The sequence below is a fragment of the Anas platyrhynchos genome, chromosome 1, assembly GCF_047663525.1.
Source record: "Anas platyrhynchos isolate ZD024472 breed Pekin duck chromosome 1, IASCAAS_PekinDuck_T2T, whole genome shotgun sequence".
NCBI lineage: Eukaryota > Metazoa > Chordata > Aves > Anseriformes > Anatidae > Anas > Anas platyrhynchos.
In genome coordinates, this window is record NC_092587.1 from 63,030,054 (window position 1) to 63,466,911 (window position 436,858).

A 436,858-nucleotide genomic window follows, 5' to 3' on the forward strand; every position below is an offset into this window, starting at 1 on the left:
TCATGTAGAAACAAACAAATTGAGTGAAAGTTCTGCGTAGACTGCACAACAACAATAATGTGATTTTAGCGTGACAGGATCTACTTTGCTCATATATTATCTTCTGCAGACACATGTGAAAGGAGAGTGTATCCCACTACTTGCAATGCTCATCATTTTTCAAGTGATTTTTTTCTGTCTTTTCCATTGCCACTCCACTCTTGGGGCTGATAAGGTGTCTTGGCTAACCCTAGTGTGTTGAAAACACCAATTTCAATGGAGGGGGTACTCTGTGTGAAGCAGATAACCTCATGGAAGACTACACCTGTGGGTGGGAAAGCTGTTCCTGTGGGAACAATGGGGAGAAAAGATTCCTTGAGAGCAATGTGGAGTGAGAACAGAAGGCAAAATCCTGGCTCAAGCTCTCCTGTGCTTCACCTGGATCAGCTGTCTCAGTGACAACTGTGGCATCTGCCAAGCATCTGCTGAAATACTGGCCTACTGCAAAGATGTTTTACAGAGGATTGTATCATGCCTACTTGAAAGACGAGGAAAAGGAGGCATGTGTGACCAGAAAGTATCTTGCTGGAAGTCACCAATGAACCAGCAGCAGACCCCAGATTTCCAAAGCCTCAGTTCAGTGCTCTGTACTGCTGGTAAAGCACCGTGGCAGATTGGTTTTACATGGTACTGCATGGAGACTAATTTTATTTTGATGTGTACAATGTGACCATTTCTTTTCCTGTTTACTTCTGCAACACTGAGTCTATAACCTCCATTCTGAGTAGATTGGGCGGCATCCACCCCAGTCAATAAACAGTTGCAACTCTTCTAACCTGAAGTTGTACAAAAAATTAGTTTCAATGTAATATAAGAAAAAGGTAAGGCCCTACTAAATAGCACTAAACAGTGCATAATGGCATTATTTAGGCTGCGTAGGTGAGGTCTAAGAGCAGAACCACTGTGTATTCTGCAGACTTGGCCCATGATTGCCACTACCATGGAGACGGGTCACTTTTGGCTCCTGTTTTCCAATTCTTTCCCATGGAAATCTGGCCACAGGGGGTGAGGGAGCATGTGTCCAGATCTCCTCTTTCAGGCTCAGCTGGGCCACTGGAAGTGACACCTTGAAAAACCTCCTGGCTTCCTTCCAAACCATATATTCCCTTGCAGGATAACTATATATAGGATTAGCAAAGTTGTTGGGGAATCTGTTTCCTCATGGTGGCTTTGTGTTCTGTGGGGACAGGAAAGGCAAGTTGTACTGATAGGGGCCTGGGGAGAAGTGACATTGTGGGGAAAAAGTGGCACGTAGAACTTAAGAACTTCTAAATTCTGAATGTATCCGAAGGGACTGTGACACTAAGACTTCACACTGTTTGTGACAAGGAATTTTGGGTTTGTTTTTCTCTTATTAGAATTGTTTGGATGATATTTTCTGGGGTGATGTTATTGCTACAGGTGTGGGTGTGCTGAGCCTTCAGGCAGGCCCCCGTGCTTTGATCATGCTCACACCTTGCACCCACAATTGTTTGTAAGCTTTTATGGTCTGCTGATGCTATTTCAAGGGGTCTTGGCCACGATATGCCTCGAAATCATGTCCTTTCATGCCACGAACAATTTCCTCCTGGCCAAGACGCCAGCGGGCACCACCCTGGACATCACCCATCCCTCCCACACCGGGTAAGTGCCCGAAGGCCGCTTGGATCGCACCGGGAGCACCACCGCGATGGATATCGCCCCCGGGCCGAGGGGCGGTGAGAGAAGGGGCGGTGAAGGAGTGTAGGGGCGGTGTAGGGGCCATGAGGGGGCGGTGAAGGGGGCGCCTCCCGCCGCCAGGGGCCGCAGCGCGGCGGGGCGAGGCCGCGCCCTCACCGCCCGGCCCGGCCCCACCCGGAGCCGGCGCCGTGAGATGGCGGCACGGCCCTGGCACGGCCCGGCCCTGGCTGCTTGCTCTCAGGACGTCGGGTTTTCTGTGGAAAGCAGAAATGTGTGGCTTCCCGCTTCGACAGGCAGACACCACACGGTGCTTAATGCATAACGCTCCTTCCCCCGGCATCATTTGGAAGTGTCCTGCCAGGGGCAAGCTTTTAGTTGTGCCTTCTAGGTCTCGCCTCATTTGCCCTTGGGGCTCTGGCAACAGCCAAGTCACCTGCTGGTGGCTCTTCGTGCCCCGTGTCCATCCAGCTCTGCTCCTGAGCTGCACAATGCGTGGGGCACCTCAGCCCCGGCACCCTGAGCATGAACTGGGTGGAGGGTGCAGGCGGGCAGCCCTGCAGGGAGCCCCTCCACCAAGCATCTGGGTCGTGGGCAAGCAGGTGCTGGTGCTTTCCAACCCAATGATGTGTCACTGAAGAACAAAATAAGAAAATTATGTGTATTTTACTGGAAAACCCTGATTTCCTGGATAGGCTTGTAATCACGTAACAAATCACACCTGTTGTGGGGCATTAAGCACCTGATGGTAGTTTGAAGCCAGCCAAAATCACCTGCCTGGTGGGGCTGGAAGTTACAGAAAGAAGAGCTTTATTGCTGGTAGCTCTTTCTTACTGACCAGGTTAAGGAAAGTGCAAAAATAAAAAGAAAGACCACATGCCAAACTCTGAAGAAGAGAGGTGGGGAAACAGAGGCAGAACATCTTGTAGGTACCAGCAGCTCCTATTTTGCTTGGATCAGTGTGCCTCAGCAAAGCATTTTATCTGTTGCAGTAACCTCTTGCCTGTCGAGAATAGCCACTTGGTGTGCTTAAACCCAGGGGAGTTTGGGGGGAATATGGGATTTGGGGCATATGGAAGGTGAGGCTGTTTCTGAGGTGGGGAGGCCAGACATAGGCAAAGCAAGAGGTGGCATTTGAGTCTGGCCAGGTGGACTCTCGGAGCACCTGTGCATCCACGAGTACCAGCCTGGCTCTCAAAGGCTCAACTGTGGCATTAGGTGCTGTCACATGTACACCTGTGACTGCTATTAAGCAGCTCTGACAACATCTTCAAAGCTATGGGGAAATGCTTCTTTGTCGCCTTAGAAATTTTATGTGATATTGGCAGAATAGAGTGGCTGTTCACGTTCAATGTTTGTGTTCTTCTAAATGGTGTGTTGCTCTTTATGTGGCTTTTATTGTGAGTATCATCGTGGCTCCAAGCACCTTGACAAGAGGTGAGGAGGGAGCAGAAAGCATGATGAGTTTAGCTAGTGCTCAGCACAGGTGAAGGACTGTTCCCAGTTAACCAGCAGGACTTTGGACACCACAAGGTGCTGACCAGTGAGTCAGTATCCTCTGACTAATCTGCATGCGGATGTATGGAGTAGAAGGGCACTGTGCCTCCTCAAGCATGTTCTATATTACTGTTTTATAGGGAAATGGAGATGTCTGTCATTAGATGCCTGCCTTCAGGAATTTGTGTTCAGTGGCAGGTTGTTTCTCCCATATGGAGAGTAAAATTCCAAACTTCACACCTTCCCTGACCCTTTGCTCAGGTGTTGTTTGTTGTCCTTTAAATAATGATTTAGGAAGCAAGATAGGCAAAACAGCTGAAAATCTCCAAGTAACGTTCCCTATGCCCTCCCCTCCCTGCTAGGCACAAGCACTCTTTCTCCTTTGGATCCAGTCTGCTTCCATTTTTGATCCCCCTGTCATTTGGAGGGTATCTCTGCCAGGCTGTTACCCTTTTCTGGTAGCCTCCTCCTTCCCCTAAGCACAATTCCCTGTAAACTGAACAAGAGGCTGGTGCTCAGTGTAGCACTCTGTCCTATAGCTACGATCTAGTTTCTAATGTTTATGTGACAACAGATAAAAGAAGAAATGCTAAGATTTTTTTTCCCCTGAAATTTGAGGGACCAGAGGAACTATTAAAAATAATTAAAACTCCCATATTTTTAAGGATCATTATCTAAAATGCCTGAACTGTAGCAAGTCTTCTCCCTTGGTGCCTTTACGTCTAATTAGAAGGGAGGTAAAAAGTAAGAAGCTCTAGCATTATTATAGCAGTGCCTGGTAACAACGCTTTCATTAAGGACTTTGCAAATGTTTTTCTGTATACTCTCATTTTCAGACTATAAAACTCAGCCATGTAGTTCGCCTCCTTGCTGATCCCATGCACTTAAGATCTCAGATCCAGCACTCCAGTCAATCAAATCTCTGGTTAAATCAGAATCCTAAAAAAAATCTCCTAAATTTGAATTTATTTTTATTTATTTATTTTTTTTAAGTCCCTGTTCTTTAAAGTACGCAGAGTGGTTGAGTGAAATTATTTGTAATGTGCACACTCTACAGGTTTGCAAATTAAATGCAAATGAAATAGCCTGTATATTTGATTTGGTACCTTAAATTTGTCTTTTTGCCTTAAGGCAAATCTGATCCTGGAGGTTGATGAGGACACACAGCTTCTTTCTTTGAAGATGGTCAGAAAGCCTCTTTAGTAGGGGAAGAAGCTGAATATGGGACAGAACAGTAAGGGCAAGCACCAAAAAGCCATTGAGCTGCCATGAAACAAAAATTTCTCTAACAAGAAGAATGGGATAATGTTTGCAGCCAGGTGAAAATCCATTCCAAAGGCCGGGCTCGCATGCATGTTCATTGCTGGAGATAAACCTTTACTGGGAGCAAGTATTTCTACTTGCATCCCTCAGAAGCTCACATAGTGAGGTACCTGCAGTATCCCAGATCAACAGGGGTCATGTTCAACATGTTTCGTTGCACTGCAAATGAACTAAGAATTAAATCAGTTTGTCTAAAGGCGGAGCTCTTTTGCTTCTGGGAGGCAAAAGATTCATCCGTCAGCAGACAGGAGCCAGGAGTTTCGCCTCATCTGTGTTACGAGCTCTCCATGCGAGACAGGCCATTTGCTGGGCAGGCACTTTTTCCCCTTTGCAAACCAGCTAGTAAAGAGCCCGTCCCCTCTGCGTCGCCTCCGATGGTTTATACAAGCTAACCCACGGCTATTGTCCGTGCCTACATGAGCGGTGCAGCAGGGACATGACAGTCAACTCTGTCCCTTTCACCTTAGGTCTTTGTTGCTTCCTACAACACTTGAATTAGGTTAAAAGCAGCAAAGTCTGCAAGCTGTGAGCCACAGGGTAGATTTCTCTTAATTTTACAGCTTGCAGATTATGTACCTTTGTGTTGGCCAAAATAAGCGGGCTGTGTTTGTACGAGGGATTATGCTTTCTGGTTGCCTGTGGCTGCGGGGGCCCGGCTGGGTGACCCAGGAATCCCCTCCCAGCTCTGTGTTCTGTCATGGGAATGGAGATGGGACTTCAAGCTGTACAAACTGCAGCCTGCCTCCCTGTTTAGGGTGGTTCGACCATCTCCTGCCAAGTTACTAACTAATTTTGTGAGAAGAGAGCTCAAAATTTCAGTGGTCGCCTCTGCTTTTGTCTAAGCTGGAACAAAATGCAGATTGCTTCTTTCTGTTTCATATTTTTCTCTTCATGTTACAGTCTTTGAAGATGAGTAGCTGTTTGAAAAGTTAAGAAAGACCCAAAATCTGATTTCTGTTTACACTCAGGTTACAATACCCTGTACTGACAGCTCAAATGAGCTTTATAGTGGCTGTAAATGTGCATATAAATTTTAGAGATAGTAAATCAGTATTTACTTACGTGATTATACACTGTTGTAATGCAGCAATAGCGTAATTTATGCACATACATATATGCATGAAGGGGAGTTCACCCAGAGCCCCTGATAACTCAAAAGCTCTGTCCCCCACTCAGACTCAAGATTTTTTCTTCTCTTTTCTCCTTTGCCTTTGATTGCATCTATGCCTGAAAGCATGAGTTATTCCAGGGTTAGGATAATACATCTAAAAATATGATAGAGTTATAAGAACACCACATTTCCCACTGAAAGGACATTCTTACTGGGTTACAAGAATTATTTCAGTTTGTCTTTACTTCTATAAGCAGCATCCACACAAAGTCCACAAAAACATAGAAAGCAGGTACTTAGTGGGATGGATCAGGCTACACACCTACACAGAACTTTAAAATATGTATGGAAATGTCTTAAAATCAACATAAGTAAAATCAACTAAATAAAATGCCTTAGTAAGGGCTAGCGGCAGTAGTGTGAAGTAGTAAATATAATAAAATAATGAAGCACTATCCAATAATTGAGAGATCCTATGGAAACCCTAGCTTCATTTATATTATTATTATTATTATTATTATTATTATTATTATTATTATTATTATTTCAGTTTTTCTAAAAGTTTGTTTTGGTTTTAATTTTTAAAAATATATAAATTAAGTGAGGGTTAAATTATATTAGCTGATCACTACAGTATACCTTCAACTATAGTCCTTACAAATACTTGTAACTTCAACTATACCCCTTCCAAACCACCGAAAGGAAAAAATAGATTTCTGGTTTTGTGGACTGTCTTCCTGCTATCTGTTATAAGCTGTAAATTAATTTAAGTTTTCAAATTACTTGAAAACTCCTGCCCAACAGAACAAATAAATTGTTTGGCTTTTTCAAAAACACATTTATCATCACTTCTACCTTCCTTAGAACCCAGATAGCAGAAAAAGTAGAAAAATGACTCAGTCTTCAGCACATTCATTTAACAATTATAATCATTCACTGGGCTAAAAGCATTTAAAGGAAATTAAATGTGCAAGTAATAAGCCTCATGACTATGCAACAAAGTAAGACATTTTCACATCACAGTTCTAAAGCATGTGTGTTAGCTCACTGCTCTCTATTATCTATTTAGAAATCACTGTCACAACTCTCCTATTAACATGCGGTAGAAAATAAGAGTGTAATAATTTCAATCAACTTAATAATTTTTAAGACATTGCTTTTATGCTCTTTATTATCATATGCAAAATGTCAAAGTCAGTTCCACTTAATTTATTTCATATGCTATTCCATCAGCATCACAAATAGTTCATTGCTACAGATCTTGCCAAATAACGAGTTCAAGACATCCTTTCCTCAGCAGTGCTTCATCTGCATGTTACGCACTTCATATTGTGTAATTGTCTGATGAAGAAGGGAAGCAGGTAGCCCGGGGCTATTAAAAACAAGAAGCGTCAATGAAAAAATGTTTGACACAGGTGTTACCCCCTAAGGAAAATGGAATATTTGGAGGACAAACAGAAGAGGAAGCGAGATGAAACTAATCAAGTGATGATTTAAAAAAACAAACAACAAAACTAGTTTAACTTCCTTCCCTTGTCAGGATGCTAAGCATCACCACAAGCACTCTCTCCTAGTGTGGGAAACTTGCTGACAACCACAAGGTTCCCATGAAAGGTGCCGGATAAAGCTAGTGAAACTCGTGCCCGTGGAATCCTGCACTTACAGGATTTGCTGGAAAAGAGATTAACCCGGGTCCAACAAACTGCTTCTTAGCTAACCAAAATACTTTTTGAAAGGCTAAAGAAATCTAAAAATTCACTACAAAGGTACTAAGCATGTGTTTAAAATTAAATTGGAGTCGATTGGATTTCTTGTGCACTTAAGCATGTACTTCGGTGACTGGCAACAGAGCGATCCCATAAAATGCATCTGCTCAGGAATGCCCCCCTGTTTCTTCTCAACCTACCAGTCAAGCAAACCTGACTGCCCCCCTGCAGCCCACACACCCCACACGCAGTGAGGCGTGTGTTCATTTTCTGGGGCAGGCTGCCTGGGAGGCTGAGAAGGCATCTGGCCAATGTGCTACACTTCAACATGCTGCTTTACACAATTTTTTCATCCTTGACACCAATTTTCAAGGGAAGTTCCCATTTAAAATGTTGTTTAGCTGTGGCTGTTGGGCTGAGTGGTGTTCCTAATTACAACAGTAACTTAAGCTAAATATATATATGTATATATATATATATAAAAGCTTTGAAACATTTTGTAGCCCATTAAACTGCTATAATTTTTCTAAGTGAAGATCAAGCCAGTACACAGAAGCTCAGAGTACATCGTTATATCTTGGTTAGATGTGAGAAGGATCATTTGCTAGTGGGGGGAAAGCTTCATGAGAATATATTTTCTTTAAGTTATGATGAAAAATGAATCCGCTAATTTAGGCTCCGCTTTGAGAGTCATTTGTATTCGTTGGGGTTTGCGTGTTGTTCTCTGCTCACCCTGTGAGGCAAAGAGCAGAAGAGGAGCTGAGCAGCATTGTATTGCCCTGTGTGGAGCCCTTTTATACTTGGGGATGTGCCAGGTCTGTGGAGCCTCTATGTCACTGGAAAAAAAAAACAAAAAAACAACACAGCTATTAAGTAAGGGAGTCTGAGAGTCAGCCTGTGTGCCACTGAAATAAGACTTAAAAAAAAAAATCAGTTATAAATCATATTGGCATTTCATATCTGAGTAATTTCTTTATAAAATCAAGGTGCTGCAGTTTGTAATGGATTTTTTAAGAACCTGTGAGATTTCACTGTATGTTTTTCCCACCGTGTTTCTCTGCAGAGAGCAGAAATACCTACCTAACTTCAGCTAGCCAGCTTCAGGGAGCTTTCTGCAGTGCTACAACACACCAGAACTATGCAGGAAACTCAGCTTTTGGCTGGAACAAGCTAAGGTGTACAGCTGAAACTAGTAAACCTTTGGCAGTGTGAACCTAACAGCAGTACCATGAGTGGGTGTTACCGCAGTGTAATAGGCAATGTGGATGTTTTCAATTTAAAAACTCTCTCATAAATTTTGTCTCATTATTCAAGTGGGAGTGAGGGGCACAACACTGACCCTTGGGAAGCCCGTGGCAGTATTGGCAATGCTTTCAGTGAAGGCAGGGTTCTGCCTTGCAGGATAACTCATGTACCTAGAGATAAACCTGCGAATAAATATTTGCAGCCCCAGAGGCTTGTGGCTTTATTTTCAGAGCAGCTGAGCATTTCCCTGACATCAGGGGGAGGCTAGTGCCCACCAGCTCATGCCTCCACCTGAAATACGGAGTAACTCACATGCTTCCAAGGAATTCTGAGGCATGTGAAGAGGGGCTGCCATCCAGGCATCAGCTTGGATCAGGATTTTGTTCTCTTGATGATGTGCTGGTAGCGAGGGCTATGGAGCCATAACCTAGACCTGCAAGACAGAGCAGTGTTCAAAAGGTGTTTTTTTTGTTTGTTTGTTTTGTTTGTTTGTTTTGTTTTGTTTTAATATTTATTTATTAATTTCAGTCTGTAGTACTGATCCTTGTATAGCATGCTGTTGACTGCTGAGTCAGTCTAGGTCACTTAGTGAAATGAGTGCATATTTATCATTGAAATGTGAAGATAACCACGTCTGTCCATGCTGAATTTCAGCCTTACTGCAAGAGAAGATTTCAAGGCTGTGTTTTGGTTTGTCTTGTATAGGTTTCCTTCAAAGCTGTAGGAAAGTCACTAAATCTCTCTCCCAGACTCATATGCCCATCATGTCTGAGTAATTTCTTTATAAAATCAAGGTGCTGCAGTTTGTAATGGACTTTTTAAGAACCTGTGAGATTTCACTGTATGTTTTTCCCACCATGTTTCTCTGCAGAGAGCAGAAATACCTACGTACCAGCAGCAGTGGCAGTGGTGCAGGAGCGTGGTACTGGTCTGCTCTTGGGAGGAGCTGCAAACACCGCGGCCGGTAGCTTGACCAGGGACTGAAGATTCTCATTATTTCACATCTTTGAGTCTTTGATTGTGCTGGTGTACAGCTGGTTGGAAAACGTGTAAATTGTGAACAATTTAGAGAAACTGTTGTCCTATATTGTGGCAGGCTTCAGAGCTGTTTTTTTTTGTTTGTTTGTTTTGTTTTGTTTTGTTTTTTGTTTGTTTTGTTTTGTTTTGTTGCTTCTTTTTGTTGTTGTTTGTAACTAGAAATTGTTCTTCATATTCCATCAGCTTTAGGAGGTATAACAACAGTGTGTACTTTTGACATTAACCTTTTTTTTTTTTTTTTTATAACTGTACATTTCTGCCTATTCAAAGTGCTGCAGAAACACTAATTCTTTTGTTTTCCTCTTTTTTTTTTTTTTTTTTTTTTATCAGCTTCTTTGGAGTGAACACTGCTCATTATATTTTTAAAACATAATAATACACATGTACCTTAACTCTATGAATAAACCAGAGAGTGAACACTTATGCATAAACACCTTAAGTAAATTTCTTTCATGTCACTTTCCCATTAGCATACAAATACTGTGCTGGAAAGCTGTCAGGATTTTATCTCGACAAAATACTGACTGCTCCTTTCTGAGAAAGAACTGTCCCATTAAGATCACAGCTCTTGTGAGCAGGAAAAACATCAAATGCAAAACAAACGAAAATTACTTTTCAATATGAATTTATAATAAAAATGAAATTAGTGGAGTACGTTATCTTAATGAAGTCTGTGTGATTACTCAAATGCTTAAAGTTAAACATGGGTAATTGTCAAATTTCTCTTATTTCTGATATAGTGAATTTCTATGTTTGTACAGTTATTGATAAATTTATGAGCAACTTATTTGCTAGCTTAAGAAACTCATGATTGCAATAAAAATGTACAATCTTCTTAGAATACAAGTTAGTAATCAGCCTGAATTTTATTAAAAGGTGGTAAAATCAAGGATTATGATCAAAATTGTTTTTCATGCTTTTAATACTACAAGGAGTCCTTGGAGGTCTTCAAGAAACAGAGGTCCTATCCAATAAATATTTATACTTGTGTTTATTTGCATTCATGTCATCAGTATTTTTCTTTATTTATTTCCTGGGACAATAAGCAGCATAAAATTAAGTACATAGATGGACATTTTTAGAAATAACCTATCCACTTTATTAAAGCTACTAGAGGGCGGCTTGGTTCTATTTCCAACCCCCCCAGTCATTTCTTACTTATCACACATAAAATCTTGCGTATGAAATTACTCAGAACTTGGAGAAGAAAAAGCAATTAAGGTAGAGGAACAGAGCCCTGAGCTCAGGTCACAGACAGATTTCAGGAATGTCGAGTTGTCTACTGCTCATCCTTTCTTTTTAATGAGATAGGTCAGCGAGCAGGGCCAAGTTTTTCTATCTTCTCTCACAATCCATAGCAATGATACAGAGAAAGGTACCATATGATAGAAATGGTCCACAGTGGTCTGAAATCAGACTTTAAAGTGGAGCTTAACTGAGTCCCAGAAGGGAGCTGTGATATCAGTTAGATTCAAAGGGAAACATAAGTGAAGATATTCTCTACAGGTCCACCTGAAAAGCCTGAGATCAAAGGCATTTAGGTGGCAATAAGAAATGAATAAATGTGTCATTAGTATTTCCCTAGGAGTAATAAAAATCCATTAGTTTCTCTGGAAGAGTTATGGTTATTGTTATAGGATGAAAGGCATGAAAGCTTCTAATCTGTCCATATCATTAATCATGCCCATATCATAGCTGGAATAATTTCCATACTCATGGGAAAAAGAAAACTAGGAAGCCCAGCTGTTTTAAGACCTATTTGTCTTGAACATTTTTGAGCTATGCACCACGGTCCCTTGGGTACAGACAGCCCAAGATGTGAGATGCCACGAGCTCTTCTACAACGCAGTGACTGGAGACATTAAGGGTCCTGCAGCTGAGGTGGTGGAACAAGCCAGCAAATCAAATTCTGTAAGAAGAAAAGATGCTCAAATAAGAACTCAGAAATCTGAAGAAAGACCACAGATGTTTGAGGGAAAAAAAAAAAAAAAAAAAGTATTAAGAAATTATTGGGAGGTCACTTTAATGGAGATAAAGTCCATAAGAAACAAGTGCTCTAACAAAGAAATACAATGTGGGAGACCAATTCCACCTGCAGGAAAGAAGAGCTCTTTGGTGAGGAGCCCTTTTTATGGAAGACAAACACAGAGGAATATGGAGAGGAGGAAGTTTTACTGAAATACGGAATTAACTTACAAGGGATTTGTACTGTAGATTTCCACGAGTGGAAGAAAACCAGAAAGGACATCGTAGCAGGAAAACAGCATACAAGAGAGGGACCTGGGCAGGGAAGTTGGAGGAGCATGGAGAACACGGAGACTGTAGAGGTTAACAAAATCAAGAAAATCAGTGGAAAATTAAAGAAACAATAATAACTTTGGTGTGCCACAGGGAAGAACAGAGAAGCATAAGGAGAATTCAGAAGTAATGGTTGCATTACCTTGTCATCAAAGAGGAGGATGGCAAGGGAGAAATTCCAGAGAAAAAGGTGACTGCCCCAAGGGGCTTCCCTCAGTCAGCAGAGGAGCAATGGAAGGAGCAGAGCACTGGCAGCATAGGTCTGATGCTGTTACAAAGGACTAAAAGATAGGAAAGCAGCACAAACAGGGCATGCTTTTCATCTCTTATTCTCAGGTTCCTCAGTTTTGTCTGAGCATGTGCGGTGTTAGAGTTCCTGTTCAAAACAATCTCTTCCAGTCACAGAGCTCTCCTTTACCATTAGGAATAAGAAAACATTTTCCACAGGCTACCAAAACTAGATAATAAAGGTCTGTTTTGGAAACAAATTGAGTTTGTTTGTTTGTTTGGTTGGTTGGTTGGTTTGGTTTGTTTTCCATGAGAAAATAAACTTAGCAGTTCACCCCTCCTTTCAATATCTCGTGCCTATTTTACTGGAATGGTGTGACTGCCAAAGGAGGCACTCTGAAATTAGGCAATGCCAGGAATATGTCTGCTTTTTAAATCCAATTCCTAAATGTGTCAGTGTGTAGAAATGATAAAGTCCAATGCTGATGTTACTACCATGCTGCATTTCCACAGGACTTCTGCAAGACATGGGCTGGGCAGCGCTCACTGAGGGGCTATTAAATATTTTAATATTTACTCTCCACCACATGACCCTCTTCGTTATTTAGAGCATACAGTTCCAGCTCTGCTCTAAATCCCAAAGGCAGTCATTCTTCCACATGCTGTTTGCTCCACAACATCCCACATTTACTTCACCGAAGTTATCTTTGTTTTTATCAGCATACCTGTGAAAGGTGGAGGTGGGGTAATTCCCCTTTTCTACAGGCAAAAATCGTCAAAGCTTGGAGTGTGTAGTTGGAAACACTTAACGTCTCATTCTCCAGAACACCAAGGACCATATTCTGCCCAAAGCATCTCCCCTGCTTATCTTAGTTGCAGCCACGGGTGCTCATCTTGCAGCCAGACCCTAAGCCATCTACAAAATGGGGATCATGTCCATGTAAAGTTCTCCAAAGGTCTGTAGTAGAAATGGGAATAAATGCAGCCCAAATTCAGTTGCATTATCCATAAAGCCATCTTTTCTTGCAATTATCATGTTTATTCACTGTAAGTCTTCTAAATTCGGCAAAAAATTAGCACAAAAATATGCAGCACCGAGTCCTGCACTCGGCAACCATTTTAATGAACAATCGGTTTTGTTGTAAGGCCACATCCATGCCAGGTGCAAAACAAAACAGAAGGAAGGAATGGGTTTCATGCACAAAATAACACGATAAATGTTTGTGTTTATTATTATTATTATTATTTATTTATTTTATTTTTTGCTAAATCTTAAGGAGTCTACAATTTTCTAGCCTTTAAGCCCCTAATTTTACATCCTTGCTGATATTTTAATTTCAAATTTACAAGGTTCCCCCAACAGTCTAGAGTTCAAACTACTTTTCTGTCCCATATATTATCTTCCTCCCTTTTATCTCCTGTGCACCTGGGTTAAGCATCTTCTTGCCCATGTGCCCATTGGCAGAAACACAGAAAACACAGGCGTAAGGTTCCTGTCCTGAAAATGAAGGTGGTCCTCAGCACAGAGTGCAGCAGCCTTTCAAAGCTTTACAGTCTGCATGGTTCCTGCACATGACCTCTGGAGAGGGTTTAGGTGGAAAACTAACAAGCACAGGTGTGAGCTGCAGCCTGCAAGGCTTATGAGTAGGCAAAAGTTTTTCATCAGGTCAACGAAAGCAATGCTGCTGACACAAGTGGCGAGTCCACTTCCATTTGCCAGTCCCTATTGCTAAGCATTTATGGGCAGATGTTTCCTTTAATCTCATCCTTGGAAATAACAATTTTTCTTTGAAATTTTTATGTATACAACCACCAAGAAATGCAGTACGAATGCCTGCTCTTTTGCAGCTGAGACTTGATGAAGCCTTGAGTTAAGACGTCAAATTTGAGTTGAGACTGCCAAACTATCAGGAACAGGCGTTGCTGTTCACCACGTGAACCACAACCTCCTTCTCCTCAGCTAGCCCCTCCTGTTACCAAGGTTGTCCAGAACTTCCCATTTTATTATTATTATTATTTGAAATTTTTTTAACTTTAGCAGCTTTTTTTTTTCAGTTCAAAACGAAATGTTCCAGTCTAGGTGTTTGCCTCAAACTGAGCTGAGACCCCTGGGGTTGGCTGTTCTCAGGAAGGAGACAGAAACAGCAGAGTTCACAGGGGCCTTTCTGCACTTTCACTGAAATTCCAGAAACCTGCGGCCTGGGAACAGGAATTTCAGCTTGGTTTTCAAGGAGTGGCTTTTGTGCAATATGCTTACACGCAGGCACATATTCCACAGAGAGTTTATTCAGCTGAGCTTGTAAATTCTCCAAAGATGCTTCTGCCAGTGAGCATACCTCCGCCACCTCACAGATCTTATACATGTTAACATGGGTTTTAATTAACCGTACCCTGTTTGTCCTGGAGCTATGGAGGGAGAATTTGACTAAGCTTGTAATGGCTGCTCCCAGGCAGGAGAATGATTTCTGCTTACTTTCAGAGCTCCTTTTCCTCTTTCCTTTAAACATTATGGAAGAATGAAATGTCTGATGAAAATGCAGAAAGTGGAAGAAAAAAAAAATGAAGGGAATGCAAAAGAGTCAACAAAATCAAAAATTCTGGTGAGGTTAGGACTGAGTGAGGTTACAACTGGCTGGGAATTGGAAAGGGTGCCCTGGCACTGGCTGCACAAGAACAGCAGGGATGTGAATTGGTTTGCTAGGCAGGGCTGAACACAGAGGTAAAAAAGGAAGGAGAAAAAGGTTTTACCCAAGGAACCTGAAACTAGGATCCTGTGAAGAAAAGACAAGGAGACGAGGAGCTGGAGTGTAAAGGGAGGATCAGGCTGAGAAAAGACAGAACTGTGTCTTTAGGAAACATTTGCAAAAGTTAGTTTGAAATCACTGGGGAGTGCAGCAGCTCATGTGATGCAACACTGGACACCAAGTGAAGCATCCTTTCACCATGCTCCTTGGCTTTGACTTCTGAAAAGCAGACAGGTAGCCACAAGGTGTGCATGGAAAAACCGCTTGCAGCATGGCATAGACTTGCAGCAACACATTTCCTAAGATCCTCCAGGTTCTTCCAATAAATGGGGTGTAATTCTGACTCATATTCCTCTTTGTCAGATCCTACTGATTTATCCCTTGTTGGTTCGAAAATCCTTTGGTCTACCTTTCTGAGGGATATTTTGAGACTGAAACAGGTTTCTCTAGTCCATCACTGTGTAATCTTCGCAACATATTTACTGCATGGCTTTCCTAAAGTTAGCCAGCAGCTGATCCTATTCTACATACCCGTTTACTTTCTGGGGCCTCACAATACACTAATAAAAAGGATGGTAGTGAATGAAATTGGGAGCCTGGTCTCAGTCTCCACCATGGCCACAGGGGTGCTGGCTCACTGGCTCTGGAGAGAGGCAGGTTGGGTCTGGAAGCCAGGACACATGGGGAGCAGGAAGGGTTGTGGCAGCTAAGGAAAACTGGAGGTGGTTGGGCAAATGGTTGGAATCATATTGTTTAATTTTTAGGTAGTGCTGTGTGGAGCCAGAAGTTGGATTCAATGATCCTTGTGGGTCCCTTTCAACTCTGTATTTTCTGATTCTGTGTGCGAAGGACATACTGCTTCACACAGGAGCCTTTTATGCAGGCAACGTGCAGACCTGGGCAGAAAGACTGAGCCTGGGGTACACGAGTGGAAATAGGAAGGCAAGAAAAATGTGAGTGGGATAAACCACTGCGACTGGGAAAACAATAGGGCAGCCCTGGTTGGAAGGGATGAGCAGAATCAGTTGAACATAAAAAAGATCAAAATGTGTGTGGTTTTTTTCAGCCACTAAATAGCAATCCCCTTCAGATGCTGGAGCAAAACACACAAATCCCAGAGTTGGGAATACTGGAAGCCTAGGACAGTGCGATCTATTTGATCTGTATGTGGCTAGACTGTGATACTGTATGATCGTCTACTTAGACATGATCTCAGAATGGCTCTGCAAAACGGAGTATCATTAATGTAGGCTGCTCTTAATCCTGGCATTTCCTAGCTTTGATGTTCTTGACCTTGGACCATTAATAACTCTCTTTAGGGCATTCTGGAGACTACATATATATACTGTACATGTACAAATAGCATCAGCCTCAAGTAGTTGTTTTGTATTTGTTTTAAAATGAAGTTCAAATATCCTTTGCTTTTAAATATAGATTTGACTATATGAATCCTCCTTTCATTTTTTCCCCTATTTTATAGAATTTCCAAATTGTAAAAATGCACTATACAGCAGTTTGCCAGCTGTAATTATGATTTATAGAATAGTCCCAGGTGCCTGCACATTAATTATGACTTGTTATTAATACATGCATTAATTGGTCATTCATTTTATAATTACTTTGCAAGGATCTAGCCCATCAGTGCTAGCTTTCAACAGAACCACACAAAGAACAGAAATATATCTGAAGGACTTTCACTGGACGTTGTTGATCCTGGGAAAGCAAGCGAGCCTCGCCTTGTCAGGTACTATGACTGCTCCCGTTCAAGTCAATGGCACGAAGTCAAGCAGGCGTGCAAACTTCTGTAAGAACAAAAATATTTGGTAACATCTGCTGCTGGCATTGCACCAGAAGAAGGTTGACTTTCAAAATGCTTGAGTTAGCATCCTCCTGACTAGTGAAGTTATGTACATGTTGAGATCTTTTTACAAGCTGTCTTAGTCACTGGCATTCTTCACAGTCACGCAAACTAGACTTACAATGACTTTTTTCTAGGAGTTAGGACTTGAAGAAAAATAAAGTTGTTTTTGTTTTTTTTTTCCCCCACTGGCGATCAAAGCAGAAGTGGCAAGACTGTGGATGCTACAACCCATTCTGGGTGTTACTGAATCAGATTCTGGGTTATTCTGTGAAGTCTCCTTCAACATCTGAACCGTTTATCATTTGCATTTTTTTTTTTTTTAAATGCAATCTTTCTTTTATATGATCCCTTCTTCTCCATTTCTGTCATCTATCTGGTGTACTATGTGAGCACCTTTCTGTAAAGCCTCTCTTTACAATCCTTCCTTACTGATGTATATCTCTATTTTCATCACTTTCACTCCGAATTTGCTTTATTATTTATTGCTTTTGTGCTAAGGGACACAAAAAGAGAAACACAGAAAACAATTCCATCTTAATCCTCTGGGTTTTTCTGAAAGGTGTGTTTGCTCCTTTTATACCTTGTGTGGCACTGATGTCATCGTTAGAGATTAACAAAAGTTTGCTTTGCTTCAGTGTCTATATTCATTGGATTTAAGGGCTTTGCTAGCTATTAAGTGTTTCAGTGATTGGTTTTCATTTACAGAGGACACACATCTTTATTTACATAAAACGACCAGACCTGTAAGTCTCCTCAAAGAGCCCTGCAGTGGCCTGAAAGACACCTCCCAGTTTAAACAGGCACAGATCAATATTTTGTATTTTCCTATGGCCACCCAAAATTTGCCATCAAAAGGGTGCAGCTGGGCTTCATGTGGTGAGCAGGTGGAGCCTGGGCTCTGCACTAAGGTGACAATCCTCTGCTGGAGAGAAAAGTCAGCCTGTCCTGGGGCTGCTGTTCAGGGAAACTGCTGTGACACATGCTCAGGGACAGGGCGTCTGTGGGCACCTCTCCCTCATGAACAACGGTAGGCATGACAGCGTCACACCTCTTGCCCCTTTTCCATGAAATCGGTGGCAGGCTGCACTCGCCCAGAAACTGCTCCTCAGGGCACCAAGGAACTGAACACGAGCTGGCAGTGTGCCCAGGTGGCCAAGAAGGGCAATGGCATCCTGGCTTGGATCGGGAATAGTGTGGCCAGCAGGACCAGGAGGTGATCGTCCCCCTGTGTTCTGCTCTGGTGAGGCTGCACCTCGAGTGCTGTGTTCAGCTTTGGGACCCTCAATACAAGGACATCGAGGCCCTGGAGCATGTCCAGAGAAGGGCTACGGAGCTGGTGAAGGGCCTGGAGCACAAGTCCTGTGAGGAGCGGCTGAGGGAGCTGGGGGTGTTTGGTCTGGGGGAAGAGGAGGCTCAGGGGAGACCTCATTGCTTGCTACAGGTACCTGAAAGGAAGGTGTGGGGAGCTGGGGGTCAGCCTCTTATTGCAGATAACTAGTGATGGGACTGGAGGGAATGGCCTCAAGCTGCACCAGGGGAGGTTCAGGCTGGCAATGAGGAGATTTCTCCTCAGGAAGAGCAGCCAGGCACTGGGACGGGTTGCCCAGAGAGGTGGTGGAGTCACCGTCCCTGGGGGCTGGACGTGGTGCTTGGGGACATGGTCAGTGGGTGACACTGGTGGTTGAGGCACGGTTGGACCAGATAGATGATGCTGGAGGTGTTTTCCATCTTTATGATCCTACAAAGCCGTCCATCCTGGCACACCCCCTTCCCCTCCCGGCCCCTCCCCGCCCCGCGCCCCCTGCCGGCCCCGGCCCCACCACACGACCCGGGGGGGGGGGGGGTGAGCGCAGCGCAGGGCCCGGCCCCGCCCGCCCCGGCGGCTCGGTCCCGCCTTGCCCCGTGGCCGGCGGCTCGCGGCCGCAATATAAAGCGGGGGGCGGGCGGCGGGGCGGGCCTGAGCGTGTGCGGCACCGAGGTGAGCGGCGGTGGGGTGGTGGTGGGGTTGGGGGGGGGTACCCGGGGACCGGTACCGGCGCCTCAGCGGCACCCAGGCGTGAGGAGGGAGCCGGTGCCTCCCCCCCATCCTCAGGGCCAGGCCTTGCAGCGGCTCCTCCCGCGGGCTGCGGGTTGTATTTTATTCTATTTTGTTTAATTTAATTTTATTATTTTATTTCATATTTTTTTCTCCGCTCCCCAGTGCGGCGGGCGAGGGAAGTGTGGTGTCATCGCCCCGCGGCTCAAGGTGAAAGCCGGCCCCTCCCTGAGGGGGCAGCGGGGCGATGCGGGGGGGGGGGGGGGCGCAGCCTCCCTCTCTCCCTCAGCACCGCTTTTTCCCCATTTTTTTAACCATTTTCCCTTTTTTTAATCTGAATTCTCGCCGCTCTGCGTGGTGGCTGCGAAGGTCACGAAGCTGGTTTAAGGGGGGGGGGGAGGTAGGGGATGGGGGTAGCCGTGCGGGGAGCGGCCGGGCTTCTGGAAGCATCCCCTCGGGGGGAGGGCTGGGTGGGGAGGCTCGGGCAAGGCACCCGCTTTGCCCTGCTTTAAAATCCCTGCTGGGGGTCTGCGGCTGCCAAAATCCCCGCTATATAGGGTAGGGGAGCCTAAAGGTGGGTATAGGGGAAGGGGGGAGGGAAGGGTGGGGGTCCTGCTGCGAAAGGATGGGACTGGGGAAGGGAGCGCCCTGCCAACGGAGTTTCTTTGCAGCTCCATCCATTTCAATGGTGCAGCTTTCCCAAGCCCCTTTCCGCCGCCCATCGTCACCTTCAGGCCGGTCAGAGGACGGGGAGGAGAAGGGCATGAAGGCGGCCAAGCAGCAGGTGAACGCGTCGGGGGAGAGCCAGCCTTCCCCCAGCCCCCTGCAGACTGCGCTCAACTCGGCGGCCTCTCCTTCCCAGGCGTACGAGACTTACATTGATAATGGGCTTATCTGCCTCAAACACAAGATCAGGAACATTGAGAAAAAGAAGGTAACTCTTTCCTTTGCTATGGCACGCTTTTAAACAGTTAAAATTTCACGTGTACAGAAGCCGGACCAAGGCATGCATAGGAATAAAGGATTTTTTAAATAACCCATGAAATGACCTGAACGTAGATTTATTTTTTTACCACTTTGAGCCTCTGTGTAGTAGAAAATGGTGTTCTTTATTCTCCTTGTTCTGAAATGGGCTATTTGACATTGTGTGAGCACAGCATTGTTTCAGTGAAGCAGCAAAGTAGCTGTTAACTATAAACCTGCTCTCTGGTAATTCGAAGGTAATTGAATATTGGTTGACATTGGGGATGTCAAGCCTTCTCTGGCAGGCTTGAGTTCAGAAATAACTTAGAACCAATCTGAGTTAGCTTACAGTCTTAAAGTCTTAATATTTCTATTGATTACATGCATCTAATATTAGGATGTAGAGATATATGTAAAATTGCAAATGAGCAGCAGTGTTTCCTCTGGCTAATGGCAATGTCATATTTTATTAAATATGTATTGCCATATACTTTGCATAGATCGACTTCTTTGACTTCTCTATCTTATACCTATAGACAAATGTTATTAACTATAGGACTTATATACAGAAAGCCCCCAAACCTGCTCTCCTGACTTTGAACTGGTCCTTTAAGGGAATGGTATTAGTAAGTACTGAGGTAATTATACATCTAAAATATTGTTGCTGTAGCTGCTCAGGCTTTTGTATTCTAGGACTTTTCAGTTGACTGGTAGGTGACTGAAAGCTATGCATGTGCCAGATTTTTAATTGTGAAGATGAACTTTTCTATAAGATTGGAAGAATGATGGTGCTGTTGCTTTCAGTATTGGGTCAGGATTATAAGTAATGCAATTGTATGGATGTTGAGATTCTATAAATGTTTGAAAAGGATTATATGTTACGTTTTTGGGGAGATGAAGAGGGATTTACATCAGACTTCAGGCTATACGGTTATGGGACTTGATCCTCCTGCAGGGCATGCAGTATTACTGCTGTCTTTTGTCATGCATCATGCTGCAATTCTGAATAATCTCAGATAAGCATGTTTCCTTTGTGATTAAGCAACTTTGCTGTATTCTAACTCATCCAAGGAAGCGTACTGCTGTGAATTTCTCCAGTATTTTTGATTGGCTCATGTGAGTGTAGACAATATGGCCTCACCAGCAAATAAGTGTGACTTGCTAGAATGATAGAAAGTATTCCTAACCCTAGATACTGTGTCAGTAAAGCCTGTCTAGGCAGATACACAAATTAAATAATGTTCAACTTTGTGGTAATCAACTCCCTGTTTTTCCTGTGTTTAATGAAGATTAGTATTGCATTCTTTATTTTGGCTGTTATAGACTGCTACAGTATATTAGAAATAAAACTTGTTTTCTAGTTGAGTTGTCCATTTTCTTAGGAAACAGTGCAATAATTTTTTTGACACAAATGACCTCAGATTTTGGAAGACACAGAGCAGGAAATGAAGTAAAACTGTTCTATCCAGTGTAAGATAACTAAATTGCAGCAAAAAAATAAATGCCCAATACTTTCAAATAAGGGCACAGGATGTACTTGGACCCTCTTAAAGGTCTAGAGTCAATGTGTTATTTCTTAAATGAAACAAAAGTAAAAATGCAAGACTGAAGGGGGGAAAGTAGGTAGCTCTGGAGACTGAGACTGCAAAATCTGTGTTACTTCCTCCTGAAAATGAGCAGTAGGAAAGTTCCTACTTTGCTACAGTATGCAGATTTCTTGAAATAAAATATTTAACTTCACTCATAACCAATTCTTGACATTAGAAATCAATATAAAAATGGACTTTGATTTTCTTTTTTTACAGCTTAAGCTAGAAGACTACAAAGATCGGCTGAAGAAGGGAGAAGCTCTCAATCAAGACCAGTTGGTAAGCTTGCTTTATGTGGGAGTGGATGGACTTAAAACCTTCAAACAAACATCCTAGAACAATTAGCTTGCCAAAAAAGGTGGTAGTACAGTTTTACAGAAGCAGTGCATGCAGACTTTTTAAATGGTATTTGTCACTAAACTAAATGGGGTCAGCTATTGATAACTTAGTTGAGCGGTGAGTTATCTTTGCTGTGTAGGCTTTCAGCTTCATTTTTCAGCTTCATGCTCCTATACCTCTTTGAGATGTTCATATGCAGCTTACCTACATGGCATTGCTGTGTTAGAACAGACCTCAAGGCCTCATTAATAGGTGCTTCTTGAAATTGCATGATGGTTACACAGCTGTTGGCTATCAGTAGTTGAAGTATAATTGATAAAGGCCTTGTTGGTAAAAGGAAGACTTTAGTGTAATCTGCATGGAACTGAAAGGCTTAAAAATGCCATAATCTAGCTATGAACTACTGGTTTAGTGGAGGACTTGTTAGTGTTAGGTCAGAGGTTGGACTAGGTGATCTTGGAGGTCTCTTCCAACCTAGATGATTCTGTGACCTAACTGGGAAAACTACCTTGTCCTGGTGCTGCCATTAGAGGGCTGGGAGTCACTGCTGCACTCAAATGCTGTTAGAATGTCTGTTTTGTACCCAAGACTGCTAGAGTTTGGAATGCCAAGATGTAAGATCACTAATCAATAAATGTGGTGCATTCACGAAGTGAGTTTAAACTTGCCTGGTGTTAAAATAGTGGTTCTGGCTATTTCTCTTGGACTTGAATGGATGCTAGAGCAGAAAGCAACTTTCTGCAACATGGAAGTTATTGCTGTTTAAGTGTGTGTGGTACCAGGGTGCTACACAATCTACAAGATTTATTGCCCTGGTCATTTCAGAAGTACTTCACAGACATGTTTAAGAAGAGTCCTGTGAAAAAGGGCATTGTCACTGGAGTTCCAGTACTGGATTCTGCAAACTGACTAGCTGGACAAATAATTCAGTGGCTTAACTTCATTGTAATACAGCAGTCTCAGAGCATAAATATCCTTACTTGGAGTCATTTGTAAGTAATAACTTGCAATAGTGGGGATAAGAGCAGAAATAACTTGCTGCTTAAAGGTAGGCCTGTTAGAGTACATGATAGTTAAGTGTTAAATTATGGGATCTGATGTGTTCTCTTGCCCTTTAAGTGCAAGAGTGCTAAATTAAATCTGATCATTTGGAGTGAGACAATTATCTCTTAGTTCTAAGCTCAACCTGACTCCAGGTTTAGTTTTAGAAGAGCCTGCTGTTGTGTTCAGATCCAAATGTTAGTCAGTTTTCTTCTGTTGATAAGACTACTGAATAGTATTCTCTTGTTCAAGGCTAATCCAAGTTGTGTTTTAAAGCTACTCTGAAATGTGACTTTGTTTAGTCTATACTCTGGGCTATCATAAGTCAACAGATGAAAGTGAAATTAAGATGTAGGGGACTAATGAGGCAAAGGATTCTGTAAATGTTTTTGTCTGCAGATGCATTCAGCAGCATTGACTTTAGAATGTGAACGTGGTTACTGGCTTTCACTATTCCCAACTGAGCTTAACTTTTAAGTATCAAGTATTTTCATTGAAGTTTCTAGGACATCTCAGGCTTCTGAAATGGAAAATGAGGGTCAACCTTGCTAGTGAAGTGACTTGTTATCCAAACTGTTCAGATAACTGTTGTGAAAGGATGTATCAACTCAGTATTTAACTAATCTAGTCAAGGCCCTCATTTCAGTGGTTCAGATACAGGAGTGCTACTTTTATGCATACCTTTCATATGCAAATCTCCAATGCATATACAAATACTGAGACCTGGTAGTTTGAAACTAGAGCACAGGTTAATAGTTCAGGCATTTGCCTAAATAAAGCTTTTCTGCCCATAGTATAGTGGAGCTCTAATGCAGCTTGATGTTGTTTATATTTTTCATTGTTTTTTCTACACAGGGAGCAGGGTACATGTAGTGATGAGCTAGTTTTTGCAGACAACTTGAATTAAACTAATTGCTCATGGTGCATGCCTGCCAGAGTTTGTGTGCTAGCTGTACTTTGGGAAAGTACAGCTAGCACACAAGAAGAACTTCTAGGTTTCAAAAATGAGGAGCTTCCAGCAAGTTTAATACTCTCACTGGCAATGTTATACTATTTTGCATGCTCAGCAGATTTTCTTCCTTACTGTCACTCCAACATTGTTTCTCGTAATGAATGTTAATAACAGGGATGTGACAAAAGAAAGCATTTTCTTTTCCACAGTGTTATGGTTTGTCTTAGCAGTGACAACCAGTTCTTGATATTTCAGGGTAAGGAGTATTACTTCAGAGTTTACAAGGTTAAAAGCAGTCACTGCAGTCTGCCTCGTAAGTTGGTAGTCTGTGAGTCTTCCTTATGCATCAAATCTGTGGGCACTGGGATCTTAAAGGTCAAATTCTTCTGAGCACTTGTGAACCTGCTAATTAGTTCTCAGAAGGTGCTTGATAAATTGATGACAGACTTAAAATACTAGTTGAGTACATAACAGTAACTCATGAGCTTCTTTGTGTTAAGAATCACTTATAGTAATCCTGCATATTACAAGTGAATACAAGTGACTAAACAACCAGCCTGATGGAACAAATTGACCTGTAATTTGCTTTCTAGTTGCTTAGACACACTGATTTGCATATCCCAAATATTACTTTGACAGACAAAACATTTTTCACTGCAATGATGAAACATTTGTGTCAATGTTAATACCAACTGAAAGAACTTTGATAGACTGACAAACCAGTGCTAGTACAACTTCTGATGTCTTGTTATAAGCATAAACCAATCTGAGTGTAAAGCACATGTGAACCAACATTTAAATTTACTGGGTTAGTTCCCAGGCATGCCTTATGCTAAGTGGAGCGATGTACAGCATGTCTGAGCTACAGCATTTTGTTATCTCCAAAGCTGTTAAGTGGGCCTGTAAAATTAACTGACAGTGGGGAAGGGGAAACTCATAAACCTAGGGTATATCAAAATGCAATTAAGAATCTTCTTTTTGAAGACTAGAGAGTAAAAAGTGCATTAAAGCCATTAATGAAGACGAGAACACTGCTTGATTTGTAGAAATCAAATTTGCAGGACTTTCTGAAAGTATGACTTGCCTTCTGTATCATTAGCTTTCTAAAGCTTTTGAGTTATCTGCAGAGGCATTCAGCTAAGCATCAGAGTAGAGGTTCTACACTGAACTTGTCTGTCCTCTGTGTTCCTTTCAAGCTTTCATGCTAGTATCTGATGTTAAGCAGATGTTTTTGATTGAGACCTAAAGGAGCAAAAAAGAAAATGAAAAATGAAGTAACAGTGGTGTTAAGGCTTTTCTGTTTTGGTATTGGTATACCAAGCATTGAACAGGATTTTGCCTGAAAAGTCATACAGATGAAATGGTGTGGTGGGAGCTGGCTTTGTACTGAATCTCAGGTTGTTATGGATGAATGATACAACTAAATTTAAGCACCAATTACAGACAGTATCTTTAAAGCTACAATTCAGAGAAGTACCACTAAGTGAGTAGTTCTCAATGAGATTTTAAATAGAATGTATTTGATGTGCAATGAGTGGTCTTAAGCATTAAAAATGTATTGTCTCTTCCTTTTTAGGAGGCAGTAGAGAAATATGATGAAGTAGTACACAACTTAGAGTTTGCCAAGGAGCTTCAGAAGACTTTTTCAGGTCTTAGCCAAGACGTAAGTATGAAATGTTGGTCATGATATCAGGAGGTGACTGCACACTTTGTGCTGCTCTTCTAATGGCTACATTTATATGCCCCTACACTGACTATAGGAAGCATCTGTTTCAGAACTCAGGGGAGCAATCTGCTCATACTGTCTGGAGTAGCTGAGCAGATCAGTAAATGTTGACAACTTTGGACACCATTGACCTCAACAACGTAGTTATTCACTGGGTACCACTATAAAGACTTAGGCAAATTGAAGTGTTGTTGCTTGGCTGTGTTTGAGGTGACTGCAGTTCATTTGGATTTGAAACCATGAGCCATTTTGCTGATAGCTTGTGCCTGGGCTGTGTTCATCCCCTGCATAGGGGTGAACTACTGGGGGCTGAAGCATGAGCCCTGTGATGAGAACCTGGAAGAGCTGGACTTACTAAGCATGGTGAAGTGAACACTTAGTAGGAGATGTAACATTAGCCATCAAAACACAAAAGATAATTGAAAGGATGGAGCTAGGATTTGTACTGAGGTATGTGGTAAGAGGAAACCGGGATAAAATAGATTCTAACTAGATGGAAGGGAACTGTCACTTAGAGCACTAGAATTGGTCTAGAGAAGCTGATATGTTGTGGTGGCTTTACCGTGCTGGGCAGCTAAACCCCACAACCGCTCTCTCACAGTTAACATTCCAGCCAGACCCAGTACATATGTATCAGATATTTTCAAGACCTGACTGCACCAAGCATCTAAGTGACCTGATTCAGATTGTCATCCTTCAGTGTTCTGGAGGCTGGGCTAGATGGAGATTTCCCAGTGTGGGGGGGAAGTGCTGGGGTTAAATTGCTTTGGCTTCAGTAAGTACAGCTATTTGTGAAACTTTACTGAAGACTGAGGACTCTGCTGCTTATTCTGCTGTAGTCATCTCTAACTATGGCAAGTCAGATCTAGTGTTTTATTTAGGACTTTATTCAGGGGATAACGCAGTATTTTTTTTATGTAACCAAGTGCTTTCTTTGACTACTAGAGAAAGTGGTCTCTTGGCTCTCAGGCAAATGCTATCCTTATGAAAAAGATGGTCTAAGGGTTGCTAAATGTATTTAGTCACTGTTCTGGGTTTACTTCTTTGCCTCTTCTATAATGCTGAAAGACTAGTAAAATGGCTTCTGTGACTGAGACCCATGCAGTTCCTCCTAGAGGCTTCTCTTTTCTTGTATATGTAGTAATTCCAAATTCCAGGTAGTGTTTTAAGAGATTGACTGCATTGTGTAAGGAGAGGTTTAAGCCTTTTCAGTGACAGTGTTGCTTTGGGATTCACTCAATTACTGTACGTTGAACACAAACCACTGTGCTGAATATCAAAATATGGACTGTCTCATATTGCTTGTAGGTGTCCATAAAATATCAGTAAAGAAGGTTTGTGACATGGTGTGACCTGCAGGTGTTTTTAGTAATCAAAAATCTACCATTAGCTTCTGCTAGCTTAAACTTATTGAGCTTATCCTATATTCAAAGGCTAACATTTTTTTTTTTCCTGTGGCCAATGTGGATTCTGCAGCAAATACCCATTACTGGAATGCTAGGGGGTATTCTGGCAACAGTGTCCTTATGTCTCTTAGTGTGTTCTAAAAAACTGCATGCTTTCACATCTTGCAAAGAAACTTCAGATACTCTACTAAATTTGATTTTTAGTAACAAAATCTATAGCAATGGATTTTAAATCTATAGCAATAGCTATAGATTTTAGTAATGAAAATCTATAGAGAATTAATGGAGAAATAGGGAGCTTTGCCAGAGGAGGGACTTGGAAGGTCTTGGTTGAGTATTTGAAGAAAGAATTAGGAGCTTGCCATCTATCCAAGGTTAGTTTTTGTCAGTGTAGGATAACCAATACTAGAACTTGGTGCGTTATATTATAGAACTCTGTTATTCAACCATTGTGTTTAACTGTTGAATTCCTGTGTTGAAATAGCTGCTGAAAGCACAGAGAAAGGCTCAAAGAAGAGAGAGTCTATTGAAGCTTGAAGCAGAGAAGAAAAAACTGCGTACAATACTTCAAGTCCAGTATGTGCTGCAGAACTTCACTCAAGAGCATGTTCAGAAAGATTTCAAAGGTGGTGTGAATGGTGCAATATACTTGCCTTCTAAAGAACTAGACTACCTCATAAGATTTGCAAAACTGACATGTCCAGAAAGAAATGAGAACTTGAGGTAAGCTGAAGATTTGTCTAATTAGCATGCTTCATTTACTGCAGTAAATGTCCTGTTTGACACTGTCATGTCTTGAAATATGTTTTTGGACGCTAATTAGAGTTCTATTCAGTATATTTGCTCTAGTCTGAGACTAGGAATATGGCAAAAATATTTTACTCAGCCTTAAAAGAAAGCTGCTGCATACTTTCCCAGTTGTACAAACTACATACAAACCCTGCTGTTTTGTCTTGCTGTGGGGCCCTGGGGAGGCATTCCAGTAATACCATAAGCAGGAAGGCTGGTGGTGTGGTGCTTCCCTCAGGTCTTGCTGTTTGTGTAATGAAGAAGTGTAGTAAATGCGAGACATCTGTGTTCCCTGTTGCATTCATGTGGTGACTGAGATGCTGCTTTTGAATAAAGGAATCTAAGGTAGTCCTGAGGCTCTCTTCCTATTATCTTAGGCTTTGGTCAAGCTTTTAAAACTTGTCACATCCTAGCACTGTATGTCATTCACTGCAAGGTAACTGGCTGTGGTGTGGAGTACTAATTTGGCATCATGCTTGTGCCATGAGTACTTAAAATATTTAGCTTGACTGTGTCAGGATAGTACAGTGAATTCTATGTAAACATAGAAAAAGCTCTTATTAGGTGGGAAATTGAAATATTTTATGGAAAAGAGTAATTATTTCCCTATTCAAACATAAGTTTGAAATTCTTAACTACTCGTAATGTGCTAAACTAGCCTTATCCTTGCTCTAAGAAGTGAACTTTTAAAGGACAGTTACTTAGAATGCATAATAGGAATGTCTCATGTTGGTGGAGAGCTAACTTCTAGCTTAATTCTCGTTGTATGCTACATTTCCACAAAAGGCATAACACTTTGATGTTAAGTTTTGTATTGACGTACTTTAAAATCAATAGTGTGTGTGTGTGGGGGGGGGTGGCTTGTGGGCCTATGCAGAAGGGCTAGAGCTGTTGATGGCTGCCCCTGCATGTGTGTCCAATAAACAAACAAGGTGATCAGCTGATTAAACAGCAATTGTTTCCCTGTCTGGGAGTTTGGGATTGCCTTGGAAGGAAGTCCAGCCATACATTCCTGTGTTGATGATGTCCAGCCACTCATCCCTGAGTGCTAGGCTAGTAGCCTAGCACTGTTCCACAGTGCTAATTTGTTGCAATTGCAAACAGCAGAACTTAAATTTGCTAGGCTAAATCATGCACAGATTAAAAAAAAAAAAAATAGATCAAATGTTTTCCATAGTGGATAATGGGCTTTTAGGATTCACTGTTTAATGCCGTATTTCAGAAGGCTAAGCATCCTTCACTATTCTTAAAACTAAGGATAATGGGGATACTCGAAGACTTGATTTTGGGGTACAACTCCACCTGGTAAAATTGTTGATTCTTCTAGTGTTGAAGATCAGATGGAACAATCATCTCTTTACTTCTGGGACCTTCTAGAAGGCAGTGAGAAGCCTGTTGTTGGAACAACATGTGAGTATGTGATCTAGAGAAATAACTTGCATCTGAAGTGTGTGTTCTATTTTAATATCTTAAAACAAAATAAAGTACTTAATTTAGTAGCCTTCCATATATGTTCAAGTGTTGTGTGTAATTCTTCTTTCCAAGGAAGAATTACTGTTTAGATTTTGCTTGTGAGTACAGGTCAGTAACAATGAAGTAGTAATCTTTCCCTGAAGAAATAAAACTCATGTCTACTATAGGTGTCCTAGAATATACAGCACATGTCTAGATTCTTCTGGGGAATTACTATGGTAGTAATTCAAAAGCTCATGCATGAATACCTTATAGAACCAGTGATTTGGAGCTCTTTGAGTAGTTATGTGTAAGTGGGTTAAGACTGGAATGTTTCTCAGCCATGCAATGCTTAGTTGAATATACTGCTATGTTGTCTGAATATAGTATGACATACCACACTGAGGAAGGGTAGTCATTGTGAAACTTGCTGGGATCTCTGATAATCCACAGTGCAGTTTCCATTATGACCTATTGAAAATGTCCTCTTACCAAGCACACCAGAGTCTGGGGGACTCTAAATGGACAGATGGAAGAACATACAGTTTCAAAAGCTCTGAAGTAATTGCTTGCTTTTCCCCTGCTCCTGCTTGCAGTTCAGTTTTTCCTCCCAAAACATTAACACTGGGAGGAGGGCCTGCAGGGCAGTTTCATAGTGACTTTGTATAGGTCTAATCTATGCTGAAGTCTGCACAATGTGCTGTTAGTATCATCACTTCAGTTTATAGAGACTAAATCCTTTCCTAAGCAGGAGATAATGTGGGAGATAATGCAACCAACTGCTGCTAATATTTTATATGCATTTAAATATAAGCTTCATTCTTACCTCTAGAATGCAAAGATGATTTCAGCTACAATATGCAGATCAATAAATAACAAATACCTTTGCTTTAAAATATTTGTCTAACTTGGTGAGATGTGCAAGAACTTGGAGAAGCTGCAATTTTATATAAAGAGGAAGTAGACTCATCTATCATCTGAATACTCAGTTTTGAATTTCAATATTTTTCATGGATTTTCATTTTTTAATCTTCAGATAAACATATGAAGGACCTGTTATCCAAGCTTCTAGACTCTGGTTACTTTGAAAGTATTCCTGCTCCTCGCACCACTGTGCCAGTAAAAGAATTGGAAGAAGTAAATAGAAAACCTGAGAGGACAAGACAAATCTCAAAAGGAGAGTCTGTCAAGGAAACAGGTGGAATATTTCAGGGTTCAATTTCTGTGTCATAATGTTGGGATAAGCTTGAACTGAGCACTGACTTTGCATAGCTTGATGCTAAACCTAATCCTCTGCTATAGGTTGCTTTCAATACAGTAACTAAAACTGAACTGGAAGGGCTTGCAGCCCTATTCTAACCAATGTTGTAGAAGAAAATCTAATTGATAATAGGATGTTTTTACCTTTTGAGTGAACCTCCATGTGGAAAATGTAATGTAACATTCCTTACACCAGACAAAAAACAAATTGTGGATTTGGTAAACCTATGCAAATATATAATATAATTGAAAAGTGACAGATTGTCTGTATGACTCATGCTGGATGACAAGCTGAGCTTTCAGAGTAGCAAGCTGAGTGATTGGTATTACTATTTAAATAGTTAAAGACTTGCTATTGTTTAGCTTGCCTCTCTGCATTTGATCAGTTGAAACAAATTAACATCCTTTCTCTAGAATCCCTTATGGAGCTTATGAAGTCTGAAATACAGCCACAGGAGGTAAGATACTCCACTGCTAATTGCTTTCCTTTAGCATCGTGACTTATCAGAAATATAACTGCACTTCTGCAGCCCTTTAAACTTCAAAAGGGAGTCTGAACAATAGCTTAGATGTTGCCTTACATAAGAAGCATTATAGACCTTGTTGCATTTCCCTTTCTAACCTTACATCTGTGGCTTTTCTGAGGTATTTGGGGTAAATGGGGAGAGATTGTGAAGCAATATAGCACTTTAATGCTCTGGCACTTTTCTGAATAAACGAAAGCATCAGCCTTTAGAGTGAAACTTTATTTTTTTGTACTACAATATATAGAAAATACTTATCTACTAAAGCTGTCTTTAAAAGCTGAGCTTATTGCAGAGGACTTACATTGTTGGATTGAGAATGATATAGATCTTGCTCCGTGTTAGGAAAGTAAGGATCCCAAGACAGGCTTGTTGCATACAAGAGCATGTGTGGGCTTACATCAACATCCTTTCAGACTCTGAAGTTCTAGGTGCTCAAGCTTCAGCTGGCAGTAGCATAAAAGCTATTAGACTTAGTTCAAAAGGAGGGGAGGATTGTCCTTGTGGAAATACTGGTTCTTAAAATACTGAAACCCTGTTTCCCTGATACCTCACTAGAGGGAGTAGTCTAGAACAATTTTTTGTAACGTACTGGTAATGTTATTACCGGTCTCTAAACCTTTTTTTCTGGTGATTTGCCAGAATTGTCAGAAAAACTATAGCCAATACAACTTATAGTCCTTCAGATATTGGCTTCCTGTTCCTAACTCTGGAAAACTTTAGGTATATCTTAGTTGAACTCCCAGACTGTTTAATAAAACACAACATGAAGTTGAAGTCCAATTGTACTGAATTTAAATACTAAAATCACCAGTTTTTTGAACTCAGTTAAGAATTAGTTACACATATTACTGGACTACCAGAGTTGCCCATTTTGTGGGTGATGGTGCTCCTGCTCTTATCAAAAGAATGATAGATATCAAAGATTAGAGAAGGTTGAGAGCTACCTTTACAAAAGTCACACTGAACTTGATATTATCACTGCCTAGGAACATCAGTCAGCATTGAGGATGAGGTTCATAGATTCACTCAACTTTGTGGCACTTAAACTCTTCAGGACTGTTTTCGTGCTTCTGTGGCATGCCAACAAAAACTAGTCTGCAGTGTTGTAGGATAAATCCATGGCTGGCCACGTGACTTCTATAGCTAGTGTTTAAACTGTCTAGGCTATGCTTTTAGTCAAACTTCCAGTAGCTGGGTGACCTAACTTAACTGACCTGAACTGTAGTAGCAAAATGTTTTCTTGGAGCCATTAAGTTTCTTTGGTCTATATAGTTTCTCAACAGGCGTTATTTGCCTGAAGCAGAATACTCTGTCAAGAAGAAGCCAGAAGAGCCCAAGTCTTGGGAAGCTGAGAGTGCTAGAAAACAAGAACCACCAAAGTCCTGGGAAATGCTTGTTGATATTGAAGAGCAGAAACAGAAACAAGAGACCTTAAAGCCTTGGGAGTCTCGTGTTAGGCAGCAGGAAACAAAAAGACCAGATTCACCAAAGCCTTGGGAAGCTCGTGTTAAAGAAGAAGAACAGAAGCGTGAGCCTACAAAGCCCTGGGAGACCCGTGTTGAAGAAGAACAAAAGAAGCAAGAAGCTCCAAAGGCCTGGGTAGCACGTGTTCGAGAGGAACAGGAGTCCCCAAAACCTTGGGTAGCAAAGGTTAGGGAAGAGCAGGAACAGAAGAAACAGGAGTCACCTAAGCCATGGGTAGCAAAAGTTAGGGAAGACCAGGAACAGAAAAAAGAGTCACCAAAAGCTTGGGTGACCAAAGCTAAGGAAGAACCAGAACAAAAGCAGGAACCTCCAAAACCTTGGGTGACCCAAACTAGGGAGGAACCAGAACAAAAGAAGACAGAGCCTGTGAAGTCATGGGAGATGCATGTTAGGGAAGAGCCCGAGCAAAAGAAGCAGGAGCCTGTGAAGGCTTGGGCTGCTGCACATGTTAGGGAGGAACCAGAGCAAAAGAAGCAGGAAACTCGAGAGGCTTGGGAAACAGCTGAGAGACAGCAACAAGTGTCATCACAGCAGTTACAGAATCCTCCGAAGTCCTGGGGAGCTGCAAGTGTTGGGCCAAAGGAGCAGATGGGGCCAAAGAAGTTTGATATGGAACCCAAAGAAGTGAGTTGGCATATGTAGTATTACCTGTCTAAGCTTTTGACACTCATGTGTTGGACTAAAGCCACATAGAGAGGCTTTACAAGGTGTGTTTTATAGGCCTATGTGTAGACTCCCATTTCATTCTTTCTTGGGGGAAGTAAACTCAATTCTGCTAAGGCTTGCATTTGAATAGCAAATGGTCTGCTGGGCTTTTTATATCAACACAGTGTTGCTGTGTTTGAGCCTTGAATAACTGCCTTATGTATAAGAAGACTTAACTTAGCTCATCCCCAGCTATTGGCTCTGTCTACTCTTATCAGTACAAAGCAGGTATGACTCATGCAGGGATCAAATACTTTGTCTGACTGCATGCAAATAGCACTTCAGTAACTTTTGATTAAAATAGCTGCTGATTCAGGAGATACGTAACCTCTAGATCGAGCAATACTAACTGTACAGGGGCTTAAATACATATTTCCAGATGAATGCATAAGCTATACTGCCATCCTGGAAATTCTAACTGCAGTCTGTTTTAGAAATGTGAAATGAAAACTACTGCAGGGCTTGCAGCTGAGCAGGCTACCAGCTGCATGTTAAACTATCTTGTCTCACCTGTGCTCAGGTAGCAACAATCCTCTTACCTTGAAGATAGGTAAGATGGTAGCCAAATCAAGGAGTGCAGTTATGTCATTGAGTTAGACTTCAGGAAGAAAATATGAAGAATTTAGTAATTCTCATACAAAATGCTATTAGCACTTTTACCTTCTTTCTGCAAGAAAAGAAAGTATTAATTATACTTATTACTCATAGCAAATGATTAAATTTAAGACCTGTCAGTAAACCTGACAAAACTGAAAAATGGGTATTCTTGTTCCTAGAGGCGGGAGCGCAAGCAGAAGGTTGAACATGAAATTAAAAGAGTAGGTAACATGAAGCACTGGGGAACCAAATGGGTGTGAGGTGTTTCAGCTGGATCTTTACCCTCAAGCTGAGTAGCGTAATGTCTGGTGGTGGTGGAATATGTGCAAAACTTGATGCTTTCTCACTAACTCTGAGCACAAACAGGTGTGCACACAACTATGTGTAGACTTAATGTAATTGAGATTATCTGAACTATTGGAGTAGTTTTAAGCACTTTAAAATGCTTTGGAATTTCTGGTGTTTGCAAAAAGCACGGTGATTTGTAATGAGATCTGGGCATCTGACTTAGGGTAGGATGGGAAAATAGATGGCTTAAAAGGTAGCCAGAACTCTGGTGCAGTGAAGAAAAAGGAGCTCTGGTCAGTTAGGGAAATGCAAACTGCCTAGGAGTCTTAATAGTAATGTGCAGATGTGCAACTTGGCCAAATTAAATCAGTTGTTTGACTGGTAAGATTGCTTACATTGGCTTGCTGAATTAGTTAATGAAGCCCATTTAAGTACTCCAAAACCTTTGGTTTATATAGCAGATCACACCAGTTGGCTTTTTTTGCTTAGTTGCTATTAATAAGTTGTTTTTTATTTTAAGTATATTGAATGATCAAGCAATAGCTTACCATCATCCTAGCTAGCTTTTATGATCTTTGCAAAAAAATCTTAGTTTGACTTAAGCTGCATATAGAAAAATATAATTACTATCTGAAAAGCTTAAAACATTAAACTCTTATGAGCAAGAGGTGGCAATACAGTGCTGGATCCACTTCTTTCCCTGAGAGAACCTATAAAATAGTCATGTGCAGGGACCAACACATGGTAGATAAAAGGTTTGTGTTACTTATGCTGTTCTCTGGAGCTGACATCTATTTTTTTTTCTTACTCCCTGAAATGTATGAGACAATTTCAATAAATTGCTAGGTTTGAGGATTTTAAAATGTGCGGATTTAACTTAATGTACTGCAAGTTGTAACACTTACGAAGCTGAGCCTAAAACAGTGAGTTGATGTGGAGGTCTGTCAATTGTGATTTCTACATAAATGCTTGTGCAATGTGTGGACAAAGAAGCTTTGTAAGCTGAATTTGTTGCCTCCTTTTTGAAAGCAGAATGGTTTGGTTTGTGCATCATCCAGTACAACTTGATTGGTACTGAGACTGCTGTTTGGAGTAGAAAGTGAATACTGACTCTATTTACATGGCATAGTTGGTGATTACTAGTGATTATGGCTTAGCTATTACCATTCTAGCTGTTTCTGTATTCCATAGATAACAAATGTAATGAGGCACTGAGGTCACACATCTATCATGTAATTGAGTTTTACTAGTGTGAGATAGTATGTTATAGTACTGATAAGTACAAAAAGATCTTCAGTGTCTAAAAATCAAACTTAAGCAGAAATACCCAATATATTGGCATTCCTGTTAGTAAAATTCCAAAGCAGTTAGTGTTTTACATTCAGTTTGCAATAATTGCATGGGTCCTAAACCAAATTCTAGGCATTTCACCTTTATTTCCAATCAGCCCTCTGGAGACGTAGGTGTTGAGTTTGAATGTGAGCAGTGTCAAAGCTTGGGTCTAATTTATAACAATGCTTCTGAAACCTAAAGTTACCAGTGCTGTCTAAAATTCCAGCTGAATGTTTCTTGCTGCGCTGGTGTTAAATTGGTTTTGGTAAGCATAAATTTATGAGCTGGACTAACAGGCTACTGAACTGAGAAGCTGCTATCAGCTTGTAAAGACACCACCAAATTGTAGGATAATAAAATCAGTATAAAATGTCAAGAATGTCAAGTATCTGCTTTTCAAAGCATCTTTCATAAAGGCACAGAACTGGAAATCAACTTCTGATGCGTTTTCATGCATGCACATGCAAAGAAAACATTCTAGTTTGGAGCATCTACATTAAAGTACCAGCAGAACAGCGAATTCACATAAGGTAACTTGACCTACAGTTACTTCTGGCTGGTGGATTTGAATATTTGCAGGCACTAGCAAAATGTCTGTTTTCATTTCAGGGTTAAAGCCCTGGTATCATAGTCTAGCCCTGTATAGATGCTCTTCTAGTTGAAGCACGTGATGCTGCCAGCATACTGCCCAGAATGTGGCCTCACACGATCAGGTGAAGGAGATAAGACTAGCAAATTGCAAAAGCATGCAGAAGATTGTATCGTCTTTGACAACCACAACTGAAGCACTGCAGTCTCTCTGCTTCTATGCTCTTGAGTTGCTTTCTACTTGCTTATTGTGCAAGTCTAACAATTGATCGTTACCTACAAATGCTGTCAGACTTCACCTGTTTAGGTGGCTGAAAGTGAAAAACCTGGTGCCTGTTTGCAGATGTATAGGAAAAGTTTGGTAGTGCAGTTATCTTAGTAAATTTTAAAGAGGAGAGAGTGTAGGGAAGCATTAATCAGGAAGTTTGACATGACAGCAGATGTTTTAAGATGAACTCCCTTATAAAGGAATGACTGATGGTGATGGACAAGGAGATTCAGACTTCTTAGTAACTTAACTGGTAACTTGCCAACATTTAATTTTATTCATCTGTAGCTTTTGTCCAGTGCTCAGATCCTTAATACTTTTTAGTTCTTTACTATTGGAAACTACAGCAATAACTTGAATACAGGTAATAATGAAAGCTCTTGCTTATGCTTCAGAACTTACTTTGGGGTAGTGTGAAAGTAGTTCTCTTAGCTAAAAGTAGAACTTCCCACAGCTGAACAAGTAGCATTATGTGGTCCGCATAGATACTGGAAATGCATTCTTCTGGCTTTAGTGCACTGCTGCATGTCCATGGACTGTGTTTCGTGAAGCTTGTTAAACCCTGCAGGCTTCTGTGCATGTTACTGGAACTTCTGCACATGCAGTGACTAGTTGCAGGTAATGGTTGAAAGAAGTACAGAAATGTTTCTGGGATTGTTCTAAAACTGGACAAGGACACTTAATGAATATGTTTTGAACCCAGTGTAACAAGTAAATGTTCTGACATGTATTTTCTGCTATATATTTTTCTAGTGACTTAATGCAAATACTCAGTTATGCCACTATACAGTACACTGAAATAATAACCTACCAGAAAGATCAATGTTGGCACAACAGGAAAGTAAAGGCTTTCACACATCTTCCCATGTTTAAACATTTTGTTTAGTTGAAATAATGCATTTATTCTATTTAGATTTGCACAGGCAAACATAAGCTGCAAAGCATCACTTACAGTTGTGGTTTTAAAAATACTTACAGCAAGCTTACTACTTTCCCCAAGCTGCTTCCAAAATGTTCAGACTATCTAGACAGTCATGTGTCACTGTCAATAACAGGATTTATGCAGCTTAAGGAGTTTACTAACATTCCAGGTTTTTCTGGTAAGTTAGACTCCCTAGTTTTCTGATTAAACATTCCCATCTTTTTTTAAAGCAAGTGAGAAACAATTGGGATGAACTGTTGAGGGAACTATCTGAAACAATTAAGGAATAGAAGGCCCTACAGAAGTCACTGTTTAGCTACAAAAAGTAAGGCTACTGCATGGGATCACTAGTGTATCTAGTGTATCTTTCATGCCAAGCTGTGAAGCATAATGTAATACTTCCTGCAGGAGTTGGTGCATTGAGAGTATCTGACTCTAAAGTGCAAACACTAATTCTGAGTAACCTGCTTGCGGTGCATGTTTTAGGTGCAATTTCTTCAGAATGTCTGAAAATGCCATCCCAGTAAAAGATCTGTACTTACTGGGAGGAGGAAGTATGTGTTAAAGCTTGAGTAGTAAGTGCAGTTTTGGTTTTTAAGTTTGTTCTGGACTTGAACTTAAATATGTGGTTTTCCATAGATGGAGGTGTATCTAACATTGCACTATGCGCTGGTAAACTGCTATCTTATGTATTTGGCTGTAAGAAACCAAATCAATTCCATGGTTTAACTAGTTATGGCAACTATAAGCTGATTTTTACTGAAGTGAGAACTTGATTCAGGAAAACTGAATAACAGTTTATTGACCTATGGAGTTCAATACCTGTAGTTTGCTCTGGAATTATATTGGATAAGGTAGCTTGTCTTGTTTCCAGTGTTAGATTTAACCTTTTCCTTTGTAGGTGCCTAAACCTGTACATCAGCCAGCTGCAGAATTTTGCTCTACTTCAACTCTTCCAAAAGACCCAGTACTGAGAAGGGAAAAACTTCAAGATCTGATGACTCAGATACAAGGGACTTATAACTTCATGCAAGTATGTTTTTCCTCTGCTGTTGTAGCAGATCTAATTCCTACTAGGTTAGGAAAAATGCAGTGCTGATGGTGCACGTTTGCACTGAATGGATCTAGCTCTATTTAGTTATCAGCAGCTTGTCCAAATAAATATTTTGCTGGTATGTAGAATTCAAGTTTTTTTCTTTTTTTAAAAAGGAGTCCATTCTGGATTTTGATAAAGCTTCACCAAGTGCCATTGGTTCATCTCAACCACCTTCAGTTACTCCAGCAAGTAGTCCTGTAGGTAGGTGATAACAGTAAACACTACCTGTATGTGAGATTTTGCAAACACCAGCAGGGCTTGCTTGGCTGTGGATCAAGAGGTGTAGTGGGGAAGACAGCTTGTCTAATTAAAAAGTATCTGTCAGAGCAGCTTGAGCCAGTTACTTTTAAGTGTTGTTGGAGGTGCCTTAAGCTGATGTGCTTGCCTAGAAATGGAGTGCTTGTATAATCAGACTGGCAGGTGCACCTGAACCCAGCTGCAGAACAGGCATGCTGTGTCTGTTCTGAATTTGTGGCCTATAGATACAAGCCATGAATGAGCTCAGGATGAAGAGCAGTTAGCTATATTTTATGTAATGGGCCATGGTAAATCATTTGGGAGGCTCTTAAGCTATAAAATAATTACCCAGTTTAAGTATTTAATTGTTCTGTTTTTATCTGGAAAGTGGTCATCCCTACCTTAGTAGAAATATTCTCACTGGATAACTGCCTTTTTTATTCCAAAAAAAAAAAGGGCAAACTTTTCATGTGGGTGTAATTTAGCGATGCAAGTCTAAACATTTGTGGTGCATGCTCTAAAAATGCCATGTATCTTCATGTAGAAAATATTCTGAATTTAAAAACTGTTACATAACTCATGTTCTTTTACAGTTTCAAAAGAGCAGAAACTGCCAAGTCAAAGTGATTTTCTTCAACAACCCCTTCAGGTAAGTTGGTGATGCTAGGACCCCCTTGAAGAGGCAAAGGAGTACCCGAGAAAGTAGTTATTCACTAGAACAGGCTTTATTTCAATATTAACAGTGGCTTTGTTAACAATGTTAACAGTAACCAACATCATATAACTTCAGTTTAGTAACTTGAAAGTATAATCTGGCAATGTTGATTGCTGTTGTGCTTATTACAAAGCAAATCCAGAAACAAATGTTAGAAGCTAGAAACTTTTGGAAGTAAAATAGTATCTTGAAGATGTATTCAAGTAATTTGTGTCTAACTCATAGGTAATGGTACACAGGAGGACATGCCTCTTTCCTAGACAGAGCATGTATTCATCTCTTAAGATCCTTACTTATCTTGAAGGTGCAAGGTCTCTGATTTCATAGCCATGGTTTGAACCTTAAGTTCACTTACTATGCTTTCATGCCTTTAATTTGACTTTTAAATAGGTTTCCTTGCAACTAAGAAGAACTCATAATTTTAAATTAATGTAAACTTAAGCTTGCAGGTCGAAGTACTTCAGGTCCTGCCTAATTCTAAGATTTACTTGTTAAGTGTGAGTTTTGGTGACAACCAAATATTCAAGACAACTTTCCAAAAATCTTATCGTTGTTTTCTCTTCTTGCAAGGCTACTGCTTCATCCATGACCCTGCATGGTTCTAATACTTCCCTAGCATCTGCTGATCAGACCCTTTCTGGCTCTGAAACCGAAGACTTGGTGACACCACAGGTAATATTCGTGGGGCTCACTTGCATTCAGAGGTCTGAGAACCAGCCTTAGCAGAAAGCTGTGGTAGGACCTCTCCTGAATAACCATACTTGAACAATGTATGGGAATGGAGTGCAGGTGGCAGCAATTGTGAATACTACATCCTGGAATACTTTGTTGGAAGTCTTCCTAATATTACATAAATGCAAAGTGAGCAGTCTGTCCCTTGAAATGGGAAGGTTATGGGGATAAAAAATGCAGGGTAGAAAACAAAGCTAAAAAGTGTGGTGCATATTCTTGTGGAAACATGAGCAACATAAGCTTGCTTTGGTTAGTGCAAAATAAGTTCTTTTATTGGCAACATAGACAATGCATAAATTGGAGTGGATGTTGTGGTGGAATAGCAGACTAAGCTGAAAACTGAAATGTGTTCTCATGCAGTAAATGAAAAATGCTAGGCATCTGACTTCCTGATGCTGAGCCAGGAGCTTAAGCTTTGCTTTCTTACATGTATGTTATATGCAGTTAAATCTTAAACTAGCATTTACTAAATATTAGGAGCTAAAAAACAGTTGCAATTTATGGTGGCTTATGTCTTAGATCTGTAAGTGTTGCTGTACTTGGAAATGCAGTTGGTCTTTCCACTGGATACTTAATACTGTGTATGTAAATCATAATGGAGGAATGTTCATCTTTATGCTAATGTACATGCTGTCAGGATACTGAATACGTAGCCTTTACTCTATTCCTTGATATACTGCATAGCTTAACATCCCAATGAAGACTTTTATTATTGTCTTCTACCTCTTGAATCAGTGGTTTTAGCCTAGTTTTTAATGTTATCTTTTACAATGCAATTAAACTTCTTGTGCTGACAGACATTAATTTTGCTGTTTAATTTGAATGCTGAAGATTTGTGCTGTGCTGAGCATAGAATTAAGTGAAGGTTCTGAGTTTTTGCGGACATGGTGTTTGCCATTAGGTTTGCTTGCACCCAGCATGTCTTTTGTCCCTGAGCTCTGAAGTGTGATGGCCTTCATCTAAATGAGAAGCAGGAGTACTAGAAAGCAGTAGGCAAGATGCACTTGGCTTCAGCACAACCAGGGAACACGCTCCACAGTGGCAGTGAATTCTTCTGAAATGGAAATGCAGTTCTGTTGTCACCTGTGACATACATGAGACTTAGTAGTGTTTATACTTAAATATACAGCAAAAGGATAAGCAACTCTTCAACCTGGCATTAGAGGTCTGAGTTAACCATAGACTCATAGGTTTTGCAAAGGCTGCCTATGAAAGTTTGAAGCCTTGTTAGGCAAAAATTACTGGAAGCTTACTGTGAGATGTTTGCACCTAATTCAATGAGACAGATGTGTGTCACTTTGTAAATAACTGCTTGAAGTAATCTAAAGGTTCTTGGGATTACCTGACTTTGCAGGGCTAGATGTACAACTTTTTAAAAAATATTGTTTGAATCCCTAAACCTAATTACCTTAGGCAAGAGCTTCAAGTAGGTATTTATAGTATGCTTGCCTTGGACTTAAAATATTTTTTCTTGGTCTCTCAAAATTTAACTGTTTCAACCAGTGCATAGCTTTTGCAGAAAACACAAGGTTTTGCTATGCTTCTTGTAATACTGGGTACATGTATGGCTTCTTCCAGGCATCAGCATCACTTCCTCAAGAGACTGAGAAATATGCTTCCCAGCCATTGTATCAGACAAGTTCACGTGTTTCTGAGCCACTGATACCTAAAAAGATTGAAATTGCCCAGGTAAGCTATCACAAATAGTTCAGGTATTAATAATTACATGGGATAGACATCAGGAAACTGTGGGATCAGGAAAATATAGTGTTACATGATCCTCACTGTTCCTTTTGACTTCCAATTCATGTACTGTATTGGTATCCTAAATAAAACACTTCATTTTGCCACTCTGCACAGATGAGTCAATGCTGGTTAATGCTTTGTCTGGACAACTCAGCATTGTTTCTAATCTACCCCCAACTTAATCAATTATGATTCAAAGTAAGTTATGTACTTCCTCCAAAAAAAAAAAACTACCAAGTTTGTTTGGAAAGAAGATATTAATTCAAATCTTTGAATAATCTGAACAGGAAGCATCCCATGCTTCCTTAGTGGTGGACCAAAACACTTAATGCCAGTTTGTTGTGAAATTCATACAATGAGTGGTATGTATAGTAGCTCATAGGCACATTTCACTTAATCAGCAGAGACTGCAATAGAAGTACTGATTGCTGAGGATGCACAGCAAGATTTGAAATTGTAAGCAAAAGCTATTTTGTAGCACTACTATGTCCAAATGTCATCCTGTAGAAACTGCTGACTTCTGTCAGTCTGGGCTTTAGAACAATTTAACTGCTTCTGTTACTGCCTGATAACTATCGAGTGACCTCTCATTATGTTTTCATTCTTCCCTCAGGCAACTGTTCCCCTCCCAAGTGAGCCACAGTCACCGTTGCCAACTTCGAGCACCTCTGTGACACCAGTGCCACAAGCGCAAAGCTTTCAGTCTCCTCCAGCAAGTAGCAGTTCTGTCACAATAACAGCAGCTCCCTTTCAGGCTATGCAGACTGTAAGTGCCACTTGAGACCACGTAATTACTGAGCAGCATGCTTGTAGCTTAGTCCTAGTGCTGGGGAAGCTGGCTCCCTGATATGATACAGAACTTGATAGGTCATTTTGAGGCTTTGGTGTTGATAAAGTAGGTTAGAGCTCTGCTTCTCCAATGTCTGGGATATTTTGGTAGCCTCAAGGAGCTAACAGGGAGAAGTTAGGCATTAAGTCAATTGACTTCTACCTATTCCCCAAGGTAGAGTTGACAGACTGTGCTTAAATTGTTCTTGTGCACTGATAAAGAGTATAGTGTCTGTTTTTCAGGTTGTACATCATTACTAATGTTCACAAATATTACTAACGCTACTACTATTTGTCAATTTGGGGTGCAAGCCCTTCCTAGAAGAGTCTAGAGGCAGGGTCTCCATGTAGCTGGTAATGTCCCCTTCTCTGTATTTGGGCTTAAACATTCTTACTTAAAAGTAAGCTGTGGAAGAAGTCACCTGAGATTCTCCAAAGGCATGTTCTCCATTTCAAAAAAAGTACTGGTGTGGTTCTATAACTTGGACTGATATAGTAGGGCTGGTGGGGAGAATAAAATAGCTAATAGTATTTCAAAACACAGGAACTCTAGGTGTAGTTAAACATCTGACACTTTGGTATGCTCTTCAGTAAATCACTACTGTGATATTTCTTTCTTAGCTGTATGAATTTGTGGAAGTGATTGCAGTAGAACTTTCCTGAGGTACAGAATTTTGATGTAATCATAAGTAAGGCAAGTGCAAGTGGGGGATTCTTATAACCTGGTTCTATTGAAATTATGCCAAGTTGCTAGGTGGTGACTTTCATGAAAGTGAAAATAGTAGCATGCTGTGATCAAGGAACCAGAGACTGTTAGGGACCTGGTATGTAAGGTAAACATCTATCATGACATTAATGAAGAATCATGGTCTGTTACTTTAATTCTATCTGAGCCTAGTATCTATCTGACTTCAGAGTACTTATTATCAAAATGGTACCACTGAAAGATCACTTGAATGAATTCTGTGGTGCTTCTAGATACATTAAAGATATATTAAATATGCAAAACTTCTGTTTGAGTCAAACTGGTAGAAACCTGTCACTCAGTTGCTGTGACCTCTGTTTGTCTTACAGTGGTGGTAATCTTGAACTTGGCAATGCAGGGTTTCCTTCTTGCTGTTGCTTAGATTCATAGCCCAGAAGACAACAGGATTTGCATTTCATTGGGTAGCCAAGAGTCAGATGCTTCCCTGCCAAACAGTGATACTGCAGTAGTGAGAGATGTCCTCAGGTGTCCTCACCCTATTGCTGCTGTTGCTTGTGCAAGCCTAAAGGCAGACAGTACCTATAGCCCAGCTTTATTAGTATTCCACCTGTGACTCCTAGGAAAAAGACTAGGATGTGGGTGTTGACAGCATCCTCAATTTTCTTTTAAAAAGACTGCTGCAGCAGCAGAAGTGCTGGTAATAAGTGGATATGTTCTAAGGCAATTGAAATTATTGATTGGATTTAATAGTACTTCATTGTTTAGCCTTTTAGCATGGCTAGAAAAATGACTTGGAGTTCAACTGGAAAGGAAAATAGATCACAAATGTTGTCTACACTGCTTTTCTGCTTGTGTAACAGAGTGCAATGCACATCTGAAGATTCTATTATGGTAACATTTAATTGTAAGGCCATATTACAGGCTTCCTTGTCATCAATCCATTTCTTTCAGTAAGATATAATACCTTCTTGCGTTTTTACATAGATATCTTGATCACCACTAAAACTTCATCCTGCTAAGCTATACTTTTTTCAGTAGGATTGCCAACATGCAGGATTTCCCTTCTTAAATATCAAGTGTCTGCTCAAGGCCCAGGGAAGTATCGGGAAGAACCTAGAACAATTTCTGATTATGTATTGCATTTTAAATGGTTTTGCAAAGCTTGAAATCTCTGCCCTAATTACCCAAAGCATCTAAGGAGACTTTAAGATAAAGGGCATCTACGTGCTTGTCTCATGGATATTCCTTTTTTTCTTCTAAATATATTTAACAATGCATAGCTGAAACTTACATAGCTGAAATTCAGTTTCTTGACAGAATATTGGATACTCTACTTGGATAGGTTCAAAAATAATTGTAATATCCATTAGGCTTTGAATCACTTCATCCGATGTAAAAACCCAGAATTTGTAATGGCTAAAGCTATACTCAGCATTTTAGTATTATGTGTTTTCTCTTCTGGTTCACTACCAGGGCTAGTACTTGGTTCCTTGACCAGGGAAAAAGTGTTTATTCCCAGTTCTAATTATGGAGGCTTCTTAGAATGATTAGTTGTCAAGCTGTGAAGTTTAACATAACCTAACAGAGGAAATAAGAGTAGGAAAAGTGGAGGTTCAGTTTACAAAAGGGCTGAAAGCTAGTACAGTATTTATCTGAGTAGACTGTAGAATTGCATGAGTTTCCAAGATGTGTGTTCAAACATGAATATCTTATCTCAATCTAGGCTGTTAGAGCTTCAGCTCAAAAGCTTAAATCAAGGAGTTTAACTGCAGGTTTCACCTGGAAGCAAACTAGCTTACTAGAAGTCAGGACAGCTGGTCTGTTTATTGAATATAGTAGCTATGTTCTGTCAAGCTACATCTCTTGGCCAGTAGCCAAGGACAGAAGAAGTTTATTAAGCTTACTGTGAGGGAAAAGGATAGGTTCAAACACCATGTACTCAATTCCAAGTGATAATTTCTGTTCTAGGAACTGACAGAGGTATTTGGATTTAAACCATGGTTTTGTAGCAGGGTGATGGCATTAGGCAGAGACTTTAACTGATAGTGCAAAACATTTGTCTTCAACTATATTGTAGGTGTTTAAGGTGAATGCACCGCTGCCTCCACGTAAAGACCAGGAAATAAAAGAGGAGTCTTCATATTCAACAGGATATAACCAGAGTTTCTCTACAGCAAGTACACAGACTCCTCCTCAATGCCAGCTGCAGTCTTCTCATGTTGCAGAACAAACCTCTCTTTCACAAGAATCTCTGTCTTCAGGTAAGAATTGTACATGTCTGCATTTCAAGAAGTCTTGGAAAAGTTATATGAAAGTTCTTCAGATAGTATTAATTTATTAATGTGCTGTGAGTATACTCAGGTTCTACTACCTCACAAATTCTTAACCACTGAAGCTGTTATGTAGCACTTGTTAAAATTAGGGTTACATCAGCTCTAATCCAGTTGGTGATATGGTATGTATACTTAGTCTTAAAACTGCTAGCAGGATGAAAGGCAGCTTCAAATTAAACTAGCTACTGTACTATTACATGGACAGAATCACCTATGTGCCTGATGCATGAAACTTCCCAATAGGTGAGAGATTCAAGTATGCAGTGATACTTGTCAGTGAAACAAGTGTATGCTTGGAATTGAAGGAGTGATGAAATGCTTGGAACCCTTATTTTGGTCTCTTGTAATAGATGATGTCTAGTATAATGTCTAGCGCTGGAAGATGGTAAATATTAGAAGGCATGGATAAGCTTTCAGTGCTTAGATGAATTACTCAGTGATAACCATTTTGTGCTATGGGTACAAGACTAAAATGTGTCATTGGAGAACAACTTAGGATTTAGTTTTGTCTTAAGAATGGGCTTCGTATTATCTCTTATTTGAACTTAAAGTATAATTATCTCCAGACACAATGATTTTTATGTATACTAGTGCTTTTTAAAATTTTCTTGAGGATATCATGCACCTTACTATAGTAGTGATAAAGTGTTCTAGATTTCATGATGTGTCATGCCACTACACTGCATAAGGGCATAGTTATAATTCAAGCTTCATCCCTCCATGTTGAAGTTCTAGCTTTCTGTAGCAGACATCAATGTTTCTAGTTTTGCCCAAAGTTCATGTCAGTTATCTAGGAGAGTTTCCTAACTAGGAGGCCTCAGTCACAAGTTACTGTAATTCAGTGAGGAACTGAGAATTGGCTGAGCTTTTTGTGCATGTGTTCTTAACTTCAAGCAGGATGCAAGATGACAGCCTACAATGCAGCAAAAGATCTTCCTTTTACTGATGTTTATGTAGATGTAACTCCTTACCAAGGCTGTCTTTATTGGTGTGAGTCAGTGTCTGACCTGAAGAATACTCAACTTCTGATGAGTAGGGTTCTGATCTGCCTTGTTCAACATAACTGACCTATTTTACATTCAGATACTGATACCAGGATAATATATGGAGTTGACACTAAACTCTAAATGAATTGAGCCCACAAAACTTGCCTGAAACAGGTTCCAGGCTGAGAAGGATGACAATTCAGGAATCTGGGTTTATAAAGACACAATCGCTGACTCAAGGTCACCTAGTGGTACTGTTTTTCTGGCAGAGAAATCTTGGTAGGAATTACACTATCAGCCTTGCTACTATATGTAGTCAGTGAGATGTTCCAAGGTTAAGAGCTCCAAGGAACAGTAAGTGCTGTAGTTAAAGCTTGTTTAGCTTGAGTGCTCCTCATCAGACTGTAGGAGGTGATCAACAGCCTTCTGTACAGCTTTTTAATGAAACACCATGATGTTCAATTAAGTCTGTACTGTGACAGCTCTACACAGACTTCAGAAAGGCAGCTTAGACTGACACTCTACTTGGAACCAATTGAAGATGTTTTGGGTTGATATAACATATGGATTTGGAAACATGGTTGCAAGGTCTATATTTAAGGCTGACCACTTAACTGTAGTGTGAGTGAAAAGCATTCTTGAGTATTATCTGTACCTGTTGCTTAGGATTGAGTGTCAACTCAAGAGACCGAACCCAACTGTTGAACTAGCTTTCTACAGTGGTCTTATTGCCATCTAGATAAGATGGAGGTTGCTTCATTGCACAGAAGGATGTCGATACTGAGGTGTGATCTAGCTTATCATAGACCACTGAAGCCTTGCTGCTAGTAGAACTGTACAGAATCTAAGTGAAAATTCTTAGTCAAACATTGACAGTTTTTTCTTCTAGCTTGGTTATCTTCTTGGTGCTGGCAAGCTTTTTATGCCATACTCAACTGCATCTTCTTGAATATGTAAGAGGCTTACACTGACAGCCTGCGCTGTGTCTATGATGTACTTTAACTTAAAGTGTTACACTCCATAGAACAAAAAAGAAGGATCCCTCTTATTTGAAGCAATGAAAGGACAAGAGCAGCATATACTGAGCAGCTTAATCTGACTCAACTTAATGCTGCCCTTGTTTCTAGGTGTTGTAATTTATTGCAGTTATAAAAGCTCTGAATTCAACTGTGCCTTTTGTTTTAAGCAGTGAATTATCAACCTGATGGAGCTGTTCCTGTTAGCAATGGTAGTCTCGCCTTTTATCCAGCACAGACTAATGTTATACCAAGACCCCCTCAGCCTTACCTTAATAGTCGTGGGTCTGTCAGAGGATCTGCTAGAGGTGGAAGGTCACTGGCCAATTCATATCGTTCACCTGGTGGGTATAAAGGTATGTCTTTACTGCTACCTTAAGAACCTAGTTAGTATAACTGTTTTAAGCCATTTTTAGTATAAATTTAGGTTCTACATGTGAAAATTTGTAAGATAGCTTTTTTAAGAATAAGGTGTGGAGAATACTGTCTGGATGGAACTTGAGCAAGTTCTACTTACTTCTACTTATAGTCCCTGTGCTTTAGGTGTCAGGTGAACTGGCAGAGTGATTTCATAGCCTCAATTATGTAAATGGATATGTTCAATGACAGCTTAGTAATTTTCATTAGTTCATTTACCCTTCTGAACTTCTTACCTCCTTTGTTCTTTCCTTTGGCCTCTGCCACTTGCTAATGTTCTGGGCAACTGTTCTCTTCAGATGTCCCTTAGTCAATTACTGTCTTGTTTCCCGCAAATGCTGCATTTGTTCAACACTACAGGCTTTCAGTATTACCAGAAGAAACCAGGATAAGGGAAGGAAGTTCGCAGGGAAGTCTGCAGTAATGGAGAACCCTTGTGGCTTAATAAGCTGAAGGATTTGAAGAGGATTGTTTGGTCTCAGCAAATCAGTTGTTCTGCTGCTAGCTGGAGTGTCCTGGAAAGTTTGAGCTGACTTTTTAGCAGATAGTAGCTTCTTATCAAAGTTCCTGGTAGCTACAGCTTGTTTGCTTTGAAGTCAAAGCATGCTTAGTCTGAAACAAGTTGTTTCAGTTACTGGGCTCAGACTGATTCCTAGATTTTAGGAGCATGTACCAAAAATGAGTTATGTAGTTCTAACTTATAAGCAGTTAAGGATTTGGTAGTGCCTGGTACTGAATTGCTTGCAGGTCTTCTCTGGTATTTAGTCTAATAGCTGAAGAGGTTAAATATTATAGTAGTAAAACAGAATAGTGAAATGTTGGTAATAGCAAAACAAAGTCTTATGTTAAACTCTGGATGGAGCAAGCTTTTCAGCTGTTCTGTGAAATCCCATTAGTAACAAACAGGCAATTGCTAGGGTCTGTTAATACTCATAAGCATGAATCTATACAGAGTAGATAATTCTAGGTAGATGATGTAAGAGTTGATACATGCTTCGAATTCTGAATCAAAGCATGGAAGTATAACCATGCAACTTAATACATGTGCCAATTGCTAAAAGGCTTGCTAAGATTCTAGTTGTATTTTGTACTTGTGTAAATGGGTGAATATTCAGTACTAACTTCTATTTGAACAGGTTTTGATGCTTACAGAGGCTCACCCTCAATAACTAATGGCAACTATGGCCAGCTGCAGTTCCCTGGTAGAGATTATGCTGGAATGCAATATTCTCAGAGGGTAAGTATAGACTTTGTTTCCAGTAGCCTTCCTGAGAACTGTAGAGAAGCCTTCTAATATTGTACCTTTTCACTGTCCTAACAGGTAAACTACTCGCAGGTCAGATTTGTTTCTTAGACAAACTTGTTTGGAATGGTAGAAAGCAGTTAAAATAGGAAGACAGCTCAGGTAACACGTGGGACAAGTTGATTTTACTCTGAATTGTGTCTCTGCAATGCAGCCAGATGTCAAATGAAATGACAATTGAGTCCATTTTATAATGGGTTTTGAAGTTGGTACTAAGTGCCTTTAGTGTAAAGTATATAAACTCCTGTATAGACTGATAGAAGGTGGGTTAGGCAAATTTCATGCCAGTTTCACACTTGTTTTTAGTGAATTGCTCTAGCCATCCACACCTTAGGATTGCAACTAGAAGTGCAGATATCCTTATTCTTGAAGTTGTGGCATATCAGAAAACCTGATAGGAACCTGCTTTAGAGAACTTCATTTGAATGAGTGCAGGTTTCTTAGAGGTTGCCTTATCTTGAAGACTTGCAGCAGATCACAACAAAGAATAACTAGACCTATGTTCTGCAGCCTCTGTCTGTAATGGTAGTAAAGTATAGCTGGAAAGGGTGAAATTAGTTACTTTAAATACGCTCTGTAAAACACCAGCTGATGCAAAATGGAAGCTTTTCAAAATTCACCCTTTACACCATTTCATGAAGGGTCCAGTTAAGCATTTCCAGTTAATGGTTAACAGGTTAACTTCCAGTGTCTGACTCTTGAAAATGAGTGGATGGTCCAAATACAAACTAAACTCTTGCTAAGATAGCTTTGGGAGGTCTTGGAACATGCCATGTGAAGCACATTTCAGGTATCAAACTAGCACGTTTGGGGGACAAGTGTTCCTTAAACTTTATAGGATCATGGAATGGCTTTGGTTGGAAGGGACCTTAAAGACCATCCAGTTCCAACCCCTCTGTGGTGGGCAGGGACACCTCCCACCAGCCCAGGCTGCCCAAAGCCCCATCCAGCCTGGCCTTGAGCACCTCCAGGGATGGGGCAGCCACAGCTTCTCTGGGCAGCCCGTGCTAGGGCCTCACCACCCTGATAAGGAAGAACTTCTGCTGAATATCTAAATCTCCCCTCTTTTTAAAGCCATTATTTTTTGTCCTTTCTCTGGGGTTGTGAGAGGTGAGGAGGAATTTCCCTCGTGAAGAAAAGGTACATTGTCAGTGCTTGGAGTTCTGCAGAATCTTCAGTTTCTCACTGTGCTGTTTCCTGCTTACTACCTTAGAATTTGCAGCTACCAAATCAAAGAGTAAGGGGGAGATAATCAGGAGGCAAATATATCTAACCTGTCAGCTTGCTGTACTACTGCCTTTCAAAACTGGGAAGAGATAAGATAAGCAAGGTCTTAATTTGACTCATCTTAGTTTCTGCATCTTACTGCAGAAGAAAGCCTTCTCTTGCTGTTTTAACTGAGGGAAGGGCTGGTTGGAATAGGTAATTGAGTTGCTTTTTTAATAGGGAAATAATAGGACAAACTTGATTTAAATAATGAAACAACTGTATTACTGATGCTGGTGGTGTGTGAACAACTATTCTCTAGGAGTCACTAGGTTGTCATTTGATGATACGTGATTAGTTTTGAAGGTGAAATTCATTGACTTATATCTCTGCATAAGGTCTTCAGTAAGTCTCAGGTGTCTCATTCAAATGAGTTTTGCTATGCCTGCCTAATTTTTACCTTTCTGTGAAAGTAGCCAAAACTATGGAGTTTAGGTTACAGCTGTCTTGTATGGGTTAAATTGTAACATGTCAGTACTAAGAATTAAAAGCAATCATATCAAAACTTAGCATGAGCTATCTGTAGGTTTAGGCTAAACCACCAAATCCTTAATGTTTCTGTTTTGGAAGTAATGTGGAGGTATGTCTTCTGTATGTCTCCCTTTGGGGGTGGTATAGAGCACTTGGATGTAAGGGGAAATAGAAGGAGCAGATGTGACTGAAATTTCTTCAGTAGTTTGTACTGAGAAAGTATAGCAGCTATATTAAAGCTGAAATCTGTGCCTTCTATACTATCTAAAATATTAAAATAAATATATTTCAAACTTCCTGCTACTTACTGACTTGAGTTGATGCACTTAATCAGGATAGTAATGTTGATTCTTGAGAAATAAATATGGCTTACTAGCCTTGTGGGGATGCTCTGATTGACTTAGCTGGCTCCGTAGTACCCCAAGGGAGCTAAGTGGAAAAAATAGCCAGTTACCTTGATGAAAGCTCTACTTTCTCTATCATCTTAAAGCACTTACAAGTTCATGCAAGTCTTAGTGCTCAAAGGGATAGGATTTTGCTGTTCTGAGGTGGTAGAATTCAGCACTCCAACCACTGCTTACTAATTTGAGTGATTAGCCCCTTCCCTGTTAGATCTAATTTTGGAAAATACTCAGTGTATTCCTGCAAAGACATCTGTTCTACAGATACAGCCTTGTCTTTTTGGTTATACCAACATGTCTTAGATTAGCATTCTTTAAAATGTTTCAAGTTGCTTGATCTTTTTTCTGCATCTTAGTGGTTTTAGATGCTAGTTGGGTTTCCAGATTCCCACAGAGTCCTACTGTTGCTATCACACCACACGAGTGGCAAGTTATTGATTCCTGTTGCAAGTGATATCTATTAGTGCTTCAGACAAACATAATCAGCACTTTGTGTCAAATAGTAATGTTTTTTTTTTTTTACGTAAAACTGATAACATGCATGTACTGGCCTGGGTTTCTGAGACTTCCCATTAAAAGAAAAATTAAGAGCTTGTAGTCCTGGTCTACCAGGACTATCAAACCAGTACTTTCATAACTAATAATGAACAAGCTACTTGACAAAAGGATTGGTATCAGCAATGAAAATCCTCTAAAATGCAAGCACACTTTCATGTGACTTAATTTATTCTAAGATGAGATTTGTAGCATAATGGAACTATTTCTAATGATAATTTTGTGAAGTTGTTGGATAAGTTCTACTTGTAATGCTCTTGTAGATGAGGATATCTGTGAACTACATCTTAACCTTTGAAGTGCCTATTAGCTTAGACTGCTCCAGTTGACTGTAATTTTTAGTGTACTAGACTTGATCACAAATGTGTGCAACTCTCCTGGCTACTGCTTTCAAGCTTTAACTTGGTTATCTAAACTGCTTTTTTTTTAAGGATATCCTTTTGGTGTAATATATACATTACACAAGCTTTCAGTGGAGATAATTCTTTGGGCAACCTGGAACATCTGGTACAGCAACTGCTACTATAATGATGCTTCCTTAACTTTAGGCCCCAAAGTCTTTGGGTTGTAACACCAGTGGATTTCTAGTGGACTTCTAGAAGCCCTGATTGGCTGTAGGGTATTTTGAAGCTTAACCATAGACTTCCCAAACCTTTGGTCTTGTAAACAGTGTGATCGTTTCCACTTTTCATCAGAGCTGACTAGATTTTTTTGTACTGTACTGTTTTGAACAGGAACTGATCCTTTTGTATGGGTAGAAACTGTGTATAAGTGTAATGACTCTTCCAATGCTTACTAGTATTCCCCTGCTTCTTATAAGGGACTAGTAACAAGCAGTGAATACTGCTGTTACAGTCCTACTAATCTTTGGCGTGATAACTGGATCATTCTTTGCTTAAAGACAGCTTGTAAGCAATGGAATATTTACTAGACCTTAATGCCCGAAGGGACTGTATTTTTATTATTTCCCTTTACATAGTAAAATCACAGTTCTTACCTGAAAAATACAATGTTCTGCTATTACATTGAAGAGCTTACATCCATATGTGTCAAATGTGAACTAGTATTTCAGAGAAGTCCATTGGTGCAAACAAGATCACCTTAGCGAAATAAAAGCTCTGCTACCTCAAGTACTAGAATGTTGCTGCCTTTGTGCCATCCTGGTATCTAAGATATCCAAGCTTTCATTGACTTCAGGCATCTTGGTCTTTTACCTCATGCAGCCAGATGAGTAGATTTCTTAAACAGTTGCAAGATGTGTCTTGCTTCCCACATGTATGTTAAGAACAAGACTTCAGTTTTAAGAGGCATATATTGGTTAGAATAACCCAACTTGTACTGGGCAGTAGAACAGCTTGGAACTAGCTATACTATCTCAAGAAAAACCTGAAACATAGTATGACCCATCTGCACTAATGTCTGGCTGGGGTTAAGTTGCTTATTTGGGGTGGTGGTATCTGAAGCACAGTCTAAAGACAGTCCTAGAGAAATAGTATTGGATAAATTATATACAACAATGTACTATCTGTATGAGAGCTCATTTTTCTAATAGACATCTTCAAGCCTGTGCAATTTTAATGTGCTCTTCCAGTAAATTACCTGTGTAGTATTGCAATATACATTTAGTCTCTTGTAGTTCAAAATATGATTAGGACAAGTGACTTAATCTGAACCTGAAGTTTGTCTTTAAGCTGTTAAACTGTCAGTTTTTGAGTCAGGACTGCATTGTTTTTAAAACTTCCCTGGTCAATCATGGGGCAGGGTGTGCCTGTTCAGCTTTGAAATATGTTCTTCTGTATAGACTTGTACTTATAACAGCCCTGAGATTTAAGGTTATGCACAATGAAGTGAACTGTGTACAGTACAGAAGCTAATTTGCTACAACTAGCATCTAAGTAGCTTTTTAACTTTATATAAGCTACTATAAAAGTAAATTTTCTGTAGATAAGGCTGTTAATGTACACCTCAATTCTGAACCCTGTCATTGTCTAGTCTAGAGCTTACATAAAATGCAAGTAAAATACTTGCAAGTTTATTGGTAGCCCTCTCTGTTTTCAGACTTACTCATAGCCATTTTACTAATACTTCTGTATTTTTTAGGATGTTAACTACCAGCAGTGCTATAAACGAGGTGGGATAACTAGTGGTCCTCGAGCAAATTCAAGAGGTAAGGCTAACATCAGGTTCCCAGTGGGGTGTGAGTGTATGTGTTGCTAAAGTGGAGTGTTACCGTGAAGAGTGAGGAAAGTGTACTATCACTGTCATGGAAGAGCAAGCTTGGTATAAATTCACCAAGCTAGATGGAAGCTTAAGTACTGCTCTTGAATGGTCAGCATTGCATAGCAGCAGAGTTGACTTCACCATTTTCAATTTGGTGCTTTCTATGCCAAATGTCAAAATTCTCTGATATAATGATACCTTACTGAACTTTCTTCATAAGTTGACTTGGAAATACAGGCAAAGTGGTACCACTGTTCTATTTGGCATCTTCCTTTGGTTGTAGGAGTCTTTCTCAAATCAAGGAACTTTCTTGATTCTGAGTAAGTTACCAGGTCCCAGGTACAATGGAAAAAAAAAAAAACAAGCTGTATTCCCCCCAAAAAAACTTCTCCATATTAAGTTGAATTTATATTCTACCACTGAAGTATGGTGTAAAGAAATCCATGCTTGCATTTAAACAGGTAGTGCATAGTAAGCATTTTGAGAAAACTATAAACTAGATTTAATCTTACTGTTTATGCTGGGAGAAGTTGGACGTGGTACTGTAAGTGAAAAGTGAGAACAGTGACTGTAGATTCCCTACTCTGAAGAACTAAGGGAAATTTTGCATATCGTAACAACTGTTTAGGATAAAGTGGCTCTTCTCTGAGGGGAGAACTCAGAATATTTCAGAAGAGAACTAAGTGTGTGTTAACAGTTGACATATGTACCTGTTATTGTTAAGGTATCACTAACAACTTTTACTTGGTCTTATCAGATATCTTAAGGTGTTAATTTCCTGTAGAAGCAGCAAAGGCTTAGCTTGATGGTAACTGCTTTAAATTTCTCAGATCAATATTTTTCATTCTAGACTGAAACTAGGTCCTAACTTGGGTATCTGAACAAATGTCTCTACTCTGGGGAGCAGGATGCAGAAATCTTAAAAGCAAATGTAGGCTTTCAGACTTGCAATATCTTAGCACCACAAGTTGCTATGACCTATTAAGAATACGACTCAAAAAGTACTGAGGTAACTTGAGGTGTAAGTTAAGGTCTTGAAGGTGACTGACTATTGGGCTCTTGCTAATCCTGCTGGGTTCTTCCAGAACTTGCTTTTTATCAGCTCAGAAGCTAGTATATACATATACTAGCTAGTATATAGGTAATGTGTGGCAAATACTACAGGTAATTATTGCAAACTACTGCTCTCTCCTACGTAATGTATGAACAGTCATTGTTCATGTTGACTTATGGTCCATCCTGCTGAGCACAAGTGTGTTCAATGTGAAACAACTTCCAAGTTATGTTCTTGTTGGGGTTATTTGTCAATCTGCTAAAAGGCAAGTGTTGCAAAACCCTTACAGTTGCTGCTGAGAAATAGGCCTGCAGGTTTTAGGGTACTCTGTTATAATACTTATTTATTTTTGCTAATGATCTTTAACAGCAGGGTGGAGTGATTCTTCTCAGGTGAGCAGTCCAGAACGAGACAACGAAACCTTTAACAGTGGAGACTCCGGGCAGGGAGACTCCCGCAGCATCACCCCTGTCGATATGCCAGTGACAAGCCAAGCTGCCACCATACTACCAGTGCACGTCTACCCCCTCCCGCAGCAGATGAGAGTTGCCTTCTCTGCAGCCAGAACATCCAACTTGGCCCCTGGAACTCTAGACCAGCCAATTGTTTTTGACCTGCTGCTGAATAACCTTGGAGAAACTTTTGACATCCAGCTTGGTAGATTTAATTGTCCAGTGAATGGTACTTACGTCTTCATCTTCCACATGCTGAAGCTGGCTGTAAATGTTCCCCTATACGTGAATCTCATGAAGAATGAAGAGGTCCTGGTGTCAGCATATGCAAATGATGGGGCTCCTGATCATGAGACTGCTAGTAATCATGCAGTCCTGCAGCTGTTCCAGGGGGATCAGATCTGGTTACGTCTGCATCGGGGAGCCATCTATGGAAGTAGCTGGAAATACTCTACCTTTTCGGGATACCTCCTTTATCAGGACTAAAATCCAGTGCAATGTTTACAAAAGCTGCTCCAAACACCTTGGTGGAGGGGGGGGTGGGACTAGCTTTGCACTTACTATTGACTTTATAGAAGATATGTGGTTCCATTATTGGGGGAATGATGGTCATGTTGTGCAAGGTGAAATCGTGGATTTGGGGTACTGAATCAGCACTAATTTGGCACTTTATCAGTTGTGATGTAGCCTTGCTAGTAAAGCTGTGAATGTATATTGTTTGCACTTACCCTAAACTGTATTAATGTCCAGCTTACTACACTATTGATTGCCTCAAGTATGGGCTATTCACAATGCCTTGTTGTGCCTCAATAAAACAAGTTAATATGCATTTTAGTATTAATCTTGCTAGTGGTCTTTATTTTAAAAATGTCCAACTATCAAACTAATTCCTAATTACTTGCATGTTCTTACACTGTATAGTCTTCAAGTATACTATACGGGTCTTCAGGCTTCAGTTATACTACACAGGTATTTCAGTTTTCATAATTCAAGGTAAACTGGAATTTAAATGGGATTACCTGTTTGGTTCTTATATGCAGTTTAAGTGTTTCCCTGTTGAAAATTAATTCCAGATTTGGTTACATATTTAGTTACATACCTGCTTTCTTAACTGAAAGATCAAGAAATCAGAAATGAAACACTGCATGCTCTACTGGATTGCTTTAAAGGCATATTCTGTAAACAGCTTGATTTGGCACTACAATTCTCAGTACTGAAATAGGTGGCTGAAGTTCTTAAACCTCAAAACACTCACTGATGAGCTTGCTCATTCAGATGTAATATCTTAGAGCTAAAACTGATTCTTCTGAAGCCCAACTGTGGAGCTTCTCTCTCACAAGAGAATTTAACTTAGGTTTCAAGCTGATTCTTTGCTTTCAGACAACTGCTGAGAAAGTTGTTATTTGTACTTGAAGCCTGCTCTCTGCATCTTAAATTTAATATGAATATAAATGCTAGGAATCATTTATGAAACCCTTCTTGGAGCTGAAGGGGGTCATATGACCAGTCTTATAGTCTAAAAACTCAAGTACTATGACAAGCTCTCATCTAACTCTCATCTAAACTGCATATCAAATATAAAGCATTTCTCCTGCTTCAAGTGGAAGTTGGAACCTGTAAGAAAACTGTAGATCACTGCCTCTTTATACTTCTGAAAGCTTCAATAGCTTCAGTTAAAGCAGTAGGAAGTATTTTATCAAGGTTTACTAGTAAGGGAGCTAGTGGAAAGGACTCCTACATGTAAGGGTGAACTAGAAGTACTCAGCAGTTCAGCTAACTGCTTTATATTCTGTCAGTTACTTTTACATACTCCAACTTTTAAATACTCCAGACCCTGGTATAACACTGATTCTCAGTGACTGATTTCAAAACTTCCAACTTTAAACCATTCTTCCCTACTACCACAATGCCAAAACAAGTTGCTTGGCGTGACTTCATGAAGTTACTGGCAGGAGGATCTTGATTTTATTCCAAGTTTAGCTTTTTTTTCACCATAGACTTATTTAGGGGATGATTTTACTGGTTCTACTCAGTCTTGTTTTCTTTTTCCATGGCAGGTTCTGGGAGGTTTGAGATAAAGCTGTAAGGAACCCAGCTTTTTTAAAAACTGGTGACAGAAATGTAAAGCCTTAACTGTTGAATAATAAGTTTGTATTTTGATTTTACAGAACTTTATTAATGGACTTTCTCAGTGGAGGATCAGTGGCAAGAGTACAGAAGATATTTAGTGCTTATTCCCTTCCAAGTTTGGCAATTCTCCTTCTCTCTTACTGAGAGGGCATGATAGATAAAACTGAAGTGCTAGGATAAATTTCAGCTTGCAATAGCTATGCATCTGCAGCCAGACTTCATTGCTTGTTTAACAGAGTTGCAGCTCTGAATTTTTAGATAGCTTATGCACTGTCCCAGTCCTCTTCCCATGTTGTTTTAGGGACTAATGAAAAAAAGAGCCCTGTTGTGCTTATAGCAGGATATCCCTTGCACTACAACTGCACTAGTGCCTTAGCACTAGCTCTTCATTCGGCATGTAGTTTATCACAGTTGGCTTTACGCGCTTATACTATGGATTTCTTACCTTTAAGAATAAGCTATCAGTGCTTATAAGCTTTGCTAATAACCTTTACCAACCTCAGACATGGTTACTGTGACTACATGGAGCACGTACTGCTTTCTAATGCTCTGGTTTAATCAGTCTTGACAACTGCTTTTTTGGCCCATGTTGTGATCATTTGTTCAACTCTAACCTTATTTCTTACCAATAGATCTAGCAAAGCTTTTGTTTATCTCTAGCTTGCATGTTTAAGATCTTAAGTAAACATCTCAACTTCAAAGCAGGTTATCCACTTGTGTATATGTGACATTTTACAATTCCTAACTAAAGGAGTACACAGTCACAGCAAAAAGTATAAAGATATGAAACACAGAGTATAATCATTATACCATTCTTGGTAGTAAATGGGACCATAAGTCACAATGGGTGGCTTTACAAGACTTCATAACTTTGTAAGCTGTATCAGCTTGAATCACAATCTCCACAATGCCAGTTACTTTATAATGTCCTTATCAGTCCTAAAAAAAAAAAAAAAAAATCACAAAAAACACTACTTGGACAAAATTATCTTGCCATACATTAACTTGAAGTTCATCTTACTTTCATCTTATAGGACTCCCGTGCAGTACCTGCCTCCCTAAGTGAGTACTGCTTTTCAGCAGTGAATGCAACTCCAGCTAATTCCTGTTCCAAAGAGCTACAATTGAATGGCACTATCACAAAGTGGTGTTTAGACAAGCTGTGTATACATGTATAAAAAGCTGCAAAAGATCAAGCAAAGCAATCTTGTTTTTCAGGCCAATAGCTGTCTCAGCCGAAAGTCACTGACAGAAAATTGTTATTCCAATCTTCAAAATTCCTAGTAACGTGACTTCATCTGATTTCACCTAATGTTATATTAACATTGGTAGACTGATACCTCAGTCATCATTCTTTGTTTCTAGGTTACGTACCTGTTTTGAAACTTCTCAAAATACTTCAGAGTGTTTCGTGCATTATTTACCAACTGACACAGTTTTAGTCTGAGTATGTCCAGAATAAATACCTAGATCCAAAACTGTACTTCTGGATGAAGAGTTTAAGAGGTGAGCTTCGTAACTTGAAAATATTTGAGATAACACAATATGGGTGTGATACAGACTTCATGTAAAAACTATGTATACCAATACATTTTTCCTTTAGTTGTTAAGTTGCTTGAAGTGTTACAGAAAGTAACATGCCTTAACTATATGAAGATGATAATGAGGTCTAATTAAAAGGGAGATCATGGTTCTTCAATTTTCCATTCTTGTTTTTCCTATGCAAATCTCATACCACCTAAATTCTATCCAGTTTAGTTATTTTCTGTAGTCTCCTGCAGATAAGCTGTACTATTCAAGATGAGGAATTAACATTAGGCTTTAATTTGGACTGAGTGGATTTCCCTGTTTCCTTTTGGGTATTTCAGTAAAATACTGAAACTACTGTGAAATAGGAGAATTGTTTAATGTTTTCAAAGTACTAACAGACTCGTGACTGTGTGTTTTTTCCAGGTTATGGAAGTGAGAGAAATATGAATGATCTCCCAGAATTTTCATGACTAACTCCCTGCAGCTAAGGAACCCTCTATACTGTATGCTACAGTGGTGGTACAGATAATTTCACTGTTTTTGCTGTACTGGTTCGGTTTACTTACCTTTCCTCCCTGGCTGCTGTAAATTACCTATAGGTGCTCTGACAGAACAGTGGGGGAGACTGATTTGGGACGTGACTTCTGATCGAAACTTTATATCTGGAGGCCTGGCATACATTTATCTGCTGCAGATCATCCTTTATCTAATCTATACATGTCTTTTGAGAGAATAAATATTATATGTGTGAGGTATGAAGTCTATTATAACCGAAGAAATGGTCTTGTACTCTGGTACTGTATATAACCAGACCATTAACTCTACTACGTGCTTGTTCACAGGTCTCCGGTCAACTTGGATGTATTGCCTCCCAACTATAAACAATTCTATTAATGAAAAAGTTCATAAATTTGTTTCTGCTGACTGAACATCTCCCTGTGTTGTTGTATTTGGAAAAAAAAATAAGTTGTGAAGTACTAATTTGGCTGGAGAGTACTAGTTCAGACAGTTTTTTGTACTGTTTTAGTCTTATGTGCATAAGGACTGTAGCTGATTTGGAATGAAAGCTTTATGCCAGGTACGGGTCTAATTGCTTTGTCGTTAGTTCACTACAATGAAGTAAATGAACAATGAACAATGGATTGAGCATTGAACAATGGATTGCTTTTCACTTGCAGCACATCAGATGAAAGACTGTTGTCTCCTTTCTCATACTTTTCCGTGAGTATCTCTTATTAACTACAATTTACAACCAGATGTTTTCCTAAAGAATGTGCTCAGCCTGATAAGGTGTCAGTTCTTGTATGCAAGTGGAAAGTCCATTACACATACCAGTCACCTACAATGCTACCTGCATTTCATAAGAACCAGAAGTCAAAGGGTTAATTCTAGGTAACTGATAATATGTAAGGCTTTTCTACCTTTCCATCTCCCATCTTGAACGTAAGTTATCTTTTTAGCTACTCTGTCTGGAACTTACTCTGATTTCCCCTGTGATCAAACTCGTGTTATTTTAAAAATATTTGGTTTCATCAACTGAGTTTCAAAATATGATTGCTTGATATAAAATTCTTCATGGAACTGCTGTTGCAGTGCACCTAAAGAGTTTTGGAGCTTTAAAGATATTTGCTTTCTCTTATCTCTTCACCAGCCTTTTATTCACATCCTTTTTTTTTTTTTTTTTTTTTTTTTTTTTTTTTCCTGTATTTGCACACTGGTGCAACATGAATTTCATTTATTTGGTTTTAATTTCTTTGCATATTCCTTGCCTCTTTTGCATTGGGTCTTCTCTCAGTAAGTGTTAAGTAGTTGCCAAGAAAGTCTCAGAATCTGAACTCATGTTCCTAAATTTTTCAGAGTAGCAAAACTAGAATGTTTTTTAATCATTGTAACCCAGTTCCGGATCCATTATTTTGAAGTAGATGAAACACAAAATATTAATAGATTCTTTGTGATAGTAAAAAGGCACATGAGTTTATAGAATCACAAACTATCTGGTGTTGGATGGGAACCACAAGAATAATTGTGTCCAATTCCTGGCTACAGGACCACCCAAAAACCAGACCGTGTCTGAGAGCGTTGTCCAAATGCTTCTTGAACTCTGGCAGCTCGGTGTCGTGACCATTGCACTGGGCAGCCTGTCCCAGTGTCCGACCACCCTCTGTGTGCAGAACCTTTCCCTAACCCCCAGCCTGACCCTCCCCTGTCCCAGCTCCATGCCGTTCCCTCAGGTCCTGTCGCTGTCCCCAGTGAGCAGAGCTCAGCGCCTGCCCCTCCGCTCCCCTCGTGAGGGAGCTGCAGGCCGCCATGAGGCCTCCCCTCAGCCTGCTCTGCTCTGGGCTGAGCAAACCATGGGACCTCAGCCGCTTCTCAAACGTCTTGCCCTCTAGACCCTTCACCATCTTTGTTGCCCTCCTTTGGACACTCTCTAGTAGTTCAATGCCCTTGTATTGTGGTGCCCCAGACTATGAGCTGTACTCGAGGTGAGGCCGCACCAGCGCAGAGCAGAGCGGGACAGTCCCTTCCCTCAACCAGTGCTGTGCCCGATGCACCCAGGGAACGTTTGGCCCTCCTGGCTGCCAGGGCACACTGCTGGCAGGTTCCTTATTGCAGGGCTGCTCTCCAGCCTCTCAGCCCCCAGTGCAGACATACAGCCAGCGTTGCCCCTTCCCAAGTGCAGAACCTGGCACTTGCTCATGTTTAAATTTCATGCGCTTGGTGACTGCCTGGCCCTCCAGTCTGCCAAGATCTCTCTGCAAGGCCTCTCCATGCTCAAGGAAGGGAGTCAACAGTTCCTCTCGATTTAGTGTCATCTGTAAACTTACTTAGTATGCATATGAGTCCTGCATCCAGATCATTTATAAATCATTAAAAAGAACTGGTCCTAAAATGGAGCCTGGGGGAATCCCACTAGCAACTGGACACCAGCCTGATGTAACCCAATTTACTAGAACCCTTTGATCCTGATCCATCAGTCAATTGTTCACTCATTGTATTATCTACGTGTTAGCTGTATGCTGGACATTTTGTCCAGAAGGATGCTGTGAGAGACAGTAGTGAAAGCTCTACTAAAATAATAATAAAAAAGACATCTACTGGCTTCCATTGATCAACTTGATGGGCTACATTATTGTAAAAGGAAATTAAGTTCTTGATTTATATAAGATGGTACTTGCTCTCTGAAGTTCTTAATGTTATCTAAGAACATTTCAACTAATAACATCATTTTTAGAACAACTGCCACTTGCTTTATGGTTCATGTTTTGCAGAAAGAAGTATCAGGCATACATCAAATTCAGTGCACAGGTAGATGACAGTGTTTGCAACAATAGTATCTGCAACTAAATCACTGCTGACATATTACAAAGGAACCAAGCAGTATTGAACTGGATGTCACTTGATTTAGAGGCTTGGGGCATTGCCTCATTGATAGCTGTGGGCACAAAAACTGTGTCTAAAAGGTGAAATCTTAGGTGTAAAGTCTTTCCTTTTTTTTTTTTTTTTTTTTTTTTTTTTTTTTTTTTTTTTTTTATCCTAGTGAATGTTGTGTGGTAAAGTGTTCAGTTTTAAATAGCTTATGAGCAGTAAGCGTAAAAAAATCTGAAAAATATTTTCAGAGAATGTTGTAATAACGTTTGAGCATATTTTGTTCATTGGTACGTTTTACATTACCACCTCCACAAGACTGAAGTCCTTTACACATATAAGTTCTTGTACCATGGATGAATACACAGAAACAGAATAAATCAGAACTACTTTTAAACTATTAATAACATGCCTATTTTGGAAAAGGAAGTAGAGCTGTAACATTCTAGTTTGTTTGTTTGTTTGTTTGTTTGTTTAGTGTGATAAATAATTCAAAATCTTTAAAAGGGGCAGTTTTCATTGTAGTAGTCTTATTTACTATCTTAAACAAAATGCCAAAATGATGAATAATTCCCATAGTTAATAATACATGCTTTTTACAATCACATTGGTTTTGTTTGATATATTCTATAATTACTGATCACACTCTCCCCTGCTTCGAAGAAGAAATGAGAAGGTTGAAAGTACCTACAATTTCTTGTTAGATGCTGTAGTTAGATGCATTACTGGAGAACAGAAAGTTCTTGAGCAACACCGATCAGGTGTTCTACACCACTTCGCGTGAAGAGTATCACAAGAGCAGCATCTGATTGTATGAATGCTTCCTTGGTGTAACTCATTCTTACAGGTAGCTTCTTCTTTGATTCTAGGCAGATATATCAATAAACTTTTATTTATTTATTTATTTATTTATTTTCCTTTGAAATCCTTACAGTATCAGATGTTTCAGCATTTTCCTTGTAACTAGTTCAGAACTTAAGTTATTTAGGGGCAATAAAAGCGCTTTGGCAACCATAAAATAAACATTGTTAGATATTGGTATCCCTACTTTAACCAGTTCTCCTGTGTGTTCACCAGTGTTTAGAATATTTTTTAGTGTGGGTCAGGCAGTGCTTCCCCAGTCGAGGGATGTACTTCTTCTTTATCGAGGAGCAGTCATGAGAAACGGCATTTCATGCTGTAATTGCAGCGAACAAATGCCATGCTGTTAAATTGTGCTCTTAAGGCTGTCTACTACGTGCTGCTATGGCAGGATCCTGTAGTCACCCTAGCATCTGGCTCTTTTCAACCACTGCTTTGTTGTGCGGCCCCTGTGGGGACCGTACCGCAACATGGCGGCCCCCTGCGTGCCCGGCTGCGGGCTGCCCCATCTGGCTTCCGTCCGTACAACAACATGGCGGCGCCCTCCCCGCGCGAAGCCAGAAGGCGGCGCGGCGGCCGTAAAGCAGCGCCCGCTTCCCGATGCCCAGCTGTCGCAAACCGGTGAATGGCTGTGAGCGGCGGCGGGGGGCGGGGGACGCCAGCTCGGTCGCGGTCGCGGTCGCGGTCGCGGTGCGGGGGGGGCGGCGGCGGCGGCGGCGGCGGCCCCGCTCCCTCCTCCCGCCCGCGGAGAAAGGGGCCGCGGGGGGGGTGGGAGACGCGAGCGAGCGAGCGAGCAGCGGGCCGACATGGACCCCAACAGGATCATCCAGGCGCTCAAGGGCACCATAGACCCCAAGCTGCGCATCGCGGCCGAGAACGAGCTCAACCAGGTGAGGGAGGGGCGGGCGGCTCGGCCCGGTACCGAGCAGCACGGCCCCGGCCCCGGCCCCGGCCCGCCCCCGCCGCCGCCCCCCGGCCGCCGCTCCGCACGGGGCCGCCCGGCCCCGCCGCCAGGGGCAGGGGCTGAGGGGGCTGAGGGGATGTGGGGGGGGGAGGGGGTCGGGGGCGCCCCCTCCTCGGCGGCCGGGGCCAGCCCCGGGGGCTCTTCGCGGCTCCCCACCTCCCAGCCGCTGCCCCCCGGGGGCTGGCCCGGTTTAGGGGGGAAAGGGGGAGCCCCCCGGAGGCGGTGGGGGTGGATTTGGGTGAGGGGTGCCCCCCGCGAGGTGCCTCAGAAGGACAACGGGGGGCGGCTGGGTCCGGGGTTTGGGCAGCTGAGGTGAGGGTTTGGGTAACTGAGGTGAGGGTTTGGGTAACTGAGGTGAGGGTTTGGGCAGCTCCAAGCCCTCCCCGCAGCCCTCGGGCAGCTCGGTTAGCTGGTCAGTGGGTGCTGGGAGCGCTCGTGCCCGCAGCTAGGTAAAATTGTGAAAACTTCTTTTTTGCTCGCCTGACGGAGTTGCTGTAAAAATCCCTCGGCGCTTACTTTTATCCCTGCGGTGAAGGATTGACAGGGGAGTTAATGTCTGGCAGCAGCCTGTTGCGTGGGGATCAAAAGCAGGGGAATAAAGCTCTGCGTGGCTGGCAGAGGGAGGACAAAGGAGCAGCTCTCTGCGTGCTAGGGTCTTGCTCCCACTGCTGCCCTTTTGCCATCAATATTGCACATCATGAAGCTCATCAAAAGTTAGAAAGTGTTTGGAGGTTTTAATCCATAAAACCTTTCAATTACAAGTGACAAATAACGCAGTTCTCATGCAACACCCAGGTTTTACTTTCAGGATTTATCAAGAATGGGTCAAAGTACAGATTTTTATTTAAAATAGCTGACACGTTTCCTCTCTTCTGTTACTATAAGTCCTGAAATTGAGATGTGCCTGTTGCTGCACAGGCTTCCTGTCACCAAACGAAGCGTGATGTATGCGACCAATAAAGTGCACCGATGCGGTGCTGGGGTTGATACCGCTCTTGGAGGAGTGGAACAAAAGTGCACCTGAGGAATGCTGCTAACTTTGGCATCTTGAAACCTTTCAGTGCTTTTGAAGCGAGAGTTCAAAGTGACGTGTCAGACTTCCATGTACATAATGACAGTGCCGACACGTAGCTGTGTTCCTGCGTGTACGGGAATCCAGATGCTGGCCGAGCTTTTCTCTTGTTCTAGCAAAGAAACTACCCAACCAGCCAACCAAAAAGCCCTCCCTCCAACAAAAAGTACTTGAAATAGTAACACAATGCTTGTCCAAACAGAACAGAGGTCACCTTCATTCTGTGCAGTAAGGTGATGCTGCTCCTGATAAACGCTAAAGGGGATTGAAGTAAAACATCTTCTGTGCCGCCCTGTCCACAGTGTGCATTTGCTTTTGAGCTTGAATCATGGTAGTGACTGGAGTTTCCCCTGAGTTGAAACCCTTTTGTTACTGTTCCACCAAAATAGTGTCTCAGTGGAGATGTTTCATTGCTTGTACTGATACAGAGTCCTTTAGCAGCGATCTCCTAATGGTCCTGTCTCTGTAATTCACTTACGTGCAGAATGGGGTTAAAATGAATGAAAACTTGAGTACCTGTCAAAAGTCCTGGGATGCCTGAAAATGCTTTCTCTTCTGTATGTTCATGCACCTGTATAAAGACAGAGCTAAATCAATGAGATTGCTCTCTGCCTTCTGGATTATCATCTAATTGCATTTAGAAATGAAATCAAGGCTACATTTAAAAGTTCCTTTTTTTTTTTGTTTTGCCTTTATTATTTTTACTGGAAGGCTGTTTGTGAGCTTTCTTCCTCCAGCAGCTGGAAACAAATGTTGGTTTCCAGCCTAAACTAATTCATGGCCCATTTAAGATCAATTTGTGCCAATGTTGGTTCTTAACTAGAGCAGGTTTCTTGGTACCTACTCTGACATATCTGTCAGAGGCTGATCCCTACCAGCTTGTTTTCCTTTGCCTCAACAAGCTATATTCCCATTGTCTTATCATAAAACTGGATTTTTGAAATCTAATAACAGGAGAGCACAGTTCCTCTCTGTACTTCTCTTTGAAGTAATCTTTCTTGTGTAATCTGGTCATCTGTGTTTGCAGCGTGCCAGAAAGTCTCACACTCGATGCCATTAATACCTCATTTTATACATCCTAAAGCTACAATTATCTTCATGTTCAACACTTAACATCTCTCTTATCATGTCATATACTAAGGCCCTTTTATCCCATGGTTATTCCTCACTAACAAGCCTCAAGCTTTTAGGAGAAATTCCTATTATGCCTTAGTGCATGTCTGTGTACTTTGTCCTATTGCTCCATTGCGTTTTTGTTGCAGCAGTTGTAAAGATAATTCAGTTCTTTGTAGGATTTTTCTGATCTTTCTCCTCTATTGATGTATGCTACTTCTGAGTCATCAACAAACTTCATTTGTCTTGGTGCCCTGAGCGCAAATCTAAGTGTGAGATTGGTCTCAAATGTGATTCTGGATAAACTGGAGCAGTAATTTCCTGCCAGGTCAGTCATGTCTATCACGTACCTACTGTCGCTTCCCTGTTAACCTGTTATTTCTCTTAGTGTACACATCTCTCCAGCTCCCTCTTTTTTTTTTTTTTTCCCCATTTTTTTTCCTTGAGCTCTGTCATGACATAATTGGCCTGCACTTTAGGATCATGCTGTTCAATCTCACTGTATTTATTAGAACAGTCGATTTTCACACCAAAGGAAGATACTCAATTTCTACACACCCTCTTGTTTGTAATGAGATTTTTTTTATATCTGTTTTTGCTCTTGTTCTTTTTAGGCCTGTCTAACGGACTTCAGTGACATTTTTTAAATGACTAAAGACTGCTTTCATGTGCCAGTTCTTGGTACAGCGGCCTTCTAGTACCTAAAGGGGGCCTGCAGGAAAGCTGGGGAGGGACTCTTGGTCAGGGAGTGTAGTGACAGGACAAGGGGGATTGGCTTTAAACTCAAAGAGGGTACATTTAGATTAGATATTAGGAAGAAATTCTTCCCTATTGAGGGTGGTGAGGCACTGGCACAGGCTGCCCAGAGAAGCTGTGGCTGCCCCATCCCTGGAGGTGCTCGAGGCCAGGCTGGATGGGGCTTTGGGCAGCCTGGGCTGGTGGGAGGTGTCCCTGCCCATGGCAGGGGGGTTGCAGCTAAATGGTCTTTAAGGTCCCTTCCAACCCAAACCCTTCTGTGACTCTGATTCTATGTTGTGGGATGTTATTGTCTGATTATATGAGCATGCAGTATCATCTCCTACTGATTCCTGTTCATATAGGATCACCAGGAAAATTCTTATATGTTAATCTTAATTGGCTCAACTTGCTATAATGCATTTCTTTAGCCTGTGACAAAGTGGACAACATGAATAAAACTGCAGGCATACAAGTGCATGTTTAAATACTGAGAAGGAGTTGCAGTATTTGGCTTTGACAGGAACTGAGAAGCAGTGCAGGGAGAAGAGAGAGAAGTGTGAGAAGATTGCCCAAAAGCAGAAGAGTAATGTCAGGCTTCCTTTCATTTCTTCCCTATCTTTGGTGAGCTGGCTGTCAAAGTATGCAGGGATCTTAAGGCAGTTGGCATTGAGCACCGTGTTATCGAGGGAGGAATCTCAGGTATTTTTATTGAGGAGCAATTTGATGAGGAAGCTGACTTGCATGAAGGCATGAGCCTTTCTGTGGAAGGTGGCGTGAGGTTGACCCTGGATGAATTTGGCAGCAGGACCAGCAGAGGAAAGCAGCTCGGGTAGGTGTTCTTGTACACGTTTATTTTCACTTCATGTGGAGAACACTGTGTTTTCCCCTGCCTAAACGAGGGCTTTGCATGTAGGCAAGGAAAGAAGAAAGTGGCTTTTGAAGTTCTAGTTTGTTTTAACAACCTGTGACTGCCAGCATAAAAAAAAAAGAGAGAGAGGGAGAAAGTACTATTAGCAACAGCAAAAATATGCCCAAGTGTGACAAATACTGATGGAGTTTCTAAGTAACGCGTTTTAAGTACAGAGCAGACAAAAAATAAAGCTTAGATAACTGAGCATTCAAATCAAATGTGTGGAGGCCTTAAAATAATCTTTGCAAACAGTTAATTGCATATGTATTCAAGATACATTTTTTTTCTGTGTGTTCATCTTTGCAAACAAAGATGTAGTGCCTTGATTTCTCAGCTGAAGGGATGAAAAGCAATTATTTAGTGCTGTACTTGCATTCAGAGGTGCTGAGAAGGATGTGCTGTTTGACGCTGGTGGAGAAGGATGGCTTGCTGTGCAGAACCCGAGGGAAGGCTTGTTTTTTCCATGTCTGTTGTTTCAGAGCATCCCCGTGTTGTTCTGCAGAGGAAGAAATACCTTCCCCTGCCACTCTGCACTCAGCCACTCCGGCTGCTCTCACTGCAGCAGGAAGATTGCTGAAAAATGTGGCTAAGGAGTAATTGCTTGCTGTGGGCTTTAAATGTGACAGCAAGCGAGATACGGGTGATGCTTATTGTAGTAAGTTCAGTAACATGTAATGCATGGTAGCCTGGGATCCCACGTGAAAGCTAGGTGTGAAGAGTACTTGCTTCAGTAGGGTCCATTTGGGGAAATTTTAATGCATTTTTCCTGCTAGTCTCTCCTTGTATTCTGGTTCTGTGAATGTAACGGTGTTCATCTTGCTGTTTTTCAGTGGCTTCTCTGAGGCTCTCTTGGGTGTCTTCTACAGCTAATCAAAGGGACAAGGAAATAGGCAAGAAAGGATGCTTTCTGTGATGGTTTGAGGCTGGGCTGGGGAAGAAATGCATGTTAGGCTAAAGGAGAAGGGACAAACGGGGCAGGCAGATGTGCAGCTGTAGGTGCAGGTCCCCAGACAGTGGGCACAGGTGGAGCGAGGAGTTGGTCACTGTTGGAAATTTACCCAGCTCTGTCTTAACCAGTGCTTAGCTGTATGCCTCTTCAGGTTAAGCTGCTAGCTTTGCACGGTTGTGTCCCAGTGGAAATTAATCCCAATGGAAATTGAATGGGGGTGGGTTTGTTTTTTCTTTGTATAGATGCCCTGACCTGTGATTAATGCAAGGGCTGTCGGTATGTTTTACACAGCTTTAAAATAATCATTGTTCTTTGTATTTGGTGAAAGTTTACTTTTGAAAACCTTCCTTTTACTTTACTCAGTTTGTAAAAGTTCATGTGCTGCTTTCACAAGTGTCTTGCTGAACCCGTCCAGCCCTGTGGACTCCTCATCGCCTCCTTCCACCTGCACAGCACCCGCTGGCAGCGGCTCTGCACAGAGCTCCTGCAGCTTCACCTGCTGCTTCCAGGGGCCCGCTGGATGGTTTTCCAGAGCGAGGGAGTGAAAGGATCAATCCCAAGATCACAATTAGCACAACAACGAATCCAATGGGAATGTGCTGGTATAGGAAAAATGTTGCTGCGTGCGGCTTTTTCAAAAGGCCTCTGTTCCCCAAACTGCAAGCAGAGCGTTGTTTCCCTGACCGCTTTGCTGCTGCCCAAGTGAGCAGCGTGGTATTTGAGCCTCACAGACGTAACACAAGCAGGTGCCTTGTTCCTAAAAGGGCCACACATAGTCTCTGTTCGTCTCTAACATGTCCGTGTCTCTGATGGTGAAAATGAAGCTGTGTAAAAATGTGAATTGTGGGGTGCTGTGAGGAAACCAGAGTGCTTTTAATAGTGGTGATATAAAGGTAACGGTACGGAGCAGAAGGATTTGGTGGGGACTGGATGCTGTGCTCTCTGGGGGGTGTCAGGATTTTGGGTGGCTGGAAACCCCCAGCAGTGTGTGGGCGGGAGATGATCCCTCCTCAGAGACCCAACGCGCCTCGTGGCACGCCCGGCACTGCAGGCCGCTCGCCGCGCGGGCCAAATGCCCCTATTTGTGGATATCCTGGCAGCGTTTCAAGGCTAGTGCTGGTGTGCCAGCACAAGTGGTACCAATAAAGCTTCCCGGACTCGCTGCGACTTCAGTGTAAATTCAGCACAAGCTGTTTGCGCAGGGAAAGAGAAATAATTCGTGCTGCTATCGCCGCGTCCATCCCAAACGTGATACCGGCGGGACGACTGCCAGAAAATGCAGCAACGACGACAAAACAACCCCCCAGAAGACTGCATTCCTAGCCAGTGTATTTTTAGTGGTACAAGCTGCACGTAGACTCCCTCTGAGGACCACATATCGGCACTATTTAGAGGAAAAAAGCCTCTCAGGGCTCGCACACGTTCTTGGTTTTCGGTGCCTCAGTGAGGCCTCATGCCCTCCTCACATCCCTGCAGCCTCCCTCGGCCCCACGCCCCGGAGCTGTGAGGGGCTGTCTGCAGGCAGCTGGAGGCCAGCCTTTGGCCTCCGGTGCACTTGATACGAAAGGTGATTTTGGGAATCTGGTGTGCTTCAACCAGTTGGCTTCGAAAGCTGGCGTTTCAGTGTGCCTGTAGGTAAATGCAGCTCCGGTGCTGCCTGCTAACAGCTTTTGCTTTACTTTGGGCATTGCTTGTGGGTAATTGAAGTCTACAGAGAAGGCAACTGCGGGAGAGTATGCTTCTGATTTGCCATTACTGCTTTTATCTGAGAGCTCAGATTGCTCTGTAAACATCCAGTGAGGCTGTGAACACAGAGTGGGTTAGAATTACGCTACAATTACAATGAGTTAAACGAGGGCCACAAAGTTAAGTGATTTGGCAAAACCGTTGAGTTGTGCTGCCACTGTCACACTTAAGCATTGTGAAAGCACTGGAGTTTTACCTCATTATGGAAATGTTAGATCAAGGAGTTGGGTCCATGCACTGCAGAACATACCACTTACTTAACAGCTTTCAAATGAGGCAAAGTTTCTGGGAGGACGTAGTATACTTGCACTGAAAGCACTGCTCTGGAAATAACCACAGGACTGCCAGACATAATCTGGTGGGAAAGAAATACTATAAAAGGTAAAATAAGAAATTGTCTGTCATCTAGCCCCCAAGAAACATCTCTCTTTGAACATCAAACGTGGATCTGAGTGACGAAAGATCTGACCCACGAGTAACTAGTGATGTTGCCAAGGCTTAGCGGTAACTGCGGCACGCTGAGTCAACGATTCTTCACGTTGGAGGACCCCTGTTGAATGACAGCAGTATAATGCTATCAGATTTTCCCATCTTTTAAATCTGACGTGCTTTGCTCAGAAGTTCAGTGGGCATTGTTTTCTCTTTGAATTTTTTTTCAGCTGCGTGGCTGATGGAGTGTTTGAAAAGTTCCCAGGAAAGCTGTGGGTTTTGGAATGTTATCTGTCTACACTTGATTTTCATTAAAAATGGTTGTTCCACCGTTTATCCCCAGTTGGTATTTTTCTGTTATGATGCACTATGCCTCTAGTCTGTTAAAATGTAGCTGTATAATACATGGCTTGTTTGACTTATGAGGCTAAGTTAAATAATTCACTAGATGTATAGTGATTCTCAGAATGATTTAAATATTCATTATCACTAATCTCAGTTAGAAAGCCTTGTCACATTACTTATTCCTCCCATGTACCATTATTTGCTCAGCTTTTTCAAGTAATTCTGTAGAACACCACTGATTTGGGTAAATCCATGTGCTAAAACCTTTCCTACTTCGTGAGGAGAGTCAAAGATTTCTACAAAAACCTTGGTTTCAATTCTTATTCAGCTTTTTGGTAATACATTCTTCTTTAAACATAGCAACTTGCTAACTGTGTTTTATTTGTATTTCAGTCCTATAAGATCATCAATTTTGCTCCAAGTCTACTGCAAATCATAGTATCAGATCAAGTTGAATTTCCAGTGCGTCAAGCAGGTGAGATAAAATCCTCGTTTCGTTTTCTTCCAATAGAAAGTCAGTCTGTTATTTCAACAGAGTATTGAGTTGCTGGAAAGTAAGAAAGTTCACATTTGTTCTGAACATGGAAAGGTTCAGTAGGGAAACCTTTCAGTCTTTGCCACCTTTTTCCTGTATGAAGATCAGATAAAAGCATGGGTATAGAATTGAGTCCTACTTTGGCTTCCCTGTGTTTATAGTGATCCCTACTGGAATGCTGGAATATTGATACTGAAAGAGAATGACTTTTGCTCAAAACTGAGTACCCAGGGAGCCTTAGATATTCTTTCTTCTGGTGGTGAAGAGAGATTGAAGCTAAGACATGAAGGTATTCAAACAGAAAAGAGTAGTGTTTCTCTATTTGAATCCCTTTTCCTTGAAAAGTCAAAGTTTCTGAAAATGAAAACAGTTTGTAGGTCAAAGGTAGCCACATATGCTTATTTGGTATCTATGGTGTCCACTCACAAAAATAAATGTGAAGGGAGCTCATGTTACTGGTAAATTACAAATTTGTAGTCTGAGCATGTCTACAGGGATTGCTTAACTATATATGTAATTTTGTGTGCGGTGATGCAGTTAACTTCAGGGTATACATTTGTATAAGATCCGTTTCTAAATTCTCATAATCTATTTTAACTACACCTATACAATGTTGGTTGTTTTTTTTTTTTTTGAGTCGTAAATTATTAAGCTTTTTCAATAAATTGATGAATACTGTTTCATTCACTGCTCTCTTTCTATCCTATGGAACAGCATTTCCCATTGAAGCACGGTGGTGTTTTGTTTTTTTGTACAGATCCTATTAATCCCCTGAGTGTGTTGAGGCATGCTGACATATGCTGTTTGTCATGCTGGCGTGTATATTTTCAAAGATAATCCAACTTTGAATGGCATTGTTAAACCATTCTATGGTGAAGTTTGATGCTTAATTTAGGCACCATAAGGTCATTTTCATAAATTAATCTCTCATTTTATTATCATTCAGGTAAAAAAACAAAAACCAAAACAACAAAAAACACAAGTATGTAGAGTTGTGTTTTTTTTTTTTTTTTTTTTTTTTTTTGTTCCAGAATGGAGAAATAGAGTAGAAAACATTTGAATTTAGTTTTTAAATCAACAGATTTCCCTGAAATCTTGTAAAAAGACAAGAATTTGTACACTCTTAAGATCTATGGATAAAGTAAATTAAAGTCTTTAGTCTTTCTGGACCTGTTTTATATTTGAACATCCTGGGGTTTCACAGTCAAATAATTGTTTTTCCTCTTGTTCCTATAAAATATTTTACAAACTGCATGCTTTCCTACTTCGTAACTTGTTATGACAAAAAAATTGTACCCAAGAATATCTTATTTATACTTTAAAACCCTAGTCAGTAATCAACCTAAATAATAAAGGGATAAGAGTCTATTAAGAACATTACTTTAATGTCTTACACCATATTTCCTATGTTTTCTAAAGAATGCCTACAGGCATTTCAATACCGAGGCATAAATGCTGCTTATTTTCAGTGGAAGATTAGCTTTTATTTTTCATGTTTTTCCATGTGAGACAGAAGGGAACAATTCTAAGGGATTATTGGAAATCCTAGTAGTGAGATAAAGCTTAGGGAATTCACAACACACATTTCTGTCTGAATAGAAGGTAGGCCATATGCCAGTTTCATACTGGGCATTTCCCCAAGCAGAGGATCCTCTCTGCATGCACAATGATTTGTTTACACGAGCCTTCCAAAACTTCCCTTACTGAGCCTGAATTGTTATTTTGGAGATGAGTAAAAATGAAGATAAGATGATGTTTGCTTGTTTAGAGTGATAGCGTGTTATGCCCATACGCAAGACTGTTGTAGTAAAGAACGTACTCCAACAGGAGTTGCCTGAAATGCTATCCTGCTCAACTTAGGACCAGACTCTTGAGCCCAGTCTTGTCTGTTATGATAAAATATATGTATATATAAAAATGGTTTTCTGTTTCACCTGTGCTTAGTGCTTAAAATTGTTACAAACCCATGCAGGGGGTTTTCGGTTGTCCTTTCTGCTCTTTGTTGTACTTTCAACTGTACTACATATTGAGCACAGAGTAACGTGGGGATACTTCAGAATTAAATTTAAATTATTCTTTTCACATGGCTTATTCGTAGCTGCCATTTACCTGAAGAACATGGTGACACAGTACTGGCCAGACCGTGAACCACCTCCTGGAGAAGCAGTATTTCCTTTCAACATTCATGAAAATGATCGTCAGCAGATTCGTGATAACATTGTAGAAGGAATAATTCGCTCTCCTGACTTAGTGAGGTATTTTTCTGCTATGTAGAGATATATCTATAGCTCAGGTTTTCAGATCTACCAGTCCAGATGTGTGAGAATCTCAATTTCTTGGGAAATGAAGTGAGTACTTCTTTTGAAAATGTGATAATAATAGCTTTACCATATGTGTGTGCACTTGTTTCTCAGAAATGTATTTACCTGGCTAAGAGCACTGTGATGTGATTTATTCTCTTACAGTGTAGTTTAAAGCATCTTCTAAAACTTCCTGTAGTGACAGCCTGTCTATGTGGCCGATTCAGGGCAGATATTACAGAGGGCTGTCTATAATACTGAATTACCTCTTGAGGGAAATACTGCTCAAAATCCATTTTTTCTAATACCTCTTTTCACAGTTACTTTTTCAATTTTTATGCATCGTTACAGCATTTAAATGCATGTTGTTATTCTTGGTTGTAAGATGTTAAAAGAATGAAAAAAAAAAGTTCTATTTTTTCTGGAAGAGCAAGTAAGTTTCATGGATTTGTTACAACCTGTGATTATTCCTGGCTTTAATTAAAATGAATCTGGTAAGAGTAGGTTAGGCTACAGCATATAGAGATGTGCATCTTTGAAAAACAGATGAAATTCTTCCTCTCCTCCTTCTTTCAACTGGCTAGGTGCCCGAGGATGTCTTTTTGGCCAGTCATCCTACCAAGAAGAGGAGTGATTGACTATAGATTGAAATTATGGTTAGGGAAAACGTTTGATTAAAACAAACAAACAAACACTGGAATACATTAGGTTGCTCTAGCATTGCTCTCAGTGGGTATCTTGATGAACGGATTAGACAAACACTTGACAGGTATCCTAGTATCTTGTATCCTGCACCAATACAAGAGAATGAACTAAAGCACTGTTTCCAGTTCAGATTTTCGAAGTCTCTGAGTTAGGTGATTAGAATCCCCCCTCAGAGAGCTCCTCTCTGGAGTTGTGCCACAGCGTAAGGAAGCTTATGTTGTTTCTGTGATAGTGTAAAAAGGGCATGTAGTTTCCCACCTCATCATGTTGTAATTTCCAAGGCTAGGTTTATACAAAAGAGCACAAAATAATGGAGCTTTGAGGAGTTTTGTTTTTTTTTGCAAACTAGTTCAGGCATCTTTTCATAACATGATATTCAAAATACCTTGTCATTACAATAGCCATGTACATTTAAAAGGACTGTTGAAACTCCTCAGAAAAACACCTCGAATAACGTAGAGGGTTTCTAAATACTGACTAAGAACTTGTAAATTTGTCAAAGGTTAAAAATGTCAAAGAAAACTGGAACTAGTCTGATGCTGTGATACTGGTGTTTTTCACTGTTTGCTTGTGAGAGTAAGGGAGGAGAAGGAACCAAATCAGCAGCAAGGACAAGCTCCAAGGGCTTGAGGGGGAAGGTAAGTTTGTACAAAGGTCAACACATCAAAGAGTTGAGAGCCCCTTATTGAACTACTTGGTGATAGTGGCTCCTTATGTATTGGACTGCAAGGAGCACCAAATATAAAAGAAACAATATTTACTGCAGGCTTTTTCTTTCATTCTTTAGCAGAGCTAAGAGCAATTACAGTTTCTAGTTTAGTGCTGCTCAACTTTTTTAGTCACACCTGGCATCAGTCAGCTAACAATCCTGTCTTGCCACACCATTGTGAGTGGCTTCAAAGGCTGTGTGGAGGGAGAGGAATGATACAACGTTTTACCTCATTTGCTCTGCAGTATGCTTCAGAGGTTGTGAAGTGCTGTTTGGGAAGATACCAGGAAAATTATTATTTGATGAGGACCCTCTGGCTTGGATCAGAACACAAACTAGTTTTGTTTAATAAAAATGTACAAATTTGTTCTTTTGTGGTTGCTTTCAACCTTGTAAGTATTTAGAAGTATAACCACTTGTTTTCAAAACACAAAGCTAACTGGTTTCATGAACAGTTAATTGCTTTCAAATATTGTCTGATGGCTGTGGAGAGTGAGGAGGAGCAGAGAAAAGTAGTTAAAATATTCTGAAATTAGCTTTTTCCTTAAATACCATGAGTTTTTTTTTTCTTGCTTTTCTTCTATCATCTTCCAGAACTATTTCAGTGTTACCAAAATATATATGAAAGTTATGATGCAATATGCATATTGTAGCCATTAAACCAAGATTTGGGATCTGTCCTGTAATATTAAAGACTGTGCCATGACCTTATTTACTTTAAGGTGTTTATTTTTCTCTCCTGCTACAGAGCCCAGCTGACAATGTGCCTCCGCACTATCATTAAACATGACTTTCCTAGCCATTGGACAGCTGTAGTGGACAAGATAGGCTACTACTTGCAGTCTCAGAACAGTGGGAGTTGGCTCGGGAGCCTCCTGTGCCTCTATCAGCTGGTGAAGACTTATGAGTAAGTTGAAATCCAGAAGTAAACAAGGTCTCAGTACTTTTGTTCTCAGTTGACTACTGAGAATGACCTTCTTAAGAGCACTGGCAGTTCTACAAGGAATTCAGCTAGAGGATGAGAATTAATAATTGTCGTATTCTTCCTTTGCTGTAAATAATTGAAAACTATTCATCATCTTTATATCATCAGTGAATCGAAAGCAGAGATTTCAGCAATAATTTGTATTTGTGAGGCTTTGTACTTTTGATCTGATTTAACCCATCTGTGGAAAAACTTGGATGCTTATAGCTTCTTTTGTTTGAAGATTCCCCAAATGCTGGAAATATGAATATAAATTATTTTATACTTTGATGTCATAGTACAGTACCCTCTGTCACAGTACTTAAATCGCTGGTGAGGAGAAGGCATTAGATCGTGTGTAGATCCTTGACCCACATTTTTGTTTCCTTTGCAGATACAAAAAAGCAGAGGAGCGAGATCCCCTCATAGCAGCAATGCAAATATTTTTGCCCCGGATTCAGCAGCAAATGATCCAGCTTCTGCCTGATAACTCCCATTACTCTGTACTTCTTCAGAAACAAATCTTAAAAATCTTCTATGCTCTTGTTCAGGTTGGCATCTGTGTACAGGACACTACAATTTTTACATTGATGGGCAAAGCAATCCCCTTCGGTGCACTCATGGGTGTCACTGAGTAAAAATATCAATTAGTATGTGAAAAGTCATGTTCAATAAATAGCTCTTATAAAAATGTGATTTTTATAATCACATTAGGTAGATTTGTCTACTTAAAAACTAGTCACGTGATCCCCAGGATTACATTTTTTTATGAACCTAGGTACTTTTGTGCATCCTGTATATAAGCTTGTTGGAGAAATATTTCTATGTAAATTTGTGCATAATCTGATATAAACTATTTGAGTATCTCAACTGTGCTGTTTAGCTTCTGTTGTGGTCTGTAAAACTCAGTTGGACTATTTTGAAGAACAGGAGGAAACAAAAAGAATTAGCAAGTTCTCAAGCCAAGGAACTTTCCTCAAATAGTGTCCAATCAGAAGTTTCTCTGTCAATGATACCAAGAAGGTTTTAGTAGTAATGATATCTAACCTAATTTAAATTTTACTTAGAACCTCATCTTCCTGGGAGTATAACAACTGTAGAAATATCTTCTGCCTTCTTCAAGAAAAAAAAAACAAACAGTATTTAATGACCATGATGTTGTTTTGTTTTTTTTTTTCCTTATTTCAGTACGCATTGCCACTCCAGTTGGTGAATAACCAGACTATGACCCAGTGGATGGAGGTCTTCCGTACCATCATTGATAGAAACGTGCCTCCTGTAAGGTTTAGTAGTGTAAAGACCTCTGGTATTTGTGTGGTGGCATTTGAGGAACAGTCAGCATAAAGATTTTCTCAGTGGTCTTTTTTTTTTTTTTTTTTTTTTAATATGTCATCTCATCTATTTGAGATTCTTATCCTTAAAATAGGTGTTATTCTGACAGAAATGCAGGAGAGTCGTGTAAGCTATCAGAGTTTTGCTGTCTAAGGTAGAATTAATATGTGAACTCCAGTCTGTGATATTTTGGAAGCTTCCAAATATTTTAGCCATTTTCTCTCAAGAAGAAAAACCTCATCATGAATCTATCATTTGTTTCTGTTTCTCTTTTTCTTTCTTCCGTCTTCCACATCTTATGAAGAAAAGATGAAAAAAGTAACTAAATATGTGTGTGTGTGTGTGTGTCTGTACAACAACTGGCATTTCTAAAATTTTTTTATATTTATTTCACAAGTGTAACATTGCAATGCAAAAGCTATTAAAAAATATGGTTAGGTTATATAAATTTGGAGGAGCAGTGTTAATTTTGCTTAATTTTTAAGCAAAAGTGCATGCTACTGTGTTATCCAAGCATATATGAGAGTTTCATTTTTTAAGCATGCGTAATTTTGAAAATTAAAGTACAAGCACAATACAGCTATTGCACATACACAGTTTATATTGACCGATTAAGGTATTTTTAAGTTTCTGAATGTTATATAACTTTTAACAGAACCAAAGCTTTAGTCAATGCTGTGAATTTGTATTAGCTTACTGGGTGAGGAATGTGTAAAACATGATTTTTCTCTCAACACAACACAGAGCTAATTCATTTATTTATATGCATTTATTTATAGGAGACTTTGCAAATTGATGAAGATGACAGACCAGAGTTGGTGTGGTGGAAATGCAAGAAGTGGGCATTACATATTGTAGCTCGTCTTTTTGAACGGTAACAAACTAATTAAAAACTGAGTTGGGTTTACAAATCTTGTTAACATTGCTTATGGTACTGTTAGACAAGACAGTGGAGTTGATTTAGCAATTGATTTAATGTGTTCACCAAAGAGATGTTTCTGCTACTGTTCTTCACCTTGCACTGACACATCCAGTGGTTAGAGGTTTTAGTGAGATAATTTGGCTTTCTAAGCCAGCAGGAACCTAGCCAGAAAAAGTATATATATACATATATATATGTGTGTGTATAATATATAAATATAGATAGATAGATATTGGTTTTTTACTGTGTTCAGCTACAACTGCATGTATTCTTGAATAAGAAGACAGAGAAAGATTTCAAAAGAAGTCCAAAAACATGGAAGTTGTAGAGCTTATGACAAAAATGCTTTTATATTTACTTGACTATAATATTGTACCATCTGAGAATCTAAGAAAAGAAAAGGGAAGTGAGGCATTATATGAGGAAACATTAAGTGAGGAAATAATGACTTAGTAGGGTATCTGTGGAAAAGGATTTGTTGGGGATGGGAGGCTACTCAGAGTCCTTGGTGTTGTAGAAAGTACTGTGTTTCCTTGACACAGAATACTCTTCACGATGTAAATATCTGTCTTCTCTTTGTTTTAAAGGTATGGAAGTCCAGGAAATGTAACGAAAGAATACTTTGAATTCTCAGAGTTTTTTTTAAAAACATATGCTGTGGGCATACAACAGGTAAGCACAATTCATTTGTTTCTGAATTAGATCATTTTGGCTGAATGCGAAGGTATTACTTTTCAATAAACAGTGTGCTCACAGCGAAGTTTGGGAAACAAAACTGAACAGAACCAGGCCAATTTTTCATTGTAGTGATTGTGAAATTCTTTAGAACTCATCTTAGTCCCATACTTAACTGAGGTATAATAACACAAATTTTCAGCAATTCAAAAAAAACCCTGCAGGAAAACTTTCATAAAAGGTGAGTGCTTATAAAACAGTGTTATCATCATGTATAAGTATTCTCTGTGTAACTGAGAGAAAAGAAATGATGCATGGGTTTCGCATCACAAAGGGATGTATTTTCAGATCACTCTTTAGAAAGTGATTTTGCAGCAGACATCTTAGGAACACTAGAGCCTGTCCTATTTTATGTTAGGAAGATGTAATCAGATTAGAAGGTGTCTGGAGAATAGCTATAGAAGTTACTTTATACACGGTAAGCATATTTTATGAAAACAGGGCATAAATTCACAGTTCACAGGAAAACTGTTTTGTTGGGGAATGCTTAGTATTTATATTTAATGCAGCTTTCTGGAGACAGTTCAGTAAAGTTGGTAAAGTTGCACAGCAGAGAGGCAGTTCCTGTCAGAGGTTTTGCAATTTTTTGCCAGCTTAATTGTGGGCATCTGGGAACGTGGGCTTCCAGACTTCTCCCTGGTTTGGTGGAATGGCTATAGCAATTGGGTGCTTGGAAGCCCGAGCATAGCGGTTCACAAGATCAGATGTTTCTGGTACAGCTCTTGCTGTTTCTCATCCAGCCTGCTATGTACTGGATGACTGGGGGTGCTATTTCCCAGGCTTTCAACTTTTCAACTAAATCTCTTGAGTGTCCAGGCTTTTGGACACTCAATACACTCTCCTGCTCATAGAACAATAGAATCTTTAAGGTTGGAAGAAACCTCCAAAAGAGGAGGTATCGAAAACCTTACAAAAATCCAGAAAGACTACGTCCACCACCACCTTTTTATCCACCAAAAGGTTGACTTCATCATAGAAGGAGATCAGATTACCAAGGCAAGGTTTTCCCCTTATGAACCCATGTTGACTATGCTTGATAATCAAGTCAGATTTAAACTAGCTTTCAAAATAAAAGGATTGTCTGTAAAACAAAATTACTTTTCTCAATCCAGTTTGACAAAAGAACAAACAAAACCAGCGAAATAAACAAACAGTTTATCCATCAGTGTATCAATGCTGTGTAAATATGTGAGTGATAAGAACTAAAGGATGGCTTTGGTGAGACTGTAAATATTAAATAAAAAGGAGGGGGAAGCAATCTAACATAAATTCTAAGCTCTTTGCGATGATTAATTTCTCAGTGGAGAAATAGCCTTCCATGGGCAGCTGTCATTTGCGATAGTTAAAGCTTATGTCTGATGAAAGACTAGGAAATGTAGCAGAGAGCCGTTTAGCTTGAAAGATAAATGGTCTAGAAGATCTGCACATTTCTTTCATTTCTCTCCCATAAATGCTGATTTGCCACATTTCACTGCATAGTTAGTATGAATGCTATGGCGAATATTACATGACTAAGCTTTTGTTACTTATTTATCAGTTGTTCTAGTTGTTCTTGTTGCTAGAGTTCATATGAAATATGGACAATCTTTGCCCAAGGAGATTATTGTAAAAAAGACTAGGTCAGACTTAGTACCCTTAAGGGAAGGAATTGCGTTCAAAATAAGATTTATTGTAATGTTGTTGTTGTAAAGAATTCTGAAGTAGAGTTGTCCTTCTGAAAACATGATTCAAATATTTTGTAGTGCATTTTGCTTGATTTTTATTGTTATTCATGTATGTGCCAAGTCTTTACGCTTACTAACATTTAGTTGTTCGTTTGCTATTAGTGCAGATTAGTGGCTTTGTACTGTTTTTCTTAGTAGATCAAGTCTTTATAACAAAGAAGCATTGTGTAATAGAGTTTGTATCATGTAGCATACTATTACTATCTGAGAGTTACAACGGGCAATTGAAGTTAAGGTTTTTGCATCTCTTCCGATTAACTGATTTAGGTGTTAACCTAATTTTCTTTTCTTTGGTTTAGTATTTCTGTTCTTACCACTCTTCTAAAGTCATATGTTTTCCTCAGGGGCCTGTCTGTTACAAATGAACACAGACACCATTCAAAGCCAAACAGTTAGAAAATCTCACTGTTCCTTTACTGTATCTATTCCGAATTTTGCTGAGGTCTGTGTAAACTGTGAGTCTGTGAATACTGAAGTATGTCTTTGGTTTACAATCACAGGTGATGACATACATGTATAGTGATCTAGTGTAGTGGCAAAATGTACATAAATGCTTGCATGATCAGGTCCTTAATGTTTAAATGATTTCTGACTCTTGAGTAAAAGGCCTTACAGCAATTACTAACACTAGAACTTCTGCTGTAAAACTATTCTGTCCATGCTGGAATTCACTGAAAAGGTGCTCTGCATATCCGTGCGTGAGGGCTAATTTTCTGTCTTCGTTTAAAAATATCAATTTGTTATTTCTTTAGGTTCTCTTAAGAATCTTAGACCAATATAGACAAAAAGACTATGTTGCACCACGTGTTCTTCAGCAGACATTAAACTACCTGAACCAAGGGGTGATACACTCTGTAACATGGAAGCAAATGAAGCCACACATACAGGTCAGTGCATAAAATCCAGTCATAAACACTGCATGTTGTCAGGCTGATAAGTGTATATTTTTTTCAGTTTTAAATGTTTCATAAATCTTTCATGCAGTGATCAACCTCGATGAAAAACAGCATTCCTACACTAATGTGGTTGTTTCTTACAGTATTATGACTAACTTTTATTGCAGATATTGTGAACTCAATTAAAGATGCTGTTCCATAAGTTCTTTATTTTGCTGAATTCTGACAGGTAGTCTTAATGTTCTGGCTTTTATTTGTTATTAATTTTCAGAAATTACTATAAGTTTGGAAATTAATAATTGATCGCAGTGCAAAGACAGTCACCAAAGAGAACATCAACTATGAGGAACTGAACTCTGTTTTAAGAGCGTGTTTTATAAATATATGTAAAAACAAGTGAAAAGTGATTTTCATACTTTTTTTTTCATGTTGTAAGCTCCACTGTTGTGGTCAGTTAATCACATGAACATTATGGGAAGGATGCTGAAACCCAGTCTCATATTAGATGTTGCACTGGTGAGAGCCTTCTGTAGAATGCAGTGCTCTGCTATTCACAGACTATGTCCTGAAGTACATTTTGTGTGGTGCTGGATTATCATAAAGCTGGATTATATAATTACTTCTGTCTTATGTCTGTTGCAAAAGAGAAGTACATGTATTGTAAGTTAGTTCTGTTAACCAAAATAAAAGAGTAAAAGAATTTTACTCTTCAGAAAAATAGTTCTATTAAGCTAGTGCACAATGGAGGGAAGCTATACTACAATTTGATTTTCTATGTACTTATGTGTATTTTACTCCTCTAATATTAGAGTATAACAGAAGAGGTGATATTCTCCCTAATGTGCTACAAAGACGAGGATGAAGAGCTCTGGCAAGAGGATCCATATGAATATATCCGCATGAAATTTGGTAACTGTTTTTAGTTAGAATTTATTTTCTGCTTTCATCACAATTGTACACCATAGTCCCAAATATACCACGGCCACTGTAATGTCTCTGTCTTCACCAGTGTCCTGAACAGTAGGAAGAAGAGATTTTTTTTTTCTTAAATCTCATGAATCTGTAACTAAGAGGAAGGCAGATCAAATGAGTTCTGGCCATTTGGTTGGTGCTCTTAAACTAGTTCACTTGACGTTCTTGACACTCATTTGACACATTCACTTGACATTCATAACACATCTTTTTCTACTTCAGTTTTGCTCAGTGCAGCCCAACAGATTGGCTTGCTCACCTTTTAATGCCAGTTTCAGAATCCTGAATTGGAGATGTTAACAGCTGTCTGCAAGTTCTTGCAGCTCACACTTTGACCAGAAGAGGCCTGACTTGCTCTTTCTTTACTGAAAATTGTTCATGTTTTCCCTATCTCTTGCCAATTGTTATCACTAAATTGTAAAACAAAGATACAAGTGTTCTTTCAAAATGCTTAGTGAAAAATCTTGGACCAAATAATTCGTATTAAAAGAGTTACCTCATTGAAAAAGGGAAGGGTAATTTAAAAATATAGCAATTTTAGCTGGAAAATTCCAGTAAGCCAGGCACCACAGAGACATTTAGCATTTGGAGATTTTTAATTAGTTGCCTTCTGGTTAGCATATGTAAGAACAGAATATAAAAGATCCTAGAATACTTTAAAAAATAAAATACACAAAAAAAACACTTGGAGAGTTATTATATAGGAAATGGATCATGATATAGCGCTGATCACTGGGGTACGGATATGTAGCTGATTTTTGGTATCTAAGTTCTTTCTTTGTAAGCAGTGAAGCCTTTTTAAATCTGTGACTGAGAGTTAAATACAGATTTGAATTGTATTGTGGAAGGTAGGAAAATAAAAGCATAAAAGTACATTTACTTTAAATTTTGTGAGAAGCATTTGGATTTGGAACAAGAATTCCAGTAGTCTGGTAGTATTTCTTAATCATGATTTATCTTTAAAATCTCAGGAAAGTTAATGTGTAATTTTAACCACGTTTTAAGATTACTTTTCTAGACCTTTTATTTAATTAAATCTGTGTAGGGATGTTTGGATTAGAACATGCTTGGCAGCACAGATTATTTTTTTTCAATACATAAATTATATTTTCAATATGATTAAAAGAGGTTTACTTGTAATGGAAGAAGGTAAAAAGCTTCAACTTTCAGCAGATTTAAAACTACTCCCAGATCCAAGTATTTTTTACATTCAGAGTTCCCATGAGGTTTTAATAAAATCAAGTCAAAATTGTGTACATATGGTATGCAGATGGCACTGGAATGCATTGTTGTTCTTCCTATAGTGGTTTTAATTAAAAAAAAAAAAAGCACAGAATTTTTCATCTCTTAAATACATGGTCTCAAAAGAATTAATGAATAAATAATGCATTCTTAATAAAGAGAGTGATGAGTGCTTAGTAGACTAGGAAGGCAAGAAGTAAATGCTTTTATAGGTGACATGAGCTTGGGTCTGGCTCTTTAACCATGAAGTGAAGACAGCCATGAGTAGTTTTGTGTCCCGCAAACTCAAGCCACTTTATCAAAATTTAATTATGTTGTATTCAGAAAGTGAGTTTATTTCTTTTTAATGTTAGATGTATTTGAAGATTATGCATCCACTACAACAGCAGCACAGAATCTGCTTTATACAGCAGCAAAGAAGAGAAAAGAGGTATGGCACTAGTGTTTTTTAATTTTTATTTGAAGTTTTCTTTAAAATGTTATTTTCACTTAAAATTGAAGATAGTACAAGAAGCTAATCTTGAAAAATGTACTTGCTGATACATAATCAAACTCTTTCCTGGCTGAGTGCTATGAATTTGGGGAGAATTAAAATATGTATTAATAAAAAAATTATTTCCTCTTGTAGATGTAAAATTAGCCTGCTAGATAAAAACTGAGTCAGAGAATAGATGTAATGATATTTTTCTCAAGCCTCTGTCATGGCTGTTCAGAGCTTCTCAAATTGTAGCAGGAGGAAAAGTGAACCTGATCCTCGTTAATTTTCACTGATGCAACTTAAAATCCTGTTGACAACGATGAAATCAGGAAGAATGAAATTAATTTCATACAGCTGCTCTTTAAATAAGTGCATAACTTTTCTGTGGACGCTTTTCTTTCTATACTTAACACTGATACATGCAAAAAAAAAAAAAAAAAAAAAGGATTCAACCTAGCCCTGGAAAGCATGCATGTTTGCTAAAACAACTATGAAATACTGTTTGAGTCTCTTTTCTCTTTGCCTTTTTTGATTTGCGTCAAAACAACAAAAATACCTTATTTGCAATTACTAATATGACATTTCAAATAAACTATTTTGCCAAGTTTGGGTGAAAAGCTGGAACATGAAGCTTCTAAATTTTAAATATGGAAAGATGCTACATATAGTACTACAGTACCTTCCAGTTACTTTGGTCTGGATAAGATTTCTTCTTGTAAAAGTCATAACTTCTTTAAACTTCAACAATGCTATTGAAATAATTTGATTTAGATACCTCACTGACAAAAGGAGATTGTCTTTTGTCTTGTGTAGGTATTACCGAAAATGATGGCATATTGCTACCAGATTCTGACAGAGCCAAACATTGATCCAAGGAAAAAAGATGGAGCTTTGCATGTTATAGGATCCCTAGCAGATATTTTACTGAAGGTAAGTGGGTAAGGAAGTCAAATAGGTTTATATTTATAATTCTTATTATGAACTCCCTTTTCCAATGGAATATGGTAGCTTATTGAAGTATGGTTAGTTCATAACCATATTAATGAAGTCAGTGGAGAGATTGCACTGTGCAATAAGAATCTTAGGGTTTGTTTCTTTAAAAATATTAACATTCTTTCCTTTTTTTTATATTCCCATTTTGTATACTGATTTTTGTTCTCAAGTTTCTCCAAAGCTCTGCTTGTTTGCTACTGCACCATCCCTTGTTTCTCTCATGCTTTACTAGTAAAATGGAAGGGCTTTAAAAAAAAAAAAAAAATGTATACGTACCACCAGTAACGTTGCTTATGATTCTTCATCGAAATCCCCAACAGCTTGCACTATTGTGGGCTTCTGCTGGTTCCAGAAAAATGTTTACTTAACATGTAAGACTGTTTTGTCTAGCTTTATAGCCTTTAGACCCTAAAATACATTACTCTAAGTCTCATTTCATCAGCCCCTTGGGAGTTTTGCAAATAAGTGCAAAGAGTACAGGGTTTCAATCCTTCCTCCATGTTTTACACACAGTATCTTTACAATTTGAGGTTTTTCTCCTGAATTTGAATGCACATTTAACCCACAATGTTGCTAATTTAGTAGTTACAGTTTCCCTTACATTTTGGTAGACCTTGGAGTCCAAGTACTCCTTGCCCTCTCTCCATGTCAAGAGTAACTGCCAAAAAGTTACAATTTTTACAATGAAAATGGGGGTTTTGTGCTGGAGGCTTCCTTTTCAAGTATGCAAAAATTTATTTTATGTGAGTTGTCTCTCTGTGCAGGATGTTTCTTCATTCATAGCCTTGCATTCAATGAGGCTGAATGCTGGGTGCTGCACTTGGGTTGTAACAACCACATGCAACAGTAGATGCTTGCAGATGAGTGGCTCGAAAGTTACCCAGCAAAAAAAAGGATCTGGAGGTGCTGGTCAGCAGCTGACTAAATAAGTGCTTGAGAAGGCCAAGGGCATCCTGGCCTGCATCTGATATAATGTGGCCAGCAGGGGTAGGGAAGTTACTGTCCCTCTGTACTCACCACTAGTGAGACCGCACCTCAAATACTGTCTTCAGTTTTGTGCCCCTCATTGCAAGGTTATTGAGTTGTTGGAACATCTTCAGAGAAGAGAGCAACAAAGCTGGTGAAGGGCCTAGAAAATAAGAGCTTCAAGGAGCAGCTGAGGGAATTGGGGCTGTTCAGTCTGGAGAACAGGAGGCTGAAGGGAGACCTTGTTGCTCTCTACAAGTACCTGAAAGGAGGCTGTGGGGATGTGGGAGTTGATCTCTTTTCTCAGGTGTCAAGCGATGGGATATGAGGAAATGGCCTGAAGTTGCGCTTTGGGAGGTTTAGGTTGGATATCAGAAATAATTTTTTCAGAGAAAGGGTTGTTAGGCATTGGAACAGGTTGCCCAGGGAAGTGGTAGAATCCCCATCCCTGCAGATATTAAAGAAATGTGTGACTGTGGTGCTTGGGTACCTGGTTAGGTGGTGGACTTGATAGCGTTAGGTGACGGTTGGACCTGACAATCTTTAAGAGTATTTTCTAACCTAAATGAATCTGTGGTTCTATGACTCATGTTGCAAGGAATATTTATCGGTATATTTTACCAACATATCGGTATATTTTACCAACATATACTGATCTGATCCAAAATCCTGAAACATCAATAACTTTTGCAACAGTTTTGTAGATACAGTGGGTTATAAACACTCGTCCTCATGTTGGAATATCACAGTGAAAGAGGAGGATATTCTCTGTGCTGTGGAAAACCTTTCATATTGAAGGGGGTTTCATTTATCTCTGTTCTGAGGAAAATAAAGGATTTATTCCACTATGCTGCTGGTATTTGAAATTTTCAGTCATGAAACTTAAAGTTACAACATATTTTATAAAAGAGTAGTAATCCCCAAACACTGCAGTCTCCTCTCTACTCTGAATTTCTTGTGTTTGGCATTTAGCAGATGGAAAAATTCCACAAACTGTTTCTGCATAAAGCACTTGATTTGTAAGTGTCTTCTGGCTGATGAGTTGACTGAGATATAGATTGTAAGTAGCTCATAGACACGATGACCCTGACTTACCCACATGGATCTCTCCACAGGCACTCCAGTTCAGTGCATGCAAACCTCTGACTTTTGTACACCTGTGTTTTCCCTTCTCTGTGTTTTTTTCCTCTCCTTAGTTCTTCATCTACCTCTCTGAAGGTTTGGGAAACTATGTGGGGAAAAATGATGAATGGATTAGTGAAGTAGGAGTCTGATCAGTTAAGATATATTTTGTATTGTATGTTCCCTTTCCTCACTTCTCACCTTAGCCACTCAACCATTCCTTTAGGTTGTAACACAGTCCCCAGCATAGATCTTTTCTCATCTGCTGAGATTATAGGTCATAGGAAAGACCCCAGTGTCTGTGCTGGTGGTTCTGGCTTTCTGTAAATGTCTTTTGATTCACCAAATTTGGAATATTGAAGAATAATTGAATATCCCTCTCCTGCCAAAGAGATTTCTTTCACAAAATACTTATTTTTTTCCATTGATAACAACATTATTAGCAACATTAGTAGACATATAAAATGATGTGAGTTGTAGCATGTAAAAGAATCAGCTTTAATGTTTATAGTAATAACAGGTCATTTGATACTCAAATCTATTTCATGCTAAGCTTTCATTTATCTTAGGCTATGTGTGTACTTCTTTGCAGGAAGTCTCAGGAGGGGGTGGTGGGGGTACATGGTTCTTCATCCTAACTAATTTTTAGGAATACAAGTCAGCTGGAACTAGTGTTTTAGAAACAAAGAAAATTCCAGGTATAAGTAAATATACCTATACAAGTATGTACAAGGTATAGGTAAAAAAAAAAAAAATAAAAATAAAAATCAGGTATATTGTAAACAATAGTGTAAAGTTGAATATTATATGTATGTTTTGTTTTGTTTTTTTATTACTAAAATGGCTTTGAGCTTGCAACGCTCATTGGGTTTGCTCAGTTCCAGACACAAGATTCAGATCTCTTCATGAGACAAAGTATATCTGTATTAGTTGGACAAATAATTGCATTTCTCCATGGACTTCAAGATAGTTAAAATGGATTGCTAGCTAAAATGGAATAAATAAAATGAATGGTCTCAAAAATTAATTTTTATTTTCACCAACAGAAGAGTGTATTCAAGGATCAAATGGAGCTGATGTTACAGAACCATGTATTTCCTTTGTTCATGTCAAACCTGGGGTACCTCAGAGCTAGAGTAAGTTCACCAATTATATCAATTTCAGTATTTGGCATGATTCTTTCCTTCGCAGTTTAACTTCTTTCTGAATGTCAATGAAAGAAATAAAGCAAATACATAGTAGAATTTGTAATAACTATCTTGTACAGTAATTTTTCAGCATTTTTATTTTAAAAATGGTTTGTCACTTAAATGAATTGATGAAAGATCTGTTACATTATTGTTTACTACCTCAGTCAGACAAGAGAATCTGAACAGTGGTTGTGACCATTTTTCATTAGCAGATCTCAATAACTAGAGGTGTTGGACAGCTGTGAAGAATAGGTAGGATTTCCACAGAATAGGTAATGAGACTTTGAATGTAGTGTGAACAAAATTCAATTGTCCTTACGAGTCATAAACAAACAGTTCATTTTCTTCAAATTCTTTTCTGATTTTTTTTTTGTCCTCAGGAGGACCAAAACTGTGAATACCGATTATGTGCATACTGGATTTATTGGAATTTGAGGAAGGAAAATACAAAACTCTTGAGTGCAAAAACTGTGTCACATGTTATTGTATGAACACACTGTAATCAAGAAAAAAAATAGCCCTAAGTTGCTTTTTTTTCCTTTTTTCACGCAGTCCTGTTGGGTACTTCATTCATTCAGTGCTTTGAAGTTTCACAATGAGCTGAACTTGAGGAATGCAGTAGAGTTGGCAAAGAAGAGCCTGATTGATGATAAGGAAATGCCTGTTAAAGTAGAAGCTGCTATAGCTCTTCAGATGTTAATAAGCAATCAGGAGCAAGGTATGCTACAGTGATTCATCAGTTGTATATACTGATTTATTTATTTATTGGTAGAGATGAGGAGGTTTGCATAGAGTTATCTGAACATTTCTGCCATTTAATGACAGATTTCAGAATACTTTATCACCTTTTGACAGCTTCACTCACTCATTAGATACTGTATACATTGCAGATTCTGACTTCAAGTTTTATGGGAGGTTTCTTGCACAAGAGTCAGTATCAACATATTTCATTTAATAAAGTAAATAATATCTGTCTTTGTTTTTGTTTAATGAAGTGAAATAGTGTGTTTGCTTAAGGATTAATTCCACCCATGTATGAAGGCATGTATTCCCCTAAAACAGTGGATACATGTATTTTTTGTAAATGGCTTTTCTTTACTGAGATGAATGACATGGTGGTGAACGTACATTTTATTTACTTAGTCTACTACTTACAGGCTGTAAAAGTGCCGTGGGTAGGTTTTTTTGTGCATGTATATGTGAATTAAACTTTTAAAAAATATTTCATGTAAGAGTAGCCAGTTAACTAGTAGTTTTCAGCTACTATGTCTTTATGTTCAAGGATAGTTAATTCCACCTAATTTCAATATTATTTTTTTTTTCAGCCAAGGAATATGTGAAGCCATATGTAAGGCCAGTTATGCAAGAGCTCTTGCATATTGTTAGAGAGACAGAAAATGATGATCTTACTAATGTAATCCAGAAGATGATCTGTGAATACAGCCAGGAAGTAGCTACCATTGCTGTTGACATGACACAACACCTGGTAAGAGACAGTATTAAAATCACAGTCCAGTCACAAGCACATATGTGGTTTGTTAAATATTTTAGGAACTTTATTTGAAGTGCACACTGTTTAAAATAGTCCCTACAGAATTCATCTATACTATTCATAATACTGTATTTTTTTCCGTCTGAAGCATCTTTAAAACCTTTAAGCTTTTCTGAGATACTGAATTTTGTCCGTGATGTTAATGAGTCAAGCTCTGACTATTTAACATTTCAAATGTCTTAACATAACCACACTTCACAAAAAAAAAAAAAAGCCTAGAAAGACCTCCAAACTTTCAAAACTAAGTAGCATATTTTTCATCAAAGATGGCTCTCACAGATAGGGCATTGCTGGTTTTGCACTAGCTATCTTGGTTTTGCATGGAATTTTTTTTTTTTTTTTAATAGGCTGAAATATTTGGTAAAGTACTTCAGAGTGAGGAATATGAGGAAGTGGAGGACAAAACAGTTATGGCCATGGGCATCTTGCACACAATTGACACTATCCTGACAGTTGTGGAAGATCACAAGGAGGTGAGATCTTCTTACATACATCTGCTTTCCCTCACGCCTTCCCTTCATGATGACAAGCAGTTCTATGCATGTGTTGCATCACTTGATGGACGTGAATGTGTATTTACTATAGCAGGATGATGAATTAGTACCAAGTGACCTCTGACAAATCTGAATTTAAAGCCCAGTTTACTTTTGTGTTTTCTTAATTTAGCTCTTAAATTTGTAGGGTATTTATATCATGAGGGTAAAATCTTTAGCCCTTACTCTGGTGATCACTTCATTGGACAATTACTACAGGCTATTAAAGTAGATTTTGAGGAGTAATATGTTACGTAAGTGTGACTTTTTGTAATGGTGACTCATTTTGTTGTTTACCTAGCAGTTTCTTGGATAAAATTCCTAGGAACTGGTCTTTCTGTTGTAATACATCATGTTTTCCCTGCAACATAATTCTTTTCATAGCACCTGAGCTGGCTGAGGTAGGAAGGAATTCAGTGACTGACAAAAGGGACAAAGTCTGTCAGTAACTTTGAGCTCAGCTGACATAAAGCACAAAAATGCTTTGTCCTAGATATCTTCCTTCTGATTTACAATAATAAGGTTTCATTGCAGAAGTGAAATCTTAATATTCTAATTAATGTATTCTAAAATTATAAGCTTCATAATATTTTCCTATATGACCATTGTGTTCGTTTGAATTTGAAAACATCTTTCATTCCTTTACAAGAACCCCTTACATCTTTTGAAAACTAACATGAAATCTGTTATCACTCTTCATGCTCAGTTTAACTAATCTGAAGTAGATCTTCAGGTTTTACCCTTGGGGCTTGGGGTATTTTGGATATAAATTTAGCAGCTTGTTTTTCAGTTATGTGAAGCACAAACTAAAATACTGTGCAGAATGCTCTTCATCTCTGAATCTTACATGATTTTAGAAGTGATATAAACGATATACAAATGATATGCAAGGCTGAAATTCCTTAGAAATTCCTTTCCTTTTCACCATTAACTATGTAGAGCTTAGGAGATGATCATTGTTAAGCCATGTGTCTGAATGTTCTGCCTGAAGGTACATGGATGAATCTGTGATCACATACTTAAGCCCTTTGCTGGAAGAAACCCAGGAAACCTGACATCCTGCAGGATTTTGTGTTTAATGAATGACCAGTGGCAATAACATGAAATGCCTTTATTTGTTGGTTTCACTTAGACTTGCAATGTGGCCATATAAGTCTCCTTGTAGCTTGGTTTCCTTAATAAATGTAATCTCTCTGTCCAACATCACAAGGCTGAATAAATTATCCTCTCACTTGCCCACCCCAATAAATAGCCAGCCACACAGTAGGTTTTGTCTGACTTTAGCACAGTTGTATCCTTCTAAATTCTACACGTGGTCCTCTTGCTGGGCCAGTTTTGGGAAGCTCTTCATCGATCTTAAGCAAAATCATCCCTCCCTCCCTCCCTTCTTCCCATTTTACTTCAGAGATTTTGGACTGAGGCCATACCTCAAAGCCTTGGAGTACGGTGTTAGCATCACCTTTTATTTTATATCCAGAAAGGACGGCAGAAACAGGTTTTTATAGGATCTGCAGATTAAGTCTCGAATACGAATTTTTAAAATAAACAAAAATGCTGCAAGTGGCATGTTTTAAAAAGCAATACTGTTTATTGAAAATTTGGGTACTTAAATCAATGAGACTTTATTTCACAATCTTGTGATCATTAAATCAGAATTTAAAAAGTGATAAAAAGCCTTTTTGTTTTAAAGAACTTAAACTGAATTAATCAAGTACATTGATCAAATTACTGTCTTAACTAAATTTTAAAATAAACTTTTTTTTTTTTATTTCAGATAACTCAACAGCTGGAGAGCATCTGTTTACAGATCATTGGCCTTGTTTTGCAGAAACATGTTATAGGTATCTCTTGGAGCTAATTTTCAGAAAAACATTACAGGTTTTTGCATGAAAAATTCTTTAATTATTACAAACAATACTGTCTTCCTGGACAGAAATTCATCTTTTGTTGTTTTTTTTTTGCTTGTTTAAAAATTAAAATCAGAGGATTCAGTTCTCCTTATAGTTATAGCTCTGTGTTAAAGGACAAAATCTGCAATTACTATTTTATGGACTTGGTGTGCAATTAAATTATTTCTTTATCCGTTTCCTGCATTAAACAGCTACACAGCTTTGTGCTAAGGTCTTTTAAGAAAAAAAAAGTCTGAGAAAGTAAAAATATTTTGTAGTAAGTCATTAGAAGCAATGCCTTCGATGCACAGATAATGCATTTTTCTAGTGTGTGTTTATAATAAAAAGCATATAATAAAAAGCAATGTATATTGTTGCAACTGTAGGCTTAAACTAAGGCTTAAAAGAGTCTTGTATTATTTTTATTCATCTTTATATAATTAGTAATTACTGTCTTCTAGGTGTTATATGACTCAGGGCTTGAGATGCAGGTTTCAATATATTTGCAAGCAATCTTTTTTAAAGATTTTTTTTGACAAATTTGTTTCTCCTTTCCAGAGTTTTATGAAGAAATTCTTTCCTTGGCATACAGCTTGACATGCCAGATGATTTCACCTCAAATGTGGCAGCTTTTAGGTGTTCTGTATGAGGTTTTCCAGCAGGATTGCTTTGAATACTTTGCAGGTATTGCAACTTGTATTCTCTTGATGTTTCAACTGTTTGGGAATTCATCTCCAGAGCCCACCTTACAAAGGTCACTTCCATTTAGTGTTTTGGTATAAAATGATTGTGTACTTTAGTCATGCCCTGACCATCTGTTTAGTGTGGGAGTATAACAGGAGCGTATTTAGCTAGAGAGGCATGTTCAAATCTGTCAGTATGATCAGTTACCGTTGGAGGTCCTGAACTGCAAGAAAGCTGAAATATACAAAGTTAATGGGAAACTACAAATTCCTAAATTAAACCGTTGTTCTGTTCTGTTTCTTCTCCTGAGAATGCATTGTGCATGGTGCACTTTATGAAGAATTCTGCTAAAGTAGACCTTGCAAAGTTTCAATTTCTAACCATGTCCAAGAATCTGTGCTAATGAATCCCATTACAGGGCTACAGCCTGACTGGCTAGCACTTCTAAGGATTAGTTCGCATTTTTTTCTCTTTTTCTTTCTCTTCTGCAGACATGATGCCTCTCTTGCATAATTATGTGACCATTGACACTGATACTTTACTGTCTAATCCAAAGCATTTAGAAATCATTTATGCTATGTGTAAAAAGGTAAGTATTCTGATTCTTACTGTTACGCTTACCACGGGTACCTAATAATCAGATTAAAAGTGACCTGAACATGCCAGGTGGTAGCCAATCATTTCATAATGAAATGAAGTTTGGTATCATCTCAGTTCCAAGTAGTCATAGCACCTTCACACTTTCAAGTGACATACTTTTTTAAAAAAAACTGTGCACAAATGTGTGGGAAAAAGTTGCTGTGCTGTTGTTTGCCTTGACTCTCTTCTATGAACAGCTATTTTGGTAAGCAGAGGAATTAATGAAGCCTTATTTCCTTGGGTTATATATCTTGTGATTGGGTTCTTTAGTTCTCAGCTAAGGTGCAAACTCATTTGAAGTTCTTCCCATATTTTCCTGTTTCCCTTTTATACAGGTTCTCCCACATATAATAAAGCATTTGTCTGATTTGGGGCATCATTAAGTATTAGGAATCTATCTACTTGCTTATTTTTAAAAGACTTACGGGGATTTAATGTGCTTGTGAATTCTACTTCTTTGTCAGGTTTGATTGACACTAGCTGTAGGGTTGAAACATACTGAGAAGAAACAGTCAGTTTCGTGCATATGTGCATGTACATAGAGTGATTACATACATCTCGTTTTTAATCTGAAACTAGCCTAGAGATAGGACCTCACTTTGCCAGGCTGTTAATCTGCCAGTGTTTATTAGAATTGAAGTCAGAAAATGGAAACAGGATGTGGAAAACATCAATGATTCTTGCAAGTAACATTACCTTTGAAAAAGGGAACGTGATAAAGGACGTATAGAGGATACTAACATTAATAAAGAACAATAGCAATTTCTCCTGAAATTTTAGATTCATTGTTAGTCACCTATCCTGATTTATATCCTGTAGAGATAAGTTTTTTATCTTTCTTAATTCATCAGAAAATACAGCATGAATGTATTTACATATATATATGAAAATGTGTATATGTTTTATTTATATATATATATACATATATATATGCCATGTAGAGTTTTGATGTATGCAGGTACAAGAGCACTTGCTTTCATTGTTGACAACGATTAATACTGATAAATTAAATTGCCTTTTTGATTGTTAGGTATTAACAGGAGATGCAGGAGAAGATGCAGAGTGCCACGCAGCCAAACTCCTAGAAGTAATTGTTCTTCAGTGCAAAGGACGGGGTATTGACCAGGTGATACACACGTAACAGGTTTTCTCTTGTACAGGTTTCCAATGCTATGTGTGTGATTCATGAGAAAAGCAATCAGAATTGGAGAAACTGGGGGGAGATGCAAAATGTAGGAATGGGGAGAAATACAGAATTGTGGTTGAGAGATTAATTACATGAATGCAGCTATTGACATATTTTTTTCTTGAAGCCATGTCCTTTTTATGAACTTGGTCCTTTTTGAACTACACGGTATGCTTGTGAATGAAAAACTTACATGTAGCTAAGTGATTGGCAGGAAAACCATAATTGCAGTTTTCTGTAATTGTATACAATACATTTGCAGATTGTGATTTTTTTTTCTCTTTTTTCTTTTTCCCCCCATATTAAAAGCTAAATTCTGGTCTCACATTTTACATAATACTCCGGCCTCTACATTACTTTGCCATAGCATGTTTGAAGTGTTGTGCAGTGCAATTCATGGACTTCAATGATTAATTTTCAGTTAATTTCACAAAAAACAATATAACTTTACCATTGTAAATCTGAAGTAATTGAAGATAAAAGTATTCCCTTCCAGATTTTATTTTGAAAAGTAATCTGGAAGGGATTAAAGTGAATTATATGCATTTACATTGAAATAAGGGTGTGGTGGAAGGCTGAAATGAGCACCACAACTCTGGGAATTAAAATAGTTGAACTGAAACTCATAAACTGAAACATTCGTAATGCTTTCCAAATTAATATAAAGCATAAACCCGAGTATTGAAATATATGTAGATGTTTATTTCATTGTGTAGAAATACGTGCATACTTTTAGCTGAATAAACTCACTCATTGCAAACTTCTTAAAGAAATTTATCACTTTACATTTATTAGCAAAACCTTTTTTTCTTGCAGATTTAGGTCCTCTCAGTTTTTAATCCCTGTTAGTTAAGTTGTTGGGTATCTATTCAAAGATGAGAAAGTCCCTGAGTTCTTTTCAAAACCTTTTATTCACGCCAAAACAAATTCTGCTCAGATAGCTCCAAATATTCTCCTCTGTGCTGAGAATAACATTGGCAATTTTTAGCTCATAGAATAGTTGTTTTGGGGAAGATTTATAAGCATGTAGGCAGAGGCTTAAAATGCTTTTATATTAATCTAATGTATTCTTAGGATATACCCAGACTTCAGTTAGCTCCGGAGATCAGTTCTGATAAACATGTTTTAAACCTGTGTATAATGTGGCAATATGTGTAATACTTGCTTTTTTTCTTCATTCTATGCCCAGTGTATTCCACTCTTTGTGGAGGCTGTTCTGGAGAGGTTAACAAGAGGAGTTAAAACAAGTGAACTTCGCACCATGTGTCTGCAGGTTGCCATAGCTGCACTCTACTACAATCCTGACCTACTTCTGCACACCTTAGAGAACATCAGGTTTCCACACAATCCTGAGCCCATCACTGCACAGTTCATAAACCAGTGGATGAATGACACAGACTGTTTTCTTGGGCAAGTATTGTCTTTTTGTCTTTCAAAAGTCCCTGCTTTTGGCTTTTTCACTTCAATTGTATCCCTAGTCATGTTGAAGCGTTTTATTCCTTAATTATTCCGTACGACCGTAATCCACACCACGTCTAATTGCAGTGATACTAATAAGGGAGTCCTATGTATATTTAATTTTTCTCGGTCTGTTGAGCTATATGCTGAGTCTTCTGTGTTGCAACAGTACAAAAGTAGAATACATATCATCTTTTAGAATGCTTTAGTTTTTTTTTAATCAGAGACTATCAGAGTAGATATTAGCAGAAATTCAGACTAGATATTAGGAAAAATATCTTTACCCAGTTGGAGGTCAAACACCAGAACAGGCTTCCTAACGAGGTGGTTGATGCTCTGTGCATGTCTGTTCAGGATGTTTGGATAATTCTCTTGCTAATATGCACTAACTTTTGGTTAGCCCTGAAGTGACTGGCTAGTTGGACAAGATGATCTTTGAAAGTCCCTTCCAATTGAATTATTCCTTTCCATTTCAAACTCTTTTCTTATCCAAGAGATGGAACAGTTTGCACTGAGGGTAATATTTGGAGCTGACCAGCGGGATTTCAGGGAGGTGTTAACTTTTTTCCTCAGATACGTGTACATATTTTCTGTTCTGTATTTTATAAAGTGTTTAACTGCTCTGTTTAATGTTAAAAAAAACATTGTTCAGTCCAATGAATCACATACTTTGATTTTAATCTCCGCCAGTGGTTCATGATCAGTGTTGCTTATTTACCATTATGCTACTGATGTACTCCTTAACTTAAACTTCATTCAGACCTGCCTGTAACATGCATGTACTCTACACTAGTGTGCTCTAAGGCAGAAGCTGAGCATTTATAAATGAAGGTAAATGAAAGTGGACAAAGCCTGTCATCTCATAACAAAGTATGCACTTGATGCTGTGGGGATGTGGAATTCAGTGCAAAACAGCCAGTGCTTGCCTCTCAACTGAGATGTGGTGTTTGGCTGTGAGATTCAAATCCACTTAAGGGCAAAGCAGACTGTCAGATGTAGTTAACAACTGCTGCTCACCTTCTTGCTGTGAATTACATTTTGTCACTGAAGGCATGACTTCTGACTCCAGATGTACAGATAGGATTAGAACATGTCTTCTCTGTGCATGGTATGTGCCAACAGATGAAGTGAAGTATCAATGTGCTAGGAGTCATGCAAAAAATGAGCACAGGACCAAGGCAGGCAGCTCCTGACCCATAGATGCATACCTTATCTTCAGGTTGTCATTCTTTTTCTACCTGCTTTTTGGTACAGTCTTGTTTTTCTAATTCTAAAGAAGTTAGTCGTTAAAGTTAGTCTTATAAGATGCTTTCTGCACTCCCCAGTCATCCATGTAGCTTTTCTTCATGGCAGTTCTTGTTTGAGTTTACCTTTTTTGAGCAGAATTATATGCCATCTTGGTATAGCTGCATTATTGCTTTATTGTTCATCCTGTATTTATATTGTTTGGTGCATTGTAGCACTGCATACATTTTTTAATAACTAGTCAATCAGTGACCACCTAGTATACGTAGGGTTTGCTCTCAGCATGTCCTTTGTAGTATTTTTAAAACCCATACCAAATGTACATGATAAAAACTGTTCTTCTTCTTCTGTCCTAATTACACAGTTTAGCAGGATTAGGATGAAAGGGCAACAGTTTAAAATCATAGAATCATTCAAGTTGGAAAAGACCCTCAAGTTTGCAGACTTGCAGCACAAACTACCTTATTTCTGGTCTGCATGTTAATTCTGTCTGTTTTACTAAAATAAAAACCACGTGGAGGTGCAAGAGAAATTTCCTTCTTTCATATGTGTAGGCTCTGTACAGATTCCCATTCCTGCCTGTATTTGATGATATTACCACAGCAGTCTCTCTTTAAAGATTTAAAAATAAAAATAAAAATACCTGGCAGCCTTCAAGAGGCATTTGGACAATGCCCTCATTAATATGCTGTAACTTTTGGTTGTCCCTGAAGTGGTCAGGGAGTTGAACTGGGTGACCTTTGTAGGGATGTTCCAACTGAATGGACTTCCAACTGTTCTGTTCTAATACATTAAACAGATAATTGTGTGTGGGGGGGAAAAATCTCTTCTTTATTATAACAAAATCCAGTTTATAATCACAAGCATTCTGACCTTTTCTACCTGATATGTATAAGAAATGTCTACAGCACATCCTATATTACATATTAACATAAATATACACACGTTACCATTTAGAGGGGTTACTTGAGTTAGTGACAAAGTAGGCATAAAGTACGCGGTGTCCCTCATTTCTTTTGGAGTCCCAGTGGCTGAAAAATGGCACCTTGAAGTTTGCTTCTCCCACATCTCGTGGTAATACTACTGTTAATTTTTAAATTATTTCAGTTTCTACAGACTTTAGAAAAGAATGAGAGTTTTAGTATCAGGATATCCATGTACTAATTTTTTATGGCTGAAGAAAAGTTCTTGATATTCAGCTCTTTGTGCTGTCATTTTTTTCTATTGCATATCAAATGCTGAAAGCATGCAGAGGCAGTATAAAAGAACATATTCCCTATAGGTGGTAAACTTGTCATTCTTTTTAGAAGAAATAAAAAATGAAAGAGATTTATAGCCTTAAACAGTTCATCCTGGAGCATTCAGTGAGAAACTAGTCAGATCCAAAGGAGAAAAATGCTGCCGACCTGAATAGGATCCAACCTCGAGTACTTCTGTAAGCTACAGCTTAACTTTCAGTTCTTTTGTGTTGCTTTTCAAAAAGCATCAGCTTCTGCAACTACTGCTCGACTAAGTTCTTTTTCAGAGCTGAGACAAAAGTTGACAAAGCCTATGAAAATGAAACAGAGATCATCAGGCTAGATTCTGCTCAGGCTATGCACTTGAACAGCAGCTGAAGATTAAAATGTTTCTCTTTGATGTGCTGCTGTGAGCAGTGAAATAAATAACTGTAATGTTGCTTAAATCTAAAAATTGCTTCTTTTTCCACTGTTGTCTCCTCAGTATGTGGCTTCCAGGCACAGGGCTTTTGCTGTAGTACCGCTTGTCAGGCACTGTGATACGTTTTAAATGACTTCCTCCCTTTCCTTCCTTCCTCAGAAGGACAGGACTGCTTCAAGAAGACCATTTCATTTTAGTAAGGGTCGTCATCTGAAGAGGCCTTAAATGAACAGGAAAAGACAGTTGGAAACAAAATCTGGCTTCTTTGCTACCCTTCCTTGGGCCCACTTCTGCAGACTTCTTTCCGTCAGTGTGAAGACACCAGTGGGTGCCCCGATTTGTGCCGTTCTTCTCACCTGCTGTCGCTCAGTGCTGCTTCAGTTCAGAGTTAGATGGCTTTCCAGCAAGAGGCAGTTTTAGGTCTAAATTGGAGTCAGTCGGTGTGCTCACAGATCCTGGAGAAACTGGAGAAGAACGGAGGAGATCCACCTCCAGGTGTGAATCTCCTGCCGTTTCTTCGTTAGCCCTGCAGACGGTCTGTGCTGTGCTAGTGACAGTGGCTGTTCAAGCTACTTCCACCACATAAATCTCATGTCCCTCTGCCCTTCTGCTCCTCTGAAGTCGTAGTGCCCAGAGATCCTGCTCTGCCAGAAGGGCTGAGAGGCAGGGGGTGGTGTTCTGGTATGTTCTTATGCTGGAGCCAACAGTGTTTGCCAAAAGAATGCAGTATTTCTTCAGCAGTACTTGTGAACTCCTGGAATGAAATCCAGGGGAATAATACATCTTGTGAGGGGAGACGAGGAGGGGGGAAGTGGCTGGGGTACAGTAAGTAGCTGTTCTTCCCTGTTATTAAAAATATGGAAACTATTTAAAACTGTTTAGAAATTTGGAATGTTAAAAATAATCAAGGCAAGGAGAGCTCAGAACTCACTGCAAGGCTGCGTAAATCCAGTATGTCGTGGTGGATTACACATCTGTGGGTATGTGCCCATACAGCACGGAATGCTGTATTTATTTATTTCTAAACATGTTTTCTTCAATTACTTCAAACTGAACAACGGTAAGGGACTGAAAAAAAAAGTATTTGTAGAGACATTTGTTCCTTGCTGAGTTATACCTTCTCTCTGACAGCCTGAAATTTGGGTGAGACTTTGTGTGACTTATTCTTACTCTGCCGCTAAAAATTCTTCTGTGGCAATTGGGGTGGAAGGAAAACCTATCTTGCTTAAAAAAAAAAAAAAAAAAGATGGGGGGGAGAGTTTTTTAGACTAGGAGGAGATTTATTTGATAGGAGAGTAAATAGTTAGAAATCCTAGTATATAAAATCCTAATCTTAAACGGGAAAACTAGGTTGGTTTCAACTTTGCAACTAGAAGGAAATGGCTAATTATTTGCAGTTTGTCCAGGAAGTGGATTAGTATAATAGAAAGCAACTTGATCCTAACCTAAAAGGAACACAGCACGCCAATAAAGGAAAGGCTTAGCCATTTTCCTTTGAAATGCTTTCAACCTGGTTTAAGATACAAAAGATTCTTAAGTCTTTTTATCTTGTGTTGGAAGGAGTGTATTAGCTACGAAAAGTCCTGCGGATTGTGAAGAACACAGAGCGTGTTAGAAACAGCCTTGCCTAGAAGTTGTGCATTGCACTGCCGTGTGAGCCTGACTTTGTATGCCTTTGAGGAAGCAAGCAGAGTGCGTGATTGCTGGGGAGGACTATTGTGTGCTGCTGAGCAGATAAGTAAAGATCTCGAAGGACAAAGCAGGAAGGAGAATTGTGTCCAGGCAGCTTTGTGCAGACAGGAGAGTGCTGGAATAACGAGCCTTTTGATAGCAAGGGAATAGTCCTGAAACCAGTTGTTGCCATTGCAAAAATATGTAAATGAGGTAAAATTCTTGTTTTCTTTGTTCAGTCCTGTTGGTGTTTGGTACAGCTGTGGCATGGAGTGCTGAACTTCAGGCTTGTCCTGCTGTTTGTGCTGACAGGTGGAAGAAACAAGCTTCCTTCTGGCCCAGCTTCGCTAAAGATAGCTTGATGCTGGATTTCTGCTGTCTTGCTGGGCCTTCTGATCACATGTGTATTCCAAGGGCTTGTGCTCATTCTTACGGCTTCTCTCACAGATGCTTGAAAATGAAGCATGACAAATAAACTGTACTTTTTGGCTATTTGGGCTACTTCCTAATGATGATTCCCTCCTGTATAACAATGTCTGAGTTTTCTATTTTCGTTTGCTGTCCATAAAAGATAATTCAATATGAAGCAAAGCCACTAATTGCTGTACTTTTTCATTATTTTTGTGTTACATTTTGCAGTTGGCGTTATATAACAGCAGCTTTTTCTAACTCTATAATAAAAGGTAGTACCAAGTGTCATTAATGACCCCATTGCACCTACACTGAAATTGTTGCGTTATACATCATGGGCCTATAGAAATTTAATGGCTTCTCCATGTCAAGATGCAGGTTGGAAGTATTGGGCATGGATTATAGAGCTTTGGTCAAGCTTACATGAAGGTGCTGGCAGATAGGCAGGGTAAAGGTTTTTCCTTTTGTTCATGCAGGAACAACTCTTCCTCCAAAAGCAGTGCTCAATTCATAGGTGGCATCATCTGTAGGTAGACTTTATGCTTCACAGTGTTGGCATGTGAGCAAATGGTGATGGGTTTGTTTTCATGACAGACAAACTGGTAGGATTAAGGGGGTTTAATTTTTCTTTCATGTAATGAAGGCAAAAGCAGACTCTGTTCTACTGACTCTTGGTTAATTTGTATGCCCTCTTTTGTGTCCAGTTCCTTCTGAAAAGGAAGCGTGGCAGTTTGCAGTGATGGAAGGACACTCTGCCCACTTGCATTTTGGTACATTTTTCAACACGTGTAATGGAGCAGCCAAACCCAGCGTGCCAGCGCGTCATTTGCTGTGCTAGCTGACTTCATTTTTCTTGGACAGTCTTCTGTGATCATAATGTTAGGCATGGCTGTCTTGAATTTATTGTTCTTGTCAACTACTCTGAGAATGGAATCACTTGGCTAAGTCGTAACACAGCTAATGAAGTAGGAGCTATAACGAAATCCCTCCAGATCCACGGCCTTGTTTAAACATACAGAGTTCAGGAAGCTGTAAGACATGATCGCTTGTATTACTTGAAGAATATTATGGTTTAGTAGCATAGTATATAGGATTTTTGGTAACAAAATTGTAATTATTTTTAGAATTATATTACTATATTAATTTTTGAAGTGATGGATTAAACTGGCTGTTCTCCTGTACTTTTTATTGTAATCACTGGTGCACATCTTGTTAGTTTCTTCTCTCTCAACTTGCATCCTCTTCATTCTAAAGCAAAACCAGTTCTGTAAGAGAATTATCTACTGAGAATCTGGGGGATGGACGTTTTCTCCCAGTTGGAAATATTAAAAAATGCTGAAAGAGAATAGCTTTGGTGTTTATCCCTGCTGCAGCTGTGCTAGTAATGCCACGCTACCGCATAGATAAAAGACTGTGTGGGATCACCTGATGCACAGCCGCAGGGAGAGAAGAGCCTGCACAGTAGCCAGCTCTAGAGATTTGCTTTGTTTCTGTAGGTCTTGCTGAAACTTCTTGCTGGAGCTACTTGCCCTGAAGAAAGTTTGGACAGAAAATGCCAGCATCAAATTCATACAAAATGAGCTCTTCTCCAGCCCTAGATTGAAAAATAACGTTAGAGAAAAGCTGAATACTACTAGTGTTTCCAATATAGAAGGACAAAAGACTTTCTGTAGAAGCAGTTCAAGATTTTTCCCTGTATTATTTGCCGATGATTTCAATTTCTGGAAGTGTAAATTATTTCTTTTAAGAGCATAGGTTCTTACCTAGTTTCCTAGGCTGGGAGCACACAAAAATCTTTCTGATGTTAATTCCATGTTTTTATTTCCCTTAATTACGTATAATTTGTTGGTTTTCCTGGAAGTCTACTCATTTCCTGTTTAAGTGTACTGCTTGCTGTTCTTGATGTACAGTTATTTCCCTGCTTTCACTGGAGTTAGCAATGTGCCTCAAGTTAGTGTTGGAAATGGAATGTGTATTACAGCCATTCTGATGGACTCTTAAAAAACATGAACTCTTAAAAAACATGCTTAAATACAGCTAGCCCTGTGGCACTCCATAAAAGCACCCTGCAATTCAGTGTGTTTCTGATTGTCATTATTCTTTACTAATAGTATTTTCTCTAATTTCAGTGCCTGCTACAGTACTCCTATCTAGAGCCAAGGGAAATTAATTTTCCACTCTACTTAATGACGATAATGTTTATCAAATGGTTTATTAAAGACAAGACATTCTACATAATTATTAAACTATTTTTTTAGCATTACAAACTTTGCATTTGGTAATCAGAAACAGTTGTTCCAGGAATCTGGTCATTGCTTGAAATATACTTAGTTGGTTTTGGACAAGTACTTTCCAATAGGAAACTCACATTCAGAACAAAAGAAATGCGTGTTTAGGATCGTAGAACATAGACTTTAAATATCGTGTTCTGCCATGTCAAGCACCAGGACTTTGATGCTCTCTACATATTACTGCAGTGAAAATATGTTTTTCTGTCTAATAATTGTGTGTTGTTTTAGACTCCATGACAGAAAGATGTGTATAATAGGACTGAGCATCTTAATGGAATTGCAGAACCGTCCGCCTGCAGTGGATGCTGTGGCTGCTCAGATCGTCCCTTCGATCCTCCTCCTCTTCCTGGGCTTAAAACAAGTTTGCGCCTCGCGAGAACTCACAGAACACGAGGACCATGCTAAAGATGACAAACACGTTGCAGAAGATAATGGTAAAATCTCCCCTTTTCACATTGTGGATTTTGTCTGGATTTAATTTAAAGGGGGTAAGAAATTGCAGTTCATTTCTAAGACTCATTAGTCCGCTGAAAATAGCTAGGCTTATTGGGTGCTTGAAAGATCACCTTAGGAATTGATTTTTACTCCCAAAATGTAATCAAAGTGTTTCAATGTATAACAGGTAATACTTTGTGAAAGGGTAATTTTTGTTAGGAGGTAACAATAAAACTTGCAAGTCCACCCTTGTGAATGTACTCCGTCTTCTCCATAAGCAGCAGGTGTTTTCCATGACTCCACTGCCTTTATTCTTGATTCTTGGAAAGAAGCTGTTCCTAGTACCCAGCTATTTTAAAGACCTATTCTAGTGAAATTTAAAGGAAATCCTTGCAGGTCATCTTTGTCCAAATAGAAAATGGCATGCAGTGATTTTCAAAGTGGAATTCGAGGCAGATAAGGATCCTGGAGTAGAAAGACTTCTTATTGCTGTGGCTGGCAGAAGAGAGAAAAATCTGAAGAATATGTTGCAGTGGGAACTGTAGGGAGTGAATTTTGTACAGTGTTGTAGGCAGATACGTGTGGTTGTTACTTGACTGGGAAGACGAAATAGATGGTTTGAGGCCTGAAAATTAGAATGGGTCTAAGCAGAGTATGTAATCCATTAAAATTTCACACAGTTGTTCTGTAATGTATTTAGAGAATTTTCTTCAATGCATAGGAGTATGCTATGGAATCAGCACAGTAACTTTAAAATATCTGTCCTGTGAGGCAGTCCTGCTTGTTACAGATACAGTCACTCCATTCTTTTTATCCTGCTAACACAGAAAGAGCTGAAGGTTTGGAACTGGAGGGGATTTAAAAAAAAAAAAATCTCAGTTAAGAGTCAAAAATATTTTTCCTTAAGTGAGAAATAGCAACGTTCAGAATTGCCTGTTGGAATTGCATTTAATTCAGGTTATAATCATTGTTTCATAAACAGAGTGGAAGGTAAAACTAAGCAAAGATGATATTTTAACTTCCTTCAAATAAAGGAACACTCTGAAGAACAGCAGGCAGATGTTAGGCATACACCTGTTTTTCTCTTTGTGTCAATTTGAGAAGCCTGTGCCAGTCTTTGTTCATAATTTAAAAAGCATAGTGATGGGACACTTTGTGCAAGACAAATTTGCTCAAAATTTTTGGATCCTATAATTATGCAATGATAGCGTATATGAAAGAAGAAAAAAGCTTCACATTCTCCAGGTGTTCTTAGAAACAAAAACTTAACTGATCTTGAGGGTAGAAAACATTTTATTAGCTTCATTTTCCCATTTCTTCAGAGTTCTTGAGGGAAGGATGTTAACAGAGGATCATATTTTCAACCAGAAATTAGATTGATTCATTATTCTTAATTTGAAAGCCACTTTTTCCAAATACTTTTAAATGTTTGTTTTACAAAACACAATAATGCTTTTGCAGAAGAGATACCAAGTGATGAGGAGGAGACAAATGAAGTGAGCCAGGCAATGCAAGAGAACCATGGTGGAGGTGGTGGCGGCGGCAATGGAGGTGGAGAAGAAGAGGAGGATGATGATGACGATGATGACTGGGATGAAGATGCATTGGAAGAGACTGCTCTTGAAGGATTCAGCACACCTCTTGACCTTGAAAACGGTGTTGATGAATACCAGTTCTTTACACAAGCACTTTTAGGTATGCGTGGACAGAACGCTATGAAGTAGTTTGGAGATGGTTATGGTCATCATTAGGAAAAGCCTTTTTCTTTGTTATGAGTAATAATTTATTTAAACTGGAAATGTTTTCTAATGTTAGTCCTAAGATTTTTGGCTTACAAGTACCACAAAAAACAGATGGCACCAAATACAGCCAGAGACTAGTAGTCTTCATGTTTTCTTTCAGAGCTTTTCAACCACAGCCCAATTAAGTGAGAGTTGGTCACTAGAGGGACTCCTATATATAAAAATGTTTGTCACTTTCTAGATGTTAAAATCATAGTGGAAAAAATGTTTTCTCCCTTTCCTGTTTGACTAATCCTGTTGCTTTTAGTTTTGATCTGAATATTCTGTTAAAAGATTCACTTCATTGTTGTCCATGAATAATTGGCCACGCTGTTAACTTCCTGTTTCAGAAAGCGGAGGATGTAAGGAAGTTCTCCCAAAGGATTGCTTACAGGGGGGATTCTGCACCAAGAAACTGACAGGAATTCTGAATCTGTTTTGCAGTGTTTGTTTGTTTGTTTTATCCAAATCAGGGATTTAATTTTGTTTATCTAAAATTAACTTGGAATGTAAGCTGATAATCACTTTCCATGCATTCCTGTTCTGATAGCGGTGCAGAGCCGAGATGCTGCCTGGTACCATTCACTGACAGCTCCGCTGAGTGAGGATCAGAAGAAACAGCTGCAGGAAATTTATACATTAGCAGAACACCGGCGAAATGCTGCAGGTAAGTCACTTCTCCAGGGCCACTTTATTTATTCAGGGATGTTGGAACCACATCTAATCTGTAACAACAGGGAATAAATCTCTGTGCTAATTAACATAAGCCTTACAAGAGGCCTGAGAAGCATGAGCAGTGTATTGTGCTGTATTATTGCTTGCCTAGAAGTGTGTTATTCAGATTACTGTTATTATAATTAATTGCCCTCTCATTGACATATGCTGCTGTTTGAGCAAGCTATGAACTGGTTTTGCACAACCTGACATTTGAAATGAAGAGCAAATTAAGGCAATATCTAGCTGTCAGCCAGTCATCTGATGGAAATTACTATAGATCATTATGTGTCTAACAGCATTATGTGTTGGACTGCTAACATTGCCTTCACAGATGGTGTGAGGTTTTGGGCATTTAGGACACTGGCATCATGGAAAATAAATTCAGATTTAATCAAGAGGCGAGCGGAATAGTGTAGCATACAATTGTTCTGTAGAGGATTAATTTCTCCATTCTGTTGTAGAGGTGTGTTGTGCTTATTCGTTTAAAGAAAATACTGGTGTGATTTATTATTGTTGCTGCACACAGGGAACGAGAGTTTTTTCTACAACTTTGCTTTCTTAGCTGAATGGTGTTATGGTATTATCTCTGGCAAAAGTGTTTTCTGCAAGCTATTTTTCATATCTTTTCCCTTCTTTGAATTCTAGAGACTAAGACAATAGAACAACAAAGTGGCTACACATTTGACAACAAAGGACTGATCACAGCATTTAACTTTGCTGGAAGTACTCCTGGTGGAAACTGAAGGATCAGCTACAAAGGTCAATGGGAAGGGTTTCATCATTACTTTTTCTTAAAACCATCATGACTTCTGAGTGATAGGGGAGGGTAATTCAATGCTGCTGAAGGTTTTCTGAAATGTAGCAGTGTGCTTCCCCCACCAGAATGCTTTTTCTAACCAGCTACTGTAATGTACAAATTCTTGTGGTGTTTTTATAATTTGATGGACTGAAAAGGAAACGTTTGTCCTCAAGGAACCTGAATGACTGGGAGGGGCCAGGCTGCATCTAATTGAGTTGCACTTCTCAGGTTTTTGCTGTGCAGAATTGATAGATTCATATGGATAACAGTGCCTTCTGTTGTACATGGATTGCCTGAACAAATGGATTTTGGAGTGCATTATAATTTTTTTAAGTGTAAGGACATTTCTTGATACACTGTAAGCCTTGGTTCCATGTTTTCCTGTCATCTGCTTTTTACTACATGGTTTAATTGTTTGTTGGCTGCATACATATTGCTGGATCCAGAATATTATCTCATCTTCCCTATTTGGTGCAGACCAAATGTGTACAGGGAAGTGTCTGCTGGAGTTGCAAAGCATACACTGGTTGTGTCAGAGTGTCTTAACAAAATTGCAGATTTTCCCTTGATGTAGTAGTCTTAAATTATTTCTCTTAGCCATGAAATCAACTCACTTGAGTTACGATGGCACATGTGGCAGGTGAATATATCCTAGATCTGTATTGACGTTACCTCCTGCCTGCACAAGTGGCATGGCCTTCAGATGTAGATGTTCTACATGACAGCTTTTTATTTCCACTATTTTTGATGAATATTGGATTTTACTTGGGTTCCTATAACCCACTTTTCTGTTTTTATTCATTCATTACCATTCCAGTGGTAGTACTGAATAAAGTGGTACAAAATATTCACAATATTTTATTTATCTTGATAGAAGAAAAACAGCTCTGAACTTGTTTCTTCTTACTGTTACACTTTGGTGACTGAATTTCTGGTCTGCATTCCATTTGGCTGTTCTTGTTCCATACTGAAATTTTGTTATCCGACAGATTTTTTTTTCCTGAATTTCAAAGACTTGTTTCTCATAAATTGGAACATATATATAACAGTTTTTTGTGCATATGCTCGTTTAGTGAGAGACTTACCATTATGAGAAACTGATAGCAATACTAATTTGAATAGGTGCCCCTTCTCTAGATCTCTTGGGATCTCAGTGATGTAGCCAAAATAAGTTGGGGTGCTTTAGAATGTGAAGTTTGAATTGGACATAAAACATTTAGTCCAGATTTTGTCTCTGTGTTAATTTCTTTAAGACGTAAAAATATTTACCAAGCAGTTTTAAGCACATACGGATTATATATTTCTTCAGAGCAGTGCCGCAGCTGGAAAATCAAAGCCCTTCCTATGCCCTATCAGATTTTCAAGGATTGTAGATAACTACAAATTACTGGCCCCTTCAGTGTCCTAAAACACTTCTTTTTTTTAAAGTGTTAGAGTAATTATAATTCAGTCTGATAAATCCGAAGCTCTCTGTGCCTTGGCATCTGGAAGAGGCCATAGTGTTGCTGCCTATTCCTTGCCCCATACCCTGGACCTTTCTCAGTCTTGCAGTCATGGGGCAGAAGGTTCCCCACCATTTTTCTTGTTCCTTCACCTTTGTGTGGGACTCACTCCAGCACTGCTGCTGCTTTGTTTTTTCTTTTTTTCCCCACAGCAGATGCAGAGTCAAATTGGTTCATGCAGATTTTTCACTGCTCTGATTCACATAGTAGCAATGGTGAAAATTTCCCACTTTTAGCTCTGGTTGTCCATACGGGAAACTGGGAGAATTCCACAGATTGTATTTTCAAGAATGAAAAATACTGCATTGGACATTTTCTCACAGATCGAGTAGCAGAGGGCAGAGAGGCCATGAAAATCATAGGTCACTTTTGCTCATTTAGGCCTGGGGATGTGTTCACTGAAATGGCAGGAAGGTATTACATCCAGTTAGTTGGTGAGTTTCTGGGAAGCTGTAGAAGTTTTGAAGTAATTACAAATTTAATAATTTTTTTTTGAAGTTTAAGGATGTGAATGACTTCTCTGATAATTGAGGTTAAGTATTAGTCAGGTAAACTGTTTAAGATTTCTATTATTTTATTAAGAAAAAAAAAAAGATTGAGTGGGATTTCTCTCAAAACTCATTTTCCTCCTGTACACTGGCATGCAGAGTAGAAGGGGGATTTATTTTTCTTCTGCTAATAGGGTTGCTTGCACAATCACAAGTTAATATTTAAGAGGTAATGTGTTCAAGGAAAAATCTGCTTTTGCATAGCATCATTTCTGTGTCGCTCAGCTGAACTGTGGCTGCTCCCTGGTTCTGCTGCTTCTATACTTTTCAAGTCAACTGCCAAGAAAATTTCATCCAGATGTTTCTTACAAGGGGTTTAATCAGCAGCATGGAGTCGGGAATCTTTGTTGTCTGCTTTGCAGTGGGAGTCAGCGATATCTGAGGGGATGGCATGTAAAAAGGTTAAATGCCCTTCCCTTCCCAGGAGATTCATGAGCAAATGTTTCTACTGGCAAAAGCAAATGTTAATTATTTCATTTCTTTTTTTTTTGAAAAGGGATTCCATCCAAAAAGATTTATTGGGCTCTAGCCTCTACTTTAACATATGGTTCTCTTTTAACATGATAAATATCCGTTTGTACATGATCATAAATAGGTAATGGATTTTAGGGATTTCTTTCTGAGTTGTGTCCAGCTTTGTACTGCATTAAAAGGAGAGTAACACAAACATGGATTACTGTCTGACTTTGAGGCTGAGGTAATCATGGGATATCACATACCAGCACTGGCTGTCCAAGCACGATGTATTTGCCACTGGAAGTACAGAGAATCGTGAATGTATTGTAAAATAAAACAAAGTCTGATAACCGGTGACCTGTGGTACCCCATGCCCATGTTCCTAAAGTGTGAAGGTGACTCATGGGCACCATGAGGGCTTTACGTATGAAATTAACATGGTGTTGGTTAAAATCGTATCAAATGTTAGCTTAAATGATAAGTTTATTTTCTAGATTAAATTAACCCATGCTGGGTATTGAATCGCATATACTGTTTGGTCACTCATAAGAGGAAAATAAGGATGAGCACATGTTTTGGCTGCTTCTTTTTACTCTCTTTCTTTCAAAATTGAAGTATTTGTTTTGCTTTTGTAACAAAGCAAAATATTTCAACAAAATGGCCAGCTTTTAGAATAGAACAGAATATTAAGCTGAGAAAAAAAATCTTAAAAAACAAGCAGAAAAATAAAACCCTTTACGCACACAGTTTGAAGTAGATGTGCTTTGGGATTGAATTCAAAATATGTAAAGAATGTTACACAAAATGATATTGTGAGATTCTTCCTTTTAAGGGGAAAGGGTGCCTGCAGGGTGTCAAGGAGATGTGAAATGAAATGCTTTAGGATATGCCATTTGGCTATGAAGTCCAGGCAGTATGTGACTTTGGATTCATACACTGAGGAAAGAAGGTAGGACAGTAGGTGACCTTTTTTTTTTCTGTAAAGCAAGAGTCTATCTTGAGACTTGTAAGCCAAAGGAATCGTAGACAACATGAATGATTAACTGCCCTTTGCTTCTAGAATATTTCTTAGTCTTTTTTCTTCCCTCCTTTCCTTACCTTTGCCAGTGACTGTTACTAGGTATTTCAGGGGTATTCAGAATATCTGAAAAAATAAAGCTTAAACAGAATTTGTTAAATCCCATTGTTCATGAAGCAGTGGAGCCTATCCATAGCATTTTCTTCTATAGAAGAAAGTCTCATTTAACATGTACAGGTGATGCAGAACTACAAAACCCCTTCGCTTGTGTCTGCAGTTTGAGAAGAACCTTTCTGTGATTTATTACTTCAAATGGGTAGATCCAAAAATGGTACCTGAAATCCCTGCACCTTGTACTTAAATTTGCTCAAAGGGTAAGCAAAAATACACTATATAACAGGGGTGCTCAGTCCTAGTTCTTAAACGTGCCATAGTCAATCTTTTGATATGTGAGCTCCTCAAGGATCTCCATCTCTGAATGAGGGTGTTACTCAAGTCTGCATCTTTGCAGCTGGACAGAGAATCACATTTCCCTCACTGCAGCAAAGCATACAGCAGGTATGGCTACCAGTGTCTTGACAGTGTGAGTGAAAATAGCACTCTTCTTCTCTCAGTTGTTGTATCTTAACCCAAACGGATGGGATACAGTAAAGATGGATATTCTGAGTTTGCTAGAGGAAGCCAGACACTGTGCCAGGTAGCAGAAAGTCTTAGCATAAAACCATATCATAAAGGGGATGTATGAACAGGCCAAGCTGCTTTATTTTGACATCTCTTCCACTGCTGGTACTTCTGTAAACAAATAAACAAAAAAAGCCCCATCCCATAAAACAAAAAGTAAAACAACAGTGTAAAATGAATGAGAACTAAAGCAGTGTTTGTGCACTAGACAGATAGAAACTTCTCAGCTCTGCAGATCTAATCACATTACTCAATTCGAATGCGCTGAGATACTTTAAAATACGCAACATCTGTCCAGACGTCAGTAACCTGAATCTGACAACTGTTAATATGACATAAAGATTTTGTGGGATTTTCTTTAGCAGAGAAAAGATGCATCCCTTTGAAAAGTCTGGGAACATCTTGTCTTGGCTGATGTGCAATCACCAGTGGGAGACACTCAGTGGGATTACAACTTTTCTTAAAAATTGTCAACATACCTCCTACCAAATCGCTATGTCAAGGGAGCTAACCGACCAACTATTCCCTGACTAATGAATTTTGGGGAACAGCAGTTCAAAGAGAATCTGCAGGCATATGCAATTGTGATGATGTAGGAATCAGGAAAGCATCCATTTAAATGGAGTTGATGCGTTTGATATGATCCTGCATTGTTCCTGATTTTATCTGGATCTTCTAGAGGAGCGTTCAACAACTTTGTTCTATGCCTTTCTCTAGAGATAAGAATGTGCTTGACTTCTTGGGCAGCCCCAGGTTTGGTGCAGTGCTGTGAACTCAGGATCTGAAAGCAATCTTGATTACAAATGGGTAGTTGTTCATATCAGGAAAAAAATGAGGTGAAAGTGGTAAGTTAATGCTAGGATTCCCTTCACAGGCTGTACAGAGGCTCACAGCTTTAACTGCTTGGCTGTGTGCATGGTGGGGTGGGAGGTGTACTTTCAGATGGATTGATTTCTCCAATGTGAACAGAACTTTATCAGCTCTGGGGTTCACCTGAGGTGAATGGAGAGGGTTGGTCAGAAGTTGCCTACTGGCCCATCCTGGATTATGGTATATAAAATGAAGTGCAAAATCTGGCAAATGATTTACCACTTGAAGCTGCTGAGCAACAAAAACGAGTGTTTTCTTGAAATGAGATTTCAATATGTTCTGTTATGTTTCAATTTTTTTGCCCTCACTCAAAATGCAGAATTACTGCTTGATGTGGAGGCCTATCGGTATTTCACGGGACTGTTTACTATTCAAGGTGATTCTCAAAGAAGTTTTCCTCATTTTTTTCAACGTTTGTGTAAGTAAAGCTGCACGTATCCCTCTCTCACTATTTTCTGCGAACAGAGATCTTGGCAATGGACCTCAGAGGAAGAAGAACAGTGCTTTGAAAGGACAAGACTGTACATAAGCAGGTTATTTTTAGAAAATGGAAGAACTATGGCCTCTGGAGAAAATGTGAAACAATAAATATTTATACAAAAGTGCATGAGGTAAAGAAATTAATATTAAACAATATAAGTGAGATTCTGTTCTTTGATCATGGCTGTAATGTTTTTTGTCATAGACAAACCGTGTGAAAACAGCTTTGAATTGCATGTGCTGCTGGTAATATGCTTAACATAAATCACCTGAAATATTTTTTTGGATCAAAAGGAGACCAAAGAGGCCATGCAGATTTCTTTTGATAATTAAATGCAAAGATATGAGCCCATGACTGCAATGACTAGAGGGAGACCACTCTGTGTAACGTTTTCAGGTTGGATTGCAGGATCATCACCTTTGTAAGAAACCTAAAATACTACGCTGTGGGTTGGCTTTGAGGGCAAGAATTGACAAATGCAAAACACGTATTGATGACGAGAAGAATCTCTTTCTAACTTGAAGAATTCTGTACAGTGTTCTCGTAAGCTGTGCTGAATTTGCTTTAAAAATAGTAATAAATCTTATTGCTTAGGTCAAATGTTACATCTGTTGTGCATTTATATGGGAGGAATAATATTTCTTAAAAAAATGTAACATGCCACCTACCAAGGAGCCCAATCTCAGTTTATAGCCTCTCTTCATACAGCCATAAAACTTATTTACAAGAACACCCCAGAATTAATTTTAAACAAATGTGCTTGTTATCCAGAGTTAATGTGCATTTGTGTAGCAGTTTGTGTTTGTTAATCTCAGACTTGCAAAGTCCACTCTTCATGTGAATGGTTTGCGTGCAAACGAACGTAACTGATGTTTGGTGTAGATGAGATCATTATGGATCGTCCCAGTACAATTTCCAAAACTGTCAGAACAGTGAAGATAGTGATCTTGTGTTCCTGCACCAGAGCTTGGACCAGTCTTCTGTGTGTGGAATTCACAAAGCAGACAGTTTGTACCAAAACTTCACAGAGCAAGAGATTAATCCTGCATGAAACTGTGAGCCTGATATTTTTATCAGCGGAATACTTCCATCACGGTGAGTTCCTACAGTAGCCTGTTCGTTAGATTGCGCTGTTTGGTAATGCTTGCCCTTCTCTAGACAGGGCACTTTTGCAATTCCTCCACAGTATCTCTGAGAGCAGTGGTTGGTGGCGCATAATCGTCAAGGAGAGGCTGAGTTAGTGTAGTTTGCCCAAAGTCATAGCAGTGTGTTGCAGCTGGCAAGAGAGAGAAATATTCTGGTTCTGTAAAAGTGCCTGGGAGTTTTACCATTGGCTCTTATGGAGGCAGGATTTCACCCAAGGCATTTGCTAGGTCCTAGTGTTTGTAGCACGGTTAATACCTTCCGGAGAAGCTCTGCCAGAACATACTTCATTTATGAAATTGCTTAGTACCAGTGAGCTCGAGTGAGCTGCAGTTTTAACCTGTCTAGCAGTGGCATTGTTTCATCGTATCTTGTGTGGGTTGCTTGGTGTCATGAGCTCTCCTGCAGAAAAAACGGTTCTCAGCTGGGTGATGAGTGACATGCTGATTGCCAGTTCCTCTTGAGGCTTTGAGGGGAACCTAATCACGTGGGAGTAGAACTTCAGGTGACCTGTGGTATCATCTATACCACCTCTCAGGCTGTTGGGAAGCTTGTGGCCTCTCTGCAGGTATTAACAAACACACGGCATTAGCTGTGAAGGTGTAGGCTGTGATTGCCACTTCTAGCAGACTCTGAAAGAGTGTATTTTTCACTGAAGTAAATACATGGCTCTCCTGCCTCCTCCTGCCCTCTGACCGTGTCGATCTTTTAGACGAAGATGAATTCTTAAGCTGAATACTAATTCCAAATCCTTTAAAATGGTAATTTCTTTTAGTTAGTCCCCAGTAAGGATGAAAGTTGATCAATGTTTGCTTTCTCTTGGTATCGGGTATGTTAAATGCATAATTTAAACAATTTAATTACCTTTTTGATTCAATTGATGGGACTTTAACCATTCCCATGCAGTTTCTTACTGAATTTGTGCTTTTTCTGGAAGAGTTAAAGGTACATGGATTTGTGTGCACATTAGAAAAGGCCTCTATAATAGTCATACAAATGAAATTCAGAATAAAAAATGCAGTCTGGGAAGGTCATATCAGTATATGAATAATGGTTGTTTTCTTTATTATTGAAGTTCCTGGCCTTTTATCTCTCGGCACCTTGTAGAACAGAGCATGCAGCAGCAACAACTATAAGGGTTCCTGCAGCTTCCAAGTCTCCCTGCTCAGTTAATTATAAATAATCCATACAGCCCTTTTTAGTACAACATGCCTCGCACCTGACTCTGCCTCGAGAGGTTGTGCAGAGTGCAGGAGTGGGGCTAAATGGCTGTGTAAACGTAGGCATCTGACCACAGCTGTGGAGCTGACATCTGCACCTCAGTAGCAGCTGTGGCTGCGTTCTGGAAGGGCTTTGTGGGTGTGGAGAAGGCAAACCCTGTCTTACGTTTTCCTCCTGCCATAAGTGTGTTTCTGGAGGGCGCAGGGCGTTGAACGAAACCACGCCATAATGTGTCTGACTGTGCACTGATCGGAAGCAGCTATCGTTTCTATGTGCAGACCACTCAAATCTGAGATTAAACAGCTACGTGGAGTCTGGTTCCTCAGTACAGCACAGACTGTGATTGCTGAATTTTGCCCAACAAGAATCAATTCAGTTAGGGTAAGCAGCATGATTAGGTTAATCTGTATGATTGTTTTGAAGAAAGACTGATGGGATCTGCCTTCATCATTGTGAGGGGAAAAAACAAACAGGCTAGCCAAGAGAGAGTCCATGCCCAAGAAGCCCCCCAGACACTGATTTCACTGGAAAAACGAGCATGGAAATTGCCCCAAGGAAGAGTTGCTACTTGTGACATTCAATTACAGAATATTTATCCATTGCTTCATTGATCAAAAGGATTGCTGATTTCATACAGGTAAGTGTCCAGGAAGACAAAGGTAAGGAGATTGTCACTGCTCCTCTGTAAATACGGCTGGTTTCCGAACCCAGGGGTGTTTGAGCCACCTGGCTGGAGGAACCAAAGGATGTTTCTGGTTGCCAAAGGCTGTTCTCTCCAAAAGAAGGAGTTCTGCAGTCTCAGGCTGCCTCAGTTTTTGTGGTTTCTTCCTCCTGACTGATGCAAGGGCATATCTGATTGTTTAATGGGATTTTCTATTACTGAATGATTGATATTCTTCAAATAAAACACGCATACTGAAAAACCACTGCCACTGCACAACTGAAGCAGCGTCTGCTTGTGGTTGCAAATCATGCCTTGCTCCCCCTTACAGAGGGATGGGGGAGAGTGCTTGTATTTATCTCCTGTCTGCTCTGGCTAGACTTTGTTACCCCCTCACTTTTCTATCCATCGTGTAGCTTTAGGATACAGTGGTTTTCCGGGACATGAGGATCTTGCCTTGGATCTTCAGCTTCTGCTTCTTGTAAACAAAGAAATATTCCCACTCAGCTGTGATTCTGGATCCCTCCTCTCACATGCATTCACATGCACAACCTCTTCTCACGTGCATGCCTCTTCCCCCTCTCACATGTGCTGCTCTTAGGGGTGCCTGTGTTGTGTGAATGGGAGGTACTGAATTAGGAAGAACTGCGGAAATGAAGGCAGATTTGTTGCCAATAGTTATTGCCACAGAGCATAGATTATTAATCACTCGATTCTCTTACTAATGTGCTTCTATACACTATTGTGTCAAGTGTTTTTATGCAGATCTTGAGCAAGTGTTTCAGTGCCTGATTACTGAATTGGGGCCTGATTGAATGAAATTCTGTAACTATCGCAGGTTGGGAAGATAGAAAAACCATGAGGCAAACAGATCCTAGCTTAACAATGGCAGGAAAAATAGAATTGTTTTGTTTATAAACTCCAAGTAGTTTATAGCTCAATATTCTTGCTCTGCTCCTGATTTTGGAGAAAGAAAAAAATAATTATTTCATTTTGCATACGGGAAGGGAGTTGCAATTGACTTTTACCTCCATATTTTACTTTTTGCCAGTACTGCTGCAGAAAAAAAAAAAAAGAAAAAAAAGCACCAGCTACTTAAACATAATGTCAAAGGACATAGGCTAGTTTATTTTGCTGCCATTTTTGTGGCTTTCATCCAAGGTCACTTGTATTATGGAGGCCTGAGTCCAAGATTTATTCTGCTGCAGGAGATTGCCTAACAGGACACTAACAGTTTGTAATTTAATGAATTTCCAAAGCCTGTGAAAGCACTGGAAAGCATTTCATCCTTTCCTGAATGGTTCCTTTTTCACAATGTAAGAAAATAGTATTGTGCAAAATTACTCTTTTTTTTTTTATACTGTTCCATTTTTGGTTAAAGACAAATAGGGGAAGAAACAAAACAAACCCCTGTGGATATGATCTTTAAAGATACAAAGAGGTGTCCACTAGTATGTGTAGCCCTAAAGAAGAGATAAGGGGGAAAAAAAAGCACACCACCTTTTTCAGGCACTGAATTTAGGTTAGAAAGCTTATCTTGTTAAGCTTTTGTAAGACAGGAGGGAACAGAGGTGTGCTTCTAAGGCATCAGCTGCTCTGAATCACCCTTGGGGAAAACCTACTTTCTTCTCTTTTTGTAAGGAAAATGAATGGGAAATGAACCATTCAGGTCAGGTGGGTGAGTGTGCTAATATGAATATACCTCTGGTAACCACCAGAGGCATATTTGGAGGGGAAAAAGAAACAGAAGGGTTATAACGAACTATGTAAAAAATAAAAGCTTCTACTTTCTGTTTGCTGATTGTGTGCAAGTGTACAGTCAATTTTGCTGATGCTTGTATATGAGAGAGATTCTGAAACATGGGAGTAATTTGATGCATATGCTTTGTCTTGCTACAGTAAATTACAGCCTTTGCTTGCCCAGGAGCTGAGCTGTAGTTTTTCTTATGTTTTACAGTGTGATACATTGCCTTAATTGCACCGTCTTTTGTAGCATTTTTGTTGCATTTTATTTTTGTCTTTTCATTGTGGATGCTCCAACACAACTAAAAGATACTACAGCATTCAGGAAACTTGTCAAGCTGCATTCAGGTCAGCAGTGCATCAGTGAGTGCAGTGAAAAATAATCTATGAACATCGAAGTTTTAGGACCTTGAAAAAAAGGCAGCCAGGAGGAACAGCTTGGAAATCTGCTGAGCAGAAGCACCCAAAGGTAGGTAAGGTTCTGATTAGGGATGACGGAACGTGACAAGCCCCTGGACATGTGTTGCCCAGATCCTGATCTTTCCATTGACCGTTTGCCAATCATTTAGTATTAGGGGAAAATCTGAAAGAAGGGAAATGTAACCCATGAGGGGAGTATGTTACAGAGCTGGAGTTTCTGTAAATTTCTCATAATATTCCTGCTTGAAAACTTAGAACCACAGAACATACAGGGTTGGAAGGGAGCTCAGGAGGTCTCTAGTCAACCTTCAGCCCAAAGCAGGGTCAGCTCTGATTGCTCAGGATTTTATTCAGTCAGTCTTGCTGCTCCTTCTGTAGGCTGAGCAGGGCTAGCAGCAGCAGAGTAGCTTGGGTGGGCTGTATGTGCAGAGATATTAAGAGGGGAGCTCTCTGTCTTGTTCAAAATGTCTTAATAGCAATAATCCTGATTGAGGTGGCTCTGCTTCAGGCAGTCAGAGGATAATTAGGCATTACATTTGAAAGGAAATGAGCAGAAAAAGCAATAAGCATTAGGCATGAGTCCCACTACTGTGCAATTTCGAACTCTGGAAACTACAGCTTGTTTGAAGTACCATTCACTTCAATTGTGAGTGTATGTCACTTCCTCAGAGCAGTCCAAAAGCTGAAGCACGAACTGAAGAGGCCTGTGTTATGTCCAGAAGTGGCCTGTTAGGAATGCTGGTGTCTGGGAGGTAACAGCCAGAGAGATTGTGAATGGGAGAATCAGATAGCAGAATGTCACACCAGTGATTGTTCTTAGGTCTCCATGACTGTGTTTTCGTTCATCTGAGCAGATTGCTAAGGGTTGCTTCTCTGCAGACTTCGGGTCCATACTAGTATATACATGTATTACTGACTTCTGATGAGTTACTCCTGGTGGGGAGGAGGTATAAAAGGAGAAACTATGTGAGAAATCAGCAGTGTCCCTTTGGATTGCAAAGTTTCAGCAGGTGCCAGGTGGGTTCTGCTTGCTGAAAGAAGTAAGTTGCTCAGTATTCACAAAAGAATAAAGCGAGGAGGAGCAGCTCAATGACAAGGAATGGGATCTAAGCGCAAGGGGCTTAGAGGAATGGAGGTTTCAAGGAGGTGGGTTGTGACTCCCATCTTCTTAACCTTTTCCAGGGTGGCAAAGTGTACTGGTGAAGGAGAAAGGGCTAGATAGGGACATAGTGGCTTTCAAAGGTTCAGAAAAGCGCTTGCAGTCATTTACTTCGTGTTACTGCAGGGGAAAATAGAGGCACGCTTGTGACCTGGAAAGTGCTTGCTCAAGCCTAGGATAGAGAGATGTAGCCAAGACAACGGTGTCTTCAAGTCTGAAGCTCTGCCACCAAGCTTTGAGTTCTTTGCAATGATACAACAATGGTAGGTGCAAATGTCTTATGGGTGTATTGTAAAAACAGGCAGGAGAGATGAGTCTGTGGGAAGGGCTGAGATTAAAACAGAAGTGAGGTGGGGGGGGGGGGCACACAGGCACGCACAGGTGTAGGGAGAAGATACAGAGCTGTTAATACAGACTCCGTGGTTTTTTTTTGTTTTTGTTTTTTTTTTGTTTTTTTTTTTTTTTCCTTCTGTAACTCTTTCCTAGATTCCTACTCTAATTTGTGAGGGAAACATTTTTCCTCTGGTACTAAACCCAGGTGGCTACCAGAGAGCCAAAGCCCTCCATGTTGAGGTACAGCTCTGCCAAAACCCACACCAGTTCAGTGGCTCCTCTTCACACGAGGCTTCTGCCTGCAGATCTTTCTCAGAGGGACACATGTCGGGGCACTTCTGTGACACCCTTGGTCTTAGCACCATGCTACCCCCCTGCCGGCTGGGATGAGGGCAGGGAGCAGGGTGGGACCGGGCCCGGCCTGGCACTCATCAACCCCAGGGTGAAAACATGGCGGGGTTCTGCCCTCCCCTCAGCTCCTGCAGCTGGGCGGGAATCGCGGCTTCTCTGCAGGCTTCCTGCTTGGTCTTGAAAGGGTTGGCTTTTCTGTGATCTTTCTTTGTCTGCAATCGCTGTCATTTCCCAAATAGCATGGCTTCGTGGCCTGCTGGAACCCAGAGATTTCCACAATCACATAACTTTGGGTATCTCCAGCCAGGCCCGAGGCTGCCTTTCCTATTTCCCTGCAGAAAGCTGCTATTACTGAAATGACTACACACTAAGCTGAGCACGGTAGGGAGTTCTCAGGAAGGTCATACTTCTGAAAATAACTGTGTTACGCTGAAAGAGGGAGCAACTGTGTCTGTACCATCCCAGCACATTAACAAACGGAGTTGTAAAACCTGAATCCTTAAAATCCTGACTGAACTGATACAGCTCAGCTTCTGCATGCTCTTGATTACAATACTTGATTGCTTAGAACTGCTTACAGTAGCTAAAAATATCTGATATATTCAAGCTATCAACGACACATCCAGAATATAATACTGGATGCCACCCACTGGCTTGAAATATTTTTTCACCACGTGCCTGACTTGTTAGAGGAGCCAGAAGGCAGGGAGAGAGACAGTCAGGGGTGACATTGAAAGAAAGGCTCCCTTACTGCTTATCTAACTTGCGGGAGCAGTTTGTGGTTCAGAGGTTTGTAATACTAAAAGCTGTTTGCAGAGTGTCATTATTTAAATTGTTGCAATCTCTCTCAGGGTGTTAGAGAGCTGCTTCAAGTCCAGCACTTCTTAGGGAAACTGATAGCAAAAGGCATTTCTGTAGGTTTTATTGCATACTTGTGACATTGTGTTTTGGTCAACAGCAATGTTTGGATTCATGAGACAATTTTACTGAGCTGAGCCGTACCATTATATGAATGACTGACGTTCAAATATCTAACAATTTTAGAATGAAAATAGATTTTCCAGTTTAAGTATTCATGGGTTACTTTCGACAGAGTATGTATGCCAGTCAGATTTAAAGCAGAAATCTCAATACTCACCATCAACTTGGTTCTGTAGGCCAAACAAGCATCTAAGGAAGCAGTATTTCAGAGGAGAAAATCCTAGGTCTCTACACACGATTTCTGATGCTGTAACCTCCATCAAGCACTCTTCTTGGCAGTTCGGCAGTTTTCTGAAAGCCCTTATTAGCAGTCTAGCACCCTCTGCCTTGCTCCTACCTTTATTTTGCACTTGGTCTTGTTCCTATTTAACTCAGGGAATGATGGAATATCTTTATTTAATGCCTTGGTGCTATCGATGCTCAAGAGTTTTACTTCTGTCTATGTCATTGCCTTCACTTGTGGGAAAGGTACTAAATTCATCCACAACAAGCTTGCTTTTAGTAAAAGGGCTTGTCCTTAGAATTACCAGCATGGGACATTTCCACGTTATATATTAGAATTCATATGATTCAAGTAATGGCTGTAGAAGGGGCCAACTCATCTTGCCCGTGCCAGACAGAACTAATTTCTGCAACTGATGTATCATCATCCGGTTGTTGCCGCAGGACTACATTCAGTGCATAAGTGTCACCCATGGAGAAAATGCTCCAAAAGTGGAGTGCAACCATTTATAAACCTGCAGCAAAACACCAAAAATGCTCCCAGTTACATGCCAGAGGTCATGCTTTGGGATTTCTATCATGTATGATTTCTCATTCCATGGTCTTCAGGAATGACGTACGTGTAACTTTTAATTTGCTTTTATAGTGAGCGTTTTTAGGAAGATCAGGTCAGGCAGAGCTCAGCTAGCTATCAAGTCCCCATCTGTGGAGGTACTTAAGAGATGTGGCACTGGGGGACATGGTTTGTTGATGAGACTCAGTAGGTCAGGTTGATGGTTGGACTTAATGATCTTGAAGGTCTTTTCCAAGCTAGATGATTCCATGATTTTAATTCTGTATGTCACCAGTTTTTTGATTTGTCATTCCCAGAAGGATAGATTCTTGGTTAGGTCACTTTGCATGAACCAATGGATGACACATAGGCTTACCTTTCCTCATCTTTGCAGTATTCAAAGCTTAATTGATGATAGTTGGAGAAAGATGCCAGATACCTTCAGACACCATAGCATTTAAATCCAGGTGAGAAATTATCTTGTCACACCAGAATATTTCTTCCAAGCAGAAGAGAGCTTCATTATAGCAGAGCAATGTCTGTTATGTCCCTGCTATAAATGGCTTGTTTTCTGACCTGATTATCTATTTGGAGAATCTGGACTTGGAGCACACCCAATTGCTCTGCAGAGTACCTCAACGTAATGCTCCTTTTCCAGAAACGTTCAGCTCCTAGTCTCCCTGGTCTGTGGTGTGACTAGACCCCAGGGAATCATTGAATGGGCTCTTCTTCTTCGTAAAACAGCAAATTGCCAGATCTTGTACTAGCAATGGGAGCTTGATGGAGCCCTCCCTGTGCCCCACTGTCATACAGAGTTGTGAAGAGCACCGGTAAATTTATCAATGGCTTCTGCTGCCCAACAGAATCCCTCCCTAAGACCGTGGGGCAACTATTCTGGTTTTGGAGCATGCATCTAGGTGATGCATCTCTGTGATCAGAGAGGCAACAGAGCAGCTGTGGCACTGCTTGCATTTCAGCCTACTGAACGAGGACAAGGCCCCAGGCAGTCTACTCTCGCTGGCCCTGCTTTGAGCAGGAAGTTGGATGAGGTGACCTGCAGAGGTCTCTTTCCATCTACAGTCCCGATGTGCTTCTGCCTTTGTGCATCCCACACTTGATTCTCCTCCTGTCACCACGGATGTAGCAGGGTGTCTACCTTTTAGCAACACTTGCACCAAAGAATCCAGAGCCAGACAGAGTGTCCCTTTGGGCAGCTCCGGTGCTTTGTAAAAGGCTCAGGAACCTCCAGATGTGAAAACTTGAGGCTTTCAGCCACCCCACCTGGCAATCCTCTGCTCTTCCCTGTGAGCTATTCGCCGTGTTTCTCGCAGGGTAGCTGCTTGCACCAGCCAGCGCCAATTTATTCTGTGGGCAGTGCTGATCTTTTCTGGAATGCAGATTTCACATGCCCCTCTCTACTGCTTCCAAACAAGATAAATCACGCAAGACTTTCACCTTTATCTTTATTTTCTACAAATTGATTTTTTTTTCAGTGCTGTGTGCCGTGAAAGCTCCTTGTAAACAGGCGCTCACTGAAAGAACGGGTTCCTTTGAGCTGTGTGTAAACCAAGTTTGAGCCCAAATCGTGACATTTATAGAGGCAGGTGGCTTGTTGAATATTATGCTTAACTGCAAACCATGATACTAAATGTCAGTCTAGGAATGCTATAAATCCAATCTAAAAAGTGCTCAGATTGTTTTATATGTCAGCATGCTAGCCCAAAGCGCCACACATAAGAAAAGAATAAACAGTGTGGGTGGCATAATTGTTACTTTTTGTTTTTTATATCCCAAACATAGGTTTTTAGCAATCAGGACCTCATAAATTTTACCTCAATGCTTGTCAGAGTTGCTTTGGTTTTCAGCAGAGGGCTTTGAACTCTGCTGGCCCTCCTCCAGAGCTATGATCTTGCCTGCACTGATGTCTGCGGTTCTGGGAGTCTAGTAAAATGCTCCTTACAGAAAGCGTAGCTTCTGTCAGTGAAAGGCAGAACCTGACAGGTAGGAATAGGCCTTGTTGCCCTTTTAGCTGGGACTTTTTTTGCTAATCACCCTCTCCTTTGTGCTCGATCCTTGCCATAAGCTGTGGCTGTCCTACAGTTCAGCCCAGCAGGCTCAGCTTTTTGCAGCCTGTGCTGCTCCCCTGCTCGTTTCCTCTGCAAGTTCCCTGCCTGACTGGCATTTGAAGATCCTGCTTGCTCTAGGAAGAGCCCTTTTGCAGCAGGATCTGCGTGAACAGTGGCGCCAGATTTCAAGCCTGTTTGCTTCAGGTGCCCTTCCCGACATGCAGATAAGGCTCTGCAAAGCTTGCCACTGTAACTGCTGGAGACAGAGTGCTGCAGGGCATGCAGCAGGCAGGATCTCTTTCAAGGGAGGTGGGTTTTGAATGTGTTTTGATTTCAAATGACTTGCTTGTTTGTTTTGCCACCCTTCTAGCTTTGATTTCTTTTCTTTTAGCCTCCCTGGTATTGTTCAGCAGCCAAGCCTTTCGCTCAGTGTCTCCTGTAGGCTGGAACCCAGTAGATCCTCAGCATTGGCTCAAAAGATGACTGCTGCAGCGTGACTTCTGCCTTCCTCCAGCACCTTATCGCTGTTCTCACCGCAGGATTCGGTCCAGGATTCACTTCCTGCACCCAAGGAGCAGGAACAGAGCACCCAGCCGTTCCTCAGGCACCTTGGGCTGGGCTGTGAGTGCCAGCCAGCGAACATTTGCTGCCCTTGTGGGCTCTGCTGCCAGCAGTGTGTGTGCCAGGCTGGCATTTGGGCAACATGTGGTGTGGGTGGCTGTTAAGCCTCCCTGAGCCATCACCCACTGTTGGCTGCTGCTCTGAGCCAGGGGCAGCCTGGCCAGGGAAGCTTCTGCTTCCCTCACAGCAAGCCAGCACCTTTCCTTGGGTTTTTGGGAGACGCTTTTCTTCTTGATGAAGCACAACGCATGCAATGCTTGTTTGGGATGTGGGGAAATGCGGGGTTGTTCGCATAACCCTGAGTGGACTCGTTCTGAAATCTTCTTTTCTCCTTTTGCGGAGAGCAAATTTCATCTTGATAAGTCTTTCCCTTAACTATAGCAGACCCACTGCGGGGATGAATGTTCTCTTTAAAAAGGAAGAAAAATTATGGGAGGAATTATGTAGTACTGCAGGTTTCCAGTGTGGTGAATTTTTAAGGTACTCAATTTACACCAGTATAACTCTTCAAAAATGATCTAAAAGAATCACCTCTGAAGCCCAGACTTTGCCTATCTCTCAAGTACAAAGATCAACTCTTTGTGAAATGTTCGTGTTAAACCTAGCTGCAATTTGGCAGGAGTTTAGGGAGGAGAGAAGGAAATGGTCTGGAAAGATGATCATGATTTAAGAAGCTGTTCTCAAACAAAGCAGCCTCATTCTTTTATTTCTATTTATCTAGCCTGTCATGCAGAGAGCATTTTTTTTTTTTTTTTTGCTATCAAAACATATTTATTTCGATCTTTCTTTTATGTGACAGAAACCTTGTCAGCCAGTTCCTGACTTATAAGCGCTTGATTCTGCAACCTTAATATTCTCCTACCATAGTTTTGTTTATATTTTCCTACACTTGATCTTAGGAGCAAATTTAAAAAACAAAAAAAAGGGCAGATTTCCCACCATATGGAACCATATGTACCCTCACAGGGGTCAGCAAAATGGCTGAGCTATTTAGATTGAGCTATTTAGATTGAGATTTAGCAGAGACCTCCACTTGAGCTCAGAGCGTGCGGTGAAAGCGCAGAGGAGCTCTTCGCAACGGCAGGGTGGTCTGCAGCCCGCAGCTGGCAGTGGCCGCTGTGCCTGGTCAGCAGAGAGTCTGCAGAGTTGCACGAAATGGCAAAGTAAGTGCAAGTTAAAGGTGGAATGCTCTGTTCTAAGAGCATAAGGTGTGCCATAGGAGAGCAGCCATCTGCACGTGGTGGCATGGTGCTCTTCTGGCTTGTGCCACAGCGATCCTCAGCACCGAAGATGAGCAATTACAGAAAACCTTGCTTCATCCTTGATGCTGTTCTAGAGTAATGTTGGTTGTTGGAGCTTTTAGCTCCAAGGATCTAGCCCACCCTACATTTCTCTTTTTCTGTGTTACCTAAAGACCATTGACGCATGAAGAAAAGCACATCATTCTGCAATATCTACTGTATTTCCTTAGGGGTAAGCATCTGAAATGAATATAGCAAAGCAAAGACAACGGTAAGGATTTTTTATTTTTTTTTTTTTGGCAGTGTTAACCAGTGCATTGTCAGCAGCTGTTTATAAAAAGCAAAATTAAAAATTTTAACAAAAACTCACTCTAAGCTAAGGCAGCTGCCTCGTTCCCTCTTTCTGTCCTCTCCTAAAGCTTGCTGCTGACCCATGGTGCTATCTCTGTGACCCTCCAAAGTCAGCCAGCCTCAGTAAGCTGAAGCCAGTGAAGCGGCAGGTGTTGCAAGCACAATGTGGTTGTGTGGCAGAAGACTTACAGCATCGATCAGCTCCTTGCAAATGGCTTTATAAGAACCCGCTGTGGGTTTGCTACGTGCCTTGTTTAAGCCCAGAGGTCTCTCACTGCAAAAGAACATGCCGGCGTTAGCACGTGTGGGTAACTCAGAGCTCAGCGCAAAGCAAAGTGGAGTATGAACGGCTGGGTTAGGCTTGTTGTAACCATTTCTGGGTTACAACATCCGATTTCCTTTCAGCGTTTCAAATCCTTGCTTCAAAGCTTCGGGACCTTCTAAATAAGGCAGTCGGAGCCTTTCTTAATATTGGTGAAACACTGTGGTTTCCCCCAAATTTATCCTAAAAGCGCCTGTTGTCCGCTGGGACAGACGTTGCCTGTTGCTTTGGGGCTACACGCCGGCACCGCTTCTGCTGGAACTGTCTGAAAACACTTAGCCTGAGGCAAGCACATTAGAAGGAAAATTTCTGCCCAAACATCAAATGTTTGGCAGTTAGGAGCAACTGAAATCAGGGCCTTATAAAAGGAAATGCGAAGCAAATTTAACTGCTGTCATCTGTGCCAGGTGTCTGCCTGTACTAACATTTCTGGGTGGGTATACAAGTAATGTGTGCATGTTCATGATATATCCTTTCTCTTTAGGAACCAGCTTTAGTCTGGTAAAACTCATTAAAGTCTATGGAATTACAAGGCCGTAAATCTAATATAACACTGGCAAATCAGGCCCTATAGATGTGCTCTGTGTGTGGTATCAATCTATTTGCAGTGTATATATAAATAAGATTTGTGGTGAAATGAGAAAAACAAGCTGCTTGTACATCATCGAGGAATGAGCTCTATGTTGTGCTTAATATTTTCCAGAGACAAATGTGGTGACAGACTTATCAGAAACACTGGCTGAAATGAAGCTGCTGATCCAAACATCCTCATCGCCCTTTATCCTAAAGCCAAAGCAAAAATGAGACATCCCAGTGGGTGTGGGCCATGGTAACATTACTTTTTATCATTATTATTATTATATTCAGATGTTGGTTGTGTTTACAATTACAGTACTGGCAGACAGACTCTATTAGGACTGCCAAAGCTGATCATCTAGCCCCAAATCTGATCATATTACTGAGAACACAGTCTGGGATTTTACAGGGGCTCGAGACAAATTGACTCTTTCTTCCTCGCCAGCTCATCTTGCCGTATCTATTTCAGAGCGAGGCACAACATCTATTTTATTGGGCCTCCGACTCTTGCTTGGATCCTTCTGGGTGGCTGTCAGGCAGAGACCGAGCAAGGTTGGTGGCTTTCTGTTTGGGGAGGGAACAGGTATCCTTGCAGATTTGGCGGGGGAGTGAGTTCAGGTTCTCCATGTCTGAAAGACAAACAAAGGCTTTCTTCTGCATTTTGGCACCCTTTTTGTAACAAAAGATATTGTGGAGGAGGGGAAATGGCTGATGAGCCAATATACGTCATTTCTCTGTGGTTAGGCTAATTTTTATTTATTTTTTCTTTGTCCTGGGGATAACAAGCCAACAGGACTTGCATGGTGTATGTTGCATCCAAGGGATAAAGCGAGCATAGGAGCTGAACAAGGACAAAAGATACCCTTCAGGCAGGTCTCGCAGTGGGTACTTCAGTGAATTTCTACGACACAGACTCTGTTCCCTGGGTTTAATGGCTCACCAAATGGAAATGAAGAAATGAGCAGATTAGCTTCCCCTCTGGAGAGAAGGAGAGAGGCTCTTTGAAAAGCAAAGGAGGCATTCAGATTATTTGCGAGCGGAGCCATAGAAGCAGGAACCCCAAGGAAGTGGCCATGTGCAAAAGGATTATTATCAGGCAATGTCCTGGGGTAAGCAGCAGAGCAAAGCTATTTGAGCTTAGATCTGACTCCAGTAGAAGGACTGTTTTCTACCGTAGGAACGAGTCCCTGCAGCTGAATTTAAAGCAGCAGACTTTTAAAGAACAGCACGGAGCTTCCAGCTCCTGCTTATTAGATCTCAGAGCTGGGAGCTCACTGGGTGTTGTAATGGCAGCTTCCTCCTGTGCCACAAAACAGGGAGGTTGCAAAAGGACCCATGTTACCTAGCAAGGACATAGCAAGGATGCTGGAATCCATGGGTCCAGCCCTAGTTCAGGGAAAGGGTTTTCCCATACCACAGCTGACCCTGCCAAGCACTCGGTCACTGAAGTGGTTTGTGGCAGCATCTCCTTTCCCCACTGCTGGCAAGAGCCGTTCCAAGCGGAGTTCCTCTAAGAGAGTTTGTTTTGATGAGGCTGAAATGTATGTTTATGTTTTTTCTTGGCGAAAACTGCTTGCAGACGTCCCGGGGTTGCAAGGATAATGAAATTCCTTTTCAGTGTCAAAGCTATTCCCTCACTCTGCATTGTGCAGAGCTGTTGGCATAAGGAACCTTGGAGAAGGGATGTGGCCTGAGGCTCAGCAGGAAACGGTTTCAGGAGCAGGCAGCCAAGAGCAGCAGCTTCTCCCAGTGGTGAGGTGCCATAGGAGGCAGGAATCTGCTGAATCCTGAAGTCAGTGGGAAACAGAGGTCGGGAATCTGCTTCTTGCAGAGCCACAATCTGCCTTGGTTGAATGAAAAGGTCTTCTGACCTCGAGCTCGTGGGTTTTCCTGGATGCCTGAGCACCCTAGCGGGTCCTCCCTGCCAAGTCTGGAGGCAAGGTTACCCAGTGGAGCTGACACAGTTCTGCCACTCCTCATAGCTGCAAGGTGGTGGATCCCAAATGCCTGCTCTGCTTTGAACTTGGGAAATCTGGATTTTGAATCTGGCAGCTCAGCATTCATGGAGAGAGAAGGGGAAGAAAGGCAGGTGGCCCAGAGCTGTTGCCCATCTTGGCGCTGAGCTAGGTGCCTCAGCAACACACCACAGCGAGAGGTGGTGGTTCCTGAACCAGCCTCTGCTACTCCTCAGCCTGCAGGCTCTGGGCAGGAGCCATGGCTGAGTTCCTGCAGTTCTTCCCAGGTGGGGAGTCTCTCCCCCAGCTCTGCAACCTCAGAGAGAGAGGAAAAACACAGAAAGGCTAGTGTGGAGTTGTGGTGCACATGTCCAAGTTTAAGGACTGGCTGGGCGTGCATTTACCAGGCTAAGAGTAGAGCTGTTCCTCTAACTAGTTTGTATAATTTCTCCGTGTCCTTTGCTCTTTGAAATAGCTGCTTTTCATACTACCAAGCACTCCTTTCCATGCCTTGCCTCCTTTCTCTCTCTTCCTCCCTCTCCTAATTGCATAGTTACTGTCCTTGGCTTACTCCATTTCCTATCTGTTGCTTACTCCACGCTGTCAGTGAACTGAACAACCTCTTCCTGCAGAGCAGTGGACTTCATGAGGAAGTCAAAATCCCACCATCCCCACCACTCAGCACTGAGGTGCTCAGAGCTGCCCAGGAAGGGGTTGATTTTCTGTGCTGGGCTTTAAGCACATGATAGATTTCTGAGCCCTTTAGGTTTGGGAGGTACCTCTGAGGTCCCTTTGTCTGATTTATTGTTTCCTTGTTTATACTCACCAAATTCACTTCTTAGCACCTCTCTGGGGAGGCTGTAGGTAAGTAGGAAACATGTTCAGCATGTTTCATGAAACATGAAACAGTGATAGCAGGAGTCTCCATCCTTTGTACAGGCTGCCAACCCTCTCTTTCAGGTAGACAAGTCCTCACAGTTGCTGTTCTGCCATCTGGGTCTGAACATTGGAAACTGCCCCATGTCTCCCTTTGAGCTGGTAAGTTTCTCCAAATTTTCTTTGGATTTTTCTAAGCATGCACTTGACTCTAATGGATTCAAGAATTGATTCCATTGATTTACTGCGTGGTGTTTCAACGTGCCGTGATAGATGATCCAAACGGGCCAGATGAAACCACTGCTGTGTGGGAAGAGCGAAAACAGGAAGAGGAAGGTGCAGATATTGCTGTCAGCACAGTTCTTGGAGAGGAACCATTTCCCCCTTCACTCTGAGTAATAAACATTTAGGCTTTGCATGGCTGAGACCACAGCATTATCTTCCATTTAATTCTTGCTTGTTGTTACTTAGCTGTTGTCTTTATTTGAATGACTAAGCAGCTCTGGAGACAAAATGTGGCATTTATTAGCAGCTCTCAAAAAGGAAATAGAGCTTTTTTTTTTTTTCTCCCTCCTGTGGACAAATGCCTATGTAGAGGAGCAGTGAAGCTCAGCTTAGATGTTATTTTAAGCAGCTCATTTTTGCTGCCTGACCTATATGACTGAGCTAAGGTCACAGGAAAGTGCATCTTTTTTTCCCAGATTAGATGATGTGCTTCATGCTTTGGGTTGATGCTAACAATTTTGATTTCTGGGAGTGGAGATAGAGATAAAAAGGCACCTTAATTCTACTACCCCTTGCTAAATCTTCTCAGAGGAATTCTGTAAGCTCCTTCTGTAAACTGCATCATCCTTTGGTTTCATCTTCAAAAGTAAGGGCATCAACCACCCTGTGAAGGACAGCAACACGGGGTGTTTTTACATCTCGTAAAAGGATGAACGCAGCATAGCTGTCAGTCCTGCTGCATTCTCAGTTTATACAGTGCCATTAAGCTGACTATCATATCGTTCATGATGCTGCTTGCAGTTATTTTATACATTGGGTGTAGTTGATATGCTAGTGGGCCAGGCTGCCATCATTCAGGGGGATGTGAACAAGCTGGAGAAATTAGATGACAGAAGCATCATGAAGTTCAAGAAGGCAAAAGCAAAGTCCTGCACCTGTGAAATAGTGACCCCACACAACAGTACAAACTGGAGACTGGCTAGCTAGAAATCAGCTTTATATAAAAGGACCTGGAGGTCCTGGTGGATATAAAGCTGAACACGAGTCAAGAATGTGCCATCACAACGAGAGCTGACACCCGGCTGTATTAGTAACAGTACAACCAGCAGGTTGCTTTCATGTTGCCTTCTAACCATAAATTACCACTTGATTCCCCAAACTCCATCACTGCGTTGTCTTTGCTTCCCGTCCCTGGAAAAGCAGGCCTGGTTGGGGTATGGCTGAGAGGATCAGAAACAGGAGAAAAGGCAGGGGGCTGTAGAGCTGCTTATCTCAGCCACGGCTCATCCTTTGTGTAACACGGAAAGGTCACGCTCACGCCTACTGCACGGGGGCCTCCTTCAGACCCTGCCCGGCAGCTGCAAATGGATGAGAAAGAAAAAAGAAATGAAACCCGAAGCTAATAACACAAAGAAGAGGAACGCAGCCATGACGTCTTTTTCCACTGAGAACATGTAAGTTTGCCAGATCCATGCTGCCCTTTTCCCCTAGCAGATAATCCACAGGGAAACCGAGGCTTTGCTGTGGCTCTCACTGACGGGGCTGGGGCTGGTGCTCCTGGCATCTGTCTTTGTGGTGCTGCAGTGGCTGTAAGCTTCCCTTGTTCCTGCACTTTGCCTTAAGAATAAGGCAGCTTGTCACTAGGAGACAAAGGACATAGTGGAAAAGATGACAACTTTTGTCACTTCAGCTTCCCTTGTAATGGTCTGTGAGTTTTCTTGGAGGAAGGCAGGCAACTCGGGGGTCCTGAGGGCAAAGCTTCACGAGGCCCCCCACGCTGATGGTGTGCTCTGCTACCCTTCTGCAGGGCAAGGACACTGGTTTTGTACCAACACAGCACTACAATGCTGTATATTAGCTCACTTGATTGCTTGCTGTAGTCAGAATATGCTTTTTCTAATAAAAAGAAAAGAAAAAAAAAGGAGTTCATTTTCTCTGTTCCCCGAACTCAGATATTGCCTCTTTCAACAAAGCCATTTTTACATAATAGGAAATGCCGAGATGTTATTTCTCCTTCATCTGATAGAACACATTTTGACTTTGTATTAATGTGGAGCAGCAGCTGCATTTTCAATACAAGTGGTACCTACGTGATGTTACCCGCGATCGTATGCTACCTCGCCACCTCTCCGTGGAGCCCATCCTCAATCTCAAGTGTTTTCCTGTTACCTGGTAAGGCCTGAGGGTAATCCCACCTCATGGGAACACCTTCTAGGGAAACCTGCTCTGGCCACCTGCTTATTTCTGGGGCCTGCCTTGGAAGAGCAGCTTGCAGCGAAGCTGGGAGAAGGGCAGAGGCAGCCTCCTCCTGATGTCCCCGAAATGCCTGCCACCAACTTGCAGTCCTGAGCTGTATATTTTAACTGGGTCACTGAGTGAGAGCCATTTGAATTCCTCATGCTCTGCATCTTTCAAGGAACCGCAGTTTAAGGCTTCATTTTAATGTTAATTTTCCCCACTTACATGTTCAAAGCTGAGCTTGGAGTTATGCAAAAAGAGGCATATCTCAGTCTATTCTGAATCTGAAATGAACGAATATATATGAATGAATGTTTTATACCCACACTATATTATAACCTCATACATTAGCGCTTTTTACAGCATGCTTTTGAGGAGGTGAAAGACAAGGGGCTCTCCCTTTTAAACATGACCCTGTTAAAAAAAAAGTTATTAAGAAATTTCCTGAAGGAGCACAAAACAAGATTCTGCTTGACGCACCCCTGTCTCAGAAATGCTTTTTTAAACCGAGGAAAAGACTCAATGTTAACACTGTTTTAGCAGATCCGGATCCTGTCCAACTTCTCAGTCCGTTTACGTCTCCTTTGTCTTTTAGGTTTTTGCCATTTTGCCAAAACGTGGCTCCTGAGGTCAGCCTTGTTATCTCTAAGCACTAGGATTGACAGGACCCTTATTAAAATTAAGCGAAGGCTGGTGATGGAGTGAGATTTAAAGCTGAGGATGGGGGCTCTTGGGTTCCCCTCCCAGCTGTACCCACAGCCTTCACTCTGGCCAGTGGGCCCCATGTGTAAGTGTCTGTGCTTCCGTTTGCCTCAAGGTCTTTGCTGACAGAACCAGTTAGAAAATATTTTCCTCTCTGTGCAAAATTCTTACTTCGATAGCTAAAAATTACTACTACTACTAATTACTTTCTGTCCAGGCCCTCAAGTCTGTAGCTAAAAGGTGCAGCCTGCAGGAGGCCGAGAGTCCTGGCAAGGCACCACCACAGGCACAGCTCTGAGAGCTGTGGTTTCCATACCTCATGGCACAGTCTCCAGTGAAGGATGGTGCCTTGGGCCCAGGTGAGCCTCCCTTGTCCACCTGAATCCTGCCCTGCTGAGCTGCCATGGGCTACAGCCAACGTGGTGTGAGCCTTGGCCATCAGAGGCTTCAGAACTGCTGCTCCCATGAAGAGATGGAGAATTATTTCTAATCGCAGGTTCTTTTTTTTGTTGCTTCTGGACAATTTCTTTCAGGTAAGTTTGCAAAGTGAATAATGAAACGTGCTGCTTAGCCAGCACAGTGCCTGTCCATCATGATTGACATTACCAACCCTTGCTTCGGGCAGTTGTGTTTGCTTTGAGGTGGCTGCAGCCAGCTGGCTGGCATGCTGGCTGTGATCATTTCAAGCCAATTGTTGCTTCCCCAAACCCAAAGGAGTGTGAGCACCCAGCTCAGGGCTTCCTCCCCATCTCCTGCCAGCACAGAAGGGGTTGGGAAGGGGTTGTGTCAGGTTCACTTGTTAGCACGCTGGTAAAAGTGGCCCTTGAGGCAATGGGATGGCCTTGTTGAGCTGAAAATTGGGTGAGTTGAAGTAGTCACTGATGGTATGGGCAGTGGCTGGAAGCATGAGTGGGGCTTTGGGGATGGACAGAATGAGGAAAGGCTCTGAAAGTGTGGACAAGGAGGAAGAAGCAGAATTAGACTGGTGGTTCCAAGCAGATGGTACTCTTCAAATGACCAGGCAGGAAAAGCAGCTTCAGAAGCAAGACAAAATGATAGGTGGCCGGCCAGCAAAAAAAAAAAAAAAAAAAAAAAAAAAGGGCTAAAAAGTGAATGATACAGGTTTTACTGCAGAAATATACAGCAAAAGAATTTAATTACAGTCATGATTTATTAAAATGAGCTGGGAAGCATCCCAGTTCAGAGCAGCTTTTTATAGAGGAGGCAGCCCACATATTGCCTATCTAATTAGCACGAGAGATTTGTGGACATAGGATGTGGAAAATGGCAGCCACAGGGTGAGTGGAAGTGTGTCTGTAAATCACAGTTTGACAAATGAGGGAGAAGGCTGCCTTGGCTCATCGCAGCCACTCCCCTGTCTGCGTCTGTTCCTTTCTTTCCAATCCAGAGCTGAAGTGTTTGTCCCTTCAAACAGCTGTCCTGCCTTTGCTTCGTTTGATGCTGTGAAGTTCATCAATATTCATCAGGACGGGAGAGACAGAGAGACTAATTTTCAGCTGAGGCAGCTGGGTGGCTCGCTGTCAGCACTGACACCAGCAGCAAGGCCGGATTCTTTGCCTTTTGGCATCTCCACCGTCCTCCAGCAGGAATCCTGCACTGCCACTGCACTACGGGGATTCAGGCATGACTCCCGTGCTCATCCTAGCAACTCCAGATGAGAGCACAGGAAAATCAAACAAGCTTGCAGGGTGATGACCAGAAGCTTTAAAGGGTGTGCTGGTATATGTAGCTTGCTGGTAAGGGAAAGCATTTACAGTTCTTCCAAGAGCTTTTTGTTTTCCCCAAATGCTGGTCTTAGCAGACCAATTCATATTTTTCCTGCTCTATGAAGTGCCCTCCTGATAAGTATAAATTACGTTACATATGCACTTGTTTTAGAATTTGCTAATGTTATTTGCCTGGTATGTGCTTGGTGGTCTTAGCATAACTGCCTGTTGGGATTATATCCTCAAAGGAGTTTAAATCCTATTTCCAAAGTACTGCCACCACATAGGGCAAAGGCAGATATTACAGATCGGCAAACATTTACTGCTCTGGAAGCTGAACCTTTGGGAAGTTCTGGGCAGAGAAACCTTGTGAGGCCCTGCAAGACAGCTGTGCCTCAGCAGCAGGGCTGAGATCAGACACCAAACCAGCTCTGAAGCTGTGGATCCCCCCTGTACTATGTACCTCCACCGAGTTGCCCTGGTGAGATGGGATGGTGAGGTCAGGGGCAGCATCACAGGGATGTGACTGCTGATTTTTTAGAGCTGGTCCCTGGGCTGTGCCAGCCTCCTTGGAGGTGTCTCCCCACCTCTGTGGCAGCACAGATCTGCAGGGCATTTCTGAAAAGGGGATGTGGATACTTTCAGCGTTGGCAGTGTCACCCCACGTCCACAGGCCTTCTGCTTCTCATAGTGGTAGCGATGGCAGAAAGCAGCAGCAGCACTGGCTGCTGTTTCGTTAGCGTGCCTCGTGCTGGTACGTGCAGCAGTTCCCTTCAGACTCAAGGGCTGTGACCCTGCGTGGCCTCTGTGGGTGTCTGTGCGGGTGGTGGCAGGGGCTACAAGTTCATGTGCCCTTCGTAGTCCCAGGGGGATGACAAATTCCATCACCTTTGCCAGGTTTGTGCTGGCTGTGGCAGATCAGATGTGACTGCAGCCTCACTGCACTTTTTCCTTCATCGGATAGCCAAGACAGAGGTAAATGTTGCACCCCACTGGGGAGAATAAAATCCCGCAGCTGAGAGCAAGAGTGACACTTTTCATTATTTCTGTGCTCCAAGTAATTTTCCTTTTCGAGAGCCCTTCAAACCAAGCAAATGAAGACCTTTCTTCTGTACAGCCAGTGGCACTCCAGAAGATCTGCTCTGCTCTCCGGAGTTTCCACTGATGTTGTTGTAGCCCTCAGGCTGTAATCCAGATCCAGTGATCTGAGGCACTCGCTGGAGATACCCTGGAGTCTTAGGTTTTGCTTTAACTCTTTACCTTACTAAATTGAACCTCTTCATGGAACAGCAACATCTTTTTCCACTTGCAAAGCTCAATCTAATCTGACCATCCTTGTTGATAAGGGGAGAGAAAGAATAGCAGAAATGAAAAACCAAAAGGTATGTGCTTCTGCTCTCAGTTTGGGATGTAGGCTGACCTCGTGTCCCTGAGATTGGCCTGATTTCATGTGTGACTTTGGCTTGCTTTTGGCATGCAGGAACTCGCAGCTGATCCAAACTCATTCAGAAGCTCAGCAGATGCTTCTGTGAGCCTCTTCTATGTTTAGAAATGGAAATGAAGCATGAAACCAGGTGCTTTCTGTGCTGTCCTGAATTATGGATTTTCTTCTTGTTAGAACACAGTTTACACATCCTCTGGTTTATCATTTTTGAAGTATACAGTGCAAAATACCAGGTTGTCCCTGACAACTGGTTGTGGTACCCCAGGACCTGCTGTCTTCCATAAGGCTCTGCTCCAGTCCATTTGAATTCAACAATAACCTTTCATTCAGGGGTGAGTGAGGGCTCTGTGGAGTACTAGGAGCCAATACTGCAAATAAAACTGAGCCTAGCTGTGGACTTTGTGAAGTTCTCTGTGCTAGATTATGCAGGAGATCTGAAAAGAAGATCTAATCCTAATCTCAATGAAAAAGGAACGAGTGTTTTTGAGATTAAGCATCAGAGGACTTTTATATATATATATTTTAAGAGAACTTTATTACAAAGCAAGAAACACTTTAGCTTTCTGTTCAGAATATGTCGGCACTTTGTTGTATTTTGAAAAAAAAGACACAAGAATGGTCAAACTATTGCCACCATGACTGCAGGTTTGAAATAAATAATAAAAAAAAAAAAATGGAAAAAGGGCTGCAGATTTTTCATATGATGGGCTTTGCATTTAGCAAGAGTAATCACTTTAAATCTCAGCTGAAATGCTGGGTGGAGGAAAAGAAAAATGAATATCGTCATGATTGAACGGAGTCTGGCAGGATGCTTTGTTGTTTGTGGCTTTTATTCTTTAAAGTATTTTTCAGCTACTAAAACTATGGCTTCTCTGTACGCTGAACACCAATAATGGAGGCCAATAAAGGGAGAAGAAGAAACTGCTGAGAACACATCTAAAGGTGAAAGGTTTCAACTCCTGGCTCGCAGTAGCTTGCAGGGAATCCACCATCATTTTGTTCGTAGTGATTAAAGGTGAGCAACTTAGCCCTGTGCGGGTCTTTTTGCCTTAGAAACACATTTAGTTAATTATTATATCTTAATTTAATTTATTTTCTACTCTAAAATAAGCCCTGCTGTGGAAGCAGGGTTTAGGAAGCACAAGATGGTGCTTTTTGGTGGCAAAGCTTCAACTGTGTCATCGTTTTTCATATTTGCAATATTAAACCAGAGTATCCACAAGGGAGGTGCCATAATAGCAAAATGCTATTAAAATGATGGTGTATTTTATAAGAGTTTCCAGTGTCTCATAATATTTGCAGATAATCTCAGTTTGCCAATTTGTCGTGCCATTATTCCCCATCTGTGATATCCAGTGATGACCAGATATACCTTTAAATTCATTTTTATCAACGTTAGTGAGTTTATCACTAACCTGTTGAAAAAGCAGAACGCAAGCATTAAAAGCAGTGTAAAGGCAATGTGTTTATTATCGTAGCATGCAGCCAAACCTGCTGCATAACTGCTAGTTAAAGCATTAAGGTCTTCATTTTAGAAAAACAGAGTGACTAGCCACCTTTGTAAACTACTATCCACTCATCTTTTTTATACTTTCTGTGCTTTTTATGATTAGTGATCAAGGGCTTGTTTTGTCTGGCATGAGACAATTTTGCCTTATCAGGTGCATGCGTTAAATGTCAGCAGCTGCAATTAGGCATTCATTTGTACCAAATATTCTACCTCAAGCTGTTATTTGCACCTGACCTTGGCTCCCCAGATGGCAGGCACTTCTGCTGTCTTTGGAAAGGAAGAGAGTAAAATTGTAAATCTTTTTGCCATGGCCTGGATGCTGGCAGATGTGCACACCCCACAAACCGAGCAGGAGCAACTTCAGAAGTGCAGCAGAAGTAAAAAGGTAAAAAAACAGATTGAGAAGGATAGGTGGGAACGAATGAGATTTCTGCCTCGTGCCTTAAAGCCTTTGAGTACAGTGTTGGTTTGGGTTATAGTGATGTTTAAGTAGCACTTTACACGTTATGCATTAGCACTAAGTACCTCGAGCAAGAGGCATAGGCCTTCCATTTGCTTTGCACATTTATTTTATTAGGTTGTGTGCTCACAGCATCCTCTTTCCGAACTGCAGTATTGCAACTGGACACTAGAGAGCTCCTTTTACCAAGGACATCCCTCCAACACGAGGGCAGACTCCATGAGATGCTCATACAGAGCATTCCCTTTTTTATACAACACAATTTTACTCATTTTTCATTTTTATGTTAAAAATTAATATTCTCCAGGGAAAGCGCTCTTTGCCAGAAAGAGCAATGGTTGCAGCTGTAACTCCAGATCTCCTACCCCCTACAAGGCAGAGATTTCACAGGAGTTGTAACTTGGGAACTAATTATACAATTTCAGAGATAACAAAAAGTAAATCAATTGCTGCCAGCTTGGATATTATAATTAAGTTTTCCACTGAATAACAAATACACTCAATACGTAATTTATTATGACTATTACTGTATTAATAATTGTAATAGCCTATGCCACGCACCTATGGAGAGTACATGTTTTTGTCTAAATTGCTGGGTTATGGTTGCAGATGTGGGATGAATTCTAAGCAGCTCTCTGCAGTCACTCTGCTGATAACCTTAAGCCTTACAACACACAAGCTATTGCTAAACACCACTCTATTAGCAAGTGATATAACAGGATGACGACTGGATTTACTTTTTTCATTAGCTTTGTTTGACCTGTTCCCCCAGTTGCCTTTACCCTATCAATCATTTATTCAAAAGCAAAACAAAATCTCCTATGCTGTCATGGTAAGGGCATATGCGTTCCTGCTTCTCTGGCTCTGACACCAGCACAGCCTGCTGCAAGATGCTGTAATGATGTGGCATCCTACCTTATTGCCCGTTTGGGATTTTGCTCTAGGGTTGATTTACAGATAGCTGTGGCCTGAGGACACAGGATTGTGTCTCCCAAGCAAAGCCCTGTCCCACATTTATCTCCAAATCTCAGGAGTACAAAGACTGAAAAAGTCCCCAGGAAAGCTTCAGGAAGGTTGGGGAAAGCCTTGTTCCAGCCTCCCCGTGCTCTCTAGAGGTGCTTGGATAGGGCAGAGGAACAGCTGCCTCTGTGAAGAGCTACAACAACAGCTTTTACTGAAGCTTGTTCCAGCAGCACCAGTATGACGATGCCTGATGCCCACATCTCTCACTCCTGCCTGCTTGTCCCAGCATGAACCAGAACAGAGCCAGTGAAATCTGTGTCCCTTCCCAGTCCAGAGGTAGGAGATGGCCCCACAGTGGGGGGGGGGGGCTGTTTGCAGCTCCTGATTCTGTCCCTGCCCAAGCCCCTCTGTAGCCTTGGGCAGAGCTCCCAGCTCTCCTGCACCTTTGCTGCTTCAGATGTGTTGAATGATGGAGCAAAAAGGCTTCCTTTCTTCCCCCGTTTCTTTGCTTTGTCCCCCTGCCTGGATTGGGATCTGATCAGTTCTGCCTAGAAAGCCAGAGAAAGAGTGTTCAGAGTTTTGAGGAAGCCTTTCTTCCAGGACAGCCTGACTGTATTAACACAGCCAGCTGAAACCTTACATTAACATTTCTTTACTTTGTTTCCAAACCAGCATGCGACAATAATAGCTGAATGCCGGACTCTAATGGCAGCCCTTTCTTTGTTCTTTTCAAGCCACAGTCCTTTGAAAGTGTAATGGGAAAAGATAGAGAGGAATTTCAGCTCAGGGCAGCTCCAAGCAGGTTGGCCAAGGAGGTCATTGTGGGAGGGGAGGGACTGCCTTCCGATTCATCTGAAATTCTTGTCTCTTGCAGGCTGCTCAGTGTGAGCCGTGGCCGTGTCATTATGCAACTCTTCCACCAGCTCCTGGACGTGCAGAGCGAGGCTCCGGCACGGCACTCATCAGCTCTCTTCCTAAATGACCTTGAGCTGCCCAGAATATCCTCCCTACCTTTGAGAACCGAGGACTCGTAATAATAGAAACTGCAACGAAACCCAGCCGTAACTTGCTGACAAAATCAAAGGGTGTGGTGAAGTCAGGGCTAGCATGTCTCTCACAAAAACCCCCTTTCTCAGAAAATTGTGTTTTATTGTTTCCAGCCCCGGGAGCTCGTATTACACACTAGGCAGACCTAGCAGGGCCCTGTCATTCATCAGTCAGTTTTATGGCATGACAGGAGCCTGAGAAGTTAGAAGCCAGTTAAACAAATTAAAAAATGTAATGGGATTCTGACTGCATCTTGCAAAAGAAGAAAGGAAGGGCCTTGGGATGTCTGTTCTTCATAGGGTGGGTACGGGGGCCCCCAAAAGGCAGCAACAGCAAGGTGGCCACTGCAGAGAGAGAGAGAGAGAGAGAGAGAGAGAGAGAGCAGCTTCCAAAATTTTGCAAAGGAAATTAAAATGTGATTCCTGTCAAGTCGCCTCTTATGAGCCCTCATTTTCCCATTAACATTTTGGACAATGTGACATTCAGAAAATCAAAAACGTTAACTGGCTCTGAACTACTTTTCCTCTCTAATATGATTTTGCTTCAACTGACCGGAGAGCAAATCTTTTGTGAGGTATCCAAGACCTCAGCATATGAGGAACTCTTTCTAGAAACTACATGTAATGGCTCTGCCAATTTATCTGACAGATGTGGTTATTTCAGTGACAAAGTGCCCTGGGACCCTCTAATCCCCCTTCTCCAAAAAAAAATAAAATAAGAAATAAATAAAATCCCCACTATCGCTTTATTCATCTCCCTAAAATATTTTGGAAGGTGAACTTCTGATTTATAAAAATGATATTAGGTGGGTCGTTTTTCCTTATTTAATGGGTCATGATCTGTAGGCTATTGTTTTAATCAAGATGTAAGCCACTGTCGGGGCTGACTAAGAAGAGTTCACAGAGCAGCAGTGAGTGTAAGCGGTCTCAGTGACACGAATACAAACTCAGCAGCTCAGCTCGCTGCAGCTCAGAGTGGATTAATTTCCCATGGCAGACGCCAGCCTCGTGCCAAAGACTAACCCCATCTTTAGGATTTTCACGTTCCTCACCCTTGTTGCTCTACGGAGTACAGAAATAGCTAGAAACAGGCCCAAATCACAAGGTGTGCGGTGATCTCTGCAGCATTTCTTCAGAGTTGGGCTGTGCTGGGGTTTTTCTTGAGGCTCCTTGGATGCCATGGCCCAGGGATGGAAGAAAAGAGCAGGGGTTATGTTTCCCTCACTCGGAGGGCTTCATTAATTGACATTTTACATTGCTATGGACAAACCAAATTAGCAAAGCACAATTGAGTCGTCATTAAGCAGGCTGGAATGAAATTTTTGGTCTACCAGAGGTGACAGAAAACACCACTGAGAGGTGTTGCTGAGCAAGTTTAGTGGCAGTGAGCACAGTGGGCATGCTCTCAGACTGTGTCTGGTTTTGATTTCTGCATCTTCCAGGCTGCAAATACTGCCCAGAAAGCTTCCCAACCCCATTGCAGGGACCCTGGAGTGTTTCAGCTGACCTGCAGATGACTTTTGGCTGTGGGCTGGAGCCACGGGAAACTTTGTAAGTTCCAAAATGAGGCAAAACTCAGAATTTTTTAAAATTTGTTGAACAATATCCATTCAAAGGTTACAAGTTCCTACCAACTGAGAAGAAAGCTGGAGTGGAATGATGCAGGAGAACAGAGCATAGGATGGGCAAAAGAAAGCACAAGAGACTCATCTCCTCGGAGAGAGCCTTGTTCCCAGCTTCTGAGAGGAAGGAGCCCGGTGGTACCTACTAGCAGGAGGAGCTGGAAATCCTGAGCTTGTACTTTTCTACTCATCATGGGGAACACTGAGAACAGACACACGTTTGTCTCTCCAGAGCATTTCAGGCAAGCTAAAAGTTTGCACTCAGGTGGGTAAAAAGAGTGTAAGTAGTGCTAGTAGATATGGTTGGCATGGCTAACCTTGCCAGGTTTGTGTTCTCCAAACCCATTTTGCCATAACACAGCCATAACCATGGAACAAAGCTCTATGTGAGACAATACAGGGGAGAATGGTGATTTTACTTGATGCAAAACAGAATTTCATGCTCCCAATCGCCAAGAGGTATGAATTCAGGTGGTCTGCCCTGATTACTTGCAGTGGTGCACAGGGAAAAGGGGCAGCAGCTGTGGACATCTCATTGTGTCTCCTGGGTTCTTCTTGGACTGGAAGCCAAGTGCTGCTGTTGTGCTCTTAGGAGCTGGCAGTGATCTTTTGTTTCTTCATCCTCTTCCACCCCTGGATTAGGATTTACTTTTCCCTCCTTATCTGGGTGGTTTATGGCTCTAAGCCTGTTCTTTTCTTCCTTTCATCACTTCTCGAGGGCTCTGGTTTATAGCCTGTCCTCTGTCTTGCTCTGTGCTTAGTCTGCCTTTAGTTTAAGGAGGTTCTGGTAAAACGCACAGATGTGCTGGCATCTTGATGACCTGCTGACCTAGATGCCATCTGCACCTACCATTCTACCGTTCCCTCTGGTGCTCTCACAAGTAGATAATCGCTTTCATTCAGAATGGCCTTAATATTTTTATTAAAAATTCCTCAAGCACTGCAACATATTTTATCTGTCCACAGCAGGCTCCCAGGAGTGCAGATGAGTGCTGAAGAAGCAAGGATCTCTAGGGAGGGTCCAATTTATCCTGCCTCCAGTTTGAGGGTCATTTAGATGTATGGTCTGTGGAAACAATGCGGAGAGAAAAGGGAGCACTGAAAAGCTACTCCCGTAATTCCCATCTGCCTCTTTCCTCATTCCACTTTCCCCTGGTGCTGCCCTTTACAACTGGCCGCTGAACTGGGGATCCAAATTGTTTCCCTTGAGAAGCTGTGTGGAGTTTTACTGCTTCGATTTTAGCTGATCTATTGGCTGCCTGTGAACTTCTCAGAGACTTTGTAAGAACAGCAGCTGGTGCGTGGTGATGTCTGCAGGTGAGAGGCAGGGCTGCGAAACAGCTTTCCAGCCAGCCTAGCACCAGCACTGGGTTAGGTCATTATAACTGCAGCCGAAAACTTTGCTTTAACACAGCTTGAGCAGCTCGGTACACCTCAGTGTAGAGGTCTAGTGAGAAGAAGCAGCGTCCAGAGTGGCTGATTGATGAATCATTTTTACCCCAAGTGTTTGTTCAATGTAAACACTAGAAAGTTGAGCACTGTAAAGCAAAAGCGTGTCCGCTTGTAAAACTAAAATCCAAAAAAGTCACCTGAAAAAAAAAAAAATCATATTCCTTTCTCAATAGCTTTTATGAAAACTTTTACCTTGCTCAAATTACAGGGACTCCATGTGGCTTATTCTACAATATAGTTTTTAATATTTTTACTAAAAATTTATTCCAGCTGTTCATTATTGTAGAGATATGAATATTATTATTATACAGAGGAAAATCTTGACAGGACGTGGTGCAGATTTATTCATTTGTAATTTTTCCATCTTAAACCCAAATATTAAAAACTAGATGAAAGAAAAGGGAGATAATTATAACCACTGGCTTCTACTTCATCATGATGAAATTGAGCTTGCTTGGTAATCAGAGAATAAATGTCGAGATTTCCTGATTTTATCTGACTATCTGATTTTATCAGGCCATATGCAGTGACTGCAATTCAATAGAAACTAGAGATGCCAGATCTTTTGTATAAATCAGTTAGTTTTAGGAGAGGACTGCTACTGAGTTCCAGCTCAGAGATGCCCAGAAAACACACACCAGCTGAATCTGAACAGGGGACAGACTTGGGGGCTTCAAACTCCGTAATTATTTCAACATACAAACTTCTAGGAGGCAATTACATTGTGAAATGTACAGCCAGCTCTGAAGGCTGAGCACGGAGTCAAGTTAAACTGAGTCAGTTCAGTCCACAGCCAAAAAAGCCTCCTTCATCTCACCAAAATCAGATCCTTCTTTGGAATGCAGTGCCTCAGTGCAGTAGCAGTATGGCTCTGGGTGCTGTGCCCAAAGCTTTTTCTTATGCTGCTTTTGACTGCGATGCTCTCAGCAGTTCAGCACCCAACCTTACAGCCACATGACCATTTACACAGTAAATCATCTCTTTGCACAGTGGGAAGCGCGTGGTACCTGAGTTACTCATGCCCATTTCTCAGGAAAGCCGGCCTTTTAAAACAACTTCTCTCCATCAAGATTGCCACTAAACAGCCTCACACTCATCCTGACCTGCTTGCAATGAGAAACAGCCTTCTCGCTGATTCTCAAGATTGCAGTCCGGGGCTGTGCACTGTAAGTGAAGGAAATGTTGGGTCATCTGACTCCCTCATCCCCTCAGCCAAAAATGAGACCGTCCTGAGCTTTCTGTTTTTCATTCTTGTGGTTCTGAGTCATTAGCTGATTTCCGTGAAGCACATAAAAATTCAACTTATGCCGTCTTGTACTTAATCAGCATTAAATAGATGAACGTTACAGGCGATAACTCTCATGACTCAGGCCCTATAGGCTGCACTTTTCCCTTGCTCTTATGCTATAAAATTGCTCTTTCAGGCAAGGGCAAGACTGAGAGCTGTCTTTGGCTCTGGGAGATGTCTGCAGTGCTTCGAGAGGAAGCAGAAAAGAAAAATACTTTCTCTCCTCCACTCCCCATTCCACCACAAGGCTCCACACCCCCAAATCCAGCACACAGAAATGCTTAGGGGAGGCAGTAATATCCTTAGACAATGAGTGAACCCACTGGAGTAGACTACTGCAGCAGCCTGTGACATATTCTGCTCGTGCTCTGCTCATGAAGAGCCCCACTATTCTCATTAGTGGGACTTGTGCTGCCTTTGTATTGTCCCCAAACCCTAAATAGCAAATGACAAGCCCAGGTCACTTTGTACAGATTGTCCCACGCCTCTTCCCTCTGTCAAATGATGGATGTTGCTTCTGCTGGGGGGTTTAAAGACCCCATACAGCCTTGCCAATAGACTAAAGCTTAAACTGGGTCTCTTCAAAGGCAGAAAATGCATTTGTTGTATGAGCTGAAAAAGATATTCCTGCTAATCCGGTAACAACTATGGCAAGCTTTTCTCCGGCTTGAAATCTCCCGTTTTACACGAGCATATGAAGCAGGTGACAAAAGCATCCAAAAGTGGGTCAGGGAGGATTCTGTTACTCGCCATCTGTGTCAGCGAGGGGAAATGTGCATCCACGGGGCTCCACCAAGTGGTTTGTGTCATGTGTTATCTTCTCGTTGATACCGCTTTGTGAACACTCGGGGCTTTGTATTTTTGGTACTAATATTTAGCACGCTCCATGACTGCCACGGAGAGCAGGTTTATTAGGGGCTTGTGGGCTGAGCTGCAATGCTGCATGCCTGTGAAAATGAAAAGGTCATCCTGAGGATATTAGATCTCTTTGTCTCCTAAGGATCACAGGACCAGAACAAAAGTTGCAGGGTACAAAGGGCAAGAAGTTTTCCTCTACTTCTTGCAATACCTCTGGCTCTTGCCCGCAGTTGAAAGGGAAAACAAAGCCATAAGAGCTTTCACTGGGTTTTAGGAAGACTCTGCCAAAGACGAACTTTCTGTAGCCTGCATAGACGCAGAAGTAAATCAATATGGCAACATGCAAAGAGGATCATAATTAGGATTGCTCTAGCTCAGTCCAGCGCAGTGTTTGATTTCAGCCTCTGTTGCAGTGCTCCTGGGAACTCCAAAGTCCAAATCCTATTTGGCCAAAGAGGGCGATGCCTGCGCTGAACTGCTCGGAGGGGCTCTGGCCCACGTGGGCTGCTGTCTCGCCATGGCTCTTCCAGCACAGATGGCACGCGGGGACTAAATGCCAAACTCAGAGCCAGGTTTTGCAGCACTCCTTCATTTCATTTAAGATGGCAATGTCCTTTAATAGCTGGCAGAGCATGGTGGCTGCTTCATTTTTTTGTTTAGTTTTTGTGGTTTGGTTGGTTGGTTGTTTTTTTTTTTTTTTTTTTTTTTGCTTTTAACAGAATGAACACAATCTGTACCAACCAAAGACTATATGCATAGTAGATACCAAAGATTATATGCATAGCAGATACAGCGTTGCAGCCTGGGGCTATTGAAACGAAATGCAAAACCATTCAGTAACTGACTACAAGCAAAAATCAATTGTACCAGTTACCAAGTGGCTTAGTTTAAAAGTAAAATTATTTGTTCAGACAGCGAGAAACTATTTACATGTTCTACTTTTGAAATTTACCTCTAGCTATGGCCATATGGTAATTTAACTTTTAAATTGTATTTACCGCATTCTTCTACTCTAATCAGTCAGCGCAAAGCCAAACGCGTCAGAAGTCCACGTTTAAGCTTTACACTTAAAACTTCCCCTGCTTCTCTCTGCCTTTGAGCTGTTGCCATCTTCAGATAATAACAGATCAATTGGTGCTCAGCCCTTTGAAGTGCAGCGGTTCAGATGTGTCTGCTGCTGTGTACACCCTGCCTTATGTTTTACTCTGAGCGGAGACTAAACCTTCCTACTTCAGAAGTAGTGAGCTCTGCTCAATTAGCGGAGCAAGGTTTTTGAGCACTGCGTGTAATTAGTTGCGAGGTCTCTAGCTTTACCAGCCTTTTTTTAACAATCTTTTTCCATAGCTGGCACAAAACTTGTGATTCGAATACAGGGAAACAGCCAAATAGCTGGAGTGCTTCAGCTATGATCCCATCATTCAGATTTGCTTTTCTGAGAAGCAATTTGGCTTTACGTTTCCGAAGTTGTGACATGGCTACTTTAGGTAAAGAATCAGGGCTTGCAGGAGGGAGAAATGCTCCTCATTAGACCAGATATTTTTGGAAGAGTCAAAGCAGCTTTGGAACAAACCTTCCCACCCCTGGATTCCCTTTTCTCCCTCATTCTCTTCCCCTCCATGCACATGCATGTGTGTATTGACTTAAGACCAAAATACAAGTGGTGAATGTGTGTTTTCCTACCTTCTGAATTATTACTATTTGCTGTTAGTTTCTTTATAGGTGGTCAGAGATTCTAGAAATAGATAATATTCTTATTTCAGTCTGTGACGATGACTGCTGAGTTACAAGGTAAGGTTTCACACCGTGGATTGAAAGGAAAAGACTGTATTTCAGCAGGTCTTCGTGTTAAGAACAGGCGGTCTTCCTCCGTGTCTGACGTGAGCATTATTTGTCTCTTTCAGACTTTTGAATGAGAGAAGAAAGTAAATATCTGATACATCTTTTCAGCCAGCATGGAGAAGTGGGAGCAGCATCACCTCCTCGTAAAGGAAACTTGACAAATCTGTGTTAACTACACTTCCTGGAAAATGGTTTGATAAGTGTGAAAGAAAATAGGTAAGAAAGGATGTAGGGGTTTTATCCCACTCACGCTCTAGGTTTCCATGCTAGATGAGAGCTGATTGTCAGTGTTAGCGCTCTCCTAAAGACAGCGAGGGCAGAATGAGGCTCTCTCTGTGCTTTCTGGTGTCATCAAGCATGGCAGGTTATGAAAGCAAATGGGAAATCACAGCTCTGTGTACGAAGCTATGTTATGTATTCCATGGAGCAAGTCTCTTGTACTGTGTGGTGTGCATGTTACTGTTACGAGATACTGGCATTAAATCCCTTGATTAGAAGTGAGATTTTATAAGCTCTTCATAAGTTACCAACTTAGAGCAGTTAGACCCTCAGGTGCTCGATTCAGAACCGCAGAGGACTGTAGCCTTGGTTAGGTAGAGTAATTACCTGCACTCTACAGCAATCTCAGCCTTTAAATCTTTTAAAAGTTCTTTTCCTTTTGTCTGTGTTGCTGTCTGTCCTTCTCCCTGTCCCTCCTCCCAGTAACTGCCAGCATTTTAATTTATGCCACAGAAAGTCCCAGTTCTGCCTTTTAGCATGTCTGCAGCAGTGACTTTATTCCCTGAGAGCTGCTGGGCTCCGGTGGGCTTCAGTACCCCAGCACCTCTGGAGCTGCTGCTTGTGTCTGTGCCCGGGCAGAGACGCTGCAGTCTGGCTCTGCGACCCAGGCTTCAAAACCCTGGTGGAAATGAACGCCGCCCCACCACAATGAACGGCGTCCCACGCTGGGGAAAGCTCTGGGGAGCCGTCTGCTAAAATTTCATCAGCCACTTAAAGAGAAAGTTTGACTGATGGCCCTGCTTCTGGTAGGGTTTCCTCCCCTCCCGGATATAAACACGCTGTCCTGCTCGGAGTTCACTGCTATTCTTAGCCATGACAAAAGTCCAGCTAAAAGCCTGCTTGCTCTCTGTTGCGCTTGGAAAATACCAGATCCCTCCCAGTGCCAAACAGGCAGGGGGGAAAAGCATTCCTGGGGCGGGCTTGCTTGTCAAAACTTCGCCTGGCTCCTGCTCGGCGTGATCCCACGCTGGGGCACACACACACACACACACACACGGCAGCCTGCTGCCACTCGAGCTGGTGGCGAGCTGCACCACCTGAGCACATCTTTATTTTCAGGAGGCAATTCCGAGTATGCCCATTCACAGAAGTTAATGGGAGCGGCTTGGCCGAGGAGCGCTGGTGCTCTTTTGGTTATGTAAAGGTGGCTTTATTTAAAGGGTAAGGTAATTACCAGAGCCCTTGTTTTTTGGGTCCGTGGCCACGCACCCTTCATTTAGGGGCTGAGCAGGTGCTGTGCCCGCGTCCTTTCCTTGAGGCACAGCGGCTGGGAGCTGCCACCGGCGGGGCTGTGCGGGCGGCAGGGGTCCCACCCGGCTCCCCTCATCCGGGACCGAGCGGAGCGGCCAACTTCCCTACCACCAAAACCAGCACCCACAGCCGGGCTGCGGGGGATTTCTGTGTGCCCAGAGGGGCTGGGACGAAGGCAGCCGGGGGGGTGCCGGCCAAGCGGGGCGCACAGAGCCCCCCGCCGGCGGCGGGCGGGGGTGACAGCACGACAAGGAGCATGCGTGCGGGGGGGGCAGCAGCGGCGGCAGCAGCAGCAGGAGGAGGAGGAGGAGGAGGAGGAGGAGGAGGAGGAGGAGGAGGAGGGATGGCGCGGGGAGGCGGCCGCTGTTTATCTGCGGGCGGGCCGGCTGCGCCCCGGCAGAGCGCGAGTGGCCGCCGGCGGTGCCGGTGGCGGTGGCGGTGGCGGTGGCGGTGCCGCCCCGCAGCATGCGGCCGCCGCTGCCCGCCCGCACCGCGGCTGCGGAGGGCCCGGGGGTGGCGGCTCGGCGCCCCGCACCCGCACCATGGTGACGGGAGCGGCGCCGGGGCTCCGCTACCGGGAGCGGGACCGGGAGCGAGCCCCAGCCCCAACCCCGGCCCCGGTGCCCGCAGCGGGCAGGAAGGCGGCGGCGGCGGCGGCGGCGGTGGCGGGGCTGTGCGCCCTGTGCTACGGCAACGCGCTGCCGGGGGAGTTCGTGCACGACGACGTCTGGGCCATCGTCAACAACCCCGACGTGAGGGCGGCCGCCCCCGTGGCCGCCGCCTTCGCCAACGACTTCTGGGGCAAGCGGATGGCGGAGAACACCAGCCACAAGTCCTACCGGCCCCTCTGCGTCCTCAGCTTCAAGTAAGGGCGCGGGGAGTTGGCGAGGAGTTTGGGCGTGAGGGGGATGAAGAAGTTTGGGCGGCAGCGCGGTGGCTGAGGGCGGCTGCGCTGGTCCCAGGAGGGAAACCAAGAGCTGCCCTCATCCCTGTAAAAGAGGGGAGTCTGTAGCAGCCCCTCGCGGTTACTGGTCGGCTGGGCTGTGGTGCGCTGGCTTGTGCTCTTCTTGCTTTATTCTGGGGTGACACAAGTGCTGGGGACTGCTTGCCACGCTGTAATGTTTAAAAATGATTGTGCTGAAGAAGTGGTGCAGGTTGGGGATGCTCAGCGCTGGGGTCCCGCTCCTCAGCCGTCGGCCGCTGCTCCTTGCAGAGCCGTGGCAGGAGTAAGGGACAAACTGTGCAGGCGGCGAGAAGTACGCCAGGAGGAGCTGTTAGTGGCAGGCTCAGCCGATGAACTATCCCTGCAAATACCTGACGCTTATAAACAGCGTTTCCATGCACGCTCTGAAAGTAGCGTGCGTCTGGAGGGCAGGAGCAGCCGAGGGGACTCGGGCATCCCTTGGGTGCTCCGTGTGTCCGAAGGGCATGTTGCATGTAATCCGGCTGGAATAGCCCTGGTAAAGCAAAACCGAGCAGCGCAGACACTCGTGAGCTGGGTAGCCCAGGACAGACTTTGCAAGTTCTCCTTGGGCAGCGCTAAGCAGGTTTCTGCAGAGAGCAATGGGACGCAGGCAGCCCCGGGCAGAGCTGGCTCTGTGCCTGCCGAATGCCTTCTCCATCAGGTGCTCAGCCGGAGCGTTGCAGTGTGGGCAGCAGTGTGATTAATGCATCCCTCCCTCCCGCAGCACATCCCTGAGCAATCTGAGAGGTGAGCAAACCTGGACGGGTCGCCGCTGGCTGCACTGCGCGCTGTAGTGCTGCTGGGCTCGGCCACGGAGATCGGGTTGCAGGATGGAGTTAAGTTATGCTAACTAGCAAAGAGTCTTAAACTTTAATAACGGAATGGAAACTCAGTGCTTCAGCTCCTGTTTATGTGTCTTGACTCTGAACTGGTTTACCCTTTATTAACTAAAGGAAGGAGGGGGAGGAAGAAAAAGATGAAGTGCTGTCCCTGTCTAGTCCTTTCAGGAAATCAGTGAGACTCAATTTTCTGAGCAAGACTTCATCCTCAAGTGCTTATTATTATTATGATAAGCATACAGCACCATACAACTAAAACCTAGGGTGAAAGGCAAAGTCATTTGTTCACTGGTTGGCATTGCGTTTGGAATAATGAAGGAATAACGTTTATCTTCCCTGGCTGCAGAGGAAGGTTATTTCCACTGTGTCCCAAATATCCTCCCAGCCCTCTGGTTTCCACATTCTTCCCACTTCGTATCTACCAGTGGGGTGTCAGAGGAAGATGTTAAGATCTGAGTGGAGTGGATCCTTGAAACCCAGCGCTTAGAGCAGGGTGCAGCGAGTTCTTGCCTAGCGATGCTGAGCCTGTGGCTGAGCCGCGCGCTGCCTGCCTGAGCACGATGTTACCGGCTGTGCTCTGTCCTCCTGCAGGAGGAAAAAGGATTTACCCTGCTGGCTGTAAAAGGCTCAGCAGAAAAAGGTCTTTTAACAAAGTTGAAATGAATGTAGTTTATTAATATCTGGTTAGAATTTAGTGCATCTGTGTAGGGTACTTGAGCAAGTTTTGTGACATGTGCATTACAGGATCTTGCTGAAGATGGGAATTGGGGACTAATATATATTTCTTTTTGCTGTGCCAGTTTGGTCAAATCCAAGACATTTTAATAGTAGTGTGATTCTTTACACCTTCTTGGTTGTTTTCTTTTTGTGGCCTGACATTTTTGCCTGAAAGACTTGTTTTGAATCTTGCTGTAATAAAGATTTTAAAAAATAAAAAATCTGGGAGATCTCCAAACTGCATGCACAGAACAGATGTGAAGGGTGGGCTGAAATGTATGTCTACAGATCCATGAGTCTACAGAAACTTTGTCTCAATCTCTTTTTTTGTCCTTCCTGGCTGTAAAAGAGGAAGGACTCGGGATTCCCTGTGGACTTTTCAGTGGGCTAGGCATATCTTTCATATATACTACATATTCTTGAAATGATCTCAATTAAAAGAATTTATCACTTCTCTGTCAAAAAAAAATCTTGACTAGACATTGATGAAATTTTGCAACTGTAGTTTGGGATCCTGTCCTTATTGGAAATCTTAAATGACAGTCCTAATTCCAGTAGACTAATGCTCTGGAGCCAAATAGTGAAAAGAGCTGAAGTATTTGACATTATTCACAACGGATCTGTCAGAATGAATGATTAGAGGAAAATATGAGTGGCCTGTGTTACTGGAACTGTTAAGCAAAACTTAAAATATTCACAGAACCGCTACATTTTGTGTGTGTGTGGGCTAACATCAGAAGGGGGAAAAGCCTGCACATGACCCGTTGAATTAAATATTGTTTGCTTTGTGCCTTTGAACTTCTTTCACCTTTTCTCCTGACTTTAATATGTAAAGAAGTGTTGAAGCTAGTTGGTTCAGAGACATTCCTGTTGTACTTGGGTAACTGCTAGGTGACAGGTCCAGCAGACCAAAGGAACCGATCCGATAGGCAATGGCTTTGCTTAGTCCTTAGGAAAAACTTACTTTGTGCTCTCCTTTCCAGTGCTGTCACTCAGAGATGTTTATCTCCAGCTATGTTCTCCTCCAAGAAGTGATTCAATACACTTCTTTTTAAAGAAGGCGGCTTTTTGGACTCAAGATATAGTATTTTTTGGTACCTTCCAGAGAAAATGTTAAGATGGCGGGGGGGAAGAACTGCCAGCTATATAATTCTGTCTTGCACCTTGTCTCCACTAACAAGTTTGGTGAATCATTTATTGCCTTAATAGCACTTAAGTTACTCCTGGGTTCCAGTCGTTTTGCAAAAATACTTATACTGTTGAAGCAGAAGGTGAATTCCTCAGTACTACTTCCTTCTCCTTCTCTCTCTTGTCTTTCAAATCCCCATTGGAATAGGTTTTCATCACAGAAACAAGCAGGTGATCAACATTTGATGTAGTCATCAAGACAGCAGACTTAGCCTGAAGGTGTCCAATGGTAGGAGATTGTGAGAACAAATCTTTTCTTAAAAAGGCAAATGCCAGGGTTTAAAGACTCTTAATCAGACCAGCCTGCTGGTTTTCCATGTGGTTGGGCAGAGGTCTGGGAGAAGTGAAAGCTCTGTCCACCTGGCCTCTTTGGCAGTGGGGTGGAGGGCACTGCCTGGACACAGTAGAAGGCAGATGCTAGTGAAGGAAGTGCCACAAGACCCCTAATAACAGCTCACCAGAGGCAAAAGACTGGTGGAAATAATAAAAAAAAAAATCAAATTAAAAAAAAATAATCCTCTGCGTACTGCTGACTGCAGAATGGATGACCCACCAGCTCTGCCTGCAGAGGCTGCTAGTTGGTGATGGCTTGAGTAGCACGCACGTCTAGGGAATAAATGGGATCCTTCAGCAACAGTTCAGTACACTGTGTGGGCACTGCAAGCCTAATGTAAGACTACCAATGGCTTCAGATCAAAGCCTGAAGTAACTGTGAGCTTGGGTTAGATGTAAATATACAGCCAAAGAGAGAATTATTTCAATAACTCACTGCCAGCCTTCTGATCTATCTAGTTGCCTACAGCTGATCCTTCTGTTTTTTCAGCTGTATCAATGGCATGACTTTCAAGGACAGGCAGCTTAAGAAAAACAACCAGGGGAAGAAAAAAGATCTTAGATTTTATTTGTTCTTGATTTAATGGTATATTACATTTTGACATAATAGGGTAATATAGAGAGCTATAATGTGTCAAGTTAAATATACATTGCGCAAGTGTTTTCTTCACTCTGTACATCTATATTAGGGCAATATCACGATGCTTAAGATTATATCAGTATTTCTTCCGTACAGCTTAGTCTAATATTGCTGCCCTAGCTACAGCAATCACTCTCCATACTGAGGCTGTGATACGTGCCATGAAATCGATGCAGTGTTGGTGTAGCCACAATGGGCTGAAGTTACAAGTGAGCTGAAGTTTGTGAAGAGGCAGCTGCTTGTATGAGGCCAGTTTGGTGTTGTAATTGGAATATATGGACACATTTCTAAACACATAAGCCTTTATTCTGACTGAGAGCGGGCGGTGTTGCTGCCGTTTTAGATCTGGGAAAGGGTGTGTGTGCCTCAAAGCTTGGCTTTTTCCAGCTGTGGAATTGCTCATATGATGTACAGAAGATCTTTCTTTCTCTCCACCACATTGAATATAATTATTGTTTTGAAATAGAAGGGGTAAGCTAGAACTGAATGGCAAATGCAGTACTGTGTGTCCAGTTTTCTTTCTTTTGGCTGTAGGTAATGGGCTGTGCCCCTCCAGGGGGGCCAGCAGGGTCTTGGGCTCCACAGAAGGAGACTGCTCATGAAGCCCAGCGTTCTTGGGAGGGCTTTGGAGACCTCAGGACAGGGGGAAGGCCAGGATCTGTGGGATGGCACTGCAAGCTGCTGCCTGGGGAGGGAGCAGGGAGCAGCCCAGCAGGCCTCCTGGCTGCATGGAGGCTGCAGGCCCTGCTGCCAATCCCACAAGTGGGGATGTGCCCTCAGCACACTGTGGGATGGGGGGGAGATGCATACAAAATGTGTGTGGCCTTTGTCTAGTCACAAAATCTTCTCTGTGGCTAAAACTCACAACAAAATTTGTCTCTCTTGAATTGAAAAGCCTTTTATTTTGAGGGGAAGCGTTCACAAAAGGCCCAGGCAGGTTCTCCTCAAAGATCTGTCTGAGGTGAATCCAGACACATCTGTGTTTGCTGCTTTTGTCATTGGTGCTTTGCCTGTTAAACACCTACTGATTCCTGGGGATTTTCTCTCATCCGGCATCCAATTCCTCTTGCACCAATGTCACCCTTAATTTTCTTTTGTTTTCTCTTACCTGAAAGGCTCAGCTTTGGAGCAGCCTCCTTCCCCACAGGAGTATCCCTGTCAATGCTCTTTAGAGTCCACGAAAATAAAGTGCTCTGGCTGCTGCTGGTTAGCTAAAGGCATTTCTCTGCATTTACTCACTGTGTTTCTGACTGCTTTCCTGGGCTTTCTCATTTATTGTCTCTCAGAGTTAAAAGAAAGAAGCGTTGCTCTGTTTTCATGCGCTACACTTGGTTTTCTCCTTGCTTCAGTATCAATTAAAATGGCATTTCTTGGGTAGCTTGAGCTGAAAGATTACCAAAGTTATTTCAAAATTGGTGAAAAACTCTTGTATCCAGTTTGAAATGTGCTCTTAATTAGACCTAAAAACTTCATACTAGATCTGTTAGTACCATTTTCTCTTCTTGATGAATGACTGTCCCAGCTCGGTTCTGGAATACATCTCATCCCTTACCCCTGCTGCACTTGGAAGAGGACTGCTGAGGTTAAAACATCTGAGTCATTTACCCGTAGTGCTATCAAACCCTGGGACATATTTTATTCTCTTGCTGTACTTATGGAAAACAGCATGGACTACACAGCATCACAGCCTCTTTTATGTATTGTAGTGGTCTGGTTGATAGTGGGGTGATGAAGAGTTTTGGGAGATGTTCATTTCTTTCTCTATGTTGCTGTTGCAGAGATGATAGTTAAGCACAGTGTTGAAGGCAAACTCTATTTCGTTCTTAATCTGGGTAAAATGACACTTTGTTGGTTTGTAAATTGCTGGTCTTTTTTTGGTCTTTTTTTTTTTTTTTTTTTTTTTTTAGTTATCCCAGACTGTTTGTGGAGATGGCTTGAAAGCCAGGTGAATGGTACATTCAGTATTCTTAATGCAGGAGTGAGTGTCAACCCCCACGTCCTAGTGTTTCACTAGAAATTTCTGCTCTAACATATTTGCCACTTCCAAGGTGCTGTTGCTTCTCAGTCTAATTGATTTCTGTTTTCTTTCTCTAGCCCTGCTGGAAAGCAATAACCTGCTTTGAATGCCAACACTTAACTCTTGTGAGCTCTTGTAAGTGATGGCTGTGCTCTAAGGGAATTGCAATAGCATGGGAACTGATACGGCCTCTGTCTTCTCACCCATCCCCATTATAGAAAATTGGGTAACAAACCATTTAAGCCTTATTGTCCATTTAATTCTGAGGCACTGTACAGTACGATGAAAAGATCACCAGTGCAAAGTACTGCTGCACCAGGGGACTCTGCTGTGCTTGCACTGGCCATCGTGTGAACACTGCTGCAAACGGGGCTGATTTTCTTTTTACTGTTGCAGGTTTTTCTTTAATCTTTGAGCTGTTTCCACGTAGAACTTCAGCCGCTGTTGCCACTGATGCAGCTGTACCGTTTTTGGAGTACAGATGCTCATTTTCCTGGCACACAATAGACGCATCTGTGGCAATTATGAGATCTCACTATGCACTGAAATCATGCATTAGTTTACATAAAGTTTGTCATATGTGTCACACGAATCTAAAAGGAAAGGAAGATCATAGGAAACTTAATCTATTCTTGTATGTTAGATAAAATCATATAAATCTGCATGTGAGCCTTCCTCTGTAAAAACTGTGGGGGTTTTATGAGGTGTGGGATGCTCTGAGAGTTTCCATTGTGTTACTTGCTATAACAAATTACCATTATTATTCTGTGCATTTCTATTTCGTAACATGTTGTGTTTTTTGTTAGTCTGTTCAAAATAATAAAACAGATTAAACTAAACTAGAGCTGCCCAGGGATAATGATCAAGTCTATAAAAAAATAAACTCTCCAATTATGGTTTACAGTATTATTAAATCATGAGAGGCCTTAATAAAAAGGTTGAATGAGTCTTTGTGTGTACAAGTGGATAACAAGCACTAGATTAGAGCCCAAGGGTGCTGGTGGTTATGTTTAACTGGCTTTGAATTGGGATGTATGGTGAACCCTTGCTCTTGTGGCTTAGGCCCCTCTGGTTCCAGGTCTGTGAGGTTGGAGTTGCTGAACCCCAGTCGATTTCCAGGCCCTTTGTGCGGTGAATTGCCTACCCAGGGGGAGGTATCACTGCCTGACATCTCCCGGGTGGGTGTCCTTGTCTGGAAAGTAGCACGGTGTGCAGACTGCTCCCTGGGCCTGCACCAACCTGTGGCTGGGGAAGTCCATGCGGCACCTTGTCCTAGAGTGGAGGAAAGGAAAAGCTGCCATAGGTAGTGAAGCAAACTACACCAAAACCAAGGAGTGTGTGCGCTACACTCTTCCTGCAAAACAAAAATTAAGGGATTTCCTTGTTAGGGCACATACCTCTTCTTCTGGTATACCTCCTGCTCCAGCATGCAGTTTGGCAGTACTCTGCCTTGGGTGTGACACTAAACCACATGTGCTGCAACACTCGGCCACAAGGGCTGGTGTTGGGACCAGGGTCTGTGCTTGAAGACACGTTAGTACAGTCTGCTCCCTTTCAGGGGGGTGTGAGCAGTGCTGGGGCTTCTGTACTGATTTTTTTGCTTGGTGGTAGCTTAAATACTTGATGATGTCATCTGGTATCTTTGGTGTACATGTTTTTCTCCTTTCCTCTGTGCCTTTTGAAGATCTTTGCATTTGAACTGCCATTCACCACTTCTCAGGACGTTTAGTGCACTCTTCGCCTTCAGGGACTCTTCCAGCAGAGATGTTGAAACAGTGCCAAACTCTTCTTCCATGAGTGCTTCATGAGGAGCTCCCCTGAGGAAAGATCTTGTCTGACATGGTGTCTCCCCTTCCTAGCATCTCCATTCCTTGGAGCGAGTTCACTTGCTTTATTAGGCCCTATATCCTTGCAATATGATTTTCAAATATCTTTCTGGTCAGACAGAAGCAGTCAGTTCAAAAAGTTTGGCTAGCCCATCTGGACTTCTAGCTATGTGCTCTACCAGGTCTGCCAAATTCCAGCCCATAGAATCATTAAGGTTGGAAAAGACCTTCAGGATCACCTGGCCCAACCATCCCCTACCACCAATGTCACCCACTAACCCATGTCCCAAGCACCACGTCCAACCTTTCATTGAACACTCCCAGGGACGGTGACTCCACCACCTCCCTGGGCGACCCGTCCCAGTGCCTGGCTGCTCTTCCTAAGAGAAATGTCTCCTCATTGCCAACCTGAACCTCCCCTGGCCAACTTGAGGCCATTCCCTCTAGTCCTGTCACTAGTTATCTGCAAGAAGAGGCTGGAAGTTAGGAATGATTGTAATACTGGTGAGTTTGGGGCTGGCAGCTTAAAAACATGAAATTCCCCATTTGTGGGGCAGTTTAGGTATGGAAACATGAGGACTTCCCTCATCCTATACTAGAGTATAGTTATTGCCTGCCAGAGCTTCTGTTCATAAATGTTGTGTTGGAGAAACACTATTTATTACTTAATTTTGAGATTCTTACTTGTGTTTTAGTTTCTTTGTTTGCTGGGCTACATACTGTGTATGGTTACTGCAAGACTCTGTGATAATGCTGATGCCAGTAAACAAAGAGAAGAATGAATCTCTGCAAAGGTATTAAAGTTTAAAAAGTGCTAAGGCTTTTTTTTTCTTCTTCCTGTTAACCCATTCCTTCCTAACCCACTCACCTGCCCAGGAATTGCTCTGCAGTAGAGCAGATTTGCCTTTCTGTAGTCAGCTGCCTTTTTTCCCCATGGGTGGAAGGAATCCTGTGCTGGGGAGCTTTGCAGAGTTCTTTTGACTTGTGATTAGAGCTATGTGGAGCCCCAGATTTACTCATTCATTTGACGTGCAATAAATTTAGCCACTGCTAACGCTTCAAAATCGTTCTACTGGGATTGTTTCAGGACAAAAGACTGTTTCCTTTATTGTCATGTGGCCTAATTTTTTATGACAAAGAGCTTTGCAGCAAAAACACGGGTGTGAATATAGCACCTGCATGCAACTGCATTTAATGTTTATGGACCACCAAAGATGGTATTCAAAACATACACAGAGGCATGCTTGCACTCAGATTCTGCTGTTTAATGGAAGGCTTATCTTAATAGCATGGTGCTGTTATGCTTGTGTTTTGTTCTACCTTTTTTTTTTTTTTTCTTAACATTATTTAAAGAATACACAGGGGAATACCCAAGCTGTGAGGCTGATGCTCATACATAGCTGTTTTCAGTAACTTAGACCAAGTAATACTCACTTATAAGCCTTTTTGACTTGATGTTCACCCCAAGAAGGGGTGTGAAGAGCACGCCCTGCCTTTAGGAGAGGTGACCTGATGGGGAGGCAGGATCTGTCCCTGTGAGGTTCGCCTCTCTTGCCTTGCTTTGCAGGATGAGAAGTCATCAGACATGATTCATGTAGACCGTGAAAGATTTTTCAAGAGTGCTGTCAGATGTTGTGTTTTTAGTGATTGGTCCTCACATCTCAGACAAATAAATAAACGGGAATCTCACATTTGGTATATGGCTCGTCTGTGTTGCCTGATAACCTGAACCTGAGTGCTTGTCTCCACTCTCCTCACCTGCCCTCATCTGCTCTGGCAACCTGATTTCTGGAGAAAGTACAATTTGACATTTTTTCGGGTGGCGCCGTGCTCCATCAGGCTGATTTACAGCCAGAAGTGATTCATTTGTCTGAAGAACTGGTCCTGCAGGTGGTCCCTGCCATCGTGCACATCTGCAGGTGCCTCTGAGAGGGAATGCTGTTTGGGCTGCTGCTTCGACTTCTTCTGGGCAGGGCGGCCTCTGCTGCCCCTTGTTCCATGCTGAGTGCTGGAAACAAGATTCAGGCTCGGGGGTTCCTGCGGCTGCAGCATATTTATAGCTGAATCTCTGTCTGGGTGTGTGTTACTGCCGTTTGTGGTGCTTTTTTGTTTTGTGCGAGTGGAAATGAGGGAAAGTGATGTGTGCTGCAGCTCTGCAGTGGCTTGCAGGAGAGATGGGGAAAAAATGCCCCAGCAGCTCAGCTCTTCACGTACACTTGAATTATGCAGACTGATGTCGTGTCACGAAGTAGTTGTATCAACCTGTACTCAAAGGGACAGGTCAAGTCATGACAAAATCCCACTTTTCCCAGACTCTGGGGGTTTCAGCTATTGCCTCGATAAATGTTGCACTGGAAACAGAGGAGTAATGCACAAAGAAGACTCCAGGTCTGTTAAAGTAGGCTTGACCTGGAAGACGTGGCCCAGGACAGATAGCACGCTGTTACTTATGAGTAAGGAATGTAGAGAGTATTTATAAAAAGCATATGTTGCCTGGCCCTCACAGACGTACCCCACCTCCTCTGTCTTACAAAAAAACGAAGGTGTTTGCACGGTAGCAACAACTCGGTGGCATTGCTGTTGAATCATGTATGTCACGGGAAGCCTGGTGGCTGTTAGCAACAGGAAGGATTGTTTTCCCCTTCGCCTGTTTACAGCTACATGCTAAATATTTAGGTTGATTCATGGTTTCACTGGGTGCCTTCTCTGCCTTTTTTTTTTTAATATCCTTAACATTAATACTTCCAAATTCCATGTTCATTTATACAACCCTCACCACATACAGACGCCAGATGTGTATGTGCGTGTATACGTGTGTGTATATAAATAAGTCCAAATGTACAGATACAGTTAGTTCTAAAGAGAATCAAGTTATCTTCAACTGCACGTAAAGCGAAGCCTGTCAGCAGCTGTTAAGCAAGATGGCTGTAAAAAAAAAAAGTGACAAGAAAAATACATTAATACATGATGTCAAACAAATGTCATAACAGCTTGTTATATACTTTGTTTATGAGACAAAAATAACGAACCCTCGTTGTCATTAGATGAGTTAACTTATCTTTAACTTCAGCGTCTTTGTAGAAGTGATGCTGACTAGTAGAGCAGCTTCATAGCCCAGTCCCAATGTCAGTAAAGCATTTAAATAAATGCTATGCCTCCAGTATGCGAAAGCATTTTGAAAGTGAGGTGGCAATGAATGTTCCTCTAGCACCAGGCTGATGCTCCAGCTCCTGCTGAGTCCTTGCCCTGGGTGTTCCCAAGCAAAAGCTTCTGTCCCATAGCAGAAAATCACCACCCTTATTGTAAAGCTGCCACGTGGCTGAGAAGCACGTGAAGAGCCGACAGGGGAATAGGACAAGTGCTGCACTTCTGATGTTGGACTGTGTTAGTTGCTGCTAGGGAAGCACATCTATTGTTTCACTGAGGCAGACCTGACCTAATGCTAGGGAACAAGCCTCTCCCATCTCCGTGTCATGAGGCTTGCCAAATTCAACCACATATTTTAGAAGGAAAACTAAGGAAGTGGTTTCTCTTTAATCAGATAAACTAGAGGTTCAGAGCAATTTTCACTAATTAGCTTAATAGCACTTTGCATTAGAAGACTGCAAATCAGGCAAAAGCATGATTTTTTTTAGAGCATTTGAAGGATGTCCTGCTACTACAAGGCTACTCCAGTCAAGTTATAGCTCTTTTTTTTCCTTTCTTTTCTTTACAGGTTAAACATATTACTGGCTGGTATGAACCCCTTCTATTTCCACGCGGTGAATGTAATTTTACACTGTCTAGTGACTCTTGTGCTGATGTATACTTGCGACAAAGCTGTGTTCAAGGACTGTCGACTTGCTTTTGTCACAGCGCTGTTCTTTGCTGTGCATCCCATTCACACCGAGGCTGTAAGTATGCGACACAAAATGACACAGAAGCTAAAAATAAATGTACGCTTTCTTTCTTTCTTTTCCTTTAAAGAAACCTTTGAGTCACACAGAGTGTGGTGGTTGTGATATTTGCTTTGGAAGATCAAAGGTGAGAATATGCTATAGTTAAAAAATAATAATAAAAAAAAAGGTGCAGGAGTCCTTAAGAAATCCATGTATTCAGACTTGCCATCTTCCTGCTCCTGTGCTAAATTCTAAGTGACGGTCGTAGTCAGCAGTGCCAGCAGCAAATGGACAGTCATTCACTCGATGAAAATGTCGGGTCTTCTGAAACCCAAGAAATCAGTGAGGCCGCCATCTCCTGCTGGGACATTGTTCCATGCCTTCACTCGTCTCCTGTAGCCATCAATTTAAGGGAGAAGAAGTGAAGGGAGCATTAGTGTGTATTCTGGACAAGATCACTCATTCGGATAGAGGCAATGTGACCTACAGATTAATTTTTACTGCTTGCAATTAAACCTAAGAATATCATCCTCAGAAAAACGTGTTAGCTTAATAAATGCCATGGTAAGTTTACAGAGCAACAGCTCATCCTGCACTTTTTCCTGTTTGTTCTACGAAAGCGTTCAAAGACTTAGTCATTCTACAACTGCAGTCTGTTAGCGTGGGGAGTTACTTCTCCTGTGGATAAAACAAGTCTTGCTGTCTTTGAAAAGGAGATGCAATGTGTAGCTGCCCGTGCTTAAAAAGAGAAGTGCACTTGTTAGCTGAGATACCATTGACATCACGGACTTGTAACGAGCCTTTGTAAATTAGTGAGTGAAACAGCTGCCATGGCCGAGAACTTTTGAGGAGAGATTACCTTAATAACAAAAAGCCACGAGCTTTACAGTTACTCCCTGTGCTGTGTCTGTGTCGTGTGAACTAATCAGCTAGGCACCTTTTGATAATACAGCTTTGTAGTGCAGGGGAGGTTTTAGAAGAGGCCCTCTTTGAATTTATTTTCGTGGGGGTCAGAACTTAAAAAGGTTAAAATAAATGCCAGAGCACTGAATATAGCTTAATTGTGTAATTGCAAAAGAGGCAAAATTTCAAAGGGCCTTTAATTTGCTTTATGTTCAATTTTAGATCTTTATGAAATGGAATGTTGAAATATTTTATAAAAAGAATGTTTATAAGTTCTTCAGTAAGTTCTTACAGAAAGATTTTGTTAATAGATATGTGGAAAAACTTGTATAAATTCAGATTATTCAAAGAGGATAAATTACATACCACTGTATTACTTTTTCTTGATAAAGTTTATTCAAATGTTAATTTTTAACTCACTCTTATATAAAAAGTCTCCTCCACAGAGTTGTTCTTTGATTAGTCCTTTTCTTTACGAACCTCAATTCTGGGACTTTGATGTGTTTCTCATTCAAGTCTTATTACCCAAAATCAAAACAGATTACTAAAACCGGTATTTTTCTATGCAACTTTAACAATATTTTAAAAAGAACTCAAAGGATGATTTGTCTGTTGGATTACTCACTTGTTTTGGCAAGTGGGAAATGCAGCAGACAAAACTGAGTATATCCTACACTAACCAAGGAGCATTTTGGTGTGATGAGGAAGGATAACAACGATATAAAAGCTTAAAATAGTAGCAGTTAGCCTGGATCGTTGAAGCAGTCAGTGAATGTGCGTGCCTTTTTATGTATCTGCTTTTACATCTGTACATCTCTTTTCTTTTTAGGTAACAGGTATAGTAGGCAGAGCGGATGTCCTAGCCTGTCTACTCTTTCTGTTGGCTTTTCTCTCCTATAATAGGTATGGATCCTTGGTGTCTGTTGTTATGATATGAGGGGATGCTCTGGTTTGGGGAGAAAATCCATGGGGTTCTGGCTATTACTGGTAAAGGTGCTTCCTCCAGCACAGTGTTCTGGTCCCTGCTGCAGCTGCAGTGCCAAATAAGTGAGGCTTATTAAAATCTGTAAGCTTAAACAGAGAACTTGGCATTTAAGATGCCCTCTTCCATTGGCATTACCAACTGACCATACACCAGAGGGGTGTTTGTAGAGCTAGACCTGAAATGACAAAGAATTGCTTTCAGCTGAAGGCAAATTGTCTCTTTGGGGAGAAAAATCCAGTCTGTGAGAGTTCCGGGTCATGTCCTGACCATTAGTTGTGCTTTTCAGATGAAAACTTAGCACTCTTTGAGGGTCTGTATCCTAAAACTGTAACCGAACAAACACAGATAAGAAACAGCTTTACTTGGATAGTGTTTCTGCCCTTTCACATTGCTGTTTCATTTATGAACAGCACTGTGCCATCGTGATCCTGTGGAAAAGCTGCTTGTGTCCCTCTTGGGATGTTTGCTACAAATCTATAGCACAGTTTTCATCTGGAGGTTTCAAAGGTGTAAAACTGGAAGTGATCCTATAGGAAGTTTGCTTGATTTTTGTTTCTTACCTTTTGCCCTCTTTTACTTCTTTGCCCTGCCTTTTACTTCCTCTGACTGTTTTAAGTCTACTTTGTCTTTCTGCTTGTCTCTTTTTCTTCTGCGGCTCAAGTTCCTGGTGTACCTCTCAATAGTTGTGTTTTCCTTTCTGTCCTAGTGTCTAAACCTTTCTTCATTTATCAGCAAACAGTGTAGACAGTTCACTCGACTTATTACCAAGATCTTAAATCAAGAAGTACCTCAATATTTGTGTGAATGTACTACATTTGAAAATAAAAGTTAAAAATATGTTTGTCAAATCTCTTTTTCAGGAGTGTGGATCAGCTTTATGTTGGGGAACATTTCCCTCCCACTGCCTCCCCATTCTTTTTGCTGCTTAGTTTATTCCTTGGGACGTGTGCAATGCTGGTGAAAGAAACTGGAGTCACCGTGTTTGGTGTGTGCTTGGTTTATGACTTCTTTTCCCTCTCCTGCAATGCCCTCAAACTGTAAGTAATTGCTATGCTTGCTGTGCTTTCCCAGTGTTGCTGCCTGTATGTACTACAGAATATATAACACTGTACACAGCACAGTGGGAGATGGTCTTCCCTGCTGAATTAGGAGGCACACATCTGACTGATTAGGAAGGCAGCAAGATTACATTCTGGTTTTGTTCTTTGTTACTCTCTAGCTGCCTGTTAAACTTTTGCTGGGTATATGGACTGGATGTGAAGATCTGATCTCTAAAATGTTCAGTTCAGTCTGTCAAGACTAATTTATTTTTTTTGCATGGGAGCTCAGATTGAAGCATCAACATCTTAAAATTTCTCTACCTTAACTCCTTCCACTAGCAGCATCTGCATGATTATTCAGTCATAATGTCATGCTTGTAGAAATATGTTATGACACTTAATAGTAAAATCAGGTTTGATCCTTCCTGTCCTTACAAAATGGAAAAAGAGGGAAAATATCCAGCCAGTTCTGAAATGTTTGGAATAATTAGCAGCTCTGAGCAGTTACTGGAGAAGAGTCAAATCCTTTGAAGACGGTATCCCTCACCCTCTTAGCTTCACAATAACTATGCAGCTCTGCACTTTCATTAAAAGGCAGAAGTCTTTCAGTTGATAGAAGCTGTTTTATATGCATTTCTGTCCCATACCACCCCTGGGACAGATTTGTCAATAAGTGAGCGAATGTAATGGCTTGCTGCCACTGATGATGGCAGATCTTGCTCCTGCCATCATTTCCCATGTTCCTACCTGCGTTGTCCCCTGGGCTCTGGAGCCTGTCCCACCCCTACAGGAGCTAGTCTGCCAAGGCTGTAGGAAAGGACACTGAGTTCGTGTTCCTGCAGCAGTGAATTAAATCAGCTCCCAGCAGGGTTTGGGGAGTTGGCTGGGAATTTCTCCTGTTTTCAGCCGATGAGTAAGTCATAGTGGTGCCACTGGTGGGCAGGTAGCCAGCAAGGAGCTTTCTGGGGGCTGACAGCCTGCACACTGCTCGTAACGCATGCATTTGCAGGCTGCTGGTCGGTGTTCCAGGAGCTGCCTGGCTGTAGATGACACAAATGTTCATTAACCTTGGGAAAATTTGGGTCCCCTCTTCCCCCACTCCCCGCAATCTGCCCCTTCCCTTAGTTTTACTTCCCAGTGGCCTCTCTATGTTTTTCCTGTGCTTCAGTGGCACCCAGTTGCCCAGATCTGGCAGCTTGCAGCTCTGTAGCCCAGGCGTGCTGCATTTTAATATTTGTTCTAGTTGTATGCATTGTGCACTTTTCTATCTGTTTGTGGCACTCGGGGTTTTATGACTGCATATGAATTTTTTAAGGGGCAGCAGAAAACCAGCAGCCTCCTATGTGCTACTGAAACTGATCTCCTCCTGTTCTTTCCTCCAACCTGTACAGATCTGATTTCTGTTTAAAAAGATGCAGAGCACCAGTCATTTTCTGCAACAAAACAATGAGGGTTGTAGCATATTTTTCTCACAGTGCTTCCCACCACACCAGAGAAGAGTTTCACATGGGTGTGCTTGGCTGCTGTTGCTCTTGGTGTCGTCCCCTAGTTCGAGTTAGGAACCAATAAATCCTGTCCTCCCAGATTATATAGACTTTGTATTTTAGATTAAATAAAATGTTGTTTGTTGCATGTTGTGCTGTTAACATAACGTTCAACCTTTTGGTAAGTAAACATGGGAGGAAAAAATCCCTTAAAAGCTTTCTCTTATCTTTCCCATTCCCGCTTCTTCTCCATGCCCCCCTGCTTTCCCGTTTGTCGCCTGATCAGGAGAAATGGGGGGATCCACCAGAGACCTGGCCGGCCGTGCGTGGCTTCGACCCCTGCCTCGCCGCCGGTCCCTGCGGCCGGCCGGGAGAACGGGAAGCATCGCTTCGCTCACAGGGGCGCCTGGAGCTCGTGCCACCCCACCTCGCCCGAGGAGCAGCGCAGCGGTGGCCTTCCTGTGCCCAGCAAAGCCATCTGGGCCATTCGGAGGTACTGACGGCCGCCCGGCCCTCTGCTGCACAGCTCGTCCTGTCTTACCCTGTCAGCCCTGTTTTAGTGCTGAGTATCTCTAAGCACACATCTGCGGGTATAATTTCTACATGCATGTATGCAGGCATATCGATACGGTGGGTGTGCATATTTATGTGTACATATGAAAGGAGAGGTGATGCCTGCTCCTGCTTTATGCCTGAGAGCTTGCACGTGATGGTGAGAGCTGGGCTCAGGCAGCAGCAGAGTGATTTTTCCTGCTGGCGTTCCAGCAGTTCTCAACTTGTGTCTCATTTGGGAAGGAAGGACTCTCCCGTAACTGAAGGCCTGATGTGGTGCCAGGGCTCTGTGGCCTTGTTCATTTCGAACAGCACTGAGCTGGGAGGAGTGTTTAAGAGGGAAAGAGTCGGCTCTGGGTCATGGATCTGCGCCAGGATGTTGGGTTTTCTTGCTTTTAACCTTGACCTTTGCATAGTCTCCCAGCCCTTGCCTGCCAGCTTGTGCTTGGCCTGGCGATGGGCTTCCTTGTCTCCTTGGGCTCTGCAGGGAGAAACAGAGAAGCACTTTGGAAGTGTTTCTGAAATCCAGTGAGGATTTTTCCCACGTCTCTCCCTCTCTCTGGAGGAAGCTGCCTTTTCTCTGTTTGTTTTACTGGACTGTTCCTCTTCAGTTAAGTTCACGACTTTGAGGCTCGTGGTGGGGGTGGGAGAGGGAAAGAAGGGAAGGGCAGTCAGCTCTTCTGTCACCGAGATGCTCCCACTGTCTTGTCCAAGTTGCCTTCAAGTATTCTGCATTATTGAAATTCAGAAGAAACCCTGAGCTGTAGAGAGGTGTGGGACTTGTGTTTTCTGGAAGGAGGAATAACCTCTTGCTGTCATGCTGAGGGGTGCTGGTTTCTGCTGGTTATCTCAGCTGCAGCCATCCCGGTGAGCAAACAGCAGGTTTTAGCATCAGCGTGCTGCATTACTGCTGATTTTTGTTTTTAGCTACCAAATAGCCACAGCATCATTTTCTTTGGAGACCTATAATAATGAATCGCCCCACACCACCTATTTCTTGCGGAAAGTGCTGTGTTCCTTGATTAGATCAGAAATATCTGCTGCAGTTCCTTGTTCGTTTCATCTTCCTGCTGCATCAGTATGTATGATATACAGGCTGGTACATGAAATCCATACCTTCTCACATCACAGAATCTGTTTGCTCTATATTTAGTCGCAATGGCTCAGCCCACTCGAGAGCTTCTACGGTGCAGACTGATGGGCCTGGTGTTTAGTCTGATGGGTCTGACTTGTGCGCGGCTGTTTTTTTTGGCCTTGTTTTTAACAAAGAGAAGAGTGGGTTTGGCTGCGGTGCCTCCGTGTGTGGGAACCCGTGACAGAAGAATGACGAGGAAGTTGAGACTTTTCCGAGTGGCTTAGTGCCAGCTGCTCCCCTACCCGGACTCTGCTGCCAGTCGGGAACTGCTTCTAAAGTGTTATTTTTTTTTAATTTTCTTTCTTTTTTCTTTTTTGAATTTGTTTCTTCTATATCCCCAAATGAGTAGAAGAGTTAGATAAGCACAGATGACCCCCGTTCATTCTGTTATGCCAGGCCAGAATGGGCTGTCCAAGTGTCTCTTGTACCATCTTGCCCCTAAGGTTTAGTACCTGGTGGGGAAGAGTAATCTGAGCACAGGCAGTGGTGCAGCTGCTATTCCTGACCTTTCTTCTTTCCCTATTTCTTTAAATGCTTTCGTTCTCTTTGTATTTGGTCCTCATTTTCACAGACAGATACTACATTGGAGGGTGCCCATGTAAGAAATACCTCCTGTCTTCCTCCATCATCTTGTGCTTTGTTTCTTGTGCCCCTCTTTCTTTCTTCCCTCCTGTTGCTCCTTCCCCTGAGCTTTGCTTTATGCTTTTTCCAGACACTTTCCTCCTGCCCTCCTTTTTGGGATCGTCCCTTTCTTACACCAGGGGAAGGCCTCAGGTCTTCTGGCCTTTTCAGGGGGGTGTCAGAGGCTGTGTTGCAGAGACGGTGCACGTGGGGTGGCTTCAGAGGGAACTTTTTGATGCTGCCAGCTGGCATTTGCTTTTCGGCAGCTGCCTCTTCAAATGTTGTAAAGGATTTCATGGCAAATAGAGCTCTGCATGTACATAGCTGCTTTCTTTTTCAAAAGGGGCTCACGTGGCATAAGCCTCTCAGCTCCTCTTTTCAAGTGACAGCGTGCAACGTGCTTGTGACGACCCGTTGTGTGACAGCTCGCTGGGGGTGCCCAGAGTGGAGCTGGCTTGGACCCTGTAGCTGAAAGGAAAGCTTGCTGTGACACACTCATGTGGTGACTGGGCCTGTCAGCTCTGGGGGAAAGCCTGGGATGGGTTAAGGGATCCCACTTCTCTGTCAGATTTTTCCCCTAATGTTTGTATACACACAGCATCCAGGCAAGATCTTCCTGGCTCTCATACCTTACAGCAATGAGGGTTGCTTTGCTCTTGGCATTCCTCTTCCCCAAAGTAATCATGGTTTTGATACGTCTGAAGGCACTATTAGGTCAGATAATATCCTCCTGGTGGAGAGCGGTTGTATTCACGGAACGACAGCCTCACAGAGCCTGGGCGATCTGACCAGTGCCAGCTTGTCTAACGTCAAAGTTTACTAGACGCTGCAGCGTTTGTCCCTTAAATAGCTCAAACAGATACAGCATTTTCAAGAGATCTTCTCAAATATTAACCACAGGGAGTGTGCTTGCAGATGTGTGGAACTGCAAGTTTAAATGTGTTGCAGCACAGTGACTCAAAATGACATCCACGTCACCTGGGAGGCTGGGGACCACCACCAAATCATGGCTGTGTTCCTCCCCTTCATTCCATTTACTGCTTCTGTCACAGGACAGATTAAAATAGCTTAAATGCTTTCTGTGTGCAGCCTTTCCCTATTGCTATTGGCATATGATATGATGTGAAGTAGGAAGCAGGCAAAGCAATTGCTCTATCAAAATACAATCCATCTTCTTAGAAAAATAAATCCTTAATATTGACAAAAAAAAGGTAAGAGGAAAAAAATAGAAATTGCTGTCAAATATACAAAATTAATTACACAGTTTCTCCTCTGTAATTGATGTTTCTCTGACTTGTGTAGGTCAGCAAAAGGGAAGGGAAAAGATTTAAAAACGCTGAAGTTGGAGGCTGATTGGGCACATTCAAGTAGCTTCAGGTACCTTCCCAAGTGCACCAGGCTGCTAGTTGGAAACTCTTCATTCAAATAAAATAGTTGTGCGCTGCTTGGTCTGTACCTCTAGATACTTGTAGTGTGATCAATTAGGTTTCTAGTTAATAATAATTTACTATGTACCATTCTACTAAAGCGAACTGAAAAATACAGGAAAACATAATGGAGGAGTTAAGGGAATCATTCTGATTAGTAGGAACTGGAGCTAGTTATGGAAATTCCTGGTGCAGAGGGGTTTCTGTTCTTCGTTACCATGTGCTCTTATCTTTGGCTACCCAGTGAGCGTGCGGGTTGCAGTCCTGAGTGCATTCACAAGTAAGGAATGAGTTAGCCTGGATGAAGCTGCAGGATTTATCACCACGATTTATTACAGTTCTTGGGGATGCTGGCATGTACTGCTGAAGCGAGGTAGCTAGGATCTCTTACAAGTTTGATCAGCATCCCTGAGTTTTAAGACCCGAAAGAGGTTAGTGACCGTATACGCCCTCCAGTATGATGCAAATGGAGAATGGAAGAGAGGAACTTTCACATCAACCTTCACTTCTGTTTGGGATGAAGCCAGAGCTTCAGTGCTTTTACTATGGTAGTGCAGTATAGGATCACAGGGTAGTTTGGATTGGAAGAGACCATAAAGCCCACCCAGTTCCACCCCCTGCCATGGGCAGGGACACCTCCCACCAGCCCAGGCTGCCCAAAGCCCCATCCTGCCTGGCCTTGAGCACCTCCAGGGATAGGGCAGACACAGCGTCTCTGGGCAGCCTGTGCCAGTGCCTCGCTGCCCTCATTGAGAAGAGTTTCTTCCTCATGTCTGATATAAATCTACCATCTTTTAGTTTAAAACCGAGAGCGGAGTCTTATTATTGAGAGATATAGAATCATAGAATCATAGAATATCCTGAGTTGGAAGGGACCCTTAAGGATCATCAAGTCCAACTCTTGACACAGCACAGGTCTACCCAAAAGTTCAGACCATGTGACTAAGCGCACAGTCCAATCTCTTCTTAAATTCAGACAGGCTCGGTGCAGTGACCACTTCCCTGGGGAGCCTGTTCCAGTGTGCAACCACCCTCTCTATCAGTGCCAATACCTCATTGCACACCATAGTGATACGCTGTTTGATCCCTGAAGATATTTAACAAGAACAGTAAGTGTAAAGCAACAAGTTGTCGTAATTCCTTGTGCAGGTTGTGTGCATAGTTGATCATTCACTTCTTCTTGATTTGCTGAACCCACTGTTAAATGAAAATTGTGATTTTTCATAATTTTTGATTATTTTTCCTTACAAAGCCGTATATCGTTACAATCATGTCACGTCATACATGCCTCACACTCATCATTGCTAAGTGCTGTGTAACCCATGACCTCCCCCTCATAACACTTAGTAACCCTGATGGTTTTGAGCTTTCTAAATGAGTCTGTAGTGGGACCACAGTCGAAGCTTCAGGCGTTCTTGGAAAACAAAACTGCTCAGTAAGTTGCATGCTTTTGAAACAGGAACCTCTGTTTATCTTTGCTCATCTAGAAACTGATCTTTAGTGATTTAGCTGGGGAGGCTCTTCCCTTGGAATTGACAATAGACCAGTTTGAATGTGTCTGTTTTCTGTGTACCCTAGCCATTGCAGTAGTTTATTCTTTGTGCGTGTTTCTTCTTACTTGCTTGCCAAGTGACAGACTGAGAGAAGAAGCAGGTGTACTTGGAGCTGTGCCCAGCATTGTCAATTTAAATCTCTGCAGACGTGCAAAAGAGATCGAGGGAGCTCACTACATGTTAGCACTGTGGGATCCACGCAGAAAACCCATTGATCCAAAATTCGGTTAAATTCATGAGGTTGTAGCAGGGATAAATGTGATCTGATGACTAAACCGGCAGCAGTGTTGTTTCCTTTTGCAGTAGCAGGGGAAGGGAAATGGAAACGCTCTGCAGAACATGGTGCATTCCAGAGATGTCTGCGCTGGCCCAACGATTGATATACTACGAGGAAAAGTATGTTGAGGTCATAACGTATCTTCCCCGTGTCCCAGCGCAGCGTGCACGGCCCGTGTTTGAGCTGAACCAGATGCTGTTCACCAACACGAAGGAATGGAGGGAGAGGTGGGGGAAGAAGTGCTGATACATGTGACCTGCAACTGGGTAGAAATTGAATGATTTTGATTCAGCTTTTCCTCACTAAGTGCTAAAGGGACTTCTTTTTCTAATTCTTGTGTAACAGTGTTTTTATATATATATATATATATATTTTTAAACAAACTAATTTGGCAGTGTAGCACATTTTCTGCTTTAACATGAAATTTCTGTTCAAAAACCAGAAGTGTCGGCTGTGTTTCTAATGCTTTCCCTTGCAACACAGTGTAATGCTTCCTGGATCCGTAACTGTTATAGGCAGAATAGTGTCGTGGGTTTCTCAGATACAGGATTTCATTCATGTAAACTAAGATTTTCTTGAATTTGTCAGAGGGAGTTTTATAGCAAGGCATTGCTCAGAATATGAAATTGTCTGGGTAATAGAAGTGCTACGAAGATTTCTTAGAACTTTCTTAAACTTCAGGAAGCCATTCTTTGTTGCATTCATGTATCCTGAAGGTGGTTGCATTCATATCTAAAGCCCGACAGAAAAAAACACCTCTGACAAAAAAATAATACCTCTGACAAAAAAAAATAAAATACCTCTGACAAAACACTAAGGTCTGACAATTATTTATTTTCATAAGGTGAACATACAGCAAAAGAAAAGCCTGGATACTTGACACAGCCTGACTTTGCATATATCAAAGCAGTAGTTGGTAGAGGAATTCAAGGACGGTGGCCTGGTTTAGGATTCAGTCTGTGGTGAAAAAGGTCTGGGAGTCTAGCAGTCAAAATGATTTTATTCTTTAAGAAAGCTCATTCTGCTTTCCTAGACCTAGACCTCTAGTAACCTGGAGCATTACACCTAGATCTTTCTCTTCCTTCCTCTCTCATTGATGATCTCCTGAGGGCTGTGAGCCTTTGATAAGAAAGGAGCAATCTCATAGTCTGTGACGTTCTGGGCAAAGTTTGGTGTTAGACTGTCTCTGCGTGAAAGGAGAGAAAACTAAGTACTGAATGGTTGCTGGCTGTACATTGATTTTTTTGGGGGGGAACTGCAGTTTAAAATTGAACAGAATATGATGATCCAGTTTTGCCCTAAAAGACAAGTAGGACCCTGAGTCCCAAGACCTGAGAAGGCACAGCATGTACTGAAAGAGAACAGATTAGATAAGCGTCATCGTTATCTTGGTAGCTGTGGGATGCTTCTTGTATGTGTTGCAGGCTTTTTTTAGTTGTAGCAGGTTTGCTAAGGCTCTGCCATTCTCTCTTTTTAGTAAGCTTAAGTTATGAATGAAGTTCAGCCCCCTTTGGGGAGCTGTATTGCAGAGGTGGATTTGGCCAGCGGTTTACTTTTCTCTGAACTAATTTCTTCAGATCATTTTTCCATTGTGAGTCTGAGCTCTAGCACTAGCTACTGCTGTGTCCGTGTCCTGTCCTTTCAGGAAATGTTCCCTAGCAATAACGTGTGAATCTTCTTCCACCCCTTTGCCTACAGTCAGTGATGATATTTATTGTCATGCTCAGATGGTACCTGAGGCCGCCAGAAGGCTTTGTTAGAGTCTAGAAACACAGAAAAAGTGGGTGTCCCGTGCTTCAAGGATTCAGCCTGGGATTTCAGTGCTCTGCTCTGTGACTATCTTCCATGGAAGCCTTATGAAATCTTGGGAAAACGCTTACATCTCTGCTGGAAGCTGACGCACAGTAATGCACGCTTCCTTTCTACCTCCACTTGTGTGGTATGGTTGTTGTTTGAAGACTGTAAATTTCTAAGCTCAAGGACTGTCTCTCTTGTGCATGCTTGTGGCCTTACGTGTCTGAATATTTGCAATGTGCTAGTGCTCCTTCAACACAAGTAATTGAAGTCATTGCTTGCTAGCTAAAGTTTACTTAAAAACAGCACCGCTGTGGTATGATGGTGACTCATGGTGCATGCACACACGAAAAGGCATATTAAGACATCATGAGGGCTGCAAAACTCTGCGGCCACCAGGTAGGAGCGACCTGGCTCTCTTGGCCCCGTTATGTGTTTATTTTATGGCAGTCTTTAATTACACGATCATATACCACTTTTTTCTGCATGATCCATGCTCTGTTCAATGCCCAGAATGAATGGTGCTCACTTAATGAGTATCTACTCAATGTTTTGTTTCTTCCTTGTCCAGGGCACAACCTTATGCCCTGCTTACTTCACATTGTTGGAGTCCTGTTCCAAGACAGATTAACCTCTCAATAATTTCTCAGAGTAGAATCTACCAAGTGCTGGTATTTTCTTGCAGTTTGTTGCTTCAATCTATAAGCTTTCGAATTACTTTTGGCATAGTTTCTGGATGTGTAATTTTGAAGAAACAAGGAAAGTGAATAAACAGAAACTTCACAGGGTTGCCGTGCGGGTGCGAGCAGTTGGACTGAAACCTCTGGATCCACCCCATCGACATCTGCCACTCGAGTGAGCAGACGAGCTGCTGGCAGCAGCAGGTTGTGCTCTGGAGGAGCGAGTGTTAGAGGAGATGGGAGACTTTTGCCCAGGTGATTTAAGTGCCCCACCTGTGTCCTTGTCCTAGGACATCCTACACATGCTCCCCACTCCGCCAGCTTGCAAACTCCTGCTGTGGGAGCTTTGCCCCGCTAGGGGACATGATCCCTCTGGGACCACCAGCAAGGTCCCACCAGCTGTCTCCTTACTTATCTCCTTCTCCCCTCTACATGGGCTTCTGATCCATGGCCCACAAGCTCTGCTTGCCTTGCAGTCTCTTTCTTCCATCTGTGTGGGTTCAGTTCTCCTCTGCTCTGCACCAAAATGAAGAGATTTCCCTGGGTTTGAGGAGGAGGGAGCATGGAGAGCCAGGCAAAGCTGGGGAGCTGCTTTGCTGTGGCATGGAGCCACGGCTGGCTGTGTGGCTGGCCTACTTGGACGTGGAAAAGCCCACGCTGGTGCACGCAGTCACTGACATAGAAGAGGCTGGGTTTTAAGGTTGACTTCCTTTGTTGGATCACGTTAGCTGCTCTTCTGGGTGGTGTTTTTTGGTGCCACGGTACAGAATGAAACCTCTCTTCCTCTTTTAAACCCTTCCAAGGAGGAAGTGGAAAGTAAATAATATCCTGGGGATTATTAGTGTGTGACAGTCTGCAAGAGGCTCTGTTTATTTTAGTGAGCAGCAAATAAATGCAAGTAGTTCGGCTTCATGTGCATTAAGTGCCAGAATAAAGGCACAAGACTGAGACCGGTGGTAGTTTTCTTAGACAACGATGACTTAACATCTGCTAGCTATTTCTTAAGGATGACTTTTTAGTCCTTTAAAGATCTGTTAGACTTCCATTTAGCCCATGGCAATCCATTTTTGTGAATTGATAAGTGGGAAAGATGCCTGGGACAGAGAACCATACGTAGGAAGATGGAATAAGGAGGAAAAGCTGACCACCAGTTTTGTTTTTCTCTCCATCTTCTGAAAGGTGCTGATCATTGGTTCATCCATGTGCAGAGGGAGCAGGGCTTTTTATCTTGTTAGCGAGACTTGCGTTTAAACTCTGCAGCTGCAGTCACTTTATTGGACGTCGGCCTGCTCCATTCCCCGTGTTGCTAATTGGAAATCCCTAATTTGTAGGTGCAGTCTGTGTGTCCCGGAGTTGACTCACAGGAGAGTGTTCAATCCCCTTACTTCACAGGCCTGCCTTTCTATTCACAGTTCATGGCGGTCTCATTAAATTGCCGTTTGAAACAGCAGTGTGTCTGTGTTCATTGGCTTCCTCTGAAAGCCCGGTAAACCAGTGTCAAGGAATTAACAGTGGCTGAGAAGCAGAAAAACCTTAATGGCTTGCCAGGTTATTTTCTGGGGTAGATTGACACAGAACGATATTCCAGTCACCCAGAAAACAACAATAACAAATAAACAAAAAAGAAACAACACACCTGAAGATGGATGAAATCCAGGTTATTTACAGACATTTCCCCAGACCTAATCTAATTGTACAGTTTCTCTCTTCTACCTTTGACTTCCAGGTACTTTTGGATATTGGGGGAAACTTTTAGGCCATTTTCTAGATTGAAGGATTCAGATGTAACTTTTTACGTCATTTATGACCAGTGCTTTCTGAGCTGGTCCAGGTCTCCTTCAAGAACCTGATAATGACAGCATGCATTACCTGAAGGACAGCAGGGCAGTGTTACATGGCTTTAGGTTTCACAGGCTGATACAAACTCTCATCTCAAACCATGAGGACTTTGAGACCATCAAATTTGACTTCAGGTGGATGGCTACAGTTGTGTGGCAAGGGTTACTTTGACATTCAAAGTGAAGTAGCTGTTGAGATTTAGTGTTTCATTTAAAAGAACAAGATCCGTTAGTATATGTAATGCTTTCCTCCTCCTTCCTGTATGCTTTCCAAGATGGATAGATCCTTCCCTGACTAAAAACTAAATCTTCAACTCAATCTAAACTTTCTGGTGGTAGTAAACCACTTCCACATTTTCATTAAGTTATCCCAATATGCTTGTCCAACTAGTTCATTAGAAACCTTAATCCTGTACTCGTCTTTGAAACGCTGCAATGCACATTTCTCTCCTGACTGCAGGTCTTTGATGCAGATTTTTTTTAGCTGTCTGCTAAGCAGTTTGAAGAATGGGAATGTCCAGGAAGCTGTAGCACAGAAGGGATTCTTGTAAATGCATTCCACATTCTCAAACATCTGTGCTGAAATTCAGATAATGGCCGAAGCAAGCCTTGAAAGACACCACTTGCACCAGTGCTGCTGGAGCAGTGCTATTGATTGCTTGCCCCCAAGCCCGACAGGTCCCACGGTACCTGACTGTGCTCTGCTTTGCCTTGTGGATTCTCATTACCTGCTGCAACTGATCATTAGACAGCTTAAAAGAAAATCTTCCACTGAAGTGTGTTGTGGGGGTTGTTACTTAATCTCCATTCTTGAGGTTAGATTTGGTTGTCTTGGAATATCATTCAACCATCTGGATGATGCAGTTGTTACCTCTGTTTAAAGCTGTCATGCCAGTGCGTTTGCTGTAGGTCCTCTGTTTCATGGCTGGGGTCTAAAGGTCTGCTAAAATCTCTTCTTTTATGACCTATGAATCCCTTGTTCTTTGCAAATCAGGGCAGAGTCAGAGAAAATAAGGCATAAAATGTGTACGTTGAAGCTAACTATGGTTGCACTTCGGTTTTACTAATACAGGAACTATGGAATAAAATACAATTCCTTCTAATCTGTGAAAGACGACAACAAACCTGTTGGGCTTTCAGCTAAGAAGAAGAAAATTAGAAGGAATAAATGTCTTATCTCTGTTTTCCACGGAGGCAAAGGCTGTATTTACTGTTCAAAGTAAAGTTCAGGGAAAGAGTAATTGTCAGTCAAGGATGGAAGGAAGAGAAAACAATACTTTTATTTCCCTCCCATAAAATGCAGTTTTGTCTGATCATACAACATTATTACATGTATTGTTCTTGCAAACTATGCAAGGAATTTCTGCAGAGAAAAAGCCGCTGTAAAATTATGCACTTTGGTTCTCTTGCAGTATTTTGACTTTGTTTGATTTTAATTGCATTTAACAATAATCTCTGCCTAATCTCATGACAGCAGTTTATATCACTGTTGTGCCTGGGAGTTATCTGTAAATGTCTGAAGCAGAGATGTTTCTTTTGTATTTTGATAATAAGCTCACTTGATTGATTATTGTTGTTCTGCCGTTTCTCCCCCCTTCTCTCCAGTGTTAATTATGTCACGTATTTATTTCAGAAGATGAATCGCTTAAAGTACAAGCATCAGGATACAAGCAGCAGCAATTTTCATCTTTAGAAAACTGTTACCTGGTTTGTGATCTGAATGGCTGCTGATGCCAGTCCTTCTAGTCTCTCCACTACAGATCAGTGTTCCTTTGCTAAGCTTGGCTGACGTGCTGTGGATTTGCACATTACCCTGATCCTGAGTGGTAACTCCATCATGGAATTACTCAATGAGTGAATTCTTTCACTCATTGCCCAAATATGCTTTGGAGATGATGGATAACTTTCTGTCCAGAGGGCATTTGTTCATGCGTCTGGTCCAGTGCTATGCATGATTGTGGTGAATACAGGAATTTTTGGATGGTATTTCTTCAGTAAAAAATAGACATCTTCACATTCAGATTTGTCTATGAAACTCACATCAGTATATTCAACATAGTGGAAGAACGTTATAGGAACACTGTATCAAAACAGTGGTCCATCAGCCTCTAGTACCTGTTTTCTGACTGTGGTCATTACTAGATGCTCACAGAAAAAATAAAAATAAAAAAAAATGGGAAAGAGGCCAGAACAGGGTCAGATTTACTCACCATAAGCTCTGAAAATGTGCCAGTCAGCAGTGATTTAGAGACTGTGGACCTGGAGGCTTTGTCTGGAGCACTGTGTTTCAGATTCTCCATGGGCCTGTCCTCTGTGGAGCTGCTTAATTCATTTTTTAGACCCGTTTTCTCCCCTGACTTTGACATCTCATCACAATGAGTTCTGTGATTTGATGGCACACAGTCCGAGAAAGTCTTTCCCTTTGCTTGAAAACTGATAATTTAATTGTGATAAGAAGTAGGATGTATTTTTTCTGGTTCACTATGCCAAACTCTCAGCATCTTTACATGTACTCCTTTTCCAGGCTGGACAGTCCTTTTCCTGTTGTATTATCTCCTCATGCAAAAGCCATTCCACATATCTGATGAGCCTTATTACCTTTCTCTGTACCTTTTCTAACTCTATTAGATCCTTTGAAAATTGTACAGAAGAAGGGGAAATCTTGGAATAACATGCAGTACTCCAGATGCAGGGGCACGCTGGGGTTTTATTGAGTCTATTATTGCTTGTTGTTTCTGTTCTGTTTCTTTATAAATGTGCTGGATCCTTATGCTGTTCACAAGCTGCATTTTCAGTGCTGATTTATGCCACCACCTTTTTTTTATTATTATTTATTCTTTTGTTCTGACTGCAAGCATTGCAGTCTGTGCAGATAAATGAGATGTACAGTAAAAAACCTGAATGGAAAATGTGAGTATCTTTTATTAGTGTGTTTTGAATTCTGTGGCTGAAAAGCATCCTGCTGATCACCCAGCCTGTTCCCCATTAGAGGGGAGAGGGTGGAGCAAGGCGCTGAACTCAGCTGAGATGTGCCTGTCTGATTTCAGGGCCAGAGGGAAGACCATCAAACTCTGTAGCTGCAGCATCTGGGCCTCAGCTACATCAGTATGAGTTTAAGATGTTTCCTTTTTTTCTCAACTGCTACTTGGGGGTAAGTAATAACTCAGAGTAACCTGGCTTGGGTAAAGCTCATGGACTTCCACAGACGTGGACTCACGAGACTGTTTCTCGCTGCTTTTTTCAACGTCGGCAGTTTTCTCTTCTCCTCTGTGATGTAGTGCAAAGGGGCCACTACCAGTATGTCAGCTGCCAAGGACCCCAGCACGTGTCCCCTCCACTCTCAATGTGTTTGTGCTCCCTCAGCTAGGGAGCAGTGGCACCTCCAAAAACTCCAGGGCAGCAGTTCCCAGTATTTGCTCAAATTCATGAAGAAAATCTGACGTAAAGCAGAGGCTGAATCCAGGACTGCCTAAGCCTCAAGCAAATCTACCTCAGCAAGCCTTCTTACTTTGCCAGTAAACTGACAATTTCTCTCTTGATTTCTTGAAAGATAGAGCCAGAGCCCACTGCACCTCCCTCTCCAGCAAGCTGAAAGCTTCAGCATTTGCTGTCTTCAAGTAAGAAGATTTGGACAGCCCAAGCCATGATAGCTGCTGTCCTAGGGCTTGCACGTCACAATTTGTTGTGGTTATTTACTTTGATCTGATTTGGCCTCTGGACTCCACCAAAAGCACCTTTCAGTGTGAATTAATTAAGAGAATTGTGTTTTCGTCTTTCAATTGCTTTTAAAAGAGACACATTCTCAGATGGCGGTAGAAGAGGAGGGAGATGTTTTTCCTCTGTGCAAAAGCCATGCTTTTGGTTGTAGGCTTTCTCTGTTGTTCATCATGCTCTAGGAGTCTGCTGTGCTGGCACATTTAAGGTGCAGTTTCCTGGGTGCCTGCAAATGCCAGCACCAAGTGAGAACCCTCGGAGGTATCCCAGTCCAAATGAGCAGCTTTCTAATAACGATGATGACTTTAATATTGCAGCATCCTGTCTCCACAGAGCAGTGAGTTAATTATGAGGTGTGAACAAGGAATATGTTTCACAGTGCCTTGGCAATTTTCTAAGTTCACTGATCCATAAACAAGATTATTCCCTAATAGTCCTTCATCTCTGCCATTATTACACAAGGATGTTCAACTTTAAATTAAATTAAAAATGATCATCTTTAAAGTTTGTTGAGCCACGGCTAATCTTTTGAGAGTGTTTCCAGGATTAACTATTTTCAAATTGCGTAGTTATCTGGGGAGAAATAGTTTGCTGTTCTTGCTCTGCCATTTGTATAAAGTCCATACAGTAGCAACTCCCCACAAAGAGATGAGGATTAAACTTTTTTTCTTTTGTCCTTCTTTTCAAAGTCCTTGACACTATGAGACAGCTGATGTTTTGAGGGAAAGCTGCCTCATCGAGGTTCATGAGGGTTTTTACAGTTCTTTCAGCTGCTGCCAGCCCAAGGGAGAGAGAATAAATTCAGTTCTGAAATGCCAGCAGTCCAGCATGGCTCCGCCAATGGCCCTCAGACAGTTTGCAGGGGACGAGAGTGACACTGGCTGTTGGCATGAAAGCGTCACAGTTTGCAGTCTCTCGGGGTTGTGCAGAGCTACAACTCCTTGAAGACATTTTTACTGTTGCTGGAAGTGTCACCGTCGCTCTTTGAAGTCAGGAGGGACCCATTTGTGATCATCTAATCTGAGTTGGAGCATGGTGCAGGAGACAGAGCCTCATCTAGGAATTACCGTGTCAAGCCTGAATTTCTCCTGGAGCTGTGTTGCACGTCAGTGTTAAAGCCTTGATGTGATGGAGTATTTGAGGTGTCCTTAGGTGGATGGTTGCAGTGGTATGTTCTCCTCGCTGTTAAAAATGTGCTCCTATTTCTAGTCTGATTTATCTAATTTCAGCTTCCAAGCACTGCATCTCATTATGTCTTTTCACACAAGATTGAGCAGGGCTCTCCTAGCTGAAAGTTTTGCAGTCTGTGGTAGCTGCTTTATTGTTCTTCAAGGTGGACTGAAAGGCTGAGCTTGCTAAGGATGTGCCTACCCAGCAGCCGCTGCTTTGGCGCAGCTTATATGCTCAGATACAAGTAAGTCTCAGATTAAATAGCTTGGGTTTTGCTGGTAATGTATCTGCAATGGCATGGAGATCAGAGTAGGTGAAGCAAGCTTTTTAATCATGTTTTTTTTTTTTTTTTTTTTTTTAAATCATGTGATAGTCGTGATAAACTGTTTCAAAACAGTAAAATAGAGTTAATTTTTGCAGCGCAAAATTTACATGTTTCAAAAGGAAGTACTTTGCTAAGGAAAAACAACTAGATTAGAGAAAAATCAGTGTATCTTTGATGAATCCCTATGGGGTAAGAATGAAATCTTCCCATGTGTTTGTTGTGTTTCCAGCACAACAGTATTTCAATCTTAATTGGAAAATTAGTCATATGAGGAGGTGCACTTGATACTGCATCTGCACACACAGATGACATTTGGATGGTGCACTGCTCCTGATCTTGTGAGCATTGCCATGGAATCCTTAACGAATGCAAGTGTTCAGAGTCTGGATTTGACATTTTGTCTGGAAGGACTGTGAGTGAAAATGCTATCTTTGAAATACTGTCTTGAACCCTTGTTCCCATTAGTAAAGTTGGAGAAAAGGGGTTGGAGAAAATTGAGATAGATCACCCTTTTTAAAACAACATTGTCCTCTGTGATGTATTTTCTGGTGGGTTTTTATTCAGTGTAGTTTTAGAAGCAAGAAAAGATGTAGATTGGTATCTTTATTTCACACTCAGTATGTTTTATACTCAGGAAGTATAATTTCAGAGGGGAAAAATGTCTTCTGCTGAATTGCTGGCAGCCGAACCTGGAGCATGCGGGAAGCTTTCAGGAAGGTGGGGACATCAGGTGTTGACCTATGTTGACGATGCTTCATTTATAAGATTTAGTCAGATTAAAGCAGAGAGTAATATGATGAATTTGGCTGCAGGCTCAGTGTTTAAGAATACACAAGGCAGAACATCAGCATACTTCCTTTATACCAGCTGAGGCTGTGGCCCAGCTGGCAGACTACTCTGTGGGTGCCATTATCTTTTCCATAACAAGTTTCATACTCTCACATTTCATTTATTTAAGCATCTGTCATTACCTCTTCAGAAATCCCTTACAAATTAGAGGTGCAGCTTGCATAACTGAAGAGCAATTATTGTTCCATTACCAAGTAATGAAGTGCACACTTGTAGAGAAAGAATGATGTCTCCAAATATGATAAAGTTCAGCAAGAATCCCAAGATAAAAGTATTTTTTGTCTGTAGTCTGTGAGTTTAAATTTGAATAGGTGGTAGATCTTACATGTTTTTTTTTTTAAAAAAAAAAAAGAAAGAAAACACTTGTGAGAGTGAGTTTGAAAAATTTCCCCATCAAAGTCAGGGAAGATGTTTTACATCATTGTGAAAGATGCCTCTGCCATGGCCCCGAGTTTGAGGTTGGCGTTGGTTTGGTGTGGTGTTTTGGAGCACGCTGTGGTGTGGTGTTGGTCCCCTGGTAATTCTGCCAGGATATGGAGGAGGCTCCAGGAGAGGCAGGAGCCCTGGGACCTCAGTACAGTGTGGTCATTGCCCAAGTTACATTTGAAGAAGACTTTAGTTTTCAGCTGGATGAAGTTGCAGGGCTCTTGAGCGAGTCCAGATGGTGCTCCTGGGGCCTGCTTCCGAGATGTTTGATTCCTGGCACAGTCACTTGAAGCGGTAATGCTCGCTGCCAGTTAGGCCTTGACTTTTCTCCGGCTCCCAAACACTGAGGTACTTCAGCAGGAAATTGTTTTGAATGTTTAGTCCTTGTGTTTAATGCTTTGTTGAGTGGAGCTTAGCGTGATGATCACGGCCAGCTAATCCCTCTAGCAGAGTCCCCTTGTAACGGGGACACATAATCATGAAGATTACTGGGTCATTGCAGCTGAACAGCTGGTGCTGATTGCTGTAGCTCTGTTTGTATTTGGTACAGCTGAGATTTCCGCATCTCTGGGATCGCTGTGACAAGAGTCAGGCCACTACAAATCTAGTGAATGGGCTGGCTGGCGGCACAGCTCTGACTGGCTCCACACACCTGCCTGCGGTCAAGCAATATATACAAGCTGATGTCTGCGGGATGCTTCTTTCCTCCTTAAATAAGAAGCCTTGGAGTATTTCTGACCACTTAATGTTGAAAGTCTTTTCCAATCTGTTAAATGCTTATTTCCTTCAGTAACTTGTCTGATGGGAGTTGCTATGCCTTTGGCGAGAAGAGATGTCTGCTTCCTCTGCCTTAGTAAAAGAGAAGGAAAAAACCTAAACAAACCAACACGATGCAGAAGATGGTCTGCAGATGGTATCTTCACAAAGTAGAGTCCTTCCTTCTGTCAAAGGCACCTCAGATGGCGAGGGACCGCTTGGCTGGTTAGACGTAGTCCTGTGTTAGCACGTGCAGGCAGCGATCTAATCCTGTTCGTGAACTGGCTCAGCGCTGCCTTTTGCCGTCCTCTTGGACCATCTCCATGGCTCCTCTTGGAAGGCTGCTCCACAGTCTGACAAGTTTGCCTGGAAGGCTTCCTTTTCCCAGCCTAAATGCTTCGATGGCCGATTTGTGCCAATTTACCCTTATGCTGGTGTTATCTTTTAACATATGCACGTCTCCTTTTGTCTTTTCTTTTTCCCTTTGTGTGCCTGTACGTTTTAATATACGTGAACACAGACACAAAACAAAGGGGAATGTCAAGCAAGGTACAAAAAGATGTTAAAGTGTGAGAATCTAGCAGCAACTCTTTCATTTCCTAAGTGTTCCTCTGGAGGGGGGAAACAGTGGATTGCCATGGGCTGTTACCAAATAATTAAATTATTAATTATAAATTAAAATCCTCTTTAATGGTGTTGTCTAGGCAGGCTTTGCATAGCGACGACGGCTGAGACTCTCCAGAGAAGCTGCCTTCACTTTTGCCGGTGAGGAGGGTATATTTGGAGTGCTTGTTTTTATTTTTATTTATTTCTTTTGGTCAACTGCCATGAGAATCTCAGCAACTTATGCTTTTCATTCTGACTCACAGCCATTTTGAAACAACACAGGACAAAAACTATCAGCAACTGAAAATGCATGGGATAAAAAACATACCACCAGTATCCCCATCAAATTTAAGTTCCTTTCATGGGAGAGTGAAGCAGTAAAGAACATCCTGTGTTATCTTGGCAACTGGAGAACAAGGAAAATGAAGTGTTATTATTTTGGGTAGGGGCTCCTGCTTATGCCTGGTTGGACACTAGTGCAACAGTCCAACTAGTATTGGACACAAGTGAGGTGAGGGCTGAAAATCACACTTGTTTTAAACTTAGCTTGTGTTAAACTTGTTTAAAACTTAAATATCAACACTTTCTCTTCATGGCAGTCATGAAACTTGCTGCTTCTTGTGGTCTTCTGGATTCCTAGAGGCATTAGTTGCCATTTTGTCAGGCCCTTTGGAGACTTTTGCTTCCTTTGCCATGCTTATGGGGTGCATCTTGCCCATTGTGTGAAAGTCTGAATGACTGTGAAAATGATACAGCTGGTAAGCAAAGATTTTTTATTTATTTTTTTGTATTTCATGTTATTTCATGTGAGTTTAAGAAAATGATGAGCATGTTTCCTTTCCTGGCAGTGTACTTGCTGGAGGGAGTTCTGCTCCCTTTGCCATGGATTTCCATCCATGAAGTTCCACAGAAAGAGCGTCTTTACTGAGGAGGAGTGACTTGCTCTGTTTTGGCTAGACAGTTTAAAAAGTCTGCTGGGATCCCTAGGGGAAGTGCAGACACTTCTATAACCTCTGTTTCCCTTGGAAGGTGAGTAGGCATCTCCACTCCTGGCGCAGCCCCAGGGCTGACTGACCTTTCTTCAGCTGCTAGGTGAAGTTGTGGGTTTTTCTTGGCTACAGCTATCCTCTGTGGACACGTGAGACAATATTGTAGCTGCTGGTCAGTGGGTTATCGTTTAGGTCACTGCCAGGTGAAGGAAGTCCTCTGTGGACTGGGTTGTTCTGCCTGTCAGCTGTGGAGCAATGACTTTGGAGGAGTGGAAACAGAGCACGGCTCTTCAGCTCTGCAGCTATCACTTAGTAATAGTACCAACTCCTGGCTAGCTAAAGGGGGAAAAAAAAATAAAGAGGAAATAACTTGGAGCTACAGAAATTAATGGTCTGAAGTGTTTCTGGTTCAGAGGAGACAAAATAAACTTTCTGCATGAGCTTGGATGTGCAGTGCTGTGCTCCCTCACCATCCTCTGGCAGCCGTGTGAGGTAAAGGCATCTGACACCTTTCAATATTGGCATCAAGAAGAAGCTGAGGCTTCTTAACACCTCCCTGTACTCAGGTAACTTTAATTTCCTGAAAGCAGAGGAGGAGATGTTGAATTTTCCCCCTCCCCTCTCCTTGGCAGACTCTGGGAGGTGAATTCCTTTGTTTGGGAAGCAAATTTGATTTTAAAGATGTTTATTTCTGTGACAAAAATAGACTGTGGCATACAGCCTCTAGACCTGATGTGAAGGTTGAACATTTCTGTGGTGAGGAGCTGCCCTTGGCATCAGGCATGGATGCCGCTGAATTCTGCTCTGAGAAGCAGCCGTGGTATCAACTTGGTACTGGGGTCCAAAGAGCTGAAAATGTACGTTTAGGGGGGGGTCAAATTTCCTTTTTAGCTTTCTGTTTGCCTGGTTCAGTAAAATATTTTTAGTGGAGCTGTCTGTGTTAAGAAGTAGAGCCCAAATGGCTGGGAAGCTGGGTAGCTTTGCTCCTCCATTTCCTCAGCTTTTCACCTCCCTCCTTTCCCCGTGCTGTTGTAGCTCCGGGTTGTTCAAACCAAAATGATCTCTGCTCTGAACGTGTGCTGGCCTTTCAGATAAAACCCTCACGCATTGTGTGGTGAATTGTGACATCCCATCGAGGGCATCCTGCACCCTGACCTGCTGCCTTCTTGAAATTGTTGTAATTTTGCTGCTGAACTTGCAGCTTTTCAGGTTCTTCCTGTCTGCACTTGTGGAGGTGCTGGTTTCAGTTGTTGTTACTTGTAAGGGAAATAACCGTTCCAAAACCAGCAAATAATGTCTGATGTGACTTCTGGTCCCCTTTATTATTTTTCAAGCCCTGCCATGCTGTATTAATGGCTTTGCTAACCTTACTCCATTTTGATGAAGTGGTGTTTGTATATTATAAAGTAATGAATATATGCTGCTCGGTAGGAATTATATTGTCACTTCAGTTCTACTATGATATTGTTAATAAATTTGTTAAACAAATGGATATATATTCGTGGATTAGGTACCCAGTGTAAGAAAATATTCATGGAAGATCATAAGAAATTAATACATATAGACTATGTTGCAAATAGCTTTTAAATAGCTATTGCCTTCATTTTCCCCACACTTGAGTGGGAAATCATGCTGCAGAGAGAAATAATGGTTCCATGATAAATCTTCAGAGAAGTACAGATGAGGCATCTTTATAACAAGATAGGATAATTATCAACTGCTTTGTTTCCTGTGGCACGGATGGTGTATTTTGATGCAGCATTTGTGTAGGTGTGGTGAGAAAGCAGGGGAGGGCCCGAATGAAGAGAATTGGCTCTTAAATCTCAGTTTTCCATCTCAGCCAACCTAGTATTGCACAGTAGAAACACAGCCTAGTAAAAGCACGGGAGATAAAATAGTGGGCTTTACTCTTCCTAGCCCACCTCTCTGCCCTCCCAGTTGGTTTTCTTTGTGGTTGGTATGTTGTAAAATCTTTTTCTACCTTTTTTTTTCCCGTTTTCCTTGCTGAGAAACAAAAGATCTGTCCTTACTCCTGTCATCTTGCTGTGTGAGTTTTAATTAATGTTGTTGCAAAGTATGTTAAGATCCTTGGCTAGCAGCATAATTTTGGCAGTAGTTCAGTCTCCTGGAGAAAACCGTATGCCTTAGAGTCTAGAAACAAACAAAAAAAATCTTAACAGGTTTTTAGGGTTAAAAATAGACAGTGAGGTGTTAAAAAAAAATAAAAAAAAAAATTAGTGGTGTTGAAAAAAAATTGCTTTTCTTCAACTCCTATAATCTGAAGTTCTTGTCTCATTACAGCTTGTTATTAAATGAGGTGTCTTTCCTCCTGGAGTTGGGAGTCAGCCCTCTTGAAGTCTTTGGAAGAATGTTCATTTTGCATTGTCCCTGAAGCAGTATTTCCTTATGTAGCCTTATCCTTTCCTCCTCTGTTCTCATGTTAGAAATGAAAGGGAAACTTCGAAATTTGTCAGCTGTCATCTTGAAAAAGAGGGAGTGCACCCTTTTTAAACCAGTCAAAGGAATGGAAACCAGAAAACCTCTGGATTGCTGTCAGTCTGCAGAGGGGTAAAGATCCAGGAGGTGGCCTGCATCCTCTCTGCCAGGGCTGTCTGTCGGTACCAGCCCTTTCTCAATCACCTCTATTAATGCTTTGAAGCAGACTGTACTGCAGCACCAAGTCGTAAAATCAGCAGTGGGACAAAATGGATGCAGTAACCACTTATTCCTTAATGGAAATGATGGAAAAGAGCATTGCCAGGGGGCTTCGGATGGGCTGGGATCCTGCCTTGCCCCAGCAGCACGGAGCTGCCGTGGGGGCAGGTGCATGCAGATATCGCAGAGCTGTGAATCAGTCTTGCAAATTCTGTGGAACAGCTTGTATACAGAGGTCCTGAAGAAACAGCTGTTGGGCAGGGGATATTTTTAAAGCTAATATTGTCATTAGGGTGGTTTTGTTGTTTTCTTCTTTCTCCATAATTGACTTGAAAGAAGAGACTGCTTACAAAATATGCAAAGGGAAGCCCATATTTTGTGTTTGGAGTCACATCTGCAGGTCCTCTAAAAAAAAAACCAACAGCTTCATTTTGGGGACAGTTCTTCATTTTTCACATGCTTGCTCCAAAACCTGGCTGTGGAGCAGCCTGGGGCATCTGGAAGGTTAAATAACTGGTACTTCTGAAAAAGCAGAGAAGTCATTTTGGGTGGAAAGCTGCATGCTGCAGTTTGACAAAAATGTTTACTTGCTCGCGAAGATGCATTGCACCAAGTACAACCGCTCCTTTTTTGAGAGCATGAAGAAATTTGCATTCTGTCTTCTCTCATTTCATTTCCAGTGGCAGTGATGTTCTAAATTTCTCCATGCTAGGCGTTACAATGAATTGTTTGGTCTAATTCACTCTGTGGAGCTGAAATCCTTGAAACTTCTGATGCAAAGTGCAGCTATGGGCTACTTGTTTGTGGAGAGCCAACAGGCGGTGCCATAGTAGATGATGGACTGGATGGCTTGCTTACACACAAAGAGACACAGATCGTGGCTCTTTGCATCTCTGGGTGCTGATGCTCAGTTCAGCCGTGATCATCTCGAGATGGATTTTCTGGTGGGATCCCACAGCTGTGGGGCAGCCGGGTGCTCCCCTCTCGTAAGCAGAGCATGCGGCCCCAGAGAGCCTGTCTGACCTCAGTGTCTCAGGAGCTGTTTGGTCTCAGGGTTTAGGCTAAAGCAGATGACTGAGGTATGGTTGCCTTAACACAGACAATCTGCAAGCCATAAAGCAGCTATCCCCACCTTGTTTTTCCAGAGTTGCCTCTGCCAAAGTAGTCTAAGACCGGCTGGCACTTGGGGCTCTGGATAAGCTCTTCTCTGGCCTTCTCGTTACTGATTTTAAACATGTGTTACCATATCAACATTTTTTCTAGACTTATTTTTTCCCTATCAAGAGACAGCCTGTCTGTGTGCTGCTATTGCGAAATGACAGCAGCTTTTCCATTTGTGAGTCTGGCTCTTTGACTGACCTGCGGAGCAGCAAATGGAAAGCCAGCCCCGTGCCTTCTGAGGCTCTGCAACCTATTTTTCCATCAAAGCTGGTGTCAGTTGTTTGGAGCTTAAAGGCAGGGCTGCCAAGAAGGTGAAGGTATCCTGCACTCTTTTGTCAGATAAATACCAGACCCAAAAGGTGTTTTTTCTCCATCAGTAACTAATTATTTTTGTTAGGGCCTTGCATTAGAGCCTGCTCTGTATCTGGACAGCGTGGGCTTAGAGGGAGCTGTGTCCACAGGAGGTTAGCTCTGTCTGCAGCCCATAAAGAGAGAGGGTCCCTAGAGGAGGACTCAGGGGGAAGGGTCCTTCTGCATCTCCCTTTCCCTTTCATCCCTGACCAGAGGGGGTGGCTGGGGAAGCTCATTTCCCTCTGCAAAAGCTAGCCCCCCTGCCTCCCTCAATATCCCCACTGCTGCTCCTTTTCTTGCAGAGGCTTCCAGCTGCTTTCACCGGGATTTTGGCACATGGCTCGGTGCGTGTTGTTGCAGGAGAGCAGATTGATCCGTCAGCCCCACCGTGCACGTGGTAGTTGCAGGGGAAGAGCAGGGGGCAGGGGAGGGAGGGAAGGCGGTGCTGTGCTTGCACAGGCGTTGTAAATCCTGCACGGTGGGGTGGTCAGCGCCAGGAATGCTGGCAGGACACGGATGAACAGCACCCGGTGGGATTGTCTCATTCTCCACCAAGTGCTGGCCCGGTACCAGAAGTTGTTTTAAAAAATAATAATAAAGAAGTGGAAAGAAATCATGATTCCTGTTGTGAAATCAGCAAGAGGTGGCCGGTGACAGAAATGAAAGTGGGATGGAGTCCGCAGGGTTTCGGCTTCCCTTTCCGTAGCCTTGGTGGCTGCTGATATTATTTATATCAGATGTGGCCTTGCGGAGCCAGGAAGAGAGGTCAGTGAGAGAGAAAAAGAAATTGCAACAAATGAGGCATCTGGCACGTTTGAGTTTTTAAGTTAGCTTGTGTGCAGTTGGGGGGTGGATGGATGGGTTGGGATCCTGTCTAATACAGCCTTTATTCTGGAGATGTCACCGCAGAGACATCCACAGGATCCTGGGTATGGATCTGAAAGACTTCCACAAACACCTGTGTCTGCAGCTGGTCAAAGGCACTGAGTTCCTGTGCCCAGGAAGCGAGTGGTGGGCAGGGAGAGCCTTGATGCAGCCAGTGGTGCCACTGCATGTGCTGGGTATGGCCGCTGCTTCTTCCCAAGGAGATGAGCAGGCAGCGGGGCAGCCCTGGGTTTGCAGCCCTCCTGCCAGCACAGGAGCTGCCAGCGTGCAGCCTGTGCCAGCAAGGAACCAAAGCTGGGACCAGCCTGCTGACCTTGCAGGAAGGAGGGACCAGGCAGGAGCCCCTGCTGATTTTCCAGCAGGGTGGAAATTAAATGATTAGATTTTGTCCTAATGGAAAAAAAAAGAATAAGAATCCTGAAAAGCTTAGTTTAACCCAAACTGTTTTTTTTCTTAATCCTAACCATCTGCAAAAACACAACTCAAAACAAAAGAAAGAAAAAGCATTTCTCAGTGAACAGTATGCTTTGTTTCTATTTCAGACATTTTCTAAATAAGAAATGTCGAAGAAGAGTTAGATTCAGCAACAGACACACTTTTCACAGGAGTGGGAGAGAAAGAGGAGGCTATTAAGATGCTGCTCCTTATCCCCACTGGCCTGGATTGCTGAAGGCTGCCCATTGCAGCTCCACTTCTTTTTCTTGTGGAGCTCTCAGACGTGTAGTGCGGGGCCAGCAAAGTTATTTGCGAATCTGGAGTGAAATAGCCAAGACATTTTAGCTGAAACAAACACTCCTTTTTTTTTCTCCAAGCATTTTAGAAATTTTATTGCTTCCTTGAGAAACTATCAGTATAGCACACACAATAGCAAAGCCTGGGCGATAAAAAGAGAAAACCAAACGAATTGGATCCTGCTCCCTCCAAGAAGTGGTGTTTCACCCGATGGTAAAAGCCCCTTCTGAGCCATGGCAGAGCGGCTTCCGAGGGGATCTGAATTCCCCTCTCACCTGAGCACCTGCCGCAGTCAGAGGAGCTGCGAGGCAGTGGTGTTGCTCTCCGGTTCCTCTCTAGGTATTGCTCATTTGTGTAAAATATTGCAGGAGACGGTCTGCTTCCTTAATCTGTATTTACATATGGATGCGATAACCTCCGTTTCCCCTCTCTATGCCTCCTTCCTCCTCCAGCCCCTGTCTTTTAATTAAATGCTTGAGAATAAATTGGGAAGTTTGCTTCATGCGATACCGTTAGCACTCATGGCTGACCTTCAGGAGGCTTTTTTTCTTCAGCAAATTCATAAGGAAGCTAAATCATTTAAACCAGCTGGAAGATCCCCTAAATGCTACAGTTCTATAATCATTTCCCTCCCAGCTTATAAAACTGGCTTTCTCCAGTTTACTGCCAGGCCCTTTCATTGCAGATTGGAAAAATAAAGGTCTCCAAGGACTTGGGCTTCTCAGCTCTCCTAGAGATCGATTGGATCAATTTTCCTTCTGTGCGTTTCGACGTCTCTGTCCTAGTTCTGGGGACGGTCGCTGTGGCACGCTGTCAGGTGGCTCTTTGCAAAGGGACAGGTTCCTGGATCTGATCGAGGCATTAAAACAAGCTCATCAGAGGTTAAAAGCGACAAAAAATAACGGAGCAGTGGGTAATTGCTCTGGAACGGGTACCAGTGAATCTGTCAGAGTTTTCCTTTTTACCTGAGGCAAGCAACCTATGGAGTAATGCAGCATGTATTGTTTGGTCATGACTTTAAACTCATGCAGATGATTTGTAGCAACTTCATAACACGAGTTTTATTAGGTTGCCTGAAGCACACTGTGTTCATCAACACTTTGCCTTGGTTCACTCCATCCATCTTGTAAAAGTCTTTCCTTTCTGGCCCTTGTGAAAAGTGCTCTTTCTTCTCCTCTGCCTCCTAGCCCTGAGCTATCAGTTCAAGGAAACAAAACTGAAGCAGACAAAATAGCTTTGCTCAAGTGCTCGCACTTGGATGAGTTTGGGCTCTTCTGAGGAGGCTTTTGACAGGCAGCAGCCACGTGAGTGAACTCCACTCTGCTGCCTCTCTGCTCCTCAGAAAATCCGGCTACAAGCCCCCCTGCCCTGAGCATACTGGCTAAGAGACTCATCGCCAAACGGGAGATGCTCTGAAGCACAGCCAGTGCTTGTAGGGTGTTTGCCTCGTACACCAGCTGCTGCAGGAGGAAACCGCTGTTTTGAGAATTGTTTCTTGCTTAACACAAGTTAAGATCGACGAATTAAGTTTGAGGTGAAAGCTCATGCTCTCAGTGAAGGTGCTTGGCCTCTTTCCTCCATGGGAGATGTCAGTGCGCTGGACTCATCATTTGTGTCTCTCAGGAGCAGTGGGGATGGATGTCCCCGCGGGCCTGGCTTTGCCTCTGCCTGTTCCCTCTCTGAGAGCCCAACAGCCTTCAGTGAGGGTGTTGCTCTCTGGATGTGTTTCTGGTGATCAAGCTGAGTCTGCCAAGTAACTAGATTTGTTTGTATTATTCTTACTCTTTATTTTTCTCAGAATAGCCTTCTTTATTCAGGGTCTGAGGGCAAGAGTTACGCGTAGTTAATTCAAGAATGTTTTTCTTCCCATATGTTTTATCAGTTAAAAAGCCTTCAAAAGTAAACCAGAAAGCATAAAAAAGATCGTGGGGGAAAGACAATATTCTGGAGCAAGTCAAAGCATTACTGCTTCACAAGATTTTTCCTACTGATGCATATTTTGGAAAAAAGAAACTTTTTCCTCTGTATTAATACTACAAGTAATGTGAAAGTTTTTACAGTGGCTTATGAACAACAGCCTGTATTGATACTTTTCGTTCTCGAATTTGGTTTTAAAATATTGCCTTTGTTTCTTGCTCTACAGTTCAGGTTTCTGTGCTGTGTTTTTGTTTGGCTTGTGGGTATATCGGATGCTTTACTTGTTTAATTGCATTTAACCACGAGAGTGTATGTGATTGGCATTTGGAGCAAGTCTTTGTTTCTCTGGGAATGGTTGTGGAATAGCAATTCTGGTTGCTGCTTATGGATGGTACATTTAATCAATAACTCAAACACAGAAATAATGGCAGCGCTCTGTCTTCAGTCTTGGCTGGCGATATTACCCACGCTGGCTGATACTTCTTTCTTAATTATTCAGCAAGGGCCTATTTATTGTGTTTAATAATAGGATCAAACATATGCAGTGCAAATATTAAAGGGGAACCAGAAGAGAAAAGAGTCGGTTAATTTAATGAAAATGCCTGTTTCCTGCAAGCAAATCTATGCGAGAGTCTTGGTATCAGCCTAGTTATGGCGTTGCTTGTCCCGGAGGTTCTTCACAAGTGAAATTTGGGAGAACCAGCTTGCCTGTCTTAGCTGGAGTGGGTCTGTCTCCAAGCTGAGGATCAGAGGCTGTGGCTTTGCTTTTCTGTGGTGGCTCTTCTCACAGCCTTTGAGGACGAGCTCCTGGCTGTGTCCGTGTGTGTGAGGAGCAGCAGGCCTTAACGTGAGCGATGTGTTTGTGGTACATCACGTAGCACTTCTTTCCCCTCCTCTATCACCTGTGTCATCTTGCCTGGACACCTGCACCGTTTTTGACCGGATCCCATCACTGTCTGGAGACTGACTGAGCAAGCACAGACACGGGGGTATCCTCTGAGGGACCTAAAACTTCTCCTGCGATGTGTGGCTCCTTCTCCTTGCCCGTGCCAGCCTGCTTTCTCCTACAAGAGGCCTGTCTGCCCACACCCTCTCCACATCAGCGGGCACAGCTCAGTCTCCTTTGCCTGGTTGAGGTGCTCCTTGGCCAGGTCCTGGCCCTTGAGAAGGTCGCTAAGCTCAGGGCTCATCAAGGCCAGCATCGCTGTCTCCTTTTTCTGGCTTTTGGGATGTGTGTGTTGCTGGAAGATGCCCCAAATAGCAGCCAAAGCAGGCAGTCCTTGTGTAAGGGACATTAGTTACGAGATGTCCCTGATGAAGTGATCTCAGCTATGGCCTGCCAGGGTGATGACTGCCAACTTTGGAGGGTAAGGAAGCCTTGAGCAAACTTCACGATGCATTTTCATCTGCTTGCCTTGAGCTGAAAGGGGGACACGCCTTCTAGTGTTGGGTTTCAGGGAGGAGAAGCTATCAATTACTTGGGGATGTTTGGTCGTCTGTATAAACACACATCTGAGCTGAGCGTTACTGAGTGTCAGCTCCGGTCCCGTCCCATCAAAGTTTGATGTGGCTGGGGGATGCGTTACAGGCTGCTGCAAACTCCCCAAGGCAGAAGTTGCTCATATTTCTGGCTAGTGAGCACAACATCCCGTAAACTTTCTTGTGAGCGAACCGTGCAGGATCTCTCACGTTTGCCAAGTTTTTAAATATCAGAATTTAAACCCACTTCTGTGGTGGTAGGAGACTAGAAAATGATGTCGTTTTCTTGCTGTTACTTACTTTTTGGAAGTTGCCAATGCAGTTCAAAGAGAATATTTTAGTGACTTAAAGAAGGCTGGGTTATTTGTGGTCTTATTTTTCTGGCAATAGATGAGACTGAATTGTGGTCAAAATAGGATAAAATATAATTATTTTTTCTAATTCTGCCAAGTTTCAGAATTATTCTTTTATTGATGTGCTTTTGGCTTTTACCATTTATTATCTGTTTAGATCAGATAGAAATAATAGCTTTGCAAAGGAAATCCATTTAAAGCAAGCCACTAATCTTTACAGCCTATTGCAGATTTTAATTTTTATTTTTTACAAATGAACCCTAGCATGACAGAGCCCTGAGTGTCTGTGATGAAAGAGCCTGTCCATTTTTAATTTGAAGAACTTAAGGATTTGTGTGCAGATGATTGAGTGGAAAAGTGACAGAGATGAAAGTTGCTGGAAGTATATTGTTTGGTATTTCATGCCAGCAGTAATAGCACAGGCACAATTTACTTACAGAGCTTCTGACAAAAGCAGTCATTTGCTGCCAATTTCGGAATTGTTTTCTTTCGGATTCTTTCTGTGTTGCTGTATAACTTTGGCATTGAGTTGCATTTGATTGCAAACATCAAAAAGTTTCACTGAAAGGATAGCATCTCTGAAGAATGTTATTTTTCTTCTTCGCTATATTGCTAACAGACTCGTGTCATTCATATTTAAAAAGAACAAGCTATTTTTGAGGCTGTTAAAAATAACAGACGGTTTCCTAACAAGAGAAGAGTGAGGAAGGGCTTTTTTGCCATTTATTTTGTATTTAGAGATGGCTGTGGCATATTTACAGATTGCGTTATTTAATCTGACAGAGGCAAAGGGACATGCTAGATCAAAATGTGAGATTGAGTTTTCCGGAAAGGAAATACCTTCTTCCTGAAGTATGCATCACGGACAGCCAGTGAACTGGTTTTTAAGTAGCTGGTGCATGGGTTTCACTGGGAAGGAGAAGTTTGTGGAAAGTGGTCCAAGCTTCAGTTTGCAGGCAACACAGCTGAATTGAGAGCCTTTGCTGCTGGTGTTTTTTTGTCCATTTTTTTTTTTTTTTTGTAATTATTCTCTCACTGTCACTTGTTGTTTGTTTCTAAATTTTCATTAATTAGTTTTTGGACATTAAGGCTGACAAACTCCCCCAAACGCTCTCAGCGTTCCTGTCGTGAAGATGCATGGTCCCTCTACACCACCACAGCGTGTGATAACCGCTCTTCTTTCCATCTTCCGATCTCTGTTAAGGGCTCAAACTGTAGACGTGTGTGTTTTTCACCCTTCTCTAAATGAAAAATGTGCATTTAAATTGAATTTGACAAGTAGTTTTGGATTACAAGTAAGTTATGGAAGTATTAAAGAAATCTCTAAACAAATTGATTCTGAAATTAAACAGCACTTTTCAGGCTAAATTTACAGGGAGATTCAGATTATTTTCTCCCTTTATTTCTTTGCAAATTGTGCCTAAATCTCGTTCCAGAACAAGAGCTTTCACTTACCAGACTTGCTTGATTTACCAGAAATGCTCACAATGACATTATTTGTCTCTCAAATCATCACAAAACGCTTTTTTGTGTCGACTCCAAGTGACGATTTAAAAAATATAATTCAGAAAACATTTAATAAAGCATTCACCATGATTGAGAGAAGAATCAGCTGTAAAAGTTTGTTTTCTTTCCCTCCTTTCTCAAATCAAACTCTTCAGCTGTACCACCAAGTTATTTAAGTTCCTCAAAGAGCTGTTTCAGGACTTCTGAGGCTTGGGACCAGCTGAACCTCGCCTACCACTGTGCTTATTATCAGTGCCTGTCCCTTTGTTTGGGGCTGCTTTTCCTGAGGAGGTGCTGGGCATTTGCTCAGGGGGAGCTTTTGCAGCTCCAGGTGAATGCATCCATCCCTGCCATGGGCTGGGTGCCTGCCTTCATGGGGCAGGCTTACAGCTGTGATATGCTCCTGCTCACTGAGTCCTCACCACATATTTTGGGGGTGCTTGCTTGTGTGGTGCTGTGTCTGTCCATGGGGAGTAAGTAGTCTGCATAAATGTGTTGGCTTCTTTTTTATCTTATTCTTTTTTTTTTTTTTTTCTGCTCTTTTTTCCTTCCTCACTTGATCTTGTCAGGCGTTTTATTTGAAGCTACGATGGTTTGCTGTAGTTGGCAGTGGGATATACAATTTCCTGCTCTGAGGTGTGCATCTTTCCTTTCCGGTGCCGAGTCCAGAGGCTCACCAGGAACAGACTGACAGTCTCATAGACATTGATTTCTGTGCCCTTTCTCTGCTGTAAATTTTACTGACAGAAGGGATTTATTCCTCCTCTTCTGTCCTACTGCGGTCTTTTGCTCTAATTTCTATTTTATTTTATATTTTTTTTCAGTTTGCTTACTGGGTTTCCAGGCAAACACAGCAGCAAGAAGCTGGAGCCTTAGTTCCCTAACTGCGCGTACATAATTTTAAGCCACCACGGTTCCTTCTGCAACTCAGCAGAACCCTCCGACCAAAGTTTGTGTTTACTGACATGACATGTTTTATGGAGACCATCAAAGCAGTGCAGCAGGCCTCCTCATCTTTTATGGTTTGTTTGTAAATGTTTACTAAGACACTTGCTTCCCAGGGACACCTCAATAATTTCCACTCGCAGTAATGGAGCCTCATGCATGACTGGAAGATAACCACCTCTTTTCTCATTAAAGTAGGGTTTTTTTTGTGACTAGGGAGCCTGTTTTACACACCTCACAGCCCCCACACTCCTATCAGCATGCAGTGGGTCTGCAGGCAGCCCCTTTACCAAGTCTGGCTCTGGTGGAGTGAGCTGGGTGCTGTGCTGCGTTTTGGGGGAGCCTGTGTTCGAGAGCTGCCAGCTCTTCTCTGTGCAGAGACACAGAGGCAGTAGTCAGTCTGGAGGAGTCCTGGCTGTCCTCTGTGTTTTCAGGTCCATCTGCTCATGCTGGAGTGGTTAGGCGAAAGCACAGCTGCTTTCTGAAGCAGCCTCCTGTGCTACAGCTCATCTCCTAAGTGCTCACTGGGGATGTGACAAAGTGAGCTCCAGTGGCAGCAGGTTTCTTGGATACTGCTGCTGGATCTTTGGTAGCAGCAGAGCTCTGTGTGTCCTGCTGTATCTCTGTCCTTTTCTTCTTTTTCTCTCCGGTTCTGTCTCCTCTTTCCTCCTGTACCTTTCCTCATCATGCCTACCGTCCCTTCTTTCTTCTTTATCCCCCCTCTTCCTTGTAATACTCAGGTAGCCTCTTAGCCACAAACATTCAGTCCTCTGCTGTCCGAGCAGATGCTCTCCTCCAGGCTGGGTACAAGCACAGCTGGAGAGAGGCTCAGATCTCAGTTGCTTTGCAGGAGCAATTGGAAAGAGAGTCTGCTGCTGCTCCCGATGGTGTCAGAGACCCTGGGGAATTGATACAACTCTCAAGTCAGGAGTGCAGATAGAGATTTTTACCCCTCAGTGGCTTGTCATGTGCCCAGAAGTGGAGTGAGATGTCAGTGGAAGCAACAGCAGGCACATCTCTGTAGTTCCTCTGCCAAATTTCAAGCCCTTGCTCCAAAGTACGCAACCATGGAAGCTTTCTAAACGAAATGGTTGCGTGACTCACTGACAGAGACAAAGCAATGATTTTCTCTGATCACTTTTCCAGAAATGCTCTAACTGTTGTACCTGAGAGCTTCGAGGAAGTAAGTAAATTCAGCTTGACACAAACTCCTGGAATGGAAGACCTTCAGCCTGAATGAATAAAGCTTAGAAAAAAGAACAAGCAACAGAAAACAGGGGGTTGTAGGTGAATGCGTGGAGCAGCTGAAGCTTAGGCACTGCTGTCAGTGCCCCTTGTAATGTGGTTACATGAAATACACTGTACCAGTCCTTAGCAGACCTGGGATGGGAAATAACCAGCCTAATGGTGGGTTTCAAGGCCTCAGGTGTGTGTGATGCAGAGGAAATAAAATGTCTGAAATCAATGAGAGTTTTCAAATTGCAGGCACGGTGCTTTGGTTTCCTGAGATGTGGTGGAAGGTGGCTGTGCTTTGATGAGGTCTTATTTTTCCTGTTAGCCCTGCTCCACCTTGTCTCCTCGTCGCGTCGGTGGAATGTCTGGTATGAAGGGAAGCCCTCTTTCATCTTCTTGGTCACATCTTTGATCGGTTAAGGGTGTTTTGCTATTTTCTTTCTTTCCTTTTTTTTTCTTTTTCTTCCTGTACCCTTACTGTGCCTTTCTCTCTTCCTCCCAGTTTTCTCCCTCTACTTTTACCCAATGCAGAACAAGGTAGGTGATGCCTAACAGTGTAGAGGAAGGCCACAAGGTGGGTCACCCTGGCTATATGTGCCAGCACAGTTATACCCTGCACTGTTTTGCCTAGAAATCCAATAAAGGGCAAGAATGCTAAATTTTCAGTCACGACTGAAAAAGCCCATGAAGCATGTGTGCCAGTATCAGTGCAAATGAGTTAAAACACTTGTGACTTCCATAAAATCTCTCAGTGGCTTTTAAGGAGTCAGTAAAACTGCTTCTGTTTGTGTGTGTTTATGCATCTGGGTCTGCGTGGGTAGCGGTGGCTGGGGGTTTAAGGCTCTCCAGGGAGAGAAGGAGCAAGGATACTGCATGTATGCTGCAGGGGATGTCAGGACTGCTCATAAATTGGGAAGCAGGAGGGCTTTTCTTTCTTCTCACTTGAAAAAGTTGTAGCTAGGACTGATAATTCATTTCCTGTGTTGACAGGTATTTTTAAACAATTGAAAAATACAGACATGTTTAGAATATATGTATATTTATTTTTCGTTTGTATTTTTAATTCCACAACAGATTTTCACTCCTGTTTTCTCCCTCGGCTATCACATACTCTTTATGGTCCTCCTCAAGGAGGAATATAGGCCAAATTAAGCTGAGAAGTGCCTTTCCCAATTTAAGATGTAGTTGGCTAGACAGATTGTAAGGAAGTCATCTGTATGTAGAAAAGGTAAGGATGGTCTCTATAGACAAAATGTGGCTCCTGTAAAAATCCTGCCTTCTCAGAAGGGGAGTCTGACCAACTGCTGAGGTGTCCATCCACCAATTATCTAAAACTTCGACATTCGCTTAAAAAAGCTCCCTTCGAAGTTGAAAAATGCCTCGATTAGAGGTGTCTAACTCTTATCAGGAATTAGGAATAGATAAACATTGTATAAAACCTTGCCTTTATTTTCCTCCTCTAATGTCTTCCCTAATATTAGGGGTTTCCAAAGGGTTCGTTCAAAACACTGGCGGTTGCTGGGAGTGGGATCTGCCTCCCAAGGAGAAGAATATAAATGGGAGTGACGATCCTCTCACAGCAGAGGGACCTGGCCAAAACAAGATCTCCAAATGCCAAAGCTTGTTCAGCCCTGTGTAGGTTGGTCTTTTAGATGTCCCCGATGGGTAGCATCCACCATACGTCTTAATTGCTTGTTTCTCTCCCTCGAGAAAGCTTTCAAAGGGAACACAGGAGTGAGCTCACATTTTACACCGAAACTGAGTCAGCTCCAGCGTGGGATAAATGTGTTGCTGATAGCGGTTTGTGATCGCTCGCAGTGTCATGGCAATTAGCTGCAGCTGAGAAGCTGTCCCACTCTTGTCTGTAAACTCTAGGTGCCTTCAACGGCGAAGACAAATTAAAAAGCTGTCTGCTTCTCCGCAAAGTTTGTTTTGATTAACACCGAGTCCATCTGGTACCAGCGAAGTTTACACTGCTGTAAACTGTGCGGTGTTGAGTTTTACTAGGCCACCTACCCTGCTGGCTTCAATTACCAGATCCACGAGCGCTCCGATGATGGAATTGATGTCAGGATGAGCCGTGCTTCGCAGGAAGCCGGAGCTGCCAAAGATCTGTCTTGGCCCGCGTTTGAGCTGTGTGAGAGAGGTCCCCGCTTTATTAAGCGCTCCCTGGATTTATTGTTTGTTGTGATCCTGGTTGCTTCAGGGAGTATTCCTGAAAGGCTTTTAAATGATAGCTAGTAGCCAGCTACATGCTGGTTTGCTCTGTGGGGAAGCTGGCGTGAAGCAGAGGTGGAACCTCTGTGTCCAAACGTGCTCTTTTCACACCCAGGCAGCGAACCCAGTGATCTGGATTTCTTGCCCTAACTTTATCTTTTCATCGTGAAAATCTGTGAGAGCCACGTCTTGAAATGTTCACCTCCTTTTATGCTCTGGAGGTTGTGTTTTGCTGCGTGGAGCTACCGTCAGTGCAGTTTTCCTCCGTATGTCCCATGCCCACTCCCACGTGGGAATACCTGTGTGTGTGTTTTGGCACCGCGAGCCACGTTACAAGGGTCGGGGTGGAGCAGGTGATAGGGAGCGGTTCCCATTAGCAGTGGGGTATTTGGCAGCAAATGCACAGAAATCTGACCTGTAAAGGGCTTTCTGCAATGCAGCCGTTTTAAACAGGTATGAAACAGTTGGCCTTTTGTAACAGCAGTTTCTTTGCTTGTCCTAGTGGAAGGCAAAATCAAGAGCTTGAGCTGATCCTAAGGCTGTCTGGGGGAAGTTCTGCATAATTTGCAGCTTGCAATGCATCTAAATTTACCATGGGTCTGTTGCACATGCTCTGTGTCCCTGACATTTAGCAAATGTCCACATCCAGGTGCCTTTTGCAGTTCATTTGACTTCAATACACAAACTGAGTATTGTTCCTTGCCCACGCCAGACATCAGCTGTTTTCCTGCTTACCTTTCCTCAACCAAGTAGCAGGCCCTGTAAGGTGCTCTGAAAACCACACAGTTCTTGTAAAGCTCGGATGCATTGAGGGAACCTGTACGTTTGTGCCACTCGTGCAGGCTGAGTTAATGGGCAGACAGTCAAACATCAAGCACTGAGCAATGCCACCTGCTCCCAGGCAGACCTCAGAGCTTCCTGAAAATGGAATAATCGGCTTCTCAGTTGAACTGTCACAGGAAGAAGCATTTCTTAACCAAAGCTGCAAAGTAGCAAAAGCATTTGGAGGATGGATTGGAAAGTTAAGGGCTCTCTGAGCTCTCTTGCTTCACCTGTTCCCACCTACGCGTTGGTTGCATTCTGGTGCCTGCTTGCTTGCAGCTCATCTGCTCTTCAGCACAGAGTGGTGATTTGCAGTTAGTGTCTACCTAAAGGTTTGTTTTTTTTTGTTTGTTTTGTTTTTTTTCCTCATGGAGATATTACTGTTCCACAAACACAAACTGAGAGAGCCCAGTGAGGGTTCTCTGAAATGCTTTCAAAAGTCCTGCTCTGCAGTGGCCAGAGCTACCCAAGGATCTACCTATAATTCTGCAGAGCACTTCAGATTAACTTTGACTTGCAGATAAACTCGTGCCTTGAAACTGTGTTTGGTAGCTTCTGTGTAGTGTTACGCTTGCTGCGAGGAAGGTGCGAGATAGAGGCAGACAAAAAAAAAATCAAAACCACGATGTTGTTAGGAGTTCCTATGCTGTGCCATCAAGGATGAAAGAGCCAACTGAGAATGATTTCTTGCATGTGAGATCCTTGCCCAGCATGTGCAAAGTCTGTGTCCTCCACCTCCCCGTGGGTGCTTCCCGTGGGCCTGTGGCTGGTCTGGAGGTGGTGGCCACATGGCGTGGAGGTGATGGCAGCCTCACCAGTTTCAGGTCACTGGTGCGAGGTGATACGGTTTCTTGGGGACGAAGTTGGCAAACTTCATAACACTGGCAAAAGTACTCCTCTGTCTCTAGTTGAAGTCTTAGGAGGGGGGGAGCTGAACTGTTCGGGCTGCTCTTTTTTTTTTTTTTTTCCAGAATAATTCCACCTAAACCAAATATTTGTAATGGAAAATTTCTCCCCAAAGTGTTACAGCTAGTTAAAACTTCAAGCAAGTGAAAACAGGTTCTTTGTCATGAAAAGGGCCAGGCAGTGTGATTAATAGAGGGCTCTCCTCCCTCCACCCAACAAAAATATAAACAAAATGCAACCTAACACTTCTGTTCTTGCCGGAAACCATAAGGGAATTGAGTTTCATGAAGGGTTCCAATGGGAACAAAAGAGCAGGGTTTGATCCAAAGGCTATTAAAGTCACCGAGAGCCTTTCCCTTTGGCTGCGGTGGGTTTTGGAGCAGGGCCATGGTGAACACTTGAAGGCCAACCTGACCTTTCATGGAGAGGGAAAGCTGAAGACTTGGTTTCATCTCACTTGTACTTGCTTCAGCCTGACTGAAGTCAGTGGGAGCTCAAAAAACTTTGCACTTTGCAGAGTTCAGCCCTTGAAGACTCAGCTGACATTTAAGTCAGAGCCTGAACTTAAATGTCAACATTTGGAAATAAGTAGACACCAAAGATGCAAAGTCATTTGGCTTTGCTTACGATGTATGGCCTGGTTACTGAGTGTTAGGCATGACGTGGAAAGTTTTCTAAAGAAGGGCTATTTTGTAGAGGGCACCCAAATGTCCTGCTTTCTTGATGTGAAATGCTGACTGCTCCTTGCTGGCTTTGCCCCTGTTGCCTTTGTTCGCAGTGCAATTTTTTATCGATCTTTCCATGGTGACCAGGGCTGCAAACTTCCTAGTATAGAAAATGTGAACAAAAAGCCAGATATTAAATACCCTGGGCGGCATTAGGAAGTGTTACAGTTCTGTTTTCTTCTGAGACTCGAAGGGTGGAAGCAATCAGATGATAAACTGTGCTGAGGAATGTGGGAAGGAAATACGTTTATATGCTAGATGTTCATAGGGGAAATGTATGATGCTGTCATACTTGGAAACCTAACGTGTGTGCAGGTGGTGTGATTCATTCTGTAGTTTTTGTAAATCATTTAAATAGAGTATCCCGGTACTGAGTATTTGTTACACAGAAGCCCCTGCAAATGTTTGGGCTCTGAATTTATTTTGTTTACTTCTTATTTGTAACTTCTTAAAATTATCTGTCAAGTTTCCAATGGTTTTCTAGTTCCTCTCTGCTTAAAATATTCTTATCATCTCTTCTGTATTTCTTTTTGTTTCTCAGCACTTTATTACAGTGACAAAAACTCTATCAAGTTCCATAGAAATGGAATAAACATTGAATTAATGGCATAGGGATGCCACCGTTCGTTATATTAAGAACGCTCCTTGGAATTGGGCGAGTGCTTCTACCCTGTGTTAAAAGAAATGTGTAGCTTTGGCTCCAGATACAGTTTAATTTTATTCATTGAGAAGAAGGAAGGTTTTCATGAGCACTCCCATAACAATAAGCCACCTGTGTGTTTGTCTCTGTGCAGTTAATTATTATAACACCTTGTCAGTAGGCTTGTAATGGAAAAAGTATGCAGAATACACTTTTAAAAAAAATTCTTGAAGTAAGTTGAGTTGTACTAGACAGTTCTTCCCATCTCTAGAGACTGAGTAGTGAGCTGGGAACAAGGAGTTTTTGCATTTTAATCATGGCCTGAAATTGAATGTGTTTGGTTGACCTTTTAAAAATGTGCCTCCGTGTATTCTTCTGGGAGACTGAGCACAGCAAGCTCAGTGAGACGAATGGGTTTTCCTGAGGATTAAGGAGTTAACTGGTAATTAAAAAATAAAAATCAGATTTTGTGGGGGAGACTGCAGTGTCTTATATATTATTATTATGTCAAGTGGTCTCTATTTTCCAGGTGAAGTTTTCACCTGGAAAAGGCTTTGAAGACTAGAAGGGGTGTGATTATTATAGCAAGGTAGTTGCGGGTGGTTAAATGAATGCACAGCTTTTTTCTAGTTTGAAAAATGAGCTATTGTTTGAAAGTATTTCAAAACTACATTTCCTTATGTTTCAGCTACCTTACTGCAAATAACAACCAGAATTTCTTGTATACTGCAAGGCCGTTTTTGAAGAGAGCTGCCCTGGTAATAAGCTATGTAAGTATGAATGGGCTTGGCTATGTATTTCCATGTGATGAGAATGAGTATTAATGGGAGTACCCCAAAAGAGCCGTAAAGCTGAGATGATGGATGCTAATGCAAAGTTAGTCTTGGGAAACAATCTAGAAAACTTCATCTGGGCAGAAACAAGGCTCTATGGTTTTGGTTCAAACTTTCTTTTAATTTGTAGTGGTTGCCATTACAACAGTGTAATCATCTGCAGGCATTTCCTGCCCTGAGTACAGGGGGAACCTGTGGCACTGGGCTGACTGGCAAATCCTGACTTCTCAGTGGCGTGCTGTTAGTTTCATAGCAGGGCTTGTGCAGAGTTGCAAGAACAGCTCTGCCTGCAAATTCCTGGTGTGCAAGCAGCACTTGACATGTTGTCGGGGAGAAAAGCACCACCACAACGCTGGGTCTGCTGGGTGTGCAACTCCCCATCCCCGTGCTCCTCAAGGTGCCAAATCCCCTCGTTTGTCCTGCAGTGACAAGTGGTTCCCAGAAAGGTGGTGAGCTGCCAGCCCACAGAAGTCCTTCCAGAAATTAGGATTACACAGCATGAGAAACATCGATGGAGCTTGTCCTTAGACCTGTGCCAGCATGAGTGAATAGTAATAGCTTTAAGACACGAGCCCTGTATTTCCCTCTGCATTTAGTTAGAGGTCAGTGGCTAAACTCCACAGTCTGAGCCAAAGCAGGGTGATGGATTTGTCCTTCGAAATCCTGCTTTTGTTGTGGGTAGCTGCGATATGCTGGTTCCTCTGAGTAATGCTACATGTGAAGCGGGGAGGACAACGCAGCGTGCTGTCTGTGCTGAGAGCTGACACGTTTGTCACTTGTATATTCATAGTCCTCACGCTGGTGTCCACAAGATCAGTGCTCTTGCCTTACGACACAAGTTCTTGCTCCCAGGGCTTTGCACTGCAGCAATCCTGAGGTCTGCATGGAGGTGGTGGCTGGTGGGATGGAAAGGGGGGCAGTGGGGCTCGGGGTTGCTTGAGCCTGGGAAGCCAGGGTAGGCTTGGCTACCCTGAGCAGAAAAGACTTGCACCCTGCCTGTGTAAGCCCTTGAAATGGACTCTTCCCCTGCCTGTGGGCTTCAGATGCTTGGGAAGGTAAACACAAGGGCCTCGGAGTTGAATTTTGCCACCTGCACGGGCTGTCAGAATTGATTTTTGCCTAAACAGCTGAGCTGACTCTCTTCTGAGCACAGCACAGCGCCAAGAGAGCTATCAAAAAAAATATTTGGCAGAGGCCTTAGTTCCTCTTAGCAGCACATTACTAACCTGGATGTTCTTCTTTGAAGGTGATTCTCGTTTTGTATTTCCGCCTCTGGATAATGGGAGGATCCATGCCAATGTTTTCAGAACAGGACAATCCAGCTTCATTCTCACCCTATCTGCTGACGAGGTACACCACTAATCAAACAAAAGTTTTCAAAACTGTTGTCATGGCATTATTTTTTCCTTGCAGTAAAATGTTTTACAGATGGTAAATGAGAAGGCTTGTTTTGTTGTCTTAACTTAATTACTTCTCCTTATTGCTCTGTTTAGAATAGAAAACAATCAGCGTTATTTGAACCCCAAAGCGTGCTCCAGTTCCTGGAGAGTTCTGTTACATCCTTTCTTACTGAAAATTATGGATTTATTTTTATGCAAAGCCCCAAGTGTATAGTTCCGTTGTCTGAGCATGGGACTGGAAAGCCCAGTGACTGAGGCCTAAATGTTAAAACTGGCTGTTCCTGGATGCAAGTATTTAGAGTTTTAGCTTCAGCTGAAGTTTGTGTAAGAGGGGTGACTGATCAGGACTGTGAAGGTAGAAGGTGGGATCCTGGTGGCATGTGGTACTGCCCTGCTGGTGCACAGTTCTGGCTGAGCATAGGATGGGCTGCCATATGTAATAAAAACAAGGAACTTGAAATTTGTGTTAACAGATTTTTATTCTGTTATTTTATCACCACTTTTCTTTTTTTTCTAAAGATACATAAATACTTAAACTTGACACAAAATGATTTTTTTTTCCTTGCCAGCGACCTGCTGTATGGTTAGGTGGGCTGATGCCACATCCCTCTGTCTCTGCTGGACCTGACCTGCAGGGTATTAGTTTCTGCTATTTAGCTCTTCCCTCCAGACCTAGCCAGACCAGTGCTCCAAGAAAGTGTTGGGAAGTTGGCTTCCTCTTAAGACAGGGCCACGTGCATAACTGATTGTTGTGGTTTGCTACTAAACTGGGGAAAGACTCTTTGGAGGCTTCTGGAGGAAATTCCTGGTGTCGTAAGTGAAACAAGAATGGTCCTTTTCTGTCATTTTCTGGCTTCATTGGCTCCTAATTCTAGCAGTAGAATTGCAGCTGAGACACAGGTTAAGATCAAGAAATTCTTATTCAACATCTGCTGCAGAGTCGGGCTGGATCTCATTTGGGAGACCTTTATGATAATGTGACAACAGCTCCTATTACCATCAAGGCTAAAAGTGCTTCCAGGAAGCAAGTTGTCTGATTTAGAAAGCTCTGATCTGTTCACAGCATTTCTGGCAGAGTCGTTAATACCAGACTCTGTGCTGCACAGCGTGAAGGTTTTGCTGCTGTCCCTTTTTGATATGTTTATGCTAAGACGGGGGTCATCAAGTCCTAAGTGATCCTGGGCTGATTCCAATTCCTTATTTTGTGCTGCAAATGTCTTTTGGGTGTTTGTCTCTTTATATCATCCAGTGACTGGGGAAGGTTTTTAAACCCCAAAGCTAAGCTTCTTGGGGTATGAAACAGTGACTGTTTTTATTAACAGCCCTGTGAAGGACAAGTGAGAGTGCTGCTGGCTGACCTCTGCACTGGCCCCAGCAGCAGCCCTGGCCTCACCTGCAGTCCAGCAACTTGTCTGCACCAAACATCATGAAAAGTCACTGCAGAAACCCTTCCAAGTGAAAACCATTATTGTTTCTCTGGAGGGATTCTAAAGCCTTGCAGTTAGCCTGGCTCTTCCATGTCTTCTGAGCTTGATCCTAACCCTCACTTCAGCCAACTTCCGTAGAAACCTGTATCTTCCATCCAGAAAACCCATCCCTGGCATTCAGCTTAGGTGCAGGAAAGGAGGAGGCAGAAGAGAAGAGATTGCTTTTAATGCCTTGTATTTCAACAGGGTAGAAATAGGAGGTGTTAAAACAGTAAAATGCTTGAGGGTGGATTTGGAGGTGATAAAACATGGTGGCCCTGGTGTTAGGGGTGACATTAACTTAGGGTCTAGGATATTCAAGATCCTTGAAGATGCTTGAGGATATTCAAGATCCAGGTAGGTGTTGGTATGCGTGGTCACTTGCCTGGCTGGTGGGTGTCCCGTCACATAGGAGAGTTTTTTGTTATGGTCCAGCCTTGGGGAAGCTGCTGAACAGCGTGCGATCCTTAGTTGTGGACACCTGCATTAGCAGGATATGGGAAGTTGGTGTGAGAAGGCGATCGGGGCGCAATAACCCCAAGAAGAGCTACAGGCTGGGAGAGGAATGGCTGGAGAGCTGCCAGGCAGAGAAGGACCTGGGAGTGATGGTGGACAGTCGGCTGAATATGAGCCAGCAGTGTGCTCAGGTGGCCAAGAAGGCCAACGGCATCCTGGCTTGTATCAGAAACACTGTGACCAGCAGGGCTAGGGAGGTGATCGTCCCCCTGTACTCGGCTCTGGTGAGGCCGCACCTCGAGTACTGTGTTCAGTTTTGGGCCCCTCGCTACAAGAAGGACATCGAGGTGCTTGAGCGGGTCCAGAGAAGGGCGACGAAGCTGGTGAGGGGCCTGGAGAGCAAGTCCTATGAGGAGCGGCTGAAGGAGCTGGGCTTGTTCAGCCTAGAGAAAAGGAGGCTCAGGGGTGACCTTATCACTCTGTATAAGTATATTAAAGGAGGCTCTAGCGAGATGGGGGTTGGCCTGTTCTCCCATGTGCCTGGTGACAGGACGAGGGGGAATGGGCTAAAGTTGCGCCAGGGGAGTTTTAGGTTAGATGTTAGGAAGAATTTCTTTACTGAAAGGGTTGTTAGACATTGGAACAGGCTGCCCAGGGAGGTGGTTGAGTCACCATCCCTGGAAGTCTTCAAAAGACGTTTAGATGTAGAACTTAGGGATATGGTTTAGTGGGGACTGTTAGTGTTAGGTCAGAGGTTGGACTCGATGATCTTGAGGTCTCTTCCAACCTAGAGATTCTGTGATTCTGTGATTCTGTGATTCTGTGAAGCTTTAGTGAGGTTTTGAAGGCAGCTCATAGTACTGAGGGTAAAGCCAGGATGTTATTTGCAGTTTGGGTGAGTTGTAAAAGTAGGTAAGTTAGGTTTGGTATCAAGATTTGCAGCAGCTCTGAGGCTGGATGGAGTATGGTAATGGGGTTACAGTATGAGGCCAAGTGGCTTCAAGTTCACCTGGGACTGGAGACTGAGAATGTTACGTGACAAAAAAGACAAAGCCCATGAAGCCAAAAGCAAGGCCAGTGTTGAGGTGGCTGCTAATGCCTGAAGTACAGCTGAAATAAGGGTTAGTGGCTCAGGCAGCAGAGGAGTTGTAAGTCTGAAAATCAGACAGCACAAATGGAGGTTTCTGCTTGCAAGCACAAGTCTTCGTTTGCACTGAGCTGGAAATGTGGTTACTGTGCATGCCTTGCCAGGGTAAATGTTATGGTTTTCAGCAGGACTGAAAGTTATGTTAAGACTTTGCCAAGTCTATAGGGCTAGGAAGAAGGCTGATGACAACAAATGGAATAAAAAAATAGTTTGGAAGTGTGTGGCAGTCGTTGTGAAATATATGAGGTTAGATCTGGAGTTGGGGTCTTGCCTGGCATAGGATGAACCCCAAGGAGTGTTGTTAACTCTTGCAAGGTTTCTGCATCAGGTGTTGGGCTGTACGGGTATGGTGTGTCCCAAAGCTGTCAAGGATTATTAGAGAATGGCAAAGAGTAGGGGTAGAAGTGAGTTATGGTTGGGTTTGAAAAAGTATTGGCTAAAGAGGTCAGATTTTTTCAGGCCATACAATGCTTGTAATGTAAATTAGGTGACCGAGGCTAGGAAGGAGGTCTCTGTATCTATAATTGTGTAGAGGAGGGGAGCATATAGAAATTAAAGAATATGAGAAAAATCTAAGAGGATAACAGGTTCAAAACAAGCCAAGGATGTGGCTTGCAACAGATAACTGATCTGGGGAGCTTGTTCTGTAGAATGTTGTGTCTGTGCTTAAAGTTTATGCAGGCTCGAAGAGGGTTTTCTGGTCTATTTAAAAAAATAAAAAACAAAACAAGAAAACAAACAAAAAAGATATACAGGCTACTAAATATGCAGAAACCACATCCAACCTGGTAGCTAGAAACTAGGAAAAAAAGTACCATCTTATCCTTTTCTTCTATGCTCTGATTGTCATTAATTTTTGGTCACTGCTGGATAGAGGGTCTTAGTCTGGGCATTCTGTTTGTGTGGTGCAGTTTGGCCCTAGAACATGACCATATGTAGTGTTTAACCTGTATGCAATCTTGGATGGTGTTGAGAGAGACTATATTAATGTAGACAGAGAATTGATTAACTATTTGGAAGAAGAAACATTGTGAAATAGTGAGTTTTTCAATCTTAAAAAAAAAAAAAAAAACAACAACAAAAAAAACACTGTTCAGTATGTTCACTGAGTTACAATCTTACATGTGAGTGGGGATTCAAATAAACTCTTTACGAGTCAGAAAATGACTTTCCATCCCTGAAAGGTGATGGATTTTCTAATATTCCCAAATACCTTAAAACTCCCAGTGAGATAAATGAAAACCACATTCGCTCCAGTGTGTTGCTTTGGCAAGGGTGATATGAGAAGAAATCTGTCCATCGTTCCCTCTCCCAGCTGAGGCAGAAATGAAAGTGTTGGGAATCCCACTGTTCCTAAGCACTGCCATTACAATCTTGTATGCTACAGAAAATAAGTAGCTTCTCCAGTGACCTACCCTAGAGAACACAGATTTCCAGTCACTGTGACTTGTGGCGTCCCAACATCTGCAATGGGAAAGCAGTTGTGATACAAAAACCAATCCCAAACCTCTGTTAGAAAATTCTTGCTTGAATTAAATGAAAGTTGGGGAAGAAAGCAATTAGAAAGGTTTGGAGAGCTTTGTGCAATCTGTGTGCTGAAGTGCAGCTAGAGTATTAGCAGGGTGTTGACTGGTGAGCTGTCACGCTTCAGACGTTTTGCACAACGTTTCTTTATTCCCCCATTCTTGAGGGGAAAGAAGTAGGAGGCCTCCGAACAAACAGATTGTGTTACTAGCACTGTGGTAAGACAAGGAAAAAAGCCCACTGTACAGCATGTCTTAAGGTGTGTGAAACATTAAATCCTGCCAGTAATTGCAAACTAAGAAAATGTATTTCTTCCTAACTGTATCTTTGGAAGTCAAGTTTTATTAACTTCTTCCGGCATTAGCCTCGTGTTGTCCCTTGGCTGATCACTCTGGTCATGAAGCAGTCTGGTTTGTGTTGTTGCATTAAATAGTTAACACATTTCTGCCTTGATGACATTGTCCTCTGGTTGAACTGTTCTCTCTGTAAGCTGGCTTTCTGCTTTTCTTTGGTGTTTCAAGCAGGTAAATGAGAATTCAGTCCTGCAGAAAGCTGAAGAAATGCTTATAAGAATTTTTATCTATAGTTAAGAAAGGGCACATAGGTGTTTTCATATGGATTTGTGACTGATTTTGGAGCATTTAATCGTTGTGGTTGCAGCATCCAAGGGGATGAACTGCAGAGAGGCACATGGCAGTCCCGTGCTGGAGATGTGGGTCTCTGTGCCAGCCACTTCTACCAAGGCAGTAAAGAGTAGTGACTCCTCTGGTATGCGATTTGCACTGACCTTAACCTGGGAGTTGGCATTAAAATGGACCCCTGCAATACATCAGCCTTTTAATTAGCCGGGTTTGGATGTGCTTCCTGAGTAGAAAAGGTCTGCCTGCTTAGTCAGGGCTTTCTTCTGTGTGCCCAAAGGTGCACCTTCTTCAGCCCTATGCACAATCTCTCTGGGCACTCAGAATTTGGGCCCACATCTGTACGAAAAGTAAAACAGCAATGTCTGTCAGAATTGCTATCAGGTCTACCCAGGGCTAGACAGGTCATACGTTAAATGTAAAATGTTGTTATTGTAATGATGGGGGGAAAGGGAGAGGAAGCATGTGTGGAAGATGACACTACAGAGCAAAGGCCAGCCTACAGTAGCATTATGTTCCCCGAGGAACCTGCCCTCCCAGAGCCACATGAAAGATTTGAGTATATCCTCAAATCTGAGTATATCCAAGTTTTCTTGGTTTAATGAGCAAATGCAGGTGTAGGTAGTGCTTTTCTGGAAGTCAGCTGGAGAGGCATTTTTGGTGGGCCATGGCGCTTGCTGAGGTGCTGTTTCCGCCACGAGCCTTCCCTGCTGAAAGCTGGTGTTTGGGATGGATGGGTGCAGCTGAAGCAGAGGCTGTCAACCCCTGTAGACAATGCATTTTGTTCTTCATAGCACATGCATGAAGGCTACACCACACCAGCCTCTGAGGCAAAGCACTGTGCTCTGGGCGGCCCTTTCACTCCTGCCTGCACAGGGTAGGGGTAGGTGATGCTCTGAGGTACAACGACCATTTCCAGAAGTGTTATCACAGTGACTTTATAACCTCTGGGTTTTTAGTTTCCTGAGGATCAGCAACTGGCATCTCAGCTGCTGTCTGAGGACTTTCCATCCCTGCTGCCTCAGTGGGCCTTTTCGGGAGCAGGCTGGGAAGCTCCAGGTGAGGGATGGCTGGGGCTGAGGTGAGCTGAGCACAGTGTTTGATCACCGGGCACGCTTCTCTCACAGCACACAGGCCTGTGGAGAGGAAGAATAAAGATATGAGATCAGTCCCAGGCTTTCCAGTATTGCAAGTCTTGACAGCAGGCTTGGGTTTCACAGGATTTGCACAGGCTCTTTGAAAGTCTTTCCTCTTGAAGAATTTGACATTTTTCAGATTCTTAGCAGAGCTGACACAACTGCTAGAGCCCTTCACCAGATCAGAGCCCTTCCGCCAGTGCTCCCCTGTGCCCCTGCTGCATGCCAACCCACCTTCCAGGGAGTTGCCTTGCTCTTCATCAGGTTGCAGCAGTCTTTTGGTACTCCTCTGCTCCTATCCTCTACTACTGACAGCTCTTTTCCCCTAGATGTGAAAGTTTTGATGAAAGGGACTGCACAAGCACTTTCCCATATCGAGTATTTTCTGCCTAGCTGATGCTTGGATTTGGATGTTAAATTGGAATTAGTCTCTCTCTTGTTTGTGTATTCTTACTTCACTGTCACAGGATGTGCTGGATAGACACAGCACGATATTTTTCTTCTAAGGCTATGAAAAGAAAATGTTTAGGCTGACAATGTAAAATAGATCTGTAAAATAAACTCGTGTGGGAAGGTATGATTGGACTGGCAGCTCCCCAGGGGAAGCGCAAATACATACAATTTTAAGACAATACCTTTAAATAACACCACCTGGTTATAATTGCAGCCACATGTGTCCTGGGAGGACAGTGTTGTGAAGTGGCTCATCAAGCACATTTGGCTTTAGGGCTTTGTAGTGGATGAATAGAGCCTGGAGCTAAAGTTACTTCAGCTGTTAATGCAAGTGAGAAGCTCTTTTCCCTAATGAAGGCATGCTTCTCACCGTTACCTGAAGTGAAAGCTCCTTGAGTACCTGGCAACAGGCAGGCTGCCTTCAGAGAAGACCATTAACATCATCAGGGTTTTCTGAAAGGACAACAATCTTCTTCCTGCTTCTGAGACCCCCCACCCTTTTACACGCAACTCCTCCTTTTCCAAAGCACCAGTTTAGTGCACTTCTAGTACCCATCTCCTAGATAGGTCCATCTTCTTCCCAAGAAGGAGAATGTTTTTTGCTCTTGCCTTGCTAAAATCCTTAGTGCAGTAAAGCCTTACATTTGTGGATGTATACCCCACTGGTTTTGTGGGGGAAAGGTGGACCCCTGTTATTTGTTGGGGATGTGATGCATTGTCCCAGAAGTGGACAGGCTGTAGGTTGCACCACTGTGTGCAGCTAGAACAAATAGTTTCACTGGCCCTCACTTTTCCACGCAGCCTTGGTAGGGCATGGTCTGAATCTTGTGATCACTCAGTTTTGAAAAGAAATCTATAATTGTTCCCTGGGAACTGGGGAAAAAAACTTAAAATGTTCCCAAATCAGATAGCAAATGAAACTCCTCATAAATTTCTGTAACTATATGTATATTTTAAGCTAGTCTCACGATCTTCATGTGCTCAGATCGTCCGGGTTTGGCAGAGCTGAGACTAGAGCTTTTCCAAGCTCGTTAGTCTCTATTACAGCAAAGAGTAACAGACAATCCCTCAAGTATTTTTATGTTGTATTGTTTATGGCTTTAAGTAGCACCCTTTATTTTCATTTTTTTGCAGTAGAAGCAATCAGTTGAAATAGTTGTTTTCTGCTATGGGTTCTAGATGTGAGTCATCCTGTATTTATCTTAAATAAGGCATGCAACAGTACACTTATACTTAAAAATTTAAAACTAAACAAACTGGATTGCCATGACAACACCTGCTACCTACAGAAGTTTTGTTTTTCTGAGTGTGCCAGAGATTCTGAGAAGGGAAAAGCAACACTTGACACCTGCTGAAACTTGGATTTCCGTGTTCAATTTGCAAATAAAAAATGACTCTGCTGTAATGCAAATGTTGTTAACCAGCCTGGGGGAAAACTGGTTGCCAATTAAGAGGCAGATTCTTCCAATCACATCACCAGTAATACTCTGCCTTGTCTGAGATTAGCTGATGAGAGGGAGATGTTATAGGCAGGGATTTTTCTCCCTTGGAATTCCAAGAGACACGAACAGCAATATAGAGAAGATCATTAATTTAAAATGTAATTCACTTAGTCAACTAATTAAAAGAAAATACTTTTGTTGCCATTTGCAGGTAGGCCTCTGAAACATAATTAGCTCCTGGAATCGTTCCACGGATCTTCAAGTATTCAGAATTTGCAAATTATCTCCTTGCCATGTCAACTTTGGAGAGAATGTTCTTCAAATGTTTCTCGGGCATCTAGCTTTCTCCCTAGTTAGTGTTGTGATATGAGAGCCACACGGATATGGAAAACTATCATGTGCTGTTGAGATCCACAAGTAAAAGCAGCACGGTTGTCACTATCTATTATTAGCATCTTGTTATTTTTCTGTTTCTAGGACCTAGAATAGCGATAGTTTCTACTGCCTTATTTTGTACAGCCATCAATCTCATTGTAGGACAGTTTGCCAAAGCTGAAAGCATATCCAAACTTTTCCTTGGATCAGAGCTCACTTGAGGCTTTCTTGCGGCTTAAAAAGTCCTGCTAAAGTCAGGCAGCAGCCTTCTGGGACTTGCTTTCTGTGTCTGCTTTTGGCACGTGCAAGTTCAGGGAGAGTGTTCAGGCTTGACAATGAGACCCGGCCAAGGAATCTCTAATACAACGTCTGGAGATGTGAACCAGTTGACTGTGCAAAGGCAGTAGTGACTGTCACAGGCTTTGAAATAGTTCACCGCTCTTGGCAGAGTGTATTTAGGATGCTAATTATTGCCGTAATGGAACAGAGCAGTTGTCCATCTCCTTTGGGAGCTGCCTCTGGCAGTGAGCTGTGCACATGGCTTTTGAAGAAGATGAAAACCCTGTAAGCACAGAGAAAAGGAGACTTGTTTATAAACCTCTCCTGGGCAGCGCATGTCCCAGAGTCTGTCTTCTCATCTCCCACAGCAGTGTGACCTAACCTTCCATCAGAAATGCTTTAACATGCTCTAATCTGGCTACCCTGAATTCCTTTTAAAATTTGTTAAACTGACTCAATTTGTTATGGCAGCAAACTGCTTATTTCTTCTGTGCTGCACAATGATTTATCAGCTCCTGTCTTATCGGGGAAGATGCAGCAAAGTGTCTAGTCTGTCTTTAGCTGAAATGCTGCAGCTTGCACAGATCCAAAATATCTTCTGCTTTCTTCCTGCCTAGAATCACAGAATGGTTGAAGTTGGAAGGGACCTCAGGGTCCATCTGGTCCAAGCCCCTGCTCAACCCAGAGCAGGTCCAGGTGGCTTATGAAGGTCTCCACCGAGAGAGACTCTACAGCCTCTCAGGGCAACCCACACAGCACAGAAGGGCTGCCTGGTGTTCAGAGTGAGCCTCCTGTGTTCCAGTTTGTGCCCATTGCCTCTTGTCCTGGCACTGGGGAACACTGAAAAGAGCCTGCCTCCATCTTCTGTACGCTTTCTCTTCAGGTATTTGTAGACATCGGTGAGATTACCCCAAGCCTGCTCTTCTCCATGCCAAACAAGCAGAGCATCTCACAGGAGGGGTGCTCCTGTCCCTTGATCATCTTGGTGGCCCTTCACTGTACTCTTCCCAGTATGTCCATGTCTCTCTTGTACTGGGGGGCCCAGAACTGGACATGGCACTCCAGGTGCAGCTTCGCCAGCGTTGAGCAGAGAGGAAGGGTTGCCTCTTCACCTACTGCCAGTACTTCACCTAGTGCAGCCAAGAATGCCATTAGCTTTCTTAGCAGCAACAGCACGCTGCCAGCCCATGTTCAGCTGGTGTCCACCAGGACCCCCGGGCCCTTTTCTGCCAAGCTGCTCTCCAGCACATCCCAGTGCCTGGGGCTGTTTGTCCTCAGGAGGTTCTGGCCCGCCCACCTCTCCAGCCTGTCAGGGTCCCTCTGGATGTCCACACAGCTCTCTGGTGAGTCAGCTGCTCCCCTCAGTTTTGTATCAGCAGCAAATTTAATGAGGGCATACTCTACTGCATTGTCCAGATCGTTAATGAAGATGTGAAGACTGGAGCCAGTACCGACCCCTGGGGTACTTGGCTCATTACTGGCCTCCAAGGAGACTTCCCACCGCTGCCCGCTACCCTGCGGGCCTGGCTGTTCAGCCAGTTGTCAATCCATCTCACTGTCTGAAAGCCTGCTCTGGGTAAGCAGGAGAAGGTTTGCAGTGTGTCGTGGTTCATTAAACAACTTCCATGGATGTTTTGGTGCTTATTGAGAATGGTAACATGCAGGGCTTAGAAGGACAATTATTCTGAAAACTTGGTTCAAGTACAAACCTAACTCAAGGCTTCTGAAAATGCTAAAATACACACTGGTAACAATGTTATATGCCTTGACATTATACAGATTGGTATAAATGGATACGCATTTTAGTGTAAAGCTAGGAATGGATCTCGCTTTGGCTTTTAAGTAGCTGTAAATAGATCCTGGCAACCTTTTCCGAGCTGTGGCTGTATTAAGAGCGATGCACAGCTCTGCTGTTCTCCAGCTGAGCAGAGGTGTGGGAGCGCCGCGTGTAACTTCGCTGCGAGCACCCCGGCGTGAGCAAGCTGCACCAGGTTTTGTTTTGCTGGGTTTCTCGGTAATGCTGGCCAGAAGAGATTGGCTTGTTAATTAAAAAAAGACATAGTTGTTTCTTCAATTATCGTGAACAATCGAAATTTGAAGATTTTGGGGAGAATTACATTGCTTTTTTTTGAGGGATGCTTTCTTAAATAGAAACTGTCCTTTTAATCGCTGTTGCTGTTAAGTGAGAAAATGCATTTTCTCTCACTTTTTTCCCTGTTTACTACATCAGGGAGAAAAAAGGCAGAATGGAAGAGAAACGTGCCAAGTGGTTTTAAACTCTTAAAGATATGAGAATACATCATTTTCCATCAGAATTGTGAAATAAGATTGATTTGGGGGGAAATGGGAATGTGCCTTTTCCACTGTTTACAATGAAACATTATTCCAGCTATTTAACCTTCCCAGCTTTTGAGTTGCTGTGCCGCTGGAGATGTTTGGGTTTTTGGATGAGAAGAAAACTGATATCCTAACTGTTTGTGGTTATTTCAAAATGTTTTCACAAAAATGTAGGCCTGGTTCATCCCCAGGTCTTGGCCCAGCACCCAGCTGGGAAATTCCATCCTGCCAGCCTGGAGTCACATTTAGCCTCAATATCTTCCCTCTTCTGCCACAAATATATTATAATGCTGTAACTGTTGTTGTAAAGGCTGCGTTTTGACCCCAAAGGGGCAGGTTTCGAAGTGGCAAGTGAAGCAGTTCTCTGGCTCTACATCTCTTGGGGATCCTTTGTTATCATTTTAATAAACTTGCTAAGGTACCATGGCAACTGGGTGTGATAACAACAGCTAAGCAGGCGGCTCCGATGGAAGAAATCCTATGCAGGATAAAATATTCTATCTTCCTTTTGTTTTTTCTTTTATTTCGTATGTGCCCTTTTTTTGTGCTGCGTACAATGTGGACTTTTCCCTTTTCAGACGAAGGAAGGGTTTGTCTATTCAAAGGTTCTTGCAGTTCTGCTTGGTAGACTTCATGATTGCTGGAATAATCTCCAGCCTCAAATGTATTTGAACCTCTGTAAATGTGGTTTCAAGGAGAAGCTTTTTTTTGGCAAGTAGGTGCCAAGCAGAAAAAGGCTGGGGGCAGAGGGGATGTTTTATTTCTTGTTGTTTTCTATTTCTCTTTAACCAGGTCGCACCCATGCTGTTCTTGTTCAGACCTCTGCAATCCCTGCATACTTCCCATAGGGCAGTGTGGTTTCCCATTTCCATTCTCTGTTATTTTCCTCCCTACAGAGAATGCCAATTAATGAAGATTACAACAATTTAAAAGGCTCCCTACTTCCCCCTCACTTTTATGGCTGTCCCCAGTCCTAATAAGCTGTAATGGGATCGGTGGAGAATCACCCTCTGCTTCCTTTGCTCTCTCTTTTCTCTCTATGCTAGGATGCAAAGAGAGAAGGAGAGGTCTGACTTTAAATGCTCAATATTGCGCACATGGGTAGAATCCTAAACTGGAAGTTAAACTCAGGTAAAAGGATATTTGGAATTGCAAGACTGATGCAATGTGCTGTGCAACAGGTGGATACGCTTCTGTACCTGCTTAGTTATTAAGTAACATTTTGTAGTTGAAGCTGATAGCAAGTCAATTCAAAGTAAAACATCCGAGTGCAACATTAAGATATGTAAAGTTTTCTGAAGGCTGGTGCATGGAAAACACACAAATATTACTGATTTTATGCTATCTCTTTAAATGGCCTGGTGAAGTTGTGCCTACCCTCCAACCCCCCCAGCCCCTCTCCACATTAGCATGTCTTTATTGACAGAGAGGGATAGGGTTACCTGTGAATGCATGGCTGTTTTGTGCCTCCTTCTCTCTAGTAAGTGGTAAATGCCAAAATCTCAATCTGTGTGAACCCAGCTCTGTTTTGGTATAAGGAAAATGTTTCGTGGTGTTGGCAGCCGTGCCCTGTATTACATTACCTGTTTTCTTTTGCAGGTTTCTAACTTACTCCTACCTTCTGGCCTTCAATGCGTGGCTTCTGCTGGCACCGATTACCCTGTGCTATGACTGGCAGGTCGGCAGTATCCCTCTGGTCGAGTCTGTCTGGGACGTGAGGAACTTGGCCACAGTCTTGCTGGTCGTGGTGCTGGTGTTACTCAGCCTACACTGCATAGCTGCATTCAAGGTAAGACGGAAAAAGATGCAGTACAGCATTTTGTTTAAAATCTGTCGTTTCCTAATCTTTAGATGAGGTAGTCACTAAGCACAAATTTTCCTCCCAAATAAATTGGACTGAGATGAAAAAACACACCACTACATAACTAAGGCAGGCAAGTTTAACAGATGAAAACGCCTCTTTAGCTGAATATCTCAGTCTCTAATTGGTTTGATTTGAGGGCAAAAGTTGGCCCAGAACCCTGCCTTTGATTAGTGTTAATGATCCAAACCTGCTGAAGTGGGTGAGAGTAGTCTCAGCCTTCCCCATAGACACTTGACTCAAACAGGACTGGGGACTGTCATCTGCAGAGCCCTTTGAAAATGAAATCAATTATTGTTGCTGTACCTTTACTACGCTTTTAAAACCTAAATGTTGGATACATCATGATGAGAAGTAAGAGGATGCAGGAAGTTTGAAATGATCTGGAAAATGTTATTTAGGTTAAATGATCTAGTTGATGGTAATCCAAGCTTCACATTTCAGCATTTCAGATCCACTGTTATTGCAGAAATGAAAGTGAGGGTATACCAGGCTTGTGAGGGGCAAGAGAACAGATATGGACTGACATGGAAGGGTGTCTTTGTAGGTTACAGGGGGTAACAAACTATTCCTTGTGCAGTTGTGTTGTGGAAGTTTATTTAGGAAGGGTGTATGTCATAATTTTTGGAATAGTACAAAATTTCTCCTCCATGAATGTAAATGTACAACTCACCCAAAGATGTAGTAGAGGAGTGACAGGTTTTTAATACCTATGTTACGCTAAGCCATGCAGGTCATATATATGTTTCGGTCTACCCTGCTAGTCGTCTCTGTGCTCCCAAAAGAAAATGAACCAAACAGTTTGAGACTGCAGCGTCATTAATTTAGATTATACATTGACAGGTGCTGTATGGGAAATATGGGAAAATACCACGTTAGGTATTCACTAGTTCTACCTGCAGGTTTTATATCACCTTATATTCCTCCTGCTTTCATTACTCACTGTTAGAGATACCCAGAAATGTTTGTATTAGACCTAATCCTGTTCCCAGGGAAGTTAATGATAAAATTCTCATTACCAGTACTGAACACTTCTGAAAAACCTTATTCCACATTCTTTGAAGTTTCAGTTGCTTTTTATTTCATCTCCTGTTGTCAGAATTGGTACTGTGTACAAAATTAGTGTCATTGGTTTGCTGAGAAAAAATCTTTCAGGATTATCCTTAGAGATTTTGTGTTACATTAATGTGGGTAAAATGGTAATCCAGAAGAATTCCTTTGGCTAACTAAATTGTGTGTCTTCTGTGAAAATGGAAAACAAAGTATTTCAAAAACACTTTGTGCATTAAGTATCTAGATTTCATCACTTTTTTTTTTTTTTTTTACTCCTGTGCCTTTTTTTTTTTTTTTTTTTTTAAGGCAAAACAATTCAGTCTGGATTTAAGAATGCCACTGTTTGATTTGAAGCTTCTATTTATTTTTTTTTTTGTGAAGATAAGTTCACTGTTTTACTCTTAACCACCACTAACGTTGCTTCAAGCAAAGTGAATTTTGCTTTCCAGACATTTGCTTGTTGAATGCCTTGAAATTCATTGTGTAGAATCCCTTATGTTTTCTTCTGAAAACCCCAAACACCGAATGAATTAAATCCAAAGTGATCCTCTTTCATGTCTAACACAAGTAAAACCAGAACAATCACATACTCTCAAAAAATGCTCTAATCAGTCTCAGCTCCCCAGCAAACCCACTGAACATGGACCCTGGGAATGGATCTTGAAGGTCAATTTGGACATGCTTCTCCCAGCCTTAGGTGTAATTAGAAGTAGCTGAAATATTCAGATTTTCAGAAAATCTAATTCTCTGAAGCTATTTTATTTTTAGCAACATGCAAAACAATCCAATTAGGATATTGCCATTAGGTGGTATGAAGTTGATTATGATGTACTGAGCAGGAAGAGACACTTCTCCTGGAAAAAAAAAACAACAACTGTTGGCTTTGGATACTCGCAGGGATGTCTTCCACAGAGACAAGAGGGAAGTTCAGGACACTTGAACTGCAGGCACAGTTCATTATATTAGGCTCTTAAGAAAGCTGCTTTCAAAATGCAACAGCAGTGGCTTTTAATACGACATTGATACCCCCAAGAAAGAATTCTGTCAAGCCTCTGATGCTACTTCTCACTGTGCTGTAGTCGGTATGTAGCATCACTGATTTTTCACATTTCATAAACTGTAAGAAGTTCTGGTTTCTGTTTGAAGCAAACACATTGAGCTGTCTTAGCAGCCATTTTCTCTCCTTTTTCATTGAAAAGCCTAACCTGGAAGTAATAGCTTGCAATTCTCTAAGGAATGGCTTTACACTGAACAGGCAAATAGTTTGTGTGCCTTTTCTGTGAGTGTGTAGGTGTGCATGGGTAAGAAAGGACAAAACCTCATTCTTTCTCATTGGCACTAATACTTTCTTTTTGTGGCATGGAGGATGGAAACGCTAGAAGTTGTTTTGGCAGAACTGAAGACACTTGTGCTACGAACACTGAATTGATTTCCAGTGGCAAGAGGTGGTGCGTGTATGCACAAAACAAGCTCACAGGAGACTCGCAGAATATATTACATGGAATGTAATTAGAGAATGCATGTATTGGATTTCTGCCTCCATTGCCATTGAATTTTAAACAGGGCTAATTTGTTGTCGACTTTCGTGATTAGGGTAATAACCCTTTTGGCATGTATGTGTGATGCTGATAAAGGACATCTAAGGCATGAAGCTTTCTTGTTCCGTTTCATTTTGTCAATGTTGTTCTACCTCAGAAGGGGAAGAAACAGCGCAAGATTTCTACCCATAAGTGCTTTCACAGAATCACAGAATCACAGAATCTCTAGGTTGGAAGAGACCTCTTGTCTGTGACTAGATTGGACAGAGTTTTTGTGTTGAAAAATATGCAGAAACGGAAGGGAGCTATCCAGTTCGTTACTGTTCGGAGTGAGAAACCTCGCTCCTCCTCCTTCTGTGTTTTCACTGTTGCTCTCCTTACGTAATGAGGAAGTTGCTGTAAAAATTGCTTTATCAATTCCTTGCATGTAATTTTTATTCACTGGGTTGTTTCATGTGCATAGTGCTAATCCCTCTTGCTTGTTGGCCAAAGAGGGTGGAAAGAGCTTCCCTGTGAGCAGCTCCCAGGGAAGGCTTGTTGCTCTGCAGTTTAAATGCACAACCATCCTCTCATTCCTATCACAGGCAACAATTAATGACTGTCTTCAGGAGACCTGACAGGAGTAAAGAAAAGGCCTGCTCCTTGTCACACTTCCCACAATGTCCGCTGTAGGAGTGAAAGACCTCGCTGTCATCTCTGGCCAAGATTTTTTCATGGTGACTAATGTGGAAAAGTTGCAGTCCATTGTTAAGCATCTCTGAAACCTTTTGAGACTTGATTTTTTGCCATGCAGATGCCCAGCATTCTCTGCAAATTGGTCTCCTTATTTTAGCCAAGGCGCCAAGAGTTATCAGTGGATTTTGACGTCCTCAGGTGCATCCTCAGTTCTTTGCTGTGAACTTCCTCACCGGTCTGGCTGGGCTTCGAGTAGCATAGTGAGGATATGATGAGGGCATGGGACAGTGTAGCAAGGGCTTGCATCCCAGAGGAATAATAATAGTTGGAAAACAAAGATGAGTTTTGGTTATTGTTCATTTTCAAAGCCAGCCTCAGACACAAGGAATGGCCTCAGTGTGTTTTTCACCTTTGTGACTAGGTTGATTACAAAGGTGTCAGTGAAATGGCTGAGCCACCAACTTGTTCTAGTTTCCCAGCAAGCCAGTTACGAGGCCAAAGAAATAATCTGCCACAGAATCACAGAATATTCTGAGAATCACAGGATATATCCAGGGGACTCACAAGGATCATCACCTCCTGGCCCCAAACATGACTGCCCCAAAATCAGTTCATGTTTCTGAAAGTGCTGTGCAGACACACACCTGATCTTACGGGGCAACTAAGTTCTGTGAACTAGTATTTCAGCTGTCAGGTACAGGACAGAGCAATACCCAAAAAGTACCCTGAAGTTGATAGGGCTAAGCAAGTAACTACCAGTCTTTTTTCTTGGAGTGGGGTGGAAGCCAGGGTCACGGTCTTTTTTTGGAATCTTAACTAAATTTTCCAGGTTCCTTTCCATTTCCTGAACACATGCTTTTCTAACCTTCCTTTGTATGGTTTAAGCCAAGCAATTTTGTTTACATATGAGATATTTATAAAAATTACGCATCATACATTGCCATGTACTTCAAATATCTAGTAGCAAAGAGAAAAGGTGAAACCTCAAATGTTAAAAAGTACTTTTTTAGTGGTGTTTTCTAGACCTGGATCTGAATGAGGAAACAACTGCAGCTCCTTAAATTAAAAAACATTTATCACCAAGTCCCAGCAGTAACACAAAATAGTCATGGCTGTGCCTATGGCCACTCACGTCCCCAAGGGCCTTTGTGTGCTGGAAGAAGCAGTGAGCACTTGGTGAACTGGAGAGGAACTTCCTGGCATATTGTCAGGATAACAATTATTTCTTTGCCATGTCGTAATAACTCAGTGAGTGTGAAAGGGAAACCCTTCAGATGTTTGAAATGCCACTCCGCGTGGCATTTTTAGGTCACTGCTTAATTAGTAGCGTGATTAAAATGCAGCTTGTCCTGTCGCTGTGGCCGTGCGTGTATCTGCAGAGCACCTGATGGATCTGATTGCATTTAGGTACGGTGCCAGCCTCCTGGGGGAACAGCCTCAGGTAGGGGCAGCCACGGGAGGGCTGACAGTGGGAACGCTCAGGTGTTTATGACGGGTTAATTCACAGCAAGGCCATCTGGAAATGCAACTCAAAATTGTGGCTAATGTACATGACCAGTCTGGGGGAATTTATCATGCCTCATACAGTTTGGGGCTTGTCTTGCACTTGACTGGTGCTCCTGAGGTAGCTTGTGGTGGCTCACATCACCTTCCCCTAGCTCAGCAGGAGCACACAGTGCTGTGCAACAGTTTGCTCACGTCTGAGGAGGGAGTGCTGCTTATGTTCCAAATCAATAATAAAAAATAATCTCTAGCATCCCCTAGGACATATCTTTCTAAAGAATGCGCTTTGCTGCTGTATATGACAGTGCTACATATGGCACAGGAAGTTAGGAGTTTCAGTTTATAGTCATTGCATGCAACTGATAGAAATATATATTATTTTTCTGTTCTTTTATATGCTACAGTTGGTTATTTTTTACTTCAGAGCTAATTTTAATTTTAAGGTAATGCTGCCTCTTTACGTTTCTCTGCATAGTGCTTCTTAGCCAAGACAAGGCATTTTATACCAAATTATTATGACTTTAATTCTTGCCGTAATTGGCATCATATTGTCATTTATCCGGTGCTTTATATGTATGAATATCATCTCAGCGTATTCCTGAGTCTCTTACAGAGTGTATTTCTTGGCTGTCAATGTTTAATAACGTCAAAGAGAGGAACACATTTGTGTCTTCTCTTTGTGTGCATGTTTCTGTTGTTTTTGCTGGCACTCATTATGTGTATTCTCTCATGCTATTTACTTTACCCTGCCCTCCTGAGACCTTTGCCTGGTTTCCCAGGTTTGGCATTTCATTAATAAATCCCAGCTTACGGACCTTTCTGGGGAACAGTAGCCTTTCATAATGCTCTGCAGTAGTAACGGCGCAGTTAGAAACTGTGCCTTGCAAAATTCATATGCCACAACGCTCGCAGAACAATACCTGCTTCAAAGACACGGCAAGGTGAATAAGGCTATTTATCGACTGAGTGTATCTGACGAGCTGGAAACCACAGTCATTTCCATAAAAGGTCCATTTAAAATAAATCCTGCTTTCATTTTCCTGAGGGCCCACTTGAATTCCTTCCACATACAGAAGGTCAGGACTGATGTTCTTAATCCGTAGCAGTGAGGTTTTTCGGTGCTGCTTCTGTTGTTAATGTTTGCTTCGGGGAGAGAGTAATAAGCCAGAAAGACTCTGTTTGGTGAGAGCTGCAGGAAGGGGGGAGCCCCTTGAAGGAGCTCTGCTCGCTTCGCTGGCTGCCCTCCTGCTCCGTCGGATGCTGCGAGCGGATCAGCTGGGGATCTCCGCTGGGGCTGCAGGCACACGAAAGCCTTCCCGGCGTGCTCGCGGTGCCAGCCATCGAGCTCAAGCCAAAGAAGCAGCCTTCCTTAGCCTGTTTGTATGCTATTGCTGCCCTGCATGAAAAAAGCAAACACGGAACTGCCAAAATACCTTTTGTCAGATTTTTCTTCTTGGTCGATGGTTGGAATAAAGGGTTTGGAGTGGGGTACTCTGAGTAAATACAGCCATGGCTGAAGCAGCTCTGATTTTTCTCCCCATGAAGACATTCAGCATCTCACCAAATGGGCTCTTAACTCCTGCAGGAGTCTGCCGCACTAGGCAGGTGCCTTTCATAGGGGTAGTTACTTCTGCCGTGCTCAGCTTATCAGCACTGAATTGCTGTATTTTCAGAGACAGTCTTTTTGTTTGCCACCGTGTTCTCCTTCTGGTTTGAGTTAGTATTTCAAGGCCCACTTAGAGCTGGATGGTTTTGGAGAGGCACAATAGCAGGGGTGAGAAGGAAAAGGTAGGTAGAATGAGGACCAAGAAATTCATAGCTGGGGGTGACAATGATGCTTGCTGCTCTTAGCTGTCTGAGCGAAGCATTAAGGAGCCAAACTCTTGTGTGATTTTAATAGGATCCTCTTGTTCGGTGTTACCTCTTTAAGGACAAACCCACCACGAACAGTTTCTTTTCCAAAGATTGTGCTTGTACACACTGCAAGCAGTGTGCATGTGTTTAAATTGTATTTTTTTTCCATATAGTAAAGCAATCTGCAGTCACAGAATAAAAAGGAAGAGGAAAAAAACAACCACAAGGTCAAAAGCAGTTTTTCTAATTCCTGGAGCAATTGATTGAGTTCCATATTTCCTTTTGGAATGTTCCACTTCTGTTTTAAGGATGCGCGTGCTCCTGTATCCTGTTCAGATCGGCTCCTGATGTGGTATTAGGAGCCGCAGAGATTAGGGGCTGGAAAGAAGAGCGTATTTCTTCAGGGGATTTCAGAAGGCTGGGTAAGAAATACCGTAAACACACAGCTGAATGCATGGGTAGCTGAGGTGTACAGGGGAAAATAGTTAATATCAAAATTTTATGTTAGGATAGAGAAATGAAAGATGAAATATTAATGGAATATAATTCTGTGCCCTGCTGTGGGTAATGGAATTGGAAAAGGACTACTTTCTGCTTTTAATCCATAATTGAGAGCCTGATTTTCAGAGCTGCTGAACATCTACTGTTTCCACGGATGGATTTTTTTGGTACTTTCAACATTGAAAAAACAAGCTTGGTTTTACCTAGTGGTAGGGACCTTGCTTCTTGCAAGTAGAACTTGCTTCTTTCTGAAAACAGGAAGTGACTGATCTCACCAGGATGGTCAGAGATATATGTGCCAAGGATTTCTTTTCAGATAATCCCTGATCAGGGAGCCAGTGATGCTTCCAGAGGTTTTGAATCTGTTTCTGACTGGTTTCTGTTTGCCTGTGTACCAGCTCCTGAACAGATCCTCCTGCTGCTGAACTGGAAAGTAGTTTTTGCTGCTGCCACCAAATATTAGAAAAGGGATCCGTATGTCAGATGGTTAATAGTCAGCACTGGTGATCAAAACAGCACTGGAAATCTCCATGGCTTCGGACTATCAGTGCAGTATAAAATTTGTTCAATTCTAGTCAGCAGTAGCCAAGGGTGATTTTATCAGAACTAGATGGTCACCAAGGAAAACTGAGTTATTTTCAGAATAGACAGTGACTTGCTAAGCCTGGCATTCATGCAGCTGGCACTACTGAAGATACCAATTTACTTTTTTTTTTAATTTTAATTTTTTGGATGAGGCGAAAAGATAAAACTCCTGATAAATTATGGTGATTACAGAATTTGTGTCTCCTTTTTGTGGGAGCAAGCTGATTAAGCCCGGAGTCAGAGCCAATTCTGAAGCTGGGCAGTTACCTTTGCCTTACCAAACGTTTGCATTTTTCAGACCATCTGTTGACACCTGACTTTTGGCACCGGTTGCTCAGGCAGCAGAGCGAAACAGTCACAGCTCCCCAGTGCCCTCCTGTTTGGCCACAGAAGATAGATGTACGTGTCCCGTCCTGATTTCTGCCGGTGACCTTAAGAAAACCATGCTGATGGCACCTGGGGCACTGTACAGCTCTGTCATCACCTCTCAGTCTGTGCCTGCATCAGAGAGGTGGGACTGGGAGCACCCAGTGCTTGCTCCTGCTGGCTTTCCATCAACATCCACTTCTTCCGGTGGCAGAGCGAGTCCCTAGGGCTGCTTCCTGACGAGCTAAAGTTTGCTTTTTATCACTTATGCATGAATGCACGGTGAATTTGACATGCTTCTACAGAATCCCTTTAATAATAATCCCTTTATCTTTAACACTGTGCAAGAGTAGATGCTGTAGATGCTAGCCTCATGCCGTGTGAGATGCTACCAGTGGCCTGCACAAGCTGCTGAGGCCTCACATTGCCAAGCTGCTCGTGGCTTCGTGAGCGACCGACACAACAGGAGTAGGTGAATTAAGTTGGCGTGCGGTCTGCACTAAGCACTTGCACAAATGGCTCTTAGGAACAAGAAGAATTCTTCTGAAGAATTATAATCCTGTCTGTGATCTGCAGATAGGCTTGGAGCTCCTTTGAATCTTTGTCTTGTTTCATGGGTAATGTGCTTACCTCCCAGGCCTGCAAGCGCCTGAAAATGTGCAGTAGCGTTTCTTGCTGTCACGCAGCCGTGCACTGCCAGCTTTCCTGGATGCCAGCTTCTCTGCACTTGCAGCCAGATGTTCCAAGCATAACATCTTGCTGGCTGTGATGGACCATCCGGAGCTCCCTGGCAGAGGGTGATTTATGCCTCTGGTAGGAAGGAAGTCTTTATTCCGTGGAGCTGTTGGGTCTAAATGGTGGAGAGGTGACGCTTGCCTCATTCTCAAAATAAGCTGTGAGAGGAAGAAATTAAACCCATTCGATTTCCACCTTTTCATTGAACAGGCAAGCATGTATAAGCACTTTCAGAACCTCTTCAGGTTGTAACAGACCTGAATTTGCTTGCACTTGTTTGCCCAGCTGCTGTCTTCCCTGAGCCAGGAGGAAGGCTGTCCTTGCAGCTCTGCTCCTGGATGCCTCAGCTCTCGGAGGTGCCAGGGAGCGTGAACCTGAGTCCCACCATCATGCTGTAAGGCTTGATGGGTCTGGCACCTCAGACCGTGCCTTCTTAATGGGAAAGGTAGAGAATTGCTTATGCAAGTCCATAGTTTATGACAGATATTTCAAAGCAGTCTGTGTACGTCCTGTACTTGTACTTAGTGGGCTATGGCTTGCAGAAGACTTGCAGTGTAACAGTAGGAAAAAGATATTTATTTGTAGCTCAGGAATATGTCTTATGAGTAATACCGTGGAAGCTCTTTCAGTTGTAAACTCTAGACTTTCTTCCTTTTCTTCCAAATTGCCAAGGAAGCAATTTTTGAGATTTATTGCTGTGTTGATGGTTTTTGACCTGGAAATGATTCTTTTCTGTTTTGTCTGAGACAGTGTGACGGCATTTCGTCTTCCATCCGGGGGAAGGCACAAATTCTTTAGTTCTTTGATAAATGCATGAAAAGTAGCAGGGTTAAAAATTCTTCTTTATTGATTTTGGTTACAGTATAATGAATGCCTAATTGTAACTCCAGGTAGATGTGAATTTGAAAACTCCCACCAAACTATCTGATGTAAGGAATGCTAATCTGTTTTAAAGTTGGTTGGATTTTAATATTTTTAAAATCATTCTAAGATTAATTTGAATACACCTTTTTTTTTTTTTTTTTGGTCCAGAGATCTGTGTGACAGGTAGCAAGGAAAGCAGTATTTCCCAGAGAAAGCACTGTTTTTGAGATGGAAGGAGTTGCCTTTCTGTAAAATGAGTGGAGTGATCTGTAATTTCTGTCCCCGATTTTTTATTTTAAGGGAAAAAAAAGACAAACAGCACTGCTTACCCCTTTAAAAGCTTTTACTATTGCTCTGGGCACTCGCAATATGTTGGCTCTGCCACCTTTAGCTCAGCTGTCTCATAAGTGGCTCAGATGACCAGAGTAATTAAACAGTAAGTCACCAACCAAATCATTTTGAAAAATGTAACAAGCTACATGTTGTCTTTGTTGTTTCACCAAAACATGGAGGGCAATCTCCTACAGCTTGTGTTCGATGGCAGACCCTACTGCCAGGCCTCGAGGCAGGGCACAGCAGCGGGGCGTGAAGGTGTCAGGTACACGAAGTGTGCTTACAAGTTTTGGAGAAGGTAATGGCTGGGTGGAGGAGAGAAACCCAAACCCAGCTCTGGAGTGACTGTGGGACGAGCTCAACAGTTTGACCCAGTGGCTCACCAGCAAGACCATGCACAGCACAAAACCAGCTGAAGCCTGGCTGGGCCCATTGAGGGAACAGAAGTCACAGATCCATTGGGTTTCGTTTCTTTTGTTTTGTGCATTTGTTTTAGAATAACAAAGACAACTCTTATCATTTCCTCCTAAAACAAGTAATAACCTCTTTGTTATTTTGGCTAGGGTACCACGTTGACACACAGGGCTAGAGCAGCTCCAAATAAAGGGTTTATAAACCCTGACCTCGCATTCCTAAAAATGGGAAAGTTTAAACGCAACCAAACAACGCTCAGTCCAGTGCCCTTAAACTTAAAGGCCTTCAAGGACCTGGTCTTAACAAAAGCCTCTGCCTGAACTGAATGCTTTAAAAAGGGCGCTGCCAGCTGCCAGATACGTCTCATTTCAGAAGGCAGTGGCGCCACAGAGGATTCTGCTTCTCCGTGAGTGCTGCTTCCAGTCCGGGAGCCCTGCCGGAGGGACCGAGCTGGCAGCCTTCAATGACATTAGTCCAGAGCTGTGACTTGTTGTGCGGGGAGAAAAGGCCCACAGTACTGTTTTCTCCTTCAGCTTGGCCAATTCCCACATTTTCCCTTTTCGCGTTGGATGTGCAGGTTTTATTTGTCTTTCCCCAGCTTTCAGTTTCTTTCGCTTATCTGCAGCGCTGCAGCCTTGAGTAACACCATGTCCTTCCCAGAGAGGTTAACTAGAGGTTGCCTCCCCAGCTATTGATTTAACAAACAACAACTGGGGAACTATTTGATAGCTGGCTCATTTTAAAGCAAGAGTGTGTTGTGGGGAACATTTTCTGCATTAGCCATGCACACCCTCTGGCCCAACATACATTCTTGTGCCTCTGGGTCTTTGTTGGCAGACTCGTGGGGCAGAGTGATGGCAGCACGTGGGCACCAAAATCAGGCCAGACAAGGTGGGAAGGGAAAGTAGTGTCAAGAGGCAGAAGAGGAATGGAATACATGTCCAGAGTTTTTTTGAGCTAGGACTGATAATTCGCTGCATTCAGAGTTGAGAAATAATTTTTAATCCATTCTTTTTTCTGTCCAATTCCATTGTAATTACAAGCCCAAATGAGCATCGCTGGGTACCTCTGCTCATCAGCTTTCTGGATTGGTATCAGTTTGAGCTGTGGGAGTAATGTATTTTAGCTTTTGCTGTGACTGCAGGAAGGCAGTAGTAACTGTGTTTTAAATGCACTGAAAAAGTAGACGACAGGCAGGTAATTGTGGTGCTGCTTAAAGTGGGTATTAATAAAGGTGCTTGGAGGAATGAATTCTTTACCTCCCTGCCTCTTGTTTCTTCTTCAGTCCAGGGGAAGTCAGTGCACTTTTTTTGGTGAACCTGCAGCTCACTAGGTATAGAAAAACTCTCTTTTAAAGCAATATCAGGTCCTTTTTTACTCAGGGGTTTCCAAACACTCTACTTGGTGGGACCCCAATGCTGAGGGGGAGAGTCTGTTGGTCCCCTTCATTCCTGGGGACAAATGCTCAATGTATATCCTCTTTGCAGTGCAGGACTGCTGATACCTTTTTAAGAAGTTGGTACTGGTTGGAAAGTTGTCCTCAGAAAGTGATTATTTTCCTAAAACATTCTTCCAACTTAGTTTTCTTTCTGTAACAAGTATATTTACAGCATTCAGACTCAGTCTTGACTTCTATCTAGGTGAAAGTCAATCTACCTTTTATTCCTCTTCTTTTAAACGGTTTCTGGTACCATCCACGCTTGTACAGTGGTATCTCTTTCTCAAAGAGCATTCACCAAACAGGCTAAACCTGGTAATGCAAACTGGTAAGTAAAGTCTGTGAGAAGGGTACTGCTGAGTGGTTGTGAGAAGTAACGTGCCGCTGGTGTGTTTGAGAAGATACAAGGGTACTGCCTGTCATTCTTGCTTGTGTGACAGCTGAGGCAGCACCATGGTCCACCTCTGGGCAACCTTGATAGCATCACACTCTCTGAGCAGACGTAATTTGAACCACCTAAACACATTCCTCTAGGCCTGAGGGAACAAAGACCCTGCAGCGGGTGCGTGATGTAGCAGCACTGTAGTCCCTTAGGATGCTCAGTCACCTGCCACGTGTGCTTTTCATTGACTAAAGCAGTAGATTAGATACTAAGTCCAGCCTAAATGGCTAGCTTTCAGATGGCTAAAGGTAGAAAAGAAAGATCCTGTCCTCAGTAAATGTGCTTAGTATGTATAAATGATTCAGTCCTGTAGTTGTAGTGGGTTGATACGTGGCTGTGTGCCAGATTAGCCTTCTAAAATGTACCCTTGTGTTTGGTGCCCACAGAAAATGTTCATTGTCTTTTCCACAGAACAGGATTATAACGCTGGGACTTCTGAATTTCAGCCATGGATTAGGCCAGTGGTAGCTGGTGTTGCAGTCTCTAGGTGTGCAAAAGCAAGGCAGGCTGTACCGCCTGGCCCCACATCACTGACTGGACTCTGCTCCTCTACTCAAAAATCTCATTTAATGTTTCTAAATTTAGCCCCCCCCCAGCTAAAGCTTTGTAAGTCAATTTGCTCTTTGAAATTGAGAAATTGCCCGAAACAATTAGACAGTCCTACAACCATTAAGCAACTCTGCTTGCATCTGTTTCTAAATGTGACAAAGCGAGACTTCTGTAAATGGGTGCAGAACTGCGCTGTGGTGACTGATGAGAAAGCAGCATCGCAGGCAGGGCAGGAAAGCACAAACGCCTGGCTGGATGATTTTACAGACCTAGTACTACCCTTCGGATAGCCTGATTTTATCCTTTGAGATCAACAGAAAGCACAAAGTGATTCAACATCTTGGGGTGGAGTTAATAGTGAAGCTCAACTTGCCTATGGAGGCTTTGCTCTTTCTGTGGTGGGAACAGAGGCTGCTGGCGGCTAACTGCATCCTGAGGTCTTCGTGGCAGCCATGCAGATCAGTTGTTTTAAACTGCATGTGGCAATGAGATTTCTCCTCAAAGAGCAATGCTGAAGTGAGCTCAAGTGAAGGGCATTAACTGAGCTTAAGTGAAAGACATTAGCTGTAATATATAGTAAGCCTCAAATTTCCATCTCTGTATGAGTACAGAGACCTCGTGTGAGGAAGTACCATTTCAAGTTTACGTATTGTCTCGAAAGGGATGAAATGACTGCATTAATGTGCCATTTGGGGCTAGTTTTCTGTACATAAAATGTGACTGATTGAACAGCTTTTCCTCATTTATAAACACTTAGGATTGCACACCACAGTCTGTGTGCAATATGCACTTGCATATTTTCATATGGCCATATTGTGATGGACATGTTAATATATACATCCACACTATCACCAATATGGAGTGCCTCTGAGGTGCTATCTGTGGCGTCCCAGGAGAGCTGCATACAATAGCACTGACATTGGAAGAGATACTGACAATAATACATCCTGTCATCAGTGTTTTTGCACTTTCTGGACATAGCAGATGCACAGACGGTATGCAAATATGGAAAAACAGTATCCTGAAATAATTTCTTTAAATGCAAAACATACCAAACATTAACCTGAGTTGCTTCTTTTTGTGAATAAGAATCTCAGAAGGAAAGGGGAAATTTAGTGGTGAATTAAATTGGATTTTTTTTTTTTAGTTGATATTTGTTTAATTTTGTGTTATTGCAGAAACTGGAACATAAAGAAGTTTTGGTTGGCTTGTTGTTCCTGGTTTTCCCATTCATCCCAGCCAGCAACCTCTTCTTCAGGGTGGGATTTGTGGTGGCAGAGCGAGTCCTTTACATGCCGAGGTAACTATTGCAATTGAATTCCTTTCTAATGAGACCACCATCCCATTTTCTAAAAGCAGACAAGATTATTTCTTCCCTTTTGCAATACTTCAAACATTATTTTGGTAGTCAGTATGCTCTCTGCCTTTGAGGTTTGGCATGACAGTATGAGGGATTTTATAGTCATTTGACAGCAGCTTGCTTGTCCAGAGTAAAGCTAGCCAAATTCATTTATTTTTTTTCAACACAGATTTTGATGGGTTTGAAACAGCTGAATACAGTGATGAGGTGTTGTTTCTTGAGAATTGTTCCCCACCAGTCTTTCTGAAAGCATTATCAACTCGCATTATCAATTGTCAATGTCTCTACCTTAAGGACAGCGTCTGAAGAGTTAACCTGTCGTTTTTATTGTGGTATTGCTCAGCTTTTCCTCTACGTTAGGTGGTCGGTGAAAACAGAGACGACAGTATTGCCGTCTTAAAAGGCTGCTGACTTGAGTTGTGGAATATGTACCTGACCTTCTGCCTGTATGCAGACACATCTATGAGTGGAGGATTTGCGGTTGTGGAAGAGGGTGAGGAAAATCCAGCCCTTCCTCCATCCCTCAGCATTTGCCCCAGGGTTTCCTCCAGTTTCCAGCCTCTTAACAAGTGTTGATTTAGTCTTCCCATTTGTTTTACTCAAGGACAGCTTTGAGGCATTACTTTGACACCTCCACAGTATCCAGACCAGTGGCTACAGCGGCAGTTAGAGGACATTTATCCAAAATGCACCAGGCAGGTGCCCATTTTGCAGAATCAAAGAACAGCTGAGGTTGGAAGGGACCTCTGGAGGTCGTCTGGTCCAACCCCTTGCTCAAGCAGGGCCTCCTAGAGTGGGTTGCTCATGACTTTGTCCAGACAGTTTTTGAGTATTTTCAAGGATAGGGACTCCACAGCCTCTCTGGGCTGCCTGTGCCCTTGAAGCTTTTTCCAGCCATGAGCATAAGCAGTCGTTCTTGAATGTCACCAGTCAGTAGGCCCAATTCTACCTGCAGGTGCAGAGGGTCAGCTCCTGTTACCTCTAATGGGAGCTGTCCTTGTGGAGCTGTCAACAAAGTATAGCCCTAAGTTTCACTTCAGATTGCTTTGTGATAACTAAAACAATAATTTTATTCTACTCTTTACACTGTAGTTCGTGTAATTCCAAAAATCCTAGAAAAATGCACTTATAGGTTTTCTTTTGCAAAGCCTTTGCCTATTCTGACAATCATTTGTGTAAGTATTATCACAAAAGGACTGCTTGTTGGTGTAAAACTGGGGTTGTTGCATTTACTACAAGCCTTTTCCATAGGCTATGTCTCTGTGCTCTGCTGTATACTGACTTGCTTTTTGGGTCAAATCCTACTGCTTTTATTCACATCACTAGCCCTGCTTTTGTCTGGTGGGAGTATACCTGGAAATATAGAGTGAAAGTTGTCCCTCTGAGTTATTTTGCAAATGATACCCTCAGCTAATGGATCTTGCATCATTTCAAATTAACTTGAAAATCAGATTGCTTTAAATTCATGTAACAGAAAATGAGGAGACACATGAAAGCGCAAAGCTATTAAGGAACAGTCAGCTGAACACAAGGCTGTGTTGAGTGGTTGCATTTCTGAATCTCAAAAGAACAACTGCGGAAAATACTTCAGCTGTCAGCAGTTCCTTGTCCTCCTCCAGATGAGACTGCTGATATAATGAGAGGAGGGGCAATGGAGAAGAAAAAGGGAGATGTTTGCACAGAGAAAATTAATCAGCGTTAACATGTGCGCATATAGTTTGTATAATGCTTTTCATCTCCCTATTGGCATTGCAAATATATGACCTACAAAATAGGTAATTGATAGTTGCCCCCCCTTTTTTTTCAGGCAGGAAAGCAGAGGTGGGGGGGGGGGGTAAAATGATTTCTTTAGACTTAACCTGTGTTGGAGTCCTTGGGTCTCCTGCTTTGCTCAGATCACTCATGCCCTGCTTTGCAATGTGTGTTTTTTGCTCCTTGCCCAGGCTGGCAGGCAAAAATCCCACAGCTAAGAGGAGAGGGCAGGTACCACAAACGCTGCTGAAGGGGCACTTTCCAGCCAAAGGACCTTGAGAGCTGCTTTCTTGGCTCAGTTACTAAGAAATGAGCTCTCTTTGAATCCTTTGGGTTCAAAACAACACGAGCAGTGAGGAGGGCTTCTGTGAGCATTCCTGACTATGGCAGAAATAAAATGATGATGTTTTATTCCATTCCTCGGGAACGTGGCAGTTTAATAGTGATGGCTCTCGTAAGGAGTTGTGTTCTTTATTTAGAACAGCCTTTGGCAGTTTTCTTATGCTATGTCTTGAAAAGTGCTTTTCCTATGCCTTGCCATTTCTTCTGTATAATTCAGTTTACAGCTCGGAGGTGGTCATTCAGCTTCATTTAGACAGAAGTACGGAGTCAGATGGCAAGAACCTGGTGACCTGTGTTTCTGGGCTTATGGTAGAAGGTGCTTTTCTACCTCTGTTTCAAGTAGCAGCCTTTTATTAGTAGTTGTGGCTATTAGGGTTGTACACGCTTGCGTATATATGTCACAGCCTGAAGTCCTAATTCAGTGTTGCTCGGTAGTTACCTGAGCAAAATGTCAAGCGTTTTGTTTTCAATAAAAATCGAGTAAGGACCCAAAGATTTATGTAAAAGATGTTGTAAATGGAAGGGAACAAGGAACAAGCCTTTTGCTCAATGGCTAATTACACAGCTGGGCCTTGCCTTCTGGAGGCTGATGGGTTATTTTGAACAATTCCCCTTCTGTCTGCAGCCATGCCTCAGGGGAGAGGGATATGAGATAAGTCAACCTGGCTGAATGTTTTCTTTAATTGGCTTCAGCAAAACAGCAGTATTTGGAGGAAATATTGCTTGTATTTAGTTTTCATTTGAGGGTTACAAGTGCTTAGTTGTTTAAATCAGAACTTAAAAAAGTAATATTGCTTAAGCCTGAAAAATTTCATAGGAGATCAATTTATTGTCTTTAAACTTCAAACTGTGTTTTTGGTTGTTGTTTTCTTATCCTAAAGGGTAAGAAAGCTCGTTTTCAAGAGGGCTAAAGATGTGAAGTGTGTACCTTGGGAGAGGTGGGCAGGATCCAGCTCCAAAGGCCACAGTTTTCAAGAAAACATCAAAATAAATAGCTGGATCAGTGAAAGACTCAAAGCACAGCAGGTTTTCCTCTCTTTAAAGTATAGATGCAATTATGCATGCGGCATATCTGCAGTGGCCACATACAACCTAATGGTTTTAAAATCAGGAACAACTTTGTGCATCCAGTTATTCTGAGCCGTGAGCCATTTGTCTCACTGAACTTGAACCCCGGAGCACTAGCTCCTGCCGTTTCACATGGAGAAACAGGAGGGGCACTGCAGCCTCTGGGGCCATCCATCCAGGAGCTGCCAGCCCTACTGACTTAGTAGGGGAGCTGGGGTTGCTCTCTGCCTCATAGGATCAGACCTGTCCTAGGGGAGCAATTTCTATTCTCCTCATCTTTTACGCTGCTCTGCTAGCAGTGGCCCTAGCTGGGCTGCTGTGTTGTAGCTAGATGTCTGAAGCTGTTTTTGACAAGCTCATATCAACCAACAAATCAACCAAATTCCTGACTTGGAGAGCCACCCAGATGAAAGCAATAGGCAACCCAGCAGTACCCGCATGACTTTTTTGGCAGCTCGCTTGCCTCGCTTATTGCAAGGAGTGGGTTGCAGAGTGCACTGTTACTCTTTCCCAACTGAGAGAGTTACAGCTTGCTGTCATTTTTTTTTTTTTTTTTTTTTTTTTTACCAGCTCCTCAGTTTGTTAAAAGTTGATGTTGCAAACCCTGATAATAGTAGAAGATGAGACCACTGCTCTATTAATACAGTGTGGCATTTGGTTCAGTGTCTGTCTAATAATCTGCAAGAAAGCCAGCAACCAGAAAAAAAGTGCGCCTATATTTTTCAGGAACTTAGCGTATCACCTGAAAGCTTTCCCTTTTTATATTCCCATCCCCTTTCCCTTTCTTATCTTGATAGCAATGCAGGGACTATATGGAATTTTGCCTTTGCGTAGAGCATGTTTTTGGTTCTGTGTGCGCTAATGCATTCGTTCCAATTAGTGTAATTCTGTATATTATTATCTTCTGTAATTAGGAAAAAGAAAAAAAAAAAAAGAACCTGATGGGAAATGGGATGCTTTTCAGTTTTCATGGACCTGAATATCCCTGAGCAGAAGGGAATATCCCTCATTGCTTACAAGGCAGCTACTTGAGGATGATGCTTCTCTTTTTTGGAGCATGTCACGCTCTCTACATCATCTTCATTTTCTTCAGGACCAGCTATGTAACATGGTGGTGGTGATGCCTTTTCAGTTGCCATTGCCACCGCTTTCTATAAAGTTATTGGAAGCTGCAAGTTCCCCAAGCCTGGAGAGCCAAATTCCTGTTTACCTGTTCAGCATTCCTCTGCTGTTCAGATCAGATCCAGTAAGCGATAACCTAATTTACAGAAGAAGCTCCTGTTTTCAATTGGAGCCAAGTCCTGACCCAAAACAAAGTCAGCAGCAGAAACCCCACTGACTCCACACAGCCAGTTTATTTGCTCCCTGATCTCAATTCACCAACATAATTAAGCTGTTTGATGCTTTAGAGCAGAATCCACAATTCCTTTGGGATCTGAAATCCACGTCACACCTGCTCCATGTACTTAAAACCCCATGATTTTAATGTCTCACTGTTGCTGCTGTTCCTGTGAGGGCCTTGGAGCTGCCGCAGTGCAGGAGGCGGGAGCTGGGTTATATTCCCTGTAATGCACTGTGGACATGGGGGTGCTGGCGGGGCACGAAGAGCACTTTATGTGACTTCAGCAGACCAGACCCCAGCCCCAGCCCTCTTTACCATGGTTGTAGAGTGTGCCTGCTGGGGGTTTTGGAAGATAGCAGCAGCCCATGAAATAGATGGCAGCTGGAGTTGGTGCTGTGTTGAGCCCTCTGCCAGCACAGCGGGACCTCAGCTGAGGCAGGCGACCCCACTTCTGCTTCCCCCTCTGTTAACCAGGGATAACAACTCCGCTCTGTCCTTCGGAAGGGGGCTACGGGGATTAACTGCTTGTAGGAAGGCTAAACCCTGTAAGCGTCTACCTTTCAGATGCGTATCCAAAGCTAAGCCCCTCGCTTTTGAAGGCTTGCCCACCCCTATTAAACACTTCAAGGGGAAATCAAAGCAGCCATCCTCTGTTAATGCAGGCAAGAAGTGCTGAGATGCTAGTGCCAGATATTTTGGCGAAAGGCAATAAAGATGTAGGAATGAAAGCCCAAGTGATTCTGCAAAGCTGAAAAAGATTAGCTCATGGCGCGTTTGGTCTAGACTGCAGTCTTGCCTTATTTTAACTAAATTTAAAACATGCTTTTGAGAAGCACGCTTTGTTTTGGCCATGTACAATTGATTCAGGAAAATGCAAGATTTGTGTTGAGCATAAGCATTAATGGCTCTTCTGGAAAGATTTTTGGTTTTATCGTAATGTATTAGGTTAAAGAAAAACCTTCAAACACATTTATTCTCCTTTTGAAGATAATACAGGTATGTAAGGGTATTGCTTCTGAGAAATAGCAATAAATTAAGTTAATGCCATCTTGTGGAAATAATCTATTTAGTCATGTTGATTAAAAGAGGAATTCTTACAATGGAATACAGTCCCCTTCAGAAGATGTGTTATGACATTTAATAGAAAATAGTTTCTTACGTGAGGTTTTTGGAGCCTAGAGATGGAACTAAATGGAAAATTATATCCCTGCTACAGAATTCTTGAAGCTGTTACAGTATTTTAATTAAAACTGCAGCACATACACCCCAACTAAAGAATATAAGATTTTAGGGAAGCGTCTGTGGAAAACCTATGGAATTATATAGGAATTTTCATTTATAAACTGTTTTCTTTCTGTAATGCAGACAGTAATCAAAAGCATGAAAAGGTTCTTTATTACCTGGAAATATTTCAGACAGGAATCTGTTGGAAGTGAAATCTTGGACTCGAGCACTCTAATGAAGTGAATTTGTTTATCACATGACTTACATTGGAAAGGAGGAAAGGGAAATGTGTCCAAACGTTAAATAGCCATTCAAAGGTTACCTAAATCATTCATTTCTAGTTCATATTTTCTCTCTAATAAGGAAAACAAGAGTTCCTGGATTTTCTCTAATTACATCATGTTCTGCATAGAGGACCACGTTGCTCATGGAGGTCAATCATTTTGATGACTTAACTGGTTGTGTCTAAATATCTTTAATATAGGCCTACAGATTTTAATTTAGAGCCAAAACCAAATCTAATACTAACTCATAAGATTACATGTTTCCAAATTAGATATATTCTGCATGTTTATGGTTCCGTGTCTTTCTATTCTGATTTGTAGACCTTAATCCAGGAAAAGGCCTCTTAATTCTGCTGAAATTTTGACATTTTATTCAGCAGACTCAGTAGTAAGATAAACACGCTCCCTGTTACTTTATCACAGTGATAGTTCTGAGCTGTGAGGCTTGTGTGTTTTTTCAGCAGAAGTGGTGGCACTGGTGTCTTTTAAAACCTTTAGCATCCAAGAACTGGGAAAAAAAAAAAAAAAAGGGACAAAAGACAATCTGTAGGTTCTTGATTCCTAGTCATATGCATCTGATCAGGTTTTCCAGTTAAATTTACAGTATAAGGTTTCCCATGCAGTATTTCAAATGGGCTTACATTTTATTTTCTTGAGCTCTGGGAGTTATTCTGGACCCCAAATAATACGATTGGTAAAACCTCCATCCACTTCAACTGGGTTACCTGGCACAATTTTCGTATTTGTCCTTCCAATGTTTAATTCATCCTTTCTGCCTTGCCACTACGTTGTGGCCTCCATGGGTTATGTAAATCCCATTTTATGTTCAATATCCTAGCTATTTCTTTAATGAGTATTGCCACAGGGGGAGGCCCCCTACCTGATGACATCCCTTCAGTTACTGCAAGTCTTGGGATTATTTCTATCAGTAGGCACTTTACTAACACAGGAAAGCCTCAGGCCAACAACAAAAAAAAAAGTGTCCCCACACACAAATAAGTATCTATATTGATTGCACCCAGTAACTCATAAAAATCAATTTGCCAGTACTCACCAGGAGTAATTCCCTTCTTCACGTCTCCAGGAGGAGGTTTTATTTGTATTTTAGGATTATTTTTAAGTCAGAGTTCATATTTTTGAGTTATGCTCTCAAGAATTAGGAACATTTTTGCTCCAATGGCACACTTTGTGACATTTTCTGCTACAGCGTCAGCTCCCATGTGTTTTCCAATGAACTTGTGTCATCAATTGTCTCGTAACAATACTTGTCCATGAGCAGTAACCCACCATCCATTTGAATCTTTAACACTTTAATAATTCGGCCAGTTTAATTCCTTTTTTTTTTGTATTTTCTGATGTCATTATCGACGTCTTTCTGGTAGGTAATAAAAGATTTATAGTGCTAACTGAAGCTGCTTGCTTAGCTGCCTCGTCTGCTTTTCGATTTCCTCTTACGGTGTCTGAACTGCCACTTCAATGCACTTTGCAGCGTATCGCTGCTACTTCTTTGGGCTTCTGTACACCCTCAAGTAGTTTCAAAATCTCATTCCCATATTTAACCAGGATGCCTTGTGAGACAACAGTGCAGTCTCCTTCCACATAGCAAGTGCATGTGTCACTCCAAAAGCATACTTTGAACCTGTTTGGGTATTCACTCATTCCTCTTTGGCCAACTCCAGAGCTCTTGTGAGTGCTATTAATTCACCTTTTTGTGCAGAGGTATTATATGGAAATATTCCTACTTTCTTCGGTTAATGTCACCACTGCATATCCTTTTTTTCTCTCTCTGTGCACCATGTAACCGCCTCCATCAGTGCTCCATTTTTTTTAATTGTTATTATTTTTAATCTAGTTTTATTTGTATTGTTTTTCCTTACCAGTTTTGCTCTTGGCTTGAATACTGCTTTTACTGGTACCCACTGACTTTGCTCTCCCAGGCTTCCTGGTTGCCCACACAAATGGTACTACTGCATCCTTGATTGGAGTTGGTAGGTGATTCTTCAGTTTCTATGTAACAAATATACTTGTGCCTGCCAGGCATTATTTTCAGCAATATGTACTTGGATTTTTTCCTTTCTCAAAATTTATCTCAGCACGCAGTTTATTTAATATGTCTTGTCCTAACAGAAGCAAGGGACATTCCGACAAGTATAAAGATTCGTGAGTCAAAACTCATTTCTCAATTTCACATGTAATTGGTTGCAAAAAGGATTTAACCTCTTACTTTCCCATGGCCCCAATCACTGGCACGGAGAATTTACTCAGTGGTCCTTTGCAGCTTTACTGCTGAATAAGTGCCTCCTTACAGTTCAAAATTTACAATTTAATTCCCCAACTTTACTGGAAATGGGGGCTCTGCTGGGGTACCAGATAGTTCTGCCCCCAGTCCCCTTCAATCTGATTCTTCCATGCCAATCATTAATAAGCCCTCTTTGGGAACACTTGTTAATTTTGGCTCTCTGGGTTAGTTCAGTTCTCCCAATGCCCCTCCTCCTGACAATATACACGCTGATTTAATCCCAGCGAGTCAGATGGATGAGGGAGAAATGTTATATATCTCCCTCGCCCTCATCCTCTGCCTCGATTTCCCACCATCCTGCCTCTTCCTTCTTTTTGAAATCCCTTACCACATGACAACATTTGGGCTTGAACCACAGCTGTTGCAAGCACACTTGTTTGCATTTTTTCTTTCTTGTTTCTCTTTTTGTCTTCTCTCCCTTTCTACTTAATCTCGATTATTCCATACCTTATAAGCTTTCTCAGTTAATTGAGAAATAGGCATTCATGAAACTCCATCTACTCTCTGCAACTACTTCAAGATATCAGGGGTTGATTGCACTATAAACAGCATATTAAATGTTACTTTGCCTTAGCATCAGGATTTAAATCTGCCTGTTTCCTAGCTACTTCACATCGTCTTTCATAAAATACTGATGTTTCCTCATTAGGAGGACCCTGAGTTACTTGGTATAATTTAGAAATGTTCCTAGGCTTTCTTATTCTGTGTTTAATTCCATACAAAATTACCTGCTGATACTGTTTTACAAGCATTTTACCTCCATCTGTATTCAGATCCCAGGGAGGTTCTTGTTCTGGCATTACAGCTCCGGCCTTTCCCTTGCATTAATCCTCCTATTTTCCTTGTTAGCTTTCTCCACCACCAGCAGTCACTCTTCTGGAGAAGGAGGGCATTTAACAAAACCTGCATATCTTTCCAGTCAGGATTGTGTTTAAGCACGATCGTTTGAAATATTCTGTATACCTTCTCAGGATTTTCTCAGTAGGAACTGGCTGACTCTTTCCAATTTATTAAGTCAGAAGACAAAAAACGGTACCTTTACAAAAAATGGCAATACTGCAGGTCCTTCTGCTTCCCAAAGCAGAACAGTTTTGTGGGTACCAAGTGGTTTCCCACCAAACTGGCACCCATTATGGCTTTTCAAGACACTCTTTATATAATCCCTTATCAATACATTTCCATGTTTTACGCTCCCCTAGGCTCCCACTGGTTACCTAATCACCACCCTGCTGACATACCAGGATCATTCTGCGCATCCTCAGGGAGGAAGGATCCCCTGTTGGGCCAGGGTCTCCCGGGTTAGGGGTGTGATTTTTACTGTTATGATGAGGACAGTTCACAGACAGTTCACATTAGAATACTCCTCATCTTTGTGTTTCAGCCAACTATTCATATTATGTTGATTGGTGATGTATTCAAGGGCATAGCCAGGATGTTTCCCTCAAGAATGTCAACATAATGTTCTTCCTAATTAGCAGTTCCTCAGTTAATCATCCATTAGACATCTCCAAGGCCTGGGTCATCTTGCCCTTTCCTCAAAGTACTTATTTTATCTCTGTCACTTAAAACGGGGTTAACTAGCTACTGTTATCAGTTGCAAGAGGTTTTTCCTCCTCAGTCCTGACTGGTTGAGAAAGTTTTGACACAATATTCTCCCACAGAAAGTAGGACATTTTGGTTAATGTAAAACTTTTTGCCAATGCACACTGACTACCCAAGGTGGACTTGACAGGTAAAAGGATGAGTGACAGGAATGGACACTTGGATGGATGTGGCCCAGAATTGCTTCTTTCAGGGCAGCAGAGGTACTTGTCTGAGAGCTGGGAGATCATAGCCCATCTGCTACATGCCAGCATTTTTCCAGGATTGTTAGCACTGGACCTACACTCTGCCAGGTCAGTGAGTGAAGAACTGTTTGATCCAGACCTGATCCAGGCTCATGTTTGTATTCTATCAAATTAGCCAGCCTATAGATAGGTCACTGAATTCAAGCTAGCCTTGTACCAGCTGCAAGAGAAAATTTTGACTGAGCAGTAAGCTTGGTACGAGTACCAAGTTAACTTCTCCAAAATGCTAGAATATGCTTGCCCCAGTAGTGTGGCCATTCCTGGTCAGCATATGGGCTGTGGTAGCTGGAGAATTTTGGGGACTCCAGACTTGAAGCCCTACAAGTGGACTCATTTGCTGCATCCCCAGCTTTCAGCCTGACCTGGCACAGAGATATGAGTTCGGGTGATGCAGGTCGCAAGGAGTGCCCCCACCCCTTTTGATTTTGCAGCTATTTTGGGTGAACCAGGTGCAAGCTAACGTGCACTGTTCTTGCAGACAAAAACATTTTTTTTAAGTCTAAATTTTATTCTGGCCCTAAACAGCTCCAGCCTTGGAAAACTTGACATTTTTCATTAAGCAACATCTTTGCTGCCCAACCAGTGCTGCTCACGCTGGAGCTCTGTGGCTGCAAGCACTGTTTTAGGGCAGAAAGAGCAACTCTCTGCTTGTTTTTGCCAGCGCTCCCTGCCGCATCTGACTGCATGAGGCAGGAACAGCCCAAACGTCATGCCAAGGGTGCTTTTTGCCATCAATTATTCCCCATTAGAGAAGTGTGAGCACAGTCATTTAGTTTAACAGGGATGAACTGCCTTTCAAGCTTTTTCCCCTGCAGCAACAGCCCGGCCTGCGAGCTGCATTTCAAATGACTTTGGCTCTTCCTCTTAGCATGTTTCCTCAGCTCAGGCTACAGGGCTGGAGCAGCTTTGGCTGGGAGCAAGGAAAGCATGTTGGGCCTGGGAACTTGTGTTTGGGGCTGGGGCTAGAAAGCTTGTGGGGGACTTTAAAACCAAGATATTCAAATGTTTGCTTTCAGCGTTTGGATCTGACAGCAGCCAGCATCTTTCTCTGGGCTGTGCTTCGCAATCCTGAAGGGGCAGGAACAGCAAAGTACATGTATGTGCTTAAATTAAGCGATGCATGCAAGGGTTAAACTTGCTTCTGAGCAGCTTGAACGTGAGGGTTAGTTTTTATGGAGGAAAAGGGAGTAATCTGAAATAAGTGCTGGAAATCAAGAAGGAGGTTTGCAGCCCAGAAAGAGCCTCCGGGGTGAAATGTCAAAGCCAAGTGCATTTTCTGGTCTCAGTATAGTTTTGAGATAATCCCTTTCGTTGCATTAACAGCCCCTGAATGGAGCAGTATTTCTTCCATGCTTTGACAGGCAGCTTTCAGGCAGCCCTTTTCCTAGCTGCTCTGCTATATATGCATGCATCTGGATTCTTATCTGAGCTGAGCTCCGGAGTAACTGCTCTCAGATCAGTGGGTTTACTCCAAGCTTGTGTGCACGTGACTGAGATTAAATCAGTTTTAAAAAAAAGCAAACAACGACCCCACGAGATCTGACATCCTCAAAATAGGCCTTAAAAAATGAGAGGAAGGTATCTTTTCCATGTCTTTCTCCCACCTGGGTATGCCTTGGTTGGCCAGAGGAGGTTAGTGCCGCTGCCCTGGCTCCCAGGAGGCAGCCGAGCGCTGGCATCGCATCGCTCACCGTGCCTCCTTCCTGCAGCTCAGCCTGCGCTGCCCACGCGCTCCTCGCTGGAGTGCAAAACTGTGCTGTGCGAGCTCACAGTTCGGAAAATACAGTCAAATGTGTGACTAAAACACGCCTCGGCTTTCGGGAGCGTTTTGCAGCAGGAGGGCTCCCCGCGCTTCCCAGAGGAGGAGGTAAGATGGTTTCCAGCGCGGGCAGATTGCTGCAGCAGAGCACGCCAGCAAGCCTGGGCTGCAGCGCTAACCACAGCGTGTCTCCGGTGAGACACCGTCGCCAACAGCCAAGTGCAGCGAAGCCGCTCTTGACTTCTTAATGAAAAATGAGGTGCCACGTCCAAATCGGGAGAGAGGAATAACGGCGTAAGCGTCAGCAGTAACAGCTTCGGCTGGGGAAAGGAGCCATAATGGCCCAAGAAAAGGTTGATTTTGTGATCTAATTGCTGAAGAAGTGTTTGCAAATATTAATTATCTGCTGTTTTGGCTTGTTTTAATTGGGCATTATGTGTAGCGCACCGTGGGAGATGGGGTCTGCGTGCCACCTCATTCCCATCTGTTTGTGCCTCCTCTCACTTCCTTGCAGGTGGAACAATATTAACAAGCTGCAGAAATTATGGACAAAAACCTGCCATTGCACAGCTCCCTGTGTGCCATCTGCCAGAAACACTTGTAAGTGGTGCACAGAGTTTGCCTACCAAGTGCAGCCCTGCCCTCATTGTAATTCAGGGCCTTACCAAGGTACCGCTTCTGTACAGTAAGAGTCCAAAACCTGAGGAATTATGAAACCTGGGGGTTTGTGTGCCAAGCAGAACCTCTTGTGGGAGCTCTCCTGCAGCATCATTGAATTTCTGAAGCCACAGGTTCTTCTGTAATAAGTATTCTCATTGTGAGCCTGTGCTAAAGCTTCCTGTGTTACCTGTTCCTCGGGTCCTGCCTTGAATCTGACCCCAGGGCTGATCTGTCACAGACTTTGCACAGTGGGGGACAGCTGCTGTAGCAAGTTGTTCCCTATTCTACGGAAGAAGAACAAAAAAGCATAAGCAGTTTAACAATAATCCAGTGGAAAATATACTTAAAAATAATAACGGGTTGGGGATTTTGCTTGTTTTCCACTGCTTTGTTTTGACTACATATTAGATTAGAAAGGTGCTGGTATGACAGGGGATGACAATGCCAGAACAAAAACTTTTCAAAGAGAAATGGCTCCCTTAGCTCCCTAGGAAATGCTACAGTTAACAAAAAATCCTCACCTCAAACAAATTCTACTGCTGCATATGCAGATAGCCGTGAAGATGTCTAGAATGTAGTATTGCAATACTTTTTTTAGGTGGTAAATGGGTCTCTGATGAAAGGTGCTTTTGAGACTTTTTATTTTTTATTTTTATTCTTAAATGCATGTGAGTAAAATCTGATTTCCTGGAGAGCTAGCATAATTTTTGGTATGGAGTTGAGTCCCCTAGCACTCTGAGGAGAAAAGCTAATGTATTTGAAGCAATGGATATGTTTGTAGGTGTTGGCAGGGTCATGGCAGAGTTAACCACATAGGAATTGTCTTAGAGTCACTTGGCAAGTTACTTCAATCAGGTAAGAGCAGTCTCACCTGTATGTGCTCTTCCTACCACCACACCTCTGCCTGGACCGCTACCAACTTGCTTAAAACTTGGAGGATGAGTGATCCTGGGCTGTGTGCAGGAGCTAATTCCTGTACCGGGATTGCTTAGTCTGGTGTGAAACAAGTGGGTTGTAGAGTAAAAGTAGTAAGTGGGGAAATGAAACAGTAGTAATATAATTATGGTTCCTTTGAGGGATGCGTAGCACATTGATGTGGACACCTTTGTGTTTTGTTCAGCCCAGAACAGTGGATTTGGGGGAGAGGTGCAAAAAGTACTAAGGTTAATCGATATGGGCAAGTTGCATACAGGTGTTGTTTTGCAAACAATTTGTGGCACAGAAATTGGAAATGCACATGCTTCCCTGGCAGCAAAGGATGTGTGAGTGCTTTCTGTAACTTCAGAGTCTGCAAGAGACCTGAAGTCAGGAAGGTGGCATCCACCCTCAGCCAGAGGATGGGGCTGAAATGGCCACGTCAAAGAAAAAGCTATGTGGAGATGTAGCTCTACCTGACATCTGCTCTGAAGGGCCCCTGCCTGACAAGGCAATGCAGCCACATCCTCCCCAGCCTTTCCTTGATGATCTGAGACAGGGAATGGTCTGAAGTTTTAATAAAACTTAGCAGATTCCGAAAATAAAGGTATTTACCTACTTCATACTCTCTCATCCTTTTCCAGCTTCCTTCCTGCCTGTCAGCAGAGCAAACTGCTTCATTGCCACATGTTTCGGGCCCTTGCTTTGTAAAATGAGGAACATTGCAGAGGGTCTCCCTTGCAAAGTGCCATTTAGGAGCTGGGCACCGCTGTGTACCTGCACTACAGCACTGTCTGTGCAGCTCAGAGGGTAAATGCAGTCTGGGATGGAGCCTTATTTCTCTGTAGGATCCAGCATCAACGTGCAACTACTGTGGAAATGTCACAGATGTTAGAAAATAGCCCCTGGAAGCAGCACCTTTCCTCTGGCTGTGCTGCTGAGGCTGAAATTCCCAGCAGCTGGGGCAGGGTTTGATATAAATACCAAGACACTGACGTTTGCATATTTTGTTTTCTGGACGCGTTCACCATTCTGTTTGAAAGGGCCTGTTCTTCAATATGTGAAGGTGTAGGGAATGTCCTTTGAAAACAGCTTTGTGCTAAAGCAATTAAATAATGTTTATGTCAGATAATTAATTCCAAGGGAAGGATTAAATTGCTGAAAGGCTAAATAACAGAGTGAAAACAGTCTGCAGGTTTTTGAGGCATTTCTTATTGGAAAGGGAGGGCTTATTACCGAGATTAGCTTTTCAGAGGTTTTAAAGTAGGGTTCAACAGCTATAAAGGCTGGGTTGTTTGGCACCAGCATCTCAGTTTGTAGCTCTAAATGTCTGCTTGCAATTAATGTAGGTGCAATAAACATATGTGTGCAGAAGAATTCATGGAAAAAAAACACTGCAAGTGCCATAAGAAATGGGTTGCAGCAAAATGCAAGCATAGCTACGTGAAAATAAGGATCGATAACCGCTTCTGAAAAATGGGGAAACTGTAAACTGATGAAAGAGTTTGGTTGAGCACTAGAATGGATGGTTTGTAGATTTGTCCCTGATGTCTGTACTTCACCCAGGGTCCTAAAGGACACTTGTACCTTGCCAGGGATGGCACTACTGCCTGATGCTGGTCAGCTCATACAACAGAGGCCGTACAAACTGATCAGCGTGTGAAAGTGTGCTCAGTAAGAGCAAGGATTATCGTCCCTCTGCATTTAGCATTTTAGCTGTGGGGAGCATCGTGCCTGGCTCTTCGTGGGGGCAGAGAAACTGTGCAGGGAAGCACGTTCACAGCTCCTTGAAGACGAGACATTTTTCCTTTTCTGATTTCCAGATAGACTTTTGCCACGTCACCTGCTTGCTTGCGATGTTACCTCTGACTGGGGAACTGTGCTCTTAGTTTTTCTACCCTTGTAGCAGTCCCACCTGGAAGCTGCTCAGGCCTCTATGTACAGTCCACAAAAAGCATGCAGAGCTCCAGCTAGAGCGGGTGCGAGCTCTGCTGCCAGCCTGCCTGGGCCCAGGTGTAGGATTCAGCTGGGATTCAAGGAGTGGCAGTGCCTGGGAAGGCTGCTCTTCTGACCCAGTGAACCCATCATCCCTAAGTATTTTTCCAAATCCTTCTGCTCCCTCTTTTCTTCAGAGGGGGCTGCTGGGACAAAGATAGCTTTTCAGCCTGAAGCTAAATCTTTATCTGGCGAGGGTATATCAAGCTGTAGTCCAATATGTGGTACTTTGCATTAAATAGTTGCAGATAAGCTAATGAAATCTGTCAGGCAATAGAAATGGAAGTTCGTAAAAAATGCTAAGCAGTATATGAAGTAAAGCAACCGAAAGCACTCCACTTCCAATTCATTGAGGGGTCACTGGAAGAATAAACTATTTCAGTTGAGTAATAAATAATTATGGGTCTAAAGTTATACTACAGTATAACTGGATATAACCAGTTTCTGCTCAGGTTATCTTGTAGTAATCACACGTATCAAATGAAAAACTTTATCCTTGGCTACTGCTCCCCTCATTGCTGTTAATACCGTTTTTTTCCAGGATTTTAATAAATTAAAAAATTGCACAGCTGCAGTACGAGGTTGAGGTGCAGTAATTCACTGCCCGAGTGCAGTGCGTGAATTTATGGGCACTGGCGGTATCAGCCGAGAGCTGAACTGCAGTTATGCTGCTGTCAGGTGAATCCCTCCCTCATTGTTTGCCATCAGCAAGCCTTTTGAAGCACACAGACACGATGGGCACGGCTGGTGTCATTACCTCTCACAGAGGCAGCGGGGTCACCCAGCAGTGTCCTCCCTTGTCCTTTACCAGACTGGGACCACATGCAGCTTGTGGGGGACCACAAAGTATGAACGACCCCAGATCAGTTCCCATAAAGTCCTGGCATGGGGAGGGGGAGCAGTGAGCCACATGCAAGACCCCAGCGTGGGCTCCTACCTCTTGGGGTGGCCCCTGACAGCCCCTCCTGCCGCAGCTTTGGGCTAAACCCTCGCTCCCCTTCCTGGGTTTCACCATTTGCAGACCAGCATTAATAGCAACCACCAGTGGGGTTGTTCAGAGAATTCATTGTGCTGTAATGCTTTTCACTGGCAAACCGCGTTGGTAGCACTCAGTGTGACTGTTATTACATTAGGCTTCCCTAGCTCTCTGTTCGGAAAAGCAGCTGCCTTCCGCAGAGTGGGGTAAGCTACCATTATGCCGCGTGGTATTATGTACACTGCTACACTTCTGGCATCTGGGGCTGTCATTTAGATTAATTGGGAAATTGTGTAGTGACTTGAGGAAAAACGCTGCTGAATTTGACTTTGTTATCCTGGAAAACATAATTAGTCAAAAAAAAAAAAACACAACACAACCCGAACTTTAATCATGTAATAAATGCAATACTGAATGGTCTTGTGTCCACACCAGAGTACCGGAATACAACTGTACCTTTTCCATTTCTTCTTTTTTTTCTTTTTTCCAGTATGGGGTACTGCATCCTTTTTGTCCATGGTCTAAAGAAGCTGTCTACATGGTTAAATAAGTGGAGAATTACTGTTTTGACCCTCTTCGCTTTACTGCTGCTGCTATTCTCTTGGAAGACCGTGAAACAGAATGAAATCTGGCTCTCAAGAGAGTCCCTTTTCAGGTATGAGCAGCCATGTGAAAATACTTGCATTTTTGTTTCAAATAAGTCGTACGTGTTTGTTGCATGGAGTAAATAGTTTGCTTTAGCTCAGGGACTGGTCCTGCTATTAATGCAATGGTGTGATTAATATTTTGATTTTTATATATTGGAAAAAAAAAAAAGCAAAAGAACACCATCATCTACTTTCTGTTTTCTGGCAACTGTGCAGAAACTGGTGTCAGCACTTTAGATGTGTACCCACAAACTTTGGTTCTAGCAACAGCACTTTTAAGACACTCTGTTTTTAAATAACTTCAGTTCTGTAGATTTACCAATAATGTAACGCTTTCTTTTTAAAGACGTAGCAGAATTTTGCTGCAACCCTACAAAACACCGTAGTAACACTATTGAATATATCGAATTTTCCTTAGCAATGTTCTTAACGACAAAAATGAAATGCAACAAAGTGCCAAGCTTAATGTACCATATTTCATTTTATTTGATTACTCTTTGCCAAACAGCTCTCTTTACAACCTCATTTATATATATTTTTTGCATCGAAACAGACTGTTTCATTTTGTGTTTTGCTAGGAAATGTATTGCATTTGCCTCCAGCTGCTTTCAGCAGTTGTCTAATTGTGAGGTAATTGTAGAAACACAGGTGATTTGCACCCTGGTTGCTTAGCTTTATTTTCTAACTTATTGGCCAGAGCAAAGTTTAATTTACTCGGCGCTGAGGAGTATGAAATTACTTTTTATGTGTGCTCTTCAGTCTTCAGGACACACTGTTGAAGCGGTTGGAGCTCTGTTAGTGGGAATTAAACAAAAAATAAAAGCTGGAGCAGGGTTTTCTTCACTCCAGCGTGATTCATTGCCCCTCTCCCCGAAGCGCTGTTTGCTGTTCAAACACTCGAAGCCATGGTGACTGCTCTGGGCTCTCGCAGCTCCGTGCTGAACGTGGTCCCAGTCCAAGCCATTAGGCCTTGGTTCCAGTCCGCCACGTGAGCGGTGGCCGCTCGCAGGAAAGGCAGACGGCTTTCCAAATTGGATCGCTCTCTTGTAGAAAGGGGGGTGGGCAGATGACAATTCCATGCGTCGTGTTTCAGGCACTGTCTGGTGTCACGTAGCACGCAGTTGTGGTCACCTGGGTTTAAGAGAGATGAAGTCAAGCTGGAGGAGGAGAGGAGGCATCTCACACTGGGGATGGTACGGTGTGTCCAGGGGGTCTGTCACAGAAAAGAAAGCAAAGGTTTTGTCTGTCTGACTGGATGCAAATAGGCTTGTGTCCATCCTGCCTCCATTCAAAGCAGGGTGGACTTCTGCAAGGCACATCAAATTCAGAGACTGTGCCGCTGCCTCAGTGCAGTACTGAGCCAGAGCTTGCACCTTGCCCTGAGCTGGGGATTTGGTGGCTGGGGTTGAGCCAGCTTGCTCTTCAGCTCAGCTCTTTTGAGGATGGACTTTTCTGCCCTGGACTTTTGAGGAGAAGGCAAGAACGTAGGTGTGCTCCTGCTGGGTCACCCAGTGCCATGTCCTGCCTCTGAGAGCAGCCAGCTGCAGATGCCTGGAAAAGCAGTGTGAGAACAGGAGCAGCAGCAGCGATGCTTCCTTCAGTCCTTTCCCAGCTTGCAGTAATCTCCAGTTATAGACTTCCTGAGTCAGGAGTCAGATGCTTTTTTTGCATGTAACTGCCACCGATAGACTTTTCTTCCATTAATGTCTTTGACTGCTTTTTCAAATCTATTTATAGTTTTGGCTTCCATAGCATCCTGTGCACCGGGCTCCATCCTTAAATTACACAGTGAGTGCAAGGAGACTTCTCTGTGCTGCGAACATTCTGATCACCTTGTTTGGCATCACCTAGTCCTGGTGTTTCGAGCGAGCAGGGAGTAACCCACCAGCTTGGCACTTTTCCTGTGCCTTTCATGCCTTTACAGCCCAACCTCTCCCCTGTTCCCTCACCAGGGCTGCCTCTCTTTTGTGCTGGAGTCTGCTGGTTTTGAATTCTCCGTATGTGGAAGCTGCTCTGCTTCCAAATCAGTGACTTCTGATCCATCTTGTCACTTTTTGCTGGATGCTTTTAAACTAACCTGTCCTTTTGAGAAGGAGACCAGAACCACGTACACCTTGCAGGAGACATCTGCAGCACAGTAGCATAGGGCTGTTTTCTGGTTGTTGCTCTCTAGTCCTTTCCTATTAATTCCTAATCTTCCACTTTCCTTTTCTGACCACTCCTAAGCACTGGCTGATATTTTCACAGCACTGCCCACGTGAACTCCAAGATACCTATTGTGAGTGGAAACGTCTCATCTACAGACATCAGTCTGAACTTGTGCCTGTACCAGAAGTGCATTGCATCTGCCACTTTTTTTTTTCCAGCCTTCAGTGCTGTGAGATCCTTCTGCAAGATTTTGTAGTTCCCTTTAGTTCCTGCAGTGTGATTCATGTCGTTGTCATCAGCAAATGTGTTGCCTCCCTGTTTGCTCCCTTTTCCAGATCCTTTGTGAACATGTGAAGCAGCTCAAGTGGCAGTGCACGTCTCCTGGAAACCCTGGTTGTAGTCTTCTCCAATTATGAAAACTGTTCACTCTTTACTTGCTGTCTTTCAAGTAGGCATTGATTCATTCACAAGAGGACCTTTCCTCTTATTCCATGACGCCTTTAAGAAATTGCAAGTCTTTGGTGAGGGACTTTATCAAAAGCCTTTTTGAACATTTAGGTGTGCAGCTCTGGGATATGTGTTTGCAACCGACTAGGCTATATTTAGATTTTCACAAAAGCTTTCAATGGCTTTAGTACCACATCCCTTTTGAGCCCATCAAAGAACAACAGATCCATCCCTCTAACTTCTTTCTGCAAAATGCAAGGTTAATTCTTCCCTGATGGATTAGTGCTCTCCAGAAGTGTGCTAGGTCTGGCGTATTACAATTTATCCCAAATTAACTGGAGTGGAAATCAGACTTGGTGGTCTGTCGCTCCCCATATCCTTTGGCTGGAGGCAGATAACATCACGTTCATCACCCCCCACTTCTCCAGTGCTGAGGCTCATTTAAATGATAGGTTGCATACTGCCGCTAATTGCAGCTTCACATTTGATTTCCTTTGGATGAATACTGGCAGGCCCTATGGATTTGTAAGTGTTCTTGGGGTTGATTTGTTTGAAAGCTTCTTTTAGTGCCTCTTTAGTTTGAGACAGTGCTTTGGACTTGCCCCTGTGAGGAAGTTCACTTCTCCTGTGGTGAGCTTTTCTGCTGTGGCCTTTTTGTCTTCAACCATTACTTTTAGACCTCCATTGTATATTGGCCTCAGGGGATCTTTGGCAGGTTTCCTTTATCTGATGTATCTCATTATTAGCTTTGATGTTTTTAGCATTTTTTTTTCTTAAATTTATTCTAGTCTTACTTCCAGTTCTTTTTTTTTTCCTCATTTCTTGTAGCCTTCTTTATTATGTTATTTGACCATGCTGGCCTGATATGTGTTATACATCTATTGAGAGGCTATAATATGGTAGGATGGGAAGGAAATACAAAAGAAGAACAGTATAGCAAGAAGATAATTTCATCCCAAGAGTGGGAGATCTTGTCTTTGGGGCAGGAGGAGGCTGTGTGTAGGATGAGGTGGAGAGCAGGAAAGGAGGGAGAAGTGGATGGAGGTATGTGCAACAGCAATAAATTAGAAATAACAGAGAAGGAAGAGGAGATAAGGAACAATGAAGCAGTATGAGAGAAAATAACAAGGAAACAGCAAATCTATAGATGGGGGAAAGGAGACATAAATCAACCTGCTTGGTCGTTTCTGTATGTGTGTGTTTAAGAAGTATGTGCTGAGAGGATCCTTATTCACATTTTTAGTTTTCCATTTTTCTTCTTTCACTTACTGCTTTCATTAATTACTGATTTTTCCCTCCTAGTTTTTCCTCTTCACTTCTACTTTCAATTCCTCCATTTACTTAAATGTGTTTGTTCAGTGTCTATCTGTCTTAGTTTCCTCGGTTCTGTTACACCTGCTTTTTCTACACTTTTTTTTTGTCCCTGAGAGATGTAGATATATTCAACATGTTACCAGTTTTGTGCTTTGAACCCCTTCTTGTCTCATTCTCAAGGCTTACCGTGCTTTGACATGATGCTGCCAGTGTCAGCACCATCACCTCAGCCAGTGGGCTGCCACAACTCTCTGTCTCCAGTGTGGGGTCCAAGTTTGCTAAATGCAGAAATCCCTCGGGGTCTTGGCTCCCTCAGGTATGGGAGAGGGTGAGAAAATGATGCATCTACACATCTATGCACAAGCACGTGTGTAAGGACTAAATGAGAAGCAACTGAGCCACAAGTATAAAAAGTGGCCAAATGTATAGATACAGCCATTTGAGGCAAATTATTCGAGAAGATATCGAGAAGCCCCAAGCAGTTTGTCTGACTGAATTAGCAGGTGGGCAAGGAGAACTTGTTTGTTAAATATTTAGGGAATTGCCCTGTGGAGTGAATGCACCAGCCAGGAGGTCAGGCTCCAACTGCAGTTAGCATGAATGCCTCAAGTCAGGGCAAGGGAGGTGAGGGCTGCAGGCTAACCTCTGCATCCGCTGTACCGACCTTTTCAGGGCTCGTGAAGCTGCCACGTTTCCTATTGCTCCTGGAAAGCGTTTGCGTGCACAGCCCGCATTTGTGACAGCGTCTGGAAGTGCAGTGGTAGCCAGCAAAGGAGCTGTAGAAAAGTGGCTCTTAGTCAGCAGTTCTCCCTCCCCAAGACAGGTCTGCTGCCTTCAGTAATGTGAAAAAAACAAAAACAAAAACCAACAAACAAATAATAAAAAACAAACAGCCAAAACCAAAAAGAAACAGGAAACAAACAACAACAAACAGACAAACAACTCCAAAGGCGACATTTACTGCTGTGTGCTTTCCTTAATTCTGAAAGCCAGCTCAGCTGAACAGGGCAACTCCCATCACATTTTGTGCATCTTCTGTGGAGCTGTTTGAAGAGTCCAACGCTGGCATCCGTGAAAATCAATGAAAGGGTAGGAGGCCAGGGAAGGCAGTTGTCTGTGTCATCCAGAGAACAGCTTGCTGGAGAGACTTTTTATTGGTGATAATGACTCCTGAAGCAGAGGAGATCCCATCGGTCTCCCAGGGCTCCTCCTGATGCAGGAGAGGCCAAATTTCCTTGCGGAGGGAGCACTTTTCATATGGAAATCAGCAAATCAATGAACTCTCTGCCCTGCACAGAGCCACTTTGCAGAGCAGGACAGGCACTGAGGAAAACCATAGAGAGGATCACAGGAGACTTTCTCCAGCTCAAGTGGGATTTGGGTGAGGACAGCGTTTGGGGTTAGAAATGCCAATGGTATGCGGTTTCTCTGCATTAGGACTAACAGGCTTTCTCCTTTCCATGGGGAGGAAGTGTTACGTAAAGCAGTTTGCCCGCTGTTTATTTTCCATTTATATCACTTACTGCTGTCGTAGAAGTCAGGAGGGAAGGAAGTCCTCCTGAGAAGTGACGTTGGATCTCAGTGGACTTCTTTCTGGCTGGCTGGAGAGTGGTGCCATGGGTTTTCAGAAGGGCACGTTTGTGCTGGGCCGGGGAGGAGGGAAATAGGAGCATTTGGAAAACCGAGCTGGAAAAATAGATTGAAATTGTGAGAGGCTGGAGGCTTGCGGAAAGCAGAAATGGAAAGCCATTGTATTCTGCTTTGTTATTTATACTCCACCCTTTCCCTCTTGGCTTTCTTTATGGACATTATTGTTTCCTCCGTCAATGAGCAAACAGTGTTCTCAGCTGGTTGACAATCAATTAGCAGAAGTGTTTGCCTAAACTCTCCAAAAAAATCCACTCCACGTCCAGCGCCGTGTTTGCTGCTGCCGCTGACAGTTCAGGGATGCCAAGCGGTTAGCCTCAGTCAGTGCTGTGTGTATTTGCAAACCCAAACACCCCCCTTCTCGCCCATGCAAGGAGAATAAATAGGTCAGGGAGCGTGAGTGGTGTGGTGCAGAAGAGAGCATCGTAAAACCTCGAGCCCAAACTCGTTTCTGTCTTTCCTATGTCACCCCCACCCCCAGCAGAAGCAGGCAGATGAAAGAGCTTTATTAGTGACGTTTTAATAGATGGGACCGGCAGGATTAATAATAAATTCTATTTAAAGGGAAACAGCCCAGAATTAAAATATTTAAACATATGCATCTTCCCGTTAGAAGAGTATCTCGTTAGGACTGCAGTGCTTGTGCATATGTAATATACTTCTCACCATTAACTCGCTGTGCTCTGGTGCAGCAGGGGCTCTGTCAGAGCTAACAACTCATGGCACACAGCTCTGAGATGGTAACAGTTCTGAGTCCCTGTCTGCGCCTCTGCCTCGAACGCTGTCACTGATGTAATGTGAACCTTTCTGTATAAGAATTAATATTCCAGTAATGCCCAGAGGTTGTAAGTGTGTAGTTAATAGCTCCCAAGGCCAATGGAAATTAACACAGCCATAGCAGTCACACATTACTTGCTGCTAGTGCAGTATATCTTTGTGAAAACTAATATAGAAAATCATTCTCTTAAGAATAGCATCAATTAACTGATTTAATTCAGCGATTAGTCACAAAATGTCTTATTCCTGTAGTGCTCCCAGTAAGTAATTTGGAAGTACCTGATGATTAGGAAGCCAACTGCAAGGTGTATTTTTGATTTCTGCAGGCAGACCGTGGCTGTGTTGTACTGAACTCTGCAAGGCAGCCGTGGGCGAAGCTTTGGAAGCTCTCACAAGTAGGCATTAGCGACGCTTGATACCACTGGCTGCAGATAACCAAAAAGACGGCGTATTTGCCACTAAGACTGACTCTCCAGCACCATTTTAAAGTGAAATCCCTCACAAAGGGGTTTTGGGCATCTGTGGGTACATTCTCATCATTGTAGAGGCTGTGTGCGACCTCATCTTTTTGTGGTTAACTTCATTGCCCATCACAGTTAAATGGCAGAGACACACAAGGCAGAGCAAAAAGGTTTGGGGATGTCCTAATCCCTGCGCTTCCTACTTGCGGCAGGAGGCTCCGACCTGATGGGAAGGAAAAAGACAGCAGCTGGCAGGAATCTGCTTGTGAGCGAGGAGCAGTGCTATTTCTGCTTTTACGCGAACAGATTAATCCATCTTTATTTCCCATTACCTCAGAGAGTTCCTATTTATGTGCTGGAAAGGATTCCCCTGTTAAACAGAGTTCTGACTTCTCTGGGTTCTTGCAGGGGGAGTATTTCCATGGTGTACGTGCTCCTGTGATTTCTTTCTATCTATAACCTTGAAAGAGCATTTCCTCCGGCTGTGCAAGGTGTACCTTGTTTACTGTGCTCTCAATTAAGTAAATAAGCATATGCTTGCTCTCCTCCTTTTGTCTTTGTGCCCTCATTATTAATTCCAAACGTTCAGTCCAAGCTGCCTGGCAAGGAAGACGAAGGGGAGGGATGGGTCGGCTGTGCGCCCACATGTCCACAGTCACATAACACGAGAGCGTGCGACTTGCCAGCTAAGGGCAAGAGCCCCCTTAGCCCTCAGCTCCTGGTGCTACTCTGCTCAGTGCTGTGCTGCGTGTCTGTGCGAGCTGGGTGCTCAGAGCATGCTGTGCATCCCCTCTAGTGGCTGCTGCGTGTGGAAAAGGTACCTTCTGTCTGGTACCTCCAGCTGACAGGCTGAGATCAAGGATTTCATACGGCACTTCGTGACAGCCAAGTTTAAGCAGGGCTGGAGATGAGAGAGCCTGTTACAGCTATATTATCAAAAGTATTGCATACTTTCCCTCCAACTGTTGGGCTTTTTAGAGTCTTTCAGTGTAACAAATTATATTTTGAAACACTACAGTACCTGGCCACAGGGTGCGTTGTCATGTTGGTGCTAGAGGTGCCTGTGGTGGCCAAGGCCAGGCTGGGTGAATTGCTGCCACGTGTTTATGTCCAGCGGGGGCGTGTGGTGTGCCAGTGCACTGCACAGTTTGCATGTGTGGGCCAAGCTTGTGGTTGTAACGTGAGTTGTGCTCATGGAAGTAACAAGGCATTTGAAATATGACCAAACTTGCCTTAAAGAAGGAGCAATGAGAAAAAGCTTGACCTCGGGGGAGGTGGTGTAACCTGGCCAGCTAACACCATCCTGTTCTGTTCCTCCCCACAGCTCAGGAGTGAAGACTCTGCCCCACAACGCCAAGGTGCACTACAACTATGCCAACTTTCTGAAAGACCAGGGCCGTAACGTTGAAGCGATCTACCACTACAAAACGGCTCTCAAGTAAGTTTCCTGAAGCCCCGGCTGTGCTCAGGCTGTGCTGTGCAGCCTGCTGGCAGCTCATCCCTTCCCAGCGAGGGCTGCCTGCTCCTTACCCCCCATTTCCCTCCCTGGAGGCAGCTCAGCTTTCGGAGGTTGGGAAGGTTCCTTGGCTCGGTGTTTGTGTCTCGTTAAAGGAAGGAGCCTGGCTTCCCTCCAGCTCCGCGTGCGCCCGTGTGTGTTTGTGTGTACACTTCAATATATGAGATATAAATGTTACCATAGCTACACATTGAGCAATGAGGTGTCATTTACTTGGCTGAATGTATGCTGGTAAGCGGGAGGTAGTTGTCATAAATGCATTTTCGGATTCCTGGGCCATTTATCTTGGTAAATTGTTAATGGTGCATGCCTGGAAAATGCCTGCTCTGTAGCCATCTGAAGTAGAGCAATAATAATAGTACTTACTACTTGTATTGAGGCTCCTGTCCGCAAAGCTTTGCAACAACACTAAACTAATTGATGCTGACAATGCTCCTGTGCAGTAACAGGGTAAATACCATTACCATAGTTCTGCAAAGGGGGAAGCTGAAGCAGGAAGGTGAGCTGCCTGGCCCATAGACACAGGGTAAATCTGGACCAAGGGCTGGACTGTAATACGTAACTTCTCCTGGCCCAGGCCATGCACATGGTAGGTCCTGGGATGGAGGGGGGTGGTAAGGGAAAGCAAGTATGGAGGGTGCAGATAACACCATCGGGGAAAAAAAGGCACATGTGGAAAGGGCAGACAAAGTCAGGAGTGGCTCTGGCAGCAAGAACAGAGCACAGCACAAAAGGGCATGTCAAGAGGTGCAAGAAATATTCTTTCCTGATGTGTGGGAGGAAACTCTAGAAATTACATCTATGTTTTGTCGTCTTGCCAGTTGACGGCAGAGTTATACCAAAGGCTCCCCAAGGGCTCCTAACCCACCCAGGTGAGCTGGGAGGACAGGATATCATTGCCACTGAGTTCTGTGTGAAACTGGGTGAAGGTGATTTTTAGCTTTTTGAGTAGCATCCTGTTCTCTTTTACCATGCTGGGGATTTAGGAAGTCGTTTAGAAAAACCTCCATCCTATTTTTTAATGTTTCCAGGAATGGAAAATTCAGCACAACCATCAATAAATTGTACTGAAGGTTAATTACCCTGTCTGTTGAAAATGTCCTCCTTTATTTTTAGTCTGATTTGTTTAATGTTGTTTCCAGTCATTAGATTTGTTTACACCTTCAAATGCCACACTGATCAGCTCCTCCCTTAATCTGCTGTTTGATACAATAAATGGATGTAGCTGCTGGCACTTTGTGTTATGCAAGTTTTTGCAGTCATCAAGTAGCTCTTCTCCAAGCTTTCTCCAAATTGCCAGAAAGGGCCATTGGAAGTTAAAAAGAAGAGAGACTAACAAATATTTTCCAGACCCTGCAGCGTACTTGCTAGTATGGAGAGTAACTTCACATCTTTTTGTTCCTCCCAGCATCGCCTCTGCTTGTGGAAATGGGAGTTGCTGACAAAATACTTTGTTCTTCTCTAACTCAGCAGCACCCATTTATTATAATTACAATGCTGTCCTCTGCTCTGCAGTATTTCAATTATGAAAGAGTCTGTTTTGAGAACTGCCTGCAAACATGTCCTCAACTTCATTAGATAGCACAGTTTGTGCTGATGGTGTTGTTTACACAGCACCCAAAGCCCTGTCAGGGCTTGAAGCCACACAGAAGCACTGGCCCAGGTACTCCATATCTTAGTGGGCCTTGCTGATGTTCTGGTTGCTTTGGTAACTTCAGGGTTTGCTGGCACTTCCAAAAAGACATCTCCTGTCCCCCCTACCTTGCATGTTTGCTATCAGACCTAGCAAGGCCTGCAGTGCAAGCCAGAAGCCTTTCCTGCCAGCTCCTTGGTCCCACCACCTCATCCTTCCGTGCTTATGCTTTCCTTACTCCCTCTCCCCAGCCACATCACTGGGTGTTGGAGGCTGTGTAATATGCAATAAAATAGTGTCATTAAAGAGGGTAGTACGTCTTCCTCTGGAGCATTACATTCCATGTTTTCCCTTCAGACATACCCCTTCTGAAATGTTTGGCAGTTGTGTGTAGGCCTTACTGAGTCGTGCGTGATGGCTGTGCTGAAGCAGTGGAGAAGGGGATGGATGTGGGACAGGCAACGTGATGGTGGGTACCTGAAAGGGCTTTCACAGATAAGAACAGATTTAGCGTCCCAGCTATTTTATGCAACCTCACAGGCTCCAGCTTTGCACTCTCTGCCCTGACTATAGACCAATTACTCTACAATTAAAAAGAAGGGACTTCGTAGCTGTACTATCCTTAACAGATTTTGATGATTCTGAATATTTTTGGCCACTGGTCTGACCTGAAAATGGAAGTGCTGAAGCTGAAGCAGCACTCAGGCCTTGAATTTCTTCATCATTGAGCGGGCAGACCAGCAGCTCAGCGCTAACACCACCAGCTTCTCGGACATCCCCCCAGGTACCCCTCACCAGGTGTCTGGTCTCCGGGTGAATCCGAACGGATCCACGCTCCCAGGTGATGGAAAACACAGCCCAGTCAAGAGGCTTAGCAGTGTGGCAGCAGCACCCTCAGAAGGACAGGAGATCAAAACATCATGTCTGCCTAGCGTGGTGAGAAGCAGTGGGCAGATCGATCGGGAAATTAATAAGGAGATGGAATCAATAGGGAAGCAGGCTGCTGCCACCGCCACCCGGCAGCTTCTGGGAGGTAGGGGAGGGAGAGCAGCATCGCCCATAGCAGCTCTGTCTGAGGCACGTGGCTCATTAATCATTCCAGCTCACTCCTAAAGCCCGTGCCAAATTGCAGTGTAGGTTTGCTTGATCTCTGGTGAGTGAGTTTAACTGTTTGCTAAACAAAAGTGATCCTGTCAGTATGCGCTTGGCTGTTTTAACCGCTTGCAATTACCATTCCACCAACGTAATAATGCGTTTCCACTTGCTGCTTCTCTGCCAGAAGTGTCAATTGCCATGTCGCTGTGCAGTGAAGTGGCCTAATGCTCCCGTCATGTGGGCAGGTGATGTTGTAGCTGTAGCTGTGTGAAAAGACATTGAAGCACACATAAGTTATGTAGGGAAATAACAGCATTTGGGACTAAATCCCGGGAAACTTGATCCCCAGTGCTTTAGTCATTTGCTCCCATTTCTGCCTTCAAAGGCATTTTGCAAGCAGGATCCTCTGCTGTCATGTGTTGGTGTCTCTCTGTTAACTTCAGATAAATGGTGGAGCAGAAGAACGTGCTTCCTCTGACAGTCAAACTGCAGGGCGTATTTCCAAGGCAAACTCTGCAATTGATCCCTTCAGCCCCCTCTTGATACACTGTTGGTGTTTGAGACTCATTGCAGATGGACACTCAAAAGGCAGCGGAGCAGCCAGTGATGCAGCTTCTTGACATAGCCTGGTCTAGGTAATTAGTGCAATGCAATTATGCTGCCCAAGAGTGGGGGCAATGAAAACTGAAATGATACACCAAAACAGAGAACAGCATTATCATTTGAGAATGCAAAGAAGAACGAACAAACAAAACAGTTTTGCGTATGCAGGAAAAGTTCCTCATGTGCGTCAGGTTCATGAAAGGCAAATGGAAGCACAGCCTTCGGAACTGCAAAATGAGTTATCCATAAAGCAGATTTTACCAACAGCTGGCATTCTGCAATTGGAGCAATGTTTTATAAGGCTTTTAGCTTACCTTCAGCAAACCAATAAAAACACACTGCTGGGTTAGACTGCTTTGGTGGTTTGCCTGACATATGGTGGTGACCCCAGGAGATGCTTGATATTTTTCTGCAAAAAGCAAAGGCCAGAAATATACTCTGTCTGAGATGGAGTTGACCATGGCTACTCTGAAAGCTAGCCTGAAAATTCTTGCTGCTGCTTCTGCTGCACATTTGCTGCTGTTGCTAGGAATTTCAGAGACCTCCTGTTGCTGGTGATCAAATAGAGCTAGTTTTATCTGAAATAAAACTTGTCTTGCCACTCTCATGTTTGCGAGTGAGAATGCAAGGTCGTGCAGCCTCACACAAGTATGAAGAATATCTGTGATGTGCTAATGAAGATATTTTTGCTGTTGTTGATGGTTACCAAGCTCTTGTCCTGCTTCTTCCCCGGCCTCATTTACTTGATGTTGCTGTTGAGACTATTTTATCACTCCTTAGGAACACATGTAAGCTGACATGAAAGAAAAACAGAAGAGCCTTAAAACTGATTTGACCACCATTCCTTACGTCTTTTAACAACGAAGGGGGGGAAGAATATTCCCTTCTCTGCTACAAAAGAACTTATTTAAAATTGTATTCCCAAAGCAGCTCCATCTTATCCTCTGTATTTCTGTGACCAGCACTGCAGAGTACTGCTCATTGGCATGCCATGTTTGCTGCCAGGGTTCTGCTTCCCACAGATCTCTCTTTAATATGAGCAACAGCAGGTGGGGCTGAAGGAGGTTGCTGGGTTTCTTGGGTGCATAAACATGCTAATAATAATCCAGTGCTGTCCAAGCTAAATTGTTGTGACAAGTGAAAAGCTGACATCTAAAATTCCGTGTTGGCACTTTTGGACATAAAAAACATATAGATTCGCCCTTAATTAAAAAATGTCACTGGAGTAATTATGTTTAATAGTGGGTGAGAATGAGTTATCTCTGATTGAAGCCAGATACTGTGACCATCAAATGACACAAAATTGATGAGTCATAAATGAGTTATTTCTGTATAACTTACTTTTGCTGGATGAAATGAATTGGAGAAAATAATTGAGACTGGGGCAGCTAAGAAAGGAAAAGTGCTGGAAAGAAGGTTAAACAGTGAGCAAGCCCAAGAGATGGAGGAAGAGAGAGAGAGACAGAGAGCATCGTCTGGCCCTCCAAGCCTCCGTTCTCCCTTGTGTTAGCCTCCAGAGAAGGGAGCCTCGGGGCAGCAAGCAGCAACCCTGAGGCTGGCTTGCTGTGTGGCTCAGGGAGCTGCTCAGATGCTCGGCCTTGAGAGAGAGGAGAGGCTGGGCCAAGAGGCATACCAGGCAATATGAAAACGGTTGGTGCCGCACCATGGGCAGGCTGGCTTTTGAAGAGCTTGCAAATAACATGGCTAAGGGCATTGCTTGCAGCGTGGAAACTGGGAACGCTGGCTTGTGGCATGAGGAAGCGTCACGAGATCATCCACATGTATACTTGGTACTTGAACGTAGGCTAGCAAGAGGAGGAGGCTGTGTGAGTACTGTACCCACATCCCTTACCGAGGAAAGAAGTTGGTGCATAACGTTGCAGGAATGGGAGCAAGCTCGGCGGCTCTTTCTCCCCCCTTCACTTTAGAAATAAAGCCCTAATGCTGCAAGGGAGACTCAGGTTTCTTGCTAAGCTTTCCCACACACCTACCCACTGGGTTTTTATATATCTTAAATCAACAGTATCTGGGGTTGGTTAAATTCAGTTAAATTACACTCTCCATGAAGTAAAAAAATAGTGTTCGTACGGCCCTTTATGTGTGCGTGTGTGCCTTGAAAATGCCTCTCAGCGTGGACTGCAGGTGGCCTTGGATACCATCTGCGATTTATTTCTGGAAAGAATTAAAATACCAGCACCATTTGTTAGCCTGTTTTTACAGGGAGTCAAAAATGTGCAGCGCTGCTTCGCTGCCGCTGCCAGAGCCGCGTTTGCTCCCGAAGCCCTGCGAGCCCTTCTGGGGTCAGGCTCTTGGAGCAAACCCTCTGGTCAGGCATTTGGTGAAACATCTTCCCAGAGACCTAACAGAACTCCCTGTATGAGTGTGTGTTACAGGCCTGGGACAGGTCCAGGCCGTCGGGAACATCTTTGTGAGGTGCTCTTCTAAACCGCGCCTTGCCAACAAGCTGCTGGGGTATTGATGCTCTCACATACGTACCTGGTGGCTGTCCTGAGGCGAGACAAACCTGGCGAGTGATTTTAATAGTACCTGATGGTTGAAAAGCCTGCCTGGTAATTTGAAACAGAGACTCAATAGACTTTACAACACGGTGCATGGGATGATGGCCAAATTACTTCAGCCAGTGTAATTTATTTTTGAACCTGTTCTCTACAAACACTGATCTCTGCCTGTTTTAGGATATCCACCCCCTTTGCTCAATTATTCTTTTTTTTTTTTTTTTTTTTAATCAAATACGAATCAAGGTGCAGGCTTTTATTTACTCCAAAGCACACTGGTGTGAGTGCACCCCTGAGCCCTGAAGCACAGGCAGGTTGTGTGCGTGACTGCGTTGGCAGCAATGGAAGCTGGCTGTGCCTGCTGGGCTGGGCAGATGTGTAACTCCCTCTGGGGTGTAAGTATCTGTAGGCTGGGTCCCTTCCTAGGCTGTAGCTATTTTCATGGGTGTAGGTCCTTCTATGCTATAATTCAGGGGTTTGCTAACTTGTCAAAAGCATCTTCTTGGAGAAGAGCCCCCATCAGCACTAAGGACTGCTCTGTAACCTTCCTCAGACACTGCCTCATTGCTCTGACTGTTTGTAGGGAAGCAAAAGTGCATATGTATTGAAGTCTTATGCTAAAAGTCTGGGGAATAGAAAACTGCTTCCCCAGTGAAGGTGCAATGCTTTTGTCTTACTGAGACAAGAGATCTATTTCAATTTTCACGTGGGCTATACAGAGTTCCTACTTTTGGCTGTGCTTTGCAGATGTTTGTGTCTACTTTTTCACTTCTGGAAAACAAGAACCTCAGATCCAAAGGCTGTTTATTCTTCCCACAGCCGTTTCTTTTCCCCTAGCCAGCTGCCCTTGCCATCATGGAAACTTTTGAGTGACCATTTTTTCTTGAAGAACAATCAGGTAGCACTGGTTATAGCTGTACTAAATCAAAGATTTGCCTTCTCCAATCCTTAATAAAGGGCAGCAGAAAAATTGGCTCCTAGTCAGTGTCTGTCGAGGATAGCCTTGAGCCTTTCTGTGAAGCTTTGGCAAGAGCAGGTGAGGTGCTATCCTTTATCCCCAGGCATCTGAATGGCCCTTCTGAGCAATTTGGGCAGTGATGGAGTGGGGCTGCTCTGATTTACACCGCTGAGTGAGGCAACCCCCGGCCATCCCATGATCACGGATGGCACTATGGGGCTGTACTTACAGCTTCCTTCGGCACCTGGGAGCCCTAGGAGGTGACAGGCATCCTATCTGCCTAGAAGAGAGATGTGTTGTTTTTCTGCTCCCTCATGTAACTGTTTCATTGCAGAACTCACCCAAACTCGCAGCCTCCTGTTCGCTGCGATGTTCCTCTGGTTTCTGTCAGCGCTCTGAAGAAGCCTGCACTGTTTGCTCTCTGTGTAAGGCAGGCATGTTGTGAATTATTAGTCCTTTGTTGGGCTTGAGTAGTTTCTGGGATTTTAAGGACTTACACAGATCCTGCATAAATTCTTTATGTGAGAGCAGAAGCAGGCAGCCCCGTTTGATAACCTCGTGTTGCCTCAGCATCACAGGGAACATGTGAGTTTAGCAGGAGAGGTTTTATCTATTTACTTGCTTATGTTTAGCTGTGACATTGTTTGACATAAAATCCTTTTTGTCCTTCTGAGCTCCAAATCTTTAGCTTCTGCCCCCACCCAAGCTTGAAGATGTAATGAAATACCATTTAATGTGCCACAGGCTTGTTTTTTTAATGTCATGCTTCTGGATGTGATTTTCTTAAAACGCATGCTGGGGTCAAAAAGTTCACATGGCTTTTGCCAATTTACAGGTTAAATCTATTCAGCTGCCCTTTTTTTTTCACGTCTCCGTCCTGCCGAGTTTTCCCTCGATGCTGGGGCACAGCAGGGCTGCCGTGCCCCGTGCTCTGCACGCAGCAGCAGGCTCGCCCCGATGCTCCTGCTGCCTGCGAGCTGCCAGTAGGGCAGCCAGGACACCTCTTCCTTCCCGTGAGCCCTGGCTGCCATTCAGCACTTGCTATTTATACTGACTTGGCCTCTGGAAGTCCCAGATGAGATCAAGGTCCCCTTTTACCAGCTTCTGAACAGAACTGCAGAGTGTCTTCACCGCAGAGGGCTTGTGCTGTGAGCAGGGAGGCAGTGGTACAGGAAAAGGACATTTCAGTGCTGGCACTTTAGTTGCAGGTCACAGGGACTCTGCAAGGCAGACTTGTGCCAGGCCACGTGGGAAACCATGGGAGAGGTGAGCACCGTCTCTCAGTGTCTGTGTTGTGGGTGCTCAGTGCTCAAACTCAGGTGACTTCTGCCTCTTAGGCAGCAAAAGACATCGGAGGTGAGCTGGGGTACCCAAGGCACCTGTGGGGGACCCCAGCCCTTCAGTCAGTGGCAGGAGGGTCTGAAATAGATCAGGCACCCCGCTCTCTGACCGCATGCAGCGTCACTTTGTGAACCGGTTGTGATCTTGGTGTCTCCATCAGAACCTGATCTGGTCCATGTAGTGCCAGCGAAGACCCTGGTGGGATGCACAGGGCCACCCGCAGGGCAGATGCTGCAGGGAGGGGGCCAAAAAATGCTCTGAGAGCTGCGGGAACCGTGCCAGGGCAGGATTGCTCGCTCCCTGCCTCATTTCTAGCATTGTGTCAAGCACTAATTCAGCTCGTTGCTGGTGAGATGCCACAGCAGCACTCCGGGCTGTGCTGCATACAGCCAGGAACCTCACTGCTTTGTCATGCTTTCGCTGAAGGAGATTATGCCTGAGGCTTTCAAAGGAACCGAAAAGCCTTAGATCTCTCACTTGCCTGGCTTTCAACAGGATTTCCAGGTTAAAAAAATAAAATAAAATCCCAGCCTGCCACAAATCTTCTGCCAAGCTGAAGGGTGTTAACTTTGAGGAAATATTGATGCAACTACTAGAACTCTTCAAGAGAAACAAGCTGCTGCTCAATATTGCAGGATTGTCTTTCCCTTTATAAAAGGAATTCAAATGCTGCAAATTGAAGGTCTTTTGGAGAAAAACATAGGATCTGGCTCGGTGACCTACGTCGCATAGAGGAGCTTTCAGAACAAGGTGCCACGCTGTCATGAGGCCACAGCCCACATTGTTGCCACTGCAGGATTGTTCCCTGTAGGATGACTGCTCTCACAGCTGCATCAAGTCAGGTTTTAAATCAACCTGATGTAGAGCTTTATTGAGAACTTATGTAAATACATGAAAATGAGAGTGATGTAATATTCAGATTGGAAAATTGGCTTGAAACCCTATACCGGAGTAAATATAAAGTGGGTAGTATAAAGATTTGGCACAGGTGGAACATTATTGACGTAACATTCTGACTTTTGTTGGCAAAACGGTGCCAATAAAATATCTCAGCACGTGTTGGAATGGGGCAAAATGTGTCTGAAAAACAAGTTGCCACACTGCCGGCAAGCAACAGGGCTTGGCTAATGAAGGTTTGACTCTGCACGCTTAATTTGGCCGGAGTCGGTCTCTGGCTGCTGAGCGCTGCGGTAGGGTCGCACCAGCACTGGACGGATGGAGAGCAGCAGCTGGAAGGTGTCCAGCAGCATGAAGGGCTGGTGAGAAAACGAGGTCTGTCGCAGGGCCCTCAGCCCCTCTTCTCCTTTGGCCAAGGCAGAGGTAACTCCAGCGGGTCGCTCACAGCAGAGGTAATGACTCGCAGCTGCTGCAGAGGTGGAGTGCTCGCCGTGAACGCCAGGTTTGGACGGACACATGCTTTCATCCAAAGGTGCTGTAACAAAAGCCAGGCACGCTGCTGGGTCTTCCCACTTGCTGATTTTTCTCTCGGGCAGACAAGAACATGCTTGGAGGCTCTTCGAATGCTTTGCGAGGTGATGCAGGCAGGTTTTTCCTTCCCTCTGCTGCCGTGGCATGGCCATTAGGTTAATTATGTCCCATGCTGTTTGTGGCTTTTCTGATGGCCTTAAGGACTTGTGTTTCAAGTCACTGGGAGGGAGCACACTTTGGACAGGCTTGTCACAGGTGCTCGGAGGGTAGCACGAGGTTGGGCAGAGCTGCATGAATCCCAAAAGCTGTCGGTGCAGCCCTTTCCGTGCTGTTCATGGGCATTTCCATGGATAACTGCTCTTGCCTGGCCACATCCCTTTCGCTTTCTGCCCCTGCACAGCGATGGTTGTGCAAAACCCATGTAACACTCAAAGAGCAAGCGGGGAGTTGTCATTCTGATGCCTTTTGCCCCCTTAATACCTCTGGCACCAAACCAAGGGCCGTTTAAAGGCAGGACTGTGAGCAGAGCTTGCCAAGTGTTTAAGTGGTCTCTCTACATCTGAATTAAAAGAATTAAAATTCTTGGCGGATTATAGGTTGTATCCATGACAACAAATTCCCTCCCTTTCTCTTTTTTTTTTTTTCTGGAATCAGCTTGTAGTATAAATATGTTGCCAAACAAAACCATGCATTTTTTTTTATAAACTAATGTTTCAGGTAGTAACAGCATTAAATTAAAAAGCAAAATAAGTGGTCTTCAGCATTATGATGACTGTAGATGTTTTATGCCTGGTATCGTCTTATAAAACTAAAAATCTCTTGACTGTGCAAGTCAATAAGGCTTTTGTTCAATGGTATTAGAGGGAATTTTACTAGCCTGAAAGAAGTGGGGATAATTATTAACAGGAGTTCTTGTGCAGTGTATACCTGTAATAGTTAAAGGGAAAGCTGTTTAAATTTATTCTGACAATTGCAGATACAGCACTGGAGGAACCATTTGAATTATTCATTCTGCAACAAGGAAACATCCCACTTGTCTTCTCTTTAGAAATGAAATCCCAGTCTGATTTAAAATACACTTTAAAATATATAGCCTTGGTTTATTTTTTTTCTATTTTTTTTCATTTTTATGTAATTCTGCTGTTTCGAGACTTCTATAATAATTACCTGTGAATGTAGGTTTTGGAGGAAAATTATTCTGATTTCTGAAAGAAATGAGAAATTGATTTTTTTTTTTACATGAACTGCTTCTTGTGGAATAAGTTTAATGAAATTCAGCTTTCTTTCATAAATAATGCAGCACTTGCATTTGATTAGGTGAAGCCTAAAGGAATTTCTTCTTAATCAGATGCATAGCAAGAAGGATATTGCCTGCAGACTGTTACCATTATCAATGGTGGTGGCAAGGAAAACACAGCTCTGTGTGTGTCCAGACAAAAAGCTTTGTTTCTTAAGAGAAGTCATAAAACAACATATACATTATAATAACTGATTCTTTGCAACTCCGAGTGTCCCAGTTATTTGTAAAACAAAGTCTGGGCTCTGAGTATTGTTGTTGTTGTGGCATGAAAGAGACTCCAGGTTAACTTGAGACCTCCTTGTCATGGTAAGGTGTTTCTGAGTCTTCCGAGAAATAAATATGCATGGGGAACAGACAGTCTGTGCATCGGAGAACTTGCAGTCAGGGTAGACATCAGGAAGCATTGGGGCCAATTTTGGAAGTCTCAGAAAACAGCACAACCCTCCCAAAAGCATAAAAGTGAACAGCAAAAAAAAAAAAAGTACACGTGCTTCCATTCATTAAAAAAATAGCTCAGATAGAGCAAAAAGCAAAACGCTTTGCAAACGATATATCTGCAAATTCTGCAGAAACATTTTCTTTAGTACGCGTTGCTTTAATTAGTCACCTGTGGTCAAGTTTTATGATGTTCTGTAAATCCAGCCACAAGACTTTGTTCTACTCTCTTTTTATCCCCAGGAAGCTACTGATAGCAGTGGTGGGTGTGCGTGAACAGAGGGCAGCCTGAGTAAGGCCATTAGTCCTGTAGTCGATGTCCATATTAATAAATAAAAAGGGTCTGGGCCCCAGTCTCCAGCCTTGGGGCCAACTGGCATAAATCGGCCTGCAAGCATCTGAGAGATGGGGGCTGAGGCCACGCTGGCTTTTGGGACCAGACCCTGGCCTGGGCTCAGCCCTGGCCACTCCTGGGAACAGTTTGAGGGTGTTGTAAACCTGGTAGGGATCGTGGCAGCAATAAACAGCGTGCATGGTGATGGGCCCAGGCGCTGGCTCTGCTTAATTTACTGGGGGTGATGCTGTCCTAGGGCATGGTTACGCTCTCTGCTGAGCTCACTTGAGTGGCATCTTGCTCTACTGCCATAATGAAGTAATTTTCCAATAAAAACTTTAAAAACTGAACCCCAGTGGAAAAGCCCAGCACCACTGCCTTATCTCGCTGCGCGATGCTATTTTTCTCTTCACATTTGTTCGGATATGTAAAATTGTCAATGTTGTAACTTCTGCAGGCCAGATGCTAAGCTGGTTTAAGCTGACAATTTATGCCAGTTGAGGTTCTGTTTTTTTTCACTTATATTCCTTGGAAAGGGCAATGAGATGTAAGGAATAAATGTAAAACACAAGAAATAGAGCCCGGGATCCAGGGGAGATGGGTTTGCATGCTGTGATGTGCTGTCGAGAGGTTTTAGCGCTGAGCTCAGAAGTGTATTTATGGAGCTGCTGGTCAGAACTGTGCAGCTTAAAGGTGAAATCAGTGCTTTTTTTTTTTTTTTAATTTTGAATTTTCATTCCTCTCCAAATCGGTGCAAGCAAATCTCCTGGGCCTAAAATGTCATGGGAGCACTAGAGGCCAAGAGCAGAATAAATTTCTGAAAGTTTGCGAGCAAACGCATCAGGTTTAGGGCTGTAAAATATTAATCTGTTTCTGACTTTCCCAAGAATTGTCTGAAATACTTCTGCCCACTCATACATCAAGCGACTTCATGTCAGATATTAGAGCTTTTTTTATACGCGAGTACTGACAGAAGTGATGCTCAGCTTTTATCATAGCCAAATGGAGAAAAAGGCTCAAAAATTATGACTCCCAAATCTTTCTATTTGAAAATAATGTCAAAAGCCTGTGGAAGAAATGGGAAACAAGTCTGAGCCCTTGGTTACTTGCCTGAAGGTAGATAGGACATGCTTCACTTAAGATCCTGGTCAAGGTGTCACACAGAGCTGTGTCCCACATAGCGAGGAGCAAGCAAGCTTGGGCCTTTCCATTGCTTCCCTGCTGGTCCTGAGGAAGGTTTCCCCAGCCTGCTTCATCTGGGGAGGCTTAGCCTAGCTGGCCAGTGGATTTTAGGGCCAGGGTAGGACTCAAACCCTACCCTCATCGCCTTGTCTTTCACTGACCCTTCTCCAAGTGCAGGAAGCTTTTCACATCCAGAAGTGCTTCAGACGCTCTGTGTAGCTTCACTGGTAGAAAGCGATGCTATTTCTGTGGCAACTGCAGTCTAGCCTTGGATTTCTTACTCCTCTGTAACAAGATCAATGAAGGATCTCTTCAGAAATCACTTGAGCAGTGAATGCAGGTAGTGTAGTGAACGGTGGTGTCGCTGGACAATGCAGACACTCAAGGCAGTGGCTAGTACGTGTAAGATGCATCTAGGGGTTAGCAGCAGCAGAAGTGGTTACCTCTGAGAGACAGGGTGCTTATCTGGACGTGAGGGATGTTAGCAGAGCCTGTAGCAGTTAGTGAGTGGTGCTCATTACATTTATCCATTGTCAGTATAATAGGCTACGTTCTAAAAATATATGTATATGATGGCATCTTTGAATGCTTTCTCTCCTCCGGTATGTGGTTTTGCAATCCTTGCCTGCTAGATTTAGTGTTGGGTGGAAAACTTTCTTCTTGCTTAGTTGTAGGAAATAGCCCGCGTTTGTTACTGGCGCACGTCCTCTTCTCCTGGAGTTCCCTCGTGTGTTCCTGGCTGCGCCCCCAAATAAGACCCTGCCAGGATCACTTATGTGCCGTGGAATGAAAATGTGACTGATACAAGTGTTGCAGCAGTGTATAAAATGCTAAATTATTCACGGTGCTTAAGTACAGAAAATCCTACGGCTGAACTGACATAATGAAAAACTCCAGGAAAAAAAATAACACATAAAAAACAAAAAACATGGAAATTCTTAGATTAGAAACAGCCTCGAAGTTCAGAGTTAGACTGCATTATAGTCTTAGTCTCTTATTCCTTTAAATGCCCCTCCTCATGCCATACCCTGGGCTATCATAGCCAACCACTTTTAATGTCATTATCCACATCTCTCTCCCATGAATTACAAAGCTATTATCCACACTTTACAAACAGGGACCCAAGACAAAGAATTGCCAAATAACTTGTCCTGGTCTGAAATAGAAATCATGCAGTGGCAGAAGGATTTGGGACCGGGTCTTCTCAAGCAGAAGCCTTGACCCTCTTACCTCACTTCTTCCCTATCACGAATAAAATGTCCATTGGAGGAATTGAGTGGGCAGGCACCTGTACAGCATTTCATACCAGAGCATCGGAGGGGACTCTGGACACTTCTCGCACAGCTGGTCTCCCCCCTCTGTGGGCTACCTTTTTGTATTTGTTTCATTATCAGAATGAACCTCAATTTTCACCCATCTGTTATGCAGAGGGTCCCGGGTGCTAAATCTCTCCCTGGATCGTTTTCACCACTGGAGTTTTCTGGTGAAAAAACTACAGACCAAACCATTAATGCAGGAGCATGACTTTGCCTGAGCATAGAAGCAGCTGAGTGGACCATAAAGTGCTTCTTAATTCATGGAGGATTTTAGCAGAGATACGCTGGGCCCAATGTGTAATGTTAAATTGAAATGGGTAGATTTAAATTTCTGTTTTGATCAGTTGAAAGGAGAACTGGGTGTTAAAAAAATACAGAAACTCAGGAAATTCATATTGTTAAGCAGTCTGTTTCCAGATTTTTTGATCATTTTTCTTGGTCCTGAAAACATTATTCAACAGCTGAATACAAGTTTCACTTTGCCCTTTTTTATTATCACTTCTGTTGTGGGAAACAGATTAAAAACACACAATTAAGCAGTGTGGTGTTGGTTTCTGTATATGTCAAAACAAATTTATATTGGAAACATATTTTTGACTAAGTATTTCTTACTTATTCAATAAGCATTTTGAATAAAAATGTTCAGGCTGCTCTACTCATTCTGCCTCTTAATTGGAGGTTAAAATAAGTTTTCAAAGCTGTTGAGTGTTCTCTTCTGCCCTGGAAGCATAAAGAAACTGTAGGAGAAGATCTGATTTACAGTCTCTTTGGGAGTTGAGAAGGTTCCTCATGATCCCATCAGGACCTGCAGCAAATTAAGGGAAGATGGCATTTTCCAGCTGACATCCTTCCCAGTACGGAGTGCCACAGAGCAGTGATGGTGGAGCTAGTGACCTGAGCTTTATGTGTGTCAGTTAATGAGTGTGCATAATTCATTATTTCCTTTTTCCCAGGCTGTACCCTCGTCATGCAAGTGCTCTCAACAACTTGGGGACGTTGACCAAAGATGTTTTGGAGGCAAAGGACTACTACAGACGGGCCCTTCAGTTAAACCCGCAGCACAATCGAGCTCTCTTCAATCTCGGCAACCTGCTCAAGTAAGTTGAATGCAGAACTGGGGCCAAGGAAATCCAGGTATCTCCATATGCACGTCACCATAGTAGGTTTTCTGCCAACTGGTGAAGGAATGGTGCTATTTCTTACTGGCAGCCAAGGCTGCTGGCACAGAGACAAAGCTTAGTCTGGATATCCTTATGCTGTCTGCCAGGTCAGTTCAGGTGCTGTTTACAACGATGCTTCAGCTGGAGGGCATCCACTTGTTCCAAATTAGGCATCAAAAAATGAGGTGTCCAAATCCAAACCAGTCACCTGGGATTTCCATCTCAATGGAGAGATGTGAACCTTGCCAGTGGAGCAAGCCATGGTGCTCAAAGACAGGCATTTGATACAGATCTAATGAATAACACATATCCAGCAAATCCCTCCCTGCAAGTTCCCACTTCTCCTCATTAGCTGTATCTGGAAGGTCAGATGTGTAGTTTAGGCATAAATACATAACTCTCGAGATGCTCAAAAGGGCAGAAGGTTCATCCCATTCCAGGGGGTGGAGTGGGCCTGGATTTGAGGGGAAAGCTGGTTTACATCCCTACGTGGTTACTTTACTGAGCTAGAAGACAAGTTGATCAGTTCCTAATTTGATTCATTGTTATTTAGAGCATTAGCTTTTAGCAAGGAGAATAGCAATCATAATCATGCAAATTAATTTGACTAACCATATCTAAAGGCTGAACTTCAATCTACAAGAGAAGCTTTGCCGCTATGTTAAGATCTGTCAGAGGTGCAATTAAAGCAAACAAACAAAAGTCTCTATTCATACCCTTGCTTTTTCTCACCAGCAAAAAATACCCATGTTTTTGTCAAGATAACATTAGTTGGGTTCCTTCCTTCCCTTCCTCTTTCCTTTTTTTCTTTCTTTCCTCCCTTCTTTTCTCTTTTTCCTCTCTTCTTTTCCTTTCCCTTTCCATTTTTTTTTTCTTCCTTTTTTTTTAGCAGAACTGAATAAACAACAGCAGTAAAAAGCCACTTCTGCTGATATAAACTGCACCTATTTTGTAGTGGGATATTGCTGGTAACAGGTCTCTGGTAAATCCTTCAGAGCAGATTGGGCTTTAGTGTTGGGCTGGTTATAAAGTGGCACTGTCTCATCAAAACACACTTGATCTGTCTGGTTCTTAAATGTCACTTCAAGTGTGAGTTTATGTGAAGGAAATTAAGCGGATTGCTGAAGTTCTGCCTGGTTCATTCAGTAACAGAGAAGTTGCCAGAGTAATATTACAAGTAAACCTGATGGTTTGGGGTTAGAATATGGCAGATGTGTAGAAAGGTAAGTTAGTGCTTTACTGGAAATACAAGAAAGGTAAAGACAGCCTTATTACAAAAGAAATCAAAAGTCTTTGTATTATTCATGAGATTTGGTTGATTGAAATTAATCTTTGGTGGCAATGCTGTTTAAATATATATATTTATAATCCTTTTAATCCATCACATTTGTCTTAATTACTATTCTTTGATTTTTTTTTTTTAATATGAAATGTTAATACAAAAGGACATAAGCCTGAAACAGCATCAGGACACTCTGTGTCAATAATGCTTTAATCTGGCAAGTTGATGGGCTCGTGTGACCCAGCATATGGGTAGAAACTGGACTTGTTGCATTGGCAAAGCACAAAGGAGGCATGTGGGAAATTCTATTAGAACTGCTGTTTGTTTTGTTTTGTGTGCAATATGTCATGTTTTTCCTAAAGCGATATTTAAGTTGTTGTGTGTCTCATCAAATTCTGTGTGTTCTTCATCCTCCTGTGGTGCCACATATTGTGATAAGTTAAAGGTGTATGATACTTCTGCTAAACTCTTTAAAAGAAAGTGCTCAGGTTCCATTCTCCCCTTTCCCCACACCCATTTCCTCCTATTTTGTGAACTTATTTTAGGTTTCCTAAGCAATCTATTGCACCTGGGCACACACAGAGTATTAATTATAATAGAAATGGTATTCTTATCTCCCTGTTCAGCTTTAAAAAAAGCTGCTCAAAACCAGGTAGAGTTCGTGGTGGAGGGAATAGCACGTGTGTAAAGCAGATGCTGTGTGAGCAGGTCTTGCATAAATGTCTCCCCTAAAGCGGTAGCTCAAACCCCCTTGCTAGCACCTTCCTGGATCATGCATCAAATTTGCAGAGAGCATGAGGTGACATGTAAGATGACCACATGAGAAAGAGGCAGAGATTTCAACGTCCTTATTCCTATAATTTTGATTTTGTGTGCATTTTCTACCAAATTATCCTTTTATTCAGCCATATAGGAGACTGTGATTTATTGGAAAGAGAGACCAGTTCTGTGCTGTGTATATAGGGCAAGCAGTATTCTGCAGATGCTAAATGCTAGTATAATCTAGGTAATGAATGAAAATCTGCAGAATATTGCAGGCAGATACTAATTTCCGGCTGTGCTTTGAGACATTATGAAGGGTGTTTTGATTTTTAAGCTTAGGGCAGAGAAAGGATAAAAGGTCAAGAGATGAAAGTATTTTCTGTCCTCTTTACAGAGGCTTCGAGAGTATACAGATCAGGAAGAGCCGCATCTGCAGCACCCAAGGCATGTCCAGTAACAGCATTACTTGTACTGGGACACAGAACAAAATGGCCTGGCACAGAATTTTGTCTCAGATTCTGCCAAGTTCTGTACACTCACCCCTGCTCGTAGTGTGGAAATCCGATTGCAGATACTAGATTTTACCTCTGGAGTGCTGAAAGGGAAACTCTGGGGTTTTGGAAGGATGGGATTGCTGTTCCCATGTGGGTATCTGCTGCTCATTACTCCCTGGCTATAAGATGGCTATTCAAACATGTTGTGATTTAAGCTTGACTAGAAAATTGTTTTGGACAACAGAGTGGAAATTTGGGGTTGTTATTATGTGTTGTTTTTTTTCTGTGGATCCCCTAGATGAAAAAGAGAGATTCCATTTTCTGTTTGCACATGATGAAGACAGCTATGTGCCAGAAGATGAATGTTCTCAGGAACCATTGCAGGATAAAGTCTGAATAAGCCTCTGGTTTTGTTTACTTATTCTAAAATAAAGTTGTATGTCATCATTTTCTTGCCTACTATAAATATTGGGCAGTAGATAATTAAACAGTGCAGATGAATTTATTAGTTAAAATAGCCCCAGAAGATGACCTGCCTAGAAATCTCATTCTCTGCTTTCACGGTCCCAAGCAGCCTACCTTGATACTTCTCTCTTTCATTTTGTTTTGGTATTTCCTGTTATATAAATATTTAACTCCTCTATATAGATTCAGTTTTGTTGAGTTACAGCTTGAAAAACTGAGATAAATATGTATCATTGAGAATACCTCACATAAATTTATAGCCCCTGGGCTATTCTGTAAAGAGACAAGAAATAAAATATTATGAACATTTGAAGTAAATATTTAGGATCTCAGGTTTCTTTTGCAGAATGGGAGAGAGCTTACTCTTTACTGTATTCTCTCTCTCTATGCTCTAATATTCAGTGCAGCATTTCTTATGAGGAAAAGCCTCATAACTCTTACGTGTTTTGAGAGGGTTATGGCTGCATTTTCAAGGAGAAAGTGAAGTGCCTAGAAACAATGTCCCCTGAGATCTTGAATTTATTCAAAGGACTGCTTCTCTTTGGAATGTAGAGTAACCCAAGGTGTCCTGTGCATTTGTTGCCCTGATTTAGTCCAAGTTTTACAAACCCATCTAGTCAGAGAAAGGAGGATTGTCTACCCTCTCTCATACAGGTTTTTGGATATATAACGTGCTAACATGGGCTTATATAATTGTCTGAAGACACTGGAAAACATCAGATAGATACTATGTGTACTGAGATTTAAGATCTTTCAGAAAGTGAAACATTCCTCCCTTCCATTCCAAGCAGCAGACTGAGCAATAACATTCAGTGAAGCTGTGTCTGGCTTTCTGGATTGTCTCTGAGTCAAAATGCTTGGTGTTGTATGAAGTGCTGAAGCTGTACATCAGCATCACATGCACATTCTAGCCCATTTAAAAATAAGCAAACAGAACCAAAAAGCTCTGGCAGTGTCAAGTTTACAATAGATTCAAAGAGTAGCTTAGGTTGGAATGAACCTCTGGAGATCACTTAGTCAAGCTCGCAGCTCAAAGCAGGTCAAATTGAATCCCCTTGCTCAGGGCTGTGTCCAGCTGCATCTTGAACACCTCCAAGGTCAGGGATGCCACAATCTCTCTGGGTGACCTGCTCCAATGTTTTATCACTCTCACGGTGAAACCATTTCTCCTTGTATGTAGTCAGAGTTTCCACGTTCCTGCTTGTGTCCATTGTTTCTCATCCTGTTGCTGTGCACCTATGAGAAGAGTCTGGCTCTGGTTTCTCTGTATCCTCTGGCCCCAGGTAGTTTCAGGCAGCAGTGAAGTCACCCCGAGCCTTCTCTTCTCTAGGCCGCACACTGTGGCTCATTCAGCCCCTCCTCATGCAACATGTGCTCCAGCCCAGACCTCCTTAGCAGCTCCCCGTTGGCTTTGTCCAGTATGTCCATGCCTTTCTTGCACTGAGGATCCCAACGCTGGACATTGCTCCAGGTGTAGTCTCACAAATATCGTATAAAAGGGAAGGATCACTGCCCTGGACCCAGTGACTCAGGACGCTGTTGGCCTTCTGCACTGCGCTCAATGTGTTGTCTACCAGGACCCCCAGGGCCTTTTCCTCAGAGCTGCTGTCCAGCCCGTTGTCCCCCAACCTGTGCTGGTCCACGCGGTTATCCCACTCTGGGTGCAGGACATGAATTTGTTTTCGCCGAACTTCATGATCTTCCTGTCAAACCTTCCCATCTGAAAAGCAACCTTACCTTATAGTGCATTGCTGGGGTGTGGAGGACACTCCACTTTGATGTCATCCACATAGTACAGATAAAAACCAAAGGAGAGCATCTAAATTGCCTGAATTTGTTTAAACCCAGGGAGTGGAATGTGCTTAGAGATTTCCTTTCATTCAGGTGGTTACATGCTGCAAGCTCCCCATGGATTATCGTGTAAAACCAAGACAAGTTGTTCAGAACAGTTGTGGAGCCCTTACTGAGTTCTGTGTTTCTGACTCTAATGCAGTCAAACTAACTTCGCATTACAAAACAAATCTTGAAAACGAAAAAGTCCTCTAGAGCAGTAATTCCTGGGTTACTGCTTCTCTTGTGAATGAAATTTGCTCCAGTGCCAAATAGCCCACTCGCAGCCCCATGGATGAGCAGGCTTCTGCAGGATAGTTTAGGATAGTTTAGGCTGATGCTTCTCAAACTGCAGGGCACTTGCAGCAATATGCAAGGGATGCTCCAGGTGGAAAGCATTTGGCTCAACCATGCTGATTGTGGAGGGCAGGCTGGAGGCTCGAGTGGAAGAGGGAATCAGAAGAGGGCATTGTAAGGCAAGGTAATTTGGGGAAAAATTGGATTAAGTGATCATAGACTCCTTGTGTCAGTTGAATTTGTTCCTCTCTCTGTCATGTTGAAGGTATATATTACCTAGTTTTTCCTGCTGCAGATCCCCGGTTTGTGGTAAATTAGTGTATCAGACTGCTCTCCCAACTCTCGGTGTTCTCCCAAATTGCATGAGATTTATATAAGCTACGGCCTCGATCCTGCAAAGTGCTGAATATGTTGGCCTTGGTCCAGAAAAGCACTTCAGCCAGTAATTAATTTTCAACTTGCATACATAAAAGTTAAGTACGTGTTTAAGTGCTTGGCCAGAGCAGTCAGTATCTTGCAGGACTGAGCCCTCTGAGAAACCATTGGATCTGCTTTTTATAATATAATTCAGTCTGTCACATAAAAAGATGCCATAATCTTTCTCTCTCTACCCCCACTTTCAGGAGACAAACATTGTTCTTGGATCAAACGAAAAAAAGGCCATTTAGAAAAAAAAAAAAAAAGAGCAATTAAGAGGACTGCCCCATGTTCCTAGCGCATGTTTGTGGTTAATGGGAACTTTTACTACTGCTGAGCGGATCACTTAATCCTTTTATTTCTGTAGCTGGCATTTCCTACATTTTTTTGCCCAACATCAATACCTTTATAAAGCAGTCATCTGTTTTTGATTTATAAAAATGTGTCATGAAACTCCAGCCAAGGAATCCAAAAGTTTTATAAATTGACAAGCCAGCTAGTCATTAATTAGTGTAGGGGAAAAGTGGTTCTTTATTTGTTTTTGCTTCATTCGTGTAATTTATATGGAGCACCACTGGAAGAAGAAAAAGACTAGCACAACTGTTTTTACTTAGCGTAATGGACAGGCAAAATATTCTTTGAGTTATATAACTAGAAAGGGAAAAAATCTGCAAAGCCACATATATTATCAGCTGAAATTTGCACCTTATAAACAAGATCTGGTTACTTGACCCTGTCACTCAGATGAAATCTAAGGCCAAAGCAGCAAGGTGTTCACATACTTTCTGTGTTCCACAGCCCTTTGTTTCTTTTTGTAAGCCCCGCTATTCATACTCGTTGTACACCCAGCACAAAGAAAATGTTGTTCCAGTCCAACTAAGCATCGTTAGATGTTTGCTCAGGAAACCTTCTAATTTTTCCAAGGAAAGGAATACAGAGCAATGCTGGTGAAATTGTAGCTCAAATAAATAAACACAGAATTTTGTTCAGGAAAACTTTTTCCTTTTTCCAAGGCAGTAAGTGCAGAGCAATGCTGGAAAAAAAGTCTATCTCATTAGCCTAGCCATCTCTCAACTTGATTTATTGATTTATTTTCAATGAAGAGACGTACTGAGAGTAGATTTGCAGTAGGACTGGAAAAGTTTACAAAATCTAACAGTTATCACTTAACAGACAGAGCTTGTGGCCCGCGCTGATTGCCTGATAGAGCAAAATATGTTTTGCTCTTCAGCGTGTACGACTGAGGAATTCAGTATTTTGGGGGTGTTTTGTCTTTGCTGGGTTCATTGCGTAATGCTCAGTGTGAGCACTCATCAGAACAGCAGACCAAACAGCAGGTTCATTAAAACCTATCTGCTCCCAGCTCCTGAGAGGAGCATAATGAAATTGTGATGCGAAGAGCAAAAAGTCTCGGAATATGCAAAGAAATGAGTTGCCCTGGTGAGCACATTTCTCGCCCTGGCATGAGGTAGGATGAGTTCCTTCATTTCTACCGACGTGATTTCAACACTTGTGTGTCTTCTTTCCCCAGTGAGTGACCCACTTGCTTCTCCCTGGCTCCTTACAGACGTAGCCAATTTCAGTCTCTCCTCCTTTGGGAAGGGAGAGGTGTTTTTACAGCAGGGATGGGACAAAGAGCCCAGATTAGTTTAAAACAGCGTGCTCTGCTTGTGAGCACCAGAGCTGGAGAGAGGCAGTGCCTTTGCACGTCCTTTGCACGCCTGCCATTCAAATAAAAAAACAGGTAATCAGTGCAGTGACCCTGTGCACCAGAGGCATCAACATCCTCTATGGGGAAAGAGCAAGCAAGCAAAATTTAGCATGTACTTGGTGATCAGAGTGCTGACCCCCTTTCACAGGGAGAGGCAAAGAGGTTCAGTATGGATCTGGGTACGTGCACTGGAGAGGTGCTGGGTACGTGCACTGGGGAGAGGAGGCACGAGTGAATTTAGTTTAGTTGAAAAGAACAAGATGGAGTTTTTTACATCTCTTTAAAGTACCTGATTAGTGTGTGACCTAAACATGCTGCTAAACAACTTTAATTTCTTTTTTCCCTTTCCTCTCCGGTTTGCAGGTCCCAAGGGAAGAAGGAGGAGGCTGTAATGTTACTGAAGGACTCCATCAAATACGGCCCAGAATTCGCAGATGCTTACTCAAGCCTGGCCTCGCTGTTGGCTGAACAGGTAACGGGTACCATTCAAGGCTCTTGTTTCTCCTGCAGGGTGATACACTGATGTTGTAATTGCAATGCCTCCTTCACAGCCTTGGAATTGCTCACACCTCATGCACATGGCAGTGAAGTGCACAGTCCTGTCTGTGGTTATCTGGAGAGTTGTGCTGGGCTGCTTTAGAGATGACTTGTTCAGTATAGGAAGGAGGCAACTCATTCTCAGTGAGTCATTACACCCGTGTGGTGTGGCTCTGAGTTACTTCACTGTTAAAGTTGAGTACATATCCATTCTGGAGCTCCCCACATCTATATCAAAGTCTTTATCCATTGCCCCTTGAATGCTGTGACAGCAGAATAGGTGAGTACTTCCCCCCCAGCCACACAAACCTACATAGATAACCTTGAGATTTATAAGAAATCCCCCCAAAGCTAGAAAATGGCAGAAACAAGGTTTCTACTTTGAATTTCTGCCTCTGAATTCTGCCCCGTGCATGTATCCATAAGGATAAAGCCCCTAATCACCACGGTAGATGATCATGTACTGGGGGTGGAGAGGCTCCCTTGCTTTATGTTGCTCTTAATGAGCAGCTGTTGGATATTTTACTTAACCTCATTGTTGGATATGTGCCCCCAGGCCTTATTTACTGCACTGGGCCCAGAATGTGCTCTGGAGGTGGGATTACTCATTTCCTCTTGGGCTTTTTTTTAACATGCTCATTACTTGGGGCGCTTGCCACTCACTGCAGTGAGGTAATTTATTTCTAGAAGGTCCCTGTGAGGTGAAATAGTGTCTCTGCAGAAGAAAAGGGAAATTGAGGCACAAAATTATTGAGTTCAGGAGAAGACATGAAGCGTGAGTGGCCACGTCAAGACCACCATGCCCTGCTTTTCTCCAAGCATGCCAGAGATGAGGGATGCTGTGCTTCAGGCATTGTTCCTGTGGACTGCAGCCACAACCACTGGCCCCATTCTGGCCCTATATGGGTGCATGATGAGGCCCCCTGCACGACCCCAGCAAGCTTCTACTAAGCTTTTGAAAACTGTTTTTTTCTGTCCCCAGAATTTCAGATCTTAACTGTTCCATAGCATGGGGTGCTAAAACTTTCTTAAATAAAAGCCTGCCAAAATGCAAATACAGACATAGCAAAGGAATATCGTCTTTCACTATTTTCCACTAGTCTGGTTAATTAAATCTTGTCTCTGCAAGTAGATATATTTCAGCAAAACTATAAGCAAAGGTCTTGTTCTGGTTTAGGCTTCTTCAATGATGTAGACACTGCAAAATTCACCCATGGTATATATGGGTTACTGAAAGATGTGACATTTATTTTTCCCTTTAAATGACTTTTATACGTTTGAATATTACCAATATTGGCTGCAGAGACCTAGAAATATAGTATATGAATTGAGAGAAGAACTTTGTTGAATGGAAAGTGTATTTTGAGTAAGCCCATCAATGAAGAGTCGTCTGCAGTTATAAGAAATCAGTTGTCTGCAGTAATACCTGGTTTTAATATTAATTGAAATTATTATTTAGAACCATCAGTTGTAAGATCAACAGAGCAATAAACCCACTACAGAGTCTCAAGGCCTTCTGCCCAAAGCCAATGCCATTAGTAAGTCCAGCAGTAATTCATCTGCTTTTATGTATAGATCGTTCATCCTCCTGTGACTTGAGTAAGTGGTAGGGAAGAAAAGATAGTTTGTACAGTTTCCTCAGAAAATAACCATTTCCTGCAGGCTTTTAACACCTTCTCATGTTCAGCCACAGCAGATGCCTACCTGATTGTGCACCTCCTCCTCACACACCCATCCTTGTGACCTCCGTAGGCGTCCTACAAATGCTGCTGCCTGAGGCTGCGGGCTGCAGAATTCCACCCTAATGCTGTGTGCTTTCTGGAGGGGTATAGGCAGAAATTCTTGGCATCTCGAGCTCAGAGGATGATAGATGTGCCAGAAGGGAGAAACGGGATTCTGTTTTTCAGTTTGGGGTTTTCCTGTTTGTCCAAGCAATAGTTTCCAAGTAGGGTAAAAGTTATAGACCTGGTTTTCCTTCTGATTGCGGCTTCATCTTACAACCGTTTGGGTATCTGTGATGCCGGGCAATATGCAAGAAGTTACCACAGCGGGCTGCATGGACCATCCAGTCCCAGCCCCCTGCCATGGGCAGGGACACCTCCCACCAGCCCAGGCTGCCCAAAGCCCCATCCAGCCTGGCCTTGAGCACCTCCAGGGATGGGGCATCAGGATTGCCTTGGTCAGTCCTGCACAATATGATCCCAGATAACTTTACAGGCTATGAGTCTAAAATACAGCTCATGGTGCCCTTCTGGCCATAGCTATAAAGCACACTGTAAGAGGCAACTCTCGTGCACCAGGGGATTAGGTTGCTACTCGGTGTGATTGCCCTTTTATCTCCTTGCGAGACGATTCTAAAGTCAGCGTCCCATCTGGAAAAAAAGAAAACACCTCCACGGTGTATAAAAGTTTGGCTTCTTTATGCCTTTAGTAAATGCTTTTCCATCGTACTGTGGTCTGCTTGATAGCGTGGCTCAGTCTCAAGGTATTGTTGTTTTCCGTGATCGTTTCAGTGGTGGTAACATCAGAAATCAAATGCTTAATGTTTTTGCTTGCCAGTGCTGTGCCCCTTGTTGTAACTGCGGTTCCCCTGGGTTTACTCTGAGGCACTGCAGCAGCACCTTCCTACCTCTTGTAGCTTTATCACTTGTCTCATGCTACCTGGTAGCTTTTTTCAGGCCCTAGTCTCTGGATTCAATTTTTTAAATTATTTTTTTCTTATTTTTTTCTTTTTTTTTCTTTTTTTTCTTTTTGTTTGGTAAGAATATCACTGAGAAAAAGAAACTTTTTAACCCACTTAGCTACAGCAGCGAACCTGCTCAGGCATACCCAGACTGAAAATCCAAGCCATGAAAAAAAAGAAAAAAACAGACTTAAAAACCCTGGAGTTTAACTGAGAGATCCTCACATGCATAATTTTCTTAATATCATAAAAATCTCATACATTTTTTAAGCCAGTCTTCTGAATTCTGTGAGCTTGATGAATGTTTCATGAAGGTCTGGAAGCAGCGTTATTAAGTGTTAATGAGAATCAAGCCTTGATGAACTTACAGCATTTCTCCTAAGAAGAGAGGCTGCGAGGGAGAAAGCTCTGGCAGCAGAAGATGGGCCCACCCTGCTCAATTTCTGACTGCACTTAATGCAAGCACTTTGTTGGAGGAGTCATCCCAGACTTTGCACTGAGCCCGAGGCATGCAGGGTCAGGGTGTTAGATGCCAAAAAAAGTGTTTTACGAACGCGTGTGCAATGCAACCGTGACAAAAATGCTGAAAGTGCTGGTATCAGTGAGTGGGAATATTCTGACATGGGGCACTGCTGCTGATCCAGTTGAACCTAGCCCTTTCTTGCTTAAAGATCGGGTTTATGATTGCTAAACAAAATGAAGAGAACTGACATGTATGCATACAAAGCCGTGTTCCTCTGCTGAAAAAGCAAATGAGTGGAAAAGAAATCAATAGAGAGATTCTTGCAAATATACTTGTTAATGTCTGTCTGACACACGTACTTTCTTAAGAGGTTGCTCTTCATTTTAGTCAATTCTGACAATCGCTCCACTTTTCCTGACCCTGCAGGATAACGATGTCAAATTCACATAAATATATCCAAAATGTCCAAACTTAATCACTTCTAAAAAATGTGTTTCTGTGTTTTATCACACCCTATCTTTTCTGCTGGCTGACCTTTCTCATGTAAATGTGAAAGCACTTAACCATGACAAACCGTTTGCTTTCATCAACCATAGTCTTCCAGAGCTATTAATTCCAGCTTTCCAGTTCTGATAGAGGAGGTGAGAAAGGAGCCCATGCTTTTAAACAACTACAGACCACATGCTGCTGTCAGGTACACGCTTTAAATCCAGAGAAAGCCCAGCACGCGCTGGGATTTGCATGACGGGAGGAAAGGAGAGTTCACAGCTGCGCTGAAGAGCAGAACCAGCTCTGTTTTGCACAAAGACATGGCCCAGGCTCCCCCCAAAAAGTGTTTTCTCAGGGCCTGCCTTGATATCCAGATGTGATCGTGCAGCTGAGGACACGCTGTCCTTGGCAGCTTCTTGTGGCCAGGCAGAGCCGGTCACAGGGAGTGTTGGTGGGGCAGGGAGTGAATGGACCCCCACCTCGTTTCAGCATGGATTCAGCTCTTGAGCACGATGAGTTCTGCCTCGGGGGTGCCAGGCTTTCCTCAACAGCCCAAATGGCTGATCTGGCCTGGGAGCTTTGGGAGGAGGCTGTGGGGTTTGTTACCATAGGGCTGCTCTGCTCCACACAAGGGGAAGAACTGAAAAAAAAAAAACGCCTTTGCCTCTGGAAGCTTAACTGGCACCCCCCCTGCACTGTGCTGCTTTCCATTGTGAACAACCTTCCTTCCACCTGTACACCCCAACAGCAAAGCTCTGAGTTTAGGGAGGAGGAAAATCTCAGTAACTGATGCTAGTGAGCACATGGGCAGCTGGCATTTACTGTCTGGCTGGAGGGAAATGGAAACCTTATTCAGTGGCTACTTGATCCAAACAATACACCTTATTTTTGTTTCAGGACCTGTCTGCCCATAGCTTAGGCTAGACAGATCACAGCCAGTGGGATACTTCATAGACAGGATGTTCCCAAAGAAAAAATCTGCATTTTTTTGGTAATTTGCAGCACCTACAAACCTCACTGAAATCTCTGCAAAATGTAAGGGCTCGGTGCATCTGAGAATCGGAGCAGTGGCATGTCCTATCGGTCCCAGTGAGCTCCATCTCACGCATTGACAACACCTGTTTTTCATCTGAAACTGTCAGGTTTTCCCCACTCTTTCATCACCCTCAGTCCTCCTCCTGTTTCCCTCATTGCCCTGTGCAAGCTCCTCATCCCTCAGCTGTCACACACACCGAGCTTTCATTCCTTGTGTTTTCCGTGCTGCTCAGGGAACGGAGAGCGGAGCTCCTGAGGGGGAAAGTTAGCCAGCGAGATGCTCATTAAACAAATAAATTAAAATATATCAGCTCCCAAATGACAGATTCTTAGCAGAACCAACATGACCCCTGTCGCTGTGCATTTCCCAGCTGGGTGCGTGCTAGCTGAAGCTCACTGACACTGCACACAAACCGCCCAACCTTTTCCAGCTGATATTTGTATTTCACAGGTACTTCCAATTGCGAGTGTAGGAGGGGAGAGCTGTCTGCATTGCTGCGGAGTACCAGGCAGCAAGATATACCGCATCCATGCCACGGGGTAAAATTTTGGCTTCCAAGAAGCCAGTGGCCACGGCCAGGCTTGGTGGGGCGAACTGGGGCCTGAGCTCCCCATGTGGCGAGGGAGGAAGGGCACCAGCAGTGCCAAAGCGAGCCTTGCCACAAAATGCAGGCACCCAGCAAACGGTGCTGATACCGTTTCTGCCACGGCTAAGACATCTCCTTCTGTTTTAAGGAACGGCTGAAGGAAGCAGAGGAGGTCTACAAGGCTGGCATAGAGAATTGTCCCGAGAGCTCCGATCTGCATAACAACTACGGGGTTTTCTTGGTTGATACCGGTAAGTGACTGTGGGACAGGGGATTTTCTCTCTCGGCCTTATTTGCTTTGGCTTGTTTTATTCAGCAGTACACTTCTAAAAGAGTGTCAAAAGCTTCCAGAGCGGTAGAAGTGCCTCCCCTGTAGCTGGGAAATAAATATCCCTGCTCTGCTGGGATGGCAGAGCGTGCTGAAATTTGTAGTCACTGCGGTTAGTGTGCAGCAGTGGCATTCAGCCTGGATGTTTCCTACAGCGTTTCTCACCATATTCACACAGGCAGTTGTCCTCTTCAATTTGAGCTGGGCAGCACCCTGACAATCCTACTGTTTCTCCAGGAAGGCACGGCAGCATCAAGTACAACCCCAGGCACACAAATGGATCGTTATGGTCTTTGGAGCATTTGCAGCTCTTTGGTGACAAAGCAGCTCTTTGACTAAAGGTTGAGTGCCACTACTATAAAAATAAACATGGCTTTTAAATCGCAATCATCTGTGAAAACAAAACCTAAGATACTATGGGGTGAATTGATTTCTCGGGAGCTCCATAATGACAAACAAAGCCTTTCTTTTCTGGGCTCCTGGTTCCCATCCAACTTCCGTGGACTCGGGCACTTCCTGGCATCCATATAACAGAAAAAAAGTGCCTCTGCAGTTGCCACCTTTTACTGACAGCTTTATAAGCAAGTCCAAGTCTGAACTGACAAACAGCTAGTGGAAAGCAAGCTGCTCTCTGAAGTCTCTCCAGAACAGAGCTGTGACTCAATGACGAAGTATCATAGGCTTAAAGTGTGTAGCTGCTGCCCTTTCTGCCCCTTTCACACTGTGCCCGGCGCCAGTGGTGCTTGGGAAGCAAGGATGATGGCAAAAGGCGGTGTCTGGCGGTGTGCAGCTGGCTGTCCTCACTCTGAGCTGCCACTCAGACACCACTCCTCTGCACTACCAATGTGAAATAACCAGAAAGCCAAAATGAATATTTGTACTCAAAAAAGTTGTGGTATTAACAGCAGAAATTGAGATTCTGAGTTTGTGCCCTGGCGAAATTCAAACATGCAAATAATAAAAACTCCTCGGTAATTTCAGTCTGGTGTTGTACTTCTCTCTGCTTCCTGACCCAGATAAACTACTCTATTCCTACCAAAATTTTTGGTTCAAATGCAGTGCATTGTGCTTTCTTTTTTTGCACTTGTGTGTCCTGCCAAAGTCCAACCTAACTTTTCCTGTTTGTTACTACACTTTCCTACACACAAACAGTAATAATAAAAAAAAAAGCTCACCACACTGAATTTCAAAACTAAAGGCCTGGTGTGTAACTAACCTTCTTGGAGACACGAGACAGCACGAAGGAACTGGCTTGCAGTGAGTCTGTCACAGGCTGCCTTCTTCCCCGGTGGTCACAGGGGGATCACCGTGAAGCACCACTCCAAATAACTCGCAGGATTTTGTGCAAGAGCCTCCAGTAAGTGTCAGCTCTGGAGAGCTGGATCTCTAGGTAACTCGGCAGTGAATACAGACACTCAGTGTGTCTCCCTTAGTGAAGTGTATTACCCCTACGTGTTGAACAGGGGTGGCACTGGCTGACCTTAAGGACTTAGGTGCTTGCCCAGCTGCTTGTTTCGGCATGTTTTGTGCTTGCGATTTTCCTAAACTTCCATCTGCTCAGCAGTAACAGCAAACAGAGTGTACAAACTAATTAAACCAGCGCTGTAGCTAAAATTATAATATTTGCATTACAGAAATGTTGAGATTTTTAACCATGCCCCATTAATTTATTTAGTAGTAAGCAGGCTCTGCCTGAGGAAAGCACTGCAAGATCCCTCTTGAGGAAAGGCATTATTTAGGTAAAGAAAAATATACTGCTAGAACTAGAACTTAAGGTGGTGGATGAATGGTCTGGCACCTTTCTTCCATTCGGATTGAACATTGGCATTTCCTAAAAATACGAGGCGCTGGCGAGTTCTGATGGGCTTTCCCAGGCATTTGCACAGTCTCGTGTTGTGGTGTTTGGTGATGTCATGGTCCGCAGGACCTTACCCAGGCAGAGGGTTTCTCACAGGGAAGCAGTGCCACCCAATGGCTCCTCTGAAACACGGAGACGGTGCCTACGTGCTCCAGGATGGGCATCCAGGCACTGTGGTGTTGGATTTACCGCACCAAGGTGGGAATTAACTGACACTGGTGCAGTGCACGCAGACTGAGCAGGGCCAGCAGCAGAGGTACAGGGAGTGTTCTCTGTTTTGAAGTGCCTGAAGCTATTTGCAGTTCTCGTGGGGTTGTGGGCCAGGGTAGAAGGATGCTCTCCTGGGAGGTGGGCCATGACCCCAGCCTGCACAGGGATTGTTACATCCCCCCTGCACCACGATAGAGGGGTGCTTTCAGTCAGGAGCCTTTTTTTTGCTGAATGTACTCAACTTGCTAAAACCTACCCCTGCAAAGTCTGTTTCTCAGGATTCTCTCCAAATATTGGAGCCCGTCAGCAGTTTTCCTTACACTTAATCTCTAGAAAGGCTGAGCTCTGACAACAGCATCAGAGGTTCTTCAGCGGCTCGAGCAGGTTTTTAGTGCTATTCCTGCTGTGCTCAAAGCTGCTGTGTGAGTGCTGTACCAGTGAGAGCTATAATTCCTGCACACCCCAGCCTCCTTTTTGGCATCCCGATCTGTGCTCACACTCCCCTGCCTCTGCCCGTCAGCCATCCCAAGCCCTGCTGTGTGCTGACATGCACTTTGGGGTGGTCCTCTCCCTCGCAGGTGGACAGAGGGGTTGCTGCTGGGGGCACACTCATCCTTCCCCAGCACCATAAAACTGCGGTGGGGTGAGTGTGCCACGCACAGTGCAGAGCTTCTCTGCTCCATGCCACACCTTGCTCTTCTGCTGTGACTCAGACATCACCTGGAAACACCTTCCCAAATTTCTTTCTCAAAATGGTTCCCGATAACAGCTGATAGAAAACCCAGAGCATTGCTTCATGCTGAATTTGCCACAGGATTTTTCTGAGGCACCGGTTTAACAGCCTTTTTGTCCTCCAGGGGCTCCAGAGAGAGCTGTGTCCCACTACAGGCAGGCCATCCGTCTGAGCCCAGCTCACCACGTCGCCATGGTAAACCTGGGCAGGCTTCACCGCTCCTTGGGGCAGAACAAAGAGGCTGAAGCATGGTACAAGAGGTAAGAATTTGAGGTGGGAGGCATAGATTTCCCTTGTCCCTGCACACATCTGTGCTAAAGTGCCTGCGATACCCAAATCTATCGCCGCTTCATGCTTGGGTTTTCCCACCCACCTTCTCCATCCATTTGAAATCAGATTTACTTCTGCTTATTTGGCTATTTTTTGGGGAGTGCTTGGAAAGAAAGCACTGACTCAGGCGGTGTTGACTTCTCTGGACCATTCCCAAGCCCCTAGGCAGGGCACGCTGCTGCTTTTGGATGGGGGATGCTCTGACAACAACATCAAAAGGTTTTCAGCTTTGTAGTGCTACTCCCACTGTGCTGAAAGCTGCTGTGTGAGTGCAGCACCAGCAACACTCCATCCCAGTGCAAGCCACACTTTGCTCATATGCTCTGATTCCCACATCACCTGGAAATCTCTCTTCTTCCCAAATTTCAGGGCACTGAAGGTATCCCGGAAAGCTGAAATCCTGTCCCCGCTGGGGGCTCTGTACTATAACACGGGGCGATACGAAGAAGCTCTGCAGGTTTACAGAGAGGCAGCATCACTGCAGCCTTCAAACAAAGAGATCCGACTGGCTCTGGTGAGTGTGGGATGAGCACATCCAAGCCAGGGCCACCCGTGGAGCAGGGTGGCCACGTGAGTGTGAACACTTCCAAGGCTCAGAGCTTGGCTCTCCCTCCACCCCAGCCACCCGGTGACTGTCTTTCCCACCCTTCTTGTTTCCCCTTCACTCCCTCCAACCTCACACCCTGTGTCTGAGCAGCTGGCTCTTACCAGCAGCCCCTGCCTTGTCAGAGAGCAGGAGCCTGTCACCAGCACTGTATATCAGAGGGCTGAGCTTTTTAAAATCATAACCTTTATAACATGACTCCATAGGCCCAGGTTTTAGCAATGATGGGGCGCACGAAGGAGGCTGAAAAGATGACAAACCATATACTCAGCGAAGATGTGCAGTGTCTGGAGTGCTACCGCCTTCTGTCAGCCATCTTCAGCAAGCAGGAGCACTATACTAAGGTACTGTGGTCGCGGGGCGTCCTCGTCCAGAGGGCTCACATCCAGAGCTCAGGTAGCATTTTACCTTCCATCTCTCCAGAGGTGTCATGTGTCTTAGCACACACCCAGGAGATTTTTTTTTTTCCCCACGAAAACCTTCTGGTTATCTAAGTAATGGTACTAAAGCCAAGCACTGTAGTTTTCAGAGGCTGCAAGCTCTTACTGCTCATGCTGCTGTCAGCCCCACTGCCCATCAGCCACAGGCATCTGAAACACCCATTTCCACATGTGGTAACTGTGGGGCAAGTAAGGGAAGGAGGATGATGATGTGTTGCTCTTCGGGGTCCTAGATTTGGAGGTCTTAGTGGTGGAGAGACCTGAGAAGGGGAAAGGTGCAGAATACAGTGATACAATGACCTCTTGCTTTTTCACAGGCACTTGAAGCTATAGATAAAGCTCTTCAGCTAAAACCAAAGGATCCAAAAATCTTATCAGAGCTCTTCTTCACTAAAGGAAACCAGCTAAGAGAACAGAATCGCCTTGATGAGGCTTTTGAGGTATGACTGCTATGAGCCCTATGGATAGTTTTATAGGTTAAAAGATAAAATTAACTCAATGCATCTAATAGTCCATGGTGTGCACACCCTGCCTGTTGGCTTTGGGAGCTCATCAGTTCATCAATGATACAGCTAAAGCTATGAAGCAACCAACTTTGCCAGAATTAGTTGGATTTTTTTTTCCTCAATAGAGGACTGCTTTCTACCTTTCACAAATAGCCCTTTTTTACTCAAGTGTGGAAGTAGAGCTCCCTGCTCTGAGAGGTTAACTCTGGGGTCATGGTTGGACTATGGAAGAGCCTAGGTCTTGTTGCACTGACCAGACCCTTGGTCCATCCTGCCTCAGCCCCTCTCACTGGCAATGGCCAACTCCAGGACGGCTCAGCTGAAAGCACACACCATGTCATTATATCTCACCTTATTAACTAAGTGCTGGCACATGGGCTTATCCTGTGGAGCAAGAGGCTTGACAGCTCAGAAATTATGTTAGCACTTAATAATAGCACAGAAAATTATGTTATTGGGACAGACCTGACTATTCTCAATATCCCTAGAGATCTCTATTACTCCAAATTAAAGCCTCGAGGATAAGGAGCACCACAGCCCAGACATGGCTTGTGGTGGCAGACACCTGCCCAGGGAAATGACCTGGATGAGCAGCAGACCCCAGTGGTGCAGGGCAGCAAGGATAGGGTCACAGTGGTTGGTGTGGCTCCTCATGCAGCTCTGTGGGCAGGGAGAACCCATGAGATGAGCTCCACAGTGGAGCAGTAAGTTCTGGCACCTCTACTGCAAAGACACTGCAACTTAGCGTGTGTGCTGTGTATGAGAAGGATTTGAAATTATATTTTAAAGGGATTTAGAGGGAGAGGAAAGTTAGTTTCTGGTTTTAGAAACTGGCTTTGTTTGTAGACCGAGACTCTTAACCTAAAAATGTTTTGTGTTTATGTAGAGCTATAAACGGGCTGTGGAGCTCAACCCAGACCAAGCGCAGGCCTGGATGAATATGGGAGGCATTGAGCACATCAAGGTATGACAACGTTGTGTTTCCTTAAGCTGTCAGCTACCGAGACTGCTACTTAGGACAGCAAGCTAAACTTGCTTCAGACTGCCAAGACTGCAGCTCTGGTCAGGTTTATGACCAGTAAGAGTCCTCAGCATATTTTATTCAAAAAGGAGGAAAGTCTATTCCACTCCAGATAAATTTTTCCATCCAGGTTGCTTGGGAATATGTAATGTAAATCCCATATTTTTAAGAGGGCAGGCTACAAGGAACAACCTGCCCATCTCTAAAGTTTTCCTACATGAATTGTTGACCTGCCTTAAAAAACTGTCACTGTGAGTCAACCTTTAAAACTCCTTTCTACCTAATAAATTTAATAAAGATGTCTAATGCAGAATGCTGGCATAAAATTATGGAAATAGATGGGTAGCCCTGTGGCTTCTTACCTTTTTGAATACTTTAGGATATCATAATGATTTGGGTCCTAAGGAGTCACATTGTGTGACTTCCTCAAGGTATCCTGTTTCTGAGTAAAATTAACTCTTCTGATACAACATAATAGAAAAATGTAAATCTACTTTGTGCCATATGTGTTGGTTCGAGTTTACGCTAGCAGTACTTGGTGACCCATTTCATAATAAAGAAGTATTCTCATTATTTAATAATGTCAAGTTTTATAGACATTTTTCCCTTCATAGTATGGTCTTCACCACTGCCAAGCAATGAACTTTTGATGTCAGGGAATGTAAAATGAGATCTCTCACTCATTTTCTTTGTAGGGAAACTACATCACTGCCCGTGCCTACTATGAGACAGCTTTGCAGCTGGTTCCAAACAGCAAGTTGCTGAAGGAGAATCTGGCCAAATTGGATCGCTTAGAAAAACGGTTTCAGGAAGTCCAGGAGAAAGATCAGACATAGCATTCAGTCACACCAGTGGAAGGAAACTCGTGCTTCTTGGAGAAGAATGCGGTGGAAGCCTATTGCTTGAAGTGATGCTGAAGGAACTTTGACAGGACTCAGAATTATGGAAGGCAAATTGTGAATGCATGCTTGTTTGACCAAAGTTACAGGAGGCACTCAGTTCCTGTGGGACGTGCTGGAGAACAAATGAAAACCTTCCGTTATTCAAGATTTATGTTTAGGCTGAACCCATTTTAATCACACCAGGAGTGTGGGTGGGACATAAAACTCCAATATCACGGTTATCACTGGGGAAACCATGGAGACAAAGCACTCATTCATTGCAGCGGGGTGAAGTAGCGTCTCCTGTTACTCAAACAGTCTCACCTTGTCCACAGAAAGTACCACTGATGGGCTTCATTGCAAGTGTTGCCAGATCCATCTGAGCCAGGAAAGATTGTCCTAATGGTCACATAAAAAGGTTTTAAGGGGTTGATGGTGAGGAAAAGGTGGCCATTCATACAGCTCTAAATGTGATTTGAAAATGATTCTAAAGAAAGGGAAAATAGTATCTGAATATCACCCTAACAGGATAATTGTACAAGTAGGACAAAAGATCCTTTGAGCGAAAACCTCAGCTGAATGTTTTACTCATAAGATAGTCATTTTGTAATAATTCCGGTTCATGATATGAATATTGTCAAAAATCATATAGCTTTACCCTTTTCTCTCTCCCTGCAGGCCAAATAATTATTACTCTGAAAAAAATGGAAGTATCTAAAGGCAGTGGGAAACTCTAGGATTACTTGTCTTCCTGTCCAGTCTCCAGTAAAAACAAAACAAGACAAAAACCATCTAATCTGATTGGTGTAGGAGGTAATTTAAAGCTACAGAGAGATTAGGGATGATTTGGTAGGCTGGGAAGGTACTAAGGAGGTTTTTTTATGGGTGTGCAGGGACCAAGCCCACTCATTATGGTGATAACACTGACAAAACACTTTGTCAAAGTGTTCTCACCCCCTCCCACAAAAGATACAGAAAATGAGCTCTAGCTGATCAGTCATAAATCTGTATTTTTTTAAAAACCAAAGTGGGAAAACAAGTTCTCTGCAGAAGTGGGGCTTTTATTTTTGAGCTTTATTTATTTAACTTATAGTCAAATAATTAATATATTGTCTCTGGTTTATACAAATTGGGCAGTGTCATTCGCAGCTGGCCACATGGCTGGCCATTGGGACTTGCATTTTTGAAGTAAGAAGAGTGCAGCAGCACAAAGGTTCCCCCAATGCTATTTCTAAAGCAAATGGCTGCTTCATTTAAAAAGCCTGGTGTATTGCTGCTGCTGTTGGTCAAATTTTTGACACACAGCAGCTGTGTTTGGTGCTGAGAGGGAGGCCAGACTGGCAAAGGCATCTGCTCAGCCAGAGTCTGAGTGCCAGCTGGAGCCATGGTGAGGCTGGACTTGTGGGCTACCAGGCCCTCCATCCACGTAAGGCCAAGGCCCAAGAGATCAGCCAGTGTCTGCAGCTGGGCAGAGGCTGGCTTCTCAGGTTTGTGGGAGGGAGAGACCTTCGGTGGGGGAAGGTGCTGACAAATTTCTGGGCTCTTCCCTTCAAACCAGCTTCGTTAATGCCAAGGGAGCAGCTGGGTCCCAGGCAGTTCTTTTCCTGGTGGATTTTCCCTTCTCTGTTCAGTTTCCTACTTTCCTTTTGGAGGCTGAGGGTAGGTGTGAGGGCTTGGGGCTGGATCAGCAGCTCTTGTCCTGTTGCACAACTTTTAAAGCCATAGGCTTACTGACCCAACATTTCTGCGGGTTCCCAGTGCACGTGCTCCACGGGGCACCTTGCACAGAGTAGCTTTGCACAGCCCAGACACTGCCGGACTGGCCAGGAGGAGATGGGGGGAGTCCCTGTGGGATGCTGTGTGGTTAGGGGAGATAACGTCTCATTTAAAAAGTATATCAGCTATAAAGTTCGTCTCATAAAGATATATTAAATAAATACTATATATTCTACAAGCCACACGGCAGTGTGGCTTGAAATTGTGGCCGATGACACATATTTTTTCAACTATAAAAGAAGTTGTATTTTTTATATCAATGCTTTGTGAGGGGGGTGACTTGGTTTTGTGTTTTTAACTTTGGCTTAAAGCTTCGTTTGTCTTTCCCGAGAGACCTGGTACAAATGATGGTCTCATTCTTGTCCTAGAATCCAATCAAAACCGTCTTGGCCTCCGAAACCTGGCACATGTGTATGATCAAGTTTTGGGTGCCCCCTCCCAGATCCTGGGAAAGGATTACCGTTTTTGTAATGCTGTCTTACTTGCAGAATGATGTAGAAAGATGATACCAACATTCCAGTGAGAAGACATGTCATATATTCATCCACTCTCCTGAAATAGGCTGGTAACGTATCCACGTAGGATAATCCCAGCTGAACTGGGTTATGTTTATATGATGAAAGGCTGACTCTCCACATTTCTGAGCTGGGTTTATGGTAGTTATGCAGAGAGGAGCACTCATTAATGAACCTTGTGTTCCTGAACCAGCACTTTATACCCCATCTATGCAGGATGATGGTCTGTAAGTTGGCAGAGTATTTGGAGAATGATGCAGGCCATGAGCTACCAAAGCAGTTAAACCTTTGTGAAGTTTTGATCTGACTCCCTGTCTCATTGGTTTCTGTGCTAAAATGCTGTGTTTGTTCAGGACATTAATCTTGTGAAAGATTTATTGTAGGTAAAGCAGAGCAATGGAATGTAACATGAAATGGGTTACCTCCACCAAAAGGGAATGCTATTGTGAAAGATAAATAGAGCAACTTACCTTGTGATAAACTGGATATTATCCAAATTAATCATAGGGAATATCCTCTTCCTCTAGCATTGCGTGACTCATAAAATAATCAATTATAAATACATTGTTTTCTGCCAACTGCACTGCATGGTTAGCAAAGATTACAAATTAATAAATGGCTGAAGCTCTACATAGTGGAGGAGAGTTCATTCTTTGCGTAAGTTGCATTGGCTAAACTTCAATGCTCACCAATATTAAAGTGGAGAATTAACTCAGAATTGGTTAGACAGGGCTCCTGTGTACTCACTGTGCATTTTAATCCTAAATGAAAAACATAGTAATTGTGTTGCTTTTTCCTTTCCCCATGAATAACATTTTCAGCTGATGGATTTTGTTTGATTTTATTGCTTATTGAAGGTCCAGCATTCTTTTCTTCCATTCCTTTTCCATCCCTCAGGATAAATGATGCGGGGTGGGGTTGGGTGTATTTTCTATCTGTCATAGACTGCTTGGACTAGATTTTCCTAAAAATGTACAGGCAACTCGTCTTGGCCAAACAGTAAGTGAATGCAGCAGTGGAAATGACCTTCACTCCAGAGGTCTCAGCGAGGACGGGGTGTGTGAGCATGCACGTGGGTGTAAGAAATCTTAAGACAAAAAATGCAAAATAAAGAGCCTAACTTGCAGGGGAGACTGGACACCATTTAAACTGTTTAAAAACACATCTCAAGCTCTCAAAAGTTATGGAAACCAGGGCAAAGATGGTATACAATATCTGGTTAAGGAAGGTAATTGTCATTCCAATTTTAATGATTAGGCCATTGAGAATATATGATTTTTTGCCCCATCTGTCCTCCAGACCAGTGAAACAATTCATATGCGCTTAAGTCTCCTAAAACTGTATGTGCATTAAATTGACCAAGTGCTCAATTTCAATTTTTCATGTATTGAAATTATGTACAATCTTTGGGAAAAAAATAGCTCTTACAAGTTTTTTTTTCCACCAACTTTCAGTTTCAAGCAGCAATTTCCAAATGCACCAGTTTTGTTTTCATGTACGCTTAAACCCAGCAGCAGCAAAACTATATATATACATATAAAAAAAATAAAAATAAAAAAACAAAAAAGGGAAAAAAAAAAGAAAAAAAGGCAAATGTGCTTGGCATTCACTAGTGTTTCAGTGTGGCAAAGTTGCTTCAGATAATCTCAATAACTTTGTGCAAAAGCTCATTGCCATGTTTGTACTGACTTGCTGAAATTTTTCTTCTGGAAAATACCCCCTGTGGTATCCTCTGTAAAAGTTACGGCTTCCACAACTGTATTACTGTAGAAATCTCTGCCTGAAGTGGATGTCACGCCGCGTGTTCCTATCATGTGGGAGTTGTTTGCATTGGCTGTTGTTCATATGGTTCTTATTTCTGTATCTAATTTTTTAAATCAGTTGTGCATATCTTTTTAAAAATTAAGAAAACAGCCCATGGATTACAAATCTTTTAAAAATAAATTCACACTTAGCAGCAGCTGGATGTGTGTCAGTGGTACAGGAATTTGCAAAGTCTTTGCTTTTTTCACTGTGGGATTTATGGCTAGATTTCACATAAAGGAGTTATGCTTGAAGTCTTTGCGAAAGAAAATGTATGTAAATGTCTATTTTATATAAAAAGTAAGAAAAGTATGTGGCGTGTCTGGTTTTATTCTGTTGGCTGTGAGGTCAGTCTGTTCCTTAGGACCAGCCATGAATAAGTTCCTCTGGAGGCGGAAAGGCCCAAGTTTCTTACTCTTATTCCTGTTGCCTTACATTTTACTCCTCAAGGAGTCCAGCTGATTGCTCACATAGGAGCAACTATACAGCACATGTATTTGAGTCTGGCCATATAAAATTATTAGAGTAAGCATTTTTTTGGAGCCTGAACATGGGAAAAGATGAGGGCTGATGCTTGCACATTGTCTTGATGATTTGGACTTGTTATGCTGCCCGTGTTGGGCTTTATACATCTGTCGGAAATGTATCGAACAAAGTTAAGCCTGTAGACTGTAAAGAGAAAAAAAGAACAGAAAGGATGAAGAAACTCATTTTGTTCTAATTCCCTGCTTCCTGGCAGATGTCCCCAGGTGCTCCTGCATGCTTCCCTGGGGCTTGGGTTCTCTCAGGGGATACATGATGGTGATGAACACATCTGTCGGAAATGGACCAGGAAGAAAATTGAAAGCCCTGACCACAAGGCATAGTGTTTCCTGACATCCTGGTGTGTGCAAAGCCCTCTGTAGTATGAAGGGGAATTGCACACTCACTTTGAAGACAGCCAGTACGCCCCGGGGTTCTCCCACATCCAGGCAGTGCAGGATTTTATAACGGAGCTTGCTACCCAGTGCCCCGCTGCCCAGGTTCTCCTTTGTTCAGGTGGATGCTCGTTACGCTGCAGAAATGAGATGTACCGCCAGCTCATAGCCCTGATCCTCCCCTGTGGAGAAGCGTGTGGATTGTCTCTCTCCAAAAGAACAAGGAATACAGCACGGTGGTAACATCTCCCTCTGCTGCTTGCAGAAATAGTTGGCCATCACTTTTATTACCCGAGGAAGGGAGGCTCCAGCTGCCCGCTGGCCTGCAGGGGGGCAGGCAGGGCCATGCAGCCCCCAGACTGTTCAGCAGCTCCTGTGATGGGCTGGAGACACCTAAGATACTGCCAAAAATACTGCTGTGGGTGACCCTGGGGCCCTGCGTGCCTGGAGGCACTGCAGCACCCTGGGGCTCTGCAGTTCCTGGCCCAAGAATAAAAGGCAGCTCTGTGCCCTGTTTGCTCTAACAGCATGTCGATAGCGGTCCTCCCTGTAAAAAAGATCAGGTTTCATACTCAGGGCAGCTGCCTGAAGCCTCCCTGTAAGCCCCAAAGACAAGAAGCTGCTGGATGTTTCAGACAGCTCTCTTGATGCCCTCTGGGTTAGGAGATGCAAACATACCTCCACGCCTTACAAACACAGCCATCAGCCCCACGTCTCCTGACACCCCACACTGCTCTTCTCAGTCCCACAGCTCCTGTCCAGCCTGGGCAAGGAGGCAGGGAGCCCATGGGGTGAGGATCCTGGCTGCATCACTCCTGTCTGCACCAGCTGTCCCCTGCAAAACCAAGAGAAACTTGCTTCAAACTGCAAGGGCTGAGGCAACTCCAGGGCCCGTGATGATGGTGAGGGAGATGTTGGGCCCTGACACTGTCCCTGGTGGCCCACCACAAACAGGAGAGCCCAGGGAGCTGGTGATCTCCAGTGAGACATAGCTGGAGAGCCTCCAAACCCACCTGGATTGCAGCCTCACCTGCCAAAACTGATTGGCCCCCTCAGCTATTAAAGGGGCTTGTTAATTTGAGGAGGGGAAGAGCTGGTTGTCTGGTGTGTGTGGTAGAGCACAGCCTGGGCTCAAGGCCTGGGCATCAGACACCTCCCTGGGCCATGGTGGCAACAGGGCTCCTTTTGCTGCTGTTGGTGTGTCTTGCTCAGTGTGGTGAGTCCCATGAGTGGGCTGGGGGACAGGGGTTTCTGGGGGTCTGCCACAGCGTGGGGCTAGAGCAGTGAGCCCTGGCGTGATGTGCTTCTGTATCAAAAAAAGTGAATGTACCCAGTTAGTTTTCATAAGCCATCCTGGGGCTTGGTGTGCTCACCCCTGGACCGCTGGGACTGGAAGGCTTTCTGACCCTCTACATCTAGGGGGTGGTTAACTGCTGTGGCTAACTGGTGGCCCTGGGGCAGTCTGGTTGGAGAAGTGTCTGGGAGAGCACTAAACAGCAGCATGTTCTCAAACCCTTCTTAGCTGTCCTCATGGATATCTATATCTCCTTGTCTGCTCCCACTTATAAAAACTATTTCAGGAATGCTTTTAGGTAAGAGGGGGAAAATAAGCACAGGGCAGGCTGCGAAGGGGGTCATGTTGGGCAGAAAAATGGTGATCTTCAAGTAACTTGCTCCTGGTAATGAAGCTATTGCTGAAAAGATCTGCCCAGCTGGAGCAGGAATAGGAAAATGAGCTAACTGCTGTTCCTCCCATCCTGGTCCAGTATGATGCTGGTCCTTCTGTTGCTAATGTTGTTTATTTCCCCCCCACCCCGATCCAAGAGAACAGTGTTTTCTCCATCATTTACCTCCCTGATAAAGTCTATTATTTTCTACTTCAGCAGTAGTCTTGCTGCTATAGCAATAATCACCACAGTCTCTTGTTGGGAAAGCCAGTCAGCAGCAGGGGCTAGGGAGAGCTTGGTCCAGGTCAATGGCTTAGAAAATTGTATCTGATTTTGTGACTGAGCTTTCTCTGGTAATAAATGCTCTGAGGCCAACTGTGGAGGCTGGGAAGTGACATGGGAATACGGTAAAATGTTGTATAAAAAGGCAGGGGGAGAGAGGCTGGGCGGCATGCAGCAGCAAGGAGCTCCAAGCCCTGCAGAGCCGTGATACAGCAAGAGCTGTGTGAGGATCTCCACAGCCTCACAGTGCTGCTGAGGTGGCCATGTGGGCAGAGGAAAAAGACATGGGCCCCTTAGTTCACTGTCACTCTTACAGGGTGGTGTGAGAGCTTGGGGGGCTCTCTAGTGCCTGTGGTGGGAAGGTTAAGCAAGGAGCCTTCAAGACTACACGTGGTCAAAGCGAAAGGGAGGGCTGGAGGGGTGGTGCTGTGGTGGGTAGTAGCATTCTGGATCTAGGCCCAGTCTGCTGGTGACTCCAGGGAGTTACTCCAGGCTCTTGCCAGGGCAAACATGGTGCAAATACCTCCCAAACTATGAGCACTGTGTTGTTTATGTTTGAATGGCTGAGAAAGGAACTTATATCCTGGCCTGGGAGGGGCAGGGGACCCCTCCTATTGGCTTGTTACCACAAGAAACACATGGGACAGGAGAGGTCAATAGCATGATTTTTGGCTGGTGCAGACACAGGCCAGGTGAAGGGTGTGGAGGAAGAGCTGCCATCCCCTCCTCAGCGAAGGAGCCAGAAGCCTGAAGCTATCCCTCTTCCAAAACCACCCAGCCTGCAGCAGCAGACCTCAGGTACAAACATTTACAGTCAGTTCCTTCTCTTTGTGCCCCAAGTGCTCTGTGGTGGCCCCTCAGGTGTGACCTGTGCTGTGATGACCATGTTCTGCATGGGAGGAGTGCTCCCCAACCTCCTCCACCCAGCCGGTGGGCTGGGCAGCATGCACGTTACACCCAGCTGGGTGAGGAGTGCTGTTTTTTTTTTTTCCCTTTATGCTTCCTTCCCAGGAACCATAAGGGATTGCCACACATCTATCTCCAACTGCACAGCTCAATGAAGCATCTAAAACTTAATCAGACCCAGCCATCCCTGGCTGGCCTCAGCTCTAAGTCAAACTTTCCCTGGGCTCCTTGTCCACATTTCTAAGGCGCAATTGGTGCCAAAAGCAACATGAGAAAGCTTTGTCTCCTTGCAATGTGTTTCGGGCAGAAGCCAAGACTGAGCGCTGGGCCAGCTCGATTCAGAGATGAGATCTTTCATGATGACTTTAGTTGCTCTGGTTAAGCGCTGCGGGGCACTGCTTAGATATGGAAGCTTTGAAATAATCAGCTTTGAATAAACTCAGGCACTTGTTACTTTTTTTTTTTTTTAAGTCCCAATTGCATTTTGTTAAGCATAACTAGACTACTGGATGAAATCTAAACTTGCTTTTTTATGACTGTGCACACACATTGTGAAAGCACCTCACAGGATACCTGAGCTTTGCACACATCAGCTTCTCATCAAGAAATGCAGGTTGTGTCTTTCCATTTACCTCCATAAAATTGCCTTCAGCTTGAAGCACAGGCTGGAGTCAGAAAAACCGTGACACCTGGCATTTGTCCCATTAATTCCCCACCTGCCAGAAGCATTTGAGGTGATGCAATTGAGCTTGTGGGGGCTGCCTCACTGCAAAGCACTCTTGTTTCTGTCCTCACTGCAGGTCTGAAATGTGGACTTCGTCCCATTGATCTAGAGAGCCCGGAGGATGTTCTGCCACTGGGGTTCTTCTCTCGGATTGTTGGAGGAAGAGAGTCAGTGCCTGGGGGACAGCCCTGGCAGGTCTGAGTGGCAATGTGTTCCCTCCTTCATGGGGAAGGGGGAGGAGAAGCTGGAGTAAGCTTTCTTTCCTCCTCAAGTCATTGAACACTGCTTGCTCAGGAGTGGAAGCTGCACTAAAAAAAAAGTCTCTCTTGCCTGCTTTTTCAGGCTGTTTGCCTCTAGAAGTGGGGAAGAATGAGCTGATCTAATGGTTAAGAAAAGATCTCTGGCTGGTGTGAGCTGATGCAGCTGCAGAGCTTTTGTGGGTCTGATGGGTTGTGTTGTACAGGCTTTGCAGAGGCAGACAGGATGAACAGACACTTTCTGGTGCCCTGTTACACAGGAAAGTCAGTGTTTATCACCTCTCTCTTCCCAAAGACCAGTCCCTACACATACAGCAACTTTGAGTTTTATGTGGGTGGTAGTGTGAAGGGTAGCAAGGTCCTTTAGGAGCATAGAGCAGTGTGCTGGGATCAGGTGGATGCCTCTGGATCCCTGGCTAGTGTCAAGCTCTGGGGATGCTCTTGCAGCAGTAATAAAGAGTGGGACCTCTGGCCCATCTTCTCTCTTGGGGTGTTCCAGGGTTTTGTTCCTCTCAAATACTGCTGGGGCTGAAGGCCTAGGGTCAGCAGCCACTTGGAAGTGACTTCTCTGGGATGATCTTTGGCCTCATTTTGGTAAGAAACAGGAGTCACCTCATCTGAAACATATCTGACCCTTTCTTTGAAGGTGTCCCTGAAACTGGGCCGTTTCCATATCTGTGGCGGCAGTCTGGTGCAAGAAGACGTGGCTATTACCGCTGCTCACTGCGTGGTCAACCTGGAGCAGTAAGTCCCCTGTACTCACTCCTGAAATGCCTCACAACTTGGGCTCCTGTTGTGACAGTGAGGGGGATCCTGGGCCCAGGGGTGGGGCCTGCTGTTCAGGGAGGGCAGAAGAGACACCTGTGGGGCTGAGAGGGACTAATGCTCTGCCACAGCTCTGTGGGAGGTGTCTCTATGGGGCCATGGGCCTGTGATTTGTGGCAGCACCCTGCTTGCCCCCGTTGGGGCTCTGCATGCTTGTCCCCAGAGCCTGAGGAGAGGGCTCTCCAGCACAGGGAGTCTGCAACCCAGATGCAGGTGTCCTGTTGAGTGCAAATATTATATATTTGTGTGGGGAAAAAAGAGTAGCCAAAAGGCTTTAGTGATGTGAGTCCCATGCGTGTCACCACAGCACAGTGTCAGAGTGACCCTACTGGGCCTGCTGCAGAGTAATACCCACTGCTACCAGGGCGTGGGAGATCTGTGCCACCACGATTCCTTTTAAATGCCTGTATTGATGATTTTAAGAGCTCTGTCTCTAAAAGACTCTGCTGGCCTGAGCAAGCACCCAGAGAAGCATTTCTGAGACAAGAAGGAGCAGCAGTGTGAAGCTTCCTGGTAAAAGCAGCTCCGGCATCTGTCCTGCTTCTCATAGCAGTCACTGGCTTCTGTACTTCTAATGCAAGACCAACTTTACAGACTTTACAGGTCATGCTAAAGACCTCTTAATGGGCAGGGACAATGATACGTGACACCTTTGCCAGCCCTTTTACAATCCATTATACTGCAGTGGCAGGCCAGTCAGTTTCACATCTGCTTCTTACTGAACTTTAGCATCACTTCTGAGGACTGATGTTGAATGATGACAAAGTTGCTGTGGTATAAAAATTTTAATGGGCAAGATTAACCTTGATAACAAGACACCTGTTTGCTCCTTTATGCAGTGAGAAACTAGCTGGTGCTTCTACTCTCAACAGTTACGCTGCTAATGCTGTTCCTGTGTTCCCATCTACTGTGGGATTTGCACTGCCAGGCTGTTCTGGGTGCCAGAAATTGCTGGGAAATGCAGCAACTTTCCAGTTTCAGTAAACAGTCCCTGGAGATTAACGAACCTACTGACACAGCTCAGCTTACTTATGTCTGGAAGTGATTAGAAAATGAGAGGAAGGGCTTTCCTAGGTGAAAATATAGGTATATCTTAATTTACTGGACAACACCGAAGCAAAGGCTTGCACTGAACACCTCCACCCCCTAATTCCCCAAATGCTTTGATTCTGAAGGCTTGGTGCTACACTTGCAGGCGGGCAGCTTTAATGTGTGTACCTGCCAGGCTGCTTGGATTTGCCACCTCTGAGGGCTGTGTGGCTGAAATAGCACGGTGTAATTCACAGCAGTCAGACTTTCATGAAGGGCTATAATGCCATGGAGATTGTAGAGGAGATTGAGGGCAGGTGGTTCAAAAAACCCACAAAACTACTATAAATCAGGAATAAATAGGCTTCAAAGCTCTTGTCTGAGCACCGAGGTTTTTTGGACTCCCAGGTGAACATAGGCTGGGGAAAAGAGGCGGTCAGTCCAGGTCTGAGTTTTGTCCTGTTTCATAGTGCAGGCAGACCTTTTAATCAGCCCTAATTGTGAAGATCTCAAGACAAGCTTGCTGTGGTGTTGTACCCTGCACTGTGGGTTTGTAATGAGATGCTAGCAGCTGAAACAAAGATGAGGTGTATGGCTCCTATGGGTATTCCTGGTGGTGCCCGCTGCTAGATCTTTAAGTCCAGTTCATGTGTCCCATCAAGTCAATACTGTCCCACCCCGCAGCTTTCAGTGCACTTGCTGTAGTACCAGAGGTGCAGTTTCTCTGCTGTCCCTCTAGTTACTGGGTATGACAGCTCTGATAGCGTAACTACCTAACTGCTAAAAGACATACTAAATGGCTTTGACTATGCTGGAGCTGATTGCTCTAAGTCTAACTGTGACAATATATTGCTTATAAAATATGCAGAAAACTGTAATGGGCATACACTTGTCTAGCATTAATTTAATCCATGTGTAGCTGCCTGAAAACATCGTACAGCTCTTAAATGCCTGCCTCTGCTCATCTCCTGAATGCACAGATAACAAAACTAGGATGGAGGATTTATGGGGCCAAAGCTACTCTGGCATTTGGTTCCCATTGCTTTTGAGGCTCCTCATGTGCCTTTAGGATGCTGGGCTGCTGGTAACAAGGGCTGTGCTTTGTGTTTCAGGGCTGAAACCAGTGGGGAGGTTGGGTGAGGCCCAAGGCAACAGATACTGTCCTTTTTCCTGTCCAGGCTGGCTGCAGAGGAATCTGCTGGGACAACTTCTGGCAGCTCTGTGCTGGCTGGGTACAAACAGTGGCTTGATGGAGAACAGATGAAACAAGCCTGTTCATCCATTTAAAAGTCCATCTTTTCCAACTGGAGATCAGTGAATCCTCTGCGTGGCTGCTGAAGTGAAGTCAGCCCAGCTGGAAGCCCGGTTCCCAGCGCAGGAGCGTGCTGCAGGGTTGCAGCACCCATGCCTGACTGGGACCTTGCAGCCCTCTCCCACATCATGTTGGCACTGTTTTTCCTATCAGGAAACTCCTGAAGAGCCTAGTGGTGACAGTGGGGGAGCATCACCTCCAGCGGGTGGACAGGCAGGAGCAGAGCATCCCCGTCTTGCATGTGTTCATCCACCCTGGGTTCAACCGGCTGCACTACATGGACTGCGACGTGGCTGTGCTGCACCTGCAGCACCCAGCCCGCCTTGGTAAGTGGGAGCCCCGGGGGTAGAGGCAATGTGGTGAAAGTCCCGTTGGTTTTGCCTTTAATTCTCATCAAAGTAACACAATCAGATTAACTCTAGTCTAATCTGAAGGGACTTTAATTGTCACGAAGTTTGTCCCTTGGATCAGGGTCTGTGCTCTGAATATGCCCGTGTCTTCCTTGTGCACCAGATTTCCCTGTGTCTTTGTGCTCCCTTCATACAAGTGGTATCAGTGATGCTTCCTCCAGCCCTGCTGTGCTGATGCTGGATCTTGGTGAGCTGCTGGAAAGCCGTCAGCTTCCTCTTGGCCGTGACCCCCGGCTGTTTATTGGCAGCAGGCTGCGAGGGGCCTGCCCGCTGAGGTGCAGACTGGATTAAAACCTGCTTGCTGTAAACACTTCTGCAGGCAAAGGCAAAGCCTCTGGAGATAATGTTAGGGCCTCAGCATTAGGAAAGTAGTGCAAATCTCCCTTCCTACGCTCTTCAAAAGCAGTTCCCTGAGCTATTATACAGAGCTCTGCTGAGTTACAGCCAACTGGCCATGCCAGACTGTGACCATCAGATGGCAGATCAGCCAACATAAAATAACCTTCTGTCACTTCTCAGATCACTGGCTCGGATGCTGGTAGTCTCACATTTTGCCTGTAATGGCAGGAATATAGGAAATAAGACCCAAGAAACATTTGTTTCAGGGCTCAGGCATCCTGACACTCCTTCAGTCTGAGGAAGGCTGCTGGAGGGCTGCCTCTGTGCCTGTACTGCAGCTAAATTGGTGTCTGTAAGCATGAACTGGGCTCAACATCATCCAAGCCCTATGGACAACCCTTGAAGAAATGACAGGGCTCCCTGCCAAGCCCTTCTGAAGGCTGAACGCTGCCAGTGCCCCTTCAAGGCAGCTAAGGAGAATTGTGATCCATTTCTCTGCTAATGACAAGGAAAATCTAGCCAATACATGCCTTGACTGTAATGAGATAAGCCCTTCAAGTTTCTAATGGCCTTCATACCTCCTTTTCTGATACTGATCAGCACTGGTCCTCACAGAAGAGAATGATATAAAGAATTCCCCAAGCACAGCCCTGTTCTCATGCTGTGCGAGACTGTAGAAGTAATGTGCTTTCCTCTTCCCTGTTCTTCCCTATCATGCTGTTCACCCTCTTCCTCTTTTGTCCCCTTCCCAAATATGCTTCTGCTTAAGTTAACATTTAGTGGCAGCTAGCTACCTCCCTGAACTTTCTGAATGTGCCCTGTCTCAGTACAAACCCATTCACACGTGATTAACTTCAGTTTGTATGTCTAGTTTATAACCACCCGCATGTGACTGCAGCATTTTGGGAAGGGGAAAATATGAAACAGTGCCACAGGAAGGGTGCTGTTTGTACCTGTAAACCAGATATGCTCCTGGAAGCGCTGAGTTTGTGTGCTCATCTGTGCACTCTCTCCTCCACAGGGGATGAGGTCCAGCCGATCTGCCTTCCCCACAGGGATGAGGACTTTGAGGCTGGGACGCTGTGTGTGACAAGTGGCTGGGGCAAGGTGTCTGAGGGTGAGTGAACTGGCAGAGCCCCCCGGTCACAACTACAGGAAGGATGGGTGGTGAATAGGGGAAAGGAGATGTTTTGTTCCAGAAATAGCAAGGCAAGAAAAGGTGACTCCTGTCAGGCGGAGAATTAAAGCACTCTGTTGCTCATCAGGGCTCTTCTGCTTGTCACTACCATCACCTGGTAGAGATGTGCAGATCAGCATTTTCCTGCAGCATGGGACCTTGGAGCTCATTAGCAAAGGCTGCACTCTGCAGTGCTGCTGTGCATATTCATGCACGTATATCAGAGCCTCCTGCAAGCAGAACTGTCCTTACAAGGAGCTACAAGAGTGGGAGTAGCTCCTTTGTACTTAATACATATCTCCTCCAGATATCAGGAAACTGTTCTCTCAAAAGAATTGCAGTTGCTTGAGTTTTGGTACATTTTGATGGAGATGAAAATGCCTGAATAGATAGGTACAGGAGTTGCTCTTGGTGACGCTTTCTCTGAAACCCTTCTCAGGAGCCCAGGGTGCAGTGAAACAGTTGCAGCAAGTGGCTGCTGCTTTCCCTCCCCAGCTCAGTTGCGTTTCTACGTCCCTGTAGTGTGGGGCTCATTCACAGTAGAGGATATGGACATTTCCCCCATGCCCAAGCACACCCTCTCACTGCCAGGGCTGGCTGCCCATGCCAGCAGCTAGCTGAGGGCTTTGCCCTGGCCCTTGAAAGCCTTCAGCCTTGTAGTAGGGCACCTGGGAGAAGCAAGCAGTGTCTGTTTGCCTGACCACCTGAGGAGTGGCCTTTTCCAGCCCTGTTTTGGGGCACTCTTCTCTGCATTGGCGGGTGGCACACCAATGTGTTACTTGCCTAGCTCCGTGTCTCTGCTAGGTGATCCCAAACTGCTTCAGGACATCACTGACCCAGGCAGGTGACCAGTGCTGGACCCCTGGCCGCTTGTGCGGGGTGTTGGGATGGGGTGGGTACAGCTCCCGGGGGATGAGGGTGCTGCCCAGAGGGACGAGCTGTCCTGTGGGTGCTGGACATGGCCTGGTTGCTCCCACAGGGGCTGGGGCGCTGGCTCCCGTCCTGCAGGAGGTGGAGCTGCCCCTCATCGACAGCCCGACCTGCAGTGCCCTGCTGAGGGCCATGGACCTGCCGCCTGTGCAGGGCTCCATGCTGTGCGCAGGATTTCCTGATGGCGGGAGGGATGCCTGCAAGGTAAGAGCTCCTCCACTCCGGCTCCTGCTGGGCAGCAGGCCCGGCCTGCCCATCTGCAAGCCTCTGGGGAGAGAGGGAGGCAGCAGCAGTGGTGGTGCTGTCAGCTCTCTGCTGAGCAAGGGCTTTCCAAGGAGCTTCAGGGTGACAAAGGCAGGAGGGATCTCTTGATGGTGGGATTTGGGGAGCGGGCAGGAGGCTGAGGAGTGTTTGCTGTCTCGCCTGGTCCTGCCCTGTGCATTGCTAAAGGCAGGAGCTCCACCTCAGCATCCAAATGCCCCCGTCCTGCTGAAACCAGGGGGGACCTCAGTGAATTGAGCAAGGGAGCCTGGCTTGGGCAGTGCTACCAGGAACCTGCAAAGTAGGCAGATCTCACCTCTTTGAGGTTTTCCTGTGATGGGGAGAAGCCAACAGGGCTGTGCTGGCTGCTGTGGTGGAGCTGATCTGTCATGCAGCACCTTCAGCTTGCTGCTGCTGGCACAGGGGAACATGGCTCCTTTCCACCCCACCAGGGTGACTCTGGAGGGCCCCTTGCGTGTCTGAGGACCGGTGGCACCTGGACGCTGGCTGGCGTGGTGTCCTGGGGAGTCGGTTGTGCCAGAGGATGGGATGCCAGCAGGAGAAGCACCACAGCCCGAGGCTCCCCGGGTGTCTTCTCCAGGGTGGCTGCACTCATGGACTTCATTGCCCAGCACATGGCAGCAGGTAGGTATGGGTATGAGTACCAGAAGGCTCTTTCCTCTTCTATCTGCTCAGCACCACAGGGATTCGTGTTGTCCTGCTGCTCCACCCACAGCACTTCTCTTTATTTTCCAGCTGATGCAGCAGCAGCAAAGTTTGTAAACTCCCTTTGAGCACTAGCCAGCTCCAGACCCAAGCTGCTCTTGTGCTCCTGAAACGTCACACGGGAGTGATGGGGGTGTTGTCCCCTAATCACACAGCTTTGAATGCATGTGGGAAGAGGTGTGCTATATTGATTGTAGCGGCTTATCACAGCTGCCTTTTAGAGCCAGGCACAGGTCTGGGCACACGCTCCCTGCAGGCCACTTGTATTTTCCTGTACGGATGATTATAGTGCTCATGCAAGTTATTAGGGAGATGCTGTTATTTCTGTCACAGCCATCAGAGCTGAGGTGTTGGTGTTAACTAATACCCAGCCCATTATGGCTTTGCTAGGGATCCTTAATGGTTGTGTGTTCAAAGGGGGGCTGTCTGCAGCCGAGGATGTGCCTTTTAATTGGGAACAATAACTGCAAGGAGTAGAAGCCACGTGGCTACAAAGCAGCTGCACAGGGCTCTGCAAAGCAGGGCTATCGGGATCCACATGGATCAAATGCCCATAGAAAATGAAGGACGGAACAAAACGCTGCTTAATTAAAAATAAGCTTGGAGCAGGCACGTCAGCTCTTAGCAGGGTGAATGAATGCAGGCCCAGTGTGTTGGCAGCACGAATCCTGAAGTGCTGGAGGTTTGTCAGTAGGATTTTGCGGAAGAAATTTAACTTTTGAGGCTTCTTTCAACTCTGTCAAGCGCTTCTGGTTTGAAAGAACTGCAGTGCCATAGCCTGTGCCTGGGCTGATAGTGCCACGATGCTTTTCTCTCCCTAGCTGCCATGCCAAGCCCCCTTCCTGTGCCAGACCAGTGCAGTCCCCAAGGCACACTGGTTTTTGGAGAAAGCGGCCGTGTTTGGTACCCACAGTCCCCGGAGGATGACTACCCCAACAACAGGTATCTGCTGGGCACCCACTGCAGCATGGCCCAGAGGCACTGCCTGCTGCTGGCAGTGCCCAGCTCACAGCAGCTCGGTGTTCCCTGCAATGCAAATCCCCAGCTATGCTCACTGGGCAGGGTAGCGTTGCGAGGAGAAGACAAAATCTGTTTGTAACACGGATTCTGTCTGAGCTGTGCTCACAGAACGGTTGTGGCTGGCCAGAGATCTGTTGTGCCCTTTGTGGTGCAGCCGTATCCGTGTCAGCTCACACAAAGAAGCTTTCAGCTCTTGCAAGAGGCACAGAAATGAGATCAGCTGAGCTGGTGGTGCCATTAGCACAACACAAAGTTGTCGCTACTGACCACTCTCCACCTAGTGCCAAAGAAATTCACAGCACTCTTCTACTATTGGTAACTCTTCTCAGATGATGATGATAATATGATAAGTTTTATTTTTTTTTAAATAACATTACCAAGTGGAGTTGGTGACTTCGGTTGTCAGCTTCTGGTGCATGCTTGCAGGAAAATAGTTGCTGGAGGTTCCCAGCCCAAAGGGGGACTGACCAGGGCTAGGCTCAGCCAAGCAGATATGTGCCTTTACTATTGCTTGCTTCTAGCCTGTGCACCTGGAACATAACAGTGCCGGAGGAGAAAATCATCCTGATATACTTCACTAAATTAGATGTAGAGTACCGAGTTGGATGTGACTGTGACTACGTGTCCCTCTACTCAAGCAGAAGAGAGCTGATCAGTAAGTCTGGGTGCCTTAGAGATGTGAGGGGAACTGGGTATGATTTCTTCCATTCATTGTCATGAAGAACAGCAAATATGGCTTTGAGAAGCTTTTTTTGTGCTATGAATCTAACAAGGCAGAGGGGCCAAATGAAGTGGGACTGAGGGACGTGTTCATATTTGTGTTTGCTTCTAGTGTACTGCGGTGGGCTGACATATCTCAACAGTGTCTTTTAGCTGCACGTAATTCTTTGTGCCCTGCCTGCCTTGTCTCCTATATACCTGTTTTGATCCTATGGACCATGGGTAGCAGAGAAAACTGAGCGTTTAGCCTTGTTTGGCTGGTGCATATCCAGGTGACTTTCTGATGTGCTAGCACTGCCAGCAAGTGTGTTAGAGATGCCTCTCAGAAAGGCTACTTGTTTCAAAACTGGTTATATGGCACAGCAAGCATACAGATTACCAAGTAATTGTAGAGGTGAGACCAAAACAGAAGGGACCCCTTGTCCCTTTGTAAAGTGCTCTTAGTACTGAACTGATAAATATTTCAAGTAAATACTGACTACTTGTCCCCTCTTAGTACTAATGACCATGTGCTAATAATAGCCTAACATCCCTAGTCCATGCAATTCATCCTCTAGAAATACTCGGTTGTTCATGCAGTTGTTTTGGATGAAGTCCCATCTCTCCAGTTTTTCTCTACAGCCTCTAAATAATTTATAGGTAATGAAGGCTGAACCGTCTCTCTGTTCAGTGTGAGACGAGACCTTCATAATGGGATCCAGCTTAATGAATCACTGCAAGATTTGCCTGAATAAATGTGTGCTCTGTTCACGCTTACCACCAAATCCTTGTCTCCCTCAGGCAAAGTCTGCGGGAACGTGTTCCCAGCCCCTCTGCTGATAGAGTCGGACCAGGCCACCATTACATTTGTTTCTGATGGGAGCAATGCTGGCCGTGGGTTTGAACTCACCTTCACAGCTGTCCATAAGGAGTCTGAAGCAGGTGACCTTGCCTACGCTATAGAAACTCCTCTGCTCTCCTTTCTGAGCCATTTAAAATGAAAAGCTATCCTCTGCGTGCCTGGCAACCTTAAAAATCTAGTTGTTGGTGTGGGTTTATTAAAAGCACTGTGTAATCCCAGCTGCTAAGCTGTCTCCTTCTCACTGTGTTGCAGGTTCAGGCTGTGGGAGTGTTGCAATGCTGGAGGAAGAGGGGAAGATTGATTCTGCAAACTACCCTGGCTTGTATCCCAGGAACACCAAGTGCCACTGGCTCATTGAGGCTCCGGTAGAGTATGCTGTAAAGGTAATAAAAGGAGAAACTGCACTTAAACCTCTGCACTGAGAACAGTTCAGAGGAGTGATTCAATAAAATCCTGCTAGAACATCTGTGACACGCAACACTGTAAATTGTAAGGTTTCCAGGTCACTGACTCTTCGCAGGGCATATTTTGTCAATTAGGCATCACCTCTGAACTTGTGTGCAGAGCTGCGGTGACTGTTGTAAGTGCTTCAGGTCTGCAGGCACCGATACCATCTCTGCATAGCTGTACCTTGAAGCGCAGCACGGAGTTCTGGGGGTAAAAGGGAGGTAGAGCTTATGTTGCAAACAGCCAGCTTTTTCCTCACGGTAGTGTCAATACCCCCAAGCTACTCCTTAGCCTTATACCAAGATGTTTGCTTCTTGTTGTGCATAGGCTGTGTGTAGTAGCTCCCACTCATAGTAGCAGCATCTCTGTAGTTTCACTGCATGTCACTGTTAGTGTGCAGCAAGCATCCAGCTGAGCACGTCCCACAGTGCCATCTTACATTGTTCAGAGAAGCAACTTTCCTCCCCTGCTGCCTTGGCTAAGGGGTGGAAAGCTATATTAAACCTAGTGATGCTCAAGGGTATGAAAACCTATTTTTTGGGTTGCTACTGCTCTGTTACTGTGAGAATGTGTGGTATGGATTAAAAACAAACCAAACAAATCACCCACTCTCCTTGCTTGAAAGAGAAGCTCTTGAAAGGGCATTCCACGCGGAACACTGACCCTTCAAAAGTACAAAGCAGCAGAAATCCCTGAAGGCAAAACTTAGGCCAGATGCATCCTCTGCAGTCCTGTCTGTAGCCCTGCACAAGGGGGGGCAGTCAGCATCATCATGCCAAGATGGCCCACAGGCCGTTTTGATGCAAAGCATGACGCCTTTGACAAGGAAAGCCATGCCCAAATTCCTAAACGTGACCTTTCTGTAGCTCCAGGTTAAGAAGGCTAAGTGCTTCAGCTATTACTCCACTCCTGATGTTTCCCACTTGCTTGTCCTCTTTCCAGCTGGAGTTTGAAGACTTTGCCCTTGAATTTAGCCCAGGCTGTATTTATGATGCAGTTACTGTTTACAGTGATGCAGAAGAGGAAAACCAGCTAGGTGAGCATGAATACTCTGTTTCAAATTAGAAAAAAGCTTTTTTTTTTTTTTTTTTTTGCTTCTGTCTTGCCCACCATGGCCAAGTGTACTGTTGGCACAGGAGATCCCATGTTCTGGTTGAGGCTACACATTGCCAAGGACACCAAGGCTGGTGTTGTGGAGCTGGGTGCAGGGCTGTGGTTCATGTCCTGCTGCAGAACCAGCAGAGCACACAAGCGTGCTGCTGGATCAGATCTCTGCTCTACATTTCTATCCAAAGAGAGCAAGAGCAATTTTGCTATAAGATTCATTAAGAAGATAAATGTTTAAAGTAAGGCAGAGCGAAAGCATGGCTGTCTATTGATGTCTAATTCCACTGAAATGGACATGAATTCTTTATGAATTCAGCTAATTTTGTTGAGATTTCATTAATGAAAAATTGCTAACCTGAGGCATAACTTTCCAGTGCTTTCAGAAGGAAATATTTTTTCTAATTCTTCACTTTAAATCTGCTTCAGTTTTATCAATATAAAAATCTTTAGTGAAATACATGTTCTTAATTTTCTTTTCATGAACATCTGTATTTCCAGATGTTCTTCCTGCTTGGACTAAATGAAAGCATGTTGTAACACTCCAGCTTTTTTTTATTTTTTTTAAAAAATCCAGGCACCACACTTAGTTTATCAGAGTGTATCTATTAAGGTGAAAAGCAATGTGGTGCTCAGAAGTGAAGATATTTGAACTAGATTCTGGCTAACTCTTTATAGACCTGTATGTGAGCCAAAAGACAGGTGATGAGGAGATGGTGCTTTTTTAAAAAATAAATAAATAAAAATAAAAAATAAGCTGGGTAAGAGACTCAAGCTGTCCTGTATTTGCCAATGAAAATTAATCTTTGGCAAACTGCTTCTGTTTTGTCCCCATCCATTTTGTAGCAGTAACTTAGTAATTTGCATGTGTTTACCAAGTGGTGAATAAGTATTAACGTTATAGTTCCATTGAAAAGAAATCTGGTTTCCATTGGAAATACGTGTATTTAAATGGGAGGGAGAAGGCTGGCAATCTCGAACCTGGAATCTTGCAGGGGAGAGCTTTCAGCATCATCCTGACTCATTTCGGTTGAGCTAAGCCTTCCAGCATGGCTTTGCCATAGGAAACTTGGATTCTTACAGGCAATACTCCTTTGGAATAGAGTGCAAGTTCCCTGTCCAGCTGCAGCTATGGGACTTCCAGATGCTATGCGAACTGAGTGCTCTCAAAAGGAGGAGGAAAACTCTAGTAGCTGTTCTCTAGGTCCTCCAGCTATACACATAGACCATTTGGGAGAGGTTCTGCTGGTGCCCCAGAATAGTGGCAAGTAGTCCTCAAGTGGGTTTTCTTTGCAGTGGGGGGCATTCACACTGTCTGTTCAGAATTACTTGTAGTTCCATCATGAGAAAGCTAGGATTGGTTTTGCATATCTGTAACATGATTGTAGGAAATTCTGCCTGCTATTGCTTATGCATGTTACTGACTACCATTGTCATGCAAGTGTCTCTTCTGATCAAAACAAAAACTTCTTCAGGAAGTCTCTGAATACTTAGGGATTTTGTTTTCTAGAAACCTAGATTAGCTAAAGCAACAAGTGCTTGAGGAATGACATTTAAAAATCTTAAGATTATACATGCTTGTTCCTTCCCATAGCTAATCTCTGTGGATTCTCAACTCCCAAACCAGTGCTGAGTCCAGGAAATACTATGCTGGTGCATTTTGAAAGTGATGGGGAGAACAACTTCAGAGGGTTCAGAGCCCGGCTCACCTTTGTTCTTTCTGGTTAGTAGAGAGATGCCTGCTGTGTCTAACAATGTCTGCATCATCTGCATCTATTCTTAGATAGCCAAGCCTATTTCTTTAGCCCAATCCTGCTGCATTGTGTCAAAATAATTTTGAAACAGAATAGATGCTGGTGGCAGATTTCCCTTTCCTGAAAAAGGCAGATGAAGCAGAGTTTTCTTCTCATTTCTCACTGAGAAATGAGATGACTAACTTCTGATACCTGAAACAAACAGCCTTGCTAATTTTGTCATTCTAATATTCCCCTTGAAAATTTCATTATAGAAGAGTCTTGAACTTGGGGGCTAGTCTGCTATTACTGCTCCCTGCTTTCGTGACTGTGCCAGCTACTGCTTGGGGGTGACGGGGGCAGTGGTGAATAAGATCCACCTTCAAGTGGGCCCTTTTTTGAGGGGACAGGTAAGAGTTGTTAATCTGAGTAAGAGCTAACTCTTTTTTCCTCTCTTGTAGAGGAGACAGGAAGAGAAGACTCAGGATTAGCTACTGCACCAGTGTTGCCTCTGAGGGATGTCCCCTTAGGTAAAGCAACTAAGTTCTGCTCAGTCGATCCAGTCTGAGCTTTCCTCTAATGCATAAGGATTCTGCAGCGAGGCAGTTGCTTGCTGACCTCAGGTCCCCTTCTGTGCACCACTTCCATGGACAAAAAGTGAAAGGGAGGTGCACCATCTCTCATTTCCCATACGTGTGGTGTGTTCTCTGTTTGGCCACGTGCAATTCCTGCAGGGAGTGGGGATGTGTACAGGGTGGGAGAGACCTCCTTTCAGTGTCTGAGTCTCGTTTGGTCTCTGAAGTGCTAAACTCCTTAGGATTCCAGCTTTCATCTGTCTGTTTTTCCTTCCCCCACCCATTGCAGACAGGACAGACAAACTTGATCTCTCCTGCTTCTTTGACCTAGATGTATCCCCTCCACGAGGTTATCTAGGAAAACAGAGAACTTCCTTGACAATTTATAACCACTTCTTTGGCTCTTGCAGACAGCTGTGGCCTTCCCCCTGTGACTCCCTGGCAGCTGTTCAAGCGCATTAGCGGGGCTGAGGAGGCCTGTCCTCACTGCTGGCCATGGCACGCTGCCCTGAACTTCCTTGGAGACTACCAGTGCAGCGGGGTTGTCATCAGCCCCACGTGGATCCTGACAGCCGCCCACTGCGTGCAGCTGTGAGTGTGTCCAGTGTGTCCCCGGCCACCTCTGCTGCTGTCCCTGTCCTTTGTGCTCCCCGTGCTCCTCCAGGCTGGAGAGCTGCAGGTCATACTCACACCTCTGTCCACTGTGAGGCTTCCCTTCTGCCCTTCCTCTGTGATGAGTGATTTGGGAGATGGCGATGACTTGGTCTTGCCTGTGAGATCCACTAAAGGTAATTGGGCCGGCTGCAGTCAGAGCTGTGGCAAAGCCAGAACTGATGCAGTGCGTTTGTCAGGGTGAGAAGCTCTTGCTCAGCAGTCCTGGGAATAAGTGACTAATTAGAGAAGAGCCAGAAGGGATGTATGACTGCTGAATAAGGAAGCTGTATGGCTGACTGTAAGTAGCTCCAATGTTTGCTTTCATTATACAGATCCAATAAACCCTTGCACTGGACTGTGACAGCAGGAGACCATGACAGAGCCCTGAGAGAGTCAACAGAACAGGTAAAAACAAGCAATACCATTAGAAATGTTGACTTTGATATATTTGCCCTTATCATATTCTCAAAACAGATCTAAGTCCACAAATAAAACTGTCTTGGCTGCAAGACAAAATGACCAGTACATAGCCCTCGTTCAGGGATGAGAAAGGAAATCCAGTAACTTGGTCTTTTTCACCTAACTTGCAGCTTATAGAAGTATGTTTTATATATATGTCTCTTATTACTAGCAGTAAAGACTTAAATCTAGCAGATGACTGAGTGTCCTCAATATCTTATTCTCTCGGTGCTGAGCAATACATCTGTCAATAAAATGGTTGCTGACTCTTTCTTCCTGATGGGGAGGAGGAAGAAATAGATGTGGAAAAAAAAGTGACTCACACCAGTCTTCTGCAATAACCTTCCTGACTTATATCTGCACGATGGAACAGCCATTGCTGTAGGCTCAGGAGGTCTAAATAATACATCCCAGAAATCTTCTCAGCTGAAAAACTGAGAAGCGAGGGATTTTGTCTTTATCTTTAAAATCCTTGCACCTTCTTTCTTTTTCATTAGCTCGGCCATTGCTTAGGGGATTTTTGCCCTCTTTTACAAGTATGCTTTCAGGATGCAGTTAGAAGGCAGCTTGTCCCTTCTTTGCCCTGATCCCTCTGATGTGGTACAGGTGAGACAGGTTAAAACCATTGTGGTGCATCCTCACTTTGACGTGGTGAGCTACGACTCTGACATTGCCCTGGTGCAGCTGGACATCCCTCTGGAGTACAATGCTGCTGTGAGGCCAGTGTGTCTACCCAACAGCACAGAGACGTTATCTTCCTCTTACCTCTGCACTGCATCTGGATGGGGCATCACTGAAGAAGGTGGGACTTCTGATTTTTGCATGTTACCCATTATAAACAGAACATACTCTTCCATCTTTTGTTTTATTCTTCTGCCCAGATCTTACCTAGAACTTATTTCCCAAGCAGATGGGGGCCAAGCTAAGCGACTGCAGCAGATGCAAGTGCCTGTGCTTGAGAATGAAATCTGCGAGAGGAATTACTACTCTGGTCACCCTGGAGGGATCACAGCTGGGATGCTTTGTGCTGGCTTTGTTTCAGTGGGAGGCCAGGACCTCTGTCAGGTGAGTTAAAACTAGAGGTGAGCATTCTTGAAGGCATCTCTGTATGGGTGTTGGTAGACCAGCTGGGGAAAGAGGCTGGTGAGGACAGGAGAACAGCAAAGACAGTTAAAACCTCCAACAACCTGCTGTTCCTGAAGTGGGCACTGCTTACGTGAACAAGAGTCAGTCAGTCTGCAGATGCAGTGTGCAGTGTTCCTTGGAAGTGGGACCATAGACTTTAGTATTTGTCTGGACAAAAATGTTCAAGATGCTGGTGGAGGAGAGGACGATCTTCCCTGCACTTCCCAAGTCCCATTTCTTTCTACTGAAATACCTTCTAGTTACTTGCTAATTTTAGCTGACTTGGAACCCCTTTCAAGGCATGCTTTTCAAGGTGATCTGTGGTCATTTCTATTGTTTTTATAAAAACTCTTGTTCAGAGCAGTGCTTGAGAACTAACTAATCTCCCTGAAGTCATGAGGCAAGCTGGTAAGAACAGCTGAGTAAATAAAAGGCAAAGTAATTTACTGAGGCACTGTCAAGCTAAAATGCAGGTTCTGCTCAATACCACAGTCTTATGGTGGACTGATAAATGATGCGTACCATAAAATATGATTGACTAGTGCTCTTTGGTTTTCAGCCTGTGCTCAGTCTTCATTCCACACCAATAAGCAAGCTGTTAAATTAGTCTTTGTTCCAGATCCGGGGTTGAGCTGCCAGCAGCTGTGTGCCCTGTTCTTGCACAGACTTTTTTTTCTTGGGCAAATCTGATCTTTGACAGCTCTCCTTTCAGCTGCAGCAGTGCAGAGGCCAGATGAGAACTGCAAGATCCCTTTGTGTCTTGGTTCCTAGGGTGGTTCTGGTGGCCCCTTGGTTTGCAGGAAGGAAAACGGACCATTTATTCTTTATGGTGTTGCCAGCTGGGGTGTTGGCTGTGCAAGTCCAAAGAAACCAGGAGTCTACTCAAGGGTGAGGATTTTCCTGGACTGGATAAGACTGACAATGAAAGGTGAGTTTTCCTTGTCTAAATCTGAGTCCTGAATATAACTCCGTTGTGGAAAACATTCCAAGTACGTTGAGATTTTTGTCTGGTAGATTTTTACAAGAAAGAAGGAAAGAAATCCAGATGGCTTCACTGACTTCCTGCAGACAGTCCCTTCTTTCTCCTCTTCCTTGCACCTTCCTTGTAAGGGGGGGAAAAGAGCTTACTGGAAATTGGAATGGGACTTTCAGAAGCATAAGACTTGTATTTAACACTTCTGGCTCTTAAATGGAATGTAATCACTGGACAAATACCTTTCTCAGTGTAAAGCAGCTGCTGCTGAAAATTCCTACCAGGCCCATGCTTTGATAGATGGATAGTCTGGGACAACATTGAACTGAACTTGTGTGTGCATGCACATTTGTGCAAGATAAAGTTCTCCAAAAAAGGTACAATGGAAAATAATTTATTTTATGTACTAGTAAATAAGGACTGATATAACAAAAGCGATGGGTCTCTTACAAGGACAGAGGTCCCTGTTATTAAACTGGGGGTGCTCATCATAGAAACGAGGGGAGCAAAATAATATGAAGTACTTCATGTAAACCCATCAATGTCATACTGCTTCCCTGCACCAGCCCTCTCTGCTCCTCATTTCCAGAAGTTTCTTTCCTGCTGAGGTTCCTCAGGCCAAGGTGAACATGGCTTCATAGTTTCATTGGTGAGCGGAGAAATCCCCTCCTTCAAGATGTTTAATCTAATATGATTCAAGAGACTTCAAAGAGCCACTAGATAGCTTCAAGTCTCTCTTTTTCCATGTTAAATAAACTGATTTGTCATTCTAGAGAAATGTTTCACTTTGGCCTTTGGCTCAAAGTAGCTGTGCTGGGAAACTGCTGATGTAAAACATTTGTCTTCCAAGGCTTTATCCCTCCTCCTTCCCTGCCTGCACACATGTACAGCCAAGAATGTAATTCTCCATTTAGTGAATATTTGGGATTGTCCCACAACCTTTCTTGGGAAAGAGCTAGTCCTGGACAGAGTTTTTGTTTCTACCCAGCCTATATTTTATTATATTGTAGCCAGGAGAAAATGGAAGACTTCTGCTAACAATACTTTTTTTTTTCTTGTAGTATAAATAGTGTGCTGTAGTTATGAGCAGGAAATTAAAGTATATGTTAGAGAAAAGTGCACAGTGTGGATAATGCTCCATTCTGGGGTCAGATGAGCACTTGGGCTCTGCTTTGTGCTGCAGCTGTCTGTCTTTCTCCCTCATGGTGCCATTCATAGTCCCGTGTAGACCTAGGAGAAATGTTAGTACAGGTGCTGATTAAGGGAGAACTTTCTTCCTAGCTAAAACCAGTTAATGAAGCAAGTTATCACTTGTATGGTAGCCAGAGCATCCCCACAGGTAAGCTTGGAGCTGGCTGGAGATCTTCCATACCCCTGGATCTGATGCAACTGGCTGCTGACCCTGGCACTCCATAGGCTGTAATGGTTTCTGTGGATTTACTGGAGGTCAGGTAGTTTATGCAGAGGAATTGCTCAGCTCCATTGCTGTAAATTTTTCCTAGAGGTGGAGGCTCTAGTATTGCATTCAGCTTTTTCACATGGTTTCATATGAAAGGTTCAAAAGCCTGAGGGCTTTTTGAGCCAGATGCTGACCACTGGCTCCTTTACTTGACTTTCATACAGGCATGACTGCATATTGCGTGAAGTGCTTGGCCATGATAACTGTTACTGAGTTTTGTATGAAATGAAGTGCACTGTGCTTCTCCTCAGATGCTGCACAGAGCACGCCGTGGGGAACTGATGCTGTACCTGGAACCTTGGTGCAGGAGCAGCCGGTGAAATTGCCTGCAGAGCTACGGGAAGAGGCATCAGCACAGGGTAACTGCACAGTTGTGTGGAGCTGCTGTGTGCAGGAGGCTGCAGCATGTGGTCTGCAGACATTAGTGGAGCTGGTTCAGTTTGGGGAGCAGCTCTGGGTGGAGCTGGGTAACAAGTGAGTCTCCTAAAACACATCTTCTGTATTCTAGACTGAGTTTCTCACGGTAGGGACAATTATTTGATCTCTTGTGCATGTACCTAGCATCACCAGAGCCCTGATCCTGGGTGAGGAGCTGTCAGCTTGTTGCTTTTGAAGCACAGCAAACAGCCTTGTCCTACTGATATGCCTTCCCCCACTGATAAAGCATTTAAAAGTTTCTCTACATCTTATACTGTGATAGTGTTGGAGGAGGAATGATGCCTCAGCCTTGGCATTCTCAGGTTTCTGGGTGGCACTGGCTCTGGCAACAAATAAGTGTTGAGGAGGGGATGTGCAACCAGCACCTCTACTTGAGGACTTGTGATGTAGCCATGGTGTTGGCGTGCATTGTGTGCTTTCCTCTTCTCATTGGCACCCTTGGTGGCGCTGCAAAACCTCACACCACTGAGATAAAAATAGGTCCCCGCAGTGATAAGCTGCAGGAGGTGGGAAAGCTTTCCTTGCACTAGCCCTGCAGCTCCGGCACTGGCTAGATGGAACTGGAAATGCACACGAGGATCTCCTCTGCACTGGAGGAGGCTTATCTCAGCTGAGCTGCTCACTACTGGCTGAGCTCAAACAGTGGCAGGTGCATCGTGCCACAATGACCTGAATCTGGGGCTCACCACGATTGCAAAAATGATTTTTAAAATGTGCCTAGAGACAAGCTCCTGTGTCTCAGCCCCATGGGCTTTACCCTCCTTCCAGATGGCTGCTGTTCCCTGCAGTCCCCGCTGCCAGCACAGGGCCCACGTCCTCCAGCAGTGCTGCATGCAGGCAGGAGCCCTTGCCTTACCCTTGCACAAAGCTGTGTGATTAACTCGTTGCTTTGCAACCGGAGGGGCTCTTCCTCCTCCCCCTCGGTGCTCTCAGCACCCCATGCAGGTACGCAGAGACACGGTGTGGTGTCAGCATCCCATCTTAACAGAGAGCTCATAAATGTCGGTGTAGGAGGAATCGTGCTTAAACAGAATTAAAGCTGTTCTACAGAGGGTCTGACTTGAAAAATTGCCGCCTTGGGAGGCAAACAACCCTATTATACTTGTACTAAAGGGACGTACAGTTCTCATTAGTGATCTTGTTTTCTCTCCTCCTGCTCTTATAACTACTCAGATGCTTCCAAATATTTCCCTGTTGGATTGGTCTCTTATTTAACAAGTGTTGAGTCTGACTGCACTGTGCATGCTTGTAGCTGCAGGCTAAGCACTCTCCTACTGTTTCTGGAGAACTAGAGAATGAACAGACAAAAGCGTAATATTTCGTAACTCTTGTCAAAGGCTGGTTGCAAGGTCAAGGAAGAATAAATAATTATGTAATTTCTTTTCTTCCTTAACACCGAGTGAACATTTGAGCTTGGTAGGCTTCTTAGCATGGGGACCTGGCCAACCTGGTATGTGTTTGTTTTCAGGCATTGATTTATAGCACAGCTCTAAAGTAATCTTCAAGCTGGTCTTCTTTCCTCTACAACCTGGTATCTTGCCCCTTTGCCTACCTTGTGTCTGGTGACTTGTCCTGTTGCCTTAGCCTCAGAGGCCTACTTTAATCCTATGCACTTCCAAAGGTCCTGCAGGATTTAACTGGTCTGCATGCTGGAGTTTAAAGAAATATCAATTTCTTATTGATAGGAACACTCATTATTTGGACAAAATGAAGGGATCAGGTTAAAAAAAACACACCTTAACCCTATGTGTATATATATTTGTGTCCTTCCAGTGACTGCAGTAGCTGTGCTTTTGCTAGAGATATCAGAATATTTAGATTTCCAACAAATCTAGTATTAGCTGTGGAGGTAGAGAGGGAAAGAACGGGTTTCAAAATGTGTGTATGCATGTACACACACTAGAAAACCGTTTTCTGCTACTTTTATTGACCTGCTAGGTTATTTTCGATCATGGGCAGAACTGGCAGGTTTTATATAAAGCTTTTACTGTCTCTTCTTGATGCTTTTATCACTGAAGTGTGTATTTATCTACAGAGTGTGTGTCAGAAGTAGAGCTAGAAGAGCCCTGGGGGTTTATCTCTGCTCCGTCCTCGTCAGAGTATGTGGGAAGCCCAGAGTGCTCTTGGATGCTCCGTGTGTCTCCGAAGGGCATGGCAAAGATTATGGTAAAGCATCTGTCAATAAGAACATCACCGAACTGCCGAGAGGAGTTTCTTGGGATTTACGAAGAGAGTCAAGGAGGAAGAAAAGAGCTAGGTAACAAGTGATACAACTGAGGATGCTTGGTACTAGAAATTTCTCACTTTCACCTGGGACACTTTCAGAAAGGGTTTCCATATCCAACTGAGTGGCTGTGTGGTAGACTTAATTAAATTTAAGACCCTGGGTTGTAAACTTGGCTGAAGCCCTTAATCCCCGTATGTGTGCTGCAATGACCCAGTAGAAGACCAGCTCTATTAGTCCACTAGAGAGTGATAAAACAGACTAGATAGCAATAATCTGTGATATTTCAGTAAATTGGTATAGAAAACTCTTGTCCACGTAAGTGACTTATGATTCCTGCGATAGTGGCAGCTCCTTATTTAAAGTAAATCCCCTTTTCTCCATACTCCCCAAAATCTCTGACATAATGGAATGTGATGACAGTATGTGTTGTATGCATCTTGGAGAGGGAATGAATCATTCTGAAGCTTTAGGGTCTGGGGAACAGGGGTGCGGCTCTTCCTTGCACCAGAAAACATGCTATTTTTCATGTGGAGGGCTGTGGTCTTCCTTGCTTTGACCCTGCTGAGGTACAGTCTGTTCACTGGGATGCTAGTCTACATAAAGACAAACCACAGAATGAAAATAAGAAAATAAAGATGGAAGCAAGAGCTTTAATGCTGCTTACCAGGAAATTTACACTTCTGGAGGCCAGCGTGTCTGCATGTGTGGTTTGCGTTTGTACCGTATGCTGTGCAGTGTGGCAGGGAGCAGGAGCACATCAGTGTAACTCCAGTGAGCTGGGCCTTTTCAAAATGTGTGGAGGGAATGCTTTTTGTTTCCTGTTTCAAAGGATCTGTGTGCAGAGTAGGGGAATAGGAGGAGGAGGGGGGAAAAGTGGAAGAGATGAAACGTAGGGCTTGCTCTTACATCTGTTTGAAATAATACCTCTAATGCTAGCTTTGTCTGCAGTACAAGCTGTGTAATATATAAACAGTTGTGTATACACATAAAGAAATTCAATCCCTGCCTTCACTGTGGTGAAGTCTTAGGAGAGAAGGGAGGAGATCCATGCCTCTGCACTCATGTACACAAATTATGGGCTTTATTTAGCTATTATCATTCAAAAATCGTCGCTGTTCTACATTCTTAGCCATGAGAAATGCCAACCAAGATACCCATGTCTGAAAGGATATAAAAGTAAAAATGCTGCTGCTATATAAACCTGAGAATCCAATTTCATTTTTCTTAATATGGGGAGTTGGTTTACTCCTTCTCCCCCACCATCACAGATCACAGAGTCATTCCAAAAAGGATGTATAAGCACAGAGGAGCATGACAGGTTCCAGGGGTTGGTCTGGCTGTGCACTGGGAGAGACTCAGCAGACTCAAGCTGAAAAAGGGGATGCAGAAGAAAGGTGCTGGCTTCATAGGCTGCTGTAAACGACTTAGAAAGGTTAGTAATTATTGCAACATACAGAGTATTAGTTGGAAGTCGTTAGACCAAAAACTAAATGTGAAGGGGGAAATAATTAGAAACAAATGGTGGGGGGAAATTCATGAAGGTGAGATCTTGCAGAGTTTATATTGGGTGTGCTGACCTGAGAAGATGTCCCTTCTCCTAGCTCTTCAATGAGTTTTTCTTCCCCTCCATCTCCACTCCTCCCCTTGCGTTATTCTGGCTTTCATTATAAATTAAGTTTATATATTGTAGACATTATAAAGTAATTATACAGAAGGTTTTCTCCCGGGCAGGCATCCACGCTAGCATTCAGTTGAAGAGTGGTGGAGAAATCCACCATCAACCTTTGGGAGCCCTTTGGGTGACTTCCAGGGCATGGAACTTATGTTCTCCAAATATTTCCAAAATTAAGTAATGCCTCTGGAGAAAGTCTTTAGATAATAGCTATTCTGTGTAGTCTCTTGTCCTCTTATGTCACAGCAGTGATTAAAAACAAGGCTGAAATGTAGCATGTCATCTAACTCTGAGGTGGAAGGGAAAGAACAGGAAAGATGTGCTAAGAAGCTCTTGGAGTGTTCCACAGCTGTTTTCCTCCAAGAACTTATTTATAAAAGTACACAAAAAAAAAAATCGAGTATGTCTGTTACAGCTGAGAATAACAGTTTAACTATCATAACTATTTATATGCAGGACAGAGGAAAATACTATCAGAAATGGGGCCATCAGTCAAACTTTTCCCTTAATAGGAGTCTAATAGATAGTTCCCTAGAGCATCCTCCAGCATACAGACTCACTGCTATGTAATAGTATTTTGTTATGGCTGGCAGTTTTTCAAGGTTGGGTATATTAAACTAGATTTCTATGTCTATTTATATGCCAACATATTGAAACAGCATCTTTTTTTCTTCACTCCTTCTCTAGAGCTAGCGAGCAACAGAAGTCAGTGGGTGCCTGTCTCTAAACCAAATCTCTTTTTCTGAGGAACCTAAAACATAGACTTGGGCTTTAATGTTGAAGTGAGTTAGAATTCTGGTATGATGGGGAAGATAGAGACTGGGAAATTCAGAGAGCCAAAAACAACCCCAGAATAGTTTAGCGTGCTTAACTGAAAGTGTCTATCAGTGGAGGTGGAATAATGCCAGTTTCCTGTCCCATCTCATTCTCAGTTTAAATGTAAGAATGAACCATTAAGTAGTTTAGCAATCTTTCAGGATGGTTACAGCAAACAAAATGTCTAGCCTTGTAGGTAGACTTCTGGCAGCTGATACTGAGCAATGAACTGCACAAGTCCCTGTTGACCAGCTGTGGGGCACTTCTTGAAGGGCAGGAGCTGGAGTCTGCCTTTGGTTGCATTGAGTAACTCTGAAACATGAGTAGTTCCCCACTTTTCTGCCTTTCCACAGAGTATGAATTTTACTTATATGAGAGATGCTTCTAAAATGTCCCTTCTTACAAAGGTGTTGTGCTTGGATTTGCTTCTAGCTGTGTTGTGTGGTACCCTGATTTCTCCTGTGGTCCTTTGGAGCCCCGGGCCCATGGTGAAGGTGGTGTTCCGCTCCGTCAGCCCCGCTGCTTTCAGCATCGAGTACTTGATGCTCACGGTCCAAGGTACAGTCAAGAAGTACAGCTGCTTTTCCCTCTAATGATGATGAACTGAGCTGTTTGACTGAATCTTCAAGAATGAGCTTGTTTACAAGATGCCCTTATGGAGTTCATGGAGACTTTCCATATAGATGTTCTCCAAGCATGCATAAAAGAGAGCCCTCCAAGGCTCTAGCCTGGGTAAAACTGACTGCGAAATGCTGAAGCTTGAAACATGGCTAAAATTAATTTAACTTTTACAGTATTATGATGAACAAGGTCTGGCTTAGTGGTATAGGAATGTAGTAGTTCTCAAAACTGGTTCATCCTCTAATTGGACATGTCATGTCATACAGGAATTGTCCTAGTCCATGGTGAAAGTCTATTTAATAATAAACCTGAATTTCATGCTTTGCATTCTTACTCCATCTAGGACAAAAACCTGGAAATATCCAGGAAAGTCCCAAGAAGATGAGCTCAGAGCTGTCACGATGCAAGGATGCCATCCTTACAGATAGGGAAGGGAAGATCCAATCACCAGGATACCCCATGAGATACACAAATGCCACCAGGTGAGCACCTGAGTTCTTCTGGCTCTCGGAACTCCCACGTTAAAACCTGCAAATATGAAATCCATTTCATATGGATTCATTTTAATGAATCTATAGATATTACAGCTCCTGTTAGAAAAATAACTGGGCAAGTACCTCAAAAGTAGTCAGGAAAATTGGAGGGGGAGAGGGCACACCAGTACCTTCACTCCAGCAAACATCAGACAAAATCTGATGCACGTGGACAAAGCTCTCATCATAAAGTACGTCAGGCTCCTGAACGTGGCACAACTGAGGGCTTAAAAATGGCAATGCTTAACTGTGTTGCTAAAAGCCTTTTGGAACTTTCATCTGTTCATCTGTTTTCCTTTTCTTTCTCCCTTATTGTGCTTGGGTAGGATAAGAGAGAACTTTCCATTCACAAGGCAATAGCACAGACTTCTGAACTGTTCAAAAAAATTTAACTTCAGAAGTAATGAATAATATGCCTGAAATAGATTTGGACCAGTATCTCATCTTTGACTTCTTCCTTTACATGGGCATTACAATCCCTTTTTGCCTTGGCTCACATTTTGATAGCTATCCCTAGGAAAAAAGAGCCAATTGTAAGATATGCCAGCATTGTGACTTTGTTCTTTTGCTTTGTGCAGCAGCTGCCACTGGAGAATTATAGCCCCATTAAAATCCATTATTAGGCTTGAAGTCCTGGACTTCTGGACTGAAAGAAATCTGTCTAATTGTCATGGCCAACTGATGGTGTATGAAGGATTTGGACTAACCAAAGAGTTACTAGGTGAGAAAGCGCTTACCTTAATGCTGGGGTGGGAGAAACAGAGGAGCTGTTCTAAGTTCCGTAGCAGACAGATGGGGATTTTTTACATGGCGTACTTCCATGCTCCAGGAGGGATTTCTGATAATACTTGGAGCTACTTCAGCTAGCTCAGTATCTTTCCCTTCTTAGGAATGCTGTTGCAGTCAAATGTATTGGATGTGAGGTCTTAATCGTGGCATTGCTGTGCCTCAGAACAATGCGGGTCTGTCTGGGTTGCTTTTCCCAGGCTTGAATGTGTGGCGTGGCAACTTGCTGTGTATGTCTGCAGCTGTGTGCCAACGAGGCAGCAGGTCAAAGTGATGGGGCCAGGAAAAGGGAAACTTTTCCTACTGCCATGCTGAGTGAGGGGAGGTACCTGCCTGCCCTGACTGAGGGGCTATCAGCTTTGTTAGGGTATTGCTGGGGAAGTAGAGTCAGCATCTGGAGGAGAAAGCATAGGCTGGAAACAAACTGCTCAAATATTTAGGGATACAAGGCTTCTCAGTGCCTTGATTATGTGAAACACAAAGTGACTTACTCTCCATGGAGTGTGGATGCCCTGAGGTCTTGTGGATATGACATAGTGTCTGGCACAAGAGCCTGGTCTGCCTGTCAGAGAGGGATTTCTTCTGACCAGAGTAGTCTTGGTAGTTGGTACTTGCTCCTAGTGGTCTGTAGTAGTTATAACTGGGCATCTTCAACCATTTCCTTGTAAATGTCCCCATTCTGGTTTCAAGTATAGTGAGCTATATTCTGGGCTTATGCTATAGTCCAGTGTGTAAATTCAAACCTGAATAGCATCAGGAGTTTAGTACTGTTTGTTTCCCCTCTTAGAAAAGGAAATCTTTTCCAACAGCATGTTTCTGGGAGATTTTGCCTTATAGAAGTCAAGAAAAAAGCTTTCATCTCAATTTGGCCTATTTTGCAGGAAACTTCTGTGGTGATGCTTCAATCTACCCTGTAAAATCCCGAGGCTCGGTGATGACAGTGACCTTCACTTCCAGGGCTGAGGCAGCTATGAAAGGCTTTCTCTTGGCTTACCAGATGATATTTCCTGAGCAGAGTAAGTCTATTGCAGTTTTGGGGTAGGATGAACTAAAGCTGAAAGTAAGGTTCCTACTAAAAAGAAGGCAGGGAGGAGAATGTGGTGGAGAAAGGTAGAAACACAGTGTTAGAACAAAAATATTCACTGCTATTTAGGTGCATGGTGTCTTTTTTTTTTGAGGATGTTAAGTAATATCTTAAGTATTTAGTATGTCAGATCTATTTATTCTGGAGAGAAGTTACCATGAAGAATAAGATTGAGTAGTATCTTTGAGTGCTGATGATAAAAGGCATAAGTAGTAATCTAATTCCTGTGCTCATTCCCCGCAATAAACTTGTAGAAAGGCGCTACTAGCTTAGACATTCACCCTTTTCGTTCTGCTCCTACCTAACTCCCTCACTCTCTGTTGCTACTTCTATAACCTCTCTTCTGTAGGCAATACCACTGTCAAGCACTGCTGATGCCCCTGTACCCTCCAAGCCTCACCTCTCCTGCATGCCCAGGAAGTTAGCCAGTTAATTGGGCTCTGAGCTTAAAGGCTGAAGGAAATGTCACACTTTCACCTTTCTCTTCTTAAACCAGAGAACAGCTGGTGATACGGGCAGACATTTTTCTCTGTGAATAGTACTGCCCTGGCATCATTAAGCATATTAGTTACTTTGATATCTCAGATCAAAGATAGCAGTTCAAATATTTTACCTTCACAGAAGCAAACAGTTCTGTGTTCCTAGTGTCCTGTGCCACTTCTGTTCTCATTTCCCCTTCTTTCTTCTGTCTTACCTGTGCCTTCATTGCTGTGCAGACAAGCACATCTTTGTGTATTGTGCAAGTGCGTCAGGCTTCAGAACTAAATTGCAGCTAAATTTCTCAGATTAAGTTTGTCAGACTTAACAGCACTATCAACAGAGACTTGGCTGCCTTCTTTCACGTGTGCACATGCTTTGAATATGCACTCCAGGCCCCAGCTCCAAACACCAGGAGGTGCCTTTTCCACTCCCCTGCAGCCTGGCTATGAGCTGCTCTTGGCTCAGGCTCCGGTCCCCAGCATGCTCCTACATCCTCTGTATTCATGTGCCTCTGGTAAGGCAGTGCTTTCCTTTTAGGTCTGGAACCTGGAAACATGACAGATGCTGACAAAGGTAAGACAGGTTTTAACTTTCTACAAAGCTGGTGAGAGGGAAGAAAGAAAAAGCCTATTTAAAAGAAAAAGTGTCCCCGCCTCTTAATGTATGTTCTGAATTTCTGGCTTAGGCAATAATCTCTGTCACAACTAAGTGTGAACACATGAGTACGAGACTGTCACAAGCAACATTAGCTGTGTTAATACTAAATGTCTTGTTCTTTCAGTGTATCCCTCTTTTACTGTATTTATATTCAGTTCCTGCTATCAGAGCTGCTATGCATGCTTGGTGAAACAGATACCTGGAGAGTATTATAACAAAATAAAAACCCTCCACTAATTCCAATGAACTCAAATACATTGGATCTGGGATGCTTGAACCTGTCTCCCTGCTCTGCATGAGCACTTAACTTCTGCTCAGTTGGCCAGCCTGCCTGAAGCATATCCCTAGATGTTGAGCTAATAGAGACCCTCAAGGTGAAAGCTTAAAAGCTTCATCAAGCTTCTATATTTTTCATGTTTCTACCAGGTTCAGCACTTTTTTTCTCTCTCAGCCCAGGAAGCCTGGTGGCCTTCTGCCCTTTCACCACAAAATGTGGTGCGATGTTAGCCAGTAGGTAGACATTGGATATGAAGTATTTTATTTATGAAACTCCTGAAAACAATGCAGACTTGTCCACAAAGACATGTAATTAAAATGATAACACAACCACAGCATAGAATACTTCATTTTGATCAGCTTAGTGGCAACTATAAATGCAAGGAAAGAGAAACATGTGACTTAGAGTGGCTAGTGAGTGTTTAAGTTTGAATTTGGCCCATTTGGAAAGCTTCCTTCGAGTGATCTTGTATGTAGGGTCTTGATGTCTGGCCTCTAGATCACTTCAGAATTCAAGTCTGTTTACTCAAGTCTGTCGCTCTTTTCCTGGTTGAATAGTTATGCTTAAACTGCATGTGGAACTTGTGCTTGGGAGCTACGCAAACTCTAATTTCAGCCAACAGAACTTGCATCCTGGCATTACAATCTTGGCTTTCTCCAATATCAACAGGCCTGCTTAAAAAAAAAAAAACAAACAACATGCAGAAACAGGTTTGGGCAAGTGATATGATTCTTTTCTTTATTTTCTTTTCTTTTGGAGAGTGCCCAGTCTTTGATCTAATTCCTGTTGGAGCCACTGAAATAACATCTCCCAGTTACCCTGGGGTTTACCCTGACATGCTGAATTGCACTTGGACAGTTTATTCCAGTTCAGGAAATAAACTGAAGGCTGTAATTAAAGACTTTGTAACTGAGGATACAAGGGACTGCATTTGGGATTGTCTGAGTATTTATGATGGACCTCATCTCTCTTCAAGACTCCTGGGTAGGTTGAACTCATCCTTATTTGTTGCTTTACTTTTCTGATCCCTTTTATTTAATGTGACTATGTTCCATCCGTTTGTAAGGTGAGAGAGAGAGGGGCCAGCACTATCTGATTAGGTATCTGAAGTAGAAGCCTATATAGCTGAGTCAAGTTGGTATCAGGCTTACCAAGAGCCATTGAGAGCAGTTCTGTCATCCAGGGCCTTTTAGGTATTTTAGGTATAAGTGGCCTGGATTCAGTACTTGTCAACTTCCACTTCCAGTGTCATGGATATGTGGGATGGTACTACATCAGTTCCTTGTATAACACCTTTTTTTATTTAATTCTTTGTATCTTGGTAATTATCTTACTCTGAAACAAAGCTGGAGCAGGTACTGCTGTGAGTACCAAAGCTGCCTTGTGCCATATGGGCATCAAGATTTTTGGATACAGAAGTGCTCACTGAAACGGCTTCGTGCCTTTCTTGTTCTCCCACTGTCTCCTCCCCTTCTCTTCCCACGTACATAGATATTTAGGGAACAGGTTGCTGAAGTAATCTCACTGAAGTATGAGATACACATTCATGTAGAGTATGGGAGCAATTTGGCTGTTGCACTAGGCTTCAGTTCTGCTTGAGCAGGGAGTGATGTTGCATAGACTACTGGAGGCGTACCTCTTGAAAGACCCCAGGCCCTCAGAACTGTCTTGACATCACTAACCTATTCCAGTACCAAATGGTTTTGGATTAAAGATATGTCTCCGGGAATAAGTGTAGGTGCTGTAGTTGTTGCCAAGTACAATTTGACACTTTACTACGGTATTTTTTTTCTTTCCCCCAGCTAGCTTATGTGGCCAGAGAAAATCTTTTAGTGTGTTTTCTAGTAGCAGCTTCCTGACCCTTCACTTCAAAACTGATGAATCTGTGGGATACAGAGGCTTCAAAATCCTTTTTGAAGAGCTGTATCTGCAGCCAACACAAAGCGACCTGGAAGATGGTAGCCAATGTACGTAATGTTCTGGGTCTTTCCATGTCTGCTTCACAAAAAAAATGTCCTGTTGCTAAAGTAGTACTGAGGGTTACAGACAGGCAAATTTGTAATGATTTTTTGCTAAAGGTACTTTGCCTAAAACTATTGCCCTGGTGGCGTCAAGATATTCTTCTGTGTTCTCATGTATCCAAAACTGCAGTAAGTTAATTCAGTGCTCACTCCAAGTGCTTTGTGTTAGGTGGTAGTCCTTGTATCTCCACAGTTCTCACTGTCACTGAGACGAATATAGAAATGTTCCCAAGGAATGGCTGTTTCCTTAAAAAGAAAAAAACACAACTAGTTTAAACTAGATGTATATTGGAAAGAACAACTAGTCTCACCATGTAACTGATCCCTGATTAATTAATAACCTCTATCTGGAACCTGACACTGTAAACAAGAAACAGAAAGCCAAACAGTTTAATCCATCTGTGCTAACGTTTGCTTGAGAGCTTCACTGGTCTTACTAGAGGGTTATGCCTTTTCCTGGGGCAAAGAAAAGGGATAAAGGGAGCCTTTTACATGTATTAAAAAAAGTTTGGCTTCCATGGCATGATCCAGAGCCCCACTGTGAAACAAGGGGAATGTTGTGCCTCAGTCCTTAAAGCTCTGTATAGACTTCTCCAAGTCAGGTCTGCCAATGGCAAGTATTTAATGGTCATGTTCTGTTATTTTTTTCTCCCAGACTCATCCTCTGTGCTACCAACTTCCGAAGAAAGTAAATACTACTCGTTTCTGGTTTTCTTTCCTTTCTCATGCTAACACCTCTCGTGATCAGTGAAAGCTGGCGGTGGTGGGATTCAGCTTATTTATGCACTGTTTAATTTGCTGTTACTGGAGTCAGTTGGGAACACTTCAGTGAACTAATTTTGGGAAATGGAGATTTATTGTACAGGAAACACTTCATAAATACCAGTTTTGACTTTAAAAAAAAAAAGTCAGGAAATACTTCTCACCTGCAAAATGTGACTTCCCGAAAAACCTGTGAAGAACTACTTACCCACAGCATGTTGGCCAGCCTGTACACACACAAGGTATTAAGGTATCAAGGTGCCAAGTCCTTGCTCAACTGGTATTAGTTAGGGTCTTTATTTTTTGATATAGCATATATGGATACCTTCTCTTTTGAGAAGCAAAGTGTTCCTAACTCTCCGATATGGACGCTTCAATCCTACCACAGGGCTGTTGTGGAACCTTTGGGCATGGCTGTCCAGAACAAGTCTGTTTGCTTGGTGTTGGAGCTCATCAGTTCACCAACAAGGAAATAATTCCAGAGATGTTTTTTTCCAGAGATAGATCCATTCACTGTGCTGGGGCCTGCAACAAGAACAGAAGAACTGGGGGAGCCCCATGAGATGCCTAAGGTGTGTGAAAGCAGCGAGGCAGCCCTGCTGTCCTCGTCTTGGCTGGCCAGTCTGCAGTATGAAGGTCACCGCTTCTGTGGAGGTGTTCTAATAGACGAAAAATGGGTCCTGACAGCCGCACGCTGCAACTTCAGGTGGGCAACATCCTCTCACCCAAGAATGCTGAAGGCTCATTAGCATGAAGAGCTGGTCAGTTTCTAACCTATCTCATCACTCACGGCAAATACGTATGGTCTTATTGTTTTCCACATGTCTACATACAACCTGAGCTGGTCTCCAGTAGCTTATATCTCCCTGTTCTTCATGTTGCTAGCACAGACAGTGGTGGCAGTAGAGACAGAGTATTGGGCTTTGGTGTGCATCTCATAATTTATTTGTATGTGCGCAGTCCTTGGAGAACTTGACATCTGCCCTCAAAACTGCTGACACCTGTATTATGCCTGTGGCCCCCACTATGCATTTACTAGCCCCAGTTAGGCTGAGGTGCCATGTGATACTGATGAACCTTCATCTTTGTATGTAGAAACCAGTGGCGGTGGTGTTGGTCTCGAATGTTTCATCAAAGCATTTATACAGCCCAGATCTGTAGCCTTAATATAGGCTCTGTCCCTGTTGGGATCCGATTCCTGAGAAGGTGAGCGACTGACTCACCTCTGGACTCTGTGTTGATCGCAACTGCAGCAAGGCTTTGTAGATGGAAGTCAAACTTCTGTCAGTACAGCAGAGAAAGTAGCAGTACCTCAGCTGGGACTTCCAAAAGAATCCCTGTGATGTGAAGTTGTAAGTCTTGGAGCATGAGTGTAGCTTGGCAGCAAGTGTTACACGTGAACTTTGGACTCCTCCAGTTGAGCTATGGAGTTTCTTAGACTAAAAATATTTGATTTTCTTTTTTATTGTTCAGTGCTCAGATGGATGAAGTAGTTCTGGGAAAAATACACGTGTTGCCAAATGTGAAGAGTAACAGCCCTGTGCTTGTGAAAGCTGTGCACACACACCATAACTTCAGTGGCTTCCCTTCCACAAATGACCTGGCACTCCTGGAGCTGCAGGAACCCATCAAGCCAGGTACTGCTTGGCCCCAGTACACTCAGCTGTGATGGGGTTAATAGTTACAGTAAGACTCTGACGTGGGGCACAGTGTTTTGTGTGTGTGTGAGGAGGGGGTGGGAGGGCATTTGTCTTGTTCAGGAAGGGATGCGAAGAGCAAAATGAGCAGCAAGCCTTTGGGGAGAATTGCTTCCTATCCGGCTGAAACACAGCATGAGAATTAAGAATGCTTCTCCTGTCTTCAGCAGGCTTTGAAGCAGGCTCCTCCAAGCAAAGTTGCCTGTGACTTTAAGGTGTGAGTGTAGGCTAGGTGTGATTAGGTGATCTTTGCTAGTCTCCTGTTCTAGCTGTCTCCCAGCCCGTCACAGCTGTACTGTGACCATTAAAATTAATGAGTCAAAAAGAAGCATGCATGTCCCAGGGGAGCTGTGCCACACGCCCTCCCCCTCCTCCCCCCTATTTATATGCACAGCACTAATGGTACTCACCTTTCTGCCAGTAGCAAAGTAATGTACCTGAGATAGGGGCTGAAATTTGGAGAATAACTTATATTTTGCCTATGCCTTTTGCCTAAAATGCCTGGAAGATTCTTGTTAGAGGAATATTTTGTTAGGTTTTATATGACCAAATGCAATAGTTGGGTAGAGCTGAGAGAAGTTATTTTTCTGGTTAATATTATGTGTAGCTTGGGGCAGGACCTGGGGAAATAAAAGGGGAGAGCGTTAAGTAGTGGGGGAATGTGATCTAGACAGAGCTGGTGCACGAAACCAGGGCATTGAATAAGGAGGCTAAATAAGTGTGTGGATCTTTGTGTGTCATGGTGACTGTATCCACACAAAGTGCTACAATCCCCAAGCACTGCCTGTGGGCACTGATGATGGGGCTTTGTCCCTCAGGGAGAGAGATCCTGGGGCAAACTGGCTTGAGGAAAGCCTCTTCCCCAGGTCCTGGCTCTGTGCTGTTTTGGAGGGTCTCCTCTCTCACCTTCCAGAAGCTGCCTTCAAAAGATGCTCAGTTTGACTGTGCTGTGACCTCAGACAGTGGTGCTCGGAGAAGGCCAGATCTGACTCATTAAAACAGCGCTCTCAGGCATTCAGCACGTACAGCGAAGGAACATATACATTATTAAAGCCCTGCCTCATCTGTTTTGCAGTCTCGTCGTGGTGTATCACGGGAGGGGGAGCGAAGCAGTGAGTTAAGAGGCAAGAAAAGCAGGGGACTGACAGGGGTAAGAGCAAGAGAGCTGTTCCTGGCACTGACAGAGACGTTGTCTTCCAACACAGGTGATTCTGCAGCGGTGGCTTGCTTAGCAGGCAGTGGGGAAGAAGTAAGCCCTGATGCAAGATGCTTAACAGCAGGATGGGGAGAGAGAGGAGCTGGTGGTGGTAAGTGTGCCTTGGTCTGGTGTGAGAGAGCACCTATGGCCTGCTGAGGGCAGTGACAGCTGACTGGGGGCAGTGCCAGGCAAGATCTGCACCATCCCTTCCTCAAATGTTGCCTGCAGTGTGTGAAATGATTTCCAGATAGGAGCTGGGCTGCCTTCTCTGTCAGAAAGCAGCCACTTTTGGAAAGGCAAAGCCAAGGTGGAGGCTCAGTAAAGGGGAATGAACTCATGGGAGATGAGATCACTCCCATGGTGTCTTGATGCCTGGGGCTTCTGGCCTGTGATGTCTCCCAGTGACAGCATCTCCTTTCTCCTTGGGGATAGCTTGGTGGCAGGGGAGGAAAAACTGCTTCCTCCATCTTCAGACTGAACAAGGGCTGTGCCACCCCCCAGTTCCAAATAGCAATTGACCTATCCACCAGGAGATGCAGGGAACATGTGAGTGAACACAGCCGAAGCAGCCTGTCTGCATCCTGTCCCACTGGCCCTGAGCCACAGTCTAGCACAGATAGCAGCAAGGAAGCAAGCTACCAGCTGGCTGGAGGTTAGTCTGGGAAAGCTGGCAGGGTGATGATGGACTTGGAGGTGCTGCCAGAAGGTGTGCTCATCCATGCCCTGCAAGAAAATTTTGTTCCTGGTGGTGTGCTGGCTTTGCTCTCTCTTAGGGGCTTGGGCCAACCTTTCTGGTCTGCTGGTGGCCCATGTGGAAGACAAGGGAGAGGTATAGGGCCTGTAAGGTTTTCTGTACCATGTATGCTTCCCACCAGTGACTGCCATCCTATTACAGCTCCTGGCTGATGAGCTTGATCGCCATGCCAGCTGCATGTCAATCAGCTTCAGGAGTTCAGGAGGCCAGGCTCTGAGCTGCACTGATGGCAAAAGCCAAGCTGGGTCTGGATGACTGAGGGGAGAGAGAGATGTTCTTCTGAAACATGAGAATCTGTGTGATATTGGGTGATGTTACTTGCAAGCTGGGATCTGTCCCCAAAAGTGCTCTGAATGGATACCAGGAGTGGTATTGGGGCAGTTGGTGCAGCATGACTCCTACCTAGGTAGTCGACCTGACACTGTTGCATTTTCCAGAGGAGGAACAGGGTTCCAGGCTACAACAAGTGGAGGTTTCTCTCCTCTCCTATGAGGCCTGTGTGAGCTACTGGGGACAAAATATTGAAGAGACCAACATCTGTGCGAGATCTGCTGGGGCAGCTTTTTGCATGGTACGTAACTGAAGGGGTGGGAGTGCTATGCTGTACTCAAATGTACATGTCCAGGCCAGGGCTCAACACCATGCCCTCCCTGAACTTACTGGCTTTGAATGCTTATGACGCTGCTGATGGGTGATAACTCTATGCTTTCATTCTCTCCTTACTCTTTTCCTTCTCTCAGGGGGACTCTGGATGGCCACTTATCTGTGGGACCCATGGGCATTATAAGCTGGTCGGTATTGCAAGCTGGGCCAGTGACAATTGCAATCCAGAGTCACCAACAGTCTACACCAAGGTTTCTGCCTACAGAGACTGGATTTCATCAGTCACAAACCAAAAAAAAATGACTTGAACAGGAGGCTTTCAGGTGTTCATTTGTTATTCCTCAATAAAGAGCTTGCAGAGTACATTAGGTAAATATTTGTGATTCAGGTCACCTTCCTTTAAACTTCTGGTTTGACAGCTCTGCCTTGAATGCTCAGTTTTAGAAATCTTTCTACTGCAGCACAACTTGTGATGCCATAGCTCTGAGAATTCAGTTACAGAAAGGTGCGTAGGAAATGTATGCTCCTTCAGTGGTTAGATGCATGCTTAATGTCAAGTCCTCTACACAGCTGGTACTCATCTGTCAAAACAAAATTGGTAACCCCTGCTCATCTCAGATCATCTCAGATAACCTGATTTACCAGAGGTAAGTTATTTCTAAAATGCCATTGCCATAGCATGGATAGCTAAGATGAACTGCTTTAGCAACAGTGGTACTTCACTTCCTTTTTAGCAATCTGGAATTTGGTATGATGGCTCATCCATTGTAAATATACCTTCAAGTTTTGGAGAGCTTCATCTGTGACAAGCTCTTAGCTTTGTCTAATATTGGAAAGGCCATGCTGACACAATTCAATTTGTGAGGAGTTGGGGTGCTTTTTTTCTTTTTTAATGGAAGGCTTTAACTATACTTTTGGATAAACACTAAATTCTTGAGGAAGGAAGAGGGGTGGCTGACTTACCTAATTCTTTAGCTGGTAGCTTAAACGCTAGACTTGGAAGTGAAGTGTATTTGTGAATAAAGCCTACAAGCATATATCACTGAATTACAAGCCAGGAAACTTCTATTGCCTCCATCAATCTCTTCTGGTTTCAGCACTATTGTGCATGACATACAAATCTATCCTTTAAACAGAGGATGGGATGCTCTGTTCCAGTCTGCTGTATGTTAGTCTCCTTAAATATGAAAATATGAATGCAGGTGTTTGTGATAAAGCAACCTCATGGCTGGGACCTTGGCCACCACCTACTGCCAAAATGGCTAAAGAACTACAGCCTACTCTTATACCGTATGCTATTCAAGTACAATAGTTTAATAAATTAAAAGTTGCACATGACCTTTTGACTTAGAAATGCTATCTGTGTTGCTTTAAAGAAACCCTTCTCTCTTCATTCCCTGTCCCATGATACTTTTGGAAGGAAACCTCAGATACGCTAGCAGAAGTCAGAAAACATCAGTCAATTTTTATAGAAATAATAGTTCCCCTGAACTAGTGGAGCTGTAAATTGCAGTATTTGTCAGGTTGTCGTTGCTGATGACTGGCTTGTGTTATAACTAACTTAAAAAAAAATATAAAAAGAAATTGCTCTGCCACCATGATAGTAACTATGGTGTGGGTTTTGGCTCAAAGATGTGATTTCCCCAGTGCATTTTCAGCTGTGCAAATAGAGCAGTATAGGGCTTGTAATTCAGTGCTGTGTCACAGATTGCAGAGACTTTGTATTGTGAACCTGCGTGCAGCAGTGGGTGAATAACCTGCCCACTGAAACCTTTAGAGATGCAAGGGTAGGATGGGTCAGTCGTCTGCTGTTCTTGGTGGCAGGCAGGTAGAGAGAAGGGAAACTGTTCCCAGGACTCCTGACCTGCCAGTAACTGTTCCTCATCCAAACTGAGGATGTGCTGCCTCATCCCAGGCATGGTGCTGCTCAGCCCCTGGGAGCTGGGCAGAGCTGCAGCAGCAGACCAGCCTTTGGGGTGCACTCGTGGAGGCAGCAGGAACCATCCCCCCCCAGTCTGCCTTGGGGGAAATCTGTAGCTTAAATTTCCCTGGGAGGAAGGCGTTAGGAAAACTTGTGGTAATGCTGGAGAAAAAAAAAAAGGCAATTAATGTTCATTTTATTTATTTTTTTATTTATTGATCTACAAGTGGGCAGCCAACTACTAAGCAGGGTAATTACTGACCTGGTAAGGGAAGTGTTATTATATAAAATGTGGGCTTCTAGTGTGGAGCTAGAATTAAAATGAGCATGTAGGGCATCTGCTGTTTACACTGTCCCTCAAGATCTGCTGCTTGCTTTCCTTATGGACCATCTGTTTGATGCAGAGGCATCTGGTAAGAGAAGAGGGAGTCTCCAGTCCACTGAGGTACAGCACTGCCTACAGCGAAGTTTTCCCTCCAGCTTTCAACAAGCAAGTCTGACTCTCATTTTGTAAATTTACTCATGGGGGAAAAGAGAGCTGCAGAACCAAGAATTACTTATGCTTGCACCTTTTGAAAGGAGAGAGATACTGAAGAGAAAGGGATGCATGGGTGGGGAAAGTGGAATTGCATAATTAGTGACAAGTATTTCCTGACAGCATAATTTCCTGAAAGCATAGATCCTAGCAAGCTCTTTTCTCTAGTTCTACACTGACTTTTTTTTGCATTTAAACAGGGCAAAATAAGTGTACTCACCAGCTGTAACTTGTGTGCTTTGACTATGCTGCCAGCACAGGTGTTCAAAATCAGAAGGCAAGTTCTTCTCCAACAGCCCATCAGTGCAATTCATGCCAACCTGGCTTCCTCTGGACTCTGGGGCTTGTATTTCAAGGTTTAAAGGAAGAAGGAAGGAAGGCTCCTGCTTGGCATTGCACTTAAGCATGTCTAGCTATTTTTCATGGCACAAGAAACAGAACTGTGAAATCTCAAATAGTTGTCTTAATTTTTTTTAGTGGCCATGAACACAACATGGCCTGATGTTTCTAGAATTGCTCGACCATTAGCAGTTACTGAATGAAGTTGATTCTCTTATCAAAAAGGCATACTCTGCTTAATTGCAACAGAGATATTATGCTGCTTCCCGGTCTTGCTTTGTGTTTTTTCTCTTCCCTTAAAAGTAGTGCATCATGAAACTGCAAGCTGCTGATTGAATAAACATTTTCTTTTCATTTCAGCAAGTGCTGGTTTAAGATGAGGGGCATGAAGTTTTTTCAAAAGAAAGTGTTTTGATTACTTTTCTCTCAGAATAGCTTGTGCTTAATGTTGGGGCTCAGATTTCTTCCTTTTAATGCTCGAAGTAGCATGCCTTATTTGTATACAGGCTGAAAGCCCTCTGGGAAGAATCTGTAACATTTGACATAGCTAAAACTTACAAACTCAAAAGCAGATCAGTGTGTCCTTGAAGAAAAGTAGATGAGATGCTGCTTTTCCTTCCTCTGAACTGTCTGGAAGCTGTTTTAGCATATATGTTTCCTTGCAAGAGCCAGTTCTGTCTGTGTGTGTGTGTTTTCTTTGGATACACAGTGAGTGCACCCACACAAAAATAAGGATGAGCTGCTATTTTTCCTCTCAAGACACACAGAGGATTGAATCCATGCTTGCTGTACTCCTTGCTCTCCCTGTGTTTAGTAGAGCCATTTATATAATTGCTGCCTTTCTCATTAAAGTGCACAAGCTGAAAGTTTGACATAAGACAGCCACCACTTTTAATTGCCTTTGGTTTGACTAGCTGTGGCATAGCTCTTTGAACGCAGCTGACTGGTGAGAAAGTCTGGGAGAGAAATGATGCACTTCTTATTTATGCTTTTTCTTTGGCAAAATTGCTCTGTGAATTTTTATCGCCTAATGGTTTCTCTGACACACTTTAAAACTCTTTAGCGCTCACCAAGAGACTATTTTATGGGAGGCTTGGCCCTGTAAACCATTTCTGTGATCTGGGAAGTGCTATCCTTCCTTTGCAGAGCAATCCATTTTGAAATTAGCTGGGCCTGCCTGCTCAAGAGGAACTTACAGTTGCTTGGCTGCTACTCCTGAATGGACCCATTAAATGCCCTATTTCTGTGAAAAGCAGCAAAAATCTATTGCTGACTAGCAGATCCTGAAATTCATGTGTATCAAGGGGAGCATAAATAGTTTGATTTCTTTGAGAGAGAATAGTGGTCTCTGGCTTAATAAATACTAACTTCTAACCAGTCTATTGAAAAGGATGATGGTAAAAGGGGGAAATCTGCTGGGACTTCAGCAAAGCGTGTGGGATCTGGCTTCTCTTGTATTCAAAATGCCTTTTGAAATTGGCTGTGAGTATTGATATGGCTAATTGACTTATCCTGAGTTTAGAATTGACTTATCCTGTGTTTAGCTATGCTGATCCTTGTTGTACTCCTGCGTGGTTTTAAAGCATGGTCTAAGGCTCCAGATCTTGTCTCTTCCTTGTCTCAGGTACCTGGTAGAAACATTGTCACCCAGTATCATCCCCACTGATGTATAAGGGAGTCTGTGGTAATTTGAGATATTTAGGCTGCCAGTTCTAACAAGGTTGAGTTGTGCTAGATTTAAGTGCTTCACATTTCCTCTTGGAAATCAGTGTGTTGTGGGTAGGTGTCTGCTCGCTACGACAAATTGTAGTGGACAGCTCCTGGCAAGTGATGTGCTGCTTCCCACTGCATTCAGATAAATGTTTCCAGCGTGGCCCCTAAGCTGTATATAACTTCCTTGTTTATGAGATTTAGTACCCAAAGGGGGATGGGACAGATAGGTCATCACAGGGTATGGTGGATGATTTTGGAGGTTAGAACTGAGGAGTGTGTGCTATAAGCAGAGAACAGGAACTGAGCCGTGTACATGTGATGCCAGGAGCAAGCCCTGCTTTAAAATCATGAGTGTCCATGTTTATGTTTGCAAAGAGGAGCAGAAGAGGAGGAAGTGGAAGTCTCATTTTGGGGTGGCAAATCCCTAGCACTTAGATCAGAGAGTAGAAATGGATCCTGAGTGAAGACTTGCAGTTCATCAGTGAAGACAGTCAATTACAGGTGCCCCAGGGTCCCTAACCACTGCCAAGTCCTCCCTTTCTTGCACTGATTATGAGGAGGAATCCTAGGTAATGGCAAGCACAGATCATGCTGAAACCAGGCTTCAGATCTCCATGACAAAGAGCTACCCCAAACCCTAATGTCAGCAAAAGCATACGTTGTAGCTCCCTGGAGATCTGAACAGGGGTGACCTGAATTGAAATACCGACCCAGTCCTGCTGGAGAGGAGCCTAGGGAGTGCTGGGTGTTTTGTTTAGCTACTGGAGCCTTTCATAGTGGTAGGGCAGAAGAAAGGATGCACCCCGCTGGCTTGCAAGAGGTGAAGCAGAGCTGACTTGTTAAAGGATGCAACAGACTCAATTATACCATCTATTTCTGCTACTAGAAAACCATGATTTAGTTGCTTGAGGGTTTTTCGTGTCTGCCTCTGTTTTTATTAAGCTCATTTTTCTTTATCCTTGATCTGTGACAGCTGAAACAGCCTTCCTGGGAGAGAGATGAGGAGTGTGTGCGTACACATGGCATGGGGCTGGGGAATAACTGTAGGGCCAGCTTGTTGAGCGAAGGACGCTGTACAGTGTGGGTTCAACACAGCTTACCCCTTGTCCTGCAGTTCCTGTACAAGGCTGTGGGTCCAAACAGCCCCCATATTTTATTTCTTAATTTTTTATTTTTCTCAGCTATTCCATGTTGCTTGAGTGCAGGCAAGTGAGCTGCAGGCTTCTGTAAAGCTTAGGTTTTTAGTTCAATTTCCCAGAGGTATGGGCAACAGCAAACTTCCCCTGATGGGTGGGTGTCACACTGATAATACCCAGGGCACAGGCTCTACGCAGCTACGTGGCCGTGCCTCCAGAGAACAGAGGGAAACTGCCCCTTCTTGCTGCCCTTTTCCAGCTGGTGAAACCTGCTCCTCATTTCTAGATGCTGCTGGACACTGAGAGGGAAAAGGGGTTTTTAGGGCTGCATGGGGTACTGTATGCATAGCAATACAGTTTGACCTGCTGACAGTGACAGGTGGTTGTCAATGAACTGGTGCTTAGGCTGCTGCGTGGATTGGGGTAGGCGCAGGTGGGTGCCCACTGTATTATTTCCAGGAACATCACACCTCATTTTGAAGATGCCTACACCACTGTGTGTTTAACTAAGAAATGCTCAGGCCACTGGCGTTTATCTTTAGACTTCACCCGGCTGCTTTCTCACTTGCCTCCTCTGCTGCCACCACGTGGACATGGCTCTGTGTTCATCTGAAGTTTACGTCAAACTTCGAGAAGGATGTGCTCCGTCCTTGGTTGTGTCACACCTCTGAACTGTGCCACACAACACACGTTTCTTCATTTGCTGTGAAATGCAGCTGGGAGGAACTTTTGACCCGTTAAAACAACAAAGCAAGGACCAAGAGAGACTCTTCATCATTTTTCTATTGGAAGATTTCTAAAGGGTATGTGCTTTTCACACTCTAGAAAAGGTTTTTATCTGAGTAACTGAGTGTGCAGAGCAAGTTGCAAATCTCAGGCAGCAGTTTCACAGACATCTCAATCAGGATCCAGGCTCAAGCCTGAGCAAGATTTTTCCGAAGGGCCAGTTACGAGGCAATTATATGCAGGAGAAACTGTCGCTGAGGGTTGATTGACTGACTGGCTTTTACGCGCCATACATTCGGGTCTGAAAATTGCACTTGGGACTCTACACCATTTATGCGCTCCTGGAAATGCTATTTTGTGACCAGAACTCTATTAAAAGTGCCAGCGTGGACTTCTGGAGGAGAAGAGGGACTAATGAACATGTCTGGTGCAGCTCATACAGCTTTACTTCAGAATAGTGTTGGTGCAGCAGTGCAGCCTGTGTCCTATTCATTCTGGGGCCAGAACCAAGTGAATAACAGTATTTGGACTCAGACGCAGACAGGGATGGTCTAATTTTAGATCAAATTATAATTTTCCTATTTTTTTCCATCGATAACACTCATTAAATTTATCATTTATAAGCTGTTGCTATGTAGCCAGGGTGAAAAATAACATCCCAAACCACAGCATATAAATGTAGCTGCTAGAATTGGTGGGCAGACCCAGGCTAAAATTACTTGTTTTAGTATTATGTATAATGTGAACTAAACACTTAGCAAGTCCTTACTTTGCCTTGCAATAGGGTAGTAGAAGGCTAGAGAAGAGAACAGCGGAGAGATGTTGAAAGCAACAAGCATTTTAGGGCACAAGGGGGATCTTGCTGCCCTCCCCATTCAGTCCGGGACACAGTTTAGGGGTAGTTGCTGGGAGGAAACTTTCTCCTCACTTTCTATCAGAGAACATCCTTGTAAATGGACAGAGGGGTCATATTTGATCACTTCACAACCTTGCTAGGGGGGGAAAAAACTAATGAGGCAGGATTTAATGCATCAAATGCAATTCTGGGTGTAGGGAAACCTGTGCTGAGTCCACTTACGACAATGATAAGTCAGCTGTCAGCAAGGATTACAGCTGGATTCACTCCTCGATATTAGCCACGTAGCAGGTTGTTCCATGTGCCTAGAGTGCCTGAAGAATGACTACAGCTCCTGTGGTTTTATCTATTATCATAGCTCTGATGAGCAAGGGTTTGGCCCTGAGGCTGCCAAGTCCTGGTGCCAATATGAAAGAGAATTGATATTCAGCCTTCAGAAAATCACGAATGACTTTCTTTCCATTTTCTCTCCCTTTCCTCCCTCTACTGGCCAACAGAATAAAATCATAAAGTTTCTCTTGGTCTCCCGAGGCACCCTAATCTAGAGTTCAGCAAAACTTCCAACTCTGACTCATCTTGAGAATTAGGATCATCAAAAATTGGTGCATTGAAAGCCTACTAGAGGTTTACTTGCTGTTCTAGGGCTAACCTTTGTTGTAGCTCTGGACTAGCATCTGGCACAGAAGTGCTCTAAAAAGGTCGATGCTCACTGCTGCCTCAGGCAGAGGTCTCCCTGAGAGCAAGCCTGGTTGCTCTGGCTGCCTGGGGTCAGGCTGACCGTGATCACTGCAGAATCACTGAGGTGTGAAAGCATCTCTGGAGGTTTCCAGAACAAGCTCTTGCTCGGAGTTGGGTCACCTGGAACAGGTTGCCAAGGGGAGTGTCTAGTTGGGTTTGAGTATCTCTAAGGATGGAGACTCCACGAGTCCTGTGGTCAGCCTGTGCCAGTGTCCAACCATCCTCATAATAAATAAATAAGTTTTTCTTACTTCTAAGCAGAATTTCCTTTATTTCAGCCCATTTTTTTCTTATCATTCCAATGCAAGAAGAGCCTGGCTCTGTCTTCTTTACTACCTCTTATGAGATATTCATGCACATAGATAAGAGCCTGTTGATCCTTCTTTCTCCTAGCGTGTACTGGTACGTGGGGTTGTTCCTCCTCAAGTGCAGGACTTTGCACTTTGCCTTGCTGAGGTTCCTGTGAGCCCATTTCTCCAGCTTGACAAGGTCCTTCTGGATGGCAGCACAACCCTCTGCTGTATCAACCACTTCTCCCATGTTTGAATGCCTCCTCACGCAGGTCATTAGTGATGATGTTAAACAGTACCAGCCCCACTGTCAGCCCCTGGGGACACTGCTATGGATTGGCCTCCAGCTGGAGGGGAAAACAAACAAATAATCCTTCATCTATTTTAGAAGCTGTGTGTTGTCCCAGGTAGTGCTCAGATTGAGGAAAAAGAAAATGAGCTTGCTGTTGGTTTCTGTATGTGAGATGAGGTGCTTTAACAGAACCGTGTGATAAGGATGGAGCCTGCTGAGCGACAAACAGCTCCGTGGCTTCCCATCTGAGAGGAAGCTGGCTGAGGGATAAATCTTCCAACCCAGCTAGTGTGGGAGATATTGATGAGCTCTTTCACTGGCTGTTTTCCTCAGATCTTGAGATTTCATTATGCAATGCATTCATGATAACAGTGCTTGGTTCTCTTGGAAACAAGCCACAGCCTGTGCTAGATGTGTCCATCTCTGCAACCTGTATTATATCTGTTCCCTTGATAAAACTTATTTTGGACTAGAGAAGTCACTGTTCGTGGGAATACAACCTGCGTCATTCTGTTCCTTCTAGAAGCTTTTGAGGATGCGAACAGCAAACGCTGCAAATATGCAGCACCGGAGTTAAATGCTTTTACGCCCCAGAGTCTGAGATTAAGTGTTGCCTTTCCCTTCTATATTGCCTACTGGTTTATATTTTCTAAAAAGCAATTTCTGAGTATGAAATGAGATGATATAGCAACAAACACTTTTTAAATCTACTTCTGCTGAAAGAAAACCTGTCCAGCTACATTAAAAGAAATATGACCCTCTTAAACCTGCTCATCCCCTTCCTCCCCCGATGGAAGAAAGCTATATTCTGTTCTGCCTTAGACAATTTAGGAGCAGCCATCTCAGAAGCAGCTTTCGCTGTCTTAAAAGGAAGCATGCTTTTGACAAAGCCCCTAAAAAATATAGGACCCTTGTAAAAAAGCATGTGTAATAGAAGATATTGTCTAAAAAACGACTGATGGAATAATGGGAGATATACTGGACTAAAGCTAAATTTTGCTGTCATTTTGATTACCGGAGCCTCTATGCATAGGTTTTTCTTTCTCTTTCCTGGTCTTTATGGGAGTTATTTGGAACAGGTGTGTTTTAGATTTAGTGCACTCTTTAGACCTGTGGTGAGAGAAGCCATCTTTAACCATCCCTTTCGCCCTCAGGAGAGCTCTTCGTCTTTCTTCCCAGCTTATTCTAAGTTTTTAATTTGTGGCAGACTGGATGTTTTCACAGCGTTGTTTCTGTGAGGCTTACAAATATCCTCTCTGTTGGGTTAATATGTGTTTTTCTATGAGACTTCTTAAAATCTTCTGTACAGCAGATTCACTCCCTTACTGAAAATGGTTTTGAAAACACATCCTGCAACATCTTTGGCAGTGTTTTGTATGGTTGTTTTAACAGAGCAGTTAGAAGTCTCCACATCTTTCTCTCCCCTAGGGGCGGTTTGTCAAAGAATAACCCTTCCTCCATAGATTACAAAGAATCCCATGTTCTAAGGAGAAATATTCCCTCCAGGCAACACAATTGTTTGGGATCTCCATAATTTTCACTATCACAATACTTACTAGTCTAAGTATTTTTTAAAATTTCTTCAGAGGTTTTGGGAGATACAGTTCAATCATCACCTTGCCAAAATAACAATGAAATAGTTCTAGCCTGGAATTACTGTGGTGACTTGGTGCCAGTAGGATGTTCACTCACAGGAATAAAATGTGAATGGTTGTAAGCAGCAGTAACAAACCCATTGGCTTTTTATGTCCTGGGTAAGTATGCAATGCAAATGACCTCTAAAGCACTGCCATTCTTCATGGCCTGCTTATGGCTACAAGAAGTTGAATGGCTTGGACATGTCTGCAGGAAGAGAAGTATAAAGGATGTTGCAATGTATTGGTGTCCATTGGATAATGTGGTGAAAAATATCTGAATGCTACACAAAGCTTTTGGGTTAGTTTATATCCAAGCACCTCATCCATCAGGGCTAGCTTGGAAGTTATGGGCCACCATGATAAAATTCAGAACAGCAATACCTGGAGGACTAAACGAAAGCCATGACCACACGGTCTATCTACTTCTTACCCAAATAAGAGATCTGGAAAAATAGTGCTTTCCAGTCACAGGGCCGGCGTGTTTCCATTACACTGGTTTCCCAAGGGACCCCAAGGTGTAACTAACTGTACGTTGGTGTTTTGTGGGAATACCCAGGTGCTTTGCTGGGAAGAGTGATGGAAACCTCCTTGTTACATATTTTTTCCAGAAAGTATGCGTGCAGACATGGGAAATAGCCTCCCATGTGTGGGATTTAGGAAGCCATTCCCATCAATTGAACAACAAACACTTTCTTCTCCCTTCTCTGTTTTTAGAGGTGCAACTCGTCCAGTCCAGCAAACATCAATCAGTTTGGCACGAGTGCTTCGTGATTCTTCAAGGTAAAAATAACAAAGAATGACCCCACCCTTGTAGTCTTTTGTTTGATAAGTGATTCCCCGTGACAGGTTAATGCTTTCAGTCACCGTGAAAATGTCATCAGTGAACAGCCATCCATAAACTTGCTTAGTTTAGTTTAGATAGTTCCTTGGATTTAGCTACTTTCAGATGGTTCTTTTTCTTAAAAAGACAGAGCGTCTCTCTCTTTAGAAAACTTCCTATAAATAGTTTCCCAAACCTTCCAGGAGTACACCATAGTCACAACCTCAGGGCTGTAGTATGCATTTCTGTGAGAGCTGCAGTTAGCACATCAAAGCAGCAGAAAGTGTGGTGGGTTGTAAAATACCTCGCATCTCAGATTGTAAAGTGCTGTTAAATTGCTTTACAACATCAGCTTTAACTTCATTACTGGCAGCAAAGTAGTGAAGAAGGTGTCTGAGGACTTGTTTAAATTTCTTTCTTTTTTTTTTTTTTTTATCCTAATGGAACCATAATTTACAGACGTGCAAGAATGAGGCCTGCCTAAGTAGTAGCAACTTAGTTTTCCAGCTTTTCATTTAGCTGAAGACCTAATTTCAGGCATACTTACACTGAGCTGCTAGCACTGCTGTGATGTTCTGAGAACTGCCCAGCCTCATCTGAAGCAGTAATTCTGTTTCTCCTCAAATTTATTTCTGCTGTCAAGGGACGAAGCATGTGCATCTCACTGTGAGTGCCCTGCTCCTGCCTGGCATTTTTCAAGACCTTAGCTTGTTTTTGGTTTCTTGGAAAAGAGCACTTGCCCCTCCAGCAATATCAGGTTTGTAATACATTTTCTTCACAGCAACACATTTAACCTTTCTGAGAACCATTGCTATAATAAATGCATGGCGCTTTTCAAATATACAGTAAAAATCACCCAATAAAACATGATTTATTAACCAGGTGTAGAAGCCCAATAGTTTACAACAAAGTTTTACTCTCTAGTTATCCAGAACTATTCTCATCAGGGCAAGAATTGCACTGCGTCGCGTAAATCAAATTTAGGGACCTATGTTTACTAACATACGTTATGAAAGGCACCGTTGACATCTCACTGCCGAGATTCAGGAGATTCTGCCCTTCTTGGAGATGTGTGACACAGGTCTTTTTCCAGTCACCAGGAACCTCCTTGAGCTCCAAGACACTTGATGTTGTGGCCTTATAGACGTTTTTGTTAGAGTGGCCTCATAAAAATATTGGCCACCTCCATTCTTGTCCCAGGAAGCTGATCCTCCTTTTCTCCTCTTTTGCCTATTTGCTACCTCCATTTTTAGTTGCTTTCTATTTAAACTATTTTTGTCTTTTTTTTTTTCCTTTTTTTTTTTTTTTTTTTTTTGCCTCCTGCATCCTCACAATTTTCCTCTCTAATTTCTGTCATTCTCTCTCTCTCCCTCTTGTTTCTATTTTCATTGTCCTTCCCTTAGGTGAAAGATGACATCCAACCATTCAAAAAAGAACTCCTACAGAGAAGTCAGATTTCAAGCTTTCATACAGATTTTTTTCTCACACTAGGCACTACATTCAGATACTTGCTCTTATTCTTAAACATGATTCCTCCTCTTCTCTGAGGATCTCTAAGATGAAAAGATGCTTAAGCAAATAGGCATCCACCTGAGTACCACTAACCTGGGCTTATCTCTCCTCATCATATTTCTTTTTTAATGGAAACCTGCTGGCTTCCCCAGGAGTTACTGTCCAAACAAGCACAGAACAGCCCTTTAGAGAGGTGCTTTCTCCATTTTTTTTACATACAAATTCATTACTGCATCATACTTCTAAGAAAAGAGTTTTTCTTATGCCTTTCTTGTCTGCAAAATACTCTTCACATAGATAACTTTTAAACTTCAATGGCAAAAAAAAAAAAAAAAATAGTATCTCTGAAACCTAAGGAATAAAATGAAATTAGCTTGATTTGGTAATGTTGAGGGACATATTCAAATTACATGGAATCTGATCTTGAAAGTCTAATCACAGTGTGAACATTTAAGGATATTACTTGAAGACAGATTAACCAAGAAAGGTGAGAGAGGGTGTGTGTTTAGATGGTTTGGGGAACACCATCCCAGGGGGGTATTATTTCATTCACAGTGCTCCCAGTCTGAAAGGGTGACAGGGATTTTCTTAAGGCTGGCTGCTCTCGGGGTAAGTTTCGGGGATACACACGCAACCACAGTTTTCTTGTGGCATACCAATACAAAAGCAGCATGACCTCTGAGGCTATCTAAGGACCTCTAAGGTTGCCTTTGAACTTCTTCCATTCTCTTGCCCAAATGGCAGAAATCAGAGTCCTAAAAGGAGCTCTCAGGCTCCGTGGGCTGTCAGGCCAGCCCAGTGGTGGGTAAGGTGCTCAGATGAAAAGTCAACATTAAATTTTTTCTCACCTGTAAGCCAGTTCACCTCCATTATCTCAGGATGCAGTCAGCTTTATGCCTGGCCAGGAAAAACAACCGAGGATATCTGTACTTTCAAACCTTATCAGCAATTTCCCCTAATTTATTACAATAAATTGCTGATGGAGGAAAAGAACAGGATTTACCTGCATACACATAAATAACATTTCTGCTACTAACTTATTCAGGCCTCTGAAGGTTTGGCTTTTTTCCCCTTTCTATATCTCTCCCCATCCATTATGTGAAATCTGCCTCATCTCTTTCTGCATTGATGGTGGTGTCTAGACTTTCATATTTCTTTACAACAGCATTGTTTTCCCTCACACTGCAGTTATTTCTTTTAACTTCTCTGCTGCAGAGAAGAAAGTGGCTTTCATTTGGACAGAAGTCCAGCACTGAGACACCCAGGAGCTCCTAATCTTTAGGAGAACCTAGGCTTTTTTGGGTTTTTCTCCAGTTTCATCTAAAAATTGCACCTTAAAAAAAGCACTGCTCTTGCATGGATGAAACTCATGCAAATGTACGTCTCCATCCCACAGCACTGAGAGTTCATAAATAAGTTAGAGGCTACATGAGTGTATATCTATCACCTCAGACAGCCCACTCTTCACTGGGCTTCAGTGATGGACACGTGGACACCTCCAGAAGGCATGGGGTGTCCCTGCTGCAAGAGGAGGACCTGCATTCACCTTATGTTAACCCATTTCCAGACCTATATGTTGTTCTTGTTCAGTGCAATGCAAAGGCAGGGTAGGAATAAGTGCATTTTGGCCACAGCAGGACGCTGCTATACAGCTGAGCTTGGCATAGCAGTGCATGTGGTAGCTGGGCACAGAACTGCTGGAAGAGCACCTGGGGATGGGCTCATCCTGCTGGGTGTGAGAGCACACTTGGGATGCCTGAAACATAAAGCTCAGCCCCCAGAGTCGTTTGGGATCCCCGTGCAGATGTCACAGTTGTGAACTTAATCATGGATGGTGACAAAGTGCCTTGGGCAGGCTCCCAGAGGAGCTGAATGTGTTGTGTGCGCCCCTGCCTAAGACCAGGATGAACAGGCTCTAATTGGGATTCCAGGAATGCATTTGAAGAGTCTATCCTTGCACAGCCAGGATGGCAGTTTGAGGCAAAATGAAATTGATTTTGGTTTAAAAGGGCTGTGAAGGAAGATATGAGTAAATATGGAGAAAAATAATCTAAAATTGATTAGAAAGGAACCATTACCCAGCAGGCAGTAAGCCGTTGTAGATAGTCCATTGAATAACTAAAAAGAAAATGAGATTGCTCTGGTATGTATAAATAAGAATCAGAACATTGCACTCCTGCCATGGTATTTTTTGCTTCAGTCCCTGTGTCGCTCTTTTGTGGTCTAAGATTATATACTGCCGTGAAAGGCTATAGATGCACCCTATAACTTTGAGAAAATTCTGTAATTTTACATTCCTGTCATTTCTGTGCTTCAAATAATAAAGAAAATATACCATGGTAAAAGAATGACAGTGCTATGTGCTAAAAAAACTTTTCAGGTGTGGAGAAAAACCATTTCATATTATGCATATGAAATAAAATCCCTAACGTTCCCAGCACTGGTTGTAGGGGCAACATGGAGGACTTTATTAAAGCTCTTATAAAACCTGATACTGAAATAATTGCAATAATTAAATTAATAGTAACGTAAGGCACCTCTGACTGCATGGTCCCAACAGGAACCTTAATTCCTCCATTACGTTTGAAAAGATCTATAATAAAAGCAGAGCAAATCACTGTACTAACAGTAGGATTGAATCTAGCTAAATGAAATGGGAGTAAACCACACCCAAACTCCTAACAAGGCATTCATTGGGCACAGGTCAAGTTGTGAATAGAAATGAAATTTCACCGTTGGAGTGCACTGAACTGGAGACTACTCTATGGAAAAAAAAAAAAGGGATTTGGGGAAATTTTAGAAGGTATAGACTAATGAACCTTACATTTTCTCTAAACAGAAAATCAATTGCAAAGAAGCTCACAATTGTAGGGAAAGACTTGGTTCTTGTCATGAATCCTACCAAAGCTGCCTTTGGACAGTGCAGAGTAAGCTCATGTCCCAGCTCAGAGAAAAAGTTGAAGGGAACTCCCTCAGTAAGCAATTGGTCTTGCTTTAGATGATCTCAGAATAGTAGAGTCAGAATGTGGGATACATCTGGTCTGTGGCAAGTCTGGCATCCAGCTGTGTCTTCTGCTTTGCAAAAGCAAAAAACAAATGTATCAGGATTGGTAGCAATCAGGAGTCATGCCAAAGCTCACCTTAGAAATGCAGCAGAGGTGGTGCACTCTGAGAGCTGTGTGCAAGCAGGACGTGCATGAAGCCGCCTCGCAGATACCAGACTGAAGGAAAGAAGCTGGATTTCACACTTGATGCTGGCATGGAAAAGGAAAATCTGTCTGTGTACTTGCAATATCAGGAACATGAAACTGTACCAGTATTTTTAATTATACAGCTGGGACTTACTGAATATATCAGTTTGGAGACTACAGAGAGGCTCCTGGTATCACAGACATCAAGTTACTCTACACATTTTGACTGCATTTTTAGACCTGTACGGTGGCCTTTGAACCTTTACCCGTGTGTTCAGGGCAGTTCTAGCTCCAAGTTCAACCCTGGTGCTGTACAAAAAGCACATCCAACACGTTAACGAGAAAATTAAGTTGGTCATTCCACTTTGTCCTTGAGAATTCATAGGGGCTGTATTACAAAATATACCTGTAAACTCCTTAGGCTTATGGATTAGTTCCAAGACAGTAAAGTAAGTAATGTCATTAAGCTATGTATGAGACTTAATTAAGTATTTGAAGAGCAAGATCCTAACTGCTAGTTTAACCATTCACCTTGATAAAATTCAGATTTAGAATACCATGGAGGATCTTGGAAAATTGTTCACAGAATTCACAGAACTCTTGATGGGGAAGTGCTTCTAGGCTGGTCTTCCTGACGCGCAGGAGACCGAGTTTATTCTTACACCCAGCTATGATAATACCTACGCATCAAATAATTGTATTGATATCAACTGCTCCATGTGTCAATTATATAGCAGACCTGTAACACCACATAGAATGACTGTTTTTTGGGATAACGGTCTGGGAAAAGCAAAGCTTGAGATAGCACCTCCCTTTCCCAAAGGGTGGGTACAGCGCAGCGTTAGCGTGGACCTGGCTGGTTAGAGAGTGACCCAAGAGGGTTAGAGAGTGACCCACCTTGTCCCTATATAAAGCCAATGGCTGCAGGAAGATCGGACTGTGGGACTGGATGTCACTACAAGCAGCTGGCAGTGTGGGGCAGAGAGGCAATGCTTTCTGTCTTCTGGGATTCTTTTCTCTTGTGAGACCTGAGGTTTTCCTTCAGTTGTCTGTCTGAAAATCCTGTGATTTTACACAAGAACTTGAGTCGGTTGCAAGGGGCTTCTGCAAGCTGGGACCTCTCTGGGGCAGCAGCAGAGCCCTGATCTGCCCTTTCCTGCCTCTGCAGGGCTTCTTTTTCCCCTCTGATATTCCATTTTTGCCTGTCCTCTGGCAGTGCTTCTCCTCCGCTCCTTTCTCACTTTCTCACTGCAGTGCTTAGGTCTGATCCCCGGACTTTAATTTCTTGCTGGTGCCAGGGATGAAAAGAATAAGTGGGCCGTGAAGAAGATGACATTGCCTCCTTTGGAGGAGCAGTGAGAACAGGTCTGAGCAAGCCAGCCCAGATATATACTTGCCCTGCTCATATATTCCATGTTGTATATTTAGTTTGTTATAGCTGCTGGAAACAAAGAGCCAATATTAGGTTTGAAAACATGACATATAAGATAAAGGAAACCAGAAATACAATGCATATAAATATGAGAAAAGGGAATTGCTCGCTCTTGAAAATGTGGAATAAATTTGCAGAGGCACAAGTAAAAGATGAGAGATTGTAAAAAGGCATTAAGGTTGTCACTGCAAAGGAGTTGGGGAATTACACAGCAAGCTCACATTACCAATTCAAACCGGGGTTTGCTGTGAAGAATGGCCTGGTCTTTGGAGGTAACAATAGCAGTGCAAAGTGCAGTGAAATCTGATATTCTTCGGAGAATTCAGCGGGCTGAATTGTGTGGGTATGGAAAATGCAAATGGAAAGCATAAGGTATGTACAAGTAGCAGCTTCATAAAAACTCGGAGATAAAGGAAGCTGTAAGAATGAGCTGTTTGTTCAAAATATCGACCTGGAAAAGAATAGAACTCGTGCTGATAGATCAGGGCAAATAACAACCACAGTCTGAAGCAAGTGTAGATATATTTACGCTCTGCTTTGCTGGCAGAGACTACACTGCAGAGTCAGATCACCATTCGCCTTTCCCCGCGGCTGTGCTGTAGGGAATTTAGCATTAGTGTAAGTTGTAATGCCCAGTGCATCTGCATTTGCCACGTGGGGAGCAGTGGAAGGGGCTGAATGACTGGCCATGGCTCAAAGGATGGGATTTTCAACCGTTTGCAAGGGATGACGGGGGGGATTCAACCCTGTGACATCTAGTCCCACATATCCTGTATGGAAAGGTCTACTGAAAAATGGAATTAAGGTACTTGAGATTTCTTTAAAAAGCTACCAGGTCTAAAAGAAAGTGCCTTTAAAACACGGTCAATCTCCCTTTATTTCAAGAGGCGGTTGAGAAGCAGGCTTAATAGTATAGGTATAGTATAGATATAGCTCATCTGGGTGGCTGTAAATACAGATGAAGCTGTGCAAGAGTCACACTAGTTCACGGGGAACAAAGGTATTAAATGCAAAGAGACACAGTCTGCATACAGAACGAGGCTTTGTGGACTCACAGAGCTCTGCCTGCCAAGGAGATTGCTTCTTACACCTTCAGAGTACAAGCTCCTGAAGGATGGGCTTTTGGGAGCCAAAAAGAAGATGGAGATGAAACCTGCAGATGTAGTGTCTGAAATAAAAAAAAAAAGGGCAGAAAAAGTAGGAGCTCCTGAAAGGCATTTTGTGTGCTGTTAAGGCAGGTAATGCCATTTTATTTTTAGTTTTCGTAAGAACCATAACAGGAAGACAAATAAACAAACACAACAGCAACAAAATAAGGAAGATGGAGGTGTAACGCGTGCTATTATTAAGAGGATTAAGGTGAGAGGATTGGATTTAAGAGGAACTGGGGCAGAGGGGCCTATTCTGGTACCTATACTTTGCTTGCCTTCTGTATGATACACCTGCATGAACTTTTCCTGCTGCAAACCCTACTGAAATTGTGTTTTGAACTTTGATGGTTGGATGCTCTTAGTCTGGGATTTTTATTTTTTATTTTTAAGCTTTGGTTCAAGCATTTAAAGAACAGCTGAAAGTAACTTTGCAAGTGTTTGCAAGCCTGTGTCTTCCCACCTGTGCCATTCTCACTAACTCATCTCTATCCCCAGTGGTGCTCTCTGGCACAAGCAACACCTTGGCAGAGCTCCTGCCCTTCTGGGTGGAGGACAACAGCTCCCAGGTGTCCGTCCCAGCAGAGTGGGACTGACTGACTGCAAGGCCCCATTCCTCTGGCTGGAGTTTCACCATGCTCACAACCCACTGCCTTGGGCATTTATCTGGGAGAAAAGCAGTGATGTCCATGTGTGCCAGGCTGTATTTCCAGGAAACACTCTTGGACAATACCTTTGTTTGATACTGCTGAGAGATGAACTCCATGGCCACTGTGTTGTACCAGAGCATATGGGGATTAATAGGGTTTCTGATGTGTTATTTGTGACCTCCAGTGGAGTGTAAACCTCCCTGTCCTGTCTTGTGGCTCCTCTTCCCTTTCTTTGGAGTGGTTATGTTGTATGGTGTATCACAACCATCTGGGGCCTCAGAAACCCCTCCCTACCAGCTGAAGGTTGGTTGTAAGCTTTTCTTAGGGCAGATGCACCTCACAGGGGTGAACACTAAAAGAAATGATCTCTTTTCCCTCTACCCTGCCCTAATCTTCCACTTCATGTTTTTTGCAATGCCTATAGGAGATTTACAGCATGTAACTGCCTCATATTCCTTACCTACTATTGCTAGAGACAACATGCTAGAGGGTTTTGAGACCTGGACTCATGAATTTTCATCCTTCACTTAAAACTGAAGATGTTATCATTAGTTTTGCAGGTTATGAGTATAAATCACAGTAATTGGGTTTACTGCTTGCATGCTGACAGGTTGCCCTTCAGCACCATTTTCTCCCAATTGCAGCCCTTCAATGCCATGCATTTGGGTGTTCGTTATAAGCAACTGCTGCCACTTGGCTGCTGAGACCTGAATAATCAGATTTGTGGTCACCGAGAGGCAGAATCTGAATGCCTCATCGACAAGTCAGAGATTTACTTTTCTATTGCTTGTGAAAGTAATGGGACTCCTCAGCTACGCACGTGGAAGTTAGGAAAAACAAGGTTTTTTTTTTTGTCTTTTTTTTTTTTTTTTTTTTTTTTTAAGCTTGTGGAAAAGTAAACCTGACTCTTTCTCACAGTCCTCAAAGCATTGCTCTAGGAGCAGAGCAAGGGCTCTGAGAGACTTCTTACCATGTATTTCGGAATGTTTTAGTGCTCTGTTTTCTTTGAAAGTTATCTGCAAAGACACCAGAGTTCCTTGTTGACACATCTACATATCTCTTGGTTTTCTGAAAATCTCTAAAGTAGCATACCTATAAAATACTAAATCAGATCTTGCCTGCTTTGAAAGACTGCCTACTGGGCAAACAAATAATTAAGGCTTTCAGCCTTAAGGTAGCCAGCTTCAGACACAGACCTGTTCATTTCAGAGGGAGCTGGAATAATTGACCCAGCTTTAGTCTGATTTGAAAAAAACCAGCAGTTTCAGAATATTGGCAAAAAAATGCTAATGAAATCAGGTTCACTGCATTGGGAATTGTTGATTCTGTTTTCATGTCTGAGACGATGTAAGGTATTCCCTTCTAATGCATGGTGGGTTGGACATTTTTTACCTCATAATTAACAAAGAAGATTTTTTTAGACTGGAGTCCTTAAATGAAAGGAGGTGTTTTTAAGATCTGTGAGACTGCCAAAGACCTTAACCATCAGGGAAGCTAGAAAATAGTGACCCTATTACTGCCGAAATATTTAAAAAAAAAAAAAAAAAAAAAGCAAATAAGGGGTGAGAACTTGTGATGGGGATCCTTTGTGAAGTACAGGCTGAGGAGGCTGATCTGGACATTTCTGTCTATTCATAAAGAAGCAGAGTAAGGCTTGTTAGCCTTTTTCCTCAATTTCAGTTTCTTTTATATTTAAATTGTAATGTTTAAAGTGTCTTTTTCACCCATTACTATACAGTGAAATACAGTTACTGTTGCTATTAACCTTCAGGCAGAGAAAAAATCAGTGGAAGTTGATGTGTGACACGCTGTTCTCTGGAATTAATAGCCCTTGCCCTCAGTTTCAGAATAAAATACTGTAAGACTTGATTTGTGGTAAAGGTAGGAGGAATGAGAGGTAATATGGCTCAGAAAAGCCATTTTCTGTTGTCTGATGGCGAACTCTACTTTTTTTTTTTTTTTTTTTTTTTTTTTTTTTTTGTCCGCAGGTGTCTCACGGTGCAAAGGAAGGAGTTACAGAAAGCAGAGATGCATAAACCTCTGCAAAAGCTTAATGTGCCATACATGGCACTTTGTGAAGGCTGCTTTGTAGCTGCTGTTGAATCCCCTGGTGAAGAAAATCTCCACCCGCTGTACCCAGCTGTTATCAGTGCAGGGAACGGACCAGCAGCAATGTGCTGATGATGTGAAAGCTGCTTGGTTGGGCTGCACACCGGTGGGTCCTGAGGTTACGTCTCTCTGTGGGACTGCTGTCAGAAACCATGTTGAAAAGGTGTGGAGATGCCCTCTTCCCAAACGTGCTATGAAATCTCTTGGTTATGGAGTGAGTTCAGCACATCTTAACATTCATTTGTAGCTGACAACAGCTATGGGGAAAGAGGTGGAACTTTGTGGGGCTAGTGAAGGGATGACTTGTTGCATTTTCACAATTTCTGCTTTTATGTAAGCCTGCTGCGTTGTTTCATTTGTATGGACAATGTCTGGGCTGCTGAAGCTAACAGCTGCCAAAGGAAGGGTGCAGCCTATTTAGATTGATAGTAGGCTCACAGGGCACACTGGGACAATATTCTGGCAAACAGTAAGATGCAGGACCATAAGGTCCTTATTTTGAGTTTGAAATAGGAGGTTTTCTGGGTAGTGTTTAAACTGATCAAGGACATTTAGCTAACGCCCTGGTATTACTTCACAAAATTCAGCTGGCAGTTCTGCTTAAGATGCAAGGCAGCCAAACAGGGTATGCTCACTGAGGCACGCTCTCAGGAGGCAGAAAACAACACACCGGGGAAAAGCAGACGGCGGAAGATTTCAGCAGAGGCCATGGGCGATAACCAGGCTTGGGCTTGTAAATCACATGGCAAGCTCTGATAATACCAATGCTCTTACTGTGAAATACCAATCAGCACAAATTAGCAAGTGATAATTTAAGTCTTCCATAATATGCTTTTAATAGAAAATGTTGTTGAAGCAAGATTTTTTCCCCAGACCCTTCAGGTCTGTTACCAGAGCTATGCTGGAGGGGGATTTTTAAAAGTGCAAGGCAGAGGAGGGCTTTGCCCCTCTCTCTGTGAAGCTGTGCTCTGGTAGCTGGGCTTTGAGCACAGCTGGGGAGGTTTCCCCTACCAGCGATATTAACATCACCTGCCCGCCCCAGGAGGGAGAAGCATCTCCAGATGAAAGCAGCTGGGGCAGGGCTGAGGAGAGGCAACGTGCTGCCTGTGCAAAGTCCTTTTCTGAGCAGCAGGGAGGCTGCAAAGTCTAGGTTTGCTCAAGCTGCGTGTATCGGGCACCTCAGGAGCCCGGGCTGTGCACCCAGGAACCCCTCTGGAAAAGGTGCTGTGCTGAGACCAATGAGCCCACTCGGTGGTGCAGTGTGGCAGTAAGACACAAGGACACAGCCCGCTCTTTACCCAGTATTTATTTTATATTAAGCCCCCCGAATTACGCAGCTCATTTCCCAACCGCCTCCCCACCCCCGAGGCTCAGACCCCTCCCCAGGACCCGGGGTCCCCTCAGCCCCACAACAACCCCCGGCAGCCTGCGGGCCGCACGCCCCCTCCCGTCCCCGCTGCGGCGGCGCAACCAAGGGCTAAGGGCGGCGAGCGGGCCCGGCCACACCGCTCCGAGCCCAGCCAAGCCGAGCCGAGCCGAGCCGGGCTGAGGCGCCCCTCACACGGCCCCGGCCCCATGGCCGCCGCCCGCCCGCGGTAAGTGGCGCCACAGCGGGCGCGGGGCCGCGCTGAGGGAGCGGGAGGCAGCGCGGTTCCCCCCGGGGCTGAGGGAGCCACCGCGGAGCCCTCCCGCTGCTGGGGGGGAGCCTCAGCCCTGTGGGGGTGCCCAGTTCTGTGGGGGTGCCTGCCCTCGGCCCCGGGACCCCATCGAGGGTGTGGGGTTGGGGGTCGGGGGTAGAGGGCTGTGGGGTCGGGGGAGTGGGGGGGGCTTTGTCACGGCTGGGGGTGGGGGGAGATGCTCGCGGGGGTCGCATGGGGGGGCAGGGGGAAGCGAGGCTGCGGTGTTTAGGTTGCTTTGGTGGGTAATTGGGGAGAAAAATAATAAAAAAAAAAAAGAAATAAAAAAGGAAGGAGATCTAAGGACTGCCCTCAGAGGATGGTGGCTCTGAACTGCGAGTGAGTGGAGATGCAGAAAGCCGGAGGTGGTTCCCTCAGTTTCCACTCTGCTGTTAGCAGGTAACTTCACGGGGTTTTGCTTAATAGTGTGGCTCCGTTACTTATTTTCTGAGAGACGAGAGTTTCTCACTATGGCTACTGTGCATTTAACAGAATCTATTTCAGAAATAGACAACCAGAACAAGCAGTTCCCTTGCAGGGTAAGGCCTTCTGCATGTAGAGCACCCCTCGTCTGTATGTGTGTGGGTATTCACACACGCGTTTCCAAAGAAGGCTCTTCCCGTAATGCTGCCCAGCAGAAACACTTGTCCTTGAGGAAGGAAGGCCAGTGTTCTCCCGTGGCATTCATTGAAGGATATAAAAACCCCAGCGATGGTGGTGGTACAGCCACATGTACGAAAAGAGCAATTTTTTTCCATCTTGCCTTGTTCAAGAATAGCGATCTCCTAGACTGAGCAGTGGTGGGTGAGCAGTTTGTGTGGGAGAGGACAATATACATTCAGTACAGTTACTTTCAAGAGGATAATGTCTTTCTCTGAATCCTGAGCGATACCATTTCGGGTGCCTGGATTTTCCCTTGCGCCTTTTCCCCTTGCTTCCCATACTGTTGGCCTGGGGAAGCACCATCAACTTTGCCGCTGCCTCAGGACTCCTTCCTAGGACACGTTTGCGTTGTTCAGGGCCATCAGCAGCTTCAGGGCGACAGCCTGCAACTCCTCCTCCCCCACTGCCTTCCCCATGGCCATCATCTGCTGCAGTTTCTGCATCAAACTCTGCACGTGGGTATCCTGCAGCCTCAGGAGGAGATCCTGGATGTCACTGATGGGCAGCTGCCCCTGCTGCTGGCCACTGACTGTCACCTCTGAGGCATGCAGGTCAGAAGGGCTCTGTTGGATGCTCGTCAGCTCTGGTGAGCCCTCGGGTAAGGAGCTGGAGACCACAGCTACTTCTGTGTCGAGTTTGGAGCCGGCTGGCTGGGGGCTTGTAGGAGAGGTGGGAAAAAGGGGCTGGGAGCGGAAGATACTAGACAACACTGCATCACTGCTCATGGTCACGTTGAAGGTTCCTGTGCTGCCCAGCTCAGCCTTGCCTTCTCCTGGGCATGCAGTCCTCTGTGGGGGAGAAATGTACCTCTGTAGAGGCAGTGCACCTGGGGAGCAGCCCCCCAGCTGTACCCCTGTTCTGTGAGGTTAACATGCAAAGATGAGTTGTAAAGGTGAGCTTCTTTACAGGCCCAAGGAGGGGAGAAACCTCTATCAACTTTCCTTGCCATAAATCTCTTTTGTCACTCCCAGTTGTTTTCCTCTTTCCTTGCCTGTTATAGCCAGCACAAGTCAGCCTTTCCCCTGCAGTAGCCTGGTTATCTCACCTTGCTGGGGGGTGAGACCTGGACATAAGGGCCGAGATGGTCCTCAGAGGTTCATTTTCTCCAACAATACTTTCCCCAATGCCTCCACCTTGGCAATTGTCTGCATCTGTGTAAGATGCCATCTGTGTAAGCTGGTCAGCCTGCTGTGGGTACCCTTGGAAGGGGAGCTGCCCACAGCTCCCTTCCGTCTTCCCTGTCTTTTGGCCTCCTGCTTTCCCATGTCCTCATTTGCAGTTTTCTCCTGTTCAACCTATCACTGCCCAGAGCACACCAGGATCTTCAGGAAATAGCTAAATAACTCACCTTAATGAAGTACCATTTCATAGTACAGCGATAAGAAGCAAAGGCGCAGAAGTTGGGGAAGAAAGGAGTTCCTGGCAGCTCAGAACATACGGGCCCTACGAAGAGGCAAACGAAGACACAGCCTTGGTGAGAAACTCCAGTGCTGAGGTCCCACCAGCAGCAACCTCGCTGTCGAGTGACAGCCCTTGGCAGTTACAGCTGGCTTTACCTTTGGGGATCACTCCGTGGTTTTCATACTCATCCAGCCTCCGGACCAGGGGGTTCTGGCAGCCGTACAGCGCGCGCAGGTGGCAGGCGGTGGCGGCGTGGTGGGCGACCCGCAGGGCCCTGAAGAAGCGGCGGTACTCATGGCTGGAGAGTGGCGCTCCTGGCTGCTGTGCCTGCACGCTCCGGGGGCCAGCAGTGCAGCCCCAGCCTGAGAGCGCTGGTGGGAGGTAAAGAACATCATAAATGGCAGAACAGGGTCAAGATCGGGGGTTTAGATGTCGTCAGCCCCCTGCTAACGAGGTGGGTAGTACTTAAGAGAGAGTACATGGCTGAAGGGCTTTGACCAAAACCTCTGGAGGCTGAAGTCCTGAGCTGGGAGAAATGTCTTGGAAGTCATGGCTGGAACTGGAAATGCAGCTCTGCTGTCAGGGCTGGAGCAAGGAGATGGTTTCCTTTCAAGATTTTTGTGTCTGCAAGTTCTCCTCCTCTGGGTCAGTGTATCCTGACTGCTGGTGTTAATGGGGCATGCCCCAACAGATATGTGTATGCCCTTGAAACGGTCCAAGCATTCACTGAACCCATATGCAAAACTTAAAGCCAGTTCTTCCCTGTACAGAACATTATGAGAGCTGTCGAAATCAAACATTTGGAAGTTAGATGCGCGCAAGTGAAACTGCCGTGTGCAATCTTAGTTTCATCTCCTTGTGCATATGTTTTTTATACATTTTTTAAGTACGCAGCAAGCTATTCTCCTATCCTTAGGACTGCCAGTTCCTTCACTGCGGAGATTGGACCCGCCCAGACAGGGAATCAGAGTTTTCCAGGTTAGGCTCATGCTGCATTCGAGACACCTGCCTCACTTCCCCCAGTTGGGAAGGTGTATAAAAAAGAAGAAGGCTGGAAGAGGAGGGGTGGTTTTGTGGAGGCTCTCCCAAGAAGGAGGTTTTATTCCTGGCTACACCACAGAGGTTTGTGTGTGATGCGAGGCGAGTACCAGGTTTCTCAGCACATTATTAATGGCATTTTCATTATCTTGTGGGCTGCCATTTATAGGAAGGCTGAAGTCTTTTGCAGTTTTGGAATCTGCATGTGCTGTATTTTGAGTGTTAGTGCTACATTAGTATGTGTGCTCGGAGAAGACAGGGCTGAGGCATCTCAAAGTGAGATTCTAGAAGTAGTGGGTATTTTTAACTTTAATCCCTCTCTGCCCTCATTTTGCCATTCACAAAATCACTATAAACCAATTAATAGCTGTGAAGCACTGAAATATAGAGTATATGAAAAGTTCACGAGGAAATGAGTCATTCAAATGGGATCAGCAAATAAATCAGTCAAACGCTGAACAGTGAGGGTGACATAACCCTTAACTTCACTGAATAGCTTAACGAATAGCTGCTCATTACAAAGGCGTTGGCCATCTTGGGTCTAAAGAAGCCAAAACCCGTGTGAAAAAAGAGAAGCTGGATTAAAGAGCTATTACTATGTCAATGCACAGGGGGAACACATCTAAAGTTGCAAACTGAACATGATTTAGGCACGCTGTAAGCATTCCCTGGAGTAGTCTGTTAACCTATCATGTCCCTTTTATTTTTTTCTTCTTTTTTTTGGTAAAAGCAGACTTAAAAATTTCCTCATGGCCTCTGTCTTGTTAACATCTGTGCCATCTTATTAATATCTGTGTGCCTGTAGATGCAGCAGGATCACACAAAAGTGTGCAATCTTCCGCCTTGAAATGATCACAGAGGTTATCGAGTCCTCTGTGAGACAACATTAGGTGAGAGTGGGATGCTTTGCCAAATGGCTTTGCGGAAATCTTCAGAAAGTGGGGGCTGAGGAGACCAGGAAATATGGGACCCCGCCACAGCCTCCTGCTAGGATGTGGCCTGGTGGGCCAGGCCTTTCTGTCCGTTTCTTCCCGCTCATGTTTGTCCTTAACCAAGGTCCTCTCTCAGCTCTCCTGCCTCTTCTACCTGCTCATCTGGCCGGTTCTTCCCTTCCTGGCTGGTGGTTCAAACCTAAATCCCTGCCATTGCTCCCGTTTCTGCTCTACGTGCCAGCCTGCCTCACATCTCCAGCCTCTGCCCAGTTGTGTCCAGCTCCGAGTCCCCCTCCCTTGGCTCCTCAGTCAATCCCCGGCTCTCCTCGATGAACAAAGTAGCAGCTCCAAAGGAAATCCTCACTTAGGCTCTGACCTGCAGGGGAGATGTTTCCTACTCACCAGACAGGAGGAGGAAAGCCCACGTGGTTGACATGGCACCGTGCGCGCTGCCTGAGGTGGCCCCCGAGGTGTCACCTCCTCCTCCTCCTCCTCCTCCTGCCCCAGTGGAGCTGGGGAAGCACATTCTGGTTTCCCCGTGTCACAGACACCTCTGTTCCTTGTTCTGTTGTCCCCCGCCCAGTGTTGAGTTCCTGTCAGAATACTCTCTCCATGCTTCTGCCTCACCACGGGTTGTGGTCTTGGGGGCTCACCCATCCTCGGCCGGCCGTGTCCTTCACGGGGCAGTTCCTTTGCTGTCACCGGCTTGGAGCTGCTCTGGGATGGTAGCAGAAAGGGACTGAAGCAGGACATCTCTCCCCTCCTAAAATCAGTGGGATTCCTCGTGGCTAAAGAGGCGCGATGCCGTTACAGAGCTGGTATTCACCTTTGCAGTTTTTAAGCGTCTTCTTTCTCTAACCCGTACCTTTCTAGGCGTCCAGAAGTCAGCATCTTAAAATGCCTTTGTCTTCTGCTGCTGCACATGGTGCAAAGCTATCTAGGTGACCTAATTTGCAACCCCACAGCACCCACTCCTGCACAGCACACTTCTGCTCCAAAAAAAAGAGATCCTTGAGGAGGGGGAGAGCATGCTGGTGCTCAGAGCTGTCCAAACGAGCCTGTGTCACTGCTCATGCATGAGCAGGTGTGTGTGGCGGGTCGTCAGTGCTCGCCGCCAGCCCCGTCAGCTCAGCCAGGAGCGAAGCAAGCAAACTGCCGTTTGGCTGGAGCACAGGACGGGAAATTCACATCATGTGCGAGCAGACTGAAATCTCGTCTCTTTCCCAGCCCTGTTTGTGCCTGGCTGAGCCTCCGAGGGTGAGCGAGCAAAATCCTCCCCTGGTGAAGCAAGGCAGGGGACTCCGGGCAGATGCAGAAAGCAGTGCGGCCGTTTTCTCTCTGCCTGCAGGATGGGACTGCATCGTGTTCTCATTTAGCTCACAGGAAAGAAAGGTGACAGAGGGAAAATGGCTTGAGGCAGCTCTGTTTTATTAGACAAAACTCATCAAGCTGACAGGGCAGCCCTCCGTGGCACGTGCAGTTAACCCTGTCTTTGTTGTGTGAGCTTCCCTGGCCAGCAGACTTGAGCGCTGGCCTCACGGCGTTTGTGGCAGAACATGCCTCATGCTTCTGAGCATCATTTTCCTCCAGCCTAGGTTGCTTTTGTTTCCTAAATACTTACTCGCTTGTAATCTCAGTCTACAACACTGCTGTTAGGACTGTTATTTGTTACATCTGTTTTCTTTCTCTGATCAGGAGCTGCCAGCCCTGACTTTGCTTTGACCTCCTGGATGGAGTGAAGAGAAACAGCTTTGTGGCCAGGAGCAACTACACACTGAGGCAGCAGAGATACTGCTCACAAGGTGAGAAATTGAATAGTGCATGTCTGGAAAAGAAAGAAAAAAGCGAATGCTGAAAATTTGGCGTGTGCTTTGCTGCATACTTCGCACTCATCCAGTTTCTTTTGCTCCTGTATTATATAGACTCTGCTTTCAGGAAGATTCATAGGCAGGGTATGTTAAAGATGAAACACAGTCCCAGGGAATCTTAATGAAATCAAATCTTGTGTATTTTTCAGCAAGGACTATACTCAGAATTTTAGAAGGCAAAAATAACCAGTGTGGCTTTCTATTCCTTTCACTCTGACAATATTTTTAATGCTTTGTTGGTCAATTAGCTGTCTTGAGGTCCATGCCTTGGGCCAGTGCTATTGTTTTATTTGTACTGCAAATGCTTCTCAGCCCTGTGTGTTGTAAGAACTTTGGAAATTGGTATAACCAGTGTGTTGTCTTCCAAAATCAGCAGATCAGCTGAATCAAAACTGGAGGGGTTCATCCTGCTGCATTCTTCCCAGATTCTGACCTCCCACACGTAAGATGAGGATGTTAACTTTGCAAGCAGTGCCTTCCAGCTAATCTGCTAGGATTCATTTCCCAGTTGTGTTCTCCATAGCAGTGTAACTAATAAAAAGCCAGGAGCCTCAAAATGTTTCAGTCTCGTTTCCATGCTTGATTAACAAAACAGTTGATCGTTCCATTCAATTGCCTGTCTGTTCTGTAGACAAAACCTAGATGTAGTTTGCTGCAGAATATGTAGGGTTTTCTCTTTAAGGAAAAGGTCTACAGCTGGAAAGAGGAAAGAAAAACAGTCTGCTTAGCAGGGGAGGGTGTTCCTGTGGTGGTGTCTGCTTCCTTCCTTGATTAAGCATGGGAATGCTGGAGAAGAGCAATGATTCATAGGCAACAGGAAGAGAAGTGGGAAGAGAATTATGTGCTTGGGGGCTGCTGAGGAGAGCAGTGATGATGTTTCCCTAGCGTCGCTAGATGTGGGAAGTTTGAGGACAAGCAAGTGATAGGGCTCATCCGTTAGGGCTGTGACTTTATGGCAGAGGACCCTCTTTGCAATCCATGCCACAGAGGCCACCTGTTCCCAGGTCACGCTCCCTTCCCATGCTTCTCCCTCTCGGTGCCTTCCCTCTGCCCAGAGAAGAAACCGAGGGGCTGGCTCCTGAGCTGTTGGCTAGCGGTGGCTGACGTGCAGCAGGTTGCCCCTTTTGGTCCTCTCCTTCAGAGAAGCTGCAGGGATTATTCACTGCTAGTTCCTCTGTTCACTCCAGCAGGTGGCAGGACCATGGGTGACGCACAGAAGGGCCAGCTTCATCAGGGAAGTCCTGCGAGAGCTGAACTGCACTCGTTCCCCTCCAGAAGGCTCACAGGAGATACCCTGCAGGACGCTGATGAAAGACAAGGCTGCAAGCAGGAGCTGGAGACAGAAAACAAGGTGGAGCCCTCTTTTGGAAAGAGGCAGGGAACGGTAACTCCCTGTGTGATGGCAGTGTGGGAGAGCGAGGACGGTGGCGGCAGCCCCATCAGCAAGGTTATCCTTGCTGGGGACAAGCCAGACCCTGCCGTGTGTGGGAACGTTTGGATTCAGCAGGGGGGGGAGAAAACCTACGAGTGTCCCGAGTGTGGGAAGAGCTTCAGCCGGAGCTCGTACCTCAGCCAGCACCAGAGGATCCACCTGACAGAGAAACCCTTCAGCTGCTCCGAATGTGGGAAGAGCTTCACCCGCAACTCGGACCTGGTCAAACACCAGCGGATCCACACCGGCGAGAAGCCCTACCAGTGCAACGAGTGTGAGAAGACCTTCAGCCAGAGGTCCAACGTGATCAGGCACCAGCGCACCCACACGGGAGAGAGGCACTACCAGTGCAACGAATGCGGGAAGAGCTTCAGCCAGAACTCCCATCTCATCGTCCACCAGAGGAGCCACAAGGGCGAGAAACCGTTTCATTGCCCCCGCTGTGAGAAAAGCTTCAGCGACCGCTCCTCCCTGATCATACACCGGAGGGTCCACACTGGAGAGAAGCCCCACAAGTGCCAGGAGTGCGGGAAGCGTTTCCGGGACAGCTCGGCCATCATTCGGCATCAGAGGATCCACACTGGAGAGAAACCCTACGAGTGCACCGAGTGCGGCAAAACCTTCCGCCAGAGCTCCTCGCTGGTGACCCACATGCGAACGCACACAGGCGAGAAACCCTACAAATGCCCCGTGTGCGGGAAGAGCTTCAGCCAGAGCTCAGCGCTCACCACGCATCGCCGCATCCACGGGGGAAAGGCTGTGCCCGTGTACCGCGGAGGCCTCTTGCCCAGCCCCTACCAGTGCGCCGAGTGCGGCAGGAGGTGCAGCGACCACCCCACTCTCATCAAGCACCAGACCACGCACGCGGAGGAGCGGCCCTACATCTGCGTGGAGTGCGGGGACAGCTTCCGACGGAGCTCGGCGCTCAACGTCCACCTGAGGATCCACCGCGGGGAGAGACCCTACAAGTGTGAGGAATGCGGGAAAACCTTCCGGCATAGCTCGGCCCTCGGTGCGCACCTGAGGATCCACGCAGGAGCCAAGCCCTACGAGTGTGGTGAGTGTGGGAAACGCTTCCGGAAAAGCTCGACGCTGAAAGTGCATCTGAAAATCCACGTGGCCAAGAAGCCTTATAAATGCACGCTGGGTCGGAGAACTCTCTCTGCCCGCTCTCTTCTCCCATAGGGCTGGAGCGGGAACTAAAATCAGTATTTGGTTGTGTCTGCGGGCACATGGACAGCGTGGGTGCTGAGAAACAGCGGGAAAAGACTGACTGGGGACTACCTGCAGCTCTAGTATCTGGGCTGGGTGCCTAATCCCTGTGGTACAAAAACCACCAGGAGATTAGGAGGTCATGGAGCTAGTCGTAAGAGCTGCATATTGGTGATTTAGGAAGAGTGCTGAGAGCCCGAGGAAGGGGGATCAAGTTCTGGGTAATTTGCTGACTATGAATACGTGGTAGAATACAAATGGAAGAATCAGGCTTTTAAAAGAACTTTTCTGCTAAATAAAAGATGAAAATTAAAAGTTCCACGCTGGCTCTGATTGAAAACTTTGGCTTGTTAGATGCTGCAGTAGTCTTAGAAACTTTCTTATTTTCCATGGCTGTGGTAAGTTTACTCAGTGTTTGACAAGGCGCTTTGAATTCTTGCAGTCTGAGACTTGGGACCTGAACCTCAGCCTGTTTGTCTTTGCTTTCTCTTCCCAATCTTACAACGAATTGCTACCTCCATGTGCAAAGTCTGGTTTGTACAACACCTGAGCAAAGCAAAAGCGATGCGGCTGCTCCCAGAAAACGCGGCTGTGCAAACATTTCTTGTTGTAACACCGCCTGTTGCTGTCTCTGGCAGCTTCCCCAAAATGTGTCCTCTGGTTTGGTACATCTTCCGACTGGGGACAGTAAGAAAACCTGGGCAAAAACGTGGCCTTACCTCATTTAACCAAAAAATAAGTATTCCTCTAGATGTCTGAGCTGTATCCAGCAGACATGATGGGTTCCTATGGGCAGTCCAGAGACTGTTTGCAATTTTTAAAGTTATTTTTTTATGCTGGAGAACTCTTTTACCTCCCTGTTTGTCAAGTATTGACACATACAACTCAGCGTTAACAGCGAGGAACCACCAGATTTACATTTATCAGTACGTTAATGATTGTGCTTTCCACAAACCTGCTTCATATCGCCGTGTTTTATCACGGGGTGCGCGTTTCCCCCCTCAAATAACCCCCTGGTGCTCTTTCCGTGCGTACAACCCTGCTTTTTCTGTCAGCGAGCGGCACCGAGCCCCCCACACCCATCCTGAGGGGAGACCCCTGGCAGCGGGCTGAGGAACCGGGACCCCCGGCACCAGCGGATCCCCAGCACCACAGCCGGGCTCCGGGGACCGGCCCTGAGGCGAAGCGAGGCGCTGAGGGCAGGGGGAGGGCTCGGGACCCGGCCCCGCCCGGCCGCGGCCATGGGCAGGAGGCGGCGCTGCGAGGCGGGAAGGCGGTGCCATGGAGGGCGCGCGGGCGGCCGTTGGCGCTGAGGCGCTGACCGTTGGCGCTGAGGCAGCGGCCGTTGGTGCTGAGGCGGGCGGGCGGTGGGCGAAGCCCGGGGGCCGGTGTTCGCCTGAGGCGGCGGGCGGCGGGGAGCCCCGGTCCCCGTCCCCGTTCCCGTTCCCCTACAGGCCGTACCCCATCCAGGAGCGGTTCATGGCCGCGCTGTACGCCGCGCTGCAGGCCGGGCAGGTCGGCATCTTCGAGAGCCCCACGGGCACGGTGAGAAGCGGGACGGAGAATTGGGGGTGGGGGTGCTGGGAGCCGTTCCCATCCGGGTGGTGCTTGGGGAGGCTGGGCTCTGTCCCCACGCAAGTGTGAAGCCCGGGATCCCGTTTCAGAGATGTGCCAGCCCCATCTGTGGTGCTGGTGCACCCTGCGCAGGTGCAGGGGAGAAGCAGACACCACATAAAGTGGCACTGTGGGATAACAGAGTGCCACATCTGTATCTGCACACACATGAGCTTGGCCTGATCCCACTCCGAAGCGGGTCTTCTCTGTGGTCTGTCAGGGACGGTGATGTATCAGGTGTGTGGCCCTGTCCCGTTTGTTTTCACCAGGGAAAGTCGCTGAGTCTCATCTGCGGGGCCCTCACCTGGCTCAGAGACTTTGAGGAGAAGAAGAAGCAGGAGGAGGCACGGCTTCTGGCACTTGAGGACAAGGAGGAGAAGCAGCCGCTGGCTTCTGATGAGCCAGGACGGCCTGATAGCAAAGGCTCATCCGGGGAGCCAGACTGGATTACGGCATTTGTGCAGAAGAAAGAAGAACAGGACATGGTGAACAAGCTAAAGGTTAAGAAATGTTATGTGTAGAGGAAGGGTAAAACAGCAAGGTGTGAGGATCAGAATAGGAGATATCATGGGTGATGGATGGAAAAGCAGATGATGCAAACCTGGCAGTTGTTGTCATTCACAACACTTCTTAACTTTTTCAGTTAAGAGGGATGAGGCATTCCTGTACAGGTTGCATAGGACAGGAAACTATGTTACTGTCAACATAATAACGTATAATAGGCATGCAAGGAGAAAAGGACCTACTGGCAATTATATTTCAGAGTTTTTTGTTTTTGTTTTTGTTTTTTTTTTTTGACTACTCCCAGGGAATAGGAAAGTAATTATACCTGGCTTTTAGGACTAAACACAATTCATCCTTCCCTCGCTCTCCCTTTGTTTCAGGAAGAGCAGATCAGGAGGAAAAAGCGAGAAGAACGTCTTGAGAAAATTCGCCATAATGTGCAGCTGAAATATGCAGCGAAGAGGAAGGTGAGTTGTCCTGCAGAGATTAGAAGTTTCTGCATAATCTCAAATATTGTTCGTACTTGCTTACGCCTGTCATATGACTCTAAATTTTCTGACCCATCTGTTTTGGAATTGTCCCTCTGAAATTTTTGGTTAGATTAGTTTTTTTTAAGTACAGATGTGAAAAACACTTTGTGTGTAGAGAATTTCCTGAAAGCATTTGTGTGTAGGTAAAAAAAGGTTGTTTTTTCTTTTTAAAAAAAAAAAAGGTTTTGTTTTTTTTTTTTGGAAGCTCTTTGTTTTATGAGCATCTGTAAGCACTGTGCTTATGGAATAAAACCCGTAGATCTTGGATTCAATTTAAGAGGATGGGAACAGAAGACCAAAAAAAAGCCAGATCAGACCTTGGTTGTACTTTGCTCACCACTAGGGAACAATTGTACTTGCTTACCTTCTGGACTATACAGCCGTATTTTCTACAAAGTGTCCCTTTTCTACATGTAGGAAGTTGACAGATCTATTTGCCTGCCATTTAGATGGGTGAACTGGCCCCAGAACCCTTGACCCGAAGCTTTTTGATAGTGTGGGTTAAACTTCCCAGAAATCCCCACTTTGCGTCCCCAAAGAGACAGACTTATAAGGCAGCCAGGCTATTAGTTTTTAGCGTGCTCCATCTCAAGTGCTGTGTTATGTTTTATTCAACTCCTGTCAAAAGGGTCCAGCAGAAATAGCAAAGGTTCCGAGGTGAACGGCAAATCAAAAACAAGTGGAACAAAGAACTTGTTTCCTTACAAGAGAATGAAAAGCATGGGAAATAATGAGCATGGCAAAAGGAAGAAAGCAAATTGGAGAAAAGGTATAGAGATCTGGAAGAGCAACTGATTCATCTACTCTATAGTACTTGTAAACTGCCTTTCTTCATAATGCCAGAGTAAATGCTCATTAAAGTTGGAAGGTACAGTTGGAAGGAACTTTTCTTTATCAGAACAGAAAACCAATAAGAAAACTGTTCTTCAACATTGTAATAGAATTTCTTTGGAGGGATAAGGCCTGTTATAGAATAAGAACCACATAACAGGGGAAGAAAAAAAAAAGCAGAGAAAAATCTTGGGCTTTGTATTCAAAACAGTTACTGAGTTCACCTTAGTCTTGAGTTAACTGTGGATGTATTATTTGATTATATCCTTATATGTTTGCTGGGTTGCTGTTTTGCACACTATTTTTTCCAAGGCAGTCATTTTTATGGGCCAATTGAAGTGACTGATGCGGGATTACATGGATGTTGTCACTTCAAGTTTTAGGTGGTGTTTAGAAGGCCTTTTGCCTAGAAGGTTTTTATGTTTCCTTTTCATGTGTGTCTGTGTGGTCAAATCTTTGGCTGTTGCTGCCATCTGCATTGTGCAGGGCTGAATCATTTTAGACACCAGTGGTGCATTTGCTTGTCCTGCTGAGGATGTACCCAGCAAGCCGTTCTCTGTGCTACATGGCGTAAAGTGGTGCGAGTGCCACTTTGCTGTGTGAGAAATAATGTGCTCATGTGCTCGCTTCAGAGATCTGAGGAGGATGAGACGAAGCGCCTTCTTCAGCTCAGCAAGGAGGCTCTTTCGGAGGGAGCGGGAGCAGAGGTTCTGGAGCAGCTGGATCACAATGAGGAGGAGCTGATCCTTGCTGAGTATGAGAGTGATGAGGAAAAGAAGGTGGCATCTGGGTAAGGACAAGGACTGAGGGTGTTCCAGTCATGCTCTTAGTCATATGGTGTGAATTCTGATTTTTTGGTAGACCTGTGCAGAGCCAGGAGTTGGACTCAGTCCTTGTGGGTCCCTTCCAACTTGGGGTATTGGGTGATTCTATGTCAAGGAAATGTATTCTCTATCATTTTAGGATTGCCTTAGTTAAAGGGATTTTGGCTGTGATTGCTTTCTTGGGATTTCTCTGGGATTCTTCGAGTATTTATCATGCTGGGTATAAAGGTGGCTCTCTGTTGTGAAGATCTGGAGTTTCTCCCCCATTCAAGCTGGGGTAGCACTTGTTCTGGAGGGTTTGGTTTTTAGGTGGTTGGGGATTTTTTTTGTTTGCTTGTTTGAGGCTGATCACAGGAATTTAGAGTGCCTTCCAAGAAAGTTCATCTTTCTCAAAATGTGGGGCAATTTCCTGTCTTTATCCATGCCTGGTTCCCAGAGAATGCCTCTGGATGTTGGTAAATGACTCGAGTTCCTTGCATTAGAAAAGCAAAATGCCCCTCAGGGCAGCAGAGGAAGCTACCAGTCCTGCTGGTTAGCAGTAGCATCTTTTGATACTCTACAGGGAGAGATGGTCGTATTCCTAAAGGTTGGAGCTACAGCATGGAAACCATGTGCACACTTCTCTCTATCACACATTTGTTTCTTTTGCTTTATGCAGAAAGCCAGAAGCCATACTTTGGTAATAAAAGTCAAATACATCTAAAATACAAATTTACTAATTAGTATGTAGACAGATCCTCCTGCCTTAAAATTGCAAAGCATTTAAGCTACATATAAATGAAGTAGTTATTAAGCATTAAACTGCTATTGCCTTTGAGGAATTGTATAGCAGTTTCTTCCTGAAACTTTTCTTTATGCAACGGCTTGAGGGTGGTAAATTGTCTCTAAGGAGAATGTTTTACAAAAATAAATAAATAAGCACACCAAAGAATAGTATAGCACTGATTAGCTTATGCCTGGGGCTTAGAAGCACCAGATTTAAAAGAAAAAAAAAAGCTTCTTGAAGCTGCTAAAGTCACAGCCCTACAGACGTATTTCTTTTAAAGAGCAAGGCTTGACTCAATTGTGCACACTCACACTTAAACTATTCGATGCGTCTAAGTCAATTTTTCTTTTACTGAGAAAAAAACTAAGTCAATTTTTCTTTTATTTCCTGATGATACAAGCACCTCTCTTGAGACTGCTGTCTGTGGTAGAGCATCACTGATTGTAACTTGTTCTGTTCTTAGGCTGGAGGAAGATGATGATGATGATTTGGAAGAAGAACACGTGACGAAGGTGAGATGAGGACACCTCACAGAACAGGGTAGCAGAGTTACGGCTTCCTTGCACCCAGCAATGCAGTACAGAGGGATTTGGGAAGTGGCATCCAGTAACTGCCGAGTTTGTCGATATTAGCAACCAGTTCTGCTGCTCTCATCTCCTTCTGGACTGTGCCGGCTGCCTAAGCAGTTTGCTCTGCTAACGTTGCTGAAATTTTGTTGTGGCTTGCTCTAAAGATGCGCTGCAAGAAACGTTTGTTCATTACTCTTCATTACTCTTTTATTACTCTTCAATGGTGAGTCCCTGTTATTATAAGGGCCTTGGAAAATTCAGTAGAAATTAAGGACAAAAGCATGAAGGTAGGGCTTTGGCCTTGACAGTTGTAAGGTGACGAACACTCAAGCATGTGCCTTCCCTTGTGTTTTGAAGCCTTGAGCAGTATTAACATCGTTGATGTGCTTGGCTGCTTCCTTGCCGGATTGGTTGTAGATAGGAGGTTGGATTCCATGTTCTCATCTTCACTGTGTTCTTCCTCACTGTAGATTTACTACTGCAGCCGCACGCACTCCCAGCTGTCACAGTTTGTGCATGAAGTGCAAAAAAGTCCTTTTGGCAAAGACACGCGTCTGGTCTCTTTGGGATCCAGGCAGGTATGTGGTATGTCCACAAAAGGATCCGGGTGTGTGTTAATTTAGTATAAAGGGCTTTGCTAAGAGCTGTGTGGATGTGACACCTCAGAAGGTACCTTGGGGACTGACAGGATCTTCCACTGGAAAAAATAAAGTAGTTATGGGTCAGATCTGCGTGGTGTACGTTTTTTTTTGTGAGCTGTTTGGCCATTTACCCTTTGATGCAAATGCAAAAGTCTGTCTTCCCTCTTCTGATGCGGGAGATTGCAGATGCCTGAGTCACTGAGAAGGCACCCTTCTTGCTATTAATTCTGCTAGCATCTTTTTAGAAACTGTTTTGTAGCAGTGAGCCATCTGAGGGCACCTTTTCTCGTTTTTTCTCCTTACTAAGTTCTTAGGGGTTTTGAGCATATTTGTAGCAGCTAGCACACACAATGTCTGACTTTTCTGTTTTGGAATCTGGCCTATGATTGCTTTGAAGAAGCTTTTACAGAAGCTTCTTCTACAGCTGTTTTACAGCGAAGGGTGCACACTGTTCTTAATGGCCATCTCTTGCTTCTCTTTGCATGCCTAAGAACCTGTGTGTGAATGAGGAGGTGCGCCGCTTGGGGGCTCTCCAGCTCATCAATGACCGCTGCACGGAGATGCAAAAGAACAAACATGGTAAGAACACTTCCAGCCTGGGGAGGCAACGGCTGATAAAGCTGCTGCGAGAGTCTGCAGAGAGGCTCTCTGCCAATCAATTCTAGCAAGAGAGTTTTCTCTCCTTACTGCTTTTCCTTCTCTCGTCCTCTGGGTTAGGATGCTGAGGTCTGTATTTTCTGAGTGTCTAAACATTGGTCAGGACTCGTGCTTGGGAGCACGCTTGTTCTAATTTGCTGCTGGTGGTGTGGGGAGATGGCACGTGATTAAGAAAGCAGCAAAAGCAACATCCACTAGGGGATGGAAATGTCTCTGCTGAATACCCTTTAAATAGATGATGGGTCAAAAATACTCAGGACAAAGCCTGCTTTAAAGTCCAGGAGGAAGTGCTATAAGGGTGCAGAGGAGTGGTTTAAGACTATATGAGTGTGTTGCTCATGTCTTTCTTTTGATTTCTGCTGTCAGAAAAGAAATCTGGTGAAGAGACGGAAGGGAAGAAGAGACGTGTGAGTCGTGCTACGTGCCCTTTTTATTCCTATGAACAAATGCAGTTTCTCCGCGATGAAGTTTTGGTGGAAGTGAAGGATATCGAGCAGCTGGTGGCTTTGGGGAGGGAGACCAAAGCCTGCCCATATTATGGGAGTCGATACGCCATTCCTGCTGCTCAGGTAAGGTCTGCATGCTGCTTAGGGGCCTCTAACAATAAATAAACCCATTACTTGCTCCTGCCGGTAGTGTGCTGCACAATGTTTCAGCAGTTTGTAAACAGGCAGTTTGTAATCAGCCTTTGCTGAGCAGTTGGTGAGTGCTCTGCGTTTGTAAGGCTGAGAGCTGGAACCAGGGTTATGTGTGCTTCTCCTGCAGCTGGTGGTGCTGCCCTACCAGATGCTCTTGCACGAGGCGACCAGGAGCGCTGCTGGGATCAAACTGAAGGACCAGGTTGTGATCATTGATGAGGCCCACAACCTCATAGACACCATCACCTGTATCCACAGCGCGGAGGTCAGCGGCTCTCAGGTGAGTCACGGATGGCCCTTTAACCACGAATGAGCTCTCCATCCAGCAGAGCGCCCTTTCTCCTCTAACACCAGCTCCACTTTTTGTTCTTGTAGCTGTGCTGTGCCCACTCCCAGCTGCAGCAGTACATGGAGCGATACAGGTGAGGGTCTCGGAGGAGAACGGCCGAGCGGTGGCAGGCAGCATGGATGCCGTGGCTTGTCTCATGTCTGCAGGGCCTTTCTTGCTTTTTTCCCAGCGGAAGGCTATTTGCATTAATCCTTCTGCAGATGAAAAGCCACTTGCTTCATTATCTCTGTCTGGAACCCGTCTAAGTCATACTCCTGGGGTTGGTATTAAGCAGTGAGAAGGGGGTACCCTGAGGATTCTGCCTTTTCCTTATACTCTCAGTTTCTTTCCCAATCTCTCTCTCTAATCGTTCCTGCTTTGTGAGGCAGAGTTTCAAAAGCTCCAGCCTTTTATCTCTCTCCTGTACCTTAACCTCTCATGTGCTGACTGGCATCGCGGCCGAGGCAGTGAGCTCTGAGGAGGAGGAAGCTGGATGTGTTTTTTTGATGCTGGCCCAGATCTTGGATCTTGTCATCCCTGCAGTGCTTGATTATTGTGCTCAGTGCTAATAACTGAATTGGCGCAGCGTTATCGCAACAGGGACTTGGGGCATCACTGCCATCGTAATAAACAAGCTGTAATTAGTGTGTGAGCAGAAAGGTGGCTGTAGGAACAGTGAAGTGCCTGGGCTGCAGGGGTGAGTGCTCTGGGGTGATCTGGGGTAGGTTACTCAGGGGTGTATGCCCTGTTACAAACAGGGAACGTGAGCAAAATGTTGTCTTCTGCTAGGGCGTAGCTGGTGACTTGTTCAAGGTTATCGGGAAGCCTGTGTGAGAGCTGGAAGTAGATGAAAGCACCTCACAGCCAGCTCTGCTTTCCAGCAGCTTCTCCACACTTCCCCAACGTATAGATCTCTGCTGCTGCTGTCTGGTTTTTGCCTCTCCCAAATTAAGGGGAGTTCAGGTGCTTGCCTCTGCAGCTTGGGAAGCTGTGTGAGTTAGTTCCTAAAGATGTTTTGGGGCTTAATGCCTGCCTGTTTTTTTTCCTAGGAAACGTTTGAAGGCAAAGAACCTGATGTACATTAAGCAGATCCTGTATTTACTGGAGCGGTTTGTAGCCATGCTGGGAGGTAAGCAAACCGTTCCTGCCCCTGTGGGTACTTGTGGACTGAGAGCGCTGCCCCCTTGTCCTCCTCACAGGCTTGCTCAGGTTAGGTTTGGGCATCAGTTAGGTTATTTCTGTCAGATTTGTAAGATGGGGATGGGGACCGGTGTCTGCCAGAACCCCTCTCCTTTCTGATCAGCTGAGGAGCAGCAGGTGATGCCAGAAGTGGGTAGCAGCAGTTCCCCTCTCTTTCTGTGTGATTCTCAGATCTGATTTGAATAGGAAGGTGATAAGGTCCGAAGTGAGGAGTATGGCAGATGTGTGACAGTGATCAGCACAGGACAAAAACGGCTCAGAATAATTCTGTGTCATCTGGTGGCAAGACCTCTCTCTGTGGCAGGCGTACCTCTGCAGAATGAGTTCTTTTTTTTCTCCTTTCCTCCAATGCCTTTTTAGCGAGATATCAGTGTGCCGTGAGGAGAACCTGTCATTAAGTTCCCAAAGAACCTTCTCCTTGCTCAGGGAAAAAGCAGGTCTGTGGTGCAGGGCCCCGTAGGTGCTCCCTGCCCTTCTCTCAGCTGTGTACTTCTCTTCCCCCCTGCTCCTGAGGGTTTCCTCTTCCCCACGTATGGCCGAGCACTTTCATTAGAGACTGCAGCCTGTGCACAGCTTCCTGATTGAGGCTGCCAAGTGAGATGTGAGGTGGGTGTTAAACACTAGGCCAGGCAGCGCAGCGAGCAGCAGTAATTAATACGGCTCTCAGAGTCTGTGTGGAGCTGTCCTCAGGTGTTTCCCCTCTTCCCGATCACCTGCCAGCTCCCCAGCGCTGCAGTGAGGAGGGCTGAGGGATGCTCTGCAGTCCTTGTCCCCTCAGCGTTGCAGCACGAGGACTGCGTGGTGTGCAAGCATTTGTATGCACCCACCCTACCTGCTGCCTCTTGCTACAGAAGGAATGTAGGTGGTGTTCCTCAGGATGCAGCAGCACTCTTGTCCTACACTGTAGGGCTATCCTACAGGGAAAAGACAAAGCAAGCAAGAGCTGTTGTTTTCTCTGTGTACCTTTTCCAGATGTCAAGTTGATTCTGGTTTTGTCTTTTTTCTTTTTTTTTCCTAGTGCTGTGCCCCTTTCAGCTCAGTTGTTAGTCTCTTGCTTAATTGTAAGACAGACCCACTGTAACGGTTTCGTGTTTTACAGGAAACGTGAACCAAAATCCCAGCTGCCAGGCAGTTTCCCAAACAGGTAAGACTGGAGCGAATGCCATCAGTCAGGGACTTAGATGTGGGCAGTGAGGGGCTGCAGGCTCAGCAGCTAATATATATATTTTTTCCCTTTCACCCTTTTCTTTTAGGGACAGTGCTAAAATCCATCAATGACTTCCTATTTCAGAGCCAGATTGATAATATCAACCTCTTCAAGGTAGGGTAAGCGTTGTTTCCTGTAGGGCATAGCTGGTGACTTGGTCAAGGTTATCAGGAAGCCTGTGTGAGAGCTGGAAGTAGAGTCAGGTGCCACGTGGCAGGACCTGCTCTCTGAAATGGTGTCTAGGGGGGAGCTCTCACAAAGAACTGTGTGCCCTTCCCCAGGAGCACAGCAAAACCAGCTGCTGGACAAGGCTCGAGGACAGCGGGATGGGAGAGGGTTGGAAAATGAACGACGCAAGTTCATTTTCCTGTCTTCCTCCGACAGGTTCAGCGTTACTGTGAGAGGAGCCTCATCAGCAGGAAGGTACTGCCCTCTGGCTTCATGGCCCACAGCCTTCAAATGCTGTTGCACACGCTGTGTTTGAAGGAGAAGACGCAGCAGCCTGTTTTTGTCTTGTCTGATTGCTGCTGTTGGTGGTCTTAGTCTTTCTGGCCTTTGCTTCGCAGCTTTTCGGGTTTGTGGAGCGATACGGCAATCCTGCCACAACTGTGAGGACAAACAAGGAGAACCAGAGGGTGGCTGGCTTGCAGAATTTCCTGCTGACCCTCCAGCAGGGATCCGAAAAAGAGGGTGAGTTCAGACATCCTCCGCTTGTGCGATTGTGGACAAAGAGAGGATGTGGGACCTACATCTGCGTGGGGAAGGGGAGAGGCAGAACTGAAGGGTGAGACGCTGCCCAAGCCATACTGCACAGGTGTTTTTTAATGGATCTGAGTAGATGGCTTAGGCAAATGGTGCCAGCTAGGAAAGCCAGGTGTTTGTTGCATTTTTTTTCTTAGCAATGAGATGGAACATGGGTATCGTGTTCCTGGAGAAAGGACCCATCTGTATTTAGCGTTCAGGTCCTATCTTCAGAAACGTAGCCTAAGCTGCCTGCCTCTCCTTCTCCCTCCTGGCCAGCCCGGACTCTCCAGAGCCCTCCTGTGGAGCCTGAGAATGAGCAGCTCCGAGCGGCCTCCCCGCTGATGCAGATCGAAGGATTTCTCTCGGCCCTCACGAACGCAAACGAAGACGGCCGGGTCATTCTCAACAGGCAAGGTAGGGCAGTGATGTGACTCGTGATGGGCAGCGAGGGAGGCTGGGGTTGCCCTACCAGAGGGTATCTGTGCAGTCCATGATTCAGGCTGGCAGGCTCAGTCTGCAAGAGGACTCTCGTGAACCCAACAGAATTCCTAACAAGGGCACTGGGGCTAGGGTAGCAGCACCTTGTTTTGAGAGCTGGGGATCTGCCAGACTGCTCAGGGCAGGAGGAGGGAGAATCTCTCACATCCATGTTTGTCACAGATAATTTCCAATCCCATTTCTCTCTTTTTTTTTTTTTTTTCCCCAGGCACTGTTGCTCAGAGCAGCCTCAAATTCCTCTTGCTGAATCCAGCTGTCCACTTTGCCAAGGTGGTGAAAGAATGCCGAGCTGTAATCATTGCTGGGGGCACCATGCAGCCGGTGAGGGAATTGGGATGCTGGGCTGGGCTCTCGGGACATCTCTGGCACTATCTACAAGCAGGCATGGAAAAATAAGAGCTTGGCTCCACTGGGGCATGCTCTTCTCACCTCCTGTGGTGTGTGTGGGAAAGACCTCTCCCACCTACACTTTTATCTCCTTGATGCAGTCTCCCTGTACGAGGTGTCACGCTTTGGTTATGCAAAATGCTGAAAGTGCAGGGGCAGGATTGCCCTTGTTAATCTTTTGTGTCCTCGAGACAACAACAGGCTGAGCTCATGGTAGGCTGGAGCTAGCGTGGGTAGCGGTCAGAGGACGTTGTAAAACCAGCTGACCTTCTAAGGGGATGGGGATCCTCACATGGGGATCCCTAAAAAAAAAAGCCCATAGGGGATTTTTCAGAAAAATCAAGACTTAAGTATTTTTATGGTGGCAGGATCCATCTCTTCAGCTTAACATCCTTAGGCCATTGCTTTTGAATACAGTTCCAGAGAGACTGTACTGTGCAGGCACAGGGGTGTGTCAGACATCTCAGCTGTACTTACGCAGTTCCTCTATTCCTGGTTCTGGGCAGGAATGTCCTGGCATCTCCTCTTTGCTGTTGAGGAGACCCTGTCTGAGAAAATTTTCGAGATTTTTCTCCCAAAGGGAGGGAAGAAGGGTGCAAAGCACAGGGCCTTGGTGAGGCAGTGGCCTCCTTTTTTGGAAGGCCCCCATTCCAACTTTGAACCCTTCAGACTGCACCTTGGAGAGAAGATGTTGTACATCCTCTGATGCAGTGCAAGGTGTGGTCTGTGCCGTGTTTGGGAGTCCTGGTGATATTTTTATGCACCTGGAGAAGTCTGAAGTTGGAGCTCTGCAGCCCTCCCACCCCTTGCATGCTCAGCACTCCCGTGGCCTGATGTCCTCATCCTGGAGGAAGCCCACCTCCTCCACCTGTCTCCGCACTGAGCTCCTCAGCTCTCCCTCCATGCTGGTGCTGAAGGAGTGGTACTGCTGCAGCGCCTCCTGGGGCCTGACCTCCCTTGGCCTTGCCCTCCGCAGGTGGCTGATTTCCGAGAGCAGCTGCTGTCCTGTGCCGGCGTGGACCCTGCACGAGTCGTGGAGTTCTCCTGCGGTGAGCGTGCTGCGGGAGCAGGGTGGGGCGATGATCCAGCCGCCTGGCATCCTTCTAGGACTTCATGGCCACAAAAGGGTGCTTGAGCCTTCCCCCGCGGGACTCCCCCAGTGCCCTGGGCAGAGGCAGCAGGCTGCGTGCCTCGCTGTCTTCCCAGGGCTCAGGGACAGGAGGCTGGAGCAGCAGGGGGACTCGTACGCCTCAGCTTGTCGAGGCAAATGTGTGTCTGCAGCAGTACACACAGGTGTTGCTGTCCAGCCAGCAGTGTCTGCGCACAGCAGGCACACTGACACTCTGCTTGGTCTGGTCTCCAGGACACGTGATCCCTCCCGAAAACATCTTGCCTATAATCCTCTGCAGCGGGCCCTCCAACCAGCAGCTGGAGTTCACCTACCAGACCAGAGACCTACCCCAGATGGTCAGTGCTGCCTTGCTTCCCTTCCTCCCTCTCTTTGTTGCTTCACTTGCCTGCGTTTCACAGGACACTGTGCTCTGACAGGTGGGAGGGGAAATGCACGGGGCTTGGGGCAGGTCTGTTGCAAAGCAGTTGGGAGAGAGGAATGTGGTTTCTTCTCTTTCTTTGGTCAGCCAGCATGCAACCAGCACCAGGTAACTGCTGCTCGGCCCCCACCAGCTGTGCTAGTGTGTCAGTTCCCACCCACTGGGACAGACCCTCCCTTCCCTTATCCTGCTCCACAGTGGTAATGGAAACTTGGGGTTAGTGAACAGCTTTTTGGTGATTCCCCGCTCCCGCAGACAGCTTGGAGCTTGTATATTCCTCCCATTTTTCCTCCCTCGGGGTATATCGCAGGAGAGGTCTGATCTGGGAGTGGCACAGAACTGGAGCGGCATTCGCTGAGCTCCTGTCAGCAGCAAGCTGCTCTTCTCTCTCTCGCAGATGGATGAGACGGGCCGAATCCTTTGCAACCTGTGCAACGTGGTCCCGGGGGGCGTGGTGTGCTTCTTCCCCTCCTACGACTACGAGAAGCAGGTGCACGCGCACTGGGAGAAGACGGGGCTGCTCACCCGCCTGGCAGCGAAGAAGAAGGTAATTGTGCAGCCAGGGGCACTCACTGCTCTAAATGGCAGCTTCCAAAGTCAAACAATTATCCGTGCATTACCGGCCTCTCGCGCTGAGTTGCTCTCATACTCTGCACAGCGGAGCAGAGCGGATGTTTATCTAGCCAATCCCTCTAGTAATGAATAAATGATTCTTCCTGGGCGGCCGATCGCTGAGCCGGGATCTGAATTAGATTAAATGCAGCTATAGGTTCTTTAAGTGCACCGTCTGTGCGGGGGCCATGGAGGGAGACAGTCCGCGCTTTCTGCAGCCAGCAAGCCAGTCCCCTGGTAGCCAAGGGGCTGTTCAGGTTGAGCTCTTCAGGCGAATTTGCCTTTCCCAGGCTGAGCTGAGTGTCCCTTGAATGCGGACCAGCACTGCTAAGGGGTGGACAGCATCGTACTAGCCTGAAATTCGTAAGACGGATGTCAGTATTTTTCTGGTAGAAGTGCAGAGTTGGAAACTGAAAGGCTAGCCGTGGTGACTCCTGCTGAAAGCAATGAGCAACATTAAACAGGGAACGAGAACATTAAATGGGGAGATCACTGCAAATAGGAAATTTTTGCAGTGACTGCCATGGGTACTTGAAGGTTGGGTAGGGAAGTTCAGGCAGTCTGACCCTCTCGGGGGGTGAGGTGGGGGTCTTGGATTATGTACCAAGGGAAAAAAGAGACCCACAGCTATCTCGGCTGTGATTTCTCCTTTACCAGAAGCCAAAGCATGGACCAGCAGAGCACAGTCCCAGGTATTTCACAGCTGTGGTGCGCTCTGGCCTGTGGCTCTCTGCCTGGAGGTTTTTGGGGTGGAAGCCCCATGCTTTACCTTCCCCGTGCTTGTGGAGCTGTTGTTCAGCGTGCCTTTATGGGGTGCTCTGTCAGGGTACTTGTGCTCTACCCGGCACCTCCAAGGCTTCTGCCATGACCACGCAGCCTGCTCTGCCTTTCAGCTCTGATTTCTTCTTGTTTGGCCTTTGCAGTTTCCAGCAAATTGGATATGCGTTAGCAAAGCAATTCGGTATCAGTGCACCGAGTGTGACTCTCTGCTGCCTACACGCGAGATCATATCATAGAAGAGGAAGGTTAAAGTCTTTCCTGAGGTGGCTGTGGTGAGATCACACTGAGATTTTATATAAATTACACAGGAAAATTAATTTAAATCAGAGGATTGAATAGCTACTGTTCAATAAATTAAATAGTTTTGGAATATATTTGTAATTGCCAGTTACTTGTCCACTGAAAGACTGATACTGGCTGGTAAATTCTGATAGTAGCTCTTGCTAACCAAGAGGAAACACGTCCTTTAGGTTCTCTATTGTCACAGAAAAGACAGGTATTGCACTTCTGGTTTACTAGAAAAACAGCTTACGATTTAGGCCAAGGTGCAGTACCTATCAAGACACAACTCAGTTCACTGTAGGGGCTTTCAGTAACTTGTTACTTTAAAACTCCAAGAGTTTGCACCTGGAGGTTGTGCTCATCCTGCTGTGCCTTTATGTGCAGGTGGAAGAGGGGCACATGTTTTCCTGCCTTTCAGCTTGCAGACGACTTCCAGCTTCCTGCAGCATTAGGCAAAGCTGCCTAAGCTGGAGGGGAACATTAGAAAGGAGCAGCTGCTGCTCCCTTCAGCACCCAGCTGACGTGCTGGAGTAGGCACGCAGCGCTTTTCCAGGGTGGAGGGGAAAGGTGCTGGTGTTTTTTTTCTCCCTGATCTTAGTTCCTTGCGCTCTGTAATAGCATGAGAGTGAAATGATTTGTTTAATTTGAACTGTCTGCTTCCTGCTGCTGCAACTGATGCACTGTGCCTGTCACAGATCTTCCAGGAGCCCAAGAAGGCCAACCAGGTGGAGCAGGTGCTGGCGGAGTATGCCAAGTGCATAAAGGTGAGCAGAGCTGATGGTGGGAGGAGTTTGACACCCATCTTCGTACGGGAATGTTGCTAAAGGGGGCACCACAGCTTCTAACACAGCCAGAGGATGCCAGCCCAGGTGTGTTTCTGAACCCTCCTGGTCTGATGTGCTGGTCCCTCTCCTGCAGCGCTGCAGCCAGTCCGCAGGCCAGATGACAGGAGCCCTGCTGCTTTCCGTAGTGGGAGGCAAAATGAGTGAAGGGATCAACTTCTCTGATGACCTGGGAAGGTAAGGTGGCTGCTGCTTTGTGGGTGAGCGCCTGGTTTGTAGCGCGGTGCCTCCAACAGGATGGACACATCAGTGCTTGTGTAGCTAGAAAATTGGGGAGATCACATGGCTTGGGCTGATGCATAAGCCAGTGAGAGGGGAAGTCTGCTGGGTGGTATAACACTCACCTCTGGGGCACGCTTCTCAGGCGAGTAACGCAGCGAGGCTTGCTGTGCTGGGTAATTCCTTGTTCTGGCTCCCTGATTCCCACTGCAGCTTTCGGTTCAGAATGTGCTTGTCAGGCTGCTGTGCTTTACTGCCGCCCTCGGTTTGCAGGGCTGGCTGTCTCTCAGGGGTGCAGTGACCTCTAATTTATCAGTCTATTGGCAAAGTGCTCCAGGATGAGACGCTAAGAGTAATGCAGCCCTCCCTTGCCCCTTGCAGGTGTGTGATTATGGTGGGAATGCCTTACCCCAACATTAAATCTCCAGAGCTTCAAGAGAAAATGACTTGGCTTGACAAAACAATGGTAACAGAGACACTTAACGCCTCTGCTTCTTTCACTTCTGATTTCTAGTACATACGTCCTTCCTGGCACACGAGTCCCAGGGCTGCCTTCAAAAACTTTCTTTTCTTTGAGCTTGCCCTTGTTGCCTGGACCATGGCACTGAGAGCACAGCCTTCTGAGTGCTGCTCATGTACAGAAAGCCTTACGCACAGGTGAAGAGCTCAGTGGTGGGAAGTGAGTTCCAGAGGAGGTGGCGGGGTGTAGGAGGTGCGTGCCAGGGTCCCTTCTCCTCTTGGCTTACTTGTTCTTGCTCGCTGCCCACTGGAGGTGCTGCTCCTGGGCAGCTTGGGGACAAGTGCTCTGCTTGCAAGGCAGCTTTAGGCCGGCTCTCAGTGACTGCTCGAACTGCAGCCTTTCTTCTGTCCCTCCTTACTCTCAGCTTGGGGTCTGCTCGGATACCCACCCACTCACTCTGCAGGGATGAAAGTATTTACTTACCTTGCTTTTTCACTGAGACTCCCTAGTTTGATTAACAGCTGCCTTGTGTTAACCTGTTTCTCCTTTCCAGCCAAGAGCTGCTGGCCCCGCACCTAGCAGAGTGCTGATTGAAAACCTGTGCATGAAGGCCGTAAACCAGTCAATAGGTAATTTGTTCTGCCTCGGACAGGCTGGGGGATACAAAATGTGACTGCACTGAAATAGCAGGGCAGGAAAAGGGAAGCAGTACTGATCACAGCTGATGCAAATAGGAGTGTACTTGCCTGAGAGCAGACAGCCAAGTGCACCACTTTAATGCTTGTTGCACATTCTGTGCAGGAAGAGCCATTCGCCATCAGAAGGACTTCGCAAGCATCCTGCTGCTGGACCACCGGTACGCCCGCCCTGCCATTTTCAGCAAGCTGCCGCAGTGGATCAGGGAGAGAACCCAGGTCAAACCTGCCTTTGGAGCAGCTTTTGCGGAGTTGAGAAAGGTCAGCACATTTTCCTATGCATGGTTGTGGAAATTGCCCCACTGTACTCATTTGTACTTCTTGCAAACCTTTGGTTTGGCCCTTCAGAGCTAAGGTCAGGGATAAACTCTCTGGCTTCATGTGTTCCTAGTTCCATCGGGGGAAATCGGATGCTTTGTGATGCAGACAGAGAAGGGGCTGCAGGTCAACTCTGCGATGCGCGCCTTTTGAAGAACGCCCGAAGCAACGCAGGTTCCTGCCTTTCTGTTTGAAGTAGTTTGGGAGTCTCCTCTGTGGATGTTTGTTGTTCTTTGTTGTTCTGTATGAGCGCCTGGTCTTTACCGCCACAACCAGGAGGGAAACTGGTGGTAGGACTGAGGCTGGGGAAGGTAGCAGGAGGCTCCTAGTTGTTTACAGATGTTTAGGATTTATTTAAATTGATTAAATATTTTTAACCCAATTAAGTATGGGGATTATGGTTATTTTGATCAAACACATGGGCCTTGTCACATCAACCACCAGGCTTAGGAGACCTGAAGACCAAAGAAAGTTTACAATTCTTGGGGAATTTTGTAGCTGTTAGCTTTATGCTAACAGGCTCTTAGTTTGTGTCATGTTGGAACAACACAGAGAGACAGGTAAGACACAGGGTCTGTAAGGGTGCCATTTTATTTTTTTTTAATTCTCTAGTTTCTACCTTGCTTCAGGTTGGCAACAGGTTCAAGGACTGGTTCATTCTTTTGAGAGGAATAAAGGTATGGCCATAGTGCAGCACAGCACTTCTCCTCTCATCATGCTCTTACTCTGCTCTTTTTACTGCATTTTTTTAAACTCAAAACAACTTTCTATGGAAAATGGTGAATTTTCTTTTTGGTGCAACTTTCCTGGGGCTCTTTTCCTATGTCATGGGTCCGTGCTGGAGGGCACCGATAACAACAGGGATGGCTGTGTAACCCTACAGCCGTGTAATCCCACAGCCAGTCTCAGCTCTTTCTGTCACCAACTCTGTTCAAGGAGCTGTTTTGCCTCCTTGCCACTTTCAGCAATTGGCTGCTACCTCTCAAGGCTCTTCACAGAGAAGAAAGCACTTAGAACTAGACGCAGAGCTGGTCCCTGCTCCCTCTATGTTAATTGGCCCCACCGGGGACAACAGAGCTGCTGCTGAGAACCTCCTGACTGAGGCTCCTGCCCCGTGTGGGCACTGAGCTGTAAGGCTTGGTCTGGCCTGAGCTGAGAGGGGGTGGGGGGACTCCTTTCAGCTACCCTAATTGAGCACATTTCCCTCTTAACAGAGCACAGGCTGCAAGGACCCGCTTTCTTGAACTTTATTGCCATTTTTCAGAAAGCAACAGGCAAACAATTGCCGTAGGCCAGGCAGAGAAAGAAACAATCAGGTACAGAGGCACCAGTAACCAGACCCCGCGCAGCACGAAGGGGCTGACAGCCTCTCATCCGCTCTTCACCACCCAGCTGCAGGAGCTCAGAGCTAGCACCACCCAAACAAAGAGGAGCTGCAGCAAGCAAGCAGCACGGAGACAAATGCAGCAGGGGCTGCGAGCCTGCCGGAGAGGCTCTCGCAGTCATCACCAGTCACGTTGGGCAAGAGCAGGGGCCCTTTAAATCAGGAGCAGGGCTTGTCCTGATCCTCTGAGCACAAGCTGCCCTACTGCCCTCCGGCTACAGCAGGATTTATTGAGCTGCTGTGAGCAGCAGGGCGTTTGAGATGGAATGTAGTACTGGGGGTGGAGAACAGCAGACAACAGAAGAAAAACCCTCACTGGTAACGATGCAGCAGTGTTAGCTCCTGCTGCTCCTGCTCCTCTTCAAGAGCCCACCCTCTGGGAGATACTTCCTGGTGTCTCTCAAAGGTGCTTAGCTCTGGAGTCCTGGGATCCGAAGCACAGCTGCTGCCACCTACGACTCCCAGTCATCCTCATCCTCCTCGCCTGGGGGCTGCTGTGGGGGTGGCAGGGGCGGGATGGAGTCTGACATCCGAGCAAAGGCACCAGCGGGGCTTCCAGGAGCATCGGCATTTCCTGCGGCTCCTGGGCCTTTCCCTGAAATACCTGCGGGGGAAGCAGAAGCACCGGTGAGCGGGGTGCACACGGGGGCAAGGAGTACACAGAAGATTAGTGACACTGAGGGGAAAAACGTGCCTCGTAGCACCAGGTGACCCAGGCAAGCACAACTGCAAATGTTTAAATGCCACAAGAGCTCCCCACAAGGGCTCATTTAGCTGAAGCTCGGCCCTGTGTGGGCGAGGGGACCACCTCCTTGGCACTGATGAGTCCAAAAGGTACCCCTGTGCCTCCCTCGCCCTGCAGTGCTCCCCCTTGGCAGCTTTCACAACCTACCATCAGCCCATCACACAATTCCAGCTGGATGTGAGGGTGTTCCCCTGGCAGCCCTCTAACTGCCCCCAGCTGTGCCGCAGCGCACAGGCCTGTTCCTGGGGCTGTGGCACAAGTGAGGAGCCAGAAACGGCTGGAGCTGTTCCCTGGAGGGAGAAGCAGCCACCCTGCAGGACGTACCTTTGCGCCTCAGCACCAGTTTGTTGAAGAGGTCTGACATCAGATCGCCGCCTTGTCCCGTAGCTCTCACTGAAACAGCAAAACCCCGGGGGTCAGATGAGAGGAGTCAGTGTGAACCTAGCACAGGGGTGATGCGTTCTGCAACATCGTCTTTATAGAGTGAGGGGAGAAAATACACCCTGTGGTCTTGTGTCATGCTCCTAACCTCCTCTCCCACCACAGCCCGGCTATGCCAGCCTCTTCTGCCACCCCTGTGCACTCCTCGTGCTCTCGGCTTGCCGGTCTCCCCCCAACCCTCCACCCCCGAGCCCCCTGCAAGAAGCGCCCCGGCACCTTGCTCCTGTTCCTTCTGCTTCTTCTTCTCCAGCTTCCTCTCCTTGACGCTGCGCAGGTTGGCCTTCCCGATGCCCCCAGCCTGGCGGATGGACTCGAGGAGGCTGGCGCGCCCGGTCGAGGGGTTCACCACCTCCTTGGGGGCTCCCTGCACCACAGCTGCAGGGATGGGAAGGGCTCTGGGTCAGTGCCCCTGCAGGCGGGAGCAGCTCCCCCTTCCCGCTGGGAAGCCAGGGAGGGAACTGCTGGAGCGGGGTCAGCCTCTGCTGGTGCCTCCCAGCCTTACCTGCGGGCACGGCCGTGCTGCTCTCCTCGCTCGCTGCCCCGGGGGGTTCAGAGGGCGCTGCAGGCTGGGGCAGGGGTGGGGGGGGAGGCACGGTTGTTGGCGTAACGGGAGGTGGGGGGGGAGGCGGCGGCGGAGGGGGCGGCAGCAGCCCGGGATCTTGAAGGCCTGGAAGATGAAAGAAGCCGTGTGTGGAGAGTCCCAGAGGAGCCAGGCTCAGAGCTTCAGCTGAGAGCTCTGCGTGTCTCAGCGGCAACAGATTCGAGCCCTGCCGCATGCAGCAGAGCTCGCAGCCTGTGCAGCATCTCGTGCAGCACATGGGGGAGGCGAGGGCTGAGCTTCCCCAGCTCCATCCCCCTGGGCACTGTGGCCACCCTGCCATCCCCACCGAGGGACCTCCTCCTCGTCTCCGCTTCCTCCCAGCGCACCCTGCTCTGCTCCACCCTTCCCCAGGCTGGGAACAGGGGCTGGATGTACCTGGTTGCAAAGGCTCCACCGACTCGGTGTTGAACGTGGGCAGCTCGGGAATGGCACTGCTGGGCGCGGAGGGCGCGATGCCGGGGCCCAGGTCGGCGCTGTACATGAGGTCGGCAGCGATGCCAGGCAGGTCGGGCAGGTAGGATGGCACGTCGATCTCAGGGACCTGGCCCAGGTCCGGCACGTAGAAATAGTTTTCAGCTACCTAAAAGAAACCCAGAGTAAAAAGGTAAGGCAGCGAATAGGGGCACTGCAGGGAACAGCCAGAGCAGCAGTCAGAGGTGCTCCTCTGCTGGCCCTGCTACCTTCTGCTCTTTTCCCTGGGAAGAAGCCTACACAGGGCAGTCCCTTCCGTTAGCACAAGGAGTTAGCACAAGAGGAATGATCGAGTGATGGAGCCTCCGAACTCCTCTAGAGCTCTGAGGCGTAGCAGCGAGGCCAGTCTGTATCAGATGACCCTTGTCACACCATCCTGCAAATGCTTGAGCAGAGGCTACCAAGCTTGAGGGTTTTGTGTCACCCATCAGGCCTGCACCAGGACTTCAGGCACAAAACCAGGCAAGGTCCTTCTGACAAGCAGGATACCCCGCAGCCCCGTCTGGGGGGCATTCCCCTACCTGCTCTCCGCCCTACAGAAGCCCTTTCCTCTCAGGGAACTCAGTACAACCCCTTGCAGGGGAAGTGGCTGCGGTCCTACAGCTACACCTCACCTGCCGGTCCAGCTGTCCCCTTTCGGTGATGGAGAGAGGAGCATCAAACAGCTTCTCTTCCGTCTCCGTTTCCAGAGCCACATGGGTCTTGGTCACCGCTCCAGCCAGAGGATCCAGGAAAACGTACTTCTTGTACCTGCGGGCGGAGGATGAATCTTTCAGTGAGGCCGAGTCACAGCCAGGAGAAGCAGCATAGCCAAGAGGGGGAGGAAAAGTTCCCAACAGCCTTCACGCTCCCAGTTTCCTTCCAGCCCCTTTTTCCTGCCTCGCTCCTCCACAGCCAGGAGCTGATGAGCTCCCCATCCTTCCAGCACAGCCCCACCACGCTCTCCAACTCTCCCCTCACACCTCCTGGTCTGAGAACGCCCTACAGCGCCCAGCAGGACACCAGCCTCTCCTGGTGGCTTGTCACTCAAGGGGCAGGAAGGAATGACAAAAACGGAAAGTGATCAGCTTGGGAACAAAAAGAAGAGGAGATCCAGCAGTGGAAAGCTCGAGAAAGGCTTAAAGAAGGTGTGCAAGGAAAGCAGGGCAGCTCACAAGTTCTCTGTAGTGTTGAAGAGCAGCAGGGAGCTGAGGGAGCTGATGTTCCTGGGGAGGCTGCCCAGACCTTCTTCTGCATCGTCCTCCTGGTGGATTTTGGTGCTCACGCACAGAGGGAAGTACTTGAGCTTCTCCTGCAAGAGGACAGACACCGGTTGGCAAGACACTAAAGGCACAGCCACTGCGGCAGCTCTGCCCAGCCACCCCATCCACGCTGCTGGATCCACTGCGGGGGCTGGGGACCCTGCCGCTTCCTCTCCTCCTCCTAAAACCACCGCTGGGGCTCTGTAGCCATAGGCAGGGATCGAGCACCTCCATCCAAAAGGCATTTGCTGTTGTGCCTCCATCCGGGATATTGCAGACATTTCCATGCAGGCAAAGCCCCCCCAACACGTCTGTTACCTCCCCTCTGCTGCCTTCAGCTGATGTTTTAGGAGGTGTGACCCCACTGGGGGGGTACGCAGGGGAGACAAAGGAAAAAGAGGTTAGGGAAAGAACCGCGTGCCTTCGCTAGGCTGATCAGGCAGAAGGGAGTGCGCAGGGTGGAACGTGCCAGATGGTTTTGCAAAGCCTGGGGGATTTGCAGGAGTTTTCAACTCTAATGAACTGAAATATCCTCTCTCCTGGTTCTGAAACTTCATGCATAATATATAGAGCTCCCTTTAGAAAAGGACTTGCTACATCTGAGCTGCTCGACTTTTATAGAGCACAGGAATTGCCACCCCGGATCAGACCAGCGTTTCGGCTAGCATGACAGCGCCCACTGCCAGGTACGCTGGGGGATGATGTTCAGCGCCCACAGCGCACTTTGCTGCACGCACTACACCAGGGGGATGAAAGCACCGAGTCCCTGCACCCACAGAAAGCCTCTGAAACCACAAACCTTCATCCCAGTCCCCTCCCCGCACCTTTCCTCAGCCCCTTCGCAATCCCTCTTCTTCTCAGTCAAACTAGGACAAGCAGCAGCCTCGCAGATCCGAGCTGATAGAGCTGCAGACGAGAGGACACCAGGGAGCTAACCAGGACAGCCTGTCAGATTAAACAGTTGGCCCCACTCTTGTGGTTTGCTTCTGCCACCAGCCGATGACCAAATGCTGCCTGCAGCCTCCTGCCGCCTCGCTACTCCCAGCGGCTCTGCTCTGCCCCACTCTGAGCCCTTCTTCCCCGGTTGTTATTGTACAGGGGAACAGGAGACCACTCTTGGTTTGGCTCTAAGAGCACATCTCAGCAACACAAGCAGTTCCTGCTCCTCGAAACTTCAGGTATTGGGCTCGGTAGCCAGAAATACCTGGAAATGGCTTACTCACAGCTCAGCAAATCCACTGGAAGTCTGTATGGTGCTTTGAGACTTTAAAATGCTCTAAGACAAGACAGGGAGGTTTTCATCTTTTATTTTCCCCCCAGATATTGCATTCCAACTTGTGAAAAGGACCCTGCAATAAACATCCTGCATTTTTGCACCAGCAAGTAGGCAAAACCATATAACTTGTTACTTAGAGACTACGGAAGCAGAGATTCAGAAATAAAAGTTCTTTTGATTATTAATATTCATTGCCCAATGTTTAATTTTTTAAGCATGAGGGAGTACTGATGTTTTTGCTAGAACTGTTCACACGCTTAGCCCTCAAGTCAAATATACTTTTTTAAGTCTCTCTTTGTAGATTTCAATTAGCACTGGAAGACCGTGCATCACTGTAAGGGTGGAGCGAGAAGCCAGCCATTCCTTACTTCTACTCCTAAGTCTAAGCTAAGGCAGCTATAGAAGCACTGAGCATATTACTCTGAGATGTAAATCCTTTTAATTTGAATGCTGCCGAAGCCCCAGCCTTACTCAAAATACCTGGATCTGTTTTGTAATTTAGAATAGGCACCAGCCATCAATAACATCCTGCAGCTGAGAACTCAGACGTCATTTAAAAATGAGTTTTCTCAAAGCAACGCTGAGGCTGCAAGCCAAAGGGTCGGCAGCCTGACATATCCAACACTGAGGTGAGCTGGCACCTGAAGGCTAGGAGGTGCCAAAAAGCCGGTTCAGCCTCCCCCCGCCCATCACGGACTCTGTAGACCTCACAAGGACATCCCAAGTTACTGGCACTGCTAAAGCCCAGCAAGGTTACTCCAGTAACCCCTAACTTTCACTGGGACCGCTTCCCAATCCCAGACGGACTGCATTTCCCATGCTCCACTGGAAAACCCCATTTTACAGCCTCCTGAGGGGCACCTGCAGCACTGGGACACAGCTCCCACCTCGAAGGCAGAGCCCAGCACTTCAGAAGCCCGAGGGGCTGAGCCAGCTCACCTCTAACCACACTAGCTGCTATCACAGCCACGTGCAAGGCAAGGGCATGAGGCTTACCACGAGGACACCACCTCTGGTGGTAGCTGCCATTGCCTGTTCTACCAGCCTAAAGCATCCTCTCAACAGCCGAGTTTTCATCTGCTTGGGATGTGGAGAGGCAAGGAGAGCTTCCCAGAAGGAAAACATTTTTTTAAATAAAACTGCAGAACCACACATAATTCTAACCAAACTGCTTTCGCCCCAGAGCACAAACCCTAAGTGCTCAGCACAGGCTGCCACCACTTACTCTCAAGCTGACACGAGGAAAGCTTGCCTTCCTGGTGGGGCTTGTGCGTGTGTGTGTGTGTGAGTGAAGTTAGCAAAGGCCACTGTGACTGCTCCCAGCAAAGAGGCCCTCATTAGAAGTGAAAACAGGCGGTGAGCCTCTGCTGAAAGCCCTGAATAATTGAGGAGGCTATAAATGCAAACATTAGACTTCCCTCTGTCACATTTCATTACTGCGAGGCGTGTCAGGCTCCTTGCTCGGCTGTGGCTAAGAAGGGGCTCTCCCCCCTGTCCTCCTGGCTGCTGCTGGGGCCACGCTGAGCCCCGCTCTGTGTTGACCCAGATTTCTGGAGAGTTCCTCGGCAGCATTTCACACCAAACCCACCGCTTCTCAGACCTCCCCAGGTAGCCTCTCCCTGCCACTCGGCCCGCAGGCTAACCAGGAGCTCCCTCCCCAGCTGCAAACAGAGATCCTGCTCCTCTCCTACACCCTAAAGTCCTGGCCTGCTTCATCAAAGAGACCAACAGCCTCCCACTTGCTTTACGTTTTCCTCTCAAGGCCTTTTCTCCTGTTCCTTACCTGCAGAGATTTCTCATCCAGCATTCGGTGCTTGCTCTGAATCTTGTGTCTTGGCCATTTCTGTTTAGCTGGGTCTTCTGCACCAGCAAAAATTGAGCTGTACTCCTGCAGCCGCTCCGGGGCAGGGTACTTGGCACTGGAAAATACCTGGGGGGAGACAAGGAGGAAATTAAAAATCCCATCGATGAAGCAGTCCTGCACTACAGAAACACAGGGGGTGGATTAAGGCACGGCATCTGTGCTGCCAGTGGGAATAGACAGCCCTGGGGTCAATGGGCTCCTAGGAGCTACCTGTGCATGAACCATCAATTCTGAAAGTGGAACTTAGCAGCAGGAGGCCACGGGTGGAAAGGCTTCCACTTGCAGGAAGGAAGGGGAATTGAACTGTAAAATTTAACTGCATTAAATGGAGGGCATGTGCCTTTTGATTTCTCAGGAAGTATTTGGGGTGACAACATATCCAGGCATCACGAGGCCAGGAACCAGGTGGTCTCTGGGCTTACAGATCTCTAACTGTGATCACTCATCAGGAAGAGGATTCTTAGCGCAGCTCCTGCTCAGAAGCAAGGCGTAGAGAGGTGGATGGGCAGCAGCAGCAGCTAAGCATCTGTGCTTCTGCAGAGCTTGCTTTGGGGTAAAGAGAAACAGAAGGAAGAAGGGCGGCCACGCAGCCTCACTACCTTAATAGCCTTCTTGCTGCCCTTTATCTTCTCAATCTTTGCCTGTGCGAGGGTGACTCTCTCACTGATGGCCTGAAGTTGTGCGCGGCTGGCCTCCACCCGCTGGGAGATCCTGAGGAGCAAGCACAGTGCTTAAGGGTAAGTATCCAAAGGCAGGGATTTTGTGGCAACAGCCAGTGCTCAGGCCGAGGGCGAGGATGTGAATTGCAGTGTCTGGGTTGTTTCCTAGGACAAAATAGTACTGGGAGAGAAGTGCTTCTCTCGGTCCAACATGAAACTAAGTCAGGTCTGCGGCTCGCAGCACAACATTCCTCTGGCTGGTTGAGGCACAGCGCAGAAAATTGGGGAATTGCAGGACGGCAGCCTGCAGAAACACCTCATCGCAGAGCCTGCTAATAAGAAAGCCACAGCCAGTTATCGCCTGCCAACATATTTTAAATAAAAATAGTTTCTTAAAAACGAAGAGGCATCACATGCCGCCGCGCAGAGCTGAGAACTCACAAGGCTTATCCTGTCCTCTCCACCAGCAGTGTGGTGCGTGACTTCCTCCTTGCTGCTTTGCGACTCAGTGCCTGCATCAGTTAAGCAACATTAGGTCCTCATTTGGAGCAATGATGTCTGCTAACTCGTGTAATGTCTGCATGACTAGATCAGCATCACAATGTTTTGGGAGCGGGGAGAAAAGCGTTCTGTGACAGCAGGGGACAGCACTGCTGGTTAGGTACCTCTGCGTTCACCACGTGGACACATCCCTGTTCCCACAAAGCTTACAGTGGGCACCTTGCAGCCAGGAGTGTGACAAACCTCCAACACTGCCACTACCATGCTGGAGGAACTGCTACACAAATTCAGCCAGAGGAGAGGAACTGGGACCGGGCAGCAGCAACAGGTAACTACGGAGTCACCTGCTCAGCAGAGACTTTCCTTCCCCGTGCGTAACTCGTATGTGTGCCCCAGCTTCAAGCTCAAAAGCTGACGGTTGTTCTGAAACTTCATCCCTTGAACAAAACCAGCAGGGAATGTTTTTATGGCTGTACAACCTGGCAGGAGACACAGCACTCCGCTTTGGTGCTGGTTTGCAGCAGTGAGTTCCATCGGCTCATTCTGTGCCTGTGAAAATCAATCTCAAGTAGTGTCTTTAAATTTAATCCGAAGTCCCCCTTTGCAATTATGTAGAGAACTCCATGCTTTTTTCACCCTGTGTAATTCCTTTTAGCAACAAAGTTGACATCAGCAGTGATCCATGATTCTCCTTTTCCAACTGTCCCAAACCTGTCTTTTCAAGTGCTTTCACTCGGTACAACGCCTTTTCCACTCCAGTACAGAAACAGACTTCACTAAGGCCCCTTGCTGGTTGCAGCAAGTGAAAAAACCCCTCTAAGTACGAGCAGCCTGTTCTTGAACTGTTCTAAACGACCCCTACTGCCATCTCTAACCAGCTGAGTGTTTCTGTTCGTTTATAACCATGCACCCCTCTTTTTGGGGGCACGAAAATGCTTCCTCGTGCATATGCCAGGAGAGCACACAGCCAGTTCCTACTTTATTCTTTTTCAAGAGGGAGATGAGCGAACCCAAACCTCACGAGGCTCTGCCTCTCCGTATTATTCCCCACTTCTCCATTCTTTTATTTTAAATAGAGCCTAACAGCTTGTATTTTGTACCAACACCCAGAGCAAATCTGTTCATGGTTTCCTTCCCACACCCTCCCAGTCTCAGAGGAGGATGTCCACATTGTTTATAACCTGGATGCTTCTCAGAGCAGTTTCTGTTGCTCCTTTTAGCACACATTTCCTAGCACCTGGCTGCAGCAAATTTCCCATGTCACAGGGTTGTCCCATTGCCTCGCTTTGTTCAAGCGTGAAGTGCCTCTGAAGGCCCTAAGCCTTCCCAGCAAATTTTCCTACCTCACAGTTCAGCTCTTTTGTAGCTGTTTCATAACTGTATTGACCGCCTCTATTCCCCGCGCTGCTCCTGGGGCCACCTGCCTATTTTTACTTCCTTCAAAACTGAAAAAAATAACAGGTCATTTATTTCTGCTTTGCCTTTCTCCCTTAAATCAATGATGTCATTTTGCCTCTCACCTGCGAGTAGATATCTGTCCTAGAAGAAAGCAACACAGCCTTCCTGAAGCTCTAAATAAAAGCAAGGTTTAAACTGCCTTTCAGCCAGCACTCTGCTGATTCTCAGGCCAACAGTGCACACGTTTCTCTCCCAGACCGAAGCGTTAAGCAAATACTTGTGCTGAGGCCTGAACACCTGTAACCCTTCTCCCTCTTACTCCATGAACATGAGACAGCAACCTGGGAAGTGAGAACTGAAGGAGGATTTTGCTAGCTTGGGCTCAATCCTCAGAGCCCATAATGACATTTTCTAGGAAAGTCACTCCCAGAACTTCCTGTGCATTTTAATGCAGAGAAACGAGGAAATAGCTTGGTTAGTTTGTGCTTTATAGGGGCTTACTGTTGTCCTCTTCCAGCGTTCAACCAGGCTGACGAGTCCCAGGTACCCTTAGCTTTCATGCTTAACCACGTCCACGTTTCCCATTCATCCTGTTGGATCCCTGGTGTGGCAGAGGAACGGTGCCACCCCCCCCCCTTTACATCCACAGCAGACACATCACCTGCTCCAAAGCACTTCTGGGTACCGGGGTCCCTCCCGCAGTGCAGGAGGGCACCAGGAAGACAAGCACCTCTCAGCCCACAGTGCTGCACACCTCCTCATGGCAGGTCTGCTGGGACCTCTCCTAAAAAGAAGGCATCTCTAAAACCAGGGCATGACTGGCAAACACTGCCCTAGCTGCAACAGTAAAGATGCATCCAGAAGGGAAAGGAGGAAGCTTCTCTATCTACAGCTTCACCTTTCCCTCCTAACCCCAAATAATCCAGGGATTACGCTCACGCACTGAAAGGCAGCAGAAGACAGACTGATTGCTCCCAGCACGAGCTGGGGAAGTTGTCCAGTGCCAGCTCAGGTGTTTCAAACCATTACGGCTACTCCCCGTGCTTTGTCCTGGGATCTCCATGCTAAGATTTGCCAGTCTGAACCCACTGACATCAGGAGATCTGCCAGAAACCTTCACCTGAGGCGGTGCAGACGCAGGCGTACAACACAGAAGCAACACCCACCGCTCTGCAGAAGGGATTTATTCGTTGCCGAGCACAGAAACTCAAAAATCAAATCAAAACAACGATTCAACCCCCTCAATCCAACAAATCCATCAAATGTACAGGCTCCTAAAAACACATAGCTTATGTATGTACAGTTCCAGTTGCATACATTGGGTATAAGGGACGATATATCATACAGGCACTGAAAAAAGATCTGGAAAAATCCTGCTCAAACATCCTCCAGCAACTTCAGTATTTATCCTGCTGTGGAAACTGAGCTTACTTGCAGGTGCTGAATTGGTCTTTATAAAGAAAGGAAACCTGAAGGGCTGGAGGAGCCTAAACCCAAGGGCTTCCAGAGCAAAGTGCTTGAGGCAGGGCTGCAGCTGGACTTCAGCCTCTCTTTAGGAAGGAGCGAGTGGCTGAGTGGTGTTTATTTGTAAGGTAGTGGCAAGATGAGCAGGAGTGTTAACAAAATGCTCCATTTGCTGCCCCTCGGAATCCTGCACTCAGGCAGCTGAGAATCCCACCAGCACCTGGACCTGCCCTGTGCCCACCCTATTAGTCACTGCTGTGTGATTTTGCTCTCGGTGCTCTTTTCTGCTTCACAAGCTCCTGTGGTTAGATTCAACGCGACTGGAGCAGCAAAGAAGCAGGAGGTGTACAGCAGCAGCCCCCTGCCTTGGGCAGCACGCGTGCTCTGGGACGAGCGAAAGGGGAGCCTGCAGAAGCACGGAGAATGCATCACCTGCCTTCAGAACCCGGGCGCGGAGCCAAAGCAGCCCTCCCAGCCCAGTGCTGTTCTTTCGGGAAGTAATACATGTGGCAGATTAAATCTATCTAGTAGATTATCTCATAATCCATACAGACTTTTATTTTTGTCTATGCAGATATTAAAGCCAATCTTTCATCTGCTTTGATTCAAGCTTTCACGTTCTCTGTCCCTCTCAAGTCTTTTTACACCCGAGCTCCCCTTCTTGCCCTTGATGTCGATCTCATTGCTTCTTTCTCCTCAAGCCCTCCCCCCCTGCTGCCTTGTGCTCGACTCCACTTTAGAGGTGACTCCCTGAAAGCCCCCCCGGTGGTTCTCAGGAAGACTTATCCCACCTCACCACTGCCCTTCCTGGCCCCCTATCTTCTGTCTCATCTGCAACCGCAGAGCTGATCATTTCCGATTATCTCCTTATAACTTCTCTGATAATCCTCACATCCAGCAGCTACTGAAAGACCTCCCCAGCTGCATCTGTGTGTGCTCGGAGGGGAAAAAGAATCGTTCTCTTACTCTCTCAGGAAAAGGACACGAAGCATTAGGAATTTGGCATGCAGGACACTGGACTCTGCCTGTCAATTGCCAGCACTGGTAATAATCCCATCTTCCTATTAGTGCCTCCAAGTACTTCACAATGCCAAAAAAAAAATATGTGATTTTTATCACCTATACTTTCTCAGGATCAGACAGCATCAGAAAAATGTTTAAAATCCGAGCAGGTTTGAAGGTAGGCTGACAGGTTATCAGAAAGGTGACTGAACAAAGCAGCTTGAGGAAAAGACAGAATTCAGCTGGAGGGAAGCATCACAGCAGAAGCGGGGCCTGTGCTGTCCACGTTGAGCGCACGTATCACCCCGCAGTGACAGGGCTGACAAAACTTGGGAATTGGAAGAGAGAAGAGGTGAGTTCCACATCAAGGTGAACGAGAAAGACAAGGCAGCGGTGTCTGGGAGCAAACCTCTCTGGAATACCAAAGAACTTCAATTTCATGTCTGAAGTACAAAAGTAAGTGATCAACCAAGGAGAAAGAACATTACGGAGCAGAATGAGAAACTAAGTTGCACAGGAGGATAAGCAGCCCAAGTATTAAATGACTTTTCCCTTAAATGAGGACTGTACACATCACAGCCAGCCAGACTCCTGGTCTCCTCCCAGCCCCGAGTGATAGCAGGGAAATGCTTGGTGTTATTCTAAACTTCTAGGTATGTAGGGTAAATTTTTCTATAAACCCCTGGCTTTTTGCCTAAAAGTCAAGACATTTTTTTTCCTAACAAACAGTGATTTCATTAAATCCCTCCCTTACTGCAGGAGGTGTTAATTAGAAGGGATGGTGTTTATGGTTCTTGCATTTCGTTACATCCCCAGACTCTACAAGCAGCCTGGTGATGAGGCAGGGCAATGATGAAGGATATCAGTGCTGGCTGCTGCTCCTCCTTCCACACCACTGCAAAACCAGCACAATAGCACCAGAGATGTTTGAGGTAGCATCAGACCCGTAGGACAAGGTCCAGCAGGTTTCCAGAAGTGAGAGGACAAGCGGGGAGGCGAGGAGAGACTACTGCTGCGATGGAAGCAGTCTTCTCGGGCTACAGGGCCCACTTCTTCCCTGGGACGCAGACATGTCATTGCTCTACTCCATTTGTATGCTGCAGAGAATAATAAAATCTCAAACTTTTTCAACTTCTAATTTGCGTAAGAATCTTGCTGAAACAAGGCCGTGGGCTTTTATGGCTCCTCAGGCTGCTGAAGTGGTGGGGAAACATCAATGTTATCACCCCCAGGGCCCATAACTCAGGGCTTCGATGCTCTGCCACTAGACCGAAACAGGCCTAGAGACTAGGCTAGAATTTCTGAGTGCGCCAGCGTGTGCTTCCCAAACAGCCTCACCGCAGTGACCAGCGGTCACAAACGGGCTGTGAGAAGCCCGAGTTCCCCTCCCACCACCCCCACACAATGACTCTACCCAGCTGCTAGCGACGTCGCAGAATCGAGATGGAGAGCGCCAGAGGAAAGCTGCTGAGCCATTTACGGTTTACAGCGAGCTAGGGGAGCATTCAAAACCAGTTCACCTCCGAAGTCTGAAAGGCAAAAAGGAAAAAGGCGTGCTTTTTACAAAAAGCCAAATACATTCAACCACTCAAAGAAAGATCAACTTGTTTGCTTTCTGCTCTTCTCTCTCCTTCATCTTTAAGCATTTTTTTATAGTCTTATTTCATGTCTGAGTAAGTGCAATCAGAAGCTGTCATCACACACCATCTCTGACAGAAAGAAATCCCAAGTGAGACAGCGCAATCAATGTTCCTTCCTCCATTATGGGCTTGGGTATTATACTAATTAATGTTTATCACACTTTGATTGCTCCTTAAGCATGATTTGCAGGTGTTTCAGCACCGCGCATTGCCCCACTCCTGCAATGCCTAACAGCTTTTCAGATTAGAGGCTGATCAAGGTTGTCAGGTTATCCTCGACGTGATCTGCTATGCACCGCTCCTCAGAGGTCATGTTCTCCCACAAAAATAATTTCATTTTGAGTTTTAATCCCTTGCTTCACAAGGTGCTCCCACTACCGTGAATTAGGTTTATATAAAAATGGAAACGATTTGAATTTTGACCTATCACCACTCTACCCTCTTCCTCTGCAGCATTGTTCTCCCTCCTAGAAAAGCTTTTTTTTTAAAAAAAAAAATAAAAAGGTTACAAACAAGTTCTTCTTTAACCTTCCAGCCTTTATACTTGCCTCTCAGCACAGACTGATGTGAAAGTAAACAGCCTGTCCTTTCTTTCAAAGAATTGTATGCTAACCTGCAAGACTGTGTTTGCAAATAAATCACAAAATTAGTTCTTTTAGTTTAACCACACAGGCTACTTTTCGGTCAAACTTCTTCTCCAACATTTGGGAAGGATGGTCTAAAAGAAGGAACGGGGAAAAGAAAGATACTTCTGCCAGTGCTGATGGAGTTTTAGAGGTGACTTGTTGAGCTCTCCCACGGGCACTGTGGAAGCAAATACTGAACAAGATTATGGGGCTGTTTCCCAGAACAGCAGCCATGGCGAGTTCTGAGATGCCAGGCAGGAGATGCCTTATGCTGCAGTAACTGTTTTATTACCTGTACAGCCTGCACTCCTCCTTGCACGTTCCTCATGAGTGGTCACTCACCAAAGCTCAATCTTTTGTAGTAATAGCCTCCAGTGTTTTGTTTCTTTGTGCGAACTGCTATCGACAGGAAAGTTGCTTCCTGTTTGGACAGGATTTTATGAGACTGTCAAAAGTAAAAGACCAAATTTTGTTTCCACACAGCTTGAAGTTATGCATCATCTTGGGCAAATAGCTTGAGAAGGTGTTCTGGCACCTTGTAATCTTGAATTAATCAGCTGTGTACACAAACATTACGTTTCTCTTGCTCCTTTCTCTCACTACAGCACCTTTTTAGAGCAGAGATCTTCCTTTCTGTCCCCAGAGCAGAAAACGTGTATTGAACGGTTATGAACCGACCCCAACCCCCAGGCCCCGATCCCTTGTGCTGCTTGGGGTAGGAAGAAGTAGCAGCTCCCTATCGGTGTTAAACCACCACAGCAGAACCTACCAGGTAAGCTGAGCGTCCACCTGTTCGTTGTGATGGAGGCTTTTTACACCAACACAGCACACGCACTGCTCCTAGCCTGGTTACCTCCATCACCAACAGAAGCCTTTGTCCTCAAGAACACGAATGCTGGTGGAAACACAGCCACCTCCAGAGGAGAAATGATTCCTGGTGATAGCAATTCAAACCCTCCCCGTTCTCTGAGACAAGCACTGCTTCCCTTTGCATTTAATCTAACATCATTAGAACTCCACAGCTTTTCAGCCAAAGATCTCAAAGCAATTTCTATCCGTTAATTAAGTCTCGGTGGCTTGTGACTCTGAGAGTGGAATCGTTTGTTCCCAGTGACAAAGGAAATGTGGGGAAATTCACAGTACAGTCCCTGCAGACCAGATTTCAGTTTGTCGTTCGTTAATTTGAACAATATTTGCTTTAGCTCACAGGAATTAACACATACATATTTCAGTTGCTGCTGAATTTTCCATTTTGCTATAGCCAGTAAGCACTGATACAAGAGACTGGCCATTTTCTTCATCAACATTTCTTTTCTGGATCAAAACCAAACCTTGTTCCCACATTAAAGCCAATGCAGAAACCTTTACCTTCAAGCTTGCTTCTTAAGCTTCTCCCCACTTAGCAGGAGCTGACGGCAATCACACAAATTTCTGCCTCCATGCCACAAGCCGAACACTTGGGTCTTCCTTTCAAGAACAGATACTTAAAGCTTTCGAGCTTGTACTTGCCCAAGAGCATGATCAAGTGACTAATTAATAATCCTCCTCACCATCCTGTGAGGACCAGTACTGATTCCCAAGATCCTTCCCAAATTTTCCTACCAAGAAAGCAAGCATTTCTTATGCTGTTGGGCTTTCTCAGCAACACTTACTAGCCCTTTGCTAGTTAAGAAACCTCATTGCTAATTGCATCTTTTCCCTTTCTCACCCATGCTTCCAATTTGAAGTTCCTCTCACAACAGACCCCTCTTGTTCAAAAAAGGGCCTCCTTCTCCTAAAGGAAAGATTTCTTTCCTCATTTTCTGTCAATGGAGCTTTTCATTTCACGGTATTTGCACTTGAGAAATAGGAGCTGTTTAGTGTTACTTCTTCATTTTCCTACAATCAATCGCATTCACACTCGAAGCTCAAAAGGTACCTTCTCTGATATGCCCATTAACAAGCTAATTTGAGTGCAAGTGCTTCTTCACCAAATGAGAGTAACTCTTCCTGACGTTATCCATCTGACAACCTTCCTGAGTGATTACAGCACTTTTACTTCTTAAAAAAATTTGAGTTACTTTTCCAAAAAACAACTTTGGGCCCCAGGCAGAGTTTTTTTTCTTCTCCCAACAGAATCAAAGAGCAGATACCTCTCTGCTCAGACTGACAGCTGCTCTGGCATTTCAAGGCAACAGCCTGTGACACAGCAGTGATCAGACAGCACCTTGAGAACAGTTCCAGATACATGACTTCATTTGCCTCAGTGTCCTTTTAAACTCATTTCCCTAAGTGCTGACTTGCAAATAGTCAGCATGCAGGGAGATACTGGCTTCACAGCAACACCTGAACAACTTTGTACCGTATCCTTTTCAAACCTCCCTCCCCACCACAAAACTGCCAGGACCAGAAATTCAGACATTCTGATAGCCTATGTGTATTTGTGAAATCCTAACACAGTAAATATTCGCACAGCCCAGTGCCTTTAGCAGCGGTTAATCCTCTCATCCCAGATAACAAAGTAAGCATGAAGCATAATGAAGGGCATGATTTTGGCTGTGGCTTGTTATTTATTTCTTTTCCTGAATTGTCCATATGCTAGAAAGAACAAAGAAAACCCTGCCTGGTGCCCAGCAGCCCAGCAGGAGTTGGGAGCTTTTCACCTTCCCTCTCTCAAAGTCACAAAGAAAAGTCTGGATTTGGTCTAGGACCAATTCAGAACCAACAACATCCAAGATGCCACTTCCAAAAGTGCTGCTGTTGAAGCAAAACCAAAGAAACCCAGTCACTGGGCCGAAGTGATAGAGAGAACTGAGGTGGGGAGAACAAGCATGTTCAAGCTGGGTGTGGTGCTGAGTGACTGGCGTATTATACACACATCACTGATAATCAGAGAGGCAATTATTGCTGCACTACCACAGAGCAGAAGTACAACAGCTTTACCTTCTTTTCTACAAGGAATGTCCTGTCACGCCTCTTAGGCCCATCAAGCACATCATCTTATGCAGCTTTGATGGTACACCTAAAATTCCTACAAGTAAAATAAAAGCAGGTATTTCCATTTTAAAGTGTGTATTAATTCAGAGTAAGTATCGTATTCTTGGATAAATTAAGCTCACTGAGCTCAGAAGACGCTGTATTACCCACACGGGGTTTCTCTTTAACACACTTGATGTCTAAATTCCTCATCCCCTCCTCTCCCTGATGGTACAGCATGGTAGATCCCCTCAATAAAGTGATTACCTGGAGGATTTAGGTGGAGGAAAAATAGGAAACCCTTCATTAGCATCTCCTGTCTGCAAAAGTGCTGGTCTGTCTTAACTGTCAGTTGCATTTACACCCGAACTCCAACCTACCCACTCTGATAAAGCCCAGTGACAGCACCATAGCTAGTCAAAAAGAAGGACCATGGAGAGCGAATTTAATCTGCCAGCCAAGTGTGAAGAACAGACCTTTGGCACTCCTGTTTCCTCCCCCAACTCCTTCCCCAGTGCACACGCTCCCATTTACAGAGGAGGGGTTCTGTAATACGCATTTCAAGCCACTCAGTGTTATTTTCCAGACAGTTTCCTCCACGCTGGATCCCTGACGGAAGTCATGCCTGTAAAACAAAGTGACTTGCTTGCATCTCTTCCTCCAGGGCTGGCTGAGTAGACAAAACTCACCCATAGGAGGAGAAAATGACTCCAACACAGAGCGAGAGCAGAGGAGTCCAGCATCTGAAGGTGGTTCGGAAGGTAGAGCTATCGCTTTGTGTAAGAAAAGCAAAACATGACAACTGTGTCAGGAAGAGCAGGAGGGGGCAAATTCAGCTATATTGCCGCACTCGCCCGCTAAGAAACAAGGGAACATTTGGTTTGCTGTAAGGCACGCACTGGTTTGTTGTTAAGATCTGCTTTGCCTTGGTTATTTCCAAAGGAGAGTAATAGTTACAGCCTCTTGGGGTGTGAGGGGAGGAAGGAATGCCTCTCTGCTTGGGGAAGTTCATCAGATCTTTCCCGAATCTCTGTTAATTAACAGCAACTTCTTGCCCTGGTAGTTCATAGACCTATGGCTGGACAAATCACAGCCACAAGCTTTGCTGGGGCCACTCCTGGAAAAAATTCTCAGTGCACAAGAACTGTGGGAAGGTACCAGGGAAGCACACGTAGCACTCCCACGCTACTCAGCCATGAGCTCTCTCTGTCTCTCACAGGCATGGCTGGGATGTCAGCCCCAATTCTGCTCTCTGGGCAGCCCTCAAGGCCCAGATACAGTCCAGACCCAAAATATTTATCAGTCCCTCTCACCCCATTGGCCTACTGAGGTTTCAGCACCATGGATCTTAGCAAAAACACAGTCAGAGACACGCTGTAGCACAACTCGTCCACTCCTTCCCCTCTAAAACTCATTTTCCTGCCACACCATCCCCTCATTCCCACTGACCTGCAATTTCCCTCCAACCCAGCTCTACTTTTCAGGCACCTCCTCACACTTAGGAACAACACATACAAGTAATTCATATATTTGCATGTCTCAACTGGACGGAAACCCTGAAGCAACTCTGAGGAGATGAGCCCAGAAAAGGCATCAACAAGGCCACACAGCTCTGGCTTCAGAATTAACAGAAGGCAAACATGAAAATCTGGTCCCAATGTAAAGGCTTGCATTACTTACTGGAACAAGTCTTGAGCCGATAAACTTCTTGACTTCTTTCTCAAAAGGCTCTCAGTGCTCCTGCTACACAGAAAAGCCTTCTGCTTTAGGGTTCCGTGGGGGATTTTTTTCCTCACATACTTCAGAGCATCATGGATACAACATCCCCATTATTATTTCTAGGTACGTTACTCTCATGCTCAAGGAGATTCAAATTTCCAGGCATTTAAAACCTCACTGCATTAATGAATCTGACAGTATTGCTGAAATCCGTAAATCCCCCGCATGCATCCCTGTGAATTCCTAGTGCTTAGACTCCAGGCTACCCTCATACCACCTGCTTAATCCAGAAACAGTTCAGTAAGCAAAAAGTTACATCCTGTCAGTAGCAGAGAGCTTCTCTTCAGCTTCCATTTCTTAAATCAGCTAGGACAGGGGGAATTATACCTCTGCACTTTTTGTTACAGGATAGTCCATAAAAGTTTAATCCTATTTACAGCATTTGGGGTATATGAAGTGATCCATCCCTCAACTTAGCCACAGCTCTGTCCTTACACTGGCTGAGCTTTAAATAATATTGGGTGCGAGAAAGCATTGCTCATCAAGATAATTACTTCTCACCTTCACAAATGGGTTTAATGTTTGCTTCCTTTGCTCTTCCTGCCACAGACCATCATTTCCATAGATGGTTTTGAAATCGGCTTTATTTGTTTTGTAAGATGCCCTTTGAATAATAAACAATGGTAGCTACCACATGTGGTATCTCCCGTGTTAAAATCGCATCTCCTAAGAAAATTTAGAAAGATTGTGCTGAGTCATAAGCAATCTACAGATGGTGGTAAATCCATTTTAGCCTACAGATACCTAAAAATTTGTTAAAATAAAAAAGCAAATGAAATTAAGTCAGAAAGCCAGTATGATCTGCATGGGATTAGACTCGATATTTTTCCGATTAATCATTTTCTTCAAGATGCAGTTTTGCTGCATGAACAGAACCCTCAGAGCAAGAAGTTCCCATGCTATCAAGTACTTTTTTTATTTTAATTTTAGCACATGTGAAGATTATCACAAACTTCTGGGACACCTCTTTTCAGGAAATCTGTCTCCTACAGTTGTAGGCAGCAACATCCCTTTTACAAATGATTAGCATCGTCCTGATTAACCCTAGAGAAGCTCAGGTGGTATCTCTCCTTGCTCATGCCCAAACAAAGAAAATAAACCACCACCAAATCAAAGCTCTGCTTTAGACTACTAAAAGAGGAACCTTGCCCACCCCCATTTTCCTTCTGTATTCACCCTTTCAGGAGAAGAAATCCTAGTTCTGAGTAGGAAAGATCTGACCTGCCCACAGTCAGAAAAAACGTGAGTTGTCAAGAGAGGAAGGCACAGATTCAGACCTCAGGATGGGCAAGCCACAATCATACATATCCTGCCTGGTATTTTTACAGCTACCGAGTTACACTTCTGTAGTTAGCTGTACCTCACACTTCTTTCTGCTTTTGAATCTCCTACATGCTTTCTCAGGGAATCTGTCTTGTCCTGTCTTTAAGGATCAGAGAGCGAATTAGCTCATCAGAACTTGAAAACTGCTGCTCATAATTGAGTTTTCTGCAACGAGGCACACAGTACAAACAAGAGACCATCCTGTCAGGGTTAAAAAAAAAAAAAAGGCAAAACAACAAACCATATGTACCAAAGTTACTTAAGCTTCTCTTTACTGTTTGTCTTTTGTACTGCACATGCCATCTGTTTTGATCAAGTTATTTTACGTTTCCATTAGACATTCTACTACCATGAAGGGCCGCGTAAGCACAGACAGAATCCTCTCAGGAGCTCCATTAAGGCTGAAATTACTGCCTGCCTCCTTATTCTAAGCAGTCTTGACACAAACTCCAGAAACGGGCGAACGCTTCTCCTCCAACTTTTGCATTTTGCTTTAGTTTATTTTAAAAACAAAGAAACAAATCAAAAAAGAAAAACAACAAACTACTTACAGGCAATTGATATATTGGCAGTTTAGCATGACTGCACCTAACCCACTCATTTTCTTTCCTGTGACTGAGGATACAGCTAAGGCACGTTTCTTTTTGTGCTCCTGGATAGCCACTTCAGCAGCCTGGATGCCCCATTCCATCATTTTATTTTCTGTTGGAGAATCAAGCATTAAGCGCCCCTCTTCCCCCAAAGAATGTTTTCTGTAGCTAATGCAAAGTCATCTCGTGCTTTGAGAAACATTTTGCATTAATGCCAACGCTAAGTCTCTCAGTTATTCATTAAAATGTACCTCTATTTGCAGACTTGCTATTAAGTGCGACAAGCTTAAGTCTGCTTAGAGGAAGATACTGCGGGTGAAGCACTTCAATCATTCCTTTAAATTACTCATTTTAAACTATGCTGAAGGCCTCGTTAGCATAAAGAAGGCTACAGCTCTCTTATCAAGTTCAAGCCTGCCTTTCAATCTCTTAAGGCGGAACAGATTGATCTTCCTCCTTTGGGGGAATGGGATTCAAAGATAAACAACCTGCTAGCGATAGGAACTGTTGTGGAAGGGCTGATGTTAGTAGACTTAGAGCAGGAGCTTAAGTAACCAGCACTACATTTCAATGACAATGCCCTAAAAAGCATCTTGCAGAGTCAAATTCGGCATTCTGTTCTTCAAAGAGATGCCTTTAATCTCTGATAGTCCCAAAGACACAGATTTTCAGCACTTTCCGAAATGAGCAAAAATCCTGTTTTGCTAATTCTCCATCACGTTTCTTTCATTGTTATGGCATAATCTGCTAATGACTTCCCACCAGTCAGTCTCCTCTTTCCTCCTAGTCCAGTTTCGTTTCGAGTTGACAGCTGTAACTGTGCTCCCCACCCCGCTCTCCATGGAGTTGTGAAGGCTGGGTCTCAGACCCCACAAGATTTTAAACTTAGGGATTTTAGCAGCATCTGGAAAGAGCTGTAACGTGGGCTCCTGCAGAACATTCTCTATGCCTCCACTCCTCGAGCGTGTGAGAGGATTGCTACTGCCAGCTGCCACCAGGCATGCTGACCTGACCCCCATGCACCAACTTGAAGTTTTCCCAATAGTTTTGGCAGCTCTCTCAAGCTCCACCTTTACAAGCCTTCAAACTCAGCTTCCAGAGGACCACAAGAGCTAAAAAGAGTGGAGTTTCTTACGAAGAGTATGCTACCTTTACAAAAATCCACATTACTTGGATACACCTCTACAATAATAATCAACACCTACAGGCAAAAAATTCCTCCCTCTGTCTCCCTCACACTTTTTATCTCCATATCTGCAGGCCATCCACCCATTTCTTTACATTACCACTCCTGCTTAACCTTCCTAGCAATGAATGCCTGCTCCTCCAGCCCCTCTCAAGAGAGTTATTTGAAACTAAGGAAGACCTAGCATACTCTTCCAAACGGCCTCTTGGACAAGGCCAAAGTATCATGAGGTGACACATTGCTTAACAAGTCCTGTCACTCAAAGTAACTGGAGAAAAAATGATTCTTTGCCTTACAGCCAGTCTCCTGGTGGAAACTGATCTGAATGGAGGCCTACTGCAACGGAGCCTGCTTGGCATGTCTCCTGCTTGTAAGATCAAACCCTTACAGCCAGCAGAGCAACAAATTCAATGCAGTGTCCAAGCCAAGATGCATCCCAGAGCCACGGTGTGCTGCAAAGGACAATACAGTTCATAGTGAAACTCTTCTTTGCAAGTTTATACAATTGCTTTACTAATACATTTCAAATACTCTTACACCAAGGACGTTCTTACAAAGATATTCAGTCATCAATTTCCACTGCTGATGCCCTGAATTAATCACAACAAGTTTAAAAGAAGTGGGGGGACACCCAAACGTACCTCATGATTGACGCTTTGTCTGCATTTTCAATTTCAGGCCAGGCTGATGTGCAACCGCTGTCAAAGCGCTGTGCAAAGCACAGATCTCACGGAGCACTCCCTATTTGCATCTCAGCCCTGTTCCTGTCCCAGACATCTGCTAAGGCTCTGTTGCCCATGAGAAATTCCATCTACTGGAGAATTTATGGTTTGGTTATAGGCAAAGGAGACCATGACCTTGATAACAACATTCAACCCCAAGTATTTATCTTCTTGCTGCTGCTAGCACACCAAATGAGATAACTCAGACAGGCAATTTTCCACAGATCTGTTATACAAAAGTATACAGTCCCAATAATGAGCCGACATGTTACCAGTTACCACCAGCTCCTGGCAACAAAAACTCTTCAGAAATTGAGAAATGCTAAAGGGCAGGCCTAGCTAACCAAGGGGCCACCTCAGAAAACCTAAACCCATCACATATTGTAAGGTACTTATCGCAACAACATCTCTGGAAAAAAAAATCCAGAGCACACGGTTTTGACACGTGCTCTCACCCAGAAAATGCTGGTAATGAAGAAACAAATGGATGAGACACCGCTGGCTAATTGAGCGTTTAAATTGGTCATCCTGCCTACCACAACCTGTGTCTAAAGCCCTCCTTGGATGTCCAAGAGTTAAACTCATGCAGATATGTCAGATTGGCTCTGTTAGAATATTTGTGTTTTAAGCAGTAACGACATGTATTAAAATCTCAATAGCTGCAGGTGATGAATCTCGTCTTTACTGCAGCTTCCACCGCAGCTTCCTTACATGAATTCAGTTAACATACACGAGGTTGGAGCTCCCATCCCTCCAAATTGCAGCCCCAGGAAGCACACACAGCCTTCTGATTTCCTCATGTACTGCTACCAGCACCAAGAGGGCCCCTATGAGGAGCAGACTGTTAGCAGTCGATGTCCTCTGTCACTGCCTGTACCACTCAGAAACTAAGAGCCTGCTTAGGTCAGGGCTTTCCCTCTGCACACGGGGTGCCCTGCTGCATGGGTCCCTGCTCCCATGGGTTAGGGATACGACAGAGGGATGCAGAGCTTGCTTTTAGCAATTTCAGACCACAACCTAGGTGCACCTCTAGCAAGGTACAGAGGAGGTTTAACTGCTATGGGGTCTAGATCTGTTCTCCGAGGCTCTTTCAGTGGGTCTCCTCTGGGTCTCAGCCACAGTTTACTTTTTTTTTTTGTTTGTTTGTTTGTTTTTTTGCTTCTGCACATCTCCTCAGTCTCTACAAAATAATGAACTCTCCCAAGTGCCCCGTTCACCATACATGTACCTTGCCACAGCTAAGCCCAGGTAATATTATTTCTATAACCGTAACAATACCACAGTTGCCCTCAACTGGTTTCCAAATACATGGAATAAAAGCTCCCCTCCCTTGCACAATGCACGGACAGTTTCATTTTTAAGAACTCATGCTCAATTGTCATGTCAGCAACAACTCAAAGCAGAAGCCTTCATCACCTAGCATAGAAAAAAGAATTGTTTGTGGAAACATTCCTGTTTCCTCAGAGCGTAAGGGAGATTCTTTCACTCCACCTTCCCCAAATTACAAACTGGCTTGCCACTCTCAGAAGCACAGCACCGACCCGATAGTTCCTACAAAACAACCGCAGAACACCCGCATCTTTGTAGTACTGAGGTAATGAGCCTGACACACTCGGCTGAGTCTGCCATCAGGAACAAGTTTCCTCTCTGTCAACACTGCAAGAACTGCTCGGCAGGTCGGAACGGTCGGCTTCCCCAGATAAGGCAGCTCCTTCCTGGAAATGGGAGGCAGAGCTGCCTTATCTCAGGAAAGGGAAGAAAAAAGGTCACTCTTCACTAAGTGGCAAAGTTCTCACCTTGAAAGCTCCGCACCTTGATTGGCACAGAACAACTGAGGTCACGGAACTTTTAATCAGACGCCTGCATAATTACTAAATCGTTATTAATTATATCAGAGAGGCAAGACCTCGGAGGAAAGGCAAAGCAAACAAAGAGCCCAATGAAGCCTCCTCTGTTGTTGGAAAAAATTGGTAATTAAAAGTCATGAGTGCACCGAAGAGCGAGGGAACAGCATCACAGTCACTGTTCAGGACTCAGAAGTGACTTGCATACAGAACAGCAGGCTTGCCTCCCTGGGGAAATTACAGAGGACTGCATTGCAAAGCAGAGAGTACAAGAAAGGGGGTGGGATGGAGAAAGAACCACTCCAGCTTTATCAGTAGCTTGCTGTGCCCCACAGAGAGGGACAGCACTACCAGGCTGTCCCAAGTTTGAGAGGGGCCTTCCCCGTGTTTCTGGAAGCTCTGGAAAGCCTTTTCCCATCCTTATACCACGAGGAGCTCCCATACTGAGAAACACACAAAAGAATGAGGCCTTGTGTTCAACTCAGTCCAGTCTGCACGTGGCCCTTGTCCGGGAGCCATTCAGCCCTTGTACAAACAAAGATCACTCGGATGAAAAGCCTTTATTTACCTCGATGACCTGGTCTCTGCTTTCACGATTACTCTTTCCCCCGAGGCTGTCTTTCAAACGATTGCTATCAAAAATTGAAGAACTTCAATCTGCCCTTAAAAAAAAACTCAGAAGAAGAAAGAACATTGTGGCCCTGCTCACGCCACAATAAATCATACTAGGCAGTCGAGATCCCTACTGAAACCAAAGCAAGCACTTTCACTTATCAGTCTACGAGAAGATAAATGGTGAGCTCCTTTTCTATACCAATGATCTGACATGCTGTCTCAGGGCACTGAGACATCAGGAATGGTTTCAGATGAAAACAGTACTGCCTTAACTACCATTTGCAAGAAAACACCAGAGTCTCTCTGACCTGCTGTATAGGTAGTCCTATACATCTAATCCTAACAACAACTGCATGCAGGAAGTGGCAAGCCTGGGTTGAATCCCTCAAGAGATCAGTTTAGGTAATTATGAGACCATGTTGAGAACAGGCACTCTCATGCACTCTCCCCTCCCCAAATACAAAAACAGAAGCACAGACCAGGAGAGCCCAAAGAGAGCAGTTTACAAGTCCAGAGATCAGACCAGGGATATTTTGTACTCCACTGCTCCAAGTACTAGGACTTGAAAAGACAGATATTCAAGCTCCTCTAAATAAAAGTCTGCCATTTAAAACACGAGCAAGACGGAATCAAAGATAACCCCAGAAGCAGCAATGTAATTTATGGGAATCTGCAACTGAACTAAAAGCTACCAACAAACAACTTCTAAACAGCAGCCATTTGATTGTGCTCAACTTTGAAGGCACCTGAATCATGGAAACCTCTATTGAAGTGCATCTGGTTCTTCTTTATCCCTTTTCTGAAATTCCACTGCTTGCCAGTGTGATGCCCTTTCACTGCATCAGCCTTGTCATGGGAATCCACTTTCAACTGCTGAATGCTGGGCCCCAAACCCCGGTGTGAAAGAACTGTACCTGTTGAAAATATCTCCCGACACCTTCTGCAGGTACTGAAGCGCATCGGCCACCTGCTGAACAGCCTCCTCCCTGCGCAGGTCCGGCTGGATCAGGGGCACGGAGTAGGTCTGTCCTTCCAGGTAGTGCTTCTGGGCTACCGCGGTCATCGTGCCTACAGGAAAGAGCAGAAGGGTCACTGCAGCACACACACTGCCATTTTTTATCACAGCCTGTACCCAGGGACTTCATCCTCTGCTCCCCGAACTCTTTTAGGAAAGTGCTTACAAGCAAATTGCTGAGCTGAAGAGGAAAGCCCACAGTAAGGTTGACATACCAGGTTTTTATTTTTTTATTTTTTAGACATCTAACGCAGCTACAGTAGAAGTGGGAGTCTTTTGCTTGCCTGAATGGATCTTGGGAGCCACAGCTTTATTTTTAGTGTGATAATTAACAAATCTCTGCTCGGTATTATGCTGAAAACAAAGGCCACACTGCGGAGCAAAGTCAATTCAGGCCGGTGATGGGATTCATCACAAATAGCCCTGTCTGCTCCTCCCCTCCTCGCCCTCGCGATGGATATGTTTCAGGTCATTCAACCCCATTAGCAAAATGCAGTATTTCATTTTACACTTCTGCTCCAAGAAACACAACCGCTGCTCCCTTCCAAGAACAGCAGCTAAAAGAATTACAGGGCATGCATGTGCGCACACGCCCTTGCTCCAAGTAGGTTAATGAGACTTCTTCCACGCTGAGGCTCCCAGGAGCAGCTCATTGCTCCTGGTGACCGCCTTGTTCTTTTGTAACCACCTTCAAAGAAGCCTCCTCATTTCAGGAGCCTTTCACACAGAAAACTGAAGCAGGCACTGAAATCTTTCCGTCGCCTTCAACACCCACACCAGAGCAGTACGTGCGCTCCCTGATGTGGCTGGGCCAAGAGCACTGCTCCACGAGGTGTCAGGAACAGGCTGTGTCATCCTCACGTTTCCATCTTCACGGCTTTGCTTGTACCTCCCTCAGTTGTGGCCCCCGAGCCTGCCTCCCATGCTCTTTCACAAAAATATCAAGTTCCTGGGACACAGAGGAGGGCATAGGAAAGAAACGTGTTTCTCTGAGCACATTAGAAAGTGCAAGCTCACAAAAACGCACATTTGGACAGCCTGATCTAAAGGGTAGAGCGCCCATACGTTCTCCTGACTGAAGCTTTGCCATCAGACCGGCACAAACCCTTTCAAAGTTGTTTTCTTTGCGTGTCTTGCTCACTCAGACTTTTAAAAAAGCCACCGTCTACAGCTGCTCATTATGGGGTTTCATCATGCAGGGCGCTGTACATCAGCACGGGAAAATACTCGTTAAGCTGAATACAAACAAAGCAAAGCAAGAGCAAGAAGTAAGGTAGGAGAAATGGGCAGATTTATCTCATGGTGCAAAATATTCCCCCTTGTGGCACTGGAGGTTCAAAGGCACCAGTCCAGGGCACAGTGCAGTGTGCAAACAGACCGATAATGACAGAGGAAGCCTTTCCCCCTTCCCAAGGGAGGGCATGGAGAGCAGGCTAGGAAACACAAACATGAGCTATGCTGGAGGAATTCACAAAACAAGAAACTGAAGAGAGAGTTAGAGCACAACCCAGCAGTTTAACAGGTGAGAATTACAGGGGTCTTCACACATTCCTTCATTTCCCTGTCACAAAGGAACAGCCACCAGGTTAGACTTCCCTGCAGCCATTCCCGCACAGTTACACGGCACCGTTCACCCTCTGGCTTTGTCCTTTCTGATCCTACCACAGCAGACGAGGAAAGACCACCTGTAAATGCAGTGTGGGTCACTTCTGTTTGTTTTTCATTACAAAAGAATCATCCGAAGGGGAAAAGGACGAGGCAGGCTAGGAGCCTTCCCACAGATAACATTTGCAGAATGAAGCCCAGCCAGCCAAAGCCCCGGTGCTGCTGCAGGAAGCCCAAACCCATTCTGCTTCCCTTCACGCATTGCAGGCTCTGAATCCATACTCTTTAGCAGCAATGTTTGCACGCTGATTAGACTTCTGACTGCGCCTATTCAGCAGACGGGAAATTATTATTTTGATTTGCAAAGCATACAAGTTAATCTGAGAAGGGGGACAGCTAATTCCGCGATGGCATTTTTTGATCTGCTGACCAGAACCAAGCCCGAATCCTTTTCCTTTCAAATCTGTTCTGGGACTGCCCAAGTGGAACAAAGAGGCAGGCTAAATCAGCGAGCGTGCAGTTACAAGGTACTTTGGCTTGGGCAGCAAAACGAGGCTGTGATCCATTCTGTCACCGGCCACAACGCATTCGTTGCACCAACAGTGCTGATTTTGGGGATGCCAGTTTTAAACACAGATCGGATCCATGCCCCAGCTTCCTGCAGCTGGATGAACTGCTCTAACTGCCCTGTGGCCAGGCTGGGTGGGAAGCAGGGGTAAGAAGGGGACTTCTTGAACTTCCTCGACTAGCAGAAGCGTGGCATCCTGCCGCACAGGATGCCAAGGGCAAGCTTTTCACTCCTGGGGCCAGATGAGGTTACCCAGCCCAGTATCGTTGCCCAGATTCTCACCAATCTTTGGTCTTCCAGTGACTGCTCTGAAGCCAAGCTCCTCAGAAGCAGCACTCCCCCGGCCCCTACCGAGCCGTTTCTCTCCTGGCACCCAGAAGCCACAGGCTGTTCTTCAGGCCCTAGCGCTCCCTTGCAGAGAAACAAACACGCTCAAGTGGGGGCAAAGCAGGAAAAACCCAGGGTGTTCCTGTCACACTTTGGCTGTCAGTAAACTTCAGCTTCACAGGCTCTCAGCACAGCCTCTCACATGAGCTCCAGATTCTCACCTTTCCTAAAAAAAAAACCAACACACTGGAGAGATGTGGCAGACTCTGTGGGAACTGCTGTCAGATCCAAGAGACTATTCTTTCTGTGCGGGGTAACAAATTAAGAGATTTAAAGCAAGAAAAAGCAAAACCAGCAACAGCCTACTAAATGAGAGGGCAAAAGCCTGTGGTACAGATGTTATTTACTGCTGTTTGCAATCAAACCAAGCGGGGAGGCAAGCCAGTTTTACAAGCACGGGGAGTAAAGAAATGACCGTGTGCTCCGAATGAAAGTGGGATTGCTTTCTCCAACAGAAGGAACTTGCAGGAACAAGGAAGAATTTAACGGGAAAGATTCAAAGCATTACCAGCCGAAGTCAGGAAGGAAAGCAAAGGCCAGGTGTCACTCAGCAAGACTGACTCTTCCTTTATCTCAGCCTTCAGTGCAGGGAGAAGGAAGCAGCCAATTTCCTCGCTCCCTTATCAGAATTAGGGGTTACATAAAAACAAAGTGCTGCAGGTTAGAAATAGCTCAACTTCCACCCTCCCCAACAGGTAAGCCAAGCCTTTGCTTAACATACACACCGTATCTTACACCTGGAAGCATCTCCTAAAGCTGGTTTCAGTATCACTCCAGAATCTTAAAGAGGGAGCTAGCGTGTGTTAGCAGAAAGCCCTGCATCCTGGATTTAGGAAGGCAGAGCAACATGAAACGCTGATGCTGTAGTCAGAAACGGGCACATAAAACCCCAAAGTGAGCACGGTTCAGAAAAGCAGATGTCAGATCTCCCAGGAGATTTAATCGTTAGTGCTACGACCACCTGTGGGTCACACGAAGCACAACAAACAGCAAGAAGGCACTTTTTTTTCTGTGATCAAAGAGGCTCTGGAGAAGAGCTGCAGTATCTTGGGGCACCAGCCACTTCTTATTCAATTATTTTTCCGATGTCAAGTTTCATGATCAAGACAAATGTGTTCTGGTGTTATATAATAACCTCATTTGCCTTATTAAGTTGCAAAGGAAGAGAAAGAGGTTGTTTTCTCACTGCACCATCTGCTTACGTGCTCCCGATTTGGAAGTTCTGACTAGAGCTCAGGATTGCTCACATTTGCACTTCTGCCTGAAGCTGTCCGTGCCTTTAACCTCGAGGAAGCTGGGATAAAGCTTGTCAGGGCTGCTCCGTCCTCTGTGCTCAAAGCTGGTCTCTCCTTCCTGCTTCCAACGTTTACACCAGCAAAGGGAAACACAACATCATCCTCCCACAGACTGCTTCACCTCCCCAAGAAAACTGACACCAGGACAGGGAAGGGCTGAGCACTCCAGGTTTTCCAGCTATCAGCAACCAGTCACTCTGTTCAGCCATCATAGCCACATCTAATACTCCAATGGCACACAGATTTGCTTCTCTGAAGCCAGGGAAGGAAGCATCCAATTTAAGCAGAGAAACAACCCCCCCCGCTTTGCTAACCCCTTCCCCCTGGACCCAAGAAGAAAACTCCGTATGTTGTGGCTAAGCCCAAGGTAACTTGTTACAGAGCAAACAGAGCCTGTAAAAGAAAGAAAACTCCTCCAAGTTCTTCAGAAAGTAATGCTCTGTGGAGGACCGCTCTCTGAGATGATTACCTGCAAATAAAAAAGCCTCACAACCTTATAAAAGCTTAATTTTTCAAGGGAATATAAACAGAGGCAGGTATTAATAATTCGGCTCTCCTCAACACTGGCAGAGACCGTAAGGCTACATACAAGCACTTCCCAGATGCATACTTAACAGTGAAAATAAAGGGAGAATAAAAGCAAGCCACCAACAATACTTGCTTCCTTAACGTGCTCCGAGGGGTCAGGGGAAGAATAGCGCTTAAATACTCTGGAAAAAGAAACTAAAAAATCAGCGTGTGTTCTTCAAAGATGCGAGAGCAGTTTCGGCAATTACTGTGCTGCTGCTTCTGTCACTGCACTGCAACGGCGGCACGAACCGACGGCCTTTAATTCCCGCGTGCAGTAGCGGCTCCGAAAGGAACTGAGAGGCTCTCTCCAGCCCTATCCCTCTCCTTTGTCGGGCACTAATAAAAGATCAATGACCACCTGCAAGGACCCGGCGACCAGCAGCACGCAGTGAAACACATCGGCACACCTCCACCGCGTGCTGCTGCACCACCAGCGGGATGGCTCCACGCTGGGAATAACCCAGAGTTTATTTGTGACTTGTCTAAGATTAAACACCCAAAAGATGGAATAGAAACAGGCGTTGGGCAGAGCTTAGCACAATCACTGTCTCCTTTGGCAGAGGAAAGCCATGCCTGTGGCTTGGTTCAGGGTGATTCTTACCTTCACCTGCTCTAACGCTGCGCACATCGGCTCATGGCTCTCAATACCCCACGCAGATTTCAGTGCTCACAAAGCTCTCAGCAGCTACAGTGCCTGCTGCATGGCTCATCACAAACTTCTACCACTGATCTCTTCCTTTGTGGCAGACTGAAGTACTGCAGTGTACTTCCAACACTACATCACCCTCATTTTCTACTTGCTCTACAGGCTTCCCAGAGAATTTCAGATCATGAGCAAGTCTGCTGGTATATTCAAGCTATACCTTGGCTGTAACAGAAGCTTGCCTAGAGTACGCCCTAAAAAAAACCAAAAACATGTCATTGTTATATGACAAAAAATGTGTCATTGCATCTGCTCCTCCAGAGCATACAGACAGAATGAGGAGATGTGTGCACTGCACTCACAGACACAAACACACAACTGAAATAAAAGCTGCAAGTTGCCTCCACTCTGGTGTAAGTGCAGCACAAGAGCCTAGGTGCAAGCCCTCTTTTACCGAGCAGCAAGTGACCGTTCTGCCCTGTGGTGGCATTCACTGCAGGACTTGAAATCTGGTCCTCCAGCACAGCGGAGGGCAGATGACTGAGTGCTCCTGGCTAGGAGAGCAGGAGGTGCTTCCAGAAGTGAGGTGAGAGTTCCACCACAGTCCCTGTGGTAAGTCAACGTTACTTATTTTTTATTTTTTTTTGTGGGGGGGAAGGTTTGGAACAGCAGGGAAGGGAGGAGGAGAGAAGCACTTTGTTAAGTTAAAAGGATGAAAAGTCTATTTATATTTTTTAATTAAACATGTTCTACAGTGTTATTAAGCAGCAATCAAAGATGCAGATGGTACTGATTTGATTGGTGAGAGGTGCACTGTGCTGAATATTAAGGAACTCTGCCCCTAAAAATAGGTCTAATCACCAGCTGAAGGCTGGAAGGCTGTGATGAAAGAAAGCATTAATAAGCCCGTAATTAGGCCCCGTAGCAGGCTGTACTCCACCAGGGCGCTCATGTTACTAGACATCTCTCATAGTAGCATCCTCAAACTCCACTGCAGACATGACTGTTTTGGCTCTCAGGACCTCCAGTAGCTATTTTAGACAAAGCTATAAAGAGTGGGGTTTCTCCATCTTTGCAGGGCTTGGTTCCCATTAGGATTTTACTTCCCAGTGCCATTTCTGGAGCAAGAGAGCTCTCAGTTCCAGCTGTGCCCACCTTGCTCATGCTCAAGCACTGAATTAAAGTGGCCAGCCGGAGTTCCCCAGCCAAAGACTGGCAAGTGGTGCTAGAAACTGAGAAGCTTTAGAAGCTCTCAGTCTCCCTCCCACTGAAAGGAGCTGAAGACATCATGGCCAAATCTGCGTGACAAAGCTAACTTAGCTGTAAAAGCCACATCTAATCCTGTGCTCCAGGTTTAGAGGGCAAGACACTTACTCAGGATCATCAGCCTCCCACTTCCAGCCTGGCCTTGTGGCCACTATTCTGCTGGGAACTGGCAGCAGTGGGTTCCATCACTGAAGCAATCTCACCCAGGTGATCTTGGAGATCTCTCCCAACCTAGATGATTCTGGGATTCTGTCCTAGCAGCAGCTGTGGGAAAAGGAAAAGCTTTTTCTGCCACACTGGTACAAGGCCCCTGCTAACCACCAGGCCCAGTGATAAAAGCCACACGGCTCCACACATCCACGTGGCAGTCAGCACACACGTGGTACCTTGCACATTCAGGCACCACCAGAAGAACACGTTGAGCCTTAACTACAGCCCTTGGTGCCTTTTTGTGAGCTGAATCCATTCAGTGTGCAGCGTATGCTTTGCTCAGCCCACTGACATGTTACTAGAAAAAGGTATTAAGGTAATGCTGTGAAGATACGCACTTCTTCAAGCAGAGAGGGAGCCTCTGGTATGAAGTTTGCATCCCAAAATCAAAGCTGTACACTTTCCGGAGGCAGAACACAACAAGTAGGCTGCTTTGGAGCAAAACAGCAGCTTGCTGACATGGTTTCTGTGACGGGAAAATGTCTCCCTGGACCACGGGCAATGTCAAAGCCCAACAAACACCAGTGGCTGCTTCTGTGTTTGTCCCACTCTGCTCTTCCTGGAATACACGGCTATCTGCACGTGGTCCTTCCTGAGCACTCACAGCTATCAAAGCAAAAGCACCAGCCCGTCAAAAACCTACTCGGAAAGCATGAGCCCAGTACTTAAGGCTTCCTTCTCAAAAAGCCAAAGCTCGTTAATACCTTCGGCTCAGAAACTTTGATTTGAAAGCAACAGGAGCTATTGCAGCTACAAAAGGCTGGGAGCAACGTGATGTTAAGGTAAAGACATTACTGCTGAGTAACTAAACACACAAACTGGAGAATTTGGTTTCCCACCAGCAGCATCGTCTCTTGGATGGGACAACCACAGGCCTGAAGCTATCCGTTAGCAGGCCTGGTGACCATTCTCAAATGCACACACCCTCCTCCCCTAAAAACTACTCAGAGACACTTAGGTTTGCTGTTTTCCTACATGCTGCTCTGCCCTATCCCACTTAGCATAATGAGAAAGAGTCGAGATTTGAGATCTCGGAGTCCAGCTTTATAATAGCGTATGGCAACTCCTGGGCAAATGGCAAAATACTTGACATTTAAAGTTGGATAAAATAAAATCAAATGATATTAACTCTCCAGAAGACAGAAACGCTATTATACAGGAATATTTTGTAAATAGAACCTGAGCAGTAAGGACTTAAAGAATTCAGAGGGGCACTTCAATCCTCTAAGCTCCACAAGCGAGGACGGCCTCTGAGCCACTGGTGCCTTCACAACAACCTCTCCCCCCAGTACAGGGCTCTGCTCTGAGAGGAGCAGGCAGCGGTCCTCACTGCCACGAGGCAACGAGCTGGCGGCTGCGTCATCTCACTGAGGAAGCCCTGTCCTCTACGCTGAGGCTGGAAACAGCTCCCTTCAGCTAGATTCATACAGCTCGCTTTGATGGACCGACGTTGATAGCTATAGCTCGTCAGATAACCTGCTCTGCTCTTGTCATCCTTGCCTCTCATCGTTAATGGAGATAACCAGGTGCTCTAATGAATAATTGCTCTTATTCTAAGGCAGCCACCTAAAATTGTCCAGAAGGACCGTGCTCGCTAATTGCCTGCCTTCTCTTTCTCCCCTTTTCTAAGAGGAGGCTAAGCAGCTAGCTTAGCTACACCTACAGCGCAGACATTGAAACAAAGGCTGAGAGTCCCAGCCCAGGCATCCTGATGCATCTCTCCATTCAGTTTCCTAAAAGGGAGCACTTCATTTTCGTATTCCGAAACTGCTGGCTGTGCCAAAAGTCCCTTTGAGGGCCATTTCCCTGCAGTAAGATCTCTAAAATACCGGAGTGTTCCACAAGCAGGCTAGCTCAAGCACTGCTGGAGAGCTTCCTGCAGAAAACTTGGTTCAGAAAAATGAAGAGCTACTCCATTTTACTATCAGACCACGGAAACAAGTGCATAACTCCAAAAGCACTGCACTTTCCTGTTAATTTTCCCTCTAATTCTGTTACAAAACTCAACTTAAGTCACCTGCAGAGAGATCTCTGCTGCAGCCCTAACCACTACCACCATATCTTGCTCCCTCAAACCCTAACCAGCAATGTTATGATTATTTTTTTCCCCCTCCTTCACTTTCAGTACTCAAAGTTCTGGAGTTTTACAGCACTCAGGCCCCATACGCACTGTGTTAGCACAAATCCTGAGATTTTTACTGAAAGCAACTGCCAAATCAAAGCAAATTCAGTACACCAGTTCCGGCCTGGCTTATACATTCAGAAGCAAAGGGAATTGCGAGATGGCAGGAGGGGAACTCACTCACTGTAAGGAATCAAGCCTGGTTTCGTTTGCTAGACGGAATATCCCTACAGGATGGCCCGGATGACCAGAGCTGACAAAAAGCTGGGTCAAAAGAACCACCTGGAAAATCAATAGCCTGCTAAACAAAGTGCTGGATGGACTATTTTCTGGCAAAGGTTATCTTGTGAAGGGGGCCGAGCAGAGCTGATTAGTTGCAGAAATTGCTTTTTGAGTGATAAAAACGATTCTCTTCAAGCTCGTACACCACGGCCATGGGAAATATCACAATTTCGGACATAATCTTCCTCTTCCTCTACACACTATCTTTAATCTTAAAAATAACAATAATAATAATCTGCTTTGCTTCCAGGCTTATCTCGGTACTGTTTCACCCCAGCCCTCAATTTCTGCCCTTCTCTTTCACCACTCAGGCTGGGCACGCGTTGATTACAGTTACCTGGTATTACCAAACCCAGAAGCCAGGCTGCAGAGTAATTCCCAGAGATTATCTGCTGTTGGTTTTCCTGCCAACCGACTCCAGAATTGAGAGAAAAGAACAGCACTTTTTATCTGAAGGAATGAAGATTAAAAACTCAGTTTAGACATCCAGAGTGATAGAAGAAGGACACAGGAGTAGAACAGGCTGTGCTGCTCTGGGAATGCTTCAGGCATTTTTCCGCCTGAGGGCTCTGGAGGCACGGTGATTTCCCCCAACTAAAGCGTTTCAGGAATAAAGAAGAGTATTGGGCAGCTTTTACATCCCAGCTTTGCTGCTCAGACAAGACAGACTTAATTAAATACCAGGAGAGCTTGTCAGCCCCCTGCCAACCTTCCTAGCAGAAAGCCTAGTGGACACTTGACTGGAGCACCTCTGACTCCCAGGACAGGCAAAAACACAGAAAGCCTCTACAAGGACATGCCAAAGTCAGCTTGCCTCCAGCCCTTGCCCCTGGCAAGAGCAGCAGCATCCACTCTGTTTCTTTTCACTGCTCAAGGAAGCCTCTCTTCTTCAGAGAACTGGCACGAAATAGGGTTAGTTTTAGCTTCTGCTTCATCTGTTCCAGGAATAAGGTCTGCAAAGCACTGCCAGCAACACCCACTGCGCAACCCAGCTGAAAGAAATAGGTCAACTCTGGCCAACTCCTCGCTGACATTTGCCTGAACCACGTGAAGTGCCACTGCCACAGCTGGCACCATCTCACACTCCTTGTTGGAAGCCAGACTGGAAGTGAGTGGGGTCAAGAATTAGCCTCCTCTCCTGAAGGGGGTGAGAAGCCTCCAGGAAAACCCAGGTGCTGCCCGACCACTCCACGTTTAAACCAGGCCATAAAAAAACGGGGGAAACCCCATCACGACGGGGCTTCTGTTCAGTACTACAATAAATACCAACAACACTCATCAGTGCTGGATGTGGATTCACAACGCTCCTTGCGTCCACCAGCAGCCTTCCTTCGTACGCGCAGCTCCATCTAACAGCCCCGTGGTCTTTTTACTGCTGCCTGACTCATTCTTTATTTTGAACACAGAAAAATTAATACAGTAAGCGCATTTATCACAGCAGCGTTTGGGTTCGCTTGCAAGCAGCGACGACACGGCTTTATTTAACAAATAATTACACCACCACAGTTACCGGGCTGAGAGCGGGGTGGGCTGCCCTCGTGCAATTTGAAGGCCACACATAGTTAAACAGATTTGGCAGCACTCCAGGCAGCGAGCTGCGCTGATGCCCTGTTGGACCAGAAGCCTTTTCTATACTGCCTGTGGATTTTGTTCAATTAGCTAATAAACCTAAATATTTGGTGCTGGGAAGGAGGCAGAGCCCCCCACCACTCATCCCCAAGCCGTGAGCTAACTTTCTGAGCAAGAATCGCTCAACCCACACCCCGGAGCCCTCCAGCCCTCCATCTGGGACGATTTTTTTTTGCTTTTTTCCCCTTCAGCTCCGCGCTGACCCCGGAAGCCCCTCACAGGGCCGCCACCGCGCCGCTCCCCCCCCGCCCTGCTCCCCCTGAGGGCTCCCAGCCCGCCCCACAGCCCAGCGCTGACGGACCGAGCCCGATTCCTGTCAGCAGCAGCCCCGCCGTCACCGGGCGGCCGTTAACGGTCACCGCCGCTGAGGGGAGGGGAAGGGGGGAGGGGGAGGGCCCGGCGCGCCCCTCACCTGCCGCCAGCCGGCCACACCCCGGCGACACTGCCCCGCTTCCGCCCTTACTCTCGCGTCACTTCCGCCCGGCTCCGGACATTTCCTTCAGTCGCTGAGGGGTTGCGCGCATGCGCACGCGCGCGCGGGGCGGGCGGGGCGGGTGGGGCGAGGGGCGCGAGGCGCTCGGCACCCCTGAGGGGGCGGCCGCCATATTGGGGGCCCCCTGCGCCCTCCCTGTGCCCGCTGTCTCTCCAGCGCTCACGTTTAGCAATTCACATTTTGACTGTATAAATAAAAATTTGTATAAAATAAAGATTTGTATAAAATAAAGATTTTTTTTAAAAAAGTACGTTCTCCTAGTCTGTTCCAGTGTCCCTTTTATACTTCCCTGTAGGCAAACATTCCAGCGAGCCGCACAAATACTCATGGCAAGTGGATTTAAGTCCTGCAGCAGTAAATATCCCAACCACGGTTTGAAGGGGTGTGTGCTGCACGTGGTGGAGGTGTTTGCCTGCTCAGCCACGCTTCTTGGAGACTTACTCAAACAGTTGAAACTTAGCGCCATTTGAATAGCAAATACCAGATTCTGAATGCACTCAGGGAACATTCACAGCATTAAAAACAATGTGCAAAGAAAAAAAGAATGGGTAAGCCTCTTCAAACAGTGGGTATGTTTGAAGAAAGCAGGACCCGCTCATGCGTAATCAACTCGAAAAAGGGTAAACCCATTGCTTAAATTACCTGGTGCAGGTTGCTGGCTTGGTCCCACTTCTTTGCAGGGTAAGCACAGCCAGCAATGCGTGCTGCAGGCTGAGGCGGAGGGGCTGTCAGACACACAGACCTCCGAAGGCGATCAGCAGCCTGGCAAAGCCCATCATCACGGAAAGCGTGAGGGCACAGGGCCTCGGAGCTAAGAACCTGGTGAAAAGCTTTGAAAACTCTCCGTAAGGGAAGGAGGTTCTTGGGAATGTGAAATCCTGCCAAAAACTCAAAGCAGACAAAAAAGGAGATGTGGTGGAGTCTGAGCAAGGAGCATGTGTGTGGGTGTCGGGACCTGTCAGAAACAAAATAGGGAAGCGGATGTAAAAAGGAACAATCCAATCTATTCTGATCCATTTTTATTTATATGCTGCTGACGGAAAGCCCTCGAAATGCTTTCTGCTGCTCAGATAAAAATCCAGTTTGGTGCATTTATAAAATTCAAGAGGAAGCACGAGGGGATGGCAGGCTGACGCGGCCCCTTCCCATGTCCTCCCTCCCAGCCATGCCGAGGATGAAGAAACAGCAGGTTTGCAAAATCCCTCAGTGCAAGGCAGAAAGAGAGCTAAAAGAAGTGGACAAAGGGAAGACAGAGAGATGGATGAGCAGCAGAGCAGCAGGGTACAACACGAGAAGTGACAGCAGGGTAGCGGTGGACTGGACAAACCACCAGGGAGACCCTGGTAGTGGGCGAGGTGCTGTAAATCGTCGTGAACTCCCGCGTAACCCTGTCACACATCAAACATCTTCGCTGTGCAGACGAGACCTAACTGACTGGGAATGAGTAGGTGTTAACGGCACCGAAATAATCTGGAGGCACATCAGGAGAGCGGCGGCTTTGCGCCACGCTCCGTGCAGCTGCGCAGGCAGGCTGGGGACACGTCTCCGGCTGACTGCTCGCCTCAGCCCACACAATTGGCTGCTGGAGGCTGAGCGACGCCATCCCCGGCCAGAGGAACAATGGGCGCAGTTGCTTTTCTCTCCTTAATAATGTTTGCATTTCATAACATTTCGCTGCGTGATCTTCAGTGTTCCCGAGGACAGGCTCCTGCGCCGAAGCAAGTGCTGCCCTCGGGGAGCTGACTGACACCTACGGCCGCCGCGCTCTCCCTTTCTCTGCTTTGCATCAGCAAGTTGCAGCAAATGAAAATAAAACTGGGCAGTGTTTTTCTCCACTAACAAAAGGAACGCTCACAGGCATTGCTGCCCAGGGAAGGGAAGATTTAGACAGAGGTCCTTCTTCTCATCGAGTCAGTAAGATACAGTCACAGCGTGCAAAAAGAAGCACCTAGTGGTGTATCAAGTCATGCATGACAGCATCCCATAGGCTTTGCAATTAGGAAATGCAATCACTGCTGGTTTGGAAAATGCCTCTTGTCTTTCCCAGTGTCACTGCCCAAGCTGATACCAGCAGGAGATACTGGTCAGGCTTCCTGCAAAGAGATCCTTTCAGGCACTTTGTTCTGCCATGGCAGGGCAGCAGCTCATACCCTCCCTCAACCTCAGTGCAGACCTGCTTTTTCCCTCGGCCTTGGAATAAGTGAAAGCAGATGTTTCTACCACTCTTCTTGCAGGCTGCAGAGATGCTTTGTGTGCTTAGCTTTGCTGTCCGTGCTAGCTGTCTTCGCTGTGAGCAGTGGGGCTGATCCAGAGCAGCTCAGGGCACTTGTTTTCTCCCTCTAGGGTGCTTATTCTATCTGTTAGTTTTTCCATCACAGTAACATTCAAGCTCTTCCGCTACATCCAGAACCCTTGAGTAAAGGCATATATTTCCTGTAGGCTAGCCTCATTGCAATAGACACTGATCACTCATCTATTGTTGTAGCACAGCCACAAATTTATGTGCAAGAGCCAGCTCTTTTAGTTTCACATTATATTTGTACTCATTTTCACTTTTCTGAAACTGCCTTTTTCCACCAGAGTGCTTTTTCTCAAGAAAAAAATAACACCCAACCTTCAAAACATTAAATTAATTTGCTCTTTCTCTTGCTGCAGTATCTTTTACTGAGCAAAGTCACCTTGGGCAAGCAATTAGTGCCTCACTTTCCTCACTAGAAAAATGGAAACAATAATATTTTTCCACCTTTGATATCTTTAGGATGGAAAATATTGCTACTTATTATTTATTATAATGTTTTACACCCGAACTTAATAACATAAAACTCAGAACCTGAAGGGAAAATGTAGAAAGGGAAGGTGAGCAGAATACAGAGTGCTGCTGTGACTCTGTATTTTGAAGATGCCGGAAATTTCTCGTAGTCTGTTGAATAGCACTTGTCAAACATTCGAGCAAAGCTGGCTAAGTCGCTTCTACACAAGGTCAGTGGAGAGCCAGAAAACAGATCAGATCGTCTTCTAGGCTTCCCTGGAGTTTTGCAGTTTTTTGGATCTGAGAAAGGTTTTGCTAATGCAGTTGGGCACCTTATTGAGCTCACCTAATATTTAGAAGTGTTTATGGCTCAGGTGTTGCTTCAGGCTCAACTCTTAATGTTTCTTTGTGATATTGCCTTAGAGAACAGGCAGGATACATGAAGGTCCTGCTTCTGGGCTGGGATCCCAGGCACAAATACAGGCTGGGCAGAGAATGGGTTGAGAGCAGTCCTGAGGGGAAGGACTTAGGGTTGTTGGTTGACAAGAAGCTCAACATGAACCAGCGATGTGTGCAGCCCTGAAAGAGAACTGTCTGTTGGGCTGCATCAAAATCAGTGAGGCCAGCAGGGAGAAAGAGGTGATTCTTCGTCTCTGCTCTGCCTTGTGAGGCCCCACCTGGAGCCCTGCGTCCAGCTCTGGGGCCCTCAGCACCAGAAGGACAGGGACCTGTGGGAGTGGGCCCAAGGGAGGCCACAAAGATGATCAAAGGGCTGAAGCACCTCTCCTACACAGACAGGCTGAGGGAGCTGGGGGTGTTCAGCCTCGAGAGGAGGAGGCTCAGGGCAGACCTCATTGCTCTCTGCAACTATCTGAAAGGAAGGTGTGGGGAGCAGGGGGTTGGCCTCTTCTCACAGATAACTAGTGATAGGACTAGAGGGGATGGCCTCAAGTTGTGCCTGGGGAGGTTCAGGCTGGCAATGAGGAGACATTTCTCCTCAGGAAGAGCAGTCAGGCCCTGGGACGTGTTGCCCAGGGAGGTGGTGGCGTCACCGTCCCTGGGGGCGTTCAAGGAGAGGCTGGATGTGGTGCTTGGGGACATGGTCAGTGGGTGACACTGGTGGTAGGGGACAGTTGGGCCAGATGGTCCTGGAGGTCTTTTCCAACCTGAAAGATTCTATGATTCTATGGTTCTAGGAATAACATTCAGCAGTTCTGTTACCTCTGAGGTGTTCTTGTTGCAGGGGGCTGAAATAGGGAGCAACCATTTACCCTTCTGCACAAGATTTCTTCTGACTCAGATTTGTGGAGACACTTCTCCCACACACTTCCCCCCAACCACGTGGCCTTACCCTACTGCGGTGGATTTGGGATAAGATGTCGCGCCTGTCATAGTCCCCTCCTCATCTACTTCTGCTTCTACTTCACTTTCCTCCTCCTCACCCCAATCTCACAGCTTGAAGCACCACTTGCCAGCATCACACTACTTACTCTTCCTAAGTGCCAAAGCCCCTCTGGCACCCCGTGGCCACGCTGTCCATTGGACTGCAGGTTCTCCAGGGCACAAAGTGATGCAGTGTTGTGTGCAGTGCTCAGGCTGTGGCAGTTTGCATATTCACAGTAATTGCCTTAGCTCACTTAAAAAGAATAGGAAAAAAAACCACATATTTATGAAATAATGGTACATCTGAGAAAGAAGGTAAACAAAAATATACAAGAAAATCCTTGGGGTGGAGCACAGAAGAGGAGGGCATTTCATGCACAGCCTTTTATTTTCTGGTTCCTTTCCACATCCCCACGGCACCCCCCAACCACGTGAGTCCTGAGCAGGGCTGACCTTGCTGAACATGTGAGATCTGACGAGAGCACAGCACACAGCAGGATGGCTGCAGGCTAATGCTTTTATTTTTGTAACCATGTATTCCTAAGAGCGTGGTAACAGGAGTTAGGGATCAAATCCATGCTTCTTGCATAACTGAACAGAGTATTCCCGCTAGGCCACCTGGCAAGAGATCAAACATCCCATACCAGGCCTTAAAAAAAAAAAAAAAAAAAAAAAGGCAAGAAATACTAAGAACAGTCATCCATAAGAGAAAAGCAACAAGTATTCTAAGGCATCCCCATAACCATGCTCCTAGAAGGCACAAAGGGCCAAAGGACTTGGTATTTAAAGTCAACACACACGAGACTGACAGCAGCTACACATGCTCTGAAGCACCAGCCCTTCTCCACCTTATCCCCCATACAAACTCTTTCTAATCCAACCTTACTGAACGTTGGCTCAGGCTCCCAAGCCCGCTGCTGGGCCACTCTTTCATTGCTATAACGGAGTTAGGACTTGCCATGACCTGACTAATCCCCTTCTGCCACCTGAAGAGGAGAACTAAGAACTAAGACACCCAAGAACTAACACCCAAGAACTAAGGAGCCAGCTACATCTACTGATTCACCATGTTAGCAAGCCATCACTAACATCGTTCTTCTCTGGATTCTGACCATCTCTACCAAGGTCTTTTAGAGCTATGTGGGTGCTAAACATTAGACCTTACTCCAAAAAACTTCTTTTTTTGGCTATTCTGAAAGACTGAAATAAACATCAGCATTCTGAGGAAAATTCACTGCACTCTCCCCACACAGCTTTGTACCTGACTCTTTTTTCCTTTCTTTTCTTTCTCTCTCTCTCTCTTTTTTTTTTTTTTTTAATCTGCTGGACTTTCAATTCCTAAAGGAAAAAAAAAAAAAAGGAATGGAATTTTCAAGAACATTTCTTCCTCTTTTTAAATAGCTCTCTTAAAAATTCATATTTTTCAAATCACGTATATTTAAACCAGGAACTTTTAATAGCATTTTATCAGCTTCCTGCATTAGCTCCAATGTTTTTAAATGTACATTTTAATGCTTCAAGACATAAGTCATTGTTGGATGCAAATTAGGGGATTTCTGAATATATCTGGAAAGTTAATAAAAACGAGAAGCATGAAAAGAGATGCAAGACCCTACATTAAAGATTATAGTTAAATATAACTGGAGAGAGAGAAAGATGTTACATTAAAAGCCTACTCAAAATATTAGTATATATTAAGAGTCTACTGATAAATGTTTGTTGAAATAGTGACAGCAGGACATTATAGGACAGTCTGTTTTTGTTCCAAACAGAATAGGGGGAGAAAGGGAGGGAGAAAAAGCAAAAAAAAAAAGTAAGCTTTGATGAAATAATTCATTTTAATTATTGTCACCACCATTTAGAGCTCAGTCCTGCATCATTTAATTGTACTTTTGACATTGCCTCCCAGAAGCATATTTCAGAAAATGAAGTAATATGTGGCAAAAAAAAAGCACTAAAAAAATTCCTTTAATAAAAGCTTGTTCCTGCAGAGTTAGTTTCAAGCTGGAAACAATTTTTCATCTTTTCAAATATAAAAACTAAATAAAAGAAATCAATAATCTGTGGGAATAAGACTCACCTCTGTGAGAAGAAGTTCATCCAAACTCTTTGCTCTCAGCGGCAAGCTCCTAGTTAAGAATTTAAGTGGGTGTTCAAATGGCTGGGTTGGGTGAATAGTTGTTTATTTGATGCAGTTGTTGCACCTAAAAATTAAAGTCTGGTTTTACCCGAAGTCAACCCCCAAACAAACTTATCAGTGCATTTGGTAAATCAAAAACAAACAAACACAGCTTTAGGGTAAATTGTTAGTTGTCTGTTTGTTTGGGACCAACTATAATTCTCCCACTGTCTTGCAGATACGTGTAATCAAAGCAAAGGACTATAATCACAGGAGAACTTAGGCATCACCTTCTTCAGAGAAGATTTTCCAATTTCTACCCAACAGGAGACCTAGTGACAACTTGGAATTCTTATGTGAAATACGTTAGTTCTGAATGAGAAGTGAAATACATATTAAACATTTCCAGTGGTGTTATTACTCTTGCATTTCAACCTTTCAGATACTTTCCATTGCTCTTAAGTATTCACATGAAGTTATTTCATTTCAAAGCCTACCCTATTAGGCTATTACAATTCCTTTATGCTGCAGGCTAGATATCCTGGTGGTCCTGTATTAACTGCTCTGCAATAACTGTATGCCAAGGTGCCATGTTAATCTCACAAGATTCTTCTCTAGAAACACGAATTTATTTTGTATCTGCATTATAACAACAGGTCCTTCTTAGCTCTGTTTTGAAGAGCTACAGGTATAACCTTCCTGCTTATTCACAAAGCAGTAGGATATGCATTTCTCACCTCAGCCTTTAATTCTCCCTCACTCCTCCCTTTTAGGTATATGTCAACAAGCCAAAATAATATTGTATGCTACACAACATTCATTTTAACAGTGAGAATCTTGTCATTGCTTCATAAAAAAATCAGTGCATTTATTTAATAAATATTTCTAACAGTGCTTTTATGTGCTAGCTAAACTGTGTAGCTCATTCTTCTTTTTTTTTTTTTTTTATTTAAAAAAAAAAGGTTAAGCATCAATAAATAACTACCCCTTGTATTTATTTATTCCCTGCTCTTGGGAGAAGACAGAAGGCTTAATAAAAAACACACCTTCAAAACTCACAAGTCTGGAGAGTTTCATACAGACTGGAGCCTGTGAAAGGGGGAATGGGGCTTATGCTCCAGTGCTAATGCTTCTTCCCTGAGAAATGGGCTACATTTGCGTCCTACATTCTGGATTACACTACATCCGTGCCACCTCTGTGGTATGTGGGTATGTGACACGGTTCTGTTGTGGTCCATCTCAGCATCCTGATCAGGAACTGCTGAAACAGAAGGGCTGTACCTGGGTGATGGCACAGGACTCTCCCCTCTCTTCCTACCAGCCTTAGGACTTCATCTGTGAAACTGGGATATCCAAACAATTTGTTGGAAAAAGAAAAAAAAAAAAGTATTTTGGCATTCCTATCTTGTCCTCATTGTTTTAAATGTCCATAATGTTCAGTGAGAGCATTTAAAATTCACAAATAATTTTGCATTGACTGAGTGCTTATTTTGGCAAATTAACAATTTATGACAAACAATTAACTACATCAGTTTCACCGTGACCTTCTGTAGTGGGTGAGCACATCCACTAAAATGAGCCAGGAACAAAGAATTTTCAGCAGGAAGGAAGATAGGATGCCAGCCAAGCTCCGAATCTCTCAGTTTAAGCTGAGTTTCAATCAAAACCAAAGACATGATCTCAAATCCATACTGATCATGAATATGTCCCTCTGGATGCCAAGAATCAAGGCTGAGCCCCAAAATCCAATCAGGTTGTTCAGGCAGCCCTCTCTATCCATTTTTGTCAGAGCATTTTGCTGCCAGGCAGGGATGCTGTGCTGGAATTGCAGTGACAAGCTGCATCCTGCTCTGACTGCCGAGACCGCACAGGTCTCCTCTGCCTGCAAAAGCCTTGGGGCAGTCCTGCCTTTAAAAGCAGGAGGTGATGGATGTGGTGGTGTACAGGGAGGGGGCCTTCCAGCCGTGACCTTTCCAGCAGGCAGGGAAATAGGCTAAGCACAGAGAGGGCCAGGACAGGTCAAGTCAAACAGCATTAGGAGCAAGAAGCTGGCCTGTAAGGAAAAGAAGCAAAGGACTCAGGACCTTCAAAACAAACAAACAAAAAACCAGCTGCGAGTAGGAAAGAATATCTTAAAGGATGAGAATGGATGATCACAAAGGAAGAGGAGGAATTTGTTTGGGCTTGAAATGAGTGAGAAGGACTTAACAGAAAGCAAATAAGAATATAAAACAGCTACAAGAATATTCCTTAAAATTCAGAGTGACCTGGCAGTTATAGAGCATTGGCTCCAGCAGGGATGAGGGGCAGCCCCTTCTCTTTATTGTGCTGAGTAGTATTTACAGCTGACGGCTCCTGATTTTATTTAGGACATTATCGCCGATAGCCATGCAAACTGTGGCACATTGTTCCACATTGACTCACTGCTACTTCAGAACCACTAGAAAAGCAACGCAGACATCACTCAGGGCGAGAGCTTGGCTCCCACTAAAGTCAATGAGAGCTTCACTCTCTGGCTTTACTGTCATGTAGCGAACCGTTGCCTTTAGCTCTGCATTTCCCATAAAAGAGCATTTGCACTTTCCAGGAGCCTGCTGAATGAATGGTCTGATGGCTGCAGCATCGCTGTTGAAGCAGGGACACGTCCCAGTCAGAGCTAGCTACCAGTTCGGCTGAAGCAGCAGTAACGCCACTGGAAGTGCCAGCAAGGAGGAAGAGGGTTAATTAGCACGGCGGTAAAAATGCCAGCAGTTGCCAGAATCTCATCTCCACGTGGGCTCCCATCACAGTAACTCCTTGGGTTTAGCTGAGCCTGCAGGAGCAATGAGGAGGTAGTTTTTGCTCCTACTCCTCTTTGGAGCCCCAGCCAGGACAGGCAGACTGTCACGCTGAGAGCGTTACGGTCTCTCTGAATACAACCAAGCTGCTTGGCCTTGAGCATGCAGCATTGCCTGCACAGAAGGGATGGAAATACAACAAATTAATGCCCCAAACCACATTGCTTCAGTCACATGCGGTTTTTTGGTTTTGTTTTGTTTGTTTGTTTTCTACACCTGTTCTATTCAGTTTGGTATAATACTGCTTATGTCCTGAAATCTATGCTGTGAAACACAGGGTATACATTATGGAAGAATTCCTGCTGCTGCTACAGCCCAGCCTCTCCATTTCCAGAAGCTTGGGACTGTATATCCATCACCTGCCTGATGCATTAGTTCCAGGTTTGCAACGAGAAACAACTTTTTATTTAGCTCCTCCTGAAAACGGACTCGATGTCACTTTTTAACCTCACTGGCTTCATTCTACAACCACCAGGGTGAAAGAATACTATGTCCCCCCATTTTTTATTTTTTTCAAGAGAGCAAAGCTCATGGAGCATCAACAGAGTGTATCTGCATCTGAAAGACTGATAAAAGTACGCAACTGCAGGCAGCTGCTCCAGTTAGACAGACTTTTGTGCATGGCCTGAACCCACTGACTTCAAAATGATGTCTCATGTGCCTGCTTGCCTGGAGCAGCTTATAGGATTGGGGTCAGAGTTTCAGATACCTGGGGAAGCCTCTCCCTCAGCCCCGCCTCCATTTTTTTCTTATGATCATCATATTTCTATCATCTTTAGTAGCACTAATGCAGCCTGATCCTTCTAAACTGTCATACTGGTAGAAAAGGAAAATATGTTTGTCTCTTCTCTCCTTCTTCCTACTCTCTCTCTCTCTCTCTGTTAAAAACCTGTTAGGTATGATGACCTGCATGAGAGTGCTTGATTTATTTGGGGAGATTCGGCTGCTTATTCATATGTAGTAGGACTGAGAGACACGATCTGAATTTGGGATGTCTGTCTATTAATAATCAGTTTGTTATCTTAATAAATATTTGTGATGTGTTTATCTGACATAGATGACATGTTTATTATTACAAATAGGCTTATTGGTCATGATTCACATCGGTCTCTATTATTTTGGACTGTTTTCATTTATCTGTAGGCAGCTCATGCTGTTTTATATATTCTGTCACAGTTGGTTGTGTTTTGCCTTTTTGTGCTGATCTCTGTAAAAAAAAGCACAGCACATAGGAAATTAAAAAACAATGAGAATGTTTCCAAAATCATCGCTGTATCACATCCATCCAGCAGTAATTTAAATGTGTATGAAACAGAGTACAAACCTAGGCAGATGGGAAGCTTTTAAACAAAACATAACTTAAGACATCAGCAAATGACACTGGCTACTTTGGGATACGGACCTGAAACTAAGACAGAGTCAGTGGAAGGACTAGTTTTGTCTTTTGACCCAGGGCCAGGTACCTACAGGCTCCTGTGTTGTGAGATTTGTGGAGGGAGGGTCCTGTTTGCACATGTGGCCTCGATCCCTCATTCAGGTATGTGATGCTGCCATCATTCCTCAGTTCTGTACGGAAAGCGTGCCAGGTAAGTACGACTGGAACAAAACTCTGAGACTCCCTGCTACAGGGTGATGTGGGTGCTAAAAATTCAGACAGGCTCAAGGGAAGACCAGTCAAGCTGGTAGAAATGTACTGAGGGGCTTTTTAGTGCACGGTCATCACCTCCGGCTCAGGAATTCTGTTTGGAGGCGTATCTGGGGAAAGTATCACTTTGTGCTGCTCCCACTGTAGTTCTCTTTCCTAGGTATCTGCTTTTGGCTGGTCATTTATATGTTCTTAAGGTCTTACACAGTGGATTTCAACCTAACTATTAACTCTTTTGAGTCTTCCTTTCAACCACACTCTGCATGTCATTATGACAAACATTCAGCCAATCTCTCCAGTTTTCTGAGAAACACTTCAGAAACCTCCTGTCCTCACGCCTCCCTGCCTGCTTCTGAACATTCACTTCTCTTTCACAGCTTCTACAGCAGTCTTGCCCTGCAGACCAAACATCAGCCTGCCCCCTGCCTCAGTTCTGCTCACCCCGATGACTAACAGGCTATTCATCCCTCACCCTATCAATTCTGCATGTTTCCCTATGTATCATGTTTCCCAATCCCCATCAATTTTCATTCCCTTGTCCTTTGATGAGAACTCCTCTTCCTTTGCCATTTCTTTCTGCACCTTCCCGAGATTAGTGCTGCAGAGTACCGCAGGGCAAAGAAGTAACTCAACTGTCATCTCTGCATGGGACAGAAATAAGGAGCAGAGCTGCTGTGAGCTTTTGTTTTTCCTTTTTTTTTTCTTTTCTTCCATCCTTTAAAAATGAGTGTAGTGTTTGAGAAAATACTTACGCCCACTCTCAGAAAAGGTCTGATAGGATGCTTTTACGTGGGGAAACAGGCAAATATAGTAACCAGCAAATCAGCGGGGAATTTATCTCTGGCCAAATTAAAATATTGTAAGGTTATAGCAGCTTGCTTTGTTACTAGATTCACTTCAACCACTGCCAGAATCCCACCACTTGTGAAGAAATTCACAAGACCAGGTAGCATGCACCCAGAACCTGTGTGTAATCACCACACCTTCCTTGTGTTAAGCTAATGCACACTACACAAAAGCTAGAGCTGTGTTCTACCATTATCGGACCCACCTCCTGCCTTCTGCAGCTGGGCCTCCCAAAGCAGAGTGGTCCCTTGTGTCCTTTGCCAGAGGCCATGCCGTCAGAGGCTGGGCTGTACGGAGTCAGTTGCAGGAGTGTGGATGGTGGCAGCTGTCT

The 436,858-nt window shown here is 44.0% G+C and overlaps 8 protein-coding genes and 2 long non-coding RNA genes across 34 annotated transcripts; 7 read left to right on the forward strand and 3 right to left on the reverse strand.

Annotated features, from left to right (window-relative positions):
- Positions 1 to 18,594: 18,594 nt before the first annotated feature.
- On the forward strand, positions 18,595 to 56,385 carry CAPRIN2 (caprin family member 2). 12 transcript variants are annotated; one of them, XR_011809998.1, is made up of 22 exons: positions 18,598 to 18,724; positions 19,453 to 19,715; positions 21,550 to 21,612; positions 25,242 to 25,328; positions 27,282 to 27,520; positions 28,914 to 28,996; positions 30,075 to 30,236; positions 30,713 to 30,756; positions 32,098 to 32,934; positions 33,792 to 33,833; positions 37,912 to 38,043; positions 38,220 to 38,307; positions 38,937 to 38,992; positions 39,629 to 39,730; positions 41,369 to 41,479; positions 42,150 to 42,302; positions 45,148 to 45,331; positions 47,576 to 47,749; positions 48,959 to 49,059; positions 49,144 to 49,227; positions 53,919 to 53,985; positions 55,462 to 55,515. XR_011809998.1 is itself a non-coding variant. In XM_072039482.1 (21 exons), the coding sequence occupies exons 2-21, from the start codon at positions 19,545 to 19,547 to the stop codon at positions 56,028 to 56,030; spliced, it is 3,477 nt and encodes a 1,158-aa protein (XP_071895583.1). In that variant the 5' UTR covers positions 18,595 to 18,724; positions 19,476 to 19,544; the 3' UTR covers positions 56,031 to 56,385. The 12 variants fall into 12 exon arrangements, 10 of the variants coding, with proteins under 10 accessions (XP_071895583.1, XP_038032829.1, XP_038032843.1 ...); XR_011809997.1 differs by having other exon boundaries at positions 47,576 to 47,761; positions 55,462 to 55,514; XM_072039482.1 differs by lacking the exon at positions 49,144 to 49,227 and having other exon boundaries at positions 18,595 to 18,724; positions 19,476 to 19,715; positions 47,576 to 47,761; positions 55,462 to 56,385.
- Positions 56,386 to 64,067: 7,682 nt separating this feature from the next.
- IPO8 (importin 8) lies at positions 64,068 to 114,593 on the forward strand. Of its 2 annotated transcripts, none has more exons than XM_027469415.3 (25): positions 64,068 to 64,321; positions 72,091 to 72,172; positions 74,331 to 74,487; positions 76,695 to 76,853; positions 77,305 to 77,461; positions 78,099 to 78,188; positions 79,022 to 79,116; positions 79,752 to 79,836; positions 82,376 to 82,510; positions 83,329 to 83,428; positions 85,087 to 85,163; positions 86,025 to 86,141; positions 89,339 to 89,428; positions 90,035 to 90,200; positions 90,808 to 90,968; positions 91,382 to 91,507; positions 93,342 to 93,408; positions 94,015 to 94,140; positions 94,632 to 94,729; positions 95,810 to 95,905; positions 97,155 to 97,375; positions 104,929 to 105,134; positions 106,597 to 106,830; positions 107,467 to 107,583; positions 108,279 to 114,593. In XM_027469415.3, the coding sequence occupies exons 1-25, from the start codon at positions 64,238 to 64,240 to the stop codon at positions 108,374 to 108,376; spliced, it is 3,144 nt and encodes a 1,047-aa protein (XP_027325216.2). In that variant the 5' UTR covers positions 64,068 to 64,237; the 3' UTR covers positions 108,377 to 114,593. The 2 variants fall into 2 exon arrangements, with proteins under 2 accessions (XP_027325216.2, XP_071895601.1); XM_072039500.1 differs by lacking the exon at positions 64,068 to 64,321 and adding an exon at positions 67,577 to 68,147.
- A 13,629-nt stretch (positions 114,594 to 128,222) lies between these two features.
- On the forward strand, positions 128,223 to 148,722 carry LOC101796909 (uncharacterized). Its single transcript, XR_005264510.2, has 6 exons — positions 128,223 to 128,504; positions 130,868 to 130,945; positions 131,057 to 132,462; positions 132,999 to 138,134; positions 140,927 to 142,985; positions 148,220 to 148,722. It is a non-coding gene; the product is annotated as an uncharacterized lncRNA (long non-coding RNA).
- A 1,351-nt stretch (positions 148,723 to 150,073) lies between these two features.
- On the forward strand, positions 150,074 to 298,387 carry TMTC1 (transmembrane O-mannosyltransferase targeting cadherins 1). Its single transcript, XM_027469147.3, has 20 exons — positions 150,074 to 150,552; positions 161,927 to 162,104; positions 163,822 to 163,895; positions 164,838 to 165,014; positions 166,788 to 166,994; positions 204,429 to 204,510; positions 205,820 to 205,923; positions 218,826 to 219,015; positions 233,116 to 233,237; positions 250,251 to 250,415; positions 258,526 to 258,639; positions 273,812 to 273,955; positions 281,640 to 281,748; positions 287,219 to 287,321; positions 290,324 to 290,459; positions 290,899 to 291,043; positions 291,340 to 291,477; positions 291,891 to 292,013; positions 292,966 to 293,043; positions 293,796 to 298,387. The coding sequence occupies exons 1-20, from the start codon at positions 150,230 to 150,232 to the stop codon at positions 293,934 to 293,936; spliced, it is 2,853 nt and encodes a 950-aa protein (XP_027324948.2). The 5' UTR covers positions 150,074 to 150,229; the 3' UTR covers positions 293,937 to 298,387.
- LOC140002731 (uncharacterized) lies at positions 297,063 to 299,978 on the reverse strand. The gene is made up of 2 exons (XR_011810027.1): positions 299,671 to 299,978; positions 297,063 to 299,539 (listed from the first exon to the last, which is right to left on the reverse strand). It is a non-coding gene; the product is annotated as an uncharacterized lncRNA (long non-coding RNA).
- Positions 299,979 to 300,064: 86 nt separating this feature from the next.
- Positions 300,065 to 337,947, forward strand: OVCH1 (ovochymase 1). Of its 5 annotated transcripts, none has more exons than XM_038173087.2 (35): positions 300,065 to 300,208; positions 301,623 to 301,739; positions 302,648 to 302,766; positions 303,475 to 303,572; positions 306,148 to 306,320; positions 307,765 to 307,860; positions 308,900 to 309,054; positions 309,564 to 309,756; positions 310,659 to 310,779; positions 311,379 to 311,512; positions 312,358 to 312,498; positions 312,671 to 312,801; positions 313,808 to 313,901; positions 315,564 to 315,692; positions 316,164 to 316,232; positions 316,688 to 316,868; positions 317,264 to 317,336; positions 317,997 to 318,192; positions 318,301 to 318,455; positions 319,287 to 319,443; positions 321,199 to 321,306; positions 323,421 to 323,642; positions 326,533 to 326,658; positions 327,065 to 327,203; positions 327,833 to 327,975; positions 328,922 to 329,056; positions 330,142 to 330,177; positions 331,298 to 331,522; positions 332,341 to 332,505; positions 333,215 to 333,247; positions 333,820 to 334,027; positions 334,795 to 334,958; positions 336,224 to 336,325; positions 337,408 to 337,541; positions 337,711 to 337,947. In XM_038173087.2, the coding sequence occupies exons 1-35, from the start codon at positions 300,157 to 300,159 to the stop codon at positions 337,879 to 337,881; spliced, it is 4,695 nt and encodes a 1,564-aa protein (XP_038029015.2). In that variant the 5' UTR covers positions 300,065 to 300,156; the 3' UTR covers positions 337,882 to 337,947. The 5 variants fall into 5 exon arrangements, with proteins under 5 accessions (XP_038029015.2, XP_038029016.2, XP_038029018.2 ...); XM_038173088.2 differs by having other exon boundaries at positions 327,836 to 327,975; XM_038173090.2 differs by lacking the exon at positions 332,341 to 332,505.
- Positions 337,948 to 357,218: 19,271 nt separating this feature from the next.
- LOC101793727 (uncharacterized) lies at positions 357,219 to 369,504 on the forward strand. Of its 6 annotated transcripts, none has more exons than XM_027468844.3 (4): positions 357,219 to 357,350; positions 358,498 to 360,213; positions 366,024 to 366,130; positions 367,387 to 369,504. In XM_027468844.3, the coding sequence occupies exon 4, from the start codon at positions 367,398 to 367,400 to the stop codon at positions 368,811 to 368,813; it is 1,416 nt and encodes a 471-aa protein (XP_027324645.3). In that variant the 5' UTR covers positions 357,219 to 357,350; positions 358,498 to 360,213; positions 366,024 to 366,130; positions 367,387 to 367,397; the 3' UTR covers positions 368,814 to 369,504. The 6 variants fall into 6 exon arrangements, with proteins under 6 accessions (XP_027324645.3, XP_027324486.3, XP_021132404.4 ...); XM_027468685.3 differs by having other exon boundaries at positions 357,220 to 357,350; positions 367,384 to 369,504; XM_021276729.4 differs by lacking the exons at positions 357,219 to 357,350; positions 358,498 to 360,213 and adding an exon at positions 360,520 to 360,693.
- On the reverse strand, positions 361,290 to 364,888 carry LOC140001519 (uncharacterized). Its single transcript, XM_072033083.1, has 4 exons — positions 364,731 to 364,888; positions 362,514 to 362,729; positions 362,306 to 362,400; positions 361,290 to 361,745 (listed from the first exon to the last, which is right to left on the reverse strand). The coding sequence occupies exons 1-4, from the start codon at positions 364,852 to 364,854 to the stop codon at positions 361,290 to 361,292; spliced, it is 891 nt and encodes a 296-aa protein (XP_071889184.1). The 5' UTR covers positions 364,855 to 364,888.
- A 356-nt stretch (positions 369,505 to 369,860) lies between the features above and the next one.
- DDX11 (DEAD/H-box helicase 11) lies at positions 369,861 to 386,918 on the forward strand. 3 transcript variants are annotated; one of them, XM_038173459.2, is made up of 26 exons: positions 369,864 to 370,385; positions 370,724 to 370,954; positions 371,339 to 371,425; positions 372,952 to 373,109; positions 374,373 to 374,421; positions 374,949 to 375,056; positions 375,611 to 375,698; positions 376,143 to 376,345; positions 376,542 to 376,694; positions 376,790 to 376,836; positions 377,792 to 377,871; positions 379,042 to 379,086; positions 379,196 to 379,263; positions 379,534 to 379,572; positions 379,716 to 379,839; positions 380,170 to 380,307; positions 380,600 to 380,712; positions 381,755 to 381,827; positions 382,142 to 382,245; positions 382,726 to 382,875; positions 384,698 to 384,766; positions 384,921 to 385,021; positions 385,445 to 385,529; positions 386,077 to 386,152; positions 386,325 to 386,479; positions 386,610 to 386,918. In XM_038173459.2, exons 1-26 carry the CDS (start codon positions 370,122 to 370,124, stop codon positions 386,637 to 386,639), a joined length of 2,838 nt encoding a protein of 945 aa, XP_038029387.2. In that variant the 5' UTR covers positions 369,864 to 370,121; the 3' UTR covers positions 386,640 to 386,918. The 3 variants fall into 3 exon arrangements, 2 of the variants coding, with proteins under 2 accessions (XP_071895636.1, XP_038029387.2); XM_072039535.1 differs by lacking the exon at positions 386,077 to 386,152 and having other exon boundaries at positions 369,861 to 370,385; XR_011810017.1 differs by lacking the exons at positions 385,445 to 385,529; positions 386,077 to 386,152; positions 386,325 to 386,479; positions 386,610 to 386,918 and adding an exon at positions 383,864 to 383,992 and having other exon boundaries at positions 369,861 to 370,385; positions 384,921 to 384,988.
- Positions 386,919 to 387,767: 849 nt separating this feature from the next.
- Positions 387,768 to 425,007, reverse strand: WASHC1 (WASH complex subunit 1). 2 transcript variants are annotated; one of them, XM_072039539.1, is made up of 11 exons: positions 424,868 to 425,007; positions 413,778 to 413,931; positions 395,159 to 395,270; positions 394,479 to 394,625; positions 391,333 to 391,469; positions 390,793 to 390,928; positions 390,083 to 390,287; positions 389,609 to 389,773; positions 389,323 to 389,481; positions 388,990 to 389,058; positions 387,768 to 388,524 (listed from the first exon to the last, which is right to left on the reverse strand). In XM_072039539.1, exons 2-11 carry the CDS (start codon positions 413,924 to 413,926, stop codon positions 388,373 to 388,375), a joined length of 1,431 nt encoding a protein of 476 aa, XP_071895640.1. In that variant the 5' UTR covers positions 413,927 to 413,931; positions 424,868 to 425,007; the 3' UTR covers positions 387,768 to 388,372. The 2 variants fall into 2 exon arrangements, with proteins under 2 accessions (XP_071895640.1, XP_071895644.1); XM_072039543.1 differs by having other exon boundaries at positions 424,757 to 424,877.
- Between the last annotated feature and the right edge of the window lie 11,851 nt (positions 425,008 to 436,858).

What these genes read in the sequence shown, in the direction of transcription:
- DDX11 (XM_038173459.2), top strand. Translation starts at nt 370,122, where the DNA reads ATGGAGGGCGCGCGGGCGGCCGTTGGCGCTGAGGCGCTGACCGTTGGC. An exon ending in ACGCCATTCCTGCTGCTCAG is followed by an intron (nt 376,346 to 376,541) that starts GTAAGGTCTGCA and finishes CTTCTCCTGCAG; the next exon opens with CTGGTGGTGCTGCCCTACCA. An exon ending in GCAGGGATCCGAAAAAGAGG is followed by an intron (nt 379,840 to 380,169) that starts GTGAGTTCAGAC and finishes CCTCCTGGCCAG; the next exon opens with CCCGGACTCTCCAGAGCCCT.
- IPO8 (XM_027469415.3), top strand. Translation starts at nt 64,238, where the DNA reads ATGGACCCCAACAGGATCATCCAGGCGCTCAAGGGCACCATAGACCCC. An exon ending in GTAGCTCGTCTTTTTGAACG is followed by an intron (nt 79,117 to 79,751) that starts GTAACAAACTAA and finishes TTTGTTTTAAAG; the next exon opens with GTATGGAAGTCCAGGAAATG. An exon ending in TTGACATGACACAACACCTG is followed by an intron (nt 90,969 to 91,381) that starts GTAAGAGACAGT and finishes TTTTTTTAATAG; the next exon opens with GCTGAAATATTTGGTAAAGT.
- LOC140001519 (XM_072033083.1), bottom strand. Translation starts at nt 364,854, where the DNA reads ATGTGCTTCCCCAGCTCCACTGGGGCAGGAGGAGGAGGAGGAGGAGGA. An exon ending in GGCTTTCCTCCTCCTGTCTG is followed by an intron (nt 362,730 to 364,730) that starts GTGAGTAGGAAA and finishes ACCTCCCACCAG; the next exon opens with CGCTCTCAGGCTGGGGCTGC. An exon ending in TGAAATGGTACTTCATTAAG is followed by an intron (nt 361,746 to 362,305) that starts GTGAGTTATTTA and finishes TCTCCCCCACAG; the next exon opens with AGGACTGCATGCCCAGGAGA.
- WASHC1 (XM_072039539.1), bottom strand. Translation starts at nt 413,926, where the DNA reads ATGACCGCGGTAGCCCAGAAGCACTACCTGGAAGGACAGACCTACTCC. An exon ending in GGTGGAGCCTTTGCAACCAG is followed by an intron (nt 389,774 to 390,082) that starts GTACATCCAGCC and finishes TTCATCTTCCAG; the next exon opens with GCCTTCAAGATCCCGGGCTG. An exon ending in CAGCACGGCCGTGCCCGCAG is followed by an intron (nt 389,482 to 389,608) that starts GTAAGGCTGGGA and finishes CCATCCCTGCAG; the next exon opens with CTGTGGTGCAGGGAGCCCCC.
- TMTC1 (XM_027469147.3), top strand. Translation starts at nt 150,230, where the DNA reads ATGGTGACGGGAGCGGCGCCGGGGCTCCGCTACCGGGAGCGGGACCGG. An exon ending in TCAAGAGAGTCCCTTTTCAG is followed by an intron (nt 250,416 to 258,525) that starts GTATGAGCAGCC and finishes TCCTCCCCACAG; the next exon opens with CTCAGGAGTGAAGACTCTGC. An exon ending in GCCTTGATGAGGCTTTTGAG is followed by an intron (nt 292,014 to 292,965) that starts GTATGACTGCTA and finishes GTGTTTATGTAG; the next exon opens with AGCTATAAACGGGCTGTGGA.
- CAPRIN2 (XM_038176901.2), top strand. Translation starts at nt 19,467, where the DNA reads ATGGTGCAGCTTTCCCAAGCCCCTTTCCGCCGCCCATCGTCACCTTCA. An exon ending in TTTCAGGTCTTAGCCAAGAC is followed by an intron (nt 25,329 to 27,281) that starts GTAAGTATGAAA and finishes GTGTTGAAATAG; the next exon opens with CTGCTGAAAGCACAGAGAAA. An exon ending in TTGATATGGAACCCAAAGAA is followed by an intron (nt 32,935 to 33,791) that starts GTGAGTTGGCAT and finishes TCTTGTTCCTAG; the next exon opens with AGGCGGGAGCGCAAGCAGAA.
- OVCH1 (XM_038173087.2), top strand. Translation starts at nt 300,157, where the DNA reads ATGGTGGCAACAGGGCTCCTTTTGCTGCTGTTGGTGTGTCTTGCTCAG. An exon ending in GATGACTACCCCAACAACAG is followed by an intron (nt 310,780 to 311,378) that starts GTATCTGCTGGG and finishes GCTTGCTTCTAG; the next exon opens with CCTGTGCACCTGGAACATAA. An exon ending in GCAGGAACCCATCAAGCCAG is followed by an intron (nt 334,959 to 336,223) that starts GTACTGCTTGGC and finishes CTTCCAACACAG; the next exon opens with GTGATTCTGCAGCGGTGGCT.
- LOC101793727 (XM_027468844.3), top strand. Translation starts at nt 367,398, where the DNA reads ATGGGTGACGCACAGAAGGGCCAGCTTCATCAGGGAAGTCCTGCGAGA.